We start from the raw sequence: 576716 nt of genomic DNA, 5'->3' as shown, positions 1-576716 counted from the left end.
ATGAGTTTTACCAAACTGCGGGAGGCAGTGGAAGACAGGAGTGCCTGGCGTGCTCTGGTCCTGGGGGTCACGAAGAGATGGACACAACTAAATGACTAAACAACAACAACAACAACATGCATTATGTGGACCTCACTACGTGGTAAACCTGTACCTGGGATATACAACTTGATTTAATTGTTTTTATTTATTTATTCAATTTGTTAGACATCCAATAGTTACCACTCCCTTTAGACTTTGGATTGCAGGTGCAGGTTCAGATAATGCAATGCTTCTTCATACATTTCAAAAACAAACAAATCCATCCATAATTAAAACTACTATGCTACTATGCCCGGATAGGGTAGAAATCTTCTTCAAATGGCCAGCCTAGTTGGATTTTGCACTGCAAATGGATCTTACACTTTTAAAAAATGCAAACACAGGAAGCAAGGGCACAATCTGGATCAAGAGAATGGCATGGACAGAAGGGTTAAAAAATACCTCCCTCAGCACCACAGTACCAATTTGATTTGCTCCCGCCTCCTCACATCTGTATTTATCCATTAAAAAAAACCTATGGCCAATCTGTTCACAGCTGTCCCTCTGCCACCAGCACCTATGGGGAGTGATTTTTGGGGGGGATGGAGCAGCAGTCTACCCAATTAACTGCAACCTTCAGTTTAAAGAGGTACAACCTATACATATGTTCATTACCTCTGTGAAAACTGGAAAACTGGTATGGATTATGTCCTTCAATATCGATTATTGCATATAAACATTTGTTTTTAGGTTTGAGAGGAAAAATAGTTTACCACCGCTTTACCTCAGCCTATTTACATATTTACATTTAGGGTAAAGAATCAGAATATAAAGTGCTGATGAGGCTATTGCTTTTAATGCAAAATGAGCTTGTTCTTAATGCCCATTTTCTGGTAATCTGGAGCTTACTGGAAGCTCAGTCTCCAGGGATATTTAAACTAAGTTAGGCAAAGCTCTCGAAATCATATTGTAAGAATAATCCTGTGCGGCCATGATCAAGCTAAATCATCTCATAGGCATTTTCAGTCTCTTATTTCTAAGAGTCCAGGAACCTGAGCTATTTAACAGAAAAGCTCAAATACGCCCTGATGTCAAAATAGTCATATCATATTGATTAATTAGATCATGTTTAATAATGTTAGACAAGCTAATGTTTATACAATCAATATAGAATCTGATGGAGAAAGCTGTCTTCATCACCTTTATTCCTCAATAGTGAAAAGCCCGTAATCACAATGGGCAGGAGGGCAAAGAGAGAGCACACATATTGCAGGGATCCCTCGAGGGGATGAGACCTTCTGAATCTGCTTTTCTTTAAAAAGAAAAGAAGCATAAAACCCTCAAGCAAGGCACCGTTCCATGCAAATGTGTGTAACAGGTCGTTTCCCCCATTGTTTGTTACAGGAATACAAGGCCAGCCCTCCCATTAGGCAGGGGGAGGCAGCTGCCTCAGGCATCAGATTCTGGGAAGGTAGGACAGAGCTAGCCTGTTGCCCTCAGGCCTAGTAGAAGACGCTGTCCCAGTGCTGAAGTCCATTCAACTACCAGCCCATCCAACTGCCGTATGTCAAAGAGGGTGGGGAACATTTTATTCTTTACCTAGATGCCAAAATGCACTGGGAAAGCCTTGGGTTTTGTGCAACCGTCAGGGGGAAGCCCATAGCTCGGTGTTAGAGTACATGCTTGGCTATCAGAAGCCCCCCCCCCCCCAGATCAGTCCCCAGCATCTCCATGTCGGGCTTTTGCTTGAAATTTCTCCTGCCTGAAACCCTGGACAGCCACTGCCAATCACTGTAGACAATACCAAGCTGGATGGACAAATAGTTTGGCTCAGTCTAAGGCATCTTCCTGTGTTCTTGTAGTTTATAGGGAGAAGGCAATTTCAGGACACTGTTGGCCTTTGTTCCATGAAACACACAGGAGCTATTGAGAACTGACCCCATTTGATGTGGACAACCCACGGGCATCCCCATAGCCCCACCCTAGATACTATTTCTGCATCTAGTGACAGAACCTAGAAACAGGATCATACATAAGGTAAAGGTAAAGGGACCCCTGACCATTAGGTCCAGTCGTGACTGACTCTGGGGTTGCAGTGCTCATCTCGCTTTACTGGCCAAGGGAGCCGGCGTACAGCTTCCGGGTCATGTGGCCAGCATGACCAAGCCGCTTCTGGCGAACCAGAGCAGTGCACAAAAACGCTGTTTACCTTCCCGCCGGAGTGGTACCTATTTATCTATTTGCACTTTTACGTGCTTTCGAACTGCTAGGTTGGCAGGAGCAGGGAATGATAGTTAAATACAAATGAGAGCAGTGGGGTTATTTCAAAAGAAGACTGCTTCCTATCTAATGTTTTATCCAACACAAGTGGCCAATGGTGACTTTTAGGAGCCTGACCTGGGTTCCACATCCAGCTCAGTCATACATAATAATAAGAGGCAAAATGCATGATCTTTTTCTATAGATCTGGGTTGGAACCATTGCATGGAGGAGATGGGGTTTTCCCTCATGCTGTTTTCTTGGTGTCACACACACACACACACACACACACACACACACACCAGCAAGCTGGTATTTTCACCATAAGAGAAATGGACATCAACAGAAACAGTAACTTTGAATGGGTGGATTTTTATCTGGAAAACTGAGCAGGAGGAAAGAGTCAAGCCCCCTTCCCCCATGCCAAAGCCCAGATCTAGATCAGGATCCCCTCCCCCCCCACACACACACACCAGCAAGCTGGTATTTTCACCATAAGAGAAATGGACATCAACAGAAACAGTAACTTTGAATGGGTGGATTTTTATCTGGAAAACTGAGCAGGAGGAAAGAGTCAAGCCCCCTTCCCCCATGCCAAAGCCCAGATCTAGATCAGGATCCCCTCCCCACGGTTGCTTTTAAAAAGAAAATTAACACCTGCAAATACAATCACACATATTTGATACACCATCTAGTTGAGACCCCATACCCTCAAATTTAGCTCTTCATCTACACATTGAAAAGAAGAGGACATGTAGTATTTCTGACCCTACTTATCACAGAGAACAAGACAGTAAAATATCCACCTTTAGCTCAACTGTGTGCCCTGAATCTAATGTGAATTACCATATTTTTCTGTCTATAAGATGCTCTCATGCATAAGACGCCCCCTATTTTTGGGGACTCCAATTTAAGAAAATGGGGGGTGGCCTCTGTGTATAAGACGCCCCCACATTTTGGACATTATTTTTAAGGGGGGAAACCTAGTCTTATACATGGAAAAATAAGGTACTTTAATACTTGAAGGAGCGTCTCCACCCCCATCGTTCTGCCCGGACGCTGAGGTCCAGCGCCGAGGGCCTTCTGGCAGTTCCCTCATTGCGAGAAGCAAAGCTACAGGGAACCAGGCAGAGGGCCTTCTCGGTAGTGGCGCCCGCCCTGTGGAACGCCCTCCCAGCAGATGCTAAAGCGATAAAGCGACATTCAGAAGACATCTTAAGGCAGCCCTGTTCAGGGAAGTTTTTAATGTGTGATATTTTAGTGTATTTTTGGTTTCTGTGGAAGCCGCCCAGAGTGGCTGGGGAAACCCAGCCAGATGGGCGGGGTACAAATAATAAAATATTATTATTATTATTAATGACCCTGAGCTCTGGTATTATAAGAGGTGGAGAAAAGCCCCAGTCCACATTCTGCACACTGGAGCACTGCTTTCCTCTTTACCACAGTCCCTGGAGCCTTTAAGTACTGCAGATTCCCCATCACACACACACACACACACACACACAAATCCTTGCAGGGGGAAAGCTGCGCCTGGTGAAATTGCTGCCTCTGATGCTGGGGTAAGCAAAAAAAACAGTGGCTGCTGTGACCGGGTTATGTGAGCTCATTGAAAAGCCCAGGCAGTTTGCACCAGAATGCCACAGAATGATAAGAGTCCCCAAGAGCAATATATCCTGAAAAGAAGATTTCCTGGTGGTTAAAAGGCTAAAAGCTTTGTTAAACATCGATGTCCATAGCCATTGATTGTGGATTTAAATGCTCTTTTAAGGTTAACCACTGACGCAGGGCACTTTTTCTTTTCTTTATTCAGTATCCACAAAAGAGTAGTTTAGCAAACTGTCAAATTATTAATTTCATCAATGGCCAATATAGTTTTTTCTTTCAGTCACTAGGTGCTGGGCTCCTTGAGAACGCTGGCCATAACAGAGATGTAAGGCCAAACAATTCTCCAGCTTAATCAAATTGCCATACAATGGTACACTCTGTATATAATTACTTGGGTGTGAGCCCCACTTAATATAACATACATTACTTCCAGGTAAAAATTCAGAGAATGGGATTGCCCAGTTTTATTTGTGTAGAGCAGAGATGGGGATTCTGTATCCCTCCAGATGCTGCTGCCCTACAACTCCCATCATCCCTGACCATGAGCCATGCTGGCTGCTGCTGCTGGGAGTGGGACTGCCGTAACATCTGGGAGGAAACAGAGGCTTCCTAGCCCTGGTTTAGAGAGAAAATGACTTCCAGTTTCTCATAAGGTGGATCAAGGACACATGTTGGTTGCGTTTTTAAAATAAATGTATTTTACTGACTTTTGTACAATCTAAATGATAGAATAGGGGACGCGGGTGGCGCTGTGGGTTAAACCACAGAGCCTAGGACTTGCTGATCAGAAGGTCGGCGGTTCGAATCCCCCACGATGGGGTGGGCTCCCGTTGCTCGGTCCCTGCTCCTGACAACCTAGCAGTTCAAAAGCACGTCAAAGTGCAAGTAGATAAATAGGTACCACTATGGCGGGAAGGTAAACGGCATTTCTGTGCACTGCTCTGATTCGCCAGAAGCGGCTTAGTCATGCTGGCCACATGACCCGGAAGCTGTACGCCGGCTCCCTCGGCCAATAAAGTGAGATGAGCGTCACAACCCCAGAGTCGGCCACGACTGGACCTAATGGTCAGGGGTCCCTTTACCTTTACCTTTAAATGATATGATAGAATAAAAGGGTAACAATAAAAACAAAACAAATAAATGTATTCTGTAAACCAGCATAATACAGCACCCAGGCCTAGTTAGTGATCTAGCAGCAAACTGGAAAAGGAAAGAACAACAAGCTGTAGTTTGTGGATAAAAAGAAGTTTGGATTTGATCCTATCACTAAGGAGTCTCAAAGCGGCTAACATTCTCCTTTCCCTTCCTCCCCCACAACAAACACTCTGTGAGGTGAGTGGGGCTGAGAGACTTCAGAGAAGTGTGACTAGCCCAAGGTCACCCAGCAGCTGCAGGTGGAGGAGCGGGGAAGCGAACCCGGTTCACCAGATTACGAGTCCACAGCTCTTAACCAGTACACCACGCTGGCTTCCCAATAGCTGCCTTTTCATCCCACATGGCAAACTGTTTTTTGAAAATTGTAATTTGCCATGCAGCTCTGTTGTTCAGAGGTGGCGGGCAAATGAACTCCAAGCCCTTGGGTGCCCCTCAGGTAGGTCTTTGGATTCCAGTGGCAATACCATGGCTTGGCCTTATGCAGCTGAGTCCTGAGGAATCTCGGGCTCAGATGGTCCCTCTTCCCTCCACACACAATGAGATTCTTACCTTTACTTCTTGGTAAATATGGGTAAAACCATGTCTTGTGCATGCTTGAAAGACAGGATCGCAGACCAGGACCAAACCCTGGTCAGGCAAGCCCAATCTGCAGTTAGTCCACTTGGACAAAATGGCAAACCATGGTTTGCTGATAAACAAGAAATAAAGGCAGTAATTGGGGTACAGTATGTGAGGGGGAAATAGAAAGATAAGACAGGAGAATGAGCACAAGCTTAAAACAGGACATAGCCATCCAGCAATGCATATATCTTCATGCTTAGAGGAATTTTATAACCTAAATGAATACAGAAACTGATTTCATCATTGTAAAAAGAACGAACACATTATTATAGGGGTACACTACAGTTTTGCAGTGGCACAGAGAAATTTTCCAAGCTGAGTGGATTGCTCCATGGAGACATCTGCTCTGGGGTGGAATTTTATACTGGATTCCACATGATAGCTGATTCATTTGCACCAACCCCACAGAAAACACACTGGGTTTTCTCCAGAAGGTTTTCCCCCTTTTATTGGAACTGAACTGAACAATCCACTCATCCTAAAAAGAAAAGATTTCTGTGGAAATCTCAATCCTGGTTGAAAACTGTATCAAGAAATGCACACACACACCCCCCACACTCTGCAACATTTTCATGTTTGAAAAATTCAATAAAAACTAATCCCATAGATAACATGTAGGTGTATTCATTGCAGCCATTACTATCTATACCAACATAACAGCATGGGTCATATATAAATAATGGGGCACTAGAAAGAAATTGTGGTTCAATTATTAATAGATTATTACTGTCAATAAACAAGTATATAAATTTCATTTTCTTACAATAAGCTGCGTCCATTAGATTCCCCTTCCCAAGTGCATAGAGAGACCTGTGGTCCCTGAGCTTGCATAATATATTTATGGAGTTCAGAAAATGGTTTCAGTTATTCTATTTAAAGAGAGCGGAGCAAGAAGCTTAAAGCTCTGTTCTGTACTTTGTAAAAATGTCCAAGAGGCATTGCTATTGCCTTGCACATGAAGGAAAAACACAGACACAAGAAGAATAGTCCAGAAAACATCAGGGTGCCAAAGACTGTACGCCAAGTGGCAACCGTAAAGATAGGTTTCAACTGGTCTTGTGTTTTCAATTAACTTTCCACCCCAAGATATCTGAGATTATATTTTGATATTCCAAATATGTATGTATGGAAATACTTGGAAAGAAAGAAAGATTTAAAAATCATATGAAAAGAATTAACTATCTGTATACACCCTATTTTTCTTCAAGTAATTTGGTTTCTTACACACCCAAAAGAAGCAATAATAATAAAAATCTGATTTCAAAAGTGAAAGACAAGGCAGATTTATAGACTACCACACAGTTATGTTGATGGGCTTCAGTTACTTATCTGAAACATTTTTGTATATTGCCATGGATAGTGATACGCAGGTGTAACTGAGCAAGTACACAAGGCTTTTGTTGATTAGTGTTAATGTGCTCAGGATGCTGCTCATTCACACAGGTTCTTTTGCTTTGTTTTACTACTAGATCAGGAACTCTTGAGGGAAAGCACATCATAAGCTAGCTGTTGGGATCAATAAAAACGACATGCACGAGACCTAAACTTTGAAGAAGGATGAGAAATTAAAATAGGAATCCTCTTGCTAGAAGTCAATGGAGCAACTCATATGTGCTGTCCAGGGGAAAGAAAGGAGTCTTAAATCATCCACTAACAGCTTCAGTGGGACTGCTCAGTGCTTTCATGGCTTGTCATACATCTAACATTTTCTAATTTCTTAGGGCCATGTTTTTTACCACAGCAATAACCTATAGGCAACTCAGGCAGCAGCTCATGAATTCTGTTATTGAAAAGATGTCACCCTTTTCCAACATGTAAAGCAAGCCCTTTACAGGATACACAAATGATCAAGATGATGGTGCGGATGATGCTTCATGTAGGAGGATCACAGTAGCTTTCACTGCATTGGGTTGGGAAGCAGGAGGTGAGTTTGAGTCCCACCAGGGGGAAGAGGAGGGAACACCCACACACACTTGTTGCTGGGGATGTACTCTAGCTCAGTAGCATATCTACCACATGCCCAATCCCCAGATTCTCCAGGTAAGGGGGCTGGGAAATACTTTGATCCCAGAGCAGCTTGCCTGCCAGGGCAGAGTCACAGCAATACAATACTGGCAGCTGCATCTCTGATGCTTACAGGGAAGTGGCAAGGTCAGGGTTGCCCAGGCGCATGAACAGAACCAATCCAACCCTCACCACTGCCCCCCCCCCATTAAGTGAGAGTGGCCATTGCTACAGCTTGTGCTGAGTGAGCTGCTCCTGCAGCCCTAAGGTCTGAAAGCTCGTAGTGCTGCTGCCAGTTAATGTCCACAATACTGGATGAGACTACCCATAGCTCCTAGCCATGGTGGCAATGTCCTTCCAACTCTACAGTTCTGTGATTCTATGTTGGAAGCAGTATGGCCCTGAATGTCAATTGCTGGGAAATCCCAAGTGAAGAGAATGATCAATGCTGTTGCACTCAAGTGCTGGTCTTAGGGTTCCCAGGGGCTGTCCACTGTGATAACATGATGCTGGACAAGATGAGCCATTAGCTTGATCCAACAGGGGCTATTTATCTTCTTACTGGACAGACTATTGGCCTGACCACGTAGCTTCTTATGCTCTGATGTGCATCGGAAAGCTACCAGAGTCAACTCCTTTCTTCCACTGATTTTAGGGTGAATGTGGTGCAGACCAACACAAAACCATTTTGTGTGGTTTTCAGCCAACGTCAACAGCAAGGGAAAGATAATGACAGAGTGCACCTGGTTGCCTACACTTGGAAACTATCAGGACCCCTGGTTAGACGGTCTCCATTTCCACGTGTTTCTCCACCCCCTACATATTTTATGCAGCGTTCCTATTCACTTAAAAACATCTGTGACAGCAAAGGATTAAAAACAGCAGGACCTCCGTAAGTGCTGATTAAATTTGCCTTTGAATGGGGAGAACTCTTAGAAATCCTCCCGGTTATCTTTATATTAAACACCGCTTCCCTCTGCATGATGCGATTCTCCTTCCCGGGTTGAAAGCGCCCTGGTTCAACCTCCAGATTACAAATTGGACACTGACACAAAGCTGACATCATAATTAATTAACGGGGAGCAGTGGCCCTGCTGGTCTCTCTGGCAGGGGGCAGGAGAGAAGAATGTGACTGACAGCACTCTGCTCCCCCCCCCCACCCATTGCCCCGTCCCTTACGCAAACAGAAGTGCGTAAATGTTATCGGGGTGCATTTCAATATTTTGTGATCTATTAAATTTCCAAGGAAATTAAACTGACTTGCATGGAAGACTGGCAGAAGCTGGTATATGAAATGTGACATCCCATTCATAACCCTTAGCCGCACATGTAATGATAAAACAGCTTTTGTTTCCTGCGTTGTGGGTTAAACCACAGATCCTAGGGCTTGCCGATCAGAAGGTCGGCAGTTCGTATCCCCGCAACGGGGTGAGCTCCCGTTGCTCAGTCCCTGCTCCTGCCAACCAGTTCGAAAGCACATAAAAGTGCAAGTAGATAAATAGGTACCCTCCGGCAGGAAGGTAAACGGCGTTTCCGTGCGCTGCTCTGGTTTGCCAGAAGCGGCTTAGTCATGCTGGCCACATGACCCAGAAGCTGTATGCCGGCTCCCTCAGCCAATAAAGCGTAATCCTACAGAACAGATGTCTCCTCAGAAGGAAATCCAACTGAGGTCAGTGAGGTTTACTCCCAGGCTGCAATCCTATACACACTGGGAGTAAGTCCTATTGAACTCAATAGACCTTACCTCTGATTAGACCTCCATGGCACTGAGCTATAAATCAGTTTGCTCAACTCTTCTGTAATTCAAGTGATGTTTAGTAGTCAGATAAACTGGGTAGGCAGGTTACTTAAATCTTACTTTCAATTTAACACTGTACCAAAGCCACAGATATTTTCACTGCTGTCTGGCTTTGTGCCTGCATAAGTTGTTTATATTTCTAAAAACTATAGTATATGATGCCTTTATTACTCCTTTCTCACCCCACAAAATGAAACTCAATATAACCCATTCAGGAGCACCAGGTCTGCTTCACCAGAGAGTTTCTGCCACAAAACCTTCCTGCCACTTTACCTCTCTTCTTCTCCCAGTAAACAACAGCTACCCACCTGCAAGGAGACTAGTGGATTATAGTTGCTAGTTGTGTATTAACAAAAAAATCTCAGCGTTTCAGTAATAAAAATATTATCTAGATGCTATATTCTGCATTCATCCGTCTGCAATCTGAATTTTCGGGTCAAATTCCCAGTTTCAAATCTCACGTAATCTCAGAAGTTTAGTTTCCAACAATGACTGGATTAATTACCATTTACAACATACCTTCAATTGTTCCTGCACATTCTTGGGAGACCACTTCCCCCTCCACCCTCACTATCATGAGCAGTCGAAAATATCAGCTTTGAATCATTGGTAAACTTAAGTTTCAAATTTTGGAACTGAAGAAACTGATAAAGTTGCAACATGCTGCTTTGTAAATTGCACAGATGCTCATCAGGCAGTCAGCCACCCAATACCCATAATACCCAGTGGTTGTAGAAAATGTATGTATCAAATATAATTGTGGAGTAGCAGCAATGTTTTTAGAACAAATCAGAATCTGAAACAACAAATCTGACAACCAGGGGAAAAAATCATTTAGGAAATCTGAACTGAGATCAGATTGGATCTTATGGGGTTCCCCAAGCCTTAGCTTCTACCTATGGGGAATGTTGACGGACTTGTTAATGTAAATATCTGAAAGATTCCTTTACAGGATGCTGAAATTGGGATTTAAAAAAAAAAATTTAAAGAACAGATGCTGCAAGGGAAAAGAAATGAAAAGCATCTGGGTCCCCTGAATAAATATTTAAACTTATGTGTGAAACATTCACAGTTTATCTTTTACACAAATCTAGAGATGATTCAACAAAGCTTCTGCACTGTCGGGGTAAACTTTTTATTCTTGTTAAAAATTTAAAAGACATGCACTTAACGTCCTTGGCATTAACTGAAGTTATGGTAGGCTCATAAAACAATAGGAGATATGCTATTAAAAGCAGGCAAGTAATAAAAGGAGACAATCGAAGAGATGGAACCAGAGAAGCCTTTCCCTTTGAAACAACATACCAATTTGGGGAACGACAGTGTGAGACACATACACTACCTGTGTAGTTTTTAAATATGAAAAGAGAGCTTGATTTCCTCGTTATTATTATTGTTGTTTTAAAAAATCAGATGCAGGCTCACTTACTGAGGGTTCGACTACGTGATAACTGTGTCCTTACATCTAACCTGCAGCTTTTAAAAAAATGAAAATTGCACCAGCTGGTGGGAGGAAGGAGCAGCTGAGAAGGAATGGAATTGCAAATGCAACACGCTGGCTAATAACTGTTAGTGGATATATAATTGGTTATGATGTCATTCAAAATATACGAATAAGCCACTTCAAAATGATGTAAATATCATACAATGCATCTCACAAAATATACAAGTAACTACAAGTTATGTATCAGAGTCAAACAAAGAATCAAACAAATCAATGAATAGCGAGGAACACCAAGCCGTCTCTCAAAGGAAGACGTCTCACAAAAGTCTCAAAGGAAGACATCTCTCTGAAGTTTCAGAAGGACAGTATATCCGGAATAGTTCAACTGTTTCGGAATAAAGTCTTCATGTAAGGCACATTTGAATGACAACAAAACTGAGCAACCTGTTATTAGCCAGAATGTTGCATTTGCATTTTTGTATATTGTTACATTTTGAAACACAGGGGTTTGTGTTTGTTCAAATGAATGGGATTGCAGCAGACATGGACAGAAAATGTAACCATCTCCTTCCCTCTTTGCATTGGTAGTTCATTCCCCATTGGCACCAGCGGGAATTCCCCTTCCCAAGAAGCAAGTACAGTCATACCTCGGGTTGTGAACGCTGCGGGTTGCGCATTTTCGGGTTACGGATACACCGAACCTGGAAGCACCAGAACAGGGTTCTTCCAGGTTTCGGTGCTCGCGCATGCGCAGAACCACTAAATCACGCTTTGCACATGTGCAGAAGCACCGAATCACGTCACGCGTGTGCGCAGACACGGTGCTGTGGGTTGTGAACATGTCTCCCGCACGGATCACGTTCGCAACCCGAGGTTCCACTGTATCAGCTTCAGAAGAAGGATTTTCTTCTGGACCTCTGTGGGTATGTGCATGTTAAATTTCATCATTGTGCCTTATCAACTCCCACCCTAATTCTAACTGATGCAATTTGCATTAAAAAAATACACCACCTGCCTGTTAACTTCATTTAACAGAATGCCTAGTGTGGCCCTCATTTTCCTCCCCTATTTATAATATATTTATTTTAGAGTATTTATATTCTGTCCTTCATAGCCAACCTTTTCCAAGGTGGCTAAAACAGATAAAGCATTAAAAATACAGCAGCACTATCAATGACATCAAAAAGCAGTAGATAACAAGTTCACATTTTAAAGGCACGGGAAATTAAAAGGGTGTTCATCTGGTGCTGAAATGACAAGAAGATAAATACCAGCTGAGCTTCCCTGGGGAGCATGTTCCACAAATGGGGCAACCTGCCAAGAAAGCCATCTCTACAGGCCCCACCCAACACACCTCAGATGGCAAGGCCTTGGAAGAGGATCTCAGTGCAAAACACTCTTGAGAAACTCGCTAATCCTCAGTGCTATCCCACCTGGTCTATTTCCATGGGGAATGCACTGGAGTTGCACCCAGTGAGTTGCAGCCCTGCCATCTGAATTCTAAAACATAATTACTGCAACAAGTTCAAAGGCTCAGGATAGATCACATACACCTGGTTAGACTAAACAGCCAGGTCACCTGGATGCTTTTCCCAAGCAACCCTCCAAAGGTTTCTCTTTCGCATCGGAGGAATTTTCATGTATTTCCCAGCACTCAAAGAACAATACTTTGCAGCTAGAAAACGTGCTTTCCCTTCCCAGCTGATGCCATCACTGCTAATGTGGTCATGGTGTGCTTGGTACTTTCTGGAAGGTGCCTGTAATAATCGTGAGCATGAATCTGACCCCCTTTCCACTGCTCCCTTGGCTTGTGAGAACAAGAAGCCACTGCTCTGCCCATCCAGGCCTCAAGGAATGTTCTATTCAAAGGGAAGAGAAGGAGATAAACTGTAGCAAAAACTTTACAGTTAAGATGCCTTAGGATGCTTGATTCTTCTCAGGTTTTACAATGTAAACTGCTTTACAGCACTTTTTTTGTTGGAAAGGGGTAAATAAACACTGTATGTCAATTGATAATAAATAATTTGGGTCACTGATAATTGACATCACACCCGCCGTTAGAGCAAACATAAGTGCAGTAACCCTGGAGAAGACTATTTGTCAAATAAGCAGGTTTTGTCGTTGAAATCCTGAAACCCTGTTTAGTCAGCTCTTCTGTTTATACCAATAGGGACTATGGATCCAAAAAAATTATTTATGTGCATGCCCATTAAATTTATTTCCTGTTTTCTGAAGCATATTTTGATTGACGGGTAATTCCTTTGTTTTGTTTTGTTTTTGAATAATGGTGGATATTAACCACATAACAAAGCAATTTGCTTATTTTAGCAGGATTTCTTGTACTCCTTGGTTTCTAATTATTTCCCCCAGCAGGTGATATTAGATGGAGGGGGGCGCACGGGGAGAGAGAATATGCACTAAAATCTACCATATAACTGTATGAATAAATCAATAGACTTTGACTTGTTTATCCGCAAGTCTTCCAGAAAAGCAAGTTCTTGCAGTTTGGGAATTGGGACAAGAGGCCATTCCATCAACATCCATTACACTGCACTTAAGTTCACGGGAGGGCAAGGAAAGTATCTGTGTGTCCCTGTTTATTTTGTACATAATTGGCAATAGACGTGAAGAAAGTACATTATTAATTCCAACATGTTCCCAAACGAATTCCTCCACTTTGCAATGAGGTCCAGATCGACTTCCCTCATCCTGTGCCTCTTTGTCTGTTTTCTTTGGAGTCAGAGCAGCCCTTCGCTTCATAATGCTCCTTCGCTTATCACTGCTCTGTTATTTTCAGACTTTCCGTCTTTGGATCTCCTTAGCTTCCAACTAGGAACGTTGCTGAAATGCAAATTCCCTCCAATTAATATCACAAAATCCCCTGAGAATATTTTTGCTAGACTTGAGCACATCTTCAAAGTTTTTTCATCTAGCGCCATAGCCAGTTCCTGTCTAAATAAGTGTATTTGTGCGAAAGGAATTCCACTCTGTTGGATTCAGTGTGTGGTGCAATGTTCTTTCATCATCCTGGAAATTCAAACAATACTGGGCAGCACATGTAGTGTGGAAAAAAGATTAAATAGAAGCACACATTTAGGCTCACTGTTCGGGACTAGAGAGTGTTGCCATGGATGGAGCACCTGAAAAAATAGCCAATGTATTTGTGCTATTAAAACAGAAGAGATGTTTAGCTTCAGGGTTAATAATCAGGACTTGGGATCATCTTGAATGCTTTATACTAGACTTTCCCAAGCTGGTGCCTTCCAGATGTTTTGGACCAGAACTCCTATCAGCTGCTTTCCTCTCTGGCTTCACTCTTTCATGAACTGTTCAAGCATTGCCATAATGAAAAATACATTGTTGTGCAAGAGTTCCCATGGAAGTTATGCTTTTGTCATAGGCAGTGGCTCCAGCACCGGGGGGTGGAGAGCAGGCGGGGGCATGGCGTGCACCCCGGGGTCGTGGCACGCTGCCCACAGGGGCGTGGAACCCAGTGGGGGCATGGGGGCAGCCGCGATGGCACCCCACCGGGATCGTGCTGCCGGGGGCGGTGCACTCCCCCCACACCCCTCTTCCTCTGCCAATGATCATTGGCGCTTATTCAAATCCTCCAAATACTGAGACACACATGCTAGATTTCTTGACTTCATTAGCATTTGTAATTGAACCTGTGTGCGTGTGTGTGTGTGTGTGTGTGTGTGTGTGTGTAGTGTCTCACATATACATATATGATTTTATTTATTACATTTATGTACCACATTTTCCTCCAAGGAGCTTAAGGTGGTGTACATGGTTTTCCCCTCCCTATTTTATCCTCACAACAAGCCTATGAGGTAGGTTATGTTGAGAGAGAGCAAGTGGCCCAAGGTCATGGTGCAGTGTGGTGCAGTGGTGAACCAGGTTTGCTTCCCTGCTCCTCCACACGCAGCTGCTGGGTGACCTTGGGCCAGTCACACTTCTCTGAAGTCTCTCAGCCCCACTCACCTCACAGAGTGTTGGTTGTGGGGGAGGAAGGGAAAGGAGACTGTTAGCCGCTTTGAGACTCCTTCGGGTAGTGATAAAGCGGGATATCAAATGCAAACTCTTCTTCTTCTTCTTCTTCTTCTTCTTCTTCTTCTTCATGCAGTGAACTTCATGGCTGAGTGGGAATTCAAAACCTGGTCTCCTAGGTCTTAGTCCAGTGCTCTAACCATTGCATCCTACTACACTGACTCTCTCTCTCTCAGACTCTTCCTACACACACACACACACACACACACACACACACTGATCTGAGACCATTGCTGAAGGCTGCTGCTCTTCTAGATAGTGAGGAACCAGCTGCTATGAGGATTTTAAAAAGGAGTCCAGAACAAGAAAGAGGATAGGCCCAGTTTGAACACAGAAACACTCTTGGATAATGACATACAAGTCAAGTACTCAGAATGTTTAGCAGAAGAGAAAATTTGCCCCTGCTTGAAACCATGACAAAGACATTCTAAATGGAGCCACAAGGTTTGATCAGTAAATTGGTGTGATTAACCTACTCATGTTATCATAGGTTAAAATCAAATGTTTCCATTAGCTACCTTGTAAATGCCAATGCACCGGGATTATATTTCAATATTTGAAGATCGACCTGTCATGCAAAGTTGAGGCTATAGTTCTCCGTTCCAAACCACTACAAGCAGATGGCATAAGGCTGCCCCAGTAGTGAACACATCAAGTATTTTTCCTTCCTAAAAGCAATTTGAAAAGGGAATGTTTTACTCATTCCATTTGAGTGGTCCTGTGTTCTACAGCAGCTCGGTGACCTTCAAAAAATAGCATCTGATCTTGTGTGAGCTTTCATCGTCACATGAGTGAAAGTGAATCAATTATTTTGCTGTACACTTCCTATCAGTCAGCAGAAGCAACCTTGCTAAACCTAAAAGCCATGAATGGACATTGCATTAACAAACACCCAAAAGAGGGTGAATAAAAGTAGGGCTGGACAAATGTGTGAATTTCAGCTTCTTACTTTTCCAGTTCCAATTCGCCACATTTCTCCATTTGTTTTTGTTTTTTTAAAGTCCTCGGGAAAATTTTAGTGCCCATTTTTCCTAACATGCACTTTTGTGTATGCAATGCTGTGGAATATACACAATTTTGCAAACAATTTTCCCTGGAGTCATACGCACTTTTATGCCTGCTTTCCCCTAACAATATGCTTTGCACATTGTTTTGGGAGGTGCAAGTTAGGTAGGGTCATATTTAAATGAATGCTGCATGCAAATATCAAAAGGCAAAATCCTCCCCTGTGCCCATAAGCAAACTGCAACCTTTGCTAAAGCAAAAAAACAAAAACAAAACAGGGTTAAGAGTTAAGGGATGGACACATAGTTAACACCACATATGACTTTTGCCCTACATGAGTGACTCTTGGTTGGAGAGAGCCAAAAGTTCACAAGTGTCCATTTTGCAGCACACAGTTTTAGAAGCACGCCTTATAATGAAGGAAATGAAAAAGAATAATTATAGTTTCCAAAGAAGATGAATGGAGAAATCCACCATCATCAACTTTCTCCAGCATGTGAGTGCTTACAGAGTGGCCGCTTACCCCTTTCCCAGGTGGGCAGAAGATGTGACCCCCTAATAATAATAATAATAATAATAATAATAATAATTTTTTATTTATACCCTGCCCATCTGGCTGGGTTTCCCCAGCCACTCTGGGCAGCTTCCAACAAAGATTAAAAATACATTAAAATATCACACATTAAAAACTTCCCTGAACAGGGCTACCTTCAGATGTCTTCTCTAAATGTCAGGTAAATGTGGTAAATCTCGTGGGAGGGCATTCCACAGGGCAGACGCCACTACCAAGAAGGCCCTCTGCCTGGTTCCCTGTAACCTCACTTCTCACAGCAAGGGAACTGCCAGAAGGCCCTCGGTGTTGGACCTCAGAGTCCGGGCTGGATGATGGAGGGTGGAGACGCTCCTTCAGGTATACAGGATCTCTGGCAGCCATAACATGTGTTTGCAAGCCGTGTGAGGGTTTCCCTTGCTGGCTGGGCTGTGGGGTGGACTTTCACTGCATGGGGTATGTGTGTGCTGTGACTGGGACCGTAACAATACCAACCCCAGCCAGACAAGGGCAGGGCAGAGCAGATCATCCAAAGCCCTGCTGGTAGGAGCTAGCCAGGGTAGAAAGTATCATCATCATCATCATCATCATCATCATCATTGTTAAAGCTATGCCAGCTCCCTTGGGGGATCTGTGGGCCTTTGGATCTAGCACATCAGCAATGCCCCATCTTGGAGGTTTACACGCCCATCCACTGGCAGGGAGACTTTCAGCTGCAGTTTGGCACCTGCCTGGGCAAAGCTCAGATTTCTGCTGCAGCAAAGACCCCCCACCATCCTCATTCCTCTCCACACTAGCAGAGGCTGAAGGAGAGGAAACGACATGCAAGACTCACCTCCCCTAACCACCAGTGTGTACGTGTAGGATTAGACTCTTAATCTTTCTGTAAAAGAGAGTAATAGCAGATTTCAAAAGTACTTTTGTCAGTTTCCTCAACCCCTTTGTTATCTGATCAAAGTTCCCAACATTTCAGCAAACAAACTGCATCTACCCATCCGATTCACCACTCGGTTCATGTTACTGGATTATTTACCTGAGTGATCTCATGACTCAGAGATCATTAAAGATACTTGGTAAGTGACGCACACATTGTGCTCTTTGGAGAATGAATGTGTGTGTGTGTGTGTGTGTGTGTGAGAGAGAGAGAGAGAGAGAGAGAGAGAGAGAGAGAGAAATCAATCAAGGCTTTGAAGCTGTGCACATTCACTATAGTAAGTAATGGTACCAGAGCAGCGCACGGAAATGCTGTTTATCTTCCCGCCGGAGCAGTACCTATTTATCTACTTTGACATGCTTTCAAACTGCTAGGTTGGCAGGATCACTGAAGTTAAAAGGTAAAGGTACCCCTGCCCGTACGGGCCAGTCTTGACAGACTCTAGGGTTGTGCGCTCATCTCACTCTAGAGGCCGGGAGCCAGCGCTGTCCGCAGACACTTCTGGGTCACTGAAGTTAGAGATAGACTAAAACATTCTGCTGCCTGAGGGGAAGGCCAAGATGGTGCCTCTCTTCCATCCATCCATTCAACTGGCCCTTGATGCTTACTTCAACACTAGTGACAGAAAAGCAGTCTCCACCACACCTGGAGTCAGGAGGCTGGCTTAGCGGGTGCAGGGCAGGCTGTTTGGTACATACAGCTTGGTCTCTCAAAGAGGGAAAACGAATTTGCCAGACGGCTCAGAAAGAACGGCTAGGGGGTTGCTGCTAAAAGCACACATTGAGGTAGGAGGCTTGCGTGCAAGTAGAATTGCAGCTTAATTTTAAGTCTCAATAAGCTACAGTGCAAAAGCAACAGTAGGTGGCAAACATTTAACACAATAGCAAGATTAAAATCAAGTTATTAAGAGGCCATGCAATGCGGTACCCAAAGGAGTTAAGCAAAGATTGCTAAACTGAGTGGGATTTTATAACTGGGGAGAATAACTCTGAGCCATCAAACAAGGAAGATGAAACAGGCAAGGTTAAATCAACAAGAGGTGTGAAATTGCCTGATATGCCAGAGGAGGAGGAATATTTACCACAAAAAAGAAGGGCACTGGCAGACGATTGTACCTCAGAACCTAAGCCAATAGAGGCCAAATTAGAGTAGGTTTCCTCAAATACTGTGGACATTAGCAGAACAGCAAATGTGACCATGAAAATGGACCTTGATAGTTAAGCAGAGCTGGAGACCATAAAAATGGTGGTTGAAGACCTAGAATTGTGGTTGGAGGAACAGTGTACTAGGGGGCACTGAAATAGTAATTTCTGCATACAGGAGGTCTCCAAGAGAAAGGAGGAGGCGGCAGACACCCCAACATTTCTAATTCATTTGCTTAATACCATGAACTTAGGAGTGACCCTCTTGCTAGGTGATGCTGAGCAGGCACACAGCATGTCAGGTCCAATATCCCACAGTGACAGCCTGCCAAGAGACATAATCATCCGCTTTGAACACTACCGCGACAAAGTGATGGTTTATAGCCCTGTGAAACTGTAGAGAACTTAAATGTAAGGAAGCTTTCAATGAAGTTTTCCAGAGTATTTCTCCTGAAGCACTGAAGTAGCGGAGCCATGCACAGAGAGGCAGGAATTCTATAGACATTGGTGTTCCCATTTAAACTTGGAGTGCAAAACAAAGAGAAATTCCTTACAATGGGAGATGAAACACAGGGCAGAACTTCTGCTGGAACATCTAAAGGTCCTGCTGCCAGAGACAAGGTGGACTTAGGGAGAAAGATGACTGTTGTCACTTGAGAGTGAAAAAAATCCAGTGGTGATTCATAAAAACCTCATTTTTATGCTAATGGCAGCCACCCACCAAGAAACAGCGAATCATTGGAAGTTACTCCTACAGTAAAGGGATGAATGGATAAAATATGGACAATAGTTTGTGCTAAGTATCTAACAAAACACCAAAGGGCAGTCAAGGATATTTCCTATCATGACAAACTCCATGGGACTTGGTGGTGTAGTGGTTAAGAGTGGTGGACTCGTAATCTGGTGAACCAGGTTTGCGTCTCCACTCCACCACACGCAGCTGCTGGGTGACCTTGGGGTAGTCACATTCTTCTCTTCTTCTTCTCAGTTATGTAAGCTGAAACGGGTTTGTCATCTTCCCACCAATGATGCTTGATGTCCTATGGCATAGCTACTTCCATAAAACTTGAATAGCTTGACCCATTACTGAGCTTTAATCTGTATCACATTTGTGGTTTGCTCTGCATACACCAAAGTTTGTTGACTGTTGTTATTCAGAGTTATTTGTTTTCTTGTACTTCAGGAAACAATAAGAAATATTTAGCAACCCCCACAATGCATCTGCCATCTTTGGTGGCCAGCTCATTCTGCCTAATCTTAAGTCTGGCCCTGATTGAAATAAATGAGACTTCCAAATAAATGTTTGTAGTACTGGACTGCACGACACTGCTATTTTTTATTTTTACTGCTAAGCAACCTTTAGAGCGTCCCAGGCAGGCTTCCTTCAGTAATCTTATTTCCAGTTTGCAAGTTACAGCCTGATTCATTACCCAGTTAAGCAGAAGTGCTTGGATTTATAAAGAGTGATACAAAAGCACCTTTGTACTTTCCTTTAAGGCACACATGGCAAAGAGAGCAGTCAAGACAGTGAAATTTAGCACAAGCAAGAGCAAATTCTGGAGGGTCATAAATTGAAACGGGGAACCAAAAAATAGCACTGCTAAAACCATCTCACTGGCACTTTCTTTGGCAAAGGCTACATAAATGTGTTCCGTATGTGGTGAGCAGGAGACAGACATAAACAAACAGAACCTGGCGCAGATGCTAGTGTGATACATGATGTTTCTCAGATAGGTTTCTCCAACCTGGTGCCCCTCAGATGTTTAGGACCTCAAACTCCCATCAGCCTTAGTCAGCATGGCCAATGGGTAGAGATGATGGGAGTCATGGTCCAAAATATCTGGAGCACACCAGGCTGGGGAAGCCTGCTCTAAAGATACATCTGAAGAACTTCTTTGTAGACTCTGATCTGTTTACATAGACATGCATTATTTGCAACCCACATCCATAAGTAATTCGGTGTATGCTAGACGCCCTGCACAGTCTATAAAGCAAGGTGTGATGGCATGGGATTCAGATTCAGATGCTGAACCTGAGGGATCCCAGCCTGCACAGGATTCTCCGCCTCCAGAACCAGCTGAGCCGGGGCTGGGGCATGAGCCTGAAGGGTCCTCACCTGTGCTGGATCCTCAGGTGCAGGCACCAGCTGAGTCTGCTCTGGCTCCTGAGGCGATGGAGGACCCATTGCCTGCAGGTGCTCCACTCTCAGCCCCGTCAGGGGAAGCTGGGGTTGCCTCTGGGTCCGGTAACCCTCCAGCCTCTCCTGAGCTGCAGAGGCTCAGGGCAGAGAGGCGGAGGGAGCTAAGTTCCCACAGGAGGTGTGCTCGCCTCCAGGCCAGGAGAGGCGAGTCACCTGAGGATCGGGGCTGCCCTATGCCTCGGGCCATATAAAAACCAGCCAGCCCCAGTCCCAAGTTGCAGGAGCAACGTTGGTGGTTGTCAGTTCCTGCCTGAACCCTGCTCTGCACCCAGCCTCGACTTTTACGGACTGCCTTCATATTGCTTCATCAACCACGGACTGGACTTGGACCTTGCCTCTTGATTAACCCCCGGGACCAGCACACTAGCAGAGGAAATTGTGAGCTGGTCTCAAGTTGTGCAACTTTTGGGAAAGATACCAACATACCTTTTCTCAATCATTGCTTTAGTGTGCAAAAAGAGGCAGTCATTAGATGCAAATATATTTCCCTCAGTTAATACTTTGGTTACAACGAAATCCCATAGCAAAATGTGGTTCCTGGGAAAATTCCATTTCTACATTCCCTTGTGCTATTTTGAAGATGTTCATATAGATTCTCACAGACACACACAGTGTGGCTTCTGCTGCACCACTTCAACCAGTGTGTTCATCTAAACCCTTGAAACCATGGAGGGGAGCTACCTCCCTCATCATATTAAACAAAGGGATATCCAACATGGTGCCCTCTAGATGTTGTTGGACTAATCAGTTCCAGCCATCATGACTCAAACTGGAAGTTGGAACCCAACAACATTTTGAGGGCACCATGTTCTTTTGTGTTGGTTGGTGTGTTGTTGTTTTTTTTTGCTTTATTTATGCTTATGCACCAACAAAATACAAAAAAAAGAGTATTTACGTCATTTGTTGTAAATTACACCATTAACCAAAAAGGATAAATTTATATAATTGACAATAAGCCAGTGCAGTGCAGTGATTAAGAGCGGTGGACTCGTAATCTGGGGAACCAGGTTCGTGTCTCCGCTCCTCCACATGCAGCTGCTGGGTGACCTTGGGCTAGTCACACTTCTCTGAAGTCTCTCAGCCTCACTCACCTCACTGAGGGTTTGTTGTGGGGGAGGAAGGAAAGGAGAATGTTAGCCACTTTGAGACTCCTTAGGGTAGTGATAAAGTGGGATATCAAATCCAAATAAATCTTATTGTAATTCATTGACTTCCCGTCTTCTCCATACTTCATTTCTAGTTTACTAACTTTTTGCATAAACCTATCTATTCATTTTACAGTAAAGTATTATTTCTCTTGTATCTTTATTTCTTACTTCGTACAACTACAGAGGTTATTCAAAGGCAGCAACCGAGTTTAGACTTCCACAGTTGTTTTTAAGATATGTTTTAGGAGGTTCCCATTTTGTAATAAATACTTGTTTGGACTTACCTTTCATTCTTTAAGTTATCTTGGCTAATTCTGCATATTCAACTAATTTCTGTAGCCATTCTGACCTTGAAGGTTGGCAACTCCTCATAAAGATCCATTTCCCTATTATGAGTCCTCCTTAAATCTGACAGTTGTCCCTCAGTCCTTCTCTCCTGCACTCAAGTTCATGATAAAGAGAAGCCAACAAAGAAAAGGCAAGGCAAACCCAAGCTCTTCCTCACAGCACTGCTGCTCCATGCTGCAACCAAGCTGCCTGGTGAACCTAGTACAGTATCTCCTTGGGGACTTTTCGTGTCCTTTCTTCAAGGTGTTTGGCATAGTGGCATGATATTTTGGGAAGCATTGAGCTTGGCTCCCATCCATCACAGTAGTTTCTGAGGAAGTATTGACACAGAAATATATTCTGGACTTTTTATCGTATCAACTTTCCTACTGCATGCAATTTGTACATCAACTTCCTTTGATGCATCACGCATGCTAACTCCATTCACATATGGAATTCATTTAATTGATACGGAACTATTTATTATTTCTGCTACATGCAGTTTTCATGGATTGTAATTTTTTTCTGTTACATACAGCCTTTGTAGTCATCGTTCAGCTTCATGGAGACTTACTTTTGCATTGTGTTATATTTTCTTTGATACAAGGGTCTTTTATTGTTTATTGGTTATCCATATTTGTACAGTGGTACCTCGCAAGACGAATGCCTCGCTAGATGAAAAACGCGCAAGACGAAAGGGTTTTTCGTTTCTTGAGTTGCTTCGCAAGACGATTTTCCCTATGGGCTTGCTTGGCAAGACGAAAATGTCTTGTGGGTTTGCTTCCTTTTTCTTAAAGCCGTTAATACCCAGGGAATCCGCGCTCCGCAAGACGAAAAAATCGCAAGACGAAGCAACTCGCGGAACGAATTAATTTCGTCTTGCAAGGCACCACTGTATGATGGATTATTATATTATATTATAGGTTTGAATCCACTGTTGTATATGTGTTTAATCACCTATTTATCATTTTTGTCTTTTATTGGTTTGTGACAAGACTGTTTTGCTTGCGTTATGGGCTTGCAGGTATGTGCCTAAGACAGAAGTGAGAAACTCTTTTCAGACCAAGGACCACCAGCCAGTCCTGAGTGGGGTCTGGCAGTGATCAGTGGGGTGCTGCTGCTGCTTGCTTATCCTTCTTTCTCCAGCATAAGCAAGCTTACTAGGAGGGTGAAACTTTTACTAGGTGAAACAATGGCTACTTTAGCACAGTACAAACACACTGTTGGCATTCCAGTTTGGTTCTGCTGGTGCATTTGTATTGCACCGACTCTGCCCCACTCCCTCCGAGAAAGCCACAACAACACCAGCAACAGGCATTTAGGTAAGCGCTGCTACCTTGCTGGGACCAGAGGCAAAAGTAAAGCTGTTACTGATTTTCTGTCCTCTGCTCCCAGACGACCTTGTGGTTACCCTGGGAAGTCAACTAGGTCCTGTTGGTCCCAGTTGTGGAGGTTCAGCGAAGAAGAAGAAGAGGAGGAGGAGGAGGAGGAGGAGGAGGTCTTTGGATTTGATACCCCACTTTATCACTACTCTAAGGAGTCTCAAAGCAGCTAACATTCTCCTTTCCCTTTCTCCCCCACAACAAACCCTCAGTGAGGTGAGTGAGGCTGAGAGACTTCAGAGAAGTGTGACTGGCCCAAGGTCACCCAGCAGCTGCATGTGGAGGAGCAGGGAATCGAACCCAGTTCACCAGATTATGAGTCCACTGCTCTTAACCACTACACCACACTGGCTCTCAGTTAATTAAGGCACAATGCCATTCTTAAACAAAAGCCTAGGCTGGCATCCTATCCACACTTACCTAGTAGTAAGCACAAAAACTCACTATTAAACACTAAAACTTACTTTTGACGTACACATGGATACCATTGTAAGTTAATTATACAGTGGATTCTTGATGAGCATGTGGACATCAGATCCTGCACAGCAGAAGATATGTCTAAGCCTCTTTGCAAAGTTTTCTCCTTTTGCATTTGTAATTTTGGGAGGGGATACTTTAACATTGTGCAGTAGTATTTGCAAAGAAAGAAACAAAAAACACTTCTAGGGAGGACCTGATCTCAGACAAAGCCATCACAGGAAAGATGTATCCTGATTAATGAGGTGGGGGGAGAAAGGCAAATTATAGCAGTTCCAAAGACTACTAGAAAATAAGACAGAAGCAGGGAAAATGCACTAAAGGGGAGGGGGCCACAGAAACTCTTAAGGGCCCGGGGGGGTTCCTACTGCCTGATATTCAAACAATTTGCTTATCAATCACACCTCTAACTTAATTCATTGGCTAAAATCACTGGCAGGTGGGAGCAGCTGGCTCATTTCACAGAAATCACTGAGAAGAGTACCTGCACATTTTGCTTCATAACTTTCTTTCTAGGAGGGCTAGAGAATTACTTTTTAAAAAGAAAGCTCAGAGCCTGGAATGGGTGCCAGTGAAGGACTCCGCAAGTGCCATGGTGCCCACAAGTGCCAGGTTGGCAACCTCCAGTCTAGTAGGTACAACTGGTAGAGTGTCCCATCACTTTGGTGTACTCTTCACTTAGCAGGGATAGTACAGCATAGGAAGGAAGCTGTTAACACCTGATAAAAGACATAAGACATATTGTCTTAATGTCCATCTGTTTCTTATATAAACTGTTCACATGACGCTGACAACTGAACCATATAGGAGCACCTCCATATGGTGAGCTGCTTGTGTCAGCAGCTTCTGAACACTGAAGGTAAAAATAAAAATAATAGCCACTTATTTACTGTAAATAAATTTTCCCTCCCCAAGCAGAACTGCACTGGCCTGTTAAAAATCCCCTAGACCATGTTCACACAAATAGAGGTAGGGGAGGCATTTAATTCATTTTGCATATCTAGGCAAACTCACATAATTCACCATTTCCAAAACCATGTGCACACTGAAAATCAGCCACCCTTCAAAGTTTGCCCTTCTGAATTTTGCAGTGGAATTCACCAACCAACTAATGTGTACCAAAATGCTTATAGTAGGAAAACTGTGCATATATTACTGAAGATAACATACAAAAATGCACTATATTGGGGGGGAGGGGAAATGCTTACAAAAATGGGTATATTAGGGCCAAAAGAGCACAAAACGCTGGTGGATTTTCATGAATACCTAAAAGAAAAATTGCTAACTGATGTGTAAATGTGGAGAACTGAACTTAATTTGAAACCAAAATGGACAGATCTTGTCATGTGGAATCTGGGCCATGAAGTTCAGTTTCAAGCACCCATCCTTGCAGCTGCTTGGCTCACATGAAATGTGCCTGAGAGAGCCATTGTACACAGTATGCAGAACAAGCTGGTGGCATTCTGGGATGTGCAACTCAGTTCATACAGATAATCATTGGCAAGCAGCTATGGAGAGAATTAAAATGCACAAGTCATTTTCTCTGTCTAGAGGTTTCCTCTCCAGACCAGGCCATCCTCTCATTTGTAGAAATAATGGAAGAACCACTTACTGCACCCCACCCCATCTAAACAAGGTTGTTCAAGCAGCTTCGTGATTGTCTTTTCCATTCACGCTGTTTAAAATGAACATTGTGGCTCTTCCACGTCACTTTGCTCATCTACCCGTAGCAAGAATTGAAAACATAATTAGGTCAATGAATAACTGTGCGCTGTGCTGCATTTGGCATTTTGTAAATTGCAATATTCTGATTGATTCTCGACTGCAGACTCTTAATGCATAGCAATCCTTCATATTCATTAAAAACAGCAAAACCCACATTTGGATATCTCCATTTCTTGGTGATAGGATGTCATATATTACGCTACCTAACACAGAGTCATCTATAATTCACTATGCAGTCACCATAACCATAAAGTTTGAACATTTGTAGTTCTAGTGAGTAATTGGCTGGTACAAACTAGGAGCAGTAAATCATAACTGTGGGAGATGGCTTTCCTTTCTAATCTCAGGGATCATCAGTGCCTATTAACAAATGACTTAACTGACTCAGAAAACTGGGGGCAGGAGTCCACTCAGGGTGGCTCCAGACATCAGAAGCAGGAGTGTTTTGTATGCTTAGACCTCCGCAGGGTTCAAGCACAGGGCTCATGAAATTATAGAGCAAGTCTTCTAACTAAAACCACAATATTTTCAGTGAGCAAAAAGACACAGTGAGCATACAGTGGTACCTCGGGTTAAGAACTTAATTCGTTCTGGGGGTCCGTTCTTAACCTGAAACTGTTCTTAACCTGAAGCACCACTTTAGCTAATGGGGCCTCCCACTGCCACTGCACCGCCACTGCACAATTTCTGTTCTCATCCTGAAGCAAAGTTCTTAACCTGAGGTACTAATTCTGGGTTAGCAAAGTCTGTAACCTGAAGCGTCTGTAACCCAAGGTACCACTGTAGTTACCTAACATTTTTTTTTATGTACAGACATGAAGTCACGGTTCAACCCTGGCTGCTATTATTTATATATCATCATTAATATGCATGGTACTTTACACAGTGACATTAAAAACAGCAGGTCTCTGCCCTGAGGAGGCTACAATTTTAACATTTGACAGAATGGTAGACAACAGATGGAGGAGAGAATGAGAGAGGTGAGGTCAACTGGGGAAATATATGTACAAATGCAGGTAAACAACTTTGGGTTATCTTGAACAAGCCCGCACAGCAGGCAGAGAGAGGCCATTCTAACTAGGGAGTATTCAAGCAAAATGTGGCATACATGCTTGGATAAAAGACTAGTATTTGTCCAGTTGATGTAGTTCCCTAAAGAGATTAGCATGATATCATCAGGATAGCAATGGTGGCTAGTGTCCATTGGGACTGGGAAGGAAGAAGACAAAGAAGCAAACATTACCCTCAGCCAATGGCAGGTGGAACAAACTAATTCCACTTTCGAATGGCAGATGAAGGTGATGGACTATATGGAATTGGAGGAAATGACTGGCAGAATCTGTGACCGAGGAGAAGAGTTGGTGGAAGAAGATTGGAAGAAATTTAGAGTTTATTTACAGAAACATTGTAAAATTAAGGAATGTTAGAAGGATGTTGGAATGAAGTTATGTGGTTTTAGCAGAAATGATATAAAGGATTAAGTAAAAATGGATAGTTAATTGGTGAAAGAAGAGAGTGTAAAATTACAGTATGTTAAGATAAATTATTGGGATAAAAACAAAGATGGAAAGGATTTGCTGAAATATCTAATTGAACTAGAATACAAAAAAGGGAGGTGTGAGGAGGTCAAGGAAATAAGCAGATGGAAAATAAGTTATGGGAAGGTTTGATTTGTTTTTTTTTCCCTTTTCTTTTTTCTCTTTTTTCTTAATTGCTTGTATTTTTCTGGGGGGTTTTTTATTCTTTTTTTGTGCTTGTCTGTATTCATGGTCTTGTTTTTTCTTGCTTAATCTAGTGTTTTCTTTTGTAATTTTTAAAACTGGAATAAATATTATTTTAAAAAGCAAGCAAACAAACAAACAAACTAATTCCACTTTCGTCCTGGTCCTCTTCACTGCTGAGCTGTACAAAAGGCAACACTGGGACTAAGGAGGAATAAGCTGACAGGCAGCGGCATCCACCGAATGGGTTGTAAGTAAGGACGGAGGAGACATTGGATTCAGTATGCATTTAAAGCCAAATCTATCAAATCTACACTTTGCAAAACAATATGCAAACCAACACATAACTAACATTCAAAATTCACATTCGTCCAAATTTTGTGATGCAGTTCTTTAGCCAAACAATGTTTACAAAAATACATACATTAGGGGAAATGATGGCGTTGGTGAAAATAACATGCAAAAAGGAATTGCTAGGGGAAATCGCTTGCAAAAATGTGTACATTAGTCAAAACCGCATATAAAATGTGTTTATTAGGAGAAATTCACACTAAAAATGCAGATGAATTTTCATTGTGTGTTTATGTGTGTGTGTGTGTGTGTGTGTGTGTAATTACTGCAGAAATGTGGAGAACTAAATTTTAAATTGGAAAATCAGAAACTGAGGGAACTGAAATTGACAGATCTTTTATCCCTAGCTGTAAGAAAGAAGGCAGGTGGGGGCTGACTGAGGGTAGACTGAAGTTGGTGCTCCAGCCTCCAGCGTAGGACAGTCATAGGATTCAGTGATCCAGCACTTGCCCTGAACAGCATCAATATTGCGATTGTGGGACATTGCCATGGTGAGTGACAGCATCCACAGAATCAGTTAGTGACACAAGACCCGTGGATGTTTGAAGGCCTCTTTAAGCCAAGCCCCAGACCTAGGACAATCCCTTACTCTCCACCTAAGCTGCCCTTCCACTGCTGAAGAGACCATTCAGATGGGCAATACACAAGTCTTACAGCGGTTCCATTTGAAACTTTAGTATGCCGACGGGCAGGGGGAAAGCTATTTCAGGAAGGCAGCAACATTTGCCAGAGTAGTTATTTAAGTAAACATATAGTAAGCCCCTTCCTTTGAATGTGATGTTGGATAGTCCCCATTTTGCCTCCCAGCTGCCCGACGGTATGCAGCGTGTGAGGCTATATTATGATATATGACATTTGGCACATCATATGAAAAATGAAGTTTTATCCCCCATCACTTTAAATGTACAACAGATGTTATGCATCTTTCTCCTTTTACAGTAATTCATCACAATGCAAAAAATAAATAGTAATAAAATCTGTAACACACCTATGGAAAGCTTCTTATTATTATCTAAGTGGCCAGGAGGAACTCTGGTAATTTTATTTAAAATTCTGGAAGTTCCCCTCCAAATGCCCAGTGAGAAATGCCCCCTCCAGCAGGTGAGAGTACCATGGCCAGAGACCTTCTAAATCAGACCTTCTTTCAGTGTTGGGGCCCCAGGAGCTCTAAGCTCTTAGGAAATTCCCCCAATGTTTGTGTATTTTTGTATATTTGATATTTGCCTGGAGTTCAGTGTTCCCACCTCCCCATTTAACTGAAGTGAACCCAAAATATTAGTGACACCAATATTTATCTGTTTCATTGAGATGCAAAATGAGCATTAAAAAGTCATTCTTGACAAGTTAAAATCAATTCCTGTTGAACTTCTGGTGCCTTCTGAAGACTCCTTCTCCAGCAGGCATTTTAACTGAATTCTGATTTTATTATTTTAACTGATTTTCATTTTAATTGTATTGAGTTTCTTATACAGTTTCTTGTACAATAATTGTCATTAGGTGGTGTATATAAATTGTCAAAATAAAATGCATAAAAAATAATAAATAAAGTTTGTTATTTCATCCACCCACCCACCCATTTGGAGATCCTCGCTGTCTTGTAAAGTAAGAAAAATAAATCTACATAGCCATAATATGAAGAAGCAAGTAGCAGGAACACGTGTCAGCAGATTATTCCAGCCTTCCCTGACCTGGTATCCATCAGATGTTCCGAACTATAACTCCCACCAGCCCCAGCCACTGCATATTGTCTCTCTCTGTGGCTCCAATTGCAATGTTGAAATTTCAACATAACATGCCCATGCTGGCCAGAGGGCTGATGCCACACCTGCTTGCCCATCAAATGCCACTCTCTGGATTGTCATTAGAGAAGCCTCTAGCTTGTGGGTCCCTGGATTTCAGGTTGAAGATCTCAGAGGTAGGAAGGCCTTCTGAGAACACCCAAACAACACAACAAGCAAAAGTAAGAAACTTGAATACATAGAAAAAAGAAGTCTTCTTAACCATCGTTTTTTCTGATATGTAAAATCTGTACTGGTGTCACCAGGAGGTTTTAAGCGAACTCCACTGACTTTGGAGGAAGCCGATGGTAAAGATGTGTGTGCTGGGTACAAACCAAACAGGACTTGTGCCACACATCCCTGCTCCCAGCAATTCAAAAGGCTTATCCCAAGTATTAGATTCCCAGATGCTCTGGTTTATACTAATCCATTAGCTATTACAGCTGCATTCCGTGGCTTTTACAAGAACTTACACAGCTGTGAATCTACACGGTGTCTCTTAAAGTGATGACTGGCTTTGGAGATTAAGACTCCCATCTCCGGAACCACAGGATGAAACATCTCCAGAGGCAAGGCTGTGGCCAAGAAGAGCACCTCAGCCTGCTTAATCCCAGCAGGTCTCTCCAAGAAAGGATAGTAAGAGGTTTCTGCAAAGCCTTTCCTCCTGCAGTAATCTATAATTGCCAGGAGATGTTTGTTTGCTGCTGGAGATGGGAGAGAAATTTGATTGAGTTCACATTTAAAGGTGAGCAACCTAATTTGCATTTTCCAAAACAATAACTGAATCAAAACAAAGCCATCCTTCGAAATTTCCACTTCTCTAAATTTGGCTAGGCAGTTCACCAGCCAAGTAAAATGTGTATAAAATGCATGTATTAATAAAAAGAGCATACCAAAATGCATTACATTAGGGAAGATTACTTTGTACAAATGACTACATTGGGCATGTGAAAACACGTGTATTAGGATAAATGTGCACTAGCACACTGATGAATTCATGAGGGCTTTTAAAAAATTAAATATCAAACTGATGAGTAGATGTGGGAACTGAATTTAAGAGTAGAAAAGGAGGAACAGAGAAATCAAAACTGACTGATTCACCTATCCCTATTTGTTGCAAATATTTCAAAAATCCCATGAAGGCTTCTGTTATTGCTTGCCTTTATTCATTTGAAAAGCAGGACAGACTGCAGAATTTATACACTTCCCACTGAAACATTTACATTATTTAGGATATAAACAAGGAAGGATATTTCCCAAACACTAGCACTGTACACTTAATTTTGACTATACATGATTAGCATATACAGGTGACTCCCCACTTAGATGGGGGTTATGTTTCTAGGGACCATGAAATTGTGTATAGTGGAGAAGCCTGTAAACACTCTCTAAACTTCTGTAAACCCTTGAAAAACCCTTAAAAACCATTTACCAGCAGTATTTACCAGACCCCCCATAGGCCTCAAAGGTTGGTGCCAAGGCTCCTGGGATTGCTAGCTCTTTTGGCAACATTTTTGCAGTTTGGGGCCGTTTTTGCCATTTTCTCACCTTTTTGCAGTTGAAATAGAATTATTTATTTATTTCCTGGCACCACATATGAATTGAACATGGATGTATAGCCATTTACCCCAAACAAGAAGTAGCACTGCTATTTCCCTTCATCTGCCTGTGAAATGGGTTTGACAGGTACTGCTGCAGGTGTTACAAGAGCTACCCTTTATTTTAGGGTGAACTGATTTGCAGAATCATACCCCGTATACAAGAGTAGTACACCAAGAATTTATTTATTTTTTCAAAAGCTTCTAATGCGTTTTTGGAAAACAATCATGTGTGGACTGGTACATAAGTTAATGAAACATGAGTTCTATATTTTCTCATGTTGACATTCTGTGACATTAGTATATGAAGCACAGAGAAATTACCATTTTAAATTATGCTCTCTAAAAGGCTAATGAAGTCACAATTTCCCACCTCTTTTCTCCTCCACCATTTTTTCCTTCTTCTTTTTTGCCGCTGTACCCCTTCATAACACTTGCTTAATAGCATAAGCTTTCACTTAAGCAGGCATGGCCAAACTTGGCCCTCCAGCTGTTTTGGGACTACAACTCCCATCATCCCTAGCTAACAGGACCAGTGGTCAGGGATGATGGGAACTGTAGTCCCAAAACAGCTGGAGGGCCAAGTTTGGCCATGCCTGAAAGGCACACTAGGCATAACTTCACTTAAACATATAAGTGGGATTCATTTAAATTTGTTTTGTTACCTATTCACCATTCCACATTAACTCATCTCTGCTGAGAGTGAACCTAACCTTACTAAGATGGGTGGCTGTGGGGGGAACAGCAGAGTGAAGCATAGGTCCCTGGCAGGGAGGGATCTCCACTGCTGAAAAGGATCTCCTCTGTGGTGAATAACTACAGGTGGGTGAAGGCCATCACCAGTAATCTTCCTGCCAGAAGTAGATGGCATAAGGTCCCAAAATGGGGTGTTTCAGGTGCAAAGCTATACCAGCCAAGGACCCACTGCATCATATTCTAACCCAATGTCAGGTGAAGGCCTGTTATGAGCCCGTCTGCTGTGCCAACCTCAAGCTGATAAAGAAAGAAAAAAAAGAGGGGAAGAAAATTGGCTTCTCTCACCTTCTGTCCTGACCAGCAGGAGCCAACAGGGCTTTAGAAATGGTGGCGGCCCTCTGCTCTGATCACCCCCCAGGCAGGGTTAGGACAGCTCTGCCCACAACACTCAAAATCAGCTGCTTCATGGTAAGGCCCGCTCTCTTAGTCGCACAGAAAGGGTTGAATTATTATATTGCACCTCTTAGAAGTCAACAAAATACAGTGGTACCTTGGGTTACATACACTTCAGGTTACATACGCTTCAGGTTACAGACTCCGCTAAGCCAGAAATAGTGCTTCAGGTTAAAAACTTTGCTTCAGGATGAAAACAGAAATTGTGCTCCGGCAGCGCGGGAGCAGCAGGAGGCCCCATTAGCTAATGTGGTGCTTCAGGTTAAGAACAGTTTCAGGTTAAGTACGGACCTCCAGAACGAATTAAGTACCACTGTACTTCTGAGACCCTTCCATTGCGACCCGCAATGACATCTGAGATAGTGAATCCAAAAGTATTGTTTATCATGCTCTCTTAAGATCAGCAAATAAAGCTCAAGATAGACAAATGTGTTTCCATTTAAGCAGTTGCCTAATGCAAAAAGGCAACACTTGCTAAATGTTGTCCAGGTGCCTAGTAAATAGTATGTGCGTTTATTTCAGCTTGACTGTTGGGCTAAAAGGTGTTGACAGGTAATGAAACTTAAAAAACCAGACTGCGTTTCACATAGGCTGGGCGTCCATCACTTGGGGAAAGGCAACACAAACCATGCCTGCCCCACAACTGAACCCCACCAAGCTTTAACAAGTGGAGATGAGCATTTTATAGGTGTTCTGTACTGCATTTGTTTTAAACATCCGAGGACAATTTCTCTGTATACATTGGAGCCACTTACTGCAATCAACAGATGTACTGTAATCAAACCATCAAGAATCACCAGCATATTTTCTCCCAAGAATATGGGGGGGGGGATATGGGGGTAGACTGTGACAGACATAGTTCAGAACATGAACGTTACAGTGACACCAATGAAAATAAATAGATCCTGGACTATGTTGGCTACGTCCTCCTTAACTGCCTGCACCTATTTGTCTGAGTTTTTCCCCCAATTACTTTTCTAGGGGGTACTTCTACAAAACATGTCGTTTTCATAACAAAATTCCTGCCCACAAAACTACAAGGCAGGAAATAAAATTCCTCTTAGTTCCTCCACCCAAAAAATAAAATAAAATTTAAAACTGTCTGGAAAAATAAATAAAACCTGGACCTATTTGTCTGTAATTTAGCAAGTTCCTTACTTAGGGGGAGCTCTCTTGGGTATGCTAAATTTCATGCAAATTTTAAACCACTCCCACCTGTTCTCCTTGCAGGAAAATTACTGCAACTGTTCTGAAATTTGAAAGTACGTGTATCTAAGTTTTGGGATGCAATTGCATGTTGACCTTTAAGATTTGAAGAGCTCTAACATGTCAGGGACTGGCAGGGCTCTGACAAGTGGGGGGGGGGGGGTTTGGTGCCGCCCAGAAGGCAGGAGCCATGGTAGTGGCGGGGGGGGGGGGAGGAAGGGTCAGAACAGCCTGAGGCAGAGGAAGAGACCATTCAGGTGAGGGACAAGCCAGTGAAATCCCCAACATCCTCTGCCCCACAGTCTTCAAGATCCAGGAGGGGCTTGAAGAGGGAAGCTTTCAGGTAGTGGAAGTCTCAGGTTGTGCACGTGCGCCCCTTCTGATGCAGTACATAAGCTGGTGGAGGGTCATGGTCTCATTGTGGCTGCAACTGCTCTGCAAAGCACAAATCTAGGGACAGCTGCCTAGACCAAGGGTAGGCAACCTAAGCCCCGGGGGCCGGATGCGGCCCAATCGCCTTCTCAATCCGGCCCACAGATGGTCCAGGAATCAGCATGTTTTTACATGATTAGAATGTGTCCTTTTATTTAAAATGCATCTCTGGGTTATTTGTGGGGCATAGGAATTCATTCATTTCCCCCAAAAAAATATAGTCCGGCCCCCCACATGGTCTGAGGGATGGTGGACCGGCCCACAACTGAGAAAGGCTGCTGACTCCTGACCTAGATTCTAGAAGTGTGTGCATGTGTGTATCTGGGACACCTTAGGAGCTGGCATAAGTGTGTGCTTTGGACAATAACTATCAGATGTGTGCCTTCCTTGGCTGGGGGGTCTCAGGACCTAAAGTGTTGCTTGCCATTCAGCTTTGCATTGATGCTATTCACATTCTTCTGTTGGATTACTGAATTATTTTTGCCTATTACACAATGAGGACAGATAAAGAGTGCTGAAGAGCTTTTTATTTTTATAAGCATTGTTTTTTAAAAAATCTACAGACGAAATGGAAGGTGACGCCTGAGTGGAGTTACTGAGACTTAAATATATTCCTCATTCCCTGGGAAATAACATTGTGTGTACATTATATTTTTCTCTGTACATCAAGTGTGGGTGATGGGGGGTGAGTTCCTGACCAGTTTGGGGTTGGTTCCTGCCTGCTACTGGAATGTAGCCCCCAAAACTTTCCACTGGGGTAATATGACCCTCAGCCAAAAATGAATTCCCATCTCCATTCTAAACCAGAAATGTTACCCTGAAAACAAAGTTCAAGTCCTTCCTTCCTTCCAAATTTAAAAAGAAAAACAAAACTTCAGTAGTTACATCAATATAGTAATATTATCCTAACTGGAATGCAGTGGAGACAAGTTCATGGGAAGGCTGGCAAAGTTATGTTTAACGATCAACTTCTCTGAACTTTTAAGAAGAGGCGAATCATACTCCGTGAAATTTATTTCACACAACTTCCCTTGAGCAGTTTGGCACATATTTTTAGAGTGAGCCACACCTTGAAGCATCTCCCTTTGATAGCCAACTGCTATAGCCTTATAGCTCATTGTTTCGGAGAGTGAAGGATTAATTCTTAATTTGTTTAGACAGTCAAATAAAATAATAATCCTGCTTCCTGAGGTATTGCACAACTGAGACATTTGGAAAGTGATTCAGTCTCAAAACAAACTTTAAACTTGTCCCAACATTGTCAGATCATGTAAAGCAAAGAGGACACAATCCACCAGGAATGTGCATGGTACAAACCTCCTGCAAACAAATGCAATACTTAGGGCAAGTGCCCATTACACAGTCTTCCTCAAACTGATGCCCTCCAACTGTTACCGTCTACAACTCCCACCAGCTGCAATTAGCATGGCCAATGATCAGGGATGAGTGGAGTTGTAGACTAAAATATATAGAAGTTTGGGAGGGCTGGGTTCTGCATGGTTTGGTAGCCAATCATATGCCAGGTGTCTTGGACAAGATAGGCATCCTCTTGCTCATGGAATTCAGCAAGAATAAGGCCTCATATACACTATACCTTGAAATGGAACAGGAAGGAAGGTATTCAAAAGTTGAACAAAGGATGGGTGTTGAAAACACTCCTTGCTTAGGATGCCCTTTGGTCTGGAGCTCACCATGCCAGGAATAATGGAGTTTCAGAGATGCAATTCACACTGTGGTCTTTCCCTCCTCCCATACTGACTCCTAGAAATCTGGCTGGCTTCAACATTTTGCACCCCAGCAGAACATGGAAATGATCTCACCTTTCTTTGTAGTTCCAGTTATGCTGCTGGCACACACCCCGGGATTACGTAGCCAACACACATCTGCCTTTTCAGGGTTTGAGGCTTTTTTCCCTTTTCCACAAATGGCTTCATTGCAAAGAGGATTAGATCACACATTATCCACTTGAAATGCAAACATGGTTTTAATTGTGGATGTTTTCATTTCTAAGTGCCTGTTTAGTGGAAGAGATTTGCCTTTGAGTCTTAAAATGTGCTTCTTAGGGAGGTGTTGTTTTCTCCCCTCTTTGTGCTGGTCTTGCAGTTGGTTCCAGATACTATGCTCAAAGATATGACCTCTCCTTCTGACAGATCTGGTGTCCAGTCTGGTTCTCCTATTTTGGACCATTAACCCTATGGAATCAGGCATGCCAACTCTAGGGGGCCAATGTGTTTCCGGACCCTTGAATCTTTGTTGGAAAGGGGCTGGGCCCCTTCAGCGTTGAGGGGGCCCAGTGTGTGTCATGTGTTGCATCTGGCTGGCTTTTCCAGAGTGCTTTTTCCAGACAAGGTGACATTGTGCAGGATGGAATGATTTCTATTTATTAGAAGAGAATTTAAGCTATCTGCTCAACATGTTGCCTAATTAGAAACACTGGGGGGTTTTTTTCTTTCCACTTTCCATGCCCCTCCCTTCCTCCTATGTTTATTGCAACTTCACAGGAGCAACAGCACTTCTGAGTCTAAAAGCAATTTTTGTTATTAGGCTTGAATTGTGTTTATTTAATTATTAATTGGAGCATTTCTATACTGCCCTTCAATTCAAAATTTCCAAGGTGGTCTATAAAGACTCGGAGCCAAACCAGACACAGCACCATTCTGGGGAATTCTCCTTCATGCAGACAGGCTAATCAAACTGGGACCACAGTGTGAGTGAAGACCTGGAATTTACTTTTAAAGAGCCATTAACATAATTTCTAATAGCGTGGCTGGCATCACATCAGGTTTGGTCCACGTTACCCATATTCACCCAAAGAATGTACATGTGGCGAAGGGGGCAATGGGACCACACTTTTGGTCTATCCCGCAGCATCCTGCATGGCACTGGCACCCCACCCCAGGATGTTTGCATGTTGTTCTGGCTTCTGCATGGGTGAAACCAACGCAGACTTCCTGCCTGCAGGAGTCCGGGGTGCATGGCTCCTCCTACACATGCCACTGTGGCTGGGACCCACAGCACAGTCTCACCACCCCTTGCTCCACACTTAGATTCTATGGAGCACAAGTGAGCAGGGCTTATAAAACCCAACAGCCAACAGTTATTCACAACAAAACACAATTCTCTCTCCCATAAGAGAAGCTCTTCTGAAAAATAATAAGATAAGTTGACAATACTCTGGCCTTTAACACCCAAGATGTAGCCACCTTTTTTTCTGATTGCATTTTTAAATTATACGTTGTAAAACTATTGTAAACTTTGCTTTACATTTTTGTCACCCACCCTGAGACCTCTGGGTAATAAATTTATTACCTTCGGCGAGGTAATAAATTGTTGTTGTTGTTGTTGTTGTTTCAGAAGCCAGGTCCTCTAAGCAAAGACCGGCAATCAGAAATGTGCAGCAAATGATCCTGATTCAAAGCTTCACAATATACCCAGTAAGAACTATTTTCCCCGAAATGTAAGGAACAGTTCTGGGCACATAATGAAGTCCTCAGCATCAAAATGTGCAGGGAAGTGAAAGGGAGGTCTCTGTGTGAGTTAGAGCTGTGTCATATGTACACCTTGAGGTTCAAACACTCAGGTCACCATTGAACTAGGCTTCTTGTGTCTACTTAGAACAGTATCTATACAATATGAAATCGAAACTATTCCTGTTACCGTATTTTTTGCTCTATAAGACTCACTTTTTCCCTCCTAAAAAGTAAGGGGAAATGTGTGTCCGTCTTATGGAGCGAATGCAGGCTGCGCAGCTATCCCAGAAGCCAGAACAGCAAGAGGGATTGCTGCTTTCGCTGCGCAGTGATCCCTCTTGCTGTTCTGGCTTCTGGGATTCCGAATATTTTTTTTCTTGTTTTCCTCCTCCAAAAACTAGGTGCGTCTTATGGTCTGGTGTATATGGTCAAGAGCAATATCTGCATCAGTCCACATGATGGAAACATTTCCATACTAAACAATAGTCATTTCAATCAGTAAAGCATTCCCCTTTCAGGCTGAAATTCTGTGCGCATACACCTGGGAGTAAGTTCTATTGAAGAAAGTGCAAATTACTTCTGTACAGGATTGCACTGCAAATGACTTGCTAGGTGAGTAACTTAAATAAATGCACCAATGTATGTTCTACAGCAGAACCTGTGAGGTGTGGCCCTCCAGACATTGCTGGACTACAACTCCCATCATCTTTCACCATTGGCTATGCTGACTGAAGCTGATGAGTGTTGGGAGCTGGACACAAGTTCCCTACCACTGTTCTATGGGTTCGTGCTGTTAGAGATTTCTGACAAAACCTAGCTTTTGTCAGAAATCTCTAATTGTCTTGCAGGTGGCTTTTCCAGGGTCTGCCCTCTTTGCCAGGTCACATCAGTGTTTCCCCCTATTTTGGGGACTTGGGTTCTGCCACGATGCCCACTGTCTTCTTAAAAGTACGAGTTTCAGCTGTTTTACACCAGTGGTCTCGGATTATTCCTCTAGGATTTTAGGGTCAAGACTTGCTTAAATGATATGTTGCCAGAGAGGCGTAACCTCATACTCTACCCCATTTGTCTCAGATCTTCTGTCTTTCAGATGGAAAACATAAAACTCAAGGGATTTCAAAGGCTTGTCCAGATATTGCAAACAGTTCAAGAACTGATTGCATAAAAGGGAAGAGACTCTAAAAGAACCAGATGGTTTGGGTCCTTCTCTATGTCAAATTCTTCAGAATCAAAGATGTATTTAGTGAGGTGCATTGCTAGGTACTTAAAAAGGCTTGGGGAATAGACCCATGGCGTAAATTTGCATTGCATTTACATATAGTAACTTCATTTGTAGAGATACACATTTAGCATCCTGGGCAAATTAAGATGGTGGGTGGATGTGAATCAGCAGCACTGCTTTACAGCACATGCAGCAGCCCTGTAAACAAAGTTCTTCAAAAGTTGGGAATGTAAGAAGCCACCTTATACTGAGTCAGACCAGTGGTCCATCAAGCTCAGCATTGTCTTCACTGACTGGCTGAATCTCTCCAGGGTTTTAGAGCATGATTTCTTCCAGCCTGACCTGGAAATGCCAGGGATTGGATCTGGGACCTTTTGCATGCAAATTAGATGTTCTAACACTGAGGTAGGTGATCTGGAGGCCCAACACAAAAGACCTGGGACTCAAGTGCCCTCAGCCCCCTGTCCTTAACAATGTCATGGTTGTCTACTCTGAGCTGAATTTGGCAAGGGGAAGGGAAGGGAAGGGGAAGAAAGATGAAGAATCCAGAAAGCAACAGCTATAGAAGCTCCATTAAATCATCACTCTCTAAGAACGCCACATGCTTTGTAATTTAAAACCACAACTGTCTTCCTAACTCTGAAACCATGAGCGTTTGAAACCTAGGTAATTCTTTTTTGTTTGAGAACCTTTAATTCCCTTGACTTTATGGGGTGTATCAATATGTGTGAATGCAATCTATATTCTAATAGTCCTCAATGCATAAAAATAAGCCCCAAGTCAGAATTTCTAGCCTCACCCCAAGTTCAATCACACATTAAGAATGTTCTTAAACAGAGGCCAAGCTATGTTTTGCAATTGTTTTTGTTTTATCCAAACTCTATGCAAGATGACAGACACCCAAATTTTCAATCCCCATCTGCCACATCTGAGCAGACAATGATAAATACATCATATGGGATTGGAGAGGAATCTGTCTCCTAGGCAGTGATTTATTATTGGTAGTGTACATTGTCAATTACTCATAGGCACTGCAAATGCCCAAACTTTATGTTTATGGTAACTGCACAGTAAATAATAGATGACTGTGTAATATATGAGTACCTATCAGTCTGAAGCAGAGATACCAAGCATCAGAATATAAGTCTCCACTTTAATGTGTATCAAAGATTTCTACACATTAACTATCTTCCCTTAAAAAATAAATCAGAACATTGACATTTATAAAAGAAGCAAATGGGCTAGTAATTTATTGACCAAATTTCAATTTTAAAAAGAAAGTGCACTCTTAACCTTTTGACACAGAATAAACGGTTCCCTAATAGCCAGGGGGGAAATGTCAAAAACTGAAAATTGACAAATATATATTACTGTAAAGTTTCAACAGGAGACAATAAACAGGCAAACAATGAACAGAGCCAATATATCTTGACTGCACAGGAGAAAATGATAAGGTTCTCAGGCAGAAAAGAAGCAAAATCAAAGAATTCATCTGTATAAATTGTGGTGGCCCCTACTAAGAGAGTAATTCTGCATTCTGAATGCGACCTATTGTGACGTGACCATGCCATTGGCTACACCACACACCCAATTTGCATTTCAACCTACATTTACTAAGCCTATGGTAAGATGGCAATTGTATAGTGCATTTTTTCTTCCTCTACAGGATGCAGCTGTTTGTTAACCATTAAAGTCCACAATATATCCCCAACACACTTATTCAGGCAGTCTTCTGAAGATGCACATGCAGTGTAGATGGGGTAGGAGCTCACCTCCAGCGTCTTCACCAACCTTCTCTGTATTGCACACGGAAGGTTTTCAGGGGACTTCTACTCGTGCTTGTTTGGCTCTGCTCTCTCGGGGGCCCTGATCATACAGAAGGGTTTACTCGGCTGGGATAGTATTTGTGTGCATCTACACTTTAAGAATTCACTTCTTCAAGCAAAGCACCTATATCCAGTGTTGAATCTAAGATATGTACACTAATATATTGGGCAATACATTTATGACACTGGGATGTTAGGGTGCATCAGAGCAACAAGAGCCATGGCTTAGCTACTGGACAGGACAGCCTAAACTGGCATGCCTTTTTCCTGCCTTTCTTTTTGCTAATTCTGCTGTCACCTGTCAGGCACTCGAATCCTGTCCAACACTTAATGTGGACAAGTTGAAGTCTTTTAGAAGAGAGGAAAATGAGAACTCTGGTCCTCCAGCTTCTGTTGCTGAGCGGGAGTTAACTATGGACCCTTCTAGACATCCTTTTTATTGTGCATTCATGATGATGTGTACTCATTGTGTCATTGGGGTCACACACAATCCTGCTTTAATTTTTTTGTGGATTCTAGAAATTGTGCAAAACGCAGCTAAATTGTACTCATTTAATATGTGCTTTATATTATTTTCCCCATCAGATATGCATTTTTGTGTCCTTCTCAGTGAGTTTTTCCTAGAATACACTTTACTTTACTTTACTTTACTTTACTTTACTTTACTTTACTTTACCTTACCTTACCTTACCTTACCTTACCTTTTGCACAAGGCCCCACAACCAAACATCTATCTTAGATCACAACACACTTTCCCCAGTGATCCCAAAGTAGGTCTTTCTCTCATGATGACTTACAGCCCAATTGTATATAAATATTTCGCATGTATATTTAAAACTGATTAACCAGTAAAGGAGGTGAAACCACCCATTAACCAACCAGCAGCCTGCAAAGAGAAACCTCGGATAGTTACATGCACCAAGTATGATCTGCATGGAGACATTTATTCTTGATTTAAGGCTTGCAGGAAATACCAGCACTCTGCCAAAGTGTCTAAGAGAATGTTAAAAGATCCTTTCTTCATTCACATGTCTGTTTCCATTTGCGCCACAGACTCTGGGTCCACTGAAGTCCTCTCCCCACCCATTTTTCTTTTCTGAAATATGTCATGTTGAAAGCAATCAATGAGATGTCATAATTCCAGTCTATAAACTAAATGGGAATAACAGCTTGGAGCGACCGTAGACTAGTTCTGCAGATAATGGTTTTTATAGACTTCATTAAAAGAGAATGTACGGCAGCAGGGGAAGACACAGCAAAGTTTAATGTGTCTGGGAACATGTTAAACGGCATAAGAGCTTACAGACAACAAAGAAACAGCAATTGCCAAGGTATATCTAGCCAGAAACAAATGGCATGATGGGACAAAGTCCGATCACTTTTTAGTCCCATTGATTTCACTGAAGAGAGGTAAGCAGGAACTTTTACTACAGACCATAGTAGACATAATGTGGGAGTTCTGTGATTTGAATGATCCATGGTTTTTCTTTTACAAGTAGTCATGGGAGGAGCATTTGGATAAGGGAGAGTGGTTCATCTCATCTTAGGGATGTCAAAGAATTCTGATTAAAACAGAAATGGGAGCGGAAACTGCCGATGTTCAATTCTTCATCCCACGTTTGGAAAAGAAATAAATCCAATGTTGATTGGCATTCACTCTTCTTGCTTTCAGCCTGCAAATGTTATGCAATTGATTACTTTGCCCCCTCCCCATTTTCATTATGTTTCCTTTGCACTGAAATCAATGAGGTGGAATAATGTGATGTAATTTGTCTACAATTTTGTAGAGGATGACCTGCAGTGGAAGAGAAACAGAGCTGTATGCAATGAATACAGAGCAGAATAGAAAAGGATACCTTCTTGCATCCCTGTCCCCTTATTATTATTTTCCCCTAGTTGAGCAAAATAACAGCTTCCAGTTTTGATTTTCAGGAAGAAAACAATGTAGCAAGAAAGGACTAAATCCCTGTTCCTCATATAGAAGTCCCAACCTTGTCTTTCATAAAAGAAAACAAATGGGGTTTGGTAGGTCAATCAATCAATCAATCAATCAAACCTTTATTGCATTAGCATACAGCCATAGCAGGATAAAACAAACTAAAAATGGTGTAGACAAGCAACCAAACAAGATTCAAAACGATATTACTGGGGTTATGACATTTAAATTACCCTAAGACAATAATGTAAAGATTTAGTTGCCGGCGCCGGAAATCTAGAGTGTGGATGAATATAAAGCATATAATGGCCCCAAAATAGGCTTGGCACATTAGGTTAAAAAGGTAATGAAAGAATTAAAACCGGTCCAGGTCTAGAACACACTACCCAGTCAGAGTAGCCCTGAGTTTCAAGGCCTGCACTATAAAGATTGCCACCCCACGTGAAACTTGGGGATTTGCGTCCACAAGAAGCGATTTCAAACAGTCTTCCTTAGGTGTGATGGTGGACGGGATCAAGCGAAGGAGCTTAGATCTTATTGGCTCATAAATAGGGCAGTAGAAAAAGAAGTGTATGAAGTCCTCTACTTCATTCATTGTGCATGAACATAGACGCTGAGTAATAGGGGTCTTAGAGTAAATCCCCTGCAGGAAGGCCGTGGGTATAGAATGGAAACGGGCCATGGTAAACGCTCTTCTCAAATTAGGCTCCGTCAGGTCTATCAAGTAATTGGCAAGTGATCTTACCACTTTCACTTTAGGGAGCCATATGGAGAGGCGAGCTGTGGTGGACTGTGCCCTGTCCATGGCCTCGTCTCTAGTAAGAATCCAGGCCCGGATTTTATGTTGATCCCAAGCTGACAGCGTGTCAAGATCTGGGAGGGAGTAGCGTGCAGTAATAGTCTCCATGGCCTTGGACCATTTATTGCTATGAGAACAAGTTAAAAAGGCTTGCCTGGCTAAAAGGGAGCCTGGGGCTTTGATTAATTTACAATAAAAACTAATAATTCTAATGTGGGCTCTCGCAACAATGGAGGGGAGGCCCAGTTCTGTTCTTAACTGTGCAGCAATCGAGCCCTTGGGGAGACCCAGTAACTTTCGTGCAAAAGAGTTTTGCAGAATCTCAAGCCGTTGTAGTGTTTTTAAATTCCACCCCCCGATTTCAACCCCATACAATCATGGGTCAATCATGGAACATAATCTTTTGGCTTTTACCCACTGAAATCAATTGACATTTGGATGGATCATGATGAAACAGTGGAATTAATAAGGTCAAGAAAAAGTTTGAAATAATTGACAACTGAAAAGAGGAGTTAAGAAGAAACCGTGAATGATCATAGAATCATAGAATCATAGAGTTGGAATGCAGGAGCCCATTTTAATTCAGCCTATCTGGATTTGAGGTTGCCCACAGCCTGCTTCCAATCCCTCAGCTGCAAAGCATAGATCAGTTTTTGAAATTAATCATTTTCTCAACAACCAACTTCACTGGATCATTGGGGAGAAAAGGCAGGATAAAAATCTAAATTATCATCATCTTGCTCAGCAAATGAAATAAAAAAAATGATGAAAATATTTGCCTATTTCACTTACTCAGCCCTCACTGAAAAAATAAGAGCATAGTCAAGTCAAAATGTTGCTGTTCAACCAATTAGGTGATCACAAAATAGTAGATTCTAATATTATAACAATGGCATTACCACCAGTTTCTGTTTATAGCAATAACATCTCCCAGAACCAATGGAATAAAAAAAGTTGAAAGGTCACCACAATCATCAATATTAGTTGTTACAAAATGTATTATCAACTTCTGAGCTGTCACAGCGAAATGCAGAACTGAGGTTGTTACACACTTGTTAAATTAAAAAAATAAACACTGTTATAAATATCATCCAAATTAGATAGAAATATTCTAAGTTATCTTTCTCCTCAAATCTTCTTGCAAACCCTGCATGCTGAAGCTTTCACCTTTGCTGCAGCAAGCAGAAAGTCTAATTCCATATTTCTGAAAACGTAAAAAAACAAAACCCCAATAATGGAAACCCTCTTTAATTGCCTGACCATCAAGAAGCTATTTGTGGTAATCAGGACAATTGCTAGAAACCACAACTCCGAGTCTTAATGTAATTAACCATTAACTGCTTTGTTTTGCACACCATCTGGAAATCCCTCGGCAACTGTAACCCTTATTGCACAGTTGACAACAGAACCATATTGTCTGCATACTTTAGCATCAACAGTCTGTGGAATAAAACTGGGACTGGTAAGCAAGCTGTCTTCTGAAACGCTTGGTAAACAGGGATAGAGTCAATAGGACACCCTTTGGAACACCTTTGATAATAGAAACCACTTCTGAAAGCTGACCTTCAAAATGACTCTAGGCTGATTTGGACAATCATATGTTGGCTTAATAAGACAGAATATTAAGCCAACTTCAAACTGTGGCTTCATACCCTGTCCTGTTTCAAAACCGTTTGTGAAAGACTAAAGATGGGTGTTGAATAACATGATTGATTTTATGGGTGTGTCCATAGATAAATCTCTCCCTGTCACTTACGCCAGGAAAGTCTAAAGTTAACTCTTTACAGTAGCATTTGTGTTTAACAGCAGCAAGCATTATATGTCTGTGAAGGCTTCCCGGTGACCATTCATTTCTCACCCAGAGGTCCAAAGTATGAGGAAGCACTTATGGAACAGAACCTTTTTTTTTCTGGAGGGATGCCGGGATACATCTACCCCTAAACATTTTGTGAATCTAAGTTTGGCCTCATTGAGGGGTAGTATTTCAGTATAAGTAGGAAAATGAGAGTACCCCTAAACATATATTTTTAGGGGGGAAAGCACTGAACAGAACTATATGCTTATTTAAATTACACTCCACAAGGGTTTAACACTTTATGAGTAAGCCCCCCCTCCATTTTATCTATTTACATCTTGAGGGGTTGGGACCTCCTGGGCCTCCCTGCAATGGCCTTGCCAGACCTCACGGCCTCTTCCTGATACGTGTGACATAATGCACACGCAACAAGCCCCCACAATGTTGGGCGGAACACAATGCCTCTGCAGGTAGACCTTTCCTACACAGAATGGCTATTAGTGTTCAAACCAGCAACCCCCATTTAGCCCCTTCCAATATTTAACTTGCCCACAGGGAATCAAAACCAGGTTGCCTTGCCTGGCTAACCCCACTCAGATAGTTCAAAACCCCAACTGCCATCACTGTCATTCCTTCTCCCACTGAGCATCAAATTCCTATCCGCTCATTAAACTGTCAGCAGCTTGCTTAAATTTTACACCTTCTCTCCTGGTTGACTGCCAGTCTCACCAGCTCTTAATGGTTGCTGGGTCACCAGGAGGCAGGTCTAAAGTCTTTCTGTCACACCATTTACCATAGTTTCTCAATCTGAAATATGTGCAAAACTACAACTAATAGAACACGTTTTTGTCTGTTCAGTCTCTCACACCAATGAAGGAGAAAAGTGGTTGTGTGCTCAGCCAAAAGGTTCATTCATATCTCAAGTTTATTAAGCTGCACTGGAAGGACCTATCCTGAAGCTGAGGCTCCAATACTTTGGCCACCTCATGAGAAGAGAAGACTCCTTGGAAAAGACCCTGATGTTGGGAAAGATGGAGGGCACAAGAAGAAGGGGACGACAGAGGACGAGATGGTGGGACACTGTTCTTGAAGCTAGCAGCAGGAGTTTGACCAAACTGCGGGAGGCAGTGGAAGACAGGAGTGCCTGGCATCACGAAGAGTCGGACATGACTAAACAACAACATGGTCAACTAAATATGGCCACTGACTTTGCCACATGTATCAATATAATGTCTCCTGATCAGAGTAAATGTCTGTCAACACTGGTATATCAAAATGTTACCCCTAGTGTCTCCTGGTGTGTGCTACCAAATAAAATGGTAGCTTTCAAATTGTTGGCAAAAACAATGCATAACTGCTTCCTAGACAATTAACTTTTCTAAATCTGGCATGTTTTTCCAAGATTATGCAAGTTAAAATTCAGCCCATTTTCCTAACTTGGTCAATAACAAGTGAAATTCAGAAATGGTACCAAACTAGCTGGGTGGTCGTTCCTGGGGTGAGATTTATCACCTGCTTTGAATGTAGGAACTACTGTATAATGCTCTGCTCTCATGCCTTCATGATCTTGCCAAAGGTGTTTCCATTATGGGCCAAGAACAACCCTTCCTTAAATTTTGGTTCAGCCTGTAGCAGCTTGGCAGCAGCCCTCTATATCCACCAGCCCTCTTGTCTGCTGGTTCTACTTCACCACACCCCTTTCCAACTCATCTCAAAGGGAGGAAGGGAAGCAGCACCCCAAAAGGCTGGGGAAAGCTAAGCTCTCTTCCAAGGTTCTTGTCTTCCTGACTCCCTTTAGTGATGGCTTCTGAGCATGGTTGAATGTAATCATGTAATCCAAGAGGACATGTAATGCAGCTCAAACAAAATATAATAGTATGAGAAAAAAAAGCTTATATAAATAACAGGGAGATACTTGCCCATCCACTGCAGAACCAAAAATAAGGGACTGTTTATTATTTTGCATCTTCAAACCTATGATTTTAAAAATTCCTAATACAAAATCATGGGAAGTGGATTTGAACAGTACAGTCTCATCCTGGTCTTCCTCTGAAATTCCACTCCCCAGGCCTAGTGACTGCTGGGTGCTTACTAGAGAACAGCTGATACCTCCACCTGGGGTTAAACTTAACATCTAAGAATGTGAATTTATTTAAGGATAATTATGAAAAAACTTGGGCAGAGGTAAAGAAAGATCTGGAAATATGGTCAAGGTTGAAACTTTCCTTGTTAGGCCGAATTGCTACTATTAAGATGAATGTATTGCCTAGAATGCTGTTTTTATTCCAGATGCTGCAGATTTTGGACAAGATGGATTGTTTCAAGAAGTGGCAGAAAGACATATCAAAATTTGTCTGGCAGGGCAAAAAGCCCAGAATTAAATTTAAGATTTTAACTGATGCAAAGGATAGAGGGGGGTTTGCCCTGCCGGACTTAAGACTCTATTATGAATCGGCAGCTTTCTGCTGGTTAAAACACTGGCTACTTCTTGAGAACACTGACATTTTGGACCTGGAAGGGTATGACAATAACTTTGGTTGGCATGCATACTTATGGTATGACAAGGTAAAGGTGTATAAAAGTTTTAAAAACCATATTGTAAGGAAAGCATTGTATAATGTTTGGATTAGATATAAAGATCTGCTGGAAAGTAAAACCCCCAGGTGGGTGTCACCAATGGAAGCTAGGGAAGTTAAAAAGCTTAATATGGACTCTAAATGGCCAAAATATTATGAGATTTTAGAATATGATGGTGAAAGGGTGAAACTGCAGAGTTATGAGAAATTAAAGCCTAAGGTTCGAGATTGGTTGCATTACCATCAGATAAATGAAACATTTAAACAGGACAGGAAAATAGGATTTCAGAAAGAGAAGTCAAAATTAGAAACAGAACTGTTGGAATCCAATACTAAGAATTTATCAAAAATGTACAACTTGCTGTTGAAATGGAATACACAGGATGAAACGGTGAAATCAGCAATGATTAAATGGGCACAAGATATTGGTCATGATATTATGTTTGCTGACTGGGAACTGTTATGGACCACCGGTATCAAATTTACTGCATGTAATGCTTTAAAAGAAAATATTATGAAAATGATCTATCGGTGGTACATGACCCCAGTCAAGCTTGCAAAAATTTACCATTTGCCTAATAATAAGTGTTGGAAATGTAATGAGACTGAAGGCACCTTTTACCATCTTTGGTGGACCTGCCCAAAGGTTAAAGCTTTCTGGGAAATGATCTATAATGAAATTAAGAAGGTCCTTAAGTGGACTTTTCCTAAGAAACCAGAGGCTTTCCTTTTGGGCATGGTTGGCCAAGTGGTGTTAAGGAAGGATAGGATTTTTTTTTATGTACGCCACAACAGCAGCAAGAATTCTACTGGCAAAGTATTGGAAGACGCAAGAACTACCTACTCTGGAAGAATGGCAAACAAAGGTGATTGACTTTATGGGACTGGCCGAGATGACGGGCAGAATCCGTGACCAGGGGAAAGAGACAGTGGAAGAGGACTGGAAGAAATTTAAAATATATCTTAAGAACAATTGTAAAATTGATGAATGTTAAGATGTCAGGGGGTAAGAGGTAAAGAAATTGCAGCAGTAATCAAAAAAACTAAAGGAACTTTTATGAAAGGGAATTAAGATAATGGACCTAAGGGTTGCTAAAGAACCATTAAACAAGGATGCAGGGATGGGGAGGTATGGGGAAGTCAAAAGAAAGAAGGGTATGAAACGATGAGTTGGAAATTGTGTTGTTTTGTGTTGCTTTTGTTATCTGTTTGAAAAACGAATAAAAATTATTATAAAAAAAAAAAAAGATACCTCCATCACTGAAAGCTCACTAGGGGAGCCAATCCTGTCAGGTGAGTCTCTCTTTAAGAGCAAGAATGGCAGGTCTTTGTAATGCAAGTTTGGGGCTTTTTTGTTTGCTTTTTCCTTTCTCAGCATACACTGTAGTGACACTTACAAAAATGAAATCTATAGTTCTTAGAGTCTTAATTCCATGCTTTTCTGGCTTGATAAAAGTTAAATTTGAATATTAAGCAGTGTGTGTCAAATAATCAATTTTAGCATTTGGTTTGCTGTGTACAACAGACTCAGCAAGAATCGATGAAGAACTAGATCTCCTTTGATTATGTTTTTTATTTTTAATAATTTTTATTAAAGGTTTTCCTTGTTTACAAAAGCACATGCATTGTCTCTTTCTTCAGGTTGTGTTTTCAGATCAGTTAAATTTGTTGTGAGACATTGGTGTTATATGCAGCATAGGGTTGGGAAGAAAAGAGGGGGGACAGGAGGGGGGAAGCTTATGTTCATTTACTTAGTGTATGTGTGGGGGTTTTGTGTCAGTGTCACTTGGGTAGATTCTCTTTCTATTCACTTATGTTTCCTTGGTAGTGAGAGAGGTTTGGGTGTGGTTGATTGTCTTTGGTTGGCTACATGGGATTTGTTTGTGCATGTGTGAGGGGGGAGTTTAGTTATTCAACCACCTTTGGCCATTTCGAAGTGCTCTTTCATGGCTTGGAGACAATATTCACATTTTCCTATCTTTTGTTAGGAATATAGTCTGCTTCTACAAGAAACTTAGGTATTTAGCACAGCAGGAAGTTGAATTTCACTGGATATCGTCATCATCAAAATTATTAAAGAAGTCTGCATGTACTGACTTTTTATTGACAGCTAAACCCATCAACAAACTTGTACTCCCCCCCCCCCCCCGCCTCCTCAAGGTCCACGTAAGGCCCCGTGCCCTCAAGGAACATCTTGTCCACTGCTGGCTTCATGACTGAGTCCCTCCATAAAACTTTCCAGCCACCCTTCAACATTTTATTTCTTTATTTTTTTATCGGATAACAACTGACACAGCTTCATTAAAGTCAATGGAGTGACATGATTTTACACCAGCAAAAGAAATCTAGGGTTTTCCTGTGTGTAGGGAAAGAGATAGAGGCCAAGCTGCAGAGCAACAATGAACACCCAATGAAAGTTTTGACTACAAAGTTTAGTTGTGTGGGGTCTCTTGCTAAAAGGCAGAAAGCCTGAGTCCAATAAACTTCAAGCAGACAAGAAGTGCCTATAGTGTTCCAGCTGATGTCTTTATCTCACTGAATTATTCCTCTATCCTCCTTTGCAATGCTCAGTAATAAATTAATAATTTATGCTAAGTGGAGCTGGCTGCTGTAAACCCAGCTGATCAAAACAGAAAATGCAAAATGCAGTCAAGCTTCATGAAAGCGGTTCCTGAAATCCTTGCAGCTTTAACTGTGAACAGAGCCTCTTCGGTACATGTGGACAGGTTAGGTAGTAGTGGGGGTGGCATAGGAGGGCAAGAGAGAAAATGGTTTTATGAAACTAGGCCATAATATAATTTTTCTAAATCACCTGTCTCTAGCAAATACATAATTACTCTAATCTGGATTAAAGTCCACTGGCATTTGGGAGCTTTTGCCAACCTGATGTGGTATAATGTTTGAAAGATTCTGATGGGGCATCAGTCCATTTGGGGTTTGTGCTTATTTTGGTACTTCCACTGAATAATGAACCACAAGCTATTAACAGTGGAAGTTGGTCTGCCTTCTTGCTTGCATCCAGTCAAGGATATCAGTTTCCTCTTCTCCCCTGGGTGTCCCACTGAGCTCCAGCCACCACTGGGTATAAAACCTAACATGGCCAGCAGCCAATCTATTCTGATTATCTTCAACATATACCGTATTTTTCGCTCTATAAGACGCACCAGACCACAAGATGCACCTAGTTTTTGGAGGAGGAAAACAAGAAAAAAAATATTCTGAATCTCAGAAGCCAGAACAGCAAGAGGGATCGCTGCGCAGTGAAAGCAGCAATCCCTCTTGCTGTTCTGGCTTCTGGGATAGCTGCACAGCCTACATTCATTCCATAAGACGCACACACATTTCCCCTTACTTTTTAGGAGGGAAAAAGTGAGTCTTATAGAGCAAAAAATACGGTAAATGCTCTCAGGATTGTAAATGCTTGATGTACATTAGTGAGAATAGCCACTGGCAGGCATCCTTTGCCTTCCAGTTTAGTGCTTAACTGAGCAAGAGGTTTGCTTCATATCTTCACTGCACATATGCTATGCAACACACTACTTACTTCCCCCCAATAGGAAACATGCACGAGCAATGTTAGTCAGCATTGTTCCCTATTGCTACAATGTCATGATTTTTATTTTATTTTAATGTAAGGCACCAATATGCTGGAAACTGTAGAAATTGAGCTCATAATTTGATTGCACATGGCATTCAGCTCTTGCCAAAGCTGACTGATTGAGCCATAAGTCTTTTAAAAAGAGAGTGATATGCCATGACAACAGCGAGGAGAGCACTCTTGCCACGCTGGTAACATCTGCAAAGTACTTGCCTGCAAAAGTAACCGCTTCTGTACATGTGGTGCCTCTGTTCAGAGCCAAAGTCAAATCCCGTGTGTTCTGAGAAGTATCCCACTAAAACTGCAGACAATATTGCTCATATTCAGCACAGCGCAGGATCTGCTTTATCTTGTGGCATCAGGATGTTGTTGTTTAGTCGTTTAGTCGTGTCCGACTCTTCGAGACCCCCCTGGACCAGAGCACGCCAGGCACTCCTGTCTTCCACTGCCTCCCGCAGTTTGGTCAAACTCATGCTGGTAGCTTCGAGAACACTATCCAACCATCTCGTCCTCTGTCGTCCCCTTCTCCTTGTGCCTTCCATCTTTCCCAACATCAGGGTATTTTCCAGCAAGTCTTCTCTTCTCATGAGGTGGCCAAAATACTGGAGTCTCAGCTTCAGGATCTGTCCTTCCAGTGAGCACTCAGGGCTGATTTCCTTCAGAATGGAGAGGTTTGATCTTCTTGCAGTCCATGGGACTCTCAAGAGTCTCCTCCAGCACTATAATTCAAAAGCATCAATTCTTCAGCGATCAGCCTTCTTTATGGTCCAACTCTCACTTCCATACATCACTACTGGGAAAACCATAGCTTTAACTATACGGACCTTTGTTGGCAAGGTCGCATCAGGATACGAGAGGCTATATAGCCTTGCCCTATGGATCAAGTGGAACGAGAGTTGTGCCAAATAGTTGTCCTGTTCTTCTTTTTTAAAAAAGCACACAGAAATTCCTTGTGGGAAAAACCTGTTCGCCAAGTAAGAACACTCCCTTAATGGGCAGGTGGAAGAGATGTTGTTGCTTGGGGCACATTGTTCAGTACAGCGGTGGACAAAACATAGCTCTGGATCTGCTGGATCAGGGGCAAAGGAAGGCGGCATGACACCCGGGGCAGGCGTTGCTACGTAGGGCGCATGTGCGGTGTCGCTACATACAACACATGCGCTGTATGTAGGAACGCCGCACATGCGCTGTACTTAGCGGTTTGCTGGCAGCGCTGCTCCAGCGCCATACGGATGGCGCCAGGATCCTCTGCTCACAGCTGTAGCAGGAACAGAGCGATCCCAGCACCGTCCATATGGCGCTATAGCGGTGGCACCGGCAAACTGCTATACAGCGCATGTGCGGCGTCACTACATACAGCACATGTGTGCAACGCCACACATGCGCTGTACTCAGAGGTTTGGCAGCGGCAGCGGTGCAGGGAACCTCTGCTTGTGGCTTTAGCCGTGAACTAAGGATCCTCCACATGAGGCTGCGGTGGCTGCTCGTGTCGCCACGAGCCCCCATGGGGTGACTTCTTGTCACCCCCGCAGACATGGAACCCGGGGCGCACCGCCCCTGCCCCCCCTGTTGCGACGCCACTGGCAAGGATTCTAACTCCCCATGGTTTACCAATAGCAGCAACAAAATAATACCCCTCCTGGCACTGCCCTAAATCATACTGTTGAAATTAAGGCTTAGAGTAATCCGGTCAGAGTTTTTGTGTGGAAGAACTGTAAGCTCTGTGCACTGCTGATATTCAAAAGATATTTCTGGGCTCAGAATTCTATGATTCTGAGCATATGTCTTTTGTGCAGGGTTTCTAAAAGTAAAATTCAGACACAAAAGTTGTTGGGCTTTTTTCTGGGAAATGAAACTTTCTTTTGGGAAATCAACCTCAAAATCCTGGACATTTTGCCAATTTTCAGAAATTCCCCCCAGGTGCTCTAAGGATATATACACACATCTACACACATGAGCTGACCGGAACTCATAAAAGTTGGAGTCCAAAACTTCTGGAGGGCCTCAGGTGAAAGTCATCTGCTGTAAAGCTTCAGTTACTTCCAGAACTTACTTATTCCATTTGAACCACCCAATATCAAGCTTCATATAGTGCCTTTGGAGAGGTAAGATGATAAACTGTGGATATGATATTGTGTTACATTCATCCAGACAAATCCAGATCATGAGCTGCTCTTTCCTTTATCTTGAATCGAGAGGAATTCTAACAGAGGACAAAGAATTAAATGAACAAATAACCTGTTAACTGCAGTCCTCTTAACACTGATATTAAAAAGTCACTGAAGAAAGTTCCTGGCAGCTATTTTCTCATTCCTAATAGTACTCTGGCAAGTCGGATAATTATTTGTTAAAATTCCACCCTCTCAATAGCCTCTATTTTTCAAGGATCTGAAACACTCATCTGTTGCATGAAATGGGCTTCCCATTGAAATTGTTTCAAAAATACCATATGGTGTTGGCTAGTTGATAAAAAACCAATTAGCATTTTTAAATAACTTGCAGAGAGATTTTGTGCTTAGGATTTACTTAGTCTGACCTTTAATACAGTGGTACCTCGGGTTAAGTACTTAATTCGTTCCGGAGGTCCATTCTTAACCTGAAACTGTTCTTAACCTGAAGCACCACTTTAGCTAATGGGGCCTCCAGCTGCCGCTGCGCCGCTGCTGCACAATTTCTGTTCTCATCCTGAAGCAAAGTTCTTAACCCGAGGTACTATTTCTGGGTTAGCGGAGTCTGTAACCTGAAGTGTCTGTAACCTGAAGTGTCTGTAACCTGAGGTACCACTGTATTTATTTTGCCTTATTTCCACCTTTGCTAGCCTGATGGACTCCCCTCCCAACAGCCATTAACCAGAATTGCTGGTTAAACCTTTTGGAGCCCCAAACGTCTGGAGGACTCAAGGCTGGAGAAACCTGTCTTAATTTGTTTTTTTGTCCCACAAATGTTGTTTCCCCTTCACAGAACTTTCCTTCCTGTTCTTAGTCTTATTCAAAATGTCTTTCATCTCTAAATCATCTTCTGAAGTTTGCTGGTTTCTTCATATTTCTCACCATTTCTTTCTTCTGGTTCTGAAGACAAATTTTCTCTTTGACCTTGTTCATTTTCTTCTTCCTCTTTTTCTACTTGCTGCCTCAGAATGGCTCTTGCGTCTTCATCTCATTATATAGTTTGTTGTTTGTTTGTTTGTTTATTATTTCATTCAAGCCACTGATTAAAAATGATTTTAAGCTGTGATCCTATATTCACTTCCTGGTGGGAGTAAGCCCTGCTGAAAACAATGATATTTACTTCTGAGTAGCCATGTATAGGTCAAAGGTTAAGTCATTCAAAGGCAGCCTGCAGTGCGGAGCTCATCTCACTTCAAGCTGAGGGAGCCGGCATTTGTGCAGACAGCTTTCCGGGTCATGTGGTCAACATGACTAAACCTCTACTGGTGCAGCGGAAATGCTATTTACCTTCCTGCTGCAGTGGTACCTATTTACTTGCACTGGCGTGCTTTTGAACTGCTAGGTTGGCAGAAACTGGGACAGAGCAACAGGAGCTCACTCTGTCATGGGGATTCAAACCGCCGATGTTCCGATCAGCAAGCCCAAGAGGCTCAGTGGTTTAGACCACAGTGCCACCCATTCCCTTCAATCCATGTATATGATTGCACGGTTAATCTCCAGAACCACTTCTAACATCATTTCAAGAAATTTTGATCCACTTCCCTCAAAAAAATAAAATAAAAAAGATCTAATTCCAGATATATCTTCTTCTAGGTCACGGAGGGATATTTTCCACCTGATACGTCTGCAATATGTTCATCTAAATTATCAATGTCTTCTTCCATAAGTATGTCATTGTTGGGAGGGGTACCTTCTCACTGTACTTATTACGTGATTATGAGCTCTCATTGAAGCCCTCCAAACTTTTAACATGGTGTGAATCATAGAAAGTAACTCGTCGTTATTTCCACCCGTATAATTAGTCTCCTGAGACTTGTCTTGAGGTTTCAGATCTCCAACAGCACCAGTCTTGCCTATTTGCTAATCATCTATAGTAGACAATCTACCTCATTCTTTCCATTATATAACACCTACAATGCTGGATTACCCAGTATGTAACCCAGGCAGGCCAGCAAAGCAGAGGCATACAACAATGTGAGGGGTTTGTTTTAAGAATGTGATATCTGGGATTTTAAAAAAATGCATCAAAGTAGTTAAAATGGGGGAAATCAGAACTTCATTAGCCTTCTTTGTTGCCCACTACACAGTCTTCCCCAATCTCTTTTTATTGCTGATCCCCACCTAAACCAGGCAGCGTCCTAGGAATGTATATCAAAATAATGTGAGGAAATCAGATCCTGTCTTGTGTTGCAATAAATATGGGTTTTGTTTTATTATTTTAACATTTTATATTACAGTTTAGTATTGTTTTTATTTTGAACAACATATTGAGGGCACCATCTTTTCAATGCTTACCCGTGATTTCCCCCCTAGAAAAATAGGTGCCAGTACTCAGCAGGAAGTTATTATTGTAAGTGTCACACTTTTTAACAACAAAATAGAGGTGCTGTTTATGCAAACCCTTGAGTACCCCCTGAAAAAAGGCACTTGGTGCTTACGTCTTCTAAAGGCCTCAATCTGGCTCTGATAACCTGTTCCTAACCAAAAAGTGTCAGAAACCTATCCTCCTGGTTTTGAGAAGTTCCCACCACTCCTGTCAGCACTCTACTCTCCCAAATCACCAAATCAATTTCCCCTCCCCTTTCCTTTACCACTGCTGTGAGGAGAGATGAATTTCTAGTTAATTGTGTGATCTCATTCACTGCTTTCATCTTCATCAATTGGTCCAATCTCATTTGCATGCTCCCCACACCCAACATGGTTAATATTAGTGACTTCATTCCTAGAAGAGTTTGTGTATATTCAAATATGTTCCTATAAGTGTGTGTTCAAAATATATTGTAATGTTTGTTAAGGAATCATTGGAGGGGTTAAGATAATGGCGCTATTGTTTGTTGTATGTTTGACTGGGAGGGCGGGCCTTAATGTGTCCCTGATTTTTAAAAAATATTAATTCCTAAAATCATAGATGATTGAACAAGGGACAATAACTTCAATACCCTGATTGTGCATTAAGCATTTGTGTCGTCGTCGTCCCCACCCCAGAAAGAACAGCTTTAGCTTTGGAGAGATACGGATATATTTTCTTTAATTCCTCTCCCCCCCCCCCCGTGTGTGTGTGTGTGTGAATTTTTTAAAAAAACTCCTCTCCATACAGAATGAAAAATGAAAGAATTCAAGTAGAATACTGCCATCAAGTGTTTTCTAAGTGTTATTGCTGAGAGAAAATTTGATCAGCGTACATAGCTGATCCAAAATACGGCTGTAGTAAGTATGACGTGCAACGGCTTTGCACCCAGATCTTCCTCCAGTGTGCTCTGACTTTCAGAGATATTTCTAGTTAATAGCTACATTTCAGTCTGTGTTTTGGGGTATGATTTGTGTTTTGGGAGGGAAAGTGGTGGTTCTGAACATTGCCAATTTTTATTTCATGGAATTCGTGTTGTGTGATGCCCACAATATTTCTTAGGCTTTCAGATGTGCTTTCAGTCCCCACAAAGAGGTCAGGAACCCCTGCCTTAGAGCAAGTGTGCAGTAAATGAGCAGAAAGTAGTTTGGAAATTAAAAACAAATCCTATGGATCCACTTTAGCTGTTGTGGTACAGTTACGGTACTTGTTCTGGCACAGCTAAAAGCAGCGCCTTCTACCTAACAAGTGAGGCACAGCCAGAGGCCTCTGCAAAGCCTCTTATTGACAGGTAAAGGTAAAGGTAAAGGTACCCCTGCCCGTACGGGCCAGTCTTGACAGACTCTGGGGTTGTGCGCCCATCTCACTTAAGAGGCCAGGGGCCAGCGCTGTCCGGAGACACTTCCGGGTCACGTGGCCAGCGTGACATCGCTGCTCTGGCCAGAGCCAGAGCCAGAGCCAGAGCCGCACACGGAAACGCCGTTTACCTTCCCGCTGGTAAGCGGTCCCTATTTATCTACTTGCACCCGGAGGTGCTTTCGAACTGCTAGGTTGGCAGGCGCTGGGACCGAGCAGCGGGAGCGCACCCCGACGCAGGGATTCGAACCGCCGACCTTTCGATTGGCAAGCCCTAGGCGCTGAGGCTTTAACCCACAGCGCCACCTGCGTCCCCTTATTGACAGGTAGCCTAGCATTAATTTTCCTTTATCCATAAGGGCCAAGGGCTGATCAAATGAACTTTAATAGATGCAGCCAAAGCATTGTCAATACTTTGTGAATACTTCTGGTGAAACTGATGAGTAAGATTAATAATAAAGCAGAAAACATATCCTAATGGTGTGGAGAGGGGTGAGCCTTTTCCTCACTCCTTTCCAGTTTTTCTTTTTTCTTTTGTTTAATTATTTTGTTTGTTTTGCATGCATTGCCGCATGCACACCCATGTACAGTGGTACCTCAGGTTACAGACGCTTCAGCTTACAGACACTTCAGGTTACAGACTCCGCTAACCCAGAAAAAGTACCTCGGGTTAAGAACTTTGCTTCAGGATTAGAACAGAAATTGTGTGCCCGCAGCAGGAGGCCCCATTAGCTAAAGTGGTACCTCAGGTTAAGAACAGTTTCAGGTTAAGAACAGACCTCCAGAATGAATTAAGTTCTTAACCCGAGGTACCACTGTACTGAGTCATGAGAAGGCCAGGCATGTAAGGGCTTAAAAACTCAGAACAGCCACCCACTGCAGCCCCCGGCTCCTGAGCTTTCCCCACTGCAAGTGGGTGGTGAGCAGGGGCCTGGTAGGCAGATGTCTGTTCACTATTTTGGGTCATCGCAGGACGAGAAGGAGGGATGGGCAGCAATGCCGGCAAGGAGGAACCCACTGGCTTGGCTAGCTGAGGCTCACACTACAGATTGGCATTACCAGCAGCCAACTAGTGAGGACCCAGTAGGGCCCAGGTCAACCGGCAATGGAGAAGAGGTGAGGAGCATGTGACAGCAGTTGGCCACTGGGACAGTGTCCAATGAGCGTGTGTGTTCATTTCTCTCTCCTATCTATGTCTGTCTGAAGAAGAGAGAAATATGAAATGGTTGGATGCTTTGTAGATGCATTATTAATAATACCTTTGCCTCAGGGGTAGGGAATCTTTTCATTCTGAGAGCCGCATTCCCTTCTGGACAACCTTCTGGGAGCCATAGACCAGTGGTGGTTGGGGCCAGAGGTGAAAGTGTGAAGAGCAACAAATGACTTTTACTTTTGTGCAGAAGGCTAGTGGTTTCTTTCTTTTCTTTTTTTTTTTAATAAATGATTTTTATTAGTATTTTCCACACAACAACAACACAAAAGATATCAAAAGATAACAATACGCAACACACAAAAATCAACATTCAAAAACTAAAAAAGACAACAAAAACAAAATAAAAAACAAACAAATTCATATCTTACAAGTTAATATTATAAACACTAAAACAACAACAACAAGACATTGACTTCCACCAATCCCACAGCACCTCCTTTATCTCTCATTCTGTCTTCCTGTTTTCCTGTTTTCTTTATCCTCTCTATCCTAACATCTACAGTAGATATAAATCCTTCTTTCATATCCTTTCAATTCACAAGGTTATTCCAGACTCAGCCAGATTTCTGCCCTCAAACCTTGACTTTTGAGGTATTCATTTAGGCACTCTCATTCTTTTTTTACTTCACTTTTTGGTTTTTGTCTTATATCTGTCAATTTGGCTAGTTCTAAGTATTCTGAGAGCTTACATAGCCACTCCCCTAGTGGGTAGCTGATTCCCTTTCTAGTACTTAGCCACCAGGATTCTTGCTGCAGACGTTGCGTATAAGAAAAAAATAGTTTTGTCTTTTGGAATGTCATCATTTAAAATTCCTAAAAGGATGCCAAGGCTAGTGGTTTCTAAACATACTCTTTCATCCCTCTTTATCCTCCATCCAGGTGAGCAAGAGGCATGAGCAGCGTTCAAGAGCACATTCCAGCCAGCCAAAGCACTCCAGCAGGGGACAAAGCAGGACCAGCCAAGGATGTGACTGGGGAGGGAGTATGGCTTGGGGACAGTGCCAAGAACCAGGCAGAGAGGCCTGGAGAGCCACACTTGGCTCCACAGGGAGGAGGTTCTCCATTTCTGATTTACCATATGTTGTGTCCTGTGAAACGATGGGCACATTTTGAATTCTGTGACATGCGACTAGCCTTGGTGTCAGTGTTAAAGGTAAAGGGACCCCTGACCATTAGGTCCAGTCGTTACCGACTCTGGGGTTGCGGCGCTCATCTCGCTTTATTGGCTGAGGGAGCCGGCGTACAGCTTCTGGGGCATGTGGGCAGCATGACTAAGCCGCTTCTGGCGAACAAGAGCAGCGCACGGAAACGCCGTTTACCTTCCCGCCGGAGTGGTACCTATTTATCTACTTGTACTCTGACATGCTTTCGAACTGCTAGGTGGGCAGGAGCAGGGACCGAGCAACGGGAGCTTACCCCGTCGCGGGGATTCAAACCACCGACCTTCTGATCAGCAAGTCCTAGGCTCTGTGGTTTAACCCACAGCGCCACCCGCATCCCCGGTGTCAGTGTTATTCATGTGAAAATATATGAAAATATGTTTATATAAAATGTGAAATATGTTTTGAGTTCTATGTCATGGATTGCAATGAGGCCAAAGTAGATGAAAGTCGTGAAATAAACACTTGGGTTTGAATTCAGCATTGCACTGCATCAAATGTTCTGTCCGTGTGCCTCACAGACATCCATTTTTATTGTTTGTCTTGTGATTACAAGCATCATCTCGAGGACCCGTTTCTATGATGAAAACCAGCCTGTTTACAGTTTGTTGGTGTCCCACACTGAAGAAAGAGACTCTGTCAAGAATGTCTAAGACTCTGTCAAGAATGTCTAAGACTCTGTCAAGAATGACTAAGACTCTGTCAAGAATGTATAACTTGCTGTTGAAATGGAATACTCAGGACGAAATGGTGAAATCTGCTATGATAAAATGGGCACAAGATGTGGGACACAACATTATGCTGGCTGACTGGGAACAGTTATGGACCACAGGTATGAAGTTTACGGCATGCCCGATAATAAATGATGGAAATGTAAAGAAACTGAAGGTACATTCTTCCACCTTTGGTGGACGTGCCCAAGGATTAAGGCTTTCTGGGAGATGATCTATAATGAAATGAAAAAGGTATTTAAATATACCTTCCTGAAGAAACCAGAGGCCTTTCTCCTGGGCATGGTCGGCCAATTGGTGTTAAAGAAGGATAGAACTTTTTTTATGTATGCCACAACAGCAGCAAGAATACTCATCGCAAAGTATTGGAAGACACAAGATCTACCCACCCGGGAAGAATGGCAGATGAAGGTGATGGAGTACATGGAGCTGGCGGAAATGACTGGCAGAATCCGAGACCTGGGAGAAGAGTCGGTAGAAGAAGATTGGAAGAAATTTAAAGACTATTTACAAAAATATTGTAAAATTAAGGAATGTTAGAAGGATGTTGGAATGAAGTTATGTGGTTTTAGCAGTAATGTTATAAAGGAGTATTTAAAGATGGATTGTTAACAGGTGAGAATGTAAAGTTATAATATATTAAGATAATATATTAAGATAAATTATTAAGATAAAAACAAAAATGGAAAGGATTTGCTGAAGCAATTAATTGAACTAGAATACAAAAAAGGGAGGTGCGAGGAGGTCAGGGAAACAAGTAAATGAAAGTCAAGACATGGAAAGGTTGATTTGTTTTTAATTCTTTTTACTTTTTTGTATTTTGTTTTTTTGTTTTTTGCTTCTTCTTTTTCTTCTTTTATTCTTGTAACTTTTTTGAAACTTTAATAAATATTATTTTTTTAAAAAAGAGAGACTTTCAAGCCCGTGCTAATTCTATTGATTCTGAATTTTGGGGATTAATCTGTTACTCGAATTTTTCAGTGCTGTTCTCTGTGCAAATAATGTGTATTAAAATGTATATGCTAGGTTAAAGTGTGCATAAAATGCACACCAGTGGAAATTATACAGTGGTGCCCCGCAAGACGAATGCCTCGCAAGACGGAAAACCCGCTAGACGAAAGGGTTTTCCGTTTTGGAGGTGCTTCACAAAACGAATTTCCCTATGGGCTTGCTTCGCAAGACGAAAATGTCTTGCGAGTTCCTGCGGTTTTTTCCCTCCCCCCCCCTTTTTCTAAGCCGCTAAAAGCCGCTAAAAGCTGCTAAAAGCCACTAAAAGCCGCTAATAGCGCTAATAGTGCTAATCCGCTAAGCCGTCAATGGGCTTGCTTCGCAAGACCAAAAAACCGCTAGACGAAGAGACTCGCGGAACGGATTAATTTCGTCTTGCGAGGCACCACTGTATAGAAAAATGCATTATGTTGTACAGGCAAACCCCAATTTGTGTGGGGGTTGCGTTATGCGTCATCGTATGCGTCAACAGAGTCCACATAGACCCACCCTGCTTTGTTCTGCACCTGCCCCTCCCCCGTTCCACCCTCTTCCAGGTCCAAAAACAGAGCATGCATGCATGGTCTTGTATGCTTTGAATGTGTGCAAAATAGTTATTACCTGTAAGAAGTATGTGCTAGGTTTTCTTAATATTAATGTCGTCAATGGTTCTACTCAGAGAGGTGTGTGTGTTTGTAATCTTAGCCTGCATGGCGGCACACCTGTGAGCTGTCAACAATTCAGCATACCTGCGGTATGTTAGCAATAGCAGGGGGAGTTTACCTGCTGCACTGAATGCAGCGATGTGATAGGATAATTAATTGTTTTGAATACTGTATTTAAGCTGACCAAATGTTTTGTATCATATCTTGCTATCTTACTCTCTTATTTTATACTCTCTGTTTGACTAAAGGTAAAGGTAAAGGTACCCCTGCCCGTACGGGCCAGTCTTGACAGACTCTTGGGTTGTGCGCCCATCTCACTTAAGAGGCCAGGGGCCAGCGCTGTCCGGAGACACTTCCGGGTCACGTGGCCAGCGTGACATCGCTGCTCTGGCCAGAGCCAGAGCCAGAGCCGCACACGGAAACGCCGTTTACCTTCCCGCTGGTAAGCGGTCCCTATTTATCTACTTGCACCCGGAGGTGCTTTCGAACTGCTAGGTTGGCAGGCGCTGGGACCGAGCAGCGGGAGCGCACCCCGCCGCAGGGATTCGAACCGCCGACCTTTCGATCGGCAAGCCCTAGGCGCTGAGGCTTTAACCCACAGTGCCACCTGCGTCCCTTCTCTGTTTGACTAAGGTAGTGTTAAAGAATTTGGAGGAGTGTGTAGTGGTGAGAAGGGGTATTTTGCAGCTGTTTGGTTATTACTTAAAGCCAAGCAAAGATATTGCGGGCAAGTTTTTATTCCATCGTCCCAGCCACTGCGTAAACTTGGTTGGCAAAGAAAATCCAGCAGTATGCACAGTATGGCATGCAGTTTACTGTATAAAGGTAAGAGTCACATCCATTACTCTGACTACTTTTCCCTATGGCCCCACCCACCACAGACATGTGGCCCCTGAAAGGTTGCCCATGAGAGAATGTGGTCCTCAGTCTGAAAATTGTCTCCCACCCTTAAAGTGTAAAATAGTAAAAAATATTACTATAATAACAGGCTGCTCCTGCATAAACTGGTGTCTTTTTCTAGACTGCCACAGAGATTGCAAAGCTGCAGTCTGTTACTCTGAAATAAGCTGAAATTACATTCAGATCTCTGCTAGTATAAATATAGAGTGTTCAGCATAATCAGTGAAATTGCCTCACATTTGCACCAGTTTAGGGTAGATGAGACTTTCCTCAAGTGACTTTGGAACCATAATCTCATCTCCTCTAAGCCATATAATACTTGCAGTTAGAGTGTAAGGGCGGGGAGCCAAATTCAACCCATAATTCCCTATCAGTCACTATTATGGCCGTAATACGATTCTCATCCATTATAGTTTGATGCTTACAATTAATCTTTTCTGTAGCTGCTTTAGGCAGCTTTGGAAGGTAATTTTCTTTCAGCTTCCATTTCGAATTGTGAAATATATTTTAAGGTACTTAAGTGTAAAGCTGAATAAAATTGATAATCAATCATAAATAATGAGAGCTGCCCCTAAAGGCGTCAGTAAGTCCGAAACAAATAAGCCTTGTTCATTTCTCTAACTTCTTAACACTTGCTTATAACAGGATAAAGAAGCCCACATCCATGGTGAAGAACCTCAGGTCTAGGAACAAGACATCTCTAGCTGGCCCTCAAGATTTTTCAATATTTTTTTCTAATATAACCTATCATGTGATTTCAGGTGGCATAGCATTCAGTGTGTGTATTCATTTTTTATGTTATTTATTTTAATATGTCTGCTTTTCTAGCTATAAACCTTCATAGTAGTTTACAGATAAAAATGGTTACAGTAACTACAAAGACATATTGAAACAGCAGGTGTAAAATAATTCATGCAACACAAAGGATGGTCAAAAATATTTCAACAAACTTCCTAAAAACTGCAAAGTATTGAACCTGACAGGCCTCCTATGAGGGAATTCCACAACAGTGGTGCCAACACTGAAAAGACCCTGCTTCAGGTGCCCATCAATTAACCTCTGTCAAAAGCAGCAGATAGAACAAGACCTTGTAAATTATCTTGACAGCAAAAGGAAGGGGTGGTTCATATGGAGAAGGCACTGCCAAGAACCTGTGGTTCTACAAAAGATGTTGGACTTCGACTACCATCAACCACAGGCACCATAGCCAGAGATGACAGGACCACTTTCCTTAACCCTTGTCTAAAAACACATTTAAGCAAAACTCAAATAAGTATTTATTAGGGAATGGAGGAACACCAGAGTTTTTGCAGAAGCCCAGAAACTCTAGGGGAACGGAAGGAAAACCTCTCAAACAACCCAATGAAGATTGAACATGCTCAATAGCCACAGAAGGCTGAGTCCATGTTGATGGAGGGAAATAGAAAACTGGGGGGAGGCGGGGAGCAGAAATGACATTCCACACTGCAACATTAAGTTGCACTCCCACTTGTAAATAAATGAAGAGACCGCAGTTGCTTGTCAGGAACCAGAGACAAAGGGTCACCAAAAGGGGTGAAAGAAGTGGTTTGGACCATCAAACAAGAATCCCCTGTGCAAGTCCACAAATGCAAGAGCTACAAGCTCAAAATCTTACCTGAATAACAACAGCTTGTAGATACTGCGTATTCCAAGGGAATACATTTTTTTGCATACCTCCAACTGTACATAGATATATGTTCAATGCTATATAAGTCCCTTACATTTATACTCATATTGTACTACTTTGGCTATGTGTTTAATAAAATATTGCATTCTTGCATTGTGAAAAACAAAGATTATGGTGAAAAGTGAAAAACATGAATTGCAAAAAAAACTAGAGCTTACAGAACAAAACCAACTTCAGATATGAAATCAGCACGTCGAAATTAGGTTAGAACAACTGCAGGTATCAATGCAACAAAAAAATTGTTTCCCAGTGTAATCTTTCCCTTAACCACATTTGTTCTGCTCCATGTGATTCCCTCAATGGATTTTCACAGGCAGAGTTCCAGATCTTTTTGCACCCAACTCACAATCCTAGTGAAGCAGATATCCCACCGCTACCAACAATTGAAGCGGATCCCACTGCTATGTATATAGGCTATCTTGTGGTTTTACACAAAGTACAGCTTTGACACTTGGAAACTCGGGAAGAAGCTGAACAAATAAAGATTTGTTTTAAAGGACAAAGCTGGTAAAACAGCTGATTTGACAGGAGACAAAGTTTAGGAAACAGTTAACTTATTTACAATTATAATAAATTTAGTGGATGCTACAGCCTTTTAAATGAGTAAACGCACAGCTTCTTTTAAACTTCAGTTGCTTATATTCAGTGAGTACTCTTCAGTTAGATGCTACAGGTTTCCAGACTAGATTGTACATGTTCAGCTTATTTCGAGTTTGGTTACTTCAGTCTCATAAAACTTACTTGTGGAGGTGTCACAGGTTAATACGTTGGTTCTTAAACAAGGTGGTATTTTCTCTGTCAGTTTCCCAACCTTCTTTCAGTCACACTCTTGGGGTACTTCTAGCAGCATAACAGACCCAGGGGACCCCCAAATTCTTCTTAACTGGTTTGGGAGTCTTCTCTATCTAGAAGATCTCTCCCCTCCTGACAGATATGAGACCCAAGGAGGCTGTCTCCTCACAGCTTCTACTTCTGTTCAAATTCTGCCTTCCTGTTAACTGCTGTTGAAATACTCCCACAAGACCCTAACACTGTCATTCTATCTAAGCTCCGAGACTCTTTTCTCTAGCTGCAGATATTTTCCTCAGAGTGAATGTTACCCATGGACCAGAACCAACACCTTCTCTCCCTCTTAAACTATCTGAACCTTCTCTCAGAAACGGCTCCTTTTATTTCCCCTCCCAAAGTGCTGGCTCCACCCCACTCTGTCTTGATAACCAATCAGAGACAGGCTCCAGCCCTCGGGTGGAATTCTGAGGCACTGCACCACCTGTCCATCTGTCTGGCTCAGTTGTCCACACACCAGATGTCATGGAGGACATGGAGGACCACCAGAGGGCAAAGAACGCATGTGGGTGGATGGGAGACCAACGGGCAGGGAGGACTTGACTTCTTCTCCAGCTCACATCAACTTCTAACTTTCCAGGATGAAATGCTTGCCTCACATAGGAGCCAACTCCTAGGGGCCAAGATCCCTTGCCCCCCCAAAAATATTTAAGGAGCCCCCTGCCCAGTTTATGGGCATTGCCATTCAAATGGTGTGCAAATCTTGTGATTGATTATGTGGGGCAGGGTTTACCTTGCCCACCTAATCTTTGATTCAAGTTGGCACCCTGGTTGCCTCATAATTGAGGATAATATTACAGGCCACTAATAATATTTCCAAGCCAGAAAATGCAAAAATAGGAAGTGTCACTAATTAAAAGTTCAAAATTCACAATAAGCAAATTTGGAAAATCCGGTTTAATTAAACAGATTGTTTCTTCTTACTGGTTTTTGGATAAGGGAGCATGCTACTATTTTGCTAAAACAAATTCTAGACAGGCAAAGCTTTCCTAGAATCATGGAATTGTAGAGTTGGAAGGTACCCTGAAGGCCATTAAGGCCAACCCCCCCCTGCAATGCAGAAATTACAATATTTACAAAATTTCACACCCAGCTCTTCCTAGAAGGCTCAGGACTCGAACTTCCTGATGGAAGGGAACCATTGCAGCAACTTTCCACAATTAATCATGAACTTTCAACATTTCCTCCATACCCTTTGTGAAGCAGAAGGCTAGGACTGTGGCTTCTGAAGGTCATTTGACAATTTCTATAAAAACAGAAGCGATAGTGAGCTATGGAGCGAGCTAAGATTGCTTCTGGCTTTATAACTCAAGTGGCCTGTGTACATGCTAGCAAACTGAGGTTTGTTTAGTCTTATGCCTCCTACATTTAAAAAAAGCAAAATGTGCACTTCTGTCTACCCTCTTAATAATTAAAATATTGTTGTTTTTTTCAGGGCAAACATTCTACAGCATTTGAGGACAGATTCTTCATGACATCAACACTAACCAATCCGTGCCATGCACAACCAGTTTTGGTGGAAAACTAAGAGAAATTATCTGTTCAGGCCTGCCTCTGGTGAGAAAAGACAGTGCTGAATTGGAAACAATGGAGGGTGCTTCTTTTGTGATCACACTGCCCTAAAAATGTGGTATCTCTATCCTAGCTGCCATCTCTGTAGAGCTGAGGCCACCTCACCTCCCTCAATATTTGTAGGCAGGGGGCCAAGCCCCAATATTGAGGCCTCCTCCCGACGATGCATGCCTCCTTGGCCTCCTGACAATGTGCGCCTTGCATGCCACATGCCACCAATGCCACTCCTTGCCTATAAATGCAGCCAAGAATGCCTCAGACCACCAGAACCATCCATTCACTGTCCACCACCTTGCCTTCACCATCTCTCTGCCACCGTGAGAGCGACTAGGACAAAGCTTCTGCCTCTGCCACAAGGCCTCCATTGAGGCCTGCTGCAGCCACAGACATACTTCCAGAGCACAGAGCACAGCATTGTGTGAGCATGATGTCACATCACACATGCAACATTGCCCCCCCCCCAATCTGGGGTGCAAGTCAGCACCTCTGCATTCCATTCCTTATTGCTGACAAACATCCCAGAATCACACAGTGACAATGATCTATAGAGGCTTTGACATGGTCTCTTGAAGTTAACTTGTTTTGGAGGATGTGGCAGTTTCTTAAGATGGCTCCTTTTCATCAAGTCTCTCATTGGCTCAAGTTAGAAATAATGACAGCAGGTCCATGACTGGGTCTCCCGTGCTTTTTCTTCCAAAAATGAATTGAGTTGCAGGGGGTGCAAATCAGATTTGAGCCATGGTGCTGTAGGAGAAGCGATTAACTCTTTCCGCTTCTCCCATTTAAGTTGGCCCCTTCCCAGTTAGCATTTGCCTCATGGTGAAAAACACAGTTACCTGTATGTTGTCTTCAGTGAGGCAAATGACAGCTGAGGGGCAATTTAAATTGGGAAAATGGTATTTTGGGTGGAGGTTTAGCTCCCCTGTTCCCACGCTGTAGCCCCAGCCCAATTCCTCCTGCAACTACATTTATCTTTTAAAAAAAATAAAAATAGTGGTAGATTTGATCAAAGTTTTCATGGTTCTCGTGTGTAATTTAGCTAGTAATCAGCATTTCCAGGCATAGGTACCAATGCTATAGGACTGGTGTGTCTTTTCACACACACACACACACACACACACACACACACACACACATCTGTTGGGATGGGGCTGAACCCCCCCCCCCCATCTTGAGGGCCCGGGCCTTGCAGCGGTGGGGGCAGCCTTCAGCGGGCTTAGTGCTGGTGATGATGCTCATAACAAGGAATTAAACATACCCAAGTGTTATGCAAAAGGACCAAATTGCCCCTGTAGCTCTCAAGTAGTCACTGATGCTTGTAGAATAAGGTGAGGACAGGACTTAATAAAACTTAGTTTATACAGACTGAGAATTGTCCCATTAATGCCACTCTGGGCTCAAACACGAAAAAGGGTGGGATTTAAATCCAATGAATAAAATAATGTAAGCTACAAAAACTCTTTGGTTTGGTTATGTCCTACACTGAATAAGAGGCAGTGACCACATTTGCACCAAAGATTTAGTCAAAAGTGGAACCTTTGAGGCATAAGGCTTTCCTTTATCTCATTTGTAAACAGAGGATAGTAGACCACCCAGCTGACATGATTCCTTTTGAAAAAGCCCTTTGATGTAATCAAATACCTTGTGTTTTCTCAGGTTAACTCCCCAATGTCACTATTTCAATTAGAGTGTATTAAATCACTGGTGAAACAGATCTGCTTTAAAAAAAAAAGGGATTTCAGAGGTAAGGAAAGTTATGTGGAATTGCACTAATTGCAAATGACAGCAAATGCTCAATAAAGAGCAGGCATCGTATAATCTCAGTGCAAGCAAATCAGGGTGAAAGCTGAACAAGAAGCCTTTTTTGAAAAACTCCAAAGTAATCAAAGGTTGGGGGACGCAGGTGGCGCTGTGGGTTAAAGCCTCAGCGCCTAGGACTTGCCGATCGAAAGGTCGGCGGTTCGAATCCCTGCGGCGGGGTGCGCTCCCGCTGCTCGGTCCCAGCGCCTGCCAACCTAGCAGTTCGAAAGCACCTCCGGGTGCAAGTAGATAAATAGGGACCGCTTACCAGCGGGAAGGTAAACGGCGTTTCCGTGTGCGGCTCTGGCTCGCCAGAGCAGCGATGTCACGCTGGCCACGTGACCCGGAAGTGTCTCCGGACAGCGCTGGCCCCCGGCCTCTTAAGTGAGATGGGCGCACAACCCCAGAGTCTGTCAAGACTGGCCCGTACGGGCAGGGGTACCTTTACCTTTTACCTTTAATCAAAGGTTGGAAGAAAGCTGTTGTATTTTTCTAATCTCAACCATCACATGTATGTCTTGTACATGCTGCAAAACAGACTCCCCGCTTATAGCCTTTTGGTTTTGTTAATGGTTAAAAATTGATCTATTTTTAAAAAAAACATACGGAGGAAAGAATAGCAGAACTCCATGTAATATGTGCTTTGATTCCCTCTGAGCCTAAATTTAAGACAAAGTTATCTTTCCTCGTTTTTAGCATGCTGCTGAAATAAATATTTAATTGCCTCCCCACGGGGCCCCTGCCTCAGATGGAGGACCAGGACCTTGGAAGGAGCGCAAATGAAGGCTCTGTACCGGTCGGGAAAAGACAGAGACCACACCAGGATTTGGAAAAAGCAAAGTCTGATCTTTATTGAAAGAACAGAAAAAACCAACAACACAAAAAACTGTTGCAACAGGGTCCCCGCTCATGCAATGACACGGAGTCAGAGACCCCGAACAAAAGGACTGCCTTGATTCTTATACCTTTTGATTCTCATTCAGATCAATAGCAAGGAGGTGGGGGGAAGCGATATGAGGGGTGTGAAGAGTGGATTAACATAAGGTAAGCAGGATGTTGAAAAACTTTCTGGAGGTGTCAATTTGCTGAAGGGCTCAGGTGGTATGTGTCGTCTTCCTGTTATTTAATTTTGGATCTGCTTAAAATGGCTTTTCCTTTATCTACAGGAAAACCTCCGCAACTGCTGATAATCAGCATGCAGATGTGAGGCTGGATGTTTGAGAAGATGTTTAGGAAATGACTTAAATGTTAATGTGAAATCCTATTCTGCATTGCTATCAATTGGGTGTGATAGCCTGATGTTTTACATATTTTTTGGAAAATAAGACTGCTTTATTTTGAGCTCATATCCGTGTGTATTCATGGTATGGTTTGCAGACCCAGTAGGAGGCAGTATGGTGGATTGAGTTTTTTGGTAGCCTTTTGGATACAATATTGAGTCAAGTATATACATTTGGAAATATTTAGATTGTTACATTCTTTAAAAACCACATTTTGGATACATTCAGAAAAGTACAGCATAGTACAGCATTTCATTAAAGATACATCCACGAATACATTTTTAAAAGAATAGCTTCATGGAGAAAGAGGTACACAGGAATGGCAACAGGCACGTTACATTAAGATGATGCATTAAAAAGACACATATTATATTACATTCAATGATACGTGAAAAGACACAGTAAGATGGCATCTTCCCAACAATGTGTTCTTTAAGGCACAATTTATTATTGTTGTGGGACTTTGGGGTAGGATGATATCATTAGGATCATTTTACCTTTATTCCCCTCTCTGACCCTGATTCTCTTATGACACTGCTCACTCATTACAAACACTGTTAAGTCAAGCTGCCACCTTTACTTTACTGAAAAGGACATAACTGCACAGCGATTAATGTTCCATGTCCTTCATCTAGTCACTTTGCGGCATATTCTGTATGAGTCTGAGCATTAGCAAGATAATAATAATAATAATAATAATAATAATAATTTATTATTTATTATTATTTATTTATTATTATTTATTATTTATACCCCGCCCATCTAGCTGAGTTTCCCCAGCCACTCTGGGCGGCTCCCAATCAGTGTTAAAAACAGTACAGCATTACATATTAAAAACTTCCCTGAACAGGGCTGCCTTAAGATGTCTTCTGAATGTCAGGTAATTCTTTATCTCTTTGACATCTGATGGGAGGGCGTTCCACAGGGCGGGCACCACTACCGAGAAGGCCCTCTGCCTGGTTCCCTGTAGCCTCACTTCTCGCAATGAGGGAACCGCCAGAAGGCCCTCGGCGCTGAACGATGGGGGTGGAGATGCTCCTTCAGGTATACAGGACCGAGGCCGTTTAGGGCTTTAAAGGTCAGCACCAACACTTTGAATCGTGCTCGGAAACGTACTGGGAGCCAGTGCAGATCTCTCAGAACCGGTGTTATGTGGTCCCGGCGGCCACTCCCAGTCACCAGTCTAGCTGCCACATTCTGGATTAATTGCAGTTTCCGGGTCACCTTCAAAGGTAGCCCCACGTAGAGCGCGTTGCAGTAGTCCAAGCGTGAGATAACCAGAGCATGCACCACTCTGGTGAGACAGTCCGCGGGGAGGTAGGGTCTTAGCCTGCGTACCAGGTGGAGCTGGTAGACAGCTGCCCTGGACACAGAGTTAACCTGTGCCTCCATGGACAGCTGTGAGTTCAAAATGACTCCCAGGCTGCGCACCTGGTCCTTCAGGGGCACAGTTACCCCATTCAGGACCAGGGAATCCTCCACACCTGCCCGCCTCCTGTCCCCCAAAAACAGTACTTCTGTCTTGTCAGGATTCAACCTCAATCTGTTAGCCGCCATCCAACCTCCAACCGCCTCCAGGCACTCACACAGGACCTTCACCGCCTTCACTGGTTCTGATTTAAAGGAGAGGTAGAGCTGGGTGTCATCTGCATACTGATGAACACCCAGTCCAAACCCCCTGATGATCTCTCCCAGCGGCTTCATATAGATGTTAAAGCAAGACACAGATCCATAACAGCTTAACAGCTTAGTGTACATAGTGTGCATTCTGCACCACTTCTTGCTGCTGTGGGTTGCCATTTATATATATATATATATATATATATAAAGCATCTATGCCCTGGGTCTTGATCTGGTTGCCTTTTGCTTCTTGATGGTATCGAAGACACACAGTTACAACTTCAGATGAAAGTTGTGACCTTAGCATGACTCATTCTGGAATAGTTACATAATCAAGCACCAAAGCGTTCATTAGCAAGAATCACACCTATTACTATACACCAGGAAATGACTGCGTGTCCACAAACCAGCAGCCGTAAAGGAGCACACAACTATTGTAACTGTTCACGAGGACTTGTAAGTGTTTCATGATATCAACAGAATTTCCTTACCATTACAGTGTTTCGCTGGTATTGCTTCTTTTAGTATGTGAATAGTAGTCACAAGTGGAAGCGTTGAACTCTATGGAAGGATAGCCAGCTCAAAGCCACATAGCCTCCCAAAAGTCAGTTAATCCCTGCATGGAGGGATCTTTCCAGCTTTCCTTCTCCAGTCCTGGATTTGGGCCAGGAGGAGACTGGAGTTCTGGGGGCTTTTGGATTTGGAGGAATCTTGAAATATGTCCTGAAATACTTCATGGATTTTAGCTTTAACTATGGAAATTTGGCTGACCTGTCGAGAAGGAACAAAAGTATTGTTAGGTCGGAGTTTTCCCGAGATCTGCTCTATAGCATCAAAGAATATGAAGAAGACCTGCAGAAAGGACTTGGAAAAGGGTTAAGAGCCTCGGACATAAGATCTCCAGACTGTATGGAGTTGACGGAAGTGACCGGCAGAGTCCGAGACCGGGGAGAGGAGATGGTGGAAGAAGATTGGAAAATTTAAACTCTCTATATATATAAATATTGTAAAATTAATGAGTGATAGAAAAATGTTGGAATGAAATTTTATGGCCTTAGTAGAAATGTTATGAGGCGTTAAGTTTAAATAAGTATACTAGTTTTAATGGAAATAAGATTAAAAATATGTTAAGACATTTATATGATAGAAAATAGAGAAAGATGGAAAGGAATTGCTGAAACAATTAATGGAAGTGGAATACAAAGAGGGAGGTGAGAGGAGGTCGATGAAACAAGGGAATGAAAGATAGAGTATGGAAAAGGTATGATGTATGTTTTTAAATTGTCTTTGTTTTTGTTTTGTTTTGTTTATTGTGTTTAGTTTAATGTGTTAAGGTTGTGTTTTGTATTGTTTATATATTGTATTGTGTTGTTTTTTCTCTTTTTTGTTTTCTTTCTCTCCTTTCTTTTCTGTAAGCTTTAAGAGTAATAGCCTCCCCCACAAACATGAACACATTAGACGTAAGAATAAGGCTTTGCAAGGCAGAGCAGGTCTTTCTGGCCATCACCCTGAAGCCCTAGGAAATGCTCTCTAGCAAGGTCTCTCTAAATTCCTTGTAATAAACAAAAATCTGCCCTTATTCTCTTATGGGGAACACAAGAGCCCTTACAGAGTCCTTTGTAGGTTCTCCATTGGTTGGAGAAAATAACAGAGGCCAACCAGAGAATATTGAGAAGCAAAGCAGCTCGTAAGCCTGGTCTTTATTGAACTGTTGCAACAGGGTGCTCACGCAGGAAAGGAGGAGGACCCAGAACAAACGTGTGCCTGCCCTTATATAGACATTTTAAATTGCCTTCCCTGGAGCTCAAGACCACCCCTCCATATATCATACATACATCACAGAAAAGGCGGTCTACAACAGAAATCTGAGTGCGTTGTTTATCTCCTGTCTGGCAGGTTACCTGTTAATGGTCACTTGACTGGATACCCTGGGGAGCCTGGCCAGTCTTTTGTAATGACAAATACTTAGTTCCTGAGCCAGGTCACAGGCTCACCCTATTCATACACAGACATACCCTTAAGACAGGATTTGTGAACGAAAAGACAATGGGGAGGCTTTTCCATTTTCCTTGACTTTGCAGAGAAATATCTGAGGTCAATTTGGGAGGGACAAAATGGTTTCAGGACTTTTTCTGTGGGGTTTCAGACATGTGGTTTATATATGCAGTTATGAACATTTTATATATAATATCTATCTATCTATCTATCTATCATCTATCTATCATCTATCTATCTATGACCTTAATTTTTTTATTTCACCTTCATAATAGAATATAAGGCTTTCTGTTTGTTTCGAATGGTCTTCCAGAGAGAAGCAGAGTTTCTGTTACTGGAACTTGGCTGTTGTTTTGATAGCCAAATGTTGCTCAAGTGTGTTATGGTGTGTGCCTTTGCAACGGCAGTTTCCCCTTGAAGTTTCTTTGCTCCAGTACAGCCACCTTAAGGTTACTTTAAAGAAATCTTGTTGAAATTACACTGAACAGGATATACCAAGAGCTCTGGCCAAAAGGTTCAATACAAGGAATAATTCCTACTCGAGAGTAAAAAAGAAAAACATGTATATTCTGCTAAGAATACCAGTGTTAAACTAATAGTAAATTTAAACACGACGTATAAGTGCGACAGTTTTAAAATAATAGTAAATTTAAACACAACGTTTAAGTACAGAAATAGTGTAGTTTCAAATATGCAATGATATAGTATAAAGGTACATAAAGTACCAGTACACAACAATTGTTTTATACAAGTCTCAATGGCAGTCAAAAAGAGTCCATATTATATAAAGTCAGAATAAAGAATCAAATAGGGCCAAAAAGAAGTATCCGTAGTATGAATCAGATGTACGACTCAGTACCAGTACACAACAATTGTTTTATACAAGTCTCAATGGCAGTCAAAAAGAGTCCATATTATATAAAGTCAGAATAAAGAATCAAATAGGGCCAAAAAGAAGTATCCGTAGTATGAATCAGATGTACGACTCAGGGCCCAGTTTCGGAGTAAATGCCTTCTTCAGCTGGTAATATCAAATAACATGTCAAAATAGATCAAGGTTCTCCAATATCATAAATCATAAATATATTGAAGTACATACATTCTAAAGTGTATTAACACATATCAAGATATTTGGTTCCATACCTCGGTTTTTTAAGGAATATAAATCTGTTGGAAGTTTGTATCATTCAATTCTTTTGTGTTTCTTTTTCCAACATGCGTCTAGAAATGAGAATTTACAAGAGTTATTATCCCAGTCAAATTGTTTGTGAAAAACGGACATCAGTTGAGTGTTTTCTCACCTCAGTTGAATGAATCCAAATTTTCTTGCGTTTCTCAGTGCGTTTTCTATTAGGGAGTGAGATAATTGTCTTATATGTGTGTCTGTGGGGGAGGAGGATAGGCTCTCCCTTCTTAAAGGCGTAAACCAAGAAGAGATATAAAGTCCAAGGTAATCTGTAGTGGTTTTTTAAAGAAACGAATTATAGTCTTGATGTTCATTTAAGCCCTTGGGGGACATCGTTTCAAACAAATGAATATATCGTGCTTCCTGTTGTAACAATAGTCTATCAATGTTTCTCCTGGTATATAAATCTACTTTTGGTTTCCAGATAATGAAGAAGACAAAATCATCCTCCGTATGTTTTTGCTGTATGTAATGTTCCACCAGTGGGGCTTCTAGCACTCTGTTGCGGATCCGTGATCGATGTTCGTTTATGCATAGTTTAATTGATCTGGTGCTTTTGCCTATATATATATCTTATGGCATGGGCACATCCATGCGTACACGCTATTCTTCGTGTTACAGTTACTAAAATGTTCAATCTGAAACTTAAAGCCGGTCTGTATGTTGACAAACTCCTTTACTTGTAGTGCGTATTTGCATACATTGCAACTACCACATTTGTAGTGACCTTTAGTTGATGCTTCCGGGTATGTAAGTTGGTCCAATTTCACCAAATAATTCCTCAATGATTTGTTGTTGTTTTTTGGACCAATTACAGGTGGTTTTAGACATCCTGGGATGTTGGATAACAAATGCCAATGTTTATATATGTGTTTCTTAATGCTAGAAGTATATGGAGTGAATTGCAGTGATGTTAAGGTTACTGACAGTGCACCTTGGGAGGTTGAAATGTTCCCTTAATCCTTTTTTCAATATTGCCACAAGCCAAGACAATGACATTTGGCCTCTCACACACCTTAGGCGGCAGGCCTGTACTTGCTTATAGGCAACCTCCCAACACAAAACAGTTACGGGTACTCACCGGTAACAAAAAGGCACATGACAGAGATAAGGAAACAGGTACCAGCACCTGTGGCAAAAAATAGACTTCAATGCTACCCCCATTTCTACTCTGGAAACACTACTAATTATATCACCCCCAACATCAGGGGATTATTCAGCTGCTCATTTTCCAATGCAATATATGCAATATGTAATTTTGCATGGTTCACAGGGAAAATAGGCTAGCTTCTAGGCAAAGGAATAAATGGGTGCAAATCTGGGATTTGACTATTTCAGCCTCATAGGGCACCCTGTAACTCATTGTATAAAAGAACTTCAAAGAGAAACTGCAGCATGAAACTGCTGAATTAAAATTTGTTAGAAATTGTAATGTTCCCTCTTGTGGATTGAATCACCACAATGGATTTTTTTTCACACCACATGTGTTAATTGTTTGTTTGTGTTAATTATTACAGCTGGTTCTCTGTGTATGGCCAGTGTTAATAATTGCTTTAAAACGTCACTGTGTGTACTTTTCTCCATTTTTTCCCCTTCTTGGTTTACAATCTTCCTCCCAGCCCTCCCTGTGTATATAAACCTGCAACTCATAATAGTATTTAATGCATCTGATGAACTGAACCTCCATCTGCAAAACCTTATGCCATAAAAATGTCTTAGCCTTTAAGATGCCACAGGACACTTTGTTGTTAATTCAAATAGTAAAGGATCCATCTCAAGTTTGACAAGTTTTAGTATGTTGTACACATTTATTGTTCTCAGCACTGAATTTTTAGAGGTAAGAAAGAATATTGTAAATATTAAACATTTTTATACTCCATTGGTGACAATCCTATGTATGTTTCCCACTGTTTATGCTGATTGATAGAAGTACACAACATATGGTGCAATAAATGCACAAATAGAAGCTTAAATATGCTTTCCCCAACATCTGCTTTGTAATCAGCTATGGAGCCACAGTTTGTGGGTCTTCTACATGCACAGGGTACCTCTGCATTTCTGCACTGGGCAGATGTCAACACTGAAGCATATAGAGAAACTTCTGCTTGTATGAATCTCCAAGAAAGTGCATATCAGAGCCTCACATGTGCCTACAGACTTTGTTGAGTGTTCAGGTAGGTATAAGGGTTCCTCTTGGTAGTTCCACCACCCTCAAGAGGTTCTGGAGATGGCAGCCTGGGAGTGGGCATTCTCTGTGGCAGCCCATCCCACAGAGGTGTGTCTGGCACCTTCATTATTTGGGTTTTTGTCATATGCTGAAAATGTACCTCATCAGCCTGCCTTTGACACTGGAGACATATTTTAGAACCCACCCTATTTTCTTGACTGTAATTTGTTTTAACTTATTTTAATATTGTTTTTCTAAAATGTTTTCTAAAATGTTAATAATAATAATAATAATAATAATAATAAATAATAATAATAATAATAATAATAAATAAATAAATAAAAATACCCCGCCCTTTCCGGCCCAAACCAGGCTCAGAGTGGCTAACATCAAATGTATAACACATTAACATAAAATCAGGCAATCAATTAAAGTACATCCTAAAATCAGATCAGGATCAGAATAAAATCCAATCAGATGGCAACCCACAGATTAGGGTTGGAACCTGCTATTGAATCTGGTGGTGAAGGGTGGGTAGGAAATATGTTATCATCATCATCATCATCATCATCATCATCATTCACCCCAATTCAGTGACTCTAGCTTAGCATATATCCACCATAACCCCTCTCACTGGGAACTCCTAAGCAAAATTCCAAGTATTCAGTTTATTTTGGAATGTTTCCTGGGGATCTACAACCCTGGCTATCGAGGGGTAATGATTTAACAATCATATGAAACTCTTTTGGGTTCAAAGCCATGTGTTAATCATCATCTCAAAAGTTTCACAAGCTTGGGTTTTCACACTGGCTTGTGTGAATGAGTGACTCCTCAGAGACGCAGGAAGGTGGAGCAATGAATTCAGCATAAGAACCCTGGGAGTGGCTACAGTCAGGTAAACTTCTAGTAGTAGGAAGAGCTACTGTACACACAGCTTAACTTGATATTGTTGGTGGCTGCATAGGACCACAGCCACAGCTTTGAGAAGTTTTTTTTTAAAAAAAAGAAAAAAAGCAACAACAACAGCCTTGCTCTACCTGAAGAAACAATGGCTATACGGGAAGGAAATGGCAGTTTTGCCAATAGCTACAGGAACCCTGCATTTGAGGTAAGATGAAAAGGTTTTCATTCTGTGGAAGGCTAAAATGGCACGGTATGGTTTTAGGGAGCTTATCTGATCAACAGGGACAAAGGATTTTGCAATCCCTGGTACACCTGCCAAAATGTATACTACCTGTGCTCTTGACCAAAAGGCTGGATACAATTGGGGCATTGTGAACAGAGGCTTCAGTCTCTGCTTTCTTTGTCACTTACTGTATCACTATAGCAGACAGAACAATTCTTGGCATGTTTGTTTTTTTGTTTTAACTTTGGAGCCTTGTGAGTTTTGCTTACAGATTTTAAACATTCTCCTGCCTCCTGCTACCTTTCACTGACTGAAATTGTGCTCAGCAAATTATCATGGTCATTTTGGCTCTATGCCTGCTTTGGTAGGGTGGTAAAGTGGTTAGGGTGGTGCTGTGGGTTTAAACCACAGAGCCTAGGACTTGCCGATCAGAAGGTCGGCGGTTCAAATCCCCGCGACGGGGTGAGCTCCCGTTGCTCGGTCCCTGCTCCTGCCAACCTAGCAGTTTGAAAGCACGTCAAAGTGCAAGTAGATAAATAGGTACCACTCCGGCGGGAAGGTAAACAGTGTTTCCGTGCGCTGCTCTGGTTCGCCAGAAGCGGCTTGGTCATGCTGGCCACATGACCCGGAAGCTGTACGCCGGCTCCCTCAGCCAATAAAGCGAGATGAGCATTGCAACCCCAGAGTCAGTCACAACTGGACCTAACGGTCAGGGGTCCCTTTATCTTCACCTAAAGTGGTTAGAGGGACGCAGGTGGCGCTGTGGGTTAAAGCCTCAGCGCCTAGGACTTGCCGATCGAAAGGTCGGCGGTTCGAATCCCTGCGGCGGGGTGCGCTCCCACTGCTTGGTCCCAGCGCCTGCCAACCTAGCAGTTCGAAAGCACCTCCGGGTGCAAGTAGATAAATAGGGACCGCTTACCAGCGGGAAGGTAAACGGCGTTTCCGTGTGCGGCTCTGGCTCGCCAGAGCAGCGATGTCACGCTGGCCACGTGACCCGGAAGTGTCTCCGGACAGCGCTGGCCCCTGGCCTCTTAAGTGAGATGGGCGCACAACCCCAGAGTCTGTCAAGACTGGCCCGTAAGGGCAGGGGTACCTTTACCTTTACCTTTTAAAGTGGTTAGAGTGCCAGACTAGGGACCATGGAGTTATGTGGGTGACCACAAACAAGGCAGTCACCACCTCTCAGCCTAACCTACCCCTCATGGGGTTGTGATGAAGATGAAGTGTGGAGAGGGAGGAAAGTGGTTACATGATCCTACGAAGGTAGAGATAGGGTACACCCATTTATCCCCCAGGTAGAGCTGCTCCCCAGTCAAGAGAAATAGCCATAGCCTGGACCGTAGAGTTCAGTAACAATGCAACTGCTTCAGTGGCGTAGCGTGGGGGGTGCAGGGGGGGCCAGCCGCACCGAGCGCAACATTTGGGGGGGGCGCTCGCACTCGCAGCTCTCTGCCCCTACCTGGCTCACTCACTTTCTCTCACTGCAGTGCTGGCTGTGCGAATCTGATCCGAGCTGCCGGGTCGCCGCCCACTGTGGAGGGGGAGGGTGCCAGGCGTGCATTGCGGTGCGGAGCGGAGAGAGAGCGAGGGAGGGACTATCTGGGGGAGGGACAGTGCAGCGGCCGCCCAGCGCAGCGCTGAGCGCGGGAGAGAACCACACCCGACCAGCCCAGGCAGCAGCAAGAAGAAGCTGGCAGCGGCGGCAGGTTTGGGGTTAGGGGCGCAAATTACTTGCCTTGCCCCGGGTGCTGACAACCCACGCTACGCCGCTGAACTGCTTTGCACCCCATAAGTCCAGGTTCAATTCCTGGCATCTCTGAGTAGGAACAGCAAAGGCCTTGTCTGAAACTGCAAACAGCTGCAGACCATCAGTGTAAACCAGGGTTGACTGGCAGATAGGAAGGCATAAGCAGGAAGGATGTGGTTTTCCTTCCCCTTTTATCCAGCTATACTATAATCTGCATGGTCAGAGAATGAGCCAGGTTGAGCTCTAGGAGGAAAGAGAAGCCAGTAACAATTGCCTATCTGCTGTGCTGATTTAAAAAACAGGCTTTATGATTAAGCAGTATGCAAATTTTGTTAAATAAATAAACCAAATGGGTACAACCCTTCATAACAGTGAGAAGAAATACAAACGTTTGTAAAGTATTTTGGGATTTAACATTTCAAGATGCAAGGATCAGAACCTGCTTTTTAAATAAACCCATCCTTCCTTACCCCCCCCCCATTTCCTCAAAAGTATGCTATCTTTAATGTAGCAGCAATATGCCATTAAAAAAAAACCCAATGAAAAATTGATTATTTTCTAATAGTTTGTAGTACATATCATGACATAATCCTCCCTAGGTTTACCAGGTCAGGAGAATCCCATACCTTGATATTTCAGAGCCCCAACCTGAGACCCATATCTGTCAACTTTTCCCTTTTCTTGCGAGGAATCCTATTTAGAATAAGGGAATTTCCCTTTAAATATGGGAAACGTTGACAGCTATGCTGAGAACTAGGGGAGTGCCGCACATGGGGCAAGCCCAGTGAGGTAATTAAGCATGACACATTAATCACAGTCTCTGAGAGCATATCATTCAACGGAAGAACCGGAAATCTAACAAATGAGAAAGTTTGTCGCTGGTTGATAGAAACCTTAGCTCAAAGGGCTGTTCCCAGGTCCAGCTGAAGTAAGGGGAGTATTCCTTCTCATGTGCTTAGGGAACCTGGGTAGGGAACATTGAATTTAGTCTACTTGTTTCTGGCCAACAGGGTTTAAGTGCCCTCGGGCCAGGCAGCTCATGTGAACGCTATTGCAGGAAGAGAGGAGCCTAGTATGAGGATTTTAGATGGGGACAATCACTGTTGTGAACTGCTCTTGTGAACAGTTAATGATGCAATTGTCATTCAGTACTGTCTGCATTCTGTTTCCTTTTGACATCACTACCTACAAACATCACCACCCACAGCTTATGCCATTAGACAAGACGTTATTGTTTGTTCAGAACCACCACCACCCCAAGAAAATACATGTAAGAATTTATACATAACATTAACATCAACCTTCTAGATCACCTGACTAGCATATAAAGCAATCTGGCAGAAGTGTGAAGTCGGGACAAAACAACTTCCCCAGCCTCTACTTTAAACAGAAACACACATGCACACTTTATTTTACAAGCTCTGTGTTTAAGACACAGGATGTAATGGGAGTTGTAGTCCACCAGTGTAAGAATGGCAAAGATCTTTTTCACACAAGGAACAGACCTTTCCAAACTTCTGCTTGGCAGAGATAAAAAAATATATATATTTTCCAAGCTCTGTGTTCAAGACTCCTGAGGAGCTGTCAGAAGACAGTAAAAAAATAAAGTAGGAAAATAATGCAGAGCAAATTTTGTCAAGTATATAAAATCATGGTAAATAACCACTCCCCCCCCCACCAAAAAACAATTACACATCACTAAACAAAATATAAAGGGACGCGGGTAGCGCTGTGGGTAAAACCTCAGTGCCTAGGACTTGCTGATCGCAAGGTCGGCGGTTCGAATCCCCGCGGCGGGGTGAGCTCCGGTCGTTCGGTCCCTGCTCCTGCCCACCTAGCAGTTCGAAAGCACGTCAAAGTGCAAGTAGATAAATAGGTACCGCTTTATAGCGGGAAGGTAAACGGCATTCCCGTGTGCGGCACTGGTGCTGGCTCGCCAGAGCAGCTTCATCACACTAGCCACGTGACCCAGAAGTGTCTTCGGACAGCGCCGGCTCCCGGCCTCTTGAGTGAGATGAGCATGCAACCCTAGAGTCGGTCACGACTGGCCCGTACGGGCAGGGGTACCTTTACCTTTTTAAACAAAATATCACTAGATGCAGTGATAATAATACAGTGGTACCTCGGGGTACATACGCTTCAGGTTACATATGCTCAGGTTACACACTCCGCTAACCCAGAAATAGTACCTCAGGTTAAGAACTTTGCTTCAGGATGAGAACAGAAATCGTGCTCCGGCAGCGTGGCAGCAGCAGGAAACCCCATTAGCTAATGTGGTGCTTCAGGTTAAGAACAGTTCCAGGTTAAGTACGGACCTCCGGAATGAATTAAGCACTTAACCCGAAGTACCACTGTACTGATCTGAAGGACTAACTGGAACAGATGTACTTTAGAATTACTTTTTTAAAAACTGAAGCAGACATGAGAGGCTCTGACTTTGCTTGAAGTGGTAGCACTGCTCAAGTCTTCCCAAAAAATGCTATTCCAGTCTTACTCATACCTTTGCCCCAGCGCTATTAGCTCCACTCAGCACTGGCAGGTGTCCATTTTAGCTCGTAGGGTAGAAGACATGAAGACCAACAGCTTGGGAATCCAGAGCCAACGAGGCAGAGGCAACTATAATAAAAAAAGTTAAAAATTTATTTATATCCTGCCCTCCCCAGCTGAAGCTGAGCTCAGAGCAGCTAACAACAGTAAAAGTAACACAGTTTACATAAAATCACAATCAATTAATTGAAATACATTCTAAAATCAATTCATTATAAAATCAATTCAGAATTAAATTAATGGCAACCATTGGGCTAGAGTTCTATGAGGATTACCAAAGGATTTTCCCAAACTACCGTAATCATGGTTTCGTCCAGTGCTTTTTTTCCTGGGGGTACGCATACCCCTAAACATTTTGTGAATCTAACTTTGGCCTCCTTGAGGGGCAGTATTTCAATATGAGCAGGAAAATGAGAGTACCCTTGAGCCTAAACATTCTTTTGGGGGGGGGGAGCACTGGTTTTCTTCCCCTCCCTGCTGAGTTCAACACAGGCAACAATGAGAGGAGGCCGACACCCAGGTCACCCTGGCAGCCAGTTGTGAGTAAGAAGGCATGGAGGTAAGGGGCAGGCTGGAGGCAAGCTGTTGGTGATGGGGCACTGCCACTTTTGCCCTAATGAACCAGCGTCCACTGAACCCATTCCTGTGTGCTGGTCCAGGGGGGAGGTTACCGTGGGGTGAGGTCCAGGACCTGAGTTGAGGGTCGGCACACAGTCCTACTCGGGCGAAGCGGGGTCCACAGCGGGAAGCCGGGCAAGGACAGGAACTCTGGGGGAAACAGGACTGGATGCTGGCCGAAACAGCTCATCAACGACGTTGCTCCCGCAACCTGGGACCGGGCTGACTGGCCTTTATCTTCTCTGAGGCCAGGGGCGGTCCTGGCCCCCAGGAGACCCGCCTCTCCTGGCCTTAAGGCGAGCACTCCTCCTGGGAGAAACCAGTTCCCTTCGCCTCTCTGCCCTGAGCCTCTGCAGTTCAGGAGAGGCTGAAGGGTTACTGGGCCCAGGGGGAGACTCACCTGTAGGCACTGAGTCCTCAACCACCTCTGGAGCCAGAGTGGATTCACCTGGTGCCTGCTCCTGAGGATCCGGCACAGGTGCAGGCACTTCAGAATCAAGGCCCTGCCCCAGTTCAGCCGGTTCTGGAGGCGGGGACTCTTGTGCAGGCTGGGATTCCTCCGGTTCAGCCTCTGAATCGGATTCCCAGGCCATCACACCCTGGAAAGGAGATTAATCAGGAACCTATTGCACCTGCATATTTTCTATTGCAGGTTGTGAGATGGATAGTGGCTCCTTATGTTAAATAATGGGACACGGGTGGCTCTGTGGGTTAAACCACAGAGCCTAGGGCTTGCCGATCAGAAGGTTGGCGGTTCAAATCCCTGTGACGGGGTGAGCTCCTGTTGCTCGGTCCCTGCTCCTGCCAATCTAGCAATTCGAAAGCACATCAAAGTGCAAGTAGATAAATAGGTACCGCTCTGGCAAGAAGGTCAACGGCATTTCCGTGCACTGCTCTGGTTCGCCAGAAGCAGCTTAGTCATGCTGGCCACATGACCCGGAAGCTGTACGCCGGCTCCCTCGGCCAATAAAGCGAGATGAGCACCGCAACCCCAGAGTCAGTCGCGACTGGACCTAATGGTCAGGGGTCCCTTTACCTTTACCCCATCTCCCAGTGCCAGTGATCAAAACTGGGGTGCCTTGTGGCTACTTTAACTTTTAAAAAATATGGAGTTAGCCAATCACAGGCTTCCCGTATCCTGCTGTGTTTAGACCCAAGTTTCACACCTTAGGGATGCACTAAGAGTTTAATCATTAAGCTTAAACAAAGAGCATCATTCATTCATTCTAGAGTGTAAATAAGTGAATTATCAGCTTATATCAACTGCATACAGCTATCTACTTCCCAATGGTCAAAAGGTCATAATAGGAATGCTTTCTAGGCTACTAATGGGAGTGGCCTTGCAGTGACAGTCTTTGTTCCTCCCTCCCTCTATGTTTGGAAAGGGCTTTTCTAAGCAGTGGCGTAGCGTGGGTTGTCAGCACCCGGGGCAAGGCAAGTAATTTGCGCCCCCTAACCCATGGATTTGCGCCCCCTAACCCATGGATTTGCGCCCCCTAACCCATGGATTTGCGCCCCCTAACCCTAACCCCCAGATGTTGCGCCCGGTGCGGCCGGCCCCCCCTGCTGACAGTACAGTGGTACCTTGGGTTACATACGCTTCAGGTTACAGACTCCGCTAACCCAGAAATAGTGCTTCAGGTTAAGAACTTTGCTTCAGGATAAGAACAGAAATCGGGCTCCGGCGGCGTGGCAGCAGCAGAAGGCCCCATTAGCTAAAGTGGTGCTTCAGGTTAAGAACAGTTTCAGGTTAAGAACGGACCTCAGGAACGAATTAAGTACTTAACCCGAGGTACGACTGTAGTAGGAAAGGCTCTTGCATCTGAATTCTCCCCCTCTGCTCTGAAACAGTGAGAAGACCTACAGTCCTGGGGCAGAATAGGGAATGAGGAAGCTACAGCCACAGAAGATGGGAACAGCTATAATGCCTCAAAGAGAATGGAGAATTTGGGCCAGGGGGTTGTTATCCACAGCAATTCTAGGTGTGAAATTCAATGCAGCTCTATGTAAGGGATGCATGCACAGAATACTCATGCAACATGGTCCACTTTCCTCCCTTCTCTTCCTCCCTTGCATCACATGCACACACCCTAAACCTGTTTCGGGAATCCTTCCAAGCACCCAGTGCAGGTTTAGGGGGTGAGGTGCATATGGGGTGGGAGTCTCATTGCATGAGCAGACCTTGTTCCACGCATTTAACAACTTAGTTGAATCCAATCCTGTGAGCCCAAGAAGACGAAAGCAGTCCTTTAAGTAAGCTACTTTGGAGATTTTATGCAAAGCTGGCATTCCCCTAAACCTGGTTATACCTTTCGTCTTTCGTATGTATCATACTGTCATACTGTTCTGGTTACTTAAGGTTCAGCTCTCAGAGAATGTTCTCACTGGTAATATATATGGTAAGTAATTTTTCCCATGGTGTACACACCTGTTCTTCATGTCCCCTAGAGCTCATCTCTCACAGAGCAGGTTTTGCATGCTTTTGAAGCATTACAGACACCATTCATTCTATTATTTCTATGTCATTTCCAACACTCTGAAGGCATACAGACATGAAATATGGAGACTTTCCAGCATGACTTTCCCTTAGGGCATAGCAGATATTTGAACGTTCCAGTAAGAGGTTCTCCATTCATTTCAAATGGGGGCTGTGAGGGATAATTTCTCAGTGGATTTTGCTCTTGTGATATAATAGTATTCATTGTTCTTTTTCTTTCTAAACAAATCTTTGCCGTGAGCTGCCTTGACTCACAAAAGTGACACAGAAAGGCTGGAGTGGAATATTTGAGTAAATAAGTAATTATTTTTCAAATAGGGACTTGCCTAAGACCATGCAGGAAGCTCACACCAGAAGTGAAATTTCAAGTGGGGATTGTAGTGGTTTTTTTACACTTCATACTTAGTCACTGCACTCTGCTATGCGGAACTGTGGCTTCTTTCACAAACGTGCCTTTCCCGTCAGCAACTGGGCAATGCAAATCTCTTGAGGAAATACACGTTTCTCTGGCTTAAACTCTGATGCCAAAACATATAACAAATCCTGAACTAATGTCAACCTCCTGAATAGTAAAGCCTCATAATCCAGAGCACAGCGTACAATTAAGCAAAAGAGTGATTTCTGACTACATCAAAGATAAGGGTTGTTTGTTTTTTTCACAGACAGGGAACTGCATTTCCTTCTGGGCAATTTTCCTTGGGGTCAAATGCCAGTGATGGGTAGGAGCAGAGGCAAACATGGGCAGAACAATGAACCTGTATTTTACCTTTGAACAGCAGACTAGTTCCTACACACACTCATACAACCCTCTATATCCTCTATCCAGACATCCAAGCAGCATGATCAGCATTATCAGAGTGCACAGTTAAAATTTAGCAGGTGGGGGGACATTCAATAAGGGAGCAAAACAGGAGCTGTGCAAACACATCCACCTGCCAGGGAGGGGCCAGGTCCAATTCCCCATCCCTGATCCAGAGTCAGAAACTTAGGCTGGGTTTAAAGGTAAAGGGACCCCTGACCATTAGGTCCAGTCATGGCCGACTCTGGGGTTGTGGCGCTCATCTCGCTTTATTGGCTGAGGGAGCCGGCGTACAGCTTCCAGGTCATGTGGCCAGCATGACTAAGCCTCTTCTGGTGAACCAGAGCAGCACACGGAAACGCCGTTTACCTTCCCGCTGGAGCGGTACCTATTTATCTACTTGCCCTTTGACGTGCTTTCGAACTGCTAGGTAGGCAGGAGCAGGGACCAAGCAACGGGAGCTCACCCCATCATGGGGATTCGAACCCCCGACCTTCTTATCGGCAAGCCCTAGGCTCTGTGGTTTAACCCACAGCGCCACCCGTGTCGCGGTTTACACTGGGTTTACACTGTACCTATAAAACATATTAAATGCACAAACAGCAGCGGAAGAAGCCGCTCGGGCGCTTGGGGCAAGTCACGCATAGGGATGGGGTGCACTGCAGGGCCTCTGAAGTCTTCCTGCCTCCTCCCACTTCCTGCCTCCTCCCTACAGCTGGGGGGGGGGAGGCAGGGGGCAGACCATTTGGGCAGCGCGGAGCCTTGGTGCACCCAAGACACCGCATCTCTCCCAGGAGAGATGCATGGCTCTGGTGCGCCGCATTCCCCACCATGACTGCCACCCTGCATTTTGTCACCCCCCTCAGTGGTGACATCTGGGGCGGACCGCATCCACAGCACCCCTCTTCCTCCGCCCTTGCACACAAACACACACAGATAAGGGTTGCTGGGAATTGTGACTCTGAGGGATAAACCACAGTGCTTAGAATTCTTTGAGGGAAAGAACATGCTTCAAATGTGCTTTCTTTTCAAATAAGTTTTATTAGTTTTCCAATATTCTCTCAATAATACCCAAATTATAACAATATCAATTAATTCCAGATCAAATGTGCTTTAAATGAGCCCGTGAATCACTCTGCCTGTTTGGGTAGTATCTTCAATGCTTTTGTTTTGTTTTGCTTTTATACATTTGTTGTACATTTAAGGCAGAGTTGGTGAAGCCGTGACCCTCAAGATGTTGCTGTACTCCCCAAGCCTATCCTTAGCCCCAGCCAGCATGGCCAATGGTTAGGGATGACAGCAACCTCTGTAGTGGCAGGTTTTATCCCTCATTTAAACAATACAGCCTAAGAGGCTTCTCACACAAATGCAAGTGTGCACAGAGAAGGCTCTATAGAGACTTTCTAACAAGTAGGTCAGAGGTGGAGATGCTTGCCCAAAGAACAGAATTCATTGAACCTGAATGAGCATTTCTAAAGGGCTCAGAATTGCTCTCCTGTATCCTACAGCTGAGGCAGGATGATGGCAATATGCTTAGGCATGAACTCTGAACCAGGAACCTCTTCAGCAAAAGCCAAGCTGTGTACACTTTACTGTTTACCTTGGCTCCAGTGTGCCCCCACTGCTATTGTTCGAAGCTGAGCAAGCAGCGCATTAGTCACAATCCATACCTATCCAGTAGTTTCTTGACAAATGCTGCTGTTTAGCATTTCCCCCCTCAAACAAGCTTCCATCTGCTTTGAAAATGTAAGCTGCAGTTTGTCAATTGGAAGTCTACTCAATAATGATCCAGAGTAGATTCCAATGTATAGTTAGCAGAGTGAAAACTTAAACACATTGCAGGATCCCCCAAAATAGACCAGAGGCAATTGTATTCCACCCAGCAAAGCTTTACTGCTACTGAAGGCAAATGAGCATAATGATCACAAATCCAATACAATCAGGATTGGCACTCTCCATAAGAAATCCAGTTGCAGCAGACTTAACTTAAACTTACAAGTTACTTATAATAAGCATATAGCATACTATGTACAGAACACCACACCAGAACAAGAGACAGAAAGAGAAAGTGTGAAAGCTATGCTCCTTCTGGCCTCTTATTATAGTACCAAAGGTGTCATGGACTTTGAAGACATTCGAACTCAGAACGCAAGGGAGAAACGTGCTAAGAGGAAGGCACGCTTGGCAAATCCACACCGTGATCAACTCCAGCCCGGGAACCAATGTCCCCACTGTGGAAGGACGTGTGGGTCCAGAATTGGCCTCCACAGTCACTTACGGACTCATTGTTAAAACCGTGTTTATGGAAGACAATCTTACTCGGCTACGGGTGATCGCCAAAGAAGAAGAAGAAAGACAGAAAGACAAAACAGAACCAGTTTAAATCAGCTGTACTCAGCTTCCCAGAAGGAATAACCCAAACTTCAGGAAACTTCTGTTTGCTTCTTTCACACAGAGAAGCTTCCAGAACCCTCTTGAATTAAGTAGAATAGGGGGAAGAAACTCTACACATCAGATCAACACTTTCTGCACCAAGAAATGCAAACTGACACAGTTAAGCTGAGGTGTGTACATTTGTGACATCTGTGGTAATGCACATCAGGTAGAGACATCCTTGTCCCCTCTGATGTATACAGCAACATAAAAATTTTACTTAAAATTGTTTTAACAAAATGCATCACAGGGAAAGTACTACAGCTTGCTGCATTTTAAGCCACTGGTGTGTACTAGCCCAAGTTCCCAAAAAAACCTCTCAGATATTCATATCCGTGAACCTTAGGTGATCCCTTCCCTTTTTGTTTCTGTATCATTTTTGCATACCTGCCTACATGACTAGTGGCATGCAATTATCTTAAAACATGCATCTGACACAAGCAGTTTCTTTAACCTGGGCAGGATCTGTTTTCATTAAGAACTTTACATTTTCATTTCCTGAAGGCCATGTCAGAGCAGATGATTCAGAAGCCACTCCTGCCCTCGGGATAGAAAGAAAAAGTATTTGCATATGGCATAGCAGTGAAGTCAGACCTATAATCATGCTGCCATTATGACAATGGCAGATTGGGTCCAAGGAAGCAGTGCTTCTTTTCATGGCCTTGATCCAGAACAAAGAACTAACTCATTTCAGTCACAAAGAGAGATTCTAAAGAAGCACCAAGGAATCCAAGCATTGCCTGGTTATGTCTAGGACCCATCTTTGCTGAGAAGTGTGATCAAACACAAAGGAGAGCAGGGCTCCTATACCTTGACCAGTTGTGTCGTGTTGGACATTTCGGCAGACACAACTCATCATGCAGATGTGATAAACAGCGGCATCTGTTGAAATTGCTCTATATGATGAAATGGAAGAAGAACATCACCTTCCTTTGTTCTTTTATGGTCACCCATAAAGGTACGGCTAAGGGAGCTACGGAATGTTTAGGTACGGCTAAGGGAGCTAAGGGAGCTAAGGGAGCTGGGCATGTTTAGCCTGGAGAAGAGGAGGTTAAGGGGTGATATGATAGCCATATTCAAATATATAAAAGGATGTCACATAGAGGAGGGAGAAAGGTTGTTTTCTGCTGTTCCAGAGAAGCGGACACGGAGCAATGGATCCAAACTACAAGAAAGAAGATTCCACCTAAACATTAGGAAGAACTTCCTGACAGTAAGAGCTGTTCGACAGTGGAATTTGCTGCCAAGGAGTGTGGTGGAGTCTCCTTCTTTGGAGGTCTTTAAGCAGAGGCTTGACAGCCATATGTCAGGAGTGCTCTGATGGTGTTTCCTGCTTGGCAGGGGGTTGGACTCGATGGCCCTTGTGGTCTCTTCCAACTCTATGATTCTATGATTCTATGATTCTATATTGCAGCTTTCACAAACCTGGTGCCCTCCAGACTACAACTCCCATTAGCCAGATAAGAAGGCGTCCTTCCAAATGTTCTGGTTCCACAAAAGCTCTAGGCAAAATTGCTAGTGTGATCTTTACAGTGAATTGGAGACCACAGGTTTTGAAAAAAACATTGTAAGCAAGGAGAAATCATAACCAAAGGGTAACATATAACAAAACCACATGATTGTTTAGACTACACAAGCCCACAATCTAAGACTAAACTTTAAACAGCTGCCAGATACTATGTAGTTCAGGGTTTTAGTATCTAAGTTTACAAGTATAGCTTTACCCACTTGTGAAGAACTATGAGAAACGGGGGGAAATTGCATCAGTCAAAATTTATGTCAGTAAAATATTATATGCGTATGAGCTCTGGCCTATTTGGAATCTGGTACAGCTGCCAACTTTCCAAACAACCATGGGAGTTGTGCCTTTAACAGCAGTTATGTAGACATTAACAGACATTAACACAGGGATGGGGACTTGTGGCCTTCCAGATGATGTTGGGACTACAATTCTTATCATCGCTGACTATTAGCCATGCTGAATGGGACTCTTAAGAGTCCAACAACACAGGTTCCTTATCTCTCCCACAGTTTAGTTCAGTATTTTTTTTGTGGACAGTCTAGACGCCTGTTGTGGGACAACTAATAAATCTTTGAGATGGGTCATGGGGAAACTGAATTAAACTGGACCAGAATACTATGAAGTCAGTACTAAATACTAGGAATCCTTAATTCTGCAGCTCCCGCTTCATCCATTAGGTGCCTCCCATGGTTCCTATAATGCTGTTTGAAACCTCCAGGTATAGGGCAGTATATAAATTGAAACAACAACAACCTGCTCACCAAAATTCACAATCACCCTTTTTAGAAGGTCAAGCTGTGTAGATGAGTAGCAGAGGGTCAACAGCACTGTCCATTCTATGCCCTACAAGAGCTCACTTGAACGTTGTAATAACAGACAATACAACTGCAGGCTCTCACGTAGACAAGTACAGTATGGTGTTTCACTGAGGATGAATGTCTGAAAGTGTCTATTGTCTCTCTTTAACTCTGCTATCTTCTTACTAAGGCATTGCAGTGGGGATGTCCTCACTGTTGTTGTCCAATGGGCTGATAAAAGTTTGTTATTAACTTCCAATCGGAACAAATCCTCTGTTTTCAATTGTTGTGCCTTTTAGGAGGAAATCGAAAGTGATGATACAAACAAAAAGAATGATATAGCAATGAGACACAGGAACATGGAAAAAGGCAACCCCCTCAATCCTAACCAGGTAAGAACTACTTATTTCACCCACTTACTACAAGCACTTCTGAATCTGAATACCAACCAAGCTAAGGGCCAAGCTACACTTCTTGTTATAGCAGACTTCCTCAATGTGGTTTCCTCCAGATGTTGTTAGACTCCAACGTTCATCAGCCCCAGCCAGCGTGGCCAACAGTCAGGGTTGATAGGAGTCTTGGTCCAGCAGTGGCAGGCTTTGGGCTTTCAGATTTCAGTGGTGCCCTGTGCAACACCAAAATCCGATGTGCCCCCTCCTCTCACATCTCATTCTCAGTTATTGTTGCAGTGTCCTCTGCGACACCCTCATGGCTTGGCCCCCAGTGCAGGTGAACCAGCTGCAACCCCTCCTCAAATCTGCCTCCGAGTTCAGCAGCATCTGGAGGACACCAGGCTGGGGGAAGCAGTGTTAAAAAATCTGGATTTTAAAAAATGGGTGGGGCCAGGAGGAGTTTACCCATTTCCACCTGACCCACAGTCCTGACAACACTCACACACAACTTCCATCTTGCAATTGCTGTTGGTCATGATTCTGATCCCCTGCTGCTTTCTTTACCTTTTTAAAATAACACTTAAAGGTGATGGTGTTTTTAATATAACAGCCCTAAACCCACAATCCTATGCAGTTTTAGGCTAGCTTAAGGTCATATATGTCAGCAGAGGTAGATGCCTGGGACTGGGCTGCAGGAAAGAATGGAAGAGAATTTCATTTGTTTGTGTGTTCAGACCCAGAAACCTCCCCCCTAAATAAATTCACACATGACTCAAAATTTTGGATTGGTTTTTGGCAGAATTTAGGCCACAACTTTATTGATTACAGCAAGTGAGTGGTTGCATAGGCTCTGGTTCGACTAGCTCCCTGCACCGTTGCAGGTAGCGCTGACCCAGGGCACCAGCATAGGTCGGCCAAGGGTGAACACCTGGATAAGCAGAAAGCCGGGAACAGGCTATGTCCACCACCCAAATGCCCCCCTCGACTCAGGCACGGGCACAACCCCCTCACAGGGGTTGACCAAACCATGGAGTCCCTGGATTCCTTTAATGGAATACCCTTCACATAGGGATGGCGAGACTGTTCTCCCACCAGAGCCTCTCCGCAACCTTACAAGTTGTGACGATTTGCTATGCAGCAGGCGAAACCCAAATGGCAACAGCCAATCAGCCAAGTGGGGGAAATTCCTGCCGTGCCCCTGTCCCAACGACAGACAACACACGACGGCATAGCAAGGTCAAACGCAACAAGCTCTAAAAGTAGGGAATGGTGGGCGGGTGTTCCAATGCACGCGCCGAAAGAGGAAGCTCTGGGTCATGTGCATGGGCATAAATAGGTCCCTCAAGCCATTTGGACTGCGTCCCATTGGCCAGATTGTACCCAGCTTCGAGGGACCTACCAGTCAGGTGTTGTGGCTGACCAAATGTTCCCACCCACAACACAGGGTGTCAGTTGTCCAGGTCTCACCGCAGTACGAGCCCTCTTTAAGGGAGGACCCGATTTTCCATCTTTAAGCAGGCAAATCTTAATTTTCACGTCTTGGATATGGATTGCATGGTAATTATCCTTCAGATTGTGCACTCAATTTTGCAAGAAACAGTAGCTGAGGGTGACATGTTCAGGATTCTTCTCTGTTTCTTCCCACCTCCCCCGACCCATCCAGCTTGACACAGACATCAGTATTGAAGGTGACCAGGAAGTGGACAAACATGACTCAGGAGAAAACAAGGACTCTGGGTGCAAAGGGTAAAAAAATCATTCCGAATTTCCCACTACCACTTTCCTCTTCAAGTGAAATGTCACCACATAGATGTGTTCTGTTTGCCAAATCAACATTCAACACCGTAATTCCAAAGGTGTCACTGATGTGCAGAAGCCTATTCCAGAGATCATCACTTGACCTTGAACTTCAGCCAAAACTGTTATTTTTTCTTTCCTCTAAGTAACACAGAGGGGTGTATACAGGGCTGCCCCATTTTATTCTAACAAAATCTTGGGAGGAAGAGACTTGGAGAGATAACAACTTTCCCAAAGCCAGAACTTCCAACATTTAAGGCCCCATATTTTATACAGAATGTCAGAGATCAGGGGGTGGGGAAACTCAGGACCAAATGCAGCCCTCTGGGACTTCCTTTCTAGTCCCTGGGACTGTCTCCAATCTCCAGACCACAACACTCACCGCAGGCTGGAATGTGTCCTTGAACTGTAATAAGGCTTCCTGCCTGCCTGGATAAAAGGCTGAGAATCAGTGTGCCAATACGTTTTTGAGTGGCTGTACTCTGAAGACAGCACCTTACAAATCTGAGAAATGGGTCCAGAGCTATGGGTCCAGTCTGCTTCCTTTTGGGCTGCTTCAGGGAAGTCCCACTTCAGCTTGGAGAAGTAGCCTGCTTCAGTTCGGTATTCCTATTCCTCTGTTTGTCTTCAATTTTCTTTGCTTTCATCCACCCCCTTTTGTCGTTCTAGGTGTTTTGAAAAGAAATACGATTCAGCCTTACACTTTTTCAGGAAACATAAAACCAGAATTCGATATGTTATTTATGGAATACTAATAGCAGGTATTTACTGGACATCACAGAAAATGACAATCTCTTAGTTTTATAGAGAGTTTGGATGTGTGTGTGTCTGTTTGAAGTCCGAAATTAATTACACAAAATGGAATAACCTTATTAGACAGCAAATGAAACTTATTTGACAATTGCATACCATGTGGAATAGTAGTGCTACTTATTATTAGGATCTACAGAGGGAAAGATATGATGTACACTTACATCATCATCATCATCATCTTCATCATCATTATTACATTTATACCCTACCTTTCGTCCAAGGAGATCAAGGTGGCATACATGGTTCTCCCCCACCCTCAACAACCCTGTGAGGTAGGCTGGGCTAAGGGACTGCAGCTGGCCCAAGCTCACCCAGTGAGTTTCATCACTGAATGAGGTTTTGAACCCTGGTCTCCCAGATCCTAGTCCAGAGATAGACCTAGTCCAGAGTCCCATGAGTTCCAGCCAGTGTGGTCAAAGATCAGGAATGAAGAGAGTTGGACTTCAACAACATCTGGAGAGCCACAGGTTCCCCATCTCTGTCCTAGTCCAACACTCTAACCACTGCACCAAATTGGCTTGATGTGATATACATCTTTTCAGTATAGCTCAGTTGGTAGAGCATGAGAATCTTAATCTCAGGATCATGAGTTTGAGCCCCACATTGGGCAAAATATTCCGGCATTGCAGGGGGTTGAACTTCTTGATGATCCTTGTGGTCCCTTCCAACTGTACAAATACAGTGGTGCCCCGCAAGACGAATGCCTTGCAAGACGGAAAACTCGCTAGACGAAAGAGTTTTCCGTTTTGGAGGTGCTTCGCAAAACGAATTTCCTATGGGCTTGCTTCGCAAGACGAAAATGTCTTGCGAGTTCCTGCGGGGTTTTTTTCCTTTCCCCCCCCCTTTTTCTAAGCCGCTGAGCCGTTTATCCGCTTATCCGCTAAGCCGCTAAGCCGCTAAAAGCCGCTAAACCGCTAATAGCGCTAAGCCGCTAAGCCGTCAATGGGCTTGCTTCGCAAGACGAAAAAACCGCTAGACGAAGAGACTCGCGGAACGGATTCTTTTCGTCTTGCGAGGCACCACTGTACTTTGATTCTCTGAAATCTCTTTGTAAGATTTCAAGAGACTGCCACCTACTTCTAAACTTACTACAGTGTGACCCTACACATATCTATTCAGAAGTCCTGTTGATGGGATTTGCTCCCAAGTGTGTAGAGGATTTCAACCTAAATTATCTAAATTACCCCAAAAGCTCACTGGAAAAACTTGTTGGCTCCCTGAACCTCCCACATTTTGAGAATCACTGTTAGGGCACCTGCTCTGCATGCAGAAGATTCCAGGTTCAATTCATGTTCTCTCTAGTAGGGCTGGGAATGTCTGCTGTCTAAGACGCTGAAACCCATTGCTAGTCTGAGTAGACAATATTGAGCTACAAGGACCAATGGGTCTGACTCAGCAGAGGTCAACCCCCAAATGTTCATGCGTTCAGAAGCACAGTTGCTTTGTAATAATTTTAACTCAACATGAAGCCATACTGGCATCATGATAGGTAAATGAACTTACCATATTTTTCACTCTATAGGACACACTTTTCCCCCTCCAAAAATGAAGGGGAAATGTGTGGGCGTCCTATGGAGCGAATGCAGGTTTTCGCTGAAGCCTGGAGAGCGAGAGGGGTCGGTGCGCGCTGACCCCTCTCGCTCTCCAGGCTTCAGGAAGCTATCCGCAAGCCTATGGAGCCCGCGGGAGTTCCCGCTGGGCTCCGAAGGCTTGCGGATAGCAGCTTGCAGCCCGAAGCTGTTCTAGCTTCAGGATGGCTGGGCAAAGCCTCCGCAGGGCAGCACGGTGCCTTCACCCCGCTGCCCTGCGGAGGCTACAAAGGATGTCCCTGAAGCCTCAAGCCTTTGGAGTGCAGCTGCACTCCAAAAGCTTCAGGGATCTTTGAGGCTGGCAGTGGAGGAAAGCAGCGCTTCCCCCCACCGCCAGCCCCACAAGCTCGGGGGCAGCGGCAAGGCTGCACTCAGCCTTTGCGCTGTTCCCCAACCTGCTCTTGAATGCACCTTGAACGCACCTTGTTTTAGAGGGGGAGAACAGGAAAAAAAAATTTTTCTTATTCTCCCCCTCCTATGGTCCGGTGCGTCCAATAGAGCGAAAAATACGGTATGTTTCAGCAATATTGTTTTGCAAACCCCTTTTTGTAATAATTCTCCTGGAGCAAATACATGTTCACACTGTAAGTTGTAAAATGAAGTTATCAAAGCTGGCTGTTCATTCCTACCTTTTGCACTTGGATCAGTAAGGTGGTTCCTCCCACCTTAATCTTTAATGAAAACACAACAAAGAGAGGATTACAGAAGCGCCATGCATTAATCTCACAATACCCCACATGTAGGCACCTGCCTCACAGTGCAAAACAAAGCACACTTTATTTATTTTTATTTTTTACCATGGGAGCTAATATTTAAGGATTCAGTTTCCATTTCTCTAGCTATTTGCATAACACAGGCTCTGGGGCAAATAGTGAGAAATATATGTGAAAAGGCCTCTCTAAATAATTGGTTCCTTTTCATAAGCACTTCTGCTGTTGTCTGAGGGACTTGGGCACTTGTGTGCAGAGGAGAAACACAGACCTTATTTTACTGGTGATCGCAGAGACTTCCTCATTTAAATATACCATGGGAGGAAATGAGCCAATAATGTATCCACTTTACCAAATCATGAAAGTCCCTCAATGGGAGCCAATTCTGTCTTAAATGATCACATTATATTACAGAATAAAGACTGGCTTTGCTAAGTCATGGCTTTTCTTTCATTAGAGCCTCTGGTTCTTCCAAAGCTCTTCCATGAACCTCAAAATAGCTTCCATTCAAATGACTGTACCTACCCTGGACCTACCTAGGATGCGGGTGGCACTGTGGGTTAAACCACAGAGCCTAGGACTTGCTGATCAGAAGGTTGGCGGTTCAAATCCCCATGACGGGGTGAGCTCCCGTTGCTCGGTCCCTGCTCCTGCCCACCTAGCAGTTCGAAAGCACATCAAAGTGCAAGTAGATAAATAGGTACCACTCCGGCGGGAAGGTAAACGGCGTTTCCGTGCGCTGCTCTGGTTCTCCAGAAGTGGCTTAGTCATGCTGGCCACATGACCCGGAAGCTGTACGCCAGCTCCCTCGGCCAATAAAGCGAGATGAGTGCCGCAACCCCAGAGTTGGCCACAACTGGACCTAATGGGCCAGGGTCACTTTACCTTTTACCTTTACCCTGGACCAGAATACAGATTGTGGTCTAACAGGTAGCTGGCCTGCCCTAGACTGGCCAGGTCTCCTTGAAATACCGTATTTTTTGCACCATAACACTCACTTTTTTCCTCCTAGAAAGTAAGGGGAAATGTCTGTGCGTGTTATGGAGTGAATGCCTGCGGGTGGCGGGGGAGATCTGCTGCAGTCGTGAGCAGAGGATCCATGGTTCCCCTTCCTTCCCTCCTCTGTGGTTACAAAGCATGGATCCACATGGATCCTCAGGATTTTTGCATTGGGCTACTTCAAACTCACTGTCAGATCACATGTCTGTGGCCACAGCATGAACCACAAAAATCATATATCCACTATTTCGTTTAGATTTTTTTTTTCTTGTTTTCCTCCTCTAAAAACTACGTGCGTGTTATGGTCTGGTGCGTGTTAAAGAGCAAAAAATACGGTACTTCATGATAGTCTGATAGTCTACAGTTCTTGCATTATCCTCTCCCTTTCACAAGAACAGAGACTGAAGCACTATGAGTGGAATTCAACTAAGTTTTATTCAGAGTAGATGTGGTGTTGTTTTTACTTACCGGTAAATTATAGTATCGGGACGCAGGTGGCGCTGTGGGTTAAAGCCTCAGCGCCTAGGGCTTGCCGATCGAAAGGTCGGCGGTTCGAATCCCTGCGGCGGGGTGCGCTCCTGCTGCTCGGTCCCAGCGCCTGCCAACCTAGCAGTTCGAAAGCACCTCCGGGTGCAAGTAGATAAATAGGGACCGCTTACCAGCGGGAAGGTAAACGGCGTTTCCGTGTGCGGCTCTGGCTCGCCAGAGCAGCGATGTCACGCTGGCCACGTGACCCAGAAGTGTCTCCGGACAGCGCTGGCCCCTGGCCTCTTAAGTGAGATGGGCGCACAACCCCAGAGTCTGTCAAGACTGGCCCGTACGGGCAGGGGTACCTTTACCTTTACCTTTAAATTATAGTAATTATTTCCAAATGTGCATCTATATATATAAATTAGCATGTGAGAATCTTTTGTCCTTTTTAAAATGTACCTTTTGTGTGATATGAAGGTATGTGGTGATGGGAAAATGTTGCACTTGGGGTAGAGCTCTCAACTCTTCTCTGATCAGCAACAGAGAATTTCAAATAGATACACACATATCAACAATTGAAATGTGAGCAAGTCTTCTTCTAATTTTCTTTGTCAGTGAAGCATGGAAATTTGGCTTGGTTAAACATTAGATGTGATAGTGTGAGTGGTCCTTTCTGCTTTGATGGGTAAGGATGCTTCCACCATCCTCCCTCCTCAATAATAATAATAATAATAATAATAATAATAATAATAATAATAATAATTTATTTAAACCCTGCCCATCTGGATGGGTTTCCCCAGCCACCTGGGGCAGCTTCCAGCAGATTATTAAAAACACAACAAAACATCAAACATAAAAAGCTTTCCTGAACAGGGCTGCCTTCAGATGTCTTCTAAAAGTCAGATACAGTAGCATCTCAGCCTTACACGTAAACTTCAGGTTGCAAAAGTGGCAAACCCGAAAGTGTTTCACCTCGTGCGCATGCACAGAAGCGCTCTACCATTCTACGCACATGCGCAGAAGTGGTCTGCCGCCACACACGCACATGCGCAGAAGCGGCCCCTCAGGTTGCGGAAACCTAGTGATCCAACTGGAGCTCCAGAAAGGATCCCGTCTGCAACCGGAGGTACCACTGTAGTTGTTTATTTCCTTGACATCTGATGGGAGGGCGTTCCACAGGGAGGGCGCCACTACCGAGAAGGCCCTCTACCTGGTTCCCTGCAACCTCGCTTCTCGCAGTGAGGGAACCGCCAGAAGGCCCTCGGAGCTGGACCTCACTCTTCCCCGGCATTCCAGCATAGGAAGCTGCCTTAAACCAAGCCAGATGAATTGGGTCCATCTCGCAGCTAAATTCTAGATCAATGCTGCCTACAGTGATTGACAGGTTCCTCCAGGATTCTTTCCCCAGCCTCAACTAGAGATGTCAGGGATTGAACCTAGAACCTTTTGTGTGCAAAGCAGTTGCTCTTCCACTGAATGCTTCCCCAAGCATTTGCTTATCTCAAATGGAAAGGAAAATTGCGTCAATAAGTGCACTGGCTTATGCAAGTAGCACTGTTTGAAGTGCTGTTTTCCAAACAAAGGCTTGGATAATTATAGCAAAGATGTTTGAGGATTTTGTTGGGAGAGGAAACAAAGGAGGACAGGTATTGTATGCAATGGGCATGCCTCGTATATGGCATATCTGATTTATGACTATGCTTGTTTCCATGACAGCTTATCTGGCCATGGTAATTGCGGCCTGTATCTTGAATTTTCGCAGAGCTTTGGCCCTTTTTGTACTCACCATCCTGGGCATTTTCTTCATCTGCTGGGACTTTTTGATGGCCAGATATGAGGACAGAATCGCAGAATCGCTTTCCCCTTGTGGAAAGTTTCTGGATACCCAATGGTTTTGGCTGAAATGGTAAATATTGTGGTTTCCTTTCTTTGCAGATGAGTTAGTTGCTCTAGCTAATAATAATCACATAATGTATTCATTGAAATCACACTTTGAAACCACTTTGATTTATTAATTTTTAAAGAGGCAGGGAATATAAATGCAGCTTTATGAACACCGAGGATGGACCTTTAGGTGTTAGTTCTTGGTAAATGTTAGTGCCTTCTTAACCCTGCAGAAGTCTAATTCAATATATATAGCCATAAGACGGGTAGGCAAGATCTGGCAACATTTGAAGCCACCTCTGCCGCTGTCTTTTTTCACAGCAGTTTGATGTGCGGCACTTAGCAGATTTCAGTGTTTAGCTCATTGGTATCAAAAGGTTATCAAAGTCCCCCTAGGAGGGAACCTCTCCTATTCACTCCCACAAGGAGTAGTGATGGCCACCAACTTGAATAGCTTTGAAAGACACATTCATGGACGATAAGACTATCAATGGCTACTAGCCAGGATGATGCCGCCACCCTCCACTGTCGAAGGCAGTATGCCTCTGAATGACAGCTGCTGGGAATCACAAGTTGGCTGAGGTGCTGCTTTGGGGCAACCCATAGACACCTGGTTGGCCACTGTGAGAACAGGATACTGGGCTAGATGGGCTTTTGGCCTGATCCCGCAGCCTGTTCTCAAGTTCTTGCGTTCTTAGCAAGAGTAAGCCAGACTAGCTTTTCCTTGCTTTTTGGCAGCCATAAATATATGCCTTGTCTTGTTTGTAGGTAAACAGGGAGGAAATATAGGGGGGGGTTGTGTGTTGATGATTTGCATCTGTTTATTTGTTTTAAGGTAATTATAAAGTATTTTAAAAACATTTATGTGGGACGAAACATAACCCGAGAGGTCGGCATGCCTCTCAAAGGTCATGTACCGCTGAAAGATGAATGCCTATATTCACGCAAACCTGCAGGTGGCCTTAACATTCTGATCTTATGCATGTTTTCTTGGGAGCAAGTCCCACTGAGTTCAACAGACCTTAATCCTAAGAACATATTGTTACACACACTCTAACTGATGAGCTGAAGGAATTCACAGGAGTCCCAGCCTTGGGTTGGGTTTTGTTGGAAAGGAGGTCACTGAAGCCTTATGGAGTCTTTGTGACATATGGTTTATTTTCAAATATATAGAGAGTGAGCATAAGATGGAAAGTTCACCACACTGACACTCTAATAGACCTTGCCACACCATTAGGTTTTTAGGTGGAGCAACAATACCACAGCCTTGGATTCTCACAGACAGCAAATGAGGCCTTTGTGTGACACCTGCTCTTGCCAGGGGAGGGAGGGAGGCCTAGCTCCTCATCTAAGCATCACCTGCTATGATAATGAAACTTTGGACCAAGTTTACATAACAAAGCCAATCTTTAACAGACCTAGATAGTGGCATTAATTTAACAAAGAAAGCAGTTTGACCATACCCCTCAACTGTCCTGGCAAAACTGGGATGTCCCTTTTTTTTTTTGCAAGAGCCCGGTGCCCACTTTGGGCATAGTCATCTCATGCCACTATCTCACCCTGAAAAATGACTTTTTCAGGGTCGCAATCTCATGCAGTGCCCAAAAATGGGTGGTTTGGGGCACTGTGCTCTTGTGCATGGTCTCTTGAGACCATGATCTTACGCAGGTCACATGGCTTGTGTGGGAGTGCAACCCTAGAAGATATGCACCCAGGTTTTTCACCTGAAGGGCATGGTTTGACTATTTGAACAGTCTTTGCAGAAATACTATCTTATAGATATAAAACACAAGCTTGAAGAAGCCCCCAAATCCATTTAGTCTAACCCCAAACTTATTGCACTATGCATGGCATTATATTCTTAATCTGCATTGATTTCAATGGGATGTAAGCATCCTAAACTATGCATAAAAACGCGTCGTTGTATTTTTGGTGGAATTTATTGCTTTCTTAACCTTCCTGGAAATAACCTCAACTCAGACCTTCATTGGTTGGGAAAGAGCCAAACTAACCCCGTCCCATTCAAGTAAGAAGTGGGAAGCATACATTTCTGTCTCTTGTGAAGATGGCACAACCTATCCTGACCCAAAAAAAACTGAGCAAGGTTCAACCAGCCGTCTGTTGTGACCTGCATGACAACCCTCCTGCTGTCACACCCTAAGGCAAGTAGCAGAAACAGGAGAGTGATTGAGCCTGTGGTGGGCAGCTGTTCACAGAGATGGCGGGCTGCATTTGGCTTAGCGTATGTGCTTTGTGAGGAAGGGTGGTTCCAGAATAGTGCTTCTGTTTTGCTACTGAAAGTGATTTGTGGTTGTTCCAGATTTAGTTTTATTGTGCCCCATGGTGAAAGGCATGTAACCATTTTTTATATAAATAAGTTGCCTAAAGCTGAAGGGAAAAGAAATTTCGACCAAGATGATGGTTGTAAATCTTTTTACCTAGGGCAGTGTGGATATCACTAGCAGCTGCCATCGTGTGCTGGCTTGTCTTTGACACTGCCAGACAAGGAACCAACCAACTCATTTCCTTTGGCGGCCTTATAATGTATGTCTTCTTGATGCTGATCTTTTCCAAGTACCCAACGAAGGTGAGTCCTACATTTGCTTTGTCTGTGGCTTCATGTACTAACACTACAGACTTGGACCCCTGGCGAATGAGCTTACTTGCAGCAAGATTCCTAAATAATTATGTATCTGCTGCCGACAAATACCCAATTTGGGAGTCAAACTAAGTCAGAGGCTTGATGTGAGTTCTTTTAATACAATTTATTAAAAAACACTCTAGGCAGATGCTTTTATCTCCTATGGTCACAACTGGGCCAGGTCACTCAGAAGGAAAAGATTGGGTTGCACCAGAATCTTGAAGATGCAGCCTAAGTTTAAGAGGGCTGAAAATACCCTAAACCTAGTCAGGGCTCCGGAAACATATAGAAACAAGCCACAGAATATGCAGAGTTAGCCTATCTTTCTGAAAGAATTAGAGATAAACCTAGGCAAAACTTCATTTTAGAATGGGATCATTAAGAGATACTTCTAAAATAGTTGCTGCAATCTGAATACGGTAATAGCTTTCGAGTAAACTCTGTAAATTTATATTAAGAAAAAAGATATGAAACACTAAATAGTGTGTTATGAAACAACTAAACAAAATCATGCAATATTAAAAGAAAGAAATATGGAAGGGATGGGAAGTCAGATGTTTGTGAAGGAAATTTATTGCTTGAAAAAGTATATACTTTTGTGGTGATTGATGTTTTTTGACGGATTGGTAAAGATGATTATGAGTTTTTGTTGTACAAATATAATTACGAACAATAAAGCATAAAATAAATAAATAGAAACAAGCCACAATGAAGAACACAGAGGAAGCATACCCAGAAATGCCAAACTGCATCTTTAATAGAATCCAGTGTCCTCTTCACCTTGTTTTATGAATATCCCAGCTTTTGAGAGTTTTGGTTTGGGGGGGGGGATACATCATCTGCTACAATCATCTCTGCTATGATGACAATAGAAGGTTGTTCTTTGATCACCAAAGAAGATCAGTTAACTCTGATTTTCGCGCCAAGAACCAAAGCTTTCATTGGAATCATAACCTTAATCCACTGCCCTAGTTCACCACAAGCCACTGAGCTGTTTCCTAAGATTTTTAAGTCTCTTTGTATATGAGGAAATAAGCAACATAGAAGAGGAACTACATACAGATACAAATTCTAATAGTTAAACCACTTTTCTGGAACAATTAATGTCTTGATTGTAACCCATAATCCTCCACATAGTATTCCTAAAAACACCAAGTGATAATAAGCCAGTCATCTTGTGTTTTCCCATGAGTCTTATTGCCCCTAATGGGCCAGTTCTGTTACAATGAAATCCAAACCTGACCCCATTAGCTTTAAAATAGTTGAGATTTATAATCTGGGAGAAAATCGCAAAGCAGAGGTTATAGAACTGTTCATAGTGGGATACTTCATATTCTAAAATAAGTATGTTCTGGAAGCTTAGATTGTAAAATTCTTCCAAGTGGTCAAGTATCAGAACCACAAAACACGAATACACACATGTGCCTTTAACAGGTTTTTTCCCTTATACAAGAAATTTTAAGCCTTAATATATAAGATATATATGGCAAGGTGTTAGGAGTTCAAGAACTGCATTCTAGTCCCCTCCCTTAATTCTCCTATTCCAATTGTCAGCATTGTTATTGAGCGTGCTCAATCTTCAAATAACTGTTTTAGGAAGGTGTTTTCTTCTGGTTCCCTTAGTTTTAAAACATTTTTGGTACTTCTGCAAATCATGGGGTTTCCCTGTATCTGTAGATTTTGCTTTCATATTTGTTAGTGGCACTGTTTGGACTGTAACCTTGTTCATGCTCAGCACCTGAGATTGCTATTAGATTGATCAAATTTGCATTCTAAATCGAGTGCTTTCTTTGTTTTGATGCATGGCTAGGTTGTATGGAGACCAGTAATTTGGGGGATAGGATTACAGTTTATTCTTGGACTAATAACTTTGAGGACAAAAGTAGGATTCGATGCATTCAACTGGCTTGGTGGTCAAGTGCAGGTAAGCCAATTATTTTACCTATATGCATCAGCAAGAAGAGCTGAGTGGGTGGCTGCAGGAGGGGAAAGAGAGCCCATGTGAGTGGCTCCATGAGGAGCTATCCCAAAGGAGGTTTATCTGCCACGTCCTGGGGGCTGAAGCATACTCTCCAACATGCTGCAGAGGAAAATCAGGATGTGCATCTTTTGGGGCTATGCAAGTCACATGGCTCACCTGAGAACACCCCCACCCCCAAACACACGTCTTTGGGGGCTATGACTTTCGGGTGATAGAGTGACTGCTGCTGGTCAAGTTAAAGGGGGACAGAGAACGAGAGAGACCTAGATCTAAGAGATCCATCCCATGGTGGACATGAAGGCGGGTGGTGGTGGTGGGGAAGAGATAATCTTGTTAGGATATTGATGTTCCATTCCACCTTAAAAGGAACAGGCAAGACTGTTGTGTGTCACATGCCTGTTTACAGTCCAGCACAGCCTGCTGGGAACTTCCGTTGTGGATAGCTTTTGTTTTTGTGCTTCCTGCTCTTGGACACAAAAGAGAGCAGACATGTTTTCTTTGTCCTGAACTATGCTGCTTGTAAATACGCTTTACATATGCCTCTGTCCGCTAATTCCATTATGAAGAGTTATTCACACTGCTGATCAGAGCGTGCTCAAGTTTCTGAAGGCTTCTGAAGCTATGAGTCACTGACTGATGCTGTTCCAAGGGAGACCAGAGTTCGCCCAGCTACCGGCCGGTGGGCTGGAGCCAGCTGGGGGCCTGCGACTTGCCCCCGGTCCCTGGACGCATCCCAACAACACTCACCAGCTCAGTGGGGCAACCCCGACGTCAGCGGAGGTTGACTGAGGGAACCCAGAAGTAAGCTTAGAACAAGCAGTAGCACTGGGGTGGGAGCTCACCACCTGATGTCACACTGCTGCTCAAGGAGCCACGTGACAAGTGTGAGCCCAGAAAAGGTGTGTCTTTTGGGGGCATACTCTCATGGAAGCCAAAACAGGATACCCTGGGATCCAATCAGAAGCCAGGATGGCTTCTGTAATTCCAAGATGTGCCACTTAAAGTGGGACAATGGAGGGGTTTTCTGAAGGGAAGCAGCAAAGTAGATCACTCCTAGAGCGATTACTTTTGATACGGCCTGATCCATGTGTGTGACTCCCGGCCAAGATGAGACTGTCCACTTTTCCACCAGGGCTCCTGTATCTTCCTTTCATGGAGGATAATACTGTCAGTTTCTTGCCATGATGGCTATTGCCCTGCCTCCACAGTCAGAGGCAGCAGTACTTCTGAATACCAGTTGCTGGAAACCAGTCCTGCTTCAGTGGCATCTGGGTGGCTACTGTCAGAACAGGATGTTGGGCTCAGTGAGTCATTGCCAAAGCAGGTTCCATTTTAGAAAAGGCCTTCTGTGTGGGAAATGGAGGGATGCCTCTGCTAAGATAGCACTTGTCAGGATTAACCAGATAAAATTGAAGCATTGGTGCAAAGGTCTACACTAGGAGTGAGGAACCTTTGGCCCTCCAATTACAGTTGTACCTCAGGTTAAGAACTTAATTCGTTCCGGAGGTCCGTTCTTAACCTGAAACTGTTCTTAACCTGAGGTACCACTTTAGCTAATGGGGCCTCCTGCTGCCGCCGCGTGATTTCTGTTCTCATCCTGAAGCAAAGTTCTTTTTATAAAGATTACCCGCTGTGGGATCCCACAGCTAATTCTCCCCTGGTCTCCTCGCTGGCCCAAATAGAACTAATTTAGCCAGCTAGCCCTGGTGATCATCTAATGTTTATTGGATGGATTTTCCCCCTAAATTGATTTTTGATTTTTGATTTTATTGTTATTCATGTTTTATACCCTATTTTATGCTGTTTTTTGTAGCATCAATTAAGTGTTTTAAATTTGTTGTTAGCTGCCCTGAGCCTGGGTATAAATAAAAAAATATTATTATTATCATTAACCCAAGGTACTATTTCTGGGTTAGCGGAGTCTGTAACCTGAAGCGTCTGTAACCCAAGGTACCACTGTATGTAGGACTACAACTCCCATCATCCACAACCATTGACCTTGCTGCCCAGACTGCATGACCAGTGACTGGGGATGATGGGAGCTTTAGTCCAACAGTGTCTTGAGGCCCACAGATTCACTGGTCTGGATTCACACCTGTAACCATTTGGATAAATTAAACATACAGAAATATTATCTCTTGTGCCAGGAAAAAAGTCAGGTGAAGAAGTAAGTGCAGGAAGTGCAGCATAGGTTATTTTTAGGAAACAAGGAAATGTACTGGACATGAACCTGTGTAAATAGATACAGTACCTGAAGGAGTTGTTTATGGTGAATGATGTTCATTTATTTCAAACTACTAGACCTATAACAATGCGGCTCTACAACTCTTGAACATTTTCCATTTGCTGTTCAGAACAAGTACATTCTGTTACATTTCTAAAAGCAGTAAGCTAACCACACTGACATTTAACTGGTGGCTTCACAATGCTTCCATTAGTTTAAAACCATCAGTCCTCTACCTTTTATACTAGCAGCTGCTTTTGTGGGAAGGGAGCGGTAAGCATTGCAAAAACACCTGAACTTACAGCAACTCTCTGGAAGACCCAGGTCCAAACACTGAGGCTGCACAATGACAATACATTTGAAGCACTGGTGTTTGGACCAGGAAAAGCTCAGGCCAACTTAACACAAAATAAGAATGGCAATGGCCACTTCTCTTTGTATTCTGATGTGATGGAAATGCTGTATAAGAGACTTGAGCATCATTTCCAACTGGCTGTGCATGTGCAGGGATACAGGGCAGGAGCAGGATTAGGATTCTGCCTGCAGGTTTGGAAAGCCCCATTGAGCTCAATAAGATTTACTCCCAGGTAAGGTCCCGTGCATACGCTCTTTGTCCTGTGATTTAAAGTCATGAGCCCAAGAGGCGGTTTTTTGTTTGTTTTGTCCTGCCACTTTCCCCTGGAAAACTCACTGTTTACTGCTAAATCGAAACAAATGCCAATCAATATTTGTTCTGATTAAGCAGTAAATAGTGGGTCTTCCAGGGAAATGGGTGGGAGAAAAAAACAACTCACCTCTCAGGCTTGTGAGTGGAAATCACGAAACAAACGCAAGTATGAATAGGCCGACAGTAAGTCTAGGATTGCATCCTTAGCCATTCATCAGTTTTGTTAATGCACATACACCCACATGTATAATCTCTGGCAACATCTCTGCCTCCACTAGGTATTGTTCTCCACTGTATTGTTCTCAACAGATCCACCTACTGAGGCAGACCAGATGGGACTAGGGATGGACGGGGGGAATTTGATTCAGTTCACATCTCAGGTCAACCTTACCAAACTCACATTTTCCAAAACAATATGTGAAACAAAACAATTTGAAACACATCTTCAAAATTCTTCAAAATACACACTTATCCATTTTTTGCAATGCATTTCTCCCTCCAAGTGATGTGTAAAGGTAAAGGTAAAGGGACCCCTGACCATTAGGTCCAGTCGTGGCCGACTTTGGGGTTGCGGCGCTCATCTCGCTTTACTGGCTGAGGGAGCCAGCATGTGGCCAGCATGACTAAGCCACTTCTGGTGAACCAGAGCAGTGCATGGAAACGCCGTTTACCTTCCTGCCGGTGCGGTACCTATTTATCTACTTGCACTTTGACATGCTTTCGAACTGCTAGGTTGGCAGGAACAGGCAATGGGAGCTCACCCCATCGTGGGGATTTGAACCGCCAACCTTCTGATCGGCAAGTCCTAGGCTCTGTGGTTTAACCCACAGCGCCACCCGCGTCCCTAAGTGATGTGTACACTAATGCATATACTATGGCAAAATGTGAAAGTAACATGCAAAACTGCACAATATCAGGGGAATGCAGCAGCTAGACTGGTGTCCGGGCATGGCCACTGGGATCACATAACACCAGTCCTACCTAAAGGATCTTCACTGGCTTCCAGTACTTTCCGAGCACAATTCAAATTGTTGGTGCTGACCTTTAAAGCCCTAAATGGCCTTGGTCCTGTATACCTGAAGGAGCATCTCCACCCCCATCATTCAGCCCGGACACTGAGGTCCAGCTCTGAGGGCCTTCTGGCGGTTCCCTCACTGCAAGCTGTGAGGTTAGAGGGAACCTGGCAGAGGGCCTTCTCAGTAGTTTTGCCTGTCCTGTGAAACACCTTTCCATCACATGTCAAGGAGATAAAGAACTACACAATTTTAGAAGACATATGAAGGCAGCCCTGTATTGGGAAGTTTTTAATGTTTGACATTTTATTGTGTTTTTATATGTTCTGGAAGCTGCCCAGATGGGTGTGGTATAATAATAATAATAATAATAATAATAATAATAATAATAATACCAGTAGGGGAAATTACATATAACATGTATAGTGGAAGAATTTTGCACTAAAATGCTGACAAATTTTCACACTTACTGTGTTGATCATCTGTAGCACACTGTTGTCTAGGAAAGATTTCTTGCCAGTGTTTTGCTTTGTTTTTAACAGTTTTTCTCCTTTTCTTTTAAGACTTTCTTGGAATACACAGATGCTGGCTCTAAGTTTGTCTTTGGTGATAAATACACTGACCACTTCTTTGCCTTCAAGGTAAATAGTTATTCCTTATGTTTCTGGTATAGTGTCAACTGCACAAAGCCATGTAAATTTGGAAAATGTACAAGTAGTATCTGCAACAAAATGCTGCAGTGTGTTTCTCATTTTAGTACTGTATTGATGTTCAGGGCTTAGCCAGTCATTCCCCTTCAAGCAAGTCCTCTGCTGGGGAATGGAATGCTGGCAATTCTATTCTGCTGAAACTGTGTGATACACTGATCAGAGTGTTGGGTTTGGAGGAAAGAGGTCCAGCTTACCACAAGATATATTTCTGTACTTAATCTAATTAATGACACACATGAATGCATGAGTGAGATTCCCACTCTCTCTTCCTACTAACTGGTGAAACCACAGCCATGGGAATGGGATTTGGCACTGGTGCTTTAGTTGAGATTCCTGCATTGCAGGGAGTTGGCTAAAAAACACCCAGTGTCTGTCCCAACTATACAATTATATGATTATCCTTGCTGAGTGGAGCAAACTTTGTTAATGATCTGCAACAGCACAGCCTCCAGCATAAATCTAGACTTTTTGCTTACATAACCCTTATATAACCCTATCACACATTCTTTTGATTTCCTTAATTAATGGTACAATTTTCTTAATGATAAGTTTCAAAAGAGGAATCTGAAACTATTGGGTGATTCTCAAGAGGCTGCTTTAAAAAGGTGGGGGGAGGTAATCTTCACCCCAAGTGTGCCCTCTAATTCACAAAAGGAATCAATAAATCTTTCTCCAAGTTCCCCTCTCCTCTCTTAGACTCAGGAATGAGCCCAGCAATACTTGACCTCTTTGGAAATGGATGTTGCCCAGCAACCAATCTTTTTCCATTTCTTTGGTACTTGAGCAGATGAGAACAGGCAACAAGGTCTTATTCTCTCTTATTCCATTTCTCTCTCAGCTCTTTCTCCATTGGATTGAGGAGATAGGTCAGGCCGGAGAATTGGCCTTCTGGAAGACACTTATGTCCACCTCATCGGCATTTTTTACAACCCTTCTGGAACTTTTCTCAAGAATTCTGAGAATGAAGTGTTCCCAGTCCCCCACTCATCCCATAGCCCTGTTCATTATTTCTGTTTGTGATTGCTCTCACTTTTCATCGGCTGGCAAATGTATGGAAATCTGCTGATTTCGAGAGCTGCCCCTTTAAATGTAATTCATTCCCCCAGTTTACCACCTGGGATTTCGGTTAGGATTCTTTCCAAAGGGGTGGATTCCTGTTTGTCTGATTTTTTTCAAATGCATGTTCCATATGTGATTTAAGGGGGATGGAGAGGGGCCTGCCTGCTTACTCGCTGTTTTGATGGCCACAAACACGTTTCTCCACCTTATTTTCAACCAAGTTGCTCTTGACTCTGTCCCAGTAATATGCATGGACTGTATCAGACAGATTTTTATTTTCAAAGCACTCGGTGTTCCTGCGCACCCTTGCGCAGCCCAGGAATACATTGCTTTGGTGCACTAATCAAAGGCATTCTTGAGGAGAGCAGCTGACCCTGATTGACAAAGGAACTAAGCATTGTTTATGTGGCTTATTAAAAGGCAAAAAATATTAGATGGAGAGGTTCTGCTCAAGCGTCCTTGATGTGATTATTGTCAGCGAGACAAAATGGGCCAAGACCTGATAATCCCAGCCTGCATATACATCTAGCAAATTTGTGCCAGGGAGCGTCTTCAACCATTAAACCATCATATTGGATGCATCTGCCATTCTATTCCCCTTTCGATGCTCCATTCGGTATTCATTCTCTCACCCCTTTACTAGTATGCAGATATATCTGTAGCCTAACGTTGAGGCATCTAATCATAAGCTTGCATTTTTATTAAAGCTTATATGTTTAATCAGGGCTTGTATTTTAAGAATGAGCTTAAAAATGTTCTGTTTCATGCCAGGCAGAAGACCAGTTGCCTAAAAACCTTGGCAAGATGTTTTACTCCTAGACAAGGGGCCCCCCTGATTTATAGCAGAAAACAATTCTCAAAGTCGTAAAAAGGGAATTACAGGCTGACAGCCAAGGTTACACTGACCCTACAAATTAAGGGTGGATAAATAGTAAAATGGGCCATATCTTCTTCCTAAGGTTAAGAAGGTCAAGAGCAGTGAAAAAGCATCTAGCTGGCAGAAAGAGAACATTTTTGGGAAGACTTTTCTAAAGCTGTTTCTTTCTTAAACTAAGATCCTTTTAAGATTTCTTTTCCTTTTAAAAGGTTGTTTATGTATTAAATATATTAGTTTAAATATAATTATGCAAAGGATTTAAGAAATGCTAGATTCTTATTTCATATAGTTGTAAGAGTTGTAACTATCCTGAAATTAAGTCAGCCACCAGCCCCCCCTTGCCAGACAGAAGACGCCAATCGAGCACTCCTGATATATGGTTGTCAGGCCTTTTGTTTAGAAACCTTCAAATGAAGGAGATCTCTCAATGTTGATGTGAACTCAATCCTTGACATATGCTTAAGATAAAAATTCAAGATTAACCATCTGTTTTGGAAGGCAATAGGGCAAGGAGGGCAAGAGGTGAGCTGGTAATTAAGATTCCTTGTTGAGACACATGTAAGATATATTACTACTTATTTGTCATTTATAGATAGAAGAATATATAGCTTTTTGATTTCCATAAAAGGCAAGAGGAAATGGGTGTATCTTTTGTGATTGGTTCTAGCAAACAGCCAATAGGAATTTTAACCAGGCTGATTGGACAGAGGCAGCCACAGGAGGAGCAAGGGGGCTGGATTAAGGAAATATAAGTGCTGGCCAGAATGGCAAGAGGCCAGGCCAGAGCTTGGTAACCATATACCACTGTGCCTCATATTTATTTGTCTGACAAATAAATTACTATTTTAATTTCTCTATTGCTGCGTTGAATATTTCATTCCAGCTAAGCGTTAACCACAAGCAGGGTGCTACAACGTGGCTTTCACTTTGGGCACCAGCTGTGGGCCTCCCTTCCTTAAAGAACACAACAAAACACAAAAAGCATGATCCTTTTGCCACAATCACCCATGCTTGGGCAACTTCCAGTTAGGCTGCTGCATATTGGTCTGCCCCTGGAGAGAATGCTAAAATATGGTACCGGATGATTGGCTGGTTCCTATAGAACTGACTATATCTTGCCTGTAGTAAAGAGTTTCATTGGCTGCTTGTGCAGTTCAAGGTACTGATTTTGACTTTGAAGTCCCATATGGTCTAGGCCCAGGTTATCTCAAAAACATCTTCAGCTGTCTGAACTTGCCTGTGTTTTAAAATAATATGCAGAAGCCTTGTTGCAAGTGCTTCCCTTTCAGAAATGAGGCAAGTGACTACCGGGGACAGGGCTTCCTCTGTTGTGGCCCCCAGACTGTGGAATGCCCTTGTCAGGCACATCTTTCTACCTATTTTTCCCCGCCCAGGCTTCTGAGTTTTTGCAGCCAGTGAATATTTTCTGGTCTGTATTTATGTTTGTTCTTGATGTACTTTTGTGGTCTTCGGCTTGTCTGAAGGCTGTAGCATAGGTATATCCTCTGATTTCAGAAGTGCCTACCTATAGTTTCTCTCTGGGAGTTTAGAAAAAAGAAAGTCCTTGACCATGGTTTGATTTTTCTCTCCTAATTAGGTGCTGCCTATTGTCATTTTCTTCAGCATGGTGATGTCTATGCTTTACCACCTTGGATTCATGCAGTGGCTTATTAAAAAGGTAACAAAGCCCCCAGGAACTTTCTCTAATACTTTTGGTGAATTGTAGAATACCCCTCTTCCACTCTGTCTCTCACACAAAGAGGGCCCCACTCTGTGCCAACAGAGTCTGATTCTGTGGCTTTTGAACAACTTAATACTTTTCACCTCCACTATCCAACAAATCCAGGCCCTCACCTGAGTGAAATGAATTGTTGCCCATAGAAAAGATCTCCCACTCCTTGTCCACAGTAGCAGCAGAGCATATCCAGGTAGGGCTTGGAGATACTCCTACCCAAAATCCTTGTCAGTCAGTGCAGACCAGGTTTTCCAAACTTGGGTCTCCAGCTGTTTTGGACTACAATTCCCATCATCCCTGACCACTGGTCCTCCTTGCTGGTGGGAGTTGTAGTCCAAAAACCCAAGTTTTGGAAACCCTGGTGTAGACAATACTGACCTAGATTGACCAACGTTGTGATTCAGTATAAAGAAGCTTCCTATATTCCTAACACTTCCATTTATTTTTTAATTTACTCCATGTTTTTCCCACTCACCAGTGAGCTCCCCATTCAAATTTCTTTGTCTTCTCTTCTCTGAAATCCCACCAACCCAAATTGTACAGCTTTCAACCTGTAATGGTAAACACCTGCCTGGCGGGGCCCACCCATCAAATATGGGAACAGAATAGCACAAACTTTATTTTCAAGCACTAACTTCTTGCATAGCTTGAAGAAAAAAGGATCAGGCATAACTGTGATAGTAAGGTAAAGGTACCCCTGCCCGTACGGGCCAGTCTTGACAGACTCTGGGGTTGTGCGCCCATCTCACTTAAGAGGCCAGGGGCCAGTGCTGTCCGGAGACACTTCCGGGTCATGTGGCCAGCGTGACATCGCTGCTCTGGCCAGAGCCAGAGCCAGAGCCGCACACGGAAATGCCGTTTACCTTCCCGCTGGTAAGCGGTCCCTATTTATCTACTTGCACCCGGAGGTGCTTTCGAACTGCTAGGTTGGCAGGCGCTGGGACCGAGCAGCGGGAGCGCACCCCGCCGCAGGGATTCGAACCGCCGACCTTTCGATCGGCAAGTCCTAGGCGCTGAGGCTTTAACCCACAGCGCCACCTGCGTCCCCTAATAACTGTGATAGGTTAGCTTTAAGTCTGTAAAGTTGGGGTAGAATTCCTAGCCTGTTGTTTCTGGGGAGATTAGCAGATGTAGGTACCCTAGAAAATCTCTTACTATATTCATAAGTTGTAAGACACATTATCCAAGCTGTATTATCTGAATTCCGTAATGTGCCTTATGTGGCCCTGTGACATTACGCAGATTTATTATTCAAACCTATGGTCGCTGGGAGAAGATTCTAGGGGCCATCAGATATTCTTCTCCAAGAGCAGAGAGAAAGCTCTAGCCCTGGAAAGGGAGATCCATTGCCAGATGCCCCCCTCTCCACTGCCACAAACTTCCATAGCCCTTGCCCTCCCAATTCCTGCTGAAAAGAGTCCATTTCCCTACCACACCTTGGGATTTCAGCCTTATTTCTAGATTTGCTGCAACAGCACACTACAACTTGACAATTTCCAAAGTACTGCTTAGATTACTTTGGCAGGATCTCCACTGTCTGCATCTCTGCCCCATGCTTTGTGATTTCTTGCACTGCAGTAAAATTATGTTTACATGGAATGACAAAAGGACCTCTCCTTGTTTGACACCGAAGATGGTAAATAGTTACTTTGGGAAAGATGTGTAACCATCCTCTAGACATGGCGATGACACTTCTAGAATTTCACAAATGTGGATTAGCTTGAGAACACCAGGAAATTATTTTTCCGTGTTGCATCTTTCTTTTCTTAGGTTGGATGGGTAATGCAAATAACCCTCGGGACGAGTCCAGTTGAATCTCTGGTTGCAGCTGGCAACATATTTGTGGGACAGGTAAGCTGTGAAACAGGAAAAACAAACTAATAGCTTTAGAGCAGGGAGTGGGGCAAGGCAGATGAAAAACTTTACCCCTTTATGGTCCAGCAAAATTTGTCCACCATAGTCATGAATAGCAGTATCCTTTGTTCTTAGTGATCCCCATTAAGAACTGCTTGAATTACCGTATTTTTCGCCCTATAGGACGCACTTTTCCCCCTCCAAAAATGAAGGGGAAATGTGTGTGCGTCCTATGGGGCGAATGCAGGCTTTCGCTGAAGACTGGAGAGAGAGAGGGGTCGGTGTGCACCGACCCCTCTCCCTCTCCAGGCTTCAGGAAGCTATCCGCAAGCCGTGGAAGCCCGTGGGAGTTCCCCTCGGGCTCCCCCGGCTTGCGCAGCGCTGCCTCTTATCCCGAAGTCCCAGCGCGCTGAGCAGTCGCGCCGGTGCTTTGAGTAGCTCTGCGCAAGCCGCGGGAGAGCTCCCCCGGCTTGCGCAGAGCTGCCTCTTATACTGACGCCCCGGCGCGCTGAGCAGTCGCGCCGGGGCTTCGGGTAGCTCTGCGCAAGCCGCGGGAGGGCTCCCCCAGCTTGCGAAGCGCTGCTTCTTATCCCGAAGCTACCCGAAGCGACTGCTCAGCACTGCCTCTTATCCCAAAGCCCCGATACGCTCAGCAGTCGTGCCTGGGCTTCGGGTAGCTCTGCGCAAGCTGCGGGATGGCAAGGATATTGGAGAACAGGCAAAACCTTGGAACCCTGGGGGCAGATTTTAGCCACCATTTCACAAGTGCTTCCCAATACATATTTTTTACCTTCCATGCAGCAGGTAATCAGTCTTATATGGCGCTGATTTACATCAGTTTGGAAAACTTGGGTGCAGGAAAGTGTGCTTCCATAAAGAGCAATTGAAGAGCATCACAGGCACTTGTGCACGCGAAACAAAAGGGAGAGAAACAAATGGCCAGATTCTAGATCTAGATGTATACATGATGTGAAAAGTTAATCCCATAGATTTAGCTAGCTATTATGTTATATTGTGTAATATATTCACATCTTCAACTGGCCAAATAGATTGACTGTGATCATTCCGTTAGAGCACAAATGAAAGCAAAATGATCATTTGCCTACTTTTGAGACATCACCTTGCCGACAAAGGTCCTTATAGTAAAAGCTATGGTTTTCCCAGTAGTGATGTATGGAAGTGAGAGCTGGACCATTAAGAAGGCTGATCGCCAAAGAATTGATGCTTTTGAATTATGGTCTGGAGGAGACTCTTGAGAGTCCCATGGACTGCAAGAAGATCAAACCCTGAGTGAAATCAGCCCTGAGTGCTCACTGGAAGGACAGATCCTGAAGCTGAGGCTCCAATACTTTGGCCACCTCATGAGAAGAGAAGACTCCCTGGAACAGACCCTGATGTTGGGAAAGATGGAGGGCACAAGGAGAAGGGGACGACAGAGGACGAGATGGTTGGATAGTGTTCTCGAAGTTACCAGCATGAGTTTGACCAAACTGCGGGAGGCAGTGGAAGACAGGAGTGCCTGGCGTGCTCTGGTCCATGGGGTCACGAAGAGTTGGACACGACTAAACAACAACAACAACAAAGCTCTAATTGAATTGTCACTGACTGTTTTTGCATTCCATTGCCCCTTAACACCAGCCTTTACACTTTCACCCTTTTACACTCCTGCAGATACCCCTAAGTGCATTTGATGAAGGGGTCTCTAGTCCACAAAAGCTTATGCCGTAATGACATTTGTCATTCTTGAAGGTCTTTTGCCATTGACTTTAAGACTCTTGCTGTTTTTGCTGAAATAGACTGGTATGGCTACCACTTTGGAAATTGCGCCTATCCCAATATTTCTAGCTTACAGAAAGAAAAAGGAGATGGTTTTAAATGTACTCAAGTGTAATTTCATACTATGGATAAAATATAGCAATATGAGGCAGCATCTAATACGTGCTGGCTTGCTTTTTTGCTTCTTTTCCACCAGACAGAATCTCCCCTCTTGGTGAAGCCTTATTTGCCCTATATCACCAGGTCTGAACTCCATGCTGTCATGACGGCAGGATTCGCAACTATTGCCGGAAGTGTCTTAGGAGCATATATTTCATTTGGTGTAAGTATAGAAACATGCTAGCTCTTAATTACTGTTTTCCATCCCCACCCGACTAGTAACAAAGAGCATCAAAGGGAATTCGTTCTCCCTAACCACGCAGATTCCTGGAAGACAAATCTTTCATTAACAGCACTTTCCTGGGAGAAGGTTCCATTGAACTCCGTAGGCCTTGCTTCAGAGTAGGCAGTTTTCCTGCTGCAAACCAATGTGACTATCCTGATTACATTTAAACCAGTTAGTGTTTGCAGCTAGACATGCATATATCTTGATTCAGGCAAGACATGAATCTTTTTTAAAAGATATCACTCATACCTTTTGACCTATTTATTTCGTCAGCAGGGGTGCCATCTAGGGAGGGCAAGAAGCTGAGCCCAATTTTCAAAGAGAGGGTTGGCCCCCCTCAATGTTCCGCAGCCTGCCGAGCTGTCACACAGCTAGTGAAAGGCTGCACCGGCCTGTGTGGTGTCAGGAGATGCCACAGGGACCAGCATGCCTGGCATGAGGTCACACTGGCCTGCACGGCTTTGGGAGGTGTGCATGACATCACACAATGCACATGTGTTCTGGGCCCCTTCAATCTTGGGGGCCAGCCTGGTGCCTATGTTCCAGGAATGATACCACAGGAATGATATTTAGCATCTTGTGCCCAATTAAATGTTGTCCTTCTTCACCTTTGACATTTCAGATTCCAGCCTCCCACTTATTAACAGCTTCCGTGATGTCAGCACCAGCAGCTTTGGCTATTGCCAAGCTCTTTTGGCCAGAGACCGAACATCCCCAGATAACTGCACAGCAGGGTGCAAAAGTGGAGAAAGGGTAAGAAGATTTATACTTGCATGGTGCAAAGGCTTAGGCAGAATTGGGAAGGGTAGAGTAGCCTCTCTCTCATCACAAAAATAGAGGACGTCAATTTGCATAAAATGTGTATGCACTGATTTATAGGGTGAGGCAAATTTCAAATGCATTATAAGTAGGAATATATATATATATATAAATAATATTTATTGGAATTTCCAAGAAAAAAGAGAAAAAAGAAAAAAGAAAAAAAGAAATTACATAGTCCAAAAAAAAGAAAAAAGTACAAAATACAGGAAAAAAAGGAAAAATAAGAACAGGTTAAAAACAAATCCCTCTTTCTCTGTCTTATATTTCATTTACTTATTTCCATGACTTCCTCACACCTCCCTCCTTTGTATTCCCATTCAAATAGTTAATTCAGCAAATTTTCCCCTCCTTGTTTTATCTTCGTTCTTTATCTTAAACATATTATATCATTCTATTTCTCGTCTAATTATCAAGCCATTTTTGCATATTCCTTTTTAACCTTATTGTTAAAAATCACTTCATTTCATTCCTACTTCATTTTAACATCCATTAATTTTACACTGTTTCTGCAAATAGTCCTTAAATTTCTTCCCATAAAATTTCAAAATTTAAACCATATTTATACTTAACTTCTTCAAAGCTTTCTACTAACGCCAATTATTTCCTTTCCAACAAATTCCCTGTTGTTTCATTAATATCAAACTAATTCCAAAGATAAAAAAAAAAGTTCTCCTCAAGTTTTTATCCAACGTCCCTTCTTCCTGGTTTCGGGTTATGTCAGTCCTTTCAGTCTCACGTCCAGTCCATCAATCTGGTGTTCTGATATCCGAGGCTCTTAAGTCACTTCCATGCTCCCTCTGCAGATTTTCTTGTTCCTGTTTATTCTTACACCCTTCCCTGTCCCTTGTTGGTTTCCGTAATTTCTTCCCTTTCTCCTTGGGAAGTGGGTTTCCGGGGAACTCGAACCGATAATAGTCTCCGTTTTCTTTCATCAGGGTAGCCCATTCCCCAGAGTCCCACTCCCCCAAGTTAATTTTGTAATCCAAAAAATAGTTTTTCCAGAAGTAGTTGTCAACCCATTCCAGAGTCCCGCCAGAGCTGAAAGCTTCCTTAACTCCAAACACTTCCAGAGACACATCATATTCAATCTTGCAGTACTGCAACTTTTGGTCATGCAGGACATTAGGTTTCTTCATCTGTATATTTTGAAGTGCAATCACAACCTCTTCCGACATCATCTGACCTTGAACTTGCCCTGTCAAGCCAGTTTCCTGAGTTAATTTTTGTGGAGCTTCTTTATCCTTATTTTCTATTAGTTCATATTTACTGGCTACAACAGATATAGAGTCTAGCTTTTCGTTCATTAAGTCCATTTTCTCATGCAGCTGCTGTAGCTTAGCATTTATTCTGCCAAGGTCAAACAACAAGGTTTCTTCCATTGCTGTTCAAGGTCAGGCGGCTGGTCCCACGGTCTAATTCCCAGAGTTGTAGAATTTCACTATAAACTGCAGCAACAAATTGACAAGCTCCCTCTAGGGGACACAATTTCAGTTCACATCCATCTTTGAAGTGTATCCAACAAAGGAAAATTTACTTTCGATTTTCAGATACTTTGTTTCCTAAACATGCAAAATGCAGAAAGCGGCATTAAAGTTAATTTATTTCTCTTCTTTTTACTATCTGTCAAGAAAACCACTTTCAATCAATGGGCATCTCCAAAACTTTCTGCCCTGACACCCCGTCCCCAGGTTTGGGACGACGGAGACTTATGTTCCTTTACTCTCTCCCCGCAGGCTTAAGAGATCAAAAAATGTTTCCCCTTTTCCCCTGCTGTCAAGGGGGGTTTTGTTGTTTATGAATGCAGGAAATTTCAGTCTTTAAGTCAATTTTCCAGGCTAATTAGCTTATAAGATCTTTGCTTCAGTCTATTTACAAAGCGGAAGGCGGACTTCCTGTTTAGACCTTCCCGCTTTGTGCCTAATTCGTAAATTTTGTAGTTTCGTTAATCCAATCTTCCGTTTTTACTCACGGGTACTTGTTTTAGAGTCCAATTGTCATCAGGAAAAAGTCAGCGCTCCACGGCGATGGCTGCGCGGCTTCCCTCCGTGAAAATAGCAGTCGGTTCGATGCACCGCGCTGCTCACCCCACTTCGTTCCGGAGCCCCAAAAAGGGGTTCCCCGCGAGTAGGGGAGGCGCTCCTGGTGCTCTGCCGAACCCCACGTTCCCAGGCTTCTTTCACCTGGGATTTCTAGCGGGTCCCCGCCTTCGCCGCGGCGGGAAGACCTAGTTTCCACGGAGCCCGTTCCTCCGATCGGAGGAACTCCGCCATTCACTGATGGCGCTAACCCGGAAGTCCTCTATAAGTAGGAATATACGGTAACTCATCTAGTGGAGAAGACTGTGATCAAGTGGCCTTTGTGGCAGCTTGGACGGCTGTCCTGGTGCTAATTGTGGATGGGTGACTAACAACCTTTTTTACGCTTCTTGTGGTTCTTTATCTTTAAGCTGGACTTGAACAGGACTCTCAGATAGAGGGCTGTCCTCTGCCACTCTAGGGAAAAGACAATATATAGAGTTGTTATGCAGACATTCAAAAATACAGTTGCAGGAAATTGCATAACAAGCCATTTCCTGCCCTTTCGCAACACCTTAAACCAAATGCCTGATCCTCAGATAACCGTCTCACTTTGCCTAACAATAGGGGCGGCTATAACTCAGGACATTCAGTCAAGGGTTGCATCTTGTGCTGCTTGGCCCCGAGAAAGTGTGCACATGAAATGCTTCCAAGGGTTCAAAGGGCTCTGTAAATGCTAAATATTGTTAACAAGATTAAGTACAGTTTTACCTCGGGTTACAGACGCTTCAGGTTACAGACTCCGCTAACCCAGAAATAGTATCTCGGGTTAAGAGCTTTGCTTCAGGATGAGAACAGAATACGTGTGGTGGCAGCGGGAGGCCCCATTAGCTAAAGTGGTACCTCAGGTTAAGAACAGTTTCAGGTTAAGAACGGACCTCCAGAACGGATTAAGTTCTTAACCCAGTATACCTGAAGGAGCGTCTCCACCCCCCATCATTCTGCCCGGACACTGAGGTCCAGTGCTGAGGGCCTTCTGGCGGTTCCCTCATTGCGAGAAGCAAAGCTACAGGGAACCAGGCAGAGGGCCTTCTCGGTAGTAGCACCCGCCCTGTAGAACACCCGCCCATCAGATGTCAAAGAGATAAACAACTCCCTGACATTCAGAATACATCTTAAGGCAGCCCTGTTCAGGGAAGTTTTTAATGTGTGACATCTTAGTGTATTTTTTGTCTTTGTGGAAGCTGCCCAGAGTGGGCGGGGTACAAATAAATTGTTGTTGTTGTTGTTGTTGTTGTTGTTGTTGTTGTTGTTGTTGTTAAATAATAATAATAAATTTTATTTATATCCCGCCCTCCCCAGCCGAAGCCGGGCTCAGGGCGGCTAACAACAATCAAATAATCAAACAATCAAATAATCCAACATTTTAAAAACATTTCATTATAAAAAATAATTAAAATCAAATTGATAGCAACCGTTAAGCAAAATTCTGTGCAGGTTGCCAGAGGAGGGAGTCAGGCTGCGCCCTAACCAAATATTATTATTTTATTACGCAAGGTACCACTGTACTGGTTCAGATCATTTTTCTGGTTGGTGGTTTTTTTAAAGGGTGATTTCTGTTGTCATGGGGGCGGGGAGGTGACAAAGGTTCTTACACCTGCTCTTTACACATCACATTAACCTGCACCTTTTGTTCTTGTTTTCTCGGTAAAGAGATTCCAAAAACCTGTTGGAAGCAGCCAGTCAAGGGGCTTCTGCCTCCATCCCTCTGGTGGCAAACATTGCTGCAAATCTGATTGCCTTCCTTGCCTTGCTTTCTTTCTGTAATGCAGTCCTCTCCTGGCTGGGAAATATGTTCAACTATTCACAGTTGAGCTTTGAGGTATTAAGTGCTATAAGCTTTGTTGTTGTTGTTGTCGTCGTCATCGTCACTATTCAGTACAGCCATGGTAGATGAAAAAGACAGTAGATTATAAAAGGTTATTTGCTTGTACATAATATAAGAAACAAGGACAACATACTTAAGTTTTACTCATGTCTTAAAAGCTTTTAGCTAGGGCATAATCTCTCTCTTTCACACACACCCCTGACATAAAATAAAATAATTACCGTATTTTTCGCTCTATAGGACGCACTTTTCCCCCTTCAAAAATTAAGGGGAAATGTGTGTGCATCCTATGGAGCGAATGCAGGCTCCTTGGCTTCAGCGATAGCAACGCGAAGCCTCCGAAGCACAGAGGGAGCGCTCCCTCTGCACTCCGGAGGCTTCGCGTTTCTTTCGCTGAAGCCTGGGGAGCGAGAGGGGTCGGTGCGCACCGACCCCTCTCGCTCTCCAGGCTTCAGGGATAGCCACCTGAAGCCTCCGGAGCACAACGGGAACTCGCGCTGCGCTCCGAAGGCTTCGGGTTCCTTTTGCTGAAGCCAGGAGAACAAGACTCTCCTGGCTTCAGCAGAGAGGGAGAGCTGCGCAGCGCCCCTTCAGCCAAGCGGGAGGAGAAATGGAAGGGGCTCCGTTTCTCCTGCTGCTTTGCTGAAGGGGCGCTGAGCAGAGAGGGGGAGAAATTTTTTTCTTGTTCTCCCCCTCTAAAACAAGGTGCGTCCTATGGTCCGGTGCGTCCTATAGAGCGAAAAATATGGTATATGTTCACATGAATCCCATTGAGCCGATGTAAAGGGAATCTGACTGGCCACTTCTCAGGGATGTTGTAATGCTGGACTTCCTACATGGCACTGAGTGAGGCCCAATGACCTTTGAGGTCTCTTCCAACTATGGTTCAGTGCTGCTGCTCATTAAACCAACCCTTCTATAGTCTGCAGTTATATCAATAATTTTTATTTATTCTTTTTTTTTAAGCACCATTCATTCAGCAAAGTCCTTTATTCAGTTCCTCGGTGGAGGGTGTTGCCCCCTTCCTCCGTCACTTGTGTCCTTGGACTGTATGAGACAGTGGAGATCCATAATCACGTCCCCCCTTTTCTGTCTTTAAATTTTATTAAAACACAACTCCAGAGAAGGGGTGGGTGGGTGGTGGTCATGGCTTCACATGACTAAAGGTGGGGGAGAAATGGCTTGGCTAATATTGACTTGCTTTCTAAAGCCCTACTGATGCATTTGTGAGCCTGACCAGCTTGGTTACCACAGCAAAGCAATGGAACATAGGAGGCGATGGTTGTTTTTATGTCAACAAAAAGCCCTGAGAAATACCAAGATGTGGTTAATGTATTTATTGGCTTTTAGCTCAACCCTCCCACCCCCCTCTCTCTCTTTAGGTCATTTGTGCTTATGTCTTTATGCCATTTTCATTCATGATGGGAGTCGACTGGGAAGACAGTTTTCTTGTTGGTAGACTTCTAGGCTATAAGACCTTCTTCAATGAATTTGTGGCTTATAAAGATCTTTCAGAACTGATCAAATTGAGAAAGGCAGGAGGCGAAAAGTACATTGGTGGAGAGAACCAATATCTGAGTGTGAGTATCCTTGCACAGTTCTTTGCTTTTATTTGACCCAGCCTTCACAGAGGTTCCAATTGTCACACCGAATAAAATTGATTTCTGATTTAAAAACCACTTTGGTTAAGCATGGGTTATTATAGCAACACAGAATATTTTTCTAATGCCCATTTAATTCTGTTACCTCACAGCACCCAATCTGAGCTAAGCAGCATAATCTCCCATTTAGCAACAGGGAGCAGGGCACAAATGTGGAGGCAGGGGGATAAAATGACTAGGCTAATTCTTATTGCTGCCCCAATCTCCAGGAACCGTTTCAATAAGGGATGGTACAAAATACAATTCCCTAAGGGATCTGAAGACAGTGGCAGAATATTTTTCTTTACGGCTAGTGCGTCTTCCTAGGTAGTACTTTGAGAGTTCTGAATCCAAGACTTTCTGCCTAAAAATGCCACATTTTCTTTCAGAGTGAACCATTTCAGACTGAACCTGAACTGACAGTCCATTTTCATTGCCATTTTGGAGTTTCAGGAACTAATTTCCAGTGGTCTAGGCTGCCATTCTGGTTCATGGTGAAGTGGTCATTTCACTACTACACCCAGAGCAAGTTGAAAGCCTGTGCTGTCACTGCAATGAAGCACTTTAATTTATTTATTTAACTTTTGTGCCACTTCATATTTCAGCAGAAATTGTTGTGGTTAGGCTTGAACCTGTGTCTCCTGGTTTGATGCCAGGCATCTTAAAGGGTTCTCTGCTTTGGTAATTCCAGAACTATTCAGCAAGAACATGACGGCATAGTGAAAAAGAGGTTGGAAGGTTCACTTTTAACTTTTAATTTTTCTCAGAGCCTTCTAATAAGTCTAGACACAGGTATATATCTCCAATAGAGTCGATTCTGCTACATGTCCACCCCCACAGCCTGCAACAAGGAGGCTTCCCAGCTTTCAAACATTTCCAGGAAAAGGTTGGACAAAAGAGACCTTGAAATGTGTTTTTCTACATAGGCAAGAAGCGACCAGAAATATCTACAAATTGTTGCTTTAAAACATGAGGGGGCAGTCATAAGCATATAATCAATTGAAATGCTTGTATAATTTTATTATAAACAGGGAACAGCGGGTGGGAAGAGTGAAGATATGCTCATAGTTGTATCTCTTGCAGTTGGAAAACAATGTGTATATACAGTATATACCCAATAGAATCATCAGGGGCCTCTTACCCATAGAGGCTAGTGGTGCAGGACGCCAGGGCGGCAAGTTCTGGAGGTCGCCAGGGAAGAGGTGGAGGCTGGACGCGGCAGCTCCTGGCATCAGCTCACCACCCTCACCCGGCTCCGCCATGCTGCACCGAAGCAGCACCATGCCTGGAGCCTCCACCTGCTGTGGCCACCATGACATGAAGCGGCCAGTTGAGCCAGAAGCCGCCGCGTCCAGCCTCCGCCTCTTCCGTGCCGGAAGAGCTGCCGTCCAGCCGCTGCCTGCCTCCTCCAGCCTCACAAAGCTGGGCGTGTTGCCAGGAGCGCCGTCCTCCCCCAAAAAGGTCTGGGAAACAGGGGAGAGGGACGCCAGAGGGATCTTTGCACCACAGCGCCAGATATCCTTAAGATGGCCCTGAGAATCATTTAAAGAAAGGCAGCAGTTTCCACAGGCACACAGCAGAGAAGCTGGTTAAATCATATTTTGGTAGATTTTGCCATTTCAGAGGGTAAGATGATGTAACCTAGCAAGATGTTTTCCTTTCTTCAAATTTTAGATTCGATCCGAAACCATTGCCACTTATGCTCTCTGTGGATTTGCAAACTTTGGCTCTTTGGGACTCGTAATTGGAGGACTCAGTAAGAAAACATTTACTTCTTGTTTGGGGCATAGTATTGGACAAAAATAATCCAAACCCAAACACTCCTGCTGCTGCAATAAATGCAGCTGCAGATGGCTTGGCAGGACCTGACATCTGTCTAGCTGAGTCACTGCAGAGAGGGGGAGGGGTGTGATGGCAGCAAGGTTGTGCAGTGGCAGCAAGAGCACTGGATTGGCTCTGCTGATGTGTTTGAACCGCACAGGCCTCACCACCAGTTTGTCCTCCCCTCTCCATCCCAATAACATCTGATACTGTGCTATACTGTGGAGGTCCTCCAAGCATCTCTCTAGCTCAGTGTGATGTCAGAGACACTCTGCACCTCTCTCCTGAGGTGCGGAAATTTCAAGGTCATGAAAATCACCAATTCTGGCTATCTACAAAGAGTAGCCAGAACTTATGGGCTCCAGATGATACATGAGAATGCATCAACCTGGTGCTAATTCCTAAGGAAGCCATTGTCATACCAAAAAGGCAAAGGTGTCCTGCACTGGACATGGGTGGCGCTGGGGTCTAAACCACAGAGCCTAGGACTTGCTGATCAGAAGGTCGGTGGTTCGTATCCCTGTGACGGGGTGAGCTCCCGTTGCTCGGTCACAGCTCCTGCCAACCTAGCAGTTTGAAAGCACGTCAAAGTGCAAGTAGATAAATAGGTACCACTGCAGCGGGAAGGTAAAGGGCGTTTCCGTGCGCTGCTCTGGTTCACCAGAAGCAGCTTAGTCATGCTGGCCACATGACCCGGAAGCTGTACGCCGGCTCCCTCAGGCAATAAAGCGAGATGAGCACCACAACCCCAGAGTCAGTCACGACTGGACCTAATGGTCAGGGGGTCCCTTTACCTTTACACCATACACAACACAAAACACTGTTGCTGTATGCAAGTTTTATTTTATTTGCTTTTTATCTTATATTTTAGAAATGTACATCCCATTTTTTCCCTTTAAATTTTTCTGGGGACCCCAAGAGAGTGGAGCCCTAAACTATAGCTTGTTTAGCTTATACGGGAATCCGGCACTGGTTGGAGGGTTCAGGAAAACCTTGACTGGAACTGCTTCACATTCCAGAATGCAAGAACTAATAGTGGATGTCGTTTTCCTCAAATCTCTTCCTCAGCATCCATGGCTCCTTCCCGGAAGAGAGACATTGCCGGCGGGGCCTTGAGAGCCATGATTGCTGGCACGGTGGCCTGTTTCATGACAGCTTGCATTGCAGGTACTATATATTTTTTTCTACCACAGGATGGCAGTGTTTTGGTTTGTGTTCTTCAACAGGCCCTGCTGGCTCCAGGACATTTTGGTGTGGTGCTAAACTTCATTGCAAGGATGTATTCTGTGTTCATCTCCTTATTATTATTATTTTAAGGTTAATTTTTCTCCCTTTATCTCTTATCAGTAATTTTAAAGATCTATATTAGCTGGCATGCAAACTGATGGCAGTGTATCTATTTGAAAGGGGTAAAGGAAAAGGAAAATAATATTTCCAACGCTGCACTTCCACCATACATTCTCAAATTGGAAAGAAGAGGAAAGTTTTGTACTAATGAACCTACAATCCAGCTCAAGCTCTTCTGTTTTGCACACATGGGTGGCTGGAATTTCCACTAAAATCAGTGAAACTTTGACTTCTGGTTAAGATGGTGACAGGGCCGACAGCTGCCTCTGAAGCTCCACAGGTCACACAATTTTAATTGGTTTTAACGTGTTTTAGATCAGTTATCTTATCTTGAAAATCAGAGGACAGAAGAATGTGGAGCTGTGATTCCAATAGCAATTAACAGGCCTGGAGCATATTTGTCTTGTCAGCTTTCTTTTTACTGAGTGGTGATGTGGGAGGCGGCTGAAACCAGTGCTCTGTAATTAATGAGATTTTTAACTTGGTTTTAATACAGCTTTTAATTGGACTTAAGTTGTTTTATCCTTTTCATTTTGGAGATCTGAGCACTGCGAAAATGTGGTGTTTATCAGTTCCTTGACAGCTAAAACTGTGGACTTTTATCTGTAGAAACTTCAAATTGACACACTCTGGACTGGATGTTTTAACCAGAGATTTGATTTATTTTTGCGCCCAATTAAAGGGCAGCAAATTGTCCTCACAGCCTCTGGCAAGCCTGCAGGCAGCCCACCTGCCAGTCCAACTGTGAGACCCTGCAAAGACCTACAAGGCCAAATAAGTCCCTTTTCTATCAGGATGAACAAAGGACAAATGCTCTATCAACTGTCCTGGCCAATACAGTGGTGCCTCGCAAGACGAAAAGAATCCGTTCCGCTTGTCTCTTCGTCTAGCGGTTTTTTCGACTTGCGAAGCAAGCCCATTAGCGGCTTAGCGCTATTAGCGGTTTAGCGGCTTTTAGCGGCTTATCGGATAAGCGGATAAGCGGCTTAGTGGCTTAGAAAAAGGGGGGGGGGAAGGGAAAAAAACCCGCAGGAACTCGCAAGACATTTTCATCTTGCAAAGCAAGCCCGTAGGAAATTTGTTTTGCGAAGCGCCTCCAAAACGGAAAACTCTTTCGTCTAGCGAGTTTTCCGTCTTGCGAGGCGTTCGTCTTGCGGGGCACCACTGTATGTGAGATCTGCCTGACCGTTTGTAAATTCAATGGTAGCACCCCCTGTTGGAAGTCTGTCTCATTGGCTAAAAATCATATAAAAAGCTTGTTTGGGGATCAAATTTGCTTTGTTGTTTTAAAATCAGTGTATGCATTAAACCACCCTTTCCAAAGACTAAAGGTTTTGTTAACATTTGGCAGCCCATATATTCTAGTTCAGTGGGGATTTTGGAAGTATCACATTAAGTACAAATAGACTTTAAATTTCTGAATCAAGCTCTGGAAAGGGAGAAGTTTGTAATGCAACCAAGAAATATGGTTATTACTTAATAAAGGAGGGTTTCTGCTTTCTTTTCAGGAATATTATCTGTTGCAGGAGATCCATGCACTGCTTTATTTGAAAACAACTTCAATATGACTAGCAATAGCACAGAAATAGTTAGCTGCTGCTTAAACCTCTTTAACAGGTAATTATAGAATGGCAGAATCTCACTTCAGAGAATCACCTCTGAAGTTCAATTATTTCTCCTACAGAATACAGGAATACTATATGCAATACTGCAAAAAGATTAATACAAAGATAATGAAAATGTAGCTCAAAGGTTAATGCTTCAGACTTCATGAACATTGTCGAGCTATCATTTTAAAACTATTAATCTTAGAATTTGAGGTTGGTTTCTATGCACATCACCTCTCACTAGCTACACACAAACAAAGGCCACATTCATAAACAGCACTTCCATAAAGTATCATTTAGTAAGCGATGTTGGAACCCAAGAATGCCCACTTCACATCTCCCTTCACAACAGGGCTCGCATAGCATGACATCCAAATGCATTATTTAAGGCTCCCCCCCCCCCACGCCATGATAAACCATGAACACAGCAAGAAATCATGGTTTAAGCTTTTTGGGCTGTCACAGGGACTAGCCAATCAGCACTGTGCACAGCCAATTTCTTCTGGAAACAGAAAGAACTTGTTGGCCCTAAGCTTGATTCTGCAAGGAAGTGTGTAAAAGGTAAAGGTAAAGGACCCCTGACAGTTAAGTCCAGTCGCGAACGACTCTGGGGTTGTGACAGTCATCTCGCTTTACTGGCCGAGGGAGCCGACGTTTGTCCACAGACAGTTTTTTCGGGTCATGTGGCTAGCATGACTAAGCCACTTCTGTCGAAACCAGAGCAGCACACGGAAACGTCGTTTACCTTCCTGCCACAGTGGTACCTATTTATCTACTTGCACTGGTGTGCTTTCGAACTGCTAGGTTGGCAGGAGCTGGGACTGAGCAATGGGAGCTCACCCCGTCGCGGGGATTCGAACCGCCAACCTTCCAATTGGCAAGCCCTAGGCTCAGTGGTTTAGACCACAGCGCCAGCCGCATCCCTAAGGAAGTGAGTACATCTGGCCAAAAACAGAGAGTAGCAGATCCACACTGGGCTTACCACTCAAACTCTGTGCATTGGTACACAGCCTAAGCCAACCCAGAGACTGATTTATTTATTTTAAGGAACCTGCTAGGTCTTTGGCTTCAGATGTTTTGTTACCCACTCTCATTGCTCATCCCAGAGCAGAGCACATAACCATTTTAGAATATAACACCTAAAATAAAAGTAGAATAAAACACAAAACATACTCTCAGCAACAAGTAAAACAGTAAATCACAACAGCTTCCTGCATTAAGTGCATCTAGTGATGAATAGGTACTCTGAAGTCCAACAGATATTTGAGATGTGCCCAATAGCCTCGGGTATACTGATGGGAGAAATCAACAATAATAGCTCATGGATGCAGTGACTCTTTTAGAATACATTTTAAACTGACAGTCTTCAAACACAGGGAATATGGCGGTGTGGCTCAGGTTAGGGAACCCATAGAATTTATGCACAAGCATTTAAATTACTATTACAATAGTATTAAAACTTATTTTCCCTTCTCCACCAGTGCGAACAGTTCCACAGAGACTTTTTTAAAAGCAAACAGCACCTTGAGATCCTTGAATGGATGCTGCAAACTTCTCAACCCATCTACATTTAACTGCTCCTGGACGACTCCAGAATTTTAAACTGGGCACTTTATGTAAAGAGACAAGCATAGGGATTTACTTCACTGATGGACTGGTAGGAAGACAAAAGGATAGTGGAGTTGTCTGGTGGTTGTTGCAGACAAGACAAATCTTGTTTCCCAGCTTAAGTAGATTGGCAGCTGTGTAAATGCTGCAGTTTCATTGGGGCTACTGGGTAAGTATCTGCTCCGTATCTCTGATGAGCTCCTAAGTCCTGATATAAGTGCCTGGTCATGATGAAGGACATGTTTAAACTTTTTAAATGCTATTTCAAATATTTATGTAAAACTCTTCCAAATGCCATGTTTGCCTACACCTCCCGACTCTCTTTAAGATCAGGTAGAGACATTTCAATCAAAAATCTTTCTCACACTGAACATAGAAAACTGCCTTATATATCAAGTCAGGCCGTTGGTCTATCTGCTCAATATTGTCTACACTGACAATATTGTCTACACTTACAGGGATTCAGACAGTGTACTTTCCCAGTCCTACCTGGTGATGCTGGGGACTGAAACCGGGACCTTCTATATACAAAGCAGGTGCTTCCCACCCACCCATGACCTTTCTCCTCAGTTACAGCCCCTTCTGTGGTCTTGCTCTATTAATGCAAAATTACCTAAGTGTGATCTTAAGTATATATCTCAATAGGACTTTCTCCAACTGAATCTGCTAATATTTGCTATCTGTCTTACACTTAGATTTTCACTGATATAATTGTGGTTATAGGGATTAAGAGATCTGATCTGGAACTAGCTTTGTATTTGCCTTGCATTAAAGCATCCCTCGTATTTCTCCATACCAAACATGACCTCCTTTGAGGAAGCCAATATGCTGCTGTCCAAATGTTGCTGGCCTCCAACCCTCGACAGCATGTTAGGAGCTGTAGTCTAAAAACATCTGGAGGACATCATTGCTAAGAGCTGGAAAACTCAAGATCTACCCACACTGGAAGAGTGGCAGATGCAGCTGATGGACTATATGCAACTGGCCGAGATGACTGGTAGAATCCGAGACCTGGGAGAGGAGAGGGTTGAGGAAGACTGGAGGAAATTTAAGATTTATTTACAAAAATATTGTAATTTGGTTGAATGTTAAGAAGGATGCTAGATCATAAATAATTGCCCACCACTGAATTAGATCTGAATTTGACGATAAGTGAGATTAAGGAAAATACAAACTTTTTGGAGAATTGCTAGATTTTATTTAAATGAGCGGAGATAAGATTGCAAACAAGTGGGTAATTTGCTTGGAAAAAATTTTTGTAACGATGTAAGTGCGAGCGGGAGACGTGAGGGAGTCCAAAGAAGTGACGAAATTATGTTATGATATAAGTAATGTTGTTTATTATTTATGCATTTGTATTCAAAAAACTTTAATAAATATGTATAAAAAAATAAAAACATCTGGAGGACATCACTTTGACTAAACTAGTTATTATTGTTATTTATTTTTTAAAATACTGACTTGTTTTGGTGACAAATCACTACTTGGGATCTGTTGGAAATTTAGCTGGTTTTCTTTCGATATTGAACATTCCTGGAAAGTTATGTGTCTTTAGATTCACGTGGCAAACGAGGGATGATATATTCCACATGACCAAGAAAACAACAACAGTTCTTCCATTTCAGCCAGCGGGGCAAGATTTAATGAAATCTGCAGCAAATTAAATTAAAAATGTCAATAAATAGTTAGAAATTAATGCCTGGTTACTGTAAAACAGCAGGGTTTTTCTTCTGAACCAACTGCATGAGCTCCTGTTAGCAATTTGCCCACCAACTGTTATATAAGAAAAGCTTCATAATATAGAACTCCATGGGTCTCACTGCAATCGTTTTTACATGACCAGTAACAATACTCTGGTGCTATTTACTTCACCAGAGGTTAACTAACTCTACATTGTTATCACTTCTGGTGGAGCCAGATAAGGGAAGCACTCCTCTGGTACCTATTTTACAATATTAAAAGATGTTAATGCTGCAATCCTACCACCAGCATTTGGCTGGCTGAGGGGCCATAGGAAGCTGCCGTTCCACAGGTGGAGATGGTGGCTTGCCAGCACATACCACTCCAGAATGCCCACAGAAAGCTCTGCAGGTGTAGATGTCCCACTGGTGGTGGGGGACAAAATGAGATGGTGGTGGTGTATTGGGACAGGCCATGGATCTTAGGATCCTATCTTCTGAAATGCCCCTAAATAGGTCCCTAAACTATGCCAGCTCCTGCAGAGGTCAATGTGGTCAATGGGAGGGGGGGGGAGAAAAGGAAAAACATTGAGAAAATCATCAGCATTCCATCTCTTGCGATGGCTGCATCTTACCAGCCGGGCACAGGAAGGGGTGGTCATTCTGCCATGGATTCTCCCCAACATTGACATCTCCATAAGATTATTCTGTTATGCCACAAGTCAACCATTGGTAGAGAACCCGGTGTCCCCCAGATGTTGTACTACAAGTCCCATCAGCCCCAGCCAGTTCAACCAAAGGTCAGGGACAATGGGAGCTGCAGTTCACCAACTTCTAGAGGGCACAGTGATGGCTGCCCTGCACTTTGGAGTATCCATTGCACTTTATGGAGATTGTTTCAGGGTAACTAGGCAGAGGACTGCAGTGTGGACCTCCTTAATAGTAAAGGGACCCCTGACCATTAGGTCCAGTCGTGCACGACTCTGGGGTTGTGGCACTCATCTCGCTTTATTGGCTGAGGGAGCCGGCCTACAGCTTCCAGGTCATGTGGCCAGCATGACTAAGCCGCTTCTGGTGAACCAGAGCAACGCATGGAAACGCCGTTTACCTTCCCGCCGGAGCGGTACCTATTTATCTACTTGCACTTTGACGTGCTTTTGAACTGCTAGGTTGGCAGGAGCAGGGACCGAGCAACGGGAGCTCACCCCGTCGCGGGGATTCGAACCACCAACCTTCTGATCGGCAAGCCCTAGGCTCTGTGGTTTAACCCACAGCACCACCCGCGTCCCTTGAACCTCCTTAATACTTTTTGTCAATTTCATTTCACATCTCGGAATTTGTTTCACTGCAGAGTCAAACAACCTTCAAACCATTTTACAGTTTGCAAAAATATTACTCTTGCAAGAATGTCAAGTGTTAATAAAATTTAAGAACTGGTTATCTATTTATTGTCTAGAGTCAATAAAACTACATTGTTTCTTATAGAATTCTGTCTTCGTACAAAAAATATATTTAAAAAATCCCTGTTACAAGAATATTGAAATGGTCTTCTTATGCTTGGAAACATTTTTGCAGGACACCTTTCCTACTTCCAGAAAAACATGTTAATAGCAAAGGTAATTTTGACTGGCATGTTTTTAAATGTAGTAATGAAAAGAAGCCTTTGTCTGAGAACACAATGTTTTCTCTGGCTGCACGTACAGCTTTCTTGGTCACGTCCTTGGTAAAGACATTCCTGTGGAGGGAATGTGTGAGTTTTAAAAGTGGAATTAGGGGGTGTAAAGCTAATCTGAACTTCTAATAAACTGAAAAACAACATAGCAGTGCTATGAATCGGAGTATTTCAGCAACTGAGCAGTCATGACTGCAATTCCTTATTTATTTTAGCAATTGAGAAGAAGAAAAATTATCAGTCATTACACTTTTGCAAAATAATCATTAATTTACATAGATTTAAGACTATTCAAAGGAGAATAAAGAGGGGGAGTGTGCAAAAATAATAAATTCTTATTAATTTCCTAATCTGGATATAAACTAAGAAATCAGGGGTGGGAAACCTCAAGCCGAATGCAGCTCTCTGGGTCTCTGTCTGGCTTTTCGGACTCTGGTCAGGCCACACACCCTCTCCAGGAAACACCAATTGCTGGCCTTGCTCTGCTGCTGATCTTGCTTGGCTGGAATGTGTCCCTGAATGATGACAACACATCTTGTGGGGATGGAGCACATGCATGTGTGTGTTTGGTCACAGTCAGTTTTGCAGCACCCACCATTGGTGTGTGGCACCCAGAAGGGTGCTCATGCAAGAAGGCAGCCCTTGAGCCGAAAACAGTAAATAATTTTATGAATTGTGTTGTTTATTTACTAAACAATGCAATTCATAAAACTATTAACTACACCCACAACTGCATTAGGACATAAAGCATATTGTATTTCCATTTTCCAGTACCTAACAAAATCACTCAATTTCTCAACGGTCTACTTGACTTCTACTTTCTCTGGCTCTTATAAAAGTTGTTACAATAACCAGTCAAATATCAAGGGAATGTTTTTGTTTTTACAGTTACAGCTTAAAGAGGTTCTTGCTTCTACCCTGTTACCTAAAAATAAGTCCCACCGAGTAGAGAGGCGTACAGTACTATACAGTAAGTTTCTCAGCCCAAAACTGTTATGTCTCATTTTTGGAAATACAATCGTACCTTGTTTTGCGGTCGGGATCCGTTCCGGAGCCCCGGCTGCTAGCCAAAAAGGACGCAGGGCTTCTGCGCATGTGCTTCTGCATGGTTTAGCGATTCTGTGCATGCGCAAGCGGCAAACCCAGAAGTAACTCATTCTGGTACTTCCAGGTTTGCCGTGGACATTCGCCGCAGGTATTACTGTACTGAAACAGATCTGACCAAAGATGCTATAAGAATAGCACAGTTGATTCAATGCAGAATAACAAATGTGTATGTGTGTGCGTGTGTACAAAGTAAGAAGATGAGCTTAGCAGGGGTCAGCAAACTTTTTCAGCAGGGGGTGTGGTCGACTGTCCCTCAGACCTTGTGGGGGGGCCAGACTATATTTTTTTTTGGGGGGGAATGAACAAATTCCTATGCCCCACAAATAACCCAGATGTATTTAAAATAAAAGCACACATTCTACTCATGTAAAAACACCAGGCTGGCCCCACAAATAACCCAGAGATGCATTTTAAATAAAAGGACACATTGTACTCATGTAAAAACACGCTGATTCCCGGACCATCTGCAGCCTGGATTTAGAAGGCAATTGGGCCCGATCCGGGCCCCAGGCCTTAGTTTGCCTACCCATGAGCTATAGGTTTAAATAAAGTTAGACCTTATTTCATCCAGCTAAGTAGTGGAGATGCAGGATGCCTTGCCATTTCACACTGCCTTTGGAAACACATTAATAAATAAAATGCAAATGCCACAACATTTGTGTGCTATTTTTTCCATATTGCCAGAGACAGGAATTCGCTATAGCAACCAACAGACGTTGGTCACTAGGTACATGAGGCCAAAACCACGAAGAAGAGTTTGGATTTGATATCCCTCTTTATCACTACCCTAAGGAGTCTCAGAGCGGCTAACAATCTCCTTTCCCTTCCTCCCCCACAACAAACACTCTGTGAGGTGAGTGAGGCTGAGAGACTTCAGAGAAGTGTGACTAGCCCAAGGTCACCCAGCAGCCGCATGTGGAGGAGCAAGGAAGCGAACCTGGTTCACCAGATTACGAGTCCACCACTCTTAACCACTACACCACACTGGCTCTCATGAATATTTATTCTTCCATAGCTGGCTTACCAAATTTTGCAGCCCAACTCCCAGCAGGCTCATCAGTGTTGCCATTTGTAGGGTTGGTGGGAATTGTGTTCTAACAACTGGAAAGCCATTGGAACATGAAACTCTTTATTTCAGAGTTGTGAGTTCAACCCCCATGTTGGGTGAAAGATACCTGCATTGCAGTGAGTTCAGTGCTTTTTTCTAAAAAAAAATGTTTAGGGGTACTCTCATTTTGACTCAATAAAATCACCATTTAAAGCTATATAAATAGCTATATGAAATAAAAGGTGCACAGCCTTCTAGTTTGTTAAAAGAGAGCAAGCATTGACTTGCATACTGTAGAAGTTGGCAGTTTTATTTTCATTACTTGGGAAAGAAAATGGGGGAAATAGCTAAGGGTCCAAACTGACATACTATTCAAAACTATTTGAGCTACTGAAGTTTAAAATAAAGTTGGAACATTTGCGAAAATTGTCATCTAATGGGAGCAGATACAAATACAGTTATACTAGCTAACTTTCCAAGAATTATTAATTGTGCGTACTGAAATTATTGTTATTTAGAGACATCTGAAGGCAACCCTGTATCAGGAAGTTTTTAATGTTTGATGCTTTTATATATGCTGTAAGCTGCCCAGAGTGGACAGGGTATAAATAAGATTTATTATTATTATTATTATTATTATTATTATTATTATTATTATTTATCTCCCCATTCATAAAGGAGTTCTCAACTTGTTGTAATCTAACTAAAGAGAACCTTGTAGCAACTTTGCCACACAGATGACGTTCCTGACTTAAGTTGATAAAAGCTCATGGGTAACTGACTGCAATCTTAAACACACTTACCCGGGGGTAAGTCTCCTTAAACTCAATGGACTTGCCTTCTGAGTGGACATGTACAAAATTGCACTGTAATATACTCTGTGATGGCTGGCTGGTCTTTACTTTTTCTCTAGACACACTTTGTCTGTGTTTCAGGAAAGAAGCACTAGGTGGCAGAATTTCATCAGGGAAATATTTTTTTCACGCTCGCAATTCCTGCAACAAGTGCAGCTTGCTGATTTTGTCCCAAATAATTTGATGTGTGTACCTCTTAATCCATGATAACACTTTCCCATTTACATTCCAAAAAGAAATGATCCTTGCTGGTAAATCGCAAAAGAAATAATCTGTCGACTATCTGAATGCTGGTGGCTTCTAGAACATCATATTGGGGCTTCTAGGGTGACATTTTGTTTATTTACTCACTTGCGTTAATATCCAAAGAACTTTTTTTTTATAATAATATTTATTAAATTTTTGTATAACCAATAAAAAACATACATAATAACAAAATATTTTCCATTATCCACATTTCATTCTCAACTTTGGACTTCCTCACATCTCTTGTTCCTGCTTTCTAAACATAGATTTTTACCAGCAAATTATTAACTTAATTTAATTCATATAATATAATTTTCCAATATTTAATGTCTCAAATTTTGGGATTTAACAAACTCTTATTGAAGCTTAATCATAAAATATTACTTGTCCAAAATTTATCTTTTCATCTACCAATTAAATTTAAATTTATATTCTTTATAACTAGTTTGTTGGAGCCATATTTTTGCTAATCTTACATCTTTCTTAACATTCATACAATTTACAATATTTTTGTAGATAGTCCTTAAATTTCTTCCAGTCCTCCTCCACCAGTTCTTCTCCCAGGTCTCGTAATATCCAAAGAACTTGAGGTGGCATGCATGCTTCTCTCCCCTCCATTTTATCCTTACAAAAGCTTTGTGAGGTAGGTTACCAGGGGGTGCGTTCAGGGATGAAGGTCTCAGTCCCAGAAGATAAAAGCCTTTTACCGAAACGCTTCTCCAAAAGAGCAGGATTCAGGGTCAAACACAAAGAATCAGTCTAGGTCTGAAGCAATCTCAGTTGATCCACACACACACACCCCATAGCTGTCAACGTTTCCCTTTTTTAAAGGAAATTCCCTTATTCCAAATAGGATTCCTCGCAAGAAAAGGGGAAAGTTGACAGCTATGCCCCACACACACACCCTGCAGACCCATTTCGCCAACCACAAATGGGATGGAGAATTGTTAGGAGGTCATTTGTGCTCAGTCCTAAAAAAGAAAAAAATTATTTGATGGCAAGCACGGTAAAATCATATTTCAAATAAAATTAATGGTCACGTTTCTTTTTATTTATGTATTGTGTGCACAACGCTAAAGAAAACCCTTATCCCCTGAAGATGCTGAAAATCCTATACGCAGACTTAGCTACATATTAGGGCTAAATGTAGCATTGTAATCCACTCCCGGGCTTAGTAACTTGTGTGATAGGATTCAGAGCCAGTACTGTACAAGGGGGAGTGGGGAGGGAGGGTGACTGCATTCTAACCAAAAACCTTATTATTCATGAGATCTGGACATATACACCCTTGGGAGAAGACCGTTTCTTTATGGTGGGTTTGCTTTCATGGCTATTGTGGTGTTATAATCCCCTAAACAGAAATATGCCTCCTTGTCCAACAATCCCCACCACCACCGCTTCTTCTTGTCTCTGTGTCAATACCCCTTTCCCAGTCACTGTGTTGTCGTGGGAGATGGTTACTGTTATGTACTGAAGTTCTCACCCTGGGCCAGCAGGGGGATACTGTAGATAGTTATGCAAATAAGGGATCAAAAGTGACGTTCAGTGATTGGATAGTTTTAGAAAATTGTTACAGTTACATTGTAGTGGAGCTCTATATAAGCAGGCTGGCTGAACCCTTCAGTTCAGTTCTGTCCTGGCCTGTGAATAAACAAGAGCTGTTTGAAGAATGGCTGTGTCATCTGATATGTTCACCCACAACTTAACAGTTACTTCCTTCCATTGCTCCAACCCATACCTCAGCGCGAGAAACAACAAACCCAAGGACACTCACAGACCTGTGGGTCGAAAACAGGCTGTGCTGCTCCGCTCCCTTCTCTCCCTGGACTCCCTCAATTGCAACATATAACAGGGAAAGAGGACGGGAGCAAATGTCTGTTGTGTTCTTCCCTGGGAACATTTCACACTAAGGATCTAAAAATTACCTTTCTGTTCACTTTTTTTGAAGTGCCCAGGCCACCTTCCTCTTCACTTGACTTACCAGACTTATGCTAAATTTCCATTTGTGAACTTTTCATGCTTCTGCCTCAGTTCTTAAGACAGGTTCATCGCTATGGTAACCGAGAACCAAGCTTCCTTAATTTCACTTGCGCAAATCATACCCATTCAAGAAGGCTGTTTTACAGGCAAATCTCCCGTGGAAACAATTCCATATTAGCTTAGAAGTGAATGGCAGCACCATTTATTAAAATCAATGCAAAGCACATACTACAAGGTGGCTATTGAGGAGTACAGTTCAGAGCTGTAGATTTATAATAACAAAGATTCCAAATGAGCTTTTTTCTTTAAAAAAAAAAAAAAAGTCTTATGAAAGATGAGAAGGGGAGAACAGTTCTCTAGTTCAGTACGCAGCTCTGTCTCATTTTATCATTGTAGTTGTTTACTGAAAAGTTATTTGGAAATTTCTCCATTTCCCATCTATTACCACTTATTAAACAGGGCATATATAGAATTATAGAATCATAAAATTGTAGAGCTGGAAGGGTCCCGAGGGTCATCTAGTCCAACCCCATGCATTGCAGGACAGATGGCCATCCAACTTCTCAGAGGAAGGAGATCACATCACCTCTCAATGGAGTCTGTTCCCCCGTCAAACAGCTCTTACCTTTCAGAAGGTTCTGCCTGATGTTTAGTCAGAGCAGAAGAAACTAAGTTTGCTCTATCCATCAAGGGACAATCCTTTAGATCATCGGTAGGCAAACTAAGGCCCAGGGGCCAGATCCGGCCCACAGACGGTCCTGGAATCAGCGTGTTTTTACATGAGTAAAATATGTCCTTTTATTTAAAATGCATCTCTGGGTTATTTGTGGGGCATAGGAATTTGTTCATTTTTTTCCCCAAAATATAGTCTGCCCCACCTCCAAGGTCTGAGGGACAGTGGACTGGCCCCCTGCTGAAAAAGTTTGCTGACCCCTGCTTTAGATATTTGAAGATGGCTATCATATCTTCTCTCAGTCTCCTCTTTAACCCTCTTTTTCCCGTGTTCCCCATCTTGTTCCTTTTTGGGGAAGGCCTGTGTTTTAGTAAAACGTTTTGTAAAACATACAGCTATAATTTACTTTACATACAGTGGTACCTCGGGTTAAGAACTTAATTCGTTCCGGAGGTCCGTTCTTAACCTGAAACTGTTCTTAACCCTCTCAATAGCCTCTATTTTTCAAGGATCTGAAACACTCATCTGTTGTATGAAATGGGCTTCCCATTGAAATTGTTTCAAAAATACCATATGGTGTTGGCTAGTTAATAAAAAAACCAATTAGCATTTTTAAATAACTTGCAGAGAGATTTTGTGCTTAGGATCTACTTAGTCTGACCTTTAATACAGTGGTACCTCGGGTTAAGTACTTAATTCGTTCCAGAGGTCCATTCTTAACCTGAAATTGTTCTTAACTTGAGGTACCACTTTAGCTAATGGGGCCTTCCCACTGCCGCTGCGGCACCGGAACATGACTTCTGTTGTCATCCTGAAGCAAAGTTCTTAACCCGAGGTACTATTTCTGGGTTAGTAGAGTCTGTAACCTGAAGCATCTGTAACCCGAGGTACCACTGTTGAATAATTATTATTATTATCTGTTTTCAAATAATTTGTATATACAGTGGTAAGGTAAAGGTACCCCTGCCCATACGGGCCAGTCTTGACAGACTCTAGGGTTGTGCGCTCGTCTCACTCTAGAGGCCGGGAGCCAGCGCTGTCCGCAGACACTTCCGGGTCATGTGGCCAGCGTGACGAAGCTGCTCTGGCGAACCGGCACCAGAGCAGCACACGGAAACGCCGTTTACCTTCCCGCTATACAGCAGTACCTATTTATCTACTTGCACTTAAGGGTGCTTTCGAACTGCTAGATGGGCAAGAGCTGGGACCGAACGATGGGAGCTCACCCCGCCGCGGGGATTCAAACCGCCGACCATGCGATTGGCAAGTCCTAGGCACTGAGGTTTTACCCACAGCGCCACCCGCGTCCTATATACAGTGTTAAAGGTAAAGGTAATGGTACCCCTGCCCGTACGGGCCAGTCTTGACAGACTCTGGGGTTGTGCGCCCATCTCACTTAAGAGGCCAGGGGCCAGCGCTGTCCGGAGACACTTCCGGGTCACGTGGCCAGCGTGGCATCGCTGCTCTGGCCAGAGCCAGAGCTGCACACGGAAACGCCGTTTACCTTCCCGCTGGTAAGCGGTCCCTATTTATCTACTTGCACCCAGAGGTGCTTTCGAACTGCTAGGTTGGCAGGCGCTGGGACCGAGCAGCGGGAGCGCACCCCGCCGCAGGGATTCGAACCGCCGACCTTTCGATCGGCAAGCCCTAGGCGCTGAGGCTTTAACCCACAGCGCCACCTGCGTCCCCACATATACAGTGTTACCTCTGGTTAAATACGCTTCAGGTTACATACGCTTCAGGTTACAGACTCTGCTAACCCAGAAATAGTACCTCGGGTTAAGAACTTTGCTTCAGGATGAGAACAGAAATTGCATGACAGCAGCGGGAGCCCCATTAGCTAAAGTGGTACCTGAGGTTAAGAACAGTTTCAGGTTAAGAACGGACCTCCAGAACGAATTAAGTTCTTAACCCGAGGTACCACTGTATATACAAATTATTTGAAAACAGATGTTAATAATACTAATTATTCAACAAACCTCAGTTCTATACAATCCTTCCAGGCTGTTTTCAGGCTATACAGTCCTGTCAAATGGGCCATGTCTATAACAGAGAGCCTGGTTATATATACACAGGACCACACTCAAAGCTAAATCTATATTGCACAACCAGGTCCCTCAATGTGGCTCAATGGGTAAGGAATGCTATGGGGCTATGTACTGACTTGCAATGTATTTTGAATTAACACTCCTGTTTTCTGTGCTCAGGGGTTCCTGTCCTGTTGATGTGGACCGGACGAGGACTAAATGTCCATCTCACGTCTCAGGTGGAGTCGTTGCTTAGAGCTTAGAGCTCCACTTCCAGGTTTTCTTGCCAAGAAACATTCCTCACAATATCAGTGTCCAAACATCAGCAAAGTGTTCAAAAGTGCAGAACCTGGGGAATAAATGTAATCAAAAATGGAAAACCTAGGGAGGAGTAATTTCTTAGGAAGTACAGTGGTATCTCTTGTTAAGAGCTTAGTTTGTTCTGGAGGCCCGTTCTTAACCTGAAACTGTTCTTAACCTGAGATACCACTTTAGCTAATGGGACCTCCTGCTGCCGCCGCACAATTTCTGCTCTCATCCCGAAGCAAAGTTCTTAACCCGAGGTACTATTCCTGGGTTAGCGGAGTCTGTAACCCAAAGTGTTTGTAACCCGAAGCATTTGTAACCCGAGGTACCATTGTACTGTTCATTTCACAATGCAGAGAAGTGGCTATTGAATCCAGTCACTCCTTGATTTAATGAATTTGTGCTCTCTGACTCCTACAGCATCTGCCTAAGATCCTATATACCTTTTTCATGAGGAGTTTGCTATTGATGTAGATAGGTCATAAATAAAAACTACTTTGGGTTCTTCAGTTTGGTTATTAGTAGAAATAAGCGTAGGACTGGAATCCTATGCATACTTGCTTGGTAGGGAGCCCAACAAAGGGTTGTGCTTCGTGCTTCTCTCTTCTAAAAAAAGTAATTTTGCTTTTCCCCGCACGACATGTATTAATTTCAATGCAGCTACCAAACAGAATGTTCTGAAAGGACTTGAACTGGAACAGTCCTTGAGCAGCTTTCTTCATCAAAATTCTTGGTCTGATTGAAAAACACTGAACGACCCAATGTAAAAGAGACATGAAGTCTCCTTTTCAAGTCATCTCCGTCTTTCCCTCAACAATAGTTGTTTTTCATTCACTGGAGGGCATCGCAATAATAGACAATTTCTCAGAGAGGTTTTATATCTATATCTTTCTATATATCTAGCCATAGAAAGAACATCTGGGCCTCACAAGTGCCTCTCCAAGGTTAATAAATGAGGACAACTTATCTTAAAGCTATTGCATCCTTGTTTGTTGCACCCAGGTTTTCCCTACCCTCTCTGACTCACCGTTCTGCTCCTCATTCCTTCCCAGCCCCATATGTGCTGTTAGTAAGGAAGATATTCACTTTGCTTTGCATTTTAATTTAAGATGAACCTACCTAATTTACACTTTTTGAAACAGTGCATGAACTGAAACACAGGCACCCTTTGAAATTCACACTTCTCTGAATTTTGCAATCCCCCCCCCCCCCCAGTAATATGTACCCAAAAAATCATGATCTGGGGAAATGCATAAAAATTCAGATCTTAGGGGAAATAGCATACAGCAATGCCTTATACTGAGGAAGATTGTACCGCAAAAATGAGGTACATTAAGCAAAACTGCATACAAACATGTATATTTCAAGGATTCTGTTATTTTAGGCTTCTCCAGTCCACGTGGCTTAAAGTATTAAGTCACCCCAGCACAACAAATCCACTTTCAAAAGAAATTGACTTTTTGCAGTTAGGAAAGCATCAAGGAAATGCATTGAAAAGTGTGTGATGGACAAGTAATTAATGGCAAGATGTATAAACACACTGCAAGCAAGTCACAGGATGAATGCTCATTGTTGTATAACTTTCCCACAAACAAATCTGAACATATGCTCAATAAAGAACTGGATATAATTTAACTTCTGTGTAAGATTGTACATGCAAATCAGGATGAATCTCAGTGAATAGGCTGTAGGAAGGAACATAGATGTTGCTTTACACCAATTCAGCCCATTAGCCCACCGAGCTCAGGGTTTCAGACAGAATTCTTTCCCAGTCCTATCGTGAAACGCCAGGAATCAAACCTATAACCTTTTGGATGCAAAGCAGATGCTTTGCCACTGAGCTACAGCTCTTCAATTATTAAATCATCTGTCCTCATCTGTTTTTGATGCCGTGTAAAATGTATTTTAAATAGATACTGGTATACATAATTGTTTCATGACATGAGATATTTTGATGGCCCTGGCTAGGCAGACATAATTTTTGGATCTAGACCCACCTGTGAAGAAACTCAGAAATCTAATCTGGGCCTCAGTTTAAGCATCAGTTTTCAAACATTATTTCTACATTCAGATTAGCCAGATGGTGCCTGTGAAGGTAAAACGCCACAGTGACAGAAAACCCGCTCATAAAAAATATTGTTTTACATGCAGTCAATGAAAAGGGTCTTTTTCTTTTAAAGGAAAGAGCAGAACGGAGACAGCGGTCTTCAGTAATATCTGTTTATTTTCAAGGATTCAGGTCAGGTAGGTGATGTAATCTGTACTACAACAGTGAGATTCACCACTGCAAACAACAGCCTATAAATCCATTCTCCGCTGCAAATGGACACCTTTTATTTCCTTACTTATTAAAACATTTTTAGTCTGCTTTTCAGCCCACAAGAACGTATGAGATCACAAGGTAGCATACGTATGATAAACAAGAAAAACGTATCATTTAAAACAGAAAAAGGCTTTTTAAAAAGATGGTGATTATGACAGTTTGCTTCATTTTTGTCAGCTTCTCAAAGGACAGTTGGTTATAATGGCCTCTGAGAGAGGAGAAGGAGTCCAGAACATTCATACGAGTAATGTAAACAAAGAGTTGTGGGGTTTTTAATCCATTTTTGTCAGATGCATTCGGTATCAGATTTTAACATTCTTCAATATTTAGAGAGCTGGTCTTTTACCCAGGCATAAAAAGCAGATTTAGCTGTTCCACAGAGCTGAGCTGAATCTCAAAAGCTTTCTGGCTGACTTCTGTCCCATGGGAGTGGTTGCAGAGCCAGCCCTACTGTTGGGTGAGGTGAAGTGACTGCCTCAGGCAGCAGAGTTTGGATATCATGAAAGGGCAAAAAAAAAAAATTGTGCTTTTAAATTTATTATTGTTGTGTTTTTACTACCAGAGGAGGGAGAAGTGTTTGTGGGATTTTCTGCCATGGACATCAGAAAGTTGACTAGCTTTCTGTACCATTTGCTGCTCTGACGCAGGCTGACCTTGAGAGGCTGGATAAGAGAGAAGCATTGCTGGTTTCTTATCATTCTGGACAGAAATGAGATGGAAAGCACATGGCACCAAATTCAACTCCCAAGGCACTTTTTACCACCTTTGGTGGACCTGCCCAAAGATTAAAGCTTTCTGGGAAATGATCTATAATGAAATTAAGAAGGTCCTTAAGTGGACCTTTCCTAAGAAACCAGAGGCTTTTCTCTTGGGCATGGTTGGCCAATTGGTGTTAAAGAAGGATAGGATTTTCTTTATGTATGCCACCACAGCAGCAAGAATTCTACTGGCGAAGTATTGGAAGACGCAAGAACTACCTACTCTGGAAGAATGGCAAACAAAGGTGATGGACTTTATGGGACTGGCTGAGATGACGGGCAGAATCCGCGACCAGGGGAAGGAGACAGTGGAAGAGGACTGGAAGAAATTTAAAATATACCTTAAAAACTATTGTAAAATTGAGGAATGTTAAGATGTCATGGGGTAAGAAGCAGAGAATTGCAGCTGTAACTAAAAAACTAAAGGAAATTTAATGAAAGGGAATCAGGATAATTGACTAAAGGGTTGCTAAAGAATCACTAAACAAGGATGCAGGGATGGGGAGGTATGGGGAAGTCAAAAGAAAGAAGGGTATGAAAATATAATTTTGAAGTTATATTGGTTTAAATGTTTTGTATGTTTTTGTTTGTGTTCTGAATTTCTTGTTTTTTGTTTTGTTCTGTTTTTATTATGTGTTTGAAAAACGAATAAAAATTATTTAAAAAAAACAAAACAAATTCAACTCCCAAGATATTCTGTCTCAACAGTGAAAATGCAGCCACACAGGGCCACATATTGCACAGCCTGAGTTTGGCGGTATGGAATTACACCACACCCAGGAATCACAACAGTCTAGATGGAAACAGAATGTGAGGAGCTCTGAAAGGATATCTGACAAAGAAAGAAGAGAATGGAAAAGGAAATTTAATGCAATTAAGAGTTATGCACATTGGGGAAAACAAGTCCTAACCACAGAATACCTATGTTGCTTAAAGTGGCTGTAGCTGCACAGGAATCAATGTGTGAAGTCATGATCAGAGAAGCTCACTGACACTACCCACTTTTTAAAAAGGCAGATTCAAGGGACTAAAAATAAAGCAATTATTATAAAGTTTCTGTGGAAATTCCATGGGGCACCCATCCTTAGAATACAGTGCATTGTGCTAGTCACTCCATCATAGAACTGATATCACAGAGCTGAAGAAGGTAGAGAAAAGACCAAGTAAAATTATTGGCTTGAGAATCCTGATCGGAGCAGGGACTCAGCTGCTTTGGTAAAGAAAAAGCAATTTATATGCATTGTATATGCAATATAACACTGTGCCACCAGATGGCGATGTGGAGTCACGTTTTTCCCTACTGGATTTCCCTGTTTAAATTTACAACGTGTGTAACTGAAACGCTTCTTTGATGTGTCTAGATCCAGCCCAGGAGGAATTTAGGAGGAAGTTGATGGCTTTTCATTTAAGCAGAAAGGCAATGAAAGGGGGAACAATAGATATTCATAAAAGTATGAATGCTGTGGACAGGAAGACAACAAAGACAGAGAATTATTCTCTCTCAAAACACCAGCACCCAAGTGGAAATGGACAAAAGGTGAGTTCAGGGCAAATAAAGGGAACTATCGCTTCAAGCAACACACAATTAAACATACAGAATTCATTTCCCCCAGGATGTTGTGATGGTCACAAGCTGAGAGATGGCTTTTAAAAGAGATTAGACAAATACAGGAAATATGGGTCTATTAATGACTCTAATAGCGAAAAGTGGAGCCTTCATTTTCTGATGTACTATACTTCTGATTAGCAGGTGCGGGAGACAAAATAACAGGGTCCGCGAGCTTCCCACAGCATCTGACTAGCAGGCTGTCCTCGAAAAAAAGGGAGGGAGTAATGTCTATATGGCACAGTAATCGTGAAATTATTCCCCAAGTATGGATCCTTATGCAATCAGAATGGCCGGTATCCATGAATAAGCGGGCAGAACCAACAGGCTTGGGGAAACCTCAAGGCTTACAGAAGAACTGAGTCAAAATGCTCAGGAGCCATTGAATACCAACTTACCATTGAGGAAGTAGGAAGGAAATAGGAAGCCGGGGATGGGGGCCAAGGGTGGCTGAATGGAGTATCCTGCAAAAGGGCATGACTAGCTGGCTTGAATCCTGAAAAGGACTTGCCACACTGCATAATTTTGTTGCAAGTTCCTTTCTTCAGAGCCCAAGTGGAACTTGCAACATCTTCAAATGACTAAGGAAATTGAAGGTGTTCCATATAGGGGGGAAACAACTAAAATGAGATGTGATTTTTTAATATATATATTAAAATTAATATTAAATATTAAATATAAATATTAAATATTAAATTAATATATTAAAATTAAAATTAATATATATATATATATATATATATATATATATATATATATATATTTATATATATATATATATATATATATATATATATATATATATGGGACGCAGGTGGCGCTGTGGGTTAAAGCCTCAGCGCCTAGGGCTTGCCGATCGAAAGGTCGGCGGTTCGAATCCCTGCGGCGGGGTGCGCTCCCGCTGCTCGGTCCCAGCGCCTGCCAACCTAGCAGTTCGAAAGCACCTCCGGGTGCAAGTAGATAAATAGGGACCGCTTACCAGCGGGAAGGTAAACGGCGTTTCCGTGTGCGGCTCTGGCTCGCCAGAGCAGCGATGTCACGCTGGCCACGTGACCCGGAAGTGTCTCCGGACAGCGCTGGCCCCTGGCCTCTTAAGTGAGATGGGCGCACAACCCCAGAGTCTGTCAAGACTGGCCCGTACGGGCAGGGGTACCTTTACCATATATATATATATATATATATATATATATATATATATATATTGGACTGATACAGCAGAGCAATTCTTTCATTCTTACATCTCTCATGTCATGAGGGCCACCTGGGGTAGCATCCTTGAGCAAAATGAACCAAGTTGGTCCCAAGTTCTAAATAAAGAGAACAACAGTCGAAAGGAAAGTGTACTTTTTACATTTTGCTGTGCCCAGGTATTAACATAATTAAATTAATGTTATTTCTATAGGCCTTTATAGAATCCTACAGTTGAAGAGTTATTTACTGATCTTATTTCAGGCGGGTGGAGGAACGGGTGCGTGTTTCATCTCTGCAAAGCAGGTTGGTTTCTACACACACTAACAAACTCCTCTCGAACCTTCCTTCAGGGCAGCACAAGGTCTTCTCAGAGTCCAAGGACGCATCCAACCAGACAGAAACACTTGGAGTGCAAAGCAGGGCCAGAGAGGGGCAAGTCCTGGGGAAAAGGGGTGTTGTCTGAGGAGAGTCCCAAGGGTGACAGGGAGATGCCCAGAGAGCCACATCTCTTGTGGGCCCCACCATCTGACACTGGGCCTGACAAGAGGCCGAGTGAGATACCTCCCCATTATCTGTGGTTCTCTACGCCTGCAATCTATGTTATCTACCTTTAACAAGAAAGCAAAAATGATCAGTCCTCTCTCTCTCTCTCTCTCTCTCTCTCTCTGTGTGTGTGTGTGTGTGTGTGTATGTGTGTGTGTGTGTATGCGTATAAAAGTCCACTTTTTAAGATCAAGACATAGTTTATTCATTGCCAAACTGCCCTTTAATCACAGCTGAACAGGTCTTCATCTGAATATGTGCTGTGCGATGAAGGGGAAGTTAATCCGGCCTTTTGGCAATTTGTATGCAATAATAAGCTAAAGGAACTATGCCTAGTGAATTAAAATGTCTCAGAATGACTTATGCAATTGGCCTCTGCAAAGGAAGACTCTGAATACAGGACATAAAATGGGGGCTTCAGTTTCTTTAAAGAGTGCATAGAATTTTCTTGAGCGATGGGAAGCCATCCAGGCCAGCTGTTTATCCATTATTTCATCTATTAATGGCCTGCTCATCTAGTGCTTTTACTAAATTATCCCTTTGTGTTTCTGGATATGTGGGGCATGGGTGGCTTGTCAAGGAATACATTTTTTATATGTATTAAGGCTGCCACTTACAAAGTGTGCATCTGCAAGAACGAGCCTACAGGCTTTATTGCTGTAAAGTTACTTCCTTTATATTAAGTGTGAATGGAAGCTTTTCTATTGCTCTTGCTCTGCCTTTAAATACACATAGCATTTGCCCTATTTATGGGCTTGCTATAGAGGGACATCTTTGCTCCTTTGCTGGAAGGGCCAGTCCAAGGCATTTTGCCACTTATAATAATAATAATAATAATTTATTATTTATACCCCGCCCATCTGGCTGGGCCTCCCCAGCCACTCTGGGCAGCTTCCATAAAAACCAAAAATACAGTAAAATATCACACGTTAAAAACTTCCCTGAACAGGGCTGCCTTAAGATGTCTTCTGAATGTCAGGTAGTTGTTTATCGCTTTGACATCTGCTGGAAGGGCATTCCACAGGGCGGGCGCCACTACCGAGAAGGCCCTCTGCCTGGTTCCCTGTAGCTTTGCTTCTCGCAATGAGGGAACCGCCAGAAGGCCCTTGGCGCTGGACCTCAGCGTCCGGGCAGAATGATGGGGGTGGAGATGCTCCTTCAGGTATACTGGACCGAGGCCGTTTAGGGCTTTAAAGGTCAGCACCAACACTTTGAATTGTACTCGGAAACGTACTGGGAGCCAATGTAGGTTTTTCAAGACCGGTGTTATGTGGTCTCGGCGGCCGCCCCCAATCACCAGTCTAGCTGCCGCGTTCTGGATTAGTTGTAGTTTCCGAGTCACCTTCAAAGGTGAAGTGAAAGGCAAGATTGTGCCGTCTCCCCATTCCATACACTGATTATAGCTGACAACTTATCCTTTTTTTTAAGGGAAATTCCCTTATTCCGAATAGGATTCCTCACAAGAAAAGGGAAAAGCTGACAGCTATGACACTGATGGCCAGAGCAGCGATGTCACGCTGGCCACGTGACCCGGAAGTGTCTCCGGACAGCGCTGGCCCCTGGCCTCTTAAGTAAGATGGGCGCACAACCCCAGAGTCTGTCAAGACTGGCCCGTACGGGCAGGGGTACCTTTACCTTTACCTATGACACTGATGCTGACTGGACTGACTGGCCAGAGAACAGGAGACTGGCAGAACTGCCACCCTTAGCCTCTCTAAGCTCAAATGGGGTATGGAAGGATGAGTGGCAGGAAAGATTTTGCAAACAACAACAAAAAAATCATTTCATTTGGTAGAGCTAAGCCCTGGTTGCCCTAATGGATCAAACTCCCCTGACTTTTTTCAGAGAGAAGGAGAAAAGAGCAGAAACAATGAAGTGAACTAAAACACCAGAGTATTTTAGGCATTTCATTGTAGTCATGTTGGGGTGTTATGGGAAGGGTAGCATCTCTGGTGGGGGACATGTTGTGCTCCTTTTGGGGTCGTTTGTCCACCCTGCACTCAGCTCTCACCTGTGGCTCCTAGAAGCTGTCAGCAAGTAACAGCAGCCACACCCTGGGAAACAGAGTGGCATTGGCTCTCAAGACAGACAGACGCCAACAAGTCACATTGCAAATGTATCCTCTCAGTGAAGAATGTCTGCTAGTAATTTGAAGGGGCCTTAGCTGCAGGGGGTCCAATTCTGCACATACTGTGCACACAGTACTTATCCACCACTGCTGGATGGACCCGTCTGCAGGGCAATGGTAAGGAACAGAGTTGAAATGGTAAGCAATTAGTCTTCTAGTTGATGGGCCTAGGCTAAGAATGGCTAGCACAGATTTGTAGTAGCCACAAATTGCACAAGCTCACAGCAGACTTGGGCATTAGTACCTCTTCCAAGACCCACGGTTGGGCTTCCTCACTCTTCCTCAATCTTCTGCAAGATTGAGACCCAGTTGGCAACACAAGGTCGCCAGTTGTGCCCTTATACTGATGGGCAGTTGCACACCATACATTTAAAGCACATTCAATTATATTTAAAGCTCATTACTAGAATCCTGGGAGCTGTAGTTTGTTATGGATGCTGGGAATTGTAGCTCTATGAGGGGGAAACTACATATCCCAGGGTGCTTTAAATGTGCATTGGATGTGCTTGTGTATATGGTGTGCCTATGTAGAATGCGCATAGCATATAAGTAAACTTAGTTTCTTGATGTGCTTCTGAAGTCAAGCTCCAAGAGATATTCAAGAGGATCAGACATTACCAAGGAAGCAAACCAATGAAAGGAAACAATTTTGTCCCCTGTCTACACACATGAGGCAACCATTCAAGAAGGAAGGGTCTAACACTGTTTCATTGCTGACAGTGATCCAAAGCAAGCTGCCTGACTGAATGGCCCAGTCCTAAACCTCCTTTGACTAAAAGGAACCACCTGCACTACCCTAAATGTTGTTGCACTCAGGATCATATTAATATTTGAAAGGATGTACATGTTGCTGTGTTGATAGCTTGGTCACACTGTGCATAGAGAAGCGGGCAGAGGGGCTGTGCTGTAGACCCCACTACCAACTTCATGTGTGACATTAACCCCATCCCTTGGACATCTACATCTAGAAAACCATCTGTGTCAAGATCATACCAGGGTTCAGATCTAGTGGAAGCCTGTTAACACAGCTGTTAACACTTAAGAATCTCAATGCAAACAGCTCACAGCAGTGCTTGGGTGTCTGGGGGCAGGGCCAGCAGTACAGCTCCACCCTGCTAATCATGGTGCCCCCCTTTATACAATTTGATGGAGACTCTGTGTGTGTATGTGTTTGTGTGTGTTACACATTTCCCCAACCTCCCATCCCTATGAACTGTAGGGCTAAACTACACATTATATGCAAAAGTTTATGCAAAATACGCACCTACCATAGTTATAGGCTGCGTTCCAAAGAGTCTGTGAAACTAAGTTTCCTGTCCCTCCCCCAGAAAGTCTCCTTTATGTGTTAGGGGAGGGCTAGATAGTTTTTTTCACGGGAGCTTCTAAACAGCCACAGGTGGTGAGCATGTCAGAGGTAATAAACATGGTGGGCTCTGCTGAGTGAAAAACACAAGGTTCAGAGCTTATTAATTATACACTGTTCCATCAGCCAGCATGAGGCCCTCGGATAAAGTGCCTCTGCGTGTTCTGAAGCAGTTTTAGTGCACATGACAACCTTAACACTGTAGAGAGTAAAATGCATATATAGCTAATCAATCGTGTTTAGATTAATTAAAGGGGAAAATCAAGAGGACTGAAGATTATGAAACCGTAGAATCATGAGACGATCACCATATCATAGCTGAAAGTAATTAGCAGCCAACAACATAAGCAGAAGTAAAGCACAGCACACAGAAAATGCCTGGGCACAATTTCAAGTATATGCAATTCTTCTATTTTTCTAAATGGTTGGTTTTTGTCCTACTTGCATTTATTGATATGCTTTGTTAACTGACTTCTCTTCCCTCTCCCAGAATGCTTTCCTAAGTGTTTGTTTTAAGCCTCTTTGGACATAGCTCACTGTATAAAGGTGGCATAGAAATAAACTCTATCAGTCAATCAAGATGGAAGATCTAGGCAGCCAATCAGAAAGAGGCATCCCAAGTTGTAAGGAGAAAGGAAAAAGCCCTTCATTTGGGATGAAGGACAACAGATCCCTAGAAAGCTCTGTTTGCTCACAATATTGAGCAAACAGATCCCTAGAAAGCTCTGTTTGCTCACAGTTTTGTTCATATTGTGCATAAGAATCTTGAAATTGCAATGACATTCACTCATCATGCTAGATCAATAGCTGGCTATCAATGGAGAAAGGGGAATGTGAGCAGGCAAAATAGCAGCTGTAGAAGGGAAAGAAATAAGTATTGCAGTGCAGCCATTTAAGGTCTAGCTTTCATTAGTATTTTTTTATCTATGCATCTTCCCATGTGCTACAACAAATGTAGGCTTTTCCTGTAATTTTATCAGGCATGTGCTACCAATTCAGCCACGCAGAAGAGCATTTTTAAACCCAATTGCTTCCAAGCCAGTTTGATCTTCGAGTGCAGGACTGGCATACAGTTTATCAAAATTGGCTCTGGTGCCTGCAGTGAAAGTCCATGTACACTTATGCAGAAGTAAGTCCTGTTGCGTCCAGGAAAGTGTGCATAGGAGTGCAGCCCTAGTTGTTTAAACCAGGAGTGGTAACACCTTTCAGCCCAAGGGGCACATCTCTTCTTGGACTGCCTTCCAATAGCTGCATGCCAGCAGTGGCTGGGGCCATAAGCAAAAGTGAGTGGAGCAGTAGATGTGGCTCTTATATGCTACAATAGGTCCAAGTGAAAGTCAGGCTTCTGCATATAGGGACATTTCTGAACATCCTCCATTCAGGAAAACAAGAGGGATTATCACAGTAAAAGGACACAATTCGGCCCGGCAAAAAGCAATCAAGGAGGGGGCAGAGCAGGGCTGGTGAGGGGGTGTGGCCTGGGGGAAGGGGTGTGGCCTGGGGATAGTACCAAGTGTCAGATAGAAAGGACCATAGGGCCACACATCTGGCCTCTGGGTCTGAGGCTGTCCACCTTTGGTTTAAACATTCCAGAGATGAGTCAGAGGTTGAAAAGCGAACCGACAGCCATAGCATCAAAAGTTGTAAACAGCTGGCAAAACCAAATGCTCTCTTTTTTAAAAATAATTTTTTATTAAGAATTTCAGCATAACAATTTATCAAAAACATATCATCCTCATTCCCCCCTTTTTTTCTTCCCTCCCCCCTCCCCAAACCAGAAACCCACCCTCACCCCCACCCCCAGACTTCCCTCACCTCCTCTCTCTGATTTCTCAGCACATGTTAATCTCTGCATATTATAAAATTGTAAAAATCCTTAATTTATCTATCTATATGTTACCAATAATAAATTTGTGTATGTTTATTCAAAACCTGCCAAGGAATCCAGTTCATTTTGTTGTTTCTTGAAGTGCTTTGTAAAAGGTTCCTATTCTTCTTTAAAGTCACAGTTGTCCTTGCAAAACCAAATGCTCTTAATACATTTTTCTTTCACTGTTAATATCTCCAGCAGGCAGTGTTTACAATTCCATAGGAAAACACAGTGATGGATGAATGTCCCAGGAAGTCCACAGGAGGGTATGTCTAGAGCATTTGTGTAGATCAGCCTTCACAGACCTGTTGCCCTCCAGATGCTTGGCTGTATCTCACCCAGCTATATGTGCAAGGTCTGTGCTATGAGAAACAAAAACCCACTTGCTTTTTCCTCCTCAAATTATACACTGTTTTTCGCTCAGTTTCTCAATAAAGTGTTATCAGGACTTTCCCCCCGGACTCTGGATGCATTATTTAAGGGAGTTTGCCGATAAGAGGAGCGCAGACGCTCTCAGTATCTGGAGCCAGCTGTGCTTTCCAGCCTTCATCAATTTGTAATCTGAAGTATTACTTGTGACCCTCATTGTGTGCTTTTCCAGTGGTAAAATGGGAAAATCCTCTGACTGTTTTTCTTCGCTTGTTTCAATAGTCTATTTGCACCATTTTGCTTCTCTCTCTCATTAAGATGCTTAATAACATCAGCAAGGAAAGGCATTAGAGCCCGACCTTTGTGCTCAGTTGTCATGTGTTTATCCAGTTGCCTTTTCTTGTTTATGCTAATAAGAAAAAGCACTAATAATAGATTATTACATTTTTTGAAAAAACAAAAAAAACAAAAACATTATGTTCCTATGCTTCAGAGTAGAGATGGAGGCTTCAGCCTCCTAACCAAGATCCTCGTGATTGATAATGAACGTACATGCTGTTTAATTGTGAAATAAGGTTCCTGGCAGAGGGGGAGGGGGGCACCAGAGGAGATTCTTCAGCTAGACACAGAAATGGTTTATAAACGCTGTTTAGGACAAATTATAAATGTGGACAACAATACAGCTCTCTGTGTTTTCTTCTCCGATGCATATATTAACAGCTATACATGGGAAACAAATGCTGCTTTGTGGAAAATGAATTATGCAAATGCAATTTATAGCATTAATTTGGACTTGTAAATTTAATCCACTCAAACATAAAAAGGGGGTTCGTGCAATGAATATTTCTGAGGCAGTTTAATACATTTAAAATAAATATTGAGCAGCTGACAGGGAGGGAAGAAAAAGCACTATGCTCTCCACATCACAAAAGCAGCAGCTTTAAAACAATCATTTAAGTCCCTAATGAATATTTACTACCTGGGGATCTTACCTCCTAAGTAAACGTGGCTTGTAAAATACTCATTGTGCAACTATACAGGTGGCAGGTTTTGATGGCTCCACATCACAAGTGTGCATGCTAGAAATGTATTAGGGAAATAAGTTGACCTATATTGAGAGTAATTTTTAATAAAGCACTGTTACACACAAAGCACTGTAAATATTTCTGTAGCAAAGCGCAGACAATGGATATTCAGTCAAGAGCAAATTGTGAAATACAAGGTATCAGCTTTAGAATCAGTTTGCAAGTTTAGGTTCACACACACACACACACACCCCTCCCACCAGTGGTTATACTATGTGTGTACCATACTTTAGTCTAAACTCAGGAGTGTGGCTATAAACTGACTGTTCAAGAAGAACTTAGTGGCTACCAGAAGGGTCCCAAAATGTCCAGGCCTCTTTTGTAAGGAAAGCATTCGCAAGAATGTTAGGAAACTTGCAAACCCTGTAGTTTGGCGACATATTTTGTTTGCTTAGTATTTCAAAATTCCCGAAGCCTCTCATACTTCAGAAACCACATTTTTGTAGTCAAATTGTAAAGCATTTGTGAAAATTAAAATAGGCAAAAGGAAGCTAACATCACTGTTTTACCTCCTATCAGAATATTGTCACAGCTACCTTTTCCAACACCTTCTGCACAGTCCACCTCTGATGTGGAGACCTTGCTACACTCTCAAAGCAAATGTGTGCACACAAAGGCTACAATCCTGCAACAGATAACTGCACACCCATCCACAAAAGCAGGGTGGCTCAAAGACCCTGCAGTTTTTGGGTGATGTCATAAAACTGGTTGCTTACATTAGGCAGCCATGAGACCATTCTACTGGTTGTTGTGGATGTGATGGCATTTGCTTCCCCTGGACAGTGCCCTAGACTAGGCTTGGAAGTAAGAAAACCCACTGACATCATTTGGTCTTTGTCTAGGGCTCACCTGACAGTTTCTGGAACAAAGTAACTGATGCCTTCACATATTTGCCAGGGGTGTAGTGTGTGTGTGTGTGTGTGTGTGTGTGTGTGTGTGTGTGTGTGTGAATGAATGAATCTTTATTTGCGTCAGCCATCGGTCACAGCAATAAAACAACAATACGATATACAAAGAATAGAAATAAAAAGTCAATTATATAAAATACATTTTACGGTTTTGAATCAATAGTCAAATAGTGAATCTTATTCTAATTGCCCGTAGTGTGTGTGTTGGGGGGGGGGCTGCTGCTCACTCTTCCCTACCTGAGCTGCTTTGTGAGGCTGGGATCATTTCACCCTCACAAAGCAGCTCCGTTTGCCACCCATTCACCATGAAAACATGATGCATATTTGCACTATAGTACATTGCACCTGCAAGACAAGCAACCTGGTAACCGTATATACTAACAGGTTACACCTCCAGCCAACAGTAGGTGCTGTTCCATGTCATTGATGCTTAACTAAGGTTATGTGTTACATCTTGGAAAATCTCCTAACAAGAAGAGATCTATGCTGAAAGTAATACCGTTGGGTTAACTTCCAGGTCTCTAATAAAGTATGTTACTTTCTACAAGTACTTCAACTGGGGCAGCAGTTTCAAAATGGCAAGAGCCTTATTGCCTGAGAAGAAATTTATTGGTCACTCAGATGAGCCTTCAAGCAGTGAGTACCTGGCTGATTTTGAGCTTTTGGTCTCAGTGAATGAGTGGACTAGTCAGAAAACAGCACAGTACCTCACAGTGTTTTAGAGAGTAATGCCAATGTATGTTACCTTCAGTTTTTCACTAAGCAAGCATCACAGTACAAAGTTTTGCAGTGAAGTAGATGCTAAACACCATAGAACTATAACTATTGTCTGGTTCTACCTTAGCAGTTCGAAAGCACCCCTAAGTGCAAGTAGATAAATAGGCACCGCTTTATAGCGGGAAGGTAAACAGCGTTTCCATGTGCTGCGCTGGTGCTGGCCCACCAGAGCTGCTTCGTTACAGTGGCCACGTGACCCGGAAGTGTCTCCGGACAGCGCTGGCCCCCGGCCTCTAGAGTGAGATGGGCGCACAACCCTAGAGTCGGACACGACTGGCCCGTACGGGCAGGGGTACCTTTACCTTTACCTTTTTACCTTGGCTTGAGGCTCCCAGGAAAGACTTGGTTGAAGCAGCGGTATTTGCTGGAAAGGCAGGGCCTCATCCAAAAGACCAGATCACTCCCAGTCAGACAAAGTCAAGTCTGATAGAGTGGTGTCAATATACTGTACAAGCATTATAAGAAGCAAGGCAAAGCATGGTCTGTCAGGACCCTGGACAGCTCACTGTGGCAGGTGTGGCCCAGAACTCACCAATGGAGAGCTACTGTTACAGCAGCATGCTGAGGCCTTTTGAAAGGTGGCTTGGCTGGGCTTGCTCTTAACTCCTCTACCTCTAAGGAGCTGTCTATTTCTTAAGGGGCCATTACCTGGTTTGGCATCCACCGATACCCAACTGCATTGAGCCATGGAGACTTCATTGAGATTGCTCCAGCTTTGTGGAAATCCATTCCACAGAAAATTATAGACAGGTACCTTCTGCTTTGTTTCTGATTCCTACTGTTCTGTTGAATCACGCTTTTGTCAACTAAACTGTTATTCACTTTGCCTGCGGCTACATTATGAAGAAATTTTGCATACTGTTTAGTACTGCTTTTATACTGGTTTAAGCTTACTTGCTATTTATTTGTAGATGTTCATCATTTTTACGGTATGTAAGTCTTCACATAAAAGTAAATAAAAATAATGTCATAGGCAATCATTCTGTAATGCCACAAACCACGGCATGAAATCACATGTCACTCAGCAGTGCTCACAACAGCCACATTCTGCCAGGGGAAAGGATCACAATTTCTTAGGAACAAAATATTGTTATTTGACTGCTGGGTCCTCTTGATCTAAGCAGCAACTGTACAATTAGTGCATACCCACATAATGTCTGAAATGGCTCATGGTATACTTCATTAAAAGAAATCAAAGTTGTAACAGAAAACAACCACAACAACAGTATAGCAATTAGAATGAATCTAGTGTGTTGTGGCTAACTAATCTTCTGCAATTAAAACATGTGTGGCCTCTTTTAGCATACCTACATCATAATTTGAGATAGCAACATAATAAGAATTCCTGGGAGAAATGCACAATCCAAATTCAAGATAAGCTACTCTCTCGCTCTCTTAAATTACCAAAATGTTTGTCATCACTGAGAGATGCAGAAAGGTAAAATGCAGCACAATACTCTTCTTTTAGGACAAGCCATAATTAGATATGAATTAGATGAAAACACTGTATTTACTGCTGATCGCCATGTAGGCTATTCATTCATCTTCAAAGTTGAATACAGGAGACCATCTATCAACTTCAACCACTTGAAGTACAGAACAAAAATATCAGATTTCCCCCTCTTCTTTTAAATGTAACTTTGCAGAGTGTTTACAGATTCATAGTGTTTTAAAAGGCTCACAGCTACATTGTTTCTGAATTTTAAGGATAACGGTTTTGCTTATCTAAGGGCACTCGGGCATCAGGAAGTAATGACTGTCATTACTGATCTCTCTTTTCTTGATAGTCACAAGTAATTTTTACACTGCTCCTGCCAGCGAAAATATTTGAAACTCAAAAGCCGCTGATCTGAGTCATTCAGCAACACAGAATCCCTTCCATCTGCATCAAGGCTGTGGTGGGTCCATTAGGCATTGACTGGAGGTCAGATTCAGATACGCTAAATCACGTACGCTAAATCAACTCCTGACCTATAATGACCCTTAAAAAATTACTTTTGACTCATACAAATCAATGATTGCTCATATTATCATTTGTTATTTATTAAATCTATACTGCCCTTCAGCCGAGGATCACAGGGCAGTTTACAATCCAAATTGGTCATACAATCCAAAGATGCATGTTTACAAGGATATATTCCTAGGACAGGAATTGTGTGAAATAGATTATGTCCCAGCCATCTGTAAGATCAGATCATTTAATATTTCATTACAGTCCATCACAGCACAGTTCCAAAAAAATGTGCTTACCCTGCTCATTGTACACAACAACTTTAAAGCCTCTAGCAAAAACAGTCCCTTTCCATAGCAATCATGCTCACATGATTTACAAGAGCTTGTAATACTGCAAAGTATTTCCTGCGTAGTGTAGAGCATCGGTAGGCAAACTAAGGCCTGGGGGCCAAATGTGGCCCAATTACCTTCTCAATCCCACCCGTGGACGGTCCGGGAATCAGCGTGTTTTTACATGAGTAGAATGTGTGCTTTTATTTTAAATGCACCTCTGGTTTATTTGTGGGGCATAGGAATTTGTTCATCCCCCCCAAAAAAAAATATATAGTCCAGCCCCCACAAGGTCTGAGGGACAGTAGACCGGCCCCCTGCTGAAAAAGTTTGCTGACCCCTGGTGTAGAGAATAATTGATAGGAATAAGATTGTGTGGACCTGCTTTTGAATACAATTGCTTTTCACAGGTGAATCATACAGAGGGGGCATCATTTCCCCAAACAACTGAACGCTGATGTGCCTGTCTACACTGAAGAAGGCTTTGTGTGAGCTGCTGCTTGCCCAGAGACTTTGACACAAGCAGAGTCCCCACACCACTGGGCGTCCCAACTGTGTGGATGTCTCTGCACAAGCACCTGCTCGTGGGTTGGGTTCTTCAGTACAGATGTTCATACCAACATGTGGACATCCAGGGATGGGGCCAGCAGTGTACCCAACACATGGGGAAGGGTGAGCTGCACATCATCAGGCCTTTGAAATTGTGTGATGGCTCCTTTCATGTGATTTGCATATGAAGAGGACTAAGGATGCTGTCTAAGTACCCAGGTCTGCAGGTGCCCACAAGCTGCAGTTCTGGACCTTAAGGGACGGTGTGATTCTCATCAAGAACAGACATTTCCTCAGCTAACCAGCAGGCTGGGTCCTGCATTGTTATCATCAGCTTGTGACATGCCTTGCTCAGGAGTTTCCCCCAATACTGAAGAAATTATAATTTGACGAAAGATGAAAACAAACAGGTAACCCCCTGCACTGCATAGGCTGCTCCCTCTTTAGTTGCCTTCATTTTAGTTTGAATGGTGTATTTTATAGTTCGGCATCTTATTATTTGATTCGCGTTCTTCATCTTGCAGTGATATGTGTATAGATGAAGAGTGACTATAATTATTTTTAATTAAAACAAAATAAAAAAATTCCTTCCAGTAACACCTTAAAGACCAACTAAGTTAGTTCTTGGTATGAGCTTTCATGTGCATGCACACTTCTTCAGATACACACTTCTGTACTGTACTGTACTGTGTATCTGAAGAAGTGTGCATGCACACGAAAGCTCATACCAAGAACTAACTTAGTTGGTCTTTAAGGTGCTACTGGAAGGAATTTTTTTATTTTGTTTTGACTATGGCAGACCAACACGGCTACCTATCTGTAACTGTATTTTTAATTAAATAATAAACAACTGGCTGAGATCCAAAGAACAGTACAAGTGGCTGGTAAGTAGGTAAGAAGTGTACTTCTGGATCCAACCAAAAGCCCATCGAGCATTTTGTTCTCACACTGGCCAACCAGTTTCCCCACAAGCAGAATATATGAGTGCAACAGCACCCTCTGTCAGTTTGCATTGATCTGATGTGAGATCTTTTCTATTCTAATTAATTCAAGAGGGTTTTGGAAGCTTCTCTTTGTGAAAGAAACAGGCAGAAGGTTCATGATGTTTGGGTTATTCCTTCAGAGAAGCTGAGTACAGCTGGCTTAAACTGGTTCTGTTATCTCTCTCTGTCAAGGTCATGCTGACTAGAATAGCAAGGCCAGAAGGAGCCTGGGTTTTGCTGTCTCTTTCTGTCTCTCTTCCTACTGGTGTGGTGTTCTCTAACTATATGCTGGAATCTGCTCTGGTTCAATTTTGAGTAGAATTTCATGACGCCTTCCACACTGGTGCTTCTCAACAAGTGACATACTGATTTCAACCCTGGAGGCAGCACAAAGCCAACATGACTAGAATCCAAAAGGAATGAGAAAATATGTCAATTTTTGTTTCCTTGTTTCTCATTTTTCCAGTCCTCAATTCTCCACATTTCCTTATCGGTTTATGATTTTTTTAAAAAAGTCATTCACATTTTAGTGTGAATTTCTCAGGTTTCTATGCAATGTTGCCTTGCTATGCACATGTTTTCCCTAACATAACACAGTTTGTGTTATTTTCACAAATATATGCACTGTACCCTAGTATATCCATAACACGTAACTTGACTGGAGAATGGTATGCAAAATTCAGCAAAGTGTGAATTTTGAAAGATGGCTATGTTTTGGTTCATGTGTGTTTTTTCCCCAGAAAATGCAAATTAAGTTTGCAGTTAGATGGGAACTGAATTGAAGGTCTCTCCCATCCATCACCACTGATAGCCTTATCCTCCATGAATTTTTAAAACCATCCACGTTGGTGTCTATCACTGCTTCTTGTGGCAGTGAATTTTCAGGGTTTAACTATGCAGTTGCAAAGTGCTTCCTTTGTCCGTATGGAATCTTCCAACATTCAGCTTAATTGGATAACCCCAGTTTCTAACATAACATGAGAGAGAGGATGGGGAAATTCTCTATCTACTTTCTCTGTATAATTGTATATACCTCTATCATGTCCACATTTCTTCTCAATGAAGTCTCAAATGTTGCAGCCTATGCTTGTAAAAGAAGTTCTGCAAGCTCACAAGTCAACTAGACATGCATAAAGTAGCCTTGTCTTCTTATTTATATAGCACTTTCTCTCAATGCTTAAAGAACTAAATGATTACAGCAGTGCTCCTTTCAATCCCTATATTACAGCTGTAGGACTGTAGCTGGGAGATAATGACTCGCCCACAGCCAACTAGTGAGTTCATGACTGGGTTCAGATATGAACTATGGAACAGTCAACACATAGCTCTTGCTCTGACTCATGATGCCATACCAAGGTGTCAACAAATTGCTCTCTTCTTGCTCTACGCCTCCTTTTTATTCCCTGCTCCAAGAACAAAGGGGCATACAGCTAGATTGTTTATGAAGCTGTCTCCAGACAGGTGTATGCAGGCACCCAACATTATCAATGTCACTTGTGCCCTAAATTTTAAATGCTGCTTTCAGAACACATCACATTGTTTATTAAATGTGAAATTTACTTGAAGGTAAAAATAAATAAATCTAACATTCCACTTTGGATGTTAGCGTCTTAGAAACCTAAAGGGTAATACAAAAGTCTGAAAGTTCAGATGATAATCAGCACATTATTATTCCCTCAGTGCTCATTAAAATGGCAGCACATTGTTTCGTGAAAGCGACAGGATGCTGACTATGGTGCTAATAATACAGTGATCCACTCTCTCTCTCTCTCTCAAAAATTTGTCTTCCCTTTCAAAAGGTTGTGGATTTATGGGAAACAGGGTAGCTTTGGTCACCATTAAATCAATCTCACCTCACATCTTTTCATAAGTGTGAAATGAATTTTGAGTGATACTGATTATAGCAACTGTAGCCGGGCCCTGGTTAAACCTAATTACAATTTCATGCAGTATTGCACTCGATTATTGTTTCCAGGTAATGTGGCCTCTGTCTTTTTTTTTTTTTTTTTAAAGCAACAGCCTTTACAAACAGCTCCTTGCTAATGAATAGAAATAGTTTGGGGAGGGAGGGGTGGAATGATACAGTCTCAAATGACCTCTTTTGCATTGTAAAAAGATATGTGCATTGATAAATACACTAGGATGTGCTATTATCCATTATTCAGTTCTACAATTAGTGAACACCTGGCATCAGGAAAGTGAGATAGCTGTTTGCTTCCCTTCTGAATTAATGTTGATTGCCCAACAGACCCCACAGAGCATACCAATTTCCCTTTGTTAGTAGGGTGGGGAATGGGAAGCCACACAACAAAAATAAGCAGCTTAATATTTAGGGATTGTGAAACTGAACATTAACTTTGCAAAGCTACTACAGGCGGTTGATAGATCACATTTTACAAGGATCAGAAATATATTGGTAGTGGAAATGGAATGTTGGTCCTGTACATTTCAAACTGATGAAGAACATACAAACACAAATGTCCATGTGGTATATTAATACAGGGAATTCCAAAGGGCAAAGGAAACACTCCCCCCTCTATTTTATGTTACTCATTGGGACAAAACAAATAGCTACTTTATAAGTTGCCCACTCAGGATTCAGGCAGTGGCTCTCCAGGAACCTCGTCAACCTTGCCACATGAAGAGGATGGGTACTGGATCCCGAATAACAGCTTCAATGCTGCACTTAGTTTTGGTCAAGAGAAAGGGAGCACACCTATGCTCAGGACTGCAGCCCTTGGAAAGATGAGAGCATGAAAAGAAATGACGACAGAAGCTCATATTATGAGATCTTTTTGCACAGCTCATCTATAATGACATTATTTTGTTCCTTTTGGCAGCAGCAAGAATGGAAATAGCCAGGCACTGGAACACTATCCAGTCCAGAACTGGCTTTCAGTGATTTGGAAGGCAGTGCTATCCATAGAGCAGATGCACCAAAGGAGATTGGGCAACGGGTTAAGAAAGACCTCTTCTTAGAAATGTGATTCCCATTTATTTCGTCAATAAACAAGGGATCTTTGGGTGCTGTCCCAGAGTTCCATTTCATTTGGCTAGCAGCCTTTTTCTACAAGTATAAATCCAAAAATCCAAAATATTGCAGCTTTTTGTGCGACTTGCAAAAGAACCATTATCAGCTTCAACCCTTAAAAAAAGCAACCTTGTGGCTTTTATGCGGTGGTGGCCAGTGCCAGGGAGACCAATATGAGGTGGAGCAAGAGCCAACCAATTCTACTCGTTGTGCTACCATCTCCCTGCTGGTTGAATAAGGGCAACACTGAGGCTTCGGAGAAGGAAAAGGCGAACAGGCAGTGCCAATGTCTGGTTGTCTGTAAGAAGGCAGACTGGTAGGGGCTGGCGGAGGACAAACTCAGGCTGGTGGGGCAGCGCCCCAGTCACCCTTACAGACAGGTCTCTGCTGTTTTTACACTTTAAAAAATGACATTGAAAACTGTTCACATTTTCCACCGGCAAATACAACTGTATCTCTGATAGAAGTGCCATGCTGCTGTCATAAAGGTAGGCAACATCTCTGCCCTTCCAAGAATTTCACGCCCCCCTAAACTTGTATATTTGGCATAGCTGTGGTAAATTTATTAGCCACCCTTTACCAGCAGGTCCCAAGGCAAGTCCCAACAATTTAAACATATAGTAAACAGTTAAATTAGTCACAGGAATGTGGTGGGTCATGAAAACGCACATCTGAGGTGTCAGAGACTAGTGTAAGCCACAAGCACTATATTAAAGTAGCCATACACACCTCTGTGAGGAGGGAATTTCACAGTTTAGAGGCCATAGCTGTCAAGTGTCCCTTATTTGAAGGGACAGTCCCTTATTCCAGCGCCATGTCCCGCTGCTGTCCCTTATTGATGGATGTCCCTTAAATGTCCCTTAAATGATGTCCCTTAAACTTCAAAGGAAGCAGCTCCTCTCCCTCCCTCCCTGCCAGCCAGGGAGGAGGGAGGCTCCAACTGGGTTGCTTGGCTGTGTTGCTCACCCAATAAGAAGTCTAAGAATGACTGGGGGGTGGAGCTTGCATGCCTTGTGTGTGGCTAGTTAATGCAAGCTGAGAGGTTTTTTGAATGCTGGACACCATTTTGTTGCACGTGCTGCTGCAAACTTTGCAGTGCAAAGCCAGGCCGGGGAGCCATCTTAAGTTGAGGCTGCATAGGCCTTGTGGTGCATGTGATTCAGATTCTATTCAGTTGAACCTCTGGTTACAAAGTTGGTTGGACAGTGTTCTCGAAGCTACCAGCATGAGTTTGACCAGAATGCAGGAGGACAGGAAGACTGGAGTGCCTGGAACAGGTGAGGCTGCAGGTCCCTTATTTTGGCTGCTGGTCCCTTATTTTCAAGGCTGCTGGTCCCTTATTTTCAAATCTGTAGGTTGACAGCTATGTTAGAGGCTGCCGCAAAGAATGCCCTTTCCTGAGCCACTATCCCCCTCAAAAAAAGAGTCGTGGAACTACCCAGAAGGCCCACTCTGCTGATCTTAACTAATAGTAGTAGTAGTAATTTTATTATTTAAATGCCACCCATCTGACTAGTTTGCACCAGCCACTCTGGGCAGCTCCCAACAAATGGAAGGAGGAGATCTCTCAGATATTTGGGGCCTTAGTCATTTAGAGCTTTCAACACTAGTGTAAGCACTTTGAACAATCCTCAGAAACGAACTGGCAGCCAAGTCATTGGTTTTAAAACAGGGGATATATGAGGGAACCCCAGTAATCTGGCTGCTACATTTTGGACCAGTTGAAGTTTCTGAGTTCAGCCTCACCTAAAGCACATTGCAAAATCCAATCTAGATGTCACCAGATGTCCTGATCCCCTGGCCTACCTGGCAGACAGTGTGCCAAAACGAAATTCCAAGTCCAGAAGCCAATCCACACAAGCCAAGTCCAAAGATCAGGAAACGCAGTCCAGGGTCAGTCCAAGTAAACCAAGACAGGAGTTCAGGATACAGTTCAGAGTCAATCTCGAAGTAGAAACCTGTGAAAGTCCAAGGAGAATCCCAGGCGAGGTCCCTCAACATGGGCAGTTGAGCAGACACAGCACCTCAGCTCTGTTGCCTTCTGATACTGTGTCTGTTGATGGCAGCACCTGGGCTTGATGAGGCCTGTGACCCTCACCTGCTCTCAGCTTGTCCCAGCTGAGGAATCACATGCCTCCTTCCCCACCTGGCCAGCTAGTGAACTGGGCTGCAGGCCCTTGCCTGCCTCTGCTTCCTGGAGTGCCCTACATCTTAGGACCCGCTGTGTTCATGGGGATGGGGGCCTCTCTGGCTCTGGAGAGGGGTCCCACTGCTCTGCTTCATGTGCACTAGCCCCTGTCACCCTCCTCATCCCCTGTCACCCTGTGAGGTACTACCTACACCAACCTCTCCTCCCCATCCCCAGCTTGCTCCCGTGTGACCCACTCCCAGCTGCACCCTTTGCCAGGATCCTCTTCCTTTTCTTCCTCCCCCCCCCCCTGAAGTCCTGCCAGTTCACAACACCAGAGCATGGCCAAGTCATCTCTGTCCAAAATGGAACATAGCTGGTGAACCAGCCAGAGCTGGAAAGAGCCAATCCCAGCCATCAGGGTGTGTCACCTTGCACCAGTAACCAAGGTGAGGAAGATAAAATAGGACAGAGGTTCTGGAAAGCTTTCAAAGACAAGATTTAGTAAGCCCATGAGGCCTATCTTGTTTGCTCCAGTTCTTCCTTTACTTATAGCATTTTTGCTGTTTGTTTAATGTAGTTAAGAATTTTGCAGACAGAGAGCCAGTTAATTAAAAATGAATACTTTTGGATTTAACTTTTTTTTAATGAGAAAAGCAAGTTCATTTCTAGCTCACCTTTCTTCCATTATGGAACTGAAACAATGTACACAGAGTTCTAGGTGGTCTGCCATTCAAGCAGTGACCCGACCCAAACCTGCTTCAGCAAGTGACTCAGGATCAAACCAGACATTACAAGAATATAGTGCAGAAGCCCCAATTATCATCTGGACTGCAGAGCATGGGGAGAGGAGATTTAACTCTTCTAATCCAGACATGATCCAATGAAAACTGTGGGATGGGAAAGCAACAAGCCTTAGTAAAAACAATCCCACATACACTCAGTGGGAGTCCCGCATCATTCCTGAAGGCTAACTGCAACACGGAGAGAACTTATTTCCATCAGGGTTGCATCTGGGGAGGAAAGGTTAAACCTTCCTGCATGCTGTGGTTCTGATGAAAATAGGGGTTGGGGCCTTTAAGAACCCAGGTGGGTTGCCAATCACACTATTAATGTAACAATTCTTTCTTTATTAGGAAGAGTGATGACTTTAACTTACAGAAAATGAAGCTAAATTATTTCAATCCTCCATACAATTTCAGATGTGTATAGTAAAGTAAACCATTTTGGCTTCTATATGACCTATCTAAATTTGTATTGTTGCGATATATACCCTTGGCATCAACTTTTATTGATCTGTGATAATGGATTATATTAATACCAAGTATTGTTTGGTTTAGCCCTCAGACCATGCCCTGCAACTACTGATGGGCCAATATAACAAATATTTAATCGTATGTACACACACACACACACACACACACACACACACACTTTTTTTAAAAATCAAAAATTAATTTATGCAATAGCTAAAAACACCTCTTTTGCCTTTTAGGAGAATTGTGTGTTATAAATGTACCAGGCAATAATGACTAATAAATTGATTCTGAGAATCTACCCTTGGAAAGATCATAGTGAAGTAGGGGTTGAAAGGGAGGATTATTCCTGCTCCATAGAAACAGATCATACTGAGAGTGAGGATGTGAGATACATCTCACATCCTCACTCTCAGTATGATCTGTTTCTATGGAACAGATCACCGGCTTACCATTCTACAGATGCCCTTTGGTTTAGCACCGTTTTTTTTAAAAAATGCCATTAAGAAAAGCCTAATTAACATATTTCCTATAATTTTAAAGCCGATCCATGGGGGTGGGGACTCACTTCATTCTTCGTCTTGCAGGTAATGTCATGATTCATCCATACACAATTCATTCTTTTTTGTTACATGGTTTCCATGGAAACAGTTTTCTTTCAAGTGAGAAGTACATCTCATTTTGATTATACAAACAGCACTCTCTTATATAGGTAAATACTCTGCTATCATGGGCATAAACATTTCATTTATTGTACCTACTCTTTTCAGAAGGTGTTCTTCTTCAACCAAGACCTAGTATTTGCATTTTGCATTCGTTTTTGTTGTTTTCATTTAACTCTCTTAAAAGTATTTCTGTGTAAGTCTGCTATTTAACCCCATATTGATCTCATATGTGCATGAATACCTATTGTCATTGAAGATTAAGACATACTAGTCAGGGAGCTAGACGAAAATGTTATTATCTTTCAAATAACAGAATAGCCACAGAAAACTCCTGATTCCACCCGGTGACTAAACCATCCATACCTCCCTACCTCATTTTGTTTTGTTTAAAGGAATAACTAAATAAATCAGCACAGCTGAAATATTTGCTTGTTCACGTATTTGGTCACTCAGCTCTACATGTAAAAAGTTTCTGAACAATTCAGCCTGAGTGGATGAGGGTTTGAGTAGAAACTATTCGGTCTTACAAGATAGTTCTGATAAAGTTCAGCTGATGAACTTTGGAGATGTCAGTTTCTGCAAAGTATTCCATGTGGATCTAAGTGTTTTTTCCTTGTACAGTATTTGAGTCTGCTGTGGTTTTTCTTCCTTGTTTTTTCTCCCTTTTCCCATCTCTCTCTCTCTCTCTCTCTCTCGATGGTTGTTCCTGCTCTGAATTGCACCAGTTATAGGAACGCTCATCCCACATGATAATCTGAAGAGGCAACATTTTCCAGGTTAGGCCACTTTGTAATGAGATTCTTGCCTAAGGATTGGTTGGAATGGGAATTTTGTTTGTCTTCCTGTGAGCCAGGCTATATCCAGTAGTTATTTGCAGTGGTGACCTAGAGCTTGAAAGAGCAATTCTGTTTCAGATATATGGCTTTCTTTGCTTCACTGTTTACTTGAGGGTAGTGAGGACTAGTGTTAATACAACCAAAATTGTATGATGCCTGGAATTACTGGAATTCTATTTCCATAAAATGGCTTGCATTGTTGGTCATGAGTTGCCTTGAAAAAACCAAAGTGAACAAAAGTATTCTTTGATTGTGCAACAGTGCATGTCAGGCAAGAGAAGCCTCTCCATATAGTTAGAATAGTAGACCACAGCCAAATAGTGTAAATGCCCAATTCATATAGATCAGCTGGCAGACTCTTCCAGGGTCTAGTTGGATACATGTGCAGTGACCAAAGGTTCCATCAGTTGTGCTAATCTTGCAGTAACCACTGGAAAAGACTTTGTTCTTTATATATCATTCTAATAGGTTGAAATCTAAAACAGGCTGCTTTGATTGTGAGGGATTCCATGCGCAGTGCTATGCAAGCCACGGTGATCAGCTGATTGTCAGGGCATCTGTGCACAGGACTGTGGAAGCCATGATAATTGCCTGATGGTTGGGGCTTTGCGCAGGGCTTTGCAGATGCTGCTGGCAGACAGTGCCTATGAAACCCCTTCTCATCCAGTCATGTCTGTAGGGCAATTTGGTGTGGCTTGGCCAAAACAGCCTTGCAAGCCAAATGGGGCAACCTGGTGTGCTTAATTACACCCATGGACCAGAGACTCCATGCAGCTGATCTACACTGACTTGACTTTCCAGGGTCTCAGGCAGGGGACGTCCAAAGCCATGCCTAGAGATGCCAAGGACGGAACCTGGTGCTTTCTGCATGTAAGCAGATGCTTTCCTACACAGCTACTTCATCATATGCCTCCATCATCACAAACCAGGCCTGAAAAAAGGAAACCCTGAAGTGCAACTATTTGGCAATGATGTCATCTGGATTGCCCGTTGCAACCGAGTGAATAAGTGATGTCAATGCCAGATAAAATGACTCGTGGGGAAGCAGCCCTAATCCATTCCTTTGCGTGAAGAAGGATCTTCTGTTTAACACACAGCAACCGTCCGACATTAATCTCTACGTTAATCAGAGTAATCTCTAGTCCATGAAAGCTTATGTCATAACCAATCTGCTAGACTTCAAGGTGATGCAAGGCACTGTTAATCCCTATCATCCAAACACTGGCTGTCATCCAAAGAGATATGGTGTCTAAGGGTGGAAAGCCCACGCAGCAGGCTTTGGTTTTGCCAGACTCCACCGGATGAAGAGGCAAGCTAGTGCTAAGATAAAATGCACACTAAAACAAAAGAACAGCTTTCAACCTTGGGGGCTGAAAGAGCTACTGCTACAAAAATGTCAAAGAAAACACCATCTGCGTGTGGTTATTGTGGTTTGGGGTCCCAGGATGTTCAAAGCAGATGGTACTTCCATTGCCACTAAATGTGTTGTTAAAAACACACACACACAAATCACATATGTGCATAAACAGATTATTGGTTTGAAATCTCTTCAGACAACCACTTTTCCTGTTTCCGCTTATTGCCATCAGCTGAGGAAGAAGTATATTTAGGTTTGGAACTTCCATGCATTTTGAATAAAAAAACTAAAGGAGATCAAGATGAGATGGAAAGAGTACTAGAAAACTTTCTCCTGTTTTTGTAATGGGATGCGTGACCATTACGCAGGATATACTACAATCCTTTTAAAAGGCTCAGTGGTAGAGTACATGGTTCGCATGGAAAGGTCCCAGAATCACTCCTATTTTTTTACTGTGCGTGGGTGATGTCTCAGAACATCAGAAAAATGTTGTTAATCAATACAGAACACGACGCATAAATGTCATTGGCTGCTCATAACTACATTTTCTGGAGCGGAGCAGCCCACCCTGACTTTGCTTGGGTCTTTAAAGTAATAGTTTTCTGATTTTCTGCCTTTTTATAAGTCCTTGAAAACTAAAGAAACTTTAATGACCACCTGCGTCCCTTGACTATACATCACGAATACAAAAAAAACCCTCTATTCTCAGATATTTTGCTATTATTGAAGGAAATATTTCCCGTTCTTCAATTTCGAGGACAGTACAATATATAAAAACATGATAAAAGGATGACTCAAGGCCAATTTAAAAACTGAGCTCTTCAGTGCAAAGGTTGTTATCCAACCAAATCAGAGAAGACCCACGGCTATCAATAGACATATAATGTGCATCCATTGATTTCAATGTATCTTGCTTTGAGTATGATTAACTGCTGAATACCACCCAAAGTCTCAGTGACCTAGCTAACTATTTTAATATATAGGGAGGCTGTTTCTGCAATCTTATACACACTTAGGAAAAGACCACACCAGATGTGGCAAGATTTACTTCTTTGTAAATGTGTTTAGGATTGCAAATTCTTTCAACTTTATTTTTTCCTGTGAACACAGGATTTTATCAGATCTGTCCACACAACACTATCCCATATTTACTGATTATTCCTCATCCCACTGTTTCATGTTGTTTGTTTGTTTTTGTTGTTTTTTGTTGCCAATAAGTGTCACGGTCCGGTTCACGGGCGATCGAAGTCCTAGCTGGGGATGTCGGGACCGGGGGCAAGATGGCGGGGTGGGAGCAGGAACGGAAGTCCAGAAGCCAGAAGTCAGAAAGCCAAGAGTCCGAGGGTCCAAGAGCCAGGAGTCAAGAAGCCAAGGGTCAGAGGGTCAGGAAGCAAGGAGTCATGAAATCAAACACAGCAAGGCAGGGAACGTGTTGCTGTGGCAAAGTGCTTAAGAGAAAATGCTGACCTTATATCCCTTTCTGGCTCTTGCCACCAGGTGCTGTGAGTTACCAATGGGCCTCAGCTGTGAGGCAGAGCCTTGCCTCTCCAGAACAAACTTAGGAAGGCCCCAGTCTTGCAAAGTCCTATTGGTCACAGGGCCTGGCTCCTGCACGCACGCCTGACCAAAAGGAAGGCAGAGAGGTGGCCTTCCATGGACAGGAATTCCACAATCTGGGAGTAGCCACCAAGAAAGCTCCCTCTCATGTTCTCACCAAATGTGCCTCTGGCAGTGGCCGTGGCAGGACCAAGAGAAAGGTCTTGTCAGAAGATATCAAAACTTGTGCAGGATCATCTGGTAAGATATGGTCCTTCAGATAGCCTGGACCCAAGCCATACAGGGTTTTGTTGGTCATGACCCACTGTTGGAAATGTGCCCAGAAATGGTCTGCTAGCTGTGGAGCTGCTGTAACAAGAAATTTCTCTTTTCCCTCTTGCCAGCAACCTGGCTACTGCATCTTGGAGGAACTGAAGTTTGGAAACCTTTTCCAAAGGCAGCTCCACGTTGAGCGTGTTACAATAACCGAAGCAGATCAAATATTCCCAGGAAAATAAAGCAGGCCTTTGACTTGCACAGAGTTTTAAAAGAGGTGGTTTACAACAAAGAGAACACTAAGGCATTCCCACAGAGAAATCTAATGCATGTTTACTGAGGGGAAAAAGCTCCACTGTGTTCAGGGAGGAATGGGTGAATCTGTCAATTTTTAATTCTCTCTGCTTCTCATTTTCCTGAACTTAAAGTTCAGTTCTCCACATTTTGGGATTTTTAAAAAATTCATGAGCGTTTTAGAAATTCAAATTTCTCCTATACACATTTTTGTATACAGTTTTGCCTAATATTCACATTTTTGCCATGTTCCCCAATATAATACATTTTTATGCTGCTTTCACAAATATATTCATTTTTATGCACACCCTACCCTACCGCATGCATTTTTGTACATGGCACTGGATAGAGAGCTGCATTGCAAAATTCAAATAAGTTTTGGTTTTGAAGGTTGGCTGCGCTGGAAAGTGTGAATTATACAGTTTTGCCTTTAAAAGCAAACCAATTTGACTTCTCCCCATCCCTGCTTCTAGGTCTAAGTGCTCGTCCAACTGCAGCCCCCAACTCCTATAGCATATGTGGCACCAGCATGCAGAAACTTCAGCACATATATGTACCCACATTCTGGGTTGCCGCTGCAGTATTTGTTAACTCACATTCATAGTAAATGTTATTGTCTAGAGAAGTTCTTCAAATAAAAGAAATGTTAACAAATCCCAAATTAACCATTTGTTAGCGAAAGAAAGTTTATCACACTGCACGTCCTTTTTTTCAAAATAACTTGAATCATTTTAGCATTGTGTGCATCAAGGACTGCACCCCGCCTCAATTAATTAAGTACAATTACACTTGAAATGTGGACTAATTACTCAAAAAGCATTAATCAATTTGTTAAGAACTCTCAAGAAATAATGCAGATCTCTTTACTCCTGCCCCTGTAAGATTTATGCTGCACAGCCATAATCTACTTATTGATACAAATGTCTCTCCCCCCCCCCCTTAGTTAATTTAGGGAAAACATTGTCAAAGTACCCTAGGATGAAAGGGATCAAAAATAATTTTTAGACTCAAAGTTGAAGTGGATTGATTAGGAGCAATTTTTATGTTTTGCACAATAAAAAGATGAGCTCCCAGAGCCAATTTGCAGAGCAACCTCTTTTCTCTAATTGCTGCTAGACTAATGTAGAAGCACACTCCTAGGAAGTAGAGAAATCCATTTACCCAACCATGTCATTTAAGTAGGGCACACAAGTAGTGGATTTTTCTATTTACCCTTCCTATTAGCCCTGTCACACTCCACCTGTGACCCTCATTTTATGAGGGCAGTGCTCTTTTATACAATTTTGCCACTATAATAGAGGCCCACTTTAAAAATTTTCAGAGCAGACCAAGAACATTTTTTAGGCGGGGGGGGGGGGGGAACATTATTAGGGTCCTAACCAATCTCACTAATTCCTGGTAATGCATTGTCAGACCAAATTGTTTGATAAAAGGTCTAATAAACCCACATCTTCAGGAGCAGAAAATAAAATTTCCTCTATTACAAGAGCGTAGTGACTACCCACGTCGGATTACAGTTTGACATTTCTGCTACATGCATCTATCTGCCCTTGAGCATTTGAACACACAGAGCAATGTCTCTAAGTGAAAGCAGCAGGGAGGAGGGGGGGGGACATTAGTGGAGCCAGCTGCAACCTGAAGCACACCAATGAGGAACAAAGCCCCCTCTTGCTCAGTGGGACTTGCCCACTGTAAGAGATCTTATGACAAGCAGTGCAGACAGGTATCCACCATCACTTGCATATGGAGCCTGAGTAGCGCAGTTGGTTAGAACATGGTGCTGATAATGCCAAGGGTGCAAGTTTGATCCTCATGTGGGACAGTTGCATATTGCTGCATTTGCAGAGGGTTGAACTAGAATTCAGGGGTCAGCAAACTTTTTCAACAGGGGGCCGGTCCATTGTCCCTCAGACCTTGTGGGGGGCAGGACTATATTTTGGGGTAGAGAAAGTGAATGAATTCCTATACCCCCACAAATAACCCAGAGATGCGTTTTAAATAAAAACACACATTCTACTCATGTAAAAACATGCTGATTCCTGGACCGACTGTGGGCCAGATTGAGAAGGCGTTTGGGCCAGATCCGGCCCCCAGGCCATAGTTTGCCTACCCATGGCTACTACTAGACAATCCGCAGAGTCCCTTCCAATTCTATGATTCTATGAAACAGCAGAAAGCAAAGATTGCCAGTTCTTCAAAAGGGAAGGGGCAAACAGCACAGACATAGGACTTTATGGAATATAGCTCAGCCACGTTTGTCTCCCTAATTCCCAGTCTAAAGGGGGGAAAGGCCCATGGAGGGAATTATGCCTGCAGCGACAAGAGATGAGGGCTGATATTCAGAACTTGGTCTTTTCATCTTCACTCCATGTTCAAAGTGACCCACTAACAGCCCTCTCCTATGCAGTTACAGTGTTTCAGATAGGGAATATTTCCATCCACAAAATATATACACAAAGTATCAAATGTGGTGACAGTAATAATAATACAACAAAACAACAACACCACAAACTGGCTTATAAGTATAAAACCAAATTTACTAGAATAATAGCTAGAATAGAGATAGGCTTGTAACCATTTAAACAACAAACATACTAAGGTGCCATGTGCAAGACAAAGGCTGGAGATATTGTAAACATGGAGTGGATAAATGTACAACTCTATCTTAACATGTTACGTGCGCAGTAAACGTTATACAGACTGGATAAATGAACTGTTCAACAAGTAGCGTAAGTCGAATCACAGAACGGCAACCCCGTGCCGCCACAATGGCAAGGGTAGCACACTGGAGAATATGAAAAAGCTTTTCAAAGCTGTTTTTCAAAGATTGAACTGGATGAGATGTTCTTCGATGGGTCTTGAGTTGGAAACACAAAGCCGTATGCATGGATCAATCATGGGAAGGCAAATCAAAGCCACCACCCTGGTGAGAATAACACAAGTGGGCAAAAGGAGACCTGTTTTCCAGATATATTACAGGTTTCGCTACAGCTTCATCAGTCCGAAAAGCTGCATGATACAAAATAGCACTCCAATTACAATGTGTGGTAAACCATAAAAATTAGAAAATATCAGTCTCATACTATACCTTACCCAGTCATACAAAACAGTTTGTTTGTTTACCCTGTTTTGTATGTAATATTTCCATCCACACCTGGGGATGCTGGGGGTTGAATCTGGGACCTCTTGCATGCAAATCAAATGCTCTACAACTGACCTACAGCCCTTCCCTGAACTTTGGAGAGGATTGGGCTGCAATAAAACTTGTGGCTGACCAGGAATCTAGGTCTTCAAACTAGAGCAGGGGTCTCCGGCCCACTAGGGTCCTAAATCCGGCCCACTCAGCCATTGCAGAACCTGCTGCGAAGCCGTTGAGGTGCCACAGTGCCTTTAAGCAGAGCAGGCGGGAGGGCAAGAGGTGGGTCAGGATTTGTCCGCCTCCCTTGATCCCCAGCCACCATGCTGCTTGTTTGCACCATGCACTCCGCCAGGGTGTACCGCCCGATCCAGCCCGGGCCGCTGTTGTCCTTGCAGCCCAGTTCAGAGGCCCCAGCCACCTCCTCCTCCAGCCAGGCTCACCTTCCGTCACCTGCACCTGTGGTGGCCTCCACACTGATGGTGAGCTACACAAGAAGGGCAGGGAAAGGGGGAAGAAGGTCACTTGCAAGGAACACAGGGCTCCAGCGCTTACTCGTGAGGAAGCCCCCTTGGGGTCACTGGGGATCGCGTCCGAGGAAAAGACGGCTGCCATCATCCTAGCGAGTTTTTGTCCTGGGAAAAGTGCTTGGGGGCTGGGCTGCGATCCAAGGTGCGCTTGCTCGTGAGGATCCAAGGAGCACGTGCTTGCGAGGAATCCCTCTCGGCATCGGGTTGCTCGCTAGTAAACGTCTGCCTGCCATCCAAGAGGAGCCTAGGCGGAGGCAGGCTTTGAAAATAAAATAAAAAATGAATGCGGCGAAAGTCTTTTATAATATTTTAACGAGGATTTATATATTGTAAGGTTTGAAGCATGAATTTGGTAATATTAATGGTTATGAAAAGTATTTCTTTTCCTTTGTCTTTTGTCTTTTTTCTAGTTTGCATTTTGGAAAACATGTATATAAATGTGTTTACAGTGTTATGTATTGTTCTTTGTTTCTCTTTCTTTTTCTGTAAAATTCATTAAAAAATAGAATAGAATAGAATAGAATAGAATAGAATAGAATAGAATAGAATAGAATAGAATAGAAATGGGTATGGGTTCATCCAAATCCCCCAACCCCCAGAAGTGGGACTGAGCAGTTACTGAATTTTCATCCCGCAATTTTTCTCCCAGGAGCTCAAGGTCTGTGGTTTTCACCCTCCACATTTATTCCCCACAACCCCCAGTGAGATGCATTCAAATCAAGCAGCCTCACTAATTTCTGTGCATCTCTCCCCTCTGAGACATATCTTAATCTCAGAAACCATGCACTCAAAATTACAACCATCTTTGGCAGCACCTAGGTCTGTGAACAGACTTTTCCCCAAATAAAACATCTGAAATCTCCAACCAGATCCAGACTAACTGGTGGACACTTGCATCACTTGCTACGACTGGCAGTGACAAATATGGAACCGGATATTGACGATCACATTAGCCAAAAGCAGGCCCATACTTCCTACTGAAATACTTAAAAGTTTATGGTTCAAGTAGGTAGCCGTGTTGGTCTGACACAGTCAAATTTTTTTTAAAAAAATTAATTTTATTCTTAATTTTATAAGTTTATGTTGATTAAAATCATTCTTCATTTTAAATATTTTATTGTTTTTCCTGTTTTTTGTGCACTAAAAATAGAAATTCGTTCCTATTTTTTTCAAACTATAGTCCGGCCCCCAACTGTGTCTGAGGGACAGTGAAGTGGCCCCGTTTAAAAAGTTTGAGGACCCCTGATCTAGAGCGTCAGTCTTTTTTTTTTTTAATAAATTTTTATTGAGTTTTCACATTTTATATAGACATAACAAACACACAAAAACACAAACAAACATGTACAATTTCAAATTCTTACTTTCATAACCAGATTCTCTGACTTCCCCACATTCCACCTTCATGTTCCCTAGATCCAATAATTAATTCAGCAAGTTCTTATACTTAATTCTTCTTAATTATCCAATTTTAACTTATACAGGTCCATTATAATCATTACATCCTTTCCTAAGATCAACCTAGATTCCCTTCCAACAATTTCTCAATTATCATATTAAATACTAAGCATAATAGTTAGACATAAAAATCATAACCTTATAAAAGAACCCTCGCCCCCCCCCTTTCCAGGTTTCGATCCCCCCCAAAAATGTCCATAATATCAGTTCTTAGCCCAGATTTCTCACATCCGAGGCCTTCAAATCTCTATCAGTCCCTCTTCGTCGGTTTTGTTGATAGTCTTTTATGTTGGCCACCAGGTCTCGAAGGAGCTCTATCCCAATGAGGTCAGTGATTCTTCCAACCAGCCCTCCATATTCGAGAGTGGAGCCCCGATCCTGTTTCTTACTTCTTTTAAGTTCAAATAATCCGAATGTCCCAAGGGCTCCCTCTTTCGTCTTACACAGATTTATAATCCATAGCTCTTTCAGTTCCCCCATAAGGGGATCTCTCTCTTCTTCATCCTTGATTTTCAACCAGATTCTCATTGTCCATGTCTTATTTTCTTTGTATTCCCCATTTGTAGGCTTTTGGTTGGCCTTTTCTTCCTGAATTATTTCCGCTCCTCCTTCCCTCTCCTCTGACTCTAAAAATATCTCTTCTGGTTCAGCTGCAGAATTTTCTTTTGTCACGTCTTCTGGTTCAACTGCAGAGTTTTCTTTTGTCAAGTCCTTAACGCAGACAACAGAATTGCTTACTTTAGAATTCAAGGTCGCAATCATTGTAGCCATGGCTGTGCTCTGGTCCTGAAGTTTTCCCACGAGAAAAAGTGTTTTTTCCAACTCAGCCTGTAATTTTCCATCTGCAGCCATTGTAGTGCCTCAGAATCCCCCCTAGAGGGATTCTTGTTACTTAGTAATCCTTCTCCAACGATCAATTCCTAGTACTTGTTTCTTCTTTGTTTCCAACAACTTTAAATCAAATGTAACCCATCTGGTCTGGAAAATATGTAACAGATTCTTCTAGCTTAAACAGTTCGTTTGACAGCTCGTTTGACAGCTGTCAAACTCTTTGTCCCCTCAACCGGCTCACTTGCGGATCGCTCCCGGGTCTGGGGGGGGGGTTGTACATCCACTTCTAAAATTCAGATCTTAACCTCCAGCTCAAAACTTCTAGTGTCAATTGTGAAATTAATAACTTTTATCTCACACAGAAAAAGATAGTCTCTCGATCTTAGTTATCCAGTTCTTGCCTTAAATGTCTGCAGAAAGGGGGGTGCGGACTTCCTTTTTAACACTCCCCCGAACGTACCGAATTCAAAAGAAATAAATTTTCAAAGTCCAAATTCCATACTACTCACGGGTTCTTTCTTTTTGAGTCCAAATGTTCAAGGAAAAAAGTCAGCGCTCTTCGGTCATGGCTCGCGGCTTCACTCCACTGAAGTAGCGGTCTACTCACAGCACCACGCCACTCTCTGTACCCTCTCCGAAGCCTTTAAAAAGGCTCTTCGCGGGTCGGGGGGCGCTTAAGGTGCCCGCCGAGTCACCAAGTCCGCAGGCTTCAGCGCCTGCGGTTTCTGAGGGTCCCCGCGTCGCCGCCGCGGCAAGACCCGTCTTCAGTAGAGCCGATTCCCTCCGGAGCTCGGAGGGAATCCGCCATTACCCGATCGCGCTAACCCGGAAGTCCTAGAGCGTCAGTCTTAATGAAGGTCGGTGTCCTTAAATTTTTATGGTGTACGAGAATCTGTTGAGCATCTTCTTTGGTGACTCCTCCTTGAGGCTTCCCCTTCCTTTGCAGGATGCCAGAGAAGGCTTCCCCTGCTGTTTTGGGGTTTTTTGCGCAGTTCCTTTAACTGGGATTACTGTAAACTGAAAACAAAAGATGAGCCGATCAAAGATTGGATTGAAACAGAACAAAGAAAATACAATTTCCTTTCAGAAGGAGAAATCAAAGTTGGACAAGTTTAGATTTCCAAACAAAACGGTTTCATTGGGAGATTTCCTGACATGAGTGAATTATGCAAAACAAACAAGACTCCTGTCAGTATAAAAAAAAAGTCACATGGGAAGTATTCCCCAAACTAGTGGAAATATTAAGTAACAAACTGGTTAATATTAACATGTGTGTTAGTTAGTAATTGGTTTATTACTCACTTTGAGTTGCTAATTATGAATATGGAATTTGGTGTACATTTCACTTTTAAAAATCACTTATTATTTCTAGAGCTGTGATAGTAACTAGTCTCTACATGTTAAGTCTCAAATGTAAGCTTTTCTGACGTGTACTACAGAAATTCCCATTTCTCTCTCCAACAATATCACTCTAATTTTTGTGTATTATACTTATTTTGTTTACAAAACCTTTTCTCACACACCCAGGAGGCGATATTCTGTGTTAACCTTGGCATTTATACATGTTTGTAATGTATTCCGAGAACTCATTAAGACTCATGCCTGGCAAAAATCTCATTTTAAGTGGTATAGTTGTTAAGCAACTTTACAATTTAATTAGAACCCTCTACTGCATTTCATTAGAAGGTTATTCAGTAATTACTCAGCAGGTCTTGGGTGTTTACAAATGGAGAAGTGACAGTACATAACACTCTTAAATTATAACTGCACAGCGGGAGAAGATGCTTTAAAATGAGGAATACATTGTTTTAAAAGCAGCATGGGAAAATTCAGTGTCAAATATAATCACCTTTTCCTAGCTATAGTTCCCTTATCAGACAGATGCTTCCATATTCAGAAAATGGAAGTTATTGTATAATTTGCCAATGCCTGCTTTAAATGTACCTCTACAGCAGAACTGATAGTAGCCGCCAGGAGCTGCCAGCAGCAGGATTTTGGTACCACATGGGTTGGGCATGTCTCCAGATTCCACATGATAAATCCGTCATCACAGAACTGGTTCTATCATTGCTTTTGATATCTGAGAAATTGAACAAATAACATTCTGTCCATGCCATTGTGATACGATTGGACCTAAAACCAAAGGTATCCCATTGACCTATTTAAAAAAGTACATTGAAAACAATGTTGCAAGTAGCAGGTGCTATTAGGACTCCAAACACTTGTCGGATATTCCATATCCCTACTTCAATGTGAGGGCCTAGGGCAAGTAGGTAAAGGTAAAGCGACCCCTGACAGTTAGGTCCAGTCACGGACAACTGTGGGGTTGCGGCGCTCATCTCGCTTTACTGGCCGAGGGAGCTGACGTTTGTCCACAAACAGCTTCCAGGTCACGCGGCCAGCATGACTAAGCCGCTTATGGAGAAACCAGAGCAGCGCACGGAAATGCCGTTTACCTTCCCTCCAGAGTGGTACCTATTTATCTACTTGCACTTTGACGTGCTTTCGAACTGCTAGGTTGGCAGGAGCAGGGACCGAGCAACAGGAGCTTAGCCCATCGCAGGGATTCGAAGCACCAACCTTCCGATCGGCAAGCCCATGAGGCTCAGTGGTTTAGACCACAGCGCCACCCGCGTCCCTGGGCAAGTAGTTACTCTGCCCTAATAAATTAGCACATCCCCAGCACATGAATTACCTGGGGTTGCCATATGCCAGAAATTTCCCAGACACTGCCGGGATTTGGCTGTAGGAAAGTGTACGGGTGGAAATCGCTGGAATAGCTGGGGAAGTCCGGCTATATGGTGACTCAGGTTGCGTCAGAGGGGACGCGGGTGGCGGCGGCTGCATTGGTGACGGCGACTTCATGGCCTCTCCGGTCCGCTCAGTGGCTCAGTGACCCCCCAGTACTGGCAAGCAGGAGCCCTGTTGCAAACCACGAAACTGGAGCAGGTGCAGGAAAGGAGTCGGGCAACAAGAGAAAAAAAATGTCCGCTTGGCCGCGGCCTTCACATCAAGGGTAGGTCTGTCCGGGAAAGCCATTTTCAAAATATGGCAACTCTAGAATTACCCAGTAAGAACTGTGGTATTAGTTGGAAAGTAGCCTTGAATCCAGATCCCGATAGGTTTGTGTTGAGACGATCAATGTGGCTGATAACATCTTGTCTCTAGCTTTGATTATTTTCCTGAGGGTCTCCCTGTCAGTCATTCAAATTTACAATTCTTCCAAGTTTCTGTGTTTTCATTGCTTCTCTTATGGCAAGGTTGGGAACCCTTTTCAGTCTGAGGGCCACATTCAGTGGTGGGCAATGATATATATAAGTAAAAAAAAAAAACTGCCCCTTTTCCCTTATGGGGTACCCAAGAGCCCATATAGAGTCCTTTTGTAGGTTCTCTATCGGTAGGAGAAAATAACAAGAGACCAACCAGAGAATATTGAGAAGCAAAGCAGCTAGTAAGCTTGATTGGTTTATTACGGCCATTGGCCCATATCTAAAAACAATACATCAAAATTTATCCATAAACAATACAATTTAAACAGTTCCAAGTTAAAACACCCCTATAAAACCAATTTTACTTCAATTAAGTAAACTATACACAATAAGCTCCCTCTATGTCAACCGCAATTCAAATCCCTCAGATTTTGGGGGATATGCGTCTTAGTTCTGGCACTTATTGATGGTTCTTAAGATTGGCTAAGCTGTCAGAGTCATACAGTGATCCATTTCTCCTCTTATGAAATAAGACATTAATCAGGTATCTAGCGACTGCAAGGGATCTACTTGAGTCTTCATCGTTTAATAAGTATATTATTTGGGCTTCCTGAGGTCTGTCAGCTATTCTCGATAAATATGGGGCCAGAAACTTGGACCGTGAAGCCGAATGTATAGGACAACAGAAGATTATATGATATAACGATTCTATAGATCCACTTTTACAGTCACAGAGGAGTGAGATCTGTCCGTTGGAGAGTCTGTTACCCAACACATTTGATGGGAAAACATTGAATCTAGCCTTTATAAAGGCATACCTGTGCATCACCACAGATAAGGTAGTTAAATAAGATGGAAGCTTCGTTGGTGGTGTTAAGCCAAGGTTTATTGGCGAACAGGTGCCACCACCTGTCGCAATATTAAATTGTAAATCCATCTCCTCTAATTTGTGAGTTATAATTCTCTTGGCAGAAATTAAATCCAATTTTAGTAGTTCAGATGGAGATAGTCCTAAGGACACAAGTTTCCCATGTATTATTTTTTTTTTTTTGCCCAAGGGCTAGGGAAGTCGTCTCTCCAGAGACACTGTATCAAGTGGAGATTTGGAAGTTTATGCCATAATGCCAACCAATAACAGAGGATGCATTTCCATAATGTGGTTTCTAGAGCTGTAACATTTAGTTCGAGACGTATAGCAGTATTGCTTACACACCTGGGTAATTTTAGCAACCTTCTTAGCAGCTGGTTTTGGATTACCTCCAATTGGGTTAGATTAACAAAGGACCCCCATATTGGGATTGCATATGCTATTGTTGCAATCACCTTTGCCTTGAAAACTTTTAACACTGATGGAATATGGAAAGCCCCATCTGAAAAGAAAAAACGCAGTAGCGCAAAGTAAAGGGCTTTAGCTCTATTTAATACATATGCCAGATGGACCTTCCAGCCCATGTTGTATTGGAGAAGGACTCCCAAGTATTGAAATTTAAAGACTTGGTCAATGGCTTTTCCGTCTATTCTCCAATTATAGGTTTTTCGACTCTTGGTGAAAATTAGAACTTTGGACTTGGCATGATTAATTGTAAGAAAATTTGATTTGCAGTAAGCATCAAAAATTTTCAGTGCCCTCCTAAGGCCTACTCTTGAGAAAGATAGGATCACTGCGTCGTCTGCGTAGAGTAGAAGGGGGCAACGATATTGGGCAAGGCGGGGGGCATGGATCGTTTCTTGAGAATCTATCAGAGGCGCCCTCATATCACTTATAAATAGATTAAAAAGGGTCGGAGCAAGGATACATCCTTGACGGACACCTCTATTGATGGTTACTGAATTTGAGAGGTCGCCGGCCGGAGTGATTCTCACCCTTGCGGCTGATCCGTCATGCAATTTAGTTATTAGCCACAAAAGTCTTTTGTCTATTCCCCATCATGCTAGTTTTCCCCAAAGTAATCCCCTGGGGATGCTGTCAAAAGCGGCCTTTAAATCAATAAAGGCCGCACAAAGTTGGCCTCTATTTGGGGCGGAATATTTCCGGGCAAGGTGGTATAAAACTAAGACATGATCAACCGCTGACTGATTCGGTCTAAAACCAGCCTGTTCAGGCCCAATCAGGTTGTTCTCTTCGGCCCACTTAGTAAGCTTAGTTAACAAGAACCGTGCATATATTTTCCCAGTTATTGACAATAAACTGATATTCCTGTAGTTTCCCGGGTCATCTGTCGAGCCCTTTTTATGAATTGGAATAATAATCGCATCCTTCCAAATTCTTGGAACCTTCCCACTGTTGTTTACGGCATCAAAAGTAACGGCCAAGATTTTTGCCCACCAGTGTGCATGAAGTTTTATCGCTTCCGCCGGGACTAGGTCGGGACCGGGGGCTTTACCAACTTTGAGATTGGAAATGAGTCCGTGGATTTCTTCCGGGTCAGTGGGTGGCCAAAGAGGGAGCTGCTCATAGAATCCATCGATTGTATCAATATTAAGGTCTGGTAAGGCAAAATAGTTCCTTAGAAATGATTCCCAGACTGGGGCAGGAATAACGGTTAGTGGGTAACTTTTAGATTTTCTGTTAACCAACAGCCAGAATTTTCGGGAGTTACGGTTATTTGAGGCAGCTATAAGTGCATGCCAGCGGTTCAGTTGCCATTCCTGTTTGGCCTTTTTTTGCACATATTTGTAAGCTGATTTTGCCTGATAGTACTCCTTGGGAAGCATAGTCGCCCCTGAGGATTTGTAATCATTATAAATAGCACAAAGATGTTGTTTGGCTTGTTTGCAATTACGGTTAAACCACAAGCACTCAGAGTGAAGAACTTACATATTGTATCACTAAAGGTATGATGAACCTGAATGATGGGGAATATGCAAAATATCTGCATCAGAAATGCCATCCTGAGAGATGCCTGGATCTCCCGACAACAAACGATCACAACCTGCAATTATTGCACAAAAAATAATTGCCTAAAATGTTTTGGATCCAACTGGGTTGACTAACAATGGATGATTAAATAAACTCAACTATCAGCTATTTTAAGATTCTAGATATTATCTGAGCTGTTTGACTAATCAGTTTATAAATAAGATCTGCTAAAGGCACATAAGTCCTAACACTGTTGCCACGAAGATTTTAACAACCTTAGCAAAGAGGGAGATCGGGTAGCAATGGTTTATCCTGCTAGTTCCTTCTGCTTTCTCTACTCCTAGGGCAGTAGTGTCCAAACTTTTTTCAGAGAGGGCCAGATTTGATGACCAAAGTTCAAAGTTGTTGATTTTTTTTTTTTAGGATTGAAGTTGTTGAGGTTTTTTTAGGATTTTACCCCAGGAAATAAACTGCCGCAGGGGCCATATTAAATCCTACGGGAATCAGACGGAAGAAAATAGGGCTCTTACACCTCGAATAGTTATGTAGAAAAGGGAATTTCTATAGGTGCAGATTGTTGTGCAAATTATACCCACTGAAATTAAAGGCACAGGAGCCTAGTCCTCCGTTCCAGGCTAGCTTGGTTGTCTTTTGTGTTTCAGCTCAAGACATTGGTCCACTAGACTTACAAATAGTTTTATTTCAGGTTTTTCAAAATGAGTAAGATAGAAATGACATGATGCACAAATACCTTAAAAGTAGCAGAAAAACACATTGCAAATTGAACAGTTCTGACTTGCCCATCACAACAGTTTAAGCATCAATTTATTTTCAGAAAGCTTATGAAGTCTTAGAAATGAGCTCCGGTAATACTGGATTTTCACTTACAGTATTTACAAAACTTTCACTTATGTCCAACAGTGTCGCTTAGCCGATAGTAAGGCTCTCATCAACAGAACAGGAGGTAAGCAATTTTGAGTGATTCCCCCTCCCTCTTGCAGCCCCCACCACCTAAATCCACTCCAGAATGTTGAAGGACCCTCCAAGGCAGATGTGGGGTGAGGGCATAGCTGAATATTGCTTCACATTGTTATCACTGGCTATAACTCTTGTTTTTTCCTGACAGCATGAGAAAGTATTTTTGAAAAAACCAGCACAAACCTTTGTTAAAATAGTCAAGTACTAATGGAAACATGCCACAGTACTAAAGTATTTTCCTACTATCCCACTGATTTTTTCTGAATTCAAGCACCCACAAAACGGCATTTCACCTAATAACTAAATATGATTTGTGATTTAACAATTTTATGGGATCGCAAACAAGAGTTTTACTTAAATGCAGCATGTATTTAGGCGTTCTTTTAAATTACTGAAATCATTTGCATTAATGTCTTGCAAAACTATTACTGTTGCTTTTGTCTGAGAAGGGTTAAATTTGATGGTCATCAAACAACAGAGGTCTATTAGTGCTAGTTGGCAATTCTGTAAACCTTCCTTAATTCTGGGGCCTAGGACAGGATCTTTCTTTAGTTGTTTCATTTCAGGTGCTGAAAACCCAATCAAGCTTGTTAGAATCTCATCAGCAAAATCAACTTCTAAATAAGCTGTACCATCAGATATTTTTGCTGATAAACTTGAAAAGCCACCACTGCTTGTTAGATTTCTGGTAAGAGTTACTATGAATGCTCTAATTTTCAGAGTTGTAATAGCCTTGGGCTGGTTACTTAATAAAACTGATAAATATGTGAAGGGAAGGGCATTTAAATCAACTTTGTGGCACTTATTTTGTATTCTGCAAGTCTGTTCAGGTTGAGGATATTGTTCAAGTTCTACATTAATATCTGTTAGCCTATTGTTAGAATTATTGGAGGGCTTTTCATTGTTTTTCTCTTGTACCGTTATATTTCCAAAACGGCCTTCCATGTTTTTGCTTCTCTGGGCATTATGTTTCATTAAAAAATCTCCTGTGCTTTCTTCATGTATATCACACATTATTGTTTCACCAGATTCCCCTTCTTTGATAAGGTAACTATTTATGCTAGAGCTTCTATTCAGAGCCTGTATCTGTTCTTGCATGATCTCTTCTTCTAAAAGTAAATCATCCTCCAATGGAAACTCATAGAAATCTCCTTCCATGTTTCCCAGAACTGGAACACTTTGTTCTTCATTTTCTGCAATGAATGCTGCAGGGTCTTGCTGCAAACAGCTTTCAGTAGTGGGAAGCAGAGATGTGGTGGAATTTAATCTGGTACTTCTGGTGCAGCATCTACTTTCAAAAGGGGCCTCATTTATCATTAATTCTTCATTTTCCCCAAGACTTGCCAGAAGCTCTTCATCAGAAGGGCCCACTTCATCAACAGGTATTGAAATGTCACATTCAGCAGCATTTGATTTCTCAGCATTAGGATTTCTGTCTTCTTCTCTAATAAGCCTAGCAAGAACTCTTTCCTCAGAGTTTTCCTGTACAAGGCTATCCACTTCACCCCCCAACAATCTTACATTTTCTGGGTTAAGCAAAAGAACACCTAAGCGATATGCAACTTTCCCCTGTATCATAACTTTTGTCCCTGGAGGAAGATTGCTATGGAGAACAGGAATAGGCTGGTATTCCATGCCTTGAATGTCATGTATGCCATCTGTCAGTTGCAGCATCAGCATTCGAGTAGGCTTTGCTTCCCAGGGCGTCAATGTTCCCTGTGTATTAGCAGTTATTTCCTCATTTACAGTATTTTTCTTTCTTATCTTTTGCAGTTGGGAATAGGCAGGCTGACTCACATCAACAAGTGAATCAATCTGTATGGAATAAAAGCTGTTCAATTCTCCCTTTGGATTGTTTGAAATGCAGTCAGGCAGAACTGGGTATTCGAGATCTCTGAGATCTGTAAGAAGCCACTGCTCAAAAACTTGCTTGTTAATAGACGCCTGTGCCAAACTGCCACTGCCATTTTCTTGTTGAATCCAATCAATACACGCTTCTAGCCATGGTGCAGGAACCTTCACATGCCATGTAGATGAAAGCCAAGTTTCCACTCTTGCTGCCAGACCTGATGCAGTCATTTTCTTTTGAGGTGAAAGGAAAACTGTGAATGCCCTGGAATGAAACAAAATAGGTTTGCTGACTTAACTAAGTTTTTACTAAATGTCTGATTAAACAACCTATTGCCTGTGGAAACTCATGCAGCAAAATTTAACCAATCGCAACCTAGTAATTTGCCAGCTCTACCTGTTCATTTAGCGAAAGTAAGTTGTTCTTAGGTCAGCAACTGAGCAGCTAAAAGTATCCCCCCCCCAAAAAAAAACCCCCTATCATATGATTACTACATTTACCGGACTAGAAAAAAACAGAGTTATGGTACCCAAAGACCACCTCTTTCTCACAATTTATTGCCAGGATTTTAGGCAGTGTCTAACAGCCCAACCCTATGCATACTTTCCTCAGAATTTACTCCTTTAGTGCAGAACTATACTTCTCCAACACCCAATGCTAATTCTAGACAACAGAGATAGTAGGTTGGCCACTGCCATAATCTGCAGAACAGAGAAGGAATGAAGAAGCAAGGGATAGAAAACGGAGAAGCAAAAGACAAAAAGAAGAGCAAGGTTTATGAAACCATCTGAATATGTATAGTTCTATCCTAAATATAGGGACGCAGGTGGCGCTGTGGGTTAAAGCCTCAGTGCCTAGGGCTTGCCGATCGAAAGGTCGGCGGTTCGAATCCCTGCGGCGGGGTGCGCTCCCGCTGCTCGGTCCCAGCGCCTGCCAACCTAGCAGTTCGAAAGCACCTCCGGGTGCAAGTAGATAAATAGGGACCACTTACCAGTGGGAAGGTAAACGGCGTTTCCGTGTGCGGCTCTGGCTCGCCAGAGCAGCGATGTCACGCTGGCCACGTGACCCGGAAGTGTCTCCGGACAGCGCTGGCCCCTGGCCTCTTAAGTGAGATGGGCGCACAACCCCAGAGTCTGGCAAGACTGGCCCGTACGGGCAGGGGTACCTTTACCTTTTACCTATCCTAAATATATTCCGATGTTACCCCAACTGAATTAAGGGGTTCGGCTCTATCAGCAAGACTGTGTGAAGCATTAGAGAAATCAATCCACAAAGCATTTACTTTGAGGTAGAGGCAGTCACTTAACTAAAACTACAGCAAGATGAATGATGTGTGAATGACCAGGTCACAGTGTGCACGTGTGCAAATCTTATGCAAATAACTGAACCATGGAATGAAAACACGCACAACAAAAATTTTCAAAGAGCCAAAGCAATGGAGAATTGGGGTGGGGAAATAAAAATTGTCGAAATGATGGTCACATTTTGTTGACTTGAAAACCCTTCCTAACATTGTATTAGAAAGTAGCGGTTTTCTAACTTTTTTTTTTTAAAAAAAAATCCTCTTTTTTGCCTTCCACAGCAGTCTGAAATGCGAAATTAAGCACTTGAGGTGAAAGTTGCCCTCAGGGAATTAAAGGTTGGGGGAGTTTTTTGTTTTTTTCTTCATTTGTTCTACAAATCATCTGAAAGGCAAGCTAAGGAAAGATGGCAGGTAATAATATAATAATATAGTTCCTTTTTATTAACAAATTTGCGAGAATGGGCTAAATATTATTACAGGGGAGGTTCTCAAACCTCGTGGCCTTTGCAATCTGACTGCGACACGGATTCCCCACAGCCAACATTTCCATAAACGAATTAAGACTGGACTACTTCCAACCAGCGAACATTTAATGACAGCGCAACTCTTTTTGTTTCCTAAGCTCAGCTATTTATTAATTATTATTATTATTATTATTATTATTCAGAAAGCTTAGCCCATGGGGTGGGTCATCCTCTCAATCCCCGCTCCCCGCGAGCAAGGGGAGAAGAGAAACCCAAGGCTGCCCCTTTCCCCCGCCATCCCGCCACGTACGTGAGAAGCGCTCGACTCGCGTCCTGCCGCCACACGCGGGTCCTCGGGAGCCCTCCGCCCTCCCCCGCTTTTGTTTTGAGCGCCAAAGCGAACTTCCCAGGCTCGCGAGAAGTCCGCTCCGCCGGCTACCCGGCGGGAGGACGAGACGGAGTTTGCGCCGGCGCCATTTTGTTTCGCTCCGTCTCTCTCGCTCCCTTTCCCCTCACGCGCGACCTCGGATCAGTTCCGTTCTCCTTGAAGCCCTTCGCCCCCTTGTCATTCACCGTAACGATATTCGGACTGGCCGGACTGGTTTTTGTTTTGTAATATATATCTTAAATGTAAGTACCAAGCAGCATGTGAGCAGGGAAAATGGAAACGGACAGGGGATATGAGAGGACTGGGATGACGCCTCAGCCACCCGGCCGGCCCAGAGCCCCGTTTGCGGGGTTGGCGCCGCGGCAGCCGCCACGGAGGGCGGGCCCCGGCACCACAGCGTGCCTCGCTTCGAGAAGGGCGGCGCCGTCAGCCAATAGGGGTGCGGCGGCGGGGCCGGCGAGCCAATAAGCGGGCGGCCTTGGCTTGTGTGTGAGTGTGCGCGCGCGCTACGGCTGCTTTCGGCTCTTTTCTCTCGCACTCCTTCCTTAGCGACGGATACGGCGGAGTTAGTGCGCTGCGCGGTAAGGAGCCGAGGGGGCTTTTTTTTTTTCCCCCCTCAGAGATTTTCCGTTTGCGGTGGTGGGGTGTGTGTGTTTCAAAATATTTCCGTGTGCTGGGTCTCCGCCGCGGTCGGGCCTAGGAGGTTTTCGGGGCGCTTGTGCCTGAGGGGCGGGTGAGCCTGTGGGGGAGGGGCGACGGGAAGCCCCGCTAATGGCGGGGGGGGGGGGAGAGGCCGTTTCGGCCGTTGCGCTACGTGGCGCCGCCCGCTCAGCGCCACGGCGTCCGCAGCCGCCCGGGGAAAGGGAGGCGGCGCGAGGAAACAAAGCTCCCCGGGTTTTCTGCTGCTGCTGCTGCAGAAATCATGGCGGCCGCGGTGGGTGGAGAGGCAGGCGGCGGGAGGCGTTTCCTTCCCCGGTCGGGCCTGGCGGAGCCCAGCAGCCCCGGCGCTCCCTGTAGGCTTTTCCCGCTTGAACGGAGCGAGGCGGCGCCGGGCCTCTTTTGTGTGTCTTGCCTGGCGGGCGGGTGGGCCCTTCGCTCGGGGCCGCCGCGTGGCGTTACTCCTTCCGCTCCCGGCTCCTCCTAGCAGCTCGTGGTCGCCATTACAGCCGAAGCTGCTCTCGAGAGCCGCCATTTTTAGTCGCGTTGCTCTCCAGTAAAGGCAGATCAAGCTTATGCAACTAGAGGGAATCTTCCTTCGCGACCCGTTTATTGGGGGGTTTGTTAGCTTTATTTTGGAGGGTTGTTGCGGTTAAATTGGGCCCTCCTGAAGCCTCGAGGTCCCTAACGGAAGTACTTGAGTGTCTTGCGCTGTGGGCCGCCTTGCCCGCAGCGCGACGGGGAGGAGAACGGGACAATCCCTTTTTGTTGAAAGCTGTTTATGAGGGGTTTGTGACACCTTCCACCCCCTTCCCTGCTCTCCACCTAGAGCCAGTGTTCATAGATCGTGTTCTTGCTTGGCACTGCCTACCTGGTACAATAGCTCCTTCCCTCTTGCTAACACCGTTAAATCGCTTTCATTGAACTCTACGTTCTGGTAGATCCCGAAATCCGTTTGTATATTGCGATTGTATGTGTTGGGGTTTATCTTGTTTTCCTCAAATCAAATGACTTGCACCAAACACAAAGATGAAATAGTAAACCATGGTGCAGTGGTAGTGAGGGGTTTTTTGTTTGTTTCGTTTTTTTTAAAGCAATAGCCAATTTATGGAAGTAAAGACACTTCTTCCGAACGATCACAACTATTTTCTGCAGTTTATCACACACAGTTTATCATCAGTTGCAATACCATGGAAATGAATTCAGTTTCTTTCACTTTGGTATAGGAGTCCCTGGCTTATATTGAGCTTTATTCACTGTTGCGTTGCTTTAAGAAGAAATAGCGCCTTTCAAAAATTTGGACAAAGGGCATGTTTTTCCTGTGAAAATAAGTTCTGAAGTTTTCTAGGATAGAAGTTGCAACTAGCAAAAAATTTGAAGGTGGCATTAATTAGCTGAGAAAACTAATCAGATCTGAGAAATCATTCAGAGGAATTGCTTTAGTTCCTGAAACTGAGAGAACTTGGCTTCAGTAAGAAAAGTGAACGGGCATTAGTGTTTTTTCCTGTAAAACTAGAGTGAAGTCAAGATTTTGCATGAGATGTAATTCATGACTGGGCTGCAAATAAAGATATTTGATATAGTATGTACTCTTATACAATTCTTCAGAGAGATTAACTTGGGAGAAAAGAGGCATTGTTGGACAGACATTTGATATGTTTCAATTTTTTTTCTGTATTCTGGAATACTGAACTGTAAAATAATGAACAAGACCAAAATGGCTGTATGTTGCTTTTCATAGGCTGGCTGATCTTTGATCCCGCCCAGAACGTTTAAGGTTTGCTTGGCGAAGCTATATAATATTGGTAAGTGCTGGAAACCAAATGTCACTTCATTTCTTTAGCAAGCTGCAGAGTTGGCTGCTCTCTTCTAAGCACTTATGGGGTTTTATTTATTTTTATTTGACAGGTTGTATCTGCGAGGCTAAAAATAATGGAGACTGAACAGCAAGAAGAGACCTTCACTAATACAGAAACTAATGGTAAGCTATCTTGTATGTGATCAGAAATTACAGCTCTTATATGTGAAAGTAGTAACTGTATGGAATATCTGTCAAGGGTTCAGAATTTATAAATGCCATGTCCAGGCGTGAATAAAAGTCTCGTTTACAATCTGCACTGCAGCCACCGTAGACAATGGATGTTGGTTTAATAAAAACCTAAATTAAATGCTGCAACCAGGTCCTATTCATTGGTCATTTTAACATGTGGATCGCTCAGATTTCTGAGGGCATTTGAATCACCTGGGGTTTTTGATTTCCAAATGTTATATGGACTGAATACATTTCCAGTGTAGATACTTAAAATTATTACATAAATGATGAAAAAAACCTTGGTGTACTTAAAATGGTAACCATAGTGAGTTATTTTACATTCCATAATTGATAATCCCAATATAAGCATATTGATAGGTTAGATGCTAATTGGTATTGTTACTGTTAATGTGACTAAAAAGCTAACTTCACAAACATACAGACATAGGTTTTTTAGAGCTTTCAGTAGAAATGGACAATAAGGTTGCTTTGTTGTCTCTTCTATTGCACTTACTGTCTGGCTGTTCATTAAAGCTAAAAATAGTATTGAACAATATGGATTTGCCAAGCTTACTTTTATTAATGCTGTTAGGATAGTAATTGTTTATACCTAATTAGCCTTGGCTTAAACTTTGAAATCCCCACATTTAAAAGACTCCTTATTCCATTTAATAAAATGACTTGTGCCCTACAGCTTGTAGAAGCTAAAAATTTGGATTGTTAATCCTCTCTGTTTTCTAAAATATTAGGCAAACGTCCAGCTGAAGATATTGAAGAGGAACAGGCCTTCAAAAGATCAAGGAACACGGATGAGATGGTGGAACTACGCATTCTGCTTCAGAGCAAAGTATGTTCTGTTACATAATTGCAAAAAAAAGTTATTGAGTATGTGGTATTTTGTTGTAATAATTTTACTATCCACAGTTGAGGATGAATAGTGTTCAGAATAAAGAGAATACCTGATAATCAGTTTAAGCATACCAGGGGTTATATCACAGAACTCTAACAGATTTCTGTTTGGAGAAACAGCAAAATGTTTCTGCCATGTGAGACAATAAACCTGATTTTAAGAAGGACCTGACATTTTTTAAAGAAAAGATTAAGCTGTATGACATACCTGCTTTTCTGAATGTTGGGAAACGGCAGCTCATTTGTAGGGTTGAAAGCTGGTTCCTAGTTAAGCATTACAATATTCTGTCATAACTTGTACCGTAGTAAAACATATCATTAGTATTTAAATTTGAGCAAATCTGCATTAATTGTTTGAATTTATTTTTTATCAGGAAACCAAAGGCAAGTCTCTTATGTTTGCTATAATAACTTAAAGCTCTGTGTTTAGGTTGGATTTATTTGCCTTACCCACTTTTAAAAATCTATCTGAGAGGTTTACTAAAAGGAGTGTTAGTGTCAGCTTCCATGTCCAATCACAGCCTTATTATCATAATTGTATTTGTGAAAATCAATTTCAATTTTGACTTCTTTTTTTTAATAGAATGCTGGAGCAGTGATTGGCAAAGGTGGCAAAAACATTAAGGCACTTCGTACAGACGTGAGTATTTACAAGTTAAACACTAATAATTTTGCATAGCTATTGTGAAAATTTTATATAGGTGTCTAGTACAAGCCACTTGTATTGATTTTTTAAAAAATCTTAAGTCTCAGGATATTCCATTCATACAATTAAAACACAGAATAATTCATATGGAAAAATTCCTGCCCCTTATTTTACAAAGCATTAAACTAAACTGTATTTCATTGCTTTGGCTTGCAATACCAGAGAGCTTAAGCTTCCAATTAAAATAATTCAAACCTGGATGTCCATTCTTTATCCAGCTATAGAATTAACTTTGCTTAAACAGTCTCTCTCTTCAGGAGAGAAGTGTTCAGACTGGCATGATACTATGTACAGAACCGTTTAGCTGCATTTAATCTGGAATGAATTTTTCATGAACATCACAGTAAATATACCTACCTTTTTATAGTGGGTTGACTCCTGTGAATAGACACTTTCAGTATTAAGTCTCAATAGTTAAACACTATGCTTTGTAAAAAGCAATTTTTTATATTGTGCATAGTCTTCAGTTTTTGAAAGTATGATATTGGTATTTAATGAAATATTTGGCACGATATCATTTCACATTGTGTTTGATATTTTCATTATATTGTAAAACGCCTGCAGAATGTTATAACTGTCAACTTTGGTTACTAGATCTGAGGTATAAGAATGAACTTGGGTAGTAATCACATGTGCATTAACTGACCTTTCTGAAGCTAGTGTACTTAAAAATTCACCTGCCTAAATCTAGATTCCATACATATAATTCATGGATTAGTGGCTTTCCCAATTTTCCCAGGATTTCAGTAATCTGAATCTCTACAGATTTTGTGTCTACCCTCACGAGCCAGCCTGCTACTGCAACTTCTAATGTTAAAAGTAGTTTAGGCCAAGTAACTCATTTTTACGGTCCATAACTGTTAAGCCACAGTCAATGTAGCTATCCGTTATTGTGTTAGTCTTCAGAACAACTTAAGCTTGTTTCATTGAGAGTAATGAGTATAGTTTGTATTAAATTAAAATTTATTGCTTTTCCCCCTCTTCCCTCTCCTTGTTTTTTTGGCCATATATCTCTCCGTTGCCCATGTACTGGATCGACATGCCCCTGCGTTGCCCACCATGACGTTGGCCCATCCGCCCCTGAACGCCCATGTGAAAACCCTGGTTGGCTATGCCCAAAAATGTGCTCGTTGCCAAACGGGTGCCTTACTTGACAACTTCTGATTGAATGCCCATGCCCAATGCCAACATCCACGAACGCCAATGACCAATGCAGTACAATGCCAGTGTTTCAGTCCCAGACAGCAGTGGCCCCGAGCGGTATGTCCCAACAGTTTATGCCTCACTGCCTGATTAGAAAGAGAGAAATGTATATTATTACCTGCCTTTTATATAATTAAATAGTATCCCCGTAGACGGTGTATTGTTTTTTTTAAGTTTTCTGTCTTATTTTCCCCATTAAGTCTTTTTTGTCACTGAACTTTTACGTGAGTTGCCCACCCAACAATCCACTAATTTTATTTCAATGGAAGGAGCACAGCTTCAATTGTTGTATATTTGCTGCATTGTAAATCAGATTGTTTCAAAATAGTCTCTCGCTCTGCTCTGTCTTTGTGGTCCACCTTGCTCCCCCAGCATTGCCTGTTCATAATTTTTTCTGATGAAATGCTAACTCCTGGTTCACTCTCCTTCACTTCTCATTTGTGTTGTCTTTTTTGTCTTGCATTTGTATTCGTTTTCTTGCAGAGCCCATTAGTAACCTAATTTCTAACTGGTCTCATAACCCTATTCCAAATATAATGTTCACCACTTGCATATTCCCATGTTTCCTATGAGAAGGTGTGCCAGTTTAACAATGTAATAGTGAGAGTATCCTAAATTAGTGGTGGCGGGGAACATGAGTATTCACTCCTGCTTTCAGTTCTTCGTTAATTTCTTGTCCACTTAATCTGACTCCTTCCAAGAAACTCATTCTCTTATCTCCAAAACCTTATTTTAAACTTGTATCATTTATATTATTGGGCATAAACAAAGGTGCATGTGCTGTATCTTCAGTAAAAGGTTTACTTAAGTGGGGAATATTAACTCGTAAGTTCAGCTCTGTAAAGTTGACTCACATAAAATTATGAATACACAACTTACTTTACCTTTCCCCCTATCTTATTTGTGACACCTGATGCTTAATGCTATTTGACAGCATACTGAGTATAAGTGCAGATATCGAAACAATTGGAGAAATCTTGAAGAAAATTATCCCTACTTTGGAAGAGGTAAGTGTATTTGGGTGTATGCATCTGAATGGCGAGCTTCAAATGCTCTTGTTTTCTGTCGCTAACTTGCCCTCTATTTAAAATCCAGGTATATGTCCTAATTGGAGTGTCAGCAAGAGTTGTTTGTGTATAGCGCACCAAATAAAATTAAGTTTGAAATTTTAATGTACTGAGGCAGGCCATAGGTCCATGTAACTCAGTATTGTTTTGTATTTTGATTTTATTGTGTGAACCGCCTTGTCATCTCTGGGTATAGGGTGGTATATATATTCAGTTAATAATAATAAATCATCATCATCACCTTGTCTACACTGATAGCAGCTCTCCAAGGTTTAAGAGGGGACTTTGTCAGCCCTTTCTGAAGATGCCAAGGCTTGAACCTGGGAGCTTTTTATATACAAATTCTATCACTGAGCTGTGGCCCCTTATTTTCTTGGGGTGCATTATCAATAGCAAGGTCACTGTGTGTGGTCTTAGACCTTGATAGTAGGGGGTGATTTTATTTTTCCTATATGCTGAATATAAATAAATAAAATAAAACCCACTAATTATTTAATTAATTTATTTAATAAATTAAATAAAACCCACTAAGAATGGTAATCTCTGGCTGGGAAAGTATTTTAGGCTGGTCTACTTACATATGCACTCCTTCCAGTGAGATTTTCTACTTGGAACATTAGGAACCCCCGCCCCCCCACTACAATATCACAGCTGTGTTTGAAACACCTTTTAGATTTTTAAAAACAGCTGGCTGGACTGCATAAACTTGTGTTAGAGTAAAATCAGGCCCCTGAACTCTTGGATAATGGTACTACTTTAACATTTAAATCGTAATATATAAACTGTTTAGAGAATGATGTCTGGATTTAGTGGGTGATAGGTACTGGAAGTTGGAAATCAGAAAAAGTAACAGTATGGTACTGTACTGCGTAGTAAATGGGTACTTATTCAAGCAACCATCTTACTGACTGTTTTTCTTATTCTTCACCCTGAATATGTCTATAGTATCAACATTACAAGGGAAGTGACTTCGACTGTGAGTTAAGGCTGTTGATTCACCAGAGTTTGGCTGGAGGAATTATTGGTGTCAAGGGTGCTAAAATCAAAGAACTCAGAGAGGTAACATAATTTTTGTCTTTTGATATAAGCATAGTTACCTTAAAAATAATCACTTTCTTGAAGATGATGTTCAGTTCATAGTTGTTACTAGTCATTGGGCGGCAAGAATGCCTCAACCTTACTAGAATTTATTCATCTTGTGCTGCTAAAGAATTAGAAACCCAAATATGTGATTAATTTACAAACAGAGTTTCCTTTCAGTAAAAGAAAGTGTAGAGAAAGAGATCAGTTTTATTGTGGTTTTAACTTTGGTTACTGAAATTGGTGACAATACTAATACTTCTGTCGTATCTGAAGCTGTTTCTCATTGTACAGCTGAAATGGCTAGCGCAAAAGGTTTGTGGGGGCCTGATCCCCGATGGAACTTGTACTCCAGAGATTCTAGAGAAACAACTTCTTAGCAGTTACTGCAAAGGTGGTGGTGTCCACATAATTTGTACACCATAGTTGGAGGTTCACCAAAATCTGAGCCTGTGTAGTAGCATCACTAAGTGTAAAAATGGAATACGAAATCTATAGAATGAAAACATAGCCTAATAATTGTCAAACACTTCACAGTGGTCTTTGTTAATCACATTTCACTCCTGGTATAAGGAACCAACTTGGGCTGCTGACAAAATAGCTCCTTAGAGATTCACTCAGTTTCTGGAGTGCAGGCCTCTCTATAAATTAGGGTGCCGAGGCTAAAAAGTCTGTCTTTGATTTGAGCACTCATGGGGAATACTGGGACAAATCTAAATACAGTGGTACCTCGGCTTCAGGTTACAGAAGCTTCAGGCTACAGACTCTGCTAACCCAGAAATAGTACCTCGGGTTAAGAATTTTGCTTCAGGATGAGAACAGAAATTGTGTGGTGGCGGCGGGAGGCCCCATTAGCTAAAGTGGCCCTTCAGGTTAAGAACAGTTTCAGGTTAAGAACAGACCTCCAGAACGAATTAAGTTCTTAACCCAAGCTACCACCGTAAACATGACTTGTATACAACTTATGAATGTGTTTAAAGTTGATGATAAAAGCAAGTAGGTCTGCCACAATTGTGTCTGCACAGTTTTGTTCAGCAGACCTTTTTATGACTGTTTAAGTGCTTTTGCAGCCTGGCGATCTTTCACTGGAAAATTTTGAACCTTTAGACTCATTGTGAAGACTTTCTTTTATTCATTTTATTAATAAAGGACATTGTTTCATCTACTCTTGGAGGCAATAGTAAGACCAGTGTTGCAGAAGCTCGCTCGCTTGATCCCCAATTAATTAAATACTTAAAGTCAAACCATTTGCTAGCTGTGGTGGCTGAGCACTCAATTATTTAGACATTTAAAGACCAGGGTTTGGTGCTGGGACTTCTTTGGCTTCATCTTCTTTCTGCATCTTTGTAGGAGAGAAATTGAATGTGGCCCTGTTGAGTGTCTTGCACGCTTTGAGGTTATTGAGAATATTAAAAATATCACCACACTTTATTTCAACCCTGAGTTAGAGGTTTTTTGCAATGGTTCCTTCTATTTCGTTGGGACATTAATGTACTTCTCGTCGTTGGCTCTTGTGGACTTCTGTCGGGGTTTTTCCTAACTAAAACTGCTGAAAAAGTTCATCTTGGATTTTGGAGCGGATTCATGATGGTCCAGCTCAATTTATTCTGAAGCATTTGTGGCAATATTCCTTGAATCACTTAGCATAATGTAGCATGCTAGTATTACTTAGTAAATAGTAACACAGTTGTACCTTGGTTTTTGAACGCCTTGTTGATTGAACATTTTGGTTCCCGAACACTGCAAACCTGGAAGTGAGTGTTCCAGTTTGCAAATCTTTTTTGGAAGCCAAACGTCTGACACAGCTGTGGCTTCCAATTGAGTGCAGGAAGCTCCTACAGTTGATCGGAAGCTGTACCTTGGTTTTTGAATATTTTCGGAAGTTGACTTCCTGAACAGATTCCGTTTGAGAACCAAGGTACAACTATGCTTAGCATGATGTCAGTAAAATGTCCAATTTAGAAGAACAGGATTTGTTGGTAGCCCCAGAAGTAGTTCAGGAAAACTGCTTTGTGATGTGGTCATGTTACACTTTAAAAGAGCAGATACGGAATTGGGAGTGTTCCTATGTCCAGGCCTTCTATATCAGGTGGAGTTGGTAGCCAGGAGTGTTTGTCTACTGACTTTGGCTAATGTACCAATGGTTTGAATGCCTGCTAAAGAAGGATTGTGCAGGCTCTAATACCCTCTTGACTGGACCACGGTAATGTGCGGCAACTTGGAAACTTTACTTGGAAACTTTACTTGGTTGGTTAGATATGTCAGCTGACAGAAGCTTATAATAATAATTTGCTGGTGCTCTTCTGGCAAGAATTTTTCCCCCCAGACCAAATTTAAGCCCAGATATCAAGCTATAATGCAGTTAATATATCATAAATGGTTAAATTTAAGGAATAATCTTTGGAGGGAGTATGTGACATGTGTAGCCCCTCATTTGGGTTGGATGTAAGTTGTGGAACCAAGCATGTGAAAAAACATCAGTTCTGCTTTTAAATGCATTTTACAAATTTCTATTTTGAATTAGGGAGGAAGGAAGGAAACTCAATAGGGGTGGGACCATAAATCATTCCTGTATTGTAGAATTTTAAAGATATCAAACAGTGAAAAGTAGGTGAACCATAAGTAGTGTAATTATATGGTTTGTATGTATAAGCCATGAGAGTGCATTTTGAGAATGGAGTTTTCTTAGCTTTTCTTAGTTTGTATTGTTTGTGCCGCTACTTGTTCAGCATACAAATCTCAAAAACAATGTTAAATAGTTTTCAGCTTTCTTATTGGTTAGAGTGGATTCTAAATAATTTTTTACTTAAAATTTTCTTGGCAGAACACTCAGACCACCATTAAGCTTTTCCAAGAATGCTGTCCTCATTCTTCTGACAGAGTGGTGCTAATTGGTGGAAAGCCTGATAGAGTTGTGGAATGCATCAAAATAATACTGGATCTTATATCAGAGGTAATTTAATCTTTACAATAATTTGTTTTCATACCCCCCACACCTTTTTTGTGCAAAGATAGTTGCATTTTTTGCTTGAAATAAGCTATACATGTAACTTCAATAATTGGTAGTCTTTTAATATATGTGTTAAAATATAATTGTGGGAAATGTTCAGAAGACTAAAGTTGTTTTCCTTTTTTTATTAGTCACCAATCAAAGGACGTGCACAGCCTTACGATCCAAACTTTTATGATGAAACGTACGACTATGGTGGATTTACAATGATGTTTGATGACAGAAGGGGGCGTCCTGTGGGATTTCCAATGCGTGGCAGAGGAGGCTTTGATCGAATGCCTCCAGGTCGTGGTCGTCCAATGCCTCCACGAAGAGATTATGATGACATGAGCCCTCGCAGAGGACCTCCTCCCCCTCCTCCAGGCCGTGGTGGTAGAGGTGGCAGCAGAGCTCGCAATCTTCCTCTTCCTCCCCCTCCTCCTCCCAGAGGCGGGTACGTCAACATTGTAATGATTCAGAGTGCTTTTATAGAGCAGTCTTGAGCTAACAGCTGCTTAGAGTAAGGTTTGTGCTTGGGGGAAGAACATAGTAGTTAATAAATGGAACTGGATTTTATGTTTGTTTTAAGTGGGAGTGGGATGGATAGCTTTATAAAACATGAATTTGTGACATATTAGTCTAAAAGTAAAAAAACCCTGATTGCTTTATCTTCACCAAATCAATTTGCTTATTTATGTATTTGACAATGTCTTTATGTGAGACTTTAACTTGTAAGCACTCTAAATTATATCATTTGCTTTCTTAAGGGACCTTATGTCTTACGACCGAAGGGGCAGACCTGGTGATCGCTACGATGGAATGGTAAGTTATGTTCAATAGGAGAGCTCCAAATACAGTTTTCAGTAACTGGGTATCTTGAAAGCATTGTTTTTTGTATGACTTAAGATATCAATGACCTTTTACAATTTTACCTTTTCACAATTAACTTTCAGTTTTCTTTAGGAAAGTGTTCATGAATCTTGAGTATTTGGAGACTTCAATAGTATTGTAGTTCAAGTTTTTCTCTTCATTGGCACTCGTGTACTTAGAACAGAGCTTTTGAAATTGTGTCACGACAGGTTAATGTGTTGGCTGCAGTCTGTAGGCTTTCCTGGGTCTGGAAAGGGGTTAGTTTTACCTCCAGTTTGCTAGTAAAACTGAATTACTGTGTCACAAAAGGATGCATGTCTAAAAAGTGTGTTGCCAGCATGAGAGGTTTGGAAAGCTCTGACTTAAAGGATCTTAACTTTCAGGGTTAGGAACATGATTCTAATTGTGGGTCATCTTTTTCAAAATGAGTAACAGTTCTGATGAGGAAGAAATGTATTTTGACCAAGTTATTTAGGTCAGAATCATGTAGAGCTGTAGTTCCATAGTATTTTATGTTTGCAGTATGAAAGTTATATTTTACTGCTACCAGTTACCTGAGAAAAAGGCCCATTGACTTCAGTAGGATTATATCTGGGTGGGCAGGTATAGAATTGCACTGCAAGGCTCTTGGCGTATACAGGATTTCAGCCTAATTTACTGTGTACAGAATGCTTGCTTTCCTGCATGCCTAAATCAGAATTTACGCTTTCTTAGGAATTACCAGAGGGGAAATTAACTCAGTAACTGCCCATAACACAAGTTCATTGAGTGACTCAGAAGCAAATGAATTACAGTATAAATTTTAATAGAGTAAAATTACATAGTAATATAGTACAAATTAAATCCCACGATTTTCCCCTCTCTCATTAAAAGGAAAAAAAACAAATTATATTATATACACTTTAAATTCCCAATTTTCTTCCACCAGATCCCCTCCCCGGTTTCAGCCCCTAGCAATAGTTCCATCAATCTCGAAAAGCCATCAACCCGGAGATCTTAAGTCCAAGGCCCTTAAGTCTCTTTCATGTCCCCTCTGCCGGTCTTTTTGATAGTCTTTGGTGTTGAGAACCAGATCTCGGTGAAGCTCCAACCCAACGGTAATCATATTCCTTCCTGACAAACTTCCATAGTTAAGAATAGGGCCTATAGAATATTCCAAATCTTGTTTCACACTCCTTTCAAATCCAAAGGCCCCCAAAGCTCCAACCTCTGCCTGGCTCAGATTTGTATCCCAAGGGTCATTTGATCCCCACATAGGGTGATCTCTCCATCTTTCACTTTCCAGGCCAAGCCAGGCTTCCATCTCCAAAAATTTGCTTCTCCTAGTTGCCATCATGTAAAGGCCTCAAATTGTAATCCACCATTTGCCTTTGTAGGGTTACGGCTCCCCCTTTCATCACTTTAATCACCACATGATTCTTCTTCTCAGAGTTTTCAATTTGTTCAGTTGGAAGAGGTTCCTGTGCCGAGTTCTTGTCGGCTTCTTTGCTAATACCCACTTTTGTTCCCAAGATTACAACATTAGTAGCCATAATATTTATCTGGTCTTGCAGCTTTCCCAAGAGATAAAATGTCCTGTTCAGTTCACACTCGATTTCCTTCCCGACCGCCATCCTTAAACAGTCCAAGGTCAAAAACTGGTTTCTCAGGGCTTTTATCTTTAAAAGCAATTTCCCAGCTGCTCCTTACGACAATATCCCAAAGCTCCCTCTAGAGGGATTCAAGTTCCTTTTCACTCCTTCCAGCACAGACCCAAAGGTCCCATACGTTAAATTGTAACAGTTCCTTCCTTCTTTTTAAATGTAAGATTGTAACAAAACGGACAGTAGAAACAAAGTCCTTCTTTTGTATCTTGACAGCTAACTTGACAGCTGTCAAATTTATCTATTCACCGTCAGCGGGCTCTCACAGACCACTCCCGGGTTTTAGGGAAGTGGCGCTTCAGTTCCCAAATTTTAACCTTCTGCCGCAGGCTCCCCTGCTTCCAAAAAGAATATTGATGGTAGTTTCAATCAGTGGAATGTAAATCCTTTACATAAAACTCTCCACGACCTTAGTTAACAGGTTCTTTGCTTCAGTTTATTTACAGAAAGGGGAGGCGGACTTCCTGTTTAGACCTTCCCCGATCGGTGCCAATTTAAAAATACTTTAAAAATCCAATTTCCATTCTACTCACGGGTTGTTGTTTGAAATCCAATTGTCCACAAGAAAAAGTCAGCGCTCTCCGGCAACGGCTACGCGGCTTCACTCCGTAAAAATAGCGGTCGATGCAGAACACCGCGCCGCTCACCCCACGTCACTTCGGAACCCCCGAAAAGGGGTTTCCCTGTGGGTAGGGGGGGTGCTCCTGGTGTCAGCCAAATCCCACGTTCCCAGGCTTCATCCGCCTGGGATTTCTAAAGGGTCTCCGCCTTCGCCGCGGCGGCACGACCCGAATTCCACGGAGCGGGTTCCTCTCAGTCAGAGGAACGCCGCCATTGCCGATGGCGCTAACCCGGAATCTTTTTTGACCCTAGGGGAAACGTCTTAAGAAATAAGTACAGATATATAAGTTTTAGTGAGAAATAAGATTAAATAAAGTAAAAGTGATGGTTATTTGGTGAAAGAAAGAATGGAAAATTATAGTAATATTAAGATAAGATATAAGGATAAAAATAAGATGAAGGATTTGTTGAAATATTTATATGAATTAGAATACAAAGAGGGGAATTATAGTATGTTAAGATAAATTATTAGGATAAAAACAAAGTTGGAAGGATTTGCTGGAATATCTAATTGAATTAGAATACAAAAATGGGAGGCATGAGGAAGTCAAGGAAATAAGTGAATGTAAGTAAGTGAGTTAAAGGTTTGACTTGTTTTTTACTTCTTTTCTTTTTTCTGTTTTTTGATGATTTTTTATTATATGTACTGTTTTTTCTTTCTTTTTCGATTGTTCTCTTTTTTTATTTTATTTTTTGTAACCTTTAAAATCTTAATAAAAATTTATTTAAAAAAACACAAAACAAATTAAATTAAACCCCAAACTGTATTTTAACTTAAAACATGTAATAACTGTTTGATACATTGAACCAAGTCAGGCTTATTTAAGGTAAAGGTACCCCTGCCCGTACGGGCCAGTCGTGTCCGACTCTAGGGTTGTGCGCTCATCTCACTTAAGAGGCCGGGAGCCAGTGCTGTCCGGAGACACTTCCGGATCACGTGGCCAGCGTGACAAAGCTGCTCTGGCGAGCCAGCACCAGCGCAGCACACGGAAACGCCGTTTACCTTACCGCTATAAAGCTGTACCTATTTATCTACTTGCACTTAAGGGTGCTTTCAAACTGCTAGGTGGGCAGGAGCTGGGACCGAACGACGGGAGCTCACCCCGCTGCGGGGATTCGAACCGCCGACCATACGATCGGCAAGTCCTAGGCGCTGAGGTTTTACCCACAGTGCCACCTGCGTCCCAGGCTTAATTTTTTTAATGTTTTTTTATTCGGGGCTTTGTGAGAGAATTTATGTAGGTAATTGAAAAAATAAGAGCAGTATCCAATATTGCGTATGTACAGGGCCTGCCACTTACATGAGGGTTCAGCTCCGGGCGTCCATGTGCAAAGGCAAAATCACATAAACCCAGGAAACCCCCAGAACTACTCCCTCACCCTGCGCAGTCATCCAAACTTGTCCAGAGCAGGCCTTGGCTTCTGCCTTGCTTTCTGAGCTCTGGGAAGGCTGTGCAAGGCCCTGGAGGCATCCCATAACCCTTGAACATCCTTCCCAGAGGCTGGTAAGCAGTGAGTTTTCCCTGCCCTTCTTTTATTTCTTTTTTGACTGTCTTCCCAAGGTCACAATTGTGTAAGTAAATTATGCATAAGTGGTGGCCACTGCTCACTTCTCACACAATTGGATTTTCCCTGCACCCCCCACCAAATCTAGGGATTCTCAACCTTTGTAACAGAATGGGGTGGTCTGCATGGGGAAGGTATGGATAAAGAAGCATTCTCTGCATCTGATTAAAGTCGATTCTGCTTGCATATGGACTTCATTCGCGTTGCTTAAGAGCTGCACTTGGCTGCAGAATAATATAAGTAGTGCATATGGAAATTGCCTTAAATTGTCACCTATCAAGCTTGTTTTGCATATATTCTAACATGCAAACTGGTTTATGCAGTCTGTATCACATAAGTTTACAGGCATGTAAGCTTTATGATTTATGAGTCTATAAAGTCCCAAATAACTTGTTTCAAATGTATTTTTTCTTTCTTCTCTTTGGCAAGATGATGCAATGTCATGTCAATGCTTGCGATGACATAGAAACGCCAGAAATGGTGAGTACACTAATTAAAAAGCCTGCTTTGATTGGTGTTCTTGATGATAGGAGAGAGGCAATAAGGAACTGGTTTTGCGCATAAACTGCCATTGCTAAAAGCTTCCATTTGGGGGTTTGCTGGATTTTAAGCAAGTAATATCTCCTACATCTTCTCCTAGAAGCTTGTAGTTGAAATGGATATGTTTAGATTAAACTCAAATACTTAGAATCATAGAGTTGGAAGAGACCACTTGTAGAGGCAAAGGAAACAGTTGCCTTAAGTATGGATGATGCAAAATTTCCCACCTACTGCTTAATTTGTACTGTGGAATTCCTTCTCATATACTCTTTCAATCCCAGAAATGTTACAACATATTGTTTGTATAGTTAAGTAATATGGGATGAATGAAACATTAAAATACCCGAAGCAGTGATTTGAGTTCCTTATCTTAATGTCTCCTGAAATGTGTGTGCCTCTAAGTTGGCAACTGAAGACCTGAAAGATTCCAAAATGTTTTTTTCTCTTAATATGTTGTGTGTTTGATAGGCCTTAACTGAAAATGTTCAAAAACTTTTATAAACCTGTGTGCGCACATTGCCATGATAAATGTATGCATACCCATGTGTGTGCATAGGCTGCTTAAGCTGGGTGGGGACGGAGGGAGAGCTTGCCAGTGCGCCAGGAAGGCATTCCATCACATGTTAAATTAGTGGAGCTGAATTTGTAACATACCTCTGACTAGAAATGAGAATGTTTTGAGTATAGATGGGAATGTAATTAACATTACTGCCTGCCTTTTTTGTACAAGGTTGTCAGAATGTTAAATAGGGTTCAGGGGTAATAGACTTATTGAGGGCTATATAGTTTAGTCATTATCTGGTATTGGAATCTAAACATTTCCACTAGAATTGCTATCGCTGACTTTGCATGAATCATGCTGCATAAAATATGCCTGGTCAGTTACTGATTTGGTGTTCTCCATTGGAAAGTACAGTGGTACCTCGGGTTACAAACACTTCGGGTTACAGATTCTGCTAACCTCAGGTTAAGAACTTAAACTCAGGATGAGAACAGAAATCACGCAGCAGCAGGAGGCACCATTGGCTAAAGTGGTACCTCAGGTTAAGATCGGTTTCAGGTTAAGAACAGACCTCTGGAACAAATTAAGTTCGTAACCAGAGATACCACTGTATTTTGAGATTGTTGAGATACCTAGATTCATTGCGGAAGGAGTTCCACAATGCTGGTGCCCTTGTTCTCTTTTGAAATCCAGAAATGCACAGATTTTACCTATGGTTTTATGGCAGAGGTCCAGTTATATATAGGTGGAGCTATATAGATATATATAAAGGTATAGGGACCCCTGACCATTAGGTCCAGTCGTGACCGACTCTGGGGTTGCGGCGCTCATCTCACTTTATTGGCCGAGAAAGCCGGCGTACAGCTTCCGTGTCATGTGGCCAGCATGACTAAGCCGCTTCTGGCGAACCAGAGCAGCGCACAGAAATGCCATTTACCTTCCCGCCAGAGTGGTACCTATTTATCTACTTGCACTTTGATGTGCTTTCGAGCTGCTAGGTTGGCAGGAGCAGGGACCGAGCAACGGGAGCTCACTCCGTTGCGGGGATTCAAACTGCCAACCTTGATTGGCAAGTCCTAGGCTCTGTGGTTAAACCCATAGCAATAAAAAAAAAATTCCTTCCAGTTCACCGCTTCTGGCGAACCAGAGCAGCAAACAGAAATGCCATTTACCTTCCCGCCAGAGTGGTACCTATTTATCTACTTGCACTTTTGTGTGCTTTCAAACTGCTAGGTTGGCAGGAGATGATAGATAGATAGATAGATAGATAGATAGATAGATAGATAGATAGATACAGATAAAGATATCAGCTGTGTAGAATACTTTCGTTAGCTTCCATGTTACATGAAACAAAAGCTGCTAAGACTTTCTTTTTGTTTCCTTTTTCTAGTTCGAGGGTGGATCAGGATATGGTAAGCTTTAATGCACGTTTACTATATACAATTTACTGTTCAGTCATTAAAAGAGCAAGATGCATACGTTTTAAATCAGACTATTCTTATGCAGGGGGTCGTGGCTCTTACGGTGATCTTGGTGGACCCATAATTACAACACAAGTAACAATACCCAAAGATGTAAGTATATTCCCTGTAGTTAAAATATTTTCAAATAAACCTTGCGACATACGGTTTTTAAATCTTTGTGCAGTATGTTAGACTTACCGTTATCTTCAGGGTTATATGTTAAGCTTGTATTCTGCTTTGAAGGAAATGGGTTGAAAATTTCCTCCCCAACTTGTTATTGAACATACTGTCCAGGAGTGCTGCCTAATAAATTGTTATATTGTGTAATGGTATGTCTTTGTACTCTGGTAATAACTTTTTATGTTGTAATATTGCAATTACTAGCTGCTGCTAAAAAAAAACACCCCACTTTTTTTCTAGCTGGCTGGTTCCATTATTGGAAAAGGAGGCCAGAGGATCAAACAGATACGCCATGAATCAGGAGCTTCAATCAAAATTGATGAACCCTTAGAGGGCTCAGAAGATCGGATAATAACTATCACAGGCACACAGGACCAGATTCAAAATGCACAGTATTTACTGCAAAACAGGCAAGTTGCATAGAACTGCAGCTGTAAACTAAATGTGTAAATCATTACTGAACTTTGTCTCTTGTATGGTATGCCTTTTTAAAGAAAGCTATTTTAAAAACAAAAAACACCTTTATGCTGGTAGTGTATACTAACTTCTGCACTTCGTAGTATGCCTTTCTCTTCTGTTTTCCATTCTTACTCTATGAAGACACCCTCAAAACTAATCTTGCTGGAAGCGACCTTAACCAAGCAGTCCTCATTTCTCTGGTGAAAACTGCTGCAAAAAACCTACTTGTAATCTATTACATAGAGCCTGTAGAAAATATAGAAGATTTCAGTGGATGTTGGTCTAGTTCTGTGTGGAAGACTAGTGATTTTGTTGTTTTTAGATAACCAAATCGACAACAAATCGCAGTCTGCCATATGGCACAGACCATGCCTCTACAGGACAAGTTGAAAACTATTGGTGCTGTTAATGCAGCATTTCACACCTCACTGGCATTGCTTCCTTTTCTGCCATGTATAACAGCTCTAGATTGTACTTGCTTTATTTCCTCTAACATCAGCTGTCTAGTGAGCATTTTGCAATGTGTAATTTGTCTTTTTGAAAGTAGATAGCTACTAATTACAAACTGTAAAATTTTAACCAGTATGTATTGTCTAATATTTATAATTGTGTAAAATGTATTTGCAAATATTGATTCAAGTTGTTTGTTCAACCATTCTAATACATGCCTTTTTTTTCTTTTTCCTTATAGTGTGAAGCAGTATGCAGATGTTGAAGGATTCTAATGCAAGATATTTTTTCTTTTTTATAGTGTGAAGCAGTATTCTGGAAAGTTTTTCTAAGACTAGTGAAGAACTGAAGGAGTCCTGCATCTTTTTTTTTTCTTAAATCTGCTTCTGTTTAAAAAGCCAACATTCCTCTGCTTCATAGGTGTTCTGCATTTGAGGTGTAGTGAATTTTTTTTTGCTGTCACCAGATGTAATGTTTTTAGTTCTCTACATATAGGTGGGTGGGAGTGGGGTGGCTTGCAAAACTAACATTGGTATTTTGAAACAGCAGCAGAGAAGGTGGATTTTATTTTTGTTCTATGTTGGTTGTAAACTGTAATGTTTTTTCTGTCACTTGTGAACCATCTGCTTTATACCTTTTTTGTTTTGAAGAGGGAGAAGAGTACTGGTAGTTCACTTACCTATCCCTGGCATCCATTCAAAGCAGTGTGCAGAATGTAATGCTCTTTTGTAAGATGTTTTATGATTTTAAAAATAAATTTAGTGAACCAATTCTTGCAGTCATTTTTTTAATGCATACTTCTGTAGCTAAAATACACTCTCTACACCATTAATTGAGCTTGGCTTTTTCCCTATACCAGAGAAGCAGAACACCCAATTTCATTGTTTTGGCAAATTGGGAGTATTGACAATGCACTGACTCCAAAGTTTGATGTGTGAAGAAACTGAAAAATATTGAAACCGTTTTATGTTCTTGTTACTCCAAATGTATGCCCCTAATTATTGTACTGCAACTTGTTGGTTTGAATAAAATTTCACAAAACTTGGTTTGTCATGGAATAGCAATTAACTGTAGAGGCTGTTGGAATTTTAGTCATTTCTAGCATTGGCAATCTTGCCCATATCCAACTGTAACTTGTTTAAAATGTTTCTATTGTATAAAAACTGAATGACAAAACAATTGTATCTCACTGTTTGAGTTGCATAGAAAATGTGTGTGGAATCAAAAGAACCTGGATATTTTCATGTAAAAATCTCAGCATTTGTATTAATAGTTTACAAGTTTATTTGTCTCGAATAAACATTGTAATAACATCCAGCTGCATGTAACTTTGAGGTTTCAATATTTACTCTAGGTCTAGTTCTCTACAGACTTAAAATATTTTCCTCTTTGTGTTTCACAATAAATTAAAAGATAAATTGAAATCTACCATGCCCTTCTTTCTTAGCTCTGAATGCTACACTGAGAAGCTGTAGAAGAACATTTGCCAAAGATTCCTTCATTTGAGATACCTTTAGTATTTAAGGAAGAACATCTTCATGAGGGCTTTTTGCAAAACCTGATCATGTAAGTGCTACTTATGTCAAAGTTAAAAAATGGCATATAAAGTTGCAAGTGGAGAGGAAGCTGTGCTGCAGTGGAGTGCTTTAGAGCAAAAAGAACAATGTAGATCTGGATTGTCTGGCAGATCTCTGAATATGAAGTGGATCGGCAGTGATACTTGATACCCCATTGGTGAAATGAAGACTTGGATTAATCGAAAGTGGATTTTCAGGAGTACAGAAGAGCTCCATTCAGTTTTGGTACTCAAACGGATATTTTTGGACTATCAAGTTTTATGCCATTTGCACTAAGTTCTGATTAATGGAACTTTAGGTTTTCACAGAAAATGAAACATCCTTGCATTAGAGTGTATTTTTAATACCTCTGGTGAAATTCACCTAAAACAAAAGACTGCCTTTAGCGCTGGGTTTTTGCATTTCTTGAAGGCGTGAGGTGGGTCACATCCTGCATTATGCATCAGGATTTGAGGCTCTTGTGTCCTATTTCTGAACATTGAGTAAATGGGTCTTTAATCAGAAGATTTAGGCCCCAGTGTACAGTTGTACCTCTGTTCACGAACTTAATCCGTTCTGGAAGTCCATTCTTAAACTGAAACAGTTCTTAAACCGAGGTGTGCTTTCCCTAATGAGGCCTACCACCACTGGTGCCCTTCCACTGTTTGGATTCTGCTCTTAGACAGAGATAAAATTCACAAACCAGGACACTACCGGTTTTGTGGAGTTTGTTAACCGAATCGTTTGTAAACAGGACTGTTCTTAAACCAAGGTACCACTGTATTTGCTGTAGTCTTTGGCTATGTTGCCTTTTAAGTGTGGTTAAGGGAAATATGATTTTTGACCAGGGATGGTACTTTTGTCAAGATGCTTACTTTGTCCTACGGTGTTTTCATGATAACAGTTATGTCCCAACAGGTATGGAAGGGATGCTGCAAGCAAATATTTTGCCTCTTCTAAACTTCCTTTAGGGGAAGGGTGGGCAGAAGGCAGATGGGGTATTTTTGGAGTACTGGAATGGGTTGGTAGCCCCTCCTAAATGGGGCCGCTGAAATTGTGAAAGGGAGAAAAACATGTAAATGTGAGATCTAGTTCAACTACTGAAACCTGTTCAGAGCAGTACCTCCCCACTCTATGTTCCCCTTCCTGAGTTCCAGCTGGTGACCTGGGTTCTAGTGAAAACCAACCTAGATCCTACGAGACTGAAGTCTGCTGACTTGCTCTAAGGAAATAAATTGTAAAGGAAACGAAAATGTAGGAATTTTGCAACCATCATATTAAGGACCCAGTTTGATGGCAAGGTTAACATTTCATTAAATGCAACTACAGTACTTCTAAAAAAAAAAAAAAAATCATTTATCAGGTTGGGATCCCTTTCTACGAAGAATTGAGTTCTTCCTTGCTCCTACAACCAGGCTTTTGAAAGGTTTGCAGAGGAGTGATACTTTTCTCACGAAAGGAGGCAAGAATCTTGAGTTTACAAGTGAAGCCTATAGTGTGAAACAGACTTGCAAAGTCACTGTACTGAATAAGCTAGAGCCTGTTTTCTTGCAGGCTGTTTAGACATCGTCATTTTTCATTTATTAAATGCATACCGGTATATTAAATTTGACATCCCACCACTATCACGTAGACATAGGTTCGATGATAAGTCTGTACTTGTTCAATCGTTTCCACTTTCACTAGGGCTTCCCCCATGCTAAGAACTGACAGTGCTTCAGCTTTTGCTCGAATGCAGCAAGTTCCCTTTGGAACAGTAAAACAAAGGGGATCATCCCTTCCAAAGCCCTTTTCCGATTGCAGGAAGGACGGGGGGTATTGGCCTAGGAATTAGCAGTTTGAGTAATACAGCCCACTGCACTTGGCAGTGCAAGGGATTGGGGTTGGGTTCTTAAAAGCGCCACCAAGTAATGTGCATAGTTGGGCACAGGCTATTTAAGCTGATTTTTAAATAAATTCCAGCAACCTTTGAGAAAGTCAAGCTGAGCAAGTGATTTGCAGGGACTGGAAGCCCCAAACCCCTTTGATGGGTGCAGGGCAGATTTAGGTTTGATGAGGCCCTAAGCTCCTGAAGGCAATAAAAAGGTAAAGGGACCCCTGACCATTAGGTCCAGTTGTGGCCGACTCGGGTTGTGGCGTTCATCTCACTTTACTGGCCAAGGGAGCTGGCATACAGCTTCCGGGTCATGTGGCCAGTGTGACTAAGCCGCTTCTGACGAACCAGAGCAGCGCACAGAAACGCCGTTTACCTTCCCGTCGGAGTGGTACCTATCTATCTACTTGCACTTTTTGGGTGTGCTTTCGTACTGCTAGGTTGGCAGGAACTGGGACCGGACAACAGGAGCTCACCCCATCGTGGGGATTAAAACCACCGAGCTGATCGGCAAGCCCCAGATGCTCAATGGTTTAGACCACAGCGCCACTCGCGTCCCACTGAAGGTAAAAGGGCCCTTTAAATGTCCAGCTGTCCTTTGTCAAGAATAAATTGCTACTTTTTTGTGTTGAATATATGCTATATGTCTAGTTAGCTGTGTTAGTCTGCCGTAGTCGAAACAAAAAAAATAATTCCTTCCAGTAGCACCTTAGAGACCAACTAAGTTTGTTATTGGTATGAGCTTTTGTGTGCATGCAAACTTCTTCAGATACTAAATAGATTGTAGATAGATTGTATCTGAAGTGCATGGACATGAAAGCTCATACCAATAACAAACTTAGTTGGTCTCTAAGGTGCTACTGGAAGGAATTTTTTTTTAATTGCTGTGGGTTTAACCACAGAGCCTAGGACTTGCCAATCAGAAGGTTGGCAGTTTGAATCCCCACAATGACGGGGTGAGCTCCCGTTGCTCGGTCCCTGCTCCTGCCAACCTAGCAGTTCGAAAGCACGTCGAAGTGCAAGCAGATAAATAGGTACCACTCTGGCGGGAAGGTAAATGGCATTTCCGTGCGCTGCTCTGGTTCGCCAGAAGCGGCTTAGTTATGCTGGCCACATGACCCGGAAGCTGTACGCCGGCTCCCTCGACCAATACAGCGAGATGAGCGCCGCAACCCCAGTGGCCCACGACTGGACCTAATGGTCAGGGGTCCCTTCAGTGGCGTAGCGTGGGGGGTGCAGGGGGTGCCGGCCGCACTGGGCGCAACATCTGGGGGTTAGGGATAGGGTTAGGGGGCGCAAATCCAGAGTTAGGGGGTGCAAATTACTTGCCCCGGGTGCTGACAACCCACGCTATGCCACTGGGTCCCTTTACCTTTACCTTTAAGGTGCTACTGGAAGGATTGGGTTTTTTTATGTGCTATATGGTAATTTATGGACTTAATAGGTATCTAAAACCAGTGTTATTTTAGGGAGCCGCCTAGCAGGGGGGGCCCATTACTTACATCACAGGAGCCTACACAACACAAAACAGTGTTGCTGTATGTAGGTTTTATTTTATTCGTTTTTTATGTACATACAGGGTTTTTTTTTCCTTTAGTTTTTTTTTTGGGGGGGTGGGGGCCAAGACAGTGGGGCCCTAAACTATAGCTTGCTCAGCTTATACGCAGATCCGGCCCCGGATGGCCACGAGGCCTGCGAGGCTGCACGCAGCTACTTTCGCTTTCCGAGTCCGGCCCGCCCGTCTGCAAATACGACTAATTCTGATTGGAGCGTGAAAGTGGGAGGGCTGGGACGAAGGTGGGAAAGGGAGGCATTTGCGCGCGCGGAAGCGGGGGGAGGAATCTGGTTGCCTTTCCTGCAACCCGAGTCCAGGTATCTTCTGAACGTGGTGACACCTGCTCGCTTGCGGAGGTAAGAGGGCTTTGAGCGCGCGGAAGCGTGGCGATCTTTGGTTCCGGAGAGAAAAGCGGCGCTGTAACTCTGCAAAAAGTCACAAATCCCGCGCCTGCACCTCTTTTCCGCAGGCCTGCGGGAGAGCAGCGCTGCTGGCGCGGCCGCGTGCGTGGGAGAAGGGGACCCGATTCCCTTCTGCCCCCCCCCCGACTCGCGCGGAGACCCTCCACTGGGATCCGATTGGGGAAGGGGGAGGGAGGGAGGGAGGAGCGGGTTGGCGGGGAACGACGCCTTTTTTGGTATCATCTGAAATGCCTAGCTTTGTAAGAATCCCCGGAAATCGGCAGATCCGCTAGCATTCCGCATCTGGAGGCCGCTTTGCGCAAGACGGCAGGATGTTAGATCAACGCTTAATAAAAAAAGAAAAAAGGATAAAATGAGAAGTGAAAAGTCACCTGGAAAGCCTAGTTATGAGTGAAACCATTAATCTGAAGTAGGCGGTGGCGGGGGGCCTTGCTGGCAACCCTGGAGAGCCCCTGCCGGCCAGTGTCGGTAATGCTGGACTCTATGGGGATAAGTTGGCCAGGGTAGCTAGAAGTGCTGTCTCTTCCTCTCCTCCCAGATTATTAAATGGGCCACAAGAGTACTATATTGTACAAGAGAAACTGTCGTACATAAAAGGTAAAGGGACCCCTGACCATTAGGTCCAGTCGTGCCCTTGTTCTCTTTTGAAATCCAGAAATGCACAGATTTTACCTATGGTTTTATGGCAGAGGTCCAGTTATATATAGGTGGAGCTATATAGATATATTTAAAGGTATAGGGACCCCTGACCATTAGGTCCAGTCGTGACCGACTCTGGGGTTGCGGCGCTCATCTCGCTTTATTGGCCGAGGGAGCCGGCGTACAGCTTCCGGGTCGCGTGGCCAGCATGACTAAGCCGCTTCTGGCGAAACCAGAGCAGCGCACGGAAACGCTGTTTACCTTCCCGCTGGAGCGGTACCTATTTATCTACTTGCATTTTGACGTGCTTTCGAACTGCTAGGTTGGCAGGAGCAGGGACCGAGCAACGGGAGCTCACCCCGTCGCGGGGATTCAAACCACCAACCTTCTGATCGGCGAGTCCGAGGCTCTGTGGTTTAACCCACAGCGCCACCCGCGTCCCTTTGTCGTACATAAGCTCCCTCAAGTTCAAAGCTTCCCTAAGGGCAAGGAGAAACAAGCTGTTGTAGGCAATGTTCATTCAGTTTTTGTTGAGGCAGGTTATACCCGGAAGAGATTGATCCCAGAAGGAGCAAGATGGGGCTATTGGCAATAAATGCAACAATTGTGGAAGAAGTAACACCTCCTCAGGCATCTGGCTGCATCTCTGTGGGGGACCCTGGATTTCTTTGCGGAGTTGCAGGTGCTGTGGGCCAGTGAAGGGACCTGCTTCCTGTTTTTGTGGAGCTTTTTCCTCTGCCTCCTTCTAAATCACAGGCCCTGCTTTGGTTCCTGTGCTCTGAGCTGATAACTAGATAGTCCAGCAAGCTGAGCCTGCAATAGGCTATTTCCTTGGAGAGGCTTGGCTGGTTATTTGCTTGACCTCTGAGACTCTTGGATCCAATCAGAAGCTCATTTATTAGATAAATGAGAGCTGATTCATGCATATTCCACTCAGTGGTGCAAAGTGTGCTGGAAAGCTTTGTGTCTTTTAGTCACACATTCCTAATCATGGAACAACGAATGCATGCGCTGCTTTTTTTACTGACAACATACAGTATCAGAAATCATTCCCTTGTTGTTCTTCAAGTATGTTCATTTCCCCTGCACCTGCTGTCCACAAAATCAGCTCAGGTTGGAGTGCTGTGTTCCACTTATGATGTTCCAAAACAATTACGCTCAACATACAGATACCAGAGCAAAAAGCGCCCATATGCACAGCCTACTGAATGGAAAACTGACCAGTGGGTGACACTAATGCTGTCCATGTGCAGGGTGGTACAGACTTCCACACAGAGTGTCCTTTTCCTCTCCCTGCCACCAGCGGCCCTTGGCATAGCTGTCAACTTTTCCCTTTTCTTGCGAGGAATCCTATTCAGAATAAGGGAATTTCCCTTTAAAAAAGGGAAATGTTGACAGCTATGGCCCTTGGTGAGCCTGAAAATCTGCTACAGAAGGTTGAGGGGGCCATGGTGGGAGGAGAATAAGGACTGGGGGGTGCTTGGGGAAAGCAGAATTAGTGTTTCTGCTTGCATGATAATTGGATTTCACCCAGATCAGATTAACAGGCAATATTATCTTTACTTAGAAACGTAAGAAGACCATGGAGCCATTCTTGAACCCTAAAGAATCTGCCAAATTCATAGCAGAACACAGTAAAGATGTGTACATTGAAGACGATGGTGTACGGAAAGTTGCAGAGATGTTATTTGACAAGGTCTTGGAGAAAGAGTTCAGTGTGGCCGGCTGGAAGTCTTCTCATGAGCTGAACCCTCAAGCGGCAAATGAAGATGCAGTGAACTGGGTGTTCCTTGCCGATACCCTCAATTTTTCCTTTTGGTCTGAGCGTGAAGATCACAAATGTCTGGTGAAGTATAAAGGCAAAACATACAGTGGTTACTGGTCTCTTTGCGCTGCCATCAACAGAGCACTTGATGAGGGTTAGTTCTTAATTTTCAAAATTAAAGAAGAGAATTTGTGGGCAAATAACCTTGATTTGGGGGGAAATGCAAAGATCCATTCAAGCCAGTTTTGAAATCTTTGTGTTACTCATACAGCTACAACTTTAGGTTTGGATCCCAGAGTCACAGGTGTGAGTATCATCATTATTTTAAATAAGCAGGGCACTTGATACCTAACTTGCCATGCTTCAGAACTCCAGTACCAAAGGACCAGAATTAACAATAAGTCACAGGATTTACCGTACCTCCCCTGGTCTCTGCACCTTTGGGATAAACCTGAACACTCTGCTGCCTGTGTGGTCTTTACGTACCTTGAGGAGCTTGGAGGCAGGTTGGTACGTTAGGGAGCTGCTGAGACTGGGCAGCAGCGATCATTCTTAAATTCCCTATCTTAAATTCCTTGCCCTGAATCCTACAATCCAACACAGGAGAACTCTGGTGAATGACAGAAATGGGTGAGGTGAGAGAGCAAAGAGAAATGATAGTTTGTGGTATTGTCAGGGACTCAGCGGGAGCGCAGGGAGGAGAGGAGATGGAGAGCGAGGGGGAGCAATCCGAGGGCAGCGTAGGAGAGGATGACAGCAGCCCAATAGATTCCGTGAGCCTCTCCAGCGAATCGGAAGATTCACAGAAGGGGGCGCCGATGGGCAGGGCAAGGGGGGACCCAAGGGGGACACCCCAGAAACAAGGGGCCAGTGGGGACTCCCAGAGCAGCAGTTGGAAATCAGGACCAGCTTCCCCACCAGAGCGTAGTGGGGGGGGGGGAGGAGTCCCAGGTATCAGAGCCCACATATTCACCACCAGCGAGAGAAGAGGAGTCAGGGGTGGCCACGCCTCCATCAGAGAGCGAGGGAACGGTCAAAAGGAAAGTTGCAGGCTGGGCGCGCGCGCCAAGTTCAAATGTACAGGCGAGCGGCACCGAAGGTAGCCCGGATAGGGAACCAGGTCCTAAAGCCCGCCGGAAGGAGGGGGAAGAATCATCAGGGTCAGTGTCAGAGGAGTCCAGGAAGGAGGAAACCCTAGCGGGCAGGAGGGCCCAGAGGAGAAAGGAACTTAGGAAGAGGTGGAGCAAGGCGAGAGTCTTAAACTGGTGTGGAAGGGGCGGAGACTCAGACGGGACTTCGCCGGTCTAAGGTCGAGACGTAGAGCTGCGCGCTGCGGCTTTAAAATGGAAACTGAACCTCAATAAAGACTTTTGTACATAACTACAGCCTAGCGTTGGTCCTCTGTGAGCTGGGACCTGGAGGCAGCTCTGACAGGTATGAACAAAGTATTGATAAGAGAGAGGCGATTGCCTCTGGGAAGCCTACTTAGCAGAGAGTGCAAGGGCTTAGTTGGGTGGGAGAGAGGTAACAGCCTCATTTTCTAGATCACAGAAAAAGCAGCTCCTGGTTACTAGATCACCAGAAAACCAGTTGCTCCTGTAATCAAGGACGAATCTAAACAAAATATAAGCAATATTTCTTTTAGTAGGGTTGAGGATTCATTTGGAAATAATGAAATAATATTGTTAGCCCGTGGGGACTTTTTGTGAGTGGGGATTCCACCTCCCTTCTACGAGGTGGCATTTCAAATCCAGTACTTGGGGCTGCATAGACGGCCTAAGTGTTGGGTTAATTAATATTTTAGTGGGATGGGTATGCTAGAGCCTCCTTCCACTCATGTATCGCCCTCCTCGGTAGATGTGCATAGGCGAGTTAAGTTCTGCTTTATATTGTTTTTATGTATTTATTGTGATTAAAGTTAGGTGCCAATAATGCATCCAATAAATACATCCAATAATGAACACAATTTGAAGGGGGGAAAGAAAGTTTTTTTAAAAAATTAAATAATAAGTTAACTCAGGTTCTGTTTTCAGGCTTTCTGTGGGCATCTGTTTGGCAGGAGCAGGATGCCGGGCAATTTAGAAGTAAACAGTTTAGTTGCTTTAATAATGCGCGCAACAGTAAACTTTGCAATTCTGTAGCTGGGATATAAATAAATAGAGCCTCATCTATTATTGTATGGTTGTTACTGTTCCTTGTTGTTTTTGCTTTCTGAAGGAATACCCATTACCAGCGCTTCATATTATGCCACTATGACCCTGGAGCAAGTGAAACATGTCTTTCGCTCGGACACAGAGGTTCCCATGCCTTTAATCGAGGAGAGACATCGGGTGTTGAATGAGACCGGGACAGTTCTCCTGGAGAAATTTGGAGGCTCTTTCCTCTCGTGCGTTAAGAAAAGTGGGAAAAGTGCTCAGACATTACTACAGCTAATAGTAGAAAATTTCCCATCTTTTAGAGATGAAGCTTTATTTCAGGTATTATTTTTATTTTTATTATAGTTGCTTTTTTATAAAATGTAATTCAAAGGGGTTTACAAAAGTAAAACCTACATTGAAAACCAACCAGCTCAAAACTAAAACAGAGTAAAAGCTAAAAACACATTCAGCATAGCTGTCAACTTTTCCCTTTTTTAAGGGAAATTCCATTATTCCGAATAGGATTCCTCGCAAGAAAAGGGAAACGTTGACAGCTATGCATTCAGATTTATTAAAAGACAGGATTAAAACATCCCACCAACTGAAGGGAAGCCACTTCAGGACAGGACACCCCTAAATATTGTGAGAATTACGCTTACCTGTCTCTTGCCAGGGAGGCAGTCATCACCCATTTATGGGAATATATTATGGATCTACTCTAATTTTCAGTGTGGAAAATTTTCTCTTCTAAATATTCATAACTTCCCATTGCAAATAAGACACCATTCTTCTCTGGGGAAATAAAATGCAAACACTGTTAAATATTATGGATTGGTGTTTCATTGGCTTCACAATACAGTGGCTCTCCTCAGACATCACACCAGGCAATGGCATGTTCCAAATGTAGTTTAGAACCCAAACAATGGCTTGGGCTTTCAGATAGTCAGGAAACCGTGGTTTAGAACTGCTTGTTTGCTTTGCTTTTCTGTCTGCTCAGCAGTCTTGTATCTAGGAGCCTTAGCCATATCTGGTTTATTGTCATAAAGCAGTTTATGGTCACATGCAAATAGGGGCAAACTATCTCTTAGCATGAGAGAGGAGATTGGGGCCGCATTGTTCTTCCTCTGGTTATTTTGCTTTTCTTGCATTGCTATGAGCAAAGTCTGTTGTCTGAACCTTGCCTTACAGTTTTTCTTGCTCCAGAGAAACCATAAGCTGTCAGCTATGTTGTTCTCAGTTTACAGATCATGGTTTGTTTGGAGAAGTCAAACGACAAGTCTTGGTTCAGATGACACCATAAGCCACACCATGGCATAGCTCACAGAAGCTCAGCAACAGTAGAAGCAAAGAACTAACAATATCTTCTCTGAGAGCCCCTCTGCATGTGTGTTTGCTTTAAGCTGCAGCTTGCTTTAGTGTTAACATGCGAACTGAGCCATGGTGTTTTGAAAACTCACTTTAAACCATGCTTTCTGATTTGCTAGTGGATCACAAACTCTGGTTTGTTAGTTCACCCTTAAACATAATTACAATGCAATCCTATGCATGTCTACTCAAAAGTAAGTACTTTCTCACATGTGTGTGGATTATAGACATAAGCACCATTAACCAGGGTGTGATCTTTGAATAGAGCCAGTTACCTATACATTTACAACTATCTACCTACCTACCTATCTATCTATCTATCATCTATTATATTTACAGATAGATAGATAGATATAGTATATTCTATTGTATAGTATATTCTGGTTACCATGTGACTTGGAAGATCTTGGCTAAATAACATAATATTTTAAATTGTAGTAATTTGTTTTCAGTGTCCATGGATTTGAACACTTGACTGTGGCTGCTGCGTATTCAGCTACAATATCATTTGTCATTCATGTATTACTTAACTTGAGACTTGAAATGTCAGTTCAAAATCCTCGTTCTGCCAAATGTATGCAGTTGTTACTTATTTGCATAGTAGTTTGTTACAATTGAACTGTCTGAACTTTTCGTTTGTAAAGTTTTAGATCTTTTTAAAATGCAGAATTTAAGGCCCCTTAAGGGTTTTTAAAAATCCAGTGTTCTCTAAAAGCAACAGTAGTCAACAACAACCTCTGTAATAGAAATAAGTCCTCTCATCTTTATACAATTGGACTGTAACTTTCTAAGAGAGAGTCCTTGGCTATTTTATCCTACCAGGTTACATGTTCTGAAGGAAGACCAAATTTTCACCACTCTTCTAACAAGACGGATGCTAGTATCTGTTCGCATTGTCAACACAGTTGCCCTGGCAACAGATTGAAATATTGCAGAGATTTGCAGTACCAAGAAGGGGTGTGAGACGAGATTTAAGTGGTGAAAATGAATTAGGTTTCACCACTTTAGTAAAAATGCATACTAGAACATGGTAAATTTATTAGAATTGCATCCTAATCCTAAACATAATCATATTGAAGCGAGTTCTGTTGATTTCCATGGGATTTCTATGTATCTGTTTTGAGACATAGCCATAGATTTTCTGCTCATTTTACAAGGTGCTATATGAGATCTCAGCCTGTGACAGCAGCTGAAAACTATTATTCACCTGAGGGATCTATGAAAAAATAAAATTAAGTATTAGTTCCAATATGTAATTTGGGTTGTGTATAATTTTGATTTGCATATTACTTCAATGAACTTGCTTCTCAAAGCATCCTAGTCAATAGATAACTATTACTTTTATATTGTTAATTATAGATATGAAAACGTTTACAGTTAGCAATGTAATGAATCATTTCATGCTGGTGACATAGTATGGTGACGTACTAATGTTAACAGTTGTGCCGAATATATCTTAACCACATCTATAACTAAACCAGTAATAGTTTTGAAGTTGTTAGCCCCAGTGCAGAAGCCCCAGTGAAATCTACATACAGAAGTGTTATTTGCTAAATTGGAATGTCAGGTATAAATCAATCATGCATTTTGACCATATGCACTGCATTACTTTTGGTGAGATGTACACATTTGATGGCTTGGTTAGTTTGCCCTATGCTATTTTGCAAAATTTAATTTATTTAAAAATTTAAAATAATTTAACAATTTTAAAAAATTAAAATTTAAAAAGTGAAACATAAATTATGGAAGTTAAATAATACTGTAACAAAAATTCTGCTTTTATTCTTGATTAGAGCTGCATCAGGGCACAAGTGTTTTGGAGTTGTTTCTTATTACACTGCTCATTATAGTTTTTTAAAGATGGGAACTTTTGTAAATTTTATAGCACACTAACAAAAAGCAATAAAAACATACATAATCATTGAAATCCACAGTTGGGCAATGCATTTTAGTAGGAGCACTCAAAATGTTGCAAAAATGGTGCTTGAGCTTTTATGTTACTTATAACTCTTCACCGAGGTAGATATTACACAAAGCTGGAGTTGAGTGAATGAAGGAAAAATCCATTAAAAAAATAGGCTGGATGTTAAAGCCTTGAAGTCTGCATTTATACTCATTCTGAATATAGTGATTGCAGACCGATTAGTCTCTACTGTATGTTTGCAAGTACAGTGGTACCTCAGGTTAAGTACTTAATTCGTTCCGGAGGTCTGTACTTAACCTGAAACTGTTCTTAACCTGAAGCACCACTTTAGCTAATGGGGCCTCCTGCTGCCTTGCGATTTCTGTTCTTATCCTGAAACAAAGTTCTTAACCTGAAGCACTATTTCTGGGTTAGCGGAGTGTGTAACCTGAACCTTATGTAACCTGAAGCATATGTAACCCGAGGTACCACTGTATCAGGTTACACCTAGAATTCTGCAATGAAGAAGCATCATCTGCCTCCTGTTTTTGTACACGAAAGGCCTGTTATCTTGTCTCATGCCTTAAGGAGAACACACAGGTCAGGGAATAATTTAGCAGGTGTAATATTTTGATATGGCACTGGAGTTTTGAGGTAATGAAAGGATCGTTTCAGATCAGAATGTGTGTGCAGATCTGAATAGATAATCTGACCTTTGAAATTTTCCAGAAACATGTTGCTTCAAATGAAATCCAATATATGTATAGAAATATATATAGAATCCAGAAATATACTGATGTTTGGATATTTACAAAAATAATCCAGTGTAGAGCACAAATGCAAACATTAGCATATCAGCACAACCCTTTGCCAAAAATGCAAAATCCCTGAAATAACTGAAGTAAATAGGTTTATCAATGTATAAAGCAGACATGGCCAAACTTGTCTCTCCAGCTATTTTGGGACTACAATTCCCATCATCCCTGACCACTGGTCCCGTTAGCTATGGATGATGGGAGTTGTAGTCCCAAAACAGCTGGCGGGCCAAGTTTGGCCATGCCTGGTATAAAGTGTGCATAAAGTCTATGATCCTCACCTGCACCTAGAACTTTGGAAGGGCATTGCAGCAGCAGTTCCTACTGTTGAAGAGGATTTCTTTATTATTGAACTGGGCAAAAGATTCCTGCATGGCGGGGGGGCTGGACTAGAACCCCCTCTTGGTCCCTCCCAACTCTTAGGATTCTGTAACATTTATATTGCACTCCAGAACCAGATTAGAAGCCAGTGTACATGACCGAGTGCTGTGCAAGTGAATCGTCCCCTCTTTGGGAGACACTGAAGTTTCCAGGCTGTTTTCAGAGAGAGGTCTCAACATGCACCTACACTGTAACTTGTCGAAAAGAACCTTGAAGTATCTTTTTTTTTATATAAGTATATTTATTGAATTTTCCAAAAATTAGTTTAAAAAACAAAAAGAAAGAAAAAACAGCAAAAATACAAAAAACACAAAATTAAAACAGATACAATTTCCAGTACTTATTTCCATTAGCTTGTTTCTCAGACCTCCTCTCACCTCCCCTTCTTGTATTCCAATTTAAATTTTTAATTCAACAAATCCTTATATTCAAAATTAGACATCAAATACTTAAACAACATTGCTCATTACACTTTTCCTAAAGTCAACCAAAATATCCCTTTCATGGCTTTCCCCAATTCCAAGCAAATAACAGAACATAGTAAAAATAAAGCAAGGTATAGTTATATACCCTTTGGATTCCCAGACCCCACCCACCCCTTTCCTGGTTTCAGTCCCCAAAAAATGTTCATGAGTTCAATATCTTGTCTAGCCTGGAAATCTCACATCCGAGGCTTTTAAATCTCTTTCAGCCCCTCTCTGCCGGCCTTTTTGATAGTCCTTAATGTTAAACCCCAGATTTCGAAAAGGCTTTGGCCCAACAGGGTCCATATTCTTCCCAGCCAGCCCTCCATACTTAAAACCTCTAGGGTACCCCAACATACTCCTATCAAGTCCAAATGTCCCCAAGATCAAGTTTGTAATCCTTCGGAACCTCGAAGTATCATAATGGTGTATATTTTTCCTTTGCCTATCAGGGTAGAAAGGTGGCTTTCTACAAACGAGCGCAGATTCTTGTGGCTGACACTTGGAGTGTCCTGGAAGGAAAAGGAGACGGTTCCTTCAGTGATATTTCCAGTGTGACTATATTTGCTGATTATAGAATACCACAGGTGCTTGTTCATCTGGGAGCAATGAAATATTCTGATGAACTAATGAAAAAACTCAAGGAAGGTATGAAACCATTCAGGATTATCAAAAAATGTAATATTTGAGAATTTTTAGAAATAGCTTTTTGTTGACTGTACGTGGATGGGGGACACAAATCTTTGTAGTGGTGCTCAAAATATAGGCTAAGTCCTATTACAGACAAGTTTTTTCAGCCCATGGAAATTAAGTTACTAAATTGAATCTGTAATTAAAGTACCATCTTCTTTCCTGCTACTCTGTTATTGAAGAAAAATACAGACAAAAATATAAGGCTGATTATTTCTGCAAAATCTCATATAGTCTAAGGATTTCATTTATAGAATTATTTTCTTATACAGTGGCAAAGGAGTGAAAGTTTTCATATTTTTCACGTATTTCTTGCAAAACATGAGCGTAAAGAGATTTGCCTTGTAAAGGGTCACATATCTTTGCAGTTCTGTTTCTTACTCATACCATGTGCACTTGTGGTTTACTCAGTCACAGCTGTGTGTTTTTTTTCATTTTTCTTCAATAATGAAATAGTAGAGAGGAAGAAAGTGTGTCAGTTTACAAACCCATGACAGTGTATTTCTGTAAGAAAATTACCTGTTACAGGCCTTTAATATTTTATTTTCCTTACTGGAATCAGAAGTGATTGGATTTTTTTAAAAAATGTAAGGCTAATTTACTAGTTAGGTGTAAATCTGGCATAGGCAAACTCGGCCCTCCAGATGTTTTGGGACTACAACTCCCATCATCCCTAGCTAACAGGACCAACTTCATTTACTACGTTGCAATTAAGATTGGTGCTATTTATAAGGAGAAGACCAGATTGGCTCTTGGACATGGACCACATTGTTAACCTCTTTTGCTAAATGTATCACCACCTATCTTAGGCTATGTACACATTAGTGGTTTAAAATGAAGAAAGGTTGTTTCCCCTTCTGCATTTCAAGTTACATTGCCATGTTGCTGTACACACTAGCAAGGAGGCACCTTCTCATGTGCATTATCTGTTTTACCCAGGCATGCGCACACACGCGCACACACACACACACACACACACACACACCACCACCACACATGTACCAGCAGTGGGACTGCACGAGAGCCAGAGCAAACCGTATTGTGTACACAGCTCCTGTCAGGTTTGCAGGTTAAACCACTGAATATACCGTATTTTTTGCTCTATAAGACTCACTTTTTCCCTTTTAAAAAGTAAGGGGAAATGTGTGTGCGTCTTATGGAGTGAATGCAGGCTGCGCAGCTATCACAGAAGCCAGAACAGCAAGAGGGATTGCTGCTTTCACTGCACAGCGATCCCTCTTGCTGTTCTGGCTTCTGAGATTCAGAATTTTTTTTTTCTTGTTTTCCTCCTCCAAAAACTAGGTGCGTCTTGTGGTCTGGTGTGTCTTATAGAGCGAAAAATACAGTACATAACCTGAATTATCCTGATTAAAGTTGAAAGCATTAGAAATGCCATCTTTTTTATATATAAAAAAGTGTTGTGTACCGCAGATAGGTTTAATATTCTGAGTGTCCTACCTCTTCTGTTTTACTAATTTATATTACTCTCCTGTAGGACACATGTTTCCATCTGGAGACTATCAGGAAGTGGAAATCCGAGGTTGCTCTATTTGGTGTTGTGATCTCATTTGCAGTCATTTGCTGGAGCTTTACAAAAAGAAAGGCCAGAACATGGATGAGAAGATCAATGCCGTTCTCCTTGATTATTATCTATGGGATTATGCACGGGACCACCGGGAAGATATGAAGGGAGTTCCTTTCCATCGTACACGTTGCATATACTACTGAATACTGTTTTAATAATTGAGGATAAAGTATAGTATCAAAATCTAGATGCTGAGTTATGCCAAGTAGTGGTGCCATTGAAATCAGTAAGACTTAATTTAGTCATGACTCATTTAATTCCAATTTGTTACCCAATAACAGTTTTGTATAAAAACTTGCAAAGAGTAAATTGAGAGCACTTATCATGTATTTTTCAGAATCTACTCTTTTAAAAGCTATTATGCACACTGTCTGTATCACAGGAAAGGTGTTTTCTCGTAATGTTTACACCATTCCTTTGCTGCTTTGATTGCTTTGTTTCAAGAGCGCCTGAGTCTGTAATTGATAAAGTTTCTATTTCTGTTTCAGCAATATTTTTGTATTCAGTTCAATGAAGAAAATGGTGTGAAATAATATAAAACATAATTCTGGATTATATCTCATAATATACCAGTAAGCTGAATACGGCATCGTAGTAAATGCTTCTTCAAATTAATCACCTGTGTGCTTGTGCATATATGCATATATACATATGCCTTATATACCTTCTTGTACCACATATCTGCTGAACTAAAGCCACCAAGTTTTATTTTTATGTAAAGTATGTTTGTTTTTGCCCATTATCCCAGTGGATTCCAGGATGCTTTATAATTTTGTTTATTAAAAAAATACAAATATACATAATAAAACTACATAAAGGATGAGACCAACAACCAAAAGGAGCAGTCAACAGCACTTTTGACTTTTAAAGACAAAGCTAATGAAAAGGTTTTGGCATGATACCTAAAAATATAGGAGTTGATACCTTCTGCATGCAAAGCATGTGTTCTACCCCATGATTTATAGCCTCTCGACTCACCCTTACAAGGATGCAAATCTAGGCACACAAAATGAAGACAATTGTACGTTGCTGTATGTAAGGGGCTTCGGAGGGATACCTTCTGAGACCTGAAGAAGTCCCTGCTGTCAGGAGCTTGTCCTACACTCGAGTAGGACCCTGGTAGAGACACATGCCCAACAGGCATGTTCTCTCCCTCCTGGTCGATTGTTCGGGAGCTTCAAAAGCTTTCTTCAGCCCAAACGTCAGCAACTGATGCCAACAGACACCGGAACACTTAGCGATCCGCAGAGTCTTTGCAGCTTGCGTAACAGACCTCAGCAACTCAGCATTTTGGCTAATCTACTTTATTTACATATAAACACACATGGAACACTGCAACATGGCTCCCTCTCTCTCTAGCATCAGACAGCAAAGACAGAAAGCAAAGGGCAAGAGTCCCACTTCAGGGAACACAGTAACACAAACATCCTGTCTCCGTTACTTCCCACTTTGTGGAGTCAAAACATACACCGTCATCTGATAGACAAAAATCCCATGACTGCAATCATGGAGCAGGAATTCTAACACCTGCTGCCGTGGCACATGTGAATCAGAGCAGCCATATGCCTACGTGGAGCATCTGTGGTCTAAACCACAGAGCCTAGGACTTGCCGATCAGAAGCTTGGCAGTTTGAATCCCCGCAACGGAGTGAGCTCCCATTGTTCTATCCCAGCTCCTGCCAACCTAGCAGTTTGAAAGCATGCCAGTGCAAGTAGATAAATAGGTACTGCTGCAGCGGGAAGGTAAACGGCATTTCCGTGTGCTCTTGTTTCCATCACGGTGTCTCGTTGCACCCAAAGTAGTTTAGTCCTGCTGGCCCCATGACTCGGAAAGCTGTCTGTGGACAAACGCCGGCTCCCTTGGCCTGAAAGCAAGATGAACGCTGCAACCCCATAGTTGCCTTTGACTGGACTTAACAGTCCAGAGGTCCTTTACCTTTACCTGGAGCATCTCCACATAAAGTGGGGGGACCCTGGGCAAGCCCCCCACCCCTGGAACCAGTAAACCCATAGTCTGGTTGTACAGGAGTGCGGCCACTTCACACACTGGCTAAACACGCAGCTGGCAGAGTTGTGAAAGTCATGGCAGCTTCACACAACACTGTTTCCTCTTGGTGGGTGAGGAAGGCAGCCTGCCAAAGCTGGAATGGGGGCGATTGAGGCCTAGTAGTCCATGAACATTGAGCAATGGCTCCAGTTAAGTCCTGCCAGGGCCGGCCCATCCCTGAGGTAAGGAGGTCAGGACTCGGGTGGCAAGATTCACAGGGGCAGCAGCAGCAGCAGATCCCACTGTCAATCTTCTGCCCTTGTTCCCGATATGTGGGTCGTCCCTCACGCCTTCTCCCCTGCTGGGCAACCCACTTTGGGGTCTGCCTTGGGTGCCAAAGCCTCTTAGCCCGGACTTGAGCTCTTCACGTGTGAATGGCCATCCGTGGACACCACAAAACGTTCCTGTTGCCTCAGAGACGGCCAGGGTCAAGTGCTTGGGCCAGTTCCATGGGCGAATCCAGTGTTTTTATTGGGGGGCGGCAAAAATTGTTGAGCTTTTTTGGCGGAGATTGGGGGGCAGGCCTCTGCTGGGGGGGCAGAGAACCTCAGTTAATGAAGCATTTTTCATGCTTTTCGATACTTTTTGATGGCTGCCGCCTTGAGCATTGTTTTAACTATGGAAAGGCGGCATACAAATAAAATGATGATGATGATGATGATGATGATGATGATGATGAAAGGAGAATCTGAGTGGTAAGGGCAGGGGTCAGCAAACTTTTTCAGCAGGGGGCCAGTCCACTGTCCCTCAGGCCTTATGGGGGGCCAGACTATATTGGGGGAGTGAACAAATTCCTATGCCCCACTGATGATGATAATAATAATAATAATAATAATAATAATAATAATTTATTATTTTTCATTTATATTCCACCCATCTGGCTGAGTTTCACCAGCCACTCTGGGGAAATAACCCAGAGATGCATTTTAAATAAATGTACACAGTCTACTTATTTAAAAACACGCTGAGGGTGAAAGACTTCTGGGGAAAGATATATAACGTATTGGAAAAAATGTTGAAATATACATTTATAAAGAAACCAGAGGCCTTTCTTATTGGAATAACAGGTTTGGAATTGCCCAAGAAAGATGTTATATTATTTTTGTATGCCACAAAATTTTGTTTTTTGTTAGCTAAAAAGTGGAAAACCCAAGAATTACCAACGATAGAAGAATGGCAGATGAAGATGATGGATTTTTCGGAGCTAGCAGACCTAACCGGAAGAGTCCGCGACCAGAAGGAGGAGGAGTATCAGGAAGATTGGATCAAATTTAATGATTACTTAGTTAAATATGTTAAGTTAAATTAACTGAAAACAGCTTGCAGATACTTAATTGGTTTAGGATTTATTGAAGTTAAGTGATGAATTAATATGTTTAATTTCATAATGTGAAGATCTAAGGATGTTAATGTTTAAGTTAATTTTTTTTTAAGAACTGTGATTTGGAAAACCGTTAAAAGGACATGCAATGAAATTCAACCAAGGGGAAGTGAGGAAGTCACTTAACAATGTTATCAAGTGTAATTTTTAATAAGGCTATGATTTATGTTTGTTTGTTTTATGTGTTTGTTTGTTTATAATGTTGTGAAAAGCAATACATTTTTTGGAAAGAAAATAAAAAATAGAAACACGTTGATCCCTGGGCCGCCCGCAGGCCGGACTGAAAAGGCGACTGGCTCTAGGCAAACCGCGCGGCCTCGGCGGGAATCGCGGCTTGCGCCTGCAGGGGGCGCTGCGCCCCGGAGGGCCGCGGCGAGAACGCGGAGGCGGCGCCGCTCTTGAGGGAGCCGCCGACTGCCCGTCGCCAGCGCGAGAGGCCCGCTCGGTTGCCTAGCGACCGGGGTAAACAAACGTGAGCCGCGGATCTTAGCGGCGGGAGGGAAGGAGGGCGGTTTCGCCTCGGGTGCGGCGGGACGCGGCGGGACGCGGCGCCCCGCTCCTCCTCCTCGTCCCGCCAGCAGCGCAGGCTCCGGCGGCGGGCGGCGAGGGGTCGCTCCCGGGGCGGGCGAGGGGAAGCGCGCCTCGCTGGACGGAGAGTTTCCGAGTTCGTCCTTCCCTGCAGGCAAAGCCCAGCTGCTGCTTTTCTCCTCTCCCAACTTCTGTTTTGGGTCGTTCAGCAAGATCTGAAGCGCTTGCTTGGGAGGGAAGCCCTCTTGGCCGCTTTGGGGAAGGGGGGGGGGGCTTACTTCTGAGTAACAGGCCTAGATCGGTTGGGGCTGTAAAGGATCTTTAGGCTGTGGGAGACTCTTGTGACCTGTGAAAGGAAGTATTTTGCAAACTGTCTTTTATTCTTTGCGTGGTTCTGGTGCATCCCTTTTCCCATTACAGTGGTACCTCGGGTTAAGTACTTAATTCGTTCCGGAGGTCCCTTCTTAACCTGAAACTGTTCTTAACCTGAAGCACCACTTTAGCTAATGGGGCCTCCTGCTGCACGATTTTGAAACAGTTTATAGACCACACAGAGATGCACGTTTCTGCAGATATAAAGCATATACAGTGGTACATCTGGTTACGTACTTAACTTGTTCCAGAGGTCCGTACTTAACCTGAAACTGCTCTTAACCTGAAGCACCACTTTAACTAATGGGGCCTCCCGCTGCCCTGCTGCTGCACTGCCGCTGCACGATTTCTGTTCTCATCCTGAAGGAAAGTTCTTAACCTGAAGCACTATTTCTGGGTTAGCGGAGTCTGTAACCTGAAGCGTATGTAACCTGAAGCGTATGTAACCCGAGGTACCACTGTAATATTATGCTATTTATTGGTTCCAGACAATGTTTCTTACACGAACGTGGTGGGCTCCCCACATGCTCCCAACTCTGCCCCCACCACCCCACAAAAGAGGTAGGTTAGGGGAGAGATGGTGACCTTGTGTGAGTCTGGGTTTCCCCAGTCCTGTTTGTATGGAATCCAATCTAGCATGGTCACACACATACACACCTACCTTTGATTCCTGTGGCTATTATACAGTCCTACCTCGGGTTACAGACGCTTCAGGTTGTGGTTTTTTTGGGTTACGGACCGCCAAAACCCAGAAGTAGCGGAACAGGTTACTTACGGGTTTCGGCAGTCATGCATGTGCAGAAGCACTGAATCGCAACCCACACGTGTGCAGACGCACAGCTGCTGGTTGCAAACACAGCGGGTTGTGAACGTGCGTCCTACACGGATCACGTTCGCAGCCTGAGCGTCCACTGTATATGCATAACACGTGGGAGTTCAACAGGTTGTGCCTCTTGACAGCATTTAGAAAAACCTTCCCCTGTCAAAGTTCTGTTTGTTGGTTTTATTGATCTTGAAGAGCCTCAAGCAGTTCTGCAATATAAAACGAGAGAAGATCCTACTTCTGCATAACTTTTCAGAGCAGTTCTTCACTATAGGTAAGAGTAGTTCTTTTCAAGGTGAGAAAAGTAATCTCTAAAATGTTGTTCTTTGTTCCCCCTTAAGTGCTGAAGACTGAGAATATAATGAGGACAGAAATAAAAAGAAACTCAAAGTGAAGTTTGCAAAGTAAGCGGGAATTGTTTCACACACAAGCTGCAATGGAAGAGATTCCAGTTAAAGTAGCAGTAAGAATAAGACCTCTACTTTCAAAAGAAGTGCTTCACAACCATCAAGTATGTGTGAGGTTAATCCCAAATACTCAGCAGATTATTATCGGAAAGGACCGTGTTTTCACTTTTGATTTTGTTTTTGGAAAACATTCAACCCAAGATGAAGTGTACACAACATGTATTAAGCCATTGGTGGCATCTTTGATAGAAGGGTATAATGCTACCGTTTTTGCCTATGGACAGACAGGCTCTGGAAAGACTTACACAATTGGAGGAGGCCATGTTGGTATGTGTTTGAAACCTTATATTTTATGATGATTTAATCATAGTTTTCTTGCAATGTTATTTTATGTCTCACCATTGGTAAATAAACAATAAGGAAACTTCTGCATAAACTGCATAATCTGTTGATATCTGTTGTGTTGTTGTTTTTTTCTCTTCCTCTTGAAAAAAAGACGTAGCCAAAACTCTTCACTAAAATGTGATTTTTCTGTTATGCAGTGCAAAGAGTAGAGCAGTCTGCCTAACAGCATTTTTATGTTAATTGCTGCCATATTGAAGTATTCTTAATTAGCCAAAGTATTTAAAATGTATCAAACTATTCTAATCTTAGTTTTCTGCTGAAACATGGAATACAGAAGCTATCCAGAACAGAGGGTTAATCTAGGTTACTCTCAAAGTAGCTAAAAATAGAATTTATGAAACAGTGCTTTCTTAGTAAGGGATTCACTTTGGTACAGTACTTCCCAATAAAATAAAAAAACTATTAGCCACTCATTATCAGTTGGATTTTAGAGAACACAATGTGTTTGTGATAGGTGGTCTGCCTCCTGGCTTAAGATTTCAAGTTGTGCTGATGTGAAGCTGTGCCATAGATAACGACCACAAAGTAAAATGGTGTTTGTGCCAGTCATTGTCCATAAGGATGCAGAAGGAAGTGTCATTGTTAGGTCATTCTGTGCTATGGTGTCACGTGACATTTTTAAAAATGCATTGGCAGTACCAAAATTTACTTATCTATTACAGTGGTGCCTTGCAAGAAGAAAAGAATCCGTTCCGCGAGTCTCTTCGTCTTGCGGTTTTTCGTCTTGCGAAGCAACCCTATTAGCGGCTTAGCGGCTATTAGCGGCTTAGTGGCTATTAGCAGCTTAGCGGCTTAGCGCTATTAGCGGCTTAGCGGCTAAGCGTCTATTAGCGGCTTAGAAAAAGGGGGGGGGGGAGCGAAAAAAATTGCAAGACTCGCAAGACGTTTTCGTCTTGCGAAGCATGCCCATAGGGAAATTCGTCTTGTGAAGCACCTTGAAAAATGGAAAACCCTTTCATCTAGCGGGTTTTTCGTCTTGCGAGGCATTCGTCTTGCGGGGCACCACTGTAAATTTATATATCTCCCTTCCTCCCAAAGGATATAACAATGAACGCTACCCACTTTGTACATTTCAGCAATTTATTCATTTGCTGAAGAAACTGGGAAAAATCATAGTGTGTCAGATTAAATTCTGTTAAACTAAGCCATAACTTTTGCACTCACTTTTTAACTACACATCTGCAGGCAATTTGGATAGTACCAATTTGATCTTGAATGCAGACTTAGGAATATAGAAAGCTGCCTTATACAGAGTGAGACAATTGGTTTATCTTGCTCAGTATTGTCTGGTGACTGGTAGCAACTCTACTGGGTTTCAGACAGGATTCTTTACCCGCCCTGTCTGGAGATGCCAAGGACTGAGCCAGAAACTGTCTGCATGCAAAACACGTGTTCTACCACTGCTCTAAGCTAAGGGTCTTGGTTGTTTTTGTATCATGACTCAAAGTCAGAAATGCTGGCCTTTTAAAAAACAAAACATCGTGTTTTTTCTCTTCTTTCTTTTTTACTTCCTGCTAAAGTTCAGAGAGTGGCTTGACTCCACAATTCTAATAGCAGGAGACTGTATCGCTTTCAATATGTTTGCAGAATTCTGAAATCAGACTCTTGCTGTTCAAATATTGATGATGTCAATAGATAGGCTGTTCCATTGTATAGGAAAGGAGCTATTTTATGTTTCCAGTGACCTGGGCTTAGGTTGATTATAACATCAAAACTAGGTATTATAATGAACTACCGTACTTCTCCAAGTATAACACGCCCCCTATTTTTGGGGACTCAAAATTAAGAAAATGGGGGGGGGGGGAGAGAAATTCCCCAAAGTTGTTGAGCTTTTTGGGGGGAGGATTGCCCAACAGTTGTTGTTGAGCAGTTTTTAGGGAGAAATGCCTAAAAACGCTCACCCGCCAGACTGACAATGCCGCTTGCACTCGTCGCCAAAGCAGCCCTTGCAGTAGCCACCGATAACAATCTCCAGCTCACAGCAGCAGTCTATCCCATGGCCCCACAATGCACTACCCATGTATAAGACAACTCCTAATTTTGAACATGATTTTGGATTTTTTTAAAAAAATAGTCTTATACACGGAAACAGTGGCGACGCTTCATGCTCCAGGGGCAGAGAGCAGGCGGGAGTGTGATGGGCACACATCCAGGGGGCGTGGCACACGTCCTGGGGGTATGGCGCGTTGCCTGCGGGGCCATAGCACCCAGCTTGGGTGGCAGCCGCGATGGCACCCCACCGGGATCATGGTGCTGGGGGCGGTGCACTTCCCCTGCCCCCCTCTTCCTCTGCCAGTGCACGGAAAAGTACGGTAATTGAAGACAGCATTTAATCTCTTGAATCATGGTTGCTGGTTGTAGGTATCCATCAGCTATCTACAACTGGACTTCATATTTGGTTCAGGCCATTCTCTGAGGGTGTTGAGGGCTCTTTTTGGTCTTAGACATTGTTGGATATTTTCAGTTTGGGGGGCATGAGGATGTGCACAATGTGCTCTGTAGGCTTTGACCAATTCTTTCCCCTCTTGGATTTGGCAAATACTTTTTTCAATTTGTAACCAACTATTTGTTATCTCTGAGAGGAAAGATTTATTTGTGTGACCTTGACAGGATTAAATGACTCATATTCATAAAGCTAAGAAGCCTTCAGAATCTTTCTGGGATTTCCAAATGTACATCTTTAGCATTTGAATGTACAAATTTTAGCTGGGTGTTTAGGCTGTTTTCTTGTTTCATTTTAGCATCAGTTGCAGAAGAAGAGAGAGGTATCATTCCACGTGCAATTGAGGAAATATTTCAGATTATTTCAGAAAACCATAATATTGATTTCACTGTGAAAGTTTCTTACATCGAGGTCTACAAAGAGGAACTCAGAGATCTTTTGGAACTAGAAACCTCTATGAAATATCTACAAATTAGAGAAGACGAAAAGGGCAATACAGGTAATTATTTAAACTTAATTTGTCTGTTTGCTCTTGCTTGCTTGGCAGTAAGTACTGTTATAAATGAATTTTTAAAACATACAAGTATTGATGTCAAAAGTCTACTGCTAATAAGACAATTCTAATAGCATATCATTACATCCAAAATATTACATGAAAACAGTTGCCTCTGTTGTGGTATGAACGTAACTTCAGGTCTTTACAGAGATGAAAATATATATTGGATTGGAGCAAGACTGCCCATGGATTCCACCTAAAGATTCCACCTAAACATTAGAAAGAACTTCCTGACAGTAAGAGCTGTTCGACAGTGGAATTTGCTGCCTAGGAGTGTGGTGGTCTCTCCTTCTTTGGAGGTCTTTAAGCAGAGGCTTGACAACCATATGTCAGGAGTGCTCTGATGGTGTTTCCTGCTTGGCAGGGGGTTGGACTCGATGGCCCTTGTGGTCTCTTCCAACTCTATGATTCTATGATTCTATGGGTAGAACTCTGCTACGAGAATTCTCCTGCTGGAGGAAGTGAGGAAGGCAAAATACTCTGATTTCCCTTTTCTCCTGCAACCCAATGTGTCCCCTGTAAAGCTGGTCCCGAGAAGCAACTTCTTTATGCTATGCATCATTGTTGATGATAATGTCACTTGTGGTTTAAGTACAGTGGTGCCTCTGGTTACCTACTTAATTTGTTCCGGAGGTCCGTTCTTAACACAAAACTGTTCTTAACCTGAAGCAGCACTTTAGCTAATGGGGCCTCCCACTGCTGCCACGGCGCAATTTCTGTTGTCATCCTGAAGCAAAGTTCTTAACCCGAGGTACTATTTCTGGGTTAGCGGAGTCTGCAACCTGAAGCGTATGTAACCTGAAGCGTATGTAACCCGAGGTACCACTGTAGATGCTTGAAATTAGGCAAGTCTTTAAAACGGATGTGATAACTTGCTGTTTTAATACCTAATAACATTCTGTTTATAGCTTAAACATGTCTACTGTTGCCCTATATTTTTTAGTTAGAGTAATTTTTCTCCACCTAAACTGTCTTCCAGTTGTAATATTTCATGACATTTTCATAGAACACATTTGGCCCTCCAGGCCCCTCTATCCCCACACCCCTGGTGTACTGGTTTTACAGATGCTGATGCTTGTTCCGAAATGTACAGGGATGAGAGAGTGATACAGAGTTTTTTAAAGGTCACAAGAACATACAGCTATGAACTTGGGAAGCAAATTACCTGTGCTTGAGCTTGCTTTTCCCTTCTCTCTCCTATTCTTTTTTTCTTGTGCGTTGTGTCTTTTTAGTCTGTGAGCCTGAGTGCAGGGCCAGTCTTAGTACTGATTTTTGTGAGCTGCTATGAAAGCCCTTTTTATTGGCTAAAGGACAGAGTATAAATGTTGTAAATAAATAAATAAAATATAACTATAGAGCAGCATTGTCAGCCTTTTGTCTCCCATTAATTCCAATCCCAATTTTTATGCCATTTTAAAAAAAATATTATTTTTATTACATTGATCAGTCACTATATACAGAAGAAAAAAGATATAGTATGAAACTTAGTATGTTTTTACCAAGTCTGACTCTTGCTCCATCTAGCTCAGTATTGTCAACACTGTCTTGTCAGCAGCTCACCAGTTTTAGACAGGATTTGTTCCCAGCTGTCCCTGAGATGCCTGAGATTAAATACGCTTTGTGTGATCAGCTATGGTGTGTGTGTGTGTGTGCACACTCACTGTTAAGTTGTGGGTGAACATATCAGACGACACAGCGATTCTTCAAACAGCTATTGTTTATTCAGAGGCCAGAACAGAACTGAACTGAAGGGTTCAGCCAGCCTGCTTATATAGAGCTCCACTAGAAAGTAACTGTAACAACTTTCTGTAACTATCCAATCACTGAACGTCACTTTCTATCCCTTATTTGCATATGTGGACCTGAACTATCTACAGTATCCCCCTGTTAGCCCAGGGTGAGAGCTTCAGTACATAACACTCACAACACTCTTCCAGATGCTCCTAGTGATTCCGAATTATTGCTTTTCCATTGTAAGCTACAAGTGGAATTGCAACTGATTTTCCCTGCTGTTAGGAGCATTGTGCTTTCTGTCTACACCAGTGAGTGTGACAGAGTTGCTGTAGATAGGATCAGTTGCAGCTCAGCACACATTCCCTTGTGGAGAGTGTCATTTAATAACCACACTGTTATTTTTTTAAATTAAAGAGGTATAGTGCTATAAGAATACTGCTGTAGTGCTATAACACTATACTGCATTTTAAAATGTAGGCAGAGAAGCATTGGCAATAGGTAGATTGAACAAACAAATCAGGGTCATAAAATGCTGCCCACAACAAATGTTGCAATGTGTGTTGTGTGGTGATAGGTTCATTTTCCCAATACATCACTGCCACTGTCAAAACATTGTCTATTTTAAAATCCTGGAAGAGTAGTATAAAAAGTGACTGAATGTGGATATTGTGCTTCTGAAAACAGGTGGACTTTCTGAAGCTAGATAATAGGGAAATCTAGTATGACAGTGACTGGATGATGGTGTTGTGTGAGGGCCCCATAAAAGGTAAATGAAGAAAGTGGGGCAAACACACATAGAATACACCCCATTCAAATATCCCCTCTTCAAATGCTTCAAATGTTTATAATTAACAGCTGCATACTTTCTAATGCCATAATTAATTTATGTCAAATGTCTTCTTGAATGAGGCATATGATTTTTAATAGTCTATATTTTGCGGTTAGCTTTGTTTCCTATTCTTTATGGTTTGCTCTTTAAAAATGTGTTTTTAAATTTATTTTTAAAGTAATTGTTGGTGCCAAAGACTGCCAGGTTGAAAACGTGGATGAAGTAATGAGCTTGTTAGAAACCGGAAATGCCGCTCGACATACAGGCACAACCCAAATGAATGAGCATTCTAGCCGATCTCATGCGGTTTTTACAATCAGTATTTGTCAACAACAACAACCTGGTCAGACTCAGAAGGACACCGATTCTGCGCAAGATTCACCTCAAAGTTCAAGCCAGCTGATTGCTTCCAAGTTCCACTTTGTTGATCTCGCCGGCTCTGAAAGAGTAACAAAAACTGGGAACACTGGTGAAAGGTTCAAAGAATCAATTCAGATCAACAGTGGCTTATTGGCTCTGGGAAATGTGATAAGTGCGCTTGGGGACCCAAAGAGAAAAAGTGCACATATTCCATACAGGGATGCAAAAATTACTCGTATTCTTAAGGACTCCTTAGGAGGCAATGCCAAGACCGTCATGATAACTTGTATTAGCCCATCATCTTCGGATTTTGATGAATCACTAAATTCCATCAAATATGCCAACAGAGCCAAAAATATTAGAAACAAACCTATTGTCAACTACAACCCAGACTGGGACCTTATTGACGAAATGGAGTTTGCCATCAAGATACTCCGTGAAACTGTGCAAAACCAGCAGATCCCTGGCAGTCAAGGGTCACAGGATTCATTTCGGGACAGAAACAAAATCCGCTCTCTTGAGGAGCAGCTTGCCCAGCTTCAGGTAGAAAGTTTTAACTACCGAAATTGCATGGAAGAAGCCTATGTGTTCTTTTCTGAATTAAAAAATATTGCCAGCCTATCAAAAAGTCAACAGGAAAGATTGCAAGATTGGATATGTGTGGCTCAAGAACTCAGGAGAGAGGCTTCTTCAGTCATTCCCCAGGTAAACTGTGGAAGTGGAGGTAACCAAGAAGGACCACATCACATCACAATTCTTCAGCTGAAAAGAGAGCTGAAGAAGTATCAGGTATTTTACTGTAAATTTAATGCAAGTGGAGACTACATAAAAAGGAAATCTATGCTGTAACTGGAAAGTATATCCATTCTTAATCTAGGTTCTTTGTAAATTGCACATACATTGTTTGCTCATCTGGAGGGCAAATCAAATTTGCTAGATGTCCAAAAATAGATTTTATTCATTGGGATAATATTTTAAGCAGAATTGTAAGGTTTGGAGGAATAAAAATCTGCATCAGCTTTACATGGCTGAATTACATATTAGTTCATTATTTTTTATATTCTTCTGCAGCTTGAATACAGACAATACTATACCACAGCAAAACTGAAGTATTGGGAGAGTCTGACATAAGAGTGAAATATTTATCTCATACAAAATGATGTATTATATATGGATTGATGTGGTGATACCTGTTTGTAAGGGAGGAAATTTGCCTTTACCTTATTCAGAATTTGCTTTAGAACACTGATAAAACACATAGTGCTACATTTATTTTCTTCTTTTCTTAATAATAACAAATTGGCTCCTAATTCATTGACAGAATCTCATTGAAAATAACTAAAATATTAATAGTTGTTTAGTTCTGTGGGGCATCTTTGTTTGTGTGTTGCCAATTTGCCTTATATTTACAGTCTTATCGCTACTTGGCTAGTGCATGATTCCTTGTTATGTATTGTGGTGACAGAAGGAATCAAACTACTGTATATCTCTCTGCATTCTGCCGCTGAGTGAAAAACTAAAAATTCTCAGCAGGGGTGTTATACAAGGGAAGGTGAAAGTGCAACTCCCATGCTGGTAGTTTTGAACAGCTGTTTCTGCTAGGTCACACATACCTTGTTGGTCTACACTTCATAATAGTGCTAGACACAAAACCTGTAAAGAGAAACTCATTTTCCCATTTCAGCCAAGGTTTACTGTTCTCATTCTAGTCCCTACAGCCAAAAAAATCCCACATGAAACACCAATATATATAGTTGTTGTTTGAGCCAGTTTTGATTACTTCGTAGGAAAAAACCCTTGTTTTTGCTTACTATGACTGAAAGTCACATACTGTAATCAAAGGCAAAGCATTAATACTGTAACCAATAACATTCCTCCTTTAACTTGCTGTTCTACATTGTAACAAATACTAAGGGCTGTATTTAAATTATATACAGTGGTGCCTCGCAAGACGAAATTAATCCGTTCCATGAGGCTCTTCGTATAGCGGTTTTTTTGTCTTGCGAAGCAAGCCCATTGACAGCTTAGCGGATTAGCGCTATTAGCGGTTTAGCGGCTTTTAGCGATCAGCTGTTAAGCGGCTTATCAGCGGATCAGCTGATAAGCGGCTTAGCGGCTTAGGAAAAGGGGGGAAAAAGGGGAAAAACCCCGCAGGAACTTGCAAGACATTTTCGTCTTGCGAAGCAAGCCCATAGGGAAATTCGTTTTGCGAAGCGGCTCCAAAACGGAAAACCCTTTCGTCTAGCGGGTTTTCCGTCTTGCGAGGCATTCGTCTTGCGTGGCACCACTGTATATAGTAGCTTTGCTTTCTAACAGTTTCTGTTCAGGTGGTAGAATAAAACATATCTAACTAATGGAGGAGTAAGTACATTCAAGTTCCAATGTGCAATTTGTGCAAGACCCTCCATTTCATATATTTGGTATTCTTTTTAACCCCTTATTACCTAGCAGGCTCTTGCTACCGATGCAGAAGTGTTTAGTGAGAGAGAGCTTGAGATAAAAGTATTGCAAGATCAAATACAGAAGCTGATAAAGGAGAATCAAGAATATATGGAAATGCTGAAGGAGGCCCAAGAGACAAATAGGCTACAGGTAACTTTCCGTTGTGCTGGTTATTGGTGAAGGCTGTATGAAGCAATACAGCGGTGCCTCACAAGACGAAATTAATCCGTTCCGCGATTCTCTTCGTCTAGCGGTTTTTTCGTCTTGCGAAGCAAGCCCATTGACGGCTTAGCGGATTAGCTCTATTAGCGGCTTAGCGGCTTTTAGCGGCTTATCGGCTTAGCGGATCAGCTGATAAGCGGCTTAGTGGCTTAGAAAAAGGGGGAGGGGAGGAAAAAAAAGTCGGAAAAACTCGCAAGACATTTCATCTTGCGAAGCAAGCCCAAAGGGAAATTCGTTTTGCGAAGCGCCTCCAAAACGGAAAACCCTTTCGTCTAGCGGATTTTCCGTCTTGCGAGTCGTTCGTCTTGCGGGGCACCACTGTATTAAAGTTGTCAATCTTATATAAATTATTAAACCAACATAGTGGAAATAATCTTAACCCAAGGGAAGTAATCTGCAACGGAAAGTCTTAATAGTGATATTCATCTTCATTTTAAAATGTAAGTATATTTAGGATTGCAACCAAAGTTTGGGTTATGCTGTGTCAGAATTGTACAGTATCATTCTAGATTATTTTTTAAAGGGTGTATTTTGGTTTCTGAACTATGTTTATTATAAAAGTTTAAATATTACATTCCTAGTCATCATACTGTTAACGCTTTGGTGGATTTGACTTGAATGAATCTCAGCATTGCAGTATCCCAACTATTTAATTCTTAGCCTGAGTTTTGTTAAGTTATATAGCAACTCTTAATGATGTTAAACTCACAGAGTTCTGTTTACTTACAGGCAAACAACTCTAGTGCTTAAATTGACCACACCTCACAACATTTAATTACCAATTAGAGCAATCAGAACTTCTATTTATTATACTAACTCCCAAGATGTATCGATTCACTAGAAAGGAATACAAGAGAAATTCAGTATCTCAGCCTAATCTACCTCACAGTGTTGTTGTGGGAGGGAGGAAGGGAAGGAAGGAAGGAATTCAGTAGCAAGAACTGTTCAGGCTTATGTATTGGTCAGCGAGGGCACAAATTACTTAGTTTTGCAATTTTGTCAGATGTTTGATAAATACATGTTTTGTTTTGTTTTGTTTTAAGAACGATAAAATGGTGGAGCAGCAGCTTTTAATTGACAGGCTAAATGACAAGTTAGAGAAAATTACAAAAGCCTCTGCCTCCAGTGGTGGTTGTGGAGATGGACCAGCTGGTGTAATATCTTCAAAAAGACCATACAGTGTTCCTCTAACTAAACGTTTGGTGCAATCCTTTAATGCTACCGTGGGGCTGGATTCTCGAAAGGTATTTTTTATTTAACAAGTTTTATATAGTGCTTGATTGTAAGAAAGCCTCTAAGCAGTTTAGAAAAATATAAAATAAAACATTAAACTGCCAAATTGTTAAAAACATTCAAAAGATGATTTGAAATGTAGGTATGAAAATTACCGTCTTTTTTCTAATACATAAGTACGGTACAAAAGTGACCATTCTCCACCACAGTAAATGGTATATCTGACTTTTTGAATGCCACTTCTCCAACCATATTGAGAAAGTTTCTGGTAGCTTGCATGTTTGCAGCTTCATCTTTAATTGAAGAAAACCATCCTAGAACAGAATTCCTCCCCTTGGATTCAAGAGGCAGGGCAAAGACGGCAGATCTCCTGATTCATTTGGAAGGTTTTTAAGAACATTAGAAGAGCCCATCTAGTCCACAATAATGTTCTTGCAGCAGCCAGCCAGATGCCTATAGGAAGCCTTTCAGCCGGACCCGAGTGCCATACCACTCTCCCCATCTGCAATTCCCAACAGAATTCAGAGTATTCTGGTATTTGGAGGCATACAGCCTCCAACAGGTAGAGGCTGAACAAAGCCATCATGGCTAGAAGCTATCAATAGCCTTATTCTCCATGGACATCTGGTCCTCTTTTAAAGCAATCCACGTCGGTGGCCATCACCATGTTATGTTTTATGTTACACTATGTTACTGTTCATAGGCTGCCTTTTGGCCAAAAAATGCCTCCAAGACAGCTCATAAAGAGTAACAAACAAATACAGGGTGGAATTCAGTATTGCGCTATGGTGAACATATTGACAGCGCAAGCATTACAGCTTGCCAGATGGAACAACGCCCCACTTCCCCATCCTCACTGCTCTGGAGGCTCTGCTAATACCAACGCCACCACTGCTCAAGCCAATATCTGGTTAGTATGTATGATTAGGACTGTGGAGACATAGGCTCAGATCCCCATTCAACCATGAAGCTTACAGGGTACGTGTGCCAGTCACACCCACTTAGGCAAGCCTATCTCACAGGTTTGTTGAGAGTAAGATGGGCAAGTGAAGAGAACTCTATACTCCACTTTTTATTTTGTTCTGTGTATATCACAATGTTCTTTTGTTGCTATGGCCGATGGCTGAAGTTTCATTCATTCATTCATTCTACACCCCACTTTGAATTCTTTGGCAACCATTTTTTTACGTCTCTAAAGGTACACACAAGCCCGCCAACATATTCGCTCAACAGAGTAATGGCTGGATTTCGAACCCGTAGCCAAATAGTGTTGGATCATGTAGAAGAACAAGATGAAGTTCTTCATTGCTGCTTTTCTGATCACAGTGATGAAGATGAAATAAATGCCAAGAACAGAAAGAGAACCCTATTTAGGTATATATTTTGTCCTGTTTTATGCCTATGTATTTATGAGGAAATACTGACCTACTACAAACCTGGGTCAAAATGTAAATGCATATCAGTGTTATGCTAGGCATTCATACAAAGCTGAATGTACAGGTGATTAGCATTGGAGTAGCTCCAGGTTGTAACAGAGATGTACTTGAATAAATAGGGCTGGCCTGTTAAATATGTCTTTTAGCACAGGGCATTGAGGTGGGTATAAGGCAGGAGCAGTGGAATTCTAGCTCTGCACCAGTAGAACAAACCAGAAGGCAACTTGGCTACAAAGGAATGTCAGAGCATTCAGTGTAATTATTTTTAGTAGTACCCCACCCATCTGACTGGGTCGCCCCAGCCACTCTGGGCAGCTTCCAGCATATAAAACACTTCCTATAAAGGGCTACCTTTCGATGTTTGCTAAATGTTATATAATTACTCATCTTCTTAACATCTGATGGGAAGGCATTCCACAAGGTGGGCGCCACTACCGAGAAGGTCGTCTGCCTGGTTCCCTGCTTATGGATTTGGCAATCATGTGAAGCATTGCCAGAGAAAAACACCTCATACATGTGGTCTCAAAACTGTATTTGTAGGGTTTAATCAATTAAAATGCGTGGTTTAATTTTACTCTAGACGCTCCTTAAATCGTACATGGACACGAAAACAAGCTCCTCCCAGCTCTACACATGAACCAAAAGAGATGCAGCACAATTCCATTTCACAAAATGAAAACATTTTACAAACTGATACAGGTAAGGAAAGGAAATGGATGCTACGATGCAAAAACATTTTCATGTATCATGCATTCTACTAATAATTATTAGGGACATTAGGGTCCAATGAGTATTGGTCTTGTAGTGTGGAAACATTTATCAGGATCTGTAAGATTAATTTGGGAGTGTGACATTTGCCCTAGGGTGCTAACCTATTGTAATCTTTACAAAACTCAGCAAAAAATACATACAAAGGAATAGAAGTTGCCATCATATTATTATTTATTAACTTTCTGTTGTTGTTTAGTCGTCTTAGTCGTGTTCGACTCTCTGTGACCCCACGAACCAGAGCATGCCTTGGAAACTCTCACTTTCTTCTCAAAGTTCCTTTTTTATGTATGTCCATGGAGTTTTCTTGGCAAAATACTGGAGTGGTTTGCCAGTTCCTTCTCCAGGTGGATCACATTTAGTCTAAACTCTCGGCTATGACCTGTCCGTCTTGGGTGGCCCTGCATGGCATAGCTCATAGCTTCTCTGAGTTATTCAAGCCCCTTTGCCACGGCAAGGCAGTGATCCATGAACGGGTAAATTTCTATACCACCCTTCATTTAAGGATTGCAGTATCTACTTCACAACATTGATTGCTCATGTTCAAATGCGAGTGGCATTGGACATGCCTTTTACCATGTTCTAGCACAACATACTACCACAAACATATTAACCAATGTGGCACAAATTGTTAACCAAGGTCTGAAGTGGATGTGGCTGGAGGACTGGATTCTGAGTTGGTTCACCCTCTGTAGACTACTTTGAGAAGTGGGTGGTATCTGAGTGTCCTCTCTTGTTCAAAAATATAAATTAATTTTACTTACTAAATATGTAATCTACTTTTGCTCCATGGGTGCTAAAGCAGATTTATAGCTAAAAATCTCTTTAAGCTCTGAAATGAGCTGTACATTCTTTAAAAGATGATTCTTTCTTTCCGAGGTGCTGATATTGAATGTATTCAGAAAAGTCAAATACTGAATAGGCAGAAATTGAAGAACTCAGAACTAAAGCTTATTGCTGCTAAGCAAAAAATGAGTGAACTCGCCCTTAATATCAGAATGAAGGAAGAACTTATTAAAGAGCTGGTGAAAACAGGTAACTGGCTTTTGCATGTTGAATTTTATAAAACTGGAAACATGTCAAAAATGATACCTTAATTACTGTAACAGTCAAACCTCGGTTGTCGAATGTAATTTGTTCCAGAAGCCCGTTCAGCTTTTGAAATGTTCGACAACCAAGACTTCTGATTGGTTGCAGGAGCTTCTTGCACTCAAGCAGAAGCCACATTGGATGTTTGGCTTCCAAAAAACATTCAAAAACCAGAACACACACTTCCAAGTTTTTGTTTTTTGGGAGCCAAAACGTCCCAAAACACAGAATTGATAACTTGGCACGCTATTCAAGGAAATCATCCATATGCACAAGGAGTTCCACTTATGCAACAGAACTTCCTCTCCTCGCCCCATGTCCGTGGGTTAGTAAGTCCATTTCAGTCTAATAAAGTGGTAGGTGGGGAGGACACAACCACAGCTTGGAGGAAAGGGTGGTGATATATATGTGTACAGAGAGAGAGAGAGATAAAGATTAATAGGTTTGTGGGTTTTTTTAAAAAAGGGAAGTTCCTTTTGACCAGTGAGCTGCTACATTGTCAAAAGTTACAACTAATGCCTTTGCTTTTAATTTGTGGATGTTTAAGGTAATGATGCCCAATCTGTAAGTAAGCAGTATTCACTGAAAGTAACGCAACTTGAGCACGAAGCAGAGCAGGCCAAAATGGATTTAGCTGAAACCCAAAAGCAACTGCAGGAGCTAGAGAACAAGGAACTACGAGACATTGCTGAAAAAGCCAGGTTACAAAAAGAATTTAGAAAGAAGATGGATACAGCAAAGCTAAAAGTACAGGTATGTGTAGTTGGGAAACTAATTTTCCAATTTCCCTACATGGCAAGTTAACGTAGGATCTTATGTACTCCATTGTATCAACTTTATGATAGTATTCTCTCAAACAAATAAATAGTTTAGGGTTGGTGGCTTAGAAACAGAGCCATTGATCAGGAAGTCATTGGTTTGGAATTACTAGGCAACACCTTTGCATACCACATCTTGTATTAGTACCACCCACAAATCTCTTTCAGACTTGCAGCATATTCCCATCTATTGTGCATTTTGTTTTATTAGCCAGGTAATTCTTCTTGTATAGCCGGGGTCTATGTGCCGTATAAAACCAGCAATGCAAATTAAACTATTTCCCAGGCAATGGACTACTTTTGTGAATATGCAGTGTTAATAAATTCTGCTTCTAGGCAAATACCCATGGCCATGGTTGATTATATTTATACATCACAGTACCCATTGCTCCCCACCCCATGCAAGACTTGGTTTATGTTCTGCCTACCTGATTTTCTTTAAAGTAAAATATATCTTGTACAGCTTGCCTTTCTACTTAAAAACAACAACTCTCCAAGGAAGCTTAACAAAAGCCACATAATTAAACATATTAAAGTGGTCCACTTTACAATTATAAACAACACAATAATAGTTCAATACAGTATAGCAATATGGACTAAACTGGCTATGTTGCATTAGGACTTGCAAAGAAAACAGCAGGACACTAAGAAACTGGCATCGCTGTCCACCCAGAATGAGAAACGTGTAACTGAACTGGAGCAGAATGTCAGTCACATGAAAAATCAACAAGCCCAGCTTCAGAAAAGATTGCAAGAGGAGAGTGAAAAAAAGAAAAGCTTAGAGGCAGAAATTCAGCAGGGCCAGCTGCAGATAAAGGCAAGAGATTTCATTTCTGTATGTCCTAATAAAAGTTTCATAGCCTTCTGTGAGACATATCTTTGGCACTTTTCCTGTAGAACATCATGCAGTAGTAAGATGATTTTTGTGTCATTTGTAAACCAGGTAATCCCTGGTTCAAATTTCACACCGGCTCTGAATGCACTAGGTAACCTAGGCAAATTACTGTCTCTCAAGATCACCACCCTGGATCATACCGCCCTGGGTATGAAGTAATAAAAACCTGCCTTACAGAGTTCTTTGTAAAGATTACTGCATCCAAAGAACTCTGAAGATTCGGAAGTGATACATACACAACTTTTCCTGATATTTATATTTTGAAATACTTGTAACCCATCAGTTTGTTTTAAGACTCATATGTTAGAATTTCCAGTGCTGTAACAAATACAGTGGTGCCCCGCAAGACGAACGCCTCGCAAGACGGAAAACCCGCTAGACGAAAGGGTTTTCCGTTTTGGAGGTGCTTCGCAAAACGAATTTCCCTATGGGCTTGCTTTGCAAGACGAAAATGTCTTGCGAGTTCCTGCGGGTTTTCTTCCCTCCCCCCCCCTTTTCCTAAGCCGCTAAGCCGCTTATCAGCTGATCTGCTGATAAGCCGCTTAACAGCTGATCGCTAAAAGCCGCTAAACCGCTAATAGCGCTAATCCGCTAAGCTGTCAATGGGCTTGCTTCGCAAGACGAAAAAACCGCTATACGAAGAGCCTCACGGAACGGATTAATTTTGTCTTGCGAGGCACCACTGTACTTTCTGTTACTAAAATAACAGACATTAACTACCAGGCTAGGTTCAAGGGGCTGGTTCTGGTGTGGAAGGTCCTGTACAGTTTGGGACCAGGATACCTAAAGAATAGTCACATCCCTTATATGCCCAGTCAACCACTGCACTTTGCAGGAGAGGGTTTCCTGCAAATACCATCTTATTAGGAGGTCCGTTCCACACAATATTGGCTTTTGACCTTTAGTGTTCTGTTGAATATTAAACAGGTACTATCTCTGTTATCTTTTCAGCACCCACTAAAGACCTTCCTCTTTAAACCAGCCTTTTTCTTTCCCAAGCTGCATCTGTACTGGAATTGTTTTTGTATATTTTAATTGTTTTATTGCTTGTCTGATTTCCGCCCTGGGCTCCTTTGAGAGGAAAAGCAGGATATAAATTTAATAAATCTATATGGAATAACAACTAAACTTTAGTTTTCCTTTCAAAAACTGAGCTAATGTTTGAAAAGGATTCTTCCTTTATTTACAGGAGCTTCAACAAAAGACAGAGCAGCAGGAAAAGATTCTAAAACTAAAAGATGAAGAAATTGCTGCATTTAAGAGAAAAAACTCATCTGAAACCACTCAGCAACTGCAGGTATGCAATATTTTGTAAAGTTGGCAAGTTGAAATGCTACTGACTGAATTTTGTGGCAGAAGCATCTTCTTTTGCTAGGATTTACTGTAAAGCTCAAGGGCTGCAATTTGATAACTTAATTTTTTTAATAGAAATTCACAAGGAAAAAAGGCTTCTCTAATTGAAAACAACAACAACAACAAGATATTACAGTGTTTCAGTTATTTGATGAGCTTACCGGTAATCAACCAATTTTTAACTGTACCATTAAAAACCCTCAGGTTGATTAAGCAATTACTGAAAAGCTTGAGATGCAATTCTTAACATGTACACTACCCTGCAAGCCACACAGATGGAGACTATGTTGACATGTAGGGCTTGAAATACGCAGGGTTCTTTTTTTGCAGAGCGCTTTTATATATAACACTTTGCAAAGGTGCATTCCTTTGCATTCCTTCTGACAATAATGTTGCTTAACACAAAAGTTGCTGTTTGTGCTGTGTGGACATACAGGTGGGCATGTTTACAAAGTAATCTGCATCAATGTTCTCTGCTCCTCTCCTCTGTTAACACAGAGTCAGCCATAAATACATTTTCAACAGAAAAGGGTGCCTTTTACAGTTGCCACTCCTGCTGCTCTAGGGTCATTCTACGCCTCGAGTCTGACACTTATTGCCTAAATCCTTTGGTTTCATTCACAAGAAACTTGTTAGATGTTTTTAAATTACAAAAACAAATGAATCCATTTTTTTCTTGCTGATTCAGAAAGGTCATATTGCATACAGTAGTCAAAACAGCACCCTTTTCTGTGGCACTTAATACCATTTTTATACCTTACTTTGAAAGAGACCACAATTAGCTTTATTTTGATACCAAAATAAGCCCAATCGGTTGAAAAATAAGCAAAACAGGAAGCTGTTTTTTTTCTAAACTGACGCAGAAATCATATTAGCCTAAATCATGCAAAAATCAAAATTTTCAAAAAATTCTCCTGTGCCCAGTTTTGGACCAAAAGATCTTTAAAAATTAATTTGAGGTTATCTGATAGGCATCTACACATTTAAAAAAATTTGAAGAAAATCTGTGAGAGCATGGTCAAGTATTAAAATCAGATGATTTGGCGTGGAATGACCCTCTAGAAAGAGCCTCCATAAGATCATAGTGTCCCTATTGTAAGTCTGAATCCAACTGAGTGTTTTGGGATTTTTTTGTAATTTGGTCTGTATAAAATGGTTTCATATGAAACTGTCCTTTTACTGAGGTTTTCTAATGTGTAGAGTTGATTGATTATCATTAAATTAAATATCTAGATGGCAGTTCAGTACTTAGTCAACTGAAACCAAACAACTGTCTGGTCTTAGTTCCTTCCCTTCTAGACATGTCAATATTAGGTCTTGTCCAATAAATCTGAGATTGTGCTTTTTTTTTTTAATGTGGGGAAAGTGACTTTGTTGAAGACCATATATCTGAGAATATATTTATGAACATATACAAGATTCCTCTGTTTTCTTCCTTGCCTTGATAAAGAAATTAGAAGAGAAGAAGAAATGGCTGGATGAAGAGCTAGAGAAAGTTTTGCATCAGCGGCAAGAGTTAAAAAATTTGGAGGAAGATTTAAAGAGACGAGAAGCTATCATTTCTAAGAAAGAAGTGCTGACACAAGAGAAGAGCCATTTGGAAATTAAAAAACTGAGATCCAGCCAGGTGCCTTATTTTTGTAATAATGCTTGCTGTTGTCTAACTGAAGAGGTGTCATGGACACTCCCCAGCAAAACGAATGCACGTGGCAGATAGCTAACTCTTTATTGTCAAAGCTGACCACTTACAGTCATTTCTATGGCTCACGCGCACCAGTCTTGCATGTAGGCAGCTGTTCCCAGGTCTGCGCTCTATGGAGCAGTTGCAGCAACAGGAGGCCACTTCCCCTCCATCAGTTTACCGTATTTTTCGCTCTATAGGACGCACTTTTCCCCCTCCAATCTTGCTGCCGCTCCTGCACCTGTTTTGGGGGCTTCCCCCGCCCCAGCCCTGCGGATAAAAACGAGGCCAAGACAGCAAGCGGGATCCATTTGGCTTTTGCCAAAGCCGCGCGCGGCCTCTCCCAGCTGGAGACGTTGCTCGTGGCTAAAGAGGAAGCCAAGACAGCCAGCGGGATGGATCCCGCTCACTGTCTTGGCTTCTTTGCTTTTTGGGGCTGGGAATAAATTTTTTTTTTCTTTATTTCTCCCCTCTAAAAACTAGGTGCGCCCTATGGTCCGGTGCGCCCTATGGAGCGAAAAATACGGTATGTATTTTTCCCCTAAAGATGCCATGCATGCAGCCTAAGACTGCGTGGAAGTTGCTTCTGCTCTTCCCACTTATCTCCTGGTTCTACGAGACAGTAGCGCAGGAGACAGTTGTGAAGCACCCACTTCACTTGCCTGGCCAGGGTTTGGCTCCTCTTCTTCTGACCTATTTTGTGCTCCACCTTACTGCTCTGAAGCTTCCCCTACCTCCAGCTCTTGCCTCCTGGATGGTACAGTTCCACACAGATCACTAGCCCAGACTCCAGCCCCTCTTCCCTCGGCAGCATCCTGCCATTCCCCTACAGGCATCCCCAACCTCGGGCCTCCATATGTTTTGGGACTACAACTCCCATCACCCCTAGCTAACAGGACCAGCGGTCAGGGTTGATGGGAATTGTAGTCCCAAATCATCTGGAGGGCCGAGGTTGGGTTTGCCTGCCCTACATGGTGTTAGTGAAAACAGCACTCTGCTGCTATGGTCAAGAGGTTGAGGTTCAGGCAAAATATACATAACTCTCCCCTCCCCTTTTTTGTAAATTTGGGCCACGCTCATACGGGGTGAGATCTCACGTTATGGCTAGCTCAGATCTGGTTTTCAATGTGTGCATTGGTGCAAGGACTTTTTACATTTTCTGCCTAATTCCTAAACCACACATCCACGCTAGTGACCACTCTTTGATGGGGATGAATGTGCTTAGTACATACACACCAGGTGTGCAGGTATTTCTTTACCAATGCACACACACCTCTCTCTATGCCTACCTCTTTTTATTTGCAATGAAAAGAGAGTCCTGCAGAAATTTCCCCCTGGATCTGTCACCGAACAGCCAGCTGAGGAAGTCTGCCTGCCTGCTTTCCTCCCTCTCTTCCCTGGTGTGCTCTCCTTTCAGTAGGTGATGGCTTTCTAAGAAACCCTTAATGTAACTCAAATGTATTGCAAAGATGCTCCACCTCAGGACCCTTCTGATTAGGGAGTTCTGCAGCACAAGTTGAAGGGAAGGAAGATCTCTGAAAATGGAGCAGAGGCAGCTTCCACAAGCAGGAGCTCAGCTCGCTGGGATCGCTCCCTCAGCCCCATCCAGCACAGTCCTCTGACCTTGGGAAGCCATGGGAATCCAGCCCTGTTACATTCAATTAGCTCTGGATCCAACCATATGTCAGTGAACTTTGGAAGGATTTGTGTGTTAGTTGCTAAAACTTCTGCAAGTGCAGAGTTTCCATAGGCATGATATAGACCATATTCATTGTATTGTTTTGTAATCAAGCACTCTCTAATAAAGTGGCTATTATGTTCTATTTCGGGGAGGGGTTATCCTAAAATAGATTTTGTTTTCAATTGTGGCTTTATAGGCCCTCAATAAAGACAGCTTAAGACTATCGACTCGTCTGAGTATGCTGAATCAGGAGTTGTGTGACAAAAATATGCAGCTTCAGAGCAGCAGCACTGATGAGCAAGAAAAGATTATGGGAGAGATCCAGGCTCTACAAAAGGAAAGGGATCAGCTGTTGAACAGAAGGAATAGTGTGGATGAGAAACTGAAGAATGGCCGAGTGTTGTCACCAGAAGTAAGTAAACTTTTCCATTCAGTTAAGCACAATTATCAGCCAATCGGAATGACTCTCTTATATTAATGGTAGCTAAAGAGCTAGTGTTTGGAAATGCTAAAATAGAAATGAACCCCAGTTTTTAAAACATAGTTTAAAAAATAATTGTGAGGATACATATCTAAATAACACTGAATTCAGCGCATACATACATTGTAGTAAGTTCATTCAACTCAATGAGACTTAATTCTCAGGAAGCATTCAGAGCACCAGGATGTACTTTAATAGCACAATTTTAGAAGTCTGACTCTGAAGTGAACCTACATGAGGAATGGATACTATTACCACTTGTATCTCCGGGCTGATTTTCCTAGTGCTGCAAACATGTAAATAATTTGGGGGCTTTTGACCACAGGTTGGCAGTAAGAGAACTCTTATTTCATGCTGACAATCATGTGAAGGATTTTTCATTATATTGCAAAATATCCCAGGGGTAAGCAACCCTATCAAATAGTATTGCCACCACCTCTAAAGCCCCCAGGTGTAGAGGCAGGGGAAGCCCAAGTTGTTTCTGGGTTCTTTTGGCTCTTGTCTTTGTGAATCCCAACAGTCTGGCCACTGTCTTTTGAGCCCCAAGTCCAATAGCGTATGACCAAGCAGCCATATACCAGATTCAGAGCCAGGCTTACCTTAAAAAGCCACACGAAGAGTAAATGAAATATTTTATTGAGGTTACAAACAACAGAATAAGAACACTTTACCAATAAAAGGCACTTAAGGAAGGCTCACCATGTAATTACACTTTTGGGAATTAAAGTACAGAACAAAATAACAAAGCTACCGGCAGCTTGCCTCACCCTAATCACAGCCATTAAAGCAAGCTGCTTCAGGCACATGTGGCTGTTGCAATACATGAGCCTTCATCTGATTGAAGGCCACTAGATCCGGGTCAAAAAGATCTGGATATAGAAGGTTATATTTTCCTTTAGCCAATCAGGGTGCAGGGGCATACAGTGGTGCCTCGCAAGACGAAAAGAATCCGTTCTGCGAGTCTCTTCGTCTTGCCTTTTTTTTCCGTCTTGCGAAGCAAGCCCATTAGCGGCTTAGCGGATTAGCACTATTAGCGGCTTAGCGGATCAGCTGATAAGCGGCTTAGCGGATCAGCTGATAAGTGGCTTAGCGGATCAGCTGATAAGCGGCTTAGCGGATCAGCTGTTAACCGGCTTAGCGGCTTAGCGGATCAGCTGATAAGCAGCTTAACGGATCAGCTGTTTAGCGGCTTAGCGGATCAGCTGATAAGCGGCTTAGCGGCTTAGAAAAGGGGGGGGAGGGAAAAAACCCGCAGGAACTCGCAAGACATTTTCGTCTTGCGAAGCAAGCCCATAGGAAATTCGTTTTGCGAAGCACCTCCAAAACTGAAAACCCTTTCGTCTAGTGGGTTTTCCGTCTTGCGAGGCATTCGTCTTGCGGGGCACCACTGTATTTCCCTAGCATTAGAGGGTGTGCATGCTGGAAGACAATGCAGCTACTCTGTGGATTTCAGCGCAGTCATTGTGATCTGGACACAATCTTGCATGGGGCACTCACACATGTGGCAAAATGGACCAATTAATGGATTAGTCTTCCCCAACAGCCTGCACCCAGAATCCTAAGTAAAAATTTTAAACTGAGCCAAAGAACTGGGGATTCCTTTACACAGCTTAATTTAAACTATATACTTTGCTTTTAAAAAATTAGCAAAATCTTCTATATGCCATTTAGAAAACATGGTCATATGCATGTTGTTTGCAGTGTATTTTGAACGTTGGCAGATTTTAATAATATTTCAAAACTTTTCCAATAGCCTTCTGCTGTGAACTGTAATGATTTGATAATCTCTGCTCTCTTGCCAGGAGGAACATGTTTTATTTCAGCTTGAAGAAGGGATTGAAACCTTAGAAGCTGCCATCGCTTACAAGAATGAAAGTATCCAGAATCATCAGGACTCCATCAGAGCCTCCTCTCAAATCCTCACACAGAGTGAGGCCAACGTGATGGGAAAGCTGGTTTCCTTGTCTGCTACAGAGCTGAGAGCAATTCTTTTAAAGTATTTTAATAAGGTTTGTTATTTGAACAATTTATAACAGAGAAAATTCTGAACATTCTTTCTGTTGGCATAAAATGGCTTCATGGAGAACTTTCTTTTGTTAATTAGTGATCGTTGTGAAGATATTTAATTCTGAATAGGGTGTATTTCAGACACACTGTATATTCTGAAGCATGGGTAGGGATGTGAAGCCCTTGTTCTCTTTTCATGGGCTGGTGGTAGGAACCCAGAAGAAGAAAAGTGTGGTAGTGAGAAAGCAATTGAGGGTGGAAGGGGAAAGAGGGGAAGACCTCTGCAAGCGATCAGGTAAAAGCTCAGGCAAGAGTGATGTTGCCCTGTCCCAGCAGCCCACTGTGAGCAAGGGTGAGAAATAGGGATGTCAGAAAAAAGGAATGCCACCATGAACTCTGGCCCTACCCACCACCGGCTGTAGCCCCTAACAGATTGTCTCTGAGGCAATGTAGCCTTTGAGAGAAGAAAAGGTTCCCCATTCCATCATAAAAGATTACCTTGCAAACTGTGAGTGATATCCATTGTGTCATACTCAGAGTACACACATTTAAATCTATTAACTTAAGCAGGTCCACTCTGAGAATCACTAATTGGATATTGTCCTCTTGATAAAAAACATGTAGCATAGCCATAGATAAAGCCCAGTATGTTTTGTTTCTGTTTGTTTTTCTTTTTGGAAGTTTGACAGTTGTGGAATCTATGATGGAGTTAATAAATTATATATGTTTCCTGGGACATTTGGATTGGATGATTCAATTGACTTTCAACTCAAGTACAGTATGGAACTCAGAATATCTTATTAGTGAGACTATATAAATGGTGAAAGATGTACAGTAATGTATTAGCTTTCCATCATATTATTTCATACTTTGACTCGTTACAAATATGACCTCCATATTTCATTATTTTTTTTGAAGTGTGGTTGTTATGTAGTGAAGTTTCACCCTGGGCCAGCAGGGGGATACTGTAGATAGTTTTCACTCAGGTCTGTAGATAGTTTTCACTCAGGTCCACGTCAGTTATTTTAGGCGGGAACTCTGGGCTGTTGTTGCTACAATGTTGACAGCCGGCTGCCTATAAAAGCAGGCCGGCTGAGCTGTTTGCTGTCAGTTCTATTCCAGCTTACAAAATAAAGAGCTGCTTTGGAGAAATCGCTATGTCGTCTGCTATGTCAACTCACAACTTAACAGTGGTTGCCTGATTTCCATGGCCAGGCAAGCTTTGATTTGGAAAAAGGAAAGGCTGTTTCTTTTTTAGGTTGTCGGTCTCCGTGAGACTGAACGCAGATTGCAACTTCAGGCAGAAGAAATGGGAATGAGGGTAACGGAAAAAGAGAACGTAGTAAGAGAACTTGAATCGGCACTTGAGCATCTCATGCTTCAGTGTGACAGGCGTCTGACCCTCCAGCAGAAAGAACATGAGCAAAAGATGCAATTAATTTTGCTTCATTGCAAAGGTATTTTGGCTTTGAGAACTTTGAAGTAACATCTGGTTAATAATGTTCGTGGGAAGCAGGATGTCAGTCTGATCCAACAGTCTTCTACTGTTCCTAATTTTGGAACAGTCTTCTACTGTTCCTAATTTTGAAATTATATCTAGTCACTACTAAAAATGTAATTCCATCAGAAACGTTCATATGGCATGTAAGATTTGTATATTTTACAGTGGTATGAAATTACAAATTTCATTTCAAGTATTCCATTATCACTTCACTCTCTTGCAATCCAAGGATATAATGTCCAAGAATCTTATCCTCATCCCCACAAATTCCTACCCAGATTTAGGCAGCCAGACAATGCCTGGCCCACCAGGCATTGGATTTTATTTTAAGATGCAAAACATAATTGTAACAAGCAGAAGTATTGAAAGTAAACTTGTCTGGGTTCCCTATCCCTAATCTATAAGAATGCAAATGTTCATATTTGCTTAATATCCCCCCGCCCCCACTACTCAAATAAGTCACATCTTAAACTTCTTAATGATTATCTTCCTTTGAGCTGAAGTATTAGTATTATGATTATCCTTTTTCTCTCTCATCCTTACAGCTTCAATTATTTTTCTTTCCCCCATCTCTCCTTCCCTCCCCCCACTGCTAATCTGTTTTCATTTGTAAGAACAGTACCTATATTTCTGCTGCACTTCTACAAAACATGATTCCTAGATTTATACATTTAAACATATTGTAGCGCTTAACATTTACACTTTGAGACAAATTACAAATGATATGCAGCATACACTATCTGGAACTCTGTTCATGCTATAATGAAGTTTGAATCTAAACTTAGTTCTGTCTTTCTAGAAGAAGATGGGGAGAGTATTGCAGAAACTTTTAAGACGTATGAAACTAAAGTCCAACAACTGGAAAGAGACTTGTTCTTCTATAAGAAAACTAGCCGTGAATTAAAGAAGAAATTAAAGGAACTGGTTGCAGAATCAATACACCATCCTCTGACACAAAGTAAATATGAGAAGTATTGTAATTCTAAAACATACATAGCTGCAATGTAACTCTTACTCAGCTTGGTAGCAGAACTCCTATTAATCACAATGAAGTAGGATTTATTTTACAATTATCAGTATAGAGGATATTTTAGATTTCAGGTCTCTTTAATATTCTTAGTAGCTTTCAGATGCATAAAAAAAACATTTTACCCCTTTAACTTTTGCTGACTTGGATCATTAAGTTCGTACTCAGAAATGGAGATGAGGGAAGACAATTTTCAATGATTTCCCCCATGCTCCCTGATTTTCCCACTATTGGGAGGGAGCCTTCTTCAACAGCTTGAGAGGTGGTGTTGGGGGCTGCAGGGGAAATGGGCAAAAATAATTTCCTAGCCGTTTCCTCCAGCAAGGGCCCCTGCTATACTACACTTCCTTCCATGAATGCAGCGAGCCCTTCTGTTTTCCAGCAAGGTAACTAGGGATCTCAGTATATTTTACTCTTTTGATTTTTTTTAGCTAGCAGTGTTTATCATTTATTAATTAACACCCTCAGGGGATAGTGTAATAACAGCAAACAGTTGAACCAAGTTAGATTCATAACATTACAAAACAGAACAAACCATAATAGTTCCCTCAAAGCATCCAAGCCAACTGCATTTTAAAAAAATATTTCTTTTTAGGTAATTGTTCCAGTGATGGGATACTGAATCGAGAAGAAGTAATTACCTTGTCAGAAGAATTCAAACGGACATCCACACCAACAGGGAAATTAAAAGAAATAAACTCCCCAAGGGGTGATTTAGGAGCACAACAGAATTCATACAGATTTGAAGAGGAAGCTGCAGAACTGGGACCCAACACATCCAACAGTCACGAAGAGCAAGCAGGAAAAGGACATCAGCCTGCAAAATCTCACCCACAAGTGTGTTGCCCTTCTCAGGCAAGAGAGACTATGACACAGCTCCAAGGAGTAACCCCAGTAAAACTTCCTCGCAAAGAATTGCGCTACATCCCTGCTTCTGAGCTTTCATCAAGACGTTCCGGCCTTGCAGGTGGTATAAATTCTGTTCCTGCTGATTCTATTGAAATGCCTAGAAAATCTGACTATAATATATAATTATCCTTGTAATATTTTGAAAGCAATTACACAGTTCCCTTTTATTTCCAGTTTATTTCAAGCAGCTACGATATTTGAGTTATTTCACATTGCGTGTCTCACAGTGCTGATCATTTATTGTGCCCCATAGAAATCTGAGGCCTTAATAGCAGAGTGATTATATCAGGGGTTGAAACCAAAGGACTTTTTGTCCTTAAAGAATTAATTTTATTTGTACTGATTTCTCCTTTAGAGTAACATGGATTTTTATTCCACGTCTTCATAAATGCATTCTTCTATACCTCAAAGAATATTAGGGCTGGTTCACAAAATACATTTTTAGCTGCATGAGTTATCATGATCATTCTTGAGTGCATATTTATGAAGACAGACAATGTATAAAAGCAATCACAGTTACAGTTTTATTGTATAGCTGTGAGGGGCGGAAATCACATTAGGTTAAATGCTGCTAACTGTATGATCGGTTATTTTTACACATTATTTGTCCATATGAACATGGTGGTGGTGACAGCCTGGAGCACTCACATGGAAAAAAGAAATCTGGCGTGAACCAGCCCATTGTAATAAAGGTCTTCATAGATACATCAGCAATACTTGGTTTCCAGTCCAGGCATACTTATGCTGAAGTGTGACAAAGCACTTGTGACTGACCAAAGCCTTGGGTTGTGAATGTCCTTTAAAAACAAAACACGACTACAATGTTTCTAAGAAATTAATGTTTTCGCAAGGAAATTTATTTTGCCCAACTCATATTTTAAATGAATATGCTCTCAAACATCAATTTCTCTTTCTTATAACTAACTGTTGTTATGTGACTTTGAAACTTTCTGTGGGGAGAAAGTTTTTTTCCATAATAGAAAAGAAACATTTTTATTGGCTCCAGGGAAATTACTCTCTGCTGTGTCACGTATCACTGAGATAGATGTAGATGTGCTGTCAGTGAACTAGGGCAATAAAAAGTTACCCTGCTTGGAAGGGCCCAGCTGTGTATCTCTTAGCGTGAAGTACATGATAAGTTAGAAAACTGCTTTGTCTACTTGACCTGGTGTAGACATAACACTTACTGTGGATAAAGGGACCAGGAGCAGACTTGCAGCATATATACTCACTCTTCCTATGATAATTCCCTTGACCCCAGTTTCTCAGTACATAAGGTTATTGTTAGTTCTAGATAAAATGACTCCAGGGGCATTTCTAAGTTTTTGTTTTTCTCACTGGTTCCCAAGTTGTTTATTATCTGTGCACAGGACGTGGTTTGTGCACAGAAGGTACTCCAGTCCAGTAGAGGCTCCGACTGGCCAAAGACTGGTGACTTCTCCCATATTGTCCCCCAGCCTCCTGCAGTAAATTTGAAAGACACAGAACGGTCAACTAGCAAAACTGCCTCCAAACACCCCCCCCTTTCCATTGGCTGGAGCATCCCAAGTGGTAGTCCTTTCATGGGGCCTCTAAAATCTAAGCCAATGTGTGCCTAGTTTCTTAAAAAATAAAAAAATAAAATACAGGATTGTATCAAACTCTGTCCCTCTGCCAATAAAGGACACTTTTGATCCAGTAGATGCTTGCATGAGTGGGAGGTCAAAGGTGATTTGGGCAAATTCCCTTATTCCCCCTGCTCTCTCATTCTTTCCATGTTCCAGAGGATCCTTTAGCCTTCTGGAGCAGGGTTGGGAGACATAAAAAGGGAGGAAATTACGGGGGGTGAGAAGCTCTCCGGACTCTCTCAGCACCTGGATGAAACCTTTACTACTGATCTTTGGGGTAGACTATTGTGCATTAAATATTTGTCGTGAGTGTGAATGTTCAAATGTACCTTACGGATAGTTAATTGCCATTTTTGCAAATTTGGGCACATCAATCTTTGCACTTCAAAATATTGAGTACACGGCACTCTGCTGGAAGAAGAGTTGTCAATTCTGGCCTTTTCTCCCTCCCCTGCTCTGCCTGCCAGAGTGGCAGGGAACTCTGTTCAAGAGTGTAGGAGATTAATTAATGAAACCCACCTCTATCCTCCTTACTCCAATGGGAGCCTCCTCTGGATATTGTTGCTTTCCATAGGAGTCTGGATCCAGCCCATTCCTTTTAATTATTTTTTGCTTAGGTTGCATTTAAAAAACAAACAAACTGGATAATATCTTACACAGTTGCTATCCGCTTGTAGGCATCATTAACTTCCAGTAGTGATTCTTAAGAAGAAACCTTTCTGGTCAGGATATCATGTTTTAAGACAGGCTGTGAACATGCTAAAAACCATAGTTCATCCTACTCTGTGCCAGTGTGTCCAACTGCTTTATTTGTAAACTGCTAAAATATTTTACAATTTCTCAAGACGGAAATAATTGTTTTAATTGCATTTGTTATCTTTTGCTTTGTTGAATCGTGATTTGAGTTTTGCAAAGGGGTGTGGTCTTAAGTTCAAATATTTCACTCTCTTAACACTGCATTGTTTATGTACTTATACAACACAAATTCATTCTAAAACACAAAATGAAGTACAGTAAATGGTTCCTACAGTATGCAACTTCTTTAAAAAGGTGCAGCAAAGGAGGCTGTGTGGGTTGGTCAGTTCACAACATCACAAAGCTAATCAGCACATTGAACAGCTGCTGTAAATGTATGGAGCTTTCTTTTTTCTTTTTAACCCTTAACTTGATGCTGGAGAGGAAATGGTGTAGAGAGCCTTTCAGCATGGTTCCACTGTTGAAACAGTATTATCAACTAATTGCTATAAATTACAAATGTCTTAGCTTTCATAACATGTACCCATATACTAAATTAATAATCATATTTTAAAGCATGGGTTTCCAACATGGACACTATGGCTTGCTTGAGGTCTTCCATGGATGTCCATTCCCTAAAGCCTCTTATGTGCTTTTCAAGGTTCATTATTAATTTTCTTGGCTCTGACTTTTACACAGAAAGGTGTGTCCGTGGGTCGGTGTTCTCCGTCTCAGGAGCAGGGATAGTAACTTTAAAGGTGTTTTAATCTTCTCACTGCTTTAGGCAACCAATGTGGACACCACCACCTGTTCGGAAAATGTCTTAAGTCATTGCAGCGCACAAGTAAGGCATGTCTAAATTGATTTCAGAGATGTAAAGCAGCACTGTTGGCCTAATAAAGTTTGCTTTTTAATTTAGCCTGTGTGTGTGTATCTATCTGTACAGTGGTACCTCTGGTTACGTACTTAATTCATTCCGGAGGTCCGCACTTAACCTGAAACTGTTCTTAACCTGAGGTACCACTTTAGCTAATGGGGCCTCCTGCTGCCGCGCCCAAAGAGCACGATTTCTGTTTTCATCCTGAAGCAAAGTTCTTAACCCGAGGTACTATTTCTGGGTTAGCAGAGTCTGTAACCTGAAGTGTTTGTAACCTGAAGCACATGTAACCCGAGGTACCACTGTATCTATCTACCTACGTACCTACCTACCTACCTATTGTTGTTTAGTCGTGTCCGACTCTTTGTGACCCCAAGGACCAGAGCACGCCAGTCACTCCTGTCTTCACCTATCTATACCTATCTATCTTTAGATAGGTATAAAAAAGGTAAAGGGACCCCTGAGCATTAGGTCCAGTTGTGGCCGACTCTGGGGTTGTGGCGCTCATCTCGCTTTATTGGCCGAGGGAGCCGGTGTACAGCTTCTGGGTCATGTGGGCAGCATGACTAAGTCGCTTCTGGCGAACCAGAGCAGTGCACAGAAATGCCGTTTACCTTCCCGCCGGAGCGGTACCTATTTATCTACTTGCACTTTGAGGTGCTTTCGAACTGTTAGGTGGGCAGGAGGTATAGGTATAGGTATAAGTAGATACATAGATAGATACTGTATAGATATATATGCACACACATGCACACACACACACACATATATATATACTGTATAGGTATAGGTATAAGTAGATACATAGATACTGTATAGATATATATGCACACACATGCACACACACACACACACACATATATATATATACTGTATAGGTATAGGTATAAGTAGATACATAGATAGATACTGTATAGATATATATGCACACACATGCACACACACACACATATATATACTGTATAGGTATAGGTATAAGTAGATACATAGATAGATACTGTATAGATATATATGCACACACATGCACACACACACACACACACACACATATATATACTGTATAGGTATAGGTATAAGTAGATACATAGATACTGTATAGATATATATGCACACACATGCACACACACACACACACATATATATACTGTATAGGTATAGGTATAAGTAGATACATAGATAGATACTGTATAGATATATATGCACACACATGCACACACACACATATATATACATACATGTACATATTTTATGGGCTAATAGCCGTAATTAAAATTGAATTGAAATATATATATATACTGTGTTTCTTTCCGGAGAAACTAACCCTGGTTTTTTTAAAAAAATGTAAGAGAGCATAAATTAAATTGATAAATCCACAGGTGCGCAGTCAACGCCGACAGCAGGTCAACCACGTGTTTCCCCCCAAAAGAGCAACGGAACAGAACCGTTTTGACTCCGGGGAGCGCACTTAATTGCGGGGGGGGGGACGCAAAGAGAAAGCGGCGCCGGCGGCAGCGCACCTGAGGGAGACTGCGGAGCGGAGTTTAGTTGGGGGGGGGGAGGGGGGCGTCGCCCTCTCGCGCCCCCCCGCCCCGCCCGCGGCGACCACGTCAGACGTCACAAACCCACTTTGTTGCGCATGCGCCCCCCCGCCCCCTTTCCCCCTCCCTCCCTCCCTCCCTCCGCGTCTCGCGCGCTGGCCCCCCCCCCGCCCTCGAGCGAAGCGGCCCGAGACATAAACAAACTCGGCGAGGGAGCCTCTCCTTCCGCCCCTCACGCGACGCCCCGAGCCGTTTCCCGAACCGCCGTCCGTGAGGCGGCCTCCGTGGCCCCTCGCTCTCCGCACCCCTCGGGGCCGCCATCCCTCTCTCTCTCTCCCGCCCAGACGGGGCCTCGTCGAAGGGGGACCCGGAGCCTCGCCTGCCTCCTTCCAGCCCCTCAGAGGAGGCTGCTGCCCGGCTTCAGCGAGGCGCCCTCCGCGGTGGGTGCCGACCAACGGTTTGCTCTGGGGGGGGGGGTGGGTTCTATTATTATTATTATTATTATTATTATTAGGGGTTCAATTATTATTATTCAGGGAAGTATTTAATGTGTGACATTTTTATGTATTTTTAATCCTCGTTGGAAGCCGCCCAGGGTGGCCGGGGAAGCCCAGCCAGAGGGGGGGGTAAAAATAATAAATATTATTATTATTATTATTATTAGGGGTTCAATTATTATTATTCAGAGACCTGGGAGAAGAGAGGGTTGAGGAGGACTGGAGGAAATTCAAGATTTATTTACAGAAATATTGTAATTTTGTTGAATGCTAAGAAGGATGCTAGATCATAAATAACTGCCCGCCACTGAATTAGATCTGATTTTGACGATAAGTGAGAATAAGGAAAATATAAATTTTTTGGAGAATTGCTAGATTTTATTTAAATGAGCGGAGATAAGATTGTAAACAAGTGGGTAATTTGCTTGGAAAAGAATTTTTTGTAACGATGTAAGTGGGAGCGGGAGATGTGAGGGAGTCCAAAGAAGTGACGAAATTATATTATGATATAAGTAATGTCGATTATTATTTATGCATTTGTATTCAAAAAATCTTAATAAATATGTAATAAAAAACCGAACAATTATTATTATTCAGGGAAGTTTTTAATGCGTGACATTTTTATGTATTTTTAATCCTCGCTAGAAGCCGCCCAGGGTGGCCGGGGAAGCCCAGCCAGATGGGCGGGGTACAAATAATAAATTATATTATTATTATTATTATTATTATTATTAGGGGTTCAATTATTATTATTCAGGGAAGTATTTAATGCGTGACATTTTTATGTATTTTTAATCCTCGCTGGAAGCCGCCCAGGGTGGCCGGGGAAGCCCAGCCAGATGGGCGGGGTACAAATAATAAATTTTATTATTATTATTATTATTATTATTATTATTAGGGGTTCAATTATTATTATTCAGGGAAGTATTTAATGTGTGACATTTTTATGTATTTTTAATCCTCGTTGGAAGCCGCCCAGGGTGGCCGGGGAAGCCCAGCCAGATGGGCGGGGTACAAATAATAAATTATATTATTATTATTATTATTAGGGGTTCAGTTATTATTATTCAGGGAAGTATTTAATGTGTGACATTTTTATGTATTTTTAATCCTCGTTGGAAGCCGCCCAGGGTGGCCGGGGAAGCCCAGCCAGATGGGCGGGGTACAAATAATAAATATTATTATTATTATTATTATTATTATTATTATTATTATTCAAACGGGGGGGGCGGGGGCGGCATGCTACCCTCTGGGGAGAATTTCTGCTGAAACAAACGAGCGGGGAGAGGGGCTAAAGGTGTAAGCTCACCCCACAATTTCTGATCATCCCCTTCTCTTTCATTCATTTACTTTTTTATTCTTACAGGGTCCTCTCCAAAAAGTAGGGCGAGGGGGGTTTACTGCTGGGCCCGTTAATCTTGGGGTGTCTCTCAGTCACCCCTTTCTCGAAGGCAGAACCCAGAACTGGGCGGGATATATGGCATTTCAGGAGCGCCATCCTCCACCCAGTGTCAACTCGTTTATGTGGGGCAGAATTAGAAAACGGGTCCCCAAACATGAGAACTTTAAAGGGCTTAGCTTTAGTTGGGGTCGTGCCGCTGTTGATACGGGATAAAACTGCAGAAAGCTATTGGCACTGGCAAGTGTGTTAATGATGCTGTTAAATGGCATGTTTTGTTGAACCAGTTTCTGGTGGTAAGAATGTGCAGTTGTTTGACTTTTGCAGCACTGTTCTTTAGGCATATATATATATATATAAGTAATTTATAAGTAATAGTTTAACTGCATGTCTTGCCATATTTACAGACACGTAAAGCATACGTATTCGTTTTCATATATTTATCGTTCTGAAATTGTGTTTATTTAATCCATTTTATAGAGCAGTGTCTGCTCAGTACATTAATGGGACATTCCCAGGCTACTGCAAATAAGATTGCAACCTATTTAGCATCACAGAAGGCAATTTCATCCTCTTTCTAATACATTTTGTCAAAACTTTGATTCTCATAAGTACATGCCTAAAAGCAGAAGATAGAAAGTCTGTTTTAAGAAGATCTCTGTACCTTTTGAAAAAACTTGCACCTTGTTCAGAAAACATCAACATGGAATATTAGCATTGTAGATTTTGATCCATAGTTTCTTGTTAGATAGTATTATTTGGGCCTTCTTGCTTGTGGAAGAAGAGACACCCTTATTATATTGAATTCTTTAGAAAGCAGGGAAGATGCCTCATGCTTATTCCTCTTGATTAAAAGATCTATTAGTTCTGTCTTTGAACCTTGGAGCTTCCAACAGTGGTGCAGCAAGATCCACTATAAACATTTCATCTGATACTTTTTCACAGTTACACTTCCATGAAATTATATAGCTCTTTTTGTTCAAAGCATGTTCCTTTGATGGGAACCATAGTTCCACAGACTCCTAAACTTAATCCTTAAGAGTACATGATACTTTCTTAGAAAATCCTTGTTAATCTTCTTCTGAAGACTATGCTTGTGTGCCAGTGTTTTCAAAAGATCAATGAGCTTCCCTTTTGCAATCCTACATAGGAATAAAATGACAGCTACACTGTCAGTAATAGTTCCTATTGGTGACCTTTCTGTCATCTGAAGTGTTTAATAAGCACAAAGTTTAGAGAGTGAATAACAGTATTTATTTAGTTATCTATTTTCCAAAAAAAAACCCCTATAGTATTAAGTTAATTTTTTTTGCTTTATTTTTATCACCATTCTTTATATTTTGCACAGAAAGTAGGAGTATAAATTAGTCATCCAAGGCTGCTACAAGAAATTCAACAAAAGCTACCAATTAAAAATATCTGAAGAAGTGTGCATGCACACGAAAGCTTATACCCAGAACTAACTTAGTAGGTCTCTAAGGTGCTACTGGACAATTGTTTTAATTAATTTATTTCAATTAAAAATAGCTATTAAAGAAGTAACAACCAACCATATTCCCACACTTTGGGGCTGCAATTCCTCATTCATTAAAAGTATTTCTGCTTTCTTGCAAAAATTATTACCCCGTCCCTTGAACAACTTATTCAGGGTGTTGTCCAAAAAGGGGCCAGCTATTTCTGGGCCTATTAATCTTGGGCATGCTCTCAGTCACCATATTGATTAATGCACCTAGAGCTTAACGGGATATGGTATTTCTAGGTTACATAACTCTGCAAAATAGGGGGAAAAAAACTTATGAAACCTGATTCAGAAAAATGTGGTAGTTTTGTTTGTGAGGTCTTTTGGTTACTATATAAAACTCTGTAATCCATTTTTTAAAAAAGTGATTTAATGTACCAGTTCTCTTATAGTAAAATTGTGGATCTTTTTTCTTCCCCCACCCCATCCTTATATTGCTGTTACTTATCCAGGTAGCTTCTTGAAACAGCGGCTTGCTTCTAGACGCCTCCAAAGTTAAAATGGCCTCTGCAGTTATTAGTTCGGTTCCTACTACTGCATCACGGTTTGCTCTTTTGCAAGTTGATAGTGGCAGTGGATCCGATTCAGAATCTGGAAAAGGAAGAAACAGTCGAAATGGTGGAAAGTCCCAAGCTTCAGGTAGCAAGTCAACCACAAATGAAAAGAAAAAAGAAAAGAGAAGAAAAAAGAAGGAACAGCAGCAGAGTGAAGCCAATGAGGTGGTGTGACTGTTATGTTTCAATACTCAGTTGGGCCAGGTATCCACATACATGCAAAGGAAAAGTCAAAAAGTGAGGGATCAAGAATTAAGTATACTTGAGATGTGGTAAAGATTCCAGCAGGGGTTAGAAGTGGGAAGGTGTTTATGATCAGGTGAATCCTAAACACCTTTCTTTTAAAACTAGAATGGCATCCTAATCCAAAATGTTTATCTTTGGAAGGAGAAGTTTCTGAAGAAATCTGCCCTAAGGTAGGGCAGATGTTCGAGTGCTTCTTTTCTTTAATGTAGGTGTCTAGGTTCATAGCATATATTGGTGCATATGGTTCAGATAGTTTAAAAAAAAATACTGTTTGTGGGTGACAATGCCTATATACAAATATTATTATTATTTTTTAATAATATTTATTGAAATTTCCAAATATAGCAGAAAAAAGAAAAAGAACAAAACAAAACAAAACAAAACAAAAGAACATTTACTTTTAGGCCTTACTTTCATTAACATCCTTCCAGGACTTCCTCACCTCACCCCCTCTTATATTCCAATTCCATTAAATTAATTCAACAAGTTCTTACCCCAAATTTAAGCTTATTATCATTGACCCAATGTTGAAAATATTTTTTCCCCCTAAAATCGACCCCTGTTCCCTTCCATGAATTCCCCTCTTTAGTACGCAGAACAAAGTGAGATTAAAAAAAAATTAAAAAAAATAAAGAACAGAGTATAATTTTACACCCTTTGGATACCAGATTTCCCTCCCCCCTTTCCCGGTTATGATGCCCAATGTCCATCAGTGTCTACTGTCAGCCTGGAGACCCCACATCTATGTCCAAATCTCTCTCAGCTCCACTTTGCCGTCTTTTTAAAAGTCTTTGCCATCTTTTTGGTAGTCTTTAGTTTCAAACACCCAATCTTGGAAGGACTCTATCTCAAGAAGGTCCATTTTTTCCATCCAGATCTCTATGTTTAAAAGTAAAACTCATATTTTATTTCTTATTCCTTTTAAATCTGAATGTCCCAAATGTTCTCACTTCCAGCTTTGTCCAATTCTTGTTGTTCTCTTTCCTCGCTTTCCTCTGGTTTCTTTTCCTGTTCCACTGCAAAAACGTTCTAATTCCAAAAGCTTCTACTTCCTCTACAGAGGCTTTATTTGTTCAGGAACAAAAACTTGCGTCAAGTCCCTTCCATTCTTCAATAGATAGATCTATTGTCTCCTTTAGTGTAGAGACCTCTGTAGACAAAATAATGTTTCATTTCTGCAGCTTTCCCAGGAGATAAAAAGTCCTGTACTGTTCCATGCGTATTTTTCCACTTACAGCAATTCTTGGAGTGTCCCAAAGCCCCCTCTAGAGGGATTATGGTAACTCAGTTTCCTTCCAGATCACACCCAAAAGTCAAAGTAACTTGTTATCCCTTGTTTTCAACAATTTATATCCAGATTGTAACAAATATAACCAGCAAAGTCATTGTAGCAAAATTCTCTTTTTATTCTTCAACTTTGACAGCTACTTTGACAGCTGTCAAAATCTCTATAACTCCTCACCAGGCGCTCTCACGGATCACTCCCGGTTCCTGGGGGGGGGGGGGTTACACTTTAACTCACAAATTCACTTTTCTCCTCCAGCACAATCTTGTAATTTTCCATCGTGAAATTAATAACTTTATCAATAAAAAGTAGACCTTTCTCTCGATCTTAGTTGTCAGATCCTTGCTTTAAATCCTCTACAACAGGGGGGAGACAGACTTCCTTTTTGCACCTCCCCCGCTCGTTCCAAATTTAAATTTTTTTTTCCCTTTTAAATCTGATTTTCCAATTACTCACGGGTTGTTCTTTTTAGTCCAAATTTTCAATGGAAGAAGTCAGCGCTCTCCATCAAATGGCATGCGGCTTCGCTCGGCAGGGGAAGCAGAGGACTCATAGCACCACGCCACCCCCCGTCCCCCGCTCCGGAGCCTTTAAAAAGGCTCCTTCGCGGGTCGGGGGGGTTGCAAACGGTGCCCACCGAGTCACCAAGTCCGTGGGTTGCAGCGCCCATGGTTTTTGAGGGTCCCCGCGTCGCCGGCGCGGCGGGACCCAACCCCTGCCGAGCAGGCTCCCTCCGGAGCTCGGAGGGAGTCCGCCATTCGGCGACGGCGCCAACCCGGAAGTCTATATACAAATATTATTGAGTAGTATTAAGTGTTACTCAGTTTTCAAACAAATACTAAATTAGCAGTACTTCTAGAACATACTATGAATTATTTTGAACTTGGAAGACTTCCTCAATTTTGCTTCCTATCTTACTATATTGCAGCTACTCATGATATTTGTAATGCATCTGTTGCTGTGGAATTCATGTCAGGTTATATCAAATTGTGCTAGCAAAAGCACTTCAGGCAGGGCGCCTGATTTTCACTGATTGCCCCTGAAGGTTATGGGACCATGTGGAACAGTGGGATATGGCACAGAGGACTGGAATTGATGGGAAGGGTTTGTGGCAATGGGGCACCTCACTTTAACTTTACCTTTTGAGCTTTACATTAGGAGAAGCACTTCAGCTTACATAAAACCACCATTGGCTACAACCCACCATTATTGATATTTTAAAATACCATACTTTTATTCCTATTTTCAGAGAAAACTAGTCTCCCAAAGCATCATGTCATTCAATAATTCAGTATAGTTCTGGTGGTAGGCGCAATACATAAATGAAAAAGAGATACATTTGTGCTTACTACTTACAAAGGGAAAGGGAAAGGTAGGGGGGGTCAGTTTGAGAATGCTGGAATGATGTGGTGAATTGTATATTACATTTAGTTTGGGCCCAGCTGATCTTTCCTTGTTCCTCTGGCCATTTGTACACAGGGAACCTAACTTGTGTTTATTGTTCTAGCCAGTTTAGACCACCAACATTATGTGAGGGTTTCTTCTTAATCAAATCACCAGAATAATGTAAGGCACTTCAGAGCAAACCTACACTGAGGTTTCACAGTGTCTGATACACAGTGTTTGTCACAGTGTTTGATACTTTATAAAAATATTTATTTATGTTCATTGTTTTTATAGCTCAGAAATCTCGCTTTTAAGAAAATCCCTCAGAAAAGTTCCCATGGAGCTTCTTTGTCTCAGCACGAGCAAGCATTAAATAATTCAGCAAGGAAAGATTCTCAGGAAGAGAACTGGCAAGAGTGGAGACAAAGAGATGAACAGGTAATTCATCAAATATGTTATTTTAAAGTTTTAAGTGTTCGTGATTCTTCATTTTAACCGCTGCACCTGCTTTGTATGCATTAGCATTGGCAGGCATTTGGGTCAGGTTTGAAAGAAAGCTCTATTAAACACAATAGGACTTAATTCTGCATAAACGTGCAAATGATCAGGCTATAACTTTCAGCAATCATGAGCGTGTGTTCTGAGAAAAAAGTTACATTTAGTTCATTGAGATTTATTCTCTAGTCAAGGTGCCAAATAATATCATTTGCTAGCCACCCCTTCACCCTTTGGTTCCTGGTAGGTTACAACAATTAAAACACAATGCTAAAAGCTGTTTAAAACAACCAACAATCAAATAAGGTGGATCCTAAAAATATACATCTCTAGCATCAAAAGAGGTGTGTCCTCAGCAATTTCCCGAAGCTATATAATGAAGATGCTAGATATACCTCTTTTGGGGAGGGAGTGACTGATAAGTAACTGACATATGATACTAAGAGGGTGGTGTATGTTTGAATAAAACCCTGCCACATGGTACACTTTTTCATCTTGTTTCTTCAGTTGACTTCTGAAATGTTTGAAGCTGATCTTGAAAAAGCTTTACTTCTCAGCAAACTGGAATATGAAGAACACAAAAAGGTATTCCCTTCTCTAAATATGATTAAAACACAAATACAGTGGTACCTCCGGTTGCGGAGAGGAACTGTTCCGGAGCTCCAGTCGGACCCCGAGATTTCTGCAGCTGGAGGGACCGCTTCTGCGCATGTGCGCACGGCATTAGACCACTTCTGCGCAGGCACGTGCGTCAAAACCCGGAAAAATACTTTCGGGTTTGCCGCATTCGCATCCTGAAGGATACAGAACTGGAGGTGTATGTATCCAGAGGTACCACTGAATTCTTAACAATGCACTTTTTATGAGCCTATGTACAGCTGTAGTTTTTTTGCTAGATTCAGTTGAGTTAATAGCAGATCAAGAAAATATTGCCTGTGGTAATAGTAGTGGTGAAAACAGAATTCTTTCTTATGTAGTTTCGTGTACAATCCTGGATGTGTTGTTTACTTGTTTAGAGAGGCCAGTTGCATAGACATGGGTTCAAAATACTAAGCAAGAGACTAAATTGCTTTATATTGTTTCTTTTTTTTATTATTAATTTTTTAGAAAAATTTTCTTTTACAGATTTAAATAACACATTCATATCCACTATAATACAAAATTCTTTTGGACTTCCCCCCGCTCCCTCCACAATCCTCATAATTTTAAATTTATTTCACATTTCCTTTATGATTGTATTGCCAGTTGATTAATCTTTACAGCTCTTATCCCTCTTACAATACCCTTTCTCATCACAAAGCCTCTTTAAATCCAACTAGCGTTGTCTGTTCATCACAAATATTTTCCAGATAAATCGTAAACTTTCTCCAGTCCTGTGTGAACTTGTGATCTTTCTGATATCTAATTTTTCCTGTCAGTTTGTCTAATTCAGCAAAATCCATCAGTTTCCGTCTCCATTCTTCCAATGTTGGTAATTCTTCTTGTTTCCATTTTTGAGCCATAAAATGCTTTATATTGTTTCAAAATATTTCTTTGCGTAACTTGTTTTCCCTTTGGCAGTGTTTAAGCATAATGTTCTATTATTTAGTCTCTCAAAGACAGATGTATAAGGTGTTTTTTTTTTCTTTACAGGAATATGAAACTGTTGAAAGTGCTTCTCCTCCATCAAAAGCTGTGCACAAGAAAGAGAAAAGAAAAAATCAGCAGGGAAAAGACAAACCTCTCACTGTGTCTTTAAAAGATTTCCAGTCTGATACTAACATTGGTAAGTTTTTAGTGCTAAATGTTTCGTAGAATCATTAGGTCTGTTAAAGAGTCACAAGATGTAGACACCTGTCAGGTTAGGAATTCAGATTCAGGATTCAGACTTCACTTCCATCGCCAAGAGTGTGAGTAGGGGGGCTTTTGCCAATTCCCCCTTTGTACCCTCAGATATGTTCCAGAGTATTGGGGGATTGATTGAAACAATCTGGGAAGTGTTTGTGTCCTGGGGGTGGGTGGAGAATTGGCAAAATATGATTCTTCCCCTTTGGTTAGTGAGATCTTTCTGCTTAATCAGAAGTCTCCCATGGACAGAATGCCTGTACAAAGAACTAAAGTGAAACTTTACACTGCTTTGATCTTTAAATACTGTTTAAATACTGCTGAGAGAAGGATATAGTAGAATTAGCATAGCTGGACTCTCTCCTTCTATTCCCCAGAAAAGGTGGTCCAGCAGGACAGCTAAAACAGTTTTAGTTTTAACACCAGCCCCAAAACTACTTTGAAGGACCTCTAAACTGGTTTCATCCCAGAAAACCAGGGGCCATTTTGCAAATCACACGCTTCATCACACTTTGTGGCAAATTTGATACTCAGTTGCAGTAGTTTAGTTTCAGGTGGGTCAAGTGGTGCTTTGTTACTAGATTTATAAATCTGGCAAAACAGAATACAAGGAATTTAAAGTGTGAATGGAAATTTTAGCTTAAACTTAGAGAATCTTATTTATAATTTAGCAGAGTATGGCACTGAAATATTCCTGGATAATCAGTTTTAGGGTTTTCGTCCACAAATTAAATTTAATCTGTAATTTACATTTCATGTTGTTTCAGATCACCTTCCCAAAAAGCAGGAGGTAAGTACCTAATCAAACAAAAATAATGCTTGAAGTATCTAATGAGGGAATTCTTTAAATGGCACTGTTAATTTTTCCACTTTCTTGGCAAGCATTAGTGCATGCTCTGTTCTAAATAAGTCACATGAAAATATTGTTTCTGGTTCTGTTGGGGAGACTTAAGTGAACAGCAGGAACCTGGATATTGTGAAGAAATTGTATATGAAAGATTGTGCTATTAAATTAACATTTCAGCACAAGCTTTTTAAAGATTTTTCAGTGAATAATTTCTGTGGCTGCACCAAATTTTTTGCACTATTTTTAACAAGGAAAGTGGGCTCTTGAAAGTTCAAAATGGTCCCTTGAGAAACCTAATCAGTTCTTATTAGCTGTCTCTCTTGTACCTGTTCACAGCCTAATCTTTGGTTGTTTAGTTGCTATAATTTTTTGTTTCTAGCTTCTCTTTTGGCTTCTTTCTGAATGACTATGTGATCTCAGCTAATCATGGTCCAGGTAGTAAATGCGATGACATCATAGTACTCAGTAGTCGGTCTAAGTGTACTACATGATGACATCACTTTGGGCAAATTAAGCCTTGGCTTTTACCCTTAAACTGAATGATGCAATGCTTTCTTGCTGTGCTGGGAAGGCAAAGAATGAAAGCATTGTAGCAAGAGAATGGTTACTTGGTATTCCATGTTTGCTGCATTACAGGGCCAGCAAATTTAGAACGTGATTAAAATAGTATCTAAGCATTATTAAAACAATGCTAATTTTTTGCCTGATGCAGTTACCAAGACCTATTGTAGGGATGGAGGGCATTTAGAAAAAAATATATTATTGTAATTTGCTTTAAAGCTGAAATTTCATATTTAGATTGGAATTTCATATATAAACCTTAGAATTACTTATTAAGTTGCTGAATTGTTTTACTAGAGATTAATTATAGTTTCTTGGCAGGAATTGAGCTCTTCACATACTGTCTTGCATGATGGTGAATTCTTCAATAGACTGGAAGACGATGTGCACAAAATAATTACTAGGGAGAAAAGAAGAGAGCATATCACAGATAATGGAATGGACAACAGTACATCACGTGATCCCACACATGTATGTTAAATGAACATTCCTGAAAGTATACTGTCCTGATTATAATTGTTGTTGTTGTTGTTGTTGTTGTTGTTTAGTCGTGTCTGACTCTTCGTGACCCCCTGGACCAGAACACGCCAGGCACTCCTGTCTTCCACTGCCTCCCGCAGTTTGGTCAAACTCACGCCGGTAGCCTCGAGAACGCTGTCCAACCATTTCGTCCTCTGTCGTCCCCTTCTCCTTGTGCCCTCCATCTTTCCCAACATCAGGGTCTTTTCCAGGGAGTCTTCTCTTCTCATGAGGTGGCCAAAGTATTGGAGCCTCAGCTTCACAATCTGTCCTTCCAGTGAGCACTCACTGATTATAATAGAGAAGGTGAAATTGAGTAGCTGCTTAAAAGTGCATATAGGTATGAAAAGGCCACTAAATTTCCTCTTCTGAGAAATATCTGACAAGGAAACTCTAACTTTAAGAACGGGTGTCTGAGTTTCCCTGTTTTACTCTTCCATTTTTCATTTTGTGTAGTGCCTTTGGATCGTAAGCCCCTGGCATGGATTGCCTTGTTTTTACTTTTTATTCATCTTTTTAGCTGAAGAGTTGAGTAAAAGTGGTTTAAATAATGTGTGCCACAGGGTTTGGTGTGTTTGTTCACCTACCCTAGGAGTGGAGAACCCGTGGCTCACCAGATGTTGCTGAGCTACAGCTCCCATCATCCCTGTAGAGTTGGAAGGGAGCCTGAATGTCATCTAGCCCAATCCCCTAGAATGCAAGAATCTCAACTAAAGCATCCATGACAGATGGCCATCCAACCTCTCTTTAAAAACCTCCCTTTCTTGTAACTTGAAGCCATTGGTTCAGGTCCTACTCTCTGGAGCAGGAGAAAAGAAGCTTGCTCCATCTTCCCTGTGAAAGCCCTTTAGAGATTTGAAGATGGCTATCTCCTCACTCTCTTCTTATCTAATAATAATAATAATAATAATAATAATATATTTTATTTATATCCCACCCTCCCCAGCCGAAGCCGGGCTCAGGGCGGCTAACAACACTAAAACAGTGCAACATTATAAAAACATTATAAAAATTAATTAAGATCAAAATTGATGGCAACCATAAACTAAAGTTTTGTAAAGATTGCCAAAGGAGGGAGTCAGGCTGCGCCCTGACCAAAGGCCTGGTGGAACAGCTCTGTCTTGCAGGCCCTGCGGAAAGATGTCAAGTCCTGCAGGGCCCTTGTCTCTTGTGACAGAGTGTTCCACCAGGTTGGAGCCGCAGCCGAAAAAGCCCTGGCTCTAGTTGAGGCCAGCCTAACCTCTCTGTGGCCTGGGACCTTCAAGATGTTTTTATTTGAAGACCGTAAGTTCCTCTGTGGGGCATACCAGGAGAGGCGGTCCCGTAGGTACGAGGGTCCTAGGCCGCATAGGGCTTTAAAGGTTAAAACCAGCACCTAGGCTAAACATGCCCAACTTCCTCAGCCGTTCCATATAAGGCTTGGTTTCCAGACCATTGATCATTTTGGTCACCCTCCTCTGTGCACATTCCAGCTTGTCAATACAGTGGTACCCCGGGTTAAGTTCTTAATTTGTTCCGGAGGTCCGTACTTAACCTGAAACTGTTCTTTTTTTTTTAAGCATTTATTAATTTTCCAATAAAAACATCCAATTAACATATCAAATCAAATCCAATAAAAATAAAAAACTAAAATAAAAAAGGTCCAATTGTCTTCCAAATTGTAATAATTTTGTTTTGACTTCCCACGGTCTGAATTTCAAAGCGCATTCAACATCATAGTCCTGCCTCTCATCATCCTCAATGTTATTCATAATTCCATGTCCGATTTTCCCCTTCCACATTTTGACTCTGGTTCTACGATCCTCATTCATGTCAGAAAACAGATACTTTTTTTTCCTATGGAGTGCAGATTTGTCCGTATATTGTACTCCTTCAGCTGTTTTTTCATCGCACCGCTTAATTTAATTGCATCCAATTTCAAAGTTCTGTCCAGCTCTTTGAGAGTTGTTATTTTGGCAGCTCCCAGATCGTTAATCTTTCCCGTCCAGGTGTTATCAAATAAACAGAGAGAAATTTCCTTCTGTAACCTCCTTGTTGATTTGTCTTAAACAGACTGTTTGCAATGTAGCCATATATCAGACAGTTAGCAATTGGCCTTTGGAATCCTCCCAGTCCCCCCTCTGGGCCCTAGAGGGGGGCTGCGAGACATCCATTTAGCCCTCTCTAGCTCGTAATCAAAAAAACATCTTTTTGTAAACAGTTGTATATGTAATATTGCTTCCAGTCTTTATAACCAACCATCCGTTAGCTCCTGCTTCTCTTAATCAGGGAAGTATTTCAGATATTCAATAACGACGTGGTGAGAGAAGCCATTTTGTCCTTTGTCCTTTGTTTTCGTCTTTAACAGACATTTCTGGTCTTAGAAGAGAAGTGGCTGCGAGTAGATCCCAATTATATATGAAAGTCCATCTGAACTCACTTTCTGAAGAGCAATTTAAGTTCTTAATAAGGCTTGGCATGCATTACGGATTGTTGATATTAAGGATAAAAGAATGTTTTTTTACATACCAAGCCCCTCCACATTCCAAACGTCATGATGAGGATCTCTTTGAAGTTCGATCTTTTGCACCAGAGACTGTACATACTGCAGGTTTTTTCCAGCTTCTTCAATTCAGAGCGTGTCTGTTTGTTTTCCAAATCTTTATATTTTCCCAAACAGATGCGTCCGGCTATGGGGTGGCGTCGCAGGAGTGTCAGCCGTCCCTAGCTCCATGACCCAGTGCCCCTGCCGTCTGCCACATCGGCAATCTGGGGCAGACCGCGGGTCGTTGAGACAGTCCTCCCCTGCCCTGGGGAGGCTGCCAGGGCTAATTACCCCCATATCAGCCCTGAATTATCGGAACGGCTGAGGTCCGATTGTGTGGGATCAGCCATTTTCCACCGCCGGAAACACTTAACCTGAAACTGTTCTTAACCTGAAGCACCACTTTAACTAATGGGGCCTCCTGCTGCTGCCGCGCCGTCGGAGCATGATTTTCTGTTCTCATCCTGAAGCAAAGTTCTTAACCTGAAGAACTATTTATGGGTTAGCGGTGTCTGTAACCTGAAGCGTATGTAACCTGAAGCGTATGTAGCCTGAGGTGCCACTGTACCCTTCTTAAACTGTGGCACTAAGAACTAGACACACCATTCCAGGTGTGGTCTGACCAAGGCAGAATAGAGTGGTATTACTACTTCCCTAGATCTGGACACTATTCTTCTGTTGATGCAGCCTAGAATAGCATTAGCTTTTCTCGCTGCTACACCACAATGTTGACTCATGTTAAGCTTGTGATCTACTAAGACCCTTAAATCCTTTTCACATGTATTACTGGCAAGCCAGGTGTCCCCTGTGAAACTGGTTATTCCTGCCTAAGTACGATACGTTTGTCCCTATTGAAATTGATTTTGTTAGTTTGGGCCCAGTTCTCCAATCTGTTAATGTCATCTTCAATCCTGATTCTGTCTTCTGTAGCATTGGTTACCTCTGCCAGTTTGGTGTCATCTGCAGATTTGATGAACATCCCCTCAATTCCTATGGCACCCCACTTCTCCCTCCCCCCAGATGACAAGGAACCATTAATGAGTATCTTTGGGTTCAGTCAGTCAACCAGCTACAAATCCACTTCACATTTACCTCATCCAGCCCACATTTTACCAGTTTCTGCACAAGAATATCATGGGGGACTTTATCAAAAGTGGTACTGAAATCATCCACAGCATCCCCCTGATCCGCTAAGCTTGTAACTCGGTCAAGAAAAGAAATTGGATTTCAATGGGCATTTCTTGTTTTGAGAAACCCAGGCTATGTCTTAGTCATCACAGCATCCTTTCCTAAGTATCCCTAGACTATCTGTCTAATTATATGTTCTAGGACCTTTCCTGACACCAGCATCAAGCGGTTCAGTAGTTACATGGGTCTTCTCTCCCCCCCCCCCCCTTTTCAAGATGGCGACAAGATTTGCCTGCCTTCAGACTGCAGGGACCTCACCTGGGAGTGGGTTGTAGTTGGCAACATGAGCAGAACCACAGGTTCCCTATACCTGCCCTACCTGAACTCTGGACAGGTCAACTTTTAATGCTGCTCCGAATTTCAGGGGCAGCTTACCCTCTGGGTAATGACTGAAATTTCTTTGTAGTGAAATAATTTTTGACCAACTGTAATAGCTTCCTGAATGAGGAAACATTTTGGACTAAAAATCAGTGTTCTATGTCAGTTTCCATAGAATATGTGACCATATAGTAAGTTCCATTGTATTTTTTAAATACGAAAAGTTTAAATTGCTAGCATTTTAAAGCATACCTATGTTCATTTGTTACTTTTGAAAGTATTTTGAATGCTAGTTCACATCTCAACTTTGTTAAGGGCATAAAATTCATTTTACATTGTATCTCTCTCTTTAAAATCTGGAGGATTTTGTATTGAAAGACGGAAGAATAGAGAGACTAAAGCTGGAACTTGAGAGGAAAGATGCAGAAATCCAGCAATTAAAGAGTGTAATCACTGAATGGGAGGTATGTAATGGGTTTCTTTATGCAGGATTGAATTTAAACAAATGTTTAGATTGAAAATATTTATTGTATTAGCCTTTTCAAAGCACTGCTTTTCAAAATAAAAATTACATTTAATCTATATTAGGAGATTTTTACTTAGTAAAAAAGGGTTATTATTTAAAGGCTTTCAGTGTACGCTGTCAGTCCTCCATCCCCAGCCTTAGAAAGTCCACATGACGACATAGTAATTGTAAATCAACCGTTTTCTTACTGTTTTCTTTCATATATATTCTTTATTCTACCAGTTAATGCTGCTGTAAGGAGAAAACTTAGTAATTATAGGTGTTTCTACCACATGAGAGAGTTGGACATGTTGCATTAAAAGTTCACATTTATAAATAATTAACTACTTGTCAACAGTTTGTTAATGTTCAGAAGAATTTGGTTCAGTGGGGGGGGGGGATAACCACAGACTTGGTATGTGTTTACTAGAATCTTAAGAGTTGGAAGGGACCAAAGGGTCATCTAGCCCAACCCCCTGCAATGTAGGAATATCAACTAAAGCATCCATTGACAGATGGCCATCTACCGTCTACTTAAAAACCTCCAAGGAAGGAGAGTCCACCACCTCTCATGGGAGTCTGTTCCACTGTTGAACAGCTCTTACTGGTCAGAAGGTTTTTCAGAATGTTTAGTCAGAATCTCCTTTCTTGTAACTTATTAGATATTTTTGTTGCATTTATGAATGTTGCCAAGAGTAATTATTTTTAGTACGTTGCCCACCTCATCTGTTTAATTGTCAGTAGGGATCAGGTGGCGCTGTGGGTTAAAGCCTCAGCGCCTAGGACTTGCCGATTGAAAGGTCGGCGGTTCGAATCCCTGCGGCGGGGTGCGCTCCCGCTGCTCGGTCCCAGCGCCTGCCAACCTAGCAGTTCGAAAGCACCTCCGGGTGCAAGTAGATAAATAGGGACCGCTTACCAGCGGGAAGGTAAACGGCGTTTCCGTGTGCGGCTCTGGCTCGCCAGAGCAGCGATGTCACGCTGGCCACGTGACCCGGAAGTGTCTCCGGACAGCGCAGGCCCCTGGCCTCTTAAGTGAGATGGGCGCACAACCCCAGAGTCTGTCAAGACTGGCCCGTACGGGCAGGGGTACCTTTACCTTTACCTTTTAGGGATCAAGGAAGATTAATTGATCTTTGAAGGCAACAGTCAACCTTATATAAATGGGGCACTTTTGTGAATTTCCAGCTCAAAAATATATTTCTCTTTTTCGCTGCCATCCTCTCCTCTGATTCTTGAAGCTCACCCACACATACACTTTTATCAGAAATGGAATTTGGGGGATCTTGAGTGTACTTGTGTTATTATATTTTCATTTTGTCCCATTGATTAGAGATTGATTTTAAAATGTTAAGGCACCAATTCTAAATACACTTACTGGGCAGTAAGTTTCAGTGAACATAGACATGGATAAGATTGCACTGTACAACCAATACTCTAATGCCCATATTGTTTAAATATGCCATTTGCATTAATTGAACTTTTAAAACGTTTAGGCAAAGTATAAGGAAGTGAAAGCACGAAATGCACAGCTGTTGAAAATGCTGCAGGAAGGAGAGAGTAAGTAGTGCTTCGTTTGTTAAATATTAAAATTCTTTTAAAATCCTATGTTCCTTAAATCTATCTGCAAATTGTTTGGACAGTGCTAAGACAAATAGGCTTGTTCAGTTTTTATTTCATAGCAGCCCTATGCAATCTGTGACCCTGCATGGCTGAATGCAGCCCATCAGACATTTTTTGTGGTGCTTGAAAAATGTGCCTCTAACTATTCTCAACATCTTTAAAAATAGAAAGTCTAATCTTTTTTGTTTTGTTTTAAAACTTTAGTGAAAGATAAAGCCGAAATACTGCTTCAGGTCGATGAATCTCAGAGTATTAAGAATGAGCTGACTTTACAGGTAAACATTTCTGCAATATATTTTAAAAAGCACACTAAATCAAAATATCAGAACAACTGGGTTGGAAGAACTATGAGTAGTGTTATGTTCATGGAACAGGACCTTCCCTCTGCACCCAGCTTAGATGGATTAATTTCAGTGAGGAAAAATTAGTAAAATGTAATCCTATCTTTTCTCTTTGCAACGGCAACTTTATATAGTTTCCTGCAATTCTCAAAATATTGTGAACTTGCTGCCAGAAATGATACATGTTGCCACATTATTTCCAGGGAAAGTTATCAGGCAAGAATTTTGAAACTCAGCTAATAGGCAAAATAGTACATACTGATTTTCTTTTTCATTAGTGCTGTCATAGGCATGTAACTTTATTATCTTCAAAATGTCACTTTGTTAAGAGACAAGACAGTAGTTGTTGAGCTTTTATTTTGCTTTTTAAGGTTACCAGCCTTCATGCTGCTCTGGAACAAGAACGATCTAAAGTGAAGTTACTGCAAGCAGAGCTAACAAAATATCAGGTAACGTTACTAGCTACTTCATAAGTAAACAGAAACTCACAAGAGAAACTTTTCTTTTACCCATCCCACCACTGCAGCTGCCAATACTCCTAAAAAGCCTCTCCAGGAAGTTTGGAGGTCTTGAACAGTGTCAGAGAAGCAATGGGAGCTGCTAGAGGAAGGGGGACAAGAAACTTTTCCTTCAGTGAACTTACTTAGGATCCAAGCCTGTTTGTTTATGTTTACATACCAAGTTTGTGTCTGTTTGCTCTAAAAAGGAGCTTTTAAAGCAGACTTTACAAATATTTCCTCTGGATCCACTGCATTCAGTGAATCTCCTTTTCTGTCTTGTTGTTTAGTGATCTGCACAATTCCCCCATCACCATAATTGTTTATTACCCTGTTATCTCTAATTAGCAGTTTATATATAATATATACACACACACACAGAGAGAGAGAGAGAGAGAGAGAGAGAGAGAGATACACCTGTAGATACATAGATACACACATACAGACACACACACACACAAATAATTACCATATCGGCCCAAATATAAGACGCACCCGCAGATAAGCTCAACCTTTAAAATTCAAGGCTTATTTGCGGGTGTGGCCTGCCTGCCAGCACTACTGCCCTGAATGGGGGACGGCCGGCGCCCCACTTCCCAAGCCGGCGCTTGGTTTTGAGCGCACTGCTCACCTACCTCCCAGCACAACCACCTCCCAGCACTACCTCCCCAAGCCAATGCCGGGGGAGGCTTGGAAGCAGTGGGCAGGCTGCGTGTCGTTGCCCCATGCTCCCGGGCTGCTTCCAGGGAGGAGGAGCCGTACTGCTTTGCCGGTGGCCTCCACCCCTTCCCCCTTCCTTACAGTGGCTCGGGGTAGGCTTGGACGATGCGGTTGGGACGGGCGCTGCTGTCCCACACCCCCGACGGCCCTCGTGGGCAGCTGTTTCAGCAGCGATACCATAAGGTTGCGAATATAAGCCACACTTTAACTTTTCACAATCAGAATTTGGAAAAAAAATGAGGCTTATATTCAGGCCAATACAGTATCTATCCTGTGTGAGGGAGGCATCCAGACATGAGTCACTTCCACCCAGGACAGGCAGGGTCACATAATACAGCTATGAAGACCTGGGCAGGCAGTTCTTAATTCTCCTCTCACACACATCCTTTCTTTGTGTATATGTTGTACTTCAGTGTGCAATAAACAGCAACTTGAGGATACTATTAAGTCTCCTCCCTAGTATTATGCTCAAGATCCACAAGTGTATTCACTTGTTTCAGCAACAGTGAGCATCCGTCTAAAGAAAGTGCTGCTTATGGGTGATGAATCACACCTTGAGAAGGGAAAGGACAAGTGATTTCTATTCCTCCTAGAAAAAAATAACCTGTGAAAAGGGAGAGAATCCACCCATTCTTTCAGAACTGTTTCTCTCCTTCCCAGAGGGCTCTTGTGGGAAGTGGCAGTATTGAAGAGGCACAGCTAGTGCTTTCTGCAAAAGCCCTGATTTGGGGGGAAATTTAGCAATTTTTTGTTGATACTTAGGTTTTCATAACACAAGCTTTTTTCCTTCTGTGTTATAGGCTGGAAGAAAAGGGAAAAGAAATTCAGAGTCTGATCAGTGCAGGTGATCACATTTGTACCAAAATCAGAGCAAAAAATAAATTTGATCTTCAGGGGTTTTGCAGAAATGTATTTGTACTACTGCTTAACTATGCAGTTTTCTGGGTTTGGGAGTGAAGTTTAATTGACTAATGTTCTGAATATTCAATCTATTGCACTTCTAGTATAAAGAAGAGAAGCTGGAAACTAATGTTACAGTGATGCTCAAACCTTGTTTGTCCTAATGCTACACCTAGTTTTTCATCACTCAATAAAGTTTTTGTCATTTTTATGACCCTGGTGTGTTTAATGTTTTTAGCCTTATTGAAATTGTTGGCCCATACTGTATTTCTATGCCATTTCCATCCTTTGTACATTCTGCTTTTTCACACATCCACTCAATTTTGGGTGCTTGACTTGTTTAACCTAGTACTGAGGAGGGCATAATAAAAAAGGGGAAAGCAGTGGTTCTGGACAAGGCCTTCTGAGGGTAACATCAGACCACAGGGTCTGCAACAAGAACTCCTGCCAACACTGTTTTGAAGGGTTCAGTAATTATGTAATGAACTTCAAATGATTAATGCTGTCACTTCACCTTTAGTCTTTCTTATATATAAACAAGATTCCTTAAGCTAGGGTTGTCATGTACATTTACTTGCTTTGTGTTCTCTTTTTTGCTCTTCAAGATATGGCAACCCTGTGCGGTACGGTTCTTTCCAAAAAGAAATAAAGCCTTTCTTCCTTACTCCAGTCCTGCCACATAGAAAATGTCCTAGATTCCCCCCCCCCCCGCAAAAAGATTATCTTAATTTTTTTTTAAATCTCATGGTTTAACAGGTTTATAATTCTACAGTTCTTCAACATGGCTTACAAACATGTTTAAGTAAATATATTTATACTCTCAGCAAGGGCTTGCTTAGAGTAGAGCAGCAAGGATGTCCTCAGTGCCCAACACATACTTTTTCTTCCGCCACCTTTCACTTTAAAGTCCCAAGGCAGGTTACAACATTAAAAGACAACATTAAAAACAAGTTGCAACATAACATTGGAGCTGTTCCAGTTCTTCCTACAAATTGGCTTGAACAGAACCTAAGAGGACAATTGGGTTCCCTTGCTAATTTTAGTGCAGCTCTCATTTAGTTTTTCTTTAAAATACATCAACCAAACATCAGTTTATCAGATTATGCGGCTCATAGAAGGTACCAACCCCCAAGTGTTTCTTCACACCACCTACATACTGGACAAGCAGTAGCTTTGAAGATATGATTAGTATGCAAGGCTCAGCCTGTTCCTTTGCATATAAGTTGGCAACACCTCCTCTTATTGAACACAATCCTGAACTTGTCATCGATGGACATCTACGGCATGAATAACACTTAAAAAGTGAAGCTGGATGACAATGACAGATAACAAGCTGCCGCTGCTGTAAGATGCAAGCAAATACCCTTTTCTTGAAGGTTAACTAAATAGGAAGAGGCTTGAACAGAAAAAGAAATAAGGCAGGGGTGGGGACTGTGCTCAGGGCTCTCTATCCAGCCTGCAGGACTCTTGCCTTGCCAGGCCCACCCCAGTCTTTAATCTGTGCCCCGAGACAGCTGCTGTCTGGCTGGAGCGCCCTTTGAACTATGACAACGCCTCTTGCTTGTCCTCAGAGGTGCCCAGAGAGGGACGTGTTTCTGCATAAACCCGCCTTAGGTTGCTCCGTCAGGTCGGGAGTGCATCCCAGCACCAGTTCCTCCCTATAAAAGGTGGGAGGCCGGTATGTGCTGAGGCTGCAAAAAGGCAAATGGCTGTACGAGGCTCCACGTGCAGCGCAGAAAAGCAGCGCCACCGTCACGTGAGCAGCAGAGAGACCGTGTCCGCGCGTGCGCGAGCACCTCCTTTCGGTGTAGCAAGCGCTCGCCTAACAATGCCAGCCTGGGCCTTCCGTGACAGCTGCGCTTGCGCAGTGGGCTTCCGATGTGCGCAGGCGCACCGTGCTCCTCTTATCTCTCTCTCTCCCCTCCCCCCCACCAGTTCTTTTTTTTTACACATGCGCAACACGCTCCCGAGTCCCAGCTCCTCAGTTGCCGGCCAAGTCGGTTCCTCTTTTCTAGTAACTTCCCCGATTCCTGACGTCATCATCAGGCGCCGCGGCTGAGCCGGGCTGTTTCCGTTGAACTCTCCGAGAGTGCGAGAGCTGTGGCGGCGGCGGCGTCGCGGAGCGAGAGAGAGAGAGAGAGGAGGCCGCGAAGCGTGAGGCGAGGAGAGGGGAGGGTCTGCCTTTCCCAGCGTCCCCCGCGCGGCCGGGCTAACGAGTCCCGGAGGCCCCTCGGCCGCCCGTCCTCCCTCTCCCCTCCCCCCCCCTCCGCGCGCGCGCGCCCGCCATGTCTGAGAGCGGCGAGAGCCCTCCTGGGCCGCAGAGCCCTGACGAGACCCCCGGCCCGGCCGCCTCGGCCTCCGAGCCGCGGATCATCAAAGTCACCGTCAAAACCCCCAAGGAGAAGGAGGAGTTCGCCGTCCCAGAGACCAGCAGCATCCGGCAGGTGAGGCCGGGGACGGGGGGAGGGGCGTGGCCGGTACCACCGCGCGAGTGGGCGGGGGGGGGGATGCGTGTGTGTGTGTATGTGTGTTTGTGTGAGGGGGGAACCGGCGTCTCCTTTATTTCCACGCCCGCCCCGGGAGAGGCGAAGACGGAACCCGGCCGGCGCCCCTGCGTCGTAGTCGGTGGGCGGGCGGAGCTCTTGCCTCACCGAAGGCCTCGGAGTGACTCGGCTGCAAAGGGAGCGCGTCTCTCTCGTCGCTCTTCCAGGTGCGTTTCCTCGAACGACGCCGCCGCCGCCGCCGCCGGGGAGATGGCGCGCAGCCCGGTTCTGGACGACGTGTCCGTTTGCAAGCGAGGCCCGTGCGGTTGGGAGAGGCGGACTCCCGAGCAGGCGCGCGTAAGATTGAACCGGCCGAGGAAGTCGGGGCAGGCTTGGTGGTGGCAGGCGGAGAGAGCCTGGCTGGGGAAGCCCCGGAGATGCGGCGGCTTTGTCTGGGAGGGGAACACAAAGGAGCCAGGCAGATCGGCGAGGCGGGAAGGCGGGCAAACAACCAGCCGGTTTTAAAGTGTGAAACGGGAACCTCAGGGGAAAAGGTGGACTCTAGAGCTGGACCATAAAGAAGGCAGATCGCCGAAGAATTGATTCCTTTGAATTCTGGTGCTGGAGGAGACTCTTGAGAGTCCCATGGACTGCAAGAAGAACAAACCTCTCCATTCTGAAGGAAATCAGCCCTGAGTGCTCACTGGAAGGACAGATGGTGAAGCTGAGGCTCCAATACTTTGGCCACCTCATGAGAAGAGAAGACTCCCTGGAAAAGACCCTGATGTTGGGAAAGATGGAGGGCACAAGGAAAAGGGGACGATAGAGGAGATGGTTGGATAGTGTCTTCGAAGCTACAAACATGAGTCTGACCAAACTGTGGGAGGCAGTGGAAGACAGGAGGGCCTGGCGTGCTCTGGTCCATGGGGTCACGAAGAGTCGGACTCGACTAAACGACTAAACAACAACAACAACAAACGTAGAAGATTCTCTAGTACTTTGGTGTAACGCTGCTATATAGAACACAAAAGTACAAGCTAGGCGCTAGGAGGTTAAATGTGGTAGAGGATCTTGTCTGTATATGACTTCTATGCTGTTCCCTACATGACGGTGCTTTCTGACAGATTTTAAGTGGTCCTCTGTATCTTTTCATTACTTGATACTTAAACTAGCACTACAGTATGTTTTTCTGATTGTGTACAGTATTCTGTGTATATGTATTACTGAAAAATCAGTGTGTCATTATACTTGAATATGGTAGCTGCCGAGTCATCTGCATGACTACTTCAGTGCTTTGAATTCGTTTCTTCTCAGCCTTTAATGTCTTGGACGAGTCATATTAACTAGGCCGGGTCATTTGGTAACAAAAGGCTACTGTAAAATTTTAAGATTCTAAACATACTAGCTCAAAGACAAACTTCAGAGACTAGAAGATATATGCTAGCAAGATCTACATTGTGTGGATGAGTAGCCAATCCGTTGATCATGCAGATGATGAGGCTCCTAATCACAATGTGCTAAGGACATTGTATAGTATGTATCTGAAATCTTAATTTTTTACAGGTGTGAGAAGACTTTCTCAAACTGACACTTGGTAGTAGAGTGGCTACCTTTGTCTAGGGTTCTGCCACCTTGATTACTGTCTGGCTCATAGAGCAAGAATATGCAATTGGGATGACACTAATTTACTACTACCCAAACAATAATAACAGTTACACCAGTCAGTTCTGGTCATTTCATTCAGTTTATTAAAACACTGCAATTTTGTTGCTTCTAGGAATAGGCCATTTAATATTTAAAAACAATGCAGGTACCTCTGTTCTCTCTGGAGTTGGAATTTTTAAATTGTAAGTAACTGCAGTATAGGGTCATTTTATGTACTCACTTGGTAGTAAATAAAGTCTTGCAAGTCTTTAAAAAGAGCTTGTGGATTTTAGTTTTCTTCCATTGCTATTAACACTGGACTCCTTGTAATAGGTATAAAGTGGTAAACTTTGTTTGACTCCTTGATGTAGAAGGAATTTATGAACTCATCCACAGATGACTTGCATTTATAAATTACTTAAGTTTCCCTACTTAAAATATGCAGGATGTATATCTTGGTTATGGCTATTTTAATTAAGCTAAAACTAGTTCTACCTGAAAAACTAAGGCTTGTTATCACAAGTACTTTGTCCAGTTTAATAAACTCTTTACTTCTTGCAAGCACTTGCAAGACTTGAATTAATGATACTGGAAGCCAGTTTGCATTCAACTTTTCCTCTGAATTCTGGCATATAACCCAGTTTTTGTGTATTCTTGGGAATCGCTTCCTTCAATCTCCCCATTGTAAGTAAGATCATATGAAGGTGCCTTGTAAAAAGTCAGATAATTTGTCCATCTATTTCAATATTGTCAACGCTGCCTTGCAGTGGCTCTCTAGGATATCAAATGGGACTTTTGGAGCCCTACCTTGGCATGCAAGAGATTGAACCTGGAACCTTCTTCATGCAAAGCAGATGCTCTGTTACTGAGCCAGAATTTTATTGCTGAGCCAGAATCCTTCCAGCCACAATGCACAACTTCTGCAGTTGTTTATTGGATGTGCACAGACGAACAGGGGGAGAACGTGGGGCATCAGCAGGAAAAATAACATAAATATGAAATCTAGATCAGAGTACTTGTGAAAAACCGTGAGAAAGTTCAGCTTTGGGACACATCTTTGAATAAAATCTTGAGAAATACTTGAGAGCCGTGATCCTGTTATTCCAGGTTTTCAGTTGCTGTACACCTTGGGGTACTGTTCTGGTCTCAGCTATCTTTTAAATTATGGTGGCTACTGCACTAGCACAGGAGTGGAGCCTGAAGTACTTGGATTTAAACAATTTCTGTGTAATCAGGATCCTTAGTTCATGTATAATTGGAGATACATTGATACATTTTGCCTATAATTTCAGCGCCCTTTCATATTGCCACGACTAGCTCGAGAAAGGTTATATTGATTTATCTAAAAAACAGTTCTTAAAAATGTGTCTTACTCAGTTCATGCAGAAAGGGTGACGTCACCAATCAATAGATTAGATAGTTACTTTGATGAAATTTGCTAGTGTATTTTGGAGATGAGCTTGTGTTATGCCTGTGAACCAAAACCACCAATATTCAGGGTGCCTGGTTAGCCTGTACAAGGAACAACCATTTTGTACACTACTACCAAGGCATGCACAACTGCCAACACGGGCACCGCTTTCTGCCCTGGAAGGGTGCAGAACAGGCTTATGTCCAACCGCTGACATGCACAAACAGAGAGTTGCCTGTAGTATTGTTAGCTTCCATTCAGAAAACCCAAACTGTAGTCACAATACAGTCATTTCCACAGAAATTGAAGCATTTCTTCTTTGCTTAACCTGTGAAGACAGGTGTAAGTTACTGGAAAATTGAAGGTCATGAGGTCTGTCTGTGGTTGCAAAATCACAAGCCCATAGGAATCCACAAATAAAGCATGGCGTAATTGGCCACAATGTAGCATGGTCAGTGTTTTCCTTGCTTCCACAGTATGGTTGCAATGCATTGCATGTTGATGTGGTGGACCTTTTTGCTGTTTGATGTGGTATAGGTAGGACTCCTAATAAAGCCATACAGTACTCCCCTTCAGCAAAAATCTAATTCATGCTCCTGGACCAATAGAATTGTGTGCTGTGATGATGGCAAGGCTAGGGCCAAAGTTAGATTCCATTTTCTTCAAGAAAATTCTATTTTTTTATTGGCGGGAAAAGGACAATCATGATTTCCTGGAGTTGTAACTTTTCACATCCAGCTAAGCAAAATTATAGTAAAGAACAAGTTATTTCAGTCTCCATTGGATGATTCAAAGCTAAAAACTTTGTTTGAACAAAGACTGGTATGCTTGGGTTGCAATAGTAGGTGTCCTTGGCAACATTGGTATAATCCTGATCTACTAATAGTAATCCTAACCACTAGACCTGCTGTCTGAATGTAATATAGGGCAATTGCAACCAGAAAAATCATCTGATGCTTTAGAGAGTGATCTAATTAAGCATGTTTGCTTTATTTTATATATAGCAAATAAAAGTATCTTGTGTTCATTTTTTTTTGTCCCAGTACCACTGTACTTTTCCAGGACAGTTTCTACATGTTATTAAATGTTTCCACGTTCTTGTTTCATTGTTTGCAGACTCCTTCCAATAATATTTACATCTATTTATTTTTTAATTTTTTTATACTGCTGTTTACCTTCAGATGTCAGGGCAGTTCACAACATAGCTTCCCTTCTCAGTGGTTTCATTATGATGATGCCAAATACTAGGTTTTTTCCTAGTTCAACATTGTTATGACTCAGTAACCAGATACACCACCCACAAAAAAAAAGAGAGGGGAAAAAAGTTTTTATGCAAGCATTTTCATCTTCTCCAGCTCAAAAAAAGAAATTATATAATGCTCAGGAATTTGTGCCTTCAATGAAAGTGAAATTAAAATGAATCTCCATTTTACTTTCACTTTCACTAGCAGTCTGAGGCTAAATAAGACTGGTTTGATTTAACCTGCATAGCCAGTGAGGTGGTTTCAGTTAATTACTTGATTTATTTAAGGATGATAAAATCTGTCTTTAAATACGTTAAAGGAGATAGGACAGCGGTAAATAAATAAAAACAATAATAAATAGTCGCAAATGTAGAATAATTAAAAACCAGAACAATACATAATCATTCATGGCGAAGTATTCTAAAATTATACATTTGTTGTTTCAGTGTTCTTTCAAATACAAATCAGTGGCATATATGTATTATTTCACATTAAAGTTTTGAAGCTGTCAGCCTTGCCTAATGTTATACTTGCATTTGGCATCCATTCATTTTTACTAACGAATTTATGGACCGGTTTCCACACCACAAGTTGGGCTGGATAGCCTTGGATGTGTTTGATCCAAAGCCCCTCTGTTCTCCCAAGAAGGCCCAAGATTGGACCTGTTAACTAGGCCAACCTGGAAGTAGCATGCATATTGGTTTTGTTAGACAATAGGGGTTAAAAGGAGGGGGGAACACACTGGGAAGTATCCCACTAAGTCATACCCAGAGTAGACCCATTGGAATTAATGGACCAAATTTAGTGATGTCCATTGATTTCAATAGGTTGTATCCAGCACAGTTCTGCTGGCACAAGCAGTTTTAGCTGTGCAACTAAACTTCCCTTCCCTGTCCTCTCCCCATGCACTCCCTAAATATGTTCTGGAGAACAACAGCAGCAATTCCTCCAACTGTCTGAAGCAGTTTTGGGGGAGGGGAAGTCCATCATGTGCCATTTCATATTAAAGCCTATGAAGTTCTAAAGAGATTGGTACTTTTAGTTTTGAAATGTCTGAAATCCGGACTGAGCTTTTGAGGTTTTTGTGTAGTCCAGCAAGGCCAAAAATGTCATTTTTTGAAATTTTAAACCCTCATAACTCAAAAACTGGATGAGATAAAAACTGAAACTGAAAGCAATATAAAATGGTGAGGTAAAAGTCCCTGGATCACTTGACATGGAATGACCCATTGAAAAGCCCCCAGTTACTGCAAACTTTGCTCAGTCTCTAACCTTGCTGCCAAATCGGAAAAAGAATTAAATGAATAGTGATTTTCTGGAAACCGAATTCTATAGCCGATAACAGACTTGTGGTGATCTACTGGAGTAATCTGTTTCTCTACATTCCCATTGATATGTATAAACCATCTCTTAAGTATTTAGCAGCAATAACTTAAAGCTAATGTGGTGTTATCTTTAAAAATATATAGAGAAAATGTCAGTAAAATTATTCCACACTCGGGGTGAAATCCAGTGTACTTTTAAGGCTATTGCTCCAACAGTACAATAATTTCTGCTTGTACAATTGGAATTTTCTCCACTCCCCCAAACACCCTCCTCCAATCTTTTCTAAGATTTCCTTCAACCCTGGATTAATGTTGGATGTGTTATCTCCTTTATGTATGTGTGCATACTTATAATACTACATATCTTATCTTTAAAAGACATCTGAAGGCAGCCCTGTTTAGGGAAGTTTTTAATATTTAATGCTGTATTGTTTTTAACACTCGACTGGGAGCTGCCCAGAGTGGCTGGGTAGACTCAGCCAGATGGGCAGGGTATAAATATATTATTATTATTATTATTATTATTATTATTATTATTATTATTATTACTACTAGTACTACTACTACTACTACTATTCTGGTACATTGGTAATGCTAAGAATAAGTGTATTGAATAAGTTAATCCTGAGAATGAAATTATGCACTCTTTTCCAGTTCAAGGAAGAAATCTCGAAGCGTTTCAAAGCCCACACTGACCAACTTGTGTTGATATTTGCTGGAAAAATTTTAAAAGATCAAGATACATTGACCCAGCATGGGATCCATGATGGGCTTACCGTTCACCTTGTCATCAAAACACAAAACAGGTAGGCCGGGGGGGTATTATCTCCTGTTCAGTTATTCGTGGTTACTTCCATCTGTGGCAGCCTTGGTCAAGTTGAATTGCTTTAGAATTACCGTAGTTTTTGCTCCATTACACACATTTTTTTCCTCCTAAAAAGTAAGGGGAAATGTCTGTGCGTGTTACGGAGTGAAGAAGAGCCGCTGAATGGGGAGGAGAGAGGGACAGAGAGCCTGCTTCTTTAAAGGAGCAAAGCGGGAGGGGAGGGGAGCCACTTACATGAGTGTAAGCGGCTCCTGTCCGGTTGGCTCCTTTAAAGCAAGCAAGCTCTCTGTATCTCTCTCGTCCCCACTCAGCGGCTCTTCTCCCGCTTTGCTCGAAATAGCAGGAAAGATTTTCAGCTCGCTAAGGGGGGGGGGGAGGGAGAGAAGCAGAACCTGCTTGCTTTAAAGGAGCAAAGTGGGAGAGGAGCCGCTTACACGTAAAACGTGGTTACAAAGCACAGATCCACGTGGATCCTCAGGATTTTTGCACTGGGTCACCCCAAATTCACCATCAGATACCATAGCATGTCCATGGCTACAGTTTGCACCAAAAAAATCATGCACCCACTGTTGCCTGGGGCCGCAGTGGTGCAAAAACGTGGTTACAAACATGGATCCACATGGATCCTCAGGATTTTTGCATTGGGCTACGCCAAACTCACCATCAGATCACATGTCTGTGGCCACAGCATGAACCACAAAAATCATACATCCACTGTTTCGTGTAGAATATTTTTTTTCTTGTTTTCCTCCTCTAAAAACTACATGCGTGTTATGGTCGGGTGCGTGTTATCGAGTGAAAAATACGGTATGTTTAATTTAAACCAATAGAACAAAACAAAGCCAGTGAAAGGTTGGGTTGCTGCAAATGGCAAAGGTATCTTTATGTATCTTATATCTGTGTGTGCTTCCTGTGTAGTCTGAACTCTTGGCAGTTTGTGTAAAATTTCCAGGTGCGTTTGGCTCTTCCTGCAGAAGTCATGCTTTCTCACCACTCATGTCCCATTGTAGAACTGAAGGGGTTGGTCAGTCTCAGTCTCTCTATCTACCAAGTTGTTGTCTATATTACTTTCGCTCAACAAGTGAAAGTGTGATGAAGGAAAGGCAGATTCCAGAGAAACTGGGCAAAATACAACAGTTGCACAAGCAGACAACTTTGGATAAGCCTTCAAAATCCGTCAGCCAGGTGCAAAATGGGCCTATTGGCCACTTGCAACCAAATGAATATACCTGGGCACTGGGATGGCACCTGACATTTCCACCATCTGGAGGTGCATGCCTGGGGATCCTTGGATCTTGACTCTTTTCACACACTAGCAACACATCCTGTAGAATTCTATTTGTTATATTTTATCTGCACAATCAGAATTAATTTTAGGAACTGACTGGCCCCAAAGTGGCAACTAGGCATTCTGTTTTGGCAACTGTAACCTTGGCTTAAGGAGCCATTTGGTTCCTAGTTTATATATCTGAGTTTCTAACACTGCTATGTATATAACCCTCTGAGTGTCTTTACTGCACAGAGGATGTGGATCAGATACCCATGCCTGAGCCATCATTTTAGAGTATGTGTAAGAAATAGCCAAGTTTGTCAATAAGTGCAATAAGTAGTCTTGTTATCTCTAAGTTCTTGCACTTACTGTCAAATTTTAATAAGCTACCATGTCCAGATGGTATCATAATCTGTTTGAGTTCACATGGACAAAACATGACCTGCAAGTTTCTCCTAAAATTTGCTTCTGTAACACATTACTGGAAAATAGCCAATGAAACACTGATCTTTAGAAGCAGATCAAGGAAGCAACAGTCCAGTTAGCTTTGTATCAGCACTGAGCAAATTGGTGGAAAGAATTATTAACAGTTCATTTTTAGACACACAGAAGAACAAGATTTGCTAAGGAAGAATCAGCATGGTTTGTCCAGAGGGAAATCCTTGCTCAGCATGCATTTGGAGCACTTTGAAAGTGTCAGCAAACCTGTAGTTAGGGGTGATCCTGCAGACATTATTTATTTGGCTTTCCAGAAGATGTAATGATGGCCGCTGATATAGATGGCTTTAAAAGGGATGATGTATAGCTATTGACAGCTGTTAGTGATGATGCCTATATGAAACCTCTGGATTTGCTGGAGAGAGGCAGTGGGAGAAAGCTGTTGCTTCCTTTTCTTTATTGTGGACTTCCTAGAAGCATCTGGTTAGCTATTGTGGGAAAACAGGATGCTAGAGTGACCCTTTGGACTGATCCAGCAGAGTTCTTACAATCACGAATGGCCAGGATTTCAGCAACATTAAGAGCTACTTTTCCACATTTCCCCCCAACACAAGCACTTAATATCGTGTTGGAAAGATTGTGTACCTTGGAAGGGATTAAGACTACAGGAAGGCCACTTGTAGTGACATCCTGTTATCATCATCTGCATCATCAGGAGATGTGCTTGTAATAAATAGCACAAAATCACTATATGCATCATTTGTACTTTCCCCCAATACAGTTGGTCATATTTATGTAGAAAAAAAATAATTTATAAAAAGTCTGGTGTCACACAAGTGGAAACCCACTTGCACAACAATATTTATTCTTCCTTTCTCCAGCCCCGCCCCCCTTTTCACAGAAATTGAGTCTACTTGCTTGTGGACACAATTGGGCAAGAACATACAAACCCAAAGCTGGCTGTGGTTCATTCACTAATATTTAAAACCTAGCTAGGGTCATCTGAACTAGGCCTTTAAAACCCACACAAGGATTCACCAGTCTCTTGTTGGCATCCATCCGTCTCAAGAGACAGTGGACGAGTCAAACTGTTGGAGAGTTACAGCACTAGCTTTGGTTCTTAAGACACAAATTTTTCTCTGTCCTTCCTACCAACACTTAATGGTCACACAACTCAGCCTTGTAATTAAATAACACATACTTCCTTTGATATGTAAAATATTTTGCATTCATTATGCTGATTGAAAGCCCATTTTATGCAAATGCATCCAATAAGCCTGGTAAATATTTAGAACTGGAGTGTCAGACAAATGCAGTTCTGTGAGTCAGCTCGACTCACAACGAGATATCTGACTACCAGGAAGCATTTGTGTTCGAAAGATTACTGGTCCAAGAGTAGCATCAAGACAGATTGAAGGGCTTCTAAATTCATGAATCTAGGGAAGAACGGCAAGCAACCCAAGCTGTTTCATGTTGGACATGAGTTAGCTGAGAAAAAATGCCTCTGATGTTTCAAAAAGCAGATCTGGGCTTTGAGGAATTTGCATTTTCCACATGGAAAGAATCAGGAGCCTGGGATATATTCCATTCTGTGTTTACTGCCTTTTAAAAGCTTTGCTGTGTCTGTATGAGAAATGAGCCCCAGGAGCAAGAATCCTTCTGGAGTATTTTTCTTAGCAGGCTGACTAGACAGCAATCCTTTCCTGCTGTTGCATCATGTCACAGCTATTCCAACAATTGTAATATTAATTAATTAAGCAATGAGCTGCAGCAAACATTGGCTGTACTCAGAGTAGACCCATTGAAATTATTAGATATGGCTAACTTAGGTCTCTTAATTCTATCAGGTCTACTCTGAGTAGGACACAACAAATTAGTCTTATAGCATGGAAATTTGCCACGTAATTTTGCTTGTAAGTTGAATAGTGTTTTGATTCTGTAGCAACACCATTCCCTGCATGTTGAGGAAAGTGGCTAATTGAAGTGCTAGATTTCCCTTGCCAGTGTTGATTTCACAATCATCCTTTAGTTTCTCTAGCTAAATTTGAACGGTTAAGCTATTTTTTTCCTGCTGTCACCAAACCAGATTGTATCAAAAAGAGAAAGCCAGGTAATCCAATAATGAAAAGAGAATATTTTGGAGTATTTAGCATGTAACTTTGAGTTTGGTAACAATGACTTTTCAACTAGCTTGTGAAATAGCGCAGATGATTACGTGAATGCAAATACTATTTGTCTTCCAGCCCTGTACCTCTGATAAACATTACAGAGACCTGGCAAGCAGCCTATTCAGTAGGAGCTGATCTAAGTTTTTAGTGCTCTTGCTTTCATCTTTTTTTTTTCTGGCCAGTATATGCTACTTGCATATAAAAGTATGAGGCCTTTAATACAATAACTACAGACTACAGATGCCTGTTGAACTACATGCAAAATTGATATATTCTCATTTTACCATGGGTTATTAAGAGCTGGTAATGGGTTGATGCAAAGGGTTTCAACCTTTTTTAGTCCATGGCTCCCTTGACCAACTACATTCTGTCTGCAGCACCCCCGTGGGGCTCAGGAGCCCAGTTATGTCACCCCTTGCCTGCAGACCTGGCAGCCTCTCACCTTTTTTTGAACACCCTTGTGGAGTGTTCCCTCAGCCTCCTCTCTCTTCTTGGGAGTCCTCCTGGCACCAGCTGCTGCTGTTCCTGGTCTCTGAGCTGCACCCCTCTGCCCCAAAGCAAGGTGCCACCTCACACTGCCCCATAGCGGCCTGGGAAGAGGTTGCCCTCCAACCTTAGTGACCCAACGAAGACTGGCCAAAAGTGGACCTTACCTAGGGAGGCAGCAGCGGACGCTGCCAGGCCTGCATGGCGGAAAGGCTCTCCTTCAGCACCGGGCACTCAGCTCCCAGGCAAGCCTTGCACACAGCAAGCACAAGGAAGTCCAGCGTGGCACCTGCCTGCCCGTTGAGCCTTCCACTTGTCCATCCAATCCCAAAAACAAGGGCTGGTGGAATGGCTGGCTGGGCTCCCTTGCCCACTTGCTTGCTTACTCCAAGGCTGCCTCAGCTCCTGGTAACCAGCACCCCCTGGCCAGCCCAGAGGCACCATTTGCCTGCCTAGCTTGAGGCCAGGGCTGCTGCAACAAAAAGCTGTACAAGCCTTTGGGAGGCAGAGACACGAGAAGGCATCAGAGGAGGGAGGGGAGGAAAGGGGGACAGAGGCCAGTGTTGCCCGCGGCATCCCTGACCATCATTTAGGGCACCCTAGGGTGCCATGGCACACTGGTTGAAAACCACTGGGTTGGTGTGTCATGTGCTGTACTAGAACAATAGTCATTAACTTTTTCAGACCAAGGACTTTTCTTTATCAGCACCAGACTGTATACTCTTACATATTGAAATTAAGCTACTAAGTATATTCCTCTCTGTAGTAGGGCCACATGCAAACAATGGAATCTTCTCCGTGCAATGATCAAAAGCAAACTAGCTGTAGTCTCCTTTGCATATGGCTACCTTATCCCTCTTTGTTTTTGCCTTCACTTTCATCTTAAGGAAAAACCCTAACAGCAAACAAAATGTTGGTGGTACAGTGGTGCCCCGCAAGACGAATGCCTCGCAAGACGGAAAACTCGCTAGACGAAAGAGTTTTCTGTTTTGGAGGTGCTTCGCAAAACAAATTTCCTATGGGCTTGCTTCCCAAGACGAAAATGTCTTGCGAGTTCCTGCGGGTTTTCCCCCCTTCCCCCCCTTTTTCTAAGCCGCTTATCTGCTAAGCCGCTAAAAGCCGCTAAACCGCTAATAGCGCTAATCCACTAAGCCGTCAATGGGCTTGCTTCGCAAGACGAAAAAACCGCTAGACAAAGAGACTCGCGGAACGGATTCTTTTCGTCTTGCGAGGCACCACTGTACTTAACTTGTGTGACTTATTTTAGGTTGGAATACAATCTACATGTTGGTCTTCACCCACCCGCTGAAGACCACCCTACTACTAGAAGACACTTTACCATATCATTTCCTCATTTGTAGTGCATTTCTTCTCCCGTGAGAGGCAAAAAATAGAGCCCTGCGTTTAATTTTATGTTCAGGAAATAGTATTGAAGTGATCTATTAAAATATGAATGAATAGTTCTGGTTTAATAGTTCGTGTTTAACATAATTGTAAAATGAGAGAATTGAATTGCTAGATATTTGTAAATTGGCCTTTCCAATAATCTTTTTGTTTTGAATCTCCTTTAAATTTCCTCATTTGTTGAAGTGTTCTTGTTCTGTATGTCTTTAGATCACATGACAATTCAGCTCAGCAAACAACTACTGCAGGGAGCACTGCTACCACAACAGCATCCACCAGTAGCTCTACAAATTCAACAAACACCAGCCCTTTTGGTTTGGGTAAGGAATGCTGCTTTTCCAACGTAGTTCGGTTGTTTCAATCGTACAAATAACTTTTTCAAACATATTTATCTTGCTGTAGCTATATTTTTCAAGTAAAATTTATATTTGTATGTTTTATAGAAGCTTTTTCTTACTAGTGTTTAGTGAGTAGCCGTGAGACTGAACGTACGGTAATCTTTTCTCACCTTTAAATAAGGAGCTGTAGAAAAATCTGCTGGGTAGCTTAAGAGAATAAGAAGCTGGGTGTTTTCCAATTGAGCTCTAGCTGAATATGATTATACTGTTGGATTACTAAATACATGTGTTCTCTTGAGCGAATAGATGTGTGTAGTCCTAGGAATAAATGGTTCTAGGATCAGTTGAATGCCTTCCTGGAGTCTGTAGTGAAATCCAGTGGTATCTACCAATGGATCAAACACTGCAAGTGGAAGATATTTCCTCTCTTAAGGACGCCCCCAGAAGGTCTTCTGGGGTGTTTGTTTTTCTTTCTTCTTGTTAAAAGTCACAAATAAATATAAACAACAATAAACAGATTCAGAGTGCACAGGGGCTGCAGGAGAGTAGAGAGGAAGGAGAAACCCCATTGTACGAGTGGAGGTCTGATTGCACAGCATTGGAGGTGTGCATACAACTGTACATGTTTCAAGCTGTACTTTTCCAAACAGTCAATGGAATGGCCCTAGGCCAGGGGAGAGCTTGCTACTGTGTTCCTGCTCTCCTTCTGAGCACATTCTGCAGGACATACTGTGCAAACAGGACTAGTGAATATCAAGTTTCAAAAAAAGATGTTAGTTTTTTGAGTTGTCAAGACAACTGTAAAGCACTAATTAATAGTACTGAATGGCCCAGTGTAGCTTTTTCACTGAATAAAGGAAAACAAATGATAAACGCTGCATCTTCTCACAAGCAGCAGGAGGATCTGATTAGCAGTTCAAAATATCAGTGGTAAACTGCTTTTAATACAGCTTAGGCTCAGACTAGTTATTACCAAGTTATTCTAGGCATCAATATACCAGTGCCCCAAATCTGAGTACTAAAATCAGAGAGCAGCAGTATGTTTGGAATAAATTGTATAATTTTTGGCAGTTTTGTACGATCCACCTTGATTTACTTCATTGCCAAAGTAAGTTCAGTGCTATGTGAAAGAATTGGTGCTATGACTTATTAACATGCAATTAATGTAGGCGGGACAAAACTTTGGTGCAAATGTTTGGCTTCATTCAGTTAGTTTGAGATGTTCTGTTTGATAACGGAGAGAGTGTATTGAATGTCCAAGAAAAGATAGAAATTAAAACAGGAATTTTGTGGAGGGAGAGAGAGCTCCACTAGAAGTTTTTTCAGTATTTAACCCTTCAAGAGATACATTCTGAATCAAAAGGATTGGAGCTTGCTTTTTAAAACTAACAGAATATGCCTTTTTATATATTTGTATATTGAGAGAAGATTAAGAACAGCAACTCCTTTTCTTCATGTAAAACTGAACAAACAAATGTGTCATATTGAATATTGCAACCCTAGATAAAATGTGGGTAAAAGCAAATTGCTGTCACAATAAAATTAGGGAGGGGGGGAACCCTTATTTATTTTTATTACATTTCTATCCTTGTTTCCTTTGGTGAAACTGGCATTTCCGTGCAGTCACTGACCAAGACTTAGGCTAGCTTCAGCAAAATTGCTGCACCATGGGTATACAGACCAGGCTGCTGGGGCCCTATGCAAAACTTCCCCTCTCCAGAATCAGTTCTGATAAAAAACACTTCTGGTAGATAACATTTATAGGGTTTATTGAAATATTCAGATACTTAGAATGCAGTCAGTTTTATCAGTGTTCTAGTCCTTATTTTCAGTAGACTTATTAGTTATCCAGTACTTCATAATGCAAGTTGTCAATCAGTTGGATGTGAAAACTTAACACCGGGATAGAGTATTTTGGGGGTGCTGCTGCTAGAAAATGGTTTCTGTTGTTTTATGATACGAGAAACATTTGCACAAATAGAAACTGATCTAGGAACATGTTTAGAAAGTGCATTTTCTTCTTTCTCTCCCCCCACCCCCAAGGTGGCCTTGGAGGGCTTGCAAGCCTGAGTAGCCTAGGCCTGAACACATCAAACTTCTCAGAATTACAGAGTCAAATGCAACGGCAGCTCATGTCCAATCCAGAGATGATGGTTCAGATTATGGAGAATCCCTTTGTTCAGAGCATGCTTTCAAATCCAGACCTAATGCGACAGTTAATTATGGCTAATCCTCAGATGCAGCAGTTGATACAGCGGAATCCAGAGATCAGCCATATGCTTAATAATCCAGATATAATGAGACAGGTATGTGAATAGTTGATCTATAAAGAAGGTGTTTGCAGTTTGTATACTGATTCATCTCTGCACACTACAAACAAATTCTGTGACATACTATGTTTAACATAACTGCTGAAACATTTACTAAGAGTGTTTTTCTTGTTTTTGCCACTTTCCCAAATTAAAAACTTACTTTCAATTGACTTTTCAAACCATTGGTCCATTTAGCCCAGTAATGTCAACTATGGCTGGCTGTGACTCTCCCAAGTTCTTAGGCAGAGGCATTTTCCAGGTCTGCCTACCTGAGATCCTTTAATTGGATTTGCCACATATTGAACCTGGAAACTCATACAAAGCATGTGCTCTGTCTTTGAACTAAACAGGTTAAGGCCCAGCACCATTCATCCTGACCATGGTGGATGATCATCTATGAGTTCCTAAACAATAGTGCCATGAATGTGCACTCCTCCATCTCCCCTGCTAATATTCTTAGCTTCTTTATCGACTTTAAGAGAGAGTTGTCCACTTCAGACATAGTGGAGTACCCTGACTTAATGCAAGGTAGTGTCTGCACTGCTAGTATGTGGCAAAAAGGAGTGTAAAGTGCCAAACTTGAGGTAGCGCCTGTTATATTTTAACTACACTGCATACCTAGCAGTTCGAAAGCACGTCAAAGTGCAAGTAGATAAATAGGTACTGCTCCAGCGTTTCCGTGCGCTGCTCTGATTCGCCAGAAGCGGGTTAGTCATGCTGGCCACATGACCCAGAAGCTGTACGCCGGCTCCCTCGGCCAATAAAGTGAGATGAGCACCACAAGCCCAGAGTCGGCCACGACTGGACCTAATGGTCAGGGGTACCTTTATATTATATTTATATAAAACCTTTATATTCAGCGATCAGAAGAGCCACACAGCCAATTCCATGCTTCCAGGGGAGCTTTGGACTTAGTTTTGCTCAAATACTTTTGAAACTAATTAAAAAAGAAAAGAAAAGCTTAATACCAGCTGGGTTGTAAGCATTTCTTTAAAAATAAGTCCACTCTACATTTGCAAGCCTTTGAGCACCCCTAAAGTAGCTCATTGGACTCCAGTCTTAAGACCTTTAAGAATAGTTGTATTTCTAATGTGAACTATTTTATTTCCCAGACTTTAGAACTTGCTAGAAACCCTGCAATGATGCAAGAAATGATGAGAAACCAGGACCGTGCCTTGAGCAACCTTGAAAGTATACCTGGTGGTTATAATGCTTTGCGACGCATGTATACAGATATTCAGGAGCCAATGCTCAATGCGGCACAAGAGCAGGTGAGGAGGACTGGTGGTGAGGGCCCAAGCTGAGTTAAAGTGTTTTACCTCAGGTACAAATAAGGATTTGTCCCTGCTTGGATTCTTCTTTTTTTTTTAACCTTTGTTTCATTCAGAGCTGCTGCCAAAAACAGCAACCATGTGTTGAGTACTCTTCCCACTTCCTATAATATTTCAGTACATTTGACCTTTGCCATTTCCCTGCCAGCCACAGTCAGTGTTGTGGACTGGGGATGGGAGAACATAAGACATGATTTCATTATCTGTTAAATTTATACCCCAGCCTTCCTCTCAAAGGAGTCCAGGGTGACCAACGTATGATAAAACAATAGAGTTAAAAATAAAACCAATCAGGTAAGGAAGCTTCATGACACAGCTAACAGTGTCTAAATGATGGGGGAGAATAATCACAAAGCTGCTGTTTTCAGCTACAGCCCAGTAGTTCTGGTCTAAGGTGAAGAAATGGTTCAGCTTTAAATCTGGTATTTTATTTCCTTGGTGCTTCAACAGCTTTGGAGTATAACATTCTGCTTTAAAAAAATGATAGTGATTCACTTAAGTTGCATCAGATCATGGGCCAGACTAAAAGTCCAGCCTTGTGTTCTTACTGTGGTCAAGCAGGTATTTGTAGGAAGTTGCAAGCAGGGCATGAGTGCAGCAGCACTCTCCCACGTGTGTTCTCCAGTAACTGGCACCCACAGGCCGACTGCCTCTGACAGTGGGGGTGGCAAGTAACCATCATGGCTAGTAATAATAGCCTTATATTCCATATACTTGTCTAATCTTCTTTTAAAGCCATCCAAGCTGATGGTCATTACTGTATCTTGTGAGACTGAATTCTATAGCTTAACTCCGTGCTGTGCTATAGCTTAATCTCTGGATGGCTAGAATCTTTCAACTTTCAGCTTCGTTGGATGGCCTTCATTGGATGTTCTTGAAAATGACTGAAAACGTTGCTGAATGTTTTGCCTTCAGATACATGCCCTGCTTCTCATTTGTTTGTTCAGATAAAAGAAAGAGATGGTGTAAGGTGCTCCATCTGGACAACATCTGGGGACTCCAGGTTTCCCACCTGTAACTTAAACTGCACCAGGCAAGGAAGTGTCCCAAATTAGTTTTGAAAGGTAGCTTATAGTAGGACTCTAAAACAAGAAGAAAACTCATTACAGGCCTTATTGGCTGCTTACGGTGTGCTGTAGGAATTATAAAATAATGGACTGCTAATCTTGACCATGGCCACTGCAAAATCTTGAGCAAGCTGTTGGCAACTCTTCTAAGGACCCCAGTTCTTTAACAAGCAGCAAAGCAGTGCAATCATGCTCATGCACCTAAGTGTGTATTCAGGGACTTCTCCAAAGCAAGTTCTGTTGAATAAGAATGCTTCTCCTTAATCCTGTTTATCCATAAGCACTTTTCTTTTGTAGTTCGGGGGCAACCCATTTGCTTCATTAGTAAGCAATTCATCAGGTGGAGACAGCCAGCCATCTCGCACAGAAAACCGAGACCCATTGCCAAATCCTTGGGCTCCTCCGTCCACCACACAGAGCTCCCCAAACAATAGCAGCAACAGCGGAGACAGTGGAGGAGGCAGCAGTGTTGGAAGCAGCAGCACTGGAAACACAGGGCAAAGCTCAACAATGCCGAATTTGGGACCAGGTCTAGGAGGTATGTTCACTACACGGCAGTTATATCGGCTTCCTTGCAAAATGATAGCCCCCAAGGGCATGGCTGTTAGCTCTTTTCTCAATTCGGTTTGGACTTCAATTTCAATTATGAGTTAAATGTAACTTTTCAAGGAGTAATGGCTACTGTCCACTACAAAGCAGCCACCATTTGTTGGTTTTTCTTTTTGCTGTTGACTTGTGTGTCACTTTGTTAACTCACAACTGGTGCCACATCCCTGAATTGCTGAAAGTTGTCTCCTCCTCTTTAAAGCTGGTATGTTCAACACACCTGGAATGCAGAGCTTGTTGCAGCAAATAACAGAAAACCCACAGTTGATGCAGAACATGTTGTCTGCCCCCTACATGAGAAGCATGATGCAGTCATTGAGCCAGAATCCTGATCTTGCGGCCCAGGTAAGTCCTGAAGTGCATAAAGATTTGGAATGCAGTGTTGCTGCTGGTATAGCATCCTATCCTGGACATCTACAAATTCATTTTTCCAAGTCATTTTATCCAAATTGTCATTCTGGAAGGGCTGTAGCTCAGATAGAGAGTATGGTTCAATCTCTCTGACATCTCCAGGTAAGGATAGGAATGTCCCCTGTCTGAAGCCTTGAAAAGTGGCTGCTAATGAACTGAGCCAGATTGAGCAATGGTCTGATTTGGTATAAGGCGCTTCCTGTGTTCCAACATACTGATGGGATGTTACTGGATTATTAGTTGTAGCTGGAGGCTGTTCCAAAGCTTTTTGTTCCTTGGATAAATTGATGTAGACGAGCTTTGTAAACAAGATAAACTTGTACATAGCCAGATCACCACCAGCAACAAAAACTACAGCCACGCTGGCTCCCAGATTGTAGACATGATCCTTGTGGATCCCACTGGTCAGTCCATCCTGTTTTAAACCCTATAACATCAACACAGTTGTGCAGATTCTCTGACTATCCTGTGACTGACAACTTCTGTTTCATTGCTCCTGACTTCTAGCTGCTCTTGGGACTACTGCTACTAATTGTCTTTTCTAGCAGGTCTAGTGAACTGGTTTTTTGTTTTTAATCTATCCTGCTTTTCAAGATAACTCCTTACAAAGTACAGGTGAAACTCAAAAAATTAGAATATTGTGGAAAAGTTCATTTATTTCAGTAATTCAACTTAAAAGGTGAAACTAATATACTAGATAGACTCATGACATGCAAAGCGAGATATATCAAGCCTTTATTTGTTATAATTGTGATGTTTATGGCATACAGCTGATGAAAACCCCAAATTAACAATCTCAGAAAATTAGAATATTAAATGAAATCAGCAAAACAAGGACTGCAAATAGAGCAATATTGCACCTCTGAGAAGTAGAAGCATGCATATGTACTCAGTACTTGGTTTGGGCCCCTTTTGCATCAATTACTGCCTCAATGTGGCGTGGCGTGGATGCTATCAGCCTGTGGCACTGCTGAGGTGTTATGGAAGACCAGAAAGCTTCAATAGCAGCCTTCAGCTCTTCTGCATTGCTCGGTTTCATGTCTCTCATCTTTCTCTTGGCAATACCCCATAGATTCTCTGTGGGGTTCAGGTCAGGCGGGCTTGCTGGCCAATTAAGCACAGTAATCCCATGGGCATTGAACCAGGTTTTGGTACTGGTGTTTTTACAGCTGGTGTTGGTCCACTGTGCTTCATTAAGTCCAGGGTCAATGCAGCCATCTACCAAAAGATTTTGGAGCACTTCATGCTTCCTTCTGCAGATGAGCTTTATGGGGATACTGATTTCATTTTCCAGCAGGACTTTGTCACCTGCCCACACTGCCAAAAGTACCAAAACCTGGTTCAATGCCCATGGGATTACTGTGCTTAATTGGCCAGCAAACCCACCTGACCTGAACCCCACAGAGAATCTATGAGGCAATGCCAAGAGAAAGATGAAAGACATGAGACCGAGCAATGCAGAAGATCTGAAGGCTGCTATTGAAGCTTCCTGGTCTTCCATAACACCTCAGCAGTGCCACAGGCTGATAGCATCTATGCCACTCCGCACTGAGGCAGTAATTGATGCAAAAAGGGCCCAAACCAAGTACTGAGTACATATGCATGCTTCTACTTCTCAGAGGTGCAATATTGCTCTATTTGCAGTCCTTGTTTTGCTGATTTCATTTAATATTCTAATTTTCTGAGATTGTTAATTTGGGGTTTTCATCAGCTGTACGCCATAAACATCACAATTATAACAAATAAAGGCTTGATATATCTCGCTTTGCATGTCATGAGTCTATCATATATTAGTTTCACCTTTTAAGTTGAATTACTGAAATAAATGAACTTTTCCACAATATTCTAATTTTTCGAGTTTCACCTGTAGCTTGCAAAACTCAAAAGCAATATCACATCTTGCCCTGCTTGGAGGCCTTTTCTCCTGCACTTCAAACTGCATCCTGTAGCTCATTTTTGGTGGTTTGATGTTTGTCTTTATGAGGAGCCAGCAAAATGTGCTGAAGGATCAGGTTGGAGGGAACAAAAGCTGAACCTTGCTGGTACATAACCCTCACCCCACCCTCTGCACCCCTGGCTCCCTTTTTTTGTTGTTCTTTTTCTTTGGCTGTGCTTAATTTTGTAAAATGCTGTCAGACACCCATCATTTTGAAGAGTATGTATGGGAAAGCCTTTATCAGAAACCAGCTTTTCAATACCAGGCATGTGTGATGCACTAGTATCAGAATACTGCTTCTGAGTATATGCCCAGTGAGCATGTCTCACCACTGAATAAATGCAGCTAGTGGCACACAGAGCAGAGTGGTAGGGAGAGGAAAACAGATTGCTGGCTTGGTTTAGGGGCAGTTAGGGGGAGCGGAAAAGAAAAACCAAGATGGCTAGCAGTCTTGGGGATACTATGGAGGAGACAGAAGTGTGGCTGCTCGCTGCAGTTAATTGATGGAAGGGAAAGTTTTTAAGTTGACTGAGGCACGTGTCAATATGAGAAGGGTGTGTGTGGCTGCTTGGGGAATTTGAGGGGTGGGCTGGATGGAGGAATGAGAATAAGCAAGCTTTGATCCTACCTGTAAGGCTGCCAATTTCTGGTGGAGTTTATAATTCTGCAGCTTTTTACAGATAAAATACTCACTTATCCCTACAGATGATGCTGAATAACCCTTTGTTTGCTGGGAATCCTCAGCTTCAAGAGCAAATGAGACAACAAATTCCAACTTTCCTTCAACAAGTAAGCCACCTATTAGGTTCTTACTACAATTCTTTCCTTAAAATGATTCCATTCTTAATCCTAAATGGTTACAAAGGTTGCAAACCACTTTGTGGTTGCAAAGGTGTAGAACCATCATGCAACCACCCAAAGTATTTTACTGGTCTCCAGGGGTTCATGCATTTGCACATATTTCCCTAACCAATTGTTACCAAATGATCATTTTGACATGTCTGCACATGTATGACGCATCATGTTTCTCTTAATAGATGCAGAACCCAGATACGTTATCTGCAATGTCAAATCCTAGAGCTATGCAAGCTTTGCTACAGATTCAGCAAGGTTTGCAGACTCTAGCAACAGAAGCACCAGGACTTATACCTGGGTAAGAGTTGGCAAGATTTTTTATTTTCATAGTCTGACTATAAGTTTGCACCCATACCATTAATGTACTAAGCTGCTTGCAATTTAAGGGTTTGGCTTCTGAATTGGTAACTAATTTTTAGTAAGGAATAATTTGAGATTCTGATTTCGTGAAGAATTTGATAGTTGGGTGTTCCTTATTTGTGTTACAAATAAAATTCTTGTTTGTGGTAAAGTGAGGTACGATTCTTACCTCTCGGGTATAAATAACTTGAATGTGTCTTCTATTTTGTGCAGATTTAATGCTGGAATAGCTGGATTAGGAAACTCTGGTTTAGGAAGTGCTGGACTAGGGAACACCGGCCTTCCTACTGCAACAGCCGTGCCCACTTCCGTCCCAAATGAAACGACAAGTCCAGCGTCAGGAACTGGTGAAACTGGACACCAGCAGTTTGTTCAGCAGATGTTGCAGGCTCTTGCTGGAGCCAACGCTCAGGTAACATAGTAGATTGTTATGTTTTTATTTCTCTCCTATTGTATCACTAAAATAAGCAATCAGCATATACAGCTTTTAAGTCTATTCGCCGAGAAAGCTGCAAGTTTTGTTGAAGAAACAATACCTTTTGTTTTCTAAACCACTGTCCTATGTAAAGGGCCCTTTGCTCAAGATTCTGCTTAATCTTTGGGTTCTACAAGTATCCTAGGACCCTGACTACCTCCCTGAAAGGTGTGTCCCCATTTCCCATGAGATGACTGGACTTTCCTTCTTGCTGATGAAGTCCAAGTAGCATTATATTCCTTGAGTTAAATAGATAGGCATATCTGAAGTCTGGTCCCTAAAACCTCAGCTTCAGGAACTACCGTATTTTTCGCTCTATAAGACACACCAGACCACAAGACGCACCTAGTTTTTGGAGGAGGAAAACAAGGGAAAAAACATTCTGAATCTCAGAAGCCAGAACAGCAAGAGGGATCGCTGCGCAGTGAAAGCAGCAATCCCTCTTGCTGTTCTGGCTTCTGGGATAGCTGCACAGCCTGCATTCGCTCCATAAGACGCACACACATTTCCCCTTACTTTTTAGGAGGGAAAAAGTGAGTCTTATAGAGCAAAAAATGCGGTAATTGAAATACTTGATAGCCCCAGTGAAAATATCAGTGTCAGTGTCCTCAGAATAGGGGGGAACCTTTGAATCCTTATAACTTTGAAACCTGTCCATCGTTCAGCAACTGCTTCAACATTTTTCATTTCAGCCTGTTTAGAAAAATAGTTATTTGCAAAAAGACTGGCTGAAAAAAAAATCTAACTTTGGCTCCTTCTTTAGTTTTGCATGTTGGGTAGACATGTTTGTACAGAAATAACACCAATTTATATTTTTATCTTTTTAGCAATTACAAAATCCAGAAATCAGATTTCAGCAGCAACTGGAGCAGCTCAGTGCAATGGGCTTTTTGAACCGTGAAGCAAACCTACAAGCTCTAATAGCAACAGGAGGTGATATCAATGCAGCCATTGAAAGGCTACTGGGTTCCCAACCATCATAGCAACATTTCTGAAACTTGAAAAATGTAATTTATTTTTGATAACAGCTCTTAAATCTTTAAAATACCAGCTTTATTTCATTCTGACTCTTGGGAATTGTCTTGTTCTAACTAAACCCAGTCTGATGCATTAAGGTGGAGTGCAGTAGTTTTCTTCGAACAGTGGGAATCAATGCTTTTCACTTGGTTGTTGCATGCATCAAACACTTCTTCATTCTGCATTTATTGTGATTTTTTTAAAAAAGGAAATTGCTTATACAGTTGGGTGACCAGGTTTTATCTGACCTTCAACTGTCCAATTTAGTTGCTTCTTAAACATTAGCCTTTGATAGTAATTTATGTAGAATACAAATTAAAGAGGAAACTAATTGAAGCTATGATTTGTGGGTACATATTGCTTATTGTGACTTGGCATGTCTCTCTTGCTAGGAAAATGCTGTAAGATTTATACCACTTGATTTAGCTACTTTCTTGCTCTTTTGTCTCTATAAAAAAAATGTATAACACGGAAACAATATTTTTCCAAGCAAATCTTCATCTCAAAGCCAGAATAGGTGAAAGACATGAGACACCGCCAATGGAGTAGAATCTTACAGCATCTTTAGCAAGTATCTCTTAGCAGAAGTGCTTTGGCAAATTCTTTTAAAATACTAGGATTGCTGACCTGATCTTTACAACTGTACAGAAACCTGCATTGTAACATTGTCTCAAATATTCACAAGGATTGATTGTAAATTACCTTCGTCTTTGTGCAGATTGAAGGGGCACAGCCTTTTGCTCTGAAACTGCTTTTGCCTAAAGCTCTTTGGCTTCCCCCTTGAGATTCTAACTTGTATTATGATTTGTAATTGGACGCATACTTTCACTGACACTGTCATGTGATATTCTAATTACTTTTAACCACCATGTAAAAATACTGTATATCTTTTGGGTTTTTATTGGTAGTTATTTCTCTTGTGCACAGGTAATAAATGAATTAAACTTCTTTGTGAGCAATTATTTGTAGTCATTTTATCCCTAGCGGCAGACATTCAAGCCACCATATTTAAGGCTGGGACCATCTTTGTTCATCTTGCCCTTAACAGTAGCTTGCATTTGGAGTTCTTTTCAATATGCAATGATGAAGATTATTGTCATAAAGCAGGCCTCTCTCACTGGTGTGAGCTCCTAACATTCTGTCAAACATTTTTTAAAACTGTTACTAAGGGCTCCATGTAGGCATTTCTGATACTCTATACCAGCAGATGTGTTCCTGAATCCTTTTCTTTGGAGACCCCTAAACCACAGGGAAGATGGTGTTTATTGGAACCCTTCTTGTAAGAATGATAAACATCATGAAGTGGCTCACTTGAGATGAAAAAATCATGTAAAAAATGTAAATTACTCATTTTAACCTACATCCCTGCATCTAGGTTCATTTAATAGAAAAATGTGGACTTGCATTTTAGGGATTGCCTGTTATTATACCACAAGAGGGCACTCTTTATTTGAATTTTGTGAGACTTGAGTAGTCAAAACATGAAGCAATTGTTATAATAGTAGCTGGGGGGAGTTAAATGTTCAGATTTCTCAATAATAAAAAATCTACCTTTGCTTCCATGAGGCAGGCTCAAATGAAGCAAATGTTGTATCACCTCTAGGGTTTTTTATCCCTTCCCAATTTTACTTTGGTGACATGATGGCTCTACAAATGTGAGAACCTCTATTGCTATAAGTATTGAGGTCATGTATTTCAATTTGTTTCAACTTGTTTTATGTGTGTTTCAAACAGCTGTATGCAGCTGGCTAAAAACATTTATTACATAACTTCATGCATGTAGATCCCCCCCCCCCCCCATATAAATTCTTAACCCAAATTGCTGGTACAAAAAAAATCTACTGGCTAGATTTTCACGCTGGGTGGTATCCATTGCTAGTCACTCAGAGTAGACCCGCTGGAATCAAGTAAGTTAAACCAATTGTATTTGGTCTACTTGAGTATGACTTATTTGGCTACCCCCATTTCCCCAAAAGCAAATTAAAAGTGTGTGCTCTAGAAATTTCTTAATGTTCTATTGAAGTTAGTGAGTCATAGGCTGTAGTCAGTGGTTAATTTCAGCTGGTACTGGAGCACAATTTCATGTCAAAGAATGTGGCTTGTAGATTACAAATTGTGTACCTTATCAGAGTTGCAGTATCAGAGACTTTTCACACTTTGCCCTTGGAATATTCTAGAATTGTTGGAGGCAAAATAGTTATTGCTTAGAAACTTAAACAGTTACTAAAGAGAAAAAATGCCAAAGTTCCCTTCATAGCTGACGATCAGTACAACTGATGATGGGATGATTCTAGTTTAATATCTCTATATTATGAACATCTCTGTTGTTGTGACTTGTGTGTGACTTGGTACAGTCAAGATAATTCATTCTCTCTCTCTCTCTCTCTCTCTCTCTCTCTCTCTCTCTCTCTCACACACACACACACACACACACACACACACACACAGAGAGAGAGAGAACTAAAACTACATCCACATCCTTTGCTTCCCTACTAGAATGACTTTTTAAACATGTCAGTTGCTATTTCCAGTCTTTGTGGAACTCTCTGCAATCTTAACTCATGGAGGTGGTAAACATGAGTCTGCTGTCACTTTAACTGCAAGTGTTTTGACTTGTGCCACTTATTTTGCACAAAGCTCTGCTGTTGCTGCAGAACTAGAGACCAAGCACTTCCCCAATTCCACCTTATTCTCCCATCTGTTCTGCTGCCAGTTTCCTACCACTGTAAAGATGACAATAGTGGTTGTTGCCGGCTCAAAGGAGGTGGGTGGGTGGGTGTAGAGAGAGAGAGTCACAAATAAGCCTTGCCTCATCCGACACGTAGAACTGCGCTTCCCTCTTCTGTTGTAGTTCCTGGAGTCAATTGAACTTTTTAGGTCAGTCTTAAGTGCTTTCCAAAGTCCTCACAATTCCAGCTTGTGTACAAAAGTTAAATACCACATGATTAAAATGTCTTTTATTTTGTGCTCTTCACAAGGGGGGCGGGGAGCCAATGCATAAAATTCTACTTCTTAATTAAAGAGAAATTGTGGGAGAGATGTCTTTGTTTTGAGATGGTATTGTAGTTCAGGAACCAACTTGGTACAATTAACAATTCAAGTTTTTAATATATTCTTCGATTTCAGATACAATTTCTGAAACGGACTTTTCTAAACTGACGGTAATAGACTTTTCTGGGGGTGATGGAGGTTCGAGAGTATCAAACTGAGACTGGAGTAGAGCAGGTGGCATAAAATGTCCCTTTCTTTTCTCCAGCCGTTTAGCAATTAGGCTCATAGGGCCAGCTAAGTGGACAAAAAGGATATTTAGTGGTGGAGGCACCTCATTTTCCTTTAGGTGACCACGGTCGCCTCCAGTCCCTCTGTTCTCCAAAATGCATCTATACATTTTTTTCAGGGCTGAGCAGACTAAAATTGCATTCTGTCCTGATGCTTGTTCCCTACAAAAAGGAATAAAAAAATATTATTACTTGCACACCTCAGGAAAATATTATGCACTTAGTGATTAAGCTTCCTTAGAGATAGGTAGCCATGTTGGTCTGCCATAGTCAAAACAAAATAAAAACGTGTATCTGAAGAAGTGTGCATGCACACGAAAGCTCATACCAAGTACTAACTCAGTTGGTCTTTAAGGTGCTACTGGAAGGAATTTTTTTATTTTGTTTTAAGCTTCCTTAGGACCGAGTTTAAGGAACAGCCTACCTAGTTTGTACTACCTTCAAACTCAGTATTTCTAAATTCTCCCTCATGCAAAAAGTCCCCTGAATGTAGAAAGGAAGCTAGGGTAGAGTATAGTAGTTTTTCCACAAGCAAAAATAAATAAATATTGACATGGGTAAGCATTTAGTCATGTATTCCCCCTCACATACACAAGTAGTCTCATCCCCATTAGGGCTATGTTGTGTAATCCTTTCTGCAGTTAAGCCATTTATTGTCAGTTTGCTAGATTGCACAACAAGTTATGGCACAACTAAGCTTTGATTCCAGCTCTCCAAGACCTCTGGCAGGGCTGGGGAACCTTTGGCCCTCCAGCTGTTGTTGGACCAGAACATCCCTTATCAATGGCTGTGCTGGGTGGGACTGATGCGAATTGGAGGCCAACAACCTTCGGAGGCCCAGAGGTTCCTTTTCTATAGTCCTACCTACTGGCTTTCTAATAGTTTGCTCTCACTATAAGCTCTCACTATAAGCGGTTAATGTGTGTTACAGAAATCTGTCCTGCTAGTCACGGAAGCAGAGCTAAGTAAGGCATTTAAGACTGAGCTCTTGACTACTGGAAATCCTATTCAGCTATATAGTCTGAGGGGCTAGAAATCTTTCTTTCAACAAAACTTAATGAGCTCCATACTCAAGCAGCAGTTTTTGGCAATTGTGTGGGTTCTACAGCAGAATGCACAACACTGGTTTCAAGTTTCTTAAGATTCAGTCACTTTCATACCTCATTAATATGTCATGCAGGTGGCAAAGCCATGGGATTCTGTCCTAAGAAACAAGACAGACAAAACAGACAGGCTTAAGCAAATTCTGCCATTTTACCTGAAATAATAACGCCTAATACTCTCAGGTTTTCTGCCAGAAGTACATCATAGCCTCTTCATATTAACAGCAATCACAAATCATCATCATCACCATAGCTACATCTGCTTCAATATGAATCTTTAGTGAGGGATTAACTTCTGCCTGCTAGTTCACTTGGCTCAAATGAGTATGGCAAATACAATCAAAATGATTGATCAGCTTCTCAACGTAATCCAATTTAAGCTTTATATTGCCTGCAGATTTCTTTGTAATTGCTCAGCATTAAAGCTTCACCTTTGTCTAGCTTGTGTTAAGACAAGTTTTATAAATGACAGCTTGAAAGTCTGCCGGGCTGGGAAGGAGGTGGGAGACTGTTCATTCACTATGAAGCACACTCCTGTCTTCCAGGCAACTTTCACAGTTTCATGCCACCAGTTCATTCATCAGAAAGCATCTGCTTCCTTCACTGGCATAAGCTTCGTAGTGTTGGCAAAGGCCAGTAAAGAGACACCTATAAAAGATGTTCTTAGGTGTATCCTATGAACTGTTATTTTGAGGGTGATACTGCTCCTTGCAATGACATCCTTAGTAAATCTTGAGTTTAGCCATGTGAAAATTGTATAGTAATGTGCACATGAGCTATGCTGGATGTAGCATAATCGTTTCATCCACTTACACAAGGTAGCTATTTCCGTATACAGTATTAAGAAAATGGTTGCATTTTTACGTGTTATAAAAATGATTGCAAAGGTGTAAGTGGAGTCTGCTTTTAGCCAGCCACATTCCAAAACAGTGGCTGATATTCATATGTTCAGTTTCCTTTAAAATGTTGCCTGTGCTGGTATGTTATATAACATATTTAGTTGATTTTCACCAACAGTTCCTGTTAACTTGTGCATGTCGATTGAAAAAGCACAGGCACTAACTGATAGAAAGTGGAAGGAAGGAAGATCCACTGTGATGGATCTTTCTAGTTATTTCTAGTTGGTAAAGGTATCCTGCAAAGAGGGCAATTCACAAACAGTGTCTAGCAGTGTAGTCAAAACGGATTCAAAGGAATTAAACCCAAAGAAATAAGATTTATAGACCATGCCTTCGGAAACAGCTTCAGTGAGAACATTTTTACTTCACTGAGTTTGCACTTGTGTAATAAGTGGGTGTTTTTGTCTGCTGTCACAGCTCATCCAACCAAAGCGAGGCTGCAATCCTATTCACTAGGGGTAGCCAATGTGACTACAACTTCCACCATCCCTGATCATTGACTATGCATCATCTGGAGGGCATCACACTGGCTACTCCTGCTATACACGCCTGGGGAAGTAATCACCACTTGTTTCTGACTTAAATGTGCATAAGATTATGCTGTCAATAAATTTTAAAATCCTACTGATTACAATGACAGAGTTAAACATATGCAATTATTGCACTGCTAGAAGTTAAGAATTGTTATAACCAACTAAATCACTGCACATGTGGAACAATTTCCACAACTTCAGTGAAACTTGCGTTCCCTCTACTTCCTCTGTGCACCCCCACAAATCTCTGTGCTTCCCCTAGCCCCCCAAAGCAGATTGGGGAGGGGTGTGGGTGGCGTGCAAGGGCAGGAGAATGTGGCTCATGGAAGTCATTTCGCGTGCACAGCAATTTAGCTGGATGCAACCCAGAGTTGTGTAAGATGAAAAACACGGCTCACCTATTCAAATGTAACTGGGATGTTTACTCAGAAGTAAGTCTCCCTGTGTTCAGTGGAGCTTATTTCCAAGTTAAGTGTGCACAGGATTGCAGCCTCAATTCAACAGACAAAAGAAAAAGAAAATTCTTGGTCTACTGGCACAGCAGCAATCCATCAGAGCCCAAGTAACCTGCAGATTATGGTTGACTGGCATGTGGGAGGCATACAGAGACTTCCTGTTCCCCCTAATTGTAAACACATTGCTTGTTCACAGGCAGCTGTCTATAGATGCTGTATTCATGGTGCATAGTGTGTGACGGTTACATGAAAAAGGACAATGGTGTGTGTGCATGTGTCCATGCAGCTAGTCTGCAATCCATTTAACTGGGTTTACTGTTTCAAAGAGTTCTTTGGCTTCTGGAATATATGCCATACCTGGTCATTCAGAGGTATTCCTGCTGCCATTTTCTTTCTGTTCTCTTCTGGATGATAGTCGTCGCCATCATAGAATTTCCATCCGAGCTAAATAGGAATTATAATTAGGGATTACTTCATCTTAGTTTTGCAGCAACAAATCTTAGCAAACACACAATAAGGATTACACAATCCTTATGTCACAAAATGAGTCACCATTTATATTGGCCTTTCTCAACTTTGGGTCTCTGGAAGTTGTAGGACTCCTATCATCCCTGACCACTGGTCCTGCTAGCGAGGGATGACGGGAGCTGTATTCCAACAACATCTGGGAGACCCAGGTTGAGAGGGGCTGATTTACAGTCCCGGAAAAAGAAAGTGCACATTCCATTCCAGGCAACCTCCCAGGGTGGGCAGGGCTAAAGACAGAAAAGGGTGGAGCAGCTGATGTAAATTATGCCTTTGCACAGTCGGCTGGTTTGTATGCACACACTCACAGCCCTCTCTGCATATCCAGGCAGAGTTACAGGGCATATTCCAGCCAGGCCAAAACATTCAAGGAGAGTGGAGTGGCTGGGGAAAGGGTGTGCCTTGCAGGGAGTCCCAAGGGTCAGGCAGAAGCCTGGGGGGCTGTCCTTTGCCCCTGGGTCTGAGGTCCTTCACCCCTTCATAAACACTTGGAAAGCACAGAGTTACAGGGCATATTCCAGCCAGGCCAAAACATTCAAGGAGAGTGGAGTGGCTGGGGAAAGGGTGTGCCTTGCAGGGAGTCCCAAGGGTCAGGCAGAAGCCTGGGGGGCTGTCCTTTGCCCCTGGGTCTGAGGTCCTTCACCCCTTCATAAACACTTGGAAAGCGCAGCAACAGACAATGAACCCATGTATGAAAAGTAATATATCAACTGTACCTTATCTCCCAGCTGGGAGCCCACAGTTGATCTGTAAAACAACACGGAGAAGTGTAAATTCTGTATCTGCAGAATAAATTCACTAGATAAAATCAACAGTCAATTCTATCTGTTATCCTGCCTATAAATGCCAGAGGACTATTATAAATCTAAAGTGGAAACTCTCAAGTGGGAGAATTATGTTGGTTATCTGGAGATAAACGTATCAGATATAAGTTACAAATGAGTAATATATGTAAGTGGGTGACTCACAGAACCTTCACTTCAATCAGCCTAACTCAAGTTACTATTCTAAACAAATGCAAATGTCCCAGCTGAAACAGAAATGAGTGTAAAATGCAAATTATTATTATTATTTATTAAAGTTGTATACAGCCCTATAACCATAGATCTCAGGGCAGTTCACACGATGCTGGCAGAATATAGGAGCTGACCAGGTCTCCTCATAAGGCACCGGAATCATCGTGCTCCCCATTCCTGAGGGAGAAGAAGAATGAACTAGTCCTGAGATGTGCTACTTGTGAGGTCTGGAGAGAGCTAGAAACACAGAAATGGCAGTAGCAGTGAAAAGCTGAGCTGATACAAAGTTTGTGAAAGTCATGGGTGGGATGCTAGAATGCAGAAAATACAAGAGAAATAATTCATCATAAAGCAAGGTATTTGCATCTACCACAGTGCTATTTTTCTAGAAAAAGAGGTGCCGGAACTCACCATGAATGCCTTCTTCGTTCTCTTATAATGGCAATGGTGCCAGAACTGAGTTCTGGTAAGTTTCCCCTGAAAAAAACCCCTTCAGCTAGGCAACTCATGTTCAAGTGGCAGGCCTGGGAAGCTTTCTGTCCATGTAGCAATGTTTGAAATGTAAAGGCAGTGATTGCTAAACAAGGTCAATGAGCCACATTTGGCTCTCCAAAAGGTTTTTTAGGTTCCCCCCAAAAGTCATATTTTAAATTAAATTTATTTATCACTCTTGCCAGTCGCCATGATTCCCCCCTAAAAATTTTTTTAGCATCTCTGCCCCCACCACTCCCAGCATGAGAGATGTACAATCATGGCTGATCTGTGGAACAAAGAAGCCCGTAATTGTAATCTTGACTCTACCACAACCTCTCCAGCTGGCCTTAAAACAAGCCATATGTTTCCAACCTCAGCCCCTATCTATATCATGGGGAAAATAAGAGTGACCGACCTCACAAGGTTCTTGAAGGCACACTGACATAATTTCTGTGAAGTTCTTCAAACACTCAAAAACACTGAATAGATGCTGTGAATTGTTATTAGACTAGATATCCATTCCACCACTGCAAGTTTGTGAGGAAATATTATAAATTGCAGCACCTCTGGTAAACTTCAAAGTCTCCACACCTTTTCCCTCTCTCCACCACCCAAAAGCAGCAGCCTGTCTTTCTAGTTAGTACCACTTTGCATGAGGCTCCCAGCAATGTTTTCAACCACAACAAACCAATTTCAATTTTCTCATTGCTGAAGCACAGAAAGAATATTGTACATTGTCACACACAGACCCAAAAGCTGAGACAGGTGAGTCAAGACGCTTCACAGAGAGACTTAACATCTGAAGAGTCTTCAGGCTGAAGTCCTATAAACACACTTGGGAATGAACTCCACTGTAACTAAGGGAGGAAACTTTGTAAGGGGGAAAAATGCATAGGATTGGGTGCATGCTAGCCAGTTTTCGGGTTGGTGCTTAACCCTGAACTAAAATAGAGCAGGAGCTAGAGTGCTGGAGACAGAGGTAACTTGGGTTCAAATTCTGTTGTAGGTGTGAAGCTCACTGGGTAGTCGAGGCCTGTCTTATACCGAGTCAAGCCATTGGTCCATGTAGTTTAGTACTGTCTGCACTGAATGGCTTGGCTCTCCGGGGTTCACACTTCTGTCTTTTCCAGCTGTACCTGGAGATTTCAGGGATTGAACCTGGGAGCTTCTGAATGAAAAGTTGATGCTGCACCACAGTCACCCCCCATAACCTCAAAGAATTGTCATTCTTGGTGTCTGCATTCATGCTTATGGGATCTGCGCTAGAGATTGCTAAAAACTGGCACTCTTTCCCAGAATAGTAAGGTAAAGGTGAAGGGACCCCTGACCATTAGGTCCAGTCGTGGCCGACTCTGGGGTTGCGGCACTCATCTCGCTTTATTGGCCGAGGGAGCCGGCGTACAGCTTCTGGGTCATGTGGCCAGCATGACTAAGCTGCTTCTGGCGAACCAGAGCAGCGCACGGAAACGCCATTTACCTTCCCACCAGAGTGGTACCTATTTATCTACTTGCACTTCATGCTTTTGAACTGCTAGGTTGGCAGGAGCAAGAACCGAGCAATGGGAGCTCACCCCGTCGCAGGGATTCGAACCGCCAACCTTCTGATCGGCAAGTCCTAGGCTCTGTGGTTTAACCCACAGTGCCACCCGCATCCCTTACATTAAAAGGAAGGGAAAGCACTTTCCTGCCCAGTTCTAACAAGTGTGCGGTAGCACATTTTCTGCAACAGCATATTCCTGTGAAGATTGCTGTGTGGCTTTGGACAAGTCTGTGTCTCTCAGTAGAACCAAACTCAGAGGGTTGTTGTGAGAGTAAAGCAGGAAGGAGACTATGTATTCTGGTGGGAAACAAATGCTAAATAAACAAATAAACAACATTGTCTTTTTTGCACTCTTTAGTGAAAACTGATGATTGTATCTGCACCATTGAGGCTGCAACTCTATACACACTTACCTGGGAGCAAGGACCACAGAATTCCCTGATTAGACATGCATAGGACTGTGCTGTTAAGTGACCGGCACTCTTGGTGTGTGCAAATTGCCACAGATAGAGCATATTGCCTTTGATCTCCTTCAACATGCCCTATATAAGCCAATCAAAGGTTAGATCTCTGTCCCCAATTCTACATAATGGGAGCCTGAACAATGCAAAGTGTCAGTGCTGTTATCAGGTTATGATCATTTATAGTCTTCCTTTTGCTACTGCGGCGAACCGAACTTTTTTCAAGAGGTTGCCGTGTCTTCTGAATAAGAATGCTTAACCTAGGCAATGACATGATTTGTACAATAGTTGTTCTTCTGTCTGTATGTTGAATAGGCTGGTCCTTAAGAGTGAATGGGGCAATGCCCCACCAGTGTCAGCCAGCCTCTACTTCCTCCTTACATCCAGTCCAGAGTACGGCACTGCCTGACATCTGCTTTAGCTGAATTTTGCTTTAGCTGACATTCCCGCATCGCAGGGGGTTGGACTAAATGACCCTTGGGGTCCCTGCCAACTCTACAATTCCATGATTCTTAGATTCTTAGTCTAAGCACAGCCTTTGCATAACTCAGCTGGGAGGTGGATGGGTGCAAAATTAGAGTTTGTTGGCTCTGCCTGTTATTGCCCAAACTCAGCCTACTGCTGGTCTCTCTGTTTTCTGCCCTACCAGCCACCACTATCTATTATTATTATTATTATTTATCATTTATACCCCAACTATCTGGCTGGGCTTCCCCAGCCACTCTGGGCGGCTTCCAACAAGATATCAAAATACCGTAATACATCAAACATTAAAAGCTTCCCTAAACAGGGCTGCCTTCAGAAGTCTTCTAAAAGTCTGGTAGTTGTTTATCTCTTTGACATCTGGTGGGAGGGCGTTCTGCAGAGCGGGCGACACTACCGAGAAGGCCCTCTGCCTGGTTCCCTGTAACTTGGCTTCTTGCAGTGAGGGAACCGCCAGAAGGCCCTCGGCGCTGGACCTCAGTGTCCGGGTAGTACATATGCTTCAAGATTTGACGAGATCTGTAAAATACTATGGTTCCATAGCTGTGTAACTGTGAATGGCCATGCCAATAGCCAATGATATTCAACACATGAACATGACTGAGGGGAGCTGTATGTTTCGTCTACCCTATTCTGGTGTATGCTCCAATAGGACTAGCATTGCCCTGCAGAATCAGTACAACACGGAGGATTGCTTCAGGGCTTGCATCAACTTTCAGTACTAAAGGTCAACGAAGCAAGTCTCGGTTCCATGCAAGCTTACATTCTCTTCCCACTGAGCCCTGCACTTTCTTTTATTCTTTGTGAAGTATTTGGCCAGCCTTGCTTTGAGGAGATCCCAAAACAAACAGCAATTATTCACATTTAGTAAATAACCCTGTATATAAAACTGATGTACAAAGAGTTGCTCCTGCGAAGCAACACTCTCTCAACGTGCAATTTGAACAGTACAATAATGGCAAGAAGGCCTATTAAAATACATACTGTCTCTTCCAAAGTAATATTTGGTAATAGGTTATCAGATTAGTTTTGACATGCATGTGTGGGTGTTGAACACGCCCACAAGGGTTTCTTCATGCAGCATGGAATTAAGTTTTCACATCACAAGCTCCCCAACATACTCTGGGGGGAAAGAAAGCTGTTTTAAGTGCACATATCAAAAGCATGCAGATATGCGAGTTCATTTGGTGGTATCTGAGCTCGCTATGGAACAACGACTAGACCTCTGCAATCAAAACATTTTTCACTCTCATTCTAAATGCTGTTGTTTTAGCCTGTGATGTTGCCAGCACCACATAATGTGTTCTGCCATCTTGTGCTAGCAAAGCTGGAGGAACACCCAGTTTCCACACACAGATTATCACTATCCATTAATTAACTGATTAAAACAGTGTATTATTGAAATGTAGGTGATAGTTTGAAAATAAGGAGTAAGGACCTTATGATTTCCAGTGGAATCTTACACGTCTACGAAAAAGGTCATTGTGTTCCTTGTGGTTTATTCATAGGAAACTGTGCATAGGATACCTAATCAATCCTGCCAGCCTACCATTTCCACTCCTGGAAGAGTATGCATAATTATGACCTGAATCTATAGGTTGCCCTTCAGAGAGTTCTGGGGACCTGATTCTAGATTCATCTCTGCCTCAGAGTAACTCTCAGGACTGCTGGGCACGCAGACACTTCACCACAGCAAGGGGAACAACATGATTGTTGCAGGGCTTACAACAAAATCCCTCCTCCCCACAAATGGCTGCTTGCCACCATTTTTCCTGACCAAGGCTCTGTGGCTTTAACCTGACAGGCAGATGTTCAAGAGTGTATGGCTTCCCTAGCATGGAGTTGCAGCGAGACAGAAAAGCTGTCATTTTTTGCCTGTCCAGTAACATAGCCTCTGTCAGTATATATTTTAATGGCTCCCCTTAAGAGCCACGGTGCTTGATATAAACCCACATTGGACATTCCCTAGAGTAAGAATGATTAGAATAGGGTTTGGATTAAACAAAAACAACTTTAGTAGCTGCTCTGTTTTAGAAGGGGGGACATTGCGGTCTATGGAAGAACAAACAAGGAGGGGTATTTGGGGAAGAGGTTCATATAGGATTCCCACACAGTGAAGCAACAATAATTGTGAAATGGATTGAGATGTCTATGCTAAATACATATGCAAAGAGTGAGGTATGATGTAATGTGGCAGTTAAGTGTGTGTAATCCAGGAGCCTTCTGTTTAACTGCAAGACATTTTATGTAAATATATGAGAATTCAGTGCACAAATTTTAATGGGCAGGATTCAACTAATGAGTCCTGTCTGCCAAAGCCCTGCACACAAGGACCTCTGCTTGCACAATGAGGCTTTTTCCTCCCTCGTGATCCCCAAATGTTTTGTGGGATTTCAGGAGAATCCTCAGAAGAGCCCACAGGTGGAGAGGAGAGAGGATCATGACATTTGGCAAGCCAAAAGGCTCATCCTGATGGAACCATCAGCCTAGCACAATGTGGAATTCCTCCCTGTGCCATTTATTTGGGAAAGGGCAGAACAGCAGCAGTTTTTAGCATGGCTGACAAATCAAGGTATCTGCAACTATATGAATCCAGCTATTTCTTGTGATCACCTTCAAAGCCCCTGCTTCATGTTCCCCTTTCTCTGCAGGTATGGCAAGTGGGCCCAAGAGACAGAGCCTTTTCTGTGGTAGCACCAATACAGTAGAACAGACTGGCAAACATGACTGGATGCCTGGATATATCCTCTGTTCTCCTGCAACCAATGCCCTTGCCAGCACTGGTTTACCATCTATGTCCCCCTCCAACTACAGCAGCATTCATAGCTACAGCCGCAGGATGTGTGCCTCCTTGTCCCTCTCAGTTTGGCTGGGTAATGTGTGGGCTGCTTTGCTCTGGCAGCACTGCTGGGAAAGTGGAGTGAAAATGCTGACATGTTCTTGCAGGAGAGCACCCATTTAAACTGGGTTAATTGTGAGATAAAAGACATGCTGGCCGTCACTACTGCCTGAGCAAGAGAACGGCTGTGGGGAATGGAAGCTGTGCTCATCCAGTGAATTTTCTTGAGGGAAAGTGCTTATGGGGCTGGTGTGAGAGGTGGGGTTTGGGTGGGAGGACAAAGTACAGAAGACGGCTAAGAATGGAGTTTTTCTCCTCCCATCAAGAAAGCTCTGAAATAAGGCAATAACTGACGCCAGTGAGTTTCTGAAGCTGGCTAAAGACAGATATGTTATATGTTTGCAATTAATATGGAACTGGTTCAGAGTGGATACTTGTGTAATTAATGGCATTTTAATGTGCTGATTTTTATAGAAAATATCTTTGTACTGCTGTGAATGGCTCTAGAATGATTGACGAAGAGCAGTATAGAAGTAGTTTTAAAAAACAAAACCAGACAAGATTTTAAAGATTTCAAATTGGTAACCTGGCAACTTCCCCAACTCCTGGACGCTGAGAATGCATAGGCAGTTCTTTCCCACAGTTTGTCAACTCAAATCCTTCTTCCAGGGCAACAGCTGTAATTAAAATATATTCCAAACCGGTTTTTAATCTCCAGCTGAAAAAAAACAATAATTAACCGGCTCTTCTATTCACACACCTTTGTTTATGTTTTAAATGGCCCCCATTCCTGTGACTTCAGAGCAAAAGAAAAGTGAAAAGGACTTTGCTCAGTTAGCAAACAGGCATTCGACCCCTTTTTCTTTCCTTGCTCATCCACCAGGGACCATTTCCTTCAGCTGCTCATTCCAGAGGGCACAAATCTCCCCGTGCATGGAACTCACACACGTGTCCTGCGTTGCTGGGCGTCCCCTCCAGCGTCAGCTCCTACGCGAGCGTGAACCCAGCCAGACAAGGCACGTGAGGACGGGGTACACGGGAGCCTGGCGGCACCTTTGTCTCCGCGCCTCGCCTCTTTTAATCTTGCGCTTCCACACTGTTGCAAACCCCCCCCCCCGGGACCTGAAGGCGGAGGTCGGGAAAGGAGAAGCAGGCTGTGAACATGGAGAAGACTGAAGAGAGCTTTCAGAGCAAGGCTGCGAGAGGGAAGTTCTGGGAGACCCGGATGAGGAGGAGGAGGCCCTCGCCGCCCCTCGCCGCCCCAGCCCCCCGCGCCCTCTACCTACTTCCCGGAGCCGCTCACTCCCATGACCACCAGCTGCAGCGCCATCACGCCCCGGCGCCCGGCTCTTCCTGCGCTCCCGCTCCGCTCCGCCCGCCTGCTCTGCGCGGCCCCGCCTCGCCGCCCGCCCCGTCCCGCGAACCTGGCGGGCGGCTCCGCGGGCGAAACGCGTCCGCTTCGCCCTGGCGGGCTGCGCAAGCAGCGCCTCAGGGGGACTCGAAGGGGCTCCGCTTTCCTGGGGCGGGGGGTGCATCTTGCCCCTCCTCACAGCAGCCAACTCCTAGGGGTCCCTTCGGCCGCCCCAATAAAATACTTGAGGGATCTGCCCCCTCGAAGTGGATGAGCATTGCCAGCGGCGTAGCGTGGGTTGTCAGCACCCGGGGCAAGGCAAGTAATTTGCACCCCTAACCCCTAACCTAAAAGGGACGCAGGTGGCGCTGTGGGTTAAAGCCTCAGCGTCTAGGGCTTGCCGATCGAAAGGTCGGCGGTTCGAATCCCTGCGGCGGGGTGCGCTCCCGCTGCTCGGTCCCAACGCCTGCCAACCTAGCAGTTCGAAAGCACCTCCGGGTGCAAGTAGATAAATAGGGACCGCTTACCAGCGGGAAGGTAAACGGCGTTTCCGTGTGCGGCTCTGGCTCGCCAGAGCAGCGATGTCACGCTGGCCACGTGACCTGGAAGTGTCTCCGGACAGCGCTGGCCCCTGGCCTCTTGAGTGAGATGGGCGCACAACCCCAGAGTCTGTCAAGACTGGCCCGTACGGGCAGGGGTACCTTTACCTTTACCTTAACCCCTAACCTGCCGCTGCTGCCAGCTTCTTCTTGCTGCTGCCTGGGCTGCGGTATTTACGGCTCTGCTACAGCCTGTGCCCGAGGCTCTTCAGCGACTCCAGAGGCGGCGAGCACGCCCCCCCCAGATGTTGCGCCCCGTGCGGCCGGCCCCCCCTGCACCCCCCACGCTACGCCACTGAGCATTGCCATTCAAATACAGTAGTGTGTGCGTGCCACGTCATGTGATCGATTGTGTGGGGCGCGGCTGACCTATCCCCCATATTTTATTCAAGTGGACCTCCCTGCCCCCCTTGAAAGGAAGGGCGGCTACCTGCCGGCTACGCTTGCCCAAAGGGTGCCAAGGCCTTAATAATAATACTGTGTAATAATAATAATAACATAGTGGTACCGCTGGATGCAGAAGGGATCCGTTCCAGAGCCCTGTTCGCATCCTGAAGAGAACGCAACCCGCGCCAGCAGGTCGCGATTCACCACTTCTGCGCATGCGCATGACGTCATTTTGAGTGTCTGCACATGCGCAAGCGGCGAAACCCGGAAGTAACATGCTCCATTACTTCCGGGTCGCCGCAGAGCGCAACCTGAAAACGCTCAACCTGAAGCAACTTTAACCAGAGGTATGACTGTAATTTTATTATTTATACCCCGCCCATCTGGCTGGGTTTCTCCCAGCTGCTCTGGGCAGCTTACAGCATACAGTGGTACCTCTGGATGCGAACAGGATCCGTTCTGGAGCCCCGTTCGCATCCTGAGCGGAACGCAACCCATGTCTGCGCATGCGCATGTCACGATTTGATGCTTCTGTGCACGTGCGTGACATCATTTTGAGCGTCTGCTCATGTGCAAGCGGCAAAACCCAGAAGTAATGCATTCCGTTACTTTCAGGTCGCCACGGAGCATAACCTGAAAACGCTCAACCTGAAGCGACTTTAACTCTAGGTAAGGCTGTATATAAAACATAGCAAAATAACAAACATTAAAAACTGCCTGATACAGGGCTGCAAAAATTTCCCTCTGTTCTCTAAACAAGCCATGCAATGCAGCCTTAGCAACCACTGCAATTATAGGAAACACAAGGCTGGATTAAGGGATAGCTGTAGAGCATGAGACTTTTTTTTTAAAAAAAATAATAATAATATTTTATTAAATTTTACAAAGAGAAAATTTCCAATAGAACAACAAACATAAACAACAAAAACAAGCAATTAAAACACAGCCAAAACCAGAAAAAGAAAAATATTACAAACATAAGAAAACTTAAGAGAAATTTAACATAAAAAAGAAAGAAAAAAGATGAAAAAAAGAGTTCTTTTCAAATTCATATCCTTCATAACCTTATTTTCCTGACTTCCACCCGCCTTCCTTTCTTGTATTCCACTTTAAAATTAATTTAGCAAATTCATTCTTTACTCTTATCCTTTAAAAATTCCTTCACGTATTTATATTGTTCAAATTTTCGTCCAATATCTATCCCTTCTTTCATACCCTTATTTGCCTTATTCACTAGAACCCCTTCGTTTCATTTCAATGTTCTCAACATTCGAAAATTTTACAATGTTTTTGTAAGTAGATTTTAAACTTCTTCCAGTCTTCTTCCACCTGCTCTTCTCCTTGATCTCGTATTCTGCCAGTCATTTCTGCCATTTCCATGTAATCCATTACTTGCATCTGCCATTCTTCCAAGGTGGGCAGATCTTGTGTCAGAGCATGAGACTTGTTGTCAGGATTGCCCCACATTGGGCAGAAGATTCCTGCATTGCAGGCGATTGGATGAAATGACCTTTGTGGTCCCTTCCAAGTCTATGATTCTAAGGTGGTTGGGGGCCCTGTTGCAATTCCGTAGGCCCTGGATGGGGCAGCCTGTGATTCCCCCCTCCCTTCCCTGTTGAACCCCAGCTCCCCTCAGCCCCAACGGGCAGCAGCGAGGGAAAGGGTCCAGTTTTGGTCTGGCATTAGTCTCAATGGGGCATGAGGCCTTTCCCCCCTAACCACTCGCCACACACCAGACCTATGAAGTAGAGGAGGTAGAGACCAGACTGGATCGACTGCAGAACCGGATTGGAGCACAATCTGCCTGGAAGTCACCGCCCATCAACTGATAAGTGGTGACCTGAAGCCTGCCCAGCAAAGTCCCAGCAGTCATCATCTGACAACAGGTGATTGAGAAGTGGGTTGCTTCGCCCCACCCACCTACCTGTCAAATGAGCTTGGGAGAGGTAAGGAAGATAAGGATCTGGCATCTGGAGGCATCTGGAGGCATCTGCTGGCATCTGGAGGACCTCAGGGTCTCCATCCCTATACTAGGGGTATAATCCCACCCACTTTGGAGCCCCTTGAGCCCAGAGGAAAAAACCCAATATCAGCTGAAGCAGGAGACATTTTGCAGTAGTTTCATATGTTAAGTTGGAATCATTACCATATGACAAAATAAAAACTAGGAATGCAACGCTGACAAAAGAGTATTCCAAGACTGGCTGCTAAAACATATTTTTAAAGCTGTTTTCTCCAAACTGGTGCCCTCCAGATGTTTTGTTTGACTACGATCCCCATCAGCCCCAGCCAGCATTTTTAAATAATAATAATAATAATAATAATAATAATAATTTATTATTTATACCCCACCCATCTGGCTGGGCTTCCCCAGCCACTCTGGGTGGCTTCCAACCAAACATTAAAATACAGTAATATTTACATACATTCCAAAACATGAGACAGCACCAGGTGAAGGCTGCTTTAAGGCTTGACCACAGAGTAATTACTGTAACAAGATTATTTGCTTTTGTTGCATGGATTATATTGCAGGGCAGTAATATATCTCAAATGGAAGGAAAATGGAAGAGATTAAGACATTGACTCATTTTATGCATGAAATCATTCATGTAGTGTTAAATTATACTCACAACTATATTTATATTAAGATGCAATTTTTAATAATATCAAAAGTAAGAGTGAATTTTAATTACTTTTATAATTTCTACAGTTTGTAGTTTCTTATATACAGTTTCTTACAATTTCCACAGTTGCCTATGATTTCCACCGTTTATTAGGATTATATGCAGGTTTATCTAGGAACAGCTGCATACAGTGGTACCCCGCAAGACGAATGCCTCGCAAGACGGAAAACCCGCTAGACGAAAGGGTTTTCCGTTTTGGAGGTGCTTCGCAAAACGGATTTCCTATGGGCTTGCTTCGCAAGACGAAAATGTCTTGCGAGTTCCTGCGGGTTTTTTTTTCTTTCCCCACCCCTTTTTTCTAAGCCACTAAGCTGCTTATCTGCTTATCCGCTAAGCTGCTAAAAGCCGCTAAAAGCCGCTAATAGCGCTAATCCGCTAAGCCGTCAATGGGCTTGCTTCGCAAGACGAAAAAACCGCTAGACGAAGAGACTCGCGGAATGGATTAATTTCGTCTTGCGAGGCACCACTGTATCATCCTAAGAATAGAACATATCCTCTCTCTGTCAATACTGCACTCCTGATCAAAGTTGCAGGAAATGAACTTCAGTGGAAGATTTAAAACAAGCTCATAATTTCCCCCCATTTGGATGATGCTCAGGCAATAGCTGGAGAAAATTTAATTTTGCTGCCTTGATGACAAAGCACTCCCTTTTGTTTTCAGACTTGCTTGTGATAATACCTGGGGTTTGGCTTTTTAAAAATCTTGGATTGAAATGGAATGCTTATCTGTATGGTTATCATGAAGTCAAAGACAACTTTGGATAATTTTTTGGGCACTGTACTATGGTCATAGATAGGCAAGTGGAGTATCAAATTAAAGCACAGAACAAGATTTGAAGAAAAATAATAGAGACCTTGTGAGGGAACATGGCAGTTCAGATGACCACTGGCTGTCAATGTCCTGTGCCACTTGAAGTTGCATTTTAAAAATTATATTGAAGTAAAAACAGCTTTTTTAAAATAAAAAAGTGCCCTTCCTAAACAGTTCAGCCTCCAAAATTTCTGCTCCAGATTGTTTTTCTTTTCCAACTTTCACCCACTCCCAGTCTCCATGAAATTCAGCAACAAAACAAAACAAAAACAAGCAGCTGCTGCATGATATCCGATACATTTAAAGAAATATGTTCTGGAGCTTCCTCAGCTCCATCAGGTGCCAGGGCGGAGGGCAAGGTTGTAAAGGGGAGGCAATAACTAAGTGACAGGAATTAAGAATGAAAATGGAAAAATGGAACTAATCTCCCAGCAAACACTTGATCCTGTAATGTGCTGTTTTTAATGCACTCCAGCACAGAAGAAGACACAAAGTTGGTGGCAACATTTTAATTTGCTTATGTCACCTCAACCCTTTAGGCTGGCCTTGACCATGGGCATCCTAGGCACTCTGTAGAAGCTTAGTAGGAAAGGAAGAACTCTCAGGTGGTTGGAACCTCAGTTTTTTAGGGTCTGCTATGAGGGACGCGGGTGGCGTTGTGGGTTAAACCACAGAGCCTAGGACTTGCTGATCAGAAGGTCGGCGGTTCGAATCCCTGCAACGGGGTGAGCTCCCGTTGCTCGGTCCCTGCTCCTGCCAACCTAGCAGTTCAAAAGCACGTCAAAGTGTAAGTAGATACCGTAAATAGGTACCACTCCGACGGGAAGGTAAATGGCGTTTCCATGCGCTGCTCTGGTTCGCCAGAAGCGGCTTAGTCATGCTGGCCACATGACCCGGAAGCAGTACGCCGGCTCCCTTGAGAGTCAGTGGAGTTTGCAGATTTACTTTTCTTCTCTTTCCTCCACATTGTTAGTGCAGACCTCCCTGGTACAAAAGCAGATTTGTATTTTTCTCTCTAAGAATTTCAGAAACAACTCCCCCCCTTTATTTAATGTCTTCTTCTATTACTGGCCTCACTCCTTTTCTCATTTGTGACATGAACATGTGACATTGCTTGTGAAGTGGCCAATTTCTTTACAGTTTGCCTTGGTTAAAATGTTTTAGTTGTTCTAAATCCAAAACTAATAATTACTAATATATTTTCATTTTCTTGGCTTTCTACCCATTCCATTTCCAAATCTGGGAGGCATTACTACTTTAAAACAGTGCAAATGCATAACATAAATTCTATCTACTACTGTTAAACTGATTATTCTATATTCGACTGCTACTTAATATTGAGTTTTGGGATGCGGGTGGCGCTGTGGGTTAAACCACAGAGCCTAGGACTTGCCGATCAGAAGGTCGGCGGTTCGAATCCCCGTGACGGGGTGAGCTCCCGTTGCTCGGTTCCTGCTCCTGCCAACCTAGCAGTTTGAAAGCACATCAAAGTGCAAGTAGATGAATAGGTACCACTCCGGCGGGAAGGTAAACGGCATTTCCGTGCGCTGCTCTGGCTCGCCAGAAGCGGCTTAGTCATGCTGGCCACATGACCCAGAAGCTGTATACCAGCTCCCTCGGCCAATAAGGCGAGATGAGCACTGCAACCCCAGAGTCGGTCATGACTGGACCTAATGGTCAGGGGTCCCTTTACCTTTACCTATATTTTCTATAGATGAACAAGCATTTGTCCAAGGAGTCAAGTCTTGGAATTTGCTGCTGAGCTGTCTTCAGCCTGAAACAATACTGATAGTCTAATTTTGCATGAACATATCTAACATAGATCTGATGTCTGGACTGGCTTTCAGTTTAGTCACCTTCATTCAAGCCATCACTGACTTCAGGCACTCTTTAATGAAAGCCATAGCTCCTCCTGGATCTCATAATAGTAAGATAAATAGAGTGAGTGTTATCAGCATAATAATGGCACTTGTTTATAACCACGAGAGACAACATTATCTCTGGAGGCAGCCAACAGGATAATTCTCAGGAGGAGCAACAAAAGTGCCTGCCATGTAGGAGTGGAACCACTGCAAACTGCAGCCCTGACTACCAACCAACACAGATTTATTTGTTTGTTTATGAAATTGCTATCTTGCTCTTTCTCCCAAAGGAGCCCAGAGTGGCAGACAAGAAAGTAGTAAAAGCAATACAATTCTGATAAAAGAAAACATATTTCAAACAATTAAAAGCATTTAAACACAAAAGGAACATTTACAAACTTTGAAAAACAGCCACAAACCCTCACAACTAATCATTTCAAAGTTGCTAGGAATGTATCTTTCACCCATCAAATGACCCAGAAGGGCACATATATTTAATATATTGGGCATCTTCCACTATTTTTATGATTTATATATCACCTAACATGCTTAAAAATTATAAAATACTAAAAGCAGTTCAGATTTAAGAAGTTATATTTAAGCTCCAGTTGCAAAGAGAACAGTCCAACTGGCATGGGTTTTGATTGGGGAAGCGGCTAGTATGTGCTGATTGCTGCAACCCTAAATTATGTACATGTACCAGGGAGTAAATCTCATTAGATACAATGAGATTTGCTTCCAAATAAACAAACATGGGATTGCTTCGTAATCTCCACCACATATATTGGTACTGTCTTTATGAATTCCATTTCTAGGCTGTTATCCCTGTTGAGTTGGCATAGTGGAAAAAAGCAGGATGGAATTCTGAAAGCATACATACATATGTAAAGATCACTGTTGCTGATGAACTACTGATGTTCTGACTGCACTTCTTCAAAAATATTTCAGATTCCCAGTAAATCACACAGGAATAATTTAGATTCTCACACCCGAATATTCTTGTAATGCAACAGATTCCTGTAATACAATATTCCCAAAGGCCTTAATTGCTTTCAGATTCCTCTATACATAGATATATAAATCTTCCTCATTATCTTCAGCCTCCATCAGAACACCCTGGAAACACATTCTGCAATCTTATGGGAACTCTGATGCCACTGATGCAATACGTGGTGGGGGAAGTTCTCTGAGGGCAGTGCTTAATGAGAATGCCAGCCTCTAGGCACCAACACTGTGCCACTGCTGTTAATTAAACTTTAATATGTAGCATAAAAGAAGCGAGGGGGGAATGCATGACTGGTAGAAATTACACCAGAACAAATTTATGAAGAATGACCAGATCTCTCCCCCCCACCCCCCACCCCGATTTTGTTTTTGAAGCATTCCAACATCATCTAAGATACAGTCTCCCCGACAAAATTAATCCTATCTTTTGATCTTCTGTTTTACTAGCTGGAACTTACAACTTTATTTCAATGTCACTTGGAATTACAGTACCTTTTAAAAATGAAAAGTGACAAACGGAAATCCACCTGTGCAACACAACTTCCAGTTTCTGTTTTCTCCTCCAAATTTGCTCTGGCGGGTTCTCTCCCAACCTTTCACAGCAGACTTGGGTGATGGGTTGAGGCCTTCCCTTTCGCATGTTGGGCCTCATTCACAGATGGAGGGCTCTGTGATCCATGAGAGGATGTGATTTCTTTTTGCTGATTCCCCTTCCTTTCACAGCCCAATGCACACACACCCCAGTCTGCTCCAGAGGATTGGAAGGCACTTTTGAATACCCTGAGTGGTGGCATGGGAGACAAAAGCTCTCATCTCTTTCCATTCATGGAAACCACTGCAGCCAAGAGTCCTCCATGAGTGCAGGGATACCGTTGGTTACAACTTGCTGCATATAAACTCAGAATGGCCCTTATTCTGATACTTATCTTGCACAAATGTTCTGTACTAAAATCAATGGTAGCTGAAGCCATGCAATTTATACTCTCACTTGTTGAGTCTGGGTTAGTTGAATACAGAAGATGTTCTATGCAAGCTGTTAGAATGTCCTCATGTTTCCTCCAGCTTCCTCCCGTGCCTCTATCAGTTGGGATGGGTGCCTCTTCAAAATATGCCGCTAGCTGCATATCAGCTACCTAAAGCATACAACAGAGTAACTGTTTCCTAAATGCAGTTTTCCATGGTAAATCTTTGTGGATATGATTAAATTTACAATCATCTGCCAAGGGTGTCCAAAAACATTAGAGGAGTGCAGGAATGGAAGCCTAACTCTGGCCAGAAGTATAATTTTTTCTCACTTTGACCGTTCTTAAATTCTCTGCGTTAAGGTATATTCCCCTTCCTGCAAAGTACACATTAAGGACCTGTGCTCTGCATTACAATGAGAGTGTTACTCCTGCCATATCTGAGAAAGAGAATGTTGAGCCAGATTTGAGTATTGTGAAAGTGGCTCGATAGCACAGAATAACTCCTATGAGATAAGCATATTTAATTGGTACAGAAAACATGTACAAAATAATTATCTCTATATAACACATGACACCGGCCTGTTATTTGCATTCATTTTGTCTCATATACTCTCAGAGCACCACATTAATTCAAATGAATTCAGTGACTCTCTTTCAGCCCCACCCCATGGCTCCTTTTACCTATGTGAGAATCCAGCATCTAGCACGTTTTCCCACCAACACAGCATTGTGATGAGAGATTATGTTCTGGTGGAACTTCTGTCTTCCTCAGATGTTTTCCAGAGAAGTAAAACTTATTCCATTTGGTGATAGTTAGCATAATGTTTCAGCCAATCCTTCTGTTAGAAAGATCCGTTCTATTCCTATTAGGGTGGGCAGCTTGGGTAGCCATTTCCCAGAATTCTTGGGAGAAGTTGTGACTCTTAAAAGTGCTTTGAATGCATGGTGTAGATGTGACTTACAGTGCAGTGCCTTTATTCATTCAGTCAGTCCCAAACACTGAGGATCCAACATGCTGCCTTACTTTTGAAGTGACCCAACTTGTATAACCTCATCAAACCTTCAATGTTTGTTTGCTTTTTCAAAGTACCATCCTACCATGTCAGTAGCCATCAGTAGAGTGGAGAAGAGCCATGGAACCATGCTCCTGACACTGCCATCGCTACAGCTTATCTGCACTATGCTGGTGTGAGGCTGTGAGGGGTGACATGAGGGCTGGGGTGTGTGTGTGTGCACTGCTGAAGTCAATCTGGCAATCCTACATATGCCTGGCCTTCATGGCCTAGGAACCTCGTACCCAGTGGCGTAGCGTGGGGGGTGCAGGGGGGGCCGGCTGCACCGGGCGCAACATCTGGGGGGGGCACGCTCACCGCCTCCGGAGTCGCCGAAGAGCCTCGGGCGCAGGCTGTAGCAAATCCCCATGTCTCGCGGAACCGACGAGCTGTGCACGCGTCCGGGCTGAAGGCGTCCGGCAGGCAGCGGCTCTCAGCGCTCACCGCAGTCCCCGCGTGCCAGGGCCGCGGAGGGTGCGCCAGGCAGCCCCTCCTCACAGCCCCGCCGCCACCGCTGCTGCTGCAGCTGCTGGGCCATGTTGCATTTTCCTCGCCTCTCTGCCCTCCTCCGGGCAAGCGGCGTCGTTTGGGCGGCAGCGCCAGTGGCAACTCGCCTCAGATCACCTGACACGGACCCGCCGCCACCGCCGTGGCTACCTTACCGTAAATACCCCAGCCCAGGCAGCAGCAAGAAGAAGCTGGCAGTGGCGGCAGGTTAGGGGTTAGGGGCGCAAAATACTTGCCTTGCCCCGGGTTAGGGGGCGCAAATTACTTGCCTTGCCCGGGTGCTGACAACCCACGCTACGCCGCTGCTCGTACCTAGGGGACCGTCTCTCCTGGTATATCCCATGAGGGCCTTACAGTTTTCAAATGCGGATGATACCCAGCTCTACCTCTCTTTCAAATCAGAACCAGTGAAGGTGGTGAAGGTCCTGTGTGAGTGTCTGGAGGCGGTTGGAGGATGGATGGCGGCTAACAGATTGAGATTGAATCCTGACAAGACAGAAGTACTGTTTCTGGGGGACAGGAGGCGGGCAGGTGTGGAGGACTCCCTGGTCCTGAATGGGGTAACCAGGTGCGCAGCCTGGGAGTCATTTTGGACTCACAGCTGTCCATGGAGGCACAGGTTAAATCCGTGTCCAGGGCAGCTGTGTACCAGCTCCATCTGGTACGCAGGCTGAGACCCTATCTGCCTGTGGACTGCCTCGCCAGAGTGGTGCATGCTCTGGTTATCTCCCGCTTGGATTACTGCAATGCACTCTACGTGGGGCTACCTTTGAAGGTGACCCGGAAACTACAACTAATCCAGAACGCAGCAGCCAGACTGGTGACAGGGAGCGGCCACCGAGACCATATAACACCGGTCTTGAAAGACCTACATTGGCTCCCAGTACGTTTCCGAGCACAATTCAAAGTGTTGGTGCTGACCTTTAAAGCCCTAAATGGCCTCGGTCCAGTATACCTGAAGGAGCGTCTCCACCCCCATCGTTCTACCCGGACACTGAGGTCCAGCACCAAGGGCCTTCTGGCGGTTCCCTCACTGCGAGAAGCCAAGTTACAGGGAACCAGGCAGAGGGCCTTCTCGGTAGTGGCGCCCTCCCTGTGGAATGCCCTCCCACCAGATGTCAAAGAGAACAACAACTACCAGACTTTTAGAAGACATCTGAAGGCAGCCCTGTTCAGGGATGCTTTTAATGTTTGATGTATCATAGTATTTTAATATTCTTTTGGAAGCCGCCCAGAGTGGCTGGGGAGGCCCAGCCAGATGGGCGGGGTATAAATAATAATTTATTATCATTATTATTATTATTATTATTATTATTATTATTATTATTATTATCTTGGAGATCCAACCACAGGGCAGTTAGGCTGGCCTCAACCAGAGCCAGGGCTTTTTCGGCTGTGGCTCCGATCTGGTGGAATGCTCTGTCACAAGAGACTATGGCCCTGCAGGACTTGACATCTTTCCGCAGGGCCTGCAAGACAGAGATGTTCCACCAGGCCTTTGGCCAAGGCGCAGTCTGACCCCCTCCTTCTGTAATCCTCATAGCACTCTAGCCCAATGGTTGTCATTAATTTGACTTTGAATTAATTTTAGAATGAATTGATTTTAGAATGTATTTCAATTAATTGATTGTGATTTTATGAAAACTGTGTTATTTTTTACTGTTGTTAGCCACTCTGAGCCCGGTTTTGACTGGGGAGGGAGGGATATAAATATTATTATTATTATTATTATTATTATTATTATTATTATTATGTTGCCCTGCTCCAACCCAATGCTATTCAGCTAAGTTGCTGCAATGCTGTTACTGGGACGGCAGCTTCATATTCGCCCCACTATAATGGGCGCTATTACTGCTTTAAAAATATTTTTAATAAACATTCTTAAATTGGTCTTGAGGTTTGGCACGTGTCTGCGGCAGGCTCAAGGGATGATGTTTCCTCTAAAGTGCTTAGATTGCTTTGGCTCCATGCTGCCCATGCATTAGAGAAGCCTCAATGAAAGCAAGCAGATCCATGCCCTGCAAGAGACAGCGAAAGTGCGGCACTCTGGATGTTGCCTTGCCTAAGTAAGCGATGTGCTGGTATTGTTCTGGACTTCTGGGAAGAAGCCATGACTGTTTAAAGTGGAATGAAACTGCTTTAAATGTGTAGCGCAGATGAGGCTCGAATGTGTACAGTGGTACCTTGTTCTGGAAGTCTGCTCCCAAACCAAAGTGTTCTAAAACCAAGGTGTGTTTTCCCATAGAAAGTAATGCAAAATGGATTAATCTGTTCCAGACTTTTAAAAACAACCCCTAAAACAGCAATTTAACAAGAATTTTACTATCTAACAAGACCATTGATCCATAAAATGAAAGCAATAATCAATGGACTGTACTATAAAATAAATAAGACAGTGTTGTAGATGATAAAAATTAAAATTAATTTTTTACTTACGTGCACTGATGATAGTCATTGTTTGGATGGGGGGCTTTTATCCATTTCTGCAGTCACACAATCAATCAATCAATCAATCAATCAATCAGTAGCTGAACTGGGTTCCACACAGTCATAAAAACGAAGTCACAAGCCACAGTCACGTCAGTCCCATAAAATGAAGAACAAGTCACAGTCAAAAAAATGAAAAAGCGACACAAACAAAAACGCAAAATAATAGCAAAAGCTCCAAATATCACCTCTGTGTTGCGTGGGTGCTCGAGACTCAACAGTCAACAAACTCAACAGGAAGCCTCTGATTAGCAGCGGGGGACTCAATTTACAAATGGAACACCCTCAACATGTTCACCTTCCAAGGCAAAGTTCACAAACTGGAACACCTACTTCTGGGTTTGCAGCGTTCTGTTTCCAAGTTGTTCATAAACTAAGCTGTTCTAAAACCAAGGTGCCACTGTATAGGATTGCAGTCTAATTCTCACAGACAGCAATGAGGTGGTAAACCTGTATCTTAATTGGGGGGGGGCATTCCTACAGATATTAAACTGTCATGCTAGGCTAGATTAAAATCCTCTCCCTGACATTATCATCTACATAGTGCATGGATAGCTCAGTGGGTTAGGGCATGGTGCTGAGAATTCCAAGTTTGCAGGTTCAATCCTTGTATGGAACAGCTGCATATTCCTGCACTGCAGGGGGTTGGACTAGAATGTTCCTCCCTACCGTCTAGTTCTACTGGTAAGAAACATCTGCTGAGAGAATTAGATCTCTGTAATGCAACCTTTCAAATCAATGCCTTACATTTATATTTGTGCTCCTTCGCAGCAGTTTTATTTTTTTAAAATGCCATTACATCAGACATAGGCAAACTCGGCCCTCCAGATGCTTTGGGACTACAACTCCCATCATCCTTAGCTAACAGGACCAGAGGTCAGGGATGATGGGAGTTGTAGTTCCAAAACATCTGGAGGGCCGAGTTTTCCTATGCCTGCATTACATTATAACTATTAAGTGCTCAGGTGTCTACTCAAGTTTCATGCTAAGAGCAGAGAAGCTTAATGTTTCTAGTTGAATTCTGATATTGAGGTCTGTTAGAGGACCAAAGAGGATTGAAGCCCCAGTGTTTGTGGACTGTAGTAATGAGATACAGCATGATGGTATATATGATTTTAGCATGGTGCACATGTGTTTTAAGAGTATGCCTCATTTCATGGTTTACATATTTGATTTTGTGCAACATTGCATATAGCATATTTGGGCTTGTTTACTCCTTCCTGGGCTCCTATATTATGCACATTGTCTGAGCATAAGGAATTTGCTGTTTCATCCTCCCTTCAAATGTTTATTACGTTGCCAGAATTGCACAGATGTGCACTTGTGCGATGTTGGGAAAATGTGATTGTGACAGCTTTCAAATTACTCCATTAACATCTTGATTGCCACTGTAATTAGCAACAATCTTGTGGTTTTGGAGTTCCACAATGTGAGTCCTACAAGTCAGTGACTCACTGCAAATTTGTTTTGTTGATAGTTCGACTTTGGCACAGGCAAAAACTAGGAAAAGACAGACGACAGACAGGCAGACAGATACGTACACTCCATAAAACTGTGAATGACCAAGGTATACTTACTGATTTATTTAAATAATTCATAAACAATGCACCATTTGAAAATATTGAGGCAGTGTAGAAAACAAAAAGAAAAAATATATATAAGATTTTAAAAATGCATTAAATCCATCCATATGAGAAGGGAGAACGAATACACTTGCAGGACCATAAGGAGAATAATAATTGTGATAGGATCTTCCAGCTGTAGTTCTAGACAAGCACAGTGGTAATAACTGATTCCTGGTTATGCTTATACAGTACAGTCATACCTCAAGTTGAATGCGCTTCAGGTTGAGAGCATTCAAGTTGCGCTTCGCGGCAACCCAGAAGTAACGAAGCGCCTTTCTTCTGGGTTTTGCTGCTTGCGCATGTGCAGACGCTCAAAATGATGTCATGCGCAGAAGCGGCGAAAAGCGACGCGTGCCTGTGCAGACATGCCGTCGCTAGTTACGTTTGCTTCTAGATGCAAACAGAGCTCCGGAACGGATCCCGTTCGTATACAGACATACCATTGTAGTGGAGAGCAGGCCTTAAAACTCCACCTATTAGTAGTATAGATCTTAGGAGTTAGCTGATCTTTCTCATAAGTATCTATCTGTTCCGCTAATTATGCAGATACACGAAATGTCAGGCCTCTGGCCCATATCTGACCCCCTGGGCAATCTTCTCAAGGCCTGCACACAGTCCAGCAATTCTGATTGTTCAGAGAAAGCCTTGATGAGCAGCCACAGCCTGGAGATCTTAAATTGCTCCTCCAGATTTAATGCAATTAACTCTTGTATATGATTGGGATCATGTACAGTAAAACCAGCACTTTATTAAATATTAACAGAAGCAGAGGTAATTAGCTTTTTATCCTTTCCACTCTGCTTTCGCCACTCTATCCTGAATTCACCAGGACATGGTTAGGTCTTGATTAATATACTACTATATTAATCAAGGGGACGCAGGTGGCGCTGTGGGTTAAAGCCTCAGCGCCTAGGACTTGCCGATCGAAAGGTCGGCGGTTCGAATCCCTGCGGCGGGGTGCGCTCCCGCTGCTCGGTCCCAGCGCCTGCCAACCTAGCAGTTCGAAAGCACCTCCGGGTGCAAGTAGATAAATAGGGACCGCTTACCAGCGGGAAGGTAAACGGCGTTTCCGTGTGCGGCTCTGGCTCGCCAGAGCAGCGATGTCACGCTGGCCACGTGACCCGGAAGTGTCTCCGGACAGCGCTGGCCCCTGGCCTCTTAAGTGAGATGGGCGCACAACCCCAGAGTCTGTCAAGACTGGCCCGTACGGGCAGGGGTACCTTTACCCTTTACCTTATATCAATTGTTTACTGGGGAAGGGGGTTTAACTGTACATTCCTCTCTCCCTTTCTTAATTACTTTACTATACAGTTGTCTGCTTATCCCATCAAAGAAGTGCACTGAATTAAGTGCGTCTCTTCATCCTTATGTTATTTCCTGACACTTTCCCACAGGTTGGTAAGGTAACAGCTGAAGATTCACAGTACGAAGCCATGACCCCATTTTTCCAGGCCTGATTTGGGTGCCAAGAAAGGCGCCAAGGAGCTAATAATATCAAGATTTACATCCTTCCACTTGGCAGAACAAGTCGTTTTTAGGAACTGGGAAAGGCCTGCCCCCAACAGCTGCCAAACCTATTGTGTCTAGCTGTTACTCGAGTGCAACAAAGCAACTAGATCAGATGAAGGATGGGGTAGGGGACGGGTAGGAGAAAACAGAGAGGGTGCAAAAGAAAATGACCGGTAGACTTTTTGTTGTATTTTACAGACATACCTCTAGTTGCGTTATGTTCAGGTTGCGGATTTTTGGGTTGCGAACGCGGCAAACCTGGAAGTGTATACTTCCAGGTTTCGCCATGCGTGCACACACAGAAGCATTCTGCACGCTTTGCACATGCACAGGTGTAGCCTTATTGCGTCACGTGCAGAAGCGGAGCTCTACTTACAGATTTTTCGGGGTGCGAATGGTACCCTGGAACAGATCATGTCCGTAAGTAGAGGTACCACTGTATTTAAAGTATTTATGCACCTGCCCTTACATTCAAAATTCCCAAGGCAGTTTATAAGAACTAATACAAATCACTTTAAAAACATTAATAGGCAGTACCGAAAATGATCTATGTTGTTGTTTAGTCGTTTAGTCGTGTCCGACTTTTCATGACCCCATGGACCAGAGCACGCCAGGCACTTCTGTCTTCCACTGCCTCCCACAGTTTGGTCAAACTCATGCTGGTAGCTTCGAGAACACTGTCCAACCATCTCGTCCTCTGTTGTCCCCTTCTCCTTGTGCCCTCCATCTTTCCCAACATCAGGGTCTTTTCCAGGGAGTCTTCTCTTCTCATGAGGTGGCCAAAGTATTGGAACCTCAGCTTCACGATCTGTCCTTCCAGTGAGCACTCAGGGCTGATTTCCTTCAGAATGGATAGGTTTGATCTTCTTGCAGTCCATGGGACTCTCAAGAGTCTCCTCCAGCACCATAATTCAAAAGCATCAATTCTTCGGCGATCAGCCTTCTTTATGGTCCAGCTCTCACTTCCATACATCACTACTGGGAAAACCATAGCTTTTACTATACGGACCTTTGTTGGCAAGGTGATGTCTCTGCTTTTTAAGACGCTGTCTAGGTTTGCCATCGCCTTCCTCCCAAGGAACAGGCATCTTTTAATTTCGTGGCTGCTGTCACCATCTGCATTGATCATGGAGCCCAAGAAAGTAAAATCTCTCTCTGCCTCCATTTCTTCCCCTTCTATTTGCCAGGAGGTGATGGGACCAGTGGTGATCTATAGGCAGAGGTTAATAAAGCCTGGGGAGATAAAAAGGTCTTTGGAAGGAAAAGGAGGAATGAGTAAAAGCTTATTTATTTGGCACGGAGAGCATTGCCATACTCACTGTGAAATAAGCAGTGACACTCCTTCCCTGCCTGCTCCAGAGAGCTGTGAGTGCCATGCAGCCTGCCCTGTGCCCACTAGGCCAACCTGTTGCAGCGATGGACTCTGTTTTGTTAACAGTGAAGTTTCATCTGCCAGTCTGGTGGGCCTCTGTAGTGTGGTCTAGTGGTTAGAGGATCAAGGAGAGCAGTGTTCAAAGCCGCTCATAGGCCCAGTCTCTTAGCCTAACCCAGGGGTCAGCAAACTTTTTCAGCAGGGGGCCGGTCACTGTTCCTCAGACCTTGTGGGGGGCCAGACTATTTTTTTTTTGGGGGGGATGAACAAATTCCTATGCCCCACAAATAACCCAGAAATGCATTTTAAATAAAAGCACACATTCTACTCATGTAAAAACACGCTGATTCCCGCTCCGTCCGCGGGCTGGATTTAGAAGGCGATTGCGCCGGATCCGGCCCCTGGGCCTTAGTTTGCCTACCCATTGCCTAGCCTCATCTATAGGCCTGTTGCACAGACAATGGGGGAAAGAGACATGTATGGGAAAGACGAGGTAGAAACCTAACGAATTACTAAATGCCTAGGATGGGAAGAGTGAACTCTTATCCTTGGCCTTGGGCGGCAAAATGTCCTGCACTAGCCCTCAGGGGACAGTGGTAGAGCAGGAGGCTTTCAATCTCAGACTTGTGGGTTTGAGCCCCTTGCTGGACAAAAGATTCCCTCATTGCACGGGGCTACAATTCTGTGAAATGCACAAGCCCCATTGATGGTCACCCCCCCCCCGTTTTCGCCAAAGAAAGCTTCCTTATTGCTTTCCAAACGCAGTAGCCAAGGGAAGTGTCCCCCAAGCGACTGGGTCCCCTCTGGGTCTCTGCCTGGGCGCCAAGGGGAAGGGAAAAGGGAATGAAGGGGCTGGAGACAATATAAGGCGAGGAAGCGAATATGCGACGGAGGGAGGAAAGAAAAGAAAAGTTGAGGGAGGAAAATGGGAAATAGCGCAAGGAAGGGGGTAAAGTATGAGTGGCGAAGGCTGAAGGAAATAAATCTGAGGCTAGGGTGGAAGAAATGGAAAGGACGCGAAGAGGAGCAGGAAAGGAGGAAGGGAAAGGGCCAGGAAGCGAAGGAGAATCAGGAGGAGGCTGAAGGAGAGCAGCGGCGCAAAAGGAAGGGAATATGAGGGTGAGAAGGGGAAGAAGGAGCCAGTGGCGTAGCGTGGGTTGTCAGCACCCGGGGCAAGGCAAGTAATTTGCGCCCCCTAACCCGTGGATTTGCGCCCCTAACCCGTGGATTGGCGCCCCCTAACCCCAGTGGCGTAGAGTGGGGGGTGCAGGGGGGGCCCGGCCGCACTGGGCGCAACATCTGGGGGCAGTGGCGTAGCGTGGGTTGTCAGCACCCGGGGCAAGGCAAGTAATTTGCGCCCACTAACCCGTGGATTTGCGCCCCCTAACCCCAGTGGCGTAGCGTGGGGGGTGCAGGGGGGGGCGGCCGCACTGGGCGCAACATCTGGGGGCAGTGGCTTAGCGTGGGTTGTCAGCACCCGGGGCAAGGCAAGTAATTTGCGCCCCCTAACCCGTGGATTTGCGCCCCTAACCCGTGGATTTGCGCCCCCTAACCCCAATGGCGTAGCGTGAGGGGGTGCAGGGGGGCTGGCCGCACTGGGCGCAACATCTGGGGGTTAGGGTTAGGGGGCGCAAATCCATGGGTTAGGGGGCGCAAATTCTTTGCCTTGCCCCCCCTGCCCCCCCCACGCTACGCCACTGGAAGGAGCGAGGGGCGAAGGCGCGCGAAGGGGAGGGCAGGCGCCCGAGGGAGGGGCAATGGCGAGAGAGAGAGAGAGAGAGAGAGAGAGAGAGAGAGAGAGGCGGGCGGGCGGGGAGGGAGGCGCGAGAGGGAAGAGCGAAGCCTGACGCAGCGGCGGCGGCGGCGGCAGCAGCGCAGTGAGCAGAGCCGTCCCCCCGCAGCCCGCCACGGGCGCTCTTCCTTCGCCTCCGGCGCCAGCGCTGCGCGCGGCCCCCTTTAGGCCGGGACCGGAGCTGCCGTGGGCAAGGCGGCGGGGGGGGGGGCAAAGGGAGGACAGCAGCCTCCTCCTCCTCCTCCGCCTCCGCCTCCGCCTCCCCTTCGTCTCCGCTTCTTCCTCAGCATGCTGTTCACCCAGCAACAGCAGCGGGAACCGCCGCCGCCGCCGCCTCCTCCTCCTCCTCGGGCTTGAGGCGCCCGCCTCGGTCCCTCCTTCCTTGGCTCCCAGGGTCTCCTCCTCCTCCTCCCCGTCCATCTCCCCTCCCGAGGCAGCAGGGCTGGTCGCCGGGCCGCCGCCCCCCCGCTCCGGACTGCGGTGCATGTTCGCGCCCTGCGAGTGCGTGAGGCGAGGCGGCAGGAGGAGCATGAAAATGATCCGGTTCCGGAGCTCGAGCATCAGGTCTTTGAGCCAGGAGATGAAGTGCACCATCCGGCTGCTGGACGACTCCGAGATCTCCTGCCACATCCAGGTGCTTCTACCCGGCTGGGCTCTGGGGGCAGGCACCCCATTGCAAAAAAGGGGGCTGGCTGGCGGACGCCCCCCGGCATCCCTGCTGGCTTCGTGCCACCCCCTTGCCCTCCCGCCCTCTCTCGCGCGCAATTCCCCCGAGCGCATCCGCGCAGGGAGAACTTGCTGGCAGGCGAAGGGCTGGGTACCACCAGGTGGGTGGGTGGGAGATCCGCGCTTAGAAGTGGAAAACTGGTGCTAAAAACCTGGGAAGTTAACCAAGGAAGGGCCTTCCCAGGCTACTGCTTTGCAGCGCAGCGATTCCATAGCTGCTGCGCATTCCTTGCGTGACATCCAGACGTGCTTCCTCCAGAAAGCCTTTCTGCTTTGCAGAGGCTGCAGCTCTGCAATAGCAAAAGCTGCATGATATCGTTGCTTTTGGGGAAGGGGAGGGGAGGGGAGGGGATGCGATCCTTTTTCCCACTCAGAGGGTCCATTGTGAGTTGGGCTGCTCTCTGGATAGCATGGGTGGCACAGCTCTGGTTGGGTGATGCCCGTGACAATGCAGATGACAGGAGAAGCAACTTTTCTTCACCATTTATTAGTTGTGCTGTGTTTTCTACTATAAGAAACTTGTGCATGTTGAATTTGACTCATGGTCTTTCTGGGTGGTACTGATGATTCTGAGTCAGGGCGGTCAGCACTTTTTATTTTTTAAGAGTTGAGCACTGCCTTACTGTGTTGTTCAAATACTGTTCGGGAGTGGTCATGTAGTCCTTTGAAAGAAAGACATTAATAAAACCACAAGTGAAGACGAAAGTATTCTGGTGATGAAACAGTGCGCCGACAATTTTTGCTCATTGAAAACAGGCTGTTATGGATAGAGGTGGACTCTTGCTGTTATACTTTCCTTATATGCTCCAGAATAGTGTGTGGTATTTCTAGGGACATAGAATTCAACCGGGTGCTGGTTGGCTGGTCCTGTTGCAGAGGAGGTTTCAGAAAAACAAGGCTCTTGGTATCTATGTATGGTGTCACTAGGTACAGTATATTGCAGCACAGAAATCCTTAGCCTTTAGATGCTTACTTATACTGTATTTACATTTTGCATCTGTATATCAGGATGGTTAACAGTATGTGCAGCAGCTTTCCCTTTTTCCTGTGTGGTTAAAAATAAATAAATCTCAGACCAATACACAACCCAGCAACTGAATTAGGAGCTAGGGAACCCCCTGGCAGCAGTTCTAGCTGTGTTGGGTAATAGAAAAATATTTATGCTGTTTGTGGGGCTTAAACAAAAAGAATGATCAGGGCTGGCAACCAGACAGAGAATGTATAGTTGATTCCTGACAGGTTAAATCAATTAATGAATTGATCACATGGAAATAAATTTTGAATATTATTCCTTTTTGAGATATTGAAAGGAGTACAATACAGCTTATTAATTAATAAACATAAGGAAAGACAACACTCGCTGTGCAAGGGCCATTTTTAGTTTTCTCATTTTCATGAGCTCTTACATGAAAACCAAAATAGCATGGAAAAATAAATATCCCAGCAAATTAAAACTAATTATCCCTTATTAATAAACAAAACATTCAGTTGATTAATGTACTAGCCTAACTGCTGAAAGATTTCGGTTCTATTCTAGAAGGAATGTATGGGAAACATAACCTCTGCTGAGAGTAGTTGGTAGACTGCATTTTTCAGTGTCTCTCTGACAAGTGGAGATGGACAATACAATTAAGAATCTATTAACCTCTTCCTCTCTCTTTATTTCCAACTGCCAGGAATTTTGTTCCAGTATGTTGTGCTGTTAACACACCCCAATGGCTTTTAACTGGAGGATTTAGTAGCAGGCTTCATTTAATACAGGAATGGCTGAAATCTATTGAATATGAAAGCTACTATCTAGTTCCCCAAGGGGGGAAAAGATTAGTGAACCACTATGCACTATATAGAAATGGTTGACTGAGTGTGTGTGATGTAGAGGAATTTATTTACCTGTAGTAGGAAAACATTCATTTGATATATGTTTACTACAGAAATGTTGATTTGATAGATTGCCAGGGAATTGTAACATGAAGTAGTGGAGTTGTTGATATATTGGTCATTTAAAAAATAGAGTACAAATCTGATAATGTTCAAGATGGTTTAGCACAAGTGGATACTTGAAGCAATTTGAATAAGTCTTTCTGCTTCCACGGAAGAATATTTTGAAAGAGATAGTTGTTTCTTTGTTACTTGCAAAGGTTGGAGATATTAAGTAGGTGAGGCAATATAACTTAAATCACTAACTTTTGTTTTTGTGAGTATATATAAATGTCTATGTTTGATAGCATTTTTTTCATAGGGCAGAAAAGAAAGAATTTGCAGTTATGACAGCAAATTTACTTATAGCAGATAAGTAACAGTTAGCACCTTGGAGTTTTCTTAGTACATCAAATAAAAGAAAGCTGAGTACACTGATCGGGAGGGGGCTATCAACTGCTGTACTGACCCAAGAAGCTGATGCCAAAGCATAGGGTTTGATCCGGTCCTTTGTACATAAAGATGGGCTTAACTGCGGGGAATGGACCATTCCTGGGTTTCCTCATCACAGTTGGATGATCAAGTATAGGAGGCCAAGAAGACCCTATTCACTTATTGGATGATGGAGAAGTGGGTGAGGATATATTGACCTGCAGTCCAGAGTCTACACTGGCTGGTCAAAGTACATACCCACATGCATCAATCTCTGCTCTGCTTTGGCCCCAATCAGGTATATGGTCCTGCAGTCTCCCTTCCTCGCACAAACCAATCCTCAATTGCTTAGACTGCCAGTGGACTAATTACCATACACACTGCAAGCAGGAATAGCCTTGGCTGCTGAACACTATAGTTGAGGTATGCAATCAGTACTTTGCTATGGCCAGTCAGGAATCATATGCATGTGATACAGCAGCAAATAGGCTTCTATCTGTACACTATGCCTAGTAGAGAGGCGGGAGTCAAAACATATACTGTACTCCTATTCATATTTGTTGTCACTCTGCACCATGATATCTATAAATATGGGGTAGAATCTGGCTCATGCTCATAACATGGTGGAGTGGATGACCCAGCCTGGGTACTTGGTACAGCAGCAATGGCCAGGAAGACATAACCATGAAACTTCATTCTCCTTTGCCAGAACACTTCTCAACCCTGGGGCAGGATTTGAGGACCTGCGTCTGGTGGTGTTGGGCCAACAAGGCTAATGGGATGCAGCTTTGGTTGGCTTCTGATACCAGTTGAATGCTTACTGGTTACTCTGAGTGTAAAAGTTGTTTCTATTAGATTGCTTCAGGAGGAGTTATGGGGCAAGGTGGTACCAGCAGGCTGATGACACTCAGCTCTATTTCTCTATAACATCCAAATCAGGTGCGGCTGTGCAGTGCCTGGGCCAATGGTGGTGGGATGGATGAGGAAAAATAAGTTGAGCTTGAATCCTCACCAGTTGAAGCACCGTGGGTCAGTAGTTCCTGTGTTTGGGAACTTGGTCAACTGCCTACCCTGAATGCAGCTGCACTCCGCTTGAAGGAGCAGGTTTGCAGTTCCGGGTGATTCTGGATCCAGCTTTGTCACTGGAGTCTCAGGTACTCTCAGTGGCTAGAAGTGCCTCTTATCAACTACAGTTGGTACAACAGCTTCACCCATTGCTTAGACCAGGAAGGCTTTGCCACAGTAGTTCATGCACTGATTACCTTAAGACTGAATTAGTGTAATGTGCTCTATGTGGAGCTTCCCTTGCACTTGATCCGGAAGCTGCAGTTAGTGCAGAATACTGCAGCACGATTGCTGACAGGAGCGAGATCTTGTCAGCATGTAGCACCCGCGCTCTGAGATTTGCACTGGTTGCTGATTTGTACTGGGTCAGGTTCAGAGGGTTAGTATTGGTATGTAAAGCCCTTAAAAACTTGGGACCCATCTATCTGCGAGATTGCCTTATACCCTTTTGCTCTATGAAACTGGCACTGTTACAGGTGCCACGTAATACCTGTTCTGCAGTTGTAAGAAATCAATCTTTTAATGTGGCAGAAACTACACTTTGGAACTTCATGCCTATTGACGTCAGGCAGGTGTCTTCACTTTATTCTAAAACTGCTAAAACTATTTTTGTTTCTACCAGCCTACCCAGATATTTAGAATGCTAATGTGTTTTTAGTTTATTGCTAGTTTTTAATTCTTTGAACGCTTTAATTGTTGTTACTAATAATCTTGTTTTATTCTTTTTGTAAGCCACTTTGAGGTTTTCTATAATCAAGCAGTATATAAACTTTATGAAAGAAATAAATATTGTATATTTTATTGTTTTTCAGTGGTTTGTACCAAACTGTTTTGTTGGTATTATTTTAATAAAAAGTACATAAAATATTTTTAATACTACTACTGTACTGTTACTACCACAAGCTATAGCAACAGCAACGTTGCAAAGTTTGTGCTGCATCTAATGGAGTAGAAGTGCAACCTTCATGCAACTTTAGTCAGTTTTACTTGTGTTTCAGTCAGTTTCGTTTCGTTCAGTCAGGACAGTTGGAATTCAGATTTGTAAGGGAAAGCTCAGGGATCTCATTCTTCTCCAGTCTTGGCAAAGTGGTCCTTGTTCTGCATAAGTTTTAAAGGCAGGGTCTGTACAGACTGTCATGGCCGCTGGATTTTAAGAGGTTTCACACCAACTTTTATGTTTTTTTCTACATGAATGGAAAGCATTCCGCATGCTTCCATTAAATGTTCCTGGGACAAGTAAATGAAATAAAAATGCACGTGTGGTTATGTGTGTTTTACACATTGTAAGTTACATAAATAATTTTTTTCTGACTTGTGTTATTTATATTCATGTTGCAGCAGCCCATTACCAGCAATTCAGAGTTCAGATTCTCTTTTTTGGGAATTCTCCTATCTCATGCAAATTTGTGTGTGCTGCTATTGATAAAACAACCACGGAGGCTTGTGTAAACATCCACTCTTTACGCTGCCCGTATGAATCTAATGACCTTAGTGGAGTCATTTGAGGACACTTCCTGACATTTTATGCTAGAAGAAAAGACATGTACTTTAGGAGGTTCATGTTCTTGTAGCTCCAGCTGGTTCTGTTCCATGTGGACTAAATTCTCTGCAGATAGTGCCGTGAAGCATCATGCGCTGGCATGTGTTCACTGACAGGCTGCCAAGAGGCTAAATGAGTATGGAACCTGCCTCAGGTTTAGTGGAATGCCAAGCAATAGGAGGAACAGTCTCTGAGACATTGTATTTATATCAACAATTATTTCATAATGGAATGTTATAGTGATGATCTCAAAGCTTACATGAGAAAGTGAGCATTAATGTCCTCCATAATGCCATTAAATGAAGCATTATTAGAAAAATAAAGTAAAGCAGTCTCTAAGTATAGGATTTGAAACCAGCTTTTCAGCTGTGCTTGTTTGGCATTGCATATTACTAGACTGTGGGCAAATTCATGTTGATGCACATAGAGAATATGGGATTTGGTGCTCTGGGAGCTGCGAAGGAAGACATATGCTGAAGTGAGCATGAAGTGACTGGCTTCCATCCAGTGCAGACTTATATTATCCCTATGCACATCTTGCTTAGATGTGTGTGTTGTTAAATATAGAAAACTGTTACTTTCACAGTCACAAAGTCATTTTAAAAAGAGAAGAAGCAGGGCAGCTGTGAAACCTGATATTATAGTACATGGTGCTCTTTGGTTCGAAATATTCTGAATTACCCAGTCTGCTTTCAGGTGCCCTTCAAAGCCTCTGCGATAACCTAGGGACAGCAGCCAATAGCTGCTTCAGAGTATACTTCCCTTTTAAGATTTTGATTTACCCGTTCCAGCCAGAAGCACCGCAAACGACTAACTTCCAAAGCACCCTTATGCTGTCGTTTAGCATTTTATACCAATAATCTTTGAAACCAAACATCTGCAATGACTCTTATTTGTAGTGCATGTGAGACTCCTTTGGGTAGTGATAAAGCGGGATATCAAATCCAAACTCCTCTTCTTCTTCTTCTTCTTCTTCTTCTTCTTCTTCTTCTTCTTCTTCTTTTAAGATTTTGATTTACCCGTTCCAACCAGAAGCACCACAAACGACTAACTTCCAAAGCACCCTTATGCTGTCGTTTAGCATTCTATACCAATAGTCTTTCAAACCAAACATCTGCAATGACTCTTATTTGTAGTGCATGTGAAGTTCCAGATAAACACTTATTCAAAACAATCACTCTCCAACATTACAGAAAGTGTTACAGCAGCATAAGGAGGTATAGCTCAGTTGGTAGAGTATGAAACTCTGGATCTCAGAGAGCCATGGGTTTGAGTCCTAAGTTGAACAAAATATTCCTGTGTTGGACTAGATGACTCTTGTGGTCTCTTCCAATTCTACAATTCTATGTTTCTAATATTAAATCAAAGTAGCAGGCTATTAAACACACCAGAAAGGACATTATTCGTTACGTGGGATGTCTTTAGTTTATTCTTTTTTTGAAAAGCAGCAACAATAGTTTGCCCTCTTTCCCCGGTGTAATTTTTTTAGTGTTCCTGTGAAAGTAGCACTAGCACTGGAATGTTAATGTTCTTTGAAAATTGGATCTTAGGCACTCAAAAAGGAACATAGTGCCTAACACGGGTGATGAGGAGTCCCTTTGTGGAATCATTGAGTGGGCTGAGGAATGTCTCAAATGAATCAGGCTATTACAGATTCTAACCAGCTGGTTAAAAGGCAGAAGCATTATCATATGGGTTATTGCATGGCTTAGGGCTAGATTTCTTGAACAAAGGTCAACATTCAATATGCTGTTTTTTCATACATGGGACTTGATGATTAGCAATTAGGTGAACCAGGCAAGTGGCAGTGGAAAGGGTCAAGACCCATGGCAAGACATAAGCAGTCTTTCTGATGACATAGTTGCCCTGGTGTTTGATGGACTCAGCTGCTTTGCAGCATCGTTGAGTAAAACTGCAATGGCACAGCAGAAAAAGGAGACAAGTAGAATGGAAAATAACCTGAAATCATAATGGCCACAGTCTGTAACACGCAGACTCTTTGTAAAACATGGTTGACCTGCCTGACCAAATGCAAAGCTGAAAGGATTTCAGTGAAGATTTAAAGAGCAATTGTAGACAGACGTAGCTTAAAGCAGTGGAGGATTTTTTCCAGTCAGGTTGGCAGATAGATAGTCCATGTCTGCAAATACAGGAATTATAGAAAAACAAATCAGAGACTTCTTCTTCTTCTTCTTAATTGAATTTACTGTATATACTGCCCCATACCTGGATGGTAAGTTTGCCAAACCCATGGAGAATACATATATTTCAGTGCCTGTAATATAAAGACCTTAATCTAGTGTGGGCAGTCTTCAAACTTGTAGGATCTTTTTCTTTTTTTAAAAAAAAATAAAATGGCGGCCCAAAGTCTGCCAACTAGAACCAGGTGCACGGCAGTAATTGGTGTGTGTGCCAAAGACGCTATGGAGGGGGGTGATGTCACGTGACATTGTGAGAAGTGCTGACATCACCACTCAAAACTGAAGGGTTCTCAGTCCTCTCCTTAAGAACTGGGGGAGGGGGGCAAAATGCTTCATCCCCCCCAGCTGGTACACCAGGTATGGGTACATACGTACACTTAGAATTAGGAAACAGAATGCCTCTGGCCATGATTCTGTGCCATGATATTCTGTGTGCTCAGCCCAGGAATTTGTTTTCAGTACCACAGTTTACAGTCATTCTACTCGTTTTCCTGGGGCTTTTAATTTAGATTTGGACTAAATACTTAGTTCGCTTCCAGGTCGAAGACTTGCTTATTGAGCATTCATCCTGATTTGTTTGCAGGGAAATTAGACGAGGTTGATGATTTAGTGAACATTCAATCTGATTTGTTTGCCTTGGTAAATCAAAGCAAGTGTTATCCCACACTTTCCACTGCACCCCCCATCACTTTTCTTATCACAAAATTCTGACTTTTTGGGGAAGCGTGTTTGTTGTGCATGTCCTCCCAACCAACCTGAATTTGTGACTCTATCTTACCCCCCAAAAGTGGCAGCCTGGGAGTGCCCTTGAGTCTCACTGCTCTTTTGAAGAGTTCCTGCCCTTTGTCCCACCACTAAGGCCAGCCAAGAAGTGCTCCTGACACTGACAGTGAAGGAGGGCAAATTCTTAGCGTATAGTTTAATATCAAACAACACCAAACTAAATGTAAAGCTTTCAGTGCTTGGCGTTTAATGTTGCCCTATTTTTTGGAGGGATGTGGTGAGGAATGCACTTTAGAAATAACAACAGGGCTGTGTAGATTCTGCACTTTAAAAATATCACAACGGTACCCTCAAAGCTCAATTTTGTGGTTTATATTCATTACCCAGATTAAGAAAATGTGACCATGTTTGCTTGTTCTGCACAACTTAATCAGCTGCTGCTGAATCTCAGGGAAAGGCTTCTGAGATTTCATGAGCCCCGTCCAACACACTTTCAAGAACACGGCCTTGTTTGTTTTTAAATAAAAGCTGTGATTTTCAGAAAGTTAAATTCCATGTCAGTACCAACTTCTGTGTTTATGAAGGGATCCAGAGCTGCAAAATGCACACAGCCATGCATATAAATAATTCAAAATCATGTAGCTTTTTGCATTGTGGGACTGCAATTCAGTCTTCTTTCCTTTTCCTCTCTCATTTTGTATACTTAATTTAAACTATCGTCTTATGGCTGTGTGCGAAGAAAAGTTTTGTTTTGTTTTGGGAATGCACAGCTTAGCTGCCATCACCAAATTTGAAATAGAGGTTCTTAAGGAATTCGAAAGCACCACCAGTAACTGTGGTTCAGGAGAATAAGCCCTGTTGAGATCACATTTCATCTGGCAATGGAGGATGTCCTCACAGTAGTTAATAAATTTGCTCCAGAAAATCTGGACTGTAGGGCATTCCCATCACAGATGGTAGAGTGATCCAATCTGCCTACTCACTTTCCAACAAAGGGGACTTAATGTCTTTTTGATTATGTGCAGTCTGACAGGTGTTGTATACCAGTGGTTTAGCAGCTCGTTCTGGCAATTCTTCATGCAGATCAGCCTCTTGGCATTCACCACCCAGCTCTTGTTCCAGACTTCCTCCTCTAGTTTCTCATTCAGGTCTGTGTTCCATGCCAGGGTGTGAAACCTGCATTTTCTAATGAAAATATCTAATAAAAGTAATACTTCAATGAAAGGGGTTTTCTTTGGGGGTGTGTGAGTTTTTCCAAGGCTCACTGAAGTAAGCTAAGAAGTGACTCTGACTGATTTACAGAGAGCAGGGCATTTTTGCAAGACTCTTGGTGGTGGTGGTGAAATCAGATTTTATTAAATCATCATAGATCATGTTTTCAATGTTTATATTGAAGCCTAACTTTATTTCTTGCTTGATTATTTGTAGCAATTATTCTGTGTGCTGAGGTTTATGTATGCCAGCCTAGTTGTAAAACACACGTAAAAAAACTCTCTTGACCTCCTTCAGTAGCAGATTCTGCACCAGAGTTGTGCTTTCATATATATAATGCAGTAGTATTTAACATTCTTATAGGTTCATTATAGGTTATTTCTACTCATTCTGCTGTGATTGTATTTTTAAATTGTTTTCCCTTAGGAGCAACCTGTGGTGTAAAAAATGAAAATGTAGGATATTGTTCTGATATACTGCCAGTTATTGTACAATTAATGTGAGATTAACTAGTTTTCTATTGGTTTTATGCAGTTATGTACCGTTACTATCTTTTCTACACAGATTTTAATTGTTTAAATGTTCATTTTTTAAAAAAACACACAAATCATATAATCAATTACATTTGATGGTACATTTTCAGAACCATTTCCTGTAAACAGTGCACCTGATATCTGCTTGTACACTGTGCTCTGAATTGCACATAGACTGATCTTTTCAGCTTGCAGGGTATCCTACTGGGCAGGAAACTATTTTGGAGGCAAATGTAGAATATGATGACCTTTGATGGCATCTAACTCTGTTTCTGACATTAGTGTACCTTTGAAGAGTTCACTCAAAAGCCAAGTTATTTATCTGCAAAACGGAACTTCTTATTACGTGTGTTCCATGAGCCCTTTACTGCAACGGGCAAGATGCAGGCAATGACACAGTTGACTTCTATCATTTTCATCCGCACAGTTACTACAGTATTGTAATCACCTACTCAGATGGTCAATAATTGTGTCATTTCCTAACTCCCAGTCTCTCCCCCTTCCCCGACCTTCAGCATTCATGTTATATGCTCTTTAAAAAATATATATTTAGTAGTATGTGCTAGGCTTCGTATCTTATGGATAGGTTCTCTTAAAAATTAGTTCCCTTTCTCCAGAATCTCTTATTTAAAGTTCCTCCCCTTGTGATGCTTCATTGCAGCATATGTTGACGGCAGCCTTGAGGCACAGGGCCAGTGGTGGCTGGGAGATGAAACCCACTGTCAAGAGGTGACAGTTTGAGAATCAAGGAAGAATAGGAGGACAATAATGGGAATAGAGACCTATGGGGCCCATGGGTATGTGTGCAGAAAAGTGCCTTGGACATGGGAAACAAAAGGTTAAAGGATTATGCAGACAGCACAGCAGGCAGGAGATTTAGTGAATTTATATTTATCCTGCAAGTGATGTCAGAACCTCGATAAACAAGAGCTCTGATCTGCTGTGACAGTTAGCTCATAAATAGTAGCAGTATAAGAACCTAGAGTGGACATACTGTATTTAAACATTGCTGCTGATGCATGTTTTGCTAGACGCTGTGAATTCAGACCCCACTCTTTTCTCAAATAGCAGACGGAGTACAGCATTTCCTCTTGTCCAGTTTTAGTGCCTGCATGTTTATAACTTATATTTATCAACAGGATGCTCCACATGAGGCCATATTTTAGGATGAACTGGTCAAGATGAAAATGTCCCCAGAGCCAGTGAGAAAAAAATTCTTGAGTTCTGAAAAATATAGTGCCCATAGGTTGTGTTTATCTCTCTCTCTCTCTCTCTCTCTCTCTCTCTCTCTCTCTCTCTCTCTCCACCCTGGGTTCCTTCAGGAGGAAAGGCAGGCTATAAATGTAATTCAATAAATGGCATTTTATTTATTATTTTGTTTTAATATGTTTTCTGCTGCTTTGGGGGCCTTTGGGCCAAAATTTGATATGTAAAGAAATAAGGAAATGGCGCTGATGGTGATGCTAAGTTTACTGAGGAATTGTTGTTGTTCCAGTGGTGCATCTGCTGGTTTGCTTACTGGTCACATGGATTGCAATGCAGGTGTGATAAGCAATCTGAATAAATTTTAAGAGAAAAACTGGTCATGGGGAACACCTAGACAGGCAAGTGTCCTGTTTAAATAAGGACTGAAGTTGGTCTACTGTATTGGACGTTAAAATATGCATTGTTTCAAGATATCTTTTTTGCCAAATACGTTTATTTTAATTTATTACTGTTTGATTTTCTTCTCAAACTGACTTGCCTATTGTTTTGAATGTCAGGTGGACTTGCTATGCTTTCAGGTCTGGAATATGAGACTTTTCCTGTGAAATACAGCTATCTAATCATGTACATTGGTACCTTGGGTTACATACGCTTCAGGTTACAGACTCCGCTAACCCAGAAATAGTGCTTCAGGTTAAGAACTTTGCTTCAGGATGAGAACAGAACTCGTGTTCCGGCGGCGCGGCAGCAGCAGGAGGCCCCATTAGCTAAAGTGGTGCTTCAGGTTAAGAACAGTTTCAGGTTAAGAACGGACCTCTGGAACAAATTAAGTACTTAACCTGAGGTACCACTGTACAATCAAGTATAACATTGTTTGTTTTCTGACTCATGCTGATGTCTGGGGAATAAATTGGGGAGATGAAATCCCGAAAGTGGACAGGAAAGAAGATTTTGGGGGGCCAGAGCCCTTTTTTTAACCAGAACTCACTGGAACTCAGTTCCAGCACCTCTCGAGTGGGTGCCATTGCATTATAAGAGAACAAAGGAGGTGTTCATTATCGGTTCTGACACCTCTTCTTCTAGAAAAATAGCACTGTTTGGGGCCAGCACACTTTGAATTAAAATTATTATTCTTGGACACTTAAGAAGCACATCACTATGTGATTTCGTGAACTATATTTGTTTGTATTGGTCCAATTTATTTTTCCTTTTGGTGCATCCTTGATATTTTATCCCTCCCCCCTTCAGTGTAATTTGTGCCTTCCTTTTTTGGTTTTCATGCTAGTGGGTACCAACCTCTTTATTTTTGTTGTTGTTGCTTTGATAGATTTGTTAATCTCATATATTCTGAGACTTTCATAGTAACATAAAACTGGATATACATTCCCACCACAGTTCAGCTGGTTTCTCTGTGTTCAGATTCTTTTATACTTTCGCTGGAAAACTTAATTACTTCACCTGAATCCTTGAATTAATTTTCATTCTTGGTATGACTATTTGTATCGCAGAGGCAACTCTGGGGGCTGCTGAGGTTTGAAGGATAAGAGTAATCAGTTCAAAGTTAAACAAAATCTACCCAGCTGAGCATAACAATATCCCTAGAGAAAAAGAGGCAGAATAGCTAAGTGAAATGTGAAGTGTAAATTGCATAGTTGCAGAGCATTCAGTCTCAATCAGTTTTAAAAATGAACCTTCTCACCGGCTTAATTCTTCTTAGGAGCAACAAAAACCTCTCGTAGTCAAATTCATTATATTGCAGGTGCAAGACAGGCAACTAGAGTACATTCTGTTTGATTATATGCCGTTCTGTTGTCCCTACGTCACCATGAAATTTCTTTTGGAAGTCCAGCTTCTATCATTTTGGTTATTGTAAGAATATAGGAAATTGCTTCGCATTGTGTTTCATGATCAACCATTCAGTACTGTCAACCAGACGGGTAGAGCTCTTCAGCTCACAATCACATCCTTTTCTTTTTTTTAAAAAATGTTTTGATTAAAGATTTCCTTGGCTTACAAAAGTACACCCCAGCCTTCAGGATCTTTAACGTTCAGTGTGTTTTACCACTGAGCTTTTGCTCCTTCCTTGAGGTAACAACCCAAAGGACTGACATTGCCTTCAGTGGAGTTCCACTTCCTTTGAAGACAGGTTCACAACTTATGTGTGCTTCTGCATCCAACTTTGAGTTTGGATGTCCAGGTTACAGCAGTACAGCTGAGGCTTGCCCATCCCTTGAATTATCATACCCAGCCATAGTAGAACATGTCTTCTGGATTACTGTAACATGGTCTATGTAAGAATGCCTTTGATGAGTGGTCAGAAGCTTCAGCTGGGTCAGTTATTAGGATAATGAGACTCCACTGCTTCACTGACTAGAAATATATTCCTAGGCACAATTGAAAGAACTGGATTTGAACTTTAAATCCCTAAAGAAAGTGGAAGCTGGGTGTCCAAAGTGGTGGCTTCTCCTATATGAAACCTACCCAGGTCTGAGAATTTATAAAACCTATATGCAGTTGGGGACGTCTTGATTCTCTTTCAAAATCCCCTAATTATGTGGGCACCAGTAGCATAAGTTGAGCAGAGTTGCAATGGAGATAAGCTTCAAGACAGTATGCATCTGAAAAACAGTGCTGAAAATCAAAGAAGAAAGAGAGATAAATTAATTTGTTTTACAGGAAATCAGAGTTCACATGGCAATGGAAAAGGAAAGGAAGAAAATGCTTCTAAAACTGACCGAAACATGTGAAAAATAGAAAAAGAGCAAGGTTCTTTTAGACAAGTGTCTTCCTGCATTGGCTGGTAATGATGAAACATCAAGCAGGGCACTCAAAACTTCCATTGCTCCAGGAGTACTTTTGTTCTCTGATTCTTCAAGCAAACCATACACTTTACCTAGGTATCAGAAGGAAAAGCTTGATTTGAGAGAGAGAAAGAGAGAACTGAACTTGCTGAGACACCCAAGTCCCGCTTTTTACAGAAAAAAGATCACTATTGACAAAGGGTATCGGCTCCTATGGTGATTCAGACCAGCTGATAGCTTGTAAGCCCTCAGAGAGTCTGTAAGGATGAATGATGTCATATCTGCATTAAGAGAAATCTGCCCAGCCGGATTGCCCCTTCAGGTGGTACAGGGGGAGTCCTAAGAGAGGAACACAGACAGTCAGAATTTATAACATTTCTTGACAAGGCCTATTTGAGAATCTGGTTTTCACACGTGCTGAAAATGATGAGAGTGAGCATTGCTAAGTCCCAGCCCTCCAGTGAATCAACTCTCCTTCCACACAACCCACAAATCAGAATTTGTAACAATACAGTGGTACCTCAGGTTAAGTACTTAATTCGTTCCGGAGGTCCGTTCTTAACCTGAAATTGTTCTTAACCTGAAGCACCACTTTAGCTAATGGGGCCTCCTGCTGCTGCCGTGCTGCCAGATCACAATTTCTGCTCTCATCCTGAAACAAAGTTCTTAACCCGAGGTAATATGTCTGGGTTAGCAGAGCCTTTAACCTGAAGCGTATGTAACCTGAGGTACCACTGTATCTAGAGCTGAGTAGAATCATAGAATCATAGAGTTGGAAGAGACCACAAGGGCCATCGAGTCCAACCCCCTGCCAAGCAGGAAACACCATCAGAGCACTCCTGACATATGGTTGTCAAGCCTCTGCTTAAAGACCTCCAAAGAAGGAGACTCCACCACACTCCTTGGCAGCAAATTCCACTGTCGAACAGCTCTTATTGTCAGGAAGTTCTTCCTAATGTTTAGGTGGAATCTTTTTTCTTGTAGTTTGGAACCATTGCTCCGTGTCCGCTTCTCTGGAGCAGCAGAAAACAACCTTTCTCCCTCCTCTATGTGACATCCTTTTATATATTTGAACATGGCTATCATATCACCCCTTAACCTCCTCTTTTCCAGGTTAAACATGCCCAGCTCCCTTAGCCGTTCCTCATAAGGCATCGTTTCCAGGCCTTTGACCATTTTGGTTGCCCTCCTCTGGACACGTTCCAGTTTGTCAGTGTCCTTCTTGAACTGTGGTGCGCAGAACTGGACACAGTACTCCAGGTGAGGTCTGACCAGAGCAGAATACAGTGGCACTATTACTTCCCTTGATCTAGATGCAATACTCCTATTGATGCAGCCCAGAATTGCATTGGCTTTTTTAGCTGCCGCGTCACACTGTTGGCTCATGTCAAGTTTGTGGTCAACCAAGACTCCTAGATCCTTTTCACATGTACTGCTCTCAAGCCAGGTGTCACCCATCTTGTATTTGTGCCTCTCATTTTTTTTTGCCCAAGTGCAATACTTGTTAAAATTCATCTTGTTTGTTTTGGCCCAGTTCTCCAATCTGTCAAGGTCGTTTTGAAGTGTGATCCTGTCCTCTGGGGTGTTAGCCACCCCTCCCAGTTTGGTGTCATCTGCAAATTTGATCAGTAACTGATAAACAACTAATGATTTCTCTAACCGGTTATGCTGTGATGCAAAAACAGGTTCCCTTTCCCCTCCCTGCCAAATATGGCTTGTCCACTGAGAAACTCCCCCCGACTTCATTGGATTTAAATGGTGGAATATCAGCTTGTGAAATCCAGTCCAGTGAATGGGAACTTTACAGACGGTTGCAACTCTAATGCAAAGTGTTGCAATATGTCTTAGTTTGACAAGCAATCTTTATGCTGCACCAGCCTCACACAGACTGGGAAATGGTTGCCAGCAATTCAATTTGATTGGCTGGATACTTGTAGTTTTAATGAAATATTTATTATTTGATAGTGCTAATCATTATTTTATCATGGTGTCCTTCCTGTTGATATGAGACAAAGAGTTTCTTTCGTTAGAACATTGAGAACTGCCAAGGCTCTGATTGTTTTGCCTTCTTGCTTGTTTCTTTCCAAAGGATTTGTCAGTGTCTTTTGCTGGGAATTAGAGATGTGTTTCAGAGCGTAATTGTGCCATTTTTGAAGCAGCCTAGTGAAGAGAAAAGTTAAACACTTCTTGTTATAAGCAGAGAGGTTGGATCATAGGACGTGTCAACGTGATGGGATCATTTGACTGGAAGAGGCCAGGTAGTTAGTGACTCTAGCTCAGTGGTGGCGAACCTATGGCACACGTACCAGAGAGGGCACTCAGAACCCTCTCTGTGGGCACGTGCGCCATCGCCCCAGCAGGGCCATAGCTTCCATGCCAGGGGTGGGAGGGGGAGGAGAGGAAGGCTCGTGCACGCTGTCCAAAGCCTGTGGCACCAGGGCCTGTCGAGCATCAAGGGGCTGAGCAGGCATTGACTTTCAATGCGCCAGGGCCTCCCGCCAGCCTCTTTTTCCTACTTGGGAGTAAGTCGCCTTGAGTTCAGCAGGCCTTAACTCCCAGGTCAGTAAGCATATAAAGACAGCAAGCCAACAGAGAAATTCATTCCGTGGAGGCTGCGATCAAACAGCAGCATCAAAGAAATGACAAAATATAACAACAACAACAAAATAATAATTATTATTAATAATAATACCCCACCCATCTGGCTAAGTTTATGTATTTCTTTATATTTATATGTATGTGTGCACGCAATCATTATTATCTCATATTAAAAATTGGGAGAGGGTGGCTCTTAGTACAGCCCTCCAGTGTACACTAGTGGCCAGAATTGTGGAACTTTCTGGAAAAAATGTATTTTCGAGGTTTGATGGCTGATAACATCACTTTGTTTTCGAGTAATACCAGTGCTTTTTTAATGTGGGGACGCAGACCCTTAAACATTGTGAATTTTACGGGAGAAGAAATTCACGATATTCATTTTTCCTGATTTCAACTGTATTTATTTCCCCCCGGTGGCGATTTTCTTGAGTGAAAATGAGAGTACCCCTAAACATTTTTTTAGAAAAAAAGCACTGAGTTATACCATAAAATTATATATCAATGGAAGGATAATTTAATGAAGAATGCAATGCAATAATTTTTATGAAGGAATATTTATTACAACAGCTGTCATAAAGAAGAAACGAGAAACACACAGAAAAAAATGAGATATACAGGTTAAATTGCCGTGTTGGCACTTTGCGATAAATAAGTGGCTTTTGCTTTGCGGTTTGGGCACTCGGTCTCTAAAAGATTTGCCATCACTGCTCTAGCTGTTTGCTCCCAATGTGGGGGTGGTGGGGGGTGCGCTGTTTGCCCTTCATCAGCTCCTCATAAATCAAGCTACCCAATCCAGACTGTCCAGCTACCCAATCCAGACTCCATCACTGGGATTTGAACCACCGACCTTTCGATCGGCAAGCCCTAGGCTCAGTGGTTTAACCCACAGCGCCACCCGCATCATAGATAAGATTAAATACATCTTTCACTGATGTAACCAACAAGGGTAGGGTTAGGATCACACACTCATGTTACAGGGCCTCTCCAACAAATCTTTGGGTCCAGTTAGTGTTTTATAGTACTGTCCTTTAGCTTTGCTTTAGGGTTTTTTCTTTAAAATTTGTGTCATACCCACTATAGTCGAGTTCTCAGTTCCCATTCATGATAGCTGAAGGTGAATATTAACAAAGGTTTCTAGATAGCTTCAACTTTCTCTACTTTTCATTAATGGACAATATAGCACATATCATTGCTTTCTATGTTTTTCAATTTCTCCAATGAAAATAAAGGTAAAGGTAAAGGTACCCCTGCCCGTACGGGCCAGTCTTGACAGACTCTGGGGTTGTGCGCCCATCTCACTTAAGAGGCCAGGGGCCAGCGCTGTCCGGAGACACTTCCGGGTCACGTGGCCAGCGTGACATCGCTGCTCTGGCCAGAGCCAGAGCCAGAGCCAGAGCCGCACACGGAAACGCCGTTTACCTTCCCGCTGGTAAGCGGTCCCTATTTATCTACTTGCACCCGGAGGTGCTTTCGAACTGCTAGGTTGGCAGGCACTGGGACCGAGCAGCGGGAGCGCACCCCGCCACAGGGATTCGAACCGCGACCTTTCGATTGGCAAGCCCTAGGCGCTGAGGCTTTAACCCACAGCGCCACCTGCGTCCTTCAATGAAAATAGGGACATCCTATTTATTTATTTATTTATTTATTTATTTATTTATTTATTTACTTTACTGATTGGGTTGCCCTAGCCACTCTGGGAGGCTTCCAACATAAAAATAATAGTAATAAAACATTAAACATTTTTTAAAAAACCTCCCTATACAGGGCTGCCTTCAGATGTCTTCTAAAGGTATAGTTCATTGTCTCATTGGCACGGGGGGGGGGTCACATAACTCCATACCCTCCAACATTTCTCCAATGAAAATAGGGACATCCTAAGGAAAAGTGGAAAAGTGGATCAAATCAGAAACCGGGACAGCTTCTGTAAATCTGGGACTGTTGCTGGAAAACAGGGACACTTGCAGGCTCTGAACCATCACTCATTGCTTAATGCTATAACCATACAGTTGCTATAACCTTGGACTTACCAGCTCTACATAGCTTTGTTTATCTTATCTTATTTACAGTATTTATATTCATATGACAGTTCTTTGAGCAGTTTACAAGTAAAAATAAAATCCGTAAGATACAAAGTTAAATAGTAAACATGACATCTAAAACATCATAAAGACAGCAAAATCCAAACAAAATTAGCGGCAGAAAATAACATAATTAAAAAGCAGGAGAAGATTTTAAGATTCAAAAGGCTGGGAAAATAACATGCCTTTGCCTGGTGCAAAACAGACCACAATGTAGGTGCCTGGTGAGCCTCTCTGGGAAAGGCATTCCATCACCAGGGAGCCACCTTCAAGAGGGACCTTTTCCTTGTATCCACCCCGAACACGTCTGCACCCAGAGCAGGGCCACAGATGGCATAAATACATAAAGCAGAGTCATTATGATGCCTTTCTGCTAATGGTGCTATAGACTCTCTTTCAACGCACTGCTGTCTCTTACCACTTAGTGATGCTTCCAGAGTGCTAAAAGCTTGGATTCCATGGAGGTCTAACATATTCCAAAATGTTTCCTGATTAAATAGGAACTTCTTAAAGTGCGCCATTTGTGATACTGACTTCCTAGCTTTTAAATGATCGTTATCGTAACATAATGAAAACCACACATTTCACATTTAAGGAACAGCACTTATTTTAAAGTCTGGAAGTAATGCTCAGACATTACTGGCTCATTTACCTTGGATAAATACATAAAACATGCATGGCATCGTAACGGATGTTCTGTTCAGATGAATGTTAGGAAATGGCAAAGTTCATCTTTGTAAAATAACATTGCTAATATGTACTCTTTTTAGCAGCTGCTAAAAACATTCATGTTTAGATAGATCTACCCAGATGCTTAGAAAGTTGAGGGAATTTCTTAAAAAGCAACACACACAAAAAACAACCCTTTTGTATGTTTTGAAAGTAGGGCTGTGGGTTTTCCCTTATTTTACTGTTTTATCTTTTGTAAATCGCTTTGAGTTTTTGTTTTGTTTTTTCAATCAAGTGGTACATAAATTACCGTATTTTTCGCTCTATAACACGCACCTGACCATAACACGCACATCGTTTTTAGAGGAGGAAAACAAGGGAAAAAACATTCTGAATGAAATAGTGGATGTATCATTTTTGTGCTTCATGCTGTGGCCACAGACATGTGATCTGATGGTGAATTTGGGGTGACCCAATGCAAAAATCCTGAGAATCCCTTTGGATCCATGCTTTGTAACCACGTTTTTGCACCATTGCAGCCCCAGGCAACAGTGGGTGCGTGATTTTTGGTGGGCAGGCTGTAGCCATGGACATGCTATGTGATCTGATGGTGAATTTGGGCTGACCCAATGCAAAGATCCTGAGGATCCATGTGGATCCATGCTTTTTAACCACATTTTAAGTGGGGAGGGAAGGAAAAACACAGAACGGACAAGGAGCACAAGAGGGGTGTGCAGAGAAGCAGCTGGCTAAGAATGCAGGAGAGGGGTATAAGGGGAGGGAGGAAAGGAAGGCAAAAGTTTTCCCTCACCTACCCACCCAAGCCAGCCAGCTCTCTCTCTCTCTCTCTCTCCCTCCTGCATGTTTTCAGCAGCACGGAGCACAGAGACGACACTCTGCTTTCCCCTCTGCTTGCCTGGAGGGGAGGGGCTTTCCCTGCTCTTTGTTCCGTTTGAGCAAACACAGCAAGGAAACAGAGCTGGGTGGGCAGTAAGACCCTGAGGCAGAATGCAGGAAAGCAGCCGCTTCCTCTTTTCAGGTTTCCCTTCTCCGAGACGCATGATTTGATTTTTGCCTGATTTTTTTTGCCTCCCCTCGCGCCATTTGGCTCCAGGGACCACACATTCGCTCAATAACACGCACAGACATTTCCCCTTCCTTTTTAGGAGAAAAAATCTGCGTGTTATAGAAGGAAAAATATGGTATATGAAGTAAACAAACAATGCAACAGAGCAGAATCTTTATTTACGTTCACACAAAGAACGTCTCACTTGCAAAAGTATTTTTGGCATGCAGCATTTGGGAGAGGGGGTTGCTGTTTAGGGGGGCTGGGGGAACCCAACTTCCTTGGTTTAATTTTAGAAGGATGTTGACAAGCTGGAACATGTGCAGGAGGGCAACCAAGATGATGAAAGGTTTGGAAACCAAACCTTATGAGGAACAATTAAAGGAGCTGGATATGTTACGGCCCTCTTTAAATATCTGAAGGGAACAAGTTTTGCTTTCTCTGCAGAGGCATAGCAAGGTCAGGTGGTTCCTGGTGTGGAATTGTTTTGCACCCCTCCCCCATATTGGGAACGTTGCCCAGAGTTGTTGAGCTTTTTTTAGGAAGGGTTGGCCGTGAAACAGATACACCTGCAGATCACGCCCGCAGATCAGCGCCTCCCGCCAGCCTGGGGGTGTCAGCACCACCAGCCTTGGAAATGATGTTACAGGTGTGGTGAATGAGGATACACAGAACTGCTTTGAGTGTGGCCCCTTCAGTGGCAGCAAAGCTTTTACTTATTTTTTTTAAAAGGGCAACACTGTCTGGTGCCTTGTCTTAAATAACTATCAGCAGACTCGACAAAAACTCATTTTACGTCAGTAAAAACGTTTACACTTAATGACCATGCCAAGATGGGAGGAGGGAATATTTGGCCCCAATCTGCTTTCAAGTCCCTCGAGCTCTTCCACGAAATTGCTTTAAAATTACTGGAAAGTACAACAATTCTGGTGTGAACATTACCATTTAAAGCATGGAAAAAGGATGTTTAAAAAGTTTTTGTTAAAAATCTTCTGTAGCAGGAAAGTGTAATTTAAATTGGATGCTGGAAACTCTTTTGATTCTTACTGTTCAATCCTGACCAGCCAATCCTGACCAGCCAAGTGCTGACTCACTGCACAATAAGAAGTGCAGGTTGTAAGTGTGTTGGTTCAAAAGTTCCTAATGCTCTGAACAGGTGTCATTGCTTAGTCTGTTGACAAATTTCTTGGCAAAGAAGGGTTCTGTAAACATAGTTTCTAGGAGTAAAAATAGAGAACAATTGGCAGCTATTAAACATGCTCAGTTTTGAATTTGTTTGTTTGGAATGAAATTGTAGGGCAAATGAAGCAGACTGACAGCATGGGGAAATATCTCTCTTTTCAGCTGAGGTCAGGAAGTAGATAGATTTGGGCAGAAGAGAGAAAATAAGAAATGTTGTTTAAAAAATGTCTTTTATAGCAGCAGTTTCCAAAATTAGACAAGTGCACAAAGGAAGAAAAGGGTTACCAACTTGGAGATAAAAGAGAAATAAACAATTTCTGTGTAATACAGTACAGTATAGTAAATCTTCCCTATTAGACATTTAATGAGCAGAGGAATGTAAATGTTTTTTAATGAAACTTTTACAGTTGATTTTTAAAAGCATAGTTTAATATGATTAAGGACAAGAATGCTACCAGATTGAATCCCAGAGATAAAAAATATAAAGGGAATTGGTTTCCTGCTTGTTCCATTATTCATATCCCACTCTAGGATATTATGTATTAAATTTAATGTGGCATTCATGAATTATGAAAGCAATTTGCTTATTTGCAAGAGATTCTCCCACAGCTTTACTGACTGATCTATAACACCAGAAGTGAACATGAAAACCTGAGCAAGCATTCATTGCCAAATGAAAATCTTCAGGGTACTCAGAACTCTAAGTGAGTACAATAGCTTTTAAGATGTAGGAATGTTGCCCCCACCCCCCACAAAAAAAAAAAGAATTACAGTGGACCAGATGTACCAGCACAAGGTCTTTGCACCATTAACAAGAACAGCACTTTAATCGAATGGAAATGCTTTTATGTGGTGTTTGGTCCAGAAATCTGAAATAACATTAGTTTAATTGCCAACACCTGAAGCTTATGTTGGAAGCACAAACCAAATGCAGTGCCACAAACCTGTTCTTTGCTTCCCAACAGCTGTGGGAACTGGAGCATACACTTGCTTAGCCTGAGGCGGGATTACAAACGCCTAGGGAGGAAAATGAAGCTATAAAACTTTTTAGGAAGGTGGAGTAGCTGGGATCGTAGCTTTACTTTGTCAGACTTGCAGCCCAAAATCCAGGGCAGATGGCACTTGCACCTTCCTACGAAATATATGGACAAACAGTCTCCAGTGGAAATGCCATACAAACAGACATAGATAAGTCGGTGAAGGAGTAAGTACCGGTCTGAAGGAAGGAAGCTTAATGGTTTCAAGTGTTCCACCCAGCATAGAATTTTGCAGTTGCCTGGATCTAGGGCATTCATAGCCAGCTTCTTTTTCCAAGGCATTGGACTACTTTGGATTTATTGGCTATCATGTGTGTGTGTGTGTGTTCTCCTATAGTTGTGACTATAGGTAAAGGTAAAGGGACCCCTGACCATTAGGTCCAATCGTGGCCGACTGTGGGGTTGCGGCGCTCATTTCGCTCTATAGGCCGAGGGAGCTGGCGTTTGTCCACAGACAGCTTCTGGATCATGTGGCCAGCATGACTAAGCTGCTTCTGGTGAACCAGAGCAGCGCACAGAAACGCTGTTTACCTTTCCGCTGGAGCGGTACCTATTTATCTACTTGCACTTTGACGTGCTTTCAAACTGCTAGGTTGGCAGGAGCAGGGACTGAGCAACAGGAGCTCACCCCGTCTTGGGGATTCAAACTGCAACCTTCTGATCAGCAAGTCCTAGGCTTTGTGGTTTAACCCACAAACCTTGACATGAGCCAACAGTGTGACGCGGCAGCTAAAAAAGCCAATGCAATTCTGGGCTGCATCAATAGGAGTATAGCATCTAGATCAAGGGAAGTAATAGTGCCACTGTATTCTGCTCTGGTCACACCTCACCTGGAGTACTGTGTCCAATTCTGGGCACCACAGTTCAAGAAGGACACTGACAAACTGGAACGTGTCCAGAGGAGGGCAACCAAAATGGTCAAAGGCCTGGAAACAATGCCTTATGAGGAACGGCTAAGGGAGCTGGGCATGTTTAGCCTGGAGAAGAGGAGGTTAAGGGGTGATATGATAGCCATGTTCAAATATATAAAAGGATGTCACATAGAGGAGGGAGAAAGGTTGTTTTCTGCTGCTCCAGAGAAGCGGACATGGAGCAATGGATCCAAACTACAAGAAAGAAGATTCCACCTAAACATTAGGAAGAACTTCCTGACAGTAAGAGCTGTTCGACAGTGGAATTTGCTGCCAAGGAGTGTGGTGGAGTCTCCTTCTTTGGAGGTCTTTAAGCAGAGGCTTGACAACCATATGTCAGGAGTGCTCTGATGGTGTTTCCTGCTTGGCAGGGGGTTGGACTCGATGGCCCTTGTGGTCTCTTCCAACTCTATGATTCTATGATTCTGTGATTCTAACCCACAGTGCCACCCACGTCCCGCAGTTGTGACTATATTTTCCTTCAAAAGAGCATGCATATCAGCTTTAATGACACACCCAGCAATATTTTAATTAAAAAATAAACTGGCAAGGAGTTGCTCCTACCTCGGTCGTAAATGGAGAAGCTGGTCATGAGAGAAGAGAAACAGACAAGGAGTTTATCCAGGACCTCTAGTACCAGAAGCAAGTGGGCGGTGATGGAGGAAGGATGGTGAAGATATTGACAGAGGGAGACAATGTAGACAGGTAGAGAGGTGGTTGCACATCATCACTTACTCCTTGCTGGCCTTTGGTGCAGGGCAGATTGGGCCAACATCCAAGGCAGGCAAGTGGAGGGACACTTTTCTCTCTCACTTTAGCTGGAATGTGTGATATATAAAGTGGGGGAACTTTTAAGCTGTGAATGGTGTTGATATGCAGTTACTGAAATGGGAAAATATTCTTGAATGACGTTGAGACACCTTAGAATGAATTAGTTACAGATAGGTAGCCGTGTTGGTCTGCCATAGTCAAAACAAAATAAAAAAATTCCTTCCAGTAGCACCTTAAAGACCAACTAAGTTAGTTCTTGGTATGAGCTTTCGTGTGCATGCACACTTCTTCAGATACCAAAGAAGAAAAGTATCTGAAGAAGTGTGCATGCACACGAAAGCTCATACCAAGAATTAACTTAGTTGGTCTTTAAGGTGCTACTGGAAGGAATTTTTTTATTTTGCTTAGAATGAATGTTAGATTTTGCCTCTGGAGTTGACACTGTATGCAGGGCCTATCATATCTTAGTTCAAAAAAAAGAAAAAAAAGCTGTTTGTGACGCATTCCTGACACATCTGCCCCCATCCCTCTACAAAATAAAATAGCTGGGAGGAAACAACATTTGCATGTGGAAACATCTGAACAATCCAGTGGTCTATACTGCTTCCAACAAAGCAAACAGATATTTAGCGAACTGCTTATTTTTAGCAAGAACCAACATTTCTCTTCACCTGAAATATATTGTTGTTGTTGTTTACTCGTTTAGTCGTGTCCGACTCTTCGTGACCCCATGGACCAGAGCACGCCAGGCACTTCTGTCTTCCACTGCCTCCCGCAGTTTAGTCAAACTCATGCTGGTAGCTTGACCAGCATGTATTCAGGGCCTATCTTATCATATCTTATCTTAGTTCAAAAAAAGAAAAAAAGCTGTTTGTGAAGCATTCCTGACAAGCAATGCATTCCTGACAAGCAAAGCAAACAGATATTTAGCAAACTGCTTATTTTTAGCAAGAACCAACATTTCTCTTCACCTGAAATATATACTGCCTGTCATATAATGAGAAGGTGAAATGTAAAAATATTTTACCAAGTTAAAATTTGGCCTGTAGTGTTTTTAGTTGAAGATGATCTGCATTGCAAATGAAAATCTGGGGTATAGCTACCATTTAAAATAAAAATAAAAGTGAAGCAATACATACAGGCTATTTAATTCTTCCAGCTCAATAAGTTATCCAAAACTACAGTGCAGTTGCATCTGCTCAGAGCAATGTCAGTACATAATAAGCAGTGCATATCAGGTCTGTTGCACTAAGTGGATCTCTTTTCTGTCTTGTTATAGATATTAAGGTAGCCTGTTACTATAAAATGGCATGGGAAAAGTAACTCAGAAATCCGATCTAAAAGCGTAACTATAAAAAAATCTATTTGCATATTTTGCTTGCTTCAGAACTACAGCAGGTGCTTTACAGAGACTCCACGTTTAAGAAACTGTTTGGAAATATATTTTGGATCAACATTAAAGTATTGTATAGGTGATTAATTTGAACTTTCTCTGCATCATGTAGAAACCTGCCAAGAATAAAACTTAGTGCTCTAACATGTTTTACATCCTGAAAATTGGCACACTCACTATTAGTTATGCTGTGATGGGTGTAGCTGTTAAAAGCTGTAAAAAAAAAACACCAAGTAGCTGTGAAGATATGGGTGGCCAGACTTCAGTCATGTTGCATCTACTTTTTTATCTATCAACTAGAGTATCCCTTCTCAACCTTGGGTTCCCAGATGTTGTTGGACTACAAGTCCCATCATTGCTAGCCAGTATGGCTAGTCATCAAGGATGATGGGAGCTGTAGTTCAAGAACATCTGGGGACCCATGGTTGGGAAGGGCTGAACTAGAGTAAGGTGCAAAAGACAGCATTAAAGAACAGGATTCTTCTGAGCACCTTCCGAGCCTAGCAATTTGTTTCCAGTATCAGAATTGGACTAATGAGTTTACAGTTATTTCACCCAAAAGCCAACTACTGATTCAATTTCTTCACTTCGGCAGCCCAACTTAGGTGGGAAAAGTATTGATGTTATTGTTAAATAAGTGGAAGACAGAAACCCTTGGTAATCTACTGAAAATCGCCCTAGGATCTACCTTCTGCTCACCTGTGTGTTAAGAGGATGCAGCGTTGCTTTAATCCAGTCATTTTAAAATTGCGAGTTCTGACTCATGGATGGCTTGCTGAAGGGCCCGCTCTATAGACTACTACAGTATCCCCACCCCCAGCATATTACTTGAGTGGCAAGGAGGCACACAATCATTTACTTTCTACTGTTTTGCTTATTTTGTTCTTCCACGATAAAGGAAATATATTTGGCAGTTTTATGTTAGTCAAGCTCTGTAAACTACCTTAGTAAATAGTGTGCATCAGGCTGGGAAAGAGACCTTAGAAGCTGCAAGAAACAGACTTGAGAAGGGTATCCTATTTTTGGTGCCTTCCACTTAAAGAAATGGCTCATTCACACTTGCACTTGTCCCACACTTTCTTCTGCTTGTCCTGTGCTTTCAAGAGCTTTTTCTTTTGCTCCACCATTTTCCCTGGGAAACCCCACTGCTTACCACAGAATCAGAACAAACTTCAATTTGCAGAAAACCTGATTGACATTTGTTATGATTCATCAGTGAACAGGAGAAAGTGACAGGGCAAACAAAAAACCTATTCGACCTGTGCCTAGAAAGCGTGAGACAAGTGGGAATGTGGGCAAGCCATAAGAGGTCGAGAAATAATTCTTCATAAAGTGCTTGGTCTGTTGCAGTATAATTACAACTACACTAACTGACATTATTTTGAGGTCACTCTGTGTTGCCTGGACTGTAGCCTGACTGTTAGAACACAATGTGGGAGTATAGGAATGCTGGATATCTACTGTCATTTATTTTACAGTTGGGCTTGTTCTTTGGACTTGACTCATACCACTTCACTTTTCAAGCCTTTTGTGTTAAAATGGGTATTATCCCTAATTCACAGAAATAGCTGCAAGAAATAACATGCAGGGGTGTAGTATACAGCTGTTCTAGCGCTTGAGGTTTGTTGGAGTGTTTGCCTTTTCTACTTCCTTTTGTGTCCAACAATCTATTTGCACACATATGCAAACCTTGCCTATATTTAATAATTGTGGCATTTGAATGAGAATCGTTTCCAAACAAAGAGCATATGATATAGTGAAATCTCTTTTGACAGATATTAGTGAAAACCTTTGAAATGAGATGAGGCACTCTGAGCAAATCAACTGCAGGTTAAAATGTGCTGTTGGGGTAAAAAAAGAAAAATCATTAAAGGAATGAATGCTACTGCAAGAGCAAGAGCTTGGTTTCTTTAATTGTAAGACACATAACATTTGATTCACTCTGCCTAAAGCAGCAAATCAGAGCTTGCTAGTCAAGTACTATGTCTGAGATGGCACTTTTCTGATTAAAGAAAGAGGGCACATCCATGGAACTCTCTCCTAAAAATGCAAAATAATTCATTACACAGACTTTTGTGGTACATTGTTACCAACAAGCTAGCTCACAGCATACTAAATGAATATGCCAAGGGTTAGAAGATAACAAAGTTACTAATCAAATAATATGCCCGCAGAATAATTGGGTCAACTTTCCCAGTGAGATTGGATACAGTATTCAATTATACAATTTTAAACAAAAATACGCGGTCAACTACCAGCACCTTCCCATGGTTTGCACTTCTTTTTTGCAGTCAGGAAGGGGGTGGCATGGCATGTTGGCATAACTGAAAGCCAAAGAAAACACGTGACAATGGAGAATATTTTAATGGTTAGTGAAATATACTCTGAGTCGAGAGTGGACTTCATGCTCTTTATTCAGCTCATAGTGGTGAGGAGGAATGGAAGTTCCCCCACAATATCTGCTTTATATACATTATTTACACAATGGGCTGCACGTGATTGGCTAATTCCGGGATTCTCCTGTAGGCCAATCGGGTTGTGGATTCACTTCCACCTGGAGCTGGATTGGGCGGCTCCTGCGGACCAGTCATACTGCTGCATTGTTCTAGGACCAATCAGACTGCTGTATTCTGAATCCTATTGTTCCAGGACCAATCAGACTGCTGCATTTTGGATCCTATTCAACTCAGTACATAACAGTTGGAATGTAGAAACTGGAAGCTAAGAGAGAGAGCAGAATTTGAGTTGCTCATGTGTAGGACTGGTGACATGACTGGTGTTCCTGTTGAAGCCCTGGCCAACCTGGAACATCTGAATGGCTCAGGCCTCCAGAGCTTATGAGGAAAAAGGCTGAGAGATGGCTCAAACATGAATGGAGAAAAATTCCAGTCAAACTGAGCCTACGTAGTGGCAATAAAAGCAGCAAAGAATGCATATTTTGCTGCCTCCATTGCATTCTAATTGTGCTGCCTGGCAAAACCTTTCTGGGTACTGTGGGGCCTTTTACAGTCTGGCCCAATGGAGGTGACAGATGGTAGCTTGTTGTGACTTGCCTGCAAAGCATTTTGAGGATAAAATTACTTGTGTGTGCCGGGACCTTGACTCCACTGTTACGGCAGATGACTCTCAAGGGGTGTCCAGAGCACAGTCAACTCCTAGGGGCTGGGGGTCTTTGACGTCTCCAATAAAATATTTGAGGGGGCCACCCTCCAATGTTGATGGGCATTGCCATTCAAATGGTGTGTATGTGCCATATCATGTAATCAATTATACTTAACTGCCCCTCCCAATATTTTATTCAAGTTGGCACCCCTGCCTGTTATGTTGGATGAGTTTCAGTTAGTAAGGCTCGAGGATGCGGACCAGGTGCTTGGATCTGTCTGGATGACCACTTGCGCTCTGGACCCTTGTCCCTCTTGGCTAATAAAAACTAGCAGAGGAAGGGACAGCTGTCTGGGTCAGTGGAGTGATTAATGCCTCCTTGTGAGAGGCAGTGGTGGGATCACTGCTCAAGAAACCCTCCCTGGATTTGGAAAATCTTAACTAATTACTGGCCAGTTGCCAGTCTCCCCTTCTCAGGCAAGGTTCCAGAACAGGCACTTGTGGACCAGATCCAGGGGCTCTTGGAGGAAATTGATTTTCTAAATCCATTTCAATCAGGGTTTAGGCTCAGTTTTGGCACAGAAATGGCTTTGGTTGGCCTGTATTCTGGGGGCTTAGCCCTTTCCCCAATATTTTGGGGTAGGAGCCAGGCCCCCCAGTGTTCAAAGAGCACAGAGGTGAAGTGCAGAGCTGATTGTGGCACAGCTCCAGTGGCCAACTCCTTCCCCTCCTGCCATGGAGAAGAAGGAGGATCAAAGCAGCCTCTTGCCAGTGGCGTCACTAAGAGGATGTGGTGGAGGAGCCTCTAACCATGGTGTGGCCGCCATGTTCAGCTCTGCTCCTGGCTGCTCCCAATGTCCTGACGTCATGCCTGTGACATCCCCCCCATCACCCTTTCAGGCTGGCACCTCTGTCCTTTATGGTGACCTCTGTTGGGGGAGAACCAAGGGAAATGTGTTATTGTTAATTCTCCTCTACCTCTCAGTAGCTTTCAGTACTATTGACCATGGTATCCTTCTGGAGTGGCTGTCCATTTTAGGGGTGCATAGCACTGCTTTGTAGTGGTTCCTGCTCTACTTGGGTGATCGTTGGGATCATTTGCTTGGGGAATGCTCTTTGGCCCCATGGAGCCTTCAGCGTGGTACTCCTCAGGGTCTGATTTTATTCCCCCATGATGTTTAACATCTACAAGAAACCAGTGAGTTGGATCATCCAGAATTTTGGAGTATGTTGTCATCAATGTGCCGATGGCACACAGCTCTACTTCTTTACATTTGCAGGTGTGGCAGTAGATGTACTGGACCGTTGTCTTGCCTCAGTAATGGACTGGATAAGAGCCAATAACTAGAGCTCAGTCTAGATAAGACTGTTAGTGAGTGGTTTTCTAGACTGCACAGATGGGAGATGGCTTTCTCTTGATGGGATTACAGTCCCTTTGAAGGAGAGGGCACACAAATTGGGAGGGTACAGAGGTGTTGCTTGAGGTTCAGGTGGCCTACGTGGTGCTTCTCACTGCCTGGTGTGTCTACAGGTAACATGAAATATTGCTCTGCCAGTTTCTCTTAAGTCCACCCATTCTGTGAAGTGATATATCTATCACAATAATATAACATTTTGTCTTAAGCTTCTCTTCCCTTCATTTTAAGCAACAAATTTGGTTGAGTCATACAGCATATTTTGATTAAGTTATCTCAGTTTGAGATTTTAACCTGTCACTTGTTATTTACTTTTTGGCATTTCTTCCACTGAAATTAGCATTCATAATTCATGAAGAAAAAATAATGAGTTGATTATTTAGGGATAACTAACATAAATCTGAAGGATTGTATGTATGATTAAATGAATTTAGCGATGAAGAGCCAATTTAATGTGTATTAAAAATGAGTGAAGTCTACAGATTAGAAGAAGAAAGTGTCTCATGTCTTCATTCTCCAAGTTCAGCTTTTACTTTCTGCTTAAATGTGTTACTAGAGTTCATCTCTACATTGTATAATATAACAAGTCCATGCTGATTTTAAAAGAATAAAAATGGTACAAAAGAGTCAAGAAATAGTCAACAGCCGAAGCACATTACTAGTGGATAACAGATCTTTTTGATTAGTTTCCCCCCCTTTTTCAGTCAAAAGATTGTTGTCAAGCACCAATTATACATCATTTATGTTTTACTGAACTGCTTAGAAATTTATGATTGGGTTTACATCAAGGTTAATATCTTCCTGTGGAAGAGAGCTAAGTTAAAATTGCAAAGAAGTTCTGGAACCTAAAAAAAAGTCCCAGTTTGTTATTTAGCAATGGTAATTACTGTTATATACATAACTAGGGGCTATTTACAGGTCATAGTGTGCCTCAATGTGGAGATTTAAGAAGTATGAAATATACCTTGTCTGTAAGCAGATACTTATTTCACTGTAGTATTAAACATCATATCCTGCAAAAGTGAGATTGTTCTTACATAGTTTTGTGGATGTCTGTGGAGAATTTGTGATCCCCAGATGCTGTGGTAATCCAGTTTGTACCAGCCCCTGTCAAGATGGCCAATGGTCAGAAATGATGGGAGTTGTATTCCAATAACATGAAATGATGGGAGTTGTATTCCAATAACATATAGAGGGCCACAAGTCCCCTATCACTGATTTATGATAAATATTGCTTTATCCCTTCCCTCAAGCTGCTGTACTGCTCATTTTATCTTCTCATCCATAATGTCTAACAGGATTTCCCTCAATTTATATTTCCTAGCCTTGTCTTTGTAGAACATTCTGATGTCACAGCAAGAGATTGACTGACCAGTCTAAGTCCATTCTGTGTCAAGTTCACTGGCTCTGAATTACAGATCCAGTCCATCCCTTTTTACTGACTTAGAGAATGCCTGAAAGATATGCTTGTAAATTGGACACATTTAGTGTGTACTTGTTACTTAAAATACACATCTCCGTTGTACATATTTCCGTGCAGTTACCCCTTAAAGTTCATGTTTTATATGCATTTTAAAATAAAGTATTATTTTTGAGAGGCACTATCTGGGACCAAAACTGGCTCAAATCCAGAGAAGTGTGGTATCTTACTGATAAAGGTAAAGGTAAAGGGACCCCTGACATTAGGTCCAGTCATGGCCGACTCTGGGGTTGCGACGCTCATCTCGCTTTATTGGCCGAGGGAGCCGGCGTACAGCTTCTGGGTCATGTGGCCAGCATGACTAAGCCGCTTCTGGTGAACCAGAGCAGCGCACGGAAAAGCCGTTTATCTTCCTGCTGGAGCAGTACCTATTTATCTACTTGCACTTTTGACGTGCTTTTGAACTGCTAGGTTGGCAGGAGCAGGGACCGAGCAATGGAAGCTCACCCCGTCGCGGGATTCGAACCGCCGACCTTCTGATCGGCAAGTCCTAGGCTCTGTGGTTTAACCCACAGCGCCACCTGCGTCCCATCTTACTGATAGTTGCATTCCAATCCACAAGCAAGTTCAGGAACATCAGATTGGGTTGGTCTGCTCTGAAAAGTGGACTGAATGAATTCCTGCCCCAACCCTAGTCACATTATGAAGGGTAAGGAGGACCTAGACATTCAAACTATTTGGTGGCAGTTATGCATTCTCCTAATTTCTAGGTTGGCTAATGTCTAATTATTTTAGTATAAGCTGAGGTCATATTCTGCCCATTGTTTTATCTCCGTTTTCCTGTTTTAGCTTTGGATGACTGGGCAGAAATTTAGCTGGTTTTTAATGCTCAGTTGAAGCACTGGAAACCTTTGAATCTCTTTCCATCTGACTCTGACGTCAATAGAGTTGATACAGAGCAGTACTGTATTATAAAGCTGGCAAGGCATGTACATTTGGTGAAGGGAAGTAACTGTTCAGCACACTTCATTCAGCACACATAGTTGCATGCAAACACTTTGGGGGGGGGGAATTAGAATTAAGGCAGGTGATGTTTGCCCATCAAAAATATGTATGAGAAGATAGTGGAGACTGGAATTGTGACATGAATAATAGGATTCCCTGACTAGAATTGTCATGCATAACTAAGCCTTAAAGGAGCTAGCAACTGCTAGTTCACCAAACAAAGAAGGCAGTATTTGGCATGAACTCTTATTTTTTTCCCTTTTAGTAAACACATCATCCAAGGGCATGCTCTAGATAGGAATTTATCTTAGCCATTGCCTCGTGGAAGATACAAAGTACATCTTCTAGCTTATTATGAGATCTTGAGCAGTAATTTGCTTTCAGATTTTTCCTGTTTGTTATTATAAGGAACATCAGATTAGAGCTTAAAAAAAACCCTTGATTGTCATGTTCAGTCCTTACAAATTGCTGCCAAAATTTGCACCCATTTATTTGTAAAAAATCTTCTTTTCCCTAAGTGCCTACTGGTGCTTAGCAGTTAAACATTGTTATGAGTTTGGGTACTTGATTCTCCCCATAATTCCTAGAGTTAGTAAATGCTACTAAATGCTTGGAGTCTTCACCTGGGTGCAAAAGAGTAGTGTAAAAATGCAGGCTAAGCTGTTTTTCCTGGGAGAGAAGCCATTAAGAAGAACAAAGGTACTGATGGGCAGTCAGTCCATCAGGGAAAGATCAGGCAATGCCAGGGTTTCAGTGGGCAATGGAGGCAGGAAAAATTGAGACTTGAAAAGCAGGGGAGCAGGGGGCCAGCAGAACTCTTGGCAAGCTAGCTGTGACAGGTTCATAGAATCATAGAATCATAGAGTTGGAAGAGACCACAAGGGCCATCGAGTCCAACCCCCTGCCAAGCAGGAAACACCATCAGAGCACTCCTGACATATGGTTGTCAAGCCTCTGCTTAAAGACCTCCAAAGAAGGAGACTCCACCACACTCCTTGGCAGCAAATTCCACTGTCGAAAAGCTCTTACTGTCAGGAAGGAATGTTCTTTCTTGTAGTTTGGATCCATTGCTCTGTGTCCGCTACTCTGGAGCAGCAGAAAACAACCTTTCTCCCTCCTCTATGTGACATCCTTTTATATATTTGAACATGGCTATCATATCACCCTTAACCTCCTCTTCTCCAGGCTAAACATGCCCAGCTCCCTTAGCCGTTCCTCATAAGGCATTGTTTCCAGGCCTTTGACCATTTTGGTTGCCCTCCTCTGGACACGTTCCAGTTTGTCAGTGTCCTTCTTGAACTGTGGTGCCCAGAACTGGACACAGTACTCCAGGTGAGGTCTGACCAGAGCAGAATACAGTGGCACTATTACTTCCCTTGATCTAGATGCTATACTACTATTGATGCAGCCCAGAATTGCATTGGCTTTTTTAGCTGCCGCGTCACACTGTTGGCTCATGTCAAGTTTGTGGTCAACCAAGACTCCTAGATCCTTTTCACATGTACTGCTCTCAAGCCAGGTGTCACCCATCTTGTATTTGTGCCTCTCATTTTTTTTGCCCAAGTGCAATACTTTACATTTCTCCCTGTTAAAATTCATCTTGTTTGTTTTGGCCCAGTTCTCTAATCTGTCAAGGTCGTTTTGAAGTGTGATCCTGTCCTCTGGGGTGTTAGCCACCCCTCCCAGTTTGGTGTCATCTGCAAATTTGATCAGGATGCCCTTGAGTCCATCATCCAAGTCGTTGATAAAGATGTTGAATAAGACTGGGCCCAAGACAGAACCCTCTGGCACCCCACTAGTCACTCTTCTCCAGGATGAAGAGGAACCATTGATGAGCACCCTTTGGGTTTGGTCAGTCAGCCAGTTACAAATCCACTGAGTGGTAGCATAGTCAAGACCGCATTTTACCAGCTTCTTTACAAGAATATCATGGGGCACCTTGTCAAATGCCTTGCTGAAATCAAGGTAGGCTACATCCACTGCGTTCCCTTCATCTACCAGGGTTGTAATTCTGTCAAATTTCTGTTGGGACAGAGAGATGGTGATTGGCGCTTGGGATGCCTTTGAATTCTTTGCTGTGCTGATACAGGGAGCAAGCCCCTCTGGAGATGTCAATGCTCTGAACTCTCTTCATCTAGATGCAGGTTGTAAATATATGTAAATAAACCATATTTCATAAAGACACTGCAGTCTCCGCTGTGCCTAATTTCCAAAGGAAACACAAACCCTAGGGTGAACTTCTGGAACTCCCTGGAATCTTGTCACCACTTGTCAGAGATTGCAGATTGCTTGTAACCCTGGGATCTGTGTTTCCTTTGGGGGGGGAGGTGCACAGCGGAGACTGTAGTGTCTTTGAGATATATGGTTTTATTTACACCATATATACACCTGAATCTGGAGAGAGTTCAGAGCAGTCACATCTCAAGAAGGGCTTGCTTCCTGTAGGAGTGCAGCACTGTATTCTAGGGTAGCCAAAATGCCATCATTGTGTCTCTGCCTCAGCTTATCTCCTCAGCTCTCCTCCTTCTCCCCTGCTTTTCAAGACTCTTGCAAAAGACCACAATTTTTCCTACAGCCTACATCATTGACCATTGTAACCTTGGAAACTTCCCCCCAAAACTCTTCCCTTGTCCCTCTGAATGGCTTATCTCCTAGGCAATGCCTCAGTCCAGAGGCTCTGCCTGTATTCTTACACTGTTACATCGTCTGGAACCCAGGTGAAGACTCCCAGCATTTAGTAATCCCAAATATTCAATAATCTCTGACATTTGCTAACTCTAGGAATTATGGATGCCTTTGCCCCCACCAATTCTGGGACCCGAACAAATAACAGTATATAATCTTTAAATGCTTCAGTTAAAAAACATAAGAATTGCTTTTCTGTGTCTGATGCCTCATGCCCACCCAGCCTTGCACTTGTCTCCAGTGGAGGCCAGAATTTTTACTGTAAAACCCAAGGTTGCATATCATGGAGACAGGATAAAACTAGCTTCATTGTGTGGCTGGATGCTGGAGATTACCAGCTCTTCTATGGTTGTAGTCACTCTGTAGCTCTTTACATGACTTTTTACAGAGTAGGAACAAAAAGGCGGATCCGGGTCCCAACACAGGGAGCAAGAGGATGTGCTTGTTAGTAGTCAGAGGGGCTGCATGACAGGCCTCTTCAAATACCCAAGGGGCCATCAGATAGAAGAGGGCAAAGACTTCTGTGCTGCCCCACAGGGCAGGACTAAATCAGCTAGGCTCAAGTTACAGAAAGGTTGGTGTCAGTTGAAGATCGGGAGAAACTTATTGACAATAATAGCAGTTCAACAGTGGAACCAGGTTCTCCTTTTGCTGAAGATCTCAGTCAGAGGCTGGACAGGCATCTTAGAGTAGATGGCCTACAAGACCCTTCCAACTCCTGATTGTGTCAAGTTACTCATGCTGAAAGATCTGCTATGGCTGCCTATCAGCTATCAAGCCATGTTCAAGGTTTTTGTTTATTAACATTTGAAGCCCTAAACAATTTGGGACCAGATATTCCCAGGATACTTCCAGTACAGACCAAACCAATCTTTAAGGTCTTCCGAGGAGATCCAGCTTTACATAACCAGAAGATTATCACTTAGTGACAACACAGAAGTAGGCTTTTTCAGTGATAGTACTCACCCTCTGAAATGCCCTCCCTTGGGTAATTTATAAGTGGAGATTGTAATGATTTTTAAACACAGTTTATTGAAGCTGGACTCTGACCCTCAATTTTTAATTCTTGTTTTGTACACTACTCAAATTTTATTTGTTATATACACGCGTTTTATTTTTGTCTCATTTTTATCTTGCTTTTAGGATATTTTATTGATTTTTTTTTGTATTTTTCTGTAAACCCCTTAGAGATTTTTTTTATTATATGAAGTGATATAATTATAACTAATGTATAAACCATAGGACAAATTACTGATTCAGCATCCTATTTGCTTTCTTACTGCAGTTCCTATAAGACAATTTAATTTAGGAATGCTTTCTGGGGGGAAACCTATCCCAAATCTTATATGACATCTTTAAAATGGCAACCATGGGTCCTGTTAACAACAGATACTATAATGCAAGTAACAGATACAGTGGTACCTCAGGTTTCATATGCTTCAGGTTACATATGTTTCAGGTTACAGACTCCACTAACCCAGAAATAGTGCTTCAGGTTAAGAACTTTGCTTCAGGATAAGAACAGAAATCGTGCTCCGGCGGCGCAGCAGCAGCAGGAGGCCCCATTAGCTAAAGTGGTGCTTCAGGTTAAGAACAGTTTCAGGTTAAGTACGGACCTCCAGAACGAATTAAGTACTTAACCTGAGGTACCACTGTACACATATTTCATGTTTGCTTTTCTGTGTATGCATTTTCCTTTGTGCTTTTAAACTGCTGTAAGAGTATTTTATGTATGTGCAAACTCTGCTATTATTTCTCCTCCCTTCGAAGAGGCATAGCCAGCAGAGATACAATATGTTTCTGAACTGACCAGAAACTTAATCTTATTTTTCATACGTTCTCTCTGGATGATGAGTCCCCACTTTCTTTCCTGTATTACATCATCTGCTTACTTCAGCCTCCTTGCTTAATGGAAGTGCTGGTGGTTAGCCGGCATCAATAAGTGCCTCATCTCACTTTCCGTCACCAAATCCTTTAATACCTCGCACTCCTTTTTCCTTTGTTGTTCTTTCTAGCAGCATTGCTCCTGGGGGGGCTCTTCTTGCAGCCTTTAAATTCCATATGCTTCCCTGTGCTCTTTAGCACACTCCGCTCTACAGTGTCTATAGTTCAATGCTGTCCCAGGAGGTATCATGTTATCTGGCTCAGGTTTAGAATTTGACAAGAGACACGGCTCAATTTCAGCAGCTGATCTGAACCCAGTCAGGTATCTCAAATGCCTCTTCCTATTTATTTCTGCTCACTCAGTTTTGCTATTGTCAGTTTGCTTTTAATGGATCTACTTAGTGTATAATCCATTGCCAGTCTGTTTTTATCTGTCAGTAAGCAATTTCTGCTGTCCTGTATTTCGCTCTTCTCTTCATCTTTGCCACAGGTACAAACAAGCAGAGAGATAAATTATGCCCTCGATCCGTGGCCTGAATGTGCTGCTGCACTCAGGCTTCTAGTGGGAACAGGATACTGGGTTAAATGGGTCCTTGGCCTGGATCTAGCAGGTCTCTCCTTATGTTTTTAAATTAAACAACCCCATACAGAAAATGAGGGTGTTTTCATAGCACACCACTCTTGGCATCAGCACAGATGAATTCTTAAGCTTCCCCAGTTTCCGTTGGTAGTGAATTAAATGTACACTTTGGATGGAGGAGTCCTGGTGTGACAGCTCCACAGCTTCCTCAGAGGACTTGTTTGTGCCTCAGGGCTTGTATACACGTATGCTTCATTTCCATGTTTGCAAGAAATAAATATTCATTAAATCACAACATGCACAAGGCTTGACATATTGAAAGTATCTTGGGAGCCCCTCTGTGAATATAAATGAAAACAAAAAGATATATCTTTGATCTTATCACTTGAGTTTTTGATTTGATGTATTTTTAATTTTTCCATCACTTGGTCTGGACTCTTAGTTCTGACACTCCCATGATGCTTCCATAGACTTAAGTAAATTGGACAGCTTAGCTCTATCGGCTTCTTTCCTGCTTAGGGATGGGTGAGCTGAAATAGACAATATCCTCAAGCACATTGCAGTGTGGAAATAGTGATGTACAGATTCACATAGGTAAGTACGTGAGAACACAAAAAAGCGTAATATTGGCTTAAAAGAACCTAGCATTGGTGGTCTTTAGGGTCTCAAATTTCAACAGCACCCTGTGTGATTCCCAAATTCAGCACTCCCAGCTTTTTGCCATCCATTCTACATCATAGCTGACCAAACTGGTTGCGTTCCCTTAAATTAAGGTTACCAGATTTTTTTTCAATGAATCCAGGGACACTTTTCAACTTCAATGGATTTTGTACGGGGACTGATTTGTAAATCCAGGGACTGTCCCCGGGAAATGGGGACGTCTGGTAACCTTACCTTAAATCCGCCTCTGAACCTAGTCATAAGGTTTTTTTTTGTTTCTGAAGACATGATTTAGAAATTATTGTAGGCTTCCCTTGTCAAAGGAAAAAACACATATCTTTAGCAATGCCACACGCTAGAAAAAGAAACAAAGAATAACACCTCACTAATCTATATGCTGGATGTTGCCTTGCTGTAGGGGAGCTGCTTCAGATGTTACAAAATAGGCATGTAAAATGTCATTTTTTAAAGGTGAAGCCGTGCATGCATTCGGCAGATAAAAGCATGATTTATTTACATATGTTCCCATCATAAATGACATGTGCAAAGGAATAATTTCCTTGGTATAAAGTGTGAAGCAGCACCTGCAGTTGGGTAGAACTATGGAAAGGTTGGTTTTTTTAGTTGCTTAATTATAAAGATTGCTCACTCATTCCAAGGGTGGGTGATGGTTGCCGCCCAGCCCAGCTCCTGTTGCCTCCAGCCTCAGCCAGCCACAGGGGAGAACTGGATTGACCAACCAAAAATGTACAGTGGTGCCCCGCAAGACGAATGCCTCGCAAGACGAAAAACCCGCTAGACGAAAGGGTTTTCCGTTTTTCGAGGCGCTTTTCGAGACGAATTTCCCTATGGGCTTGCTTCGCAAGACGAAAACGTCTTGCGAGTCTTGCGATTTTTTTCGCTTTTTTTCTCCCTTTTTCTAAGCCGCTAAGCCGCTAATAGCCGCTTAGCCGCTTTGCCACTAATAGCCGCTAAGCCGCTAATAGCGCTAATCCGCTAATCCGCTAATAGGGTTGCTTCGCAAGACGAAAAAACCGCAAGATGAAGAGACTCGCGGAACGGATTCTTTTCGTCTTGCGAGGCACCACTGTAAATCAAATGGACCAATAGTGGCCTATTGGGAAAGCAGGGTTTCAGTGATGGACTAGAGGGAGCAAGGCTTCACTCTGGTCCACTGCTACAGTATATAAAGGACCGCTGCGCTGAGGGGTAGGCAGCTCATTTGGTGATAGATAGTCTTGCAAACCCAAGCGTCTGTTGTTTGGATGTTACACGTTCACAGCACTCAGATGTCAATGTGCGATTACTGCAAAAGATACAATTCACCCAGTCAGCTAATAGTTATAAAGCAGTTAGGATGAGCATATGGAATCCAATTGTATGAATGGGCATCTATTGGCTTTTCTCTGTGACACCATTTTCATTATTAGGTTGCTTTGGTTGTATACTTTATATTTTACTTTCTTCAGTAATGTTTCATTCTGGGTTGTTCTATTTGATGTTTTAATGTGCTGTAAACCACTTTGAGATTTTTTTCTTACAAAAAATTACAGTGGTATAGAACTGAAATGAATAATAATAATAATAATTTTCATGCTGAAAAGATACATTTTTAGACTCTAGGCTTTACAGCTATTTCCACTTGCTCAGCAGACCACTTGTGAATAAATGTGGGGTTTTTTTTTTACTCCTTCTTGCTACCACAAGCCAGATAGCTACTTTAAGTATGCTACATCTATGTACGTATACCAGTGATTATTTTTTTAATGGCCATTTCCCCTGGTACACTCCCAAATTGTTTTTCCAGATGCTACCACCTCTACAAAAGGTATAGAATTTAATGTGGTTTTCCAGCTTGCGGCCCAGTATCAGTAGCAAGAACAAAACTAAGTAGAATGCTTATATTTATGTATTCTTTTGCATGCATTAAATATTTTACACTGAACATATGACTGGCTCTGTCATATGACAATGTGACACAGCCTTATTCTTTTGCAAAGTATTTCTTACATAAGATTTTTTTGGGTATAATTTATTGGATATACTGAGTTGAAATGGTTTGCTGTTTACCCATGCCTGCCTTATTACCATATGCTTTGTTCAGTAAGTTGAAAAAGCTTTCTAATTTTTCTCAGTATAAACACTGAGGAACCAAGTCTGGATCCTCCCATCAACTTTCCATCAGGGAAAATTGTGTGTTGTAGCCGTAGGCTGTCTTCCTGCCTTGGAGCCAAACTACAATTAATACATAAATTTGTCTTGTGGTTATAAAAGAGGGATACATTGTCTGTGATGGAGATATTGCTTTTCTCATTATTTTCCATAGTTAAAGCGAGACCATATGCTTTCTAGAGCACGGGTGTCAAACACAAGGCCCGCGGGCCAAATCCGGCCCGCCAGACCTCGTCATGTGGCCCGTGTAGCCGCCGCCGGCCTTCACCTTTTATTCTCACTTTTTCAGCAGCCCGGGGCTTCCCTGCCTCTTCATTTCGCCTCCCTCTCCATCTTTGCACAGCCAGCCTTTCCAGGACCGACGATGCCCGTGATCAAGTTGTTCTTTGGGAATATGGGGTGGCTGGTGGGGGGGGGGTGAGTGGGAGAGAGAGAGAGGCGCGCGCACACACTCCAAACACCCTTAAAATAAATGTAAAGTGGGGGCGGCGATGATGATGGCCGTGATGGGAGGGGGCTGTGTTCCCTGGCACCCCCTCCGCTCCCCGCCCCCCTCCGCTGCCTTCCTCCTCCTCCTCTTGCAATTTTGCGGCAAGCCAAGCGAGGAAGGCGATCTGGCGCCCGGCTCTCTATCTCAGCTCCACAAGTTGGACTCCGCGCCCGCGCAGCGGCGCTGGGCGGTTCTCCCCGCCTTCCGGCACATGTCTGTCCCGCTGGCACATTCCTGGGAGGAGATCAGACGCGGCTCCTTGCAGCCCTTCCATCACTCGGTCACACAATTGGGCGGCTCGCTCTCCGCCCTGCCAGCAGCTCCGCCTTGATCTCTCCCTCCTGCCTCGGGGAAGGAAAGGAAGAAGCCGGAGATCCAGTTGCAGGCAGCGCGCTTGCGCTCTTTCGCCTTTTGCGCTATGCAATGGCACCCCGAGATGGGGGGGGGGCACGGGAATTAGCCAAGGAAAATGAGAGTGCACAAGGCATGTTGATGCTTTCCTGTCAGAGCTCTCTCTCTCTCTCTCTCTCTCTCTCTCTCTCTCTCCCCACACACACACATTTTATTTACAGCCCCATGCCGTGTATGTTTACTCAGAAGCCAGCCTCACTTTCTTCGACAGGAGTTTCAAGTAAATGCACATAGGATTGCAGCAATCGTCTCATTAGGGCTCATTATTTGTAACAACTTTGTTTCCTAGTTCTGCTGGATCTCTCAGCGGCCTTTGATACAATCGACCATAACATCCTTCTGGACCGTCTACATTATTACAAAAAACAGTAATAATTGAATGCAGTGACAATAATTTATGAGTCCTACAGATACAACCGACCCTTTGAGGGTGACCAAACTGCTGATGCGGCCCCCGATGAATTTGAGTTTGACACCCCTGTTCTAGAGTGTTGCAGGGGTTTTTTTTTTTAAAGGTGAGCTGTTTGTTCACAGTTTGTCACAGCTGTTGACCCAAATTCTTGCATTATGTATCTCTCTGCTGGGGTCCAAAACAACAGGGGAGTTTTAAATCTTTCGAGACAGCTTTGTACATTTGTGCAATTTAACTTGAAGATTTGGGCCACAATCCATATCAGAGTGAAGCACACTTTAGCCCATGGAAATAAATGACATTGTTTGTTGGCAATTCACATTGTACTTTTCTTACACGTCTCAGTGGGACTTGTCAAGATGAGCACAACTGTACAAGAATCCAAAGCAGTTGGCCAGGATGGCAATATTTGGATTCCTGCTTACATAGTCACACAATGTGATATGTAAAACTCAGGAGTAGACTACACTAATCGGATCATGCCCAATCGGATCATGCATAATTTGGGAATTGCTCTCTGTCATTTGCAAGCTGCAAGGGATATTAGGATGGATTTTCCAGGTGGCGCTTGGGGCAGCAAAAAGTCTTGAGCCAGCTTCGAGGCTTACACATAGTTTCTAGCCCACGGAATTATGTAATTGGCACAGTCTACACATTAAATGATGTGAGTGCATCTCGATGTCACGCAAGTTTGCAAATCTGAAAATCCCACCTGATGTCATTTGTACTGAGGCCTAATTTTCTGAGCATGCTTTATTTGCTGGTAAAGTTGTTCTTTTTGAAAAAACAATTAAAAATGAACCATTTGAATGGAAATGTTTTTAGCAAACATTTGTAAGCTGTTCTGTCTCTCCTATCTTGTTCTAGTAAGCAATTATAGAAATATATATCAAGACAGCATTTTTCTTATATATAGGAAATGGTCATATTTCTCAAATTACATTTTTCTTTCTTATCCTTGAGGATTTTTCATAAATGGGTAGTTCTCTAATCAACTTGTTTTGGGAAAGAGTCTCTTTAATAACCTTCTGACATTTCTCAGCAAGCTTTTATCTTGACAGGTAGCACTAGACATACGCTGAAATCAAATGGATGCTTGCTGCATGAATAAGAGCGATTTTAAAAAATCAGCTCTGTAATTTTGCTTTTGTTTCTTCCCTTCTTTCAATCAGTGGAACAGAGCATTCCCTGCTGTGTTTGTAGTAGTAATTCATTGGAAATGTTTCAGTGGTTTTACTACTGTTTCAAGAAGCCTCATTCAGCAGGCTTCATGTAGCGATGGATAAACCATGCGATGTGCCTGAATCTGGGAGGTGAAACTGTTGTGAGATTCCCTCAGCAGATATTTCCTGAAACAACAGAGCTGTGCAAGGAATGATGATGTACTACATATTATTCTCCTCCCCTCATATTCATCTCCCTGCTGTTTATATTCATTTTTAGATAGATTATGCAACTCAGATTATGCACATGACATTAAAAAAAGGTTTCAGAGTGGAAAAAAGAGGTTTGCATTCATTCAGGGCTTCACAATGAGTAACACATAATCTTTTAGGAAACTCTGATCTACAACAATTTCTCAGAGACAAAGGGTATAGAAGCAGTCACCTCCAGGCCAGAGGATACTCCTTTAAAAAGCCACACTCCTCAGAGAGGAGGTGGTGGAGTTCAGGAGAGGTATATCACACTCACTCCATACAATTTATAGCATATTTAAAGCACTTGGCTTTACCCAAAGAATCCTGGGCACTCACAGAGCTACAATTAGTTTGTTAAGTACTCCTAACAAACTACAGCTTCCTATGATTATTTGAAGGAAAGCAATGTGCTTTATCGTATGGATGTCATATAATGTAATGTATGTTGTGATTGGGGCAGAAGGACTTATATGACCTCAGCCAGCCTCCACTTTTTGTTGTAGCACTTTGCTTTCACAGATATCTCCAAGGTGCCACCCAACCATGCCCCATTGGTTTGAAGAATAGAGAAAACAGTGCTTAGCAACCAAGAAAATCAGGTAATTGTGATGTGATATTTAAATCCGGTAAAATTGCTACATGTACACATGAGCCTTAGAGTTCCCTTTGGAGAGGGATTGGTTCGTAAACCACTCTGAAAATTGTAACTCTGAAAAGGGAATAGGAAACACCTGATAACTCTCAGCATGTGTAACAAACTGAAGTTCCAATGATTAGGGTTTTTTTGGGGGGGGGGCATGACTGTTAAAGTGGTATAACGGTATAACAGTGCTTTAAATGTTTGGTGTGAATGTGTCTTTAACAGAACAGTATTACATACCCAGTACATTTGAGTGTTTGTGTGTGTGTGTGTGTGTGTGTGTGTGTAATGTTATTTCAAGTTCTGAGTATATACTGGAAAAGACTCTCCTCCCTGCAAGAGAGGGGAGTGGTTGTGGCTGGGAGCCGGACTCCGCCTCAAGCGGGGGGGGGGGGGCGTTTGCCCCCTGCCTCCCACTCACCTGGCTGGCGCCCACGCCCTCAGCCAGGCACCCAACCAGGTGCCTTCAAGGGGGCGTGTACAGCAGCCTGAATTGCTGCAGCACCAGCCTCCAGCCCTCACTTTTTGTCATCCCGTCGCGAGTCACCCACCCTCCACTCCCTTAGAGCAGGGTTTCCAGTTTTCTTTTGGCCTTGCTATGGACCTTAGGTTGGTCGCCCTGGTTGTCCAGGGGGCCTGGTAGGAATTTTTCCATTTGGCATTAGGCTTTTTGGTTTTTTCGCGGTTGTGTATTCTGTCCGATGCCTGCTTGGCGGGAGGCCATGGCACAACCCTCGGTGACATCAGGGGAGAGCCTATAGTTGGATTAGCATCAACAGGCTCCACCTACTGGTGAATAAACCCCCCTTTGTTTTTTAGACTCACCCCTCTCCAAGTGGGTGGAGTCAGCTGACGTAATCCAATGCCTAAGCCAATACCTTTTCACTTGCTGTAATCAATAAAGTTGTGGCCTTTTCTTGCCCATTAACCTTATATCACGTGTCCTTGTGTTTCATTCCACTGCGCGGGGTTCGGGTCCTCGAACCACAAACACTTATAATACATTTTACTAAGCCATGCAACCTAGGATTTCCTTACCTAAATGATTATATTTGCAGGTTTTGCTCCAAGATAATGTATTAGTTGGTACAAATGAGCAGCAATCATATTTTGGCATCCTGTTCATACTGGGCACTGGTCTACTCTGAAGTGAGAGTGCCAGGCAATGACCTGTGGGCACTGATTGGGAATAATGGAGTTGGCTGGCAGCCATTGCAAGTAGGAGGTGCTGTAGCTGCTTGCTGGTAACAGAGTTGTAAGTATGAACTGCAGGACCCAGGACAGCTCCCAAACATTGGTAGAAACTGAATGGAACTTAAATGTACTTGCCTAATGTCTTAGTCAGTTAGACTGAGGCCAAGACAGGTACCAAATCAAGACATGTGCCAAATGACATGTACCAAATCTTCTGATTGCACTACTGTAGTCAGTAACATCATTTAACAGAAGGCGTGGAGATATACCCTGCACTGTGACTTGCCTCTGTTTGGGACAGTGTGAAATTCTCTGCCTTTGGTTCAAGGCTGATCTTTACCTAATCACCTGCTTCTTATTGTTACTCTGTAAATAGGATGATATTCTAGTTTGGCAAGCTGTTGAGTAAATGTGGGGAAAATGAGATAGTTCACACCATTAAATTGTAAATTAGCGTTAGAATTTATTGCTCAGAGTGCAATCTTACAAAGTCGGCCCCAAAGAGTTCTATGGGGCTTACTTCCAGGTAAGGATCGCAGCTTTGTTAAATCCGCTATCCAGTATCCAGTTTTCCTAATCCTGATGTATTCTTAAAGCATTAAAATAAGTCAAGATGTCTTGAAATAATAATGTAACTAAAATATGACTAAATGCATCTAATATATCTTAGCCTTTCATGAACCCCTCTAGTGTGATTATTTTGCAATCTTGGCTGTTTATGAATTTGCTTAAGCAATTCCTTTCTAGAGATTGAGTAGTTTTGCTGCATTTCCCTATTTTTTAATTTAAAATTTAAAATAAACCCATAGCTTCACCTTTAACACTAAAAACATTCAGCAATGTTAAGGATGGTGTCTATTAGGGGATAATAGTAGGTAACTTCATAATAAAATGATTTCTCTTTTTAGGAAGGAGAATATGCTGCAACTTTTGCAATTCCTGAGTACCAGGGCAGGTGTGCAAACAAGGGTCTCTGAAGTGAGGGTAAATTCCCCTTCCTAATTTATAGAAGACTGGAGAAGGCACTTCTGTGATTGAGTTCATAGCCTCTGGGATAAACCAAGTGTACGTGAGAGTAGTCACAGCCATTTCCTCCTGTTTTTTTCTAAGCTTGAAACTGACATTAGAGACACTGGGGAATCATATATGATCTGAAAAGTGGATATAAAAGGAAAATATACAACATTCCCCCCCCCACCTGAGCTTCAAGCCACTCTAGCCTCTGGTGTATTAACTCTTGTGCCAGCATTTCAGATAAAAGACTTAATCCAAATCCAAAACCCTTCTGCTGAACTGGCCACTGTGATAAGGAGAAAGAGATGAATTTGCATAAACAGCACATAATAATTATCAGTAGCATAACTAAGGTCTCATGGGCCCTTTGGCCAGGAATAAACAATGCATTTATATAAGCTTGTTTCTGTAGGAAAAAAATACGTAGAAGAAGCTCCGAATTCAGTGTAGCAAATATCTCCAGTAATTTAATAAGCATACAGAATATGAAAAGCCCCTCATTTAAAGTAACATCATATCTTGTTCAAAATGTGTTTTGAAAAAGTATCCAAAAGAAGACAGAGAGTAGGAAGGCCACAAAGGCACCCTCTGTCTTTACAACACCGACATTAACTCTTCAGAAAAAGCATGCTAAAACTATTAAATGAGAGCTAATTTTCATACCCAAACAAGCCCATACCCGCAAACCATTATGTCTTTGTCCATTAAAACTGTTTCCTTTAAAACTGTTCTGAAATTTCTAGATGTTGACCTGCTAAATGTGGTTTCTATTTATTTTTTTTAAAGATACCAGTTCTGCATTTGATGGCTGGAAAGGGACTGTAATTTTGCAATGATTTCCTCTTCGTAAAAATAATTTTGCCACTGGGGTAATATTATTCAACCAAGGATGAAGTATGGTGCATGTCTCCGCAAATAGCATGAGATAGGAACTGGTTTAGTGGACTAATTAAATGATTTGTTTGCATGGATTTAGTCTGATGCTTTACAAGTGCAATCTTCTGCATGCTTACACGGAAGTAAGTCCAGTTGAGGTCAATGGAATTTACTCCCATCCTAAGGCAGCCTTAGCAAAGAAGCTATTTGTCAGTTGATAAATTTCTCGTACAGTATTTGTCAATTGATAAATTTGCCTGCAGAGGCATGTGCTGTTTACACATGACAAGACAGTTTCAGATGTGGCAGCAATTTAATGCAACCTTTCTGTTAGGTGAAAACAGCAGCAGTTACTGGTCAGTCACATAAACCAGGCTATCTCATGTGGAGGAATGCACATTACTATCATAGTGGCAATGTGCAATTGAAATAAGAAGGCAAACAGCAGAATGAAAAGCTTTCTCTCTCTTTTAAAAAAACAGCTTTAGAAAACTTGTTTAAAACACTCTCATAAAGAAGCCAAAGCACAACTATTCATAGCAATAAGCTTGTGCATCTCCCCTCCCCCTGAGTCACTGCAGTCATGGGAAATTATTTCAGAGTGTTAAATTTAAGATAAGAACTGGGACCAGCTAAATAAGAGCAGAACGTATCTTCAAGGCAAACTTTCCCATTAATATGAATTAATTATACAATGTGACAGAAAATCTTGGCCTTAGCTGTTAATGCTCTTTTCATCTAAACTGGTTTTTCACTGATAACTGTATATTAATTTCATGAAGTGTATTTATTTAAATTCCGAATTAATAAAGTTTGCCACAGATGGCAAGAAGCATTTAATTGGCTTCCCCCTATTTTTCACACTTTAGTTAAAAAGAAAACTGTCCAATTAATTATGAGCCACATATATCTTCAATATTTGAATAGTAACAGGATTCAGAATTTTCTTCAATTTTCTTCATGTAGCTAGGTAACAAAATTAATATTTAATACAAGGTAGTCCTTGGAGTTCCTTGTGTTTTGATATTCTGCAAATCACTCTTCCTCATCTAAAATTTATTACTGGTGTTGTTTTACACAACACAGTCCAAATTAGTTTTAGAAGTTCTAATAACAAAAATCTAACCCATGTATTGTTTTGAAGTGTGGTATTTCCAGCTGCTGAGATTATCCAGCTGCTGACAAAGTCTGACAACTGCTGCATGTAATTTTTTCTAAAGTAATGATTAAAACTTTTTAGGCCTTAAATGCATTTAGGAGATGGTTTGCATGAACACATTTCATACAAAGTGAGTTTGTTGTTGCTATTGCTGTTGACAGTCAGTGTATAAGTCAATGTTTGTCTTTTCTAAGGAGTAAAAAGCAGAGACACCACATTGCTGACAAAGGTCTGTATAGTTAAAGCTACTTTTCCCAGTAGTGATGTATGGAAGTGAGAGCTGGACCATCAAGAAGGCTGATCACTGAAGAATTGATGCTTTTGAATTATGGTGCTGGAGGAGACTCTTGAGAGCCCCATGGACTGCAAGAAGATCAAACCTCTCCATTCTGAAGGAAAACAGCCCTGAGTGCTCACTGGAAGGACAGATAGTGAAGCTGAGGCTCCAGTACTTTGGCCACATCATGAGAAGAGAAGACTCCCTAGAAATGATCCTGATGTTGGGAAAGATGGAGGGCACAAGGAGAAGGGGGCGACAGAGGACGAGATGGTTGGATAGTGTTTTCGAGGTTACCAGCATGAGTCTGACCAAGCTGCAGGAGGCAGTGAAAGACAGGAGTGCCTGGTGTGTTCTGGTCCAGGGGGTCACGAAGAGTTGGACACGACTAAACGACTAAACAACAACAACAACAACAAGGAATAACTACTTCCTGACCAACATACATTTATGAAGCCTCACATTTCTAGGTTAACTAAAATATTAGATAGGATAGGGAAGCTGAATCAGTGGTGGGTAATATCTTAAGATAATGCTCTTTATAAAACCTACAGAATCCCTGTACCCTGCCTCTACCTTTTATGATAGAGCCACATCTTGAATGTCTTATCTCCTTCCCTGTTCTGATTTTAGTATTTATCTCAGCCCTTCTGTCTTTCTGCACCCTTCACAAGTGCCATTGCATAAGTACCTGATTCAGTTCTCTGGAATGGCAGATATTTTGCTGAATATGCCAGATACTCAGTTACAGTGTATATGCTCTTCTAACCTCTTGCAAAGGTGACCAAGATAAATATACTTTTGTGACCTTTGTACACAGAACAATTCTTGCAGCTCAAATGGATTCCATCTCTTAAAGATGTTGCTATGTTCTCTTAATAACTTTTTTGGATGCACATATACTGAATACCAAAATAAAGAAATCTGCTTTCCTGCACCTAAAAAAGCAACCTCAGTTGTTGAGCCCTATGAACAAACTTGTTAACAAATGTTAAATGAGGACAGCATCTGTATGTAATAGTGAGATTTGATGCTTTTTTCTTTTTAAGTTGCCTGCATTTTCCTGTTTACAAAAAGCATATGAAGCGACATGTAAATAGTGTGCAACTCTATGCGAGTTTTTGCAATGCAGATGTCTCTTTTGTGTTGAGAATTTTGTCACTGTAGACCTCTTCCTTCCCACAAGAGGGCAAAAGCAGAACCTTACAATATGATTGCTGTACACAGTATATAAGAAAAACCTGTCTTTTCTGAAGGAGGAATTTAGTATTGAAAAGATTTAAAACTGAAATAAGAACTATTGAAGCAAAGATGCCCAGAGTTTTTGCACTGACAGATTTAAATATGCCACAGGCCCATCTGTAACTTTAATGAGATTTTTGGACATTTTCTTTGAGGCTTTTCTGGATGAAGATTTTGGTGGCAAAACAAACCACAATCTGCCAAGTTACAAGAAGATCAGAACAAATGCTCTCTCACAGATTTTCAAGGATAAGGAGATAATTCTTCCCCTCTCCTCAACTGAATCCATGAATTAAAAAAACTGTTTTGTTTATTTTCTTCCTTATTTGTTGTAAATAAACATTGCTAAGAAACAGGGGATTGCTGTACCTTTACACAAGGGTTTTCTTATGCATAGCTTATTTCTTTTACAACTGTTAAGGAGAAAACAAAAATTGGAGTACCCTACTTAAAGGGTTTCCCAACTTCGTTAGGATCTGGTTCTGTGGGTCCAAAAACTGTCAGATTCAAGAAGAGACGGCAGCCAAGTTAAAGAGCAAAAGAGCAGCTATTAAGCCTGATGGTTAATTGTCACAACAATGTTTCAACTCCTAAGCAAGCAAAGAAGAAGAAGCAAGAACAAAGGTTACAAAAACTTTTTAAAAGCAACCACAATTTCCCACAATACATTTCAAAAAACATTATAAAAATGTCAGAAACATGTCAATGACAGGTAGAAATCTGAGTCCCATGCATGCCCCTTGTCACTCAAGGCAGTGATTATACAACTGTCTTTCATCTTCTAAAGAAAGTGTTTAGTTTCCTTAATCTTGAATCAGTTGACATCATCTATTCTTGATGCGCCTATCCTGAGATGGGTTCTGTACATTTATTGTGAGTCTGATGGGCTTCTGTCTGGCTCTTTGACATGTGTGATATTGCCCAATCTGCACATCAGGAGGGGGATTTGGTGATTATGTCTCACCCTGACCCACCCCCATGGCTACTCAGGTCTTCTTCCCTCTACCTGTGTACAGCATCTTTATTACCTTTACAACTAAATGAAACCATTTAAATTTGGCTATTTTGGGTGAATTTCTATATTTCAGAAAATGGGGTTTCCTTGACTTATTCTGGTAAGATGGTTGTAGGCATTAGTTCCTGAGGGTTTGAATGGGTTCACTGTGTATCCATGTCTGTACTTTGCTTCAAGACCCTGCAACGCCTCTGATACATTGGTTGCGTACCCAGGGCTGTCGTTACCTGGGGGTGCAAGGGGTGCAAGGGGTGCGGGGCACATGGGCGCCAAACTCTGGGGTGGCACCAATTGTATACCTACTGAATACTGATTGGTGGCAGTGAAAAGCAATGGAACGAAAGTCCCCAGCCCCCCCCCCCGTCGCTCTATTACTCTATAGCATCAAATATTCCTGATAAGTCAGGAAACAAATCAGTTTTCCCCGCTGCATCGTCATTACAGGTGAGCGATTTGGGAGGCCTTTCATCCCAGCTCCGCTTCCTTAGCTGTCATTTTCACTCAGTGCAAAATGGACTATGGAAAAGATAAAATGTTTTATCTTAAGCTCAAATGTTGATCTTACAAATATTTTATAACCAACATGATACTGAGTTAGGACCTGAAAGACAGAAAGAAAAAGGTATTATTTCATCAATATTGCCCCAACTCTTGTGAGCAGAAAATATCAACAGTTCTGGCAATTATCATCTGGAGTTAAAGCTACGTAGCATTGGCTTCTCAAATCTTGTCCCTTCAAAATTCCTTAGATGTTTAGGACACTTCAGCTTTTTTCTACTGGCTTGTGTAAAGTTGTGTGTGGAATATGTTATTACATAAGTCTTCATGGCTCCTTTCCTAAGTAGTTCTTCCAAGAATAGAGCATTATAAGCTCTACAGATCTCAAGTGGGCATAGTTAATTATTTTTCTCTGGTACACTTTTAATGGTTCACTATCAGTAAAGAAAATGCAGAACAGAAGTTTATTCTAGAAGGTTTTACAATATTGCATGAAAAATCTTTTGGGTGCAGTGAACAGGCATAGTTTAAGGATACAGTATAGTGATTTGAAGCAGGGAAAGGGCATATTTGCTTTTCATGCAGAATATTTTAGGTTCACTCCCTGGCTTATTCATGTACAATTGGGAAAGTCCCCCATCTTAAACTCTGGAGAGCCATTGTCAGTCAGTTTAGGCAGTGCTGAGATAGATGGACCACTGGAAAACAGCTGCCGATATGTTCCTACATGTGGTTTATGTGTACAACAGCTGTCATGCCCCATCAGTTCCAAAGAGGTGCCTAGAAAATAACATTTTTGAGTGTTTGTAAATTTCCAAATGAATTTTTTTTTTAATGTTCAGCTTTGGAAAAATAGTTCAGTTCCATTAGTACTGGTGTTTTTCTTATGGAAGCGGCTTTAAAAATAATAGATGTCACATGACGTGGTCTTCAGAATATTGTTCTACAGATAACTGCATACCATCTTCATTATATAGTTTCTTTTGAATGCTTTTACTAAGGTCCAGTCTTAATATTTTTCATGCTAGAAAAAAGGAATGTATTCTGTAAAGCAGAATGGGAGCATGAGGGTGATTTCTGAACAAGTTTCAAATGTTTTCTGATTGACTTTCAGATTTGTAAAAAAAACCCCAACCCTTCCCCGTTACACAGAGGCTATCTCCACATAGGAAACCTTGTCCACTACAAAGCTCTCACCGACTGAAAATACTGTATTCATCATTTAGGAATTCCTAAATGTCTCAGTGCAACTCAGTACACCTAAGATATTGTAGCAGTTAAAGGTGTTTTAGTAGGAATTCAGATGGCATGTCATATACTAGCATGTTTCTCTTGCCTCACAAAGGGTGTCATGTCTTGATGAATCAAACCAATTACTTTACAGCTTATGAGAGCCAGAGGATATAGTCATGATAGTAGTTCAAAACGGCCACATATCTGCTCATCTGTGGAGTAAGATTCATAGCCTACAGATTGCCAGGAAAGGTAACTCTTGTACAATGAAATAATTCAATCGTCTTCTTTCAGGCTCTCACAAATGACTACTCCAGGTTTATGCTGCCTGGCTGACATATCAAGATGTCTATGTCTTGTGCTGATAACTTATGTGGACTTTGAATAAAATTTTGATATTATTTCCATTTTCTTACCTGGATAAAAATGCTTTTCAGTGGTCATTCTCTTGAGCAACATTTTTTTGTGTATCTATTCAGAAGTAAATCCCACTGAGTTCAGTGGGACTTACTCCCAAGTAAATGTGTATTGAATTGGAACCCAAACTGACTTTGGTTTTCACTGCTAGATCTTAAAATAGCGACCACATTTAGTTTATGTAATTTGGATTAAATGTTACAGATGGGAAGAAATATAATCTGGTACTTTCGAGGTCAACAGACTCTCCTTTTTATATGAATGCAATTACCGTAATTTAAAGAGGATTTTAACCACATGAATTCTGTTTGGGACTAAAGTGTGCTGTGTTTTCTAGCTGCTGAATGGTCTGATAGAATCATTAACAGAACACTATTTCACCACTGATTTCGAGGACTTGAATGTGATTGATGGATTTGATTTTTTAAAGCATGAACACACATAGTGAACTTATGTATTAACTGATGCAAAACTGGCATTCAATAGAAATGGACTGGATTTACCCATCCCTATTTTGCCAGGCTGTAACTGTCACAGAAAGGAAAAATTTTGGAGACTGGGGTTATATCAACCATAGTTCTGGGCAGAGGACTAGAAAACTCAGCCCTTCACCACATTTCAGTTCCCAAAATTCTTTGGGGAAGCCATGACTGTTCTTCGGCATCTTGTATTAGCAAAGTGGATAAACTACATAAGATGGCAAAATGGGAGACAGGGATATTGCATTGCATGCCCCTTGAATTCATATTGCATATATCATTCTTCTTCCATTGTATAAAGTGAAATCTCATAGCAGATTGATACTTTTTGTGATTTTTCTTCCACTTCTGACACAACTCAGTACCTGGAACAATAGGAGGATCATAGGAACACAGGAAGCTGTCTTATCCTATTGGTCCATCTGGCTCAGTATTGTCTACACGGACTGGAAGTAGCTCTCCAGGGTTTTAGGCTGAAGTCTTTCCCAGCCCTACTTGGAGGTGCTGGGAATTAAACCTGGGATCTTCTGCATGCAAGACAGATGCTCTATCACTAAGCTATGGCCCTTTCCCATGTCAACGTAGACTGGGACAGGCGTGTGAACATGTGGGCTAGGAAGAGCACATCTTTGTTTGAGACTGTCCTGCCACGTGATGCCCCAAATCTTCCTGACGCATATGGAAAACATTGAGGCTTTGCTCCTGGCGGGTATATATTGCCCATGACTCACTTCCATAAAGCAGTGTGCTCAACACACACGCCTGATAGACCTTCATCTTGGTATTGGTCATTAGCATCACATTATTGTATAGCCTTTTCAAGAGGCAAGCTATTTCCGTAGCTGCCTTACTAATAGGCTTGCCCAGCTCAGTGTCAATAGAAAGGTTGCTGGTTATGGTGGAGCCCAGGCAGACAAAATTGTCTACCACCTCAAGTATGTGGTCAGCAATGCTGATGCTGGTGATGTCCTGACCAAAAATGTTGGTCTTCTCTTCATCATACAAAAGATGAAGAGGTAAAAGCAGTAATGATACATTGGCCAAGAGACTTTGGTTATAATATACAGTATGATGATTGGATGAAATTATGGAATGAAATGTTAAAATTTACGGCATGTACTGCGTTGAAAGAAAATGTAATGAAAATGGTTTACAGATGGTATATAACGCCAGTTAAACTGGCTAAAATGTATAAAACATGCAATAAGTGTTGGAAATGTAAAGAAAAAGAAGGTACTTTCTATCACATGTGGTGGGAGTGTAAAAGGGTGAAAGACTTCTGGGAAATGATATACAATGAATTGAAAAAAATGTTGAAATATACGTTTGTTAAAAAACCAGAGGCCTTTCTATTAGGAATGGTAGGAAACGAAATTAATAAGAGAGACTGTAAACTGTTTCAATATGCAGTGACTGCCGCAAGGATACTTCTGGCCCAAAGATGGAAGCAGGAAGAAATTCCAACAGTGGAAGAATGGAGAAGGAAATTGACTGAATATGCAGAATTGGACAAATTGACTGGGAAGATTCGATATCAGAAAGACCAAAAGTTTATCAAGGACTGGGGGAAATTTACAGAATATCTGAAAAATATGTACAGACAACGCTTGTTGGTTTTGAAGAGACTCTGTGAGATAGTAAGAAATACTGCAAAAAAGAGAGTAAGAGGAAAAGGAGTTGGGAAAGGCAATATTATGTTTAAAAATGCGTTAATAAATAGAAATTTTACGAAAGATTGACAGAGAAACTGAGGGAAGTCAAAAATTGAGGAATGAGTGCAAAATAATTTGTTGACTGTATAAAATTTGTTTGGAAAATGAATAAAAATTATTTTAAAAAAACCAAAACAAAAATGTTGGTCTTCATCAGGCTGATGGGGAGGCCAAACTCCATTCAGGTTTGGACAGAATGGTTGATGAGCCTCTACAGAGCTTCCTCAAAGTGCACTATCAAGGCTGCATCTAGTTAAAACATAAACATCTAATTAAGGAACGTAACATCCATAACAAGTAGTCACTGTATACAAAATGCTCATACCTAAGTCTTCTTCTTCACAACCATGCTAACTCCTTTACATATGCTTTCTTTAACTTTCTCATTGCATTTCCTCTGTCTCTTGCTGCCACTGTCTTTTTCAAAGCCCCTAAAGGGACAATGCCTTTTAGGCCAACCATTGTTTACCTGTCACTCACTGTAACTCAGCCCAACATTCTATTCCTCTTGTGTCTCATTCTTCTGCCCACTCTTCTGCCACAGAGTCCTTATCCCATTGACAGTTCCCTTGAGGTCCCCCCCCCCCCCCCCGATTTCACCTGCAGGCTCTTCTCATTAAAAGTTGACTGGGACATAGTTTGAGTTTCCTCTTCCTCTCTATCCTTCATTATATCAACTGAAACTCCAATCATTCTCCTTGGGCTGCTTAGTCATATTCACAATTTAATACATCAAAGCCAGAGCAATGCTGTTTCTTTGTACTGTGAGGAACTGTTGGTCCTTAATGGGTTTCCCGAACATTTTCTTTTCTACTGTCCATTGTACAACCAGCTATGCAAAGTAAGCAAGCAAGCAAGCTTTGGCCCTTTTTTTCATTTTAACACAGAACTGAGTTTCTTAACATTAAAGGTAAAGGGACCCCTGACCATTAGGTCCAGTCGCGGATGACTCTGGGGTTGTGCACTCATCTCACTTTATTGGCCGAGGGAGCCGGCGTACAGCTTCCGGGTCATGTGGCCAGCATGACTAAGCCGCTTCTGGCGAACCAGAGCAGCGCACGGAAATGCCGTTTACCTTTCCGCTGGAGCGATACCTATTTATCTGCTTGCACTTTGCACATGCTTTCGAACTGCTAGGTTGGCAGGAGCAGGGACCAAGCAATGGGAGCTCACCCCGTCACGGGGATTCGAACCGCCGACCTTCTGATCGGCAAGTCCTAGGCTCTGTGGTTTAACCCACAGCACCACCCGTGTTTCTTAACATTGCAACCATACTAAAATGGACTGAAGAAAGTGTGACCCAGAGCGCCTAGTCAAGATTCAAAGGACCTAGGAATGCAATGCAGACATTTCATCCTTCTTCATCTTCTGTTGAACAACAGCACCCCTCACCATGCAGCAGCTTGGGAGAGTTTCAAAATTTGTTGTAGGGCATATGGATCTGTTGTTTGGTGAACAAGGTAAAAGCCTAATTATGCTCATGCATGCATCTGCATTATGCCTAAAGCGTTTGATGGAAAGGTGGCATTCTGACCTTTTAATAAACAATAGTGTGTGAAGCTGCGATTCCCACTTAACCTGGGAATTAGCTCCATTAAATTCAATGGGACTTTCTTCTGAGTAGATTGATATGCGCTTTATCTGCATATGTTCAGATGATGAAGAAGCTCAACTAAAGATACTTTTTGGTACTGAGCTAACTATATCATCCGTTTTAAGTGGACTGGGTTTTGTGCATACTGCGTTATAATGAAGAGCTTCATTCTGACTGGATTTGAATTAGAACTCTTAAGAGTTCTACTTCCCTTCTTTGTTTAATGAGGAAGGCTCTCTTTACTTTCATGCCTCTCCCTCTTTCATTTTATAGGAATGTAGGAAACTGCCTTCTACGGAGTCAGTCTCTTGGTTCTTCTCGCTCACTGTCATCAACACTACTGACAGCATCTCTCCAGGGTTTTGGACAAGGGTTCCCAGCCCTAGCTGGATGATTTAAAAATGTATTTTCTGAATTGGAAGCGTTCCTTTAAAATTGTACAGCTCAACTCCAACATGGGAAATAAAGGAATTATTTCTCTATTGTTGATTTGTAGATGCAAATCTATGTGATGAGGCACTTTGTTGTGGGAAGAAACTGTATATACCTCATATACTTTCAGACCAGTCTCCCGAGGAATGACACATTAGGGGAAAAAAATCCGTATTTTTTCCAAGCTGCCTCATGAGGGATGGCACTTTAGAACAAACACACAGCCATTTCCTTTTTAAGTTAGCAACATTAAATTGCCTGCAAGTGGGTGAGGAAGACAATACACAAATGAGCTGAACATAGGTCCTATGTGACACGAGGAGCATCTTTTCATTTATGCCGGGAGTAAAAACTGTATCCCCCCCCCCCAAATGAACAGGTTTACCATGCCAAGCATCTCTCAATCATCCCACCTTTACATCTGTGAAAAGCTCCTACCCATTCACTGCCATGGGACAAAAAGATTTTGTTTTCTTTGGCATTAAATTCACTAAGCAGCATGTCAAGGTTGGGCTGTTTGCTACAATATGCGAGGCGAGATGAGGAACTTGAGGCCCTCCAGATTTTGCTGGATAACAAATCTCTGTCCATAAGCTGTGTTTGTTTGAGACTGATGGAATTCAGTAATATTTGAAGGACCAGAGGTTCCTTTACTCCTGATCTAGGGGAACCAAAAGAAATGTATAGAAGGGATTTTATGAAGAGATTCTAAGTTTGTAAAAGTTTTCTCTTGTGCAAAATCGTGGTGTTGTTTTTTCAAAGCAAGCTCTGAAAGTTCAAGCAAACTTCTGGCTTGAAAGCAGGAGTTAGTCAGTGACCTGGTGACCATAGAAACGGAAGAGCACCAATGGCTTGGTTTTATGGAATTATTCACTTAGGAATAGTCTCACTCAACTGACTCAGTGAGATTATTCAAGAAATGCAATTAACCCGTCTGCCTCTACTGCTCCCATGTGTAAACAAGTATCTCACAGGAAATTGGTGAGGAGCAGATGTTAGGGTCATCTATTGGCATTACTTGAAATGGTGATCTATAACTGAAATTGCCTGTGTGCTTATGAACCTCTGGGAAAAGATATTTCAGCTCACTCTTTAATTATGCTTGCTTGGAAGCATGCTGTATTTTAATCCTAAACTGAAGTAATGTAAATGCAAATGCAAAAGAAATGACTTCATATTGTAATGGACGTAAAGGTGACTCTGAATAACAGTTTCCATAAAGCAGATTAAAAACTTTTATCTCTCAACACTTTCTAACAAAAGAGAGAGAGGAAATTTCATAATAGTTATCCAAAGAAGAAAACATTTCTTACTTTTACTCCCTACCTGTGGCTCAATATTGGTGATTTTTGCTTTAGAGCTAAGGTTCTCAAATGTTCTGAGGAGGGGTCCAGTGAGTGGTCTTAGAACACAAGATGCTGTAGCATTACAGAAGTATGGATCTGCTTAATAATCTGAGATGGAGTCTATTGAGAGCTGATGTAGATGCAGGATATACAAACCTACATGTATCTACTATATATTCTGGAAAGTTGTTTGTTCTCTGGGAATCTGGATGCTTTTTGAGATATTTCCACCCAATTTGACATGAGGGTTCCTGTGGTGGTTTGGGGCTGGATTGTGGGTCAGGAGTTCCCTGGGTCAGGCTGGATCCCTGGGTCTGGGGGTTGGACTGTGCACAGCCATAAAACTAACAGAGTGCAGTATTTATTTCTAAATCTCAATTTTTTAAAATTTATTTTTGGTTCCTTAGAATTGCTGACCAACACTGTGTACTGATTCAACTAGTCTATTGTGTGTTTGGGAAAGTTTCTTGATTGCCTTTTTGCTACGCATTTGGACACCATTTTGCGTGGTGATGCCTGAGATCAAGGAGCAGTTTTTAATCATGTACCATTTTGAACCAAGGTGGTAGACCGAACCTTTTAAAACTACACTGATTTTAACTACCAATTTCAAAATTGCACAGTTTTCTTTGTTTGTTTCTTATAATTTCAGAGCAACACCAGGTATAAGGCTGCTCATTTTAGGCATATTTTTTTAAAAACTGCTGCTGTGGGGAACTTCCTAAGTTAAGAAAGATGCACATACAGTACCTTACCAAGAGAGTTTGAACATCTACTAAGTAGCTTGGATGTGGCTATGACTTTGTGAAGAAAGGTCTTCCAGTCTTTGCTTTTCTTCTTCTTTCCCCCCTCACCATCCGTATACTGTGGTTGTTGCTAGTGATCCTTGTCTGTCATGATCATCTCTGACAGAGTACCAGACAGGCAGCTCACATAGCAGTTCATCACAGGGCAGCACTGTATGGCTTAATCACAACTCTGCTGCTGAGGAATTGGGGCACTCGGTTGCCTGCCACAAGCAACCAGACATGGGTTAAACGCCAAAGCTCATATAGCTCTTCAAATGCGTACTTGAGCAGGGGCAGCCAGCATGTTGTCCTCTTGATGTTGTTGGACTATAGCTGCATTGGCCTCTTGATCCACCCCCATCGTTCTGCCTGGACGCTGAGGTCCAGCGCTGAGGGCCTTCTGGCGGTACCCTCATTGCGAGAAGCAAAGCTACAGGGAACCAGGCAGAGGGCCTTCTCGGTAGTGGCGCCCACCCTGTGGAACGCCCTCCCATCAGATGTCAAAGAGATAAACAACTACCTGACATTTAGAAGACATCTGAAGGCAGCCCTGTTCAGGGAAGTTTTTAATGTGTGACATTTTAGTGCGTGTTTGGTCTCTGTGGAAGCCGCCCAGAGGTGGGCGGGGTACAGATAATAAATTATTATTATTATTATTATTATTATTATTATTATTATTATTATTATATTGGACTATAGTTGCAATAGACCATTGGCCATCTGTGGCTGATAGTTCAACAAGATGATCTGAAGGGCTCCACGTTGGCTACCCCTGTACTTGAGCGTAAAGGAGCTATCTGATTGCATTTCTGCCTAGCTGCTTTTAGATCCTGGTACTGGTTACTGTATATACCAACTTCATTTCCACTGAATGAGATTCTCAAAATGAGTGATACTAACAAACTTGCATCTCGGTTATCGTATCTTTTGTTCAAACTCGTCTGTTGCTCATGTACCTATTTAGTATAGCTTTTGGTTTAGAAGAGAGCTTTGTTGTTGGTTTGAATAAAATGATTGCATTATTCAGCCTTTGATCAGGTACTAATTAACTCAAGTACTCTGTGTATAGGGATCAGGAAGATTGATAATCCAATAAAATGAATGGATTAGAGAGTAAATCCTTGAACGCTGTTGTTCTTGGCTTCATGATTATATTTTTTTGTAATAGAAATGCCGTTTCCAGGTGTTGTGCTTGTAAGATGTTTGGTTAAAAATGATACTTTCCTTCTAGGACTCTTTAGCTTCTTAGCTAATTTAATAATTGGACACTTTGCTAAAATGTTTTTCACAATGGTGGATGCAGCAGGCTATTCACATTCTTATGATCTTAAGCAAACACACATTCAAGCCCTTTTCAGACCTTGTGTCTGAACCCAACAAGATGGGAGGTGGAAGGGGCAGAATCAGTGTGCACAGCCGTACACTCCATTCACTCTTAAAACTTTGTCATGCCTGAGAAGGACTTTAGACTGGTGAAACTGTGGTGCTGATTGAAGGAGAGAATAGATATTTCTAATGGAATAGAATCCCCACTTCATGAAGCAACATAATTAATATACTAAAGTGTGTTTAAACATTAATTTCAAAAGCTAGGCATAATAATTATGTAGAAATAACCTATAGCCTTACTATATATATATGTCCTTTTTCCTTTTCAGAGAGAGACCAAAGGCCAGTTTCTCATAGATCATGTTTGCAATCATTACAGTTTGCTGGAGAAAGACTACTTTGGCATTCGCTATGTGGATCCTGAAAAACAGCGGGTATGTATATGAACTCTGAAACAGAGTGCATTTGTCAATTTGTGTCAGGTCTGTAAAACGTCTAAGCTGGCAAGCAGAACCAAGAATTTCTTCTTATTTTCTATCTGGTCTTTCATTGCCCTAGTATAGCTTCCTCAAATTGTGATGTCGTAAGGGTCAGGGGTAAGTGTTAAATCCCCATTTATTAAGTTGATGCGCAATCTGCAATATACTAGGACAAGTGCAAGTGTTCTCCTGTGTGGGATGGTTAGGACCCTGCCAGTCTCTGAGCTGAGATACATACTACAGTTGCCATGGGGATCGGTATCCCTGTGGTGGCTATAATGTGTAGCCTAGCTGTATCTCTTCCCTGTTGCTCTGTCAACCCTTTTTATAGCATGACCAGGGGAGCCACAACTGTAGAAGCTGAAGATCCACTTCCACATTGTACCACAGCGTTTTGATGCTAGCCTTTTCATGGTCTGGAACATATATAAACAGTGCCAGATTTACGTATAAGCTAAACAAGCTATAGCTTAGGGCCCCACTCCCCCCCCCCATTTCACTATTAATATACTTCTTCTTAATTGTATTTCAGTTCAACAATTACTTTGATAAAATACATATTTTGTTATGTGCAAATGGCTTTAGATACCTATTAGGTCCATAAATTCAACACAAAAAACAGTGACAATTTGTTGTTGACAAAGGGCAGCTGGACATATAAAGGGCCCCATTACCTTCGATAGCTTAGGGCCTCATCAGACCTAAATCCAGCCTCCTATATAAATATAGGAGTCTTATTATTGTTGTTTTCACTATAGTTCATACCGTTAGAGCCACATTGGTATTTGGGTACCTTAGAAAACTAAGATAATGGTTTAAAAATAGACATTCAAAGAATTAGTGAATTAAAGAATTTAAGTTTTGCATATTGCTCCACATTTTAAATCAAATCATTCCCTCCCCACTGCTCTGGGTTAATCTTCTTAGATTATAATAGTGGGGTTATGAATATATAAATTGTGTTCTGAGAAGCTACATCCTAGAAGCTTGTAAATGTAATGCAAGATTTGTGACTGCAAATAAATCACAGGAACAATAAGGCTGGAAGATGTGGCTGGCAAGTGGCTGTTGCAAGTCTTCAACTTGCAAACAATAGAATCCTTAGAAAAGCTTTCAAAGCCTTTTTCAAAACTATAAATCTTCCATCGAAGGAAGCCTCCTAGTTTAGAATTATAACAATGGGAGCTGTTTACCAGTGACCTCAGTAAATGACTATTAATATTGTGTATTAATAGGCAAACATTTAGTTTTATACTGTGTGAGTGGGAAAATTCCAACTGAGTGTTACTGTTGTGCATCACAGAAGTTGATGCACTCTTCCTGCTAAGGATTTAAAATAGCAATAGAAAAACTCCATCTTCTCATGCTTAACATCCTATTCATTTTAAATGAAGAAATAAAATTACTTCAATTTTTAATGATTTTGCAAAAGTAAATTTTTTAATCTTCTGTATGGGGTTTTGATGTCCATTACATTTGTCTTCCTCAAACCATAACACATATCAATCACTGCTAGTTGGAAACACTTTTTACCTCCCCGCCTTGGGAAATGAACTTAAGAGGTTTACACGTGTGGATTTTGTCGCTTGGTTTTGCATACATTATGCGCTTAAATTCCCATTGTATGTTGAACACTATATTAACTACTCTTTAGAATTGTATATTTTACTGCTGTAAGCAGCTTTGAGACCAACATGGTGAAAGTGGGGTATAAATTTGTAAATAGATGAATAAAGATAGCATTAGGAATGCATTGTTCTGTTTTTTAAAAAAGACAAAAATACATTGAGCTATGGCAATGGCTATGCATATTGGGTTGAAAGCAATATGCTTGTCAAGATGATTCAGAGGCCCCCATGCCAATAAACATTATAAATAATACACGGAGATGTACATGCATGCTTTAGGTGACAAAGACTCATATCCCTTGCCTTCCTTTAAATGATCACTACAGAAGCAACTGTAGCACCCTGCTTGTGGTTAACGCTTAGCTGGAATGAAATATTCAACGCAGCAATAGAGAAATTAAAATAATAATTTATTTGTCAGACAAATAAATATGAGGCACAGTGGTATATGGTTACCAAGCTCTGGCCTGGCCTCCTGCCATTCTGGCCAGCACTTATATTTCCTTAATCCAGCCCCCTTGCTCCTCCTGTGGCTGCCTCTGTCCAATCAGCCTGGTTGAAATTCCTATTGGCTGTTTGCTAGAACCAATCACAAAAGATACACCCATTTCCTCTTGTCCTTTTATGGGAAACAAAAAGCTATATATTCTTCTATCTATAAATGACAAATAAGTAGTCATATATCTTACATTTGTCTCAACAAGGAACCTTAATTACCAGCTCACCTCGCCCTATTGCCCTCCAAAACAGATGGATTAATAGTTTTAAATTTTTATCTTAAACAGATGTCAAGGATCTTGAGTTCACATCATCATTGAAAGATCTCCTTCTTTTGGAGGTCTTTAAACAAAGGCCTGACAACCATATGTGTGCTCTAATGATGTTTCCTGCTTGGCAGGGGGGCTGGGCTGGTGGCTGATGGCCCCTGTGATCTCTTCCAACTATATGAAATAAGAATCTAGCATAAGGATTTAACATTTCTTAGCTTCTAATTCCTTTGCATAATTACATTTAAGCCAATATATTTAATACATAACATAAATAACCTTTTAAAAGGAAAAGAAATCTTAAAAGGATCTCAGTTTAAGAAAGAAACAACTTTAGAAAAAGACTTCCCAAAATACTCCCTCCCTTTCTGCCAGCCAGATGCTCTTGGCCTTTTAACCTTAGGAAAATATGGCTCAAGTTTAATGGGAGGCACATGGTTTTATTTTACTATTTACCCACTCTTAATTATGTTTTCTCAGCCTTCTTATATCTTCTGTAATATGTAGGGTCAGTGTAACCTTGGCTCTCAGCCTGTAATTCCCTTTGACTTTGAGAATTGTTTTCTGCTATAAATCAGGGGGCCCCCTCGTCCAGGAGAATAAACATCTTGCCAAGGTTCTTAGGCAGCTGGTCTTCTGCCTGGCATGAACATTTGAAAATCTTTAAGCTCATTTTAAAATACAGGCCCTGATCAAGCCTTAATAAAAATGCAGGCTATGATTAGATGCCTCACAACTGGTGATATTCTTGAGATGAGTGGCAAATTTAAAAACAGATTTTTAAACACACTGGTAGTGTCTCCTGAGGCTACTAAAGTTTTTTGCTGGTTCAGTAGTTTGATGCCCCCACCGGCCTGCCCACCATCTCTGATTTCTGCTGCCTGAGTTTTGCATACAACCGAGTTTGCTTAATTGCAGTCTGTGCAGCTGCTTCTGCTTCCAGAACCATGTGGCTCAAACTCAGATTTATTGCTCATATTAAAGGACTCATCATGTTTATGAGTGCATTAGTTGTTTGCTGAATTGCACAAAAGTCAAGGATCTTCAAATGGAAGAGCTAACAAGCACACTTGGTTGGATAGCATTGCCTCTCAATAATATTTTTATATCATTGGCAACATTTATTCTTTTGAATTGATTTCTGTCAGAGCTCTATATTTCTCGCCCAGTTTGCCTCTTTTTTCTTACAGTTTGTCCGTTTTTCCTTATGAAATTCATACAAAAGAATGTCTTGGTTTGGAATAAAATTGACAAAAACCCCTACAGAATTATGCACACAGGAGCCCAGGAAAATATTCCTTTGCACTGTTGCACTGACTGGTAATAACTTGGACAACTTGATTTCTCACCTTCACAGCTGACTGCAAAACAGCTTACAATGTGAAAAGTATTTGTTTGTGACCTATATCTGGACCAAACCTTTTGGAGGGATAGCTTTTGAATTTATGTAGTCAACTGATGCGTTACCTGCTTTTACGCAGCAGTTGTGGCACTCGTAAGGATGAAATGACAGCATGTGCAATTTCCCCAAACCTGTAATTTTGGAAGACACCTGCAGAGTAGCTAGAAGGAAGAAAGGAGAATAGTCTGCAGAAAACAGAAGTGAGAACACCGGATTTCTGTCTATGAGCAAACAATCTTACTTCTTTTACCAGTTTCCCAAGTGAAAAGAACACCTACAAATTGTAGCCACAAAGGAAGTGCTGCCTGGAATTGTAGGCTATCACAATGGGCACCATGTAGAAGATTCTCTCTCTCCCTCACCCCAAATTTCCCTTGTAGTGTGTATTTGCTTGGGCCATCACTTTGCCAGATTGGCTAGTAGTTGAGGATGACTTTAGCAATTCTAGAGAAACTTTTAAAGTAAACATCTAAAAAAAAAAATGTCCTGTGGTTAAGGTAACCATTTACACATGTCCCTCCCCAAAAAAGAGGCAGGGGGAGAGAAAGGAAGAAAGGAAGGACAGAATGAAAGAAGTCACCAAAAAGGAGGAAGAAAGAGGGCGCAGACTAATATAAAATTTGCATATGCCAATTTATTTGTATAGATGCAAATTCAGAAAATATTGCTTTAGAAGGCATGTAGTTTAAACATAAATACAAGGCATCTCACTGTAGCAGGAAAAACTACAACCAGGAGGTGTGTGTTGTGCCTGTTCAGTCTGCTGTCCAAATGCTAGGTGTGGATGGGGAAATTCAAGGCCTGATCTCCTTTTTATGATTCTTCCTCCTGAAACTGAGCTTGGAGCAGCTGACCCTAAAATAGAGGTGTGTCCTCTGTAAAGTAGGTCACATGGTCTTCCAAACAAAGGCCAAGTTTTTTGTGGACCAGAGCCTTCATCAGATACATATATCGGAAGTGGGTTCTGGTCCATGACAGCCTATGCTACAGTACATCTATTCATATCTAAGAGGCTATAAGACTCTGTTTAAATTAGGGGTGGGAAGCCAGGGGTCTTGCAGGTGCTGTAAAACTGCATGTCCTATCAGCCACAGCCAGCATGACCAATGGTCAGGGATGATGAGAGCTATAGTTGAGCAACTGTGTGTGTGTGTGTGTGTGTGTGTGTGTGTGTGTGTTTGTTTCTGTTGAAAGGGCACAGTGCAAAGCAGATTGTGAGTGGCATTGCCTGTGAGTAATACTGGCAATATTTCAAGTAAGTCTGGCAGTAATAAACAAGGCTTTTAAATATTTAGTTCCCACCAAGTGGCAAATCTATTATGATGGCTGTTAAGTTGGTACGCTGGGATTTCCTTGCTTCTATAATGCACCCTCTTATGGCTTAAAGCATGTTTCGCTTCTGAAAAATAGTGCTAGTATTTCTGCATAGTTTCCGCATTCCTGGGTCTAGGGAACATTTTGAAATTCAGTTTATTTTGTGTTTTCTAATTTGGAGGTGGGTAGCACTCTTAGATGTTCAGAAACCTCTTTAGGTACTTAGCTATGTTTAGAGCTTTACAAACAAAGCAAACAAATTTCTGACTGCATGAAATGCAGGAACAATATAATTTTAAAGAATTTTTAAAAGTCATTCCATTTAATCCCAGCAAATCTTAAGACTTCTGCCATAAAAGTCTATCTCATTGTTTGCAGTTGTAGCAAACCTTCCTGAAACAACCACCCCCACCCCATTTTATTTAACTGAATATTGAAACAAATCATTCAGCACTGCAACATTCTGGCACTTCGAAATTTATTTAATATAGAACTTGTATCTTTGAAAATGAAACGTGAATGGAAGGTTAAGCAATGCAGTTTTTTTTACTATATTTGTTATCTTCATCTGAATCATGCCACACAACACCTTTTGCATAATGTCAAAGCACATTTGGTACATACTGCACTGACAATGCAGAATTCTCTGGAGGTGTCTGCGACTGAGCAGAAACCGTATACCTGGATTTTCTGCAAGCTTTTACAGAGTTATGTACTTCCCTTGTACCCTGTGGGTAAGGCCACTCAGTGAAGTGTTTATTCTGCCAAGGGTGGCTGTTCTGCTGGCAGACATTGTTGGATTGCACCACAGACCATGCAGGTGTTCGTTCAGCTGAACCAACCACTATGCATCTTTATTTGCTCATCCTGTGTCTAGTAATCCAGTTGTCTAAATCACGCTAAACATCAGGAAGAACTTTTTGACAGTAAGAGCTGTTTGACAGTGGAATGGAATCTCTTGGTTGCGCTTCGAGCAACCCCTTCCCCTGAAAATAACTTTACACTGCCACATAATTTTAGTTTAAGTTATTGGGCGAAATTTAGGCCACAACTTTATTGATTACAGCAAAGTGAGCGGTGTTGGCTTTGTTGTTGTTGTTGTTGTTTAGTCATTTAGTCGTGTCCGACTCTTCGTGACCCCATGGACCAGAGCACGCCAGGCACCTCTGTCCTCCACTGCCTCCCGCAGTTTGGTCAAACTCATGCTGGTAACCTCAAAAACACTATCCAACCATCTCATCCTCTGTCATCCCCTTCTCCTTGTGCCCTCCATCTTTCCCAACATCAGGGTCTTCTCCAGGGAGTCTTCTCTTCTCATGAGGTGGCCAAAGTACTGGAGCCTCAGCTTCACGATCTGTCCTTCCAGTGAGCACTCAGGGCTGATTTCCTTAAGAATGGATAGGTGTTGGCTTAGGCATTGGCAACAGACTATAACTGACTCCTGCCTCTCTGGCTGGAAGTCCGAAAGGGTAAACACCAAACGAGGGAGCTACATCGATGAAGCTCACCCCGGGGTTCCTGTGGTCCTGGCATGGCCCTAGCCCCTCAAGCGGACTTCGGAAGAGATCCAGGACCCCCAGATTCCTTTACTGGAATACCCTTCTTCATGGAGGGGCAGGTGATGGCCGCACCTCCCCTCCCACACACTTCAATAAGCCAATGCCTAACTGCCAAACCTTACAAAGTTGTGACGATTGCTAAGGGGGTAGGCAAAAACCAAGTGGCTACATCCAATCTGCCAAATGGAAAAAATTCCTACCCAGCCCCTGCTCCAAAGCAGGCGACCCAGTCCAAAGCAAGGCCAAAGCACCACCACCTAAAATTAGGGAGGGAGGGTGGGTGTTCGCCAGCGTTATGCAAGTTCCCCCAGTTACGCCGCACTGCCACTTTTATAGGCCCCAACCGCCCTGATCGGCCCAAACAGCCTGGCACGACCCTGGGGCCCAATGGTTAAGGCTTGGGCCATGCCCAGCAACAACTCTCTCAGTGGGGGTGCCTTAGGGGTCCGCGTGCAACCAGGACCCTCATTAAGGAGGATCCTATTAGGTTGTGGACCCTCCCTCGTTAGAGATTTTTAAGCAGAGATTGGCTGGCCATCTATCTTGTGTGCTTTAGTTGAGATTCCTGTATTGCAGGGAGTTGACCCTTGGAAGATAAGCCTTCCAACTGTACAATTCTATGACTCTGTGATTCTATATTCAGTTACAGTTCAGCTAGGAAATTCTTACTCCCCATTCTCTTAAGGGAGAAGTGGTAACATCTCACCTCCTTATTGAAAGGAGAGATGAAGCCATGTTCAGCTTCACTGCTACCCCCTAAAAACTAGGAAGAAACAACTTCTACAAAACAAATACATTTTAATTGAAATGAGCCTATCTATTATGGGATATGAAATGGGTCCTCTTATGAATAATAACAGGTGAGAAGACAGGATTAAACAAACAGTGATGATAAAGCAGGGAAACAAACAGAAGATCTATTTTAGGGGGTCGGGTGCTACTTAAGAGATCTGTAAATTAGTGAGGTAGCAAAGCCTGGAGGTGAAACAAAATGATTCAGGAAAGTAAATTTTCAAGCAGACTCAAGATTTCCAAAAGGTTCTGCCCAAACCGGCTGACCAGATAGCAAAATGGCAGATGATATTCCACATTGGTACACAGTGCTGCACATCAGGGACATCATTGTAATCTTCACTTATATGCCGATGGAGTCTAAATAGTCTGTAACCAGACACAAAAATATCCATGTATATCCCCCCACCCCCCGGATTAGTTTCTGATGAGGCAACGATGATGCAGATTGTCTGCTGAAGAGCTGAAGGCTGCTATTGAAGCTTTCTGGTCTTCCATAACACCTCAGCAGTGCCACAGGCTGATAGCATCCATGCCACGCCGCATTGAGGCAATAATTGATGCAAAAGGGGCCCAAACCAAGTACTGAGTACATGTGCATGCTTCTACTTCTCAGAGGTGCAATATTGCTCTATTTGCAGTCCTTGTTTTGCTGGTTTCATTTAATATTCTAATTTTCTGAGATTGTTAATTTGGGGTTTTCACCAGCTGTATGCCATAAACATCACAATTATAACAAATAAAGGCTTGATATATCTCGCTTTGCATGTCATGAGTCTATCTCATATATTAGTTTTACCTTTTAAGTTGAATTACTGAAATAAATGAACTTTTCCACAATATTCTAATTTTTTGAGTTTCACCTGTATGTAAGAGACAGGAACAACCCAACCTAATTTAGATGCCGAGATAGCATATAAAGGCACATACGGTGAAGTGGCCATTTGACAATATTGTTAAAGAATACTTGGGTTTCTCCCCCTTTAAATGTATTTTGAGCTTTGTGAAATGACCTTTCCAACACGGACACTTTTTTTGCCGTGGAGCCATGCATAACATATAGGCCTACTCAGCATTGTGGATAAGGGCACCTGGCCTGGGAAATGGCGACTCAGGGACATCGAAATGCTGATCCAGGATTAATACAGTGCTTAGAAAGTGAAGAACATTACAGGTCAGCGCACAGCAAGCAATGGGATACCATATTGCAGGTGCAATTGCCTCCCTAGCAAAAGAAGATAGAGAGGTCACATTGCTTTAGCAATTAAAAAACACTTCTCTAAATATTTTGAGTCTGACACCTTCACAGATATTGAAATTAGCTCATAATAATGCATTTATGCCGTTTGATTTTGTCCACTCTGACCGTAATCACCATGGTTAATTAACTGAGCCAGGATGCAAACCTGACATTTTCAAATCACTTCAGCATATGAAGGTTTTGGTTCCATGCTTGTTAATATAGCAGATAATGTATTGATCCCTGTCAGTGATACTCATTTTCACCTTTTACATTTGTTGCTATAATTTAATTAAATTCTAATAATTTAATTTGCCTGCTCATGCATTTCAATTTAGCTAAATTTGTATTTGAAGAAGAGATGAGTGCAGATTGATAGTAGGAGAAACTTCATAGGAATGAATTAATAAGCATTTTAATGAATTATTAAGCGGAAGTGATAGAAAGATTCCAGTTTTTTATCACATACCCCGAAAGCAAAATTCCAGCTTCTCTGGGACAGCTGTAATAAATAATAAGTGAAATGAATATAACCTCTTTTGCCAGAAGCTAGAACAAAAGAGGACAGATTGCAGTGGTTGAGTGTTGGAAGAGGGAGTCCCAGGTTTGAATCAATGCCAAGCCTCATAGTTTGCTGGGTGATCTTGGTCAGTCACATGCCTAATCCAGAAATCCCTAACTATTTTCACCAGGGAGCTCATTTGGAGATCTATGAAGCTATTGTGTGCACTGCCACAAAATGGTTGCCATGGGGAGCTTGTCTAGTGACAAAGTGATGGCCTAGCAAGTAATCACAAAATGCAAATAACTTGACCATGAAATTCAGTACCAGGCAGAGGTTGGGTCTTGAGTTCCAAATACCAAACCACTATCCTCTCACCAGTGCATAACAAACTAAGCATTTTGCAAAAGGAAAACTGGTGGTGCGCAGAGAAACACAAATAAATACCACACATATGCACCTCAAAACCAACTGACAAAATATCCAAATATCCCCTTCAAAAAAAACCAAATGCCTGCCAGCTTCTCCCCCCTCACTGCCTCCTGGCACATCTGGCAGTTTTAGCTGCCGTGTCCTCTTCCAGCCTATGAAAGATGGCTCTGGGTCTACATGGCAACCAGAAACACTCTGTGGAAAAGAATGGAAGAGGCTGTTGTGGCTGGAGGCCTGCTCTTCACTTTCCAGTGAGCATAGTCATTGCACAAGGTAAAAAGGAGCATCTCCACCCCTATCGTTCTGCCCAGACGCTGAGGTCCAGGGCCAAGGGCCTTCTGGCAGTTCCCTTGCTGCGAGAAGCCAAGCTACAGGGAACCAGGCAGAGGGCCTTCTTGGTAGTGACACCCGCCCTGTGGAATGCCCTCCCACCAGATGTCAAAGAGAAAAACAACTATCAGACTTTTAGAAGACATCTGAAGGCAGCCCTGTTTAGGGAAGCTTTTAATGTTTAATGGACTATTGTATTTTAATATTTTGTTGGAAGCCACCCAGAGTGGCTGGGGAAACCCAGCCAGATGGGCAGGATATAAAATATTATATTATATTATATTATATTATATTATATTATATTATATTATATTATATTATATTATATTATATTATATTATTATATAAAACAAATGAGCTCAAGGCACCCTCCATCTTGTTTTGATTTTTTAAAAGGGGTTTTTGGTGTCAGTTTTTAAATTTTTCAGTAAAGTTTTTTTGGGGGGAAGGAGTGACAGAGGGCCTTGATGGGCAACCAGGAGATGGTTGGGGGTGGGGACATCATGGCATTGCGTTGGGGATCCTAATCTATTTCACAAGGTTAGATGAAATAGGTGAGAAGAGAAGCATCCATGCTGCCCTGAAGCTTCTTTGAGGGAAAAACAGTAACAAATGTAATGATAATAGAAACGTTGTAAGTGGATCATGCAAAAATTGTTCTTTGCTCACATTCCTTTGGACTCACTCCTTTGGACAGGCATAGTGTTTTGCAGAATGGACTGCATTTCCTGCTGTTGCGGACTATTGCTGGCTGGGCTTGATGGGAGCTGCAGGCCAGAAATCTGGAGGGTATTGCGTTAGCTACGCTGGCGTATTTGATTATGTCTGTGGTTGTATGAGGCAGCTATTTTTTTAAACCTGGCTTTCAGTGGAAAGCAGACCTCTTTAGACATGGCTTTGTGAAATCTAATCACCAACATTACTACCATCAGCAAATTTTTATTTGTTTGCTTGCTTGCTTATGCTAAAACTTCTGTTTCCTTTGTGAACAATTTACAATCTGTCTGACTTTCTGGAAATGCATAGTTGGTGGGAATTTGCAGTATATATAAGTAATTATAAGAATTATATTTCTTTTTCATGCAGTGTAAATATAGCACAGCTTACCTTTTTACATTAAATATTTGTCTTTTGAAAATACTGCTATAAATCAGCCTTGACTAACTTTCACAGTGGGGATTTAGAAGTGACATCAAATTTAAATGGGAAAACGGTTTCCTAGTTTCCTGCTAATTTATTTTATTCTATTATTTTTATTTATTAAATTTGTATGCCTCCCAAGCGCGTAGGTCTCAGGGCGGTTCACATGATAAAATCAGAATATACCATATTTTTCCATGCATAACACACCCCTGTATATAAGATGATCCCTATTTTTTGGGTCTCCAAATTAAGAAAATGGGGAGGGGGAGATTGCCCATAGTTGTTAAGCTTTTTTTTTGGGGGGGGGGGATTGCCAACAATCTCTCACCCACCTCACCCTCTCCAAAGCCACCAATCTTATGCGCACTTACCGCCAGCAACCACAATTTGCTGTAGAGATACTTCTTAGCGAATATACCATATTTTTTGTTTATAAGACACCCCCATGTATAAGACGTCCCCTATTTTGGGGGACTCACCAACTGCCAATTCACCCTCAGCACTATCCGTGTATAAGATGCCCCCTAATTTTTGACATTGTTTTTTAGGAAAAAAAACTAGTCTTATACACTGAAAAATACAGTAGTTTCTCGCTCTCATCCTAATCTCTCTTACAGGGTTATTTTTGAGGATAAAATGAGAGAGAAAGAACCTGTAAACCATTCGAGAGTTGCTTGGAGGAAGCTATGGTGTATAAGAAATAATAATATCTAGAGGTTTGAGTTTGTTCTAAGGAGCCTTCTCTAGCTCCCTGTATTAACAAGTTGTGGGTGGTATTTACTCAGAGTAGAATAATTGAATTGACTAAGTTAGGTCCATTAATATAAATGGGTCTAATTTGTTTATCTAACTTAGTTGAATGCTACCCTATAAATATATTTCTGTTCCACTACTGAAAACCCCTGCTTGCTTCATAGTTGATTCACTTCTTCCCATTCCTGTCCCCAAGGTCCAGACTTTGAACAAACATAAATACGCCCATTGTGTATACTCTTACTGCATTAGCTATGCCTTTCACATTCAACTGATTCTTTTTCATTATCCTTCCACCAGTATAAGCATCCCTTTGAAGCTCTTTGACACAAAACACAATAGAAATCACAGCTGTTATGAAAACGGCTTGTCAGTTTATTATGACCTTGTGGCAGTAAATAAAAGTGATGTCTTTTGCAATGCTCTAACCATTTATCTCTGCCTCTCTTTCCTTCAGCACTGGCTAGAGCCCAACAAGGCTATCTCCAAGCAAATGAAATGTAAGTGTTGATAGCTCAGTTTAAAATGTGGCGGGCTAATTTAAAAATGCCATGTAGTAGTATGTTTCTATCCCCTTCCCCACTGTACAAGATGGTTTCTTTATACCTGCTATATTCTTGCTGGATTTCTCAGGCCATTTCACGTGACTGTAGTCATTTTGAACCCAGATCCAAAGAAGCACCTCAGTTCATTCAGAGAGAGCTGTGAAGTGTTGAGTAAAATACAGAAATGAGCGCCATATTCCTACCCTTTTGTTTTGGTATTCACAAACTTTATGCAAGTCCTAAAAGGGACTTACTGGGAAATATTGCCCAGTTTCAAGAAAGAGCTATGCAGTTTCTGGTCTAGCCCCAAAGGTGTGGCTTCCTAAAAGCATCTGATTGGCCACTGAGAGAATGGGATGTGGGATTAGACAGGCTGCTGCCTGATCTAGCAGGCTCTTAGGTTCCATTCCAAAACATCTGGAAGACAGCAGGCTAGAGAAGGTATATCGGATTGTGTTGTAGATTGTAAAGCAGGCTTCCTCAAATTCGACCCTCCAGATGTTTTGAAACTACAACTCCCATCATCCCTGACCACTGGTCCTGCTAGCTAGGGATCATAGGAGTTGTAGGCCAAAACATCTGGAGGGCCGAGGTTGAGGAAGCCGGTTGTAAAGGATAAAAGTTGTGTGATTCTATTTAAATATTTCCTTCCTTCCTTCCTTCCTAAATGGCCGCAACTACTGTCATTTGTTAGTGATTTGATATGATGCCTGAGACGAAAGCTCAGTCTGCAGTATCTTAAGACTTGACTTTAGATAGTGAGATCTGCTGCTTATTTTACTTATGTAGGTTGTTGTCAACATGGTTAATTTATGAAAAGGAGGGAAGTTCTGTCCCTTTAGTAGCATTGTAGATTTTCAATAGAAGCATAAGTGATTCAGCAGCTAGCAGTGTATGACAGAATTTAGACATGTATATCAGAATGAATAAAATTGAGGTTGCAATCTTATACTCACTTAGGTAAAGGTAAAGGTACCCCTGACTGTTAGGTCCAGCTGCGGACGACTCTGGGGTTGCGGCACTCATCTCTCTCTTTAGGCCAAGGGAGCTGGCGTTTGTCCACAGACAGCTTCCGGGTCATGACTAAGCCACTTCTGGCGAACCAGAGCCGCACACGGAAACGCCATTTACCTTCCCACTGGAGCGGTACCTATTTATCTACTTGCACTTTGACGTGCTTTCGAACTGCTAGGTGGGCAGGAGCTGGGACCGAGCAACGGGAGCTCACCCCGTCGCGGGTATTCAAACTGCCGACCTTCCAATCGGCAAGCCCTAGGCTCTGTGGTTTAGACAACAGCGCCACCCGCGTCGTATAGAATTGAGCTATATATTTTTAGTTGTGCAGAGGAGTCTTCAATGCTCTCGTCATTTCCTTAAAAAGGTAAAGGTATAAACCCATAATTTTAAAACAAGGTGCACAAGAGACATAGACAACATGAGAAGGTCAATGTGTCACAATGTGTCACATTATACAGAGGGGGGGCCTGCCCACAATTTTCTTGATGGCCTTCTAGTACAGTATGATGATCTTCCTTTTAAAGAAGGTTTTCTGTTTTTAGTGGCTTTCATGAATTCTGTTTGATTAGCTATAATTTGTTGAAATTAAGTGTGAATAGATGTTATCAATCTCAAGGTGACCCCTCACAAAGAAACATGTGCAATCTGCTCTTAGCATTCTGAAGGAGAAGGAAGAGTGAAGTTAAATAAACAAACTGATAAATAAATGCCACTGTCTTAGCAAAGAGAATGATAGAACCAGAAGCGAAAGCCCATAAAGTTTAACAGAAATGTGAAATGGGAGAATATCCTTCCAAGTACTGTGAACCCGGCTGAAAAATAGCTCTGGGTCAGAGAATATTCAAGCTTTATGGGATGCTCAAATTCATATCCTGAACCAGCTTTTTTCATATTCAGTGGCAATTCAATTCTGTTGAACATATTACGAACCCCTCTAATGTGTGGTGCCCTTGTACGTGGGATTCCTTGCCGTTAACACTTTGTGTATGGCTGTCAGGCTACCACCCAAAATATGATTGCAGTGACTCTTACTTGAGAGTAAGGAAGAGATCTTTATTTGGGGTAATATTACATGCTCAGCAGCGAGCGCAAGGTCCAGAAGTCAAGACTCCAAGGTGTAAGAGCAAGACAAGAGGTTCATAACTGAATGGAAATTACAAAGATGTCCTGATAGTTGACACAGTCCTTCCAGCAAGCTTTTAAAGATGAGGGAGGAGGAGCTCACTCATAAGACTCTCTCACCCTGTGGATCTGAGCCCACCTACGAAGGTGATGCCTGATTCTTGGAGATAAAAATTTCCTGCCTTTCTGCCTCCAGTTCTGCCACTCCCTCCTTTGGTTCAGCATCTCCCTCTGGCTGAAGTTCTTCTTTCTCCCTGATGAGGCTCTGCACTCCACAGAAGGGGTGATGGAGAGAGTTAGCAGATCTGCTTCCCCCTCTCTGACATCTTCCTTCATCCTCCCACCTTGGGTGCCATCCTCCCAGCCCTCCATCTGCTCCTTCATCTTCCTCCTCTTCCGTCAGGGGCTACTAAGCCATGCCAATTCTTCGCAGAGCGGAGGGGGCCCTGACATCGGCATCTTATAGGAAGCTTTTATCTTTCCCTTCCCTTTGTCTCTTGAATACTCTTGGTGCGTAAGCCAGCGAGCTATTAGCATCACTTTAAAGATGCTGCACTGAATTCATGGCATGGTGTGTAAAATTCTTTAAACGATTATGATTATGAATCCATTTCAGCAAAAGGGCTGTGCCTCAGATGACAGGAAAGCCTGTGACAAATCTTGGGCCCTCCAGTGTACCAGCTGGGCCTTATCTGACAGATAAAAAGGCTGTTCTGAAAGGAAGGACTCACTGCTACAATAAATTTGATTATTTATGCTTCTTTTGCATGAGAATCCTTTAACCAAAACGACATCTTATTTTTCTTTTTCTTTTCCTGTTCCAGTTTTCCTTTTCAGTTCTTTGAGAGACTGCTAGGCAATAGGTCTGTTGCATTGTGTATATGTGTGTAATTTACTGGCCAGTGCAGTTTTTCTCATGAGTCACTAACCTTTGTTTATTGTTCCATAGTCTTATGCCACAGTGCCGCATTAAAAATTGCAAAACCTTCATAATGAAGTCCACTAAACATATGCAATAGGACTACTGAACTATTGGACTATTGTCCCCTGCTATTAAAATGGCAATCCTTGCAGCACTTTCCGTCCTAATTACAACATGCACAACTGAATGATCCTTTAGCACTTTACGCAGGGTGAAGACAAGGCCATGTTCGATAATGGCTTGTGTTTGTTGAGTGTCCATAGAGAAAAGGCTATCCCAATGAGAAATTTATAGAAAAGGTTATTGCCTCTTCTGGTCAAGACCCCTGAAGACTCCAGTTTTTGTTTAAAGAGTGTATTATATTTCCCTTTATGTTATGGATGGGCAAACATTAACAAAAAAGTCTAACTGCTTTTAGCTCTTATGCCTGGCATTCACCAAAGCCAAGGCATATTCTGTGTAAAAGGTGTGAAATTCAGCTTTAGAGTTTTTGTTTTGTTTTGTTTTAGGATCCTACATTACTGTTGTTCAATGGACAAATGGATTTGATAGGTCATTTTAGTGCCTTGCCCACAGTGCTGGGCAAACACTCTATATTATAGTAATATAATATAGCTACGGGGACGCAGGTGGCGCTGTGGGTTAAAGCCTCAGCGCCTAGGGCTTGCCGATCGAAAGGTCGGCGGTTCGAATCCCTGTGGCGGGGTGCGCTCCCGCTGCTCGGTCCCAGCGCCTGCCAACCTAGCAGTTCGAAAGCACCTCCGGGTGCAAGTAGATAAATAGGGACCGCTTACCAGCGGGAAGGTAAACGGCGTTTCCGTGTGCGGCTCTGGCTCTGGCTCTGGCCAGAGCAGCGATGTCACGCTGGCCACGTGACCCGGAAGTGTCTCCGGACAGCGCTGGCCCCTGGCCTCTTAAGTGAGATGGGCGCACAACCCCAGAGTCTGTCAAGACTGGCCCGTACGGGCAGGGGTACCTTTACCTTTACCTTTAATATAGCTACAGTCTTTTAATATCTTTGGTATGCCTTTTTGCCCACAACTCATGCCAAGTAACAGATTCATCCTCAAAGCTTTCAATTTTTTAAAATTGACATGGACTTGAAAGGTTTTTTTTCTACAGTGTGGTAGAGGTAAGATGGAAGTAGTTTCAGTAAACTGTGAGTTGGTTGGTTTTCATCATTTCATCACTGAAACAAGTTCTCAGTGAGGTAATAAGTGAATCCAGGTAGGGAATGTAGATGGACTGGTAGAACTCTTCTGTGGATTGGCTGGGATATTTGGCATGGCTTTTTCTGTTGTTTGGTTTGTCCAAGTGCTTTAAGTTCTACATTCACTTCATCTGTCAGTTTCTCTGTTATTGTGCTAAATGTCTCCTCTTTAGCATCCCTGTGCTGTTCCATTGTTCCCCAAAACTGTTGTGTATGTGCTTTCATTTCTATTACATCTAACTGATCAGATTACTGAGATTGGATGTCTGGTTCTAGCATTGAAGAATATTTGCTTATGGTCACAAGATGAACAATTAAAATTGATGTCCATGATGCACACAGTAAGTGGTACAAAAGTTGTCTTGTCTTGGCATTACTTGATCCTGCTTATTGTTTGAGATGCAAGACAACACTTGGGTAACTTTATGCAAACATAGGGATACTTGTGTATTGTTGAGTCTACTGTGTTTCACATTTCATTGGTACGTTAGGTTTTGGATGTCATCTTTAGATGCTCTAATGGAAAAAAACCTTTATAATGGCTCTAATTGTGCCAACTGTATTACACACATGATTACACTATTCAGATAATTTACAGTTAGATTAAGTCTATGGGATGAGCAGTGGACAAAGGTTGCCTGAGGACTGAGTGTCCTGATTTGTGCTTGAGTCCTGCCTTCTTTTCCTGCCATTACTGAACAACCATCATATCCTTGTCCAACTAGCTTATTGCGATCTACTCCAAAAATCAGAACAAGAGCAGATAATATTGTATTTGGTATGCCTACAGCAGTTTGGTCTGAGATTGAAATGAGACCAATGATTTATTACGTATTCCCACCATTTTCTTCTATAAATCTTACACCTCAAGATGGTTTTTCTATTCCAGAAATATTCTCTTTCATCTGCTAAACCTGAGAATCCCATGGAAACTTTGGCTTTCCCAACAATGCCTGTCTGCAAAATTTTACCACACAGCTTCATTAACTCATTTCCTCATTCTTGCAGATGTGTGCTTGGCCTTACTTGTCCCAGGTTTTTTAGAAACAAAACAAAACAAAAATCATCCATTGAATTAGCACAAAACTATAAAACCTCTATCATGTTACCTGTTGTACTGGTCTTACCATGAAGAACATGACTATGTGGTCCACAATCCCCAGGGGCCATAGCTGTCAACGTTTCCCCTTTTTAAAGGGAAATTCTCTTATTCCGAATAGGATTCCTTGCAAGAAAAGGGGAAAGTTGACATCTGTGCCAGGGTCTGATATGATAGAGTACAGCTTCAGTTTATTTTCCTCTGGCTCTTATGACTTACTAAATTTCTGTTCAATTGACAGCTTTTTCCAAAATGAAAATAGGCAAAAACAAATGAAAACCTGTAAACTAAAAAGCAAACTGAACCATAAATATTCTAAATACTAAAATGTTGGCACTATATATGCCTTCTTGGGAACATAGTATATTAAATATTGTTGAATATGTCTGAGATGCTACTATACAACAATATAAGTGTGAGAGTATTTGTTCTAGTAAATATTGTTATGCTTTTTAATTACAAGTTAATGATTATAGTCAATTTAACATGCAGACAGTGGAAAAGAGCTTCAGAAATGTGAAAGGAAATCAACACCCCCTCCCTCCTTCCCTTCCCTTCCCCCCTCCCTTCCTTCTGTGTAAGGAGTTTCTGAGCAAGTGATCCTTACTGTGAGAATAGAGAGATTAAAAATATGCAAGAGTGGCCCTGATGTCATGTGTTGAGTGTTTGCAAAGTCCAGATAATGATTATTGGAAGGGATAGAGGGTCAGAGAGAGGATTGTTGTACCTAAGAAGCTGATACCATTAATCTGTCCACTTCTCGCCTCCCAGTAGATTATAACAATTAAAAAATATAGTGACTTGCCCTTTACAAGTGAACCATAATTGCCCTTGGCAGAAAGCGATTTTTCATTGACAGCTGGGAGCTGGTTCTTAAAACCAGATGAGTCTTTCCATACACTTTAATAGTCTTAGACCTGGTTTAGGATCAAGTAACATGGATATTCACACATTGAGGTATCCTTGGCCAATATCAAGGAAACCAGTGATCCAAAACATACTGTTGTATTTGTTAAGTTGTGGGTGAACATATCAGACGACACAGTGATTCTTCAAACAGCTCTTGTTTATTCACAGGCCAGGACAGAACTGAACTGAAGGGTTCAGTCAGCCTGCTTATATAGAGCTCCAGTACTGTAACTGTAACAATTTTCTAAAACTATCCAATCACTGAACGTCACTTTCGATCCCTTATTTGCATAACTATCTACGGTATCCCCTTGCTGGCCCAGGGTGAGAACTTCAGTACATAACAGTATTTCTGTACCTAATGAACTGAGCTAGCAAAATGAATTAAAATTTACACAACAGTCTGAATATATTACATTGTTTTTTCTTTCTTCAGCCACTTGCTTCCTTCATCTTATTTATCCATTTGCGGCTGACTTTCACACTCTGCTTCCCACCCTCCCCGATTTGCACTGTTTTAACCCTCCTCCATTGTCCATTTTACAATTTGTCAATTATTTGCTTCATAACAGTAAGTCGGGTCCTCAAAAGATGAAACTGAGAACTTTATAAAAAACATTGCTGGTTTCACAAGAGCTGCCTAACTGGTTTTTAAATTATGTGTAATGATGCCATATTGACCCACCCAATCATTGTTTGACTGTCAATGTATTTAAGACTTACAGTTTCTTCATAGAAATACTTAAACTTGAATGCATATGATGCATATCACAGTGAAACATAAAAATACAAAAGAATAAAAGAAGAAGCTTTGCCCCTATGAGAAGAGCCTGGATGTTGTGTTTTATTATGGTGAGGGATGGCTTGACAGAGAATATATCTAATTAATAGCACAATCCTGTTATGAATGCTTATTCAATCTCCGAGGCTTATATGGAATAAAGTAGACATAAAATTGCAGTCCTCCTACATACATTTTCTCCACTGAATGCAACAAGACTTTTGAGTATGCATGCTTAGGATTACATTATAAGACTGTACCAGTTCCTGGGAACAAGAAGCCATAAGTTTCCAAGATCAAGTAAATATAATAAAATCTCAAAGCAGTTAACAAAGAATTTTATTGCTTTATTCTATCAGTAAAAACAGTTCAAAACAATCATTTAACACGTTTTTAATAATCAGGAATGAACCAAAAACAGAAAACACATATAAACAGTCTACATATCTGGGCAGGCTTGTCTAAACAAAAGCGTTTTTAGCAGGCGCTGGGAAAAGCTATAGTAATGGCACTCCCTGGTGTCAATATGCAGAGGATTGATTTTTTGCAAATGTGGAACAGGTATTATGTGGCGCCCATAACGGTGCTAGTCCTGCCAGTTTATTCAGTGCCCGTTCATTCAGAGACTTGCTTCTGAACAAACATGCATGTTGTAAATTACAGCAGGAGCTGCTGCTTACCAGGTAGGGGAGGGGAGGCATTGGCGAGGACGCGGCTGCAAGGGCGTAGTGGCAGGGGTGTCGGGGGAGATCCACAGGTGTGTCTGCACGACCCCAACCTCATCACCACCTTGCCCCTCCCCCTCCCAGTAAGACACAGTGACACCAGGAATTTTATTGCCGCTTGAGAAAGTACCTTGTACAGTGGTGCCTCGCAAGACGAAATTAATTCGTTCCGCGAGTCGCTTCGTCTTGCGATTTTTTCGTCTTGCGGAGCTCGGATTCCCCGGGTATTAATGGTTTTATGAAAAAGGAAGCAAACCCGCAAGACGTTTTCGTCTTGCGAAGCAAGCCCATAGGGAAATTCGTCTTGCGAAGCACCTCGAAAAATGGAAAACTCTTTCGTCTAGCGAGTTTTTCGTCTTGCGAGGCATTCGTCTTGCGGGGCACCACTGTATTTCTCATCCCATCGCAACCTACATTCTTCTCCGCCACTAAAGACAATTACGTAAATAAATAATGCAAGCAGTCTTTTATTTCCCATGTCTTTTCTACCTGCATGTCTAGATTACGCTACACATGAAGCACCATAATTTTCCGTGTATAAGACCCCCCTAAAAAATAATGTTAAAAATTAGGGGGCGTTTTATACACGGATACATCTCCCCCCATTTTCTTAAACCTGTGTCCCCCAAAATAAGGGGCATCTTATACATGGGGGCAACTTAGAGACGGAAAAATACGGTAAATCTGCAGAGCTGCCAGCTTGTGAGGGCAATTGGGGGGAGCCAACGTTGTGTGCATGATGTCATGTGTGATGTCAATGTCCTGAAATCGTGCGGGGCTGGGGGTGGAGTTGAACACAGCAGCCATGTGACTTCAGTGGCTTCTTCCTCCTCCTCCTCCTGACACGGCCACCAGGGGGAAGCTGCTTCTACCCTCCTTCCTCTCCACAGCAGCAGGAAGAGGAGAAGGAGCTGGCCGCTCGAGCCATGCCATGCTCGGCTCCACAATTCACCTTTGTGCTTTTTATACATGGTGGGGCAGCCAAAACCACAAAAATATTGGGGGGGGGGTGTTTGCAAAAGGGCTTGGCCCCTAGGAGCTGGTGCCCCTGCTCTCATGATATAGTTGCAAAACTGGTGTGTGAATTTACAGGTGCTACAGGTTGCTGGGACAAGTAATTCTTAAGCAATATCATCTGAAATCTCTGGAGTGGCAAGGCCTGTCTAAGTACTGAGAGCCTAGCCTTCTGTCCTTCTCCGCACAACAAAACAGAACTTTCTGCCTACTGAATGTCTCCAGACTACAGAAACATGGGTTATAAACCACATTATCCATATACGGCTCATTGCACAGCCCCTGGTCCAGCCCAGATACAGCCAATAATTAGGATTTTAAAAAAATCTTTATGGTGGAATTTCTCTGGCTTTTTTTCTTTAATTAAAAAATGACATGGTATACCTCTCTCGTTTAGACTGACTATATTGTGCTTATGCTTTGACCTTCCTTATCACACATTATATCTGCTTTTTGCTTGTTTCTCTTCTTAATTTGCTGCACTGCATCTCACAAGCTATCCTGAGAAACCAATGGTAACATTTCCTGCAGTGCAAGAGAGGCCATGTTTTATGCTGCTTTTCTCATGCTTTTTCTTTATAATGTTTCAGCTCATCCACCATATACCATGTGCTTTAGAGTGAAATTCTACCCACATGAACCACTGAAGATTAAAGAAGAGCTCACCAGGTATTTTTTTTTTATCCCTGTCTGTTCATTTAGTCAATATTTTGGGAGCATGGCTAACTCTTATTATCACCTATGATATGCTAACCTTCTACACTTTAGCTAACTAAAATTGTCCACTCATATGCTGGAAATTTTAAAAACTGCTTCTGGGAGCTAAAATTGGGCCACCGGTGATTAGTAACAGAGTAAATGTGTTTATATGAAGCACTCGATGGTGAGGCACTGGTAGAAAATGGGATGAGAATCTATATTCCTGGGCTCCTTTTCTTCTCCTCTAGCCTAGTAGGCCTCTTGTGATCTGCTGCTTTTGAAATTCCTGCAGGGTTAATCTGTGGCATACTTACTCAGGTGTAAGTCCCACTGGGTTCAGTAGGCTTCACACCCACATAAATGTTCATAGTTTCATCCTGGTGGGGGAAGGACATCCACTTGTGCAATGAGACTTCCTCTCCTTTCCTTGTGTGCCCTGTGTGCTCCCTACAACTCTCTGGGGCAGATGGGAGTGGGGGCCGCAGAGAGAGGCGAGGGCAAGGAAGCCCCATTGCACAGGTGGAAGCCCTTGTATCTGGAGGATGACATAGTTGCATACAACCTGCAGTTCAATGTATTCATCTGTTTCAAAAAAAGAGCTATGGGTTTGGACAGTTCCAGTGTGCATAGAAATAAAAGCTCTAGGTCATGGGTAGGCAAGCTAAGGCCTGGGGGCCGGATCTGGCCCAATCACCTTCTAAATCCTGCCTGTGGATGATCCAGGAATCAGCGTGTTTTTACATGAGTAGTATGTTTCCTTTTATTTAAAATGCATCTCTGTGTTATTTGTGGGGCCTGCCTGGTGTTTTTACATGAGTAGAATGTGTCCTTTTATTTAAAATGCATCTCTGGGTTATTTGTGGGGCATAGGAATTTGTTCATCCCCCCCCCCAAATATAGTCCGGTCCACTGTCCCTCAGTCCGGCCCCCACAAGGTCTGAGGGACAGTGGACTGACCCCCTGCTGGAAAAGTTTGCTGACCGCTTCTCTAGGTTCTGCAGCAAGCCTGCCACTAACCAGCATGCCAACTTCTTGTTTTCAATTAATTTTACTTCACTTATTGTTTTATTTTCTTGCAATATCTTTATTCGCCCTGCCTATGAACAACCTGAAAGTGCTAACTTTGTAAAAAAAGTAAAAAACAAATAATAATTAAAGTGTGGCCGCCAACAGAAACAAAGAGCCAAAATGAAAATGGCCACGGTGAGAACTGGTTTTGGCGTTTTGTGTTTTTTACCAAGTTGTGCTTCATAGGAAAACTTGCTTTATAGCTGAAATTATGGAGCTAAGTAAACGCAACAGTAGATCTTTGCAGTAAAAAAGCCTTGCCCAGACTGGGATCTTCCTGAGATGTTTTACGGACGTTTTACAACTCCCATGAGCCGTAGCCATGAGACTTGTGCTACCTGGGTCTGCTGGGAATTGTATTCCAAAATATTTGGAGGATACCAATCTGTGGAAAACTCTGGAAGACGCGCTTCCCTACATCTTTCAATCCCTAATTTCTCTCTGCTAAAAACAGAGTGAGATCTGCTTGCACAAGTGGGGGGTGGGGGTGGTAGATGCTTCCTGCATTCCAGAGGGCTGGGGGGGGGGGGCCCAGACACATTTTGGCAAAGTGTGTGTAACTGGGGTGGGGCGGTGGGGAGAAGTCTCATTGTGCAAGTAGATTTCCATCATGGCAGTGAGCGGAGAACCCTAATTTTGCCCTCATTTTTCTGCTGTGTCTTCCATGGGCATAGCCAGGATTTTTTTGTTATGGGGGACAGAACTGATGTGATTGGTCAGTTAATTAAGTATTTCTATTGTTTTACTTGATCTAAGGGGGACAGCTGCCCCCCTGCCCCCCCTTGGTTATGCCCATGGTGCCTTCATGTTGATGAATGTTTTTAGATGCTGCCCATTGCAAACTGGTAATTGTTTATTTTGAAAAGTTCAAATTATTTATAAATGAAAATGTAGTTTATTAAAAAATACAAGACTACGAATTGGCAGGAGGCATTATAAATTATTTTTGTCAGCGGCATAAATATTTGAAATAACGTCAGTCTGTCTGGGAAAAGAAAACATTGACAACCCTAGGGAGATTCGGCTGTGTGAAAATGATGTTTGTTTATTTTGACAGCGCACTGTGTGTAGCAATTTGCTCTGTTGGCTGACATTGCCAATTAAGTGTTTTCCTCCATAGGTTGTAAAGACCTTTCACTGAGCAATGGGGGAAATAGTTAAACACCTGGGAGCAAAGCTATGGTAAAGTCACAAATTTAGCAAAAGCAAAATCACTTTAATTTTTATCTCTCTCTCCTCTTTTTTTGCACTGTATGCAGCATTGCTAGCGAAGCTTAAAGTGTGCAAAATCCTTTACAGAGCTAGTGTGTTCTATCAGTTTTTGAGAATGTTCTTTTGGAATTTGTTACTGAAGAATCCTTTGTTCCCAGCTTTCTAGTTGTCCCTAAAGTCGTAATGATGAGACATTGGCAAAGTAAATTTTGGAGCAGTCAGATAAGCAAGGGAAACCTTTTAACACAGGGGGCTGCTTTGTATACTACATTTTTCTTTGGGACTCGGAAATTAATACCAGCATACATGCCTAGTATTATCATTATTAAGAAAAACATTTCTAAACTGCTCTTCATCCGATGGATGCTAGAAAAATGTACAGCAAACATAAAAATGAATCCAAAATGCTGTTATAATAGCCTTCAAAGCAATTACCGTATTTTTCGCTCTATAACACGCACCCGACCATAACACGCACATAGTTTTTAGAGGAGGAAAACAAGAAAAAAAAATCTAAACGAAACAGTGGATGTATGATTTTTGTGGTTCATGCTGTGGCCACTTTGCTCCTTTAAAGCAAGCAGGCTCTGCTTTGCTCCCTCCTCCCCGCTCATCCCGGCTTAGTGAGCAGAAAAACTTTGCTGCTATGTAGCGAGCTGAGTGGGGAGGAGAGAGGGACAGAGAGCCTGCTTGCTTTAAAGGAGCCAACCGGACAGGAGCCACTTACACTCGTGTAAGCGGCTCTTCTCCTCTCCCGCTTTGCTCCTTTAAAGAAGCAGGCTCTCTGTCCCTCTCTCCTCCCCACTCAGCAGCTCTTCTCCCGCTTTGCTGTTTCAAAGCGAGCCACGGAGGAGGCAAGGAAGGGGAACCATGGATCCTCTGCTCACGACTGCAGCAGATCCCCCCGCCACCCATAGGCATTCCCTCCATAACACGCACAGACATTTCCCCTTACTTTCTAGGAGGAAAAAAGTGAGTGTTATGGTGCAAAAAATACGGTACTTACTGAGAGGCAACAAAAGGTTTTAAAAGCTAACGGCAGGTTGAAGCAACAGTTATGATGAATGACCCACTTCAGATAGTAATCCATGCATTTTGCATGCTAATTGCACATGGAAAGCAACTGTTAAAGGATTGGACTGCTGTTCCTGTCTATTTTGGAGGTAAACCTGCAATTTAGGCAAATAGATTCAATTCATATAAGATGTTATACATATGTTGTTGAAACAAAATATAAAAAAATCCTTCTAGTAGCACCTTAGAGACCAACTAAGTTTGTTATTGGTATGAGCTTTCATGTGCATGCACACTTCTTCAGATATGTTGTTGTTTTTCCATTTATTATATGCATAATATGCATTTTTAATCTTTCAAAATGAGCTGCTGCAGTACTACTACTACCACTACTATTAATAAAATGTAGATACTCATCACACTACTGTGTTTTGCAGTGCATTAAATGCTGAATGAATATACTTTTTGAATTGTGGGTGATTTCTGTTGTGAGGGAATATGGGTATGTTTGCCTTCATTTGTGAGTGAAGATGAAGGACAAAGTGTGCTTCGTGAAATAGATGTAGGCATACTGTCCAACTTATGGTTCAAATTGTATACAAATATGAGCTGTCATCTGATAAGAATTTGGTTTTGGAAACCTACACACTGTATGCTGTCAGTCAGAAACAGGCAACACTAAATGATTATGTCACCACTACTGATCTCTTCCTAAAAACCTATCTCACACTTGATCCTTTCTTTCAACCTTTGAAAACATCAACTTATAGTGATAGGAGAATCCAATGTATATTCTTTATAGAACAGCGTAGCATGTACAGTGGTACCTCGGGTTACATACGCTTCAGGTTACATACGCTTCAGGTTACACACTCTGCTAAACCAGAAATAGTGCTTCAGGTTAAGAACTTTGCTTCAGGATGAGAACAGAAATCGGGCTCCGGCGGCGCGGCAGCAGCAAGAGGCCCCATTAGCTAAAGTGGTGCTTCAGGTTAAGAACAGTTTCAGGTTAAGTACGGATCTCCGGAACGAATTAAGTACTTAACCCGAGGTACCGCTGTACTGAGATGAAAACATTAAATTCCTCTCTGTGGAATTCGTATCAGTTCTCACCAGAATGCAAACAGTTCCCCAAATGTGCTCTTTAGCCAGAGCAAATTCCCAAGGTAGTGCAAACTGATTTACACAACTAGGAAGTGTTATTACCCCCCCCCCCTCATTTAGAGGCTAGTGTGGTACCTCAAAGTATAATCATACTGTGGACTTATTTAGCACATTGCCTTGTGAAGTAAGACTTTTTGTATCTGTTCACTATAGTGGAACAAATTTTCTCTCTCGAGAACCAGTAGCACTTATGTAATGTGAATTTTTCAAAGGAGTTGAATGAACTGTGACAGGCCAAAGATTACATTAGGAAGATGCCACAAAAAGGGCAATGATGAATGAAGCACAACAATAATGAATTCTGCAGTAACCTTCCTTATTGGGCCCCACCCCCAAACAACTTTTTGAACGATTAAAGATCCCTGGATTTCAGATTAGAGCTGGGATCCAAATTACTAGAGGACTGGGTGTGGGTTGTTGTTGTTTTGTCGAGAAACAAAAGTCCAAAACTTCCCCTTTATGTGTGTGGAAATAGTTACACAGATCTTCAGATCCTAGTCTAGGGATGTAGTTTTCTAATAACCTATGCAAAAAATGTATGTGGCGCACAGTTGCAAATATATTTTCTTGTGTGTTTTTAGTAACCACAGGAGGCAGAAATCTTGAGCAGAAGACCGCTAAGAAAAGGAGGCTGCTTCACCCTTGCCTTTCCAGTCACTTCCCTCACAAAACAGTCCCTTCCCCCAAACTCCTTTTTCCACTTGTGGAGAAAAAACATATAGATGCCCCTACCTTTTCCCGCGGGACGCAGGTGGCGCTGTGGGTTAAGGCCTCAGCGCCTAGGGCTTGCCGATCGAAAGGTCGGCGGTTCGAATCCCTGTGGCGGGGTGCGCTCCCGCTGCTCGGTCCCAGCGCCTGCCAACCTAGCAGTTCGAAAGCACCTCCGGGTGCAAGTAGATAAATAGGGACCGCTTACCAGCGGGAAGGTAAACGGCGTTTCCGTGTGCGGCTCTGGCTCTGGCTCTGGCCAGAGCAGCGATGTCACGCTGGCCACGTGACCCGGAAGTGTCTCCGGACAGCACTGGCCCCTGGCCTCTTAAGTGAGATGGGCGCACAACCCCAGAGTCTGTCAAGACTGGCCCGTACGGGCAGGGGTACCTTTACCTTTACCTTTACCTTTTCCCGCAAGGGGAGAAGAAAGCGGCTGGGAGAATGATTCTGTGTTGGAAAATGGCCAGAGGGCAAAAGGTCAAGCAGCCGCCCATTCCTTCCCTCTCCTAGTCTTTTATTTAAGATTCAGCCTCCCAAGATTCACCTGCTTTTGGTTTAAAAAAAAGTCATGGAACATGATATCTGAACATGAAGTGGGTCCAGCCACATATTGAAACTACAGTGGTGCCTCGCAAGACGAAAAACCCGCTAGACGAAAGGGTTTTCCGTTTTGGAGGCGCTTCGCAAAATGAATTTCCCTATGGGCTTGCTTCGCAAGACGAAATGTCTTGCGAGTTTTTCCGACTTTTTTTTCCTCCCCCCCCTTTTCTTAGCCGTTAAGCTGCTTATCTGCTTATCCGCTCAGCTGATAAGCCGCTAAGTCGCTAATAGCGCTAATCCGCTAAGCCGTCAATGGGCTTGCTTCGCAAGACGAAAAAACCGCTAGACGAAGAGAATCGCGGAACAGATTCTTTTCGTCTTGCGAGGCACCACTGTAAATCCTTCGAAGGCAGAGGTCCTCTGGCTGGGTCGGGATGGCATGGGGATGAGGGACCAACTCCCTTCTCTTGCGGGGGCCCAATTAGTGCCATTGCCTTCCGTCAAGAGTTTGGGTGTAATCCTTGACGCCTCCCTTTCCATGGAGGCGCAAGTTACAGCAACAGCCAAGGCGACATTTTTCCACCTTCGCCGCATCAAGCAGTTGGTCCCTTACCTTTCCCGCCCTGACTTGGCCACAGTGATCCATGCGACGGTCACCTCCAGGCTTGACTACTGTAATTCGCTCTATGCGGGGCTGCCCTTGAAGCTGTCCCAGAAACTCCAGCGGGTGCAGAATGCTGCAGCGAGGCTCCTCACGGGGTCTCTGCCATGGGAGCATATTCACCCAGTGCTTTTCAAGCTGCACTGGCTCCCGGTGGAGTACAGGGTCAGATTTAAGGTGCTGCTTTTGACCTTTAAAGCATTTCACGGCCTAGGGTCCTCGTACCTACGGGACCGCCTCTCCCGGTATGCCCCACGGAGAGCCTCAAGGTCCATAAATAGCAACACCCTAGTGGTCCCGGGCCCTAAGGAAGTTAGATTAGCCTCAACCAGAGCCAGGGCCTTTTCAACACTGGCTCCAGCCTGGTGGAACGCTCTGTCTCATGAGACCAGGGCCCTGCAGGATCTGATTTCTTTCCACAGGGCCTGTAAGACAGAGTTGTTCTGCCTGGCCTTTGGCTTGGAGCCAATTTGATTCCCTCCCTCTCTTTCTTTTTTCTTTTCCTTCTCCTCCTGCGATGAGGCATTTTAATGAGGCATTTTAATATTTTTATGTTTCAATATTTTAATGTTGTATTTTAATTTTGTTTTAAGTTGTAAACATTCAACTTGTTTTTATTATTGCTTGTTAGCCACCCTGAGCCCGGCCTTGGCTGGGGAGGGCGGGGTATAAATAAATTATTATTATTATTATTATTATTATTATTATTATTATTATTATTATTAAATGTATTTTCTCTCCTTGCACTTTTTCTTAGCATTTTGATTAGAATTGCATGGCAAACTTCCACTTGAATGCCTTAGTCTGATGGCTGGAACAGAAACACTGAGCATGGTTTGACTCAAGAGTAGACCCAATGAAGTAAATGAACCCAACCTAGTCATTTATTCCAGTTGGTCTACTTTGAGTAAAATACCACCCTGTGTAGATTTATACATGGGGGGGGGGGGGGGGATGAATGCATTTGCTGTCGTCCTGAGAGTCGTCTGTAGGAACCAAGAATATATTGGAATCTTTTAAGGCGCAGTTGTGATAAAAGGAGTATAAATTAAATATTGCATCTCAGCTTTGTTCATAAGCAGCATGCTTAATGTCATTCTTTCTTTTTCAACACATGGCCTGGTTGGTAGAAAGGAGAAAATATATTCGTACCAGCAACCTGATTTTTACTTCTGCATTGGCTCTCTGGCCAATTACATTAGCTAATGTTGTGATGTACATTGATTAAATGAGAATAAAGGCAAAATAAATATAGAAACAGAATCTTCATAAGATAGGGTCCCATCCAACTCTATGATTCTATGATGTGTGTTATCTACAGTATTTTTCCTTACACCATGCAGGTACCTTTTATACCTACAAATCAAAAGAGACATTTTCCATGGCCGCTTGCTGTGTTCGTTTTCTGACGCTGCCTTCCTGGGCGCATGCATTGTCCAAGGTAAGTGTAGACAACAGCATCTTCAGACCTTTTCTCAGAATCCCGACCAGATATACATATTGCAATATCAAAAACCTTATGAAAGTTTTATAAACTAATTTGGTTTGGATCCAGATTTAGTTAGTCATAGTTTAGTCCCATTGAAATTGATATGATCTTAGTTAGCAATAGCAGCAGCTGCTGGGGGTGTATGTGGGAGCAGAGACGTGGGTGGCGCTGTGGTATAAACCACTGAGCCTAGGGCTTGCCGATCCGAAGGTCAGTGGTTCGAATCACCATGACGGGGTGAGCTCCCATTGTTCTGTCCCAGCTCCTGCCTACCTAGCAGTTCAAAAGCAGGCCAGTGCAAGTAGATAAATAGGTACCTCTGCAGCGGGAAGGTAAACGGAGTTTCCGTGCACTCTGGCTTCCATCATGGTGTCCTGTTGCGCCAGAAGCGGTTTAGTCCTGCTGGCCACATGACATGGAAAGTTATCTGTGGACAAACGCCGGCTCCCTTGACCGGAAAGCGAGATGAGCGCCGCAACCCCATAGTCGCCTTTGACTGGACTTAACCGTCCAGGGGTCCTTTACCTTGACCTTATGTGGGCACAGTCTCCTCCTAGCATTGGCAGTGTTGCATTTGCCGGGGTGGGGTAAAGCAGCAGTGTAGGTGGTGGGACTGATGCCATCGCTGGCGACCACTTGTGATTTCACACTGTCCCACCCTATCCCAGTACAGTGGTACCTCTGGTTAAGAACTTAATTCATTCCAGAGGTCCGTTCTTAACCTGAAACTGTTCTTAACCTGAGGTACCAGTTTAGCTAATGGGGCCTCCCACTGCTGCCGCCGCTGTGCGATTTCTGTTCTCATCCTGACGTAAAGTTCTTAACCTGGGGTACGACTTCCGGGTTAGCGGAGTCTGTAACCCAAAGTGTTTGCAACCCAAGGTGTTTGTAACCTGAGGTACCACTGTACCAGGAAGCAGTGGCATCTACTGCAGGAACCACTGCAGCTCTGCCAGCTAGATATTATTCATTCGTTTGTTTATTTTTCACAGAACTGGTGTACTGTTTCATTGAAATAAAAGCTCAAAGCAGATTTCTGACAGAATGAAATAATAAGATTATTTACAAGAAAATAAGAAACGATAAGCTAAAAACTAGATTAAAACGCATGCTGACAAACTTGCCCCATTAATTTCGGTGGGACTTACGCCCTACAGGCTTACTCTGGAGCCATCCAAATTATAAATAAATATGTAGCTGAAATAACAGGCTGCGTGTAGCTTTTTCTGTTTCTCTTTGGGGAGAGCGTTCCATAGGCACCACAACCAAAAAGGCCGTCCCTTCAGTAGTCATCTGCTTAAGATTTGAAACTGCCAGAGAAAGGCTTTCTGAATGACATTTAACAGGAGAAAGAACCATTCAGATACCCGAGTCACAAACTATATAGGGCTTTAAAGGTAACCACCAGTGTCTCAGTATTATATGCGAAGGTCTATTCATATATTAATTACAAATAATTCACTGCCAGTTTATTTTTTGTGACTAGGGATTCAATTTAGCTAACTGCTCACGTATTTGGTACTTCTTCCCTAATCTTTCTTTGCATTTTTATCTGTGCAGCTGAGTTTGGTGACTATGATCCTGATGAACACTTGGACAATTATGTCAGTGAGTTTAAGATTTTCCCCAAACAATCCCAAAAGCTGGAGAGAAAAATACTTGATATACATAAAAACGAATTCAGGTAATTTTGAAAGCTGATTAAAAGATGTATTAAAAGAGGATTATTTAACCATTATTTGTTAGTGCTTTCTACAGGTTGTAACCTACACAGGTAGAAAATAAAAATCTGTATTTTAAAGGGGTCAGTAGAGGACAATGCAGTATAAAATTTTGCAAGTCAACAGATCTGCTCAATATGTTATGATCCAAAACTGAGCCGATACCATGGTAAGGCCACAATTAAGCTCCTTGATTTCAGTGAGCTATTACAGATGCAACTCCATATTTGATTGGTTTAAAGACACTTTGGTTTAAGAACGGACTTCCGGAACGGATTAAGTTTGTAAACCAAGGTACCACTGTATAAACTCTCAAAAGATCAACAAGTAACATATAATCACAACATACATATTGTTTTCTATTTCTCTATTTTTTACCCGGATGTAGCAAATACTGAGCTAGCGTATACGAACGTCACTGCTACTGACAAGTGGTAATTTTGGTTTTGCTGGTGAATTTTAAAGAAAAGAACATGGTTGCTATCTAAAGGTTTAGAACATACTTTGATGTTCAGTTACTTTCTGGTTAAACATTATGCCTTCAAATAGTCAATAATTTTCCCCCATTCTATTTTAAAAAGTCTACTTTGATTATAGTTCTCTTTCTAGAAGAAAAGCATATGAGAGGTTTCGTTACTGCTTTCATTTTAATTGCCATTCTGTTGATTTTGTGGTAATTATCCTTTGAAGGATATTTTCTTATTACTGTTGGATGAGCACTTTTAATGTACATTACAGTTTTTAAACATTGTTTGGTTTTTATTAGTTTGAATTTCTATTCTAGTTCCTTTGAGACTGTTCCGATGTAAAACAACTTATAAATGTAATGAATATTAATAGTTTATCATCATCATCATATATATGTAGAACATTTCTCTCCACTGACATATTATTTGATAACAAAACAGAATAGAGAGGACAAACCATTTCTCTCTTTCTATAGACATTTGCGGCCTCTTATTATTTTGGAGATAAACGTTGTTTTGGGAAAGGCTGCCCCCTTCAGGCATACTTTTCAACTGAAGAATTAAGAGCATAATTTAAATTATCCTGCAGTTGATGTGAAAAGTGTCATGGAATGTTGCTAGAAAACCATTGGCTTTGTTTATGTAACACTTGCAATTACCAGCAGATTCCAAGACCTAGAAGTAGTCAGAAGTTCATTTAGGGAGAGATAAACTGTGCTAGCTGTTAAGGTGCTACACTCAATATGCCAGCAAATTTGGAAAACTCAGCAGTGGCCAGAGAATTGGAGAAGATCAGTCTACATCCCAGTCCCAAAGAAGGGCAGTGCCAAAGAATGCTCCAACTACCGCACAATTGCATTCATTTCACACGCTAGCAAGGTTATGCTTAAAATTCTACAAGGCAGGCTTAAGCAGTATGTGGACCTAGAACTCCCAGAAGTGCAAGCTGGATTTAGAAGAGGCAGAGGAACCAGAGACCAAATTGCAAACATGCGCTGGATTATGGAAAAAGCTAGAGAGTTCCAGAAAGACATCCACTTCTGCTTCATTGACTATGAAAAAGCCTTTGACTGTTTCGACCACAGCAAACTATGGCAAGTTCTTAAAGAAATGGGAGTGCCTGATCACCTCATCTGTCTCCTGAGAAATCTCTATGTGGGACAAGAAGCTACAGTTAGAACTGGATATGGAACAACTGACTGGTTCAAAATTGGGAAGGGAGTACGGCAAGGCTGCATTTTGTCTCCCTGCTTATTTAACTTATATGCAGAATTCATCATGCGAAAGGCTGGGCTGGATGAATCACAAGCCAGAATTAAGATCGCCGGAAGAAAAATCAACAACCTCAGATAAGCAGATGACACAACCTTGATGGCAGAAAGTGAGGAGGAATTAAAGAACCTTTAATGAGGGTGAAAGAGGAGAGCGCAAAATATGGTCTGAAGCTCAACATCAAAAAAACGAAGATCATGGCCACTGGGCCCATCACCTCCTGGCAAATAGAAGGGGAAGAAATGGAGGCAGTGAGAGATTTTACTTTCTTGGGCTCCATGATAACTGCAGATGGTGACAGCAGCCACGAAATTAAAAGACGCCTGCTTCTTGGGAGAAGGGCAATGACAGGCCTAGACAGCATCTTGAGAAGTAGAGACATCACCTTGCCAACAAAGGTCCATATAGTTAAAGCCATGGTTTTCCCAGTAGTGATGTATGGAAGTGAGAGCTGGACCATCAAGAAGGCTGATCGCCGAAGAATTGATGCTTTTGAATTATGGTGCTGGAGGAGACTCTTGAGAGTCCCATGGACTGCAAGAAGATCAAACGCATCCATTCTGAAGGAAATCAGACCTGAGTGCTCACTGGAAGGACAGATCGTGAAGCTGAGGCTCCAATACTTTGGCCACCTCATGAGAAGAGAAGACTCCCTGGAAAAGACCCTGATGTTGGGAAAGATGGAGGGCACAAGGAGAAGGGGACGACAGAGGACGAGATGGTTGGATAGTGTTCTTGAAGCTACCAGCATGAGTTTGACCAAACTGCGGGAGGCAGTGGAAGACAGGTGTGCCTGGCATGCTCTGGTCCATGGGGTCACGAAGAGTCGGACACGACTAAACGACTAAACAACAACAAACAGAATGCAGTTTCCGAAGGCAATGGGCAAGCACAAGACTATGCAGGGAACAGTATCTGCAGCATGAGAAAGCGCCTGTTAATGTGTGCATTTTTGCAGGATGGGCTTTGCACAAAATGACAAGATTGGTCTCCATGATATAGGTACACAACTAGGGTTGCCACAGTTGATGAGCTTTTTTAAAGGAAAGACCAAGTTGAGCTTTGTTTCAAAATCCCAGGCATTTTGCCAAAATTCCCCCTAGACCAGCAGGAAATTCCAGGCGTAGGGCAAGCCTATACACTGCCTCTGTGGTTGTGCATCTTGCTTTGCATGCAGAAGATCCCAGGTTTTCAATCCTGGGCCTCTCCAGGTCGGGCTTGGAAGTCACCAGCCTAAGCCACCACCAGTCCGTATAGAGAAGTATTGAGTCAGACAGGCCAGTGGTTAAGTTTCAATGTGAGGCAGCTTCCTATAGTCCTGTGTTCCTAGGGAACATATTGTGATGGCTTGTGAATGTTCTCCGCAAGAAATGCCTCTGCTCACTCAGAGATACATATATACAGTCTTTATTTTACATATGTACAAGCAGCACTTTACAATCATGCATCCGAATCCTCCGGCTCAGATTCTTGGAGTGCCTTATGCCCGTCCCTTCTCCAACAGAAAATATGTGGAATTTTCATGTGATGTCTCTGTCCCCTCCTCTTTAACACTCTCCTTTCCTTGGCAGATGGAACAGGCATTGTTTCACTGTCTGTGCCAGAACTTCCTGTGCGGTGTTGAGGCTCTGGTCCAACATCTGTGTCTGTCCCTCCTCCTGGCTTTCCCTTCTTTCCTCCACCGCCACTTCCTGCCCCCTCTCCTCTGCCAGACTTTCCTCCTCCCCTTCATTCTCCGTCAATACCATGACACATATGCACACAAATCTGTCAGCTTCTGTCAAGTGTAAATAGGTTGCTTATGATCTCTTCAGGTACTACTTCAGGGGACACCCCCCCCCTCCACACACACAAATAATGTCTGGGTAAAATTGAGCAAGTGGGAAAAGTGAATTTTAAAAAAGGAACTATGGAGCCAGACAAGTTGATACAATAAATGTTTGAGTGTGTTTAACGTGTTTTTATTTTTTAAAAAAACAGCTGCCTGTTGGGGGTTGGGATTTAGGATCAGGATTGTGCTATGCAAGGAGGGGTAATGCTTTCCCTCTGCGTCATAGTCTTGTTGAAAATGCACCCGTCCTCAAAGCTGACACTACCCCTGTAATGGAAGCTGATATTTGTCTCATTGCAAGACTGACTGATAGGCAGGTGAAAGCAAGACAATCTGTGTAGTGCTATAGATAAGCATATATTTCAGGAAATAGTAAATGAGAATGAAAACAAGCTGCACAAAACAGCAAGTGAAGTCACATCAGACTGCAGGTAGTCCAAAGTTAAATCCTGTGATTGGTAGAAGGGGCATAGAAACATTTTTACTTAATACAGTGGTGCCCCGCAAGACGAATGCCTCGCTAGACGAAAAACGCGCAAGACGAAAGGGCTTTTCGTTTCTTGAGTTGCTTCGCAATACGATTTTCCCTATGGGCTTGCTTGGCAAGACGAAAACGTCTTGCGGGTTTGCTTCCTTTTTCTTAAAGCCGTTAATACCCAGGGAATCCGTGCTTCGCAAGACGAAAACATCGCAAGCCTAAGCAACTCGCGGAACGAATTAATTTCGTCTTGCGAGGCACCACTGTACAGGATGCTTAATTCTAGTTCTGCAGGGGATCCATAGGTGCTTAGTATAACTGTCACATATTCTACACTTCAAAGCCTGAATTAAATGTTCAGTACTGTATTTGTAATATTGCCACATACTCATTACTGGCAGATAAAATATTGCTTCCATCTTCTATCCTCTGTGAGTTTAGAAAGACTGTCACAGGGTCTTGCCAGCTCAAAACATTTTTCAGATGTTATTTCACTGCTGGTGATTTTTGTTTGTTCAGCGCACTGTGCCATATTAAATTAGCATAAAGTGTATCTGAGAACATTTGCAAGATCTCACTCTTTTATTCCACATTAGTCAATACACATTAGTAAATACTGTCATCCTATCTTTCTCTCTGTTCAAAATCCTATCGCAAATTAGAATTATCAGTCCACGCTACAGAGTGCAGTTTCAATATCCTTTCATTTCTGTATATTAATTACTCTTAACGTGCTGTTGGTAACATGTTTCAGGTGGCTAATGAATGATTAAAAATTGTCTTATGCACATTTTCAGTGCTTGTTTATGGCAGCATTCTAACAATTCAGTGATGATACTCAATGTATTTTTAAAAGAATTAACCCTGAATACCATCACTGCAAGGGACGCAGGTGGCGCTGTGGTCTAAACTACTGAGACTAGGGTTTGCTGTTCGGAAGGTTGGCGGTTCGAATCCCTGCAATGGGGTGAGCTCCCATTGCTTAGTCCCAGCTCCTGTCAACCTAGCAGTTCGAAAGCACATCAAAGTACAAGTAGATAAATAGGTACCACTCCGGCAGAAAGGTAAATGGCAAATCAGTAACCAGCTGTTGAAATAAATAGTCGAGTGCTGTGAATTAAGACTCAGCAGAATGATAGAATATAATGTAGTATTTAATTCTGGTGGTCAAAAAAATTCCAGGTACTAAATTTCTGTCTGCTAATTGAACATACTGTAGAAACCTCCTGTGGCAGCATTAGGATAACAATTTGTCATGGGGCCCGTGGATACAGCAGGGCAAAACAAATTATCAGTGAACAAACTCCGTATCACATGCATGAGCTGCTAGGGAAATGATGACTCACAGTGACAGGTGCCAAAGTGGGGAAGAGGCATCTTTTTCAGGTCTAAGAACATTTGCTGTTTTCTTCCTCATGAAGATCTATCAAAATGTGGAGCATAATCTCTGTGAAAAGCAAACAGAATTGGTGTCTGAAGGCTGTTCTGTCTGAAGTCGATGTCAGATTTCTAGCTGTGCTTTCTAGAGGTGCTTCTTGTCGTTCTTTTAAATGCACCACCTTCCACTTTTATCAAAAAGAAAGTACAATTCACGTTTATTCAACAGCAATTTTAGGGAGCATACATACATACATACATACATACATACATACATACATACATACCATAGTGGCTAAATGCTGGTTCTAATGTAGTTTTGCTCGTAGGGATGAACCTTCATATGTATTTCATTCATTTTTACCTCCAAGAAGCTCAAGGCAGAGATAGGGGGTTCGATCCTACAACAATGTTTCCTTTTCTCACCCCAGCAGCTCCATTTCAATATTTCGCAGACGATCTGGGGTCTATGCTAAACAACCTGGGCTGTGTTACCAGGGGGGTGAGAGGAGAAAACTTTAACCTAGGCGATCTTGAGGTACAACCCATTCTTCCCTCCCATTTTAACCCTACAGCAGCCCTATGAAATTGGTTAGACTGAGAAAGAGTGAGCTGCTCAAAGGCATCTGGTGAGCTTCAGTCCATCACTGTCTGTTCAACAAACATAGGAGTCATATGGAAGGCTAAAACATTTGTCTACTATTGCATGGCATGGTTTCAACCACTTCTGGGATTCTTTACAGAGCATTGTCTGACTCGTTAGAAGAGACAGATAGAAATCCTTACAATTGTATTAGTAGCAGCAATGTGTACATGGGCCATCACATATCTAACTTCAGACAGAACTTCAATTTCGCTTCACACAATGCTTTTCAATATAGTCAGCTCATACACTTGGCTACTAGTCACCAAGTGTACAGTAAGTGCTTTGATAATCCTGATTTTATTTTCTGGATACACATTGGAACATTAGAGTCATTCAGTATTAAAAGCGCACATTTTAGATAATGTGGACTTTCTTTCTAGATCTGCGATCCAGCTATTGGTTTATAATGTCTCTTTCCTGCTGAGGAGATGTGAAAGAGGGTGTTAAATTTGAAGGTGTCAATAAATATGAAAAGGATTTTTGTTCCTAAGTTGTTTAGAGTCCTGCTGTATTCTCTGTTTTAAGGTCTGATAAATTTACAAATGCCATTTGAAAAATAGCGGTGTTAAGTCTAGAATGTCTCTTTCTACAGATAATGACCCCAATTTGTAACTCGGGTTGTGAGAAATTAGTCCTCCTACCTCTTCTGTAGTAACTCGCTGTACAGATTGTAAAATGGCATTTCTTTTTTACTGATCAACGTGGAGGTTCTGTAATTTCAGCTTGTTGAAATTCTGCTTATCCTTCTCGAAAAAGATCTCTGCAAAGTTCATACTCTCAGCAAGATGTACTTAATGTGAAGAGTATGTATTGGGATGGTGTGCTATTTAAGCAGTCCATAGTAGCTACAACCGCTCCTCAAAATTCCACTTACCCGGGTTTGATTGCAGCTCTTCTGCTTTGATCCTTGCAACTTCTACATTTGTTTTTAATTCAAGTGTGAGACCAGCAGCTGTCCCAGATTCCAAGCCCGTCAGCAAAGACTGTACAGAATTTCCCCTCTCACACTATTATGACACACTTAAGATCATTGCTCAGCCGCTGGCCCCTCAGTGGAGCTATAAGCAAGCATGATATTAAATCTAGCTTTTGGACTGAATTGCTTAGACCCTCCCATGACCTAAGGGAAATCTTTTCATTGTATTAGTTTGAAATCATTTGAATCAAGGTCTGGCTTAACAATGACTCACGCTGACAAGATAATAACTTTCTGTCCTTTTCACGTTACTTGAATGGTTTCCTAGGGATATTCCCCTAGAAATGAGGGACGGGGGGAAATTTCTCATGGCTGTTTGTGTGTCTCTGTGGTGGCACCTTCTTATAGTAGTTCCATCACCTACTCCTGTGCCATGTTGCTCTTGCTTGCTACACAAGTTGGCTCCCAATACACAGGTAGCCCGTATGCTGCTGGCATCAAGCTGGTACAAATGAGATGCACAGGCAATAGTTGTTCCAGTGCCATAACTACTTGACACTGCAGTAAGTAAAATTATGCCTTAACCTCTGGAAGGACCAATGGGACTGCCTGGTATGCCCTGCGGAAGACCTTAAGGTCCATAAATAGCAACACTTTGGAGGTCCCAAGCCTCAAGGAGGTTAGCTTGGTCTCAACTAGGGCCAGGGCCTTTTCAGCACTGTCTCCAACTTGGTGGAACGCTCTGTCCCAAGAGACTAGGGCCCTGTGGGATTTGATGTCTTTCCGCAGGACCTGCAAGATGGAGCTGTTCCACCGGGCCTTTGGCTTGGACTCACTCTGACCCCTTATATGGGGCTTGGTATATAAATTTTCCCTTGTTTTTTTTGCTGGCCCATGTAGGACCAGCATGGATAGCTGGCTCGGGTGAATATCTGATGTTTCCTCCCTTTATGGTCTTGATTTATGGGCTACTACTAAAATGAGGCTGTATTTTAAGCTGTATTTTAAGCCGTATTTTAATTAACGGTTTTTTCCTTTTTTCTTTTTTCCTATTACATTTTATTGTAATTTATATTCAGTGTTAGCCTCCCTGAGCCTGGCCCTGACTGAGGAGGGCAGGGTATAAATAAAAAATTCTTATTCTTATTCTTATTCTTATTCTTATTCTTATTCTTATTCTTATAATTATAATTATTATTATAATTATGTGGGCAAAGGCATTCTGCTCTTCCAGACTTACCTGCAAATTCCTTTGCTTCCAGCAACAATAGTGCAAGGCTGTTTAGCTGTTTCCATCTTTGGGCCTTTAAAACTACCTTTAGATGTTGAGCTGACTTTTTTTATAATATTTTTATTCATTTTCAAATACAAATTTATTTAACTAATATCAGAATTTATCACATAATCTTTTTTTTTACTTCCCCCAGTTTCTCTGCCAATCTTCCGTTTTGTTTATTTCTTCACACATTTTCTGATTTTAATATTGCCTTTGATATATAACCTCCCCAATCTTATTCCCTTTTTTACAATATTCCTCATATTTTCACAGAACCTCTTGAAAGCCTACAAGCATTGTCTGTTCATCACATATACTTTTCAGATAATCTGTAAATTTTCCCCAGTCCTCTGATCTCGCAAATATTGAATCTTCCCCGTTAGTTTATCCAGTTCTGCAAAGTCCGTCAATTTCAATCTCAATTTCAATTTCAATGAGCTGTCTTGAAGGGGTCTGTGACGTTAACATATGGGAGTGCTGGAGGTGAAATAGTTAATCAGGTTACCCAATCAGAACCCAGGGAAGTGGAGTCAGAGGGACTATAAAACCAGCTCTGGGAAGGGCGGAGAGGAAGAGTTCCTTGGGAGTTGGGTGGTTGGTTGGAGTGGGAGTGGATTGGGATAGAGTCTGTGGGTAGGTTGAGTTAGTGTAGCGAAATAAGCTGAGTCAGGAACAGTTAGGGGCTAGGAAGACAAGTAAATATCTGAGAGGTGGTTTAGTGAGTGAGAGCAGGTAGCGGAAGTTATAGGTCTGGATAGGCACCCCATGAATGTAATTGACCGATACTGTTTATGAAACCACACGCTTGTTAAACTGTAATAAATAAATGTTCTAATTTATGTTCCAATTTAACCCTGACTGGACTCAGTATTGTACCAGGTAGGGCCTGGGTGGTGGCAGCGAGAAATAAAATGGTGGCACAGGGATCAATAGACGGTGAAACGTCCGGGGACCCTGTGTGATCGCCACAGGGCCACCCAAAGTTCCCTGTAGTATTGTGCAATGATACTTCAAAGAGAGCAGGGAAAGTGCTCTATTGCCACAATATCCATGAAATACCCTCCAAGTGTCCCTATTTTCCGAGGACAGTCCTGGAATTACGAAACCCATCCCAGCTTCTGGTTTGATCCAAGAATGTGCCCATTTCTCCCTGCCAGTGCCACCGCCACCAAGCTTGGGCAACTTGTAGTGGCTGCTGGGGAGCAGGTGAAGAAGAGGAGAGGCTGTTGCTGTCGCTGCCGAGCCCAGCCTTGTGTGACGCACCATCTCAGAGGTGCAGGCAGAGAGCAGGGCCACCTTGGTTGCGAAGAAAGCGAGAGCAGAGCAGAGAACAAGGAGTCTTGTAAAAAAAATAAAATGCTTTGTGCACCCGTGTCTAACCTTGAGGAGGGTCAGTTGGGTGGGGAGTGAGAAATGCCCCTATTTTCATCTGAGGGAGGTTGGAGAGTATTCCATGAGTTCCACTGAAAGAGTAATTCTACTGGATTTAGGTTCCGCGCATGTGAGTAAATTAACACCCCCCCCCCACACACCAGGACAGGCATCTCCATGACTGATCCCATAAGTCAGTGCTTTAATGAGGTAGCTTGTTCAATTGGGCTATTAGATGAAAATCAGTTAGTCTACTTGGTGCTTTTGTTGGTTCTTGTTTTGCTTAGTTTGACAAGAATACAATCTAATAGCCCAATTTAACGTGCTGCCCTTGAGTACCCCCAGAAAAAAGCACTGTGTGATGTAAACCAGCATCAGAATTCTTTCCCCACCCACATTCAGTTCTATGTTTTACTGCATTTTTTGAATTGGGTGGGGTGTGGGGGTTTTTTTGTCTCGAGAGTCAGTGGAGTTTGCAGATTTACTTTTCTTCTCTTTCCTCCACATTGTTAGTGCAGACCTCCCTGGTACAAAAGCAGATTTGTATTTTTCTCTCTAAGAATTTCAGAAACAACTCCCCCCTTTATTTAATGTCTTCTTCTATTACTGGCCTCACTCCTTTTCTCATTTGTGACATGAACATGTGACATTGCTTGTGAAGTGGCCAATTTCTTTACAGTTTGCCTTGGTTAAAATGTTTTAGTTGTTCTAAATCCAAAACTAATAATTACTAATATATTTTCATTTTCTTGGCTTTCTACCCATTCCATTTCCAAATCTGGGAGGCATGACTACTTTAAAACAGTGCAAATGCATAACATAAATCCTATCTACTACTGTTAAACTGATTATTCTATATTCGACTGCTACTTAATATTGAGTTTTGGGACGCGGGTGGCGCTGTGGGTTAAACCACAGAGCCTAGGACTTGCCGATCAGAAGGTCGGCGGTTCGAATCCCCGTGACGGGGTGAGCTCCCGTTGCTCGGTTCCTGCTCCTGCCAACCTAGCAGTTTGAAAGCACATCAAAGTGCAAGTAGATAAATAGGTACCACTCCGGCGGGAAGGTAAACGGCATTTCCGTGCGCTGCTCTGGCTCGCCAGAAGCGGCTTAGTCATGCTGGCCACATGACCCTGAAGCTGTATACCAGCTCCCTCGGCCAATAAAGCGAGATGAGCGCGCAACCCCAGAGCCGGTCACAACTGGACCTAATGGTCAGGGGTCCCTTTACCTTTACCTAATATTGAGTTTAGACTATTGGCTCAACTAGTCTAGTAGTAGTATTTATATCCCACCCTTTTTCCCTGACAGGAACTTAGGGGACTTACAGATAAAAGAGAAGCAGCTACAAACATAGGAAAAAAAGCTATTATTAAAAACAGTTTAACATTAATAATATATAAATACGTTCTACTAAAACATACAGATCATTCTGACTGGCAGTGAGTCTCCAGAGGTTCAGAAGACATTTCTTAGTTTGGGGGCACAATTTTTTTCTCAGTTGCAGATCCTGCAATTGCATTATTTTTCACTCAATAAGACAAACCTAGTTTTTAGAGGAGGAAAACAAGAGGAAAAAAATTCAGAACGAAACAGTGGATGTATGACTTTTGTGGTTCTTGCTGTTGTCACAGACATGTGATTTGACGGTGAGTTTGGGTAGCCCAGTGCAAAAATCCTGAGATTCCATGTGGATCTGTGCTTTGTAACCACATTTTTGCACCATTGTGGCCCCATGAAACAGTGGATGCATGGTTTTGGGGGGGCAGGCTGTAGCCATAGAAATGCTATGTGATCTGGTGATGAGTTTGGGATGACCCAGTGCAAAAATCCCGAGGATCCATGTGGATCCGTGCTTTGTAAATCTGGGCCCATCTGCCTGCAGTTGCTCTGCACAAATGCTGTGCTGCATATTGGAACTCTGCACAAATGCTGTGCTGCATATTGGTGAATCATTCTGCAAAGCCAGGAGCGATCTGTATGGTTCCCTCCAGATACTGGTGGACAACAGCTCCCATCATCCCTGACTGTTGAGCTTGCTGACTGGGGCTGATGGGAATTGGGAAAGACTTACCTTTGTTCTGATTTACAGTTCAGTTAAACTATAGGTGGGAAGCAGATGAGGTTTAATATCTCGCACATTGAAAAAGTAGTTTTTTGCCTACTTTAGATAGCTTAGCATGGAAGGAGAAGGGACCCATGCTTTCCCCAATATCCTATTCCCCAATGCAAATCCATAAAGAGGTCACTCTGTCCCAGGGAGAAGAAGAGCAAAACGAAAAATAACTTTGAAATTAAGCACGGCTGTGGAAGTGTGCACCGGGAAGTAGTATCTAAAGTGATCAAATTAATTATGATGACCATTCGGTCACTGAGAGCAAAATAAAGGAGAAACTTCCGTCTCACAGATTCACTTCCACCTGCCCCAGGGCAAAAAGCTGAAGGTCGCGCAGTAAAGGAAACCAGAGATGAGGGGGCCAAACCAGTTCTGCAGGATCAAACTCATTCCTACCATTAATTTCAATGATCTTGCCACACTGCTGGGTCACATGGCGTGTGGAGGGGAGCTTCCCAGGTGGAATTATCCCTTCCCCATGATCCCACCCCATCCCCACACACTCAGGGAAGGGAGGAAAAGATGGGGCAGGGGGAAGATGGGGCAGGACTTCCGCTGATGGGGCATATTAGGTGATTCCTTCCCTGTGGGTTTGTCAGGAGGCTGGAGGTTACAAACGCCTCTGCTCTCTGTGCATGGATCATGGATTACTGCACAGCATAGCCTTAATTATGGCTAATGCTAACGGCTTTTGATAATATTCACACCACCACAAAGCATTTATGCAGACACTCTGTGCAGTAGATTTATCTGAAGTATGTATGTCAATCCTTGCTGTTTGGAAAAACACACTACCTTGGTGCCAGATCAGCAGGTATGCATGACATGGTTTATCATTTGGATCATGTTCGTGATTTGGATGCACGCATCGCAAAGTGGAGTGTTCCACAAGAATGCTGACAGATTCAAGTCTAGGCCTGGAGAGGCAGCCATGACCAAAATACCCTTCTTTATTTGCTTGTTTATTTCCAGAGCAGGAAAGAAACACATCTTAATAGGAGTGCTTCTTTAAAATGAATTTAGGAAATAGGTCATTGGAAACCAAGACTGCAGCTTATTTCTCACTAAGCTCCAACTGTCCCATGTGCACCAGGAGAGAGCAAATATTTGAAAGATACTTGATAGCCCCTGATTAACTGCACAGCTCACTGGAGTCCCGAGAATATGTCAAGAGCATCTAGGCTTAATCCAAAGGGATTAGGTGCTGTGAGAGAGTACAAGCTGAATCATATGAAAGATCTCCTATTTCCCCTCTCATGATAGATACCTTTGACTGAATTTTTTTGTATTTTAAAAATTTTTTCATTATGTTTTTTTTTAGGGGTCAGAGTCCAGCTGTTGCTGAGTTTAATTTATTATTGAAAGCACATTCTTTAGAAACCTATGGTGTTGATCCCCACCCTTGCAAGGTAATGTATTTGTTTTATTGTTTTAATCACAATTAGCATTTTCCATATTTAGTGCCTGTTCAATCCCTCCCCTATCTATGCCATTAAATATGTACTGGCCTACCATGGATGGGTCCCCTACTATGGGACTCGGGTGGCACTGTGGTGTAAAAGACTAAGCCTTGGGCTTGCCGATCGGAAGGTCGGCGGTTCGAATCCCCGTGATGGAGTGAGCTCCTGTTGCTCAGTCCCAGCTCCTGCCCACCTAGCAGTTCAAAAGCACGTCAAAGTGCAAGTAGATAAATAGGTACCACTCCGGCAGGAAGGTAAATGGTGTTTCCGTGCACTGCTCTGGTTCGCCAGAAGCGGCTTAGTCATGCTGGCCACATGACCCGGAAAACTGTCTGCAGACAAATGTCAGCTCCCTTGGCCAGTAAAGCGAGATGAGCGCCGCAACCCCAGAGTCGTTCGCGACTGGACTTAACTGTCAGGGGTCCTTTACCTTTACCTTTTTTACCATGGGTGGAGCTCTCTATATATAGTAAAAATGCCAGCCGTCAGTGGTAGGTACCTCCACTTGCAGTCAAGCACAATTTGGGAGCCTGATCATCATTATAATAGTAAATAAATAGCCATGTATTGCCTTTTAAATGTATTTGTGAGAGGAGGGCACTGGTTTACTTTTGTGTATTGTTGTTGTTATGTAATTTGCATTCTCGTTGTGTGTTTTTATGTTGTGAACCACCCTGTGATCTTCAGATGAAGGGCAATATACAAATTTAACAAACAAATGTATGCAATACATTGTGCAATGCAGTACATTAAGCATTTTCTCTTTCTGTATGATAACAGAGTACACTTAAACTTATCTTTCATTGTAACTGTAAGGTGTCTTCTACAGGACAGAAGCGCTAGGAAAGAAATTGTAGCATTTATCTTACTGTGTTTTGCTTCATATATTTCCAAACTGCTTTTAAAGGCAAACCGTATGAAGGCATTAAAAATGCATACTTGGCATCAGACAACAAAGGCCAGTTTGGTCCTATCAATTTCAATGTTACTAAGCCAGTTTGAGTGTTAGTTTAAGTGGTTTGTTTATCCCACAAAAATTACATAGTACCAGACTCTATCTATCTATATCTGAAAATTGTGTTTCAAGTTGCAGTCTAATGGCCAACATAGACTATTCCTTGCCATTCGAAATTTGCAGGGGAAAATCTGTGGGTAGGAGCAATGTGCATAAGCCCTCCTCTACTCTCCTGCAAATGCCCTCTTGCGAGTAGCCCTCCGAACTAGACTATAAAATTGGTACTGAGCCCATTTCAGCAAAGGAAACTAGTGACATTGCATTGATGTAGGTCTAATAAGAAGACCAGGGATGCGGGTGGCACTGTGGGTTAAACCACAGAGCCTAGGGCTTGCCAAACAGAAGGTCAGCAGTTCGAATCACTGCAATGGGTTGAGCTCCCATTGCTCGGTCCCTGCTCCTGCCAACCTAGCAGTTTGAAAGCACGTCAAAGTGCAGAAAGGTAAACAGCGTTTCCGTGCGCTGCTCTGGTTCGCCAGAAGCGGCTTAGTCATGCTGGCCACATGACCCGGAAGTTGTACACCAGCTCCCTCAGCCAATAAAGTAAGATGAGCGCTGCAACCCCAGAGTCATCTGCGACTGAACCTAACACTCAGGGGTCCCTTCTTATTTCTTAATAAGAAGAGCTGGCACTCATTCAAAAGCCAGAATCAGCAGATCAGCATTCTGGGCCAATATTTGACTGAGTGAAATGACATCAGCATGCAACAACTGAGATGACCCTCAGGTAAGTGAGGAGTGCATCACTTAAAAGCAGCTCCCAGTGCATCTAAAACCTACCCCAGTTGGAATCCAAACTGATGTAAGCTGGATGTCAACATGGAAAATGACAGGAAAGGTTCAAAAACAGGTTCCTGAATAGACCAAGTGGAGCTGATTAGGAATATAGTACAGTACTACCTTGGGGTCATGGGCGTAGCCCCCCGCATCAAATAAAGAAATAGAAAAACTAACTGACCAATCACAACATAGATAGCTCACTTCTGACCCCCAACATATATCCTACCCCCCTAACATAAATTCTGGCTACACCCATGCTTGGGTTTGAAGGGAGGGGAGAAATCGCTCTGTTATTTTTGCATAATAGTGTAGTGCCTCGGTAAAATTTGAAACATTCTTCACTATTATGTGTCTCTCCATTGCTACAAAAGTGTCTTGCACTGGTATAAACTATAAAATTTAGCAAGAGAGACTATCATATAAATGTACTTACATTACATTTTTATGCTAACAATTATACATGACCATTATGTTAATCCTCCTGCACTGCCCACTAAACCTGATTATATTCTGGCAAACTGCGACAAGCTGGCTTTCTTAAACAGCTGGAACACCAGCTTAAAAGCAAATTCATAGGATCTTCTACAATATGAGGAAATATATGTAGCCAAATATTGAATTTTCTGCATGTTTGAACACCCCCCCTACAGTTTTTAATTTGTTTTATCTTTTTTTTCTTTCTTTCAAGGATTCAACAGGGACCACAACATTTTTAGGATTCACAGCCACAGGTTTTGTTGTTTTCCAGGGAAATAAAAGGATACATTTGCTAAAATGGTGAGCTGAAAAATGGTTAACCGAATATGATTTTTAATGTTCTAACATGTCTTGGTTTCTTCCCTTCCAAAAACTTACGTTGGAAAGTCTTGCTATTTTTTCTATATATTCATTGTAAAGCGCTTTTAGAGAACCAGGATTATTAGTCCACATTTAAACCATGTGATCCAACGTGCAGGCCAAGAGCCATTTTTTTGGTGGCTCTTGGCAACATTTGAGAAGGAGGTGGGAGTTCTCTAGGACCCTGCCAGAGCCTTTCCAAAACTCAGCGCCAGGTGAGATAGAAAGAGGTCATCCACGTTGTGGGAGCTAAGCAAAAAGAAATGGACACTTTCCATACATTCAGAGAAGCACTTACATCTCCAAACTTCATGCATGTATAGCAGTCATGTCAAACCAGTCGATTGTGATCTACCAGTTGATTGCGGGGCGTCTCTGCTTGATCCTTGTCGATTGCGTGATCCTGATTGATCACCCTCCCCCCCAAAATACCTCAAGAGCTTTGGTGAATTCTCCTCCAAAAAAGGTCAACAACTTCGGTCAGTCCAATGTTTAGATCACTGCCAGTTTTTTAATAGTGGGACTAGATCGCAGTCTTTTGGGAGTTGGACATGCCTGATGTATCGGGTGAGATTCAGGGTTTGTTAAAGCATTACTTTTAAGTATCAACATGCCACAAGTCTTAAGATCTTTCATATCTCTTACACTGAGAAGTAGTACTACATATACAAACATAATTTCTCCCTGACTTCCAGACTCATCCCCAGAAAGAATGGGTTTCTCTACAACAAGGAAATCCTTTATTTTAAAAATGTGACTCAAATATGGATCAGGCATTACTCCTTACCCATAGGGAGGGGAAGGAGATGCCCAAGACTCATACTAGATTGAGTGCAACATTATGCTAGCTTTTGAAGCTGATTCCAATTTACTGCCCCGGCAAATCCGTTCTCAGATTAAGCACTGAAGTGGCTTTGTCATCATTTCTGCTTGTGAAAGTGACCTTGCTGTACAAATGGAGCCACGGCACAGGACTGAAGTACACGGAAGTTGTATTCTGAACAACATTTCAGTGATTTCCTTTTATTTATTTGAATGCTTTATAGGCCACTTACAATCAAAGTGGTTTACATAAAAAATAAATACATCCTGGTACACAAGTATGCAGTAAATATATGCGCAACTGTTTAAGAAAAGAGAAAATCTAAGTCAATAGATCTAACATATATTTAACAATAATATAAATTCTAAAAAAGAGAAAATGTGTATAATTTAGCTTTCAAAAACACCCTACTCACATCATGGCTGTCACAACCTCTCATTTTCATCAAACACTCTCACCCACATACACAACCATTACGAGGGCTTTATTTCAATGTTTTATAACACATTGGAAGGACAGATCCTGAAGCTGAGATTCCAATACTTTGGCCACCTCACGAGAAGAGAAGACTCACCGGAAAAGGCCCTGATGTTGGGAAAGATGGAGGGCACAAGGAGAAGGGGACGACAGAGGACGAGATGGTTGGACAGTGTTCTCAAAGCTACCAGCATGAGTTTGACCAAACTGCGGGAGGCAGTGGAAGACAGAAGTGCCTGGCGTGCTCTGGTCCAGGGGGTCACGAAGAGTCGGACACAACTAAATGACTAAACAACAACAACAACAAAACACATCAGCCATAATAACAATTATAAAGCGGCCAAAACTCAATAATAATCAAACTCTCCACATCAATAATGTCAGTAAATCTAGTCCACTCCTACAAAACTGACAGGTATTCTCTTTCTGCCTCTCAGTCCTGTATCAGTGCAGCCTCCAACCCAGGGGATAGTGCAAGTAGCATCAGTTCCAGGTTGCACAACCTACACAATTCCTCCTTAGCCTCCTGGTTCATCCCCAGATATTTCTTTTTCTTCTTTGGTGTGTGTGTATATAAAGCTACATTCTTCCCAATAATGCCAAGCCAAATCATAATGCATACAGTACTTTACCAGTTGAACCCCATGACAGATCTACAGCATGAATCCAGCAACAAATGCAACACAACATCAGTGTGGTTGCACCCTCTCTGCAAACCTAAAAGGTGGCAGGTTCACTTTTATGACTGCAAACCTGGTTTTTCCAACGATATTGCAGTTAGACACAACTTTGATGCAAATGCAATCCTTGCCTGCAATTACACATGCTACCTCTTTATATAGAACCCGATTCAAGCATTTGATTGCATCACTAATGATTAGATTGCATCACTAATGATTCTACCCTGTTTCAAATATACTGTAGCACACCTTCTTTGTTAAAATGCACTAATTGCCTATGTTTTTATGTGTACTGTAGGCCACCCAGTGTGACTGAGGAAACTCAGCCAGTTTGGGAAGGGTATAAAAAATATTTTTTTATTAATATTATTATTTTAATGCTTTATTCCATGCATTTAAGGGTCCTGAAGCATGAGCTATTAAAGCTGAAGTGTGCTAATAAAAATATATAACTTAGTTATGACTTCATGATTTGTACAAATAAATACGATGCATTGGCGTGAAAGTTTGTAAACAAGGGCAGTAGGGCAATTTATTAATTAGGTGCAAATTCTGTAACTTTCCTTTATCTCTGGTTGATTTCAATCTTCTGTCTGAAATGTGGATATACAGCAAATGAAATCTGGATATACACTTAATTAAGTAATGAGGCTTCCATTGTACCTGTGATTAAGTCTCAGTGAACTCAACAGGTCAGGCTTATTAGTAAGTCCATGAAATTTATGATGACTTGTCCATATTTGGACTGAAAATACCAAACCCAACACAGGCATGCTCTTCTACCCATTTTTAAGTATAAAGCTTTAACCAATACAAGAGATCTGTAATTGAATGTTTTAAGGGTGTTTAACAGGGAGAAATGTAAAGTATTGCACTTGGGCAAAAAAAATGATAGGCACAAATACAAGATGGGTGACACCTGGCTTGAGACCAGTACATGTGAAAAGGATCTAGGAGTCTTGGTTGACCACAAACTTGACATGAGCCAACAGTGTGACGCGGCAGCTAAAAAAGCCAATGCAATTCTGGGCTGCATCAATAGGAGTATAGCATCTAGATCAAGGGAAGTAATAGTGCCACTGTATTCTGCTCTGGTCAGACCTCACCTGGAGTACTGTGTCCAGTTCTGGGCACCACAGTTCAAGAAGGACACTGACAAACTGGAACGTGTCCAGAGGAGGGCAACCAAAATGGTCAAAGGCCTGGAAACGATGCCTTATGAGGAACGGCAAAGGGAGCTGGGCATGTTTAGCCTGGAGAAGAGGAGGTTAAGGGGTGATATGATAGCCATGTTCAAATATATAAAAGGATGTCACATAGAGGAGGGAGAAAGGTTGTTTTCTGCTGCTCCAGAGAAGCGGACACGGAGCAATGGTTCCAAACTACAAGAAAGAAGATTCCACCTAAACATTAGGAAGAACTTCCTGACAGTAAGAGCTGTTTGACAGTGGAATTTGCTGCCAAGGAGTGTGGTGGAGTCTCCTTCTTTGGAGGTCTTTAAGCAGAGGCTTGACAACCATATGTCAGGAGTGCTCTGATGGTGTTTCCTGCTTGGCAGGGGGTTGGACTCGATGGCCCTTGTGGTCTCTTCCAACTCTATGATTCTATGATTCTACGATTCTAAGGGTATTATACCTGTCTGTGCACCATCTGCTTCCAAATAATACATTACTTCTCATTTTCCAACTATCTACCTCCCAAGAATTAAAAATATCCTGATGTGGGAAGAGAACCTTATTAACATATTTTGCTGTTCCCCAAATTAATCTCTTCAAAACCAGAAGGGACCAAATGTGGCCCTCCAGGCCTCTTCATAAGGCCCTTGGGACTCTCCACCGGCAACGCTCTGCTCTTCCTCCTAGAGTGCTTGATTGTGACAATGCTTCTTCCTTGCCTGGAGGGAGGATAGAGCGATGTACATGTGTGTAGAACCTTCTGACTTTTGCATGGCTGGAATTTAGCCTAATGTACAAAGGTTAAGAGCCACATCTATTGTTCCACCCACTTTTGCCTTTGGCACTGACCACCCCCAGAATATGTCCCTTTAAAAGGTTCCCCAACCCTGCTTGCTCTTTTTTGGTTTCATTTCTCCCATGTATTATTTCTTTTCGAGTTGTAGCCAGTGCTGCTGCTGTTCTGCTTCTACAATGAAGATCGCCCCCTTCTCTTCCCTGCAGCCCACTGCACACCTTAAACATCTGTTTTAGGTGGTTTAGGGCCCCCCTGGAGCAGCTTTTGGGGGCATATGGGGAAGTTTAGTTATGCAAGCAGAACTCTGTGCAGGGTTAGATATAAGCCACTATAGATATTATTCTCCTTGGAACCATTCAAAAATTAAAAATAATGCCCCTCCTCACAAGTTTTCAATCCAATTTATTGAATGCACAGCATTAAGAAATATATTGAACTGTTCAGTTTGTCTTATGCTATGGGTTTTAATAAGCTGTCCTTACCCTTTGCACTGAAAATAATTCATTTCACAGCAGCTTATTCTGAATGTTTATGAATTGGCTATAGTTTCATGAAACTGCCAATTGTAAAAAAAAAAGTAATGTATTTTCCTTATTTAAAGTGCTTTCTTTTTATAGGTGTGATGTCTGCAAATTAAAGTTTGAAGGAAAGACCTTCTATGTGATTGGAATTCAGAAAGAGGTTGGATATTTTAAGTTCCCTGAATACTAAAATATTTTAATTTAACATTTGTGCATTTCTAATGGATAGCAAGCATGTTTGTTCTTGATCTTACAAAATAAGCTTTTACCTTGCATATGTGAAGCAGTCAACTTATGCCTTTAATTAAATATAGAATTTCCTCTTATAAAATGTAGCCTAGTTTTAGACAGAGAAAAATGCAACTGAAAAAAACTTAGGAAACCTATATAGCCTGTTGCAAAGGATTCTTCTTTATTGTTTATTTTTATGCATATTCATCACTTAACTTACACTTCATATAAGAAGAGTTGGGACAATAATCTTATTAGTAGCAAATCTTCAGAAATGAAGCCATGTCAGCAGTATTACAAATTTGCCGATTCAAAGTTTCTGTATCTGGACTTTTTATGTTTTTCAATAATCCCAACTGGGAAATGTATACAAAGTGACACAGCAGGAGGCCAGGGGCTTACCAAGATATACCCTAGACCTGCTCTAGGAAGCGGGCCTAGAAAAAGCAGAAGGCAACCAGGCTCCATGTTGGGTAAACATGGAGGCAAGATGGAAAGGCATCAGCAGTGTGTGGTATAGATCATGGAACTCTTAGATTTGGAGACTTGGGGGGGAGGGAGAGAAGAGACCTAGTGGATCAGAGAGCCCACACTTCAAATTTTCTAAGTTGTAGGCCCTTCCCCAGCTTGAAGAAGTCAACTGTTTATCTACTTTTGTTTAATTTTTCTTTGAACACATAGAAAAAGGCTATGTTGTCATTCCATACCTCTACACCAGCAGCCTGCAAACATCTCTGGAAGTGTGGAGTGGAGAACCAAGCTTTTTACAAGTAAGCAAATCTATGTAATCCCAGGTTATAATGCAGAATGCGTAGATGAGCAGAGAGCAGTGAGAGATTCCTTTCATGTTCAGTGACCATGCTATAATAACAAAAAGCACTTTGACTGTTTTGCACATCAGCTTAGTGATGGTCCAGCCTCAGGTGATATCTACATCAATTGGTACGGTGGCTTTGATGTTGAAGTGAAGAAATTCCTTTCAAATAACCTAAAGGTTGATTAGGTATATTCAGTCCATGTTCTTTAGACACAAAGCAGAATAAGTTTTCGTTTTTATAAAAGAGCGATATTTTTAAAGGAACACCTCACACATGCAACAATTTAGCATTTGCCACCCAGAGCTGTCACAGTGCTGTTCTGTGTCTGAAACTCTGGGAAAAGGGGGATTTATGGCACACATTAGCATGGCAAAGGGTAAAAAGGAGATAATCAAAGCAAGGAAATCATTGGAGACAGGAGACTGCCAAGCAGTATTTACACAAAATACAAGAAATACTAGGCTTGGCATTTGTACATTGCCTCAAACCACCACCAGTCTCTGCCTAAAGCTCCATTGTGCCTATAAATGAAGTCAGTGCAAGGGAGTCTGACAGTTATGAGATATACTGTTGTAAGTCATGCAGTTGAAATAAGCAAAGCAGAGACATGGTTTTCTCCTCAAATGTGGTGCAGCCTGGGAAACCAGTGGGCCACTGGCCATTTCAAGTTTCTGGGATGCAAACCATACCTTCTGGTTTGTGTAACCTCAGTTCCTTATTATTTTTCGCTCTATTGGACGCACCGGACCATAGGAGGGGGAGAACAGGAAAAAAAAAATTCCCCCTTGTTCTCCCCCTCTAAGTCAAGGTGTGTTCTGTGCGTTCAAGGTGCGTTCACCCGCTGGGCTCTGGAGGCTTTGGGTTCCTTTCGACCTGCTCTTTGGGGCTAGCGGGGGGGGGAGCGCTGCTTTCCCCCACCGCCAGCCCCAAAGACCAGGTCGGGGAAAAGCGAGAAGGTGGCCGCTGTCCCCCGAGCTTGTGGGGCTAGCGGTGGGGAAAAGCGCTGCTTTCCCCACCGCCAGCCTCCAAACCAGGTTGGGTTTGGAGGCTGCTATCCGCAAGCCTTGGGAGCCCGCAGGAACTCCCGCCGGGCTCCCCAGGCTTGCGGACATCATACCTACATGGAATTACATATGTCCTGACTGTAAATGCATGGGTATCTTTGCAAGAAGTAACTGAGCAACGTACCTGAGCAAGAAGTCACTATTAACCACCAAGAGACAAGGCTGTTCTTTCTAAAGACCTTCCACTTAGGAAATGCATGTAATGACTCTGAAACTGGAATGTTTGAGTGCATGGAGTGGATTTGGTTGACAGAGGACTGAACCCAATTTTGAAAGGCAGAACAGGAATTGCACTGGAACTAGACTGTCTGCATGCTGGCTTTTATATACCCCTCCCTCTAATAATGGGGGGCAGGGAGGTGGCAACTTGCATGTTTATAATGAAACATATTATTAAACATCATTCAAAGCACATGTACTCTGTAAAGGTTGCTTTGATTTTCTTACCTCTCTGGAAATTGAAACAACATAGCAAGGAGTTTGCAAGTGATAGTGCTAACATTTGTGTATTCATGCAACCCTTTCCCCCCCATCTTCCTGGAAATGTAACTGCATCTGCTTTGCTTTTCCTCCCCTGAAGGTATGCAAAATCAAGCCAAATCAAGACGGTGTCAAGCAGCAAAATATTTTTTAAAGGCAGCAGATTTCGATACAAGTAAGTGTTTTCTTATCCTTGTAGCAATGTCTGGGATGGGGCAATGGGAGCTGCCAGCGATATGATGGGAAACTTTCTCCATCTGTGATCTTCCTTACCTTAGTTAGGGTAAGTTACCCTAACTTACCTTACCTATGCTTTGGGGGCATTTACATTTTAGTTGCTTTATTCCTTTTTGTAAACTGCCTTAGGGAGATGACTGAAGGATGATATAAATATTGGAAGGGGGGAGTGAACTTGGAGACCAAGACTGTAATTCTTCACACATTGACTTGGGAGTAAGTTCTGCTGGCGGGACGTGGGTGGCGCTGTGGGTTAAACCACAGAGCCTAGGACTTGCTGATCAGAAGGTCGGCAGTTCGAATCCCCGCGACGGGGTGAGCTCCTGTTGTTCGGTCCCAGCTCCTGCCAACCTAGCAGTTTGAAAGCACGTCAAAGTGCAAGTACATGAATAGGTACCGCTCCAGCGGGAAGGTAAACGGCGCTTCCGTGCGCTGCTCTGGTTTGCCAGAAGTGGCTTAGTCATGCTGGCCATAGGACCTGGAAGCTGTACACCGGCTCCCTCGGCCAATAAAGTGAGATGAGCGCCGCAACCCCAGAGTCGGCCATGACTGGACCTAATGGTCAGGGGTCCCTTTACCCTTTACTTTAAGTTCTGCTGGACTCAGAGAGACTTGCTTCTGAGGAAACATTCCTTCACCAATTATTCATATGAAATGTTTGAGAAGATGAAGGCACATTGTGTTTAGTGGGCAAGGGCCATATTGGAACCAACCACAGATAGAACCTCTGCTGTAAATCAGAAATCAGTAAGCTGTGGTCTTCGAAATCTTCCTGGTCAGCAACTCCCTGAACCACTGGCCACTCTCACTGGGGGTGATCAAAGTGGGGAGTCCAACAGCATTTGGAAGGCTGAAGTTTCCATATTCTTCTTGTAAATAAAGCTGGGATTTTAGCTGCAATTCTTTCAAATGAGTTGAATTAATTTTTAAATATAAAAGGTAAAGGTACCCCTGCCCGTACGGGCCAGTCTTGACAGACTCTGGGGTTGTGCGCCCATCTCACTTAAGAGGCCAGGGGCCAGCGCTGTCCGGAGACACTTCCGGGTCACGTGGCCAGCGTGACATCGCTGCTCTGGCGAGCCAGAGCCGCACACGGAAACGCCGTTTACCTTCCCGCTGGTAAGCGGTCTCTATTTATCTACTTGCACCCGGAGGTGCTTTCGAACTGCTAGGTTGGCAGGCGCTGGGACCGAGCAGCGGGAGCGCACCCAGCCGCAGGGATTCGAACCGCCGACCTTTCGATCGGCAAGCCCTAGGCGCTGAGGCTTTAACCCACAGCGCCACCTGCGTCCCATAATTTTTAAATATACATCACCATTATACAGTGGTACCTCTGGTTACGTACTTAATTCGTTCCGGAGGTCCGTTCTTAACCTGAAACTGTTCCTAACCTGAAGCACCACTTTAGCTAATGGGGCCTCTTGCTGCTGCCGCGCCGCCGCCGTGTGCTTTCTGTTCTCATCCTGAAGCAAAGTTCTTAACCTGAGGTACTATTTCTGGGTTAGCGGAGTCTATAACCTGAAGCGTATGTAACCTGAAGTGCATTTAACCCGAGGTACCACTGTATAGGCTAATATCCTTTAAATATAGATATTGATTGGTTGAATTATTCAGTTACCTTACTGCACATAACATCTCAGTCTTTCAAATAGCTCATATGTTAAACTTTGTGTTTTGTTATAGTGGGAAAGTTGCAAAAGAGGTTGTTGAAGCAAGTTCTAAAATTCGGAGGGAGCCACCGGAAGTGAACAGGTACTTTGTCATCTAAATTCCGCTAGCAAAAATGACTGAATGTCCAGAGAAGCCCTTAGAGCTCTTGCTCTTGGCTGCCAAATTGGTCATCCTCCTAGTTCATGCCAGCATTGCCAATGCACCTATACCTTCTAGACCAAAGAACTAAAGTAAAATTGACATGTATTCCCAAATGAAGAAGTCACACAGTGTATATTTGATGATGATGATGATGATGATAATAATAATAATAATAATAATAATAATAACAATAATAATAATAATAATAATAATAATAATAATAATAATAATAATTTATTATTTATACCCCGCCCATGTGGCTGGGTTTCCCCAGCCACTCTGGGTGGCCTCCAACAGAATATTAAAATACAATAATCTATTAAACATTAAAAGCTTCCCTAAACAGGGCTGCCTTCAGATGTCTTGTAGTTGTTTATTTCCTTGACATCTGCTGGGAGGGCGTTCCACAGGGTGGGTGCCACTACCGAGAAGGCCCTCTGCTTGGTTCCCTGTAACTTGGCTTCTCGCAAGTTTGCTGACTCATTGGGTAGGAAGTTGCAAGGAAAGCAGAAAGCAACTATAAGGTTTCTTTTTCTGTTTTCTGGCCCATTCCTGCAAAGGAACCACAACCTCGTAACTTGGAAGCCTAGCTTCTATTTCAGAAAATCCCAATGCTCCCCAAACAAGAAAATAATAATTGAGCAGAGCCACAATCATTGGCCACTATAAACACTGCATTGGCCAGAAGGTGGTGAAATGAATCTAGACATAAACCTCTTTACTGCCTGGGCTCGGAAGGTGTAAAAATAAGGTGAGCATAGTTGATCTCACTACAATCTATACAGTGAAGACTGGGCTCACCATTGAATCCCCCCCCCCCCCAATTGCTATTCCCTTGCTTTTCATTATTTCACATTTTACATACCTCATTTTCCTGCTGACCAAATATCACACAATAATATTCTAGGGACTGTGTAAAATAAGGAAAGGTAGACTTTTACTAAATGCTCTTAAAGTGTTTCTAACCAAAGAAACGCTATGAAGACAATAGACTGGCACCAACTGGCCCTGCCCTGCCTTTGTTATATGCTTTGAAATATTGGGGTTTTATTTATTGTCAAGTGTTTATTGGTGAATAAGGTCTCATTTCCCGCTTCTTCTCAGAACCAACATTACTCAGAGTCGCAGCTCTCACTCTTTGAACAAACAGCTCATAATTAACATGGAGCCTTTGCAACCTCTCCTTCCAGCCTCAAATGATCAGGAAGATGTCCTCTCTGATGAAGGCAAGTCTGTTCCTGATGCAGCTTCTTGTTTGTTTGTTTGTTTGTTTGTTTGTTCACTCTCTCTCTCTCTCACACACACACACACATACAGAGCAAACAAAAAATAGTCCAAACCAAGCAGATTTTGTGCATAGAATTCTAATTTAACTTTTGAGAGATATACAGCAATCCTGAAGGATCCTTTTCATTTGGAGTAACAGGAAACAGCAGCACAACTTTTAAAATAACAACAACAACAATCTTTATTACGGTCCAGAGACCCAATAAATTGTTACAAAGCAATACACAATTCATACAGCCTACCTCCAGGTTAGACAAGCATTTTGTTCAGAATATAGGGATCATTGGTTCTTGCAACCACCGATAAAAACTTTGCCACTGCTAATGTTCTAGCATTTGTCCGGTCTTCCAACAGGAACCTGACATAAAATTAGTATTCTGTGTTTGAAAATGAAACATTTCAGCTATTTTTGCTTATATTAGAGGCTGCTGCAGGCCTAACATGAAGAGTAGGAACTGGGACTCCTTCATTTGTATCATAATCTTGTGAAGTAGAACCCTCATTCTACAGAGGCAGCACTTAGGTTGAGGGGTTACAAATAGTACAAGGCTTCCCATTGAGTCTCATGACTGAACTGGGATTTGAACCCAGAATCTGAGACTTCCATTGTCCAGTGAACACATTGACTTTTCTTGTTGAAATCCTCATGGTGAGAGTGCAGTATAACCACATTTACTCATATGGGCACAAATAGCCTGGATTTTGTGTACTTTTAAGTGGATTCTGTTTAGAAACCTAATAGGCCCAGGTGGAATTGGGAAAGTCCATTAGAATATCAGGTGGCACAAGAGTGTCTTCCTTTTGTTGGAGGCTGTCTAGTTCTGAGTACGAGAGGCTGGAAACCACAGGTGAGAAGAGTCTGCTTCCATGGGCATATTGTTTGCTACTGTGAAAACCAGGTGCTGGCCAGATGCGCCACTGGCCTGATTCCGCAGGCTCTTCTTAAGTTCTTTTGTTTGCAGTATCAAAGGAAAGCTACTATTAGTTTGTTAGGAAGAAAGAGTTAGGGCTATTTTAGTAACCATGTGATAGAAGCAGCAATAGGAGTTTGCATAGGCTACTGAAGATGGCTGGGGAGGAAGGTTTGTATGTGAACTGATATTAGCTAAGCACCATCAGAGTGGAACCGTGCTGTTCAATCTCTTTCTCTTTCTTTAATGGGGAGCTGCAACATCTAAACTTATTTGTTTCACAGGGTGGTATAGGTGGTGATATTGTGCTAGCTTCACAGTTCTCCCATTATTTTGTTATTCCTGGGCAACATCCCCTATTTCCAGCTTTCATGATGTGGATGTATGTGACTGAATTTCCCCATCTCCAGTCCTCCCTCCTTTCTCCCCAATCTTCTACCTTTGTCCCTACATGAAATGCACAGTTTAACGAAAGCTCAGGTTTTCTTTTTAATGTGTTCCTTCAGAGCATGCAGCTGATATTATTCCTATCCTGAAAGCTTCCTTGGCTTTTTTCTTTCACTGGTTCCATAGACCTTCCTAAACTTTAAAAAGTCGTCAGCTTCTTTAGCTGGGTGGCTGAGAAGCTTCTCCAGCTGGGATCTTGCTCTCACTGCTGCTGCTCCTTTTATACTCTGGCAGGGGAAGACCCTGCCATCAGTTCTCACCTGGTCCAGCATGACCCCATCCCTGTGTTCCTCCCTGGAAGCCTGGCAGCTTGGGAATCTGGCTCCTTCTCCGTACCGCATGATCCTCCCTCCTGTGTTCGTGCCCCCAGGTGTCTCGGTGAGTGATGCTTTGGGGTGTCCTGGGCATTTGGTGGCTAGAGGAGGGCTGGCTAAATAACTACTGTATATATATTGCAGGTATATATATGTGTGTGTGACTACTGGGTTAAAAAATGCATTTGTTTGTGTGATAGATGAAGAATCAGGCAGACATAGTGTACACTGTCTTCCTCATTGAAACATGGTCACATTTCCAAGCACAATTCAAAGTGTTGGTGCTGACCTTTAAAGCCCTAAATAGCCTCGGCCCAGTATACCTGAAGGAGCGTCTCCACCTCCATCATTCTACCCGGACACTGAGGTCTAGTACCGAGGGCCTTCTGGTGGTTCCGTCACTACGAGAAGCCAAGTTACAGGGAACCAGGCAGAGGACCTTCTTGGTAGTGGCACCCGCGCTGTGGAACGCCCTCCCACTAGATGACAAAGAGAAAAACAACTACCAGACTTTTAGAAGACATCTGAAGGCAGCCCTGTTTAGGGAAGCTTTTAATGTTTGATGCATTACTGTATTTTAATATTTTGTTGGAAGCCCAGCCAAATGGGTGGGGTATAAATCATCATCATCATCATCATCATCATTATTATTATTATTATTATTATTAAATGTATTTGGGGACTGGGTTTATGGATTACTCACAGTGGCATTTTCCAGAACCTTGAACCTTTCTCTGAAGATTGCTCCTTGGGTTTAAACCCTGGTCATTTGGGGAATAAGAGTAGTACAGGATTTTCGACATACTTCATTCTGGCCTTGCTATCACGCTTATTCCAGTTTGGTCCAGAGGGGAGGGCTATAATTCAGTGGTGAAGCATCTGCCTCGTATGCAGAAGACTCCCAGGTTCATCCCCCAGCATCTCCTGCTAAGGCTGGGAGAGAAACCTGTCTGAAACCTTGAAGACCTGCTGCCAGTCATTGCTGAGCTGATGGAGCTGATGGGTTTGACTCAGTAGGAGGCAACTTCCTATGTTCCCATATCGACTTCTGCAGACTGCCATGAATAAATTGGCAGTATATTCTCCCTTAGTCATTAGATTCGTGAAGGGCTTGGTGCTTTTGAAATCTCTATCCAAGAGGATTCTGTGAGTCATGAACTATTAATACAGTCGACATGAAGCTGCTGGAATCACCTTGGATCTCTTTGATCTCATGTTCCTTATAAAAGGTTGCTGACCTGATGACAGGGACTTTGCTGCTGGTCCATAGCATAGATATGCAGTACCCCCGCCCCTTCTCAGTTATATGGTGGGTTAGCCCCACTCTTGCAACAGTAAAGTGATAGTTAATTGTACAGATGCCTTGGGATGCCTTGCAGCAATAGGAATAGCCTTTTCCTCTTCTAAAAAGCGAAGATGTGCACTTCTAATTCTGGAGAGTGGGAGCAAAGTGCATATTTCAATGGACACCCCCAACCATCAATACACATAAGGAAATGTTCTTGAAATAGTAGGCATTGCTGCAAGTTGGTGCTCGTGTAGCCTTGGTTTAATGCAGTTGTTGTTAAGGATCTAGATGACATTCACAAAAATAGAGCTTGCATTATGGAGAGCTCTATATGTATTCAGCAAAGCAAGCACTTCCGCTGCAAAGAAGCCACATTTAACCAGCAAGATACTAAGGCAAGCCTTTCAATAGCTAAATGGAGCAGAAATGTTCCAAAGCAATATGCCTCTGCATACCAGTTGCTGAAGGGAACAAAATTATAGCTGTGTGCATGTGTGCGCATGCAGACACATGCATGTGCCAACAGCAGTGAATTTTCAAAAATATGAATTTTCCAAAAATAGAGAGAGAAAGTGGGAGAAATCATTAACAAGCATTACCTAAAAACAGAGGCCCACATCTTCCAAAGAGACAGGCTAAAACAACAGATTTGTTGGCTGTTGTTTCTGAATGAGAGCTAAGGTTATTTTAGCTCCGTGGCTTCAGCGAGGATTGTTTTCTGTATGTTTGGTGTCACTGAAGCAACCAGGCCTGAACGCAGATGACGGCTGGAATTCAGTCACCAGAAATGTCTTTGACACCTGACCGCAATAATGATTTTCAACACAAGGAGTGCATTTGTGAAGAGAAAGGATCTGTTTCCTGCTTGTAGACAGTTTGATTTAATGGCTATGAATGTGTGTGGCTGACTCAGCTGTATGATTTCAGGCTATACGTTTCAGCACAAATTCTTCAGCCCTCCATATGTGGGTTTTTCCATGTAATATGATACGATTTATTTATTTATTTTACACAAGTGTATCTGTTGACCTTGAACATAATTCACCACCTTCATCGATCCATTTGCTCACCTCAGGGGGCTTGTCTATGAATTAGGGAACATGTTAATAACTTGGTGAGGCCCTTATGATTTTATGCATTATAAAAATAGCACATCAGCACCACTTGTTGGCAGTTAGACGCTTGCTTTTTATATCCTAGAAACTTCTCCAAGGGGTGTATTTTGCATCAGAGGATGACACAGGGATGCTGTGTCTGAAAATATGACACAACAGTCCAAAGCAGTTGTTCCTCTTCCCCTGAAAGAGACAGTTAATGGAGAATCCACTGAAATGCTCGAGTGGGAAATGAAATCAACATAATTGCTCATGTACACTCTGAAATTTGTCTGTGCCTTTACTTATAAGGTTGCCTAGTAGAAACAGAGGTTCCAATGGAACATGGTATGCATAGTAAACAAAATTGCCATTTGTGGGAATCAACATGTCTTCTGCTGACTTGCAAAAATGGCATTGGTTCTGTCTGATGCATTGTGGACAGCATTATAATTTTGAGTCCAACATTAACCACCTCTCCTCATTCTACATCTAACCTGACCCTTATTAACTTTTCTTTTGAGATAGAATCGTTCATAAGAACATTGGAAGCTGCCACATTCCAAGCTGGCATTGTCCTGTTAAACTATTTGGGAGTGGCTCTCTAGGTTTTATCTCTAGTTTCTTCAGGAGATTCTGGTGATTACACCCGAGACTTTCTGCATGAAGCTAGAGATGGGCAAGATTTTCATTTTTAGAACCTTAAGTTTGGCTCTTCACATTTCCATGTAAGATTGCAGTTTCTTTTAAAGTCCTTGTGAAAACACTTCAGCAAATTCCTCCTAATATACACATTTTTTTCAAAGCAATTCTGCCTGCTCTGCATTTTTTTTTACCAGGCAATATCTCCTAATGTAACACATTTTAAATATTACTAATATATGCATTTTTATCTACTGTTTACCCTAGTACATGCATTTTTGCACGCATTACTTGGCTGGAAATCTGCACTGCAAAATTCAAAAAAATGTGACTCTTGAAGGATGGCTGCATTTCGGTTTGCATATTGTTTTGGAAAGTGTAAATTAGGTAGGTTCAAATTCCTCCCCCATCCCTACGCACAACACCTGTATCCTATCATGGGGCTGTAACCCTCTCCAGGAGGCTCATTCTGTTCTTTTTGCACTCTTAGTTGCATTTCCCCAAAACTCTCAACGACTCAGCATAACAATTGACAGATGGGACACACAGATGGCCCCAGATTCTGCTGGCCAGATTTTTGCCTTCAGCTATTCAAGAAGCATCAACTCTTCAGAGTGTGCTTTCTTCCTAATGTCTTATCTTTTGCCAAACTTTTATTTATTTATTATTTTATTATTTGCTTAAATGTTCCACTTTTCTTCATGGGAACTTAAGGTGGTTCTCCCTCATCCTCACAACCAGGGGTGCCAACTTGAATAAAATATTGGAGGGGGGCAGGTAAGCCCTTCCCCCACAATCAATCACACAGCATTTGAATGGCAATGCCCATCAACTTTTTTTGGGGGGGGGGGTTTCAAATATTTTATTGGGAGGGTCGAATAACCCTTGCCCATAGAGATTTGGAGCCCAGGGTTCTTAATCACACAGGGAACATCCATGATTACCAGAGGTCCTCTGGTAATGATTACCTTCAGAACCTCGCCCTCCAACTTGTGCAGTTTGGAATTTGGTGTGCTTGTCACTCCTTGTGCGTTAGTTTCACATACAGAGTGTCACATGCTGAAGAGATGTTCATATCAGTAAACAGTGTTTCCATGTGCTCTGGCACACGTCATGGTGTCCCGCTGCGCCAGAAGCGGTTTAGTCCTGCTGGCCACATGACCCGGAAAGCTGTCTGTGGACAAACGCCGGCTCCCTTGGCCTGAAAGCGAGATGAGCGCCACACCCCATTGTCAAGTTTGACCGGATTTAACCATCCATGGGTCCTTTACGTTTACTTTACTTTTACATATCCAACCCCTTTGTGGTCAATAGTTTGGCCTGACAACAAGAACTAGAGCAGAATTCTGTCTGTTGCAGATTAGTTCTTTCTCTACAATGCCGAATGGGTTTGCTCTAGGAAATGTAGCAGATGTTGCAGCCATGTCCCGGGTGCTTTGCTATCACTCTTGGCTTTGTACAGGTCATTTTTTTTCTGCACAATATAATAAACTTCAGATGCCAGCCTTTTCTTTAGCAGTTGCTAGTAAACAGTCAACACTGCACACCCCACTCTAAACCCTTAAATATGGTTACTGTGCCGAAAATCACAACAATGGAAAACCTGCAAATATTCAAGTCACAATTGTTTCTCTGACATTTTAGTGATTAAATGCAAGCTTTTAATTTCTTCGTTCGTTATACCTTACCACCAGAAGCTTGAAGTAACAATTGAAGAGAAGGAAGAGCCTGCTGCTTAGTTAGAATGCTTGAGAGGTCAATACAATTTGCTTTTACTTAAATATGAGAGTTGTGAACTTCTACTGCCTGTTGATCCGCTACTCTGCATGATTTTGCAGTAAACTAGTTTAAAGGCTTTAGACCGGTATGTGCGGTGCAGCTGTTTACTAGCAACTGCTAAGGAAATGGTTGGTATTTGAAGTTAATTGTATTGTGTATTATAAGACAGTTGGAAAGCTCTAAAAATAGCCTTCTACTCTGTTCTCTGGTGGGCTATTTCTATTGGCTGTGTTCGAAGCCTGTTATTTGATTCATTCAGCAGGACTCTCCCAGGCTGAACGCAGTGGAAACTTAGGAAAGGTCACAGCCAGTATGGGTGACTAGTTCATAAGGCTGCCACAGAAAATAACAGCAATTATTCAATATGGTGAAATGCCTAGTAAAAATCCAGACCAGGAGAAGTATTCATTTGCGAATGGTTAACCATTGTAGCAAAGATGTGTGCATTCGTCTGCTGAGACATGGGTCTAGGATCACAGCTACAAGTGCTGGTAAGTTAAAGTGCAATTTTGCTTAGTTGTTTTATGGACAGAAATGTCTGCTTTCCGGTCTTCAGTTTGTCATACTAATAAAGGCCCACATTTTGTGTGCAGTAAGCTATAGTATTAATATCTGAACAGTCACCCCCTCCCCCCCACAAAAAAACCCCTGACACAGAATAGGACAGGAGAAGTAGGGGGTGGGGAAGGGTGATATAAAAGTCATACTCAGAGTAGACACATTGAAATCAATTGACTTAAAATATCACCCAAAAGTTTCAGAAGTAATCGCTTCTCAGTGAGGCGATTCCGGAGTAAATGAAATCATCATTCCATCCAACTGCTTGAGTTGACAAAGGAAAAGAAACTATTGGTGTAAAGTTTTGGTTTTTAAAAAAAAGTTATTTCTGAAATTTACATACAGAACTATGAATCTAAGAAACTGAATTCAACAAACTATGAACTACAGATGGTTCACTCCCATGGCATTTAATGTTTAGCCTTGGAATTATATACAACCAAGCACAAAGAGTTACAAACTTTAATTTTGTGCTGAAAACAAAACTCTCACTGAAAGCATTAATTAATACTAACTTTTCTTAAAACTGCATGACATTAAGAAGACAGTTTTGAGTTGAGAAATATTTTCAAAAACATTACAGTCTCTGTGTGGAAAAAATACAGCACTCTGTGATGAATTCTAGGATGTTTTATTCTCCATGGAACAATATTAAAATCGCTGTGATGTTTTACTTTTTTGTTAAAAAAAAAAAGGCAGCTCATGATCTTACTCAAAATTCAGATTTTGTGAAATGTAGTTCACCAAAGCTAATAGATATTTTAAAAAGAAAGTATTAATTAATTAATTAATTAATTAATTAAAAAGAAAGTATTAATTAATTAATTAATTAATTGCAACACATTTTTATTTTTTAAAAAATCCAACCCAACAAATTTGCAGGTCAAATTAAAGCACTGGTGCTCTTTCTTGTTATTATGTAATCCAGCCTCCTTCGCAGCAGGCTAGGGGTGTTGATATTAGATTGCTTGGAGGTGATCCTCCAGTTCTTCTGGATCAATCCCCTATATCACTGACAGAGTTGCACTCCCCTTTTGGTCCACGAAACATGCAGGCAGGAGTGCCGTCAGTGAGATGCCCACTAGATATTTATCTGCAGAAGATCTTGAAACAGGGCATTTTGAAGCTGGGGAGGAGCTAAACTAGTCTCACTGCCATCACATGACAGCATTAAGCCCATCTGATTGCTGCACCAGCTCTAGACTGTCATAGCAGTCTTACTGCCCCCACCATCTGCCTCTGCTTCCATGAGTGGCAGGGCGCCATCCCATAAACCCAGGCTGGGGAGGTTTGAATTGCAGCCTAAAATATCAGGGTTGTAAATATTGTTTATTATGAACTAAATAAAATCCACCTGCTGCTTCTTAAGACAGAACCCAGATTAGTTTACAGTAACACAGAACCATATTACAACAATAAAAGCATATTTGAAATAATAAAAACAACAGCAGCAGCACTCCAAGTAAAGGAAACAACATTTGAGCAAAGTGGGAGGGGAATAATAATAATAATAATAATAATAATAATAATAATAATAATAATATCATCAAAAGAGAAGGCACAACCAAGCAATCCTCAACTCTCTCTAAAGGCTACAATATAAGCAGAGCTCTTAACAGTGCCTAAACGTATTCAGTGCTGACGCTCTGAAGGCCAATTTAGGGAGGGCAATTCAGTTTGGGTCCCAGAACTCCTGCTCCTTTTAGAGCAGTCATGGCCAAACTTGGCCCTCCAGCTGTTTTGGGACTACAACTCCCCCCATCCCTAGCTAACAGGACCAGTGGTCAGGGATGATGGGAACTGTAGTCCCAAAATAACTGGAAGGCTGAGTTTGCCTATGCCTGTTTTAGAGAGATCATCAAAGTCGAAAGCAAAGCATCAGGTGTGCTGAGAGAAGATCCCAGGGAGAAAGGACTCAATGAGTGGAAGTTGGGCAGAGCTGCTCTGATGGGAAGATGTCTGGGGTGTCAGATGGGGCTAGCCTCTTCTTCAATTTCTGTGTCTAGAATCCTCTATCCATCCATTGCTGTTGACTAAAAATCACACAGGTATTTCCAGCATCTGATATCTGGCCCCATCAAAGCATATACAGTTACTGGGGTTGCATGAGTCAGGCAAGCACACATGGCATCCTATTGCAGCTGTCAGTATCTCTTTAGAAAAGATCTCTAGCTAAGGTCCCGTTCACATATACTGCCAGCAGTAAATTGCTTCCCATTCACACCTTAGATAAGGTAAGAAAGATGGAGAATTCTGATGCTACACTACTTCTGATTGCTGATGGAGAACGTTGCCCACTCAGCGCCAGTATCTCACATCCCCATAAGGAGGTGGACTATCATGGATGCTAAGTTGGGATTCAATTGATAGGAAATGGTGTTTGGATAAGCAGGATTCTGCTAATTCATCTACAGAAAAGCAGTGTTGGTGGTAGAATGCACTTCATGGTGATTATTAATACTTCATCAACTATGTTACTATGCAGGGAATTAAGAATTGCTGGTTCGCTGCACAGCTGAAACAGCTGAGAATGCATATATGCCTTTATCAGATACAGAAAAGATTGAAATCTCAAGATGAAAGCCAAATGAAACTGTTGCTGCACCAAGTACCAGTGTGACTACAGAAAATGTTTTAGACCATGAGAAGATGTAATGATAGCAGGAGAATTTACATCTAGGTCAGCAGCCATTCTGAGATAATTTATAAGTTCAGTTTCACATGTGCCATTTAAATGACTAATGAATCTGTAGTGTGTGTAAGACAGAAATGCAATTTTCAATGACTCTGCACAATATTTTAATTTATGGTATTGCAGGTAGAAAAATGCATGTACGGTTCCACTTCAATCTTCCTACTGCAGTTTTACCTTTGAACAGATGCATTCTGCATGAAATGCTTTATTAGTTCTCTGCTTCTTTCTCCATATAGAACTGTATACATTTGGGGAAAGCTGTGGCTCTGTAAATTTGACACGTCATTGGAAAGCATCAGTTATATGCTTTAAATACATCAGTTATTTCCTTCCCTTGCTCTGGTCTCCTGAAACCAGTGTGGTTGGAAAAAATTATTATCATTTGTAGCAGTGTGTTTTTGCCCTTGAAATGGACATGTGGGCCTATATATTCACACCGACACTGGTATACATATTTCTATCCTTTTGGGGGAAAACGCTGATAAGGCTTTCTTTGGAGTTTGCCAGTTTCACCCACAGGTCAGAGAAGAACATGGATGAAATTGACAATTGTCTCCACCCCAGAGACTAGAGTGGAAGGACAGTGAGGGAAATGGCAAGGAGGAGAGTGGGCAGGTAGTATAGAAAGGGTGATACACACTGAACCAGTTTGCGCATAACACTAGACCAAGCCATGATTTAGCATGAATGTGTAGGCTTCCAGGGAGAAGCGTGTGGTCACATTGCAATGTGTTTGGTGCTGTGCTTTAAGCCATGGTTTGGCATAGTGCACTCACGGAACCCTGGCTTGTGGTTTATCTCAATCCAGACAAACCATGAGCTGTAACCAAAGTTTCATGATTTGTTTTGGTCACAGGGCAATACGGAAGACAAGTGTGCTTTCTCTTCTTACAGCTGAAGAAAATGTAGAAACAGTTGAAAAGCATAGCTTTTGTACATTGAGAAAATGTTCTCAAGTGACCATTAAGTACTTGAAAATGAATGTGTGATTTTGACTTAGGAGCTGCAACATCTCACATAAAGTTTATTTGTTTCACTATCCATTCTCCTCTTTCGCCATCTAAATAGCTGCGTTTGTGTAAGTGGCATTCTGAGCCTAACAAAACAGAAAATAATTATTCCCCTGCATTGTGCTGTGCATACTCAGATAACTGATTTGGAAGAACAATAATTCATCATGTTTTGTAACCTTAATCTCATGTTAATCATTTAGGAATGGTAACTGATGATAGGATCTAGGAATTCTGCCAAATTTGTGCACAACATAGTTGGTCATGCAGTTGCTTCACTTCAGTTCCAACTGAAAAAAATCCTGTTCTCCGCAGTTGGAGTCTAAATACTTCTTTTGCAGAAGCTGAGATTGGGACAGTGTTTCTGCAGTTCATGACTAGTGAATGAATGTAGATAATACAAGCTGAGATTTTTAATTGCTTTGGGTGTGCTTTCTATTAGTGCTTATCTGAGTTTAATGTTTCTCTTACATAATTAATTCAAATGGAGCAGTGTTATGAAGTTTGATACCAAAAACAGAGCTTTCAATGAATTTTGATTTCTTGAACTTTGCCTTTGAGCTTTCTTCTTCTTTTCTATTGTATAACCTAATTTGCAAGAGGGCATGATGGGGGTGGGAAGGTATATGGGATGAGTACTATTTTCATCGGGACGCGGGTGGTGCTGTGGGTAAAATTGCTGATTGTAAGGTCGGCGGTTCGAATCCCCGCGGCGGGGTGAGCTCCCGTTGTTCGGTCCCAGCTCCTGCCCACCTAGCAGTTCAAAAGCACCCCTAAGTGCAAGTAGATAAATAGGGACCGCTTTATAGCACGAAGGTAAACGGCGTTTCCGTGTGCGGCGCTGGTGCTGGCTCGCCAGATGTAGCTTCGTCATGCTGGCCACGTGACCCGGAAGTGTCTTCGGACAGCGCCGGCTCCCTGCCTCTTGAGCAAGATGAGCACGCAACCCTAGAGTCGGTCACGACTGGCCTGTACGGGCAGGGATACCTTTACCTTTACTATTTTCATGGTACTAATGAAGATAGCTAAGACATGATGCAGACACAATGTTGAAGGGGGAAATGTAAAAGCCAAAATGAAAAATAACCAAAATGTGTCGATATCAAATAGTTCTATAAAGATTTATTTAAATTCACAATTACTGAAATATTTACAAAATTATAAACAAATAATTTGCCGTAAAACTCTTGCAGCAGAGGTGTATTGCTGCATTTTAAACATTGCTAGCAGGATTACAGATCACACTGAAATGTAAGCACTGTGGATTAAAACAGATTGGCAGACACATTTCAACTTCTTGGTCTTCTTCGGTGGCCAAATACAGAAAACAGTGTTTGCTCCTTCAAAGTTCAGTCAGAGTTCAGGTTTGCATTCATTCATACATGTGTTCTTTAAGAAAAATATACCGGTATGTCATATTTTGATTCATCTTTTTTTCATGTTTAAGGTACTCTCCTAACAATAGTCTTATAATAATCTTATAAGAGGGAATAAGTTTTTTAATAGCCTTTTTATCAGATCCCTTACTCATAAAACTCTTTTCAGTCAGGTTTGAAGTTAAAAGACAGAAGTACGACCTTAATATTTTATTGCACACAACACTGTATTATGTAGTATCTTGTCACATGGAACAGTGATTTATTATTCTGTCCTGAGAAACAGTATCATAAAGTTGGGAGAATATCTATTTTTATATGTATATATTGTAACCAACAGATGCTAAACTAATGCTGCATATTATTACACATTTTTCAGCAGATACATGTTGAATGTATCTGACAATACAAAGAACCGCTTGATTTCAAAACTATGGTTGCAAACTGTGCAGTAACTTAACATTACCTTCAAAGTTTGCAAAATGTAGATTTGCATTTTATTTTTTTTAATATACTAATATATACATATCACAATAGATTGAGTTGAAAAGTTAAGAAGTTCCATTCATGTCAGTTTGAATTTTGAGTTCAGTAATTTTTCATTTTATGAGCACTTGTTTCTGGAACCTTTCTTGTACTATTTTGTTAATATCTCTTTGAAATGTTTCACTGAGAGCTTAAATAGTCTATTTTAAATCTATTTTATAGGTATCCAGCTGCCCAAAGAAGATGATGTATCAATACCTATGATATCTAACTCTCCTGCTAAGGAGGCAGATGATAGTTCAGATCTCTCTATCGAGGAGGATGAGAAAATCAAGGAAGAGCCTTTAACAATATCAGAATTGATGTACAATCCAAGCAGCAGCTTGCTCCCCACTCCTGTTAATGATGAGGAGATTGATCTGCTTTTTCAAACCTCCCCAAGGGCAGATCATGAAAAAGAAGATACAGATTCATTTGAGGAACTGGAGGCAGATGAAAATGCCTTTTTGGTTGCAGAAGAGGAGGAGCTGAAAGAAGCCAGGAAAGCACTTAGGTGGAGCTATAACTTTTTGATGGGCAACATGAAGATAAATGCTGTCCTGAAGAGTTTTTCCAGACTTCTTCTTGTTGGGCTTGGAATAGTGCTGGTTGTTTTCCCTCTTCTACTTGTGCTCTTGGAATCAGATCTTGATATCTCCTTCCTCCATGAAATCCGCCAGACTCCAGAGTTTCAGCAGTTTCACATTGAATATTACTGTCCTCTTAGGCAATGGGTGGCCTGCAAAGTAGACTTTGTTAGCCATTTGCTTGGCAGCTCCTAAAAATTAAGAATATGCGACATGACTAAGGGCTATATTCAAAACTAGTGAATTTCAGTCAGTGCTAGGTGCTCATAAACATATTTAAGGCCATCAGCAAGTAGTTCTTCATTTTTAATCCATAATGGACCTATGAAGTTCTTAAGTTTCCTTTTCATAATTGAATTATTGATTTAGCTACATGGTGGCCTTTCAGTAACCAAAAAGCAGTTATTTTTTTCTTGCTTGCTTGTTTTTATCAATGACTGAATAGAACAGAAATTTATCATCTCTACCATTACAAGCCATGATGTACTAAATTTAATTAGCGACAAAAAGAGGGTGATGCGTTTGAATATACTCCTTAGTGAAACAATCTCCACTAACCAATGCCTATACAAGCAATGTTGATTGCTGAGGTTTTCTTTCTTGGTTTGAATTTTCATTAAAAAAATAATAATATTTTTATGTGTTTACAAAATTTTGGTAAATTTTTAGCAAAGTCAACTTCTGAAGATATTTAAGTGTACAGATTACTAAAATAAATGCACAAAGGCATGTCTTGGTTTTTTAAAATGTTTTAGTAAAGTTTTTTTTTAAAGATTGAAGAATGGGGTTCTCAGACATCTGCACAAGATGGTGAGTAGAAGAGGGGGAAATTAGGCAGGGTCTGCTAGATAGAGTTGAAATGACAATACCATGTTTCTAAGGTCCAAACTACACATTGCAAAGCAAACATGGAATTCCCTTACAATGGTGATGTAGGGGTTTCTTGCAGGGTTGAATTAACTGGCAGAAAGAAGTGCTTAAGCCTTCTTGTGCCCAACTGTTCTCTCCTTTACCATGGTCATTTTCCAATGCTCTCCCACCTTGGTAGGCTCCAAGACTTAGAGATGCCCAGCTGTATGGGAAAACAGCCTAGAGGGGAAATATGCAGGAAAGAATCTTTAATTAAGCTCTTCTTTCTGTTCATTGATCCTGCCCAGCAAATCTCTATCGCCCCTGCAATCACATCAACTGCCAGATATTTTGGCTTTCCAAATGCATGACATATAATGTGTAGTTCTGTCCTGGCAGTTCTAAAGCTGAAGAGAGGTGAGTACTTTTCATAAGATGACAGTTCAGCTATTCCTGTGGTTCACCACTTGACTCAATGGTAATGAAAGGTCTTTGCAGGGCAGTGGAAGTATGGTTCTGTAAGAGGTTTTCGGATTAACTGTAGATTGTTGTACATAACATAGAAACATGCAGATATAAAAAACAAAAAGTCTAGGTAGGCCTACTTAAATATATAGAACTTAAAAATACACTGGTCTCTAAAAACAGAGACAGACTTTATGAAATGCATCCTACCCCCTGAATCTCAAGCATCTAAAGATGATTTTCTTTTTCTTGACACCTTTTATTACTATTTCATCATGATGTATCCCAGAGTTTCTTAGTTCTTGATTCCACTCATTACTGTTTCATCATGATAAATCCTGAGTCACCGTTTTATGTTATTATTTCTTGTGCATGCTAACTCTCTTACCTAATATAAGTGACAATGGATGCACATAGTTCGCTCATAAATGTGTCCCTATGACAGTGGTGTGTGGTTATCTTTGTTGTCTTTGATGTGCTGGAGGTTTTGTGCCTGTGTAGCTCCAAGTACTTCTAAGAGGCTATAAATGCATAAAACCTCACATGTGTAGAAAAGATCAGTAAGTCCCAGTGCCCAACTCTGGGAAAAAACAAAACAAAAATACTTTGTATTCTCCAGTTTGGATTTCCTGACACAGGATTATTCTCCCCCCATATCTAACTGTATCAACTGCAGGACTCTTAAAGCCAATAGACTGATTTTCTGCCAGTATGAAAAACACAACATTTGTTCCATTATTGCTGTAAGAATTGCTGCTATTTATGATTTTTATGGAATTTATCAGTGTATAAAGTACTCATTTTTTTTTTTTAAAAAAAACATTTCCCCTCACAACAACCTATTGTGGTAAGGTTATAAGGTTGTTGTGTATCATTTAACCAGTTGAGCCTCCATAGTGTTTCATCCATGAGGAGTGTGAAAGCAGCATAATCTAAGTCACAACTGAACCCATAGATGCTCAACTGCACATCAGATTGTGTCTGTAATTTGCCCAATGAATCAGGCACTCTGGTGAAGCTTCATGTATATTCTCTAGCTCTAGAGAATGTAAGTAGCTGTTGAATCAGGAGGTAAAACTGCAATTTGTTTCCTCTTTTTGAGCAGTTGGCTACGGTAATTTAGAATTGGGGGCGGGGGGGGAATTTACATTTGCTTGCCCCCTATCCATTTAAAAGGTACCAGATATCTTTTTAGAATAACCTTTTCTCAACAGTAACTATCTGCTGTTCTCTGCCTCTCTTAAACCGTCAGTTCCCTTGCAAACAGTTGCTGATCAATAGTTTTTATTGCATATTTAATTCTTTAACAACTCCTAGCTGAATCCTTTCAATAGAATCCACTTAGGACACATCTGCCTTTGGTTCCCAAAATAAAGATAACAGACACCTGCATTTTAGGCACTATGATGATAGAATTAGGCAATACAGACTTTGCATATTGTGTACTAAAATAAAACCAAGTTCTATTCTGAGTCCTACAGATATATAAATTTACTGAGCCCCTTAATTATAATCACTTAGGTTCCTGGCTTCTAAAATGTAGTCTTGTTGATGTCATAGAGCTCCAGGAACATTAGAAACATTTGTTTGTATGATTTAATTAGGGAAGGGTTGGGTTGCATGAACAGATTACCTCAGAGAATGGACTGTGCAATAAGGGTACATGTAGGGTTAAGATGCAAGTGCATGTACATGGATGTCTAGATGTATATACACATCCTTGATCCTGTAGAGCTTTCCCAAGGTGAATTCTACAGAATTATGGACACACCTTTTCTACATAACAGAGAGAACCGAGAAGCTGGGAGAGAGCATGTACTGCATAGACCGAAGCAAAGTCTTGTCTCCAGTACTGGAAGTGTCTGGCATATGAAGAGTCCATAGGTACAGTATTGTGTATTTCTGTCTGTGCTTGGAATATATTGTAAAACGTTATGTACTTGAAATCTATTTTGTGATTTGTCTAATATTTATAAACACAACTCTGGGAAGAATTAAATAGGGTTTATTTCGTTAAATGCAAACACACACAAAAATCTAGGGGGAAATGTACCTGTAAACTTGGGCCTTATCTTTGTAAAGTTCACATTTCTATGTCAACATCTTGATTGTTTTATATGTTACTATAACGACAGGACTCCCTAATAAAAGTATGTTGAAAAAGCCATTCTTCAATGTTATGCTCCTTATTGTGCAATAAAGTTCTTTGCAGAAGGAGAGTCACTGCGTTATTATTGCTTGCATCATAATCATCACATTTAGAGGGGAAAACACATTAATGGCGCAGTCCTCAGACTTGATATGCTAGCATGGGGATAGGATTAGATGTGCTGACAGTTGTAACAGCCCATGTAATCAGTGGCGTAGCGTGGGTTGTCAGCACCCGGGGCAAGGCAAGTAATTTGCGCCCCCTAACCCATGGATTTGCGCCCCCTAACCCATGGATTTGCGCCCCCTAACCCTAACCCCCAGATGTTGCGCCCGGTGCGGCCGGCCCCCCCTGCACCCCCCACGCTACGCCACTGCATGTAATGATGTCACTACTGGAAGATACAACAGCAGTATTTAGAGTGAGACCGTAATAAATCTACACCTAAATGAAATTAAACTCACACCATATTATTCACGGCAATTATGTTTACTATATTTCAGAAACGGCCACCCAACTTCTTCGAATCATTCCATCAGCGCTTTCCAGGTAGAATGATTCCCCCTCTCCTCCCCCTGTGTTCCTTTGGGGGTTCCTCTGACACACACCCCTAGCCAATTTGGGGGGCTGTGAGGGGCTGGTGGGGGGAGCAGAGGAAGGGAAATTCAATTGCGCAAATGGAAATCTTTGCACAGAGCTTCTGATGTTGGGGCTGGCCCTATGTATAGCATGCAAGAGGAACTCGCTTTGGTACCTTCTTTATTTATAACTAATAGACAGTGGCCAGCATTGCTTGGGAATTCTAACAAGAAAGAAAATCAGTGCAATTTTGAAACCAGTGGTTAAAATCTGTGCAGCTCTTAAAGGTTCAGTCCATCATCTTGATTCAAAATGGCATCCAAACAATGACAAAAACCTGCTCCTTGATCTCAGGAACTATCATGCAAAACTTGCTTGATAGCTTAAGAGGTGTGAAAATCCACCAGGAACAGGCAAAGAAACAACACTTTCCAAAATATATAGTAGATACCTATTTATATTTATTACATCCAGACTTTCTTCTAAATAGCATGCATTCTATCCTCCCGTCAATCTTTGGTACCTTAGGAGAAAATATGCTAAAAGGAATATGTATTTGAGAGTTAGGTATACTTGGCAATGGCATCCTGACAATGAACAACTCATGGTTTTACTTATCATACTTAAAAAGTTTAGAGAAAAATCAAGAGAATATGTCTTTGTAAAATGGGGATGGTGCCACTTCAGGAATTTTGTTTCATGAAAGCATCACACAGATGGTAAGTGAAACCAAACAATGATGAGTCAGTGCCATCTTCTGACCTTTTAGCATAATCCTTGTCTAATGGATGCTGATTACATTTATTACCCAGCCTTCACCAGCAGGTTCCAGGGCAGGGTATAACAGATCACAGTCACAGAACTAACATAACATCCATTATGAATACAGTACCAAGAACCATCCTGGGTTAATATATTAGGCAATTAGACACCCTTAATAAAAAAAGAATGGCTAATTTGAAAATTAGGATTTAGATGATTTTTGATGGAGATGTCAGGGATTGAACCCAGGACCTTCTGCATGCAGATCAGATGCTCCACCATTAAGCTGTGACCCTTCCCTCAGCTTCGCAACGGTGATAGGGATAAGGCAAGGGATGGAACAGAGGCAGTCCAGATCACCCAGTACTAGGCAACCATAATAAGCTAACTGCAATCCTATTCATGTCTATTCTAAATGAAATTCCCATTGAGATCAATTATTCCCAAGTGGGTATAGTTTTGTAGCCTTAATGTCTCTGAACTGGAGTTTGGTCTCCCTCTGTTTAGTCATTTGGTACACATACAATTTTGACATTTTATATTTTGGAGTTAATTCGTACAACACATTTTTCTCTGCAGGATCGGCTCTAAGCATGCATAAATATGTGCTGATATCAGTGCTTTTTGGGGTGGGGGGACACAGGGATACGCATACCCCTAAACATTGTGAATCTAAGTTTGGCCTCATTGAGAGGCAGTATTTCAATATGAGTAGGAAAATTAGAGTACCCCTAAACATTATTTTTTTTAAAAAAAAAAGCACTGGCTGATATGAACAAGTGTAATGCATGAACTGGGCGGCTGCAGTTGGTCAGCAGCAATTGGCGTACAGTGGTACCTTGGGTTACATACGCTTTAGGTTACAGACTCTGCTAACCCAGAAATATTATCTCGGGTTAAGAACTTTGCTTCAGGATGAGAACAGAAATCGTGCAGCAGTGGTGCAGCAGCAGCAGGAGGCCCCATTAGCTAAAATGGTGCTTCAGGTTAAGAACAGTTTCAGGTTAAGAACGGACCTCTGGAACGAATTAAGTTCTTAACCAGAGGTACCATTGTAGTCACAAAAGCTGCAGCACATATGGAATTTGCTACTGACCATCAGTGCTTTTTTTAAAGAAAAAACGGTGCCGGTACTCACCGTGAAGTGCCACACTTTTAACACACTTAAAACATTGTCCAGTGATAGTACGGAACATGAAACTGCCTTAAACAGGGACAACGGGTCAGTCCAGCCCAGTCTTGCCTCCTGTGGCTCAAGGAGGCTTTCACAGGGACCCAAGCAGAAATCTCTCCAGGCCTGCAGCCTGTGACCCTTTTAACTGGAAATGCAGGGGTTGACTGGGAAACCTATATGCAAAACATGGGCTGAACCCCTGAGTGATGGGTCCTCTCCACTTAGAAAAGTAAGAGAAAAACAAAGCTACCCGCCCCAACACTATTTTGAAACAAGCTTTTAAAAAGGCAGAAAACAAACACACACAGAGACCACTCCAGGATTGTAAAAGAAATACGCAACTGTCTTTGGTAAATCACTGAAATGCCTGTGGAACAACTAAAGTAAAATAGCTTGATGCTGGGACTACTAGCAACAATGGCTTAAATCGCAAAGGATAATCTTACTGTGGAAATATTGGACACACAGATTACTTAGTCTATAGTAGACTATATAAAGTCAGAGGAAAATACTAAAATACTTGTTTTGGAATTTGAGCTGAAGCTTGAACTCCCACATAAGAAATAAACAGAAACTGGAGAGGGGGTGTTCAGCTAAGGCTTGTTCAGAAGAGACCCCATGAAATTAACAGACTTAACTTAGCCCTGTTAATTAATTTAAGTATTTGTGCACTACTGCAGCCAGTCTTTATACAGGACTCCAGGGCCCTTGGGTTCAAAATGAAGAAGCACAGCCGTCTATGGAGGCATTTCTGACAGTAAAAGGTAAAGGTAAAGGTACCCCTGCCCTTACGGCCCAGCCTTGCCAGACTCTAGGGTTGTGCGCTCATCTCACCCTATAGGCCGGGAGCCAGCGCTGTCCGCAGACACTTCCGGGTCACGTGGCCAGCGTGACGAAGCTGCTCTGGCGAGCCAGCGCAGCACACGGAACGCTGTTTACCTTCCCGCTGGTAAAAGGTAAAGGTAAAGGTACCCCTGCCCGTACGGGCCAGTCTTGACAGACTCTGGGGTTGTGCGCCCATCTCACTTAAGAGGCCAGGGGCCAGCGCTGTCCGGAGACACTTCCGGGTCACGTGGCCAGCGTGACATCGCTGCTCTGGCGAGCCAGAGCCGCACACGGAAACGCCGTTTACCTTCCCGCTGGATTTATCTACTTGCACCCGGGAGTGCTTTTGAACTGCTAGGTTGGCAGGCGCTGGGACCGAACGACGGGAGCGCACCCCGCCGCGGAGTAATGGCAATCAAAGGTAAAAAAAAAAAAAACTGAGACACTCTGAGCACCTCTCCCATTCATGCTTCCTAATAATTTGGAGATATTAGATGAAGTCTTACAGGGGCAAGACCGAAAATAAAAGCTCTCCATCTCATACTGCCAATATGCAAGTCAATGGTGCAACAAAACCATGTCCAGTTCTGGTTGCCTTGCCCAGAGAGCTGGAAAAGGTTCAGAAGAGGGTAGGAAAAATACTCAAGGTGTTGGAGAAAGGGTTGAGGCATCGGGGGCTTTTTAGTTGGGGTGTGCGCGTGCATGTTACAGGTGTAGAGAAGTTATGCAAGGCGTAAAAGATGAAGAGAGCACAGCAGAGGTTATATTTTCTGAGAATCCTCCAGAAAAACAATCTCTCAAAGGACCTGTTGATGGCATTTTACCATTGTACTGTGGAGAGTGTATTAACTTATGGTCTCTGTGTGTGGTTTGGGAGCTGCACGGCCAGGGAATAAACAATGCTGTCCAGGGTTGTAAAGACTGCAGAGAGAATTATTGGGTGTACTCTTCCCACCTTGGATCAAATCTACGCTTCCGGGTGCCATAAGAAAGCTGCAGAGATAGTGCAGGAAAGTGCACACCCCGGAAATGATCTCTTTCAGCTTCTGCCTTCTGGAAGAAGGTCCAGGGTTATAAAGACTAGGACTAGCCGCCTGAGAAACAGTTTCTATCCAAATGTGATTTTGGTTTTAAATGCAGTGTAAGGTAGTGTTTATGTGAGTATATTGTATTCAGTTATGGGGTATCAGAGTTTTTAGGGGCTGACCAGGCTGGGATAGCAGGCTTATGGGTTTTTGAATGTCTGATGTAGATTTTTTCAGTTTCGTTGTTCTGTATGGTACAATGACAATAATGGTTGTTGTTGTTGTTGTTCAGTCGTTTAGTCGTGTCCGACTCTTTGTGACCCCATGGACCAGAGCACGCCAGGCACTCCTGTCCTCCACTGCCCCCCGCAGTTTGGTCAAACTCATGTAGGTATCTTCGAGAACACTGTCCAACCATCTCGTCCTCTGTCGACCCCTTCTCCTTGTGCCCTCCATCTTTCCCAGCATCAGGGTCTTTTCCAGGGAGTCTTCTCTTCTCATGAGGTGGCCAAAGTATTGGAGCCTCAGCTTCACGATCCGTCCTTCCAGTGAGCACTCAGGGCTGATTTCCTTAAGAATGGAGAGGTTTGATCTTCTTGCAGTCCATGGGACTCTCAAGAGTCTCCTCCAGCACCATAATTCAAAAGCATCAATTCTTCGGCGATCAGCCTTCTTTATGGTCCAGCTCTCACTTCCATACATCAGGACTGGGAAAACCATAGCTTTAACTATATGGACCTTTGTTGACAAGGTGATGTCTCTACTTCTTAAGATGCTGTCTAGGTTTGCCATCGCCTTTCTCCCAAGGAGCAGGAGTCTTTTAATTTCGTGACTGCTGTCACCATCCGCAGTGATCATGGAGCCCAAGAAAGTAAAATCTCTCACTGCCTTATCCTATCGTATTGTAACTCTCTCACCCAACTGCTATGACCGATAAGGAAGTGGAAGAAGAAAACTCATTTTCTTCGTCAGAGTCACGGCGCCTCCTAGTGGAGCCAGCAGGCCTGGGCCGGTTTTTATTCCCTTCCGTCGAAGCCCCTCGAGCCTCCATCTCCTCAGCGCGTCGAACTCGCAAGAAAGTCCAATGTGTTCCCAGGGAATTTGGCGGCGCCCCGGCAGGGAAGCGACAGGACGCCCGGCGGCGGCGGCGGCGGCGGCTCCCCTGCGCCATATGCCAAGGCAGCTGGACCCCCTTTCGGAGCGGGCTCGAGCTGGCGCCCCTGAAACGAGAAGCGCTGAGGGGAAACCCGACGTCCCTCTCCGGAGGCTAAGCCGCCTCCCCGCCCGCTTGGCCGACTCCACCCCCAGCGGCCGGTTTCCACGGGGACAAGAGCCCCGCGCCGGAGGCAGAAGGAGGCGGCTGAGGCTGCCTGGCTGTCCCTGCGGGTCGCGGCTGGAGAGGCGCCGCGCGGGAACCGGGGCGCCCTTCTCCCCGCGCTGACAAGGAGCATCCCGCGCTTCCCAGGCGCGGCGGGGCGGCCCCGCGAGTCTGGCCTCTGCCGCTTGGGGAGGAGGTGCGTTTCCACTCGGAGCCCCCCGTCGGGGACGCGGCTGGCTCGAGGTTTTCTCCTCAGAGGAGAAGCCCCGGGCGCAGCCCTGGCATCGTCCCGCTTCCTCCCGCCTTCCGGCCCTTAGTTCGCTCCCCCTCTCGGGCACTTGCTGAGGCGAGCGGGCCTTTCCTCCCGCTGCCCTCGACCCTTTCCTGTAAAAAGAGAAATAAGCCTCCCATAAGCCCCGTGCATTTTCTGGGCGCGAGTCTCTCACGCCGCACCAGAAATTCGCGGGTTTTGTGAAGGGGTGAACTTGGCGAGGGACACCCGCGTGGGGCCAGATCGGGTCTTCTGGGCCCGAGACCTAGAAACGCTGCCTTTAAATAACAAGCAGGATTTTATATATGCCTTTAAATAACAAACAGTGCTGGATTTATGTATAAAATTTAACAGGGGGGCAGTGGCGTAGCGTGGGGGGTGCAGGGGGGCCGGCCGCACCGGGCGCAACATCTGGGGTTAGGGCAAATCCACGGGTTAGGGGGCGCAAATCCACGGGTTAGGGGGCACAAATCCACGGGTTAGGGGGCGCAAATCCATGGGTTAGGGGGCGCAAATTACTTGCCTTGCCCCAGGTGCTGACAACCCACGCTACGCCACTGCAGGGGGGGGGGGACCTGGATGTATGTTTCCAAAATATAAGATAAAAAACAACTTCTTAATTTTTATTTCAGTTCAACAATTACTTTAATAAAATACATATTTTGTTATGTGCAAATGGCTTTAGATACCTATTAGGTCCATAAATTACCATCTGCAGTGGTGTCCAAACTTTTTTCAAAGAGGGCCAGATTTGATGAAGTGAAGGGCCGTGAAGTTGTTGCGCTTTTTTATGATTTTACCCCAAAGTTGTTGAGCTTTAGGATCTTACCCCAGGAAATAAACTGCCACAGGGACCGGATTAAAATGACCAGCGGGCCGGATTAGGCTCCCAAAATGGACTTTGGACATGCCTGCTATACAGTGGTGCCCCGCAAGACGAATGCCTTGCAAGACGAAAAACTCACTAGACGAAAGAGTTTTCCGTGCTTCGCAAGACGTGCTTCGCAAGACGAATTTCCCTATGGGCTTGCTTCGCAAGACGAAACGTCGGGCGAGTTCTTGCGAGTTTTCCCCCTCCCCCCCTTTTTCTAAGCCACTAAACCGCTAATAGCCGCTAAACCGCTAATAGCGCTAATCCGCTAAGCCGCTAATAGCCATGCTTCGCAAGACGAAAAAACCGCAAGACGAAGAGACTCGCAGAACGAATTAATTTCGTCTTGCGAGGCACCACTGTATAGCATATATTCAACACAAAAAGCAGCAACAATTTGTTGTTGACAAAGGACAGCTGGACATATAAAGGGCCCCATTACCTTCAGTAGTTTAGGGCCTCATCAAACCAAAATCCGGCCCTGCCTGAGTGCATTCGCTGAACTTTGATATATTTGTGCAGCACAGTGCTCTTTTTCTAGAAAAAGAAGTGCTTGATTTGGCCACAAACTTATCCCTTGTTCTCTTTGAATGGCAGAGCTGAGCTCCAGTGAGCTCCGGCTCTAAAAAAAGCCCTGTTTATATGTTATGGAGTTGCAGCATATTGTATTTGTATATAACCTCACACAGCAGCATGTTGGCATATGGAAAGGGTTTACACAGCACACAATGGCCTCATTGCCAGGGAATTTTGATGCTGTGAGACATGTTTTCCCCTCTGTCTTAAGATCCAAGTAACAGTGGACTCATTGCCTTCGGTTGTTAATTAGCGTAAGGCAATCACGACAACATGAGTTCATCTAACCCTCTTTTGAAAAGTCACTGGTGCCTTCTGGGAAATGAAAAAACAAGCTGTATGCATTATTTTTTTGCCTGTCTTCTCCAAATCACCCCTTGATGCCTTTGTTTCCTCATCTTTGTCTCTTCCTCCTAGACTTAACATTTATTTCCCATATGGGCTGCCCTTCTCAATATTGAAGCAATATTGAAAGTGAACTGAATTAATATCCTGCCTACAATATTATATTAAAACGAGTACAATCTAGTTACACCTTTAGGTGGCAGCTTGAGACTATATTTTATTTTGAAAATGAATACACAATTTTGTTCATCTGTAATTACTATATTTGACATGAGAGACATGTGTCCAGTTTTGATTTGTTACAGCCCACCTTTTCTTTATTCAAGAAAAGGAGACCTGTGCTTTAGGTCAAGCAACCAGCCTTACTTAGTCAGTTAAACTGGGAGATAATGACCTGCCCAAGATGACCCAGTTGGCTTTGTGGCCAAGTGCATAACTGAACTTAGCCTCCACATAGCTCAAATTGCCACTGCACCGTACTGATCTCTTTCTCCTCTTGATTATGTGGTTGAAGTAGCTTAGTTTTCTTTTGAAATAATTTTTGGGCCTCAATCTTGAAAAAGGTGTGTTCAGATATGAAGCTTTCATGTTGCAGCCAGCCTATACAGTGTTTTTTATCATTACCCTTTCCAGTAGTGAGCTCAGGTGCTGAATGCTGACAAGAATGCTAACAGAATCAGGACTACTAGGAATCAAGAGGGAGATACAGAGTTGTTTGGGAATTCCTGATTCTTGGAAAAGGACAGAAATATTTTTGGGGAAACCTCTGAAGGCCCCCCAAAAGCCTCCCTTATACAAAAACCAAACCCACCATTGAGAACTGGTCATGCTCACTTGCCCCAGAATGTGACTGTCAGCTAGAAAAGAAAATGTGGGGAGGGGAGAGACAATAGTGGAATGTCCTGGTTCCTCTTAGCTTATACTATTCAATAGGAGACTCAGTGAAATATTTTGTTTCATGCCTACTTGCTCCTTCTAATAACAATCTTTGGTGGCTGAGTGCCTATACATTTGGCAGTGAAACTCAGTAACAGAGAATTCTGCATATCTAAGGAGTCTCCCAACAAATACACACACACACACACAGCCACACACAGCGCAGTCCAATAAAGACTCATGGGGTTCCATCAATATAGATAGCAGTTGAGGCTATAGAGGTAAGAATTAGGACTAGATCTGCTTAGCTTCAGAAAAACCACAACATTTGTACAAATAATTCATTGGTCCCTTCCCCACCATATTGTTTGTTTTTTCTTGCATGGTATTGATAAGCCATCTTACAACTACGTTTTTAGGACATCTCACTACAAGATATGAAAACCATTTGAAATGCATAAACAATGAATTTTTGTTCTTCTATTAACCTGATTCTGCTTGACACTTCAGTGGGCTGGTTTTTGCTACAATATTGTTGGTGATCCCTACCTATTAGACAAATGCAAAGGTTAAGAAGGTGGCCCTGAATGTAAAATTTATGACAGAATAGACATTTTACTCATGTGGACTATCCTGTTTGCACTGCCAATAAATAATTAGAATAGCTTTCATGTATAACTGTGTTTGTTTCAACAGATTGAGCATCTGTCTCCTAAGGTAGAATCACTCTGCTGGAAGTGAAATTGATACGGCATGTACACAGAATCTGACATTCTCACGACTTAAGCGGCTAACTTTCTATGGAAGGACAATGTCTGGCACTGTTGGTGATGCTAATAGCCCAAATTCAGTCAAGGCCAAAGGTATCCCATTACATTCTGTAGCTGGTGCTAGCATGGGCTTTCAGCAGCCCAACAAGTCGCTAAGCAGAGGAAATCATTCAATTCAGAGACTCTCTAGCGTGAGCTATCCAAGAACGGAACAAGAAACAAGTAACACAAATGAACCACCACACAGAAAATGTTTAAGCAGTACCTACATATCAAAATTGGATAATCAACTACTTGAGGATGCAGGCATTCCTGAGACACAGAAACTGAGAATGGTTGCAAGCTGGGCAGAATTGTTTCATGATACATCTGTTGTTTGGGACAACCTGCAGGAAACTGGAAAATCTACCTTGGATTATGATACAGTGGTTCAAAATAGCAGTGGTGAAGATGCCATAAATAAAAATGCTGACGATTTGGAAATGAAATTGTTACATGCACATGTTTTAAATCCTTTCATATCCTCTGAAAATAGCTTGGCGCGTGCTGAAAGATGTACTCCTCCTGTTTTTTTATGTTGTAATACGTCACCTCATCCTTGCAGGAGTTCTGCTCAAGCAACTAAGCCTGAGAGAGAAGGAAGGGATATTATGCTTTCCACCAACATTTCAGAAGAATGTGAAATTGAGGATGACATGCATAGTAGCACAAGAGAAGCCAGTTCTTTAAATGCTCATAATGTAGATGATTCATGTACAATTACAGTGGACCTGCACAAAAATGAAACTTTTTTTTGGCCTCCTCTCAGTGATAGTTCAGATGAGGAATTTGCAGATGTGAAGATTGATTGTTTAAAACTACCAGAGAGCAAGGAACACACAAGCCCTCTTAACAGTGATGTTGAGGCAGAAAATATTAAACTCATCGATTTATCTGTGCTGGAAGGCAGACACTCCTTCACAAAAAGTTCTGACATCTGTGAAAAATGGAATCCAGGAACAGAAAAGCTCTTGGAGATCAAAGAAAACAAATGCAAAGATTTCATGTGGACTCTCAAACCTAAAGCTTCCAGTGGGACCAATGATGTTGGAGAGACTACAGACAGAAACATCCCTTTTCATCTCAAAGTAAAAAAAGATGCATTAAGGGATGGGAGTTCAGACTTTCAGCCTCTAAAGAAAGGCATCGATCAGAGAAATGCATTTAAATCTGAGCATATGCTAGGGATGGTTAAAACTCTAGAAAGGAAGAATATCACAGAAGAACAAGCAAATAGTACATCTAATGGAAACCACTGTAACAGAGAAGAAAGGGAAACAGAATTTAAATTCCTGATGAAAGATCCAACCATGCAAATTAAGAGTTTCTGTGGGAACACATTACTGAACCCTTCAGAAAACAGTACTTCAGTCTGTTTGAATGACAGTTATAAAAGCACTTACTTGGGCAGTAGTAGTGACTGCGTTTTGTTAGACATGCTTCTCCAGTTTACTGATAGTGTAGAACCTAAGTCCAATACAGTTCCAATATATGTGCACGGTGATATACATGAAAATGTTTCTGAGGGTGTTGCAAAATCAGTAGTAGGTTCTAAAAAGAATACAGAAGAATTTCTTGTCCCAAGAATAAAAGCTGATGGTGATGAGAAGCTATTTTGGAATGACAAACCCCAGTTCGATTCCAACCACAGTGATAGCGTTTTGGCAAAATATTACTTCTATTTGAGTTATCTCAATAAGTCCAAAAGGCTTCAGCAAGAGGTTGGTGGCAATCTTCTCCCTTGTCAACATCATTTTGGAATTTCTAAAGAAGCAAAAATATCCGCACTCGACTACCATAAGGGTGGTAATATGTATGAGCCTAAGGCTACTGAATATACGAACAATGACGTAAGCTACTGTGAGGATAAAAGTTCTGAGGTTATAAAACAGCAAAGCCTTCCTGAAAAACAGGAATCAAAGTCTTCTTTTTCATGTAACAGCCCTGAACATTTATCTAGTCTATTACTGACGGAAAAGAAACAATTGGAGAATGGACACATTTTGAAAGGTAAAAATAGACTGATGTTGTCTAGAAGGATTGTGATGTATATATATGATTTTTTCCCCTTTTGCATAAAATAATGTGTCAAAATAGCTACGTTGTTGTGAACATGGAATATAAGTAGATATCTGCCAAATTTCATGGAAATGGCTTTATTCTATACAGGCTGTGGGGTCTCAGTTTTCTGTGTTACGAACATAGCCTTCAGCCCCTTTGTAAACCCATAAACACACAAAATATGATTTATTGTTTTAAAACTCATAGCCTGCACCAATGCAAAGGCTTGTATTAAACAACCTAGGTTGCACTTACTTGAGTGCACGCACCACTGAAGACAGTGACACTTCTGAGAAGATGTATATAGGATTGCACTTTCCATATGTTGCACGTCAAACTTTTAAGTGCCTTCAGTTAAGCTTCTGTAGCACCCAGAGGCTACTATGTGTGTGCAAAATGAGTTTGAAAATTGCTCTAATGATGACGTGCCTCCTTTCTCAGGGACTTTGTACGGAGGAAGAGATGCCTGCCTGTTAATGTACTCACCAGCTCCCAGGCTTTCTGGCCACTTGGAGTGGCTTGGACCTTCACAAAAAGATGGAGAACATTTAAAAAAGGCAGCCCTTTGACCACCTCATAATAATGGAAGAATATTTAAAAATCAACATTTTTATGTGGATTGTCAGAAACAACCAATAATATGGAGCTGGCCACATGCAGAACTGAGACACACTGTAAATAAAAGGCTAGGAAATGCCAGGAATTATGAATGAATATCTTTCCCAATATATTAGATATTTGTTATGATTCTACTTAATAACATTAGAAGAATTCTGAGTGACCTGGTCCCATGCTATTCTAGTAATGTTTATAGCGTGGAACCAATATTGGGTGGGGTGAACCAGATGGCACTGCCAGTTCTATGTTCATCCATATAATGGATATGGCTCCTATGCTTCTGCAATAATGCATGGGCAGAGAAAGAAGGCAAAGAATAAACAGGAGTGCATGGCCAAAACAACTGTTTACATTGATCAACATAAAGCTTAGGAAGGCTGGTTTCAAGCCAGATGGGTTATTGCTTGGTCTAATTGCTATGACACCACTCTTGATAACAGAGTAGGGGTGGAAGTCCTTTTCTCGTCACTCATGTAAGGAGAAGCTGAGCATGTGACGCTGCTCTACATTTTCTGGACCAAAACAAGTGTGATGTGGGAACTCTATGGTCTGTTCTCCCAACACTTTGTCATCATTAAAAAGCAACTGGATCAGAGCTCTAATTTCGATTGGAACAGAAGATGAGCTCTAAGGGAGTACAGTACAGTTTACCCTTTCCCTTTCTGTCGTGATTTTGTGACTGAATCTCCCTTCAACTCCCTTTATCATGCCTGTTTTCAGCTCCCAAGCAGAGCTAATAGCAGTTTGGAGAGGGGAGATTGATTGTGGAAGTAGGTGAGCAGAGTTAAACATTATCTCCCTAGCACCACCTCTGCTGTCAAAATCAGAGCATCCACAGCTGTTTTTGAGCTTTACTTTCTAATTTGTTTTATGAAAATATTGGGAGAACTGACTATGGATCTCACAGACCATATCTGTTTTGCCCATTTTAAGTTGCCTTTTGTACCATCCATGCCTTACGCTTGGCAGTGAATTAAAAGAGAAGATGGTCTGAATGTATATTTGGGAATGAATTCATATGCAAATATTGGCGCTGTGGTCTAAACCACTGCATCTCTTGGGCTTGCTGATCAGAAAGCTGGCAGTTTGAGTCAATGCAACGTGCTGAGGTCCTGTTGCTCTGTCCCAGATAAATAGGTACTGCTGCAGTGGGAAGGTAAATGGTCTTTCTCTTGCGCCAGAAGTGGTTTAGTCATGCTGGCCATGACTCGGAAAGGTGTCTGGACAAACACCAGCTCCTTCAGCCTGAAGCAAAGTCATAGTCACCTTTGACTGGGCATAACCATCCATGGGTCCTTTACCTTTACCTCATATGGAAATACGCATCCATGTTTTTAGATGATTATGTCATAACCCTTGAGTCTGCTTTTATTGTTATGACTATGGAACTACCTGTGACTGCATCATCTTTTGTAGGCAAGAAGCTTTTGGGGGCCATGAAAATCGGCACAGATGCGGTTGGTCTTAAGAGGTGTTCCATGAGATCCAGCACTGTATGTTCATCTTTCACACAGAGAGAGATGAAGCCAAGGTTTGCCCTTTTATGTTTTAATATTTACCACCCAGTGATGTATTATTGAATGTATTTTGTTGTCTGTGATAATTTCCCATGATGTCAAGATTAAAGTTTTACAAAGAAACTAATAGACCATCCCTTAAAAAACAATGGTTTATGTCTTTAAGAGAACTTTGATTTATTGTGGTTTTCCCTGCAGGCCTCTTCTCATTTAATTTAAAAGGCTACTTGGGAATGAGTTTCATTAGAACTGATACAAGAAACTCTCACAATAGTTCTAAGAACTTTCTACACCTATGTGTACATTTTTCCAGCATCATAATTATGTGTTATCAAAATGTATGGGTTTCAAATACAGTGACAAATATATTCATCATGTTTTGTGCTTACATAGGCAAAAATTAGCTGATCGTTTTTTTTTCTTCTGGAATATCTTTTGTGTGAATTAATTTAAGCAATTAAAATACATTATTTGCCTTTTAACAGATTAATTATAGTTTAAATAAGTTTGTGTTTTACCAAAACAGCAATATCGGGTGTCTTTTGCCATCATTAAGGATGTGTAAAGTATCTACTTACAATCTAATCCCTATTACTATGCAAAGCTATGTTTAATATTTTCTTATTTTCTTATAAAATTTAATAACCCCTCAAAGATAAACATGTATGTTCTTAATCTGTAGTTTGCCCAACTGAAAGTCCTTCTCCACAAAAATATTGTGAGAAAGGTTGCTATTATTCTTTCCTTTTAGATAGTTTAGAGGGGACAGTGGCTCAGTTTAGGCATGATAATTTTGAACTGATTAAACTTTGATTTATTGGCCATGTGCTTGTCTGTTCCATCCTCTCCTGCATATTCATTGTTGCCTAATTTGAATGTGTCCAGGTGACCTACACACACAATTAAAAAAATAACCATCATTTTAATAATAAAACAGTACTTTGCTTTGGCACGTCTATCTCTTGATTACAGTTTCCTGTGACTTCTGAACCTGGTTTTATCTTCTGGTTTGTAAGTCCCAATTAAACCATGGTTTCTTGATTTGGATGTGAGAAGCAAGAATAGACTCATATAGGAAGGAACAAGGAAGGGGAATGTGATGATATAGCTCATTCTTTGACCGATAGCAAATGATAAGCCATGGTTTATGTCTGAACTGTGTCACTGTCTTACCCAAGAATGAGAAAGGTATTGAAGCCATATATCCAACATAGATGTCATCTTTCCCCAACCTGGTGCCCTCCATATTCATTTTGTACTACATCTCCCATCATCCTGACTACTGGCTATGCTGGCTGTGGTTTATGAGAGTTGAAGTGCAAAATATTTAGAGGGCCCCAGGCTGGGGAATGCTGCTCTAAGTCAAACACTCCATCCATCCATACTGGCTCCTGTGGAGTATTTTTCCCCCATTTAATTTTGTTTGTTTTTCTTTCAATAGATTACAACATATTCAAAGACCAGCACAGACCAGTGAAAGAACAAGGAAAGGAAGTTATAAGTCTCAGAGCCATCCATCTTCAGGTGTGTGAAATCTGGAGTGACCTACTTGGTGTCAAAGCCTCTGTTCTTGTACAGTGGTGCCTTGCAAGACGAAATTAATCCGTTCCACGAGTCTCTTCGTCTAGCGGTTTTTTCGTCTTGCGAAGCAAGCCCATTGACGGCTTAGCGGATTAGCGCTATTAGCGGCTTTCAGCAGCTTTTAGCGGCTTATCAGATAAGCAGATAAGCAGATAAGCGGCTTAGCGGCTTAGAAAAAGGGGGGGGGGGGAGGAAAAAAACCCCGCAGGAACTCGCAAGACATTTTCGTCTTGCGAAGCAAGCCCATAGGAAATTCGTTTTGCAAAGCACCTCCAAAACGGAAAACCCTTTCGTCTAGTGGGTTTTCCGTCTTGCGAGGCGTTCGTCTTGCGGGGCACCACTGTATTTGTTTCCATGTGTTGCATGTGAAAGGGGTACAGGATTGTGGCAGTTGGCACTGTCTTTGCAAGAAATGAGAGCTGCCCCCGCCCTGTTTCCTTATGCTTTGCATTGTGGGAGGCTTCAGAATGAGTGGCAGGAAGACACGTATCTGCTGTAATTTCTGCAGATGATGGCAGACATCCTGGATGATTTGGCTCAGAATATTTTTCTTGATCTTGTATCCAAATGTTTGTAGAATAAGATATATTGCTCCAATAAGCTTCCCCCCCACCCAGTTACACATTTTTGCTTTAATATAGGCTGCAACCCTTGTAAACTGACCAGTATGCATTCCGTCTCTGAAACAACTGTACCATGTAAAGATCAGAAGAAAACATCTAATAATCAGAAGACAAGGAAAAGTTTTCTAAAAAATGGAAATGCATGTAAGTTAATGCCTATATATATATATTGTGAACTGAGATACAGCTGCCAATCATTCTGTGGGTTTCTTTGGGGGGGGCATATCTCTTGTTTTTTCATAGAAGTGAAACCAATTGTATACAGGAAAAAACCCCAAACCCCATAATCTTCTGGGCCTCACCTAAAGCAACTCAGTAGATTTTGGTCCTAATACATTTAGCATGTGATATCCATCATTGGGCAATCTGCACTGTCCACTTTAGTGAAAAGGAAGATGTATATGTGTGAATCAGTTGGACAAGTAAAGTGCCTTTTGATCTGTTGAAAATATGATGAGTGTGTATTTTCTAATTTCTCTGGAAGAGTAACTGCATTCAGAAAATCTACAGTCCAAACAAAAAACACTTGCCTGCCCTCATAGCTCTCTTGCTGTGCAAGCTCCTCCATTTATTTCAATGGGGAATTTTACTTATTTCCAATGAATTAGATAGGAAAACTTGGTATGCACATCTCAACTTCTGTGCCCGTAAGAAATATCTGAATTGTTCACCACAATTTCCTTTTTTGTGTATTGAGGTAGGTGTTGGAAAATGAGAGTACCCCTAAAAATTTCTTTTAGGAAAAAAGCACTGGGCATACATGTACAAAGGTTTCAGGGTGAGGCTGAGAAGCTGCACTCTGGTGACAGGAACATGAGAAGCCATCTTATACCAAGATGAAGGGTCTATCTAGCTCATATGGTCTGTTGACAGTCAGCAGCCATCCAGGAATTTGGACACGAATCTTCCTTTCTCCATCTTACCCGAAGATGCCATGGTTTGAACCTGGGGTATGCAAAATCCAGTAAGTGCTCTACCACTGAGCATTTTATGGAGGTGGGTGACATACTTGCAGAATATTATTCTGTGATCCTCAATTCTGCATGGAGAATTAAATGGAGACAAATGTGGAGCATGAGGGTGTTTTTGCATCCAGCACTTCCATTGATTAATTGATTATTTATTTATTGATTGTCAGTTCCTCCTCCTCCTTGCTTTGCAGAGCCGAGTTGATCTGCCAATGAGCTCCTGAAGCAAACAGAAGGCGTCATATGAAAAACAACAACACCCAAACCTCTCTTTAGATAAAAGGCTTACAATTTTATTTCCCCCCCCACAGGGTAATTCAATAGATGAACTACCGTATTTTTCGCCCCATAGGACGCACCGGCCCATAGGACGCACCTAATTTTTGGGGGGGAAATAAAGGGGGAAAAAATTATCCCCCCCCCGGTGCGCTGCGCTATTCCCGAAGCTTGGGGTGTGCTGAGCTCAGTGCGCCCCAAGCTTCTGGGTGCAGGCAAACTCTCCGCTAGCCCTGGGAGAGCTGGGTCTCCCACAGCTTGCGGATAGCTTCCTGAAGCCTGGAGAGCGAGAGGGGTTGGTGCGCAACGACCCCCCTCGCTCTCCAGGCTTCAGCGAAAGCCTGCATTCGCCCCATAGGATGCACACACATTTCCCCTTCATTGTTGGAGGAGAAAAAGTGTGTCCTATAGGGCGAAAAATACGGTATATATAGTCATGATGCAAAAATTGACGTGATCCCATTTGAATACCGGGATTTTTTAAGAGAGCTTCACTATTTGCAGTTATAGCGGAACCCATTTCTATGCAGTAATTCTTATAGACTTATGTCTGTTATAGGCTGGTATTAAAATTCAGGCTACAGATTTTTTGAGACACAATGCAATTCAGATAAGGTCAAGTTATGCAATATTTTGATCGAAAGGATTCTGAAAGGTTTGTCGAATTAGTGCAACTTTAGGGGGTCCCAAGTAAAATCTTTTTGCTTCCACAGGGACAGAACTCAGACAGGAGCATGAAACTGCTGTTAAAGAATATGATGAAATAAATACAGTAAGTATATTTTATGGTAAGTATATTTTGTGTGCTGAATAACATAGAAGTTAGAAGTTTTGGAAACAATTTTTTAAGATGGGAGACTGACGTGTTTCTGTCCCATCAAGAATAGGCTCCTCACAGTTGCTAGTGAGACAAAGAAAAAACAGTTTTGAAATTGGATCAACTGAGTTTTATTTCCTTGCTGTCTTGCTCAGGTGTGTGCCATTACTTTGAAGTTGATTGGCTTTCTTCCACCCCCTACCCCCCCCCCAATTATTTGGCACAACACACAGGAATCTTTTTGATTTTTAGGAATGGCATAGTGACAGCAAGCTCTTACCATGGCTCCTTCTTCCTGATGAATTGTGGCTTTGCATATTCTCGCTGCTGACTCATAAAGATATTACTCGGGTTTCCCAAGTTTGTCAACGTTTTTATCGGCTTGCAGGAGATGAGTCCTTCTGTAAGTACCTTTGGGAATGGATAAATCCTAAGGTAACCAGCCTGGCAAATTCAGGCACCATGGTGCCTGCAAAGCCTTTCACTGGTGCCCTGGGCGGGTGACCCAGGTTCTGAGGTTTCATGGGGAGCGGGGAGTCCCGCTCCAGAGAAGCGGACACGGAGCAATGGATCCAAACTACAAGAAAGAAGATTCCACCTAAACATTAGGAAGAACTTCCTGACAGTAAGAGCTGTTCGACAGTGGAATTTGCTGCCAAGGAGTGTGGTGGAGTCTCCTTCTTTGGAGGTCTTTAAGCAGAGGCTTGACAACCATATGTCAGGAGTGCTCTGATGGTGTTTCCTGCTTGGCAGGGGGTTGGACTCGATGGCCCTTGTGGTCTCTTCCAACTCTATGATTCTATGATTCTATAGTCCTCCTAAAAAGAAAGTTATTGAGCAAAATGTGAAAGCACCTTCTAAGCAATTTCTATGAAATGAGATCATGTATGGGCATCTTGTACTAGTTCTGAGGAATGTTCCTTGCTGCTATTAGATAGCAACAGCATCAGTGTATGTTTGTGTAAATCAATATTCAGAACCAGTCAATGATCAGGACCAGTAGGACATAGCTGACTTAGTACGGAAAGCATAAGATTGTCAGGGAGGCTGTCTTGTCTAATTTTGTCTTACACCACACACTCCCTGGCAGCCATTTGTTATGTCACATCCCCACATAGCAGCTATTTTTTGACTGGCGCCTCCACACCCTCAAAATTTGATATATGCCTGTTGGTCCAGAAAAATCCCCCCTCCCAATTCTACACACAGAAACTAACTGTATGGGCAGATGAAAATTACTTCAGTGGTGGTGATGAGACATCTGAGGGCAGAAGGCTTGCTTTCAGGGTGCCAGGCAGCCTACATGGTGCACACAGCTCTGTGGCCCCCCTCACCCCATTGCCCCCCCCCTCACCGCTCTTTCTGGTGCTTGCTCTCTGCCAATTTGGAAAACATACTGTAATGGTGTGAACAGGCATCGCATTAGTAGAGCAATGCCTGTGATACCTGCTGGAACCTGTTGCATTGCATCCATTGTCAGTCATACTCAGAGTGGGCCCATTGAAATTAATCGACATGATTAGCTTAGGTCTATTAATTTCAGTGGGTTTACTCTGAAAATAATAAGCACTGTGATACAGCCAGTTATACTTATTGTGTATGTTTTCCTGCCTCACAATATAGTAAATCCACGTGTATCTATCGTCTACCTATCATCAAAGAATCCAGCAGAATCCTTTGATGGATCCAAGTCACTTCTATGAACAGAAGGAGGCCTTCTGCTTACAGAAGGTCTGGATCCAACCTGCCATGTGGGGCAGAGCTGCTATACTACCTTCTGGACAGGTGGGTTGCTACTGCATCCAAGGAGGCAGGGGGTGAGGTTGGAGTGGTGCAAATGCACTGATGAAGCCAATCCATCACTCCTGCTGGTGTGTTTGCACTGTGCCAGTCTTCCTGCCGCTTTACCCCTTGCTCCTACTGGTAGGCAAGAGCAACTTTCCTTCTGAGAAGCTAGGAAAGAGCAGCTCTGCCCCCACTGTATGAGCCATTTCTGGCTACAGAGCCATGGCTTCTTATCTTTGGATAATGAAGGGGCCTTGTAATTTTTCTACAGAGAAATTAAGCTTCTCATTTTACTACTTCCTTCCTTAAAAAGGAAAAACAAAAACAAAACGATGTTTGTTTAAAGTGCCAGATCCCATTGCATGAAAGTGGGCCGGCTCCTTCTGGCAAATTTCTGAGAAAAGGAGCGTGCTTAGGGCTGTGGCTAGGGAGGAAAACAAACTGAAGGTCAACTGCTGTAGCAGGTACACCTGCGCTTGTGTCACATTCCCACACTGAATTCCAAAGCAAATACTGAACACCTTGGGCAAACAAAGGTGGGCAATTAGACAAAGCCAAGTGCTGCAATTTACTAATGCTGCATAAATGTTGTAGAAGTGAATGCCTTCCTGCCTTTTTGTGCTTTGTTTTTAATAACCAAGGTTAGCGTTATGCCTTATCTTTGAATCTTTACAGAAAACTTCTGGTTTGTTTTGTGGTTGAAGCAGCTTGCAAACAAGAGAGAAAAGAGCAAATTTATGGCAAAAGTTTCAGTAAGGGGAGGGAATGGGTGAACTTATGTATGAACTTCAGTAAATAAGCCAAATAGTAAAATAAGTTTGATTTCCTGGAGGGCAGGTAATGCAGAGTTCTTTGTGGTGACCTTTGTGGTGAACTTTCCAGTGACTTGGATGCAGCCAGGATTGCCCGACATATCTTTTATTTCTTTTGATTTTCTGAAGTGAATGCTTTCTGCATGGTTGGTGTTGCAAACAAGGTTTAAACTTTATGGGAAGAAAATTGAAGGAAATAATGATTGAGGAAACAAGCAAATAACAAGGAAATAACTTTCAAGCAATATGATTACCAGGATCCAAAGAGGCTAACGTGAAGCTGGGAATACACGCTGAGCCTTACCTTCTGAACACTCACCACTTTTGGTGGGGCATTCAGATTGAGGCCAAAGCGGCACCATGCAATTAAAACGCTATTATACTACTCCAATAGTTACAGCTTTCCGCGAAGAATCCTGAGAACTGTAGTTTGCTGAGGATGCTGAGAGTTGATAGGGGACCTGTAGTACTCTCACAGAGCTACAATTCCCAGAGTTCCATGGGAAGAGGGATCAGTTTTTAAACCAGTCTGGAAATGGTAGCTCTGTGAGGGGAATAGGGAAGCCATGATTGTTAAAGTAGTGTAATACTGTTTTATATGTGTGGTGCAGATGATGTGGCCTAAAGGTAAAGGTAAAGGTAAAGGGTAAAGGGTCGTGACCGACTCATCTCGCTTTATTGGCCAAGGGAGCTGGCGTACAGCTTCCGGGTCATGTGGCCAGCATGACTAAGCCGCTTCTGGTGAACCAGAGCAGTGCACGGAAACGCTGTTTACCTTCCCACCAGAGTGGTACCTATTTATCTACTTGCACTTTGACGTGCTTTCGAACTGCTAGGTTGGCAGGAGCTGGGACCAAGCAACGGGAGCTCACCCCGTCGCGGGGATTCAAACCGCTAACATTCTGATCAGCAGGTCCTAGGCTCTGTGGTTTAACCCACAGTGCCACCTGTGTCCCTTGCACATGTGGCCTAAATTGTACCTAAAACAGCACTCTTCTTTCTAACAACTGAATCTTGCTTAACAGATTCTGAATGTTTTCACAGAACATAAAATGTTAGCAGTAACAGCCAAGGCAATGGACAGGCTACAGAGGGTTGCTTGTGCTTTCATGGGCTAGGAGTGGGGCCAAAGAGAAGCTTTGGGGAGCACTCTACCATGGAAAAAAGCAGTGCTGGAAACCGCCATAAATGGGACAGGAAAAGGAGGAGGCTACTATGAGTTGAAGACCATATAAAAAAACTGAAGGACCCCCAAACTGTCATACATGGGTGTTCAGAGGGTGCGGGTGCTAGTGTACAAAAAATGTCCCCTGATTCCACCTTCCACACTAAGACTGGACTGAATACCTTCCCTCCTCATCTTTTCTTGTTTTGGAAAAGTTAAACTAATAAATCGGTAACAGTTTGTTTGCACAGCTTATAACAGATGACTCTGCTTTGAAAGAGCACTTGATCTGTGAGCTGTTTGTGCCAAGCAAAACTTCACCCCTAAATAAAATACTCTTGAACACAGGAGTATGTGTGATTTGCAGCCCTAAAAATGGTACTGATTCTCATAGAATAATGTTCATTCATGCAGTGAGTATTTGAAATTTCTCTGTGTTCATTGGCAGTGGTGGTGGTATTATCCTTATTTAGACTGCTGTATTTATCTTTGCTTCCTGTAGAGGAGAGGTGACTAACCTGTGGCCCTCCATATGTTACTGGACTTCCCGCTCCTAGCCAATATGGCCAATGGCCAGGGATGATGGGAGTTGTTGCCCAACAACAGCTGCAAGCCGCAGGTTAAACACATCTGTTGTTGAGAAACATCAGCATTTCACTATTGCTCTAAATTGCCTCTCACTCCTCTAGGGACACGTGGAAAGTCATTTGGAGAGCCAGTTTATAAATATCGCACAATAAAGAAAAAAAGAGAGAGGAATGCAACATCAGAATGAAGGCATAAATTTTTACAAATGTATATGCTAATGCACTTGTCAAACTGTTAATTATTTATGGACAACTTCAAGGCCCCTGCTCTTCCTTCTTATAGTTATTTATCTTTAGACTGGACTTAGACCAGGTAGCCATTGAAATAGACTACTGAGGATGCATGACCATCCTAGAGGTCAAGCTGAACCAGGCTTTATGAGCCAGTGTGATGGAGTAGTTAAAGTGTTGAACTGGGAAGAGGAAGACCTGCATTCGAATCCCCACTCTGCTGTGAAGCTCACTGGGTAAACTTGAGATGGTCACTCCAGCCTCACCTACCTCACAGGATTGTTAAGAGGATAAAATAAGGACAGTGAAAGACTATGAATGCTGTCTCTGTGCTTGGATAAAGTATGATATTAAAACATCCTAACTTCAGTGGAGAGTCCACATCCCTTTGTAGAGCCACAGCTGCTCCTGGGGGAGTTTATATGGTAGTGTGATCAGCCACACATCAGGAAGGGCGAAGACGGATAAATTAAGAGCTGTTGAGGCTTTGAGGGTGAGCCAATCAGACACATGATTGATATATATGGGAGACCATTGCCAAAATAACATGGCTCTGTTCCAGCTCTTGAAAAGAGCCAGGTTCAAGGCTCCAAACTGGGCTCCTGACCATCAAAATATACAGAAAATGGTTTAATCTCAAACTGCATATTTCCAAACCATTTTATCTGTACGAATCCATACCATTAACCCTGGGATTCATATTCAATTTATTTATGCATATATAGAACATCTAGCTTTTTCCCATTTTTTAAACAGACAGGGTCAAATTCTGTGTCAGGTGATTAGTCACTGTTGGGAAGCATGGGTGTAGCCAGGACTTTTGTTGGGGAGGGGACAGAACCAATGTGATTGGTCAGTTAGGTAAAGGTAAAGGGACCCCTGACCATTAGGTCCAGTCATGGCCGACTCTGGGGTTGCGGCGCTCATCTTGCTTTACTGGCCAGCATGACTAAGCCGCTTCTGGCAAACCAGAGCAGCACACGGAAATGCCGTTTACCTTCCCGCCAGAACGGTACCTATTTATCTACTTGCACTTTGACATGCTTTTGAACTGCTAGGTTGGCAGGAACTGGGACCGAGCAACAGGAGCTCACTCCGTTGCGGAGATTCAAACTGCCGACCTTTTGATTGGCAAGTCCTAGGCTCTGTCCTAACTGTGGCACCACCCAGTTAGTTAAGTATTAATATTGTTTTTCTTGCTCTAGGGGAGGCAGCTCTCTCCCCTCGCCCCCCCTTAGCTACATGTTGGAAACCGATCTATGAGTTTTTAAATGTGTAGGGCACGTAGCGATTTTTGCTACCTCCTTGCACTGTTTCTTGGCCAAGTCTCCTTAACAGTTTACCCAACAGCTGAATGCTAATTCCGTTGCTATGTACACTAGTGAGTGACGATAACAGGACACACAGGAGGAGAGTCAAACCCTTCAAAGAGCCCTTTCCTTGCAAATACACATGGATGACTTACTCAGTTCTTGAGAACCTCTTCCCACAGTACTGCTGACAACAGGAATCAAATGGCTCTCCCCCCCCCCACATTAAAGCAGTTTCATTAAAACAAAGTGTTTAGCTCTTTCCGCTTCATGCTAGGGATGTTAAGGCCTGAGACTTTTATCTCTCTTTCCTTGGCCACAGCACATGCGGGGGGGGGGGGGGGCTGCTAGTCAGTCACCTGTAGCTTAACATATCCTGACGGAAGGAGCTGGGTTCTTAAACACAAGAAAGAGACCAGGGAACGAACAAAGGAGGTATCAGCTGGGAGTGAACCACAGGGAACAAAATCATTTTCACCAGTTGAGGATTAAAAGCTGTTTCCCCCGAGAAGGGTGGTGGGCAGGGGAAGGCTTGGAGACAAACACTTTTAGATACTGCCAGGATTGTATTTAGCAGAAATGCTGGGCTTTTAACAAGCCTGAGGCTACGTGAATATGTGCATATAATTTCAGGTGGTTATTCTTTTCTTTTTTTGGGATGTTAATGGGTTTTTTAATGCTGGGGCTAATAAGCTGGGTCTTGCGCACAGAGTCAAGCAGTGCAGAACTAATTAGCTGACATCATCAGCGCTGTTGCTGGAGGAAGTTGATACAAGGGAGCTGAACAGCACAATCTGATTCTGGGAATGAAACCGGGCATGACCGACGGCTCAGCTATTCTTCATGCAAGGCTGGACCTAGTTGTGAGCAGCGGTCCTCAAGTTCCTCAAATCTGATTAGTTTGTTAGGCTGAAAACAAAGGTAGCTATTGTACTAATTGGACACTTCTGCTTTTTTTATTTATCTACTTGATTGACAAATTTATATACCAGCCTTCATCAAACAGATTCCAGACTTTTTGTTGTTGTTTAGTCGTTTAGTCGTGTCCGACTCTTCGTGACCCCATGGACCAGAGAACGCCAGGCACTCCTGTCCTCCACTGGCTCCCGCAGCTTGGTCAGACTCATGCTGGTAACCTCGAAAACACTATCCAACCATAGTTTACAATAAAACAATGTAAGCCACAACATGCAAAAACAGAATAATTTTAAAAGCAGCAGTAAAGTGTAATAAAGAAAATGCTTTACTGCTCTTAAGATGTATTGGTCCTCATGTGAAAACAGTGATGGCATAGGTGAAAGACCATCAGTATGTACAAAGTAAGAATTCCTCCGTTTTTGTTTCTTATTTTTCCAGTGTTAAGTTCATATTGCTACATTTCCATATCAACTTTTTTTAAAAGCCTTCACAAAACTTCACTAGCATTTTAGTGCACAATTGTTCAAATAAACTTTTTTTGCACTTTTTCTTAATAAGCACATTTCTAAAAATAATTCCCCAATGTAATATATTTTGTGTGCTTGTTATTGCTGCGGACATTTCCCCTAGTATATGAATTTCTGTACACATTTTGTCTGAGAACTGCACCACAAAATTCAGATAAATGTGAATTTTGAAGAATAGATGCATCTCAGGTAGCAGATTGTTATGGGAAGTAAGAATTAGTTAAGAATTTCTCCCCCTTCCCTAATAATATGAGGTACTAAGGTTGGGAATTCATTTCCTAATTCCTGGGTTTGAAACTAGGTAGGCTCCGTATGTTTGCTAGTTATATTTCATATTATCTTATATCCTGGAGTCATTGGTCCTCATATGCTACTTTGTTTTGTTTATGGCATTTTATCTGGAGTAGAGAATCTCTTTATATTATGACAAAATGTATATTGTTGCATTCTTACACTGCTGCCTATTATATTTAAAATGCATTCACTAGAATTTCCTCCTCGCCCAAGACTTTTGTTTCCCCCACGTGCTTTCTGTTAAGTTTCTACGATAGGTATGAGTTGTCTGCTCTCTCTGCTAGATGTTGTGCTTTTCAAAAACTATTTTCATTGGTTTATCCATTTTTATATACAAAAAGTGTCTCAAACATCTTATGAATGAATGAATGAATGAATGAATGAATGAATGATGGATCACATAGGATGGCGTACGTCTCCTTTCATACCTTCTGTCCCTTTTTTATTCTCCCCTCCCCACCTTGTTAAGGGACGCGGGTGGCGCTGTGGGTTAAACCACAGAGCCTAGGACTTGCCAATCAGAAGGTTGGCGGTTCGAATCCCCGTGACGGGGTGAGCTCCCATTGCTCAGTCCCTGCTCCTGCCAACCTAGCAGTTCAAAAGCACATCAAGGTGCAAGTAAATAAATAGGTACCGCTCCAGCGGGAAGATAAACGGCGTTTCCGTGCGCTGCTCTGGTTCGCCAGAAGCGGCTTAGTCATGCTGGCCACATGACCTGGAAGCTGTACTCCGGCTCCCTCGGCCAATAAAGCGAGATGAGCGCCGCAACCCCAGAGTTGGTTACGACTGGACCTAATGGTCAGGGATCCCTTTACCTTTACCTCACCTTGTTGCTGTAGTGTATCCCATGCAAAGGGGCAGGTTATCCGTAGGGATGATTCCCTATGCTTCTCCACAATTCCAGGAGTGCTTTCCACAGTTCTGTATCCTCTGCTCATCTGCACTACCACCACAAACAAAGGCCTTTGGCATCAACTTTAGCATTGTGAGAACCTCTGTTTTGATTTAAATCAGCATGCTAGTGTGTAGCCCTCTTAAGGTTTTCAAACTAGCTTGAATCTATGTGCTGGAGCAAAGTAGAGTTAAAAATCAAGCTGTTGTGGCTATGCTTCTGAACATATGATGTGATTGTGTATTTGCCATTGATGTCAATAAATCCTTAGGAGTAATACGATTTGGCATTGGAGGCTACTTGACTAAATAGTAAGTACTGTACTATTGATAGCATATTCCAGGAACACATTATTCTTCTAGACATACTTTACTCTTGGCTTGTCTTTAATTTTCACTTTCGGGGCAAAGCCTTTGTTTGCCTCAATATTATTTCTGTTGTTTAGTTAAAAAGTAATAATAATAAAATGCTATAAGTATCAGTATGCAGATTAAAAAACCTGGCTTCTCTGTCCCCAGGGAAGGAGACCCACCTGATGAACTGCCACTGCTTGAATGATGAGTGGTTGATCAGTTTGGGGAGTCGCCACCCCCAATGTTTCACTCTTGATCATTGCCACGATGAAGCCCAGAGAATTACTGATGTGGGATTAAAGCAGTTCTTCCAGCACTGTGGAGAATCTCTTAAGGTAGCACTCTGCTTTTGGAGAAACGTCATTTTGTCTCTGCAATTGCCATAAAACGTTAATAATGAATAACATTTTATTATTATTAGTATTTTACTAAGAGTTTGGACTGGGCACTTCTATGTGAACTTAATTTTAAAAACCTTTAGAAATAATAACCTATACACGATTGGAAGCTGCCCAGAGTGGCTGGGGAAACTCAGCCAGATGGGCGGGGTATAAATAAATAAATAAATTATTATTATTATTATTATTATTATTATTATTATTATTTACATCAAAAGTAGGGTACCAGAGGCCCCCCAGATGTTGCTGCACTACAGCTGCCATCATCCCTGATGATTAGTCAGGCTGGCGGGGCTAATGGAAGCCCCACCACATTTTAAAGGCATGTTTTCCCGGAGGGGCAAGAGGTCCTCCACACAGTGGCTTCCTGAAATGCTGTAAGAAATGTCTCCCCACCCTCCATTAAATAGCTTGTCTGGTCCTTCCTGCTGTCCCTCATGTTGTAGCTGGCATGGCTGCATGTTGGCAGTGACACTAACTGCAGAGTGTGACAGCATCTTACATAGTAAGGGAATACATAATATTCCCTGTTGAATATACACAGTTGCATCCTTACAGTCAATAAGTAGTTACAGTTTACAAATATTTGGCAGTAGGACAAAGGATATCACTCCAGGCACTTCGCATATTCCAGCATATTTGGGAGTTATATCAGAGAGGACAAAATGTTCCACAGCTCTGAAGTTTAGTTCCTGTAAAATATTTACTGCTTCAGTTTAGAAAAACAAAGCTACTTTCTGGATCCTCACTTGACAAGGCAAATAATCAGAGAAGCCATACTTTATGCTATATTAGATAAAGGTAAAGGGACCCCTGACCATTAGGTCCAGTCGTAACCAACTCTGGGGTTGCGACGCTCATCTCGCTTTATTGGCCGAGGGAGCCGGCGTACAGCTTCCGGGTCATGTGGCCAGCATGACTAAGCCGCTTCTGGCGAACCAGAGCAGCGCACGGAAACGCCGTTTACCTTCCCGTCAGAGCAGTACCCATTTATCTACTTGCACGTTGATGTGCTTTTGAACTGCTAGGTTGGCAGGAGCTTGGACCAAGCAACGGGAGCTCACTCCATTGCGGGGATTTGAACCGCCGACCTTCTGATTGGCAAGCCCTAGGCTCTGTGGTTTAACCCACAGCACCACCCGTGTCCCGTATTCATACAGTAGTGAATAAAATAAAGGTTTAGTTGAGCAAATCTTGATACAAGCTGAATCCAAGGACTCTGTGATATCTGTGGAAATGAGCACAGAGGCAGGTGCACTGGACAGGCAATTAAAGCAGACTTGAAATTGGGAGGTGGGATTAGACAAAAGAGGAACTGCAGGAACAGGCCATCTCCTACTGAGCCTAGAAGTGGCATCCCAGAGGGAGGAAAGGTGGTGTAGATTTTAAGCAAATGCATTATAATGAGATGTGTGGGCTGCTTATATCTACAGATTAATGAACAATTAATATATTGTTCAGTTTTTGAAAAATCAAAATGATTAATTCTGTTTTTTACTGAATGAATTCAATTCTCATTTGAATACTTTAAGAGAGAAATTGAGAAAGAGAATGAAAAGGGCCCACAAGAGGGAGCTCATAATGCCATATGATAGATAATACTATACATAAACTTTTCATATTAATTTAGCAAAATATGTACACTCTACATACAGCTGAGTAATTCATAGAATTGAGTAATGTCCATTTTACTTACAACTTTGTGCTGTGTGGGGGTCTGGTTGTTGTTGCTGTTCTAAGTAAATAATGTGGGTTCTTTAAAAAATGTATTTTTAAACCCTAACCTATGACTTTTACAGCTAGAATGTAGCCTACTGTACAAATGTAAGAATCACATGCTTAGGCTACTTTGTTGTGTCTTTGAACCTGCCCTCATTTGTCTCTGACCCCGCATCCCTGATTGTAAATTAAGAAATCTCTGAAAATGTAGATTCCAGAAACAGCTCTTCACTCCCCGCAATATATACCACTTAAAATCATTGTTAGATGTTGCCCTGTTGTTCTGAAACCATAGATAAGAATATTAGTAATCGGGCACCTCACTTGCTTAAAAAGTGTAGCTGAGTAACAAAAGGAGTTTAATTACTTTATTAAATCTGCATGTATTTACATCTGCATTAAAACAGTAGTTGGAAATAGAAACAAATTGTGGCAAAAACACCTTGATGTTGACTAAGTTTTAGCATGATCACAAGTTCCCTTTGCTCAAATAAGGGAGTTCAGTAATTTGCAAGGCTGCTGGCATGTCAAAACTGACTTAGGGACACCTGAGGGATTATAAAAAATGAATGGCAACATTTCATAACACACTTTTTGTTTTTTATGAATGCAAAGCTCAATGTGGATATTTTCTATCATATATTTTTAAAGTTGTAGATTTTATACTGGTCATGCCATAGATGTTTACTTGTAAATTTAAAAAGTTTTAAAGTTGACCCATTTGTAGCCACACAGATTTCCACCATTAGCACTCTGAAGTTTTATGAATATTGGTTTAGCTATTAAAAGTTAGAGCCTAATAGCCTTCATTAAGGAAACATTACTATTAGCTAACACTAGGAGAGAAATTTTGTTAAGTTTTCATTTAAAGGCAAATTTACTTAATTTCCAGAACAATAAACTAACCAAAACATATCCTTCAAAATTTGCAGTTATCTGAATTTGGCAGTATAGTTCTGCAGCCAAGAAAATGTGTAGAAAATGCATAAGCTATTTATATTATTTATTAGATTTGTATTTTCCCTTTCCTTACAAAAGAACCCAGGGTGGCATGTGACTAAGGTAAAGTGTGCAGACAACTGCATTTATTAGTGAAAACCACATACAAAAATTCATTTTAGAAATATTAGAAAAAAATATGCTTTGCAAAAATGTGTATACAGTACTGGGATAAATTTGTGCTGATTAATTTCCACAAGGACTTAAAAGAAATATTGCAAACTGATAAAGAAATGTGGAGAACTGAACTTGAGAATGGGAAAATGAGAAAAAGTGGACAGATTCATCCATCCCTACTGACAGTGAAGTCACTGGATCTACAGCTGCCTGCTAAGAAATAAGTGATTCTCCAGCTAGCATAAAAGCAAACCAAAGGAAATGATGTTTTACTTGATTGGAAGGATCCCAGTTTTGTATTTTCTTATGCTTTTTACAATATAGTATTTTCCTGATCCATGACATAAGAATTATTTATTGTTAGCTCAAATGAGGGCAAGGAGTGTGTTTGCGTGCGTCTGCAGTAGAAACATCTAAATGAAGCATGACCGAAGCAGAGCAGGAGATAACAATTTGATATGCAAGCCAACAAGATTACTTTGTTTTCTGTGAAATCTGAAGAGCCATGAAAGTGCTGAATATTTGCTGCAACTCACAGTTGAGGCTGAAATTAGTGCAGTAGGAATCTCAATAATATTCATTGACCTTGCAGACATCTCATTTATGATAAGGCCACGGTCTGAAGGCACATGATACAGCTACCTTTCTGGAACTAAGCAGGTGTAGAGCTGGTCAGTGACGACAAACTAGGAACCCTATGTATGCTACCTTGGTAGCATTATATAAATAAATAAAGCCTGATTTCATAAAAGCTTTGCCTAGGGTCTAGTTAAAAAGAAAATGTGCTGTATAAAATATGTAGGGTTGCATCCATTATGTCCCTATACTGATGGAAGGAACTTTGATCCAATGAAGGCTTCCATCAGTTGGACCTGGAGGCCTGTGTTGGGTTGGGGATTTGTGTGTATGCATGTGCCAATTTCCCCTTCACTCCTGTAGCCCAACCGCATCTCTCACAAATCTGCTTCAGAGAATTGAGGCCCTTTGGAACAATGTGGGAGGTACAGTGGGGAGAAGGGGATAAAGTAAAATGGCTTGCCTCCCTGGTCTGCTGATAGAAGCCTCTGTTAGTAAGAGGACACTGAAAACCACCCCCTCTTTTATTTATTTAATTCTGGCATTTCTAACCCCTAAATGAGGTTGCTTGAAAATGTTATGACAATATTAAAAAGCATAATAATAATAATAATAATAATAATAATAATATCAAAGAAGAAAAGTCATCTAATGAACCCACACTTGGAATTTTCTCTTGCACATAGGAACTGAATATAAAAAGCTGCAGTGGTCCTGGATTTAGAGGGGACAAAGTTCTGCTTCATGCAAGCACCTTTTGCCATAACCTGACAACTGTAGATATTAGCTGGACAGGAGCTACTGATTCAGGACTCATTGCCTTAGTAGCATCATCTATAAGGTACAATCAAAAACCGAAACATTTGTTGTACTTCATACTCTTGCGCACAATTGGGTACCATTTTGTAAAATGGATCTGTAGAAACAAGGAGATTAAGGGGTCCTCTAGACTAGGGGTGTTTTTTGAGGGTGTATATTGCAACATATTTTGCATTTAACAGTTGAGGATGGAACATGGAGGCTAAGAAATACATGACCAGCCGTAGCAAATAATTTGTTAACTAAATGCCAGCCATAGTAAATGTTTTGTTGTTGTTGTTACTTACTGTTGTGGTTCGAGGACCCGACCCCCGCGAAGTGAAATGAAGACACAAGGACATGTGATATAAGGTTAATGGGCTAGAAAAGGCCACAACTTTATTGATTACAGCAATGAAAAGGTATTGGCTTAGGCATTGGATCAAAACAAGTGGGTTTATTCACCAGTAGGTGGAGCCTGTTGATGCTTATCCAACTATAGGCTCACCCCTGCTGTCACCGAGGGTCGTGCCATGGCCTCCCGCCAAGCAGGCATCGGACAGAATACACGACCGCCAGATTCCTTTAACGGAATACCCCTAAAATTGAAGGCATAGGCGATGGCCACACCTAGCACTTCGACACACCACAACACATTATTCCAATGCCTAACCTACCCACCAATACCATAAAAGTTGTGACGATTGCTACGAGGTAGGCGAAAAAACCAAAAAGCCTAATGCCAAATGGAAAAACTCCTACCAGGCCCCCCGGGCAACCAGGGCGACCAACCTAAGGTCCATAGCAAGGCCAATGACCTGAGCCCTAACTAAAAGGGAGTGGAGGGTGGGTGACTCGCAATGGGACGAGGAGGAGGAATGAGGCCAGGGAGAGGCTGGCGCTGCAGCAAAAGGCTGCTGAACACGCCCCCTCCGTGGCACCTGGTTGGACGGCCACCGGGGGGGGGGGGCGTGAGCGCCAGCCAGGTGAGCTAGAGGCAGGGGGCAAACGCCCCCTGCTGGGCGGAGCTCGGGCTCCCACCCACAACCACTCCCCTCTCTTTCAGGGAGGAGAGTCTTTGTTAAACTGTTGGGAGTCAGAAACCCTGTCTATCTATTTCAGGTCTTTGAGAAATCTACTAGTCTACCATTTGCCCCTGATCTAGACTACCTTTCATGCTTTCAGGTGTCTTCCTATGTAGGTAGAATATCTGTGTAGAGAAATCATAACATAAGCTCAAATCTGGGCTGCATATTGCTTAATTGCTCAAATAAAAGAACATAATTGTTGTTGCTCTCTGTTTTAGATTGCAGTGCCTTTCTACTAATGGATGCCGGATTACAGATGATGCAGTAACTGCCTTGATTGAAAAGCATGGGAAAAGGTAATTCATATACCAGCAGTAACTGCACCACAATGCGAGTATTTGGTGCTTGTCTCATCACCATAGCTGTATATGGTTCACAAGGTTGTGCGTTTTCTCTCTGAAAACACTGCATTTTATTTATTTGCTGTTGTTGGCATAGATAAACACATAAATGGATCAGACCAAGACCTATCTAGTCCAGCATATTGTTCCTGCAGTAGCCAACCAGATGTCGATGGCTCAAAGTAGAATATGAATGCAATGTTGTTGTTGTTTAGTCTTTTAGTCATGTCTGACTCTTTGTGACCCCATCGACCAGAGCATGCCAGACACTCCTGTCTTCCACTGCCTCCCACAGTTTGGTCAAACTCATGTTGGTAGCTTTGAGAACACCGTCCAATCATCTCGTCCTCTGTCATCCCCTTCTCCTTGTGCCCGCAATCTTTCCCAACATCAGGGTCTTTTCCAGGGAGTCTTTTCTTCTCATGAAGTATTGGAGCCTTCATGGATCACTGCCTTGCTGTGGCGAAGGGGCTTCAATAACTCAGAGAAGCTATGAGCTATGCCATGCAGGGCCACCCAAGATGGACAGGTCATAGTGGAGAGTTTTGACCAAACGTGATCCACCTGGAGTAGGAACCGGCAAACCACTCCAGTATCCCTGCCAAGAAAACTCCATGGACAAAGACAACAGGCATGAGTGCAATAGCATGCCATAATTCACAAATTGTCATCAAAGAAGCAGCTGATATAGTAGAGACATGCTTTGTTGCAGCTGGGGCAGGTGAAGGCGTCTGGTTGTGCTGATGCGGATACACTATGGTGTTTCTTCTTTCTGCACTACTTCCAGCACTCCTTCCTCCTCCGGTCACTTGCTATGGATGCGTGACTGGGCTGCCTGTCTTTAGGCATAGAGGTCATCTGCAAGGGATTGCAACATGGCAAGGTTCGTGTTGCCAGCTTTCATGTCATGTCATCTTTGTGATGCAGACTTGGTCGGCCAATTAGCCTAGTGCCTGAATCCAGCTCCTCATAGAACACATCCTTGAGGATTCTGCCATCTTCCATTCTTTGGACATGACCAAGCCAGCAGTGGGCTTGGGAGAACACAGCTTTGTTTGAAACTCCGTCCTGCCATGTGATGCCCAAAATTTTCCTGGCGCAGCACATCTGAGGCATCACCCCTGACAGTTGTAAGTTGCCCATGACTCACTTCCATAAAACAGTGTGCTCAATGTGCAAGGCCTGGTAGACCTTCATCTTGGTGTTGGGTGTTAGCATCACAATCCCTCATACCCTTTTGCTAATTGCCCACAGAACAATGTTGCATTATTGAGGGCTGGTGCCTTAAATTAGCACAAACTTTCAATTGCAAAAGTAACCGCTTTTTACATTTTGCTTTGAGCTATTGCTTGGAAACGAAGATCATGGCCACTGGTCCCATCACCTCCTGGCAAATAGAAGGGGAAGAAATGGAGGCAGTGAGAGATTTTACTTTTTTGGGCTCCATGATCACTGCAGATGGTGACAGCAGTCACGAAATTAAAAGACTCCTGCTTCTTGGGAGAAAAGCAATGACAAACCTAGACAGCATCTTAAAAAGCAGAGACATCACCTTGGCAACAAAGGTCCGTATAATAAAAGCTATGGTTTTCCCAGTAGTGATGTATGGAAGTAAGAGCTGGACCATCAAGCAGGCTGACCGCCGAAGAATTGATGCTTTTGAATTATGGTGCTGGAGGAGACTCTTGAGAGTCCCATGGACTGCAAGAAGATCAAACCTCTCCATTCTTAAGGAAATCAGCCCTGAGTGCTCACTGGAAGGACGGATCGTGAAGCTGAGGCTCCAATACTTTGGCCACCTCATGAGAAGAGAAGACTCCCTGGAAAAGACCCTGATGTTGGGAAAGATGGAGGGCACAAGGAGAAGGGGTCGACAGAGGACGAGATGGTTGGACGGTGTTCTCGAAGCTACAAACATGAGTCTGACCAAACTGCGGGAGGCAGTGGAAGACAGGAGTGCCTGGCATGCTCTGGTCCATGGGGTCACAAAGAGTCGGGCACGACTAAATGACTAAACAACAACAACAACATGTACAAGGTCTTGGGGTTCTGAACCTATATTTAGTTATAAAAATGAAAAGGACAGGATTTTTTTTTTTTTTAGAATTCACGCTAAATTCTCAGGTACAGTTTTCATTTGGTTGTGTGTTTGCCTAGAAAGTTTTAGTCAATAAATACTGTCTGTCTCAGTCTGGCTACGACTCATATACAGCAGGTGCCTGCCCAGGGCAACAAAAAGTTTAGTGGTTAATGTTTTAAAATTAATTTTACCCCTATGATGCATTTTATCCAAGGTGTGCTAACAAGACAAATGAAGACAATAAACTTATTAAAAGGCATGTAATATCATGGGAAATGAATACAATGCAAAACCATTGTTAACAGATGGTAGCCACCGTCTGTCAAAGCTTTGCTTATTTCTTTCTCTTTTCAACCTCTGTTCATTTTGCCAGTTTTAAGCCAGTCAGGATCTATATTCTGTAATTACAATTTTCTTACAATCCCTTTTACTTTATGCCTCACCCAGTGCTGTCTTGGAACTTTAAAGAGAATGTGCAATAAATATTTCCCTTAGTATTAACCTCTGGCCTTCAAATCAGGCCTATGTTTGTCATCATATGAGCCCTATTCAGGTGTTCTTCAAAATCATGTTGGCAAAGTCACGGTGGGAGAATTCTGTTTCCAGTTACTTGGCAGTCCTGCATGTATAATTGGGTCCATGGAGTACAGGATTTATGTTATCGTCTATGGCATCCAAAAATAGAAACATTTAGTATTTGCATGAAGGTGCAACTCCCAGCAGGTTCAGTAACAAATCAAGAAGAACTAAACCCACCCTGTACCGTGAAATCTGGAAGGTAAGACATGCCAAGGCTGGACTATTAGGCTATTGTATATATGTGCATAAATAAAGAAGTATGAGTTGTGGGCCCATCCCTCCTCCTCCTCCTCCACGTAATTCTAGCTTGTTTGTCTTTCATTATATCTTAGGTACATAGTAGTTTTTTCATAGTGATTAGAAACAAAACCATCATTATACACAGTCTGTAAAGATCTGGTTGCTCCAATTATTTGTTGTATGAGATCATGCCCACATATACTTCTGCATTATAAAAAACCAAAACCCCATTTCTTTCCATTAAGAGGCATCTTAATTTAGATGGGTCATTCTACTTAGGTGGTTCATTCTGCTTAATATGTATGACGTATCTGAATCCAAGAGATTCTTTTGTTGTTGAAGCCTTTGGACTTGATGTTCCGGGCTGTTTATTTGAGACTCTGTACAGGACTGTCTGGGAATTGCTTTTTGTACTTCTCTGTCTAATCTGTACTGATTTGCTCTAATTCCTTCAATATTTTCAGAATGCTGGCTCTTTTTTCCACTTTGGATAATTTATGCTTAAAGAATTGTATTTTTTTATTTCCTGTGAGTAACAGTTCCTATTTTTAAAAACCTACTCACTGCAACTGATAGCAAAGACAACAACAAAACAAAATACGGGAGGTTTATCTTTTTAAATTAAAGAAGAAGGTATTTCAAAATTGAGGAATGGGAGCTTTCAACCCAATGCAAATAGCAGCTCTAGAAGAGTGATTTTCATCAGGACCACAGCAGGGGAGGGAAAGATTAAATGCTCCATCAATGCCTGCTACAATCTTGATAATTATAACCCCCCCCCCAGCAGCTACTATATTCATTTTTAAAATTCACATTAAATGTAAAGATGTTTTGAATATGTTATGTCTAGTTCAAGCTGTAGCGACGGGGGATGGGACTAGCCAGGTTTTTTGCCCCAGGTAAAGCCTCCAGAGGGGTGCCATTAAGGCTCCCAGCCTGTGTATGTGTGTACACAAATGTGTAAGGGAGGTCTTTGACCTATGTAAAATGAAGCCTAGTTTTGCCTCTGTTCAACCATGACTTTGCACAGGGCTTCCCCCAGCAGGAACTCACTGGAACTCAGTTCCAGCACCTCTCAGGTGGGTGCCATTTCCACCATAAGAGAACGAGGTAGGCATTCATGGTTTTTCTAGAAAAACAGCACTGACTTTGCCATTTAAGCCATGGTGCCAGTGGTCATAGGGTCAGGCAACCAGAACCCCAGGGCCCAATGTTAGGGAAGACACTGTTCCCTTCTAATACTGTAGCACCTGACTTCAGACCTAACATGGCACCAGCAGCTATGTGAAGTGACATAGAGCCAAAACGAGTTTTCCTTGATATCTCCAGCGTCAGATTTACATGAATATAATCTGCTGAGAAGTTACGTTTTGATTGTCATGGCTGTAAAATTAGAACAGAACAAACAAGACACAAAATACCTTATTTTAAGTGGCTTAATCAGTATTGGCTCCTTGCCTTGATTGTTAAAAAGATGCTCTCATACGATGACTGATTTCAACAAGGGCTTCTTTCCCCATCATAATTTGACTGTTCTTTTTATTGCAAAATTTCAGAGCATGGCGTAGTGCGATGATTCTTCTTGCTGATGTGTTTACACATGGCAGATGCACTTTAATGATATGGAATACTCCAGCTGAGTGCAATAAAAGCATACGATGAATTTGTGTTTCAGCACAGAGTGCAAGTATGACTGCGAAGACATCTGCGATAATGCAGGAAAATATAACAGAGCCGCTTAAGACATGGCAGGAGCAACACAGCCAGGAGCTACTGATAAATAAATCAGAATGTCGTCTGCCTGATTTGCTGTCGCACATTTGTTTTTCTTACTGTTTAACCAGAGTTTCCTTAGGTTTTCACTTTATGAAAAATATTTTTAACTTCCTTTGTGGGTACAGCCTACATGGATTTCTCTCTGGTGAAAAGCTGGTTCATACTTTGGGCCCTTCCAGGGAGTTGTTTATTGCAGGATCTCCCACAGATACATTTTTTTGTTTTAAAGTAGCCACACGGTGTTGTTGGCATCAAAATGTCAGGCTGTATTCTCCCCCCACCCATTTAATCTGGATTTAACCTCTCTGAGGTAAATCTAATAAAAATATTTTTTAAAAAACCTGTTGACAACCAATCACTTGCAATATTTCAGTTTGCAAATTAAGCCCCATCTGGAAGCGTTATTTCAGCACATCTGAATTGCTTAACTGTACATGTTCTCACATTAATCTACCACTTTTAACAGAACCCACAGTCTGTCACCTGAGGGCCAAGCTAGACAATATGTAAAATGTGTGAATGCATTTTATGTATCTGGTTTTTAAAGTAAATAAACAGCAACTACTCAGAATTAGAAGTATGATGTGTTGGGAGGGGTGGGTTAGTCCTGTGCATGTTGATTTTGGTAAAAATGGCCCCCTCCCAAAGTTGTTATTCAACCAGAGAGAGAAGCTGCAATTGGCACTTTGTAGGATGTTGAATAGGATGCAGTTTTCCTCATGTGCTCCATGATTTAATATACAGTGGTGCCTCGCAAGACGAAATTAATCCGTTCCGTGAGGCTCTTCGTATAGCGGTTTTTTCGTCTTGCGAGGCGTTCGTCTTGCGGGGCACCACTGTATCTGTTCCGAAGTTCATGGCACTGCACAAGTAACAAATATGTCACACAAGCTATTTACTGTTAGGGAACTTAACTGTCTCAGTTCTGCCCAGCTTATACCAAATGAGGAGATTTTCAGGGTTTTCTATATAATGGTGTTTGGCAAGTCAATGAATTCTGGTGAAAATCTTCCTTGTAAAAAATTATTGTCCCTTTGTTGGTCCAGTTACTGTGATGCCTCAGCTTTGGGGAAAAGGTGTCACAGTTGTAATATTCATTAAGGTGCAAACCTTATTGAAAATGGTGAGACTTCTAAGTAAATATGAAGCTGATTGCTCTGTTAATCAGTATTCTTGTTGATAAAGGTCCAAGTTACCAAAGCATATTATAATCGGAATTTCATGAAGATAGACAAACAGTGTTAGTTATCTACCATGTTATATGTCTTCACCCACGTCAAGATCATTTTTACCAGAGGAAATTCTGAACTGTGGGTCGGAAGAACAAAACTTGAAATTTGGACTGCCTTGACCAGTTTTCTACTGCAAATGCACATATTCACTGAAGTGCAAAAGTCTGGAGGGAAAATGCCCAGCTGAGCTTTCACTGATCAGATATGTTTACTGATATGGGGACAGGCCACAAGCACAGAAAGTTGTGACATCTGAAGTTTTGAAGCTACAGTTTGCAGCTATGATTTTCATTTATTGCTGCCTCCTAATTTTAGTCCTGAAGTGATGCTCCCTTCAAGTAATGAACTATGAACTGTTGTGCCTTTTTACAAATTAACAAAGCCAGAGTTCATTCAGAGTCCCTTGGTTAAAAGATATAATATTTCTGTTTGCCTTCCTGCTCTTGCTTTGACCAAAATGTTTACGTTGTAACATCAGAACTTGGATACTAAGCCACATGACTATAATGTACAGTCATTTCCCATGCTTGGTTCAATAAATCCAGTGGTTCCCAGACTTTCTCCCTCATGGACCACTTGACATCTGCTGAGGGCCTTGGCAGACCACTTGATGACTTGTCCACCCGCTGTAGCAATTGCGCTAAGATGCTGTATGGTTTCAATTGTGTTTTTATTGCTTCTTTTATTTGTTTTTCTTTATTCCCTTCCTCTTGCTCTGTTTTTCGTGCTCCTACTCCCCTCTGCTCCTTTCCAGTTGAATCCCCCCTTCTCCTTTCACTTCTACACCATCCTGCTCACCTTGTGGGTGGGCTGCCAAGTTCCTTGAGCAATGGAGCGGCCACCACACCCATGATTCACAGTGGCAACTCCTGTCATTCTTCACAGACATGCTGTGGGCCACCTGAGTGAAGCTTGTGGATCACAGTTTGGGAACCATTGGCATAGTTAAAGGGTAAAGGTTGCTTTCCCACTAACCGTGTCCTTGAGCAGGGCTGGCATTGGCTACACAGCATCTTTGGGCACTTGCCTGGGCTTTCACCCAGTCCCTGGAACCTCCTGATCCTGTTGTGCCATCTCATAACTCTTGCTGCCTAGGTGCCTAAGCTAGTTGTCCGCACCCCGAGTTAGCCCTCACCTCCTTCCCTCTATTTATGCTAACATTTACCTGCCAACCTGCTGTGTTTAGGTGGAAGCAAATATATTTTTTTCCTGGTTAAGCCAAACACACCCTTTACATCATTGCACGTCATTCCATCCCACCCTAATGTTCTAAAATGTCTCCCCCTTGAAGTTTAATCTTTGCAGAGTATTTTTGTGGTATTGAAATACCGCAGTCAATCTGTACCCCAATACTTGGGTCTGCCACCAGTTAACATTCTAAGCTGCTTCAAATCCTGATCACGTTAATCAAATGGGCAGCCATTTATTGACTTTAGCAAGGATTTGGGGTTAATGAAAATATATTGCGGTTTTACTTGGTTTTGAGGTCAGGTTGGTGAGGCTGGTTAAGATTTATTCTGTTATTAAAAGGGTTATGACACAGATTCTCTCCCTCCCTCCTTTTTCATCTTGTTTAATTCCTTTTAAAATAGAATTCAGTATTGTATTTAATTTCACAGACATTTTGTAATTGCAATTCTGCAGATATTCTGTTTAAATTTCTTCTTTCCCCCCATATTCTGGAAGTGTAATTATAACCATTGTTTTTACTAATAATAAATGGAGGAAAAATATACTAAACATATAACATAAGCCTTCTATATTGTATATTTAATAGCATAAGATGCCTCATACTTTTATGGCATAGCTGGTGTAATAGCTGGTGTTGCTGATCTTGGTGTGAACACAGGGTTATTCTTTTTATAGCACTTCCAATTTGTGAAATTGCACAAATGAACCTATTTAGAGCATTTGAGATACAATTTCATTAGTAGTTTTATCATCTACTTCCTTAAGCTGTTTCATATTGGAATTGTGGAATCAATACAGTTATGATACCCATATGCATCCTTATTTTTTTAAATATATAAACATTCTGGACAAGTTTTTTAAACAGTGGTGGTTTTAATGATCATTGAACTGATAGTATTAGAAAACCATGTTAGTTTTCTCTGTCTTGTCTTTTCTAGCCTTAAGAAGCTGGAAATATTTGGATGCCATGCTCTTACTGACAAATGCTTGAGATCCGTGGCTGTGAAGTGTCCAGATCTAGAGGTGCTGAACATTGGCAGAATTCACAAGATTACTGAGGAGTGCTTGGCGAAAGTCATAAACTCTATGAAAAAGCTAACTAGTGTTAACCTTACGGGGCTCAATATGGTAAGCAGGTAGTCCCCCCCCCCCGCTTGTTCCCCTGTCTTCATTTGTGTGGAATAAATTGTTATGTATGTGCTGAGTGTGGGCAAAAGAAAGACATGAATCATGGGTATTCATGAATTCAAGGCTCACATGTACAGGTTACAAGTTCTTACTGGAAATCTGAAATCCCACTTAGCACTTTTCAAAAAGTTCTAGTTTTCAGTGTTTTGAAGTTAGGTTAGAAAATGGTGATAGCAAGGTGGGCGGAGACTTCTAAACCAGAGGGTGAGTTAAAAAAACAAATAGGCCACAAATGGGATATAACAGTTTTCATTGGAATTATGCTTGTGACTATATTCAGCAGTGACTGAAATTTGCTTGTGGCAAACTGTGAATGGTTTAAATCAAAGTTTGCCACCACAAGTTGAGTTAATTCCAGCACAATGCTGATTTATTATTAAATACAGCATATTGTCCAACTGTGATATAGCATCAACCATGTTCATGCGCATGGAGTGCAAATTAGGCTAATTGCATTTAACTTGCCTGCTGACGGATGAAGTATTTCAGTCTGAGGACTCCGTCTGTTGAAGAAACTACAGAGGGAAGATAGATGTGGTGGTTTATTATAATTATTACTATAATGCAAAAGTCATGTTGATATATATATTTCATGTTGTCTGTGATTGTGTCAGAACTGCGGAGGAGAAAAACAGCAGTGAGCTATATAAAAGTTTATTGCCATATGACTGTGCATTCTCAGTATTTGTTTTTTTAACAGCTGCTATTTTGCCATCTTATGCGAGTACGTTTTTTGAGTAGGTGGTTTTTATTTCACAGCAGAACAAATCTTGAAGCGACTCAGGAAAAGTGCCTCTTGTTTTGCGTAGGACTGCGGTGGTTGATAAGCCTGTCACAACTAGCATAGCCAACTGGCCAGTCTGCTGGCCTGTGACTATTATATATTGATGCATTCCTTCCTTTTCAATTGGTCGAAACTGCAATAGAGAGGCCTGCATGTCAGTGGCAATAATGATGAAGAGTTGTGTTTCCTTTTTCTCTCTCCTGTTGGGCTGCAGGTGAGGGATTGTGTTGTACATTTAATTGTGAAGAAATGTCCTAAACTGGAAAGTTTGGTTCTCAATTCATGCTCCCAAGTAACTGATATAAGCCTTTTAGAAATCAGCATTGGCTTACCGGCAATCAGGTATGTTTGGAGACTAACTATTGTAAATGCATTTGTTATTCAATGGTGCGAGCAATCTTTCAACTCTGGACTGAAAGGTCTTACAGGCCACCAACACACCAGATTTAATAGTCTAATGAAGAATCCTTTTATAATACTGGATCCTACTTCACTTCTTTTTTAAATGTGGTAAGTCAGCCCTGCTGCGTTTGGGGGTCCTCCTTCTCAATTTGCTGACTGGGGCACCAGACGTCTCCTGCAAAGTCCTGCCCTGGCGGCATCCTTACTGTTCTCAGGTGTTTTCAACCACACTGTCATTTTTAACCCTTTAGGTGATGTGGTGCTCCTGCTTACAGGAGCATGGCATGATTCAGTGTTTGTGGTGGATGCCATATACGCTCAAAACGCAATCGTAAAATAAAAATATTCATTTTACAGAGAAGCATGCCATTTTGTAATAGCCAAACAAAACACTGCACGTTTGGTACCTCATTACATGACACTTGGAAATGCATGGCAATATAAAATTATTAATGATTTTAAAAAGTAGTTCAGGGCATCTTAGATTCTAAATGCTAGCTTTTGAAAAGGAAATTTCATTATAGTGTTCAAGTTGGAGTGCTACTTGAGAGTGAAATCTGCACTGCAGTTAGGGTTCCCAGCATTATTTAATGTCCCATGATACAGCTTTAAACATATAGTGCAGCTGGGGCCTAACAAGGGAAATTTGTGAGAGAGATTGGGATGGAGCATATGATAACAAAGCCCTCAACTGACTTTGGTGAAAAGTGATTCCCCAATAATGGCAGTCTTTGGAAAGCCCAAAGATGGTGATTGTTGTGTGTAGAATGACTTTTTAAGGAACCATTTACAGTGGTGCCCCGCAAGACGAACGCCTTGCAAGACGGAAAACCCACTAGATGAAAGGGTTTTCCGTTTTGGAGGCGCTTCGCAAAACAAATTTCCCTATGGGCTTGCTTCGCAAGACGAAAATGTCTTGCGAGTTCCTGCGGGGTTTTTTCCCTCCCCCCCCTTTTCCTAAGCCCTAAGCCGCTTATCAGCTGATCCGCTAAGGCGCTAAAAGCCGCTAAGCCGCTAATAGCGCTAATCCGCTAAGCCGTCAATGGGCTTGCTTCGCAAGACGAAAAAACCGCTAGACGAACAGACTCGCGGAACGGATTCTTTTCATCTTGCGAGGCACCACTGTATCTTGTTTCTAAAACAGACAGAGGTAGTCAGTTATTTGAGTAGCATGGAATTTTGTCAGCATTATTACCACTTAATCCTTGAAAGATTGGCTTTTTCCTGGCTGACGACCAGTTGTATTCTTAGATTGCCTTTAATTTCATGAGTTCATGTTGATAAGTTTGGAGGGTAGATAAAACTGGCTTGTACTCATAGTTCATTGTTTTATTTTATACAGTGCTCTTATTTGATAACTCATTCAATATATTTATTTGGACTGAACACACCATCATAATTAATTTATGCATCATCTCCTAATTGGTTAATTAGTTGTCCAACATACCATGTGGCAGAGATAAAGTAGAAAGCTTTTCTAAAATCATTATGGATTATTTACAAGATGCTTTACAGCAGAGTGTTTTATTACAGCTTTATAATTTTACCTTGCGATATGAAATTGTTTAAATTAATACTGCAGACAAGAGAATCAAAAGCCAAGTTTGGAGATTTGCTTGTTCAGTGACCACAAATGAAACAAATGTACTTTAATTTAACTTTCTCTTTTTTCCCATTTCCTTTTTGCAAGAAATGAGAGTTTCATACTATAAAAATAATTTTCAGTGTTACAAGTGGTGACACAGGAAACATGAACTTGTGAATCTCCTCTTTGGTGAAATGTGTGAGATCTGTGCACATCTGTGCAAATTCTTGCTTCCCATGTTACCTGGGAAGTGTTACAAGGGGAAGCTCAAGTTATTCCTCTGTAACCACTTGTAAATATTGTCAGGAACTGCCCTGACACAATGTCATGACACAACCGGTAAGGTGCACCCATCCTTATGTGCGTACTTGCTAGTTTAGTCTGCTACAAGGTTGGATCATAAAAACCAACCATGTACTAAATGGAGCTGCCGTAACTACTTTAAACACTTACCTCTGATCTACATAATCAGCTGATGGCTATATATGGATGCTGGTTTTTTCTTTCTTTCTTTTTTTAAATTGCTGCAGGTACCTGGATGTTAGTGGCTGTAAAGAGGTCACTGACACTGGAGTTCAAGCTTTGGCGGGGAGATGCCGGAAGCTTTCTTTCCTTGATTTAAGTTCCACTGCAACCAGCAAAAGAGGGTAGGGTGTTTGAGGACATTTTGCAAGTGACGTGTTCAAGGAAATATGCAATAAAAATGCAATCTGACCTTCAAACAGTAGCAGCCAGTAATGGTACGGTGGAGCTGCCCTCCTGACACCTATGTCTCTGCAGCCTGCCTGGGGAATGAGGCAGGGTGGGACAATTCAGCTCCAAATTTGTGGTTTGAACTGATTTATTTTCAGGCAAAATTTGGAGTTTCACTATCTCCCTTTCAGGCTACGTACCTTGTGCTACTGACACAGGCTATCATATATATGGCTGTTGTAGAGCATAAAGACTATTTCTGATTAGTTTATTATCTACATTTAAAAAGGAGTGTGGTTTTTGTGGTTGCTAAAGTAACCTGGTGTGCATCAGCGGCTACTAAGCTCCACTTGTTACCAGTAGGTGCAATTTGTAATCTCCCTTTTCATCGTGACTGGATTTTCACCCCCAGAAGCTGAGGATCTGCTAATTAAGATCCAGAGTGGAGAGTAGACAAAATAACCTAAGAGCTTTTCCCCGAACCCTTCAATTTCCCATTCTGATTTGCAGAGCATTAAGACTGTTTCATAGGTAGCTATGGCAACAGCTATATAATTGTAAGTGTGTTATGTTCTTTAGACGCACTCTAGCACTGCTGGACTATCCGGGCTTCATCTGATTGGTCTGCTCTGTTTACCTTTTTGATTCCATTATTTTCAGAAATGTTTCCAGCTGATTCTCATATAGCTATTTTTCTTCTATGAACTAAGTGGATTTAAATGTCACAGCACTGGAACATGTCCTCCTTGCAGTTATTCAGACTGCAGCACATTCAGCTAAATTGCTCTAATAATATTGATGGACTTTCTTGATTGCATTGCCCTCCACTCCCACTGGCTGCAAGCAGATCAGTATCTTGTTAGCAACAGGCTCTGAAATACTTGAATAATATTATTTTTATTAATTTATTAAATCTCATCTGTAAATCTCAGGATACAAAACCACACAAAATGCATAATAAAAAAGAACAAAAATAAACCAATAACCCCCTCTCCCCACCCAAGCTGCATCCTTGTTAAGTATATTGAAGCTGATGGTTAATGAATGTTTTGGACATTTAATCCTCTGGGTGCCATGAAGGCCTTCACTGGGGCCTCTAGGCTAGGCTCTCAGACTCTAAACTAGCCTTCCTGGAAAGAAAGCTATGAGGTGAAATGTGCAGGTGCCCTTCTAAACAATTTCTAAGCAATTTAGGTAAAATGAGCTGGTCTGGCTGTTCCCATCTGTCAGTGTTTTTAAGCAAATGAGTGGAGTCAGAGCTAAGTGAGTTGTTTGTATACCAGACAGTAGAAATCCCTGGGGTCATAAGAGCTTCTATTTTCTGCTCCCCATTAGTATGCTTTCCCTGCTTCCATCTTATTTTTTTAGCAGACCTTGGAATCTCCATGATTTCCCTTCCCTTTTTCCTGGCAACCAGGATGTACTTTTCCTGTGTTGGTTTTGACTGAGATTAGGTACTCTTTGGAAGTTTTTGTTTTTTTGCAAATACTAGTACACAGTAAGTATGGATGGATGGATGTTAAAAGAGGACTTTCCCCAAATGGGAAGTGCAAAATGTGAAAACTTTGCAACAAGACTCAGGGATATCTCCTACTGTACATGAAATGATGTCCCTGCACTCCTTAAGAAGTCACTGTAAGTTACGGTACAATGGTATGCATTGTTTACTTCAGAAATAAATCTCCTTAGGTTTAATGGGGAATAGTCCCTGGAAACTGGGCACAGGAGGACAGCTGAGCTTTTGGTTTAGGATTGGCATTAGGGAAAGCAGAGCATTTGTGACTTTAACAGCTGTATGTCTACAATCAGCACCAGCAGGATATAACTGACTTCCTATGATAAACATGAGGTTCTTGAGGTGGTAGAAGCAGCAATGACTATGCTCTCTAATTCTGTGTTATGCCATGCCCCCCATGCCAACTCTTTTGTGACTGGCACCCACAACACTCTCCCAGAATTCAAAATGTACCAACTGGTCCATAAAGGTTGGTAACCCTGATGTAGAAGTTAACCTCTTGTATGTGACCTTCAGAAGTGAACGACAAAATAAATACTTTATGGAGAAGCATGAAACAAAGTTAAGAAAATGTGAAATGTGGCTTCTCCTACAGCAAAGCCCTTCGTTGCTGATTTAAGGAGTGCAAATGTATCACATCCTGTAGAATACATATACCCCCAAAATGTCTGAATCATCTTGCAAATAAGTAGCTGGTCTTTAAAGCATGAAATAGTTTTTCACCTAGTGCTGTGTCTATCAGGAATAGGTGTACTTAATCCGAGAAGTGACTTCATAGAGCAAAATTGCTTTTCAAATCTTACTTCAAAAGCAGAACTTAACTTGTAGCTTGTGTCTTGTTTATGGGCTTCAGGGTTTCCCTGTTGGCTAGCTTCTGTTTCAGGACTTTGGAATGTGTGAAGCTGAGTTTCTGCAAGAATATCTCCCTGGATGCAGTTGTGAAATTATGCAAAAATTGCAAAAGGTGAGTGTGACTTCCTCTAATACAATCCAGGTATTGGTGATTTCATTGACTTAATAGTAAAGGGATCAACAATAGGACCCTGATGGAACTAAATTACGAGGAAAGGTTTTGGTATTTGGAGAGTAGGATGGAGTATCCTGGAGGAGGGCATGGCTTGACTGGAGCAGAAAACCATTGCACTGTTTTATTATAGGTTCCATTTGTTTGCCATAATGGCTAAATGGAGCCTCCATGTGCAGAGGTAGAATGAATACCAGTTGATGTGGGGCAGCAGTAGTGCTATCAGATTCATGCCCCACTGGTCGCCAGAAATTGCTGTCAGAAACAGAATGCTAGATTTGATGATCTTTTGATCCATCTGTAGCTGTCATTTTCAGTGACAATATGAGCAGGCGGTGGAGATATAATCCACCCCTAGGGCTTTGTGCCCTTGATGTTCATGTAAGCAGGAACTCCGTACAATTGGACTTCCCAGGCTGTGTATGACCATATGTAGGGGCCCATTTCATGCATTCAAAGGAATGTGAAGTTGCTGTGGGAGAGGCGAGGATCCAAAACAATGTTCAGTTTATTCAAACCTGCATTAGGAAGAATTCATGTTTGTGTGTGCAGATTTTAATGCCCTGTAGTTAAGATTAAAGGCAGTGAGTGTGGTGTCATATTGCATTCCAGAGCAATTTGCATTCCAGACCTTTATTGTTTGTTTTATTTTGTAGTGTGAGTAACCTTAGTCTCCTTTGAGGTAAATGAATGGTGAAACCTCCATTAAACATTTCCTCATTTAACAAATTCTTTAGAGATACCGTAATGCTATCCTGCCTTTTTATTTTTCACTTGTTGCTGTTGTTTGGCTATTTGCTGGCTGGCTGGGGATCAGGACAATGTAGGTGGTTTTGATATTATTCAGTCGTAGAAATACCTCTTACTTTTTGCAGTGCTTCAAGTAAGTTTTTATTACCAGCGGAAGAAGAGCTGTTAGTACAGAAGGAGACCTGGCAACAAGAATGACAATCAAATTTTAGTTTTTTTGTGGATAGAGTTTGACATCTCTCAAGGTGATAGCTTGAGAATTCCAAAAAGTGCTGGCAGCCTTCAAGCAGGAATAGTTCAGGCTCCTGTCACTGGATTTGCAAGGAGTTAGCACATTTGTTTCTCCAGAGATAGTGGGCTCGCTCTGTGAGCACCTTTTAAACATTTATGTTGTTAGGGAAGAAAGAGAGCTTGCCTCCTTCCCTCTGCTCCCCTTTAGTTTTCTCCTTCTAAATTCGTAACTGCCAAACTGGCTTCAAACTGTGTCTCTGCCGTCTCTCGCAGCTCTTGTCAGTTATTACCCAGTGAAGGCAGAATCCTAGTCCATCAGGAAAATATGCCTAGCTGTTAAGAACATAGAATGCTGCCTTATATCAAATCAGATCGTGCTCTCTAGATGTTTTGGGTACAACTTCCATCAGCTTCAGCCAGTGTAGCCAGTGATCAGGGCATAGCTGTCAACCGTCCCTTATTTGGCGGGAAACTCCCTTATCCCAGCACCGTGTCCCATTGCTGTCCCTTATTGATGATGTCCCTTAAATTTTATGCTCGCCCGGCTCGGGAGGGAAGCAGTGGCTCGGGGTCCTCTGCCACGAGAGAGCACGCACGCACGAGCTGCCACGTCTCAATCTCTCCCTCAGGGGCGCGTCATGAGGAGACAGGTGGCGGCGGGTGGGCAGGCAGCCCCTCTCTTGCAAGACTTCTGCTGCGCTGCCAGGGGAAGCCGGAGGCGGCAGCGGCGGCTGAGGAGGTGGCCTGAGGGAGGAGGAAGAGGAGGGGATGGGGAGGGACTCAGAAGGGCAGCACTTCAGCGGCTGCCATGGCGCCGCAACTGCCTCATGCCGGGCTTGCGGGCGAGAGTCTCTCTCCCTCGCCCCACCCCTTGGGCGGGGATGGGCCGATGGAACTCCTCACACCAGGACGACGGCAGCCCCGACGTGCTGCTTAGCATACCCTTCAACCAGTGCACCTTTCTGCATCCCTTTCATAACTCTATTTTTATAAATCATTTGTCCATCCATAGTTCAAATTTTTACTACAAGTTTTCTGTCAATTCTACCAATGTATGTAACTCTTTACAATAGCTTTTCAACTAAATTATAAACTTGCCCCATTCTTTATTAAAGAGGTCCTCTTCCTGGTTTCTAATTCTGCCTGTAAGCTTTGCCATCTCGACGTCGTTCATCAGTTTTGTCTGCCACTCTTCTTTGGTTGGAGTTGTAGACCCTTAGGATCATCTAGTCCAACTCCCTGCAAAACACAGTCAGTCGCAGCAAAAGCAGCGTATTTCTTTTTTTAAAAAAATAAATAATAATATTTATTAAGAGTTTAAAGATTACAAAAAGAAAGAAAAATAATTAAACAAATCAACATAATAAAATACAAAAACAGAAACAAAAACACTACATAAAACATTGAATTAACAAAACAAAACAAAAACAATTAAAAACACTTCCAATATTTTCAATCTTAACTTTCATTCACTTGTTTCATTGACTTCCTCACGCCTCCCTTTTTGTATTCCACTTCAATTAACTGTTTCAGCAATTCCTTTCCATCTTCATCTATTTTCTGTCCTATAATTAATCTTAACATATTCTAACCTTGTTTTTTCCCTTTAATACATTAACAATCTATCTGTACCTAGTTCCTTATAACATTTCTGCCAAAGCCGTATAACTTCATTCCACCATTTTTCTATAGCTCATTAATTTTACAATATTTCTGTAAATAATATTTAATTTTTTCCCAATCTTCTTCCACCGACTCTTCTCCCTGGTCTCGGATTCTGCCAGTCATTTCCGCCAGTTCCATATAGTCCATCAACTTCATCTGCCATTCTTCCCGGGTGGGTAAATCTTGTGTCTTCCCATCAGTGCCGTATTTCTGTATAAGCTAAGCAAAATCCCTTATTTTGGCTGCTGGTCCCTTATTTTCAAATCTGTAAGTTGACAAGCTATGGATAGGGATGATGGAAGTTGTAGTACAAAGCATCTAGAGGGCATCAGGTTGGAGAAACGACATGTACACTGACCGGCCACAGTTTTTCATGGGTCTTTTTCAGCTGTACCTAGAGATGCTGAGGACTGAACCTGGACCTTTGGCATGAAAAGCCTGTGGTCTACTCGTTCTGTCACCACCCCAACTAAGACAACCCCATTAACAGATGATAAAACTCTATAAACTCCCAGAAAGTCAACAGCTACTTGGTAGAGGCTTCAGTGGCGCACATACTGCACGCTCATCCTGCTATCTGCAGAGCATCTTACAGGAACAGCCCTCTAGTGTTTTTTAAAAGGAAGCAAAATATTTTCGCGGACTTATTCTGTGGCTGCCAGATGACTAGTAAAATAAATTAATGAACTATCTACAAATGTTGTTTTTTCCCCCTAGACTGAAGATACTTCATTTATATGGTTGCCACTTTGTGCCTGATCTGGACTCCATTAAAAGAATCAATAAAAACGTTGAAGTGCTGCATGACATGACAGCTACTAAATTGTCATCTGAATGAGGAACTTCACAAAAAACAATTTTGATTCAGCAAAGAGATATTACATTAGTTTTTCCTGCTCAGAGTTTTATTAAGAAGACTTGTACAAATTTATACTTGGGCAAGGTATAGAATCTACCTCTAATTTAGCTCTAATCCAGATACAATCTCTGCTGCTACTGTATCTTTAATATCCGTGAAATAAGAGAGGAGAAACGTGTTGCAAGAGATACAGTTTAACATAATTTGAAAAAGTACAATAAACATAAATTGTGCTTAAAGTGTTTGACTTAATTCATATTTTATTCTTTATTTAAAAGTATGTGTAGAAGAAATATGAGGAATGGAAAAGCTATCTAGACACATATGAGCCTGCCACATACTACAGAGGTCCTACTTTCTTCCAAACCGACATTTGGCTTCAACAAAGGAAAAAGGCTTTCTATGTTGATGCACTCAGATTTATATTAATTATATTTATTATATTATATTATATTATATTATATTATATTATATTATATTAATTATATTATAAATTATAATTATAATATTTACACACACACACCCTCTGACTTACCCAGGTTAATTTTTCAAAAAATAAATAAATAATGATTTTCACGTTAGCTGCATTTCTTTCTGTGCAAAGAAAAGTGTGATAGAACTATTTTAAATTGTTGTTGTTGTTGTTGTTTAGTTGTTTAGTCATGTCCGACTCTTCGTGACCCCATGGACCAGAGCACGCCAGACACTCCTGTCTTCCACTGCCTCCCGCAGTTTGGTCAGACTCATGTTTGTAGCTTCGAGAACACTGCCCAACCATCTCGTCCTCTGTCGTCCCCTTCTCCTTGTGCCCTCCATCTTTCCCAACATCAGGGTCTTTTCCAGGGAGTCTTCTCTTCTCATGAGGTGGCCAAAGTATTGGAGCCTCAGCTTCAGGATCTGTCCTTCCAGTGAGCACTCAGGGCTGATTTCCTTCAGAATGGAGAGGTTTGATCTTCTTGCAGTCCATGGGACTCTCAAGACTCTCCTCCAGCACCATAATTCAAAAGCATCAATTCTTCGGCGGTCAGCCTGCTTGATGGTCCAGCTCTTACTTCCATATATCACTACTGGGAAAACCATAGCTTTTACTATACGGACCTTTGTTGGCAATTTTAAATGCATACATAAATAAATACATAAACAGGACAATCCAGTTACGTAGGTAAAACTCAGCTAAGCAGCTGAAGTGGATCTACTTTTTTGTATGTGCTTAAGATGTGTGCAGGAAAACATGGTGAATATAGCCAAACACACATATTTTTGAATTGTGAATCACAAGTAGTGGACCACATTTAAGTCCTGATGATTGCAATGAGTGAGGCAAGAGAGGATAAAATAAGAACTTTTATATGTTAAGAGATATTTATTTATTTATCGACTTTTCCTGGTTTGGGCTTACTGATCATAATTTCCAACCTCACAAAACTGGTGCTAGAATCATCCAGTACTTGGAAATTCTAATGTTGAGCACTGGGGTGCCTTAATATAGTAAATATGGAGTAAAAATGGCAATGAGTCCACAGGAAGTGCGCTAATGGTTACATGTCTTATATGCCATCACAAAATTGGTGCCATGATTGCCTACATGAAACACTCTGAGAGATTTCTGAAAGCTTCATTATACTTTTAGTATAATGTTTAGGGGTACTCTCATTTTGACTCAAGGAAATCACCATTTTATACTTCAAATTGGGAAAAATAAATACAGCAAATGGACAAAAGTACAAAGATTCACAAAATGTTTAGGGGTATGCGTCCCCCCAGAAAAAAGCACTGCGTTTCGGTTCTAAAGCTAGTTGAGTTTTGAAACTGGAATTTTATTTTACAGTGGAATAGGGTAGAAAAACGTCTTACCTCAATGAATGGTTGGTTTGATATCTATGTTATTAGTAATTAAACTGCTCCTTTCCCCTTATGGGGTACCCAAGACCTCCTTTTGTAGGTTCTCTATTGGTAGGAGAAAATACCGGTAACAGAGACCAACCAGAGAATATTGAGAAGCAAAGCAGCTAGTAAGTCTAATCTTCATTAACCAACAGGGTGCTCCCCGACACGCAGGAGAGAGGAGGACCTGGAACAAAGGTGTGCCTGCCCTTTTAAATTGACATTTTAAATTGCCCGCCTGGAATCCAAGACCACCCCCAGAAACACCATACATGCATCACAGAAGAGGTGTAGCCCAAGACCACCCCCCAGATACAACATACCTACATCACAGAAAAGGCGGTCTACAACAGAAACCTGAGTGCATTGTTTTTACCCTGTCTGCCAGATTACCTGTTAATGGTCACTTGACTGGATTACCTGGAGTGTCTGGCCATTCTTTTGTAATGATAATACTTAATTCCTGAGCCAGGTCACAGGCTCACCCTATTCACACCTTAAATGTGCCCTTAAGGCAGGATTTGTGAGGACAGAGACAATGGGGAGGTTTCTGCATTTCCTTCAACCTTGTAGAGAAATATTTGAGGTGACTGAAAGAGTCAAAATGGCTTTAGGACTTTTCCTATGGGTTTCAGAAGGGACGCAGGTGGCACGGTCCCTGCTTCTGCCAACCTAGCAGTTTGAAAGCTCGTCAAAGTTCAAGTAGATAAATAGGTACCACTCCAGCAGGAAGGTAAGCGGCGTTTCCGTGTGCTGCTCTGGTTTGCCAGAAGTGGCTTAGTCATGCTGGCCACATGACCTGGAAGCAGTACGCCGGCTCCCTCGGCCAATAAAGTGAGATGAGCGCCGCAACCCCAGAGTCGGTCAAGACTGGACCTAATGGTCAGGGGTCCTTTTACCTTATGGGTTTCAGACATGTGGTTTATATATGTGTTTGCATGGTACATTTATGAACATTTATTATATATTTATAAGACCTAAAAATTCTTATAATATCTACCTACCAGAATTACTCAGTCATTGAATTCAAAGAGGGCACTATGTAGACTAAAGACCAAATCTGACACATTTTTAACATTTACGGTAATTTTAATTGGGGTTGCATTCAAACTGCTATCTGTTGTCCTCCCCCCTCCCCCCCAAATGTATAAGACATATTGGAACAAAGCTTTCTTTTCTCTTTTCGTGCTGAGAGCTGCGGCTCCCAACGCCCACTCTTACTGCTCATAAAAATAAATCATCTTTTGTTGGGTGGCTTTTCTGCCAGTTGCTTGAATAGGCTGGGTGGTGCCAAGCCTTCATAGGTGGAAATTGGCAGCCTGAATAAATACAACCAGTGCTATCCATTTTATAGGTTACATCTCTGTGACAGTGCTCAGTGACGTCATATTTGATCTTAAGAAGAGAGCCAAGGGAAAGGGCCTGAATGGTTGGGACAGGATATATTCAACCCGTTTGTAACCCTCTTTCAGCCCATTCCTGAAACTTGGTTGGAGGGTGCCAAAAGATGTGTCACCAGGGACGTCTTACACATAGAGGCTACAGGCGTGGGACGCCAAGCCGCCAAGTTCTGGAGGGTGCCAGGGAAGAGGTGGAGGCTTGAACGCGGCACCTCCTGGCATCAGCTTGCTGCCCTTGCCTGCCTCCGCCATGCCACGCTGAAGCAGCGCCATGCCCAGAGCCTCTCTGCCATGGCCACCGCAGCACAAAGCATCCAGCTGAGCCAGGAGGTGCCACGTCCAGCCTCCGCCTCTTCTCTGCTGGAGGAGCCGCACTCCAGCCACTGCCCGCCTCCTCCAGCCCCGCCGGCAGTGCTGTCCTCCCTAAAAAACTCTGGGAAACGGAGGAGCGTGCCGGAGGAAGCTTTGCACAACGGCGCCGGATATGCTTAAGACTGCCCTGTGTGTCACCACACCACCTCACAATCCTGCATTTTGCCAGTGCTGCACATGCAGTATGTTGGCCTGAGTGGTTGTGGGGGCTGTTCATCTAGCTATTGAACACATCTCCCCATGTCTCTCAAGTTCCATTTTTGAATCCAAGACTCTTTCTTAGAGGGCACTCACAGCTGCCCTCACCAGCCCATCTACTGTTAATGTAAGCCTGCAGGTTTAAGACCTTTATTTTGCCTGTTCCTTGAAGCAAAAAAATCACAACTGTTCTATAGGTGAATAGAAACCAAAATCACAGGGAGCAGCAGCATTATGTGAAGATAATAGTCAATTATGAATCTATTTTGATTAAGGACTCATATTCCAGAAAATACATTGGCACACTTTCTGTTTCAACAGACACCTAGTCGGTTTCTGTCCTTGTGATATATGTAGGCAATGCAATCTAAGTGATATCTGTTAACTGTAGTTTGAGCAAAGAAACCTGTTCAGCGAGTGAGCCCTTTCTTAGCGAATCCCAACCTGGCAAAACCAGTGTTACAAGTCTATGCCACTTCCTTTCTCTGGTTCTCAGGTAATCTATTTTGAGCACACTGTTCTGCAAGCAGAAAGGTCAGTGTGTTTAATGTTTAGAAGCCGCACACTTGTAAAGTCTAGACTTGTTAGTCTTCGAAAGGACCCCTTATATTAAGGAATAGAGACTGGATTCCTTTCAGTTTTTCACTTCTATTCAGCAATAATCCATACAAGATCAGAGTTTAGTGGCACAACACATGGAAAGGATTGGATTGGATTGGATTGATCTTTATTACGGCCATTGGCCCATTACACGACAGTTTCCCATACCAACATATTATACTTAGACCTCCAGATTTAAAATCGCCTAAACTTACAAAAGACAAACAGGAACCGAAGCAAAACAAAAACAAGGACGACCATCATACATTACAATAAATTTGTAACCTATACATCGCCCTCTGCTCATAAATTAATCACGGAAAGGTCTACTAGGTCCTTTGACCAAGTTTTTGACCAAGGCAACTAAAAGATTTCAGACTACAGGATAAAAATGAAATATATATGAGAACTTACAAACTGTCGCTAGTTAGACCAATGGTCAGCCACAGAATTAAAATGCAGCTCCTCGAGCATTTTGCTTGTAGCCTTCCATGCATTTTTGGCCCCCAGGATGCATGTACTAAATTTTAAAACATGACTTTCCCCAAAGAATCCTGGGAACTGTAGTTTGTTAAGGGTGCTGGGAACTGTAGCTCTGGAGGGGGGTAAACTACAGTGCCCTGGATTCTTTGGGGAAGTCAGGTGCTTTAAATGTATGGTGTACGCAGAAACTCCCAGCAGCAGAACCCAGTCAGGAATTATGGGAGTTGTAGTCCAGTAGCAGCAGCAGGACCACAGGTCCTTTTTTCATAAGAAGGTAATTCTATTTCACACAAACCTATTTAGATAGACTCTCCACATACATATCTATAAGGAAACTGTCTCTTAACAAATACAAAATGCTGGAATGCAAGTGAGATAAGGGAGGAAAAAGAATGTCTCCATGGAAAAGATGCCTCATGGTGAAAATTCCATGCAATTTTAACACACTCCCAGTATTTAACACATTCCCAATGGGACTTAGTTCTGAGTAAGTGATTTTAAGTAGAAGAAGCCCGAGTAGGCTGCAGTCCTATGTATGCTTATTTGGGTATGACCAAGCCTCACTTGCAATATAATCCTAAATGTCTTTACTCAGAAGTAAGTTCAATTTAGGATTGCTGCAAACAAAAACATGTCTGCTGCCTTAGCTAAGCAACTGAAATAACTTACAGCACATCCCTATGCGAGTTTATTTGGAAGTGAGTCTCATATGCAATTGGACTTACTCCTGGGTAAGTGAGCGCAGAACGGCAGCCTCAGGTATGCAAGAGAAATAACACCCATTGTGTATTTGCGCCATTGAAGGGGTTTTCCACAGGTGGCTTTATAGGAAGCAGTAAACAGGTAAGTGATTTTTGGCCAAGATAAAAGAGATTCTCAAAGAAACCATCTCTATATAGGCAGAAAAACCTCCCTGGGCAAGAAAAGTTTCGGATAGAATCCTTATAAATTAAGCTGGAGTGCTATAAGACCATTGCTCAGTGATAAAGCTGAAGGTCCCACGTTTAACTCCTGGTACTTTCAGCTAAGAGCATGGGTAGGCAAACTAAGGCCCGGGAGGGGGGGCAGCATCCGGCCCAATCACCTTCTAAATCTGGCCTGCAGAAGGTCCGGGAATCAGCCTGTTTTTGCATGAGTAGAATGTGTGTTTTTATTTAAAATGCATCTCTGGGTGATTTGCGGGGCCTGCCTGGTGTTTTTACACAGTGGCGTAGCATGGGTTGTCAGCACCCAGGGCAACGCAAGTAATTTGCGCCCCCTAACCCGTGGATTTGCGCCCCCTAACCCGTGGATTTGCGCCCCCTAACCCTAACCCCCAGATGTTGCGCCCGGTGCGGCCGGCCCCCCTTGCACCCCCCACGCTACGCCACTGTTTTTACATGAGTAGAATGTGTGCTTTTATTTCAAATGCATCTCTGGGTTATTTGTGGGGCATAGGAATCCGTTCCTTTTTTCCTCCAAAATATAGTCCGGCCCCCCACAAGGTCTTAGGGACAGTGGACCGGCCCCCTGCAGAAAACGTTTCCTGACCCCTGGCTAAGAGGAACGAGGTAGCCGGTGCTTTAAGAGGCCAACGGTGGATGTGCTATTAGGCGGGCTACTTCTTATATCCCCTACGGACTACATCTATGGCCACTGGCTGGGGGCCGCAGGCTCCCTAGTCCGGATTAAGCTGTTTCAGCAAACCCTGAAATCCACGTCTAAGTCCCCGCAGTGTGCTCTGCACCCTTGGCTAGTCCTGAAATCGAGAGGAAAAGAAAAAGAGAGAGTCGGAGGCGTGCGCTCCGTCGGACTAGCCCCGGGCGCACCGCTCCCTCCCGGCCCTGCGCTGCTCTTGGGAGGCGTCGACGGCGCGGCCGCCTCTCCACGGCCAAACGCGGCGCTCCAGGTGGGACGGGGCGGGCGCGGCGAACGGCGCTGGGCTCTCGGAAGAAACTTTCTTGGCCGAGGGGGTGGAGCGCCGAAGGGGCGGCGCCGAAGGGAACCGGCCCCCGGGGCTGCTGGGCGCGGGCAGGGTGGCTGGGCTCGGTGGCGGGTGCTGCTCGTCCCGCTTGCGATCGCCCTTCCGAGCCGGATCCAGCCTCCGGGTGCCCGATGGGCTCCCCCGGGGGAGTGCAGGGGCCCCTGGACGACGTCTCCTGGCTCCGCTCGCTCTTCGCCGCCTGCGACGTGAACGGCTCGGGCCGGATCGAGCGCGACGCCTTCGGCGCGCTGTGCGCCGAGCTGCGGGTCCGGCCGGCCGAGGCCGAGGCCATCTTCCAGCGCCTCGACGCCGACCGCGACGGCGCCATCACCTTCGCCGAGTTCGCCCGCGGCTTCCGCGGCGCCGCGCAGCGTTGGAGGCGGCAGCAGCAGCAGCGGCGGCGGCGGGACAGCGCGCAGGAGCCGTCCGAGGACGGGGCGGACGAGCCGGGGCTGGCAGATGCCCGCGACGTCTTGAGCCAGGCGATGGAGCCGAGCCAGGCTTGGCGGGAGTTCGAGCAGCGGCTCGGGGACGAGGCCGGCTTCATCCCCAGGTAACCCCCGCCGCCGTCCCCTGCCGGACTTGGGGGCGAGCGAGGAGAAAACCGCGGGGAGGAAGGCAGGTAGGCAGGTAGGCAGGCAGGCAGGCGCAACCCGCCTGGGCGCCCCACATGCCAGAACATCTGGGGTGTCCAGGGTGTTAAAGGTAAAGGTACCCCTGCCTGTACGGGCCAGTCTTGACAGACTCTGGGGTTGTGCGCCCATCTCACTTAAGAGGCCAGGGGCCAGCGCTGTCCGGAGACACTTCCGGGTCACGTGGCCAGCGTGACATCGCTGCTCTGGCGAGCCAGAGCCGCACACGGAAACGCCGTTTACCTTCCCGCTGGTAAGCGGTCCCTATTTATCTACTTGCACCCGGAGGTGCTTTCGAACTGCTAGGTTGGCAGGCGCTGGGACCGAGCAGCGGGAGCGCACCCCGCCGCAGGGATTCGAACCGCCGACCTTTCGATCGGCAAGCCCTAGGCGCTGAGGCTTTAACCCACAGCGCCACCTGCGTCCCACGTCCAGGGTGTTATTAGAGGTAAAAGGGCCTCTGAGCATGTGCCGAGTAGCGTTGCCGGCCTTTTCCTCTCTGCCAGCGACTCATTACAAAGCAGACAACGGTAGGAATTCCTATGCTCCTTTCGCCTGGAAAACGTGTCCGCCTTTCAAAAATGATGGAGTGATGGGGAGCCTGTGGTCCTCCAGAAACTCCCAAAGCCTCTCAGCCCCGGTCAGCAGGGCTAGTGCTCAGGGATACTGAGAGCTGTAGCCCAACAACATCTGGAGGGCTGTAGATTCCCCCACCTTAAGGGTGCACAGGGACATCCTGCTTGGAACAAAGGAGCATCCCTAAAGGCATTTTACCTTTTGTCAGGGATCAGCTTGTGAGGTACCATATTTTTCCATGTATAATACGCCCCCGTGTATAAGATGCCTCCTATTTTTGGGGACTCAAAGAAAATGGGGGGAGATTGCCCCCATGTATAAGATTACCCCCCTTTTAACATTATTTTTTAGTAAAACAACTCCTAGTCTTATACACAGAAAAGTACGGTATTTCTTAGTTCTTTATTTGTGTGTCCTCCCACACCTCACTTCCTCTGAGGAGCTCAAGGTAACAGTCAGAGTCGTCCCCCCCCCCCTTATTTTATCATTACAGTGGCTCAGTGGGGAGAAAAAGTGTGACTGACCCAAGTTAGTTATTCTAGTGGACCTTTCAACCTGGGATTCCTCATTTGGCACTAGCCACTGAACAACACTGTCTCTAAGAAAAAGGGATAAAGAGACAAAGCTTGTAAGTCAAAGCATTTAGTTTCTAGGCATCCTCTTGCAATTTCAGAAATTAACTGGTGGCAATGGCACACTCTAGATGCATTTTCTGTTCACATAAACATTTTTATGTGTGTGTTTTTTTAAAAGAAAAGAAAACACACACACACACACACACACAGCCTTTTCTCTGCCCCACATGGTTTGAGATAAAACATTAGGCAGTGGCAATCCAGTCAGGCTGCAATAGGACTTTGGGATGGGAGAGCGGGGACCAATAATAATAGAGGCCCTTAAGAGAATATTTTATGATGCAATCCATATCTTTTAAATATCCTGTGCTACAAGTCTGCAAGTTGCCACGTCGCTTCTGGACTCCTTTTTGTCCATTACTGCAGGCAGACGGCGCTACTCTCTTTGTGGGTTTCAGGTCTTTTCTCTTACTGCTTTAGAAACCCCAAAGCAAGCAGCAATGGTTATCTGAAGGCATCCCAGTTCTATAAAAGTTTGCAGAACACATTGCGAAGAAAAAAGTGTACCTTGCCACTCCCTCCCTATTTTTGGAGTGGGCAGTTGGTGCGCAGCTTACAAGAAAAATATTGAACACAAACAAATGACCAAATAAATCGTTATCTTTTATTGCATCTGTTCCTGTTTAGTGTTGGGGCTCTATTTACAGCTGGAATAGCAAGGGGAGTTGTGTGGCTATTTAAGGCAGGGCAGGAAGTTCGCCCTTGTACTGCTTTGGCTCTTGTGAAAATACTGCCCCTTCTCCATCTGTAGATGATCCATCTGCTATAGCAAGCCTGTCCAAATGGCAGCCCTCTGCACTGGGGTTGGAGCAGTTTTGGAACAGGCTCTTCTCACGCCACACTCCGCGTCCTTTTTTGAGACTGGATATGCCACTTCCTACGACTTCAAAGCAGAGGCTGAAAAGCAGTAAGAAAGAAAGGGTCGAATTTGGTATAAAGAAGTGTTTGAAACTCCTATTGTTCTAGGCACATTTTGTGACAGAGAGTTTCATTAGCGTGAGAAGTTTATGAACTCTGTGCGCAGTACTGCACTGTCCCTCAGACCTTGTGAGGGGCCGGATTATATATATATATTTTTTGGGGGGAATGAACAAATTCCTATGCCCCACAAATAACCCAGAGATGAATTTTAAATAAAAGGACACATTTTACTCATGTAAAAACACCAGGCAGACCCCACAAATCACCCAGAGATGCATTTTAAATAAAAACACACATTCTACTCATGTAAAAACACGCAGATTCCTGGACCATCTGCGGGCCAAATTTAGAAGGCGATTGGGCCGGATCCGGCCCCCAGGCCTTAGTTTGCCTACCCGTGGCCTAAGATTTCAGATCAAAACTGCAGAGTGGAAGGAAAGGAGGACCTTTTTCTGTGTCTCAACTTCCAGCTACTCTCTGAAGTCTGAAGAAGAGACCCTCTTAAGAATATTAGGGGGGTGGGCAGGGGAAGGACTGGACCATGTGGAAAATGAACATAATATTTTAGCCGCAGTTCATTCATTTTCAGCTTTGTATTCTTGCTATATAAAAAAAGTGCACCTAGACATTCCATTGTTGCGCCCATAACCTCGGTTTAAGGTGCCATTTAGCTACAACTTTCATGTCTCAAGTTTCTAACACTGGTATAAAGGCAAATTCGTTCACTCTGCAGAGCAGTGAAATCAGAATTTTGTAACTGTTTTAATGCACACATGTACAGGTTATCGGCCAGAAATAACTCTGAAATGATCAAAGCACCCAAAGGTTCCTCCCTGTCTCATGGATGGTTTAAATTGGAGGCAGTCAGGCTTCTGAATACCAGTTTCTAGAAGCCACAGGAGGGAAATGTGCTTTTGTTCTTGGGTCCTACATCTGGTTTCCCACAGACTTTTGGTTGGCTACTGTGAGAATCTACATGGGCCATTGGCAACCCAGCAGGCTCTTCTTAGGTTTGTGTTCTCTCCCTCTCCCCAAATGTATGACAAGAACACAGGTTTCCATTCAACTTGAATTGCAGTTCAGTTTGGGGAAAGGGCATAGCTCGGTGGTAGAACATCTGCCTTTCATGCAGAAGGTTACAAGTTCAGTCCCCGGCAGTGGCAGGTAAGGCTGGGAGAGACGCTGCCACTCTGTGTAAACAGTACAGTGGTACCTCAGGTTAAATACACTTCAGGTTACAGACTCCGCTAACCCGGAAATATTACCTCGGGTTAAGAACTTTGCTTCAGGATGAGAACAGAAATCGTGCTCCGGCAGTGCAGCGGCAGCAGGAGGCCCCATTAGCTAAAGTGGTACCTCAGGTTAAGAACAGTTTCAGGTTAAGAACGGACCTCCAGAACGAATTAAGTTCTTAACCCGAGGTACCACTGTACTGAGATAGATGGAGCAATGGTCTGATTCACTATGAGGCAGCTTCTTATGCTCCTGTGGAATCCTGGGACTATTAATGCAATCCTGCGCATGTCAACTCAAGTGAGTCCTGCAGAGTTCAGCAGAGCTTACTTCCAGGTAACCATGTACAGGATTGCATCCTCAGGCCCATTAAACTTGGTGGGCTCTCCTTCTGAATAACAAACACGCATAGGAAGTGGACTATCTGGGCCTGCAACAGATATTGTCAAGAACGAGGGTTTAGGCATAGCATTCATAATCCTGTGAGGTGATAAATTATCTTGTGACAAGCATATCACATTCCGTGTTTGCCTTTATGGATGGGCCCTGTGTTTGCGCAGTAAGAAGGCTCTGTTTGTGATAGTTGATCTATGATAGCCATTTTGCCCAACCATGCTGTGACGTGAAAGGCGCAGTGACCAAATAGTAACGGTGACACCCTGGGATGCCAGAGGAGGGAGTGGTCATGCTAAAGAAATGCCACCCTGTGCATTTCTGCATTGCAAGCTTCTTTCATCTGCAATAATTGGTTACCATCATTTTGCTTACGATGTTAACAGTTGGGCTTGCTGTTTTGAGTAGATTATTTTCTGTGAGTGGAGTAAGGTCTCTTCTGTCAGATTTCAAAGGCCATTTTTGCTTCTGCTGTACTATTGAGCTTTGTATAACAGAGAACAGCAAAGATGGGCTTTCTTTCCAACTGTATATAATAATTTATACTGCACTTCCTTCCATATCTCCCAAAAGCTTTCCCTCTTTTTGGCAGCAGGTAAAGCTGTTTGCCTGGACTTCTGTAGGATACTATAGCTAGTATGGAGCTTCAGTTAAGGAGTCAGTGAGTGACTCTAAGTGGTTTTATGGACTGTGGTTTTAAGGATTTTTTTTACCTGCTCTTTTAATAATATTGGAATTATTTATGTATTGATCATTGTACTGTACCCTGGAATCTTAGGCTAAAGGAGGGACTTAGAAGTGTTCTTAATAGATAAATAAAACACAATCAATTAAAGAATTTTAATTAGCCACATAGGAAGGGATGTTTAGGTTTCGATTAAGGCTCCATCTAGGCCAGCGGTTCTCAACCTGTGGGTCCCCAGATGTTGTTGGACTACAACTCCCATCATCCCTGAGCTCTGGCCTTGCTAGCTAGAGTTGATGGGAGTTGTAGTTCAACAACATCTGGGGACCCACAAGTTGAGAAAGGCTGATCTAGGCCATGGGCAGGTAACCTGTCATATTGGGTTCCACTTCCCATCATGGCCGCTGGTTGGGGAGTCCAGCAGGATCAACAGGGTCAAAGGGTTAGTCAGTCCTGATGTGGCCCAACATCCTGCTTTGGGTAGTTGTTAGTCAGATGCCTCCTTTATTTAAGAGCCATAGCTCAGTGACAGAGCATATTATCTGCATGCAGAGGGTCCTGAGTTCAATCCCTGGCATCTCCAGGCATCAAAGGTCAGATTTATGTGCTTTTCCAGACAGCAGCAAGAAAAAGCAGGCAGTACTTAGCTTAAAACTTAGCTTAAAAAATGGTAAGAGTTTCTAAATTATTTGTATCGAAACACAAAGATGGTTTGCTAAAGCCATGTTGTCTAAGCTTGGAAAATCCATCTTAGACAGCCTTACTAGTCGGATTCACATGGTGGAAGAGGTGAGAGGGTGTGACCTAGCTAAACCTGGCAGGACAGCTGACTCTATGGTTTTAACCCCTTCATGCATTAATTACATTTAAGCATGTTGGTTACATGAGGCTGCTGAGGGGGCAGTTGATTATGAAAAGGAACCGAGATGTCAGATTTTCAAGCAAAGGTAAAAATTATCATTGATTTTCTGGAACATAGGAAAAGGGGATCATTGCACTGCTGTTGTTCACTTTGACACTTGAGTCTGTAACTTGATCTATGTATTGATTTCCATGGTGTTCTGAGTGGGCTTAAGAAGGCCCTGGCTCTTTCATACAGAATCACATTAGAACACCATTTCCCCTAGTTCAAGATGCTCCTTTGGCATGAAGTGTGAGAGTGCAAATTATCTAACAGGAGGCTGTTGGAAGGGATGCAAAGAAAGTTATGCTTCCATCTAAAGAACAGTAACCTTTAGTGGTGAATGTGCAACAAGCAATGCTCAGTGCTAGAAATGCAGTGAAGGGGACTCAAGAGTACACTGGGAATGAATCTACATGATACAACAAGAATCTAATTAAGCTTAGTATGCATTTGCCATATAAATATTTAAAATAAGCTGCTTACACTTGTCTGTCATTTCTTTTTTATATATATATAATTTTTATTAATTTCAACATACCAATTATTACCGTATTTTTTGCTCTATAAGACTTACTTTTTCCTTCCTAAAACGTAAGGGGAAATGTGTGTGCATCTTATGGAGTGAATGCAAGCTGCGCAGCTATCCTAGAAACCAGGACTGCAAGAGGGATTGCTGCTTTCACTGTGCTTCTGAGATTCAGAATATTTTTTTTCTTGTTTTCCTCCTCCAAAAATTAGGTGCGTCTTGTGGTCTGGTGCATCTTATAGAGCGAAAAATACGGTATACGTTCCACAGAGCTTCACATCTTATACAATCTTTTTGGACTTCCATCAGCACCTCTGATGATCCACCATTTTTATCATTTCTTCTGCATTTCTTAAATTCCTATTGCCTTTAATTATCTTAACTCACAATCCACCACTTTAACCATTTTTGCAATAATTCAAATAATTTACCTCACAAAATTTCTTGCAAACCTACAAACATAATCTGGTCATCACAATTACTTTTCAAATAGTCTGTAAATTTACACCAGTCTTTGTGAATCTCTGGTCCCTCAGGTTTCGAATTCTTCCGGTTAGTTTATCCAGTTCTGCATAGTCCATCAATTTCATCCTCCATTCTTCTTTTGTCGGTAATTCTTCTTACTTCCATTTTTGTGCCAATAATATTCTTGCTGCTGTCATTGCCGGCACACTTGTCTGTCATTTCAGTAGCTTTGCGACCATTGGTTAGGAGACTGGAAGATTGGTTCAGATTTCATTCTTACTGACCAATCAGCTAGAACACTGTAGCTTGTCTTTTCCTTTATATTTCTGAATAAAAAGGCTAGAGGGTTCTAGGCACTGCTTCTAGTTAGATAAGCACTGAAGTATTGCCATAGCTCTTTGTAGCCTGCAATGATTCTAATATGAACTTGCAAGAGCTGCATAATTTATATTTCCGTTTTATTGCATCAGAAACTCCTGTATTGAAAATATTAACTGAATATAGATTGCAGTTGCCCATTTGAGATATTGGGCTTATGTAGAATAATTCAGATGATCAAGAACTTTATAGGCTGTTCATTTATCTATTCAGTATCTTACAAAATTGTTATAACATTATTTTAAAAAAAGATTGGAAATCCCTAAAGTCTTCACTTAAATATATATGTATGTTTTTTTAAAAAATATATAGATTGTGTGGGTGTGTTATCTTTAAAACAACATAACCAGAAAGGTTTGCAGAATAGGTGCTTTTTAAACTTGGAAGGGAGTCCTTGATTTGTCCTGCTTTCTGAAAGGAAAAGTTATTCTTATTTTTGTAAGATGGTGGTTGCCAAACAAAGGCTGCTCAGGTATAGCAGACTGCTGAGTTGGTGGTGGAATGAGGCATGTGCAAAGAGAGTTTGTGTAAGCATCTGCCTCCCTTTCAGCAGCTAGTTCTTATCGCAACGCCATGGATACAATGTTTGTCATAGCACTTTGAATGCAGCCCAGCTGCTTAATAGGGTGTTAAGAGTGAATTGCCATAGCTTTGTTTGGCGTGACAGTGCAGAGTGTGGTTTGATTCTAAAGGTAAAGGTGAAGGGACCCCTGACCATTAGGTCCAGTCACAGATGACTCTGGGGTTGCGGCGCTCATCTTGCTTTATTGGCCGAGGAAGCCGGCGTACAGCTTCCAGGTTATGTGGCCAGCATGACTAAGCCACTTCTGGCAAACCAGAGCAGCGCACGGAAACACCGTTTACCTTCCTGCCGGAGCAGCACCTATTTATCTGCTTGCACTTCGTGCTTTCAAACTGCTAGGTTGGCAGGAGCAGGGACCAAACAATGGAAGCTCACCCTGTGGCGGGGATTCGAACTGCCGACCTTCTGATTGGCAAGCCCTAGGCTCTGCAGTTTGCACCACAGCACCACCCGTTTGATTCTACTGAATGGCAATTCTCATGCATCACTTCAGACAGAGTGATGGTCAAAATGGGATAGCTGAGGTGAATCGAGACACATGACAAAGTTAGGTAGTTGGTGGTGCAAAGCAGTCTAATCTGGACTCAGGTTCACTATCCCACATGAAGGGAAAGGATTGCTTGTTGTCTTCAGCCAAACATCATGCTCACCTCCTACTTCCTTGGGTGTGGGCTGTGCACAGAGTAGTAACAATGGGGGCAGATGCACTGATGCTTAGTCATAGTTTTGAGTCCTTTTTCTGTATAAAAGTGCAGCAGGACTAGTCCAAGACGCTTGTAGCCTGAGGTGAAAAACAAGATGACAAGCTCCCATTCCATGTCCAGAAGCTAGCTGAGCTGGTAACTGGATCTTGTTTTAATTCTGGCACCGAAACTTGGTTTTCTCCTGCACTCGAGGGTAACAGACTAGCTTCGGGGGCTCAGAAGTGGTCACGTGGCACACAGCTCTGTCATTCACCATCTCAGTGCCTCTCCTCACTCCACCATGATGGCTGGGGACTTTGCTTGGGACAGCTTTTAAAATGATTTTGTCCTCCAGCCACAAGTGGAACTCCAAATCTTAATGCGCTTATTCAAGCTTGGGTGACTCAAGCTTCAGGTCTGACTGCTGAATGTAGATTTCTCATTATCATTTCATTACCTGGAAATGTATTTGAGTGTATGTGGATCAGAAATTCCTTTAAGTGATTCTGGGGTATTTGGATTTTGTTTCCGACTCGTCTCTGATGCAGAAGCAAAGGACAAAGTTAATGGGAATTTTGAACACAATATTTTGCTCCTTAATAATTCATTTTCAACAAATGGTCACAATATTTGGCGGCGGCATTGATGAACCAACTTCTGGAATATTGCAGCCTTTAAGTTACCATGTGCCATTTCCAATCAGTTGAGCTACAGTAAGAGGTAATGATAATCAGGAGTAGAGGTTGCTCTGAAACAATAATCTCAAGTGATCTGAAACATGGGGTTATATCCTGTCTTGGTCATACTAGCAGTAGACCCATTGAAGTTAATGGACATGATTAACTTAAGTCCATTAATTTCCGTGGTTCTACTTTGGATACAAACTGCAGTAGGGAAGAATGATTTCCACATGCCCCTTCCTCTAAATGCCTCATGCAATTTCATGGACTAGCTAGCAGAGCAGTAGTCTTCAGTATTTTTGAGCACCTGCCTTTAATCCAGGCATAGGCAAGCTCAGCCCTCCAGATGTTTTGGGACTACAACTCCCATCATCCCTAGCTAACAGGACCATGGTCAGGGATGATGGGAGTTGTAGTTCCAAAAACATCTGGAGGGCCAAGTTTGCCTATGCCTGCTTTAATCCAAACATGCATTTGGGAACCCAACTCTTTTCCTTTCTTTCATATATTTGTCTGGTGCTACTGTTGTGACTGACCTTAGATCAGGCCACAATCTGAAAGTGGGACCCAACCCAGTTGAAGACTGGGCTGCTTGTTAATCTATATTTCTCTATTGCTTTGTAAATCTCTATTTCTGGTGCCCTGTGCCTCTGTGAAGGTGCTGCGGAGCTCCTGTTGAATGGCCCATACAATGCCGCCGCCCCGCAGAAGCCTTTAACTGGTGGCGTTGCCATTCACTGAAGATTAAGGATGTCTTTCTCTTCCCAGCTGACCGTAGTTAAAAAACTTCTCTGTTTTCAAAATGGCTCTGGGGCTGGTGGTAGCAGTTGCCAACGCGTGCTTTTAATTTCAAATCTCATTCAGCCTTTTTGTATATAAGCATTCAGGTGAGTGCCCGCTGTCGCCTCTAATTTTAAAAGACCCCATCGCCTCCTTGTGACTCCTGCTGCTTCCAGAGAGGGTTGCGCTGTTGCGCTTGCCTGTGGTGTGTTTTCTCGCTCCTTGCACCTGACTGGCACAGCATAAATGTAGGCCGCCGGAGTCTGCTGAATCAAGCTCTTTTGACAGTTGTAATTGGGCCAGCGAGGAACAATGAAACCATATTGTGGTTTTTGAGATCAAATAAGCTGAGCAAACTCCCGCAATTGCCGCCATATGTTTGTGACAGCAGTGGCTCTTCCTAGCTGAGCTCAGCAGGCGCAGACTGAACAGCATGGCTGGAGGGGGGGGGGGTTGAGCCTTAAGCTTTCAACCTTCCTTCTTTCAGGCTACTTGTTTGTTTAATCTTTGAAGCTGAAAAATCTCCAAGAACAGCAGCTGTGACGTGCTTGAGAACCAGAACAAAAGGTAGCACTGTCAGAATAGGGCCACGAAGCCGGCTTCTCAGCTCCCGAAGATAGGTTTACAAGGGCTCTATGGAAAGGGAGGGGGCAGGGCTGTGGGGAGATGTGTATTGTGAAGTTGAGATGGTGGGGTGTAGAATAAATAAATAAAGTAACAAGCTCTGATGCATGCATGCCATGGGCCATTATGCAGAAACAAAACCTGTTGCTCCCCCCTGAGAAAAATCTTTAAAAGCATTTGACCCACAAAGCGGCTTAAACATGCCTGACAGCAGGTGGTAAACAAACAAACAAACAAAACTTTTATATGCCGTCATCATTAAATTGGCCTGATGCTTTCCAGGTATTTTGGGCTACAGCGCACTATTGCAATTCAGAACATCTTCCGGGACCTAGGTTGCCAAAGGCTGAACATTTCAGAGCTATGAAGTGGAAGCCTCTTTTTCGAATCTCAGATTGGCACTGAACGCCCTAAATGACCCTTATCCCTCCTGAGATTCACTCTTACGTACCTAATAACTTTGACAGAATCAAGGCTGTGGTGATTTTTATGCAAGTAGGTTGTTAAAAACAAAAGGAAAGTGTGGAATTTTTTTAAAGTGAACCTACCTTCCTGCTCTGCTTGTTGAAAATGATATGTCAGGATATTTGATGCCCCTTACAAGGCAGTCTGGAAGACAGTATCCCCAGAAAGATGCTGTGCCCAGGAGATTGCCTGTCCACCAGTGTGTGAGGGAAGCTGCCCAGACACTTCAAATGCTTTCTCTGATTATTCAGAGCATTCAGAAAGGTATCAACAGGCCCAATAGCCGAGCCAAACGCCTTGGCCAGACTCAGCTGCATCCAGCCCAGGTGCCAGTTCTTTTAGCATATCTCCTCAGGCCACACTTCTATTCTCCTTCATAATATCAGCTACGCCATCCAGGGTCATTCCCCAACGCAGTGTGTCCTTGTCAGCGTTGCTCTTCTGTGGTCAACGCAGGACAAGCAAGTCAGTCTCTGCACAAAGGAGCAAATGGGAAACGGATCTGACATAAAGAAAACGGCAACATTCAATCAACAAGTGGGCGAACATTTCAGCCTCCCAGGACACTTGGCTCACTGAGCTGGCAGTTGTCAGTCTAAAACAAAGGAACTTCAAAAGGAGACCACAGTGTGAAGTTGTTGGACTAGAATTTATCGGGGAATTTGATTCTATTTATTTAGCCTTGAATAGAGACAATGGCATCCCCTCTCACTACAGGGGTGAGTTAACGTACTGCCATAGTGAATTGCCACTTTGCTTATCTTATATACATTTGAACGTTGCATACAATTGTCTCAGACTGGGCTTCTCGCTGTTGTTTTGCGCCACTGTTTATATCCCCGCCCCCCCCGTTCCCATTGTGCATACTTGCCAACTGAGGAGAACAGTTCATGCACCTGACAAGGTTGGCCCTCGTCCACAGAATTTTATGCCATGATAAATCTGTTAGTTTTTAAGATGACGTAAGACGGTTTTTGTTTTGTTTTTGCGGCAGCCAACTAAGACAGCTACATGTCTGGACAATTTTACAGAAGGTGCACTGAAAAATTGCTTACCTTTCTGTAAAAATAAAATTGGGCACCCACCCTGTGGAACGCCCTCCCAGCAGATGTCAAAGAGAAAAACAGCTACCAGACTTTTAGAAGACATCTGAAGACAGCCCTGTTTAGGGAAGCTTTTAATGTTTGATGGACTATTGTATTTTAATATTTTGTTGGAAGCTGCCGAGAGTGGCTGAGGAAACCCAGCCAGATGGGCGGGGTATAAGTATATTATTATTATTATTATTATTATTATTATTATTATTATTATTATTATTATTATTATTATGTTTTGCCATGAAAGTTGGCCTCCAAAACCACCTCAGTTTGGCCTGATTCATCCACTACCAATTCCAATGAGTATTTTGGTTGCCGTTCCTAGATCATATATATTGACTATCTTTAATTATCCCAACAGGAACGCCAGTGGCATCCAATGGTAGGTTATCGGTTGAGTTAAGTTAATTTTTGTTACAGCATCCTAGAAAAGCTTTTATCGTGCTGCCTTTCTTACTAACAGTGCATGGGCGTGTGCTTGCTGGTTTCTGTCCACTTCTCTAAAGTTTATCCTGCATCTAAAACCTTGCACTATATATATTCTTCACACAATTATTGGGGAGCAGAGCTGGCCCCTTTGGCCCTGGCCCTCCCTAGGCGCCTATGCATTGGGGCACACATCTGAGCTGGCAAAGCCCGTGCTGAAGCAGCTGCTGGGTGTGTGGTCTTCTACACAAGGAGGCCAACCATGTGATGAGGAGAGCCACTTGCATGGAAGCCTATGAGCAAGCAGCTGCTCACCCAAAGGCTTCATAAAAACAGGTATCTGGTCCCACACATGGATGCCTAGGAGGTGGGGCCATCAACAGAGAATCGGAGAATTCTAGAGGTGGAAGGGACCACGAGGATCATCTATTCCAGCCCCCTGCAGTGCAGGAATTTTGTCCAATGTGGGCTCAAACCCACGACTCTGAGATTAAGAGTCTCCCGCTCTACCAACTAAGGCAGGGGTTGGCAACCTAAGGCCCATGGGTCGTTTAACTGGCCCACAAGCTGCCCCCGAACTGAGCCACCCGCTTGGTGATTCCCTGTGCACTGTGCTAAAACGGCACAGTGTGGCGTGAGGACTTGCTTCCGTGGCGCCGGAAATCGCGTCTGTGCATGCGCAGACGCCGGCAATTGCACGCGCACAATCCAGACCATGGAGGGATCTCTGCTGGAGTGAACCAGCCCAGGCGAGGTAAACCTTGCCGACCCCTGAACTAAGCTATCCCAGCACATGCCTGGGCACAAAACCAGTATCATAGTTGGCATTTACATGGAGCAAACTGTTTTCTATCAAGTTTACATAAGCCAGTGGTGAGGAACCTCAGGCCTCGGGAGCCAGATGTGGCCCTCCAGGCCTTTCTGTTTGGCCCTCCAAACTCTCCCCAGGCCACACCACTCACAGGCCCTGCTTTGCACCCCAAAGAGTGTTTGTCTGGCTGCAATTTGCCTTTGAACTCCCATTAGACCTCTTGCTTATCTGGATGGAAGATAGAGATGCGTCTGAGTAGAAACTAGCCTACGGTACAAAGGCAAAGAATTACATTTGTTGCTCCACCTACTTTTGCTTCTGACCTCACCTTCCCACTGGCATGTGACCCTCAGAAAGTTATGCAGAAGTTGCCTCTGTCCCCACAGTAAAAGCATTAATTATTGTGCAATTACACTGTTTACAAAACATTTTGTAATATTGTTTTGAAGATATCCAAATCTCTTCTGAGTTGATGCCATTAACCAAAGAAATGCTAACAATTTTGTAAGGGTTAAATATAATTGATTCGTGGTACAAAAGCCTAACCCGCGAAAATTGAATAGGAGTGCTTTTTCCTTCGCCATTTCAGCACCCATCTCTGCATGAGATATAAACTGATTATTTGTGAGAAAATCTGCATATGCTTTAATTGGTAATTTTTTCCCCTCTTCCAGGCAAGAACAGGTCAGTGTTCTGTATCAGAACATCAATATCGTGGAACCACGATTAATTCAACCTTATGAGCATGTTATTAAGAACTTTATTCGAGAGATCAAGCTTCAGAGTGCAGAGATGGAAAACTTAGCCATAGCTGTAAAAAGGTAAGAGTCAAATGTTTTGTACTTCACAGTGAAACAATTACCATTTTTGTCTGCAGTACATGGTGTTGTTTAAAGTCACATGAGAATGTTAATGGCAGCATTCAACTGCCAAACTTTCATTTTGAGTTGGATGAGGCTGGTGGGTGTGAGAAGTCAAAATTAGCATTGGTTATCCTGGAGTCTCTGAGAAGCTGAATGAAATGCTTAAGATCCAAAGGCTAATATCTTTCTTTTTCATGCTATGTTTTTTACTTGCAATCATGGCGTTATACCCTCAGAGCAGACCCACTGAAATTAATGGACACAACCAACTTAAGTTCATTCATTTCAGTGAGTATAACGTGGCTGGACACAACCAAAATTCCTTCCTTATGGAATCAGGATTGTAACTTTAAAAAAAATGTCCTCTCAGAAGTCTGTTTTACTTTAAAGTTATACCTTTGAACACACATATGTAAAAAGGAAATAGTTATCAATTATGGACTGTTCAAGCAGTATGCCATTCAGGCCGATGTGACTGGTGAAATGTGTTTGAACTTTTTGTTGCTGGTGGTATATATCCAATATTATTCCATGAGAAGCAACAGTTTTAGGTCCCAGCTTATCTACCTTTTTGTGGTAACACATCATAGGAAGTTGGCAGCAGAAAGGGAAGCGGAAAATGAAGCTGCCTCCTTTGTGCTGCCATTAGAAGATGTTCAGAATGGTGTGTGAAAAACCACTTCACATGCAGTTCTGCACATCATTTGCAGTCACAGCCTTGGTAATTGGATGTCCTAAGCAGTTACAATCTTGGGATATCTGTGTAGCATGTACCATGCTAAGATAATTTGGTTGCTTTTAATGACAGTAATGAGAATCAGGTGACTTTAATTTGGAGTTGCCAATCTGCACTATATATTCAAAGCAGTATCATACCACTTTAAACAGCCACGGCTTCCTGCCTGAGAACTGCAATTCATAAGAGGTGCTGGGAGTTGTTAGGAAACCTTCTGTTCTTTCCAAAGTGCTGTGATTCCCAGAATTTCCTGGAAAGAGGTACTGTCTGATGAACTACTCTGTAGATCAGGCATGTCCAAAGTCCATTTTGGGGGCCTAATCAGGTCCACCAGTCAGTTTAATGCAGCCCTTGTGGCAGTTTATTTCCTGGGGTAAAATCCTAAAACAACCTCAACAACTTCAACCCTAAAAAAGCTCAACAACTTCAACAACCCTTATGGCCCTTCACTTCATCAAATCTGGCCCTCTTTGAAGAAAGTTTGGACTCCACTGCTGTAGATTGTAGCTCTATTACTGGCATAGGGATCTCAAACTTCAAGCACTCTTTACGAACTACAGTCCCCAGAATGCATTGGAGGGAGCTGTTATTGTTTAAAGTGGAACGATGCTGCTTTGCAGATGAGACCAAGGTCTTTGTTCACCTTTCCCCAGATGCCTGACTTGGAACATCTTGAGCCACCGATTCAGGTTAGGGATGGAACAAACCATGTATTCTCAATTTTCTTTGACATTTCTCAAGATGGCCTTGTGTGAATGCTTACATTTTAGAGCACAAGATAAAGCAGCAATGCAGCTTGGTGAACTAGAAGAGGAGATGGACCAGAGAATACAGGCTGCAGAGCATAAAATCAAGAAGGAGGTGAATAGTTGATGTTTATAGCCCTAATATTTCTTTTAGAACTGGCTTCTCTGCTTAAGAAAATTAGTGAAGAGATTCTGGCTTCTGTGCCTGAGGCTTCATACATGAAACCTTTCTCTGCATTCTTTCTCCTCCCAATTGGCCATGGATGTGAAAGGTATGAAGGTCAGAGCTTTCTCCACCTCAGTTTTTGGGTGGGGAGCATTAATAAGGAAAGGTTGGCTGGGGTGGTGCTGTTTTCAGTGCCTGTGAGAAACATTTTTTAGGCCAGATAGAGGCTGATGTGCATTTAGGAAAAGTTCCAATTAAAATGCATATTTTTGGTTGTATCTGGTTGTATTATACCAGGAGTTTTCTTTTAGCTCAGCTTTTGTGTGTGTGACTTTTTTGAGAAATTGCCTGATCCACATGATGGGCAAGCAACTTGCCTGCTGTATAGCAGCAGTCAGCATACAGTTCCCTTGAATGTGGTGGCTCTAAAACAGGCCCTAATAGAAGAATTAGAACTAGTTGTTTTCTGACTAGTAGTAATATAGAAGTTTTAAGCTGCTGCATTTCTGTGTTTCATTCCTAAGTACCATATTTTTCACTCTATAAGACACACCAGACCATAAGACGCACCTAGTTTTTGGAGGAGGAAAACAAGAAAAAAAATATTCTGAATTCTAGAAGCCAGAACAGCAAGAGGGATTGCTGCGCAGCGAAAGCAGCAATCCCTCTTGATGTTCTGGCTTCTGGGATAGCTGTGCAGCCTGTATTCACTCCATAAGACACACACACATTTCCCCTTACTTTTTAGGAGGGGAAAAGTGCATCTTACAGAGCGAAAAATACGGTACCTCCAGACTGCACATTCAACAGAGCACAGGTTCTTTAAACTGCATGCAAGCGACTCTTCCTCCCACCCATTTCGATTGCTTAGTTACTCATTGAAGGAGCCTCTGAGTTGTCAAAGGTTGTGTCCACAATTGAGAGGGCTTTCTCAGTTGCGCCTAAGGCGCAGGTGATGAACATTGGGCTCTTCAGTTACTGCTCGGCTCCAGTTCCCATCTGCATGACCAGTAGTCAGGGATGAGGGGCGTTGAAGTCCAGCAACGTATGGTGGGCCACAGGTTCCCTACCCCAAGCCTAAGGCAAGCTGGCCCAAGTTGTGACTTGCTTAGGCCATGCATACCAAGGTGTTGATAAACCTCCTCCTTTTGCTGTCTTCCTGGAACTTCACATGGGGGGCTTGTTAAGCATCTAGTTAGGGCCCACTACCTGAGTAGCAGACTACCTTTCTCTTGTGATGTGAGTAGTATAGAAGACATCGCAAGTTGTGCAGGCCTGCCCTAAGAGCTTGTGTGTGATGCAGTGATGGAATGGCAGGGCTGCACACCTGACCTCATGTGACTTCTAAAATGTCCCTGAGGCTCTGAAGCATTTGAATTATTTGGGGGGGGAGGGGCCAACATGGCGCCGAGGTAAGACGCGCTTACCGGTGCTCTTCGGACTTCTTTTAATCTTCTGGGGGGGGGGTGTGTGCAGTGGGGTGGAGGCTGTTCTTTGTGAAGTCCAGAGCGCAGATGGTAATTCACAGCTGATCCCACAGATCTCTGAGCACTGGCCTTACCATGGACTTTGAACCCACCTTATAAATGTATCAGTATTTCCCCCTAAGCGCACACACACACACACACACAATGGAATGTCTGAGTTGATAAGCATCTTGCCAAGTATCAGTCAATTTACCACCTAGATAGAAATAGCAAGGCTGGCCTGGTGATGACTTATTTCACTTATCATTCTTTACTCTGTCCTTCATTCACTGCTGCTCGCAGTTTTAAGAAGTATGACACCCCAAATGTAAATGCACTCCTTCGGTGATATTTACTTTGTGGGTTAGTACCGAACTATAAATTTTAATGGTAACCATGTACACAGTTATTACTGATGCAAGGCTGACTTATGACACAGTCACCTTGTATGTTGTGTGCTTGCTTGTCAGTGCCATGGGATTTCCCTGCACTTCTTTTCATATTGTGGGTTGCACAAACATGTATCTCTAAGCATATGTCCAACTCTCACAAATGCATAGCCACGTGTAGAAACATTAAGGGTAGCCCAAAATATTTTTGTTGCCCTGTAATGGGAAGAGATGCCTCCCAGACATGTGATGGTACATTGCTTAAGCCTGTCATTTGTAATTTAACAAATATATCATGCCTGTAGGAGAAGCGAAAAACAGAAGAGGCTCTGAATGACCTCAAGCGCCAATACGAAGCTGAAGTGGATGAGCTCCAAGTGACGATAAAAAAACTTAAAATGGTAAGTTGCACTGACTTTTGTGGTCTGGCATTTGTGACAAATTTATTGGGACTCGATCCTCTGATATGTTTGCTGCTATCTTTGAAGTAATTAAGGGCATATCACACTTCAGAGGATGAGCCTGGAACTTCATCTTGCTGGAAGGTTGTTTGTAAGATTGAAGTCTATGAGTTGAAGGAGAAGAAGGGCTGCAAAGCCATGCTTTCTGAAAAAGGAAGGAACCAGTTGCTTTCAGAGTGCTTTCATAAACGATGATGTCAGGTTTCAGTAAGGGTTTCACTTCACTCAAGACTGCATCTGTGTGTGGAGAACTGTTTGAGAATTACTGTTTTATATTATCCAAATAACTACATAAAATTATTAATGTTCACAGTTACTAAAGCAAACTTTAAATAGCCACCTACCTACTGCTTGTGATGGGTGTGAATCCTCTTTAGCTAATCAGATGGGGAGACGTTCCTTTCATAAATGGAAAAGCAGTCAGTTCCTTGCCTTTGTAGGTTATTGGCATACCACTGTAGGTCAGAGGCAGAGTATCAGCTTCGCATCCAGAAGATTCCAGGTTCATTCCCCAGTATCTCCAGGTAGATCTGGGAATGTCCCCTGTCCTGAAAACTTGGGGAACAGCTGCCAGTCTGTGTAGACACTAATGAGGTAGGTAGGCTTGGCAGGGGGTTGGACTCGATGGCCCTTGTGGTCTCTTCCAACTCTATGATTCTATGATTCTAGGCCAGTGGTTTGACTCAGTAGAAGGCAGCTTCCCATGTTCCACAATTGGGCTAAAGTTGCTAAGAGCAGGCAAGCTGGCAAGGAACTGTTTTTGTAATAGTCGTTTTTGTCTTATTTTCAAGGCTGTACTGAAATGCTTTGTAGTTTGTCTGTTTTTTTTTTTTTAAACCCCCACTGTACTGCTTGATCCCTTTCTACTGCTCTTCATGCATTCTAATGTGTCCATCAAAGTTATTTTGTTACATCAATCACACTGTCTTTACTGTTTCAGCTTGAAGAGCAATCTAAAAACATTAATCACAAAGAAGATTTGGTGGCATTAAAGAACAGGATACATGATCTGACCTTGGTATGAGCTGCATTATAATTTTCCTACTCGGGGTGATCATTGCGCCTGTCGCGTTTCGATATGATCGGTATCTTTACCACCCATCATATTTAAGTAGCTTGTTGGGCAATGGCATTTTCTTGAAAATTGTTGAGGTTGTAAAGAAGGATGACTGGCATTTCAGAGGGGGAAGAAATTATACTGTTTAAGCTGCGTATATCATGCTTGGGTGTCATTTTCACACATTAGCAATGGAGAATGTATAGGTATTACAGAACTCTGGCTTTTCAAAGTAAGAATAACTTTCTCATTTCTTTCTCCCTGAAAATATTTTTGGCCAGTTCTGTTCTGTGGACCCAGTTTCTTAACAAATATTGCCTCAAGCTCTTTATCTGGGGCCGGCTAGAATAACTTCTGTGTAGTCACCTCTTCATATTGGAAACCTAATTGGAAAGTACATGTTGTGTTTACTTTTCATTTCATGAAATTTCCATGCTGCCATCACCATTAGCAGACATGGGAACTTACAGCAGTGACTGAAGACATTTTCATGTCTTAGTGGCATTATATGGTATGTCTTCTCTACAGATGTTTGTGGAGGTGTCTCCATGTAGGACTGTAACATGTAGACTGGCCTTGAGGCATTTATGCACTTTAAGTGGGCTATGAGTTTGCACGTCAAGCATTTTCATATTATCATTTCGTAGTTAGTAGCAGTGAATATTTTATTTTTAGGTATTTTTGAACGTGAATTACATATGTAACAAGTGATTTTTAATCAGTAACATTGTTTTCCCCTGGTTTATTTTCAGGAAAACCAGAAACTTAAGAAAGATCTTATGGAAGCACAGACAAATATCGCTTTCCTTCAGAGCGAGTTAGATACTTTGAAAAGCGATCTTGCAGATCAGAGCTTAAGTTCAGAAAGGTAAGAGTCTTCAGTAGTCATATTTGTAGAAAATTGGTTATTTAGTTCCCTGTGTATACTCTGGTCAGTAAAGAAAAGTAATTGTGCAAATTTTTGTTTTGCAGAGAACTAGAAATGATCAGAGAATACACGGAAGACAGAGATAGTCTGGAGAGGCAGATAGACATTCTACAGTAAGCTGCCAATAAACCACTTTTTATTTATGGACTTTTATACTTGAGCACCCATAATAAAATGAGAGAAAAGCAGATGTACTTGGCTGTAATGAAAAGTTTTGCTGGTTCCCTAACCTGCATTTCTGCCCTCCCATTTGATATATTAAATATTATGGCCAGACGGTTAAGCCTTTGGACTGCATTCCTTGAAGGCTGTTTGTTCACATATCAAGAAATCATTGATTTAGTTAGTTATTTAGTGGTTTTGTGGGTTTTTTTTTTTTTACATTTATGGGGTCTCTCAGACCTGCAGTATCTTAATTATGCCTTTTTGCTTTCAACTCGAAATCAGCTTTGGCTTTGAATTTAGCGAATTGCTGACAGGTTAATGCCTTTATATCAGCTGCTGCATCACCTGCCAAAGGAACTTGCAAAGTTAAAAAGAACAAGCTAGACCCAGAAAAATAACAGAACAGTCAACCCCCCTCCCCATTGTAGGACCATTCAGGGAGCATTATGTGGTATAGGAAAATCTCCTCCCCTACTTTGGGGTTACTGTAAGAGTCTAAATGGCATTAATGTGATTCCTTATGCTGTCTTTGATGCAATGATTTATACTGATCCATTGTGCCACTATCACAAAAGTCAAGGTCACCTTATTAAACGCCCTGCTATCTGTTGGCTTTCAAAATGCCAGATGATTGAAACTCTACAATCTAATTCTGATACCTTCTGAATGTGAATAATTTTGTTTGTCCTGGCTTGTTTTTTAGGTCAGCCAACAGGAAACTTCACGACAGCAACGATGGCTTAAGAAGCGCATTAGAGAATAGCTGGAGCATGTACAACAGATCGCTGGTAGGCAGCGACATTGCATAAGCAATATGTTTAAATAATTGTGCAGTAATATAAATATTTGCTCTTGGTTATACCAATATAAGCCGTAAGATGGAAATAATGTAGTCATTCTGGTTTGATGCCAAAGTAACTCACAGTGTGATCTTGTGCACTTTTACTCAAAAGCAAGTCCCATCAAGTTAAATGAAGCTTAAAAAGGTAAAGGGGCCCCTGACCATTAGGTCCAGTCGTGGCTGACTCTGGGGTTGCGGCGCTCATCTCGCTTTATTGGCCGAGGGAGCCGGCGTACAGCTTCCGGGTCATGTGGCCAGCATGACTAAGCCACTTCTGGCGAACCAGAGCAGCGCACTGAGACACCGTTTACCTTCCTGCTGAAGCAGTACCTATTTATCTACTTGCACTTTCACGTGCTTTCGAACTGCTAGAATGGCAGGAGCAAGGACCGAGCAATGGAAGCTCACCCTGTCGCGGGGATTCAAACTGCCGACCTTCTGATCGGCAAGTCCTAGGCTCTGTGGTTTAACCCACAGCGCCACCCGCGTCCCTTAAATGAAGCTTACTCCCTGGTAAATTAGGAATTATGGTTGCCACCAGAGAGTATATGTTGTTCTCTTCTGCAAAGCTAATGTACTGGAACTTTTCTCCATATAGGTTAAGTTATGTTTCAGTCACATAAGGAAAAACAGGTGGGCAAAAAACAAACAAAAACCCCTCACATGGAAATCCTTCATTTACACTATTTTGCCCCTGATCGGACCACAGAAAAGGGGCTGACTGCTGTTCAGCTAGTGTAGCTCTTGCTTTGCGTTTTATCTAGTGTCAAAGTGGACCAGACTTCTGCTTGCAAAGCAGGATGTTACCTTCTTCTCTTCACTCCACAGCCCTCTGTGCAGCCTCAAAATCAGTTTCGGGGTGGGGGAGATTGTTGCCCTACCTGCCCAATGTTCAATACTACCCTTTGGTTTTGAACATTCCAGAATGACAAAAAAATAAATGTCCAGAATCAAGACTACCATTTGTTAGCTAAAGAGTACAGTGGTACCTTGGTTTACGAACTTAATCCGTTCCGGAAGTCTGTTCTTAAACCAAAGCCTTCTTAAACCAAGGCGTGCTTTCCCACAGCAGTGGGGGACTCAATTTACAAATGGAACACACTCAACAGGAAACGAAACATGTTCATATTCCAAGGCAAAGTTCACAAACCAAAACACCTACCTCCTGGTTTGCAGCATTAATCCAAGTTGTTCATAAACTAAGCTGTTCTTAAACCAAGGTACCACTGTATGTTATAAGCCAGGTGTTCTGAAAAGCTTTCTTTACCTATGTTTTTCAGCGTCTGACAAACACTTCTCCAGGGAATACTCTCGCCAGAAGCAGTCCCAAATGCAGCGGCGGCCAATCTCCCCAAAATCCACGATATGACAGGTAGAACTGATCCAGGTGTTACTTTATTTTTTTCAGATCTTAGCAATTTAAAGGAGACCTTTCAGGCAGTGATCCTGTAAACACAAGCACTTTCTGAAAATACTTTTCGCTGAAATTGATGAGACTTGGTTCTAAGCTACTGTGTTTCGAGGCCTGCAATGCCAGCAAAGCATCACAGTTGGAAAAAAGTTAGAGCTAAGCGTCTTCCCTCTGTATCAATTCTGTGTTTGTGTGTGATGGGGGAAGCCACTGTTCACTGGAACTTGCCCTATTTAAATCTAGGAGGACTGCTTAATGCCTTTCTGAGACATGTAAAGAGCACAGACTCACATCCCTAATCTTCTGTTTTAAGTGATTAAAGTTGCTGGTAGATCCAGACGCATTGATTGGCTGCCTTACCCCATGCTGCTCTCTAGTGGAGTTAATGATCAGCGAGCAACAAGGGACATGCTTCTGCCAGCTGACTATTAGGAACAACTCGTTTGGATTCCATCCAGAGTAAAGTTAGCACTTCCCATACACTAACTGTTCTCGGCATTTCTACCCTGATGAATAATTTTGCAGACTTGGGGTTGGCACTGCAAGAGTTTCTAGAATATCATGCGGCAGCTTCAAGGACAGTAAATGCTCATTGAACTTCAGAGCAAGGTCCTTGCAACATTCTTTTCTTGAACGTTCATTGTTCCCTGTTCAGTGAAGAATTGGAATAACTTTTTCATATCTGCAGGAAGCCAAAATATTAATCAGTCCTCCAGTGGTTTACCATTATGCTTTCTTTAATGTTTCCTTAGCAAAGTGTATCTCAGGGAATTTGGAAACGATCTTCCAACTCTGTGATTCAAAATTAGAAGACCATTAATCATGTGCATTAGATTAGAACTAAGAGGTGATGAGGAAAGGAAAATGAGAGGGTGTGGTGAGGAGATTTCACCCCTCCCATATCCAAGAATCTCCTGACGAGTCTGCTGATTCTCCAGAGAGGAGGAGCAGCGTTCTGCTTTCTACTTATTCAGCTCCAGCACGAAGTCAGTCAGTCAGTCAGTCAGTCAGTGTGTCAGAGAGAGAGAGAGTGTTAGAGATCGTGTGTAGAGATAAGGTTGCTGCTAAGAGCAGCTGCAGACACTCAGTGTAGCATTCATTTATGCTTAGACCTATTTAGCTCTGTATATAGTTTTGTATTATAGCTGTAGTTATAGAATAAAAGAAGATATTCTACAGAGCTGCTCTCCGAGTTGTTTATACACTGCCAGACTCTGCTATACTCTGCTGTGCGGCGACTGTATTGTGGAAGTGAATCCGGTGCTCACAACTTTAAGCTGTGAGTCCACAGCACTTTGACCTGGTGGTCTCTGGAAGTGCTACCCAGCTCGCCTAGCCCAGTCGGGGTTGAAGTGCATGAGTCCAGTTGGTGACACTGGCTCAAGGGCGATGCTGACAGGTGGTAGCAGAGACTCCAAGGTAGCAGAGTGAGAACACGAAACAGTGGCCCACCTTGAGTGATCGTGTGTGTGTGTCTGAGTAGGATTAGTGGGGGAAATGGAAGCAGGACTTGCAGTTGGGCTGTTCTGGAAAGGCAGAAAAATGGCATGCAGTATGTGTCTTGTGGCTCCTGGGCACACCAGTATTATTTGGCTGTAGATAAGGAACTTTGTCAGCCAATGTTATGGAATGTTGTTTCTCCATTCAGGTCATACCATTCGTCCTATATGGATGAAGACTACGATTCCCTGGCCCTTTGTGACCCTATGCAGAGGACAAACTGCGAGGTTGACAGCCTGCCCGAAAGCTGCTTTGACAGTGGCTTGTCTACCTTGAGAGATTCAAATGATTATGATTCAGAAGTGGAATCGAAACACCAAAGGATTTCTCAGAGGCCACAGGGTCTGCGTGAAAGCTTTACGGGTGACGCTTCTGATACAGATGTAAGCTCCAGACTTAGCTGCATTTTAAAAAGAGACAAAATTACTACTTGCTACCTGTTGAGCGAACCCAACAGTTTCATATAAGTAAGAAATAAAGCACTGGGTCTGAGTTATTACTGTGTATGCACAGACCAGAAGGGGGAGGAATCAATATGTGGTGGCTGTGAGGTTTATTTTGTGGAATGTTTGCTCACACACGTCTGATTTGTGAGCAGTGGTGTAGCGTGGGTTGTCAGCACCCGGGGCAAGGCAAGTAATTTGCACCCCCTAACCCGTGGATTTGCGCCCCCTAACCCTAACCCCCAGATGTTGCGCCCGGTGCGGCTGGCCCCCCCTGCACCCCCCACGCTACGCCACTGTTTGTGAGCACACAGAATGGTTTTTGTAGAGACCTGATTAAAATAAAATAAAATTCATGAATGAAATGTGTGCTAATCCACAAAGGACAGCATGTTTAATATGGCAGTGAACTACTCAAGGCCCACATATCAGAGAGAATGATAACCATCCATGGTAATTCACAAGCCCCCCAAAAATCAAGATTGTGGAAGCCACCTCTTAGGTATTATGCAAGCCTTCTTCATATGTTTGAAGAATACACCATATGGAAGGGGAAGGGGGCTGTACTGTGCCCCATCCCATAGATCAGGTAGCTCCTTGGCCCTGTGTCTCTCGCCCTCCCCTCATCTCCATTCATTGAGTATGGTTGTTTGGCCAGTACTTTTCAGTACTGGCCCCGACTTGGTGGAACGCTCTGTCACAAGAGACTAGGGCCCTGTGGGACTTGACATCTTTCCGCAGGGCCTGCAAGACAGAGCTGTTCCGCCTGGCCTTTGGTTTGGACTCAGTCTGATCCTTATGTTTCCCTCCCCTTATGGTTTTGATTTATGGGCTTCTATTAAAATGAGGCTGCATTTTAAATTGTATTTTAATACGTATTTTAATAAACTGGTTTTTGTTTGTTTGTTTGTCCCCCCCCCTATTTTGTTTTATTGTAATTTTATTGATGTTAGCTGCCCTGAGCCCAGCTCTGGCCAGGGAGGGTGTGGTATAAATAAAAATATATAATAATAATAATAATAATAATAATAATAATAATAATAATATAATATATTGAGCAGAAAAGGCCATGCATAAGTTGCAAGCCCTGGACATCAGAGGGCAGGCAGAAAATAGCCTTCCCTGCTCTGCTAATATTTTACCTCTGTGTCAGTGTTTCTCAGTCTTTTTTTAACCCTTGCCCCCTTTTAGCCAACAACAATTCCATGACCCCTTAGAACCTGGCTCCCCTAATTGTTTCATTTGGATTTTCAAAATGATTGAAATAGTGTGACTTTTAATTATTGCTACTTACATTGTACATATTTTGGGGGAAACCCTCTCTCACACACCACCCCCTGCCTGAAATCTTGCTATGCTTCCCCTGGTGCAGCTTGCCCCACTGGTTTCAAAATGCTGCAATGTTTATATCCTGTCTCTGTTGAAAATGCAATGTGAAGTTATTTCCAAAAAAGAGACACTGCTGTATGCTTTGATCCACCTCTGCCCTTCCTAAGGCTAATTTGAGGTCATTGTGGAAGTTGGTAACCCTTGCTGGTCTCTGCAGGTCCCAGATATCCGAGATGAAGAGGTATATAGTCCTGATGACGTCGGCACCGTCTTGGACTGGAAGCCCACCCATGCAGTCAGTCGCAGCAGCTCTGGAGCTTCAATAAGGAAATGTCTCCCTGTCATGTCTCCACAGGTATGTCTCCACAGGTTTCACCTGAAAGCCATATTGATACTTTCAACCTGGGGTGGAGAAATTTTTAGCCTGAAGACCCCCCTTTCAGCTTTAGGCATATTTAAGGGCTTGAACTGGGATGCGGGTGGCGCTGTGGGTTAAACCACAGAGCCTAGGACTTGCCAGTCAGAAGGTCGGCGATTCGAATCCCCGCAACGGGGTGAGCTCCCGTTGCTCGGTCCCTGCTCCTGCCAACCTAGCAGTTTGAAAGCACGTCAAAGGGGGGCCACTAGGTGGCGCATCGGAAGATGGCTGACAATAACATCTCTCCGACCCACACGAGGTAATTTGGAGGCTATGATGGGGGTAATTAGCCTCCTTAACCCCCCCAGGATTATGGGGGGGGGGGATGGCCCTTGCCTGCTGTGCCCTATACCACCCCCGAATTTGTGGGGGTGGGGGCACTAGGCACAAAGCCCTCCTGTGGGATTTTCGGCACTCCTTGACGCCGTCCCCGATTTGCGCCGCTGGTTGCAATGATCTTTAAAAGAAATAATTTGGACATGATTAATTGCACATACATCAAGGAAAAAGGGGAGTAAATACTGCTGACAGAAGAGATCTCTGATAACAAGACAACAATAAAATACGAGAAGAACGTCAAGATACGGTAATGACTGAGGGGGAGGGGGGGAAAAACCTGCCTCTACCTTTTTATGTGACTTAACAAGAATCCCCCTCCCCTAATGAGTCAGAAATTAAGGACTTAAGCTGTGGATTTAAGGCTGTGTGGAGATAAACTTTCGATCCAAAGCAATGTTTCAAGATGAAGCTGGAAAGCTAAGAGTTTTGGAGTGACGCAGTCAGGAAAAAATGCCGTTCGCCATTTTGTGAGGCATTGTGGGAGCTCTTGGGTCTGGGAGGAGAAAGAGAGAAATAGAGTTGTTTACATATCGTGAATCAACTCCTCGGTGGGACTTAAGAGCGACAAATGCCAAAATTTACGATGGAAAAAGTGATGTTATCTACGAAGGAGATATATGGAAACCATCTGGACTTAGTGGAGGAACGGGAAATCCACACAGGATTATTACACTTGCTATCGGCTTAAGGAGACTAACAGAAGAGATCGTAAAGGAAAAAGAGAAATTATACGAACAAGATATGATGTGGCAACACCAAGATAAGACTGGATAGAATTATGAACTTTGTTTGGACTGATTGGGACTGTTTTGGACATTAACGCAGTAATAAGAAGATGATCTGAATTCCCCTTTGGATCTTGAAGTATGGGTTCCCCCAACAAAATTTAAAAATTTGGCTTTGTAATTCGGAATTTATATGATGTGATTTAATTTGATGTGATTGGCCAGTTAATAAAAATTATTTTTTTAAAAAAATGAAAGCACGTCAAAGTGCAAGATGATAAATAGGTACCACTCCAGCGGGAAGGTAAAAGGCGTTTCCGTGCACTGCTCTGGTTTTGCCAGAAGCGGCTTAGTCATGCTGGCCACATGACCCGGAAGCTGTACGCCGGCTCCCTCGGCCAATAAAGCGAGATGAGTGCCGCAACCCCAGAGTCATCTGCGACTGGACCTAATGGTCAGGGGTCCCTTTACCTTTACCTTTACCTTTAAGGGCTTGAACAGTGTAATATTTGACTAGTATTCCTTTAAATGGCAGGTTTCCTTCCTGTCACGCTGCTACCTCACGAAATTTAAAAACTCATGCTCGGTTTCTAAAGACATTTGCCAGGTGACATGAAGGGCAGCTGTTTAAGAAAGACAAGTCCGACACTCCATTGGATGGTTTGGAATAGACATGTGCTTCTGTCTATTGAGGATGCAAGGCGCCGTAGGAATGAGATTGTTGACTGTAGACGAGAGGCGGTTTGTACACTTCATGAATGTCAATCTTACGTGTGTTTGTTTGCCCTTAGTCGGACTCTCCAGACTGCAGCTCTAGATACCCAAGCTCAGAGAAAGCTTATAAGATAGTTCTTGCTGGGGACGCAGCTGTTGGAAAATCTAGTTTCCTTATGAGGCTTTGCAAAAACGAATTTCGAGGGAACACCAGCGCAACTCTAGGTATGTTCGTCGGACTTTCCCCTTCTGGGGTGTCAGCACCCTGGTCACAACAGACTGGAGTGATATTGTATCACTTTTGAAGGAGGCTTGAGCCAAAACCCTAGGTTTAAAATATAAGCAGCAGTGGGTGTGTTCTGCTCCCGATGGAGACAGTAGATATGTGTGTAATATGTAGCAGGCAGCTCCCTATCTTAGAATGGCAACCTCCATTCTAATCACTGGCAGGGGGTTCGACTCTGTAAATAATTTCTCTTCCTGACATGCTGCCTTTATAGTGAAAATTGGGCTCCCTGTCCCTTCAGTTAGTTAAGAAAAAAACAAGGTACAACGTAGCTGCCTGCTACATATGTTAGGGAATCAGGCTCTGCTGCACCAGTTAAGGAAGAACAATGTACACCAGGATAGGCAAACTCGGCCCTCCAGATGTTTTGGGACTACAGTTCCCATCATCCCTGACCACCGGTCCTGTTAGCTAGGGATGATGGGAGTTGTAGTCCCAAAACATCTGGAGGGCCGAGTTTGCCTATTTCTGATGTACACAGCTGCCTGATATATATATCTGAAGAAGTGTGCTTGCACACGAAAGCTTATACCAGAACAAACTTACTTGGTCTATAAGGTGCTACTGGACAATTTTTTATTTTTATTTCGCCTGCTATACAGTGAGAGTATTTTTATTTCACCTGCTATACAGTGCCATTATTGTGAAAGGAAGAGGCACAGTTTGGACCCTTTGTCCTATAGCAGGGAGAGAGGAGGAAAATGGCAGCCATCTAGGAGGCCACAACCACTTGAAGAAACCATGGTTGGAATGGGGATGGGGAATGAAGCCTCCCAGTAACTTGCCATTAGACAAATATTGTGAGACTTCTACATGAATAAAGGCTTCCCCACTCTCAGCCCTGTGGGCTAATTGTATTGTGAAGGGGAAAGGCACCATTTATATACAGTGGTACCTCGGGTTATAGACGCTTCAGGTTACAGACACTTGGTTAGAGACTCCGCTAACCCAGAAATAGTACCTCGGGTTAAGAACTTTGCTTCAGGATGAGAACAGAAATCGTGAGGCACGGGAGGCCCCATTAGCTAAAGTGGTACCTCAGGTTAAGAACAGTTTCAGGTTAAAAACGCATATCCAGAATGAATTAAGTTCTTAACCAGAGGCACCACTGTACTCCAGTCCTTCTTTAACTGCTGCAAGTGGTGTGCATTTCTACTCTGTTATCTGTATTCTGTGCACGTGGATTTTGTAAAGATGATAAAATGTGCAATGATCAAATGCACTTACGGTCTGTTAATGGAGAATCTCATTTGAGTCACTGCTGGAAGACAGCATTCCTGTCAATCAGTAAGTGTCTGGGCGGGGCACTTAACATTGACTTTGCTAAAACCACCTTACTATTACAGTGGTGCCCCGCAAGACGAATGCCTCGCAAGCGAAAAGCTCGCTAGACGAAAGAGTTTTCCGTCTTTTGAGGTGCTTCGCAAGACAAATTTCCCTATGGGCTTGCTTCGCAAGACGAAACGTCTCGCGAGTTATTGCGAGTTTTTTTCCTCCCCCCCTTTTTCTAAGCTGCTAAGACGCTAAGCCGCTAATAGCCGCTAAGCCGCTAATAGCTGTGCTTTGCAAGACGAAAAAACCGCAAGACGAAGAGACTCGCGGAACGAATTAATTTCGTCTTGCGAGGCACCACTGTATTCAATTGTAATTGCATCCGTGATGCAGTTTTTAATCTATGCCAGGCATGTCCAACAGGTCGATTGCAACCTACTGGTCAATCGTGGGATGCCCCTGGTCGATCTTTGGAGCTAAATAAATAAATAAATGGGCAGGTCTCTGCAGCCTTTTTATACTGTGAGTAAATCACAGTCTCTTGGGAGTAGGATGTGCAATCTGAAAATGCCAGTGGCTCTTTGTACGTTTCTTTCTCTTAAAAGTTATGTTAAATATAAGTACCATCAATATATGGAAATGGTGTCATACCTGTGCCAAGTATTGAAAAATGTAGTTAATGTAATTATTTCTGTATATCTTTTAATATTTATTAATGGGAAAGTAATCAGGTGTAGCCAACATGGGCCTCTCCAGCTGTTGTAGACTCCATCAGACTCAGACAGCATGACCCATGGACAGGGGTGATGGGAATTGTAGTTAAGCAGCACCTGGAGGACACCATGATCCTCAGCTCAACTTAAATTAAATATTGACATCACAATTGTCATAGAGTTGTGTCAGAGTGTCTTCCAGATATTATTAGACTCCAAGATGGCATGGCCTGCGGTCAAGGATGATGGGGACTTGGGAGTCCAACAATATTTGGAGGTTGGGGAAAGGTGCACTAAGTTATTCCTCTGCCTTCATTTACTTCTACTCTGTTAAAGGATATAATGGATTCTGTATTTTTTTTAAGGTGTTGACTTTCAAATGAAGAGGCTCATTGTTGATGGGGAACCTACAGTGCTGCAGCTGTGGGACACGGCAGGACAAGAGAGGTTAGTATGACCTGGGGTTGTACCTTGGAGTTTGATCTCATACCGAATTTCAAAGGGAGAAGCAATAATTAAGCTCAAATCTGTGAAAACGCAAGCCTCAGTCTTGACCTGTACTTGCATAAAAGTGGATTGAGTTTGCTGCTGTGCAGTGAATCTGGTTGAAGATATCCATGCAATATGAAAAATGCATTAGTAGGTAAGCTGTAATGAATTGGGATTCTTATTAATTTAGCAGTATGGTCAGGGAGATTGCGAGGATCTGGGGGTGGGAAACCAATAAGATCAATATAATTCATTATATTTTTTGCAAATTTCCTTTTTCCTTTTTTTGCCATTCCTACCATATTTCTCGAAAGTTATGTACAGAAAGGCTTCCTAGTGCATCATAGTACATTTATATTGAAATCCTTCAGCCTTGGATGCTGAATGCCTTGAGGCAACATGCCGTGGTTTTCATCAATTTTCCTTTTCCATTATATTAAAACTATTTCGTACAACGCAGGATATTCATTCAATGCAATACATTTATACATAAAACATGAGTGGTGGCATGTTTCAGGGAGGGAAAGAGACCCCCAAATTAATCACACATATGACTCTGTGGAGGTGTATTAATAACTAAGTCATCTTTAGACAGGATGACATCTCTGCACCAACTCAGGAAGCTTTCAGTATAGCCTTAACTATATAACAATATAAATGAGCACATATATTTCCCATTCAGGTTTTTTATCTGTACAATTTAAGGATAATTCTGGCATGTTAGCCTTTAAAGTCCATCCTGGTCCTGGGCTCCCCATCAACAATGTTTGAATCGTGCCATTACTTTCAATGCCTAATGACTGCAGCTTATACAATCTGCATTTTTTTAAAAAAATGAGGTGCCACCTTCCTTAAGTTTAAAAGTTAGCACAAAAGTTTGTACATCTTGCACTAGGTCAGTAATGGTGATGCTAATAGTATACAAACTGAATTCTTGCGACCCATCAGCATTCAGGGGTCCAGACACTGGGGTGTTTTCCTTTCTGTTTCCTTGGAGGCAGGTTCTTATCTTAGAAGACTTGGCCACAGATTGGACTTCCTCATGAGAGCCAATATTTCTCCTGCCTGCACAACAAATGGATTCAGGTCTCTGGGTCTGGTCTACTGAGTTCATTGAACTTGTGTGCAGATCAGACTGGAAAAAATAACAACAAAAGAGTTATTATTAGTGTGGTAAAACCTAGTGTGGCTTTAAATGTAACTTTCTCTTAAAAGGTTCCGAAGTATTGCTAAATCGTACTTCAGAAGAGCAGATGGGGTACTTCTGCTATACGACGTGACCTGTGAGAAGAGTTTCCTGAATGTACGAGAATGGGTGGATATGATTGCGGTAAGGATTTTGGCCATGTGAAACCTGTGGAGCATGCTTCCAAGATTCCCACTTAAATCCAGTGAGCTTCTTCTGGAGTGCTGTATTTATCTGTGAGACTTGACACCTGACCAAATTCAAAGGAGGTCACTGGAACAGCCAATAAGCTGATTGGCAATTTCAGGGAGCCCCTTTGAAGTCTGGAAGAAGTAGCTAAGATACTTTCTCCAGATGCAGCATTTTCTCCTCTGCAGATGTCTGCAGAGGGGGGTAAAGCTCCATTGTAGAGCAAGTGGTTGGGATTCAAACTGCTTCTCCCAAATGGAGAAAGCAAACATGCTCAACTGACCCCAGTAGGGATCCCTGTCAGTGCCATCAGTTCCTTCATAGCTGTGGCCACACCTGCTCCCACCTCAAATCACACCTGACACCAGGAGTGGGACAAGTGGGCATGGTTCCTCACCCCTGGTTTAGGTTGTAAGAGGGATTTGGTACACAGGTAACTGCAAGCATTGCTTTGAGCCATTGTGAGTCACAGGAAATGTCTTTCGCTTCCGTGGATAAACAGCCAATTAATGTACTGACTTGACCAGTCTAGGGCAAGCACTTGCTTTCATTAATAAAGGCTAAATAAAACATTGACCCGGAGGGTTCAAGGTGGGATGTTCTTTTCTGTTTTTTAAATAATAATAATAATAATAATAATAATAATAATAATAATAATTTATTATTTATGTCCCGCCCATCTGGCTGGGCCTTCCCAGCCACTCTGGGCGGCTTCCATAAAAACCAAAAATACAGTAAAATCACACGTTAAAAACTTCCCTGAACAGGGCTGCCTTAAGATGTCTTCTGAATGTCAGGTAGTTGTTTATCGCTTTGACATCTGCTGGAAGGGCATTCCAAAGGGAAACTCCCTTTGTTTTTAAATGTTATAATCAGATAATTCCATTTCAGTGTGGCTACCGTATTCAATATAGCTTGACAAATGTGCCTGTATAATCTAACTGACGTCCATTAAAATTTGACCTTGTACTTTTTGACAGCAGAAGTTTAAATGTTTAATTGGAGCTTAGTGTCTCAAGCTCCAGCAACCCCTAAAACCGAAAACAAACTGTGTTCTTGCAGGATGCAACTCATGAAAACATTCCAATCATGATGGTAGGAAACAAAGCCGATCTTCGCCAGGTGCTTGCTGAGCAAGGTCAGAAATGTGTGCCGATAAACTATGGAGAGAAGCTGGCCATGGTAAGAACTACAGAACCCATCGCTCACAATCGAGAAAGACTTGGCAGTGGGAAGTGGAGGATTGGATGAATGTATTAAAATGATAGTGTCAGATCTTAGATTTATGAGAGTCAAGTCATAAAGAACTGAGATTGTAATTCACTTAAAAACATTGGTATTGGATGACACTTAATAAGTGCTTAGTTTGAAACTTGCTGAAAATTTATGGTTTGTCGCTGGCTGATGTTTTGGCAGCCTTTATTCAAATAGGTACCTCAAAGCATGCAGAAACAACTGGCGAGTGAACTGCACCTCCTGTAGTTTAGCTTCTTCTCCGGTGTTCTGATGCCTTTTAATGAATTTGTTGGAAGGAAAACTTCCATGCCTATGTGCATAAGCCTCTTCTGCTTTTGTTTTTCCACCTAGACCTACAGTGCATTGTTCTGTGAAACAAGTGCTAAAGATGGATCTAATATTGTGGAGGCCGTACTTCATCTTGCTCGGTAGGTTGAAAGATATGAATTACTTTTTCTTAACCCCATTTGCACTGTTTCTCTTTTTTGGCGAGGGGAGTCAGATCTGCTAAATGGCATTTCACGTCTTAAAAACATAAAAATCTGCACAGATGTTCTTTCTGTGTAAAATGAACATGAACCTTGCATTCCATGCGATGGCGTCTCCCGGAGAGCTGCTTCCCAGGAGGACGTCAAGTGCGAAATACCTGTGTGCTCTTGTTTCATGTGCTGAGCGATACACTGTTTTCTCATGCATTCTTGTGTGGAATTGCTTTCTGTGCAGGAACTTTGTAACTTAGGAAGCAGCCTCAAAGGGCTTTTGAAACCTTAAGCAAAGGAACACACTGTACCCTAAGCCTCTTAATAATTGTATTCCAAATGGTAACAAATGCTGTTTGTTTCAGTACCCAAACATAAATTATTTGTCCCTATGCTGCTTGAAATATATGGCCTTCCATATGAAAAAATTAGGTGATTTCTGGAATCATTTTTCTACATTTTATGGCAAGCTGTTTTGTTTTCAAAAGCCCTTCTTGAATAAATAAAAATAAGTATGGGATTCCTGGAAAGAGGCAAAGCTGATTGTTCATTCGGAGCACAGAGAAAAAACCCTTATCTTCCAATGGCAACAGGTGCAGCAGAGGTGTAACAATCCACTTATCTGGAAGTATCAATTCAAAGTTAATTGTTGCCTTGTGGTATGATTCATTTCCAGGAATTTTCAGGCGCTACCCTTTAAACAGTGCAGTGCATTAGAGATTTCCAGGGAGCAAGTACAGAGCAATTATATAACCCAAACAGTTGATGGAAAACAGACCTCTTAGTTCTAATTTTCAGACTACTAAATGAATTATTCGAGACCTGAAATGTTCTCCTCTTTATGACAAAATGGAGATTTTAACCATTTTGTTCATCCTAGAGTGGGAAACCTGTTTTCTGGGGGTTATATCTGAGAGAGGTTGCGGACCATGAACAAACATACTCCAAAACTCTATAGGTGCTTTAGTGGTGATCTTTCCTGACTGCTTCCAAACTGAAGAAAATAATTTGCTTGCTCCAATAATGTTTCCAGGGGAAGCCGAGAAGGAATCCTCCAGATATTGTTGGACCAACTCCCATCAGCTCCAGTCAGCATGGCCAATGTCAGCCATGATTAGAATTGGAATACAGTGGTACTTCGGGTTACATACGCTTCAGGTTACATACGCTTCAGGTTATAGACTCCGCTAACCCAGAAATAGTACCTCGGGTTAAGAACTTTGCTTCAGGATGAGAACAGAAATTGGGCTCCAGCGGCGCAGCGGCAGCAGGAGGCCCCATTAGCTAAAGTGGTGCTTCAGGTTAAGAACAGTTTCAGGTTAAGAACAGACCTCCGGAACGAATTAAGTACTTAACCCGAGGTACCACTGTACCAGCAAGATCTGTGAGGCACAACATTGGTTACCTCTGCCACAACCTCTTGAGCATGTAGATTATAGCACTGCATCTTAATTTCTCTACTTTTACATGGTGAAGGACCATAGATCTGCGGCAAGGGCCATTGTGCATGGAATGTCCCAGATTCAATCTTTTGAGTTCTCTTGTTGAAAGTATCTCAGGTAGCAGGTATTGAGAGAGGCTCATCTCTCTCTGAGACCGTGAGAGCTGAACAGGGAATGAATGGGGAACATGAATGGGGCATTTGTGGTTCCTCCAGATGTTGCAGGACATGGCCAATGATCAGGGGCAAAGGGTTTCCCTATCTCTGGAGCAAACATTGCCAGGCTAGATGGATAAATAGTCTGACCTGGTGTAAGCCTGCTTCCTATATTACCAAGAGCAAGTAGGACCCAATATAGCAAGCCATTCACAGGACTGCAGAAAGTAAAGGTAACCCAACTACATGTTAGAGCAGTACCTTGTATTAGGCCAACCAGAATGTCACAAAATAGTGTGCAAGTTGGAGAACTTTTTATGAGGCTAGATAGTAAACAACAAGGGGAGAGAGGCGAAGAGAAAATCCTGGCTGATAGTGAATCCATGGCATGTGAAAGGCAACTAGCAGACTCAAACTTGGCTCGGTTGAGTATGCAGGTTTTGGGTTGTAGTCAGGTCTGCTAGTAATCATACCAAACTATTATTTTTCAGAGAAGTGCGAAAAAGGAGTGACAAAGAGGAGGACAAGTCTGTGACAAACCTGACTGGGACATCATTAAAGAAGCCGTCTCTCACCAAAAACTGCTGTGGTGTTTAGAGACAATCCAGCCCTCTTTTTGCCCCAAAGAAACAGATTCCTGTGGCTGGGGCAGAAAAGGAGTAATGAAGGATTTAGGCATAGAGTGTTCTGTAGAGAAGAACCTGAGAACCATTACTCTTGAGTTGCCACATCTATTCAGCAGCTTCAGGTGCTTTGGAAGCTTGTTGAGCAAAACCAAGCCAGGGAGTCTGGGACCTTCAGTCCAGAAGCTGAGCCAGACACTCCTGGGACATTGGTTCCTGTGTGCAAGAACCAGCTGCAAACCACCTGTGCCTTTTAAAGACAACCTGCCCAAGAAATGTTGAAGCAAGGCATCCTCCTTACTTGAAATATACATGTAAATATGTAAGCTCATTCTCTGACCTCCTGGGAGACATTTGCTGCTGTTCGTGAAATTTCATCCCCGACCTGAAACTTGCTCCATGCCTATTTTGAGTGGAGTTCTGCAGTTCTTAACTTCCTCCTGCATTCTGTGCTGCATTGGGTTCTCAAGGAAACATGGCGGCAGTCAACCTCTAGGCAAATGAGCCTGCATTGGAAAGGAAAATGTGGCTGTGTCAAAAGCTAAACTAATCATGCATCCCTGACGTCATTTAGGAACTTTGGGGAAGAATTAACCATTCAAGCTTGATTCTCCTTTTAGAAGCCATACATGTCAGTTGACCAGGATAAATGAAATGTGTCTTAGCTGTCACTGTGGTGATAAACCCGTGTCTGGGCTGTACAGCTTCGGAGTGCTCCCAGTTGGAGGGGATGTGTGTGCAGTAAAATGTAAATTAAGCAGGTTTTGAAGACAGCTAAGCTAGAACCTCTTTTCCCCTCAGGCACCTTGTTTTCTGAGTGGAGAAAATTCAACTAAGTTCTACTCAGAGTGGAGCCCCTGAAATTCATGGGTGAAAGTTAGTCATGCCTGTCAGTTTCAATGACTACTGTGAGGACTAACAATGGATATAGTCCAATTTTTGTTATTGAAGAGAGTTAATTTGTGTGCATCCCACATCTCAAGAGGTATAGCCCAAGCACAGGCTCATGACCCTGGTGAGAACTGTCTGTCATGTGCCCTTTGTTGAAAGACCTGCTCCCCACATGCCAGTATTCTCATAATGCAGTGGAGTTAAACATGGGTGTTTTCTTCCCACCTTCAAAATAATGAGCTCTAATGCTAACTGATTTAGATCAGCAGCTTTCACAGGCTGCACCCTACGTAGTCTGTACTTCGCTTAGGCAAACAGCTGATCCAAGCCTCTGCAGCCCATCTGGAAATGGTTAACTTTGCAGTGAGCCTGAGTTCAAACAATCTAAAGGGAAAGAAAGGGAAAGGCCCCCAAAAGATAAAACAATGGAGAACAAAAGCTCTTACATACAAAATTAGAGGGTTGATTCTGATCTCTGTTACTGATAACTACTACCTGGAGCAAGGGCTTTTTCCTGACCTGTGGAACGGGATGTTGGTGGAGATTTGTACATGCAAAAGTTCGTTGACTGAACTAAGAAACTTGGGCTCTTTTATATACATGTTAAATATTTTATTGCATTTATAGGTTCATATCTTTTTCCTTATAACTAATTTATAAAAACTAGTCTATTTTTATAGATGTATAGATTTTATTTTGCTTTCCCATGCTTTATCATAGTGAGGAAACTGTTTGCAATTGAAGCATTTGTTAGCTGTTCATGTCTGTGAAACTTACAGCAACCTAGAAAACTAGTCTAAATTCTGCAAGTTTCAATAGAACTGCCTGGGTTGTGAGGGGTGGGTGAGTGCATTGCTTTACTTGTAGCTCAGGAGTAGCTAATCTGTGGCCCTTGGGATGCTGTTGGACTTCTGTTCCCTTCAGCCACAGCCAGCACAGTCAGTAGCCAAAGATTGCAACCTTTGGAGGGCGACAGGTGCTCCATCTTGGTGTAAGCAATGTATCCAAGGAAAAACTGCAAACAGAGAGTTGGGGACCCTTAAATACCACCAAAACTCTTATACTTCAAAGCAGACGTATCAGTGGAAATATTTAAAATTGGGGTGAAATGGAAATACAAATGTTTGTAATTCAGCCAACTTGGATGCAAATCTGTGCTGAGTAGGGCACCGTAAGCGATTTGCATGTTCTCCTTTTATACATACATTTATACTCAAATCCTAACAATCTAGCCCAGAATTTCCAGTTTTCGCAGGTTGATTTATTTTAAAGATTTCTAGGTGTTATTTTAAAGCACCAGTGGCAGTAATCTTGAAGCATTCACGGTTATGGGTTACAAGTCTGATATGCAAACAAAAATTGAAGTGTTAAAATAAGTATAAACTACTCAGCATCAGGGCTTATGCAAGTCTTGGAAATCCCTTTGCAGTAGCAGGGGCCGCCAAACACAAGTACTGGTTTTGTTACCTCGACAACAGCCAGCAGTTTAAACCAGCATGATTGCACTTTTGCAACTTTAGTTTCTATTTCTGAAGTTGCCAACTTCCTAGCAAATCATCCTTTATAGATTGGAGCGGTGCAAATACGAATCCTGCCACATGCCAAGAAGTCCCTGTCTATTTCAATGGAAAGAGCGGTTCCATTCATGCCATGAAAAGTAGTACAGGATTGCAGAATCTGTGTCCCTCCAGATGTTGCTGGACTACCACTCTTTCCATCCCTGACTGTTGCCCTTGCTGGCTGGGGCCGATGGGAGTTGGGAGTCCAATAACCCCGGAGGATGCGGGTTCCCCCATCCCTGCTGGAGTGCAAAGAGGTCTTTTCCTCCAATCACAGCAACTCATTGCACAATGTGGGACACTGGACTGGGACATGTCAGTCCTGAATATGTTTGTGCCCATATGTTTGGTTAGCAGAGCTCAGCCACTTTGTACAGCTAATTTTCTTGATTTATTGAGTACTTGTAGCGTATGTAGTCTTAACTGCAAAAGTAGCCTTTATTTATTTAGTGACCATGTTACCATACACATGTATATTTATTTTCGATGGAAAATCTTTATATGATTTTGTTTCTCATAAATTATGTACATAAGATTTATTTTTATGCATTTAGCACTTAAATACCATTGTCTGTCACTTACTGTCTTTAGCTTCTGAAATGTTAACACATACTATGCTGTTTTTAAAGCCAATGATCTTTGTGTTTTGGCCGCCTTAGATAATTGATCTGCTAGCAAAGTGCTTTGGTAGCTGGCCTTTAAACACATGCCAATAGTTTTTATGAGCCAAAATATGCCGCACCAAAATGTCTTAGAATTAAAATGCTCTATAAAACATGAATGAGCACTCTCTTTATTGAAAATGTCATTTTTGAAGTCTTTCTAATATGGTTCTGTTAGGTAGTTGCAAACATTGCGATCCTATGTTTTTGCCCACGCAGAAGTTAAGTCCTCTTAAGCGTTCAATGGGACTTGCTCCAGTCTAGGATTGCCATCTTAGTAAGCATGCCTAATTAAACCATGTGAAACTCTGTTCTGTAAGTCAGAGGTGAGCAGAATCTCAACTAGAATTTCCTGGTGGGACTCTAGGTGATTTGAAGTATATTGGCATTGGTTTCTGGCTCCTAATTGTTTAACCATGATGACAACAGATGACCTCCCCACCACAGAAGAAGAAGAAGAAGAAGAAGCTGGAGGATATTAATCAGGAGTGGATTTATTTATTTATTTATTTATTTATTTATTTATTTATTTATTTATTTGGTATAGGGCTATGAGTTCAGTCTACTTCTGGTGCTCAGAACAAATTCCTGAGCTAAAAATTCATTCATTCTAAGTGTATGACTTTTCACTTATTCATTCATTCATTTAAATAATGAATTAGGATTCATTTCACTTTTACAGGACCGTATATTTCCCCCCTCCCCCGACAAAGTTGTATCTCTGTGTATGGATGCTCAGTGACTTCTGAGAGGGGTGGGCAAGAGAATTAGGAGGGTGCTTGTTTCTTTAAGTATAAGATGGCGGAGGGTCTCCCTCTATTACAAATCTGAAGAAGCTTTGCCAGCACCTGGCAGGTGGCTTGGTTCCTCTCAGCAGTCCCGCTTGAGGGCAACAGCACCCCACCCTTCTGCGCCATAACATGAATCTGCCACAGCCCTCCTTCCCCAACACTCAGCTGTTTCCTCACTGCTCAGCTGTGTGGATGGATTGGAGGTGGAGGAGTCCCTGTGAATCGGTTCATCCTCCACAAACCATATTTCCACATGTCCTGCTCATCCGTTCACAATGTGCGCACAGATGGATGGATGGAGAGGTGTGTGAGAGAAAGAGGGCGATTATCTTTCCTCTATCTCATCCCATGTACATACACACACATACAAACACACCCTGGGTGGGTTGGGGTGAGTGAGGATTGGCATCTTGATCTACAGTGAATGCAGATTTAACTTGCCTGTAGTTCTGTCCCTCTCCCCTCTTGCATATGTTCTTTAGAAAACTTGTTAGATGGTAGATAGCAATCACTACAAAATACCAGTTGGCAATCTTACCTGAGTGAACAAAGAAACTAAAGGCAGGGCTGTTCCCAATTTTTCTCTCCTTGCAATTTTTTTATCCCTACTAAAATTATCAATACAGACATAATTCTGAATCTAAATGCCTTCATGTTTCAGAGCAGAAAGTTTTTTAAATGGCAATTTTTCTTTTTTCTTTTTTAAACTGCATTTTGTCCTCTCCAGTACTATGCAGTGCACTTTTTTTTTGCGGGGTGGGGTGGGAAATAAATGGACAGGTTTTTTCCTTCCTCATGAAGGCTCTTTCCTTACCCAAATACACACACTGCACACAGAGGTGCCACTCCTTTCAAAATACAGATGCCCAATCCAATATGGATCCTTCGTTCATTGGCAAGGCCTGCTCAAGATATTTTGGCAGCTGAGGCAAACCACAAAATGGCACCCCCACCCAGCCAGGAAAGAAGGGATAAGTGGGTGAAGACCTACACTGGGAACAAGGGGGCAAATCAACAGTTTGTGGGAAAGTGGGAAAGCCTCTCCTCTTCCCGGAGGGGAGGTGTTGTGAGTGGGAATCGCTCCCCATGTCTGCGGGGGCCCTGCGTCATTGGAGTCCTGGGCCCGCGTCACGCACTCCAGCGAGCCAATCCGGCGGGCTGGTGGGCATGGTTTAGCCATTTCAAACGGCCTCAGGCCCTACGAGCTACTCCTTGTTCCTGGCTTCCTCAGATCACCCACCCACCCTTTAGGCTTTGCTTCAGCACCTGACCTTGCTATGGACCTCGGTTGGTCGCCTTAGTTGCCCAAGGGGCCTGGTACGAATTTGTTCCACTTGGCAGATTGGCTCCAGCCATTTGGTTTTTTGCCTAAAGGCAAAGGTAAAGGGACCCCTGACCACTAGGTCCAGTCATGACCGACTGTGGGGTTGCAGCACTCATCTCGCTTTATTAGCCAAGGGAGCCGGCGTACAGCTTCCGGGTCATGTGGCCAGCATGACTAAACCGCTTTTGGCAAACCAGAGCAGTGCACGGAAACGCCGTTTACCTTCCCGCTGAAGTGGTACCTATTTATCTACTTGTACTTTGACGTGCTTTCGAACTGCTAGGTTGGCAGGAGCAGGGACTGAGCAACGGGAGCTCACTCCATCGCGGGGACTTGAACCACCGACCTTCTGATTGGCAAGTCCTAGGCTCTGTGGTTTAACCCACAGCGCCACCCGCGTCCTGGTTTTTCACCTACCTCATAGCAAATCACAACTTTGTAAGGTTTTGTGGTTAGGCATTGGAAATGGCATTGTGTGTCGGAGGAGAGGATGTGACCATCACCTACCCCTCCCTTTGAAGGCTATTCCGTTAAAGGAATCCAGCGGTTGTGGTTCCTGTCCGATGCCCAGGTGGTGGCTAGGGCCATGGCACGACCCTCCGGTGACTCTAGGGGAAAGCTTCCAGTTGATTTGCACCAACAAGCTCCCCCTACAGGTTGTTAACCCTCGTGTGACTCTCTGCAGAGCGGGCAGGAGTCAAGTATAGTCTGTTCGGATCCAGGGCCTAAGCCAATACCACTCACATTCTGTAACCAATAAAGTTGTGGCCCTTTTTAGCCCATTAACCTAAAATACATGTGTCCGTGTGTCTTATTTCATCACGGAGCGCGGAGTGGGGCCTCGGCTCACAATCAAAGGCTGCTGTCAGAACCACAGTGGGTGGGGCAAAGTCCAGGAGACCCCAGAGGGCTGCCCCAACCATTTCTTCTCTAGGGATGGGAGGAAAACAGCAGTGCCTCCTATTTACAAAGAAGCCCCTGGAGAAGCAGAATTGGGGGTGGGGACTGCAGAGAAGGTGGAAGGTCCGGCCTCCATGGAGTGTCGTTGTCAGTCCAGCTGCTGCAGCTGTGAATCCTGCCTCATCTTGCCTCATGGGTGGGTCGGGCCAGGCCACTGATATTTGCAGATTCTCCCACTTTCCCGTTTGTCTTTGCAACCCTCCATGCTTTCTTAAATAATTTCTTTTCAACCCAGATGCTTTGCGAATCTCTAGCTATCTTCAGCCACGCAGTTTCTTCTGTGTTGCTCGCCCCACCCTGCAGCAAACTCTTTTCTCCTTTTACAATCAAATATAAGACCACATGGAGTAATTCAGCCTTTCAGAGCAATCAATTCAGAATGATTTTCTGTCATTGCGATGCAGGCAGCACATCAAACCTTTCAAATCTCACCTTGCAAGGCTTGTAATGAAAATAGCCATGCAGAGAAAGAGAGAGAGAGAGAGAGAGAGAGAGAGAGAGAGAGAGAGAGAGATGCTTTTGGCTCCTACAAGGAGCTCCTAGCATCATTCTGTGTAATACAAACCAACTTGCAGTGTCGCTCACTTACTCTGGTTTCACATTGCTGCCATGGTTTTAGTCAGATTTGCAGATTTTGCTTCCTTTAAAACTCATACATGCTAAAACTCCCTTCAAATTTTAGATATAGAGAAGTTGTCCTGTGGTCCAAAAGAACTGAATTCTGCAAATGACAACCAAGGAATTTCAATGGAATAAAAGCGTGTGCATTTTTAAATATAGTATATAAAAATGCTACCACATGAGGGCAGCATTGCCCAACTGAACCCCTTCTTTTCCAACGAAGAGAATACCTCAGGACAGATAGGCATAAAGGAAAATAATCATTAAAAATATATGTTTTTTATTAAAAAAAACTAGATTATTGCAGAGGAATGTTTCAAGCTAAAAGTCTTGCCAGGCACTCCCTCTCCTTCTGGAGGATATTTTTGTTTAACCATTTGACATTAAAAATAAAAATTATATTTTGCTCTAGGCAAAGCCTGGCACATAATATATTAACCTCAGAGTAGTTATTGTAACCCTGTTTGATCAGGTTGCTTGGGTGATTAGAGAAATCGAATGTGCATTTTCATGTTTTGCTTTAAAAACACTGTGGACAGACTGCTGTTGTAAATACTGGTTGTTGTTCAGCCATTTGAATATTGGGGTGAGAAGACGAATCGCTAATGAAGCTGGGGGCACTTCCAGACTTTCATTATTTTGGGGTGGCATTCAATCACGTCCCCAAAAAATCAGGTTGCAAAGTTTATTGGCAGGCCTTGAGCAACAAATCCACTTTTTGCTTTAGGTAAAGTGACAGGAAGGTGCACTGGAAAATGTGGGATAATGCCCTTGTTTTGACACGTCGTCTAACCTCCCTGCAGACAAATCAGAATGAATGCTCATTAAACAACCAACCTTGCCTAGCCTCTCAAGGACGAATGTGCAATGAATCTGGAGGTACCCTGGAGGAAAAAAGCTACTGTGATTCAACTTGTGGTTGACTGTGCCTCCACATTGCAAGCACATTGGCCAGTAACGGTAGCTTGTCGGTAATATGTGGTAATGGCTTCTTACTTAAATCATTCCTGTTAATAATAATAATAAAACCCTTATTGTGGCAGTGTTGATAGGTTGCTTTAATTAAATCTGGTCACTTGTAGCGCAACTGACCAATCTCTGCTGCTCGGCTGCTTTTCATTTTAAT

The 576716-nt window shown here is 42.4% G+C and overlaps 11 protein-coding genes and 4 long non-coding RNA genes across 24 annotated transcripts; 9 read left to right on the top strand and 6 right to left on the bottom strand.

The window, feature by feature from the left end:
• The first annotated feature begins 77955 nt into the window (after positions 1–77955).
• On the top strand, positions 77956–129877 carry SLC28A3 (solute carrier family 28 member 3). Of its 2 annotated transcripts, XM_079996081.1 has the most exons (18): positions 77957–78113; positions 91391–91483; positions 93147–93229; positions 93950–94041; positions 99579–99768; positions 102189–102333; positions 104198–104311; positions 108836–108913; positions 112516–112596; positions 114424–114504; positions 116480–116605; positions 117291–117421; positions 121219–121387; positions 122776–122973; positions 124708–124789; positions 125923–126021; positions 127710–127818; positions 129290–129877. In XM_079996081.1, the coding sequence occupies exons 1-18, from the start codon at positions 78054–78056 to the stop codon at positions 129408–129410; spliced, it is 2052 nt and encodes a 683-aa protein (XP_079852207.1). In that variant the 5' UTR covers positions 77957–78053; the 3' UTR covers positions 129411–129877. The 2 variants fall into 2 exon arrangements, with proteins under 2 accessions (XP_079852208.1, XP_079852207.1); XM_079996082.1 differs by lacking the exon at positions 104198–104311 and having other exon boundaries at positions 77956–78113.
• Positions 129878–183824: 53947 nt separating this feature from the next.
• On the bottom strand, positions 183825–188105 carry RMI1 (RecQ mediated genome instability 1). Its single transcript, XM_079996097.1, has 2 exons — positions 188049–188105; positions 183825–186235 (listed from the first exon to the last, which is right to left on the bottom strand). Exon 2 carries the CDS (start codon positions 186199–186201, stop codon positions 184477–184479), a length of 1725 nt encoding a protein of 574 aa, XP_079852223.1. The 5' UTR covers positions 186202–186235; positions 188049–188105; the 3' UTR covers positions 183825–184476.
• Positions 188106–188229: 124 nt separating this feature from the next.
• HNRNPK (heterogeneous nuclear ribonucleoprotein K) lies at positions 188230–208380 on the top strand. Of its 4 annotated transcripts, none has more exons than XM_079996120.1 (16): positions 188230–188368; positions 190525–190588; positions 190692–190764; positions 191565–191662; positions 192308–192364; positions 193647–193690; positions 194568–194640; positions 195646–195759; positions 198605–198733; positions 198922–199223; positions 199537–199591; positions 203899–203949; positions 205902–205923; positions 206003–206085; positions 206395–206564; positions 207305–207833. In XM_079996120.1, exons 3-16 carry the CDS (start codon positions 190716–190718, stop codon positions 207336–207338), a joined length of 1281 nt encoding a protein of 426 aa, XP_079852246.1. In that variant the 5' UTR covers positions 188230–188368; positions 190525–190588; positions 190692–190715; the 3' UTR covers positions 207339–207833. The 4 variants fall into 4 exon arrangements, with proteins under 4 accessions (XP_079852246.1, XP_079852248.1, XP_079852245.1 ...); XM_079996122.1 differs by lacking the exon at positions 188230–188368 and adding an exon at positions 188565–188707 and having other exon boundaries at positions 207365–208380; XM_079996119.1 differs by lacking the exon at positions 188230–188368 and adding an exon at positions 188565–188707.
• A 3903-nt stretch (positions 208381–212283) lies between these two features.
• Positions 212284–224829, top strand: QNG1 (Q-nucleotide N-glycosylase 1). Its single transcript, XM_079996147.1, has 5 exons — positions 212284–212403; positions 214676–215027; positions 217091–217350; positions 222392–222587; positions 224125–224829. The coding sequence occupies exons 2-5, from the start codon at positions 214691–214693 to the stop codon at positions 224355–224357; spliced, it is 1026 nt and encodes a 341-aa protein (XP_079852273.1). The 5' UTR covers positions 212284–212403; positions 214676–214690; the 3' UTR covers positions 224358–224829.
• A 4853-nt stretch (positions 224830–229682) lies between these two features.
• KIF27 (kinesin family member 27) lies at positions 229683–258902 on the top strand. Its single transcript, XM_079996187.1, has 17 exons — positions 229683–230099; positions 232919–233119; positions 235918–236888; positions 238548–238691; positions 239807–240007; positions 241195–241370; positions 242013–242131; positions 243080–243235; positions 243837–244042; positions 244727–244924; positions 246192–246299; positions 247806–247982; positions 249914–250129; positions 252001–252207; positions 253464–253662; positions 254506–254664; positions 255329–258902. The coding sequence occupies exons 1-17, from the start codon at positions 229802–229804 to the stop codon at positions 255763–255765; spliced, it is 4173 nt and encodes a 1390-aa protein (XP_079852313.1). The 5' UTR covers positions 229683–229801; the 3' UTR covers positions 255766–258902.
• On the bottom strand, positions 256965–259256 carry LOC307227077. Its single transcript, XR_013843784.1, has 2 exons — positions 258680–259256; positions 256965–257103 (listed from the first exon to the last, which is right to left on the bottom strand). It is a non-coding gene; the product is annotated as an uncharacterized lncRNA (long non-coding RNA).
• A 1378-nt stretch (positions 259257–260634) lies between these two features.
• On the top strand, positions 260635–280358 carry GKAP1 (G kinase anchoring protein 1). 2 transcript variants are annotated; one of them, XM_079996136.1, is made up of 12 exons: positions 260635–260839; positions 264267–264533; positions 267580–267723; positions 268288–268365; positions 269413–269545; positions 270372–270394; positions 271334–271483; positions 275924–276025; positions 277560–277623; positions 277891–277961; positions 278399–278476; positions 280045–280358. In XM_079996136.1, the coding sequence occupies exons 2-12, from the start codon at positions 264315–264317 to the stop codon at positions 280090–280092; spliced, it is 1110 nt and encodes a 369-aa protein (XP_079852262.1). In that variant the 5' UTR covers positions 260635–260839; positions 264267–264314; the 3' UTR covers positions 280093–280358. The 2 variants fall into 2 exon arrangements, with proteins under 2 accessions (XP_079852262.1, XP_079852263.1); XM_079996137.1 differs by having other exon boundaries at positions 260635–260843; positions 264271–264533.
• LOC307227076 lies at positions 271800–414315 on the bottom strand. Its single transcript, XR_013843783.1, has 3 exons — positions 414174–414315; positions 272907–274429; positions 271800–272407 (listed from the first exon to the last, which is right to left on the bottom strand). It is a non-coding gene; the product is annotated as an uncharacterized lncRNA (long non-coding RNA).
• Positions 282133–306499, top strand: UBQLN1 (ubiquilin 1). The gene is made up of 11 exons (XM_079996095.1): positions 282133–282588; positions 288906–289057; positions 295054–295163; positions 297225–297487; positions 298606–298764; positions 300189–300429; positions 300700–300842; positions 303550–303633; positions 303882–303997; positions 304273–304471; positions 305362–306499. The coding sequence occupies exons 1-11, from the start codon at positions 282430–282432 to the stop codon at positions 305515–305517; spliced, it is 1782 nt and encodes a 593-aa protein (XP_079852221.1). The 5' UTR covers positions 282133–282429; the 3' UTR covers positions 305518–306499.
• On the bottom strand, positions 308497–320555 carry IDNK (IDNK gluconokinase). The gene is made up of 5 exons (XM_079996178.1): positions 320444–320555; positions 313061–313091; positions 312177–312263; positions 309990–310033; positions 308497–308991 (listed from the first exon to the last, which is right to left on the bottom strand). Exons 1-5 carry the CDS (start codon positions 320485–320487, stop codon positions 308640–308642), a joined length of 558 nt encoding a protein of 185 aa, XP_079852304.1. The 5' UTR covers positions 320488–320555; the 3' UTR covers positions 308497–308639.
• FRMD3 (FERM domain containing 3) lies at positions 339587–475039 on the top strand. Of its 2 annotated transcripts, XM_079996092.1 has the most exons (15): positions 339587–339799; positions 400455–400559; positions 412924–412966; positions 422401–422479; positions 430223–430320; positions 431929–432052; positions 445161–445248; positions 447783–447871; positions 452500–452563; positions 453316–453404; positions 455097–455171; positions 456917–456985; positions 458150–458271; positions 459925–460068; positions 471155–475039. In XM_079996092.1, exons 1-15 carry the CDS (start codon positions 339650–339652, stop codon positions 471751–471753), a joined length of 1938 nt encoding a protein of 645 aa, XP_079852218.1. In that variant the 5' UTR covers positions 339587–339649; the 3' UTR covers positions 471754–475039. The 2 variants fall into 2 exon arrangements, with proteins under 2 accessions (XP_079852218.1, XP_079852219.1); XM_079996093.1 differs by lacking the exon at positions 459925–460068.
• Positions 437228–439464, bottom strand: LOC307227085. Of its 2 annotated transcripts, none has more exons than XR_013843794.1 (3): positions 438802–439464; positions 437802–438000; positions 437228–437584 (listed from the first exon to the last, which is right to left on the bottom strand). It is a non-coding gene; the product is annotated as an uncharacterized lncRNA (long non-coding RNA). The 2 variants fall into 2 exon arrangements; XR_013843795.1 differs by having other exon boundaries at positions 439035–439464.
• A 5785-nt stretch (positions 475040–480824) lies between the features above and the next one.
• LOC307226993 (uncharacterized protein) lies at positions 480825–525857 on the top strand. 2 transcript variants are annotated; one of them, XM_079996023.1, is made up of 15 exons: positions 480825–480900; positions 484340–486462; positions 488548–488662; positions 490090–490172; positions 490871–490996; positions 492810–492868; positions 493166–493316; positions 501953–502122; positions 506283–506437; positions 507701–507778; positions 515860–516049; positions 517108–517235; positions 519411–519527; positions 521943–522053; positions 522989–523623. In XM_079996023.1, the coding sequence occupies exons 2-15, from the start codon at positions 484455–484457 to the stop codon at positions 523059–523061; spliced, it is 3564 nt and encodes a 1187-aa protein (XP_079852149.1). In that variant the 5' UTR covers positions 480825–480900; positions 484340–484454; the 3' UTR covers positions 523062–523623. The 2 variants fall into 2 exon arrangements, with proteins under 2 accessions (XP_079852149.1, XP_079852148.1); XM_079996022.1 differs by lacking the exon at positions 522989–523623 and adding an exon at positions 525477–525857 and having other exon boundaries at positions 480840–480900.
• Positions 491992–499015, bottom strand: LOC307227101. Its single transcript, XR_013843810.1, has 3 exons — positions 498795–499015; positions 493194–493324; positions 491992–492040 (listed from the first exon to the last, which is right to left on the bottom strand). It is a non-coding gene; the product is annotated as an uncharacterized lncRNA (long non-coding RNA).
• A 6718-nt stretch (positions 525858–532575) lies between the features above and the next one.
• On the top strand, positions 532576–572013 carry RASEF (RAS and EF-hand domain containing). Of its 2 annotated transcripts, XM_079996077.1 has the most exons (18): positions 532576–533071; positions 545140–545160; positions 546690–546836; positions 548385–548475; positions 550687–550782; positions 551783–551860; positions 552652–552767; positions 552872–552940; positions 553696–553780; positions 555114–555205; positions 556893–557127; positions 558734–558871; positions 560790–560937; positions 563349–563430; positions 564688–564802; positions 565910–566029; positions 566435–566511; positions 568651–572013. In XM_079996077.1, exons 1-18 carry the CDS (start codon positions 532650–532652, stop codon positions 568754–568756), a joined length of 2238 nt encoding a protein of 745 aa, XP_079852203.1. In that variant the 5' UTR covers positions 532576–532649; the 3' UTR covers positions 568757–572013. The 2 variants fall into 2 exon arrangements, with proteins under 2 accessions (XP_079852203.1, XP_079852204.1); XM_079996078.1 differs by lacking the exon at positions 545140–545160.
• Positions 572014–576716: the final 4703 nt, after the last annotated feature.

This window comes from Podarcis cretensis (genome assembly GCF_951804945.1).
Source record: "Podarcis cretensis genome assembly, chromosome: 11".
Lineage (NCBI taxonomy): Eukaryota > Metazoa > Chordata > Lepidosauria > Squamata > Lacertidae > Podarcis > Podarcis cretensis.
The sequence above is the reverse complement of the archived record's forward strand: the minus strand, read 5'-3'. Positions and strand labels throughout refer to the sequence as shown.

Coding starts and splice junctions, on each gene's coding strand:
- SLC28A3 (XM_079996081.1), top strand. CDS start 78,054: ATGGCTATACGGGAAGGAAATGGCAGTTTTGCCAATAGCTACAGGAAC. Junction 112,597..114,423: donor TGCAGTGGCTTATTAAAAAG/GTAACAAAGCCC, acceptor TTCTTTTCTTAG/GTTGGATGGGTAATGCAAAT. Junction 127,819..129,289: donor TGCTTAAACCTCTTTAACAG/GTAATTATAGAA, acceptor CTTCTCCACCAG/TGCGAACAGTTCCACAGAGA.
- RMI1 (XM_079996097.1), bottom strand. CDS start 186,201: ATGACTGCATCAGGTCTGGCAGCAAGAGTGGAAACTTGGCTTTCATCT.
- HNRNPK (XM_079996121.1), top strand. CDS start 190,716: ATGGAGACTGAACAGCAAGAAGAGACCTTCACTAATACAGAAACTAAT. Junction 194,641..195,645: donor TTATCCCTACTTTGGAAGAG/GTAAGTGTATTT, acceptor ATATGTCTATAG/TATCAACATTACAAGGGAAG. Junction 206,565..207,304: donor CAGTATTTACTGCAAAACAG/GCAAGTTGCATA, acceptor TTTTCCTTATAG/TGTGAAGCAGTATGCAGATG.
- QNG1 (XM_079996147.1), top strand. CDS start 214,691: ATGGAGCCATTCTTGAACCCTAAAGAATCTGCCAAATTCATAGCAGAA. Junction 215,028..217,090: donor CAACAGAGCACTTGATGAGG/GTTAGTTCTTAA, acceptor TGCTTTCTGAAG/GAATACCCATTACCAGCGCT. Junction 222,588..224,124: donor AATGAAAAAACTCAAGGAAG/GTATGAAACCAT, acceptor ACTCTCCTGTAG/GACACATGTTTCCATCTGGA.
- KIF27 (XM_079996187.1), top strand. CDS start 229,802: ATGGAAGAGATTCCAGTTAAAGTAGCAGTAAGAATAAGACCTCTACTT. Junction 236,889..238,547: donor GAGAGCTGAAGAAGTATCAG/GTATTTTACTGT, acceptor CTTATTACCTAG/CAGGCTCTTGCTACCGATGC. Junction 250,130..252,000: donor GCCGAGTGTTGTCACCAGAA/GTAAGTAAACTT, acceptor CTCTCTTGCCAG/GAGGAACATGTTTTATTTCA.
- GKAP1 (XM_079996136.1), top strand. CDS start 264,315: ATGGCCTCTGCAGTTATTAGTTCGGTTCCTACTACTGCATCACGGTTT. Junction 268,366..269,412: donor AATATGAAGAACACAAAAAG/GTATTCCCTTCT, acceptor TTTTCTTTACAG/GAATATGAAACTGTTGAAAG. Junction 270,395..271,333: donor ACCTTCCCAAAAAGCAGGAG/GTAAGTACCTAA, acceptor GTTTCTTGGCAG/GAATTGAGCTCTTCACATAC.
- UBQLN1 (XM_079996095.1), top strand. CDS start 282,430: ATGTCTGAGAGCGGCGAGAGCCCTCCTGGGCCGCAGAGCCCTGACGAG. Junction 289,058..295,053: donor GTCATCAAAACACAAAACAG/GTAGGCCGGGGG, acceptor GTATGTCTTTAG/ATCACATGACAATTCAGCTC. Junction 304,472..305,361: donor TTGCTGGAGCCAACGCTCAG/GTAACATAGTAG, acceptor TTATCTTTTTAG/CAATTACAAAATCCAGAAAT.
- IDNK (XM_079996178.1), bottom strand. CDS start 320,487: ATGGCGCTGCAGCTGGTGGTCATGGGAGTGAGCGGCTCCGGGAA. Junction 310,034..312,176: donor GAATACCTCTGAATGACCAG/GTATGGCATATA, acceptor CTTGTTTCTTAG/GACAGAATCCCATGGCTTTG. Junction 308,992..309,989: donor CTGCATGACATATTAATGAG/GTATGAAAGTGA, acceptor TCCTTTTTGTAG/GGAACAAGCATCAGGACAGA.
- FRMD3 (XM_079996092.1), top strand. CDS start 339,650: ATGTTCGCGCCCTGCGAGTGCGTGAGGCGAGGCGGCAGGAGGAGCATG. Junction 422,480..430,222: donor ATTAAAGAAGAGCTCACCAG/GTATTTTTTTTT, acceptor TACACCATGCAG/GTACCTTTTATACCTACAAA. Junction 456,986..458,149: donor GAGCCACCGGAAGTGAACAG/GTACTTTGTCAT, acceptor GCTTCTTCTCAG/AACCAACATTACTCAGAGTC.
- LOC307226993 (XM_079996022.1), top strand. CDS start 484,455: ATGTCTGGCACTGTTGGTGATGCTAATAGCCCAAATTCAGTCAAGGCC. Junction 492,869..493,165: donor AATATGATGAAATAAATACA/GTAAGTATATTT, acceptor TTTGATTTTTAG/GAATGGCATAGTGACAGCAA. Junction 493,317..501,952: donor TGCAGGAGATGAGTCCTTCT/GTAAGTACCTTT, acceptor CTCTGTCCCCAG/GGAAGGAGACCCACCTGATG.
- RASEF (XM_079996077.1), top strand. CDS start 532,650: ATGGGCTCCCCCGGGGGAGTGCAGGGGCCCCTGGACGACGTCTCCTGG. Junction 545,161..546,689: donor AACGCCAGTGGCATCCAATG/GTAGGTTATCGG, acceptor CCCCTCTTCCAG/GCAAGAACAGGTCAGTGTTC. Junction 553,781..555,113: donor GCATGTACAACAGATCGCTG/GTAGGCAGCGAC, acceptor TATGTTTTTCAG/CGTCTGACAAACACTTCTCC.